The sequence below is a fragment of the Cydia pomonella genome, chromosome 5 (assembly GCF_033807575.1).
Source record: "Cydia pomonella isolate Wapato2018A chromosome 5, ilCydPomo1, whole genome shotgun sequence".
NCBI lineage: Eukaryota > Metazoa > Arthropoda > Insecta > Lepidoptera > Tortricidae > Cydia > Cydia pomonella.
Window position 1 is genome coordinate 3,653,638 of NC_084707.1, and position 576,716 is coordinate 4,230,353.

Sequence of the window (576,716 nt, forward strand, 5' to 3'; positions counted from 1 at the left end):
TAAAAAGCAACAACAAATAAAAGAATTTTGACCCATATATGTAAAGTAGATTACCATTGATCATCGATTTTATTTAACAGACGGGTGAACCGGACCACGACATTGTTCGGTCAGCTTATCCCTTTGTCACTTTCATTGATAGCTACATCCTTAGCGGGCGTACGGTGAACCAAATTCCACTCAATCGTACAGGTCTCAGACCGTACTAAAGTCGCGGTCCGAAACGCCCATCTGTTAGTGCTTTTAGATCTACAACTTAAGTGCCAATTACATCCACACTTTATCAGGCCGATATCAGACCCGATTTCGGGCCCGAGCAAGAGTATTTTTCCGTTTCACCAAATATCAGCACGTCGTTTACAATATTGTAAATGTATAAAAATGGTTCATATGCAAAAATATCAAACATTTTTTTACTTTTCAAATATTGTTAACGATGTGCTGATATTCCGTGAAACGGAAAACGTTTATCAGTCCCGAAATCGGGACTGATTTCGGGCTCGATATCGGGAAGTGTGGATGTAATTGGAGCTTTAGGATTTTGATTAATTATGGGAAGAAAAGAAAACAAATAATTAATATGTGATAAATAATTTATTGTCTGGCGTATTTTACAATATCATTGTAGGCCTACTCAATAATGATTCATAATTACACGTATTATCACTTTAGGGTGTTTCTATACACACTTACATAAATATTTATCTTTCACAAACCTTAACATACTATTTTAATTTTAATACTTATTAATGGAGTCATTAAGAATCACACGAATCTGGCGCCAAAAAGTAGCTCGCACACAATGAAGTTCTCACTCACGCTCTCATTTTAAAACGACTTGCTTAAATTCATTGAAATATATCTGACGGGTCTTACGGGCACTAAGAATAGGGCTAGTTCAGTGGTGTCACTCACGAATTCGAGCCAATCGTGCAGTCTAACGCAACTAGTTGCGTTGCGACCAATCGCGCACGTGATGCGAACTCATCAACCAATCGCGTTGTGGCGTTAGACTGCACGACACGATTGGCTGGAGTTCGTGTGGGTGTCACCGCTATACTGGTAACTGGTCCCATTCTTATTGCCCGTAAGGCCCGTCCTTAGATATAAGTCACTGCTTAAATTACATGAAAGTTGGCATGAACATTTACGTAACATATGTGGCGTTCCATGCCTGAAGGGCCCTTATGCTCCATCCAGGACCCTTCTCTTATGGAAAGCCACATATATTTACGCATGGTATTCGCTAAATATTGTTTTATAAAGAAAACAGATAGTGACTAATCCTAGTTAAATTTTAAGTTTGTGAAAGATAATTATTTATATAAAAACTCTATAGAACCACTCTTAATCAACATCTTAAGAATATCCTATAATAGAACTTATTTCACAATGACACTTAAAAAGCCTATCCTATTGCAATGCCTCAAAGTCGATTTTTGATTACAAGTGGAATTGTGAAATAAATTGATGTTTTAGTTTAAATACAGCTTACTTTCTGCTACCTTGTGTTTTACGTCTCTTTAAAACTCAAAAAATAACAATACAAAAAACATGCTAAAGTAGGTACCCTAAGCATCAAGAATTTCGTTAACTGGCCGCCATTTCCTATTACTATAATATTCCTATAACACAGGTGCATAGTTCATACAGCTGTCCTGCTCTCACAGTGGCATTGACCACCTGGTATCATCGGCGGGCAGCAATATAATTATAGCATTGACATATAAATCTAAGGACGGGCGTTACATGGGCATTATATATGGTGCTAGTTCAGTGGTCACTCACGAATTCGAGCAGTCTAACGCAACTAGTTGCGACCAATCGCGCGCGTGATGCGAACTCATCAACCAATCGCGTTGTGGCGTTAGACTGCACGATTGGCTCGAATGCGTGTGCGTGACACCGTACTGGCCCCATTATTATTACCCGGAAGGCCCGTCCTTAGATATGTCGATGTTCGTGTGATCCACGATGACGCGCAGATTTGTCAAATCTAACCTTTATTAACATGACAATACGACTCAAGGCTCACACGATCTATATGCGGGCAAGCAATAGGAAATGACAGGTCAATTCTTCGTGCCTAGTTCTTACATTACATATAATACGGATTTACAGTACATATGGGGCTACTTTATAGCACTAGTGCGAGAAGTAGCATATTATGTTACTGTGTCGAACATTTAAAGGGCCATATGTACTGTAAAACGTTGTACGATACATGTGCGAATAGGTAATTCGCAACTCGTGTCGATTTAAATTTCCTATTTTTCGCACTTGTATCGTAATGTACTATTTTAAGCTATTATGTGTTTATGTGCCTATATAAATTTTAATTAAACACAAGGTCCAGGTTTCAGTTATTCGAGATGTTTAAAATTACAACTATTTCTGAGAACACGGATTATGGCACGTTATCAGATGCAATTCGTAACAATGTCATGATTTACGTTACTCTGTGACAGACACGTGAATGTAAACTCTATATCAACGTGTATAAGGTGTTTTTACATGAACACGCTGAACAGAGTAACTGCTGTTGCTTTATTATTACTTGACTCAGTTTTCTTTATTACATGTTTAAAAATACTTCCTATACCTTGGGTACGGTGTCACCTATCATATCAATACACATTTTCAATATTTTGAGACTAAGAATTGCGCTAGTTCAGTGGTGTCAGTCTCCAATTCGAGCTAATCGCGCGTGCCTAACGGAATTAGTCGCGACCAATCGCGCGCGTGGTGCGAACTCATCAACCAATCGCGTTGCGGCGTTAGACTGCACGATTGGCTCGCATTCGTGTGCGTGACACCGCTATATGGCCCCATACTTATCGTCCGTAAGGCCCGTCCTTAGATATATATGTCAATTGGTTTAAGGTTATAAATTGTATAGAGATGACAGCTGTCACCGAGACCCAGGCTATTTGAAATATACTATAATGATTTAATGATTTACATCAATCATTTTATATGGTTATGTTCAAATTCAAAACTAAACGGTTACACTGTGTTTACATAAAGTTTTTATCTTACTAAAGTTACCGTTATTTTTAATTAAAACATAACAATACAAAGAATCTGGCGAACAACAAAGTATACTAAATTCGGTTATATAATTATGATAAAAAAGTAATTAAACCGTATGTTACCAGCCTGGGATGTAACTTCAAATTTTTTTGCCGAAGACATACAGGTTGATTCACGAAAGCTGGCACGAATGAAATGAACGAAACTTTCATTGTATGAGTATCAGGGGCGGCGCTAGACCAAAACTTAATGTGGGCAAGATACATTTTGCGAGGCCCTATGGTCGAATTATGAATAAGCCATTGGGGCGCGAGGCCACTCGGACCGCGGGGCCGTAGGCAGTGGCCCACGTCGCTTACGCCTAACGCCACCCTTGATGAGTATGTTACAAACAAACACTCGTACACACGCAGCTTAGAAATAATAATACATATGTAAAATAACCATAGCTATCTGTTTTCAATGTAACTCTGGACAATTTGTATAGATATAATATGGATTAAGAAATTAGTATGACGAAACTGGGTCCTGTAACACAGGGTTTATAAGCTCAGGACACAGGGTCGTGATTTACTGTATGTTTCTACAATAAACTTTTTTCATTCTTTATCTATACTCAGTGATTTTGGGGTCGTGATCATGAATATCAAAAATGTATTGAGATGAATGAAGATCATGAATATAAAAAATCCAATGGACACGTTGACTCTTGGGGGCCCGACGTAGACGAAACGTATGGGACCAGGGATAAAAAAAATCACGATTTTCATATCGGCCCCAACACATTTTCGACATTCAGGATCACGACCCCAAAATCACACAGTATACAGTCAGAGCCACCATTTTATTGATTATAGTGATACACACATCAGAACCCTTAGTGTAAATTTATTCGATAACGTGACGTACGCGTTTGCGTTAAGTCTCATTTTGTATGGGATTTAGAAACAACGTGCCAAGCGGGACGTTTTGTAAACTCAAAATCCCTTTACACTAGGGGTACAGATATTTTGATTCACTCATTCATTCCATTCGTGCCAGCTTTTATGAATCGTCCTGTACACACAATATATTCAGATCGTGTCATTCACGAAGACGCGTGTCTTGACTCGTATTGTCATGTTATTAGAGGTTAGATTTGACAAATTGCGCGTCATCGTGGATGACACGAACTATAATACTCTAAATTTGTCTTCCGCTGAATGTTTAAGAAAACGATTAATGTGACATTCAGATCTCAACTGTAGCTGCATTACTGAACCTAATGATATTACGGCGGTGTTGATGTCGCTGTATCTGTCAATTCCCTTGATAATATGAGTGACGTTCGCCGCCGCATTACTGCCGCAATTATGACTAGAGATGCACCGAATATTCGGTTACTATCCGGTATCCGGTCCGTACCGGATATCTACATAGTATCCGGCCGACCGGATAGTCATTTAACGTGATTTTGGGGAAGAAGAAATGAATCTAAAAACAGTCATATACCATTTACGAATATTCGGCCGACAATCAAGCCGAATATTCGGTATCCGGCCAAACAACTATCCGTTGCATCTCTAATTATGATGACATTTATGACGTTCAATCCCTCACTCTTCTATTTCTTAAATTGACAGAGGAAGCGCGGCGGGCGCGTATATACTGCAGCAGTAATGTCGCAACAGTAACGCAGGTGCAGTTGCAATCCAAACGCCCACCTTTAGTTTTACAATTTACATCTAGCTACACTGTCAATTGCGAAATTAGCCACCAATGTGGCCCGTTTTCAAGTCATGAATTGACTTTGTTTACTTTATTATTGGGTAGCATTAACAATTTTTTCCGCGTTGTTCATAGTCGGTCGAACGCATTTCTCAGTAGAAAAAGGCGCGAATTTCAAATCTTCTACGGGAAGCTTTCTTCGGATCTACGTTTTTTTTTTTAAATTTGCCGCTTTTTTCTAGCGACGGAATTGGATTGACAGGCTATATTGCCGCTAGCAACCATACAGTTCGTTTACCTTTTCAAAAACCAGAACGTAAACACATTTCGAGACAACACAGTGACAATTTACAATTCTAAAGATAAGTCTTGTGTTTATTATTCTATAACTATATTAGTGAGATAGCTATAAATGCATACGATACGCTAGCGATGCTTTGGCATTGACAAAACATGGTATTAATCTTAATTCCTTATTTATCCAAATGCTTTTTTTAATCTATTTCTGCGTGCAACGGAACGTCTGTTTCTAAGTACGTCCCTAAACTGAAAAGGATACAGCACAGATTGTATCTAAAAGACAGAATTTCCCGCAAAAATGTGACAAAAAGCACGAATATAACGTATTTTATTTTATATTTTTACCTTAAAAGAATTTATCTCTTTTCCACATTTTAGGTATCAGGACAAATATGCTTATACCTATTTGAAGCAGCGATTAAATTCAAATTCGATACCTATTTTGGAATAAAAGAAGCGTTTATACGACGGATACATCCTTGTAGGTATCATAAATGTCAGAAACAATATGAGGTCTGCACAAATAAACCCAATAAGTAATACTCATTACACATGGTCTTGCTTGCTATCCTGCAAGAGCGAGAGGCAGCTATCTGCTAGTTAGATAAACAGTATACTCGCACCTGCATCTATTACTTTCATTTTACGATAGGAGATAGCTGCATCCTGCTCTTGTAAGATTGCTTATAATATAGTTGTGTAAAATTCATGCCGTTAGTGTCACATTTTTGGTGAAACCATTATAATTTTTTGTTTACAGTGCTATAGCTGTACGTAATGTACCTGTATTGAGTACGTCTTTAAATACTCAGTTTCCTAATAATAATATTAAACAAAATTAACAACAAATTAAGAACAATTGCTTAGAACAAATGGTAATAAAATTTCGTTACGATGTAATAATATCTTTACACATACTTTAATATTTACAATTTGGTACTTTTTAACGTTAACTAATACATACACGATTAACTTTAATTTTACATAACAATAACAAAAAAGCTATAAGTCTATTGAGAGCTATTTACATAAGCCGTTAAGTCCAATCAAATTAAAATCAAACCGTTAAATTTGGCGTTGATATGCAGTATAATATATCGATTATTTCAATTATTGCACATGATATAATATAGATCCAAAAGTTTTAGATACGATTTCACTTATTTATATAACTAAGCGCAATCGAGTTGCAACTCTGCAGAGAAAGACGCTGATATCAGTTAAAAAGATGTAAGTACAAATTGAATTATCCCTTTAACATACAGTTGTTGCGTCAAGAATGAGTCGCTACTCGATAATGACACTACATTAATTTTCAAAGACCTATCTATGACTGGTCTATTCTAATCCATATGATAATCACCTCAATCCTCATTCAGAACGTTTAATTTCAAACGCAACGTTCAAAGAACTTCGTTAACCCGCGCAGTTGGTAGCGCTGCCGGCACATTATTATTTGCCGCGGCATCCTGGTTATTTGCCGTGCAATAAAACTGCTTATGCGCCTTATAAGTGTTGACATATTTGAACGAAATATCGCAAGATTTGCAATAATTTGGGGTTTCCTCTTCTGTCTCTGGTTCTTTTTTTATGTCCACGACCGGGATAGGGGAGGTTTCCTCTGTTTCTGGCTCGTCGGTGGCGTGGACTAGGCGGGCGTGGCGGACGACGTTGCCGCGGTAGGTGGAGGTGTAGGCGCACGAGCTGCAGCGGTGCACGCGCTCTCCCACGGCGGGAGCGGGGGAAGTGGTCTCACGGCTGTCTTCCTCAACCACGCAGGCTATGTAGCTCTCTTCCTGGAAATTAAAATATAGCATTTTAAATATTTGCCGGATACATTTGAATGAATCAACTTTTTCTTGTCACTCGTTTCCATGGTTACAGTCGAAATAAGAATTTAAGTCAAGTTAACACAGTTGAGAAATGGTTACAAGCACACTTAAGAGTTAAGGATCTTAGTAAGTTAATTTTATTATAAGTAAAAATTTAATAATTATAATTTCAAGATCTCTGATTACTTAAAGTACAGGTAGGTAGGTGTTTACTGAAAAATGTGAAAATTACAAACATGATGAAAAGACAACTCACCTGCAAATCAGCAGGTTTCTTCGGGAAGTGCATTCGTATGTGTGTACGCATCCCGCGTAATGTATTGCCACGATAACGGCAGATGGTACAGCGGAAGGCCTTGACGCCTGCGTGTGCCTCCATATGGCGCTGCGCTGCCGCCGCTGTCGGCGATACCACATCGCAGCACGGACACTTCCATCCTCCCTCCGATCCAGAAGCCGGCCTAGGAGCCTCGGGAACAGATCGAGGAGACCGCGTCTCGCGCTTCGTGCAGTAGTAGCTCTGATGCGTTGCCAGATTGTCTAAAGAACTGAAGTGGATCCCGCAAGCCAAACAGTAAAGCTGGCGGTATTGAGGCGGTGGTCCAGGCTCCGGAGGCGCCGGACTTACCCGCTCGTCTCCGCCTGAGTTACAATAGTGTTGCTTATGTACGCGATAATTCTCGTATTTGCAGAAAACGATGTTGCACTCTTTGCATTTAGACACGCCTTGCTTGACTAGAACTTGTGGGGATGCGGCTGCCAGAGGCAGTTCTGAGGCTAGACGCATGGCCAGGGCTGGCGGCAGGATTGCAGGCGGTACGGGAATGAATTTGCTCTCAGGCGGGGAGGGGACGCTTGGAGGCTTTGGCGTTGGCCCTCTGGAGTCTCGTCGTCGGCGCTTTGGTGAGCTCTCTCCAGTAGGAGATGATGATCGACGCTGTGGTGACGGCGTGCCTGGAGACCCTGGGAGCGACGGCGCGCAGACAATCTGTTCTGGCGTTGCGGACCGAAGCCTATTTTCCTTCTCATGCTCATCAGTACCCACTGATTCAGGAGTTCGCCGCACGCTTAAATCCAAAGGGGTGCCACCATCTTTCAAAGTCTCCCGAGGCCGATTGGCTGACTTTAAAACTTCGGCTTCTTTTCCATCTGAATTCATATTTGGTATAGCTCGGCTGAGCGGTTGAAATGTGCCGTTTGGTAGCAAAAAGCACGGCGTGTCGGGATCTGGTAGAGTAGTGCCCGGGAGGGTGCTCGCGCCCCGCAGGAGTGAGTACGGGACGATGAGTATAGGATTAGTAGGCAGGGCTAGCGCATATTGGTTCTGGGCGGGTGGTGTGGCTCCAGGGGAAGGAGGCGCAGACCCTGAGGTTACAGAACTTCCTCTCGCTGAAGCTGCAGCAGGTTTCACCACCTGTCTCGTGCTGCAGTAATGTGTTTTATGAGCTCTAAAAGTTTGGATCGAGCTGAACCTTATATCACAGTCGGCGCAATACCGATCAGGCGACGGTTGGCCTTCGGTAGCTTCTCCATTAGAAGTCGGGGTCGGGGCAGGGGTCCCGCTGCTGACTGGAGATGAAGAATGCATGCGCATATGTCTGTTAAGGCTGACTTTCTTATCAGCGCTATACGAGCAGTAGGTGCAAGCATATTGCTTTCCTGTACGTCTTGGAGTCTTTGCATCGCTACTGGATTCATCTCCGGCGGCGTCAGCGCCCGGTTCAACAGATTCGGCAGGCTTCGGCCGCCTGTTCGAGCAGTAATGCTCCTGGTGCGCTTGCAGCGTGCTTAGAGAAGAATAGCGGATGCCGCATGGCTGGCACATGTAGCCGGTCGGGGCGACTGGGAAGAGCGCAGGGAACGCTGCCGCTGTTAGAGCGAGGTAGTCCCTGGCTTGCGCTTGGGTCGTCGCAGGCGGCGGCGGGGGTGAGGGCGAAGGGAGCTCGCGTTTGACCGGCGCGGCGGAGGGCGCCAGCGCGGGGTCAGTGGCGAGGCTCGTGTTGAGGCGCAGGCGCGGTGGCGAGGCGGCTGGGGAGCCCGCCGACACCGACGCGGGCGATGCGCCGCCGCTCGACGCGGCCCTCTCCCCCCCCGAGCTCGGCGTGCGAGGTTCTCCTGGCATCGCCTCGCTCTCGTTTCCCCATTCCTCGTCCTCACCTGAAATAAGAAGGACAACATTTACATAATTTATTAAGCAGCCAGTGGTCGGATAGACGCTAATGGATATGCAAACAAAAAGTATCGAGCCCAATATCGGCTCCTATTAGTGTCGGGGAAGCGGGTGATAGTCGTCACCCGTCACGTTTTGCGCTATCAGTCGGCGTCAGTCAGATCCAGGCCCGAGTCGAGGCATACATTACGCTCCTAATTGAGACGTGCCCGCGCTATGTAAATGTCGCCGCGTGGGTGGGGCAGTACATGTTAACAAATGCGAGAAATGTTTCCAGATAATAGCGAGCTAGTCCATCAATATCGCGCGCAAACAGAACAAAACCTTAACGGGCACATGTAATTGGATCTGATTTCCAGAAAATGCTCGCTCACCTTCCTTTTTCAGCGACAAGGATCTCTACCGAGCGAGGAATTAACCTATCTTTGGCGCAGCGATCTCTCAAAACGCCAATTAATGAGAGGCTCAACTTCATTCTCCTGGCCCTGTGAAGATCATTATATGGGCACGACAGCGCGATGGACGCGACGATTGGGCCCGCGCCATCTCTCGGTAACGAATACGACTCGAATCGGATTGCGTTCGGGTCACGCTATCCTAGCGCGCGCTGATTGGCCGGCCGATGTTTGGTGACGCGCGATTGGCCGTTAGAGTATGCGCCGTCATACTCGAGTTATCGGAGTTCGTTAGCGTTCGCTAAATAAGTTATAAAGCGATTGTTCGGTGAAAGGTTGTACGTAGAATCAGATAGATGGCGTGACTGGGTGTCGTTTAGCCGCGCGCTGCAGCTCGTTTCGTTAACGTTAAAATGATATTCATCTGTAACCTTTGTCTTTATAAACATGTCAGCGAAGGCTTTAAATGAGAGAAGCATGCGATGCATAATTCGCCCGCATAGTTTTGACTAGTCATAGAATTATCAAAGGCTTTGTTGCGCCATGCATCTCGTGGGAGCAGACATGTTTGCAATCGCAATAACTCAGCGTTCAAGTACGAGCGTTATTCTGAATTATAGAATAATGTAAAGGTTATTCCAGAGATTTGTGAGGATATCGGTACGTAGTTACTTACCACTGTATCTTGTGGGTACCTAAGTACTTTTTATTTAAAATGTAACGTATTTACAATTTGAAATTAAAGAAAACTAGTTTTTGGTAGGCACAGACGGTCGATGAATATGCCCATACCTATACTTGAAAGGGTTTCTCGTATTAGCATACTTGCTCGCAAGGTAATAATGCTTCCTGTAGATCTATAAGTAGTTATTATTTCCACGTTTTATTTCATTTGAATAATTAATCACAAAAAAAATAATTCTTGTTATATATGGGTAAGCCAGGATGCGCATGCTCTAACAATTTAAATAAAAGTAGAAAACAATCGTAGGCAAGCACAAACACGGAAGAGGAAATTATACAAAAAAGAAAAACATAGAAAAGCTGCATCGCATGGCATAATTGTTTAGTCGTTTATAAAGATATTTTAAGGTTCTGTATCAATTGGTATCCACTGTCGAGGGTATACAAGTTTGCAGGGTTTCCGTCGTATTTGTTAAGTGGGTATGAATGATGTGCTCGATGTCCTGCACAGGAGCCCCGTAATTTGGAGACTATTCATCCACATTTAGATGCACTGATTCTCCGATGAGACAATCACGACAAGTAGGTAACAAAAATAATCAAAAAGAAGAAAAAAAAAACATGAAGACAGAAATAAGTTTACATATTTTTTTAAACATTAACTTAGCATCATGAGAGCCACTTTTGCCACCGAGGTTTAAATACTCCAAACGACAGCTAAACAAAGCGTAATTCACCATGTTTCTCCTTGATCCGTCCGGACGTGTCGAACTAACCGAACACGTGTCACGGCTGCCATCTTGTTTTATCTGTGGCATCGCGCCCAATTAAAATAGTCGTGCATCGGCCGCGTCAGAATCTGTTGATAGTCATCGGACCGTGAGCGATCACCAACTTCGTGATAACCGGTGTGATCCATCATCGAATAGGACGAATGGTTTGGTAGCCACTGATCAGTTAGTTGTATATGAATATTAAGTGTATGTATCGGGTAATTCAGAACCTTCGCTAACGCTCGTTCAATAAAACGTTGTCACAGCAAACGCAGGATTAAATACAAAGCAGGCAAAGGTACGATATTATCTCACATTTTTTGGAATTAGCATCTTTTCCTTACGTATCGATGTGCTAGACGATGATATGAAATTTTAGAGATTAAAAAAGTACTAATCATAGTTAACTAAATATATTTACCTACTCAAAATAAAAAAAAGTGCGTTTTAAAGAAAATGTAAAAAATATGTGGGATTTTGGGTGCTGTATAGTTTTAGAGTTTGCAAAGTCACCCATTGAGCTAACTTTTTTACTGCTTTATTTTTAAAAGTTTATAACTTCATGACAGTCAAACGAAAGGTATTCCGTTCAAATGTCAAATACGAGTTGCTCGAGCATGAAATTGATTTTCTGATATCACGGCGATAAAGTTCATAAATAAAACATAACATGTATTATGTATGCCGTTGTGATTGATCTTGGCTGTCGCCGCCTTCATAACTGTTATTAGTCAGTACAAATGCCCTTTACAGGGTTCCGTATACGAAGGGCAACCCAAAGAAGGATACGCTTTGGGTTGCCAGATGTAAAATTTACAAAATTTCTTATTTTAAAACAACACCCCTGACAAGATATCAAGACATCATAGACTGTTTTAACATTGTTCAGACTTTGTAGTAGCAATGTATGGCAGTGTCACAGTTACACGGCATACATATTTTCATAGGAATATGATGTTTTAGTTATAGGAAATTCGGCACTGTCCCTAGATGAATTAAAAAAAAAAAAAAATTGTTTATTTCGGACCATAATCCATAGAAATTGATTAGTAGTCTTATGAATAAATATATATCTACAGGAAACTTAACCTAGTAGGTATTGGGTCTTACCCTATTTGTCCCTCCCAATAATCACATTAACCCAGTATTTTGTGAGCGGGCAGTCGAGGCGATCGGCCAACGTCCTTAGCATGCTGTTGCTGCTTCCGCGCACTCTCCCAAGCAGTGAGGCAATTCTTTTTCGCCTTATGGCAAAGAAGTCGTCGGTTCTAGCCTCGGCGAACATGCCCGATGCGCTGAGTGATGAATTTTACTCAATCTACTTCAGTATGATGTTAATATCCAACCCACCTCTATTAGGTACATTACATGACCCAGTCCTCCCATTTCCATTCTACCACGGTGAGACTAGGCATGGACTTGCGTTCCACCCTAACGTAAACGCTTTGCTTCCAGCTTTGTTATGAAAACAGCTGAGTGCTTCTTCTGGTGGTTCTCACTTCTTGCTAATCTATTCCCAGCCCAATAACTTGGATCTTTTCAATTCGAGAGTGAATAGAAGGAAATACAATAGAAAAGCTTTGACGACCGGTTTGGCCTAGTGGGTAGTGACCCTGCCTACGAAGCTGATGGTCCCGGGTTCAAATCCTGGTAAGGGCATTTATTCGTGTGATGAGCATGGATATTTGTTCCTGAGTCACGGGTGTTTTCTATGTATTTTAGTATATATATCGTTGTCTAAGTACCCTCAATACAAGCCTTATTGAGCTTACTGTGGGACTCAGTCAATTTGTGTAATAATGTCCCATAATATTTATATTTATATATATAAAAAAAAAAAAGCATACTCCATCCTAGACCGCATCGGTACTTGAAATTGTGGTCAAATGCTTACCTTCGTCCAATAAAAAAATCTTTCTCAGTCTAATAGATTGTTGCCTCTCACTCATGTCCCACATGAATGCTAGGTTTAATTTTATAAACAAGATCGATATAGGTAAGTCATTTGAGGATAAGTTAGCAGCGGCATTGACTTGCCAGTCTACTTGTATCGGCAGATCTTGCAGTAATTATGGGAACGAAATGAGCGCTTTACTGAGCAAACGAGAGCAGTATTTAGTTATTAGACAGGTCAGTAACTGGGGTCTCTATTGTTTCGCATAAAGTTTTAAGTCATAATGTATTGTTTGTCCGCATTTTCGTTAGCTATAATTTGGTTTTTCTCAGAAACGCGTAACTTTTCAGGATTGTCATAAAACAAACCTAACCTAACCTATCAATAGGATAACCTAAGGAAAAATAATATGACTATCATTACATTATGACTTTCAATAATTATGCGAAACAAAAGGGATCCGCAGTAACTGACATGACAATTAAACCCTGTAAGGCTTATAGGTATTTTTTGCTTGCACAAATTCGATTCTTCTAAATCGAAACCCGAGATTTTTGTGCTAAGTAATTGACTTGTAATATTTGAATGTAGGTTGTCATATTCATTTTTAACAAAATACCTATTAGACAGTCAAATACTAAAATTAAATTACTAATATTAGACAGTCAAATACTAGGTCCTTTATAATATTTGATTCAGTACAACAGGCTCGTCACGACTCCGTGGAAAAAGAATAAAGAAAGAAAGAAAAATTGTCATCTCATCATGAATATTATGATTGCTGCCAGTCAGATTTCTAGGACCAACTTAAATTAACATTGTCTTTAGTTAAAATCAAAATGGACTCAACCCAACTTTTCAACTCAAAAACTATTTATCAGTGCTACCATCTAGAATCTACGCCCTGTCAACTTAGCGTCACTACAACTCGGACACCATTAGCGGTGTTGCCAGCTAAAAATAAAAGCATAGACAAAGGTTGACGGACTGTAGATTATCGATGTTGGCATCTTGATGCTGTGTTCGTCTGTTAGTTCATCTGTCATGCGGTAAAGACTGGGTGTTTAATTTGAATTGAGAATGCTTGAAATACAATCGCTCCTGTTTTGGTTTTTTAATGCGTAACGTTTTTTGTTTGTGGTTAACAAGCGTTATTGTATTGGGTTGGAGAAATCAGATCATTGTAATTGGTTTGTTAAGCTAAAGAATGATATTTTTTCTTAGATACGCATGACTGGAGTGAAGTAAGTAAGTAGATTGAACCCAAAATGAGGCGAATTATTCTATAATTGAATCCCGAGAGTTGCGAGTGCAAGTAACGCCCAGGGTGGAAATAATTTTGCTACCATGTGACACATACTGTCTTTCACATTACCTATGAGGAAATTATTGTTTAAAAATATTAATCAAGATAAATAGTACGCAAAAAATTAAAAAAAGTATCATCAGTAGACACTTCAGCACGCAAGTGCCTAGCTGCCTACTTTATATGGTAAAAAACTTTCCTAATAATTTAATAAACATGGCGAGCTAGAGAAAATGGTCTATTGATAGGTCAGATGATAGACGAATTAAAAGCGCAAATTTGTGCAACTTTCAATGGAATGTGACAGGTGAGCGTCCTCAACGATAATCTCTTTAGTGAAAAATTGGCATTTTAAATTCTACTGCGGGCGTTCGAATTAGCGGTCCGTAACGCAATCTTTAGCCTTTTCCAGGCGTATTACGATTTATGGACCACATACGTGCCAACAGAATCTTGACTTTACCATTCCGATTTAAGATTCAAATTAGATGGCACTTTCCGCAAATATGATTTGTCTTCAAATGAATCAAAGTTGGATTAATTGGAATACATTCGGATCTTTTGGGAAAACCTTATAGATTGGTGCGGCCTGGAAAAGCGTTAAGTGCACTTCGCAGTTATCTTTTCAGGAGCAACTGGGGAGCAACTAACCACAAAAAATAACTGCAGTGTGGATGCACGTTTATAAAACATTCAGAACTGTATTTTAGGGCATATTTGGGACTAAAATTCAACTTAGAATAAATTTAAAAGTGGAAAAATTACTGCCTTGGGTGAGATTTGAACTTACGGCTTCTGGATCGATACTCTGCATCGCTCTTACATATCGCTAGGACCCCTAAAATTTGCTATGGATGAGGTCTTGGTGGCTCAGTTGGCAGAGCGCTGGGGTATCGATCCAGAGGACGTGAGTTCAAGTCTAAACCAAGGCAATAATTTTTCCATATTTAAATTAATCTAAGCTTATAGACGTTTCGGCTTGTTAAAAGTTAAGTTAACCTTTCTAGAATGTTCTTCCACTGAAAGAAATAGTATATAAAAACCCTAGGTATCCAGCAAATGAGTGGCGGACAATATTCCATACATTACAGCTATCTGCGTCGACGACATCAAGATTTATTCGTCATGCGCGGGACATGCCCACTACAAGGAAATGTTTATCTACCTCGCTTACCAACGTTTTTGCTGCACGTTTCCATGACACGAGACGAAATTGTTTGTATATTTCACTAGGGTTACAAATTATGTGCTACTAAATGAATTTAAGAATGTATTGCAAAAAAATGTACATAGTTAAAAAAAAAATGGACCTGTAATTAGTTAAAAGTTAATTGATTCCAGTGTGTTACGACAGTTAAACCATTTCTATTTAAGTTATATGCACGAAAATGTATAGGCGTATGCTATATACCAGGGGTGGCCAACTTGATTAGACCCAAGATCTCCTGTTTACTAACGAAACCCTGTGCGATCTACCAATTACATACTTCTTGAAACCTTAAATGAAACTGGTCTACGTATTTATATTTTTTTGCCTTGCCACGATCGACTGGACTAACAGTCGCGATCGACCAGTCGATCGCGATCGACCTGTTGGCCACCCCTGTTGTATACTTATATGTTTGAATTAAGTACAATAAATAGAATACAATTTACATGGTTAATTTTCGTAACACAAGTGAATCAATTACTTAAGACTAATCACAGTTTAGTTATGTTATGTACAATTTGTTTTGTAATTCACCCTTAAGTCGGTACCGACTCACGTATATGATTAAAGCGAATAAACGCTTGACATATTTCGTTCCGCCTTTGAGGATGTTCGACTGGAGCACCTACTTATCGCGCGGAGCGTTCATTAGACTTATTAATATGTGAAAAACCTGTTTAAAATAATATGAATATGTTTGCAAAAAAAAAAAAAATTACAGTGACAATTGGACCTGTATAGGAAATTAATTTTGGTTTGGGTGAAAATTAAACGAAACAAAACGAAATCTATATGCTACTCTGATTAAAAATGATTTAAATTTTATTGAATCTAATCTATAGGCAAAATCAGCTCAATTAAAAAAAAAAAGAAATGATCGTGTGACAACGGACCCATGCTCTCGTCCGCGACACCGGACGATAGCGGAATCGAACCTGCGATATGTTAATGCTGGTCCGATCGTGACGCACGCCCGTCCGCCACTTCATCGCCATCTGATTATATATTTACTAAATAGTAAATAGACGTAAGATTAGAGGGTGGGAACGCTGAGCTCCATAAACTACTTTCGTGAAGGAGTAGAAATTTATAGAGGGCACCACTGAGTATTTTAAGCAGGCAACATTTTGTATTAAGAGTTAAACGAAACCGCCGCCAAAAAGCCGCTCCTATACAATGAAAGCTACGCTCTCATTTTTAAACATGCTTAAATTTCAGGAAACTACTTTATATTATATCTATGTCTTGGTACAAAAAAATCGGACAAGTGCGAGTCGGACTCGCCCACCGAGGGTTCCGTACTTTTTAGTATTTGTTGTTATAGCGGCAACAGAAATACATCATCTGTGAAAATTTCAACTGGCTAGCCTGGTGACAGACGGACGGACAGCGGAGTCTTAGTAATAGAGTCCTTTGGGTACGTACGGAAACCTAAACAATGGAGAGACTACGAATTTTGTATGTAAAATTTCTTCTCTTTATATTAATTTCCATATTTGACAAGAAATCTGAGGGTCCACCGCGAATCACGTTCGACGTGTTGCCTCTCTGTCGCATCTTGTAAATTCGTACATAAGTGCGACAAGGAGGCAACACGTCGAACGTGGTTCGCGGTAGGCCCTCTGTTGTTCCCTAGGTTAAACTATTTTAGTTCCATATTATTTAATTACATATAACACCTGTGTATTGTAATGTATCTGATTATGAAATAAAATACAAATAATTTCTACTCTTTCTCATCGGATTATAAATTTGTAATACAGAATTGGATACAGAAAACTCACGTTTTTATCATCGTAACTGGGCGTGATAATGAGAAGAAGTTAAAAAAAAATATATATATATGAAAACTAAGAACTGTTTTAGAAGACACACGACGGGAAGTTTGAATGAGGTATTTGTTGTTGGTAAATAAATAAAATAAATAGTATTGCTATGTAATGATATCAGAGTAAAACCTCCAACTACCCTTATCCGTAACTAATTAACATCCCCTAATCACCGTAAAAACGGAGGGAAATTAACAAAAAATGCTAACAAAAAATCAACCCACTTTCTTACTAACCCTTTTCACATTTCCAATCCAAAACGTCATAAAACCAATGAAAGGCCTTGGCACTTAAGCCCTTTCGTTTTGTCATGTTTGCAATCGTGTGATCGCTACCCTGCAAAGTTAAAGAGGTCATTAAGTTGCTTGACAAGTGGGTGCTTGAGGCCTTTTTGATTTAATGACGTAATGCGGTATGATTGATGTAGAAAAAGTTAATATTCATGAACTCTTGCTAAATGTACTTGCGGTTTGAGAGCTGGGGAAACGTGGACGCGGCATATTTGGGCCTACATTTTTTCATATTTGGGATTTTTAATGTTAATTTTACTGAGAATCAGGAGCTCTTTCGATCCTAATAAGTGAAAAAAATTTCACAAAATTACGTAATAAAATATGTACAATAAAATGAAAATATACTATACATAATTCAAATAAAAATATTTCATCTATTGGTTAACTTATCCCGTTACAATACTCCTATGTTCCCAATAAAAAATATGTAGTTAAAAGTTTTCCTCGTCTAGTCGTCAGTAAAAAAAAAACAATATAATGCCGTATCCATCTCCAATTTCTTTGAAGAGGGTCATTCATCAACAGTAGTAACATACTCGTAATTAAAAAAATAGTTACACGTGCGATGCCGAGATAGCGGGAAATTAAACCGTTTTTGATAATAGCTTTTGTATTAGACCTACCTTTATTTGGGGTTTAACTAGTGGGAAAGTATCGTTTTTTATTTCAGAAAAATGTACAGCATTGCAGCAGGTAAAAGGTGCCTACTTAGAATTTTAGATATAGAAATAGAAATACTTTATTTAATGTAAAAAAATAAAACTTAACATATACACGTTATTCTCACTCAAGATGGATGCCACTCAGCATATGCCAATACTTATGGCCACTTGCATGGTGCAACCCACTAACCTCGGGTTAACCTGTTAAACCGTTAACCTAGTGTCAAGTTCAGTTCAGTTCAAATATACTTTATTCATGTAGGCCTAGCAACAAGCACTTATGAATAGTAAGACAGTATTACATATAATTATCTTAAGCTAATTATCAGAGCAATTTATAGATTGTTGCCACATGTGGGTACCCTTCTCGACAACAACTCAATGCGGGTGGCTGTCGCTCTTCGCCTGGGCTGCGATGTTTGCGAACCTCACATATGCATCTGCGGCACTATGGTTGAGAGTAATGGTCACCATGCGTTGAGTTGTTGTCGGGGCGTGGGGAGGTTTCCACGGCACCATGCCCTAAATGATATTGTAAGGAGAGCACTTTTGTCAGCAAATGTACCGTGCTTGATGGAGCCTCCAGGACTGAGCCGGTCCGATGGCAAAAGGCCTGACGGGCTGACTCTTGGACCATGGGAAAGGGGTAAGTGTCTTCTCTGGGATGCCACTTGTGTCAGCACTTTTGCCGCCTCGCACATTGGCCGGACTGTCCGGACGGCAGGAGCGGCGGCTGAATTTGCGGCACTCCGAAAGCGCGATAAGTACTCGGCGCTGCTGTCGAGATATATGTTTGTCCCGTTAGCGGTAGAGACGTCCGGGTGTTGGTGTGCCGAGGCCAAAATTTTCTTGGGCGAATTGGGGCGGCGGTTGAGGGAGAGGGGTCATGATCCTCGTTCCGGGTCATTCCTGATGCAGAGGCTGTCTATCGTGATTCAGCGTGGCAACGCGGCGAGCGTGATGGGCGCCTTTGCGTCTGGGAGGGCTCGGGACGGGTTGTTTGATTAATTTTTGTATTTGTGTCTTTCTTTTTGTTTACTTTTACTCCTGTTTAGTTTATAGTCAATTTTAATGTTTTTTTTTCCATTGTATTTTAGTGGATTAGTTTCTATACATTTAGTACCTATAATAATGGTTTAGTAATTGATTTGATGTATATTGGATTAAATGTATATATTACTTAATTCATTAAAACCTGTTATATACCTAAAAAAAAATAAAAAAATTATAGATGTTGTAAATATTATTCCATATATAATACTAATGAATATAATTCATAGATCAAAATTATTACTAAGGATTTCACAAAATATCGTCATACAAAAAAAACTTGTTGCTAAATAACTAGTTGTACTGGTAACCATGGGACATCCAGGTTTAACGGGTTAACCGCGGATTAGTGGGATGGTAGAAGTAGTGTTTAGCCATGACGCTGGTTTTCAGGGCATTTTTAGATTAGGTAATTATAAGTGCAGATTTTTATTTTTACGTCGTTTTTTTATCGTTTACTTACTTTTTACATTTTGTTAAAATGTGTATGATTTGAAGAACTCTTTTTAGGAGTCCATACCTCAAGGAAAAAACGCAACCCTTTACAGGATCACGTTGTTGTTCGTCTGTCTGTCTGTCAAGGTCTTGGAAACGCGTGGAGGTATCGAGTTGATATTAAAACCATATATGGAATAAAATCTACGGTCCCTTGAAGCTGTAAAAAAATCAAACTTTTAAGTTAACGTAAAAAAAAGATGCGGTCGTTTATGTCGCAAAAACCGTATATTTCGACACTCGCAAGGGAATCAAAATTTATAAAGTGCTTCCCGTTGACCTAGAACTATGAAATTTGGCAAATAATATCGTTTTATAGTACAAATACAGGGAAATATATATGCCCCAAATAAATTTGCGTTTAAGAAATCGGTACGGTCTTTATTTGCTAGTAGTATGAAGGATTCCTAATTTCTATTATTTAGTTTATATAATTTATATATGTATATATATTGTATGTATTATTTGTATTATGTATATATGTATTTTGTTGCTTATGTATGTTGAATCTTAGGTAAGCTTTTGTGTTATTTCGTTAATAGTACCTAGTAATAGCTAATAGCACCGCCCACAATCTCTCTGCTTTACCTTAAGGTTGACTGGTAGAGAATGCCTTTGGCATTAAGTCCGCCTTTTGTACGATAAGTTTTCTTTTGTGCAATAAAGTTTAAATAAATAAATATTTCAAAAGATGAAATAAAAAATTTGTTAGATTTGTACGGAACCTTCGGTGTGCGAGTCCTACTCACACTTGTTCGGTATTTGGCCAGATCACATCTTGTCCCGAAATGTATGTATGTATGCAATTTAATCAACAGTTGAGACATTCAACAATAAATAAAATTGCCTAAATTTCGTTAACGGAAACAATAACTCGACTGCCATTAAAACATGCAATCTAATAAAAAATCGTAATTTGCTGAAAATTCATGCCGGTATTTTAATAGTGTATAATTTCAGCCAATATCGTTTTATTCTTATTTTCGTCTATCGTGCCTGCAATCATAGTTTCTGCATGCAATTTAGAACCTAAATCAACTAACTTTATTAAAGTAAAATATTAAAACTGCACTATGGTTGCATGTCAAGTTTTTTTTCATTCCTCATACATTGAAAGTAGGTGGGATAACTGAGGACAGATGGGGTAACTTTAGACAATAATTTTTACCTATGAAATAATGTATGTAGTTAGTTGAACAAATTAACCATAAACTGGTAAATCCTTATTCAGAGATTATAACATTTTAATACCCTGTTAGCCACGCTTATATAATTGGAGAATACTTATATTTCAAGTACAATGATTTGGTATTAAAAAATAGAGAAATTGACTTTTTTGACTCACGGCTGGTATTCAGGAGCCAAGTTGTTAAAGTTCTGGGCCATCATACTTCACATTAAGCAATTTGACATGTTAACATTATTTATGAAATTCTATAATTTTTAGTATAGTTTTAGGATTTTTTAAATTATATTTAGGATAGTTTGCCCATTGTTATAACCAGACAAACTTGTTTGACCGGTTGTATATTGTAATAATGCTTTGAATGTTGTCTTTTGAGTGTGCCTTTAATAAAATAAAATAAATATTTTTTCCTATGTCCAATGTTACTCTTACTACTCCTCCTGTCCCCAGTTACCCCACTTACCGGTAGTGTTGGAGTGGACATCTCATTTAACAGGGTCAATTCACACATTGATTATAGATAAGTGTACCAAACTATCAATACACCAAATTATTATCGGAATCTGATAAAAAAATAATCGTTTTACCAAAATAAAATCGACCTATTTAACACATACTTACCTAAGCATTTTATTTTAAGCGAAGTCATGAGCCTTAAGCGCGCGACGGGGCGTGGTCGTATTAAGGAAAGAACGATTGCTCTCACAACTCATGCTGCCCTAGTACTTGCTCCGCTAATACGTATGACATTGTTTGAAAGTTATGCATAAATAACTAACTTTTTCAGGGTTCCATAAAATTTTTTGGCAAAAATGGAGCGTATTATCAAAGATTAGTTTTAGTACAGTCAAAAAAACTATTAGCTTAGCACCCATATATAAAAAATTATGTAATATCTAATAGTTTTTCTGACTGTACATACATAGGTACTCAATACTAGTTTTGTGTTCTGTAGCATTAGTTTATGAGACTGCTAGCTTAACAGTCCAGACGCGATTTATTTATTTAGTATACATTTTATTTTGACACTTGGAGAGACTTTACACCTCCAAATCTTATTAGTATTAGTACTCTGACATTGGAGACCTTATACATCGCCAGATTTAATGTATTTTTAACCATAGAGACTATACATCTCTATTGTATTCTAGTAATTATTTATTTTAATAAGATTATTATAATGTAATGTTTACCCAGGTATTGGCTACTATATTTATAAATGTTGTTATGTATTTTTCATGTCACTATATGATGTTAGTGTTACTATAAATGTTGTATTGACTTGTAAAAGAGCCCTTGAGGCCTACTTGCAGAATATTTTTTTGAATTTTGAATTTTAATAAAAATACATAAAAAACATCCATGACTCAGGAACAAATATCTATGCTCATCACGCAAATAAATGCCCTTACCGGGATTCGAACCCAGGGCCATCGGCTTCACAGGCAGGGTCACTACTCACTAGGCCAGGCCCATCGTCTAATAATATTATGATGACATTGAGATGATCTGGTGATGGAGACAGGAGATGGCCATGGGAAATCTGTGATAAAACGATGTAAACTAATTGTGTTTCGGGCTGTTAGAATTGTCTCGATGAGTATTAGTTGCCTGTGGGAAGAAAAGTACAGTCATCAATAAAAGCTTGTGCCAAAAACTTATATTATTAGTTCTCTATATTCTCTAGATCATTGGATCCCGTATCAAGTTTTAGAACCAATATAAAATTGTGCCAATTGATAAAAAAACATTGAGATTAAAATGGAGGCCAAGAATTGAATTGTATTTAACTCTAACAAAGAATGTCTACAAATCCCGTCCACAAGTCCAGGGGTCTATTACGACAGTAACTCAGGAACAAGTAAACACAGCACACAAGGCATTTGCATTGCTATCGACTTTTTAAATCTATGCAAAACGCGCGATACGGCCGCAAACACATGCGACTGCCTTTGATTAATAACCGAGGATATTTTAGTAGGAATTTTGATAATTATAATTACTGTTTTATTTGAGAACCCTTTTAAATGTTTAAGTACCTGCTAATAATTAGGCCACATAGTTTTTTTGTTTTGTATAGATTATTTGTAAAATAGGTATGAGTAGGTACCTTAATGTGCGCACGGAGTATAAAAACGTTGTACAGTCAGCATCAAAAGTAGCCGATGAAACAGCGCGCCAAAAGTATCTGACATTCCGGATAAGTTTTCGAAATATAGATACATTTCTAAAATTCGCGCTCAAAAGTATATCTTTTACGGTCTTATTTGTTCTATATTAAAGACACCACTTTTTGTTAAGCCGTTACAGAATGGTAGATACTTATGAAACGTTATTTGATCCGCTACTTTTGATGCTGACTGTACTCTTAAACTTCATCGGTGGAAAATCGTAATTTTAAAAAGCAGTTTAATTGGGTTTTCATTATATTTTGTTCTGAACCCCTAGTGTAAATTTATTCGATTTCGTAACGTGACGTACGCGTTTGCGTTAAGTCTCATTTAGTATGGGAATTAGGAACAGCGCGCCAAGCGGAACGTTTTGGAAACTCAAAATCCCATACAAAAACAGACTTAACGCAAACGCGTACGTCACGTTACGCCATCGAATAAATTTACACTAGGGGTACTGAATACTCTGAGGCTCTACCGCGAAAAACGAAAATCGAAATTTTGTTATCTGCCTCTATCGCTCTTGCATTTTCGAACGATAGAGAGGCAGATAACTAAATTTGGTTTTTAGTTTTAGCGGTAGGCTCTCCGTATATGTGCCATGTGCTAGCCTCGCCCAAAGAGCATATAATCACTACGTTTCTCACCTAACGTTTTGTATAAATGGCTAGAGCAAATTCGAAAGAAGGTTTTGATAACGCCCTTATTCTTAAAAAAAAAAACTATTGCATTATACAGTTACAGGGTGAAATTGTTATGTTTACCTTGTAAGGTCAGTCAGAGGTAATATTTTTCATTTCAACAGATTTCATTTGTTTGATCTGATTCACCCTGTGGTTCGATTCGCCCCGTTCTACCATACATACATTGCAAGTTAAATAAAAACTTGTAAAAACCGGTAAGCGGTAGGCAGTAGCAACGCAATAATCTCCGCACATATTTGAGTACTTATTGGAGTTGTTGGGTTCACCGTATCGACTCAATAAATTCAACCACTTATTATAATTACCATTTCGACAAAATGGTTGCCAATATGGCGCGAAGCGATTGATTATCGCGCGATAAATAAACAAGAAAGAGCTTGCTTACAGAGTCCAAGTCTCAGGTGAGCCAGTTTAACGATCTCGTGTGGCATTCTAACACAAAAAATCTATTATTGATTTGTAATTTAATATTTGGGGATTCACTGAACTTATCTAAATAGTGAAAATAGTGAAAAGTTGTACTTAGCTTAATAATTAATCGTGTTTCAGTTTTTGGAAATTTAATAAAATAGCGGAGCCAAACTTTTTCTTAGTTTTAAGGTAAGCTCGCGAGGTCTACAGCTCACAGAGTCACTAGTGTTTTTTTAAATATATTAATTGTATAGGTATGCATATTGTATGTATGCAGGCAGTCTGTAAGGAACCTTTGGACATTACTTGCCTGAAAATTAATTACGTTTGGTTTGATTTATCGTAAACAATAGCGACACTCTTAGATTAAGAAGTATGACTGCTTCATTCTATTTATAGTGTGTCTGAGAGTTATTGGAACGCTAAAAAGATTCTCAAATGATGACCTAGAACCGGTTTGTATTCAGAGAAGGGTGCCAAGGTGACAATTGCCTTGCGCTACGACAACGAAACGCTTTATCTTTCTATCACTCTTACACATTAGGGCGAAAGTGACAGTTACGTTTCGCTGCGGAGCGTAAACTATTGGCATGTTGGCTACGCACCCAGGTCCTCAACAAGAGGAATCGATGATGATGATGAAGATTGCAGGGAATCTTTGTATGGGGGCTTGAAGACGTTGTTGAGGTCCCTAGAAAAGGCCATGACCAACACTGGACGTGTTTCGGCTGATATGAAGATGATGCAAAACGCTTATGTGTCAAGTTGTCAACATCGCTGATCTGCAAAGCTAAAAACCAGTATTTTAAATGAAAATTGAATGCAAAAATGTACTTTAAAATCTTATAATGAAAGTTCAATTTTCAAGTTAATTTGTCAATCAATAAATCTTTAATCGATAAAATATAAGTATTTTGCATTCGCACTTTTATATTTACATTTTTTGTTTGTGACATACAGGTTTTTAACTTAGGAGGGCGGTTAAAGTCGAGTTTATATTGGGCACTTGAGTATTTGACTCGGAATACGATTGTAATAAAAGCTGCGTACACGCCGTAGGCGTCAAAAGTGGGCGGCGCCTCTGATGTACTACGTGACGGCATCCGCACCAATCGAATCGATCTCGATTTTAATTATACGAATCGAATGCCGAAGATCGAATATTAATATCCGATTGCACGAGCCCCGATAGCGGGGCTTTGACACGAATTACGGAATTCGTAATTTGATTTGCAGAACGACATTCCACGAAAGCAAACGCCCGATTTCCATGATAATACAGTCGTATTTGCATCTAAAGTCGTTATTAACAATACGTTACGAAATCGGAAATTAAAAACGGCATCTTACATGCTCGTATCTAGAGCAGATAGCGTTTAAACCAACAAGTCATTGTTCGAATGAAACAATCGCGTCAAAACGATCCGTTTTCCTTTGTAACGGCGATAAGATCTCCGAACGCCTACGACACGAAAATAATTAGCCGTCTCGTCGTCTAACACCGTGTTAACACCGACTCCCGACCAATTACTACCGACATCGAATCGGTATTCAATAAAAACGTCGTAGCTACAACACTAGTCGGTTAAAAAAAAACAAAGCGGACGTGCTAACGAGCCAATGATGGATCGATCTAACGATGCTCCCTATTACAACTTTCATGAAGGTTCTTATTTATTTTATTGCCCCAAGTCATAAAGCAGAGATCGAGAAATCAATTGAATTAATGAATAAATCGCATAAACCTGTGGCGACATATTTTTTACAAGTTTCATAAGCGCGAGAAACGTACATGGTATGTATTAATAAATTCACTTTTTAATCGGTGTTCGCCATCTTGAAAAATTGCTAGCGCGGCCGAGAGATGGCGCTGATATGTGGTGGCCGCAATTTAAATTGTATAATTAAAGAAAACTGCGGCGATTGGGATCGAGCTACGATGTTAATCGAATAACATGGCCGTTATATCGATAACACACGAGTTGAAAATAAACCAAGGTGATGTAGCAAGATGGAGTTGGCAAGTGTGTGCGGGTTTAAAATAGGGATTCCGTTATGATTGGTTCTCACGTGCTATTCTGCTAGATTTTTTTAATATGATATAAGAGGCAGACGGGTCCACGAATCATCTGATGATAAATAAATAAATATTTGGGGACAATCTTACACAGATCGACCTAGCCCCAAACTAAGCAAAGCATGTAGGTACCTACTATTGGTTCTAGGCGACGATATACATTCGTATATAGATAAATACATACTTATATACATAGAAAACATCCATGACTCTGGAACAAATATCTGTGTTCATCACACAAATAAATGCCCTTACCGGGATTCGAACTCAGGACCATCGACTTCATAGGCCGGGTCACAGGCCAGACCGGTCGTTAATAAGCGATGGTATAAGTTCTATTAATCTGTAAAATTAAAATGTTTTATTGATCAATATCAATAAAAAGGAATGGTTTCGATTCTCAATAAGTAACTTTATGAATCATAATTTGATCCGATTAAGTTGTTTTTATATCCCAGACACTAAAATGATACCTACTTCGATTAATCTATCTGCTGACTGAATGCGACTTGGTTCCATACTTATTCAATTTAGAGTTGTGTATTCCCACTTGTTTTCGTGATGTTCCCATCTAGGTGCATTCATTTGAATCATTCTCATGTGTTCCCGTATGACGGCGGTCACGTGGGACGGGGTCTTAGGCGGACTCATGTCTATCGCCCAGACCAGTCCAATATGCCAGTGCCAACATTATATATTTAAGGGAATGTATCGTTTATGCTGACACTTCCATACTCTTTTACTACAAATGTTTAGAATTAATGTTTCAACTGCTAGACATTTGGCCCCTAAAAATCGGATGGCGGTGTAAAAAGTGGCGACCGATTGCAAGCGCGCCGAGATTTGAACATTAGCATTTTTGTGCAATAACTCTGCTGAGTCTGTGCCGATACTGGGCTTTCCTTTTTTAAGGATTGGACTTTAAAATATTTCTCTATTCGCCGCCGGTGAAAGGGGTGAGATTTGTAATTAATAGGGATGTTCGGTGGTTAGGGTCATTACTTTAATAACGATTTAATTATTTGCAAATTCCATATCGTTATACATTTGTAAGTAATTGAATTATAAACTGAAATACTAAAGAAAAATGAACAAGCTCTTCGGACTCATCGGAGGTGCATCTCTATTTCAGTTTATAATTCATATATAGTAGTGTGACTACTTAAAAAAAAACAAAATAAGAATATCTTGTTCCATAATTGTATATTGGAATCATTATCTACAAAAACAAATAATTGAACACAACAACTAGGTATATACACGAACGGCGCTTTTGACATTAAGTTCTAGGGCTCAGGCAATTACCCTTGAACTTATGACGCAGGAGATAATATTAAATATTAATTTTATCTAAGATCCAGGTTAATTATCCATGCATATTAAAATATTATAATAATAGTAATCGTGTTTACGTAAGTGGCTTTATCACCTATGTTAGAACACACTTCGTACATATTAGATTGTACTGTAATGAGGCTGACTACATTTAATTTTGTTCATAATCAGAAAACCGTTATACCAAGAAAAATCATCAGTCGGTAACCCTATCTATTACAAGGCTAAAAACCGTTGCCCTATCTCCTCTACCATTGGTCCAATCCGAATTTATGCTGTCGAATAATCCCAGCCCATTTGTACAGATAATTTTTATTATTGCCATCTCGCTCGGATAAACGAAAGAGTTCGTAATGACAATTTAAGTAAGGAAGATGTATTTCCCTTCGGCGGTCGATAAGTTTGAATTTGAATTTGGAATTCGGAGGTATTCCGTTTTTAAGAATGTCATTAGAGTTGTGAGATAAAAAATTTGAGGATTTGAAATTATAATCAGTCAATTTAACAAGTGGAAGTGGTATATAGGTAAAAAACTTAAGTAAGTCACCTGTTGTATGTAATTGTGACATGTTCGAATAGACAATACATGTTTAAAAGACACACACAAACACAACAAATGTCTATTCGAACATGTCACAACTACATACAACAGGTGACTTACTTAAGTTTTTTACCTATAAGTAATATTAATTCTACTACAAGCATTCGTTACAGGGATTAAGAAAGATGAGGTCTGTTATTTATTTTTAATTAGGAGAAATGTTTACTTTTTACTATTTTTATTCTTCAAAGCTTAAATTGAATTGAATTGATTGAATTAAAAGTAAATCGAAGCTAAGAAATAGTGAGTGACTGAAGACTCGGCTTACAGACGTTTCTGCTTAAAAAAAAACAATAATTATTTGTCAAGTTCAGTGTGCAGACGCAAGTCAGTATCCATTTACAGAAGACTTATATATAGGTAACAATACTAGAAAAAAGGTAAGTAAAGGTATATAAGAAACCAGGCAGGTAATAATTTGTTAAAAACGAGTCGACATTGTTTTGTAAGTGGTGTAGATTTCAAAACGAAAAACAAAATATGTAGGTACGTAGTAATTCCACCTGAATAAGCAGGTGCTCTGGCAACCCTAGCACAGACAAACTATGCGTGTAAACTATTTTTACCATGGCCACACCACTATCTGCACCCGCTCTTATGCGCGTTATCTCGCGCAGTGCATTAGTCTTCGATAATTCCGAGATAAACCGATCGGCCGGCGCCACACGGCTCAGATTAGTCGATTCGAATTCGAAAAAAAGAATCGATAATCGATAAAGATGTTTTGGTTGGGAGCGACTTAATTCTGGATTCGTAATGTAATTGGATTGTGTTTTGAATTTGTTTTCTAAAGTTTCTCGATTTGTTAGGTCATTCGAATAGTTGACAAGTCATCAATAGGTAAATATGTTTTCGTTGTAAACACGTGATTATAGACTGCTATTGAATGGACAGTTTTTCATGTTCTAAATTATTCTCTAAGATTTTGAAATACATGTGTACAATGTAGGTAAGTAAGAGAGCTGTAGTTTTAATATAACAAAACCTATTAGTCGTTTCAATTGAGGTAATAAAATTACGAGTAGGTAATTAATTAGCAATACAACAACCGGATTGAAACGGTTGATAGCTAGACTTATACGATGATTTTTATTAAGACCACCCATATTGCCGTAATATTTCTTAAGGTGCATCCACGTTACAGGGAACTTTTGTGGAGCAACTGTACTGTAGAGCAACACAGTGAAACAGTAAGTATAGCCATTGACATAAATGTACTACGTACTAGACACGCTATCGAGAATAAGTTGTGTCCGCCATTTTCGGCGTTTGACATCTGTCACTAAGCTTAAGAACAATAGCTAGTCAGAAGCGAAACTGTTATGCCAACTTTTCATTTTCTGCCTAAATACGTACTGTAAAGAATCTACATAAAATTTATTTATTTCCATTAACGTATAATGATTTTTGTTTCTTTAGTGACACTACCGATATTAAAATTTATAAAAATAGTCTTAAAAACTTTTGTTTTTGACTCTCGTACTCGTAGCAATTTTGATCAAATCGCGCTTATAACATAATATATTCTTTAAATATAATAAAAACACTTCAAAAATTACAAGATATCATTTAATTTATCATTTTTGTGTATATATTCTACAAACAATAAGGTAGATTATCATTAGTACCTCCATGTTACATCTGCGAAATGTAATCTATGCGCCAAAGAAAATTGCGTACCACCGCGAGTGTTTAAAGTGACGTTTCAAAATAACCTAAATAAGCTTAAAACAAAACATTTTTCGTAGTGGATGTATATTGCTTTTATTATGTTTCTAGATATTATTAGAATACATTTTCATAACGTTTTCTAATAATATCTAAATTTTCGTTACATGTGTCGCATCTCGCCAGTAGTCGGAGACGTACTAAACGCAATGAAGTGCCGGCACTTCAATGAGGTGTGGAATCATTTTGTTGGAGATGCCGACTCTATACTATACCACAATGAGTAAAGCTACGTAAGTTTCCAAATATTACCGTGTTGCACACGTCACAAAAGGTAACTGCGGTATGTATTTTTTTTTATTTTTTTTTTATTTTTTTTTTATTTAACACAGTGCAAGCTTACAGTACTACACCAATTCGCTTACACACTAGAAAAATAGATGTCAGGAAAATAAAAACATACAAACAGATAACATGTCAAGAAAAATAAAATTTACATAGTCAGTCAATTAATTACAATATTTAGCATATACAAAATGTCAAGGAAGATCAAATTTACAAATTCAGCCAATTAATTACAATAATTCAAATTAAAAAAGTGTCTAGCAGTATTGCATAGGTACGCTAAACTATTGGCAAACATGTCGGCATCTGCGTACTGAGCGAGCATTGAATGCAGGCTCGATAGAGCGCGTGAGGTAGGAGCGTGCCTCGCATAGCATGTGCGAGCAGAAGGCCGCTGCAACAGGCATGGCCGGCGGCGTGGTGTTACTGCCCCGTCCACATCCTGGGGTATCCTCTTAGGAACTATCAATCCCATCTTCTCCAACACCTTTAAATGCACCTTTAAAAACAAGAATACGTATATTTATCAACTATGACGATAACTTACACACTTTTCGAAGAACACCTAATATGCATAATTTATTTCCGTGTTGAGATATGAGTAAAGTATTCCACGCGATTAGAGCCGTGGCTAAAAGCTAGTGTTCGATAATTCATCGATAAAACAGCTCGAATGGCGCCAGACTCCGATTAATCGATAAAAGGTATCGTTCATCGATAAAGATGTTTTTATCCGAAGATTGTATTGTGGGTTTGCTGTATCTAGGCTAGTATAACTAATATACTTATTCAATCTTATTTTCAAATTAAAAATCCCATGAAGAAAAATTTTTTTGATAGTTTAAGTTTTTTTTTGTTTTACAAAAGGTCGAACGGACTCAGAGGATCTCACTTTCACCATAAAACATCGAGTTATGTTTCTGAAAAATTACAGAATACAACTAAAATAACCTTAAAATCTTTCATAATTTAACACTTCACAAATTAACTCACCCAAATTTAACTTGCTTTTATCATGTTCCTATATTTACGCCGCTGAATCATTTACCCTCATTACCAAGACGCACGGTGAAAGACTGAAAATTTTGTCTATTCGACAAAATAGTGCGATAACCGAAGCTAATGACGCCATGATGGGCGCCATTTTAGCGGCCATTTTGTTCTGACGCGTTCTGTTTGTGCTCTGTACGTGAAGGGTTTTTGCGTGTAGTTGAATAGAGTTTGTTGGCAAAAAGGTTTGCTAAACATTTCCTAATGAGTTGTAAAGATAAATGGGTATCGTTAGGACTTGGTCAGTTTGTAGCGTAATCAACGAAATGAGAGTAATGGGAATTTGTGTAGCTAATATAAAATCGCGACATGATTTTGTATGTACAAAATGTATGCAATGTCCAATGTAAAGTAAAGCCTAAATGCTCAACAATTAAAGTCCGTGACTGTACCTTCATCTAAATGAATGATTTTGTATGTACCTCCATCGAAATGATGTAAGTGCTGTAAATAAGTAAATTCATACTTATCTAATACCTATAACACATAAAAAAGTCAGGACATTAAGGACGAATAATTTCGTGCGAGAGCGTGACATCAATATAATTATACGAGTGCGATAGAGATAGAAACAGGCGGATCAATGTAAGACATTCTTCGTGCTTGGCGTCCTTACTTTGGTGCGGATAATATGAACCGGGGCGACTATAACCACGCTGGGCTTATCGGGGTGATATTGTTCGGGTTCAGGGTATACCCTCGATCAAAAATAAGTTACACATATATAAAGTGTTAATTGTTACACAAAAATCGTTTCGTTATTTCATTTCAAAGGTATTTTTTTTCATATTATTCTTCCTCATTCATATTTGAATTGAAGTATGTATCCTTTAAAAAGATTCCACGTTCAATTTGTGGAATCTAAAATGTTCCATCCCATTATTTACATTACCAAAGCAGCCGCAGCTACCATTTATGCCGTCATATTCCAGAACAAAATGGAATATTAAAAAAGGCCGCGATTCAAAATTGGAACACAATCCGCCGATCCCGATCAGGCTATCTGGATCTCAGTTTGTTCTCACATCATTACCCCGCGCCGACGGCTACAAATTTACATCCAACACAATGGCTATCCACCATCGAGACATCATTAAGGTGATGCCGATAGCGCCAACTACCTACCAAATCCGAAAAGGCTTATAAACCGTTCGTAAACACCTGAAAGTCAACCTTAACTTGATAGTTTGTAAGTCAGAAATCATTTGCAGAGCGCTTGCGGCTTACGTGAGTTCAATTTTGAAAATCGATGACAGAACGTCATATAACTAACAAAGGGAAGGAGGATTATGAACACAATGTAGCGAGAGATAGGGTTGTTTTTTTAATGCGCGCGCAGATTACGAGGCCGCTCGGGAGGATCAGGCCGTACCGGGGATATCGTGACCACATTTGAACTTATGATCGGCGATCGCGGAAAATTTGTAAAAAGTTTCATGTGATTGGGAGGTAATTGGAGATAACAGGGAAATGTGATAAGTTTACGCTTTATTGGTTTTTACAATTTATTTAATTGAGCAGAAATAAAATGACAGACTAAGTACCTACTTAAGAAATGAAGTACGTACAATAAAGATTTTCCATCGATAAGAAACAAGTTCAGGGCAGTTTGCCTTAGTTAAAATGTGGCTCAATTTAGTTTGCTATTCAAAATTTGTTACCACGTTTTTAAAATGTTAAAAATTGAGTGTATTTTTGTGCATTTTCGTGACTTTATGACCCTGTTCTTTCATTTTATTAGTTGAGAAACATTCCAAGCCAGGCCTTTAACTTGACCCACATCTGAAATTCCAACTCAATCCTCCAAAAAACGCACTTAAATGTAAAAGCAAAGGTACAGAAATAAGACATTTCACACCTACGTGCTGACTCACGCGGCATTTAGCGCCATGCAAGAGATGAATCACCGATGCACAATTCTATAGGCTGTTAAACAGTAATGTATTGGATTGGTAACGGTTTTCTGCTCAATATAATTTCCAATCAAATATGTGAATGATTTTAGTACCTGCGAATTGCATTAGTACCTAATGCAAAGCGCATCTTTATTTTTATTACGGCACATTTTGTACACTCGTTGTTAAAATACCGTTGGACATTAAAAAATCTCCACTTTTAGTAAGCGAATGCTACGGATAAAAATCAGTTGAACTGATTTCTTTGTTTAAAAAAATGACAATCAAATCGTAACTTCGCAGTAATAGATACCATATTAGAATTTAAAATAACATCATATTTTTTGGGAAATAAAATACTTATTACGCTAAGTATTCTTCTAACTAGACAAACCTGCAACCATAAATTATTATGAAGTTAGTTTTTTTCTATTTTTGAAGTTTGACCTTGTTGTACCTATCCGTGTATTTTTTAAAAATGTACACATATCAACGTCACTCACTAACTTCGTCCGTTTCATATAACCACGCTAGTATATTATTTTTATTATATATCAGTCACATAAACTACTAATAAATGACATTTCTTGGTCTCTGTGGAAAAACATAATCCAAAAGCGGCTAGAGTATTGCAATTTAAAAAAAATCATTAAATTTAATGTGTACTGGCAACAGAAAAAAAAAACTTTTCATGACTGGAACATGTAAACAGCCAGTGACATCGCAATCGATCGTCGACTCGGTATCGATTCGCTCGATTCTGGAATTGCACAATTTCCCGCGGTATCGACTCGGCTAATGAGGCTAGCATTGTCCGATCGGATCGCGGCATTATCTCGATTTTGTTCAGTAGCCATGTTTTTACTTATCTGTGGAATAGACGATTGTTTTCTACGCGCCGTAGTTGCATCACCGAGTTTTTCTTTTTTTAAGTAGGTATTATGCTTATATTATTTGTTTGAGCACGGGCTAGTCCTACAACCATAAAATTCGTCTTTTTGTAGTTATTGGCCATAAATACGATTAAAAACTGACCGACTAGTATCTACCTATTTCGGTAAAATTTTACTATAAAATATCAATCAAATAGACGATCTTAAAAAAAAATATTAAAAAGGGGATAATAGATGCGGCCATACATCGATCACGAGGCTAGTTTAAATAATATGTTAGAAATACACAATTCCATAATAAACATTATAACAAGTGACCAGTAATCTTTATATAGTCAATTTCGGTAGTCTGCCCATAAAAACCGGGCCTAGTTTCCATACACGTCCAGTAACAGGTGGAGCAAATTATTCGCGTCAAGATCGCGCGGATACGTCGCGTCGATCGTCCTAACGATGCGCGCGCGCATTGTATGCAGATGCGCGCGCAGCCCAATAGATCTGAGCGCAATTCGTCTAAATAATAATGAAAAGAATGAATACTTTCGCTATTAAAATTTGTTTAATTGAACAATATTCGAATTTACTTTGTTAAAATAACTTAGGCGTAATATATATTAATGCTAGCAGCATAAAATATTTTAGATTTGAATAATTTTCCTTGCTTAGTTTTGTTAGGTACATCATAAGTCATAAGGCCGAGTGAAATACTTAATAATATATTATTTATAATATTACTTGTCAATTCGGCGTCCTATTAAAACCTTTAGAAGCGTAATAAAATTGGAAAAAAACTACCTACTTACTAAAATAAGCCAGTCTAATATTATTAGCGTTGCCATGGTAACAAATACGACTTGACAGTTCGTTGACTAATAATATTAGTCTAATACCTTTTGAGAAATGGGCCCGTGTTGTTTAACATTGTTTCTATTTTTATTAGATACTTAATTTTATCTCATATCGAAACTGTACTGTAAGAAACCCGGCTATTCGTTAACAAATCGACTACAAATTCTCAACAAAAGCGCATTCCTCACATAAATATCTTAGCACGCGTCTGAACAGGCGGGCTTATAAATCCGAACACAGACTTACCAACATACACACACATTCATCCACAACCTTACACTTATAAAAATACAGTTCAAATTACTTTGCTTTTACTATAAAAGCATTGCGCTTGGATGCGCCGTACAATCTTATAAAATCAACGGTGAACATCCTTATATTTATAAGCGTAAAGTCTACATTGTTTTATTTTCAATGTAAACAGCTTGGTTATGGAGTGGCGTAGAAATGTCAACGATATTTCGCGGGGGCAATTAGGTGCCGCCCGAAAGCGATGCTGAATTAATAGCGAAGCGATATCGTAGCGAATGCATCATGTTGTCGCTTTGGCAAAAGGCTTTATGGACGAGACGGCAATAGTAAAGGAACCATTACTATTGTTTAAATCGCCATGCGTCACTTCTATTTATTTACAAAGATAAGTTAAGTATGACCTGAGGCTGCTTAAACTGAATTGTTTATTGTTCTCTACCACCAATACACACGCAGTCCGACCACGTTCAAAAATACAGCTGGTAAATATTGCAGCGTGACCACTTCTTCGAAATCAGTTCACCACCATCCCATAACGATTTCCTGGTTGGGGGTTTAAGTGAAGCTATATATTTTTCAAAGAAGTATTTCATTCATTTTTTCATTCATATTTATTACTAAAACCTAACTTATGAAATAATAAATCAAATGACTACTAAGCAAAACTATCAGATAAAAATAGTCGCTTTAGTTCTAAGATAACTTTTACAGTATTAATTCACCTAAAAAGCTCCATCTCTAATATAATCAGCTTAAATACGTCCTTGGCACATGACTCCTCTCATACACGAAAGGGCTTGGGCTATGCTGGCTGCTGCAAGCTGGCCCAAAGTCGGTTGGGGACTAGTGAATTTTTTCGCAGATGTATGCAAATGTCCTCATAATTTCCTTCACAGAAAAGCGAGAAGTAATAATGAAAATTTGAGACAAATGATGAAACTCTCTATCAGATATAAATATAATCTATTCTCCGGTGCGGAGTTGCAATTTTACCTCAAAAACTAACCTCAAACCACGAATATCATACAAATTGCTCCGATATCTATCTGGCCAGTACTTTTTGAGTTGTCTTCGCGAGTCGGATCGCCGATAACACCACAATGACTCGATGTGTGGCCGGTGGCCCTTTTTATTCGATTATAGATTGTATTGTGTTATGAATCGATGTTTTCGTTTGTCCTGTGAAGTTTTTATGCGAATTTTATTTAGTTTATGGTTTAAATTGAAGGCGGCTTTGTGTTTGAATAGAAGCATACAGTTTATACAGATATATGAATTAAACACCGTATATATAAGTGTATATTAGGGAATATTAGGCGGCATCTTGCACAGATCAACCTAGTCCAAAACTAAGCAAAGCTTGTACTATATGTACAAGACGACGGTATATACATAACTTATATAGATAAATACATACTTGTACATAGAAAACACTCACGACTCATGAACAAATATCTGTGTTAATCACACAAATAAATGCTCTAACCCGAATTCGCACCCAGGACCATCGGCCAGAGGTCGTCGTCGTCGACATACTAAATAAAATCATACATAATATAGGTACATTCGAAAATATTAATAATAGATTTTATAATTATTGCTATCTAGATTATGATGTTATATTTAGTTTTTATTAGAATTTATTTTTGACGATCACAATATAGATCCATATAAATTTGTCAAAAATGTAATTTGTAATGCAATTGTATGTTGTGTAATAAGTAAATCTGAATCTGACACCCTTTTCCATTCGTAAATCATGTAATATCACATAATTATTACATACTTAATAAAGGTCGTTTCACACAAACATATTGCAACCGCCAGATTCAAATGATTTACATTCTAACCAGGCATTCACACGCTCATTCATCATACAGACTTGGATAAAAGTAAGAAACGACATTAGCAGAGCATTAGCAGTCGCTTACTCCGTCCCGCGGCGTTGCCTGCAAATTACCTCGGACGTTAGACTGCATTGTGGACTTACCTGAAAGCAAACATATATCGTAAGCATGATTTACAGTCAAACAGAGTTTAAAAATAAACATAAAGATTGCTTAGCGAGCTAAATTTAGCAAATCGTTTTTATTTCTACTCCTATGAACAATATATTCCTAGTAAAGTCAGACCAAGACAAGTTTGCAACGATTTTGATAGCATACGCAGTGCCAGTGTTATTTTAAACGTCAAACTTATATGATATTATGACGTATAAATACGCGAAGGAGGGTGACATTTGTTTTTTTTTCATTCCATGCCATTGAAGTTTCAGATCTTTTTTTTAACAAAAATAACTTGAAACCCAATAGGAAAAAAAAATATCTTCGTAGCTTAGAATATTGCATTATAATAGACACAAATCACCAATATATATATTATTATGTTATAATTTTTTTTTCAGATCCTTGAGTTTCATTATGTTAAACGGAACTATTATATTGAGTTTGACTTTACTTATCAACCAATTCGAGTCCGCTCGTATGAAATCACTTCAGTCACCTCCAATAGGGTTGTTTCCAATTTTTTGAAACGCTTGTATTTATTTGTATTGTGTTTTTTACTAACACACTTAGCCGTAAGTCATTACTAACATAATATGGATGTTTTTGTCCGAAATAAATGTTTTCATTTCATTTCATTACGTTCTATATTAACTAAAAGTTGCCCTAAAATTCAACTTTTATACTAAAAACGGCTTTAAATATGTTAAATTAACAAAATATATTTTGACAGATGCTTAAATCGCACTTTGAAAATTGTGTGACGTCACAGTTTACGGTTTGACACATAACTACATACACACGTAGAAGATACGAACTGTCAATTGACATTTGTCATTTGTTGTTTATCGCCTAACTGTCAACAGTGTAAATCCGAGAGTTGTGACGTCATCAGAATCTTCAATAACTTTTCGAGTTTGGTCACGTGACGTGTGCCAAAAGATATTTTAAATTCAATATTTACAAAAATATGGTCATTACAGGCCCCCTACAAGTAGTTTAACATGTTCTTATAATCCAAAAGAATTTATTGGGATACAATTCTGCCCTAAGATTTGTAGATGGAAACAACCCTATTGTGAAGTTACATTTACTTTTAAATATAAATCATCACCAATAGAATCGATTTTATGGCCTTTGCAGACAATCGAGAATCGTAAAAAATCGGGTCTAATTTGCGTTGTCACAAATCTATAATTGCTATTTTTGTGTATAACAATAGCCCCTATTGTATTTATTTTTAAAATTGATTCTCAAAACAGATCTAATAAAATAACTTATCATTCGGTTACCTTCGCCCCTTATTGCAATAGCCCCTTGTTAGCAAAATAAGAAATTGTTTGCTTATAACATGCATGGCTACGATTTTTTTTCTTTGCGTAAACTGCTACGGACTACGGCGTAGCGCTACGAAACGGGTCGCTCTAAAAAATAAGAATTGATTATAATATTAGGTATTACTAAGAATAAAAGTCTGTGTACCATTATTTATATTTCAAATCACGGTAATTAGTCGTCGGGGTTTTCGGTGCGGGAATGTTTTCTTGTATTTATAACTTTGTCTATTGTAAAATAATTACCAAACTATGAATTAAAAATAGAAGGAAAGCTTCAAATAAATAAATAAATAAAAATAAATAAATAAATATTATAGGACATTATTACACAAATTGACTAAGTCCCACAGTAAGCTCAATAAGGCTTGTGTTGAGGGCACTTAGACAACGATATATATAATATATAAATATTTATAAATACTTAAATACATAGAAAACACCCATGACTCAGGAACAAATGCGCTTAGAAATATTAAAATAGTATTGGTTTTTATAGTTTTAACCTGTTTTTTGGCTAGTGTAAAACATTCCCGCACCGAAAACCCCGACGTATGGTAATTACACACTTACAACTTGAAACTAAAACTAAACTAATCGTATCTTAATCCAATGGGGTCTAAATTATATCTACAAATATCCCTTATGCCGCTGCCATTTGGTGATGTGTCCCTAAGGCTGGCCACGTTTCCTCGCTGGATGGCAATACCAATGCGCGGAGCGAGGAACGAGCCAGCCTTGTGGTAATTTTGGGCGACCAGTGGTGACCAGTGGAGAGGATGAAAAGGTATTTAGGGAGATTTTAATATCCAAAAACAAAGAAATAAACATACATAATAAAATAAAACTTACTAACAACTTAAACTAAAGATAAAAAATTTGGCCTAAATCGCCGTCAATGGGCAAGGTGCCTAGAAGGCTGGCCGTATTTCCCCGCTGTATGGCGATACTTATACGCTGAGCGAAATAGTGGCCAGCCCTCTGGTCGCCCGAGGCCTCTATTAGGCGCGCCGACAAATCTTTAAAAAGCCGACGCGCACTTGGCCCCCATGGCCCCAAGGTTTCAACGCCAAACGCCGCAAACATGTAGCTGCTTCCTAGTGCTGAATATTTGCGGCGCTTGAGGCTTTCGGCCGAGGATGCCGCAGCGCCAGCGGTAACTTTGGTGCTCGGGACATGGGACGGTGCCAGGGTATCAACGCATGTAGCGTCCCACACTAGCGGCCGACCCATGCTCCAAGGCACCAGTGTCATTCCGTCGGGTCGCTTGCCATCGTCCCTGGCTAGACCGCTGGGCTCAAGTACTGCCGGCACTCTGGCACTAACAAGGGCCCGACGGATAACATCATTGATACTGGCGTGGCGGGGCATTCTTCCAGCGCTTCGGACGCACGAGAGGCCATGGTGGCCTAGGATGTCCACCATGGCGCCGCATTGACAGCGATGTGGTTGGTTAGTTGATGCCCCTAAACGTAAGCTAGCTGCCAGGCGGAAGGTAGTGTCATCCAAAAAAGTGCCAATATTTGGAGAGGGTAATGCCTGCAGCCACAGACCCGACTCCCACTCCGCAGTCGCAAGGAGACGAGCTCGGTCTGTCGAACTAGTTGACGTATCTAAAAGGTTTTTCCGTACTAGTTGACAGAGAGGCTCGTCCCATTGCTTCTGCGAGCAAGGATTGGCAGGCGGATCCGTGTTGGGGCAGGTTATAGACCAAACGTTCTTGGCCTCGGAGCAGTGTGCGGCCTCCATAGATCCAATGGAAGAATCTAATATTTTCCCTATGAGGCTCTGAGCACCATGCACCGAGGACAAGAACGCAGGTAGAGCAACACAGGAAATTTTGCGGATTCCCAGGCCGCCAAACCTAATAGGTAGGCTAGCCTGGGTCCAAGATCTTTCGTCAAAAGAAATGTTGAAGATAGATGTGAGCGTTTCTATGACTAAAGTATCTAATTTTGAGACCAAATTGGGATATTTCCAAAGATGGGTTCCGCGAAGTATATAAGTAAATTTTGGGACGAAAAGGCAATGCTTAATGATCGAATATGCTGAATGTAGATTAATTTTTGCCAAACGATGTGATGTTGCTTTGAAATTTAGAATTTTCTCATTTCTCAAAGGTATTTTAATTTTTGAAAAAGTTTTTAGGGCCGGAGGCCCCCAATGTCCTAAGGTTTCTACGGCAAACGCCGCACGTAGCCCTCGTTTAAATACGCGTACTTTGAAATACACTGAAAAAAATAAATAGCCGAACTGGTTTTGTAACTTTACTAAATAACTAAACTACGGTTATAAGAAAATAAACTTTGCATAAATTTACAAAACTTATTTTGTAGTGTATACCCAGCCACTGAACACTGATAGCCAAACACGGTTTTGTATAACATATAACACATAGTTCGCAAGTCCCAATTTTTGTGTAAACAGTAACCAAAATGTTTGTTACAGTTATGCAAACATTTCTTTCAGTGTATGCGGCCCGGTTTGAAGAATGATCAAGAGACTTTAAAGCCTTGAAAAGATCTTTAAAAGATCGATAACTAAACGACATGTCAAAATTGACGTTTATTTCGATTCTGCTGTGATCCCAATAAGATCTATCTATGATATTTCTAACGTCAAAGTAACATTGGTTGCCCGAATCGAGCTGCTTCTGTCAATTATACGACATACAAACGATATCTAAATGACAAATTATCTAAACCACAACTTATCGTTATCGTTATCTTATCTTTATCGTATCTCATTCTTCGAATCGGGCCGAGAGTAAAAAATATCTGTACACATAGCTGGCCGAATGGCACCTTCAACCTTATTTAAAAACAGTTATACCTACAAAAAGAGTTTTTTTTTTTTTTTTCTTTTTTTTTTACTTTTATTTTACTTTAAATAAATATGCCGTGACCCTAAATTATTCAGAGCGTCATTTCTCATACTAGATAAGTCCAATTCCGCCCAAAATGACAACACGGACTGCATTGCGTGTCTTATCAGCTTATCATACCATCAACATGTCACGCAACAAACACTATGTCAACGTCAAACAGTAACGACGTGTTTGTATGTCGCTGTCAAAGATATCTATACGTTTTCAGTCTTAACACAAAGGTTTAAGGTGCAAATTTGGTTATATGTTTTTGACGACCGAATAAAAAGTAGGCGTCTTACGCTCTTATTGTATTGATGAGTAATTTTTTCAAAGCGCGCGTGGTGCTTTTGCGTTTTGTAGGATTATGAACTTTAATAGGTCAAAAATAGAGTTGTTATTAGAATGATTTAAAAAAAATTGATAGGAGGTAGTTAAAGTTAGAACTGTTATGTGGCTTACTGTTGACGTTGTCATATGTGAAGGGGTGTTATAGGATTGGCCTAAATTTTGAAATTATAATTTTGGAAAACGCAAGGATTAGGCTTTTAATTTATAACTTTCCCTCGGGAAAGCCATATTTAGGTTGTATATTTATGTATAATTTGTTTAAGAAATTGATGGGTACTAATTAGCCTTCTGCGTTCAAGTAAACGAATATATTATAAATTATGATTTGAAATTCGAACTGCCTAGCCCAGATGCTTGTTTGCCACCAATGTGGTATAAAAAAGATGATAATCACACATTGACAAACGGTACGATAGATGGTACGAAAAGCCACGTGACTATACATACGTTATTTAAGTTTTCATTAGCGTTTTTCATCACAGATTATCAATATTGTCATGTTGGCTAGACCACAGGCAGGGGTGAGTGTTATGTTACTAACAAAAGGTTTAGTAAGTTAGATACATTATAGGCTTAATAAAAAACAGTGGGTGCAATATACGACAACAATATAACTTTTCTCTCGGCAAAACAAATACACATGGTAAATAGAGTTGGACCAAGATAAGTCGGCAGCGATATTGATAGCACAGACTGTACAAATGAAATAACAGTTGTAGTTGTAGTAGTCTTGAGAGAATGGACGAAGATCGGAACGTAAAAAGAGCGTACCTGGGTCGCCCAGCAGGAGGACGTCCTATCGGACGCCCTAGGTATCGCTGGAGCGACATGGTGGAGGCGGATCTACGCGAGCTTCGAGTCGACAATTGGCGAGAGGTCGCACAGGACCGAGAAAAGTGGCGCTGTCTTGTGTCGGAGAGGCCAAGTCTCATTTTGGGTCGCTGAGCCAACGGAGTAAGTTAAGTAAGTAAGTGTATAGCGTAACTATCAAAATCACTGCAGACATACCTTGGTCTAACTAATTCTATGTCGATTTTAACTGAAATAATAGGTTATCGTCTGTTACTCACATATATCTATATATAAATTAAATATAGTTCTTAACAACACCCAAATCCCTCAGGTTGATACAGTTAAATATCTTGGGTTCGAAATTGATGCCGGGCTGACTTGGGGTCCACATATCCAGTCGACCTGCGACAGGCTAGCTTCAGCCTGCTATGCACTGTCCAGGTTAGCACCCAGCCTAACTTCGGATAATCTCAAAAGAGCGTATTACGGATATTTCCATTCGATCCTTACACATGGTGTAGATCTCTGGGCCACAGCCGCTGAACGTGATAGGGTGTTTAGAATGCAAAAACGTGCTCTCCGCATAATCGACGGTAAACCCTCTGACCACCCAGCACAACCGCTATTTAAAAAGCATAAAATATTAACTTTGCCTTGTATATTTGTACTGTCGGCTTGTATGTACGTCAGAGCAAATATGCATACGTATAAAACTAATGCATCTATACGTACCTGTGACCGGCCGCCCCGCAGGACTCCCAAACTGGTTGCTCCGAGTTGCCGACTCGCTAAGTCGAGACGGTCGCTTAGTGTAATCGGACCAAAATTATATAATTCACTCCCATCTACATTAAAGGACTCGAAAACTGACTCAATTTTTAAAAAAAATCTTAAATTATTACTTATTCAACACGCATGCTACTCAATTGATGACTTCATGTGTATAACCTTAACCAAAGATCATTGACCCAACATCGTGAAACGAAATATTATTATTTTTCTATTCCTGATTTGTTTCATTGAATCTATAATTATTAATTGTAAAATTGTATTTTATTTTGACTTGTAAGACGTACTTTTATTTTACCAATAAAATTCTGTATTCTGTATTCTGTATTCTGTATAGCTGTGCTTGACAAGGAAGCTATCAAATGCAAATCGCGAGACTATCACGCGATATCTCGATTTATGACAAGAGATAATGTTGTTTATCTTCATATTTACTTTATCGATGTTTCCACTACAAATATGTAAAAAAGTGACAGACAAGTGGTGTATGTAAAATAATAATCTCTGCCTCCAATCTATAATAAAAACCATTAGGGCGTCCGCTAGCTGGTGCGGTTGCACGGAGCGGGTTAACGAAAAATAGTATGAGCAACGCTAACTGGCGCGGACGTTTGCCTCGGATTTTTACCTACAAAGCACCCGCGTACGTGCACTCGCACCCGCGCCAACTAGCGGACGCCCTTATGGTTCCTCTACAAGATTGCCCAGCGCTGGATCAGCAAGATGGCCATGCGATGGTTGAGAGCACGCTATATGAAATGGGCCACGTGTAGATACGTACGCACCATCGCTGGCCCACCTTTGATGTACGGGCGAAAAACCCACACCGTGGCCAACCCTCTCTACACGCTGGCTAGGGATTGCAAACCGGATTGATTTTCAATCCGGCCGGATCCGGCCGGACCGGATCCGGATTGGTATAGGGATATTAAAGTTAATTAAGTGACATATTTTTCTAGTTTTTTGCGTAATACGTATTCCTAAATCTATAATTTGAAGTTAATCAATAACTTCTTAAAAATAAAATAGAACTTAGTAGTAAAAAGTGTTACAATGTCAATATATTATCACTTTAAAAACAAAATATGAAATCAGTTTTTTATTATATTTAAACATTCACAAGTACTCAAATTTTCGATTATATTTATGAATTTGAGTAGTTTACAAAGCCTGATGATGGGATTTGGGGTGGGAAATGGAAGTCCTTGAAAGGACAAGTTTTCGTAACTGTTCTTTGATTGAATTCTTTGTAACGTTAACATCCATTCTAGTAACAAAAGAAGATATATATTTTACTTTTAACCAAAGTTATATTAAATGCGCTACAATATAATCTTGCTCTCATTTTTTTGTGCGTGAAAGTAGTAGAATGTATGATTTAAAAAAATGTTGTTTAGGGATATAAGGGCAAATTATAGGGAACGAAATACGACACAGCGATCTCGTGCAAAAATAATAGAGTGTAGGATTAAAACCATCGCGGAAAGGGACTCCCTAAGAAAAGTTACATGGATCAAGTAAAGACTTGGCTAGACGTAGAGTAGCACGTACGTACGAAGATGTAGGAAATTGCATGAAATTGGATGAAATTGTGAAGACAAAAGATTCCTTCTTAAATTTGAATAGAAAAGAATCTAGATCTACTAAAGATTATCGATATATATAATATATATATGATGAGCTCAACTCAAGTCGGTTGAGTACCGGTGACTTAATCCTGTTCATTTGTTTAGTTTTAATCTTCTATCACAACATTATGACATAACATTAACCTTCTCTCTAGCATAAATTACAAATGCCTTCCATGGCATCTCCATCCTTTAATTTTTCCTTCTATTACAGTATTTATGTAATCATCATATCATGCCACCAACATGAAAGAAGAAGAAATTCTCTCCTGTTCCCAGTTATCGTCATAATAAATATATTTTTATCTCACTATATTTAAACTTCTTCACTAGTTTTTTGTTCTATCCAACTTTATATCTCTCATCCGTCGCTTTTCTCTCACCTAAAACGCACAGCGCGTGCTGTATTTAGGCGTCTTTTTTATTTTACCGGATCCGGTGCGGATCCGGTGATTTTTACCGGATCCGGTAGCAACTGAAAAGTGCCGGATCCGGCCGGATTACCGGATCCGCCGGACCGGATTGCAATCCCTAACGCTGGCCCATCTTAGTGAACCAGCGTGTAGAGGAGCCATTAGAGATATTCTTAGTGTTTCTTATTCGGTAGTTTCCCGTCCGCCACAATAGGTGGCCTAGACTTAAATGGTTCTTTTTTAGTTGAACCGAGAATATCAGTTGAACGTTTTTCACTACACCAGCCCGTGCCTTTCGCCTGATTCTAGATCTACTATAAAAAGGATACCGCATAAAAAGTAAGATTACTATTACAGAATTCCAAAGTCTAGATATTTGTGGTCTTCCGTTAGCTGCGGGGTGACACTCCTTTCTGTCATTTTCGACTCCGTTCGGCTCAGCAGTGCTCCGAGCCATTATTAGGGTTGGAAGAACTTGACGTCCCTATTACGTGCACGACCACAGATAAGATAATGACTTGAATTTTGGAATTATTAGAAAGGGAGAGCGTGATTCATCCCTGAAGCGCTGTCAAACTTCGGTTTTGTGGGGAGTGACATTTCTGTACGGTAGAACTACTATTTATTCTGTGCCGTTAGTATATTAATTTATTTAAAAAGTAGTACTATACCTATTTAACATAAGGCCTAGTCCACATGTCACGCATTGTGTACGAAACGTGCGTGTTGATCGCAATCAATGTAGCTTTGTTTACTGTTTTATATGCTTATCATGTCATAGGGAAATGCGTAACTTGGTCGAAGGCTTATGTGAAGTTTTTATGGAAAACTTGGTAAGTTTAGTAAACAAAATTATACGGAAAAGTCACCTTAAAAACAAAATTCTAAAATATTAATTTTTTTTGGTTATTAGCATTTTCACTTCACCAAATGTCGGTTTATAAGATCAAAAAAACCTACGAGCGATTATAAGAAAATGCGCAATTCAATATACAAGGTAGCCAAAAAATATGTGCATTCCCGTTGTCAGGGAGGTTTTGGGATTATCCTGAGCAACTTTTACTATGGGACCAACCACGAAATCGCGAAAAAAAAAATTTACCCTCCCATAGAGAATGGACCGTAACAGCCAAGATTTTTTTTCTTTCTGTTAATTGATCTTTAAAAGATCGATAACTAAACGACATGTCAAAATTGACGTTTATTTCGATTCCGCTGTGATCCCAATAAGATCTATCTACGATATTTCTAACGTCAAAGTGACATTGGTTGCCCGAATCGAGCTGGTTCTGTCAATTATACGACATACAAACGATATGTAAATGAGAACTTATCTAAAACAGAACTTATCGTTATCGTATCCCATTCTTCGAATCGGGCCGTTAGGAATTGCGTTTTAGAGTCTATTACAGGGCGATTCCTACGTTTCCACATTTGATATAATATACTACATATTTAGAAATGAAATGAAAAATTGATAAAACCGCTTTGGGATTAGAACTCGCAAACTTTCGGAACACTACCGAAGCAAAAAGTAAGGAATGGATTTTTTTCATTCCTACCTTTTTGCTTACACGTCTTAAGGCGTTTTCCCTTAACCCTTTTCCAGGCCGCACCAATCTGCAAGGTTTTCCCAAAAAATCCAAATACATATATTCCAATTAATCCAGCTTTGATGATTCCTTTGAAGACAAGTAACATTTCCTGAAAGTGTAATCTAATTTGAACCTTAAAACGGAATGCTAAAGTTGAAATTGTAATGGCGCGTATGTGGTCGATAAATCGTACTATGCCTGGAAAAGGGTTAAGAACCTACAGTGAACTACCCTGACAACAAAAAAAATTAAGATACTACATATCACCTATATGTGATACTATAATACAGACCCCAAAACAACGCACCGTTTCTTATAAATCCCAGTACCCACAGCGTAAATTCTCTAATGATGTTTGCACAAGCGAACTACTTTAAACAGCGTGTGTCGCTGCAGCCGCGAGATAACGCGATACCCGCCCTTTGTAGGCCGGGAGATCGCGGCAAAAGTGAAACTTCATCGAGGAGTTAAAAATCATAGATGTCGCTTAGAATGACTAGTGATAGAAAAGACAGTAGTTAATTATTTTCAACCATGTTGGGAACTAACGTGGTTGAAAATAAGTCAATTCTCTAATGATGTTTGCACAAGCGAACTATTTTAAACAGCGTGTGTCGATGCAGCCGCGAGATAACGCGATACCCGCCCTTGTAGGCCGGGAGACCGCAGCGAAAACGACAGCTCATCAAGTAGTTAAAAATTAAACAGATACATATTTTAGGACAATATTAAACAGAACGACCTAGCTCCAAACTAAGCACACCATGTAGGTACTATGGATACTAGGCGACGATATATATTCTTATATAGATAAATATGTATCTAGATAAATAGTCTTTTATTTATCAGGCTAGCATCACCGACATTCAAAGTTTCAAATTCTAGTCTTGATTTCGTGTATCTGCTCGAACGTCGCCCTAATATCAAATCAAGAACAGATCTGTAAAGTTCTAAAAGCCACCCCGAAGGGCTCGGCCATGTGATCATATTTGGCTTGTTTTTTGACCCCCTCCCCCGTCCACCTTGGTGATATTTGTTGTAACGCTATCCCTCCCCCATTCAAGGTCACGTGTATTTTTGAAACTAAGGGCCCGATTCAAACAATGAGATACGATAACGATTAAGTTCTAATTTAGATAAGTTCTCATTTAGATATCGTTTGTATGTCGTATAATTGACAGAAGCAGCTCGATTCGGGCAACCAATGTCACTTTGACAAATATCGTAGATAGATCTTACTGGGATCATAGCGGAATCGAAATAAACGTCCATTTTGACATGTCGTTTAGTTATCGATCTTTTAAAGATCTTAAACGTGTCTTAATCATTCTTCGACTCGGGCAATAAGTGTGACGTAAATCGTATGGCGTTGAAATACGAAAATTGTTGAGTAATTTCATTGGTTTAGGCTTTCCCGGTGTGTCAAAAAATTACACGTGATATCTTCTTGGACCATCATGATCGTTCTCACACCCCACATGATTTTTGGAAGAGCCCTAGGTACGAATATATAGCTTAAGCTTTCTTCATGGGGGGGGGGGGGGGGGTAAGCTTTCTTCATGGGGGGGGGGGGCAGAAAGTTTAAGAAATTTAAGAAACTCAATTAGGTTGCGTTGTTTTATCAGAGTTCCTATACTCACCTGGCTCCATCATCAGATCAGCTCGATGGTATCATAATATTGCATTGTCACCCGGCTTACATATGTATACTAATTTTCAGCTTCATCGGAAACCGGGAAGTGGCTCAAATGTAACTTGCAAGATTTGAACCGTAAAAATATACATAGGTACATTACCAGTTAAATAAAAGTTTGTAATAAAAGAAACTCGACTACATTAAGACTTAACGGTCAAACATTTCGATTTCATTTCTAGAACATAATCATCGAACATTCTTAAACCATGTCTCCGCACATATCTTATCATATCGTTATAAAAAAAAGCTTTTAGATCTCAACCGAACCCATTAAGGCCCCAGAAACATCTGTTTATCTGTACCGGTTTAAATTTATTTAAATATATAAATTATAGGAACAATAACCCTCTGTGGTACTTAAAGCTGATAAATAAAAGATCGTACTTGGTGTTTGCTGTTTGTGTCCGTTGTGATTCGTGAAATATAACTAATATGTACTCACTTATTATTAAGTAATGGAATGAAATTAAAAAAAAAATATTTTCATATTGAATACAGGAAAAAGTGGCATTAAACAGATGGGATTGAACTTTTTTTCGAGTTTTATTTAATTGAGCATGTTTTTATGTAAAAATAGAAACTAAGCCCTGTCAGACCATTTTCCTTCTATAAAAGGAAATGAACTGAAACTATTTAAGGTTTAAAATATAACTAAAATAATTGTATTTAAATCATTTAATTTTAATGTATACATTTGCCTGAGAATGTGACAACTAATCATTTAGTTAAAATACTAAAAGCTTTCACGCTAAATTGAACAATCAGTTCTTAGGTATGTACTTCAACTTCTTAGTTGGATTTGATTTTCTGTGTTACTCAATATCCCGACTATGACTTTTTTACTGATATTTTTTGTAATATTTAATTATAACATAGTCATTTTATTAAACAAAAATGAATGATGCGTGGGTAAAATGGCGTGCTTTTGTTTGAGGCCATGACTCATTTTGGGTCATTACTCCAAACTAGTAAGTAGTAGTAAGTAAACATTTGATTAACCTTGACACACTGACTGCCGACCATATACTTTGGCACACCCACTTTTTCAGTAGAAACAGACGGCATTTAAAATATTTAGGCGTGAAGAGTTGACTTCCCATAGAAAACTTGTTTTTTGCGCCTTTTTCTACTGACAAAGTGGGTGTGTCTGAGTAACATAATTTGATTTAAAATTTTAATTTTAACGGACCGTCATTGTCGATATAATGGACCTTCGGACGGTCCAAACTCCAGATAGCGAGGCATTTGGCTGATAACGGATCGATTAGCCGACAGATAGGCTATCTGCTGCTGCGCGAGAGTCTGCTAAAGATCACTGTGTGTCAGATGAAGGCGGTCGAGTGTCCAAATGTCAGAGTTTTGTGGCGAGTTGACGACCGTTTCAGTCTAATTGGTAGTGTGTAAAGACAACTCTAGGTTAACATAGTAATGGGAACACATAATTTGTGTAATTAATAAAAATATAACATGCATACTTATGTTACACAAATAGGAAAGAATGCCGAAGACCGTACAAAGTAAAGGAGTATAAGAAATCGGACTCTTGACTTTCGCAGCAGCTGAGGACGCAACCGAAATAACCGCCAGAAATGAGAGAGAAATTTTTATAGTGTTTACATGAATTTCAATTTGTCATTTCTTGTTTAAAACACAACTTAATGAGCAAACAAGCTATGCCAGCAGCTCGTTCTTGTCTTGATTTAAAATTGTAATTGCTTTTTATTATATAAATATAATATATTATATAATAAAGGTTTATATATATTGCTTTTTAAGGTTAAACATTTTTGCGTTACGTTTTTATTCGCCGACATCACATTGTGTAAATAATAGTTTTGACAACACAACAGGCAATAACTTACCTAATCTAACATCAAAATCTTAAAATATGACGGACAAAGCCACAAATTTGCACACTTCAATCGGCGCGTGGGCATAATCGTGGCATCTCCCGAACCCGCCCGACGCGACCCGAGCGCCGCCGAACGTTGTTACTAGGGTTGCCAACAATGCAGAGTTTTCAGTGCTGATACTTCAATAAACATAAAGAAATGAAATGAAAAATCTTTATTTCATACAGCTTGTGGCCCATAGATCTTAAGAGGCTTCCCACACCTATCGACAGGGAATCGGCAAATGCCAAAAGGCAATAAGAGCAAAAAATAAATCGTCGTGAATCGTCGTCGATAGGTGTGGGGAGACCCTAAGAAATAGTACGTATTAGGGCAGTACAGTAAGAAATGTCTCAGACCACATATAATCTTATCTTGTACCTTTAAACGAGCAATTAAAAACATTGTTTTTTTAATTAACTATGCCAATTAGTTTCGACGTACATACGCATACCCTGGAGTTAACGGAAATCAATAAAAACACGGTGTATATTTCGGGTCGGGGATCTCGGAAACGGCAGTAACGATTTCGATGAAATTTGCTATATGGGGGTTTTCGGGGGCGAAAAATCGATCTAGCTAGGTCTTATCTCTGGGAAAACGCGCTATTTTGAGTTATTATATGTTTTCCGAGCAAATCTCGGTCTCCCAGATATTGCAATGTAAGATCTGATCCGAGGCTGCTGGCTGAGGTGGGGCGAGGCGTGCCGAAAGTTGACGCTTTCCGGTCGGAGGGCAGAAACATGTTTTGTTTAAGGTTAGGTTAGGTTGCTAAACTTTAAAAACCGATCTAGACAGCCCTAGGTCCTCGCTGCAATCGCTGACGTGGGTGGGATCTAGACAATGAGCAGTAAACGGAAAGCCATAGAACCATCGAGGATCGCGGCGATGTGTCGATACCAAGGAGGAATGCTTCAGAATACAACACATATCTGATGCGTTTAGGTGCTCGAATGTACGAGAATTATTCCTTTTCAATGCTTCTGACTTCTGAAGACCAAGATTTTTCTGTTAAAGTGTAGAAAAATGCACTTTGAACGTACATCACCTATCTGATGTGTTGACGTGCTTATGACGACCGGTCTGGCCTAGTGGGTAGTGACCCTGCCTATGAAGCCGATGGTCCCGGGTTTGAATCCCGGTAAGGGTATTTATTCGTGTGATGAGCATGGATATTTGTTCTTGGGTCATGGGTGTTTTCTATGTATTTAAGTATTTATAAATATTTATATATTATATATATCGTTGTCTAAGTACCCTCAACACAAGCCTTATTGAGCTTACTGTGGGACTTAGTCAATTTGTGTAATAATGTCCTATAATATTTACTTATTTATTTTATTATTTATGTAAATATAAGCCAATAAGAAAATCAAGTACTAAACCAAAAATAAAAACATTGGTAAATGATTTGATGAAAACAAATCAACTTTTTTCAATTATTTCATTAGGTATTATAGGAGTTGGGAGCGAAAAACCAATTCCATAGTTTTTTTGGAAGCTAATAGTTAAATAAACAAATCATACGGAGTGGCATAGTTGTGGTAAGTACACATCAAATTCTGTAAAAATATTATTTATAATGATATTATCCATCAAAAAGCAAAATGAAAAAGAGAAGAATGAAGAAGGTTGCGGAACCGAAATCGTGCATCTAGTAGTAGTATTAGCAAAACTCACTATTGTACAAAAATGAAAATAAAACAGGAAATAAAACACTCATCATTAGTACAAAGGCGAACTTATCCCTTTAAGAGATGATCCAGTTAACCTTTGAGCATCTAAAGACCTCGTTTGCGAAATTTCACTTACCCCCTCGTTGCACAATGTACTAATATTACGTGCGGAAGTATAAACCCACAACACGATTTCACCAAAGAAACAATGGCAACCAAAATGCAGCAATTAGGTCTTGCAGCGATCTGATCGGCTATTGGTCGATAGCGCTGATTTATGCTATCTCGCTCTCTCTTAATTTACCACGGTGCAACGTTGCCTTATCGAGGGATTTTCAAATTGGATTATTGATTCGGTTTTCAGCGTTTGGTGTTCTTTTTGCTAATTTTCCAAATGTTATACCGAAGTAAAGTTTTGTCAGTAAATATGTAATAAGCTAATAAGGTATATATTGTATCGTCACCCGACTTATATGTAGGTATGTGTAGTTTCAACTCAATCGAATTATTTATTTATTAAAAATTTGATTCATGTGACAGGGCCCATATTATACCTTATAGACTATCATACATTTATAAAATTAAAACCAAACACTATTTAGGCGACAAAACTACGTGTTGAATCGTTGAATAATGGGAATTTAGTCTAAATTAGCTTGCAAGTTAAATAAACGGCCCGATTCGAAGAATGATTAAATTAAACGTGTCTATATTGGAAAGATATTTAAAAGATCGATAATTCCGCTGTGAGCCCAATAAGATCTATTTACGATATTTCTAACGTCAAAGTGACATTGGTTGCCCGAATCGAGCAACAACGTATCAGTATTGCGATACAACGAGGAAATGCCGCCAGCATCCTTGGTACAATGCCTCAAGGGCCTCTTTTAGATATAAGCTAGTTATAGTATTCATCTGTATATATCCATTATGTATATTGTTATTGTCAATAAATAGATTTATAATTATACGACATACAAATGCTATCTAAATGAGAACTTATCGTTATCGTATCTCATTCTTCGAATCGGGCCGAAAAGATAGGAAAAAGAAGAGCGGCCCAGTGCAGCTAAATCATAAGTCACGCACGTCACAAACGAGGGCCAAAAGTCATGAAAAATGTGACTGTTCCGACCACCTCTTTCTTCTCGTTTGGTGTGAAAGGGCACAGCACAGCGGATGTCATTCCAGATCTAGAGCAGAGCCTAACTGGGGAAGCACCTCCACCTGACAGAAAACCGCAGCCAAATAACACTAGACCCTACTCATAGTGTTGTGTTCCTGCCGGTGAGTAAGGTTGTCAGAGCTCAACGAGGGTGCGGACAGTTATGGTCGGCCACGCGCATGTAACTCCCCTGGAGTTGCAGGCGTACATAGGCTACAGAGACTGCTTACCATCAGGCGGGCCATATGCTTGTTTGCCACCAACGTAAAAAACCAGCAACTGAGTGGAACTGCTATTTTTACAACACGGTTTTTTTTCTTTATTGCTCTACTGGCTTGAGATAGTGGACTGTCTAGGTATTTATGTATTTTCCGCTATCTCCCATCGGTGGAGTTGGGATGAAAAATGTCGGTCCGTAGTTTTAAAGCGGGCTAAAGTTTAAAATTCCGCCGGAAGAGATCGCCGTATCGCAAAGTTCGAGATAGCTGTGATGTGTGATCGCTACCAACTGATTTTGTAGGGAATTGATGGATTGCTTTTCTCGATAACTAAGGCAAGCTTTGTTGAACTTAAAGGAGTTGAGCTCATTTTAGAGTAAGAACACCTACCATAAATAATATAGTATTTAGAGTAGCAAAATTACCCAACTAGAAATATGGGCTATAAGTTCAACACATAATTAGATATCAATACCTTTAGGTATTATCTGAGATTTTCTTCCCTTCCTTAGAGCTTTGGCATTCAAATGATATTTATACATAAACGAAGATACATAGTGCATAAATATAGTGCCTGCATAGTGGGTAAAACATATAGTAAACACCCCTATAATGGAACAGGCACCAGTAATGGGATGGTATAGACAAATCCTGTAAAGTAAGTATTTATCATAAATTTTTAAACACAGGCAACATTTTACCATAAACAAGAGCCATTAAAACTGGTAAGTTAAAATTAATGGTGTCTTACATTCCATGACTGGAGCAAAAAAAAAAATTTGGTAATAATATTGAAACCATTTGAAAACATAAAGAACGAATAGGACATTCAACTTTTAACGCATAAAGTGGTAGAAATATTACAGGTGCCGATGAAATATCAAAAAACTCCAAATTTTCTCTTAAATGTAAACAAGAGCCATAGAACTGGTAAGTTAAAATTAATGGTGTCATACATTCCATGACTGGAGCAAAAAAAAAATTATTTGGTAATAATATTGAAACCATTTGAAAACATAAAGAACGAATAGTACATTCAACTTTTAACGCATAAAGTGGTAGAAATATTACAGGTGCCGATGAAATATCAAAAAACTCCAAATTTTCTCTTAAATGTAAACAAGAGCCATAGAACTGGTAAGTTAAAATTAATGGTGTCATACATTCCATGACTGGAGCAAAAAAAAAAATATTTGGTAATAATATTGAAACCATTTGAAAACATAAAGAACGAATAGTACATTCAACTTTTAACGCATAAAGTGGTAGAAATATTACAGGTGCCGATGAAATATCAAAAAACTCCAAATTTTCTCTTAAATGTCCCATGATTGGTGCCGTTAACATAGAGATTAAACGTATATTTATGTATCTACTATCTTTCTTGTAAGGGCTCTAAACGATGGCCCAGCGTAGGCCAGTCTAAGGGACGCAGCTATGAGGTGGAATGAGATAGCAATATCACTTACTCCCTCTAACGCATAAATGCGTCCCTTGGAATGGCCTGCGCTGGGCCATCGTGTAGAGGAGCCATAACCTATGTTTAATAAAATAAACGAACTGAATTGAATTGATACTCGAGACGACCATAGTTGGGAGATATTGGACAACCATATAGAAAAATTCAATGTTCATCCGGGCAAATTCTCGAGCACAGCCTAGTTCTTAATAAAGTTCTTATACCACAAAGACCACACATACATAAATTACATAATATACACGTATAGGGTCGTTCTTGGCACTCGTGCGCATGTAGATAGCGGGAGATTGCGTGTGCGGCGATAAGGGAGAGTGCTTTTCGAGATAACATATGATTTAAGTCGGACGAACTGAAGTTCAAAATTCTCATTATGACTGGTATCGAGATGTTTCTGTAAATAAAATTTGTTATGATTATTTTGTCTATGGTCTATAGTATTTTTTTTTTAGAAAGACGGTAAGCGATTTTGATGTATTTTTATTGAAAAACACTTTTGAAACGGCAAATATGAGACAATTATGAATCATATATGATCATTTACATTCTTTTACTTTCATGAGTAAAAACTGTTTTTTTTAAAGCGTTTTTCGATTAAAAGACATGTCAAGATTGTTTACCTTTTTCCTAATGGTAAAAAAAAGAATTATAGGGCCTATTACAGTTATTCTTGCATAAAAAACACTTAAATTTCTAAGGAATGGCCTTAATTTCACGAATGATTTTTTAACAACTATTGTTAATTAGCAGTACTGATAAATCCGCTACTTAACGCTTGATGTCGACTACCAAAAAAATAAGGGTTTTGGTACGAAAACTAATGTATGTAGTAAGCACTCTATGTTTACTTATTTATCTATGCTTGAACAGAAAAAAGTGAGCGAGTGTCAATATTAACTTCATATTCTCATAGAAATTAGAAATTAATGAAGACCTTGCCACACTTCGTCATATCAGATGCCATGCAGAGTTAGCTTGGTCCGAGTTGTTTTGCCTAAACCTTATACAGACTTGTGACCATTACTCGTAAAACAAAAGCTAAGTATGTGCAGTACATTAACACGAAGTAACCCGGAGCGTGTACCGTCTAACAACGAGCAAGACATCTCGATACGTAGATACGAACAACTTCGCAGATTCAATACGAGACACTGCCGAAAGTTTGCAGTTTGTTTGTGGTCTGAGGTGGACGATGTGGCGGTTTTAGTTCGGTAAATGTCATCTTCGACTTTACTCATTATTAGACGAAGGGTACAACAGGTAAAGTTAGCTAGTAAATGGGTCTAAATTATTTTCGTTGTTTTTTTTGTTCCCCAGAATGTAAAGGAGTGTAGCTTTTTGTATGAAATGATTCGAACCCGAAACAAATACCCTGTATATCTTACAACTATTTACTTACGTCAGTAAGGGCCACTTGCAAGTTCCAGGGTTAGCTAAAAAACGTTCGAAACTCGGAGTTAACAGTAATTTTTTACACTGTATAAACCAGTACCGGTACTTTCGTCGATATTGAAATTCAAATTATAAAATTGTAAACCATAAGTACTATGATATGGAAAGATACATGTGTAAAAAACTAAGGAAATAAAGAGGCTTTTTTTATTTATTTATAAACTGTTTACTCCGAGTTAGCTGTAATTCTTAGTCTAATAATCTTATTGGACTAAAAATCTACCTATCAGATATATGAAAACTTCCTTTAAGTTGAAAATAAGATGGGTACTCTAGCTAGCATCTTGCGTTTTAGCACATAATAAATTACTAGCTTTAATACCCTAAAAAAGCCGCTCACCGCTCTCCGCTCATGCCTCACGCCGCCCATCTAATACGCCTTAGATGCAGTTCTAATTAAACTGTTATGTTATGTTAGTTTTCACGTCTACCGTCTAATGTGCCGCAAATGTTGCTCCCGCGCATACACGAGATAAGATTGTTCGTAGCAGTTTGGCGCTGTACGTTGGGAAAGTTTTCTTAAAATGCGAGTTAGAGGTTAAATTTAAGGGTTCGGGAGAATTTCGAGTGGCTTTAATGACAGTTCGTGATATGACGTCCATTGGTGACTTAGGGCAACTATTGAATATTGAAATAGGAGAAATGTTACACGGCCAACCATCACCAACCAACCACCCAACCGATGATGACCGTAATTCATTTTTGAACGGGGCTTGATACTTTTGAAAACCAATCACATGCAAGTCATTTTTAACATGAAATAAATGAAAGTGTGTACACCTTCATTTATTTTTCTTTTACAAAACGATCAAGCGTCTCGTTCTCGTGACGTTTTTACGATACGCTCACAAGACGCTTACGCTCTATGTGCTCCAAGTACAGCTAAGATACGCGAGCAACCTTCTCACGCGCCCGGCCTGTCCCGGCCCGGCTGGTCAGCGACACCTTCTTGTAACTCATGAGGCCCTGGTACTTGCTCCTTGCTAAATTAAATTTTTGGACATTTTCTTCTCGATTTTGGCCACAGTAGCCTATGGAGACTAACAAGCAACACTAAGCAGCCTTCGTAGTCTATGGGTGTTTCTGACTTATGAAGCAATTGTTTCTACAATGCCACCAAATCAATATTATGTAAGTTGGCAGCAATGGACTTTATTTGAAACTGTACGTTTGATTTCTTTTTTTAGGTTGTTAGCCATTAATCACAGTAACGTTATATCGATTTTAAAGCACAAGTGCTGTTATGAGGAATAGACACTATAGACTTTTCTTCAAACCTTTTATGTATGTTCTTATATTCGTGTTCATGAATGTATAATTGACAGATAACGGTAGAGGAGTAGGAAAACATTTTTATAAACTCTTGAAGCCTTGAACGAGTGAACGAATGAATGACCTATTCTGACCCGCTTCAGCTATTTGGGCCAGGTGACCCAGTGCCGCGGGCACACCTTGAATCATTCGGCGCTTCAAAAGCTATTCAGAGGGGTGTTTGTAAGCTTTTCAATTTATTTTGTGAACTATTTTTGTGCTGTAGAACGTTATTGATATCTAATATCACTTGTTCTTAGGTATCACATCGATTCAAAAAAATTCAGTAATTATTAAGGTACCTCTTTTTGTAACAAGTACCTATAAGGTAGACTATGATGTTTAAGGGCGCGTAAATTTATTTATTTTACAGTACATATGGTGCTACATTCCCGCACGTGTGCCGAAATGAACACTTTCCGTGCATATGTCGAAACTTTAAAGAGCCTATACTGTAAAACGTTATACGATACACGTGCGAATAGGTAATTCGCAACTCGTGTCGATGTAAAATACTCCCTTCTGTCGTGTTTTAATTTATCACCGCTCGTTGCGAATTTCCTATTTTCTGCACTTGTATCGTAATAGTACATACAAATGCGAAAAATAGGAAATTCGCTATGATTGAAATACGTAAAATTCTGTAAAAATATTTTCCATAATGTCAATTACCCAGGGAGGAAAATGAGGACTACGTTTGTATGGAGAATCGATCGTCCTCTTTCCTCCTCGAAGCCAAATACTGGTACAGACAGTAAAACCCATTGCTGCGTTAAATTGAAAATACAAAACACCTACATTATACAGGAGCAAAAAGACTACGTACAAATTGAGATGCCAACGCCACATTCTTATTGTATCGGCCGATGCTAATTATTTGCTTACACTTCGCTCTTGTCTGCACAACGCGAACGGGAGCGGTTCGGTTTAAGAATAATAATATATATATTTTAAATTTGATTCGTAAATAAAAAATATACATATCATTACATGGGATTGAACAGGATTGGATATGTTCAGTTGTTATTTGTGTAATATGTGAGTTCGTTTTTGCGTCGAGTGCTACTTTTAATCCTTAAATGCGTGATTTTTTTCTTTTTGCCTGAAATGAATATATATATATATATATGTGTCACGTAATTGTACGCAAATTCTGGGAAAAACAGTAAAAAAAAATATAACATTGATTTTTTGCGAAATCACTGTTAGAAGTTGCATAGGCTAAATCATATGCATGAAAATATATATTTTTTTATTAAGTGATATATGAAAAAAACTTATTACCATCAGAAAGAAAGGTACACTATTTGGGATACACCTATGATAAAGTTTTTAAATATAAAATAATTATTAACCCTGAAATAAATCGGTCAAAATCACATGTAATCACAATCATAAATTTTTATTTTTATAATTTAAAATACTGCGTAAATTTAAGTAAAAAATCGGAAAATGGATTAAATTTACTATTGAAATAATATACAGGAAAAAATATATTTTGTCTAATTAGTAATTATTATGTATTAAATGAGATGTTTTTGTTATGTGGGCTGCATCCTATACTATGTCTTTTTTATGTTTTTATGACTCTGTTTTATTTTATTTATTTATTTTTATTTTTAAGGGTTAAGCTCCGAGCAAGCTAGAGGTACTAATAATATCACGAGCGTAATTAGTAACTCACACTACGCGCTTTTAAGAGATAATGCATTTGAAAATAAAGGCGATTTTGTCTCACGCTGGTAGCAAAATTAAATATTGCTCACTGTTGAAATAAGCAAATATAAATAGGATATTTCTACAAACAAAAGATGAAATAATATAGGGTATCTTATTATACTTCATCCCTATAATAGGCAGTTAAGAATATTCGAGGGAAATAAAGTGGATTGAGGAGTAAGTGTAGACTTCAAAGTGGTGATAGTGAATAAAAGCGACTTTTATCCAAAGACTTTACTCCTGTCATTGTAGCAAACTCAATATAGTGCTTGTAAGATGTATCTCCTGGCTCAGCTTATGCAAAGCAGAAGATAAGCTCGCTAAAAGCTCGCTTAGCGTGATAAAGTAGCGTCATTAATGGCCAATACCACCTTTATAAAACGATTTAAGTGCCTACAACATTCTAAGATTATAGGCCTATTTTAATGACCAATAACACCTTTATAGAACGACCTAAGTGTTATGAAAATTCTATGGCTATAGGTATTTTTGGTTAAGTAGGGGTATAGTTTTGCCTTGGTCGATACATAATTATTAACTTGATTTGCATTGTGGAGTTTAAGTGCGAAATGCTGGTTTTAGATGTTTGGTCGACCGGTCTGGCCTAGTGGGTAGTGACCCTGCCTATGAAGCTGATGGTCCCGGGTTCAAATCCTGGTAAGGGCATTTATTCGTGTGATGAGCATGGATATTTGTTCCTGAGTCATGGGTGTTTTCTATGTATTTAAGTATTTATAAATATTTACATATTATATATATCATTGTCTAAGTACCCTCAACACAAGCAAGCCTTTGGTGCATCACTTGTCAAGTGTGTGATACATTGATAATTGGTATTTGCTTTCTATCGTAGAAAAGCTTTCAAAATATGTGATAGATATTCCTATACTCGATAGGGTTGATTCAAATTTTTTTGTAATATGTTCTATATTAACCAAACGTTGCCCTAAAATTCAACTTTTACCCTAAAAACTGCTTTAAATATGTTAAATTAACAAAATATATTTTGCCACATGCTTTCGCGCCCAAAACGCTCTTTGAAAATTGTGTGACGTCACAGTTTATGGTTCGACACATAACTATGTACATACACACGTAACACCAAGGCCCCCCGTTGTCTATTCTCAGTACAAAATTTGATACTCAAGCCGTAGCCATTTAGGTGGTCGGCAAGCGATAATAAAATAGGAAATTCGACACGAGTTGCGAATTACCTATTCGCACATGTATAACGACACATGTATAACATGTACAACGTTTTACAGTATATACGGCCCTTTAAATTTTCGACACAGTTACGTAATGTGCTAATTATCGCACTAGTGGCGGTAAAGTAGCACCATATGTACTGTAAACATCTTTTTTTACCTTTCAGGTAAAAATAGCCTCAAAAGGAAATCCAAACTACGTTAGCAACCCCATTATCAAAACATTAACCCTTCTGCATTTAGCACAGAATTAAAGCGTGTACTATCCGCCCCAGCGATACCATCGCCGCCCGCCCTCGCCTAATTGAATATATATCGGCAGGTGCAGGTAATGGCGGAGATAGTGGCCGTGTTTAAACGGCGCCATTTTTTAAATTACGCTTTCTACCGTTGGTTAAATGCAGAAAATTTACGAGTTTTTGAGTGGGTGTTTAAAGGTTTTTTAACGAATGATATAAATAGTTGAAGATCGCTCAGGCTGTGTGCATGTGAAATGAAGTAAGTCATGCGTGAGATGCGCGTCTATCACCGAGACGATCGTCAAGGTAATGTCTAACCTAGATAAAAACCAGGTTATATGAAGACTATGCATAAGATATTAACAAAGGTATAAACGGTTTTCCATTTAATAATGATTTAGGATAGAACTTTGTTCAATTTCGATTGTCATTACAAAACTAGACGACGACCGGTTTGGCCTAGTGGGTAGCGACCCTGCCTACGAAGCTGATGGTCCCGGGTTCAAATCCTGGTAAGGGCATTTATTCGTGTGATGAGCATGGATATTTGTTCCTGAGTCATGGTTGTTTTCTATGTATTTAAGTATTTATATATTATATATATCGTTGTCTAAGTACCCTCAACACAAGCCTTATTGAGCTTACTGTGGGACTTAGTCAATTTGTGTAAGAATGTCCTATAATATAAAAAAAATGAGAATTTGAATTAGAGCAATTGTTTACCTTCGTATGCATTTCTGTATATATTTTTTTAATTTATTTATATCACATAAAGAACTTAACCTAAGATACACCACTGAAACTTGTTAGAAGAAGTTTATGCGTGGCGCAAATGCATCACTTCGCTCAACTGCATACTTAATGTGTAGTTTATGCTATTATTTGAAATTTTATAATTTCCCAATATTTATATGACATTGTGATGAATTTATTTTGCTATTAATATTTTAAAAAATCTATCTTAGCATTGTATATAATAAATAGTTGACAAACATAATATAAAGTCATATAGATTTAAATTAATTAGAAATAAATCTAAATCTCATCATTCGCTTGCCCTTATCCCATTCATTTGGGGTCGGCGCAGCATGTCTTTTCCTTCCATATCTTTCTGTCACCCGTCATCTTATCGTTCACTCGCGTTCGTTTCATGTCATCTCTCACACAATCCATCCACCTTTTCCTAGGTTTTCCTCTCCCGTTCCATCCCTCCACATTCATTCGTAATACCTTTCTCGTCACATGACTTTCATCCCTCCGCATCACATGCCCATACCACGCTAGGCTAGGATCTAAATCTATTAAAATCAACTCCGTGAAACTTTTCACGTAGGTACGGATTAAGCTAAACGCCAATTTTTTTTGATTGATAAATTTTTTGTCATTCATATTAAACTGCTTTAAAACCTGTCATTTTATAACGAAATAAACTTTAATCTTCAAATATTTTAGCAGCAATATGATCTAGCATAATAATCCCATTCGACAACAAATTATCTAAGCCCCCGCCATCGTGATCGAGATTTACGGTCCAAATACAATCGGCCTTTTTGAAAGTCGGTACGGAACCACAAAGCTGGAGGAAGTGGCCGCGTCTAACGGCGTCGTTACGGCCGCTAACGGCTGTTAGCGGCTGTTAAGGTGTTATCAGCGATACAGGGCGGGCGGGAGAGCTGCCCGCCCTGGCCACCTGCCGCCCTAATGCATCCGCACTTATTTATTCTCGTGTTACGCGATATGTTTCCTGATCGTAATCGGAGCACGTGGGTCACCGCCTTTATGTTTATGTGTTCCGGGGTTTAGGAGGATTTTCTTTAAATGCGTGTTTAATTTTTAGCGAGTTTAAAATTGAGTGGAGATAAAAGTTGAAGCTTGGGTACCAAATGAGTAGGTTGATTTTCACATAGTTTTGACGACCGATCTGACCTAGCGGGTTGAAGCCGATGGTCCTGGGTTGGAATCTTGGTAGGAGCATTTATTTGTGTGATGAGCACGGATATTTGTTCCTGCTCCGTCATGGCTGTTTTCTATGTATTTAAGTATTTACCGTTGTCTGAGTACCTGCAACACGAGCCTGTGGGACTTGGTCAATTTGTGTAATAATTTCCTTATTATATTTTTTTATTTGTAGATGTTCCTTGCATTAGATATATATTATAAGCTGTAAATATATTATAATATTCTATTTTACTTTAAGTTTGTATGAGAGTTCTCAGACGAAGTGGCGGTAAAAGACTAGTAATTTATAATATTAATAAGACATTATATCGTTAAGTGAGTCTTCTAAGACTTAGCCGCGCGTGCCGGTGGCACCCCCTGGCGGCTCAGGCCGGCATCTCATTTACTTTTAATAAATTTGCCTACTTTAATGGATGGCTTAATACGTGCACTTTGTGAAGAAAAAGATAAAGTAATAACAAAAATCTGGGTTCTTTAAAGGTAAACTTCTATTATAATGGTAATGTCGAAATATAAAGAATTTGACGACCGGTCTGGCCTAGTGGGTAGTGACCCTGCCTATGAAGCAGATGGTCCCGGGTTCAAATCCTGGTAAGGGCATTTATTCGTGTGATGAGCATGGATATTTTGTTCCTGAGTCATGGGTGTTTTCTATGTATTTAAGTATTTATAAATATTTATATATTATATATATCGTTGTCTAAGTACCCTCAACACAAGCCTTATTGAGCTTACTGTGGGAGTTAGTCCATTTGTGTAATAATGTCCTATAATATTTATTTATATTTATTTTAAAGAAAGGGGATTAAATGGATAATTTGTAGTGCGAGTAGAAGAAATTTAACTTTTACATGTCGTTTTTATTTTATATAGTCCGCGCTCAAGTTTTTTGCACAAATCGAGAAGCGTCTGGTTGACCGAAGAGCTGGCGGCTTCCTCGCACTACGTACCAGTATTGCGATACAACGAGGAAATGCCGCCAGCATACTTCGTACAATGCGTCAAGGGCCTATTTTAGATTTAAGCTAGTTATAGTAGTCCTCTGTATATATCCTTTATGTATATTGTTGTTGTAAATAAAATGTCGTAAAGTTAAACTTAAATGAAAAGTCAATACAAATTCACTTATAATAGCAAAATTTCATGGGCACATAATAATGAGCCATAGGTAACTATGGGTAATTAAAATACCATAAGTTTGCTTATAATCATCAAGGGATCAAGTTAACAATACTATAACATTATTCTGGAAATTTCAACAAAATACCAACACTACTCTCATAACAAAACCGAACTATGCCAACCGTACACAGTTTCGCATTTTTCCGTGTTTCGTTATCTCGTTCTTTTGTAACCGTATCTAGTGGTCGCCGGCGGCACATTGCTGCTAATATATGGACACAATTACGCGTACCGATAGCGAACCGGCAGTGTACGACGCGTGGAAATGGAGCGAGTAAAGTGTCGGAAAAATTAACCTGCAGTGGTAGGGTTGAATATGATACTCGAAAACGATGAAAACAGGTATTTTATCGAAATTTCCATACAAAATTATCGTTGTTCTTTAATACCTATGATGCAATTAGTGCTTTATCGTATCAAGCCCCTTGGTGAGAATCCTTTGTTAATAGAGGATCAAATTTATGAATTTTATACTGATTGAAAGGTATTCAAGGGATCAATAAGAGCATGACTTTTTGTTGGTCTATTATCATTACTACTTTCTGAAAAAATATCGCTGGTTGCGTTCAGATTTAGTTTTAAGGCGGGTTATTATTGTTGAGTAAGTACATAAATATCAAAAAAAAAAAAACAAACTTCGAAAAGTTTATTAAACGAGACCAGACGCTTTCAAAGCCCAATTTGACAGTTTTTCCTCTCTCGACGTCGTATAATTCGCACAGTTTACCCGCTGACCATACGCGCGATAAACGTGTGACGCGCTGAGCAAACGTCGTAACGTGAATAAATCGCGAGTGAGCGCGCCGCGCGATACGGCACGTAGCGCCCGCTATAGCGGGCTGGAAGCGACAAACTACTGAAATCCCTACTGGCTAGAATCGAATCAATCTGCTTAGCACGAGCGCATCGCGCGTGAGTTACACTACCCGTCTTTGTCTAACTGTATTTAGTTGGGAGAAGGATAGTATACTCGTGCGCGAGATATTTTCACGTCGCACTTATCGCTTTTAAAAATTAAAACAGAATCGTTGAATAAGTAAATCAGTGAAAAATAACTTTGAAGAGTTTGCTTTTGCTTTTAAGTCTAGTTTTATAACTAGACTTTAGTCTTCAAAACCCAATGTGACAACTTTTTCTCTCAACTTATAATTCTTGCAGTTTACCCGCTGACCACACGCGCCATAATCGCTAGGGAGGGAGGAGCTTGGACTTATCTTTTTAACTGTATTAATTCGAAAGGATTCAGGCGCGGGATACTGGCGGGGCGCACTTGAAAGTATACTGCATCTTCAAAATTTGCGGTTTATTTCATAACCCCTAGCCATATCTAGTCACGGTTGCAGTTATTTCACTTTCCTGAGTATATATACAATCCTATCCTGTAGGCTTAGCACGAGTGCGCCTTGTATCTTGGGCGCGAAATCTAAATAATACGGTTAGGTAGATAAAAACGAGTAGTCTATCTTGCGCGTTCCTCAGTTACACTAGATTTTTTTTGTAATTGTTTAATAAGTGATCTTTATTTGCGTCTTGATATCATTGTCTAGCATCAATAACAACCCTTACTTTTTTTTAATACCACGACGGTGGCAAACAAGCATACGGCCCGCCTGATGCTAAGCAGTCACCGTAGCCTATGGACGCCTGCAACACCAGAGGCATTACATGCGCGTTGCCGACCCTTTAAAAACCTGTACACTCTCCTTACTGTGATAATGTTGTAAATTTAAGTAAGATTGTCCCATACCTACTATTTTTTTAGTGTCACTGCCAAGAATACTAAGTAGATGCCAACTTAGCGTAGTCGAAGTCTAGTATCATTTAACAAAACCCTCAATACCGTTGTGCCTCATCCAGTGTTTGTACGGCTGTGGCGCTCGGAATCCCAAACAAACTGAAACACAGAATTATTAGTGTTTTCCGATTGCGAAGGAGCTGCTCAGTAAATGTTAGCTTAGCTGCCACTTGCCGATTACACGTTGCCCTCAACCGTTTAAAAGCTAAATGTTCTGTTTTCATCTCCCGTACGAGTATGATCCAGCAGGCGTACTAGAAATTTATAGAAATTTTTTGCAGAGAACGAGAAAGAGAATTTTTGAGAAGTTATGCCGCCATCGCCCGAAACGATGCCGCCACCTTTGGCCTATGCTCTACTATAGTTCGATTTTTTTTGTCATTAGAAAAAAGGTAAACAATCTTGACATATTCTTTTATTGAAAATCGCGTTTTTTAATCATTAACTATTGTTTATGAAAGCAAAATAATCTAAACTATCGTATATGATTTATAATTGTTACATATTTGCTGTGATTTATTTTTCAAGTGTTTTTCAAAAAAAAGACACGTCAAAGTCGCTTACCTTCTTTCTAATGTTAAAAAAACGGACTATGGATGGCGCCACTTTTTCATATTTTACAAATTTAACACATATCAGGGAAAGAATAAGGATCAAAGTCAAATGGCGTTCTAAAAGTTTTAATCATGTGTCGAAAGATGGCAGTAAATTTACTGTGGCTATTTGAAATTCTCTTTCCTTACACGCATTACACGTCTTAGTACGAATTGATGCAAAATTACATACACCCCGGTAAGAGTTCATTAGCGTGATGAGCACAGATATTTGTTCATGAGTCATGGAGGTTTTTTATGTATTTAAGTATTTGTATATTAATATTTACTTACTTAGTTTGCTATACTATCCTTATTACTGACCCCTGACCCAGGCGACTGGGAGCGGTTCATACGTGGAGATACATCTACATATTTCTGTTTTTGTTTCAAGTAATAATCAGAAAATTGTGTAGTTTATTAATTGAAAGTAAAATATTGGTGAAATGAAAATAAACCTAGTTACAAAATCTACTTTCAGACAGTCATTTATCAACTTCGACTCTCTGAGATAAACAAGAAAGCAAACTTTTGCACATATTTAGTTTACAGATACGATCTTGCATTCAAACCCAGTGCATTGTGGGGGCGTCCACCCTTTACCCATAAACAACCTTTCAAACTGCCATCAAACCAATAAAAACCTTATTACAATATAATATAGTTCCTTTTTGGACCATCGAATTCAACGTATAGTTTCTTTTGTAGTTGAACTTTATCGAGCTTCAGGATTCCGCGCCAAGGAATTTGAATCGTATTTTATTGTCATATAGTTCGTTTTTGAATGTTTAAAGTGAGATGGTCTGGAGAATAGATAGTATTGTATCGCAATTGAGATGTAATACAGATTTCGTGCACTTATAATAAGCATTTCACGAGTTTGGTCTTACGGCTGAGGTTGCAGCCTTTGCGTTGCTCCTATATTGGTTATATGATCCTATATCTATGGCAATATGATAAATGATAAAGTACGTCTACGATACTTAATCGTTTGGTCATATATTGTTACCAGGGATGTCACGAATGTCGCATTGTCCACATTCATAAATGCGATTGCGAGTCAGAATGTCCGAATGCGAATGCGAATATGAAAGTTAGGGAATATATACGGCCCGATTGGAAGAATGAGATACGATAACGATAAGTTCTGGTTTAGATAAGTTCTCATTTAGACATACGATGGTATGCGTATAATTGATAGAAACAGCTAGATTCAGGCAATCAAATGTCACTTTGACGTTAGAAATGTCGTAGATAGATCTTATTGGGATCACAGCGGAATCGAAATAAACGTCAATTTTGATATGTCGTTTAGTTATCGATCTTTCCAAGATCTTAAACGTGTCTTAATCATTCTTCGAATCGGGCCGTTAATTGTTATTATATTCCTAATTAGAAAAATCTGTTGGTACATAAAACATATGTCACCTTAGAACGGGATGTTATGAAGTGTTGAGAAATGCTGTGTACTGGTCAAAATGCATTACTTGAAAACAGTTTGCGCGCACTGCCCATAGTGCCCATACGCGAGTCGACGAGACAGGACACGATCTGCACACATTCGCATTCGCAAAATATTCACTTCATTTGATGCTAATGTCGATGCGAATGTTTAAAATGATGCGAATATTCGTCTATACGTATGCGAATATTTGTCACATCCCTAATTGTCACTGCCAAGAGTTTGAAAGATGCGGTGCGGTGGAAAACATTTAGAAAACATTTAACAATTAGAACGTTGACATTAATTGATAAGCAATAGTAATGTGAATAGGCGACATTTATTATTATAATAATGACAATTTCCTATTATTGCAATGGCATCCGTCGCTCTGTATGTTTCTGTCATGTGATTTGTAAGTAAAACGTCAAAAATTTGCTAAAGATATGATATGGATCGGATATGTGTCATATTTTTGACGTACCTATCTTAAAGTTCGAATCGGACCGTAGAATAATTTAATTTCATAGTAGTAACAATTTTTTTCGCGAATAACGTATGCGGCGTGAAATAGCTGCACAAAGTTTGGAACATGTAAAAAGTAAAAAAGTTTCATGAGCATTGCACTCTTTCTTTTGAAATTATGGTCAATTTAGAAGAACACTGTTGCGAAACTGTATGTAATTTTTCCAGTACTATTTCCCTACAGCCGAAAGCGAAGATAGTGGAACATGTTGTTGAAACGGGTTAGAGCTGAAGGTCTGTTTTTACTATTTGTGCGTCCTTTTTCTTTACAAAAACTACCGCTAGAAAGTCTGGTTCAGGGAAACATTCCAGCATTAGCTAGTTTTCTGGGAGAGATCGATTAAAAAAAAAGGAAGGCCCGGTAAGTCACAAAATCTTACAGAGAGGTCACGAGAACATTTAAATGTTCCAGTAAAACTGTTTCAAAATATCTTAATGATATGGGCATCGATAAACGTTTAAGAAAAGTTAAATCCACCGTCTCCGAAAACAAAAAAAAGGCTCTGAAAATGCGGTAACGTCATTTGGTCAAAAATGTAAAAAAAAACAGCTGTTTTTGCATTATGGGATTTATGGGGGACTATTCATATGTCACTTAAATAAAATAGAAATTCATGGCAAGTTAACTATTATTTTGAGAACACCAATGGTTCAACGGGCGAGAATGTGAAATATGTCGACCACACGAAGTTTCCTAAAACAGTTTTCCTAAGGAAGATAAAATAGTAACTAAAAAAATGACAACATTTGTGTTTTCGACACAGATGGTTTTAAAGTACCATAACTGCCGTTAAAAATCTCACATTGGAGTAAACTTTATCTTACATTTAACATTGTTAAATACGTCATAAAAAAAACATGAATATTTATAAAAAAATAACCATGTTGTTTTTATTTAATACGACATTGAATTTTGTGCAGATTTTACTCCGCATACGTTAGTGCAAAGTAACCTTACAAAAATGCAAAATGTGTATTTAACAAAGCATAATGTTAGTTTAAAAAGGTCCAGGCGGTGAATCACGCCCACGCTCGGGTTGTAAAAGTTGGCTGAGCGGAGATAGCTGGGCGGCGCTGATAACGGCGCAAATAGCTGCCGACTGGGATAAGGACATGCAGTGTGGAAAAACAACTGTGTATGGAAATTTAAGGGGTATATACGTACCGTAAAACCACTCAACTACAGTCCAAACTCTATTCCAAAATGAACTAGAATGTCTTCGATCAGAACCCCTATTGTAAATTTATTCGATAGCGTGACGTGACGTACGCGTTTGGGTTAAGTCTCATTTTGTATGGGATTTAGAAACAGCGCGCCAAGCGGGACGTTTAGTCAAAATCCCATACAAAATGAGACTTAACGCAAATGCGTACGTCACGTCACGCTATCGAATAAATTTACACTAAGGGTACAGATGAGGCTGTCATTTGAAAATCTTATTTATCCTAACGATCCGCCTACCGAAATTTTCGGAGAGTGTGCCGAGGAACTGCACAACCTTATTCCTCCGTCCCCATTTCACCATCGGACTACCAGACAATCGCTTCGTGGTTAGTATTCCACAAATATGCACGAAGGGTTTCGTTTCAACATTCCTTATGCGAACTGCGAAGGATTGGAATGCCCTGCCCGAGTGTTTCCGCATGAGTACAATCTGGATCTCTTCAAGGCTAGAGTAAATAGGTATCTCATAGGTAAGCGTGCTCCACCGTAGACCGCATCATCACTTACCATCAGGTGAGATCGTGGTCAAACGCCTGCCTATCTTCCATAAAAAAAATCGTATTTATCTGGCAAAATATTTTTATAAATGGAAGGAAAGACGCAGACAAAACCAAATAGAATATTGATTCTTACTGGCTAGTTTATTATAACCAAATTTTTGTTTACAATTTGGTAGTGAACCCTAATGGCTTAACAATTAAAGTCCGTGACTGTACCCGTATTGACCTTATTTAATAAACGTAGTAGTAAGTTTGGGCTGGAGATTGCTGCGCGGCAGTGATAACGGCACTAGCGCATCGCAAATAGTGACCGAACTTGGGAAGTAAACAATCTAGGTAAATACGTAATTTGTTGCTTTACATAGGGTGGAATTTTTAATGTTTGACCATTTGTCGCTGAGGCGTGAATATGTGGGATATACTGAACAACTGTTACAATGGGGCTAACCTCGAAATCACGAAAAAGAATCAGCTGTTCAGTAATAGAAACCATTGATATGTGATTCAACAAAATGTATGAGGCGGCAGATTTTTCATGATTTCGGAGTTTTGCTGCGTATTTAATTGGGATGGCAGGAGCCTATAGGCTATGGTAATCGCTTATCATCAGAATAAGATTTAAGTAAAAGTTGTAAGACTTTCTAAGCTGGTATGATGCTAACAGCCAGTCTTAGTATGTATTTCTTCCTGAGTTATGGATGTTTTAAATGTATTTATCTACTGACTTACTGAGTTTACTGTGGGACTAAGGTCCCATAATATTAAAAAAAATCTAACCTCTGTTAAAGTACCTAATACCAAGTTGCTAGCCTTCACTGATTATTCACATGCGCACGCAAACTTTACTCTAAAATATATTATTAAATTGAAAATAGTAACTTAGATTGTTTATCGTGAAATCGTAACCGCATTGGTGTCTGCTCTGGCTTTACAGTTGTTTTTGATTCGTTTTTATTTTCAAAGCGCTCGTATCGTTATCAGCGGCCGCCCAGGCAGCCACAGCCCGCCCTGGCCGCTTTACACCGTGTTCTGTTCAACTTTCAATTTGAAGTATAGTGACTATGACAAAAGGAAGTCAAAATTGATTAACAACCAGTTAACCAACAGAACATGTAAAACCCGCTAACTGTCACGTTTAATACGACTTCTACGCTGTTTTACGCTGAACTCTGTAGTTTATTTTCATACATTGTTTTCACGAGTAAAATGCATGGCCCGATGCGAACTTTAAAATACGTCAAATACTCTAGATCTTATAGGTCTCTGTATCTTTAGATATTTAAATAAGAGTAAACAAAGTCTTCCCTAATGAAAAACGTCACTTTTGACACTAACATATCCGATCCATATAAACTCGAATAAATGTCCTAATTGACAATCGCGCGATCAATTAGGACACCTATTCGAGTTCAATATGTTTGATCGCGCGTTCCCGCGAGTAAAATTTGCGCGAACCTGCGATAATTGCGTAGTCGCGTTGTATTAGGACGACGCCTTAGACAATGCTCTAAAAGGCCATAATTCTTAATAATCAAACAGTAATAATGTTATGCAAACGCCTAAGTTTTAGACATATCTAAAGAAGCCTTTAAACAATTTAGTGAGCATATACTCTATTCATTTGTGTGTCTATCATATATCATAGTAGATAGACGTGTATGTAAAATGAATTATCAGCACATAGCTGGTCCTACTCACACAATATCAATTCCTGGTGTCGCCGAGACAAAACCCTGGAGATACAATATTTGGTGCGACCGCGATAGAGCGGGTGGCGGCGGACGATAACCGCCCGGGATAGGGTTGTCGCTACTGTCTGTTTCATTATTATTTCATTCTTAAGGCAATTTCTGGGAAGTACAGTAGAACCCGCTAAGGATATTTTCCATATAAACGTAGTACCCATTTAACTCCCTGGATAATGGCTTCATTGAAAATATGTTTATACAATTTATTGTGTATTAACCATAGCTATGCCACTTCGATAGATTTTTAGTTTTTTTTTTTAATATTATAAGAGTTAGGAGCGAAGAACAAAGTTTGTAATTAAAAAAAAACGATAAATGAAATCAAGCTACCCCTTTTTGTTTTTTTTTTAATTATACTAAATGTGGTTAATGTGCGTAAAATTGCGTATAAATATATTATAAGTACAATGTTAATATCCAGAAAGGAAAATACGGACTTAGTTTAGAAGCAGTCGTCCTCTTTCGTTTTAACACGATCGCCCGCAGTACGCCATTACGAGTATACACTGGTCCTTGTAACTTGTTTACATATAATTTTCATATAATTTTTCACGATATAAACACTTTCCTATTTAAGATGCGTCAAGCGCATCCCACAGTGCTTTACTCGTAGTGAAACTGAATCTAGCGAAATTTTAGTAAAAATATAGCGACTGATGCATGGCCATTAAAATCCGTCCACGATTTTTCTTCTATATATTATTAATTATCATCGTCAAGTATATTTATATTAATAGTATATTTAGTTATATTTATGTGTATAGTACGTTCGATGAGCAAACGGCAAGTGTAAAATTTTCTAAGTGGCATCCCTGCGGCATGCGTCTCGCAGATGCACTGTTATCAGCGCCGCCCAGCCGTATCGCTATCCGCCCGCCCAGACGGTCTCTTTGAAATATTATCAACTATCTGCCCAAGACTTCATCCGCGTGAAGTCATTACTGACGCCTCTCACTCTTCACTATTAGTTCTTTCGCCTTACAACCCCCATTTCAACCCTTTAAAAGATGAATTCCGGGTTATAAAATATTCTATATTTTACTCCATTATACTCAACTATTTGTGTGCCTAATTTCATGCAAATCACTTCAGCCGATTTTTTCATTATTGAAATAACATTGAAACATCTTAATAAAAAAAATATCACATTCAATAATTTCACAATTATACGTTTCTAGGTGGCATCCCTGCGGCATGCGTCTCGCAGATGCACTGTTATCAGCGCCGCCCAGCCGTATCGCTATCCGCCCGCCCAGGCGGTCTCTTTAAAATATTATGAATTACCCGCTCTCCGTCGAGTTATGTTGGTGACGATATGTCAGGTTTAACTATATTGGGATCTTTGGAAGTGTTTGTGATTCGATTTGTAGTGCCGTTTAGATTATTAAATTATTTATTGTAATTTATATTTTATTTGTATGCCACAACGTAAAAAATACATAATACGTAATACATGTTTGTATATTTCGTGTAAGAAACTACGTACTCTTTCGTAATAGTTTTTACTTAATATATTTATTTAAGCGCAATACGAATAGACACCTTTCATAACTAAACCTGTCCCTATTTTTCTAAATAAGTACAAATCGAAGAATATAAATCGAGAAATCTAAAAAAAACTTGTATTTTTTATACATAAATTACATAACTATACCTTATACAAAATCTAATATTCTCTCTACTTTACCTTAAGGTTGGCTGGTAGAGAATGCCTTTTGGCATTAAGTCCGCCTTTTGTTCGATAAGTTTTCTTTTGTGCAATAAAGTTTAGATAAATAATAAATAAATAATATTACTGTAAAAAACACAAATATTTTTTTTCAATAAATAATTTGAATTGTTCCGTAAGTTTTATACACAATAACAACGATAAAAAAAATAGTATACCATTTCACATTTCTCCCTTCCAGCATTTAGTTTTTCTAGGAACCAAAGGGCACCTGCCCCTGCCGTTATCAGCGCCGCCCAGCTATCGCCGCTCTATCGCCGCCGCCCAGGCTCTTTAAAGGACGTGTGCGAATTTACAGCATTCTACTGTTATGAATTAGAAACTTTTCGTTGAGGCTTTTCTTAGTAAGTGGTGTGTTTTAAGAATAAAAAAAGTAAATATCATACGATATTTTGGGTATGAATAATTATGTGGATTGAACATAAGTTTACACATTATATTATTTTTGTTTTTTTTTGGTTAGTATGAGGCATAAAACGATATTCTTAAATAACATGAACATTTATGTAACATATATATGTCTGGTACCTATTAGCAAAGAAAATTTGAATTATAGGTGAATTGTCAAAGTAAACCTTGTAGCCACAGTAAATTTACTGCCATCTTTCGACACATTAATATAACTTTCAGAACGCGAACATAGGACAAAGGTATGGCGGCATGGCTTAAAAAGATGCCGCCATACCTTTGTCCTATACTCTAGTAGATGGCGCCACGTTTTGACATTTAACAAATTTAACACATATCAGTGAAAGAATAAGGATCAAAGTCAAATGGCGCTATAAAAGTTTTAATCATGTGTCGAAAGATGGCAGTAAATTTACTGTGGCTACAAAGATTACTTTGTCAATCCACCTCTATTTCAAATCCTCTTTGCTACTAGTTTTCGTTGTTAGAAATTGTAATAAAAATATATTAGAGCAAGTATTAGCATTACCACGTACTAGTCACTGCCATATTCGCTAGCGCGTGTGTAACTTACTTTCTATGCATCTCGCTCGTACTGGCATATTAGTGCGAGCGAGATGTACAGAAAGTAAGTTACGCAGACGTTAGCGAATACGTCCGAGACAGGTCAGTGACAAGCTCGTGGTAGCTGTATGGAAGTTTTACATATAAATTAGAGTCGGCAACGCCCATGCAACAGCTCTAAAGTTGCAGGCGTCCATAGGCTACGGTGACTGCTTACCATTAGGCGGGCCGTACGCTCGTGGTATACAAAAAAAATACCACATCATTAGACCCGGTCTTCACTTGGTTTGATTATAATTCGTATGGCGGACGAATGTTAACACGTGGTAGTGTGTATCTTATCAGATAGCTGCGTGGGCGTGATAACGCCCGCCCGCCCTACTATATTTCACGCCGACTTTGCTACGGCCGAAGGCATGAGCGTGAAAATTTAGTATGTCCTTGTTAATTTAAAAATATTTACTGGTCTTTTGTAGTTACAGTATTTCTTGAATAAACTATGGCCAGGCTTTTTTTAGTTTTAAAATTAGTTCAGACTCCATACGGCAATAGGAAGAAAATTTTGTTCATGTAAAGTTTCATGTAATTAAGCATGTCGTTTTGAAATGAGAGCGTATCTTCGATTGTATGGGAGTGGCCTTTATTCGAAAACTATAGATTATTAATGATTAGTAATAAGTGTTTTTTTTTTTGTTGTTTTATGTAAACTTATTTATGTGCAATGCAAACATTGCACATAAATAAGTTTACACAACATTTTTATACCACGACGGTGGCAAACAAGCATACGGCCCGCCTGATGGTAAGCAGTCACCGCAGCCTATGGACGCCTGCAACTCCAGAGGTGTTACATGCGCGTTGCCGACCCTTTAAAAACCTGTACACTCCTTTTGTGAAGAACCCCATACTGTAGACCCTCGGGAAAACATATTAATTATTAAACGGTTTTAGTCCACAGTTAAGGATGAGACAAAATACTTATAAACGAGTATGACAAGAAAACCATATGATTAAGGGAAACAATCCAAAACTGTCGCTTAATTTGTCTGGCGCTCTCGTTTAACTCTCAACTGCGCGAAGTACCCACAACGCCATATTACATTATTTAAGGGGAACATTTTAAAAATAAGTAAACTGTTATAAATAAATAAATAAATATTATAGGACATTATTACACAAATTGACTAAATCCCACAGTAAGCTCAATAAGGCTTGTGTTGTAGGTACCAAGACAACGATATATATAATATATAATTATAAATACTTAAATACATAGAAAACACCCATGACTCAGAAACAAATATCCGTGTTCATCACACAAATATGCTCTTACCAGGATTTGAACCCGGGACCATCAGCTTCATAGGCAGGGTCTACCCACTAGGCCAGACCGGTCGTCGGTGTTGTACGTCGCCTAATTTGTCTCGCGTTTAACCCCCCACCGCGCAATGTAACCCACAATGCCATATCAATTTCCTAAGCACGGCGCGATTTTACAGCGCTTATTTTATCACTTTGAATCATAGCTACATTAGGGTTGTCGACAAGGATTTAAGCGCGTATAAAATATTAAATAAACACAACTCTGACATCACCTGAAAATGTATGTGGTATTTCATTGGCATAAAAATATTGAAATTATTTTGTATAAACAATACAATAATTGCTTGCAAATGCAACTTCATTTAACAAAACCTAGAGACCTAGTCAATCGTTGATAAAGTAAGCCATACTTAAATATTACGCGGCAATACGACGACGTGATATTCTTAATCTATAATAAGATATATTAGAATTTTATTTTATGTAAATTGAATATCGTATGACATCTCACATTTGATTGAATTTATTAATTAGTATTTTTGCACGTTTGGTTGTGATATTTGTAAGAATATTATTGATATCATAGTATGCATGCAGCATGTTATTTTTAGGTATGATATTGAATTTGTACATCCGCATTTGTGGATAAAACATAGTGATCGCAATGTATTTAATCGTACCGCCTATATACAGATATGTTGAACAAATAAAATTCTGATTCTGATTCTGACTTTTTTATAGTAACCCGATATTTTTTTTCTTTACGGTTGACATTAGGCGATGTACGATTGTCATCTTGGCTTCTTGTCTCTTCTATTTATGTAACTACGATCACATTTTCTAGTTTGTAGTAGTGGAAACCCTAGCGCGCCTGGGCGGGCTCGCTATCGCCCGCCCCAGCTATCGCCTATAACTGGTCTATAGCGCACACATTGTCTTTTTGAACCACTAAGTTGCGCTTCTACAGTTAGTCAATCAGTCATTCCAATTGGAAAATGATGATACAGATCCGTAATGCTGTTAAGCATATGGTTAGAACGATGGCTTTATAATAAGGGTCACAAGTTTCTTTTTTTAGTAATAAGGTGCCGGGGTCCGTTAGGCTACAGATCAAGATCCGTAATAAATTAAACTGGGAGGCTTGCAAATACATTAAAAACAGGATTATTTCTTGTATTAATGTCACTTTTATTATAAATATATCTAATTGCTCTAAGTATAAAATGGAGGTGCATCTTTAACATTGCTCAACCAGTTACCATTAAAATGTCGTCTCTTTGACCTCCCCAATCCAAGTGAAGTCTGAACCACACTTTCTTTAGCTTCCGCTTACCCCTGTCACTTGCTATATCAAGTGTTGCCAGGTAAGGCATTAAACATTACTCATCACCCTGATATTAAACTTAGGGATTTTGAAGAATGTTGCCAAGTAAAATTCATATTTGCTTACACTATTTGGTACAATTACTAAATAAATTAATAGTTTAAAAAACACTAGAAAAACACGCTTTGGTCAAAGTTATGATACGATGTTCCATCATGAAGTTCCAGTTCATATCTTCCGGTTCCATCATCAGATCAGTTCGACAGTACCATATTATTGTATTGTCATCAGAATTACATACAGCTGCCAATTTTCATGACGCTACGATCCTTGGAAGATGGTTAAATTAGTTACCTTAGATTCCATTACATAGTTACATACAGGTCGACCTGATAAAAGCGTGTTAAAAATCATGACACATTTTCTAGTTTGTAGTAGTGAAAACCCTAGTTCGCCTGGGCGGGCTCGCTATCGCCCGCCCCAGCTATCGCCTATAACTGGTCTATCGCGCACACATTGTCTTTTTGCACCGCTAAGTTCGCTCCAAAAAGGATTCTGTTTGTTTTGAATGCCGCGCTTTATCTATTGCTTTTTTAAGTTTTTGTTTTTATTTGGCTTCCGGTTCAGTAACAGTTAAAATATGAATTGATATACTCTGGCAGACTCAGTTTGTCAGTAGAAAAAGGCGCGAAGTTCAAATATTCTATGAGAGGAGAATCCGTTGCACCTACTTTGTTTTTATTTTTCTACAGAAGGATAAGGCTTGACAACTATATTTAATGTTTCTTAACTTACTAAAATAATTCAGAATTCACTTGTTTTGCTAACTACAATCTTTTGTTTTCAATAGGGCTCTGAAACATGTCTACCTATATAATAGGGTGTCTGACCAAATCCATGTTAATATTAATTGAACTACGTAAATTATCTCCTCAATCTCTCTGTCATTTGGGAATTCTGGAGATGCAGATAGAAGTTAGCAGACTCTCAAGGGATGTATGGGTAATTTAATTTCGTCTATACAATTAAATCATACAAGGAGACATTCATTTATCATTTAAATATGGTCAGATCCCTAAATCATAGGCCCAGAACGCTTTTGTGTTAACTTACAATGGACGAGGAGCTGGAACACGTACAACACACAGTCACAAATTTCCATCGCCGATATACTCCCAACAGAAGAACTGCCCGGGCTTGATGAGACACCAAAAATATGGGTTACACTGAATACAATCAGGACCGATGTCAGCTGCTGCAACCATAATCTCCATAAATGGGGCTATAAGCCCTCACCAAACTGCGACTGTGGCGCGCCAGACCAGACAACCACCACATCGTGGAGGAATGCCCCAAGAGATGTTTTTCTGGAGGCATGAAAGAACTGCATGCGATAACTGCGGATGCCAGAGAATGGCTATCAAACTTAGACCTTAAACTATGACTATAATGTTACTTTTATAAACTTGATTTGTATTTTATTTTTTCCAATAAAGCCATACGATAATAATAATAATCATTTAAATATATACGTTTAATAACGTTTGTTTTAAATACCTTGACAAATTACAATTTCATAACAGAAGGGACTAATCTAAGGACACCTCATCGTAAATGTGGATGGGCTACATGCAAGGTGTAACAAAAATGGTGTTCTGAAAAGGAAAAAGTAGTTTTTTTTCCTTTGTATGCAGGGTTCGCCGACTTGACTTGTTAGACGACCTGAAGCCTATTTCTTGAACTTTACTGTATTAGACTATTATTATTAGTCCACGAACTGTCAAGTCGTATGGGTTACCATGGCAATACACTAATAACGTTCGACAAATGGGCGCCTGCCCATAAATTTTTTTTTCGCGTAAAAATATGTTTTCTTCTACTTTCTCCTAATTGGAGCACGATAATGAATATGTTCTTAAACAGATCCCTACCATTGTTTTACAGCTTGTAGGTACATACATGCGTGGTGGGAAGACTAAAAGAAATGATATCACACGCTGTCGCACTCATTTTGAGGATGTCTGTCTATTTCACAAATTAATTTTGAGCCTTTCTCATTAACTTGGTCCCTATCTCCCTTATTGCATAATGCGCTTCAGATTACCTAACAGCCGCTACAGTCTGTCCAACGACACGTGGTATCGGTACAGTCTGTCCAACGAGACGTGAGCGCCGGCTGGCTGCGCGAGCTATCAAATTACTAATAACCGCTTTGGTGGTTAGCGGGCCTTACTTCCGACACGATACTGGAGGAAGCTAAAGTGATTACTTACACTTGGTGCTTAATTTTGGTGTTAAGGCTGTTGAGTCTTTGCGGTAATAGGTAAAGATATACCATTTTAAAAGATCGCGCCATTTTTGAAAGACGATTTTGAAAACCATAAGTGTAAAGTACAATAAGAGCAAGTATTTAAAGGAATAAGTCCGTCTTTGTACTTCTTACAATTTGTATGTTACTTTTAATATGTATTTTTGTACAATAAAGAGTTTGCTACTTCTATTTATTATTTATTTATTTATTTAATCTTTATTGCACAATACATGAAGGTACAAATGGCGGACTTAATATACTCTTAATATATTCTTGGACTTATGGCGGCTTTTATTATATGTATATTAGATTTATAGTTTCTATTTGATCCAATGGTTGACTGGTAGAGAATGCCTTAAGGTATGAAGTCCGCCATTTGTACAACTTTATATCGTGCAATAAAGTTTAAATACATGAATAAATAGACCTTATTAACACTTGGTATTTGAAAATACAAAAATTGCAATTACATTATGCCTATATTCTGCTTGAAATAGGTACACAGTTACACACTTTTATTGTCATAAATATGTATACATATAAAGACTATGTGCATCATTTTGAAATGTGAATCTAATCAACTACTCGAATTTTAGCTCAAATATTATATCTACTACGAGTATAATGTCTATAATATGTATTTATTTAGTATTTTATAGTTATTTTCATAACTAGTTACGAGGGTACCTAGCTACCTATGAAACCGCGTGTAGTATAAAACCTAAAACAAACCGCAAGCGTCCCATTCACGGGCACGATATTAAAACGCAATTCATCGCGACTCGGCCGGGCCACGACTCGTCGTGTCAGTCGCGAAATATCGCGCGCGCTAATCGCGGCGGGCATCGCGCGACGCGGCCACCCCGCGCGCGATTCCGCGATACTGGCCGCTGTTACACCAGACCGAGCGGTGGGGTGCCTACATACGTTCATTTGTATAAACATATGGTAATAGTACATTGTGATACAAGTGTGCTAAGTTGGTCATTACACACAAGGCGATATTGTGCGCGCGAGCTGCAAGCGAACGCGCAATAAGAAAGTCGATGTGTGTAATGACCATAGCACACGCGTTTCATACGACGTTTTTCGACGAGGAAAAAAGAAATGTTCATTTCAAATTTTAATTGTTACATCGGTTAGTATCAATCTTGCATCTTTCATACTACCTGCCGCCCCTCACCCCGCCGCCGGCGGCCGGCGGGCCCCGGCGGTGGGCTGACCGCCGGCTCCCGCCAGTCTACGTTGTAAAATCTACTTGGCCAATTTAAGAAGGCTCCGTTTCCATACATATTTTTAGCAATCAGTTACCTTCTTACCTCAGTCGGATAATATAATTAAAAAGCACGAGTTTTATAATATACTGAAAAAGCACGCGTGTTTAATATCTAGGATTATAAGCCAAAAATCGGTGAAATAAAAACGCCGTTTTGAGCAAGTGTGTTGAAATAATATATTTCTTAAGGTACTTTAGGGACTATCATTCGACACGAGAGATATAGGTACCTAATTATTGAAGCGTAGCAATCGTTAATCGAAATGTAAATAATATTTGGAAATGTCCAAGTTACTTTTCTGACAATACATTTTCACTTGAATATCGGAAGCAAGACGGCTCATAATTTTAGCAGTCTAGACACTGTATGTGAATATGAACACATGTTGTGTCGTATGTTCAACGCACTGCAGTGCCTAACCTGCTCTATTTGTTTTTATAACGCGGGTGATATAGGCATTTTAATCCAACGTTGAAGGATGAGGATATTTTTAGGGTTCCGTAGCCAAATGGCAAAAAACGGAACCCTTATAGATTCGTCATGTCCGTCTGTCTGTCCGATTATGTCACAGCCACTTTTTTTCCGAAACTATAAGAGCTATACTGTTCAAACTTGGTAAGTAGATGTATTCTATGAACCGCATTAAGATGTTTACACAAAAATAGAAAAAAAAACAATAAATTTTGGGGGTTCCCCATACTTAGAACTGAAACTCAAAAAATCTTTTTTCATCAAACCCATACGTGTGGGGTATCTATGGATAGGTCTTTAAAAATGATATTGAGGTTTCTAATATTATTTTTTTCTAAACTGAATAGTTTGCGCGAGAGACACTTCCAAAGTGAAAAAAAGAAGTCCCCCCCCCCTGTAACTTCTAAAATAACAGAATGAAAAATCTAAAAAAAATATATGATATACATTACCATGCAAACTTCTACCGAAAATTGGTTTGAACCAGATCTAGTAAGTAGTTTTTTTAATACGTCATAAATGGTACGGAACCCTTCATGGGCGAGTCCGACTCGCACTTGGCCGCTTTTTTATTAAAAAAATCATAGTCGGGTTGAGGTTTTTCAGACGATTTTCTTGTTATTACTATTATATTATCTCTTATGTAAAATATTTTTTACCTTCAAACAGGTAATATATAATTTGAAGATTCCTTAATCATGAACATTCCAAGAAAGATAAATTTGATCCTTCATTATCTTTTATCTATCTACTTAATATTAATATTAATCTTTTTTATATCTTCATCAAGATATAAAGAATCAAGACAGGAAAATCCGTATAAAACAAGGCTTTGACAAAAAAGTCCATGTAATAATTAGTATTATCCTCCTAAGGCCAAGACATACAAGAAAAAAAGTCCCAAATATGCTAGGGAAATTTGAACTTACAGTGTAGTTGAAAGAGTTGGTTTTGCTTTGTTTGAAAAAATGGACGAAACAAAAAACTAATGCAACTTTATTCCAATTGTAAATGATCAATTCAATCAAAGAGAAGTGACAAACAGACTCACTTTCGCATTAATAATATTAGTATGGGTAGTCTTCGGTGTAACACACGTCCAGTCCCGAAGAAAATTTAAACTCTGCATACGCTAAGGACTTTATGCAGTTGTCTTAAGGGCTAGTTTCCCACAACCCACTGTAGCGTTAAGATGGTAAATATGGCAGGACCTGAGATTTGTCTTCCTAGAATCGAGGTCTTGGCTCGACCTCACAGACTGACATAATAACTAACATATGTACAACATACTTATGGAATTCTATTAGAAATGTTCAAAGACTTTCATTGGGATGAATTTAACGACACCATATGAGTTGAAAAGTAGGCTACGGGGCCTGTTAGAAATACAGATATACGGACATACAGACAGACAGACATAAACTCAGAAAACAAAACCCTAGAGCTTCGTTGGTTTACTAAGATATTAAGAAAGTATTTGAACTAAAAATATGTTAATAATATACAACATTAAAATATATATTGCAATTATTGCAGTAATATAGCAAATATTTGGTAAGTAACTTGTTATTTGATATTATATCGATTTTAGTTAGGAATTAAACAAAACTTAACTTGATGTTGTCTAATTTATGAATCTTATTATATTTATATAATTATGGGACTGCAGAATTATTTATTAATTAATAGACAAAATATAACAATAATATATTTTTACAACGTAAATAATGATAAAACCCTGCCGAAGCATAAAAACAATTATTTAAGAGGAAATGGGACGGTCGCTTTTCCATATAAACGTAGTCCCCATTTTCCTCTCTGGACATTGACATTATGGAAAATATTTTTACATCATTTTGTGTGTTTTGCGATTTTATGATTATTGTAAAAATTAGGAGCTAAAAACAGTTTTCGTACTAAGCTAACTCTTATAATAATTAGAAACTAGAAAAATTAAACGTGGGGGCATAGCTGTGGTAGATATACAACAAATTTTGACAAAATATTTCAATAATGTTAATATTCAGAGAGGAAAATGAGGGCTACGTTTTTATGAAAAGGCAATTTCGCGCGGGGCCCCCACATCCGTCTTAATGAAGTATTCTTCAATTCAAAAAGTACTTAATATTCTAAAATTAACAACCCTTACTTCTGTACCCCTAGTGTACATTTATTCGATGGTGTAACGTGACGTACGCGTTTACGATATGTCTCATTTTGTATGGGATTTTGAGTTTTCAAAACGTGCCGCTTGGCGCGCCATTTCAAAATCCCTTACTAAATAAGACTTAGCGCAAACGCGTACGTCACGTTTCGCTATCGAATAAATTTGCACTAGGGGTGATCTCACAATTCAAAAACAAATTGAATTCACCGCAACTACAAATCCTACATTACCTAAGCATTAGGTTTCATGCCAGCAGGCATTAAAGCTAACCTAATTAAGGCACCTGTTGCAGACACACACACATTCACACCGGATGTCTGCACAGTGTATAGTGTTTAGCATTTTGTCGCACTAACGAGAATGCGGTAGTTTTAGTTAACGTTAGTGTTACTACTACTAGTGTTGTGTTCCTGCCGGTGAGTAAGGTTGCCAGAGCTCAACGAGGGGGGGGGCGGGTTTATGGTCGGCAACGCGCATGTAACTCCTCTGGAGTTGCAGGCGTACATAGGCTACGGAGGCTGCTTACCATCAGGCGGGCCGTATGCTTGTTTGCCACCGACGTAGTATAAAAAAAAAAAAAACGTTTATTTTGGTACTTGACATGTCAGTTTCTTAAGCTTAGAAATATATTAAAAGTGGAAGAATTTACCGTCTTAGGTGGGACTTGAACCCACGACCACTGGATCGCTAGCCTCAATTAAATAAATAAATATTATAGGGACATTCTTACACAAATTGACTAAGACCCACGGAAGCTAAGAAGGCTGGTGTTGTGGGTACTCGGACAACGATATATATAATATACCAATTTACACTTAAATACATAGAAAACATCCATGACTCAGGAACAAATATCTGTGCTCGTCACACAAATAAATGCACTTACCGGGATTCGAACCCAGGACCCACTAGGCCAGTCCGGTCGTCAATTAATTTAGTATAGGATAATTTAATATAGTGAATTTTACAATATGACTTGGAACTCCGGTAGCCGTTTAAGAAGTGTAACGTTGTTACGGTAGATGTCGCTAGGGGTGCCTAAAGGCCCATATGGTGGAGATATTTGCTGTGTTGGATGGTGTCTTGGTAGCTCCTTAGAGCTTAGACTGGAGACGCCATGTTTGCCATTTTCTGTACAAAACAGTCTGTCGATTTTTGCGGGGGAGGGGCACGTCAAACTTACACGTACGTTACGTACAAATAGCCATGTCGGATAAACGTCAGTCCATACAAAAGTATGCAAAATTGTGTAAGGTTTTCGGAAGGCGATTCCTGTCTAAATGCTCTAAGGTTAGCTCAGATAGAAGAGCACTGGGCTAGCAGATCCAGTGGTCGTGGGTTCAAGTCCCACCCAGACAGTAATTTTTTCCACTTTTAATTTATTTTTAAGCTCAATAGAATCGTTCTAAGACGTTTCTGCTTAATACATAATTAATTTATGTCAGTTTTTTGTGGATAAATTGTGAAATTCTGTCATATTGGGAAAATTTCATAGGTTAGGGAGCGTGCATGAACTGTAGGAGGCAGCACAGGAGCCGTCAGATTTTTGGCGCGTGACGTAAATGTGATGTTTTTTGTTCCGATTTAGCCCACAAGATGGCAGAACCTACTATGCACAAGAAAACACTTGACATGTAAATGTGCCTGTTTATGGTTCCGATTCAGACCACAAGATGGCAGACCCTCCAACGCGCACGGTCCCTATTGTCACTTTGGTAATATTATTACAGTACATAACATGGTGCTACTTTACCGCACTAGTGCGAATATTAGCATATTACGTTACTGTGTCGAACATTACTGTAAAACGTTGTACGATACATGTGCGAATAGGTCATTCGCAACTCGTGTCGATTTAAAACACTTCCTTCGGTCGTGTTTTAATTTATCGCCACTCGTTTCGAATTTCCTATTTTTCGCACTTGTATCGTAATGTACTATTTCTGCACTTGTTGTATTTGGATTTACTTATTAGCCTTAACGTACATTTTGGAAAGGAATAGAAGTTGTTTAAACGTTTTAATGACGTATCTTTAAAATATTTTCAGAAAGTAATAATGTATATTTTTGTTTTGTTTATCAGGATACTTATAATATACTACTTTTTAGAATTAGCTGCTGATTTTTAGGGTTCCGTACGCAAAGGGTAAAACGGGTCCCGTCCAGAACCGGAATATTATGAAGACTCTGCTGTCCGTCCGTCTGTCCGTCTGTCACCAGGCTATATCTAATAATAACCGTGATAGTTGAAATTTTCACAGATGATGTATTTCTGTTGCCGCTAAAACAACCAATACTAAAAAGTACGGAACCCTCGGTGAGTGAGTCCGAGTCGCACTTGCCTGGTTTTTTTTATCTATCTTTTACCTCTTATACTTTAAAGTTACACGCGTTTAGGTGAAATCAAATGGTCAGGTGACAAGCAAAACTCACTAATTACCACCACAATTTCATTGTCATAATGAACCATATTGTTACTGAAATAAGGATGGTTTTGTTTAATTATTTTTTTGTAATTAGTGAGTTTTGCTTGTCACCTAACCAAAATGTTTTATACCTACTTTATTCTATTGAAGTAATACGAATAACAAAACAAATCCACTAGATGTTTTACCCTGAAATGACGCAACTTAAAGCTGTCAACCAGTGCGAGATAGTGCTGTGATCGCGCGATATCGCGTGACGGACGGCGACGATAAAACGCGGGTGGCCGATACGACGTTTTGATTTACACATATGCCTTGTCGACAATGAAATGTGAATATTCTAACGTGGGTAGTACATACACCGTATGTATTTTTGAAATGTCAATAAGTTGATATATGGTGTAGTCGGTCAGAGCAAACTCTGCACTGGCTTGGCAAGTGACAGAGGGTTGGAAAAACTTCCATAAACGCCAAATTCCTATGCGAAATTGATTTACTGCCACACTCGCTACAAAGTCGTTGCATTTTGATTTTACACAAAATTCTAAAATATTATGTTATACCTAAAGCTTTCAACTAATGCCGGATAGTGCTGAGGTCGCGAGGGTTATCATCCCATAGAAAATTTGAATTTCGCGCATTTTTCTACTGTCAAAGTTGTTTGACGGACTATACTTGGCATGGCAAGAGACCGAGTATGGAAGTGCCACCATAAACGTCAAATTCCTATGAAACTATGACGCTTAGTGTGGAAGCACATTCGCTACAAAGTCGTTACAAAGTTGGCTTAGACGCAATGTATCGTATTTTCGAGCCATGTTAAAATACTAGGATCTGCTTAGCTAGCTGTCAACCAGTGCGGGATAGTGCAGTGATCGCGCGATATCATGTGACGGACGGCGACGATAAAACGCGGGTGGCCGATACGACGTTTTGATTTACTCATGACCTTTGTCCACTATGGTTTGAATATTCTACCATGCTTAGTATATTCATGGTAGGTACTTCTGTGTTTTTGAATAGTATAATTATATTTCTATTATATAAAACAATTGCGTTCTTATCATATCGTCATATTGATTCGACCTATCCTAAAATACAAGGATATACCTAAAATATAGGTAAAGCTGTCAACCAGTGCGGGATAGTGCAGTGACCACGTGACGGACGGCGACGATAAAACGCGGGTGGCCGATACGACGTTTTGATTTACGTGCGTCGTCTGTCCGGCGGCCGGTATGAAATGTAATATGCCGTTTGGGTAAACGTTGTAACTGCATAGGGCTGCCTGTGCGACATACAACATTTTGAGTAAAGACTGTAGTGTGTTTACCGTATGTGAAAAAGATCTTCACTGTATTTGATTTGCATGGTGACATAGGTACGGATTTTGATAAGTAATGATAGTCTCACTTAATGAATGTAAAGAATGAATGTATTTAATTGAAAATAGTTTTTAAGGGAGGAATCGTTAAAATTACATTGACATTAATGAGCCTCAGTCCAAAATAGCACTAAATGATATACCTTATTGTACCCGAGGAATAGGTACGTCATACTGACTTATATATTTTCATATCCTTTGATGATCAATAATCAGTTATTATAAATTCAAAGGGTGATCGATAATGTTCATACTAATTATATTATATTGTTCATAACAATATAAAAGTATTTATAATAGCGTGTTCACTATTTAAAATACCGCGGCGCCGCCATTAAAAACGGCCACAATTTTTACAACGTCCGATACGCCATAATCATGCAAATACGCCATAATGTCGCAAAAAGCCGGCCACCCTATCGGAACAATGACGCGATAAACGCGCGGCAATATTTTAAAAATCGATGTTTTTATGAATCGATAATTTGTTCGGTCCGTTTTGGCGCGACGTTTCGAGCCAATCGATGTTTATCTTGATGTCACAACGCTTTGTTTCGATTCGGTCCCATCCCTGCATCGGCCATGTTTCTCTTGAAATGTGTTTCTTGCTAACATACGAATTGATGCTATCTTTTGCACCCTTGCAAATTAACTTTTGCGGTTCCGTGCGCACTGTTCCGATCGAAAATCGCCTTTAACCCTTTCGCATTACAGTTTTTCTGTGTCTTTTAATGATGTGTATTTAATGTTGTGATGTTGCGTTCGTCCTGTTCATATGCATGCCACGGGTTCGTGCTTCAGGTGTGTTCGATCGTTAATATTTGATACTTTCTTGTCTCCGGCGCGGAATGTTCTGTGTCGACGTGTAAGGTAACAGACGAACGCATACATCGACCAACTTATTCTTGTAACCCGTCAAAGACCTTGTAACATTGACAAAAAGTCTATTTTTCTTTGGTCAAGATTCTGGATAAGTTGGTGCATGTAAAACTTTTTTGACAAGTATTGTCGTGTTAATTGACATTGCTTTACGTAAGGATGCGAGGTATGGATTAATGACACAATTACGCGTGTTAAATTGTCCTTTACGACTTATTCATCAGTATAGATGTCACGTAGAAGGATGTAAAGGTTACAAATTTTATTTTTTACATAATTTAATATAAGTGTGGACAACGGCTAATTGAATCTTACAATTTAATTTTACAGAACGGATTTCTTTTGATAATCTAGTAATTATAAAGTTACTTGTACTTTTCAAAAATAACAACAGTTACGTATAAATAAGTTACTTAGAAATTAAATAATTTTTTTCACAAAAAAATTCCACAAAGTAGGAAAAGAACTACGTATAAAAAATGACAAAAAGGTTAAAAGCGTATTTCAGTTTTCCCTACAATAACAATATTTTCCTTTATGCACAGAAAAATATAATAAATAATAAGAATATTCCAAGCGTCCAGCAAACTGCGAATGTAAATTGAGTGTGGGCGAGAAATAAATAACGGTATCTGGTATCTAGATAGCGAGATATGGCTAGTTGTAGATACCAGGATACCGGATATTAGCTCGTAAATAAAACTCGGAGACAGCGTATCGTGATGCCGAATTCGGGATCGGATTACTGTATGAAAGGATTGGTTTTATGTAAAAGATGAAGTGAGTTCTTGTTTTTACATATCTGTACCTACATGATTGGTGTATTATACTGACTACTGATAATGGGTATATATGGTGTTTATTTAGTCAACTGCAATAATTTACGGGCTGAATATATAGGTCATACTGAGAATGGTATGTGACCAACCTCCAAATCGCGTAAAAAATTGGCTATTTCATACATTTTTGCTGTCTGACCTTTTCTATGGGAGAGTAAAATTTTTTCATGATTTCGGTGTTGGTACTACAACTAATCTTATATATATTTAAATGCGAAAGTAGCTCTTGTCTATCTGTCTGTTATCTCTTCACGCTTAAAACGCTGAACCGATTTATATGAAATTTGGTGTGGAGACAGTTTGTGGTCCGGGGAAGAATATAGTGTAGTTTTTGTCAGTCATTATATCACGCAAACAAAGTTATGGGCAGAAGCTAGTGCCTATATAAGTTTAAAATTTTGTTAATAACGATATTTTTTGCACCTCATAGACTCTGAAATACAAACAAATGATAAATATATCCTTTGTGTAGGACACTGAGTTGAACTTATGCTGTTAGTTTAGACCACTTTTATTATTATATTGACAACTTTTAAACCAACCAAACAATATTTGATAACATTAGGTATATTGTGACATATATAGTTCAATTTTCCAATCTAAGCTAGTTAAATAATATTTCTGAGCTAATAAGCGGTTTATGCAAATCTTTAACATATAAGTAGGCATAATAAATTTAATAATTAAAAAAAAAACAGTAACCGTTCTTCGTTCCTAAACCTACCTGCGTTTGATTTACACGGCTAATTTAACTAATTACCTAATTTACGTGCTAAAAAATAGTAATAGCTATAATTATACCCGCTAATTAATTCTCTACTTAAAGCGTATCTCAGAACAATGATAAATCATGGTGATTACTACAAAAAACATGAGTTAAGTATAATAATTATTTATGAAAATCGGTTGTTAGAAATGAATTTGATAAAATTAAAAAAATATTTTATGGACAGAAGACTAGATGTTTCTAATGGTTATAATATAGTACATAAACAGTTAACAAACACATGCAACACATGCTTAAATGCGAAAATAATGCAAATTTATATAAAGATGAAGTATGCTGTAGGTATAATTAATTCTACACGCCTAGACTCCTTAACTCAAAAAATCTTTTTAATTTAAGATTAGTAGTTAAGTTAGAAAAATGCATGTTTTTTTTTTGGTATGAAATAAACAGATTAAATTATTATTGTTATTTTTTATTGAAAGACACACTGTTTTGTTTGCACCTCACCACTTACGAAAACTTCATTTAGATTTAGATTATCTGATAACCAATACTATGTTTACAGAATTGACTTAATAGTATATCTATGCCAAATCGGTAAACAAACATATTTATAATAATAAATAAAAAAAATCTTTATTACCTATTATAATTCCATAAATAATTGTCAGTTAGTAAATAAGATACGAGTATAGTTGGTTATCGCTACATTAGTATATTCAAATATATTCAAAACATAATTATAAATAATCGACACTAAAAATCAAAATTTATAGTAAAATTAAAATGGGGTCCCAGCGCGCACAAGTTTTTTGGAGAAATCGCGAAACGTCTGGTTGAAGTTACTGGCGACCCCGCTGGTGGCTTGCCGCTGGCATCCTTGGTACAATGCCTCAAGGGCCTATTTTAGATATAAGCTAGTTATAGTAATCCTCTGTATATATCCATTTTGTATATTGTTATTGTAAATAAAAAACTGTTATTAAATAAAATTAGTTTAAATATGAACATATAATAATAATAATTAAGTATAAAATGAATAACCAAACATTAAATCAATTAACAATACACAGTACCATTCCATATTAGAAGTTCAAAGTAAGTCACATTTCTAATTTCTAACACACACTCTTAACTACTTTTTAACCGCTCCTACAATGAGTAATGCGCCCCTATATATCACTGAGGTGCCATGATAAACTTTTAAAGACTCTCTCACTTATATCTTGAAAAATTGTATATCAAGAGCCTCGCCTGGGGCGCGGAGATAAAAAAATCGCGGAGCTATTTGTAAAGACGAATATTTGTCACCGGCAACTTTCGTAATTGCCCCCCTGGACATGATTTGGGGATCTTTTATCTTTTTATGTTAGGTTAATAAGGGTTTTGGAAAGTTTCATGCGAGAGGGAGCAGACAAAATCCCAGGGAATTAGATTACCTGGTGTTGTTTGAATAAATTTGGAAACCGATACCAATTTTTAAATATACCTTTGCCCTTCCCTAAGCAATATTTGTTTTTAAAAACGAAACAAAGCGTTTCCTTAATTTGAAATTTATGTAGGTACTTGGTTTCTAAATTCAAATTTATTTGAATAAATAAAATAAATACGGTTTGTGAATAGTATATACCTATGTTGTAGTCGTTTTATTATCATTATAGGATTCAACATATCAAGGTCATCTTCAACCTAAGATACACCTTGTTATGTATTTTACCTCCTATTTGATTACGTTAAACAAAAAAGCAAAAGTAAAAATATGCTAAATTCTTTATGATTTTAATAATCTACGTAAATTTATCATTTACTCAGAAATTGACCAAGGTCACAACGCATCCGTATCGCTGTCCCTTTTTGCAGCGCGACAAATTACCGCGCGATAACTCCTGAGCAGCAAGTTTATACGTTAAACAGTTCGCAAAGATAGAAGCCGGTAGCCGTACAAACCTTAATACTTAATAAGATTTTTCTCAAAAAAAAAAACAGGCTTGTATCGCTAACTTTTCTTCCAACGGGCAACTTATAATGATGACTTATATAGGGATGATTATAACAAACACAAATAGGTTGCGTTGTTTTATCCTCCTGTGTTCATCATCAGATCAACTTGATACCATAATATTGCATTGACACCCAACTTACATATGTAAGTACTTATGTGAAGATGAAGATCAAACAAAAGCTAAGTAAGCTAAGTTAAATAAAAGCTTTTAAAAAAAGATGGGATCGTTGTTATCTGGAAATAAAGAATTGAAATTGAAATAATAACAACGTCGATAGCTCTAATTCAAACTCTTGGCGTTATAGAACCTTGGAGTCCTATTTTTCTAGCATCCCAATATTTTTAATCAAGGTTATTTATTATGATGGCGTACATATTTTCTGGCAAAACCAAAACAAAAAGGCAGCAAATTTGAAAAAGTAGGCGCGAAGAGTCAATCTCCCATACCAATTATTATTTTCGCGCCTTTTTTATAGGCAAGTTTGTTTGCCTCACTGTATAATGATATAAATGAATAAGGATCAGTACCAAACTCGCAGTCAAGTCTTTGAAAAGTTCGATATGTACGAGAAGTTATCTCTGGATGTCAGCCACCTCTGCCATAATTCGGCTAAAAAGTCTACCCGTCATCTCAAAGTATACCGCCATACTTACCTACATCAAAATAATTATGGTACTTCATTCATCCTAGTAAGATATAGGGCAACTTTTGTAATTTTGAATTTGGAATTTTCTTTTATTTTTATAAGAGTTACAAACTCGCATTGAATTTGTACTTGTACAAGTACGCGGGGACTTACGAGGATAATTTGTACCTGTATTTCCTGTGTCAAGCGATAAGTTAAAATAAACTTCAAGTTAATAAAAAGTGAACTCATTTGTAGATACCAACTGTTCGAAACATCCATAATACGTTAAGCTGAGTTTAAACTCCGGGCGCTCGTGATGGACTCTTCCAAATTTGAATTTTTTGCTCCAAGTTTAAATTTTGTTTTCTTTTATATGGCAGTTCTTGTGTTTGCGGAGTTCGCTGTGAATAAGTGGCCAGTATTAATAATTGGATAACAGAGCTGTGTCATTGTGGTATATTGATGATTGTTGTTTGTTTTAGTTTTATAGACGCTTTTGATATATTTTTTTTATGAAGTCGAGCCATCTAGCCAGTATTTCGTTGAAAACGTAGAGATATTGTACCTTACCTTTTCTAATGATTATTAATAGACTTTGAAGCGCTGGTGGCCTAGCGGTAAGAGCGTGCGACTTGCGATCCGGAGGTCGCGGGTTCAAACCCCGGCTCGTACCAATGAGTTTTTCGGAATTTATGTACGAAATATCATTAGATATTTACCAGTCGCTTTTCGGCGAAGGAAAACATCGTGAGGAAACCGGACTAATCCCAACAAGGCCTAGTTTATCCTCTGGGTTGGAAGGTCAGATGGCAGTCGCTTTCGTAAAAACTAGTGCATACGCCACATCTTGGGATTAGTTGTCAAGCGGACCCCAGGCTCCCATGAGCCGTGGCAAAATGCCGGGACAACGCGAGGAAGAAGAGATTAATATACTTTAAAAACCGAAAAAACGTTTCATGTCTAAACTAGAAATATAATTTAAAAAAATTGATTTTTATTAGTTCAACATTAATTAATTGTAAGTATCGACATGATAACCAATCCTTGCCAAAACCTAAAAACTCTTTTACTATCACAAAATATTATAATGCTATGTAAAGCCCGGCATCGATGTAGCCATAAATCGCTCCATCGCCGTATCGCATCATTAGCGCGGTAAGTAATTGTGCAGATTTGTCTCTCGGTCGCCCGCGAGTGGGCGGGTTTATCTTTGTGACAAGATATGTGGGTCCTTTTAGGGCGATAGTTTTTTTTTGCGGTCAAAGGTTATTCTGTACAGGTGAGTACTGAAGTAACTTGTTATACTTGTTGCTGTGTGTTTGTTGTTTTGTTGTTGTTGTTATTGAAAGAACACATATTATTTGTACAAAAGCGAACTTATCCCTTTCAGGGATCTCTTCCAGTTAACCTTTCTTAGGCTGGACCTTAAGAGGAGAGGCAAAAGCAATATCAAAATATAAAATTAGCTGTAAAATAACAGCGGGACTGTTTAGAGTATGTTTATAATATGTAGGCAAAGAAATTATGCGGATTTGTCTCTCAGCCGCGAGTGGGCGGCTTTATCTGTGTGACGAGATATGGTAGGACGGTAGTTTTTTTTTGCGGTCAAAGGTTGTACACGTGGTTGTTTTGTTTCCGACATTTCAACACATCAGTTATCCGCGACCTGAGTCATAACAGCAAAAAATTTAAGTTCGTCAATTGCGGGCATTTTTCTTTGTCACTCTAATTACGTCTTAGTGAGAGTAAAAAAGAAACATCCCCACAATTTGCGAATTTCGGTTTTCACCCCCTGGACCAGTGAAACCTATGTATGTAACATTAAGTAAATTCATGATAGACCTGGTTTTAAATATATTTTAATATGATGTGTTCAAAAAGCGAAGTTCAAGACGTAGGTGTATATTTAATGGATTGTTTAGATTATTATATTTACGTGAAGCCATTGTCCAGATTTGTCTCGCTCTAGCGAGTGGGCTGCCTTATCTTTGTGACAAGATATGTAAGTCCTTTTAGAGCGATGTTTTCTTTTTGCGACCTTGTGTTTTTTCACGGTTTATAACACTTCTAATAGACATAGGTAACGTCAAAAATATGGTAAAAGTAAATTAATTAAGCACTTACCTACCTTCCCACCAGGCGTAGCCGGGTTTTGTAAAAAAAAAGAATTATAGCTTGGCAAGCTATTTCCGTCAGTAGAAGAAGGCAGCAAATTAAAAAAAAGTAGGCGCGAAGGGTTATGTTTCCATACAAAAATCGAATTTCGCGCCTTTTTCTACTGACAAAGTGGTTTGCCAGAGTATAATCCACGACATATAGAAAAAGCTAACAAAATACTTTAATGTAAGTTGATGCATATATGTATATTATGTACAGCGAGCTGAAAACGAGCATCGACACATTATTAATGAATTCATAAAGCTGCCATGCAATTTTGTGCCTTACACTAAATACCCATTATAGTCAGTTTTATTAACTAAAAAGTATTACGCCATACATTTTCCATGCAACAAATAAATGAGCGTTACATACTATATCATATGGGCGGCACTTCATATTTAAAAAAAAACAGACTGTAGCTTGCGATAAAGGCTCAAATGTATCTATTGTAATCTATGTACCTAATTAAATTGACAATCCAGAATTTAAAAAAAGGTAAAACATAAAAACGCCTTAATTCGAATTCCGATTTTAAATCTCCAAGTATTACACCGATTATACGGTCAATGTAAGATGTCGCTCGGTGATTCCACGGCTATCATTATCACGAACTTGCTAATCTGGCCAGATTAACATCGGTTTAACAGACGTTGGAGATTTTTCGGACAATTAGGGGCGTTTTTTCGATGCTGGTTTGACCTTTTTTTTAATTTGGCAAAGAATGAATGCCGGTGACTCAGTCTGTACTGCATTGTGAAATCAATCTGCACTGTGAAAAACTAATTAAAATTAAACATAATTAAGTAATGTAGCAAGCCAATGGAAATTCAATAAAAAAGAAATGTTTGAACCATTCAGGCGTTTCTCTCAACCTTAAAAGGAAACGCATTTAAAAACACACTCCATAAACACCTTTTAAATAATTCACCACAGATACAGTATCAAACGGAAGGCCTTCCCACACGGCACATTACCAGTCCATTATATTCCTATTGCTTTACTAGCTTCGGCGAGTAGACAAAACCAATGTAAAATAAATTCATAAATTATCTGTCTTTCATAAAATTGAGTATTCATGACACTCAAATTATCGCCAGCAAAGATCCGTCATTTAGGATCAAAGTCAGATTGGATCAGGTGGATAGATTTCTGCAGTAAAGGTTTAAAATAAGCTAAATTTGGCCGTACTCCCACAATTTCTCCCATTAAGTTACATGTAATGGGATATTCCCTGGATTCGGAAACAATGTCAAGAAACAAGTTTTTACACCTAACATGTCTACTCAAACACACCCACACCACACAACTTGTCTATGGGAGATCAACCCTTCGTGCCTACTTTTTAAATTTGCTGCAAATATTTCATGAAATAAAACAGTCATATCCAATAATAATTAAGTCTAGTGAAACTAACCGTGAATCATTCAGGACTGTTTTATTTATTCAACAAGAAAAAATGGGTCCAGTTATAACGGTTTTCCTAAGCGTTCGCCTCGCAACGTGTATGAAAAAAAGTCCAAGTATTAATGCGTGTACACGCGTTTTGATTTGTTACGGCTAATGTGCCAATACATCTTACCGTGTTAATGGGCCCTAATGTTGGCTGCACTGATCTCGCTTTCGACTTACCTGAAATGGAAAAAAAAAGATAATATTGCAAAATATGGATAACATATCTACTACCTTCGCAATGAATTAGAAAATATACATTAGTTGTCTTTTACATGCAAGTATTGTTATGAGAATAAGTCATCCAATTCATATTTCCTAAACGTTTTATCGGTGGTTAGAAACTAATGTATACGTAGCCTTAATAAACCTAAGGATGTATAAGAGCAACGCCGACCTCTTTATATGCGAACCACTTAATTGAATATTTATTTAAAGTAGATATTTAAATTAATGCGACGACCGACTGTTTAAATTTACACTCAAGTAACTTTATTACAAAAAGCGGCCAAGTGCGAGTCGGACTCGCCCATGAAGGGTTCCGTACCATTTATGACGTATTAAAAAAACTACTTACTAGATCTGGTTCAAACCAATTTTCGGTAGAAGTTTGCATGGTAATGTATATCATATATTTTTTTTAGATTTTTCATTCTGTTATTTTAGAAGTTACAGGGGGGGGGGACACACTTTTTTCACTTTGGAAGTGTCTCTCGCGCAAACTATTCAGTTTAGAAAAAAATGATATTAGAAACCTAAATATCATTTTTGAAGACCTATCCATAGATACCCCACACATATATGGGTTTGATGAAAAAAGATTTTTTGAGTTTCAGTTTTAAGTATGGGGAACCCCCAAAATTTTTTTTTTTTTTTTTGTGTGAAAATCTTAATGCGGTTCATAGAATACATCCACTTACTAAGTTTGAACAGTACCTACACCTCTTATAGTTTCGGAAAAAAGTGGCTGTGACAGAATCGGACAGACAGACGGACATGACGAATCTATAAGGGTTCCGTTTTTTGCCATTTGGCTACGGAACCCTAAAAAGCAGAAAAAACATTAAGTGTACTACTTATATCATGAAATGGACCTAACTCATGATGCTGAGTTGGATGTTATTGACGACCGGTCTGGCCTAGTGGGTAGTGACTAGTGACTCTGCCTATGAAGCCGATAGTCCCGGGTTCTAATCCCGGCAAGGGCATGTATTTGTGTGATGAACACGAATGTTTGTTCCCGAGTCGTTTTCTATGTATGTTTCTATGGGACCTACCCCGAAATCACGAAAAAAAAATTTACCCTCCCATAGAAAATGGACCAGCAAAAATTTATGAAACAGCCAAGAATTTATTTTTTTCGCGATTTCGGGGTTAGTCCCATAGTAAAAGTTGATCAGTATAAGCCGAAAACCTCCCTGGCAACGGGAATGCACATATTTTTTGGCCACCTTGTATATATTGTAATTTCTTTAATTCAACTTGTTGACAAGAATGATTGTAGAGTACACCCATATTAAAGTTATTAAACAGTGATCCAGACCAGAGTACCCAATGTACCCATAAGTATTATTTTTATCTGTGACTTTGTTTCACATTCTCCTGCAATACTTCACCTACCCCTATGGCCACGTGTTATATCGAGGAAGTGCTCAAGAGCATTTGAGTGAAGAGGTAAGGAGATGCACGCGTTGCCTCTCGTTTACTTCCTCTAATGCTGATGTTAGATAACATTAGTAATCAAACTTCAAAGTGAGGAAAAAATAAGTTTCTGGCAAAAAATTCATTTTTGGTACAAGCTTTTATGGCTGACTGTACTTTTCTTTCTACAGGCAACTAATACTCATCGAGCAAATTCTAAAAACCCCAAACACAATTATGTTGCGTTGTTTTATCACAGAGTTCCTATGTCCACCTCTTGTCTCTATCATCAGATCAGCTCGATGGTACCATAATATTGCATTGTCACCCGACTTACATATGAATGCAAATTTTCAGCTCAATCGGAAACCGGGAAGTGGATCAAATTTAACTTGCAAGATTTGATTACAAACAGACAACGGTCAGGTGAAAGTAAATAAAAGCTTGTAATTAAATAAATGTATCGTTTTCAAACAAAAAGGTTACGTATTCGTTGCCGATATTAGGCGTTATTGGCATATAAGTCACATACAAGATGTTTATTTAGTGACCTGAAATTATTTACGGTCTGAATATAAGGTCATATTGAGCAACTTTTACTATAGGACCAATCCCGAAATCGCGAAAAAAAAAGTAAGTACTCTCTCATAGAAAATGTCAAGGTCAGGCAGCTAAAATGTATGAAACAGCCAATTTTCTTTCGCGATTTCGGGGTTGGTCCCATAGTAAAAGTTGACCAGTATGACTTATATATTCACCCCGAAATTTATTGCACTAAATAAACATCCTGTATTTAGGCAAGAGTGATGTTTTTTCAGCTTAATAAAATGCTGTTTTAATATTATTGATCAAAGACAATGTAAAAGAAAATTGACAGTCTGGGAGGTAATTGCGAAAAACGTCTGTGACAGGTGTAAAAGAAGTTTATTTTCTAAAATCAAATTTTCAATGTACAAATAGTAAAAGTAATTCTTTATGATTAAAAACATTAAACAGAAATACCGATAAAATCTTAATTGTTTTAGAGATGCGTTTAGAAATCGACTATCTCACCATCGACTCCAATCCTACGATTTACTACTCATGAACGAATTACTTCACCTAGATAACACATCACATCCAAGCGATTTTATAACTTGAAAATATAACAGTAAAGTTCAAAATAAGTTAAGATATAGGAAAATACTTAATTAATTACCAAAATTCGATTATAAAAACAAATAATGTATATTCGCTTATCGATTTACAATAAATCAGTCGGCTCCTCACTAACGGGAGTAGATTCTCGATAATTTAATAATTCCAAATTTAAATTTCGATTTTTCCGATTAGAACGAATTTATTTGGGTGGGCTATAAAATGGCCGGCACAAATTGGTTTTCTAACGGCCGATGGCATATTTAGGGGCTTCTGAAGATGCCATTTGCATTCTCTAGAGGTTGTTTGATGTTTAATCTATTAGTTTATTGTGTCGTGTCACGGTCATATCATTTGGATCTGAATTTGGAGTACAGTAGTGAGGAGAGCTAATTTTATTAACGTGTTTCTGTTGTTTATGTTGGTTTTGTCAAGTTGACCAACCACCTTAACTACGAGATGAAGAATATACATAAGATAACATGCGGTTAAGGTTCTCGCGTACTAATTTAGTATAGGAGTGCGAGCGATTGCTTCAGTTTTATTCATATTTAGGGTGTGCTCACATGGATAATAAATAAAATAAAAAAAGCCTTTGTTGATCTCTACAATATTACACAAAAATTTTAAAAATGTTCGAAGAGGTTAAAAAGTAATATAACTTTTATGTAGAGACCACTTCGGGTGAAGGCCTCCTCCAGATTCAGTCAGTTTTGTCTGTCCTTGGCCTTCTGTGACCAGTCTTGATCGGCAGTAGCCACGATTTCGTCGAGCCATTTTTCTTTCACCTTCCCTTTATTATTCCTTGTCCCCGAAGGGCCCGGCCATAGGGTGGTTATTTTTTCCCATCTGTCTTTATGCATACGTGCTGCATGGCCACATTTTTTATTTTATTTTTGTGCATATGATAATGCATCGATTACGCCAGTTATTTGCCTTATGTCTTTGCTCCTCTTTCTATGGCTTAATTTTATATCAAGTATGGATCTTTTTATGGTGCGTTGGATACTACTCGTATTAAAAATATCTACTAAAAATGATTTCTATTGAACTCCCTAAAAAAATATTTATTCAGGATAAATGAACCCTATTTTACAAAAAAACCTCTTCTGTCAAACTGCAGGACAGTTTGTTGGTAAAACTCCCTTAAAACATAGATGAGTAGACTTTGCTAAATGGCTATACTTGTTAGGTACATCTTATTGCTTATGTTGGAAACTTTAATTTAATTTTGTTTTTCATTACATGATGCTGTGATGATGGTAATAAGATATAATGGTGTGTAAGGTGCATTGGTTGCTGTGTAAAAAGAAACGTATTGCATGAACGAGACAGTATGCTTGAATATACATCAGAAAGAAAGAGAAGAATGATTGATCGAATGAAAGGGATAGAAATAGAATTAGGTTAGAGTAAGATGAAATAAAAGTATATTCATTATGGCCGAAAACGTTGTTTCAATCTTACAGGTGTAGGTTGATTGTTTTGAAAGTTAGAATCATTAAACACGTCCAAATGGTACGAAGAGCTCAAATTCTGTATAATTATTGTAGATATTCAGATTTAATACATAAGACTTACATGATAACATACCTAAATATCTATACATATCTAGGTAAATTGAATGATACACGGTCATAAATATTGATAAAAGATAACAGACTTAGAATAGTATTGCTACTCCATTCGATGTATTTCTGTTACTGACAAATATCTTATCTTTGATCAAAAGAGTCGCGGCCTTCGAGGTTATCCTTATTTATTTAATTTATTTTGAATCAATATTATTGAAATTTTTTTTTCTCATACTTGGTCGTGTTTAATACTTTTCATGATACGTTCCTGCACTAGAGCATTTTACTTTACCAGTACGATTTTTTCGTTTATATAACAATAAAAGCAATTAAAATTTGATATAAAATGGATTTGTTGTACAATTTCCATTCTAATATTTAATTCCCCATTCCATAAATCACGATACTTTTACAAAAATTGAAAGTATTCCCCCCTAAAGTTAAGTAAGAAATACTGTAAATGTTTATACTTAGTCATGTTTTTTAAATACACATGTATTTTACTTTCCTCGTATTCGAAATGAACAGTCTGTTCGACTGCTGCGTTCGAGCGCGAAACTACCTCGACAGAAATGAGTGCCTCTCACCCCTTGGTTAACAACAATCTACTATACGTACTTCATGCCCCAAGCCAATCAAACTTGTATTTTAATATTTTATAGCGTATTTTGTGTATCAGTAGTACCACGAACTTATATGTGATTTTTAGAGGCGTGTAAATATATTTTTTTTGACGTTGGCGTGTGAATTCGACTGTACGTAAGATTGATTGATTATTACCCAATTTTAAGATTTGTCTAACTCTAGTTGGATATTAAGCCAGTTTTTAAACAGAAACAGAGACGAAAATGTGTCTCCACTTTTCTCACCATAATAATTCGTAACGAGAAACTGTTTCCGAAACGGCGCCTAAATGGGTGGTTTCAACACTGTATTACATGTAACCATTCTCATAAGCCGTAGGTGTTTACGATTACTTTAAACTCAATCAAACTACTTTTGTAAGCTAATCCCAACCCATATCAATAAAATTATAATATTATATTCCCGACTACATTCAGACACTTAAATTTGATACCACTTTAATACAAATATGTGCACTACATGCACACAGTGAGTTATACGTGCGTTACGCAAGCAATACGCTGTCGATTTAATTTAGATAGGTCGAGAATAAGCCCCCGATAAAATCTAGATGGTTTTACTAGTGGTATAGATTTTATCTGGTCCGTCCGTATGTTAATATGTGTTGGATATTAGTGTTTAAAGCCATAAATGTGTGTAAGCTATAAAAAGTTGTGTTAGACTCGTGTGATTCGAATTCTATTAAGTAATGGAATAGTTTTGTACATGAGGAATGAGGAATGCTTTGGCAAGTACAAATAGCTGCAGTAGTATGGGATAAAACAATAAAGACTGTATCTTTATTATAATATTTTTTTTATACTACGTCGGTGGCAAACAAGCATACGGCCTGCCTGATGTTAAGCAGTATCCGTAGCCTATGTACACCTGCAACTGCAGAGGATAAATACAGCTTTACTTAACCGTTTTTTTTTTGGTTTTACATTTTTATTTAAAAATCGCACATGTGTTTAATTAGTGCTTTAATAAGGTACATACTTCTTTCTGGGAGCTCGACGTAAAGCATATGGTTTAGACAAAATTAACCCAATCCTCCCGAGTTACAATAACGATTTCGGACAAATACTACCAAATTATACGGTTTGCGAACAAGACGACATTACACAAAAAAAACGTACTATGCGAACCGCAATTACACATGATTCGTAAAGCGAAATATCTGGGCATTCATCATTTGTTTCAGTTTGATAAAAAGTTTTGGATCTGTGCATAGTGCCTTTTAGAGAAAATGGCATTATACTTAAGACAACTCCGACTTCGACATCCAATATAAATATAATGGAGCGTTTCTATCGACCCGCTCTAGCGATGGTTCAACGCCATGAATGTCCGATAAGCTTTGGTTTTTAGCTGTAGCTATAGCTGTCTCCATCAGAAATTGTCGGAAATCCAAAATGTTTCGTGAAAAACTGTTTTTATGTAAAAATAAAAATTCACCACATTTATTCTGCAGATGCTCAATTGAGCAATCATGAAGAGGACACTTGGTAACATGTTATGGCAGCATATTAACCTTTTGTTTATTTAAATCGTACCAAGGAGTCGGTGAAATAGTCTCAAATTAAGCTCGATATAGGCTTGTCCAAAATATATTTGCTAGACGATATTGAAAGCATCATAAAGTACCTAAAATAAAAAAATATATAAAACCTTCTTATATCAGATATGGCGTAAAAATACCCACAGATCATACCCTAAGAACATAGTAATACAAAATAATAAACAAGTCAACAGTCAATAAACGATATAGTCTTTACGCCAGCAAATGTATCTAGCACACCGCATAACAGCTGGAACACAACTGGAGTTATTGATGTTATAGATACATATGTACATATCTGTATCTAAGTATGTATCTACATAAGAATGTATATCATCGCCTAGTATCCATAGTACAGTCACCATCAGTTATATCGGAGCAGCCAAGGTACTCACAAATATCTGAACACGCACTCCAGCGCCTTGACAATAAAGGCGTGTTCAGATATTTGTTAGCACTTTGGCCGCTCCGATATAACTGATGGCGACTGTACAAGCTTTGCTTAGGGTAAGTCGTATGATTGTCTCCAAATATTTATATTGGAGTAAGGGAAACATCGGGAAAAGCGGACCTCGTGTGCGATTTTCACACTCTTCCTCTTAGCTGCAACTAGTTTTACATATTGACAAATAATTGTGTGTAATCTTATGTAACGTCCAAATTTGTCACCAATGTTACCAAAACCAAATCTTGAGATAGCTGAAATTTGATAACACATTACAATACATTATCGGGCTGTAATCGAATAATTACACTATAACATCTGTAATTAGCATTGATACTGACATGACTTTTATCTACCACATCGCAATAAATATGTCATCAGTTTTTGTTTTATCATATCGTACATATTGAAAAAAATGCTTATTGGTCACTTATTTTGATAAGAAAAAGATCGTAAACTTGGACAAATTGGTAAATTGTTCCACTGCAATAGATTTAAACGGAATAGATGAAGATTCAAGTTCGAGTTTTTGCAGTTTTATGTAATTTAAGTTTAATAATCGTGTTTTTGTTATAATATTTTTTTTTGTTAAAAACTAATTACTTAACTCTCAGGCGGTATAAATTTTTGACAAGTTCTAATAATAATGGATCAAAGAAAGCTCAATTAATTATTTTATGCATACTTGTATTCACTTTTTGAAGATGTTTTACTGAAGTGAAACTATATTAAGGCCATTTGTAATATAGTTGATCTGTATGTCATTTCTACACGACGACCGGTTTGGCCTAGTGGTTAGTAAAGTAACCTTGCGTACGAAGCTGATGGTCCCGGGTTCAAATCCTGGTAAGGGCATTTATTCGTGTGATGAGCATGGATATTTGTTCCTGACTCATGGGTGTTTTCTATGTATTTAAGTATTTATAAATATTTATAAATACTTATAAATATATCGTTGTCTAAGTACCCTCAACACAATTAGCTTACTGTGGGACTTAGTCAATTTGTGTAATAATGTCCTATAATATTTATTTATTATTATTTATTTCTACATAATCTTCATAGATTTCGATTCAATATTGAAAGACACACGCAATTATGAAGATTTTAGTTATCGTCTTAAGATAGCCGGTTGTTACCTGGTGTTTTCCTTTAAAATTTATTTGTAGTTTTACATGTACGTATAACGTATAATTATTGGTGCAATGAAGAAAATTTACTTTCTTACTTTTCCGGTATTCCTGTCTTAGCACATTCAATACCTGCCTACATTAACTAAGTCGTAAAGCTAGCCGAAACCGTCCGTATGCAAGCCCCATAACCGTTGATTGCCAACAAGCTGATAAGTTATCTGTGCAGTGCAATCGGAAAAATGCATGCGGGCGCTGCGCCAGCCGTGGCGTTGGTGGGCTTGTCCAATGTTGGCTTAGGGTCACACAGCGTTTTCACATTGTCAAATCTATTATTGGATGTAGTACCCACCATAAAAAAGTTGCCATTTTATATTTTTTGTATCAATTTAATAAAAACAAAAGAAGCGTTAATGCTAGAATTAAAAGACTTTTTTTTTTTTTTCCCACACTTACAACTTTTTTTACAGGTACTAAACCTAAGACAATAGTGTAACTACTTATATATAAAAATACAATTTAAAATATATCATATTACATTATAATACTACTATAATACTACATTATATAAGACCTATTAGAGAGCTAATAGCTCTTTTTCAGAGGGTGGTAACATCCGATAGGGGTATCGGAGACAATGTGTAAACTCCCTTAGGGTTTAAATTTGATGGCTATAGGATATTGCGGTAGATATTTTTGAAAACGATTATATTAATTTCCAACTCTATTAAGGCTTCTATAGATGTTGAATTTCTATTATCAGTGAACCTCTGCAACATTTGAAGAACATAGGTATAGTTGATACCTACATTCAAAGTAGTCCTAAAGCTAACAAAATACGTGGTTGGTGATGATTTTTATACATACAATGGGTTGAAACGATTTACACATTGTTGATATATTTAGCAATACGCGAGTGATATTTTATATCGATCTATCCACGATTATTTTTAGACTTTTCTTCTAAGTATTCATTAGTAAACTTAGCCTAACATTTTACTAATTACTAGTTTACTAGGCTCCCTACCTGGCACCAACATTGGACCAACATTGGCGTGTGATAACGTGCCCGTACAATTATCTATTGCCACCGAACGATTTCGCGGCGATAGCGCGTGCTGCCACACACACGATAACAGCGCCGTAAATAAACGGTTGGCTTCAGTTCCAAATTCAAAATTATTTCTTTTTTCGAATTAATTTAGAATGAAGACTGCAAATTACTCATTTAGTTCAGAAGAATCAAACTTTTTGTCCCAAAGACCACGGTTAAGTCTTTCGCGGGCCGGAGTGTACATATAATTTGGAAAATCATGTTGAAAATTACACAATTTGGTTCAACTTGCCATCATCGTGATAGGTAACTGAAAATTTCTAACACGATAATGAAATAAGATGCCATTTTTCTAATGGTTATACGTTCATAGTGGACGTACTGTTTTTTTAGTTATAAGACCCACAAAAGCAATAAATAAATTGTGAATTATAGAATTGGCTAGCTCTGAATTTTTAATGATTGTAAGGTGGGTGGTCACCGGAGAGGTTTCGCATGTTTATGTAATTTTTTGATAGTTATTTTATGTATAATTATGTCGTATGTCATCACTGGTTTACTGACATCACATATTGGTTGATTATCTTTGTTGCAATATTTTAGACGAGACACTGCAATATTTTAGACGAGAAGATCTTGTCCATCAGATTTGGATTAGATGAGCAACCTTTTCTTGAACTCAACATTGTTTTGCAAATGCATAATTACAAACTAGGCATTTATGCAATTATGCACTTAATTTTGAACCAAGTAGAGGCTATAGAAAACCAAAAAATATTAATTTGATATCAAAGTGAACCAAATCTTAGTTGTAATTGACAACCAACTATTGTTGTTTAAAAACAACATAAACTCGAAAAGTAGAAACGGCCTCAATTTTAATCGTCAAAATCAGTAGTTTAAAACGTTCCTTGCAAGCGTAAATTTAAAATGTATAAATTCGCCTAGTATTTCTGTACGATATTATTAGGTTTTTTATAGGAAAGCAAGCTAGACCAAAACATACCTCTAAAAACCAACTCCTTCGACTCCCCAATAAAAAACCTAGCACCACACTATTCGAAATTCAAAATACAGCCAAGCGTATACTCCGACGCGCGTCGTAGCACTAACCGCTCAGCCATATCGGTTGCTTATCGAAAAAACCGATAAAGTTTTAATCAAGTGCGATTTTTACGATTGAACATTATCAGTGGACACGGCGGATTACATAGTCCGATAACGATCTATGTACTTGCTGATATAAACAAGCCACTGGTTTAATGACTTTTCAGTGCGATAGCGGTTGCGATAAATTTAGAATTTGATATTTCTTACGTGTGCGATACGGTATTTTAGTAGATACTCTTTCATCCATGAGAAAATGTTAAATGTTTAATAGCAGAACGAATGTATGATGATTTGTATTTTATGTATTGGTTTTAGCAAACTTTTGCCTACTTATTCGTGACTAAAAATTCTTTAGCAATGTATTTTTCTATATATCGTACGACGATTATTATTTTTATAACCAAAGTCCCCTGCCACTGAGCATGCTAATGCTAGATTTTTAATCTTGTAGTCATTTAAGTAATTATTGCGGAACTAGCTAATTGTTACCTATACTATAAATTCGTTGTCGTTGTTGTCATAACTAGAAAATATTGTGACTAATAAGAATGATGGGCATTTTGGAGGAAAAACAATTTGACCGAACGAGCGCGAACGGGCAAAGCGTGTTCGTTGCAGCATAGGCAAAAATGCTTTCTTATTTAAGAGAAAATTTAGAGTATTTTTGATATTTCACCGACGTCTGTAAAATTTCTTTATAATTCAATATTATTAACCAATTAAAACTATGGTTTTTTGCTCCAGTCATGGGATGTATGGCGCCATTAATTTTCAAACTAACAAATATAAATGAAAAACTAAACTTAAGCAGCTCTTTGGCTCTTGTTGATGGTAAAATGTTGCCAGCTATTAAAAACTGATGGTAAATTCTTGTTTTGCCAGATTTGTCTATACTATCCCATTACTGGTGCCTTGCCTGTTCCATTATAGGGGTGTTTACTGTAAGTATTTTTTTCGGTACAGTTTTTGGAATAAATTCAAGGGAGACGGAGCCATGGGAGTTTTCAGGTTTTACAGCTCAAAGCCATTAGGTAGTTTCTAACTTTTCACGTGAGCTCAGAAATTTGCCACTGAAAATTAACTGTCTAAAAACAGTATTTGATACACGACTCCTTAACATAGTTAACCTCGCTCAGTGGTGCGAGCGTTATCGGCGCGTACAAAAGAATTTTTGACGATTGAGCAAACATAATGGCAGATCGCATCGGACAGGTGACGGCGATACATTGGACGCAAATCCTTTCTGATGCCGATATCATTGAAAAGGGCTAGACTTCGTAAAAAAATTTCTAAAAAAATCCGTGTTTACTGCCGTTCAGAGGCCTCCCATTCCATTGAAATTTTAATCTTTATTTTGACAAATCCAACCTACTTTTGTCTTGGTCAATTTTATTTCGTAGGCGGCTAGAGGTTGAAGATACACATTTTTTTATTATATATATGTAATAAAGTAGGTAGGTACAGCAAATTATAATAGCAGCATTATCTTTGTCGGTTATAGCGATTGACATTGCACCTTTTTTCCTAAATTTTATGTTACGATCTAATAATATTATTAATTTAAACGTTTTATTTTTTGTTTAAGATAGACGTCCATTTGCTCATCAGCATCACAGTCCCAGTACATGTCATCTTTTAAACTTACGTTATTAGCACTAGAGGTGACAACAAGGCGTCATCTATTCGGCATTAACATGTTGAACACTGGGTTGTATTTACCTTTAGCTAAACTACAGTATAAGGAAGATGTCTTTTAGACCCAGTAGTCCAACTTTTATAATCCTTGTTCGAAATTCAAAATCTCGGACGCATTTGCTCGCCGGCGATGGTCCAACCGGGCGCGCTCCTTAACAAAAAAGCTTAAATATACCTACTTAAATTAAATTCGCGTCGTCACTTGTTTTTACCCGAGATCCGCTCATTTTTTTGGTTCGAAGTAGGACTACACGGTATAAATCGGTAAACTACGCTAGGTACGCGGTATTCCAGACCGATACAACCTTCAACAAAATAGCAGGTCTAGTGTTGCAGGTGTTCATGGGCTACGGTAAATACTTACTATCGGGCTATTTGTCTGTTCGTTTGCCTCCCATATCATACAAAATAGCCAGATTAAAGAAAATATGCAATTTACCACGTTTCAGGAGGTCACAAGAAATTCCAAAATTAACAGACTTTTATTCCTACTCTAAACTGATGTTAGTTAATTTGATACCCCATTGAGATTGAGAATTAAACTACCGAATGATTACAATTCCAAATAAACCCGCAAGACTCCACGTCAAACTGACAGCAAACTCCAGGAAGCAATCGCGACATCTAGCGACGTCACATGACGTCACTCGACGTTCGAAAATTAAAATCTCGCTAGTCGCTGACAGCCGCCGGTCCGTTCGATTTCAGGCTTGTTCTAAATATGTCAGCGCGCTTTGTTATGGCGGCGGGTGGGAAATGAAAGTCCATCGAGTGAGGACTCCATTATCGCTGTGCATATTATATTGCGGAATTAACCGGCTATTTAGGATTATGGGCTTGTGCATTATGTGGTTAAGTTTGATTGGCGATTTGCACTATTTTCATGCTAAAGACGACCCTTGTATTTAGTTTCGATGTATATTAGTTGCGCATGTTTTCGGTGGCTTCAACTTATGATTTGTGGTTAACTTTGATTGTGTAAGTTTCCATGTGTTTACAGGTAACTTACTAGTTTACGTACAATGTCTATTAATAATTTACGAGACTTTGTTTTATCATGTTTTTAAATGAAATTACTAGAGTCAGACCAAACGTCATAATTTCATAGAAATTTGACGTTTGTAATAACACCTGCACTGTCTAGGCTGTCAAAATCGCTTCCATCTTATCTTGGTCTGACTATACCCGAAATTTTGTCTTTGATCCGTGTATTAGCGCAAATAAATACTTGACGTGTTTAAATACATATAAGTCTTAACTAAATATATTCCCTAAAAAATTTGGTTTTTAAGAATAATAATGGTGCATATTTCTTCTAAATTTTCTTGTCTAACCCTCTAAAACGAATGGAGAAGCAATTTCAAAAATCGAACACGATCGTCAGCCTGTCAAAAAGAAACGCTTAGCAAAAATCCATTTCAAGTTGTCGACTCATGCAAAATGCGATAATTCTGAATGCGAAGAAAACTTACATGAGTGACGTATCTGGGGGCGGCAGGCGATGTATATCCTATATAAAGTTGTTTGTGCCGTGAATCCTGGGGAAATGGAATCTTGAAGGTTCTATTTTAGGCTCCTAGTTCACTACCCGTTACTACTCGTATTTTGAATTTGAATTATTTACCGCGTACAGTCAGCAATACTAAACTTCTATGCAGGTTTACCTTTTCACTGCAGTTGACTTTACATAAGATGGGAAAGACAAATGTAGGCATGAGGTTGAGAGGTAATTTGTTTACTCATGTGTATCAAATTTCAAATTGAAAGAATATAAGATGAGATTAATTTGAAATGCTAACATGATCTAAACATGAGAACCTAAACTAAGTTCCGCACTTTGAGTTATCAAACACGGTGCAGAGTAAGCTTATCCTGACTCTAACTATACACATACAAAAGTAACTACTTATGTAGTACTTATGTAAAGGGGCCCACTGGTTATCAGTTCGCTGGACGACACCGGCCTGTCAGTTATTCGCGAATGACAGCTTTTGCCAATAGCTGACAGGCCGATATTGCTGGCGAACATTTAAAAACGGCCATCATATTCAGTTTAGTTAAATCTGTTATGTCAATTTGTAAACAAGTTTTGGTAAATAAATGATTTGTGTTAGATTATTTGTATTTGAACTGGTAATTAGTGGGCCCCTTTAGGGTACGGACTGTACGCGGTCCCATTTACACAGGTTCGACTACATAACTCGAGTCGTCGCTCACTCGTCAAGCTAAGCCGTACGGCGCGTACGCCGTAGTTGAAAAAGTTCACGAATGTTACCAGAGATAGCGGTGTCATTCAAACTCGGTTCCTACTCGGTAAAAACTGGGGTTTATCTGAGTGTTGGGGTTTAATAAAGCCGTGTTGTTTTGAGGGTTGGTTTCAATAAGTCTGATGATGTTGTAAACGTTACAAGAAAGTCCGACCGACCGACCGAAATGTTTCGATGTAATTGAATGGTAAATCGAATTTATTGTTTTATTTATATTGTACTAACTTAGATATATAGGTAGATAAATAATAATTGTTGTATGTACTAACACTATATGAGTTTTTAGCTCGAAATAAATGATTTTCATTTCATTTCATTTCAAAGCAGAGACGCTTTCCAGATAAATTTACGTACATTGACCTGGCTGTTGCTATCTGTTATGTACGTGTGCACTAAAATGACTGACATTTTATTACACCACACTCAATAACACTTTTCAACATTGACACAACACAAAACTGTGTTTATAGCACTTTTAGTCATTTCGCGAAACCCATCGCCCGAAAGAACGTGTGCTAGCTTGCTAGTTAGAACCGAACTGAGGGTACATCTTCATATATATGGGTATATGTCGATATATAACACTTTATCTATCCTGCCTATGATACCGGTTGTCAATGTCACTGTTCGAGTTTGACAGCAATATAATTTTATTATGCACGTGCAATAGAGATAGCTACAGGCGGGTCAATGTACAAAAATTTACCTGGAAAGCGTCTCTTCTTTAATAATAAACCTTTAACACATTGTTGATTTTTTTCATTTTTCCAAAAATAATGTTTAATCAAAATTAAAATGTACTGTTAATTTATCATATTAGGTAGGTACATAGATCGTAAGATACATAACTTTACCTCAAATAATACCCAAATTAAAATGGAGCTGGGCGGGACATGTTGCCAGGCAGAGTGATGGCAGGTGGCCCAAATGTTAACTGAGTGGTGCCCGCTTTCAGACGAAAGGAGTGCCTGGCGTCCGTTGGCTCGTTGGGTGGACGACATTCGGAAGATTGCAGGTCACTTTTGGATGAGATTAGCTCAGGACTGGAATAAGTGACGTACTCAAACAGAGGCATATACTCAGCAGTCGGCGATAAAAGGCTGATATGATGATGATGATAACCCACCTATCATACAAAATTTAAATTGAAAAAAACGTTAGCTATTAACTTATGATTATTAAAATTTGGCTTCATTATACATGCCTCATATAGGCAGGTATATCTAATAAACTTCTATACGCATACAAATGAATTGTTTATTCTTTTTTTTTACATCTTTGAACGTTTACAAAATATATTAGGTAGCGTCGATATAAACACCACCAACTTATACAATCGGCTACCATATAATCCCAATCATATTCAATTTCAACGCCTCCGAAATCCACGCAAACCTTTAAAAGGCATCTAAAATTGGGTAAAAATTGAAAATATGAATAGATTCAGTGCCCAGCGTATCGAGACGCCCGCCGTCCGTCACTATCGGCGTTCTACACGAGCGCGCCCGATATATACTCGATTAAAATAAGAAAACTTTAAGGCACAATACTGGTGTATTTAAGGTGAATTTTAAGAAAGTTTATATGCTTAAGAAGGCTTCTTTCTTACACGCTTGTATTTAGCTTCACTTCGTAGATGCGTATTTTAATTCTAACTTAAAAGCACGTTTAAGTCGTGTTTCAGTAACGTCTGATAGTCACATTCCGTAAAAAATGTATGAGATTTGACATTGACAGTCATTTTTGTGACAATTGCTAACCGGCCGTTAAGTGAAAATACCAAATTATTTGTTTGATTCAAATCTTGTAGCACAAATTTAAACCACTTCCCGGTGTCTGATTAAGTTGAAACTTGAAGTACTTTCGTAATTCTGATAATGCAATGAAATGCTTACATGGAGCTGTTCTGGTGAAGTAGTCGGAAGCTAGCTGTACGAACTCATCGATGGAAAAACACAAACTCATTGAGTTCATGCTCATTATAGGTCTCAGTCAGCAAAAAAAGTGTGTAAATATTTTTTTTCTGTTACTTGATTAGAAGTACCTACTTTCAAATGATTACAAATATGGCTACATTGTGTAACTTAACAATAAGTTAGAGAGTAATTCTAAGAGCCATTAACAAACGTAAATTTTAAGTAGGTTTGATTGTAAGGTTTACAAAATACCGGTAAATACCGGTTTATTTGACGAACTACGAAACGGCCGGCATGCCTGGTGGTGTGCCATACGTAAATAGACACCGACATAGGAAGAAACGGGTTTTTATTGACCTAAACCGGTTAATTTAACAAGAACTGTTCTCATAAAAACCGGTTTAAAAATAACGGTTTTATAAGCGAAACCGAAATTAGACAAGACAAGACAAGACAAGACAAAGCATTTATTGCAATCATATTAAGTACACAAAATTACATAATATGTACCCTGCAAGGGCGCAGCAGTCTTATAAGGTTAGGTTTTGCGCCAAGTAAAGGTTTGGAAAAATGGCAGCACCACCTCTCTTCCTTTACCATAATCCAGTAAAGGATTCGTATAGGACATAAGAGGTGCAAGCACACACTGCTCGCCCTTAGAGTTGATTTCGATGATTTGAGTTTCAAAGATAGTATACTCCAGAGAATTTGGGACGGGTACTGCCGTGGCCGGGTGGTCTAGCGGTCAGGGCGTTAGGCCGTGTAAGCTGAAGACGCGGGTTCGATTCCCGCCTCGGCCACCGGTGAACTCGGTCACTTTTTCCTTATGATATCTATTTCTGTTTACAATACAAAACATTGTGCAAATAGATCAATTTTTGTTGTAAAACTCATCATTAAACTACTATGGCTATTGGCTATTGACAGGAGCAGTCACTCAATATTGAAACATTCTTTTGCTTTGCTGATACAAATATGGAATGCTGCTATCAAAGCAATACCAATAGACGTTTCAATAAATCCTAAACCAAAAACTTATCTCGCTAAAACGGAAGCAATTACATCGGGACATGACAAACTAAAACAAACCAGTCGAGACGCTTAATCGAATAGCACAATAATCCAACATGGCGGCTGCAGATGCAATTGTCACGGGCTGCCGCGCCCGCCCGCTCCTTCTGTTTTTGTCCGATTGCCCGATTACTCGTTTCTCTTTTTCGTCCAACTGTTATACATCGCAACCTGTCATATCGACTCTTTGTTTGAAAAAAAGCTAGCAAAAATGAGATAAAAAGTCTCCCGAGCAAATTGAGCGTCTCTGTTGTAAACAACGGAGGTGGAATGCCACGATAGGAGACAATAAATGTCCGATCCGGCAGTATGATGCGAATTTGTTGATTGTTTCACCTTACCGGTGCTTTGTGACTAGTTTCGGCGCTGTCACTTTGACATTTGCTTTTTTTAATTATCGCTTGGACGCGTTCGTCAATACCATTAGGCTGTGGTTGCATCTTTAATAGGTATCTGGACCGTACGCCGTTATCTGTTAGAAAGCCCCCGCTTTCGGTTCGTGGGGGTTTTGGGGGGAAGTGTGATATGAATCACTGGGAGTAATGGCTGCAATATCACGTAGTGCACTTTGTCAACTGGTTGTAGCTTCACAGTTGCATAGATAACGGCGCGATTGTCTAAGAGCTGTGTTTGCGGGACGCCTAATAGTTGGGGGGCGATTTGAAGATAAGCTTTGGGTAAAACGCAACCTAGGATATTGGCAGGATGATCTATTGGATTTTGTAGTTTGCTCGAGTGCATGTATTACTAACATCAATTACATTTGATACAATGATACTGTGGGATCGGTATGTGAAATTATATTGTTTAGTAAACTATATTGTCCGATCGACCGACATTTGTGTCGTGATTAGCTTGGTAGTGATTTGATTAATTTAATGTTGGTCGTTTCGCTAACTCATAAGTTAGTTGCTTCAAAGCTAACGTTGATCAGTCTGTCAAGAGTGGTTTGTGAAACTGGCCCTAAGATTGCAAGTTATGAAGAAACGCTTTAAAATCTTGTACTTAGTGTTTTTTTAAAGGAGGATAGGCAGGCGTTTCACCGTGATCTCACCTGATGGTAAGTGATGATGCGGTCTACGGTGGAGCACGAGTTTAGACTGAAAATATAGAAAGCTTATCCCAACCTTTAACATGACATAAGAAAACAATGTTAATATGTTAATATAGTTTCACCTCGCCAACATGTTTGAATTTCATAACAAACCACTCAACTCTATTAGGCATGAGTCAGACTATTCAACATTTTCTTGCACCTTAACGTACAACATGGAGCACTAGGTGCGTTATTCAGATGCATAAACTGATAGCTATTAATTTTGATCATTTGATAATGATCAACGCCCACAGCTGGATAAAGATTTTATTTGAACTGGGATCTTGACCACTTCATCCGTCCACTGGTATATATTATCATCATCATCATCATTTTGACTCCAGTCGCCCACTGCTGAGCATATCTCTTCGTGTACGCCGCTTATCCCGGTCCTGGGCTAGTCGCATCCAGAAGTGTCGCGCGATTTTTCGCATGTTCATCCACCCAACGAGCCAACGGACGTCAAGCGCTTCTTTCATCATACCAGTACTGGTATAAGTAATTAAGTATACACTTTTTAGGCCGCTTAAATTATGGGCACTATCTTTGCCAACAAAATATAATGTTTAGAGTTAACTTAATTTGCTCTCTTGATGACATCAAATTGATATCATACTTTGCGTTTCAGAATACGTTTTAGACCAGCATTGTCAGTTTCACCTCACGTCTGAATTTCATAACGCTGCGCAGGCGATAAATCGAATCGTGCGCATGATCTACGCGCCGACATTAACACCGACCTAGCCCCGCCCACTCACGCGTAGCTGGCTTTTAGTTTCATTACACTTTGTTTATTAGCTGTTGTGGTATTTGTTAACAAACAAGAGTTAGGCTGCTAAATTTAGCAATTTCTAAAGCCACCCAAAATTGCTAACTGGCAACTTTTCTCCCGTTTTAGCAAATTGGGAATCTGTAGACGTGGTTATAATTCACAAAAAGTCGTTCTTGTGGATTTTAGCACATTCGCAATTTTTTAAATTTCAAGTTAGCAACTTTTTGTTAAGGAATTAAAAATAAATAAATATAGATACTCTGGCAAACCGACTTTCAGTGAAATTTTTGTCCATGGGGGGTTAATCCTTCGCGGATACATGTTACATATATAAATTTACCGCCTTCTGACGGAAATGACTTGCCAAATTACTTATACATAATAGTGAAAAGTGTAATATACTTGCTATACCCTGTCAGGGTCCATGTGATATTTTAATCATTTGTAACAACATGTGTACCATGGTTTGCAATAAATAACGGAAATAAGAAATAAAGTACTTTTATAATTGTTACTAATTTTCAATGAACCTTTGTGCCAAAAGAAACGCTAAGAAGATTTTTTGTATATTTTAACGTAACGATATCAATTATATCGGAAGTCAAATAATGAAATAAATTTTCAACTAACTAACATAATCTATAAATTTTATACAGGATAGAAAAAAGTATGAGCCATTAAATATAAAGACTTGTAAATGTTTGTACAGTTTGCTCCACATCTAGTTCCATTTTCGAGCTATATCATTAGCAATACAGATGTTGGATAAGATAGTTCTGTATGTAGTGCAGCCTCGCGCAGGCGCAAAGGCTAGGTTCCCACGACGCTGAAGATTATTTGATAAATGCTGTTATAAACTACGAATTGAGTAAGAGTAATGGAAATGAAAATGCTGTCCCTAACAACTAAATGTATGTGTAAGATTTTTGTAAATTTTTGATAAAAAAAAATATATCGCTGACTTTTTTTTATACTGTATACATCTCATCAAAAAGGTTATGATGCTTATGTTTTGGTATACGAAAAATTTAATGGTTATTAATGCTTTCAAGGTTATTAAGGTATACTCAATTTCAGCTTAGCATAATATCTGCATACTCGTAATATTTGACGTGGACAAACTAAGAAACGTTTTGCGATAAATAACAGACTGATAAAGAAATATATTGTTAAAAGTAAAGAATTTAACGACATCTCACACGGCTCACAGGTTAAATTACCCAACCAGTTTAGCTTTAGGGCGTATCAAAATAATAGACATAAATACGAAACATATTACTTTTCCTTTTTCATCAGTCGAATAGGTATCTATAGAAACGGCAACATATATTAATTTCACCATTGAAAAGAACAGTTAAAATTCCCTTGAAAAGGTTTCTTCCACTCAGCGCTGTATCAATACCTCCTCAGAAAGGTTGAGTCGTGGCCGATAGCATCAGAAGTGGCATCGGCGAGCGCCGCGCGCGGCCAATCTGTGTTCGCACGTCGATCGCTCGAGAGGATGATTATTAGCAAATTGTGGGAATTAGAAGAGGGTTTAGGCGCATGCGTTCTTGTAATATGTGGAATTTAGTCTAACTGTGTTTGTCTGACAAGTAAGGTGCTTTGGGATAACTTCGAAATTTAGAAACTGTAAATATATCCTTACGAGTAGCACTGTCCACTGTAGCAACTGCGTTGCAGTAGCGTAAGTGTTATTGAGTATGACTTTTCTTTTGGTTTAATTTATATACGCCGTTTTCAAAATTACACCGCTTTCGATGTTATCCCGCTGTACCTGATTTGAAAAAAATATGAGTTAATAGGTTTAACCGAGTAAAATAGTATTTTGCGTTGTTTTCCGCTATTTAAATTCTAGCCAAGTCCCACATTTGCTCATTTCTTTGAAGCTCCACTATGCCTAAATCTGATACAAAAGTTTGTTTTACCCGCGGATCTATTAGCCTCGCTACCCCACTCAGTTTTGGCAGTGTCCACTTGCAAAGCTTGCTGGTCGGTTAGTTTTTTATTATCTTTAAAAAAATCTTTTTCATTTGTTACCTTTACTTCAAAAACTTTTATTGTCCTGTAATAAGCCAAATATACACTTCATAACTATATATTTTTCTGAAAATTAATGCAAGCATCAAGTGAATAAGCATTGTTTAACTTCAAGATATCCATTCGTCGGTACGTAACTGTGCAAAACAAGCACTGTTAAAAGTCGTTCGAATCCGTGTGCTATCTTTGTCGCTCTCGTCGAATCCGTGTGCTATCTCTGTCGCTCTCGAAGTGAGCGAGTGGCTAATCTACCATCCGCAGTCGATGGCGCTCGAGTTATCTGGACATAAGTGGAACGTTACTTTTGAACGTTGTGCTTTTCGTGCTCTTTTGTCTTGTGGGGGGATACGTTTGTGGGTACAGCATCGTTAGAATAGGCTACACATAACACGTTATGTATAGTAGAAAATGTCCGCATGGTTTCCAGTTTAAAATCCTTATTTCCATTTGGCGTATATGTAGAAAATAATAAATAAATAATAATAAATGTTCATTAATAAATTTAAAGTAACATGTTTGGAAAGAGTTATTAAAATAAATAAGCTTTGGTAACAAGTAACAACTTATTAAATTGCTTTTGCAGGAAAACAATAAAGTTAGGAAATATCAGTCAAGCAAGGAATGAAACCTTAAGAGGGAAAAATAGCTTTGCGAACATACGTACATTTTTTACATGATAAAGTGTCACCTCAATCATCATTTTTAACAATTCACTTTAATTTTGATGTCGATCGCTTTCAGAAAAACCCTAAAAAATGGAGCTAGGTACGTAAAGTTATTCTTCCATCTTAAGTCAGACTGCCTGCCTGACTTTGCACGACATGTCTGGCAACATCGGCGACACGTGTCGCCAGTGTGTGTTATAAGGCGCTGGTGACACGTGTCGTGGGAGTGGGACATTCATTTGTCGCCGAGTGTATTCCTGGCTTAATACAAAACTTACATCTAGCGCATTACCTTCATTAAAATTTTATATTCTGAGTAAATCTTTTTTTAAGGTGTTATTAATATTTTATCAAGATTTTTTGACAAAAGAAATATTAGTAATTATAACATAAAACCGATTAGGAACGAAGGCATAAAACGATTATCGTTCCAAAAACTCGTTAGTTAACCGTACAGCGAATAAAAAAAGAAATAAATTCATTTACGGTTACTGATGAAGTTAAAGTGACGTCACAAAGTTTGTGACTCCCCCTCCCCCTTTTCACAACATTTCACATTATTTTGGCCCCCTTCCCCCAAAACATGTGATGGAAATGATGGCCCCTAAAGCACCAGACACAAAACAACATTGTAATAAAATCAATAACCTAAACTTATAATCGTCATGAATTATTGTTATTTACATTTAAGGTAGCAGTTAAATAATAATTATACTGTGACAACATTATTACCCCGATTAAAACAGGGGTAGTTGGGAAAATAACATTATACTGTTGGCAACACGGTAGTTTTAGCAAGACAGGCTCGTTCACTTGGGTTCAGGCCGTCAAAGAGGACGCATCGTAAATGACTTTTTAGGTCAGAGTACTTAAATAAATATTAAATATTATAGGACATTATTATACAAATTGACTAAGTCCCACAGTAAGCTCAATAAGGCTTGTGTTGAGGGTACTTAGACAACGATATATATAATATATAAATATTTATAAATCAATACATAGAAAACACCCATGACTCAGGAACAAAGATCCATACTCATCACACGAATAAATGCCCTTACTAGGATTTAAACCCGGGCCCATCGGCTTCATAGGCAGGGTCACCACCCACTAGGCCAAACCGGTCGTCGCAGAACAGTACTTGTAAGTACCTCGATTCTTGTAGTAGTAATAGTTCAGAATAGCCATGCAAGAAGAAGCACCACATTATAAAGTGTCAACGTTCACACTAACACACACACAAAACAAAGTAACTCACACCACGAACGGCCGTATAAATTAAAACATCCGATCGCGAAGTGGCGGACTCGAACAAATGGCAATGAATCAAAAACAAAACAATGTGATAATCCCGCATCTTGTTTAGGTTGTGGTGCAAGCGAAGCGAGTCTAGCGTTGACAATATTTGGAATGATCGATCATCTCCTTACGCCTGTGGAACGACCTTCCAATCAATATCAGAAAAGCTCAAAGTAAATTCACTTTCAAGCGCGTGTTGCGCAAACTTTTATTTGACAGATGTAAGAAATGTTTCACAGTAGGTACAACAGCAGGTAACAAACGTCTCTTTTTGACCCAGTGGTTGACTGGTAGAAATGCCTTAAGGTATTAAGCCCACCATTCGTACTTAATATTTTATGTGCAATAAAGCAAGTAAATAAATCTCCTATCTGCTAAACAGTTCAGTTAGCCAGCTTATAGGAACCGGGCCCATGTGCTGAATGAATTCGTTATAAATCCCGTCTGGGCCTGCAGCTTTGTTGGTGTTTAATGTTTTAATAGCTATCAAATAAATATTCGCTAAAAACCTTCAAACCTTCAAGAAAAGAGCGTACTCCCATCTCAAAGGCTGGCAATGCATTGACAACCCCTCTGGTGTTGCGGTTGTCCATTGGTGACGGTAGTGGCTTACCATCAGGCGATACGTCTGTTCGTTTGCGTCCAATATCATTAAAAAAACTCACTCACTGTCAAGAATACTCACTCACTCACTGCGAAGCGCTGGTGGCCTAGCGGTAAGAGCGTGTGACTTGCAATCTGGAGATCGCGGGTTCAAACCCTGGCTCGTACCAATGCGTTTTTCGGAACTTATGAACGAAATATCATTTGATATTTACCAGTCGCTTTTCGGTGAAGGAAAACATCGTGAGGAAACCGAACTAATCCCAACAGGGCCTAATTTACCCTCTGGGTTGGAAGGTCAGATGGCAGTCGCTTTCGTAAAAACTAGTGCCTACGCCAAATTTTGGGATTAGTTGTCAAGCGGACCCCAGGCTCCCATGAGCCGTGGCAAAATGCCGGGACAACGCGAGGAAGAAGAAGACTCACTGTCAAGAATACGCTAGGTGTGTTCATTTTGTATTGGACAAGGGGCGCTTGGCACTGAGAGGTTAAATGACTTCAAGGCTTTTAGAGTTAGACCATTCTAAGTTGGCGGCGATTTTGATGACCCAGACTGTGCACGTACCGGAAGACGCAGAGTGGGAAGGCCTCAACCAACGATCTGGTGAAAGTCGCGGGAAACCGTTGGTAAAGGGCGGTGAATATCCGTTCGATGTGGAGATCCTTGGGAGAGGTCTTTGTCCGGCAGTGGACGTCTTTCAGCTGAGATGGATGGATGAAAGACTGTGCAACTGTTATTTTAAACGACAAACTTCTATGGAATTATTCCGTTTAAATGCAAGTTGCACATTCTGAGCTATCAAAATCGCTGCCAACTTAGCTTGGTCTAACTCTAACTTAAAATTACAAGAAATATCAAATTTCCGTGCTCGTTTATCTTAAAAAATATAATAGAACTAGCCCAAGAGGCGTATTCTGATTGTAATATGGCTGTAATTTGTATTTGTTATGGATAATTATCTGTAAGTACAAAAGTGAGCTTCCTTCAACCAGAAACGTCACTTTTAACACTGACAGGTCATATTAAGATGTCCACATCAAATTTATAACCTGTTATAACAATCAGAATACGCCTTCAACACGTTCTCATTCCAACTATAGCTCAAGACAAGTGCATTCTTAATCTACTTCCAAACAACAAGTCTTGACAACATAAAACTAGTCCGCTCCATCTCGTGTCTTCAGGCAGCGGGTAGTTCGACAAGAGGCGAGCCCAGGAAATGAAGCCGAGCTCAGATACGAGGCACAAAGAACTGCCTTCTTGCTTTATTAACTTGTGACAAATTGTCACACCGTTCGTTCTTAACGCAAATTAACAACATGTTAATTGTGTATAAGTATTTTAATCGTAAACTTTCAAGAGACTTAGAATTGTACTTAGATTGAATGTGTTGAAAAGGGTCACTCGCGATTTTAACATCAAAAAATATCTTATATGTTTGGTTCTATAACGAGAAGCTTTATCGAGAGCCATTCACATTGGCTGATGCAATTAATACAGTCTGAGTATTGTCGAACGAGCGCGCGAAGCGTAGATATTCAACTTATTACACAGGGCTGGCTAGGGGCACGTCACGGCATTTCGATGACTTTAAGCTATTGACGACCGGTCTGGCCTAGTGGGTAGTGACCCTGCCTACGAAGCCGATGGTCCTGGGTTCAAATCCTGGTAAGGGCATTTATTCGTGTGATGAGCATGGATATTTGTTCCTGAGTCATGGGTGTTTTCTATGTATTTAAGTATTTATAAATATTTATATATTATATATATCGTTGTCTAAGTACCCTCAACACAAGCCTTATTGAGCTTACTGTGGGACTTAGTCAATTTGTGTAATAATGTCCTATAATATTTATTTATTATTATTTATTATTTAAGCTGAACTATCCGAGGATAGTTTGACGGACAATAACTTAAGTAATTATGTTCTAATTAACCTAATTATTATTAATATTTATAATATTATTAATTAATATTTATTTAATTAAATTCATTCACGGGTTCACTTCCTTTTCTTAAGAGGGAAGTTATACCACGTGATCGTCCATGCAGAAAAAGAAAAAGATTTTCCACTTCTAAATATTTGAAGTGGACACAATGGAAAACTAGGTTTATAGGTTTTCCTATTTTTTTCAAAATAAAAAAAATAAATCTCAAACAGCGAAACCTATAAACCTAGAATATATTATGCTCAAGCAATTGACATCAAAATCAAAGTGATTTGTTAAGATTTAGTTAGTGGAAACCGCTTTCTGCCGAAATGGAATTTCATTGAAAAATTACCGTTATTTCGTTAGATTCAAAAAGCTATTCTTCCCTTTTAACACGTCAACAAAAAAAATCAGGCCGTTTGGTTGTTGTCTATTACTGTTGAAAGTATGTACCTACTGTGCTTTTCTATTATTCGACTAAATTATAAACAAGTGTTACACAGATAAGACTTTAAAAGATAAATAACGTCTGCGGTTTGTGGTTCTCCTCTCTATAGAGCTGTGACATCGGAATATTTCTAAGCTGAGTCAACATGTATTTATTATGAGGCTACTTATCAGCCATTAGTGATCAGTAGTTAGTTGAGCAACAGCAGGTATTTATGAGTATTAGCTACCTAGGTAATGTTGCTAGTAAACATAGGCATAAAAAACCCAACCAAATAACTATTATTACTATTATTGTGGAACCCAGAGCAAACGAGAATATAACACATATATAACTTCTCGTTCGTTTAACAACACAATAATATTTAATACTATATTTCCGAAAAACGAATATACTAGTTTATATGTGTTCAAAAAAAGATTTAAAAAGTTGCTTTTAGATGCTATCTAAGCATAGTCATAGTCATAGTTTTTTATTTTATTGAAAGTGAGTGCATTATTCGCCAATAAACACTATGTTTGGCGAAACAAATGTAAAAAAAATGTACCAGACTTTATTCAGGAAAAAAATAAATAAAAAAAGAACAAACTGAAATAGGTAGGTGTCATATTTATTACTAAAGAAAAAGTAACGACGCCATGCAGTGGTGGAGGCCGGATTCGAATTAGCGAATCGCAGCTTTTGCGGCTACCGCACTGGACCTTTCCTGTATTGGGAGCGTGCATTAACTGTAAGGGGCAGCACAGGAGACGTAAAATTTTTGGTGCGAGGTGTCAATGTGAAGTTTATGCTTCCAATGTAGCCACTAGATGGCAGAACCTACTATGCAGAAGAGAACGTACGAGAACGGTAGATGGCAGCACTTACTTTGGCGTGAAGTGACAATGTACTTGTTTATGTTCCCGATTCAGGCTACAAGATGGCAGACCCGGAAATGCAATCTTTGAATGACTAGGAGTTTTTGACCACAAATAAAATAGTATTAAATTTTAATAGATTGATTAAAAAACGACATAGACGTACATGCTTTATACATAAGACGTTTATCTTTTTTTTTATAACATTTAAATAAACATAAAACAAAATCTGATTTAATCAAAAATCCTGTCAAACACCAAAATTTTCAATAATGCAAGTTTTAAACACCGGAGGTGCAGTAAAATTTACAAAAATCAATAAACATAAAAACATTTTCGTCTTGTTAAGCTGTTTGCAAAAAAATGTAAGTTAAACACGTGTCAAACACACGCCCAGTGGGCAAATTAATCAGCAAAACAGGCAAAGGTCAATATAAAATATTCCGTGCATTGACTTTTAGGTCACGTAAGCGTGGCATTGACTGATGCGTCACTGCACCTGCGCTTATCTTATCGGCATCTAGATAAACGCTGAGATAAAAATATCATTTGCCGAGAAATTTATTGTTTAACTGCTATTCTCACGGGTAACGGCTTTGAATGTTATTCACAATATGTATTAGATTGTTTTAAATGGTTTTATTGTTTTATGCATAAAGTCATAAATTGTATTAAATCGAGTTTATCTAATTAGTATTAGTTTTTAGTTTTATTTTATAGATAAGTTAGTTTATCTTTATTAATGTACCATTCTTAATCAAACAAATATAATTAAGTTTAGTAAATAAAGTTTAGGTGCGCCCAAAAAAAAAGTATTTTGCAATAAAAATGTTGGTATTGGTGAATTTATGTCACTGTTTCACCACGCATAATGCTGTCCACAAAACCTCATATTCCATTGGAAAAGAAGTTCGAATTTATAATTACTTGAGTGAAAATACAGTTTTTGAATGTTACACAGGGTCCAGTGTTACAAGACTCATGATTACACGTACACTTACTTTTATATCTTAGAAGATACACATATACTAAGTCTATTTCGTAATTTACTGACGTTATAAGTTCCAACTTCAAGTAAGTAGGTTTTTACACTTTCCAGCCATCTCTATTATAATTAAATTGTTCCTTAAATACAGATTCAACGTACAAATAAGCAATATTTAAACAAAACAAAGGCAGTCAACTAAAAATCTGTTTATTCCCGTGTTTCCTTATTAAAGAGATAAACACACGAGCCAAATCAACCGTATGCCGCCATCTTGGAATTGAATAAAACAAAGTGTCGAGTCGTTGACGCATGCTTCAACGTGACAAAACAGTGCATGTGTATATGGATTTCATAGTAACTTACGACCTTTCATCCTGAGATGTACATGGTGGAGGTTGTGTTGTATTTATATTAATCGACTGTGACATAAGACAGTTGTATAGATGGAGGATATAATAAAAATATTGGATTTTTCACAAATATGTTAAACTTGTAGCCATAAGCATAAGAGATTGGCTAAAATTACCTAATTAATAATTAGGTAATGTCCTATGAGCCTGGCAAACTTGTCAGTAGAAAAGGGTGCATTAATATTTTTAATTTGACGTTTTTCTGACAAATTAATTTGCCAGACTAAAAAATGTAGGTAAATATTTGTCAAAAAAGAAATTAAAGAAGATTATCTGCAAAATTGAGAATCTGAAAGACAATTGGTTACTTACCTATTTGAAAATTCAATTTATGCAATTTTTTTCTACTGAGAAATTAGTTTACATGTGTAAGATTCATTGTTAAAAGCTCATGGAATTTCTTGTCTAGAAGTATGAATCTTGCATGTTTTGTCAATCAATTGTATATTACTAATATTATATTCGAGTAACAACCAACTTATTACAGCATTATTGTTACCAATGTGAAAACAACCTTAATGTCATAGAAATAGAGATCAATGTTTTCTTAGCCAAATTTCAATATCCTGGCATAGGTAAATGATGGTTTACTAAAAAAAAATTTACAATGGAAAATATTTAATTGATTGGATAAATAAGATTGATATAAATATCAGAATGTTCAATATATTGTTAATAATATTATTACAGATTTAAATTTTATTATAAGTTTGTTATTTATTTAGGCAATTTATTTGCCAGCGAGAACTGCTTTAGTTTTTTTTAAAAGGTTTGCTTTGGCGCCAATTTCGATGTTTTAAAAAAGTAGCGCTGATGATTTTCATTATTGATTGTCGAATTTTCATGTTTAATGTATCGATACATATTGGATGAGAATTAAATTATTTCAAGTAATACAAACTGAAGTCTTTCAATGAAATTTGTTTCACATGACCACAGACTGTAAACGGAAATAACAAAAGTGGTTGTATCGTAACGATTAAGAATTGGAAGAAAATCAGTTAGTTGGAAATACAAATCAGGCTCCGAACTCCCTATTTATTATTAAATTCACAATGAATGACCTAACATAAACCAAAGCTCCTTTAAATAAACACATCTCGATCGTTAGGTGTAAATCGCCGTAAAGCGAACGGTAACGCCGCTCCCATCTCTTTCAGGAAATTAGCTGAGCATCCGCAGCGGGATTATTGCAAAATAAGATATTGTTCAAACCATTCGTTCGTTCTTTGAATGATGCCCCTTTGTTTCTGTTATTCGATTAGATAGTTGTTCTGAATTTAAATGCTGATAGAATTAGTGTCGGGTGTTCGGATTTTGAAATTTTGATTGAATTTCTTGTTTGGTTAATGTGCGTATTTATTAACTTTTGTAAGTATTTGTTTTGGTATGGTTATGGTTATGGTTTGGTATGGTTTATCAGGTAGGTAGGAAAACCATGTAGAACACACTTCGTTTTAACACACTTAGAATTTATATAAGTACATTTATGTGTTTATGTAAATTTGCTTAAATAAACCACTGTGTGTTTTTACGTTTAAAAATAAGTAGATAAAGTGGAACCCGCTTTATAGGCAGTTTTTGACATGCAGGCTAATTCCAACAATATAATGTGATACTGATCTAACATGGATCTGACATCATTCCAATACGAGATGTTTCCAATCTCCTTTAGAGGACCTGCTGAATTGCGCATTATGTCAACCTTCAACCAAAAATGACATTTGACACTGTCAGTATCATATTGGAATGAGATTTTATAACTAAAACTTGAATTAGCCTGGTGGTCCCTTCAGAATCTACATGTTTTACTGTAGAAGCATTTTTAAAAGTATGCAACGAAAATCGAAATAATACTACTTAATTGTATTTTTTTATTGTACCTACTTTATTAAGTACACAGTATAAGGTGATTTGGTCTTAAAGTACCTAATAAAAAAATTACTAAAATATTCAAATGCTACCGTGATACAGATCTATCTAGTCTATGGTATGTAGCACAGAGTAAAAACCGGGAAGAATGAAATAAGCATTGGTGCCAACGTGACGGACGGAGTAGGAAATTGCGGACTCGCGCCATCTTGTCATAACGTGTCATGTCGCTGTTGGGTATTTTTAGTCATTTACATGTAAACTTATTCAGTATATATAATATTCAACATTGTAATTACAAAAATTGTGTTTTTATAATGAATAAACTATTCTATTCAACAAAATGTAAAGTTCATTTCAATGTCACTAATAAAAATTCAACAAACTTAAATTTAAATTATCAAAACTATAGTGTAATCGAACAAACATCAATATTAATATGCGCCTCCACCCTGCATCGTACCTGGCTCAAAAGTACCCATAATGCCTGCAGCATTTCCTCGCTGCACTGCAATTGAGATCTGTTGAACCAGGTACGATCCAGAGCGAGGGTCGCAGCCCCTCTCCCGAAGACGCCGACCCAGTTCTGCAATCAGGCGGCGAGCCTCAGAGCCCCAGGGCCCCGCGGTCTCTATTGCCACCGGTACGAAATCGTATCTTGATTCCAGGGCGGAGTATTTAGTGTGCTTTAGCTTAGCGGCGGATTCCGCCGCTGAGCCAGCACACCGTGTGGTTTGCCTCAAGTGGGACGCGGCAAAGGTGCTTACACAAGTCGCGTCCCACAAGAGACAGCGTCCCCTTCGCCATGGAATCAAGGTCAGTCCGTCCGGTCTTTTTCCATCTGCACGACTCAAGCCAGGTGGCTCCAGTACGCAAGGCACGCTAGCCGACACCATTGCCCTTCGTATGATCTCGTTGATCGATTGGTGTCTAGGAAATCGCCCCGCGCACCTTTGGCAGCTCAGACCATGGTGTCCGTTGGCTTCTACCATTGCTCCGCATCTGCAACGATGAGACTCGCACACACTGGCCCCCAACCGGAGTGCCACTGCTATTCTTAACGAGTCGTTGTCTAGCAGTGTACCAAGCTGGGGTGAGGGCAGTGCATGCATCCAGGCCCCTGACTCTGGCTGTGCAAGAGCTTTAAGGCGTGCCAGATCGACACCCGATGCATCAGTAAGCAACGAGTTGTATATATCTCTACTCCAGATGTCGTCCCATTGTCTTTGGACAGCGGGGTCGTCAGGCCGTGCGTCACCCGGCATAGATGCCGACCACTTTGCCAAGGCTTCTGAGACAAATGGAACCGGGGAGTTGCCACCATTAAGAGCTAATATTCGAGTGACAAGGTCCACGGTTCCATGTGCAGACGCTAGAAAAGCAATGAGTCCTATATCTTCGACGCGACGAATACCAAGGCCGCCGTGTCGTATGGGAAGGCTCGCCTGGATCCACTGTGTGTCCGTTAGATCGACGTTTAAAATAAGTTGCAAGGTAGACTTTAATTCTTGATCTATTTCTTTTGCTGATTCAGGGAATTGCCATGAGGGAGACGTCCTTAAGATATATGTCATCCGGGGTGTGGCGAAACAATGACGTAGTAGTGTCATGGATACATGAGATGAAAGATTGGTCAAGTGGTTTCGAGCTGCCACAAGTGCATCCTTTTTAGTTCGAAGGGCGGCACTGACACCCTCGGGGAAAATGGGCGCACCTAATAGGGAGAGAGATGCTTTGTCAAGTCTTTTGATTCCCGGCAATAGTGTTTGCAGAGCCGAAAAGGAAGATTCGGACATAGACCCACAGAAGAGCTCGCATTTCGTAGGGTTTACTTCTAGCCCAAGTTCTTTGAAAGTGGGTATGAGGTTCTTTAGGTCCTCGATTATTGTTTCGGGCCTTCCACCGATAACTCCATCGTCAAGGTACCATACATTGAGCGGAGAATTTAATGTAGTAATAGATTTATGTATAGCCAAGCAAAAGAGCAGAGGACCTAAAGGATCGCCCTGCTGGGCACCGATTTGTGACAACACTATATTTTCTTTGAAGTAAAGATTGGTTGCGTCGGAATAGCATTGGTATAAATAGGGGTAGAGAGGTGGTGCAAGTTCAAGGACCTCCTTTAATATGCTATCTCTTTCGACACAGTTGAATGCATTTTTTAGATCAATTTTAACGAGTGCATTTTCAGTGTTTTCATGTTCTAAAACAAAGGACCGAGTGGCATGAATTGCTGCCTCACAGCCTCTAGCTGTTCCAAATCCTATCTGCTTTGGCTGCAGGTATTTTGACATATCATCCCTGACAGCGTAACAACACAACTTTGCAGTAAGACGTCGGATAACACTGCCCACCGCTATCGGCCTTATGCCGCCATCCTTCTTTAATAGTGCACATAAATTTGCACCATAAAGGTAGGGCCTTACTTGCAGGTTAAGCATACCCTTTAACAAGAAGTTGCACATGTCGGTTAAGGACTCTAATAATCTAATTCCATTATTACCCGCAGATTGTGATGTGAGTTCTTTGAGATTTACATGTTCAATTTATTTGGAAAAACAATTTTTCGGTGACTGTTTGAAGAAAATGCCTAATGTCATTGTAAATTTATCTGTAAATAGGACCTTGTAATGCCTCGTGTTTAGATATATAAAGGTAAGTGAAATTATGTCGGTTTTTTTTTTTATCGAAATCCTCTTAAGTTTTGAACAAATAACCTGTTAAAAAGTCCTTGATAAACGATTTTTTGTTTTCGCCAAGTTATTATTAATACTAAATATGAGATTTAATTAAACCAACCAACTTGGTAGTAGAAATAAGCGCGAAATTCATAATTTGTATGACAGATAGATCCTTGGCGTCAGTCTACGTTTTTCAAAGGGTCTAGTAGGCTAAGCGAACAAGAAGTGCCCCCAACGACGGATTTTGTCGATATTTCTGGTAGTGTACTGTTAGGTCCTAAGGACCCTCCATGCTTAACATCAGACCTCGATTCTCTTCTGTTTGCGAGTTATTCAGGATAACGTAAAATAATTAGGGTAACATTGAAAGTGTCATATTTTATAAACGATTCAAGTTACGTGAACCAAACAAAATTATATTTGATAACAATAAAAAAAACTACAAAATGCATATTTTTTACCAGCATCCTGTCCTTAAACTTCATTGCAAAAAATAAAAATATTTTTTTCCTTCCAATTTTTTTTTTACTTTTCGCGGAGGTACACGTCCAAAAAAAAAATGCATGAGTAGCCACTAATTCCCACTACATACACATAAAAATATTTGCACAAATGTTCGTGCTTCATGTCAAAAAAAAAACGATTCTCCAATAAGTAGTCACTGGCATTATATGTACAGATAGAAGTACATCAACGATGACGTGTCAGCTATTATCTGCATTTGTTTTTTGCATTTTGTAGTGGAAAATGGAAAACATTAAATGCAAGTTTTGTAAAAAACATTAAAAAATATCCGTGGGAAACAAAAATGCATAGAAACAGAGCAAGAGGCTGATTTATATAGCAAATGCAGTAATATGTTAATTTGCATAAATGATTTATTGTGTGGTAAGTGTCGACTTTTAGTGTATAAACATAAAGCAGTAGGTTGCAGACGAAGAGCGAGCATCGCCAATTGTTGTGCATGTACTCGCAGAAGTTGATGCTACTGCTTTATGTTTATACAGATAATATTATGTGTCAGATGTTATCAAAGCTGACACGTCATCGTTGATGTACTTCTATCTGTACATATAATGCCAGTGACTACTTATTGGAGAATCGTTTTTTTTTGACATGAAGCACGGACATTTGTGCAAATATTTTTATATGTGTATGTAGTGGGAATTAGTGGCTACTCATGAATATTTTTTTTGGAGGTGTACCTCCGCGAAAAGAAAAAAAAAATTTGGAAGGAAAAAAATATTTTTATTTTTTGCAATGAAGTTTAAGGACAGGATGCTGGTAAAAAATATGCATTTTGTAGTTTTTTTTATTGTTATCAAATATAATTTTGTTTGGTTCACGTAACTTGAATCGTTTATAAAATATGACACTTTAAATGATACCCTAATTATTTTACGTTATCCTGAATAACTCGCAAACAAAAGAGAATCGAGGTCTGATGTTAAGCATGGAGGGTCCTTAGGACCTAACAGTACACTACCAGAAATATCGACAAAATCCGTCGTTGGGGGCACTTCTTGTTCGCTTAGCCTGCTAGACCCTTTGCCGCCTTTTTCTACTGTCAAACTTTTCTTTGTGTTTGTCATTCATTCACCGTTACTTCTGTTTTACTCATTTCCTTAAAGGTTAACTGGAAGAGATCCCATACAGGGATAAGTTCGCCTTTGTTGTATTTAATTTACTCTGTAACTGTGTTTTTATTTCTATGTACAATAAAGTATATACATACATACATACAAACTTGGTTTGCCAGAGTATATACTGCTTTTGAGTTGTTGGCACCACTGAAAATAGCTTGTCAAAGTACCAGGAATACCTGAATTTATTAAGTGACCATGGCGAGGCACTAAATTAATGAAAAAGAAACAGCATGAATGTGATGTGCTTAAAAAGTGAAAACACCACTAAACAACCACAAAACATGGAAATCCTTGATTATTCGATCGGTTATTAATCGAAGCGTGCTAGGTGGTACATTTTACAAAGGTTAACGTTCACAGATAACAGATAGTGAGTCAGCTGTGATTCATGCACCGATAGCCCACATGCACTATCTGCGGATCTGTGGGACGCGCGGCGAATGCTGATGTTTGGCGAATCGCATGTTGTGTTCTTATATGTAAAAGTTTAGATTCTGAGGTTGTGGTATGAACTGTACGTTACATACACCTTCACATAATCTGTCTATATATATTCCGTAGGTTAAGGATCATCTTTCATTATTAAAATATACTTTCAACCAACAAGTTGTCTTAACGCCGACGCCACTCCTCACATGGCGATCCTACCAGGATAGCAGGACAGTGCATACCACAAGGTTCTACTTCTATTTCTTCTTTCTCGCGTTGTCCCGGCATTTTGCCACGGCTCATGGGAGCCTGGAGTCCGCTTGAAAACAAATCCCCAGAATTGGCGTAGGCACTAGTTTTTTTTTTAGGTTCTACTTCTATTTAGAAATGTATATAACGCTGGCCTGACTACCTACAGAGCCAGTTTCATGGAAACTCAAACTAAGAACCCGGACAAGTGCGAGTCGGACTCGCCCACCGAGGCTTGCCTACGAATTTTTTTTTTTTTTTACAAATTTAAAATTTTACTTATTTTTTTTACAAATTTAAAATTTTCTGATTTTTCCCTGAACTTGTAGTGTAAGAAGATATAACTTGCCAAATTCCATAGTCCATAGTTCTAGATCGACGGGAAGTAACGTATACATTTTGATTCCAGTGAGATTGTCATAAGTAATATACGTGTTTTGCGGCATAAACAGCTGTATATTTTTTTACGTTGACTTAGATGTTTGATTTTTTCGCAGCTCCAAGGGACCTTCACGCGTTCTTGTGATAAATAGTCTTAACAGACAGACAGACGGACGGATGGACAACAAAGTGAGCCTAAAACGGTTCCGTTATTTCCTTTTGAGGTATGGAACCGTAAAGCTATGAGTTACAAATTGATTTGTGTATATTGGCAACACTGGTAGGAGTAAAACACGCTTGATCAATGGCGAGTATTTGACCAGCATTGCCAGTTTAAAATTTGTAAAATTGTAATTTAGCATAAAATACCCTATTTACTGACGGGTGACGTGACTGACGTCGCGGCAAAACTTTTCACTAATCTTTTTACAAACAAAAATAAAAGATCAGTACCCCTAGTATAAATTTTATCGACATCATAACGTGACGAACGCGTTTGCGTTAAGTCTCATTTTGTATAGGATTTTGAGTTTCCAAAACGTCCCGCTTGGCGCGCTCTTTCTAAATCCAATACAAAATGAGACTAAACGCAAACGCGTACGTCACGTTTCAAAATCGAATTTATTTACACTAGGGGTACTGAAGGATAGTCCAACACAATACGATTATTTTGTATGAATAGAATGCGCAGATAAAGTTATCTATCAGATATAATAATATAACACATAATATATATATAGCACGCTCCCTTTCTTTCACATGCAAGACAAAAAATAGAGTGTCATATTTATCTAACAGATAACTGCATCCGATGATTGAAAAATCAGACCTGAATAGGGTAATTATTTAACAACTTTTTCGTGTGCACCTGATATATGAAACTATTTTCTTCTGCGGACCCAGTCACAGTTTATTACTAGTAGCCTATCCGTTACGAACAGTCCTACATATAAACTCGGTTTGGCAAACGGCGAGCCTAAGGCCCAATATAGCCAACATAACTCAACCAAGATTCCAATATAAAGATAAGGCGCATCATACACGGTCCGATCTGAATGCGTCGACACGTCCCCCATATCCGACCGAAGATTGAAATATCTGACCTCCCCGATAGCCTATTTAAACGTATTTACATACGTCATGTGTGGATAAGGATAGCCATCTTTCTATTACGGAGGGTGATGATTTTTATGGTTTATTTAATGTTTGGCGTAAATTTTCGGGATTAATCGAGAGGGAGTTTGGGAACTTTACGGTTTAGAAGGTTTAGTTTAGATGCAATGGTTTAGGTACAGTAGTGTGACTACTTAAAAAAAAAACAGTCAAAATATTAAAAAAAAAAATGTTTTTCAATGAAATATTTTAAGAAACATGGTTTTGTTAAATAAATACTTTAGTTTACAGCAGAGTAATAAGGAATAAAATAACTTTGCCAAAAAACAAATTACATGTTTACCTATAGGAAATACTTAGTAATTTCGAAATCAAAGTCATGTATAATTCAATATTACTTGAAGGTGTTGACTTGGTGTTGACTTGTCACCTCTTATGGAATGATATATCGCGCCTTTAACTGTTTTTTCCACGTAACTATGTGTATAAGGCACTGCATTCCCAGTCACATCGCGCACGTACCGTCTGGTGCAACGTCTAGTCTGCTATCGCGTACGCAGCCTTCCGTGCCAACACTAATTTAAAAAAACAAACGGCTTTACACACAAACTCATATAAAACTAATTTATGTCTTATGCTTAAGCTATTAAAGTTGCTTTTTAATTGCGGCGCTGGCGGCCGATGCGTTCGCAGCTCATTCGAATTCCAATTTTGAATTTGAACGCATTAGAAAAGAAAATCAGTTCCACGGACGACTCACTGTAAGCGCCGTCGAAACGCCATTCAATTTTCAACCCTATTTGATGCACGGAAAGTATGAATTACTGTATGGTGGTTGAGTGTTGTGACCTTTTGATTTCAGTAGGATGGTTTCTGCATAAGGCACAGTGCACACGTGCGTTGACTGACGGATTTTATCGCACGATCACATGGTAACGGAATTCGATTCGTGCAAAAGAACCTGAGGAAAAAGCTAAATTCCCATTTTATTGATTTCAACTCTTTAAAGTGAAAATTGTAGAACATCTTTCGTATAAGTAAAATATAAATGAAAAAGTATGTATAGTAATCCTCACATCGATTATTAATTAATTATTTTAAACATACATGCTCATTGCTCCATAGTTTAATAACATCTTTAAGTAGGTACCTACAGTAGAAATATGGCGTTAAGTTGAACAAAAGGTTAAAAAAAACATAAAAACACTTACACAACCCGATTTCCTCCATGCCAACGTTATTTGTATACCATCCGGTAGCTACGCTACCATTGAATCGTTATCAGTTCGTTATCGCGCGTTATCAGCCGTTATCGTTATCGTAGTCATTAGTCGCGTGAAATCGACCCGGTGCAATGTTGGTAAAATAAGTTTGGAAATTGTTTTTTGTAATTGTTGCAGCATCGTCTAAAGTTAAGGTTGTGTGATGACATCAGAGTACTTGAAAAAAAAGTCGACATCCGTGTACAAACTCGTTTGTACGAGTGGCTGCCTCGTAGCAAACAATATTTTAGAAAAGTCTGAAGTAATATGATAAACACAATGAAGAAAGAAATGCATATATTCCTCATTTATATTTCCCGTATTAAATTTGCAACGCAATGTCAATCTTTTCTTTTATTAGTCTAACGATTACAATTTTATTGTAAAAAAATACTTAATAATAATTTTAATCAAAAAGATTTGCTGACCATGTTTCAGTGAGACTGAAATCTGCAAGTGCACGAGAACGTACGTAAGTACTACTTGCTTACTACAGATTTTTCATGTATATAAATTTGATCAATACTTTGAGCTAAATTATCTTAGCCTAGTAAATAACCACGTTTCCTACACCAACATCAAACTCTGACTTTCTAGACAATAGTATAAACCCACCTTTAAACTCCGAACAATTCAATAAATCCCAATGATTGCACTTCACTATTATAAAAGACAAATTTGTTGCCAACACCACAAACATCGCAAATCAAACTCAACCATACAACCTCACCTTTAAAGTTCACTTCGCTATAACTCGTAAAATAGTTAGAAACTAAGTTGGCAACACAATCAATAAGGAAGGAATAATTTTAATTGGCTAACAATAAAATATGTGAGTTGGTACGTCTGTGGTATCGGTTACAGCACACGATTTTGTTTAATTAGAGATGGGATAATGTCGATATTTCCTCTTAAATTACTTGGGCAAGTCCGAATCACGAATTTCACGACGTATTGCGTGAGAAATGGGAACGATAGACATTTTTCCGTGACTATTCCTAGAATTTAGTAGGTATATTTTGATTAATGTCTAAGAAAGGTTGATATATTATAACGAGTTCGCGTCAAAAGGCGAGATGAAGATATATAGTTTCCGGAAAAGTTAACGAGTGCCAATAAAATATGAGGTGATCCGTATCGATACACTGTCACGATTTTATTTAATTAGAGATGGGACGCTGTCGATATTTTTTCTGTCATGTATAATCTTTATTTTAAAGTTTTGTAAATTTTAACAGTGTAGAAATCTGTTACGAAAGGAACTCTCTTGTCCTGAATTTACATTCGTGCAATATTTGGCACATCTCCTTTTCTAAGACATGCGAGATAATTTCTGTTCTAAAAACATAGGAATGATTTAAAGAGCATGTTCTAATTTAAAATGCTTTCATGCTAAAAGGTCAAGCATGTAACACTTGCACGCAAACCTAAAGCAATCATGAGAACCTCAAAATCACTTCAATTAAACAAAAACTCGAAAAAAACGTACTGAAAATGGCGTGCGCGCACCCCGATCGCACGGGTGATTGCGCAAGGACCGATCGGAGCTTCGTGACAATATAATTGCACTTTCCTAACACAAAACGACGTAAGCGCCTTTAACTTACACACTCCATAAGCTTTTCTTTAACTAGCTGCTAAAATGCTTTAACTATATCATGTTCTTAGGGACTAAAGTCTTTTTAAAATTACAAAATGGCGTCGCATACCTCATTGCCTGTGCCTTAATTTATACCTAATAGCAAGATAATCAGCACTTTTTCGCACGTCTCATTTACATTTAAAACCTTTATCGACGATGATATTCCGATAGAGTTAACGTTTATATTTCTCTGCGACTTTAATTGGGCCTTTAGAAAAGGTGAGATATTTCGATGGGTTTTTCTTTTGTGTTGGAGTGAAATATGGCTGGCTTTTGCTTGTAGTGTGAGGGATTCTATTACGGATAGCACGCTATGCTCAGTTTACTTTGTATTAATTTTCATTGAGTTTGTGAAATGTTTCAAGGTTCACTTTACTTAATTTTTGTACTGTGTAGGAATCGATGTTAACTAATATCCCGTAGGTATGTGTTTTGTGTCCTTTTTGTGTTTCTGAAAAATGCCCAAGATTAGGTTAACTATTTAAAAATACCTGCTAAATGTGTTGAAGTTTATAGAAGTGAAATATATCAGTCAGTCAGCATTTTTAATGTCAATTTAAATATCAACCAAGTAACCTTTTTTCAGAAAACAGGGGTTTTATTTGATTTATGAAAGTGATTTGTGTGACGTGTTTTTGTATAATTTTTTCAAGCATGTGTTAGCTAGGTGCCATCCCTGAGTAATCTTAAAAACAAGAACCCCCATGCCCGGGTGTTTATCACGCGATAGCGATGCGAAGATTCGCGATCCGTGCGATAAAGCGGCAAGATTTACGCGCGCGATACGTTGGACCCCCGACGGATCCGCGTCATAACCTAAGTTCCAGAACTTTGTCAGATAATATTGACAAGATAGGAGAGATTAACTGTGCTGTAATCTTTATAAAATTCGTCGTCATACGGGCTGAGTATGAAGTAAGAATGCATATATTCTGACTGACTGACTCATTAATGAAGAGCCGAAATGAAACTATATACCAACTTTTATCATTCAAATATTTGGTTTATTCGCCTTAATATCATTGCATTGGTCTTAAAGTATTACATCTTTCTGGCGTGCAAATCTTAGGTGAAGAACTTAAAATTCTTGCAAAAACTAAATATATCATAGAAGGGCAATATCTAAAGGCGTATTCTGATTGACAGGTCTGGTTTGTCTAAATATGATCTGTCAGTGTCAAGTGATATTTAATCAGCCAAAAATGAGCAACTGGATAATTAATTGAGCAGACTATAATAATAAATATTATAGGACATTATGACACAAATTGACTAAGTCCCACGGTAAGCTCAATAAGGCTTGTGTTGAGGGTACTTAGACAACGATATATATAATATATAAATATTTATAAATACTTAAATACATAGAAAACACCCATGACTCAGGAACAAATATCCATGCTCATCATACGAATAAATGCCCTTACCAGGATTTGAACCCGGGACCATCGGCTTCGTAGGCAGAGTCACTACCCACTAGGCCAGACCGGTCGTCGCAATATAATCTAGTCGCTCAAGTCTTATGATTAATATTGTCGCCAAGTTAATTTTTGCAAGCTAGGTTAATATATAAAGCTCTAATAATTATGTTTTTAAAGCACATTTTTACGTAGTTTCACGTAAAGCAAACGTTTTACGTTCAACATCTCAGCACACTCGTATCAGAGCGTCACGGCGCGGCCATTTATTCGGCTTATCAGATCGGCTTGATAACGCCATCGCGATAGGAGGGTAGGGGGGTTCTATAAAGGTTATTTTACTTTTTTGTATGTCCATAGAGCTTGGCAGAGTATATAGACGGAATAAAAGCATTCAATTTTAGAATAGTTTTTAATAGTAGTAGAAGTAAACTCTTTATTGTACAAAAATACATATTAAAAGTAATACATATAATGAGCAAGAAGTACAAAAGCGAACTTATCTCTTTGAGGCATCTCTTCCAGTTAACCTTAAATTAAAGTTAGTATTTGTTAAGTTAAATTTATATTGAAAATATTACTTTTCTATCAGTATTTTTCATTTCTCATGCTCTGAAAGGGGTTGTTGTTCTAATAAGTGTGCAGAAAATGATACGTTTCTGCAATAGAGCATTTTACGATAAGCAGTAATATTTTGGTTTTAAATGGATTTGTTGTACATTTTCCATTCTGATATTTAACTTCTCATTCCATAAATAACAATACTTTTACCTAAATTGTTAATTGAAAGTACCCTCAAGAAATACTATAAAAATGTCTTCTTTATCATGTTTTTTTTCATCTCTTATCAGCATTTAGCTCATGTGTTTTACTTTCTTTCGAAATTAAGTAGAGTATTTAACTCTGGTGAAAGGTACAATTTCAGTCTCGGGCTATTGGTGCTCTCTCTGCGTTTTCTTCCCTGCCAGAAGGGATCAAAGTAACACTTTTCTGTTCTAGGACATTTTATGGCTAGTAAAAAATATCAACATTATGAAATAGGTATGAAAAACAAAATGGATCACAATTTCATTATAATCGATTACGTGTGAAACATAATCATTTCCTCGTAGGTGATGACGATGAGGTGGAAAGCAGAATATGTCACATATAGCAATATTATTTCCACCTTGGGCGTTAACGCAAGCAATATTATTTCTACCTTGGGCGTCCGCTTAGCCTTAAGGTTGACTGGTAGAGAATGCCTCGTGGGATTAACTCCGCCTTTTGTACTATAAGATTTTAACTTTTGTGCAATCAATATTAAATAAATAAATTACAATGGAATTCCTCACTACGCTCAGGATTCAATGCACGCCCACGCCGTAAATACGTAATTTACTACTCTCAATTTCCATTGTTTTTTAGTATAGAAGCTATTCAGAATAAAAATTCACTACAACCGCTATAAAAATTCAGTCGCTCCGGACTCGCAACTAAAACACACTGCTTATCTAAACAGCGCATGGGGGCGCTATCAGATGAGATAGCACTCAATGGGGGGTGATACAATTACAAGTGAACGGTCTTCACACACTACTCTGTTGCATTCATATTGTAATGGACTCCGTATTTTAGGTTGGGAATGTTTTCTGACATTGGATTTTGGAAGGCAAAATTTAATGACGGGTTCATGTATCGATAAACTGAATTATCGACTTTCTTATACACTAGTCATCGTTTCAAATTTTGGAGTGAGTACCTTCTTAGTCTTCTTACTAGTATATGGGAGAAACATCGATAATTGATTTTATCGATATAGGAACTCCCTACATGTCATTAAATTAGTAGTTATGTCTGTGCATAAGTAGTAGAACCTCCTTGCGTGAAATATTATCTGTTATATGTTTATGGATCAAAAAATGTCATAAAAATAGTTATTATTTCTATTTTTTATGACATTTTCCATTTTCGTACCCAAAGGGTAAAACGGGACCCTATTACTAAGACTCCGCTGTCCGTCTGTCACCAGGCTGTATCTCATGAACCGCGATAGACAGTTGAAATTTTCACAGATGACGTATTTACGTTGCCGCTATAACAACAAATACTAAAAAGTACGGAACCCTCGGTGGGCGAGTCCGACTTGTACTTGTCCGGTTTTTTCACGATAGGTACATTTCACAGTTACATAGAGTAAGAACATTATAGCCACAAACAAAAAATAGACAAAAACAATTGAAAGCAAAACACACCACTTAAAACAAACGAAATCCTTGCACATTTCACACCCACTCGGGCATCGCTCAGAGCTAACAAGCCCGGCGCACACGATCGGATCGCGCGCCAATTTGTACGCGCGTCTGCGCGCGATTTATGGCCCGCGGATAGGCGCATAGGTCTAGCGACAACGCACAGATAACGTTAGAGAGAGATTGTCGTATGGGTGTTGTGCATGTTATACAACAATAAAGTTGGCACAGATACCTTACTTTTATATAGGTATGATACCTATGATAGTCCCTATGACCTCTCTGTCAAGTTTCTATTGATTAAGCTTAAATTAAAAAATATATATGTATATTTAAGTAAGAACCGTACCGTATACCTCGCGTTCTTTCAAATATATTTTTAATACTTAGGGCCGGTACAGACGGACTGCAACTCGACTGCCTGACACGTACTGGACACGACACGACTGGAGTACAGACGGACTGCAACTTGTATGGGAACTGCATGCCGACGGCACTCCAACTGCAACGTCGACGTGCAGTTCCCATACAAGTTGCAGTCGAGTTGCAGTCCTTCTGTACCGGCCCTTAATTGTTACATATCTAAATAAATAAATGTGCTGTACTTAAAAAAAGTTTACAAACATTTGACATTGACAGCTGCTCCATACAAAAATAAACTGTCAAAGTTCGATAGATCATCATTCGATGCTACTAGCTAGGTATAAATACCATTTGTACAGTATTTTTATTACGTTTTTAATTCATATTAATTTTCTAAGTTAATTAACTGTAGCTAAACATTCAAAAAATGTCTACAAACATTTTATTTGTCATATAAAAATTAACTGTCATAGGGGTCATCATTCGACGCGAGAGATCTAAACAAAAATTACAGTTCGATTACCCCAATTTATTCAAACTGATCTGTCCCTTTATCACAAAATTGGTAGATATAAAAAAACATAAGTAGGTACAAAAGTACTAACTCAAAAAGAGGAAAGTCAGCTCCTGATAGCGGAAAGAAAAGTGCTCAGGAAGATCCTGGGACCTGTCCGAAGTGACGACGGCTCCTGGAGGATCCGGAAAAATGCCCAGATCGAAGAGTTGGTGGCTGAGCCCAATATCATCGGCGTAACTAAATCCCACAGACTTCGCTGGCTCGGTCACCTACTCAGAATGGGGGAGGATCGCGTAGTCAAGGAAGCGTACTTGGGGCGACCAACCGGCCGTCGACCGATCGGGCGCCCCAGGTACCGCTGGTGTGATGTCGTGGAGGCGGACCTGCGTCGGCTGAATGCCAATTCATGGCAGGAAACCGCGCTGGATCGGGACAGGTGGCGTTCTCTCGTTTCGGAGGCCAAGATTCTTTTTGGATCGCTGAGCCAAAGCAGTTAGTTAGTTAGGTACAAAAGTATCTGCCTATCTGGTATAAAAAAACAAGATATAAAATTTAGTATTAATGTGAGTTAGATACGTACTATAATCATTAGTAATCAGTAGGTAACCTATAGTCATTAATGTGCAGTGCGTCATTAAAAGTCATTAAATCGAAGTGTTATCTTGCCGGATCGATTACGTCTATGTCTATAACAAAGATAAATAAAATCTAGGAAAAAAACCTGCCTCGAAAATCAAGAAAAATGTATGCTCGAGTAGATGGCGACACCGTTTGATATATAACACATATCAGTGAAGGAATACGGGTCAAGATGCCAAATGTCATTGTAAGAATTTTAGTCCTGTGTCGAAAGATGGCAGTAAATTTAGTTGACCACAAAATTTACTTTGACAATACGCCTCTATACTCAATTCTTTTATCTTTACTGAGTTAAGTTTCCTCTCCTAACAAATTAACACACGTTTATATATATACCTATGTATTAACATTACTAGCCTGAATATCTTTAAAAACAGATTAAGAGCCTTGTTGTTGCGGGAGTGCTTTTATTCAATTGAAGAATTTGTTAAATATTTTACTGACAATTGTCATTTTTAATTAATTCAATAATAATTTGTAATTATTTTGTATTGATGTTTTGTATGACATTTTGTAATTAATCTTATATTATAGTAGAATTGACGCATGTTAGATTAATTATTAGATATAAGTAGTCAATATTCAGAATAAATAAATAATAAAAAATAATATTTTATAAAATCTATAATTCATTATCCAAACATAGGGGAGGTAGGTTTGAGGCTAATGGGATTATTTTACACTTTCCTTCTTAAATCAATTATTTTCAGTGTCAAAAATATATAAAACATTGTTTTGTAATGAACATTCTAAGCTCTTTCAAATGATTCCCCACTTGACTTAGTAACTAAACTTTGGAATATAGTCCCCACCTCATATTGGGCATTTTCCATAGTAAATAAAGATAAAATAAAAACTTTCAATGCGTTCGGGTTAGCCCTGCCGGGCTAGCCAAAGTGATAATCGCTATTGTTACGATAACAAAACGCTTTGTCTCTCTATCACTCTTCCATATTAGTGCGACAGCGACAGTTGCGTGTCGATCGCTTCGGAGTGTAATTTGCATGTTGACTACGCAGCCTGTTCATAACTATTCCAAATTTAAAATCGACCACTTAAGTAGTTCTCTCAGATTTAACGACGTGACAGACGGTCGGACAGACAGAATCGCACCATAAGGGTTACTTTCTGCACCTTTTTGGTGAACCCTAATAACGATGTTTTCAACAAAAACTCATTGAATAATATAGAACGTTTGTACAACGTTAAAAGTGCTCTTCACAAGTATTGTGGCCCCTCCAATTATGAGTCTATTGTTTCTAAGGCATTTTTTCACAAAATACAAAATTTATCTTTCATCCATCGGCGGGGAATCGAACCAGCTATCTCTAGTTCGCATCGCTTATCGTGGGATCTTCAAAGTTTTTTGTTCGAGTAAAGGATGCTCGAAATTGTATATTGACTTACATTTACTTTATTTTTGTTTAAATGTTAGTGATTTATAAGGCTTTTGAAGATTATTTGATATCTGAGGCTATAATAAGAATGCTTAAATCATGTCATGATTTAATATTGCTGTATGAGATCGAAATGTTGATGGTTTTACTTAGAATATTTAGATAAAGTTCGAATGTGGGATAATTTTGAAAATGTCATATATCTATAGCACTTCATACTTCAACACTTACGCTAGTGAAACGCTTACATGAATCTAGTATTTAGTATGAATTGGGCATGAATGGTGGGGGGAACTGACAGAACGGTATAGTCTTATGTATCTTCCAGTAGGAGTAGCAGAGAAAGCGTTATTATTGTATGTCCTGATCACAGTTTTATTTTTTTATTCCTTACCGTAAATTTTAGTATGGTTTATGGTGGGCAACAAATAACCCGACCAAATTACGTAGGTTGTTTTTAGTATGTTGTCAGGAATGTTAAAACGTGTTTTTAATTTTGTCGCATTGCGTACTTTTGTCCCTCACTGGCACATCATCTATAGGATTATGGAGTGTGGAATTAAAAGGAGTGAAATCTTTTATGGTAGAACTGTTGCAAAAGTGTCCACCTGTCAGCTATAAATAATAGTTCCAAATCTCTCCAGAGTAGCGCTAGAGTAGCTAAGAACTTATGCGTTATTGACGGAGTGAAGTGCGCTGTCTATGATTAGATTTTTTTTCAAGTATTCTAAGTATTGTAGCGTCACCTATTTAAGGTTTTTTGATGACACTTTTTGGTACATGGAGATTTCACCTTCCATATACGAGTATAGGATCCTACCATCTACGAGGAAACCGGAACGTAAATTGTAATAAGGTCAATAATTATGAAATGAGAATTTTTAAACTAGTTACATAGGTACAAATTGCGTCACCGAAAATTTGATCCATTCGTTGATCCATCGTTTGCAAAAGCGATTTGGCATAAGCTACCAAGATATTATTAAAGATACCTTATCACTAACGAGAACCCAATTCTAACAACTTTCCCCTTTAAAAGAGCTTAACACTCAGAACGCTTGCGTCGTTTACGACGTTTTAAAGCGATACTGATATGCATAGAAGGGCGTAAGGTGTATAGAAAAGTATAGCGCTTACGTCGTTTCTTACATAGCGGTGTAGATACGCAGTGGGCCGGTCCACTCACGCGCAGTTGATCCCCATCAGGGCGGGGCGCCGAAAGGTCGCAGGTTCGGTGCCGGCGATGGACGTATTGATTAGGTGTTACATTAAAAGATAGTTGCTTGGATTGATAAGATGTTAATGTGTTTAAAAAGCTACGGATAGTTGGGCAAAAAAAGCAAATGGGGCTTTTATGGTTATATAGGTGCCAATCTAGTCATTGTAGAAAGTACCCTGATACATTTTTCTTAATAGAATCTGTATCAAACTTTTTAGTAGGTACCTAAAGTAAATTTTAAAGGTGGAAAAAATGCTTGGGTGAGACTTGAACTCCCTAAAGGCTCATATGGTGGAAATATCTGATATCCTTGGGTGAGGTCTTGGTAGCTCAGATTGCAGAGAAATGGGCTAGCGAATCTAGCAATCGTGAGTTCAAGTCTCACCCAAAACAGTAAATTTTTCCACTTTACAATTTATTCTAAGCTTAATAGCATCGTTCGTAGACGTTTTAGCTTGATACCACATTATTTTTTTGAACCTATTACAAGTTGTAAGCTTGTATGTATTTACAGTCAGGAAAGCAATTAGCTTTACATCCCTGAATATAAATGTGTATGCACAGTGTTGGCCGAAACGTTTAATGCAATTGACTATTAACATCACAAAATGAAACATAAGGTAAAAGTACTAGTGCTCGACGCTGCACTAGTTACCGACATGGGCACTTTATGTCATAGAAATATAGGTTAAATTTGAACTACGAAGATTTTTCTGTATTCGAATTTAATCCTTGTCATTTTGACATAAAGTGCCCATGTCGAGTAATAGTGTAGCGTCGAGCACTAGGACTTCTAGTACTTCTACCTTAAACTGTAACCGTCCGTTACGTTTAGTTACCAACACTGTATGAAAAGTGCTAAGGTAATAGTTTTGGTGACAGAATCTACATAAGATACATAAAAATGTGCCCTTGCAATGGTCAAGCTGCTTGACTCAAGCAGTCATATATTATTATAAGCATATAAACATAATGTAAAATAACAATAGGAGTTTAAACCATACCTAACAAGGATGAATTTGTGAAATATTTTTAAATTTAAATTTTTAAGCAATTTAAGTCATCATATTTTTTAGGAATATATAAATTTAAATTACAGGGGACATTCTCACATTACACAAATTGATTAAGTCCCACGGTAAGCTCAAACAGGCTAATGTTGTGGGTACTCAGACAACGTATATAATATACAAATACATAGAAAATATCTATGGCTCAGAAACGAATATCTGGGCTTGTTACACAAATAAATGCCCTTATAGGGATTCGAACCCAGGACCATCGGCTTCATAGGCTGGGTCACTAGCCACTAGGCCAGACCGGTCGTCAAATAGTTACAAGGTTATAATTTCGTTAATCCTGCTTCTCAAATATGTTAATAATATGACTAATATAAACTCAGGACTTCACCTTTATTTATAGAAAAACAATTTATTTAGTAAATCCCACTGCGGTTAGGATAACTTTTGGTAGTTATTATACAGGAATTAAATCATCGGTGTGTTGAGTACAAAAATAAATAAGCCGTCATTACATCAAATAATGCGTCAATAAATTACTAACCACATCATCATTGTATTTATGTAAAATCACTTCTTAATTCGAAGTCTCATTGTAGGAATTGAAATGATTTCAAGACTATGATGAGACCTAAGTTTGGCGAAACGAACACATCCGTGGTAGCCTCGGAGTGAGAGACGTCGCCAATAAGCTCCAAGAAAGTCGGCCGAGGTAGTTTGGGCATGTCAAAAGAAGGCCGCCTGAATACGTAGGCAACAGAGCCCTCTTTGCCTTACCAGGCCCAAACAAGAGGGGCAAACCAAAGCAGCGGTGGCGATTTAAAGGCCTGTGGGTTAGCGGAAAACGACGTCCAGGATAGAGCGAAGTGGAAGGACAAAAGTAGGAAAGCGGACCCCGTCGCAGTAGGTACAGGACAAAGTTTTTTGTGCTTGAAGACCACATTTGGCCCGTCGCAGTAGGTACAGGACAAAGTTTTTTGTGCTTGAAGACCACATTTGGCATATGTTTTTCTGTGCAGTCCAGGATAACTTGAGAGAAACGATGTAATAGGTTGAGACACAAAAGATTTGCCTCTCTGCTACTGGTAGATTACAGTATTCCCAGTTCATAATTTTGATACAGTTCAAATGTAAGTATGTCCTCCCACATTTTCGAGAGCAGAAGATCTATTTTATTTTATTGCTCAAACGAGGTCACTCACCGAGGCGTAAAAGACCTTTCAATTAGGTCAGGTCAGGTTTGCCAAAGAGCTATGGAGCGCAGCATGTTAGCAGTAAAATGCATTGACCAATTCCGCATCGCATTGGAGCTAAGACCGCCAAGCTGAAATGGTACTGAGCCGGCCATGTCTGCCGCATGCACCCACAGAGGTGAGCGAAAATAGCCACGGAATGGGTGCCGCAAGATGGGCGAGGAGCTGACAGGCCCAGGCGGAGATGGCGGGATGACCAGGACGCATATCTCAACGGCAGGCCGGAGGGATCAAGGGGGGAGACCTGCCCAGCTGTGAGACACCATATAGGCTAGTAATAATAATATTTTATTGTATTTACGATCTGGTTATGTTTTTAGCGAGATTTTTCGTTTTATTTTTGTTATAATTAAAAAAATAAAAGTAGGTACCTATATAGATACATATAATCATTGCCCTGTACAAAAGGCTTAGACTTTAGAACTAACGGTTTTAGTGGCACTTATACAAAGATACGGTTGCTCAGTATGACCTATATATGTACTCCGTAAATTATTGCAGGTGACTTAAAAAACTATCCTGTATGTTACTGTTCCGTTGCGATATAAGTTAGCAATTTGGAAGTGATAACACATCTCAAAGCGATCTTATCGCTGAAGCTCTCCCAACCAACCTTCGATCTACCTAAACTTATAGCAACTTTTATCGGTTCGCAGTAGGCACGTTGTTATCAGTCCTGTGGGTGTTAGTTTCCTGAAGATAACGCCTGATAACCAACCAGCTTGCTAATTAGCCTTTAAAAGGCATACGTTATTTTATCAGGTCGGATAAGAAGTATTGATTGAGAGTTTTATAAGCAACTTTAAGTGTTTTGTTAGGTATAAGTCCTGGTATGTTTGTAGTCTACTTTGTTTTCATTGTTGAGCAATGGCCAAATTTCACTACTCGTCACAGCTTGGTCCATACTACAAAAGTCACTCACGAAGTCGCTACAAAATGCATCCAGTCCGTCTAGCCTTTTGGTCTGTTAGTATAAAAGCAGCACCAAATGAAACATGTATTTAGGATACGGGTGCACTTTTTGCTTTAAGCCCAAATCCTAGAATAAGGAATAAAACGCTCACCAGATTGGAATTAAATATTAATACAAATTAATGCTTATTTTTTATTTCAAGTTAACGCTTTTTAAGAGGGACAAATAGCTTTTCGAATCTAATTTTTCTATGAAATTCCATTTCGGGAGAAAACGGTTTCCATCAACTAAATCACTTTGATTTTGATGTCGATCGCTTCAGCATAATATGTATATTCTAGGTTTATAGGTTTAGCTTTTTTGAAAAAAAAAATGTTTTAGTTTTTCATTGGGTCAATCAAACTAAAAAAATCAAGGAGAGTGGAAAACATTTAGAAGTGGAAAAACTTTTCTCTTTTTGTATGGACGATGACTTGGTATACTTAAATAATTAAATAAAATAAAAAGTCATTTACTTATTATCGCAAAAAAAATTGTACATACAGCAACGGATAAGCAAACAAGCAAAATAGGGACAATAGGGTGTAAGTCCAATAGGGTTGTTGACTGTATTACATTACACTATATATATATATTACATCGTGCATGGTTAGCACAGAACTGATTGATAAAAAAAAAGGATGAACCTGACTTACTTCCCTCTTAAGTAGTTTGTTTAGAAAAAAGCTCCGTAGAAGTATCAACCACATGCCCGTATCATTTACTGATGCCCAATGGGGTGTAACACTACATTGTTAACTCGTGAAATGCAGGCAACTTTAACTAAATCAGCGGCGGTATCATGGTTCTATTTTTATCACTTGTCACTATGCCCGTCACTTTTGCACTTACATACTTGTTAGAACGTGACAGGCATGGTGACAAATGATAAAGAGCCGACCATCTTAGCCCTACAGGTGTTCTCTTATTTACTATTATTGCGCAGGATTAAAAACCAATCTAGGGTCAGTAGATTCAGGGTATATTTTTAAACTTCGCGGCCAATTAGAACTTACATTCCGACGTCAAAATGATGTAATTTTGTTATCCTTCGCCACTGAATTCCTAATATGAATACTTTCATTTTTATTTATTAATAAATTTTTTAACATTTTATTTTCAATAACAGTGCTTTCATTAGGTTCTACCCATGTTTTCTTAAGGTATTTCCTGGTTTTATTTTATCAATGATTATATTTCATTGTATGATTTAAACATATTGTAAACTTGCTCAACAATTGCCCGGCTTTGACGACCGGTTTAGCCTAGTGTGTAGTGACCTTGCCTATGAAGCCGATGGTCCCGGGTTCAAATCCTGGTAAGGGCATTTATTCGTGTGATGAGCATGGATATGTTGTTGCGTCCTCCTGTTCCTGAGTGCTGGGTGTTTTCTATGTATTTAAGTATTTATAAATATTTATATGTTATATATATATATATATATCGTTGTCTAAGTACCCTCAACACAAGCCTTATTGAGCTTACTGTGGAACTTAGTCAATTTGTGTAATAATGTCCCTTAATATTTATTTATTATATGGGCATGGGCACTAGAGTTGAATTCACGCACACATCAACAAAATCATGTAATAACAGTGAGAAATCTTAAGTATATACATATCCTTTTTTTTCATATCGATAGAAAGTTGATCGGCCAACAGCAAGATGGACCAAAAAGTTACTTAAATATATTTTTTTCTTAGCTTAATATCATATGTACTTACGTATGGAAGGAGTGAAATCTCCATAGGCATAACTGTTGCAAAAATGTCCAGCTGTCAGCTATAAATAATAGTTCCAAAACTCTCCAGAGTAGCGCTAGAGTAGCTAAGAACCTAGACGTTATAGACGGTGTAAAGTGCGCTGTCTATGATTTTTTTTTTCAAATATTCTATGTATTGTAGCGCTACCTATTTAAGGTTTTTTGACGGACACTTTTTGGTACATGGAGATTTCATTCCTTACCTCTATCTTCCATAATCGTACGCTTAAGTTACACTCTCTCATTCATTCATTCATTCAACACTATTTGAGCGATTAGTACACTGTGAAGTGTGTAGCTGTATGTGTAATCAAAACAATTCAACCGGCCGATACCTATATCACATTTTACAAACTCAATGCCTCTGTGAAAACGGTCGCATAACCTCAAAATCCTCAACACTCACTAAAACAGCCAACATGGGCCCACACGCCCCCGAATCCAAGCACCGGTTGATAATGAACGTGAAATCTCGGAGGAGATAACAGTCCCCCCCTCTTATCAGATCGCCGCGCTCCGCCGGTCCCATTCACTCTTTTATCACGGCTGTACTCATTTGTTTTAAAACTATTTTGACAGTTAAAACGGTTAGGTTGGCAACTGTTTTTGAAAATGTGCCGTGTGCAGTTTTTTGGTGTTTTGCGTTTTCTGTGCTCTTTCGGTAAATATTTATTGTGACTTGCGAAGGGAGTAGGCATTTTCAAAAGTATTAATTGTATCAAAAAACAAAGATCTGTCAAATAATGTAGGTACTACATATTGATTATTATTTTTATAACAATTTTTAGCTACATAATATGGAGTAAAAGAGAAGAAAAAACTTCAGTAAAACATAATTTTTAAAATACTAAGTACCTGGCAAATCACCAAATATGTTCAATATGTTTATCACACATATATGTTCCAAATGGTATTATAATATACCATGTAGTTTTCAAGTAAAATGGCTGTGACATTCATTTTTGCTTCCACTTTTGCCAATTTGGCTACGGAACCCTAACAATAAAAACACGACTCAAGCGTCGTATATTAAAAATATCATGTTTATAACTTACACCATAGACAAAACTTCTCAATATCCCTTCTCGATAACCACATGGCTATCCTCCGTCCCTTTCACACTTAAGATGGCCGCTGGAGATTTTATCGCGCCTGCGCGTTAAGAGAAGCAGGTGGTCTGTTTTTTTTTAATAATAACTTTTTTTAAATATGATGACTACGATCCCATCTGCATTTGATAAGAATCTGGTAGGATGCGAGGTTATCAATTTTATATGGAAATTTGCTACTGCTCTTGTTTGTTTTGTTTCTCGGTAAAAATAATGTGATAATCTTTTGACCGTGTTGTCATCAAGTACTGTCATACTCAGAGAGGGCAGTTGGAGTTTTTTGTGAAGTTAACACCAACCTATACTCTGGCAAACCGACGTTGTCAGTTGAAAAAAACATGAAATTACTTTCTTGTGTGGAAGCCTTCGCGCTTACATTTTTCAAATTTGCCGCCATTTTCTAGTGACAGAAACGGCTTGTCGAATGACAAACTATATATCCAAGATTAATTGAGAATTTGTGTAAAAATTACAAAAAATGACAACAATCTGTGTATTTTAAAATTGTTGTGTTCTAATTCTAATTAGAATCATAATAGTTATTTATTACTTTATGGGACGTAAGTACTTATTTATTATATTAATAAACCTATCTAAGTTTTCTTCCGTATTATACTTAATAACAAAATAGATTAGATGTAGAGGCAGGCTATGAACAATGGACCGCCCTATCTCTCGAGAGTATCAATATTAATTACAAAATATTTACTCTCAACCAAGATTTATTTGCTATCAAAAGTAATCAAGGCGGACGAAACAATTACCAAGCAAATGAAACAAAAATCATACTCTTCACATGTTTGACTTTGACAGTTAAGACGCCTGTCAAAATATTAGACACGGCGCGCAGGACATGGACGTGAACATATCCGTATCATACGTGACATGCGATATCCATCCTTAAGCGTATGGACATATGAGTTATTTAGATGTTTGACGAGATATGTCACTGGCGAAGTCAGTATGGTCACGATTTCTCGAATTCAGTGGCGCATTTTTAAATTTTATATCTGAGATTGTAACTTACACAGTTTTGAACGTTGACTTACGAAGATTTCCTACAAGATTTAAATAAATATGAAATATGTATGATATGAAATATGTACTGTAAAGAAAACTTGTATATTTAAATCATTAATATAGGTGTAAAGATACAGGAAGCGAGTAAAGTTTAAAGTAGAAATACCTATAGGCCTACCTAACCTACTAAAAACGTAAAAACGTTCGACAGCTAAGTATTGTGTTAAGCCAAATTTTATAAGCCCTGTCATATAAATTTTATTAGGTACACTTACCAAAATTGATTTTATAAATCAGCTCGTGTTCAAGTATTTGTTAAAAATGTTAACAAATTGTTTACATGTTTACTAGTAACTCTAAAAAACCCATGTGTGTACACTTGTTTTCATCGAGTTACTTTAAAACAGATAACAAATTATTTATTGCCAACTCAAAGATAATTTGGCTCGTAATAAAAATCCCAGTATTTACAGTACCACTGTTACGGCTATCAGACATCCAAACAAGATAAAAAAACAAACATTCTTAACGACATTCTTTATCGCGATTCCGGAGAAATCTCTTTAAGGCCCAACTTCAAAATATGCAATCAAAATAAATGTTGTTTTTATATCGGAACACATTTTTAAAACAAAAAATATGATCGGATTTTAGGCATTTCGAATAAAAGTTCGATTTTCGAACAGACTATTACTTAAACGAATACACGTTTTGACAATCGAAGAGCTACTTTAAGGGTTCGAAATTTAAAATATTGACCATAGATAATAAAGATACAGATTAAATAAAAATGTAAACAAGGTTTGTTCACGTACACATTGTTTTGACGTCGACAGCGCCGCCTGGCGGGGCACCGGCGCACGCCAGCTCCAGCTGTTTCAGGTACCTCAGCCACAATAACATCACAGAAGCTACAGAAACACTTTTAAACACTACAATTGTCTTTAACAGACCGAATATTCGTTCGCACCGTCATGCTTTTCCCGCGTAAACTGAGTGACTGGCTGCCGCGCGGACTCCCCTCCACGCACACAGCGCCGCGCGGGCGTGTGTGCACGGCGACCCACACTAGCCCGCCCGATTCCTTATCAGGTCGGTTTAACTAGCATTGGCTGGCCCCAGATGCTATCAGACCCGAGCTCGCGGTAACGCTGCATAGAAAGATAACGTCTGTGATGCTATCATTATGTTTGAATAAACTTGTATAAAATGTCAAATAAAAAAAGCTGCGCGCCATAAATGTCGTCTCTATGGGTGATTTTTGAAAGATAGGGCAGAGACAATGGGGGTTTTATAGAGTGGGTCGAACATTGTTATGCTAACTCTATTAGGAATGGTTGGTTAAGTAAAATTCTCAAGCTTTGTAATAATTGTATTTCGTTCTCTTTCGTTTTAAAATGAACTCATTGAGACCAAAATTAGGTAGGTATAAAATTTATCTAAAAAAAATATGGTCACCAGTTAGGTCACATCCGAGTCACTCAGCTGACCCAGCTTTCAAACCACAAAAATGACAGATATATTTATTTATTATACATGACTTCATAAACAAATTTACTCTGTACTATAGGCATATACATTACATACATATTATATATAACACCATAAACGAAATGTTCAAATAATTTTTTTTTTTTACAAACTTTTATTTAACTTGCAATATAAGTATGTATGTATGTATGTTTGTACGAGTCAAATCTTGAAAGTTCAATTTGACCCACTTTCCGGTTTCCGAGGAAGCTGAACATTTGGTCACATTATGTAAGTCGGTGACAATGCAATATTATGGTACCATCGAGCTGATCTGATGATGGAGACAGGAGGTGGCCATTGGAACTCTGTGATACAACAACGCAACCTAATTGTGTTTGAGGTTGTCAGAATTGTCTCGATGATTTGCTTGTGGAAAGAAAAGTACAGTCAGCGATAAAAGCTTATATCAAAAATGATTTTTTTATTAATAACTTATTACTTTTTTGGCAATGAGGTAAACGTCCCAGTGCGTGCTCGATATGCTAATGCCAAATACATTGAGACCCTATTGCCATTGTCGCCTGAATTTTTGACGAGTTTAAGCCCGCGGTCAAGCTAGCACTTTCCTCTAAAAATGCGTACTGTATGTGTATTGCCATTTATAATAAGTTACCGGACATGTTTAAGGAATGTGATTTTAATAAATTTAAGAATTTAATTAAACAATGGCTAATACAAAAATGTTATTATAGTATAAAAGACTTTCTAAATGATACTTAATGTTTAATAATTTCAAAATGTATGACATGTTAATTTAATTTTAATACAATTTAATTTATTTATGTTAGTTATAGAATTAAGTTAAATTATTTCAAATCGATGTTATTGTATAATGTGATTATGTGTGTGTGTGTGTGTGTGTGTATCGTCTAAAATGTATGTAGCCCATTCTCCACATGCATTAATAAATTATTTCAAATTTCAAATTAAAAAAAAATTAAATTATTTCAACGTAAATATGACATGTACTGGGTGACATCCACTCAGACGTCTACCTTACCTACTCTACAAAGCTTTCCATATCTTTGCAGAAAACATGCACATACGGCTCCATTAATTTGTAGTTGTAAAAACGTTACTTTACTTTTTTTTAGAACAATGAATACTGAGGTAAAATCGTGATCGGTCCCGTTTCACCGCGAGACTGTATCTATTTCAGTTTTTATCTGTGATCCATCTATTATCTATGATCGAATTGATTAGTGCTAGACACGATATCAGACAGGTGGCTTGGCTGTGGTTTTAAAAGCTAAAATAAACTGATGATATTTGTGATAATGATAGATGTAAAAGTGAAGATAGCTGGTTGTGAAATGTGTATTTTTACTGCGTTTCTGAGATATGAGATAATATTGCAATAGAAAGAAAATGAGACGAATAAGCATGTTGGGAATACTTTTAGGTGTAAGCACTTACGATTATTTTTGCTCTGGTGAGTAATAACTTTTCTATTCCACATGTGGTCATTATTTTGGTGCGTATGATTTGATTAACCTGGAACTTACCTGAAAAAAAAAGAACAATTATCAGATAAAAAAGATCATATTTATTCGGGATTGTCACAAAACATTTACCCCCTTTTTCATAAACGTGTACTAATGTTACGATGCCGCTGATCATCGTTTGTCCCTTTCCATCATACCAATGCGTCGGAAAGGGACAAAGGATGATCAGCGGCATCGTAACTTTAGTACACGTTTATGAATAAGGAGGTTAAAGATAAAGATAGATTACGAATATGTACATACAGAAGTGCCTACAGACAACAAAAACAGAAAAAAACATTAACATTACATCATGGGAGCGTTTCTTCATTTTTGCCACTTTTTTATGTGACTTTTTGCCACTTTTGTGTTTTTCTAGCCAGGATCGCGAGCCCTTTTCATTCGTATAGGAGAAAACAATTGTGTCAAAATTTCCATACATTTTTTCAAAATTTCCTTTATATTACCGCCATACAAAGTATATGAGAAAATGAGAACACAATAGGAAAAAACTCTGGGACATTTTTTTATCACATTAGGATCGAAAGAGCTCATGATTCTGCGCAGAAATAACACATAATTTATGAAGCCATACAAAATTAATGAAAGCATTTTTTTAAAAAAAGCTTATGAAATGATGATGATGATGTTATACATCCATATAACCAACATTGAGTACCAATAGTACGGAAGGTGGAGATAAGGAACGAAATCTCCATGTACCAAAAAGTGTCATCAAAAAACTTTAAATAGGTGGCGCTACAATACCTAGAGTACTTGAACAAAAAAAATCAAATCATAGACAGCGCAATTCACTCCGTCGATAACGCCTAGGTTCTTAGCTACTCTAGCGCTACTCTGGGGGGGTTTGAAACTATTATTTATAGCTGACAGCTGGACACTTTTGCAACAGTTCTACGATAAGAGATGCCACTCCTCTTAATTCCACACTCCATAACCAATAGTGGGTAGGCTCAGGAAAAAACAAAAAGTACTAAGCAAAGTAGTCAAAGATTAATTAAAAAAAAAAAACATGATATACCACCTTATGTATGCATATAGGTACCTATGAAAGCAATAAATTACGGAATCATGGAGTCTAATATACTTGGAATGTTTATAATCTGTGGTTTTGCCACAAGGAAAATCCAATAACATAGGTAGCCTAAAATTAAACCACAATGACAATATGACATGAAAAAAACCTATTATATCATGTTATAAATATGTATTTATGGAGTGTGGAATTAAGAGGAGTGACATCTCTTATGGTAGAACTGTTGCAAAAGTGTCCAGCTGTCAGCTATAAATTATAGTTCCAAATCTCTCCAGAGTAGCGCTGGAGTAGCTAAGAACCTAGGCGCTATTGACGGAGTGAAGTGCGCTGTCTATGATTTGATTTTTTTGTTCAAGTATTCTAGGTATTGTAGCGCTACCTATTTATGGTTTTTTGATGACACTTTGGTACATGGAGATTTATTTCCTTACCTCCACCTTCCGTATATGTATTTTTAAGAAATGTATTAGGGAGAGACGATCTGATGCCCGGGTTCGTACCCAGGTACGAACCCGGGCAAAGTTTGTCCTTCGCCGTTCCACGTGGTAACGCGGTAAGTGTGATGGGGACATGGGAGAGGGGGACTTTTTGCCTAGGCTTAAGCTACTCTTAAGTTATAATTGTATTGTTATTTTGTGTATTAATATGCTTTATGCTCTAATAAAGACTGAATTGTAAAAGGTTTTTTTTATTTGGTAAGACCATTAAATCGTGTAGGTAACGGAAAACTTAAGTATATATTCTAGACCTTCCAGCTGTGTTTTTATATTCCAGATACTATTGCCTTTCATAAATCATATATATATGTACATACATACATATAGTCACGCCAATTTCCCGGAGGGGAAGGCAGAGACCACGGATTCCACTTGCCCTTCATAAGCAGTAACAATGTACTTTTTCAAGCCTTGTTGTAACACTGTGCGAGCAGTACATCGCTATATACGTGCATAGTGCTCGCTCGCACACCGGAGCGGCATGCGGATCGCATCAGTGTGATAATAACTAACTATAAAACTTATATCAGATTAGCTGCGGAGTTCGTGCCGTGAAATTTCATCTTTCATCAGAGAAAGATGCGCGATACTCAACTTCACTAAGCTAAACTGTCTTAAGTACTGAATGCCATGGGATAGTTTCAAAAATAGCGTTTCCACTTGGAAAATTTTCGGAAAGAAACTTTTTATATTGTTTTATAGAAAATTTTCCATTTCCAAAATGAAAGTATTCTTTGTTTCCTGTGATTTTTTTCTGAGATGTCCGAGAGTTAATAAAACTGTCTGCAATTCGAACGTTTTTAGTTTCAAATGACGTTATGTGTAAAAACACTCTGTAACTAGTAACACGTATAGATCGTGTCATTTACGAAGACGCGTGCCTTGACTTGTATTTTCATGTTATTAAAGGTTAAATTTGACAAATCTGCGCGTCATCGTGTATGACACGAACTATACTGCCCCACAGGCTATACTCGTAGTTCTAGTCAACCACAACGACTCACAGGTTTGTCAAATCTAACCAAAAATAAGTTGCCAATCGATTCAGTTTTGTGGTGTAAAAACGGCACATAGGTACTAATTATATATTTGCTAGATTAAGGTACTATTAGTTGGATTAAAATAAAGAATTAACGATGTATCATTTAATTTAACTAAGTATGCATTTATGCGTCCACCAGCTGGTTCAGTGGTGTGGTTTCAATTGCCTACCGGTCACTGGCCAATTGACAGTAAGTATATCCAGTAAAAGTAAGATTTCTGAACACTATAGTTACTACAACACTCGGGGCCTCGGTACACTGGTGGTTCCAGCATCCGCGCTTGCGTAACTAAAATAGTTACAGGGTGAAATTTGAATTGCGAATGAAGATATGTTTTAAATTTATGTTTGACTTATATTTTATTAAACCTGGTTGCCGTCAACAGATATCTTAAATCACATGTTTGACTTATATTTTATTAAACCTGGTTGCGGTCAACAGATATCTTAATTCACAAAGTTTTATTAACATAAAATTTTGATTAGCTTATTTTTGTCCTTGGTCAGCCTAAATATCGCTTCTCATTTCTCATAAACGACCCCATTCGAACTTTGAAATACGTCAAATATAAAGTCTAGATATCTACGATATGGATCGGATAAGTCAGTGTCAAAAGTGACGTTTTGTTTCACTTTTAACACTAACATATCTGATTCATATCGTATCTCTAGACTTAATATTTGACATATCTTTAAGTTCGAATCGGTCAGAAAGTTACGGAAGACCATTCCTCTGTAATTTCACGGACTGAATTTATTTTGTCATTAACTAGGTGTCAAGTCGCGTGATCCTGAATAGTGTATAAATCACCTTCTAGACCTTAATAGGGTAATAGAAACATGATTTTCGTTCACTGCTTGAAATTATCCGGTATAAAGCCTGCGTGTAAACTCATTTACATTGCGCGTATGTTTCCAGCTATCTTTTATCATCGATTAACTTTTTGTGATTTTATCAGCGGTTAGTTAAAATAATAATGGGTTATGAGTTACTGGTTTTAAAGGCCATGTGCAAAGGTTTATTTTTACACTAGTTTTTGCTGGACTTCATTATTATGATAAGAAGGTAGATAAAGTTTATTAGAAAGTCTGAAAATTATATTTAAAGGATTTATGAGGCGCAGAAAACAAGTATATAGGAGTCTCAGAAACCCATACACCTGCAACATATGCAAGTTTGTACTTGTAGGTACAGTCAGCGTCTAATACTTTGTAGCAACCAAAGTAGCCAAATAGTTCGGTACACCATATATTTAGTATGGTGTACCGAACTATTTAACCACTTTGACTGCTACAAAGTATTTGACGCTGACTGTACTACTTTAGATTCTTTATAACAAAAGATCGAATAACTAACAACCAGAATTAATTAGTTCATTTACATTCGTCATATTTCATTCGTATAAAAATACATACACCTATGCGTAATGAAGTTACGTTTAATTAAAATAATGGTAACAAAAATGGGCTTTCACAATAAAATAATAGGCCACACAATATGGGAAGTGAAACCATACACATGCGATATATGTAACAAGCTTGCTACCACGACGCCAACGATGAAATATTAGCCCACTGACAATTAATTTCCGTATTTCGAGAGTGCCACTATAAAGTAAGTAAATATACTTAATTCGGTCCTTACATAGGTGTATTATATGTATTATAACCAGTTAAGTTTCATTTTATTAAAATAATGATTACAAAAACTGCCTGGTACAATATTTTTTTATTACGATTGGTCATACGATACCAACATGGATTCTATGAAACCCATACACATGCAACATATGCAAACTCGAGATTGCAAACACAAAGCCAATGTTGAAGATAATATCTCACCAAAACTAATTTCTCCATCCACATATCTCGTCACTTCGTCAGGATCACCGTAAGGCATTAACAGTGAACACATTTTTACTTAAAGAAAATATAATTAAGTAGGTTCATATACGTCGTCTAGTCTATTCTACAAAATAAAAAAAGTAAGAGAAGCCATACACATGCAACACATGTAATCTCGACATTGCAAACACGCCTACGATAAAATAGTCAAGCTCATCGAAGACTAATTTCTGCATATCTCATCAGTATCGCTGTAAATCATTAACAGCTTAGTGCACATATTTTTACACAAAGAAAAAATATTACTTATTATTAGGTACCTACATAATATGTGCAATTATATTAAGTTATGATTATAAAAATGTTAATTGAAACAGAATCTTAATAAATATGCACACTGTGATATGTAATATAAGCGGCTGTGAAACACATACACATGCGACATATGCAACCTCGAGATTGCAAACATGAAGGCAAGCAATGACGAAATAGCCGAGCTAGCCCACCGAAAACTAATTTCTCCATCTCCCACATATCTCGTCAGTATCGCTGTAAAGCATTAACACTGGACATATTTTTACAGAGTCGCATTAAGAATCCATTAGGTGGCGGGTAGATAATGTGACGAAACTGATTAATACAGTATCTGCGGCTATCGGCCGTTTGATTTATATAAGCTTTATCTGGTCGGGATGCGGCGTGGCGCCGGCGCAGGGCTGCCGGCGTCTGCGCAAGGACAGTGAATCTCTTGGGACGTAACCAATGTAACCAATATTATCATTAAAAAGGCGGAAATTGGATTGTTTTTTAATTTATTGAATAAACTAGTTACAATCTAATGTTAATTTATACACGACCCATTGTCGGCGAAACCTTGAAGAGAGAAAAAACACACAAGTGCTTTTTTAAGGGTTCCGTAGTCAACTAGGAACTGTCATCAGCTAATACTACTACTATTTACTTACTGGTACCTAATTAATAAAAAATTTACATGTTTTCGTGATTTTTTCTGTCGCCCAACTTTAACTTGGTATGGTTTTGAGTCTGCCCTTAAAAATATAATATTGTTTCCTTGTGATTTTTTCCATGTTATTGTACTTGTAAAAACTTGTAACAATTTAATAATTGACGATCGGTCTGGCCTAGTGGGTAGTGACCCTACCTATAAAGCCGATGGTCCCGGGTTCAAATCCTGGTAAGGGCATTTATTCGTGTGATGAGCACGGATATTTGTTCCTGAGTCATGGCTGTTTTCTATGTATTTAAGTATTTATAAATATTTATATATTATATATCGTTGTCTAAGTACCCTCAACACAAGCCTTATTGAGCTTACTGTGGGACTTAGTCAATTTGTGTAACCATGTCGTATAATATTTATTTATTTATTATTTAATATAAAAACTACAATGTTGCGTGAGCCCTCTGTTAAACACAGATCATTCTTTGGTGGTCTGAAATCAAATTAAGTACGAGAATTTGTTCACATAATATGCTATTTGTAAATAATAATAATAAGTTGAAAAATGTTTTATTTGTTAATAATATAGGTTTCAGTTGTAAAGGTTGGATTTTCTAGTAAGTATAAAATACTTGTGACCTGTGACCGAAAACCCCGCTCCTCCATAACAACACCTGCAAAACTTAATTAACAAATACATATAAACAATATTGTTGTCTAAAAAGAACAAATATAACAAATTTAATATTTACAATATTAATTAATTAATAAGTTAATTTTAGACATTAACCAGAGCCATCCCTGTCGTATCTCCATACACTTAGCTTTCTCGACGCATGCGTGCTCCGATATGACGTCTCAAACTGTGGAGTATTATGTACGGCATGTAACAACGTCGACACAATTAACTAACCTATTGTAAACCTTATTGTAACCACATAAGGGCTACCAATAATGAGGCAATATGTCGTTCTTTATAAGTGCAGTCGGCTCCCGTTTTTATTATACATTTGTATCTTACACTCATGTTGTTAGTAAGATGATTTCATAGAAGATGTAGTGTCACGTATTAGTTCATATAATGTTGTTTATGTTATAGTACATTATGCAACGAGGAAGGTAACTGAACTTTTGCATGCTTTTGGAAACGAGGTCTTTAGATGCACGACAGCCACAGGCTGGAGTGCATTAAAGACTCAAACCATGTTAAACCCTAGTTTCCGCATGAAGAAAAAATATTCTATGATCAAGCAAAATTTTGCTTTCAAAATAAGAAGTGTCACAAAATGTGGTACAACAATCATTTTACAAGCGCCGTAAAATGCGTCATTAAATCGTAAATGTCCAGTAAAATAATTAACTTTAATTGTCACAACATTAAGTTGATTATTATGGCTTTGTTGGTCTCAACTCTAAAGTTTCTATTTCGTAATCGTTATATCTTGTTTAACATTCTTCTTCGCGGTTGGTCTGATTGATCTAAAGTATTTGTTATCTTTACGATATCACTGTTTCGTCTACTTATTTTTTTATGGAATAGCAAAACGTGAATGAACACATAGATTTAATTTACTTTTCATTTCAATTCTAATTCTCATACTCTGAAAGTGGGTCATTGTTGATATAAAAATGGTGCAGAAAGTTGTACGTTTCTGTTCTAGTGCGTACATTTCAAGTACTTTTTTTTTCATTTTTTTTTTATGATAAACAATTATAATTTGGTTTTAAATGCAAATGTACCTAAAATTTCTATTCTGATATTTAACTTCCCACTCCATAAATAACGATACTTTAACCTAAATTGTTAAGTAATTGAAACTTTCCTCAATAAATGCTATGAAAGTTCATACTTAGGCATGCCTTTTTAAATAAATATGTATTTCTCGTATTCAAAATGAGGAGTAGAGTGGGTAACTCGGGTGAAAAGCATCATTTCAGTCTCGAATTATTGAATGAGATGAGTGCCTTTCATCCCTTGATTAACAATCTACTATGTCAATGCATAACTATTGTAATAAGAACACCCTTTACGTCTACAAAACTAAAAATAGGTCTAAGGTTGAAGAATATTAGTATAATAGCGATTATAGGCAAGTAATGATGTATAATGTAACCAAAAGTCTGATAAGAAAGTACGAGTACAGGTTCGAATACTTATAATAATTATAATTTGGAATATTCCGTACTTAGTACAGTGTATTCCAATTTTTCCAAAATAAAAATGTATTGAAGCAAAGTTAATATTTGTATCTATCTGTACGTTTACAAACGGGGTTTTCTGACTCTTAAGGACGTTTTGGGCATATTCTAGTATTGTTGGAACACGTAGTTATCACAGCGAGAAGTTAATAACGTAAGGTAAATGTGCTGCAAATATTCCACCCTGCTTACTAGTCTGCCCTATGTTTAAAATTTACATGATCTTATGTCAATTATTGATGCTAAGGTGTTAAACATTAGGATGTTCACTTTTAAACATTCTCGCTATATTAGTAGCCGAGTGTACTTTCCAGCGATGGCGGTGATTATCGCGCGATCAAATTACCGTTGGCGGTTAGCGGCCTGGCTCTTAGCACATTTTCAATCACGGCCAGCTGGGTTACCTACCATGTGTGTAATATACTCTTTTACATACCAATTTTGTAAGGGTAGATATAGCTGGTTTTTAGGGTTCCTTATTTAAATAATGTTATTAATAATGTTACTTAAGAACTTTTCTTAAAATTTGGACTTTAAAAAAATCTAAGGACTTAAAGTTTAAATAACCGTTCGTAGTTAGCGGCGCTAGCTCTTAATAGCACGTTTTCAATCATGGTACAATTAGAGTACTGCCATGTGTGTTAATATTAGCCCTTTACAAGCATTATTGTGACCGCGGCCGGCCAAACGTCCCACTTTGTCGCTTGCCATAAGGACGAGATTTTTCTTATATCTTTATACGAATAACCTGACAAGGCGTCCTTATGGCGAGCGACAAAGTGGGACGTAATATAAACAGTATATTTGGTGTACAATGAAACTTGAATACATCTTATTCTAGAAAAATCTTACACCAAAATGGATGCCGCTCAGCATATGAATGCGGATGACTAAGATCCTTACCCATGGCGTTGGTTTTCAGGGCAACCAGAGAGAAAAACAAGACAGAAAAACACAATAAAATAAAACATAACTAAACTAAGCAATAATGTGGGAGAAGATGGGTTTGAACTATAACGAGATAAAACATTAATCAACTAATACCATTGGTTTTAATCCTTTCTCTAAATTACAACCAATTACATAAGTTGAACTTGATTCCCGCACATCTCTCATTTTCGCTTATCTTCAGTGAAAAGGCTGCCTTACCGACCTTTACACCTACATCCTCAATACCAGTTTTGCTCTTATTTAGTTGCCAAAAACCCTTTAGCTCCCATACCAGATCGGTACTCGGTGACGTGACAACGATATCCAAATCGCGCGACTCGATCTTTACCAATTAACTCTTGCACACTCCTTCAATACCCGAAAGAGCTTAACAGTCAAAAAACGCTTAATGTTTTAAGACATTTTGAGCCAGGGCAGATTTTGTACACAGATGACTATCTGAATTTAGTCACGATGCAGTTCCATTTCATTAAATCGCTGAATCCTTGATTTTATTAGGTTTTTATTGAGACACAATTGCTTTAGCTAACTGGAGCTCGAATCGTTACCAGGGGCTTATGCATATAATGAGCTGGCTTAAGCGAATGTACCTACTTAGTTAACTATGTATTAAAAAAATACATTTTACATGTTCCGTACCTTCGGTGGGGACACTTATGGGAGCAAGGTATCGATCTGTCCGTCTGTCACAAGCATTTTTTCATATAGAAACAGAAAATAGAGATCAAGGGCTGGCCAAGGGGAGGGAGAGGGGCATACGTATAGTTAGAAATTTTATTCTCTAGAGTGGTGGGGGGTCAGGGGTAGGGTACGATTGTTATCTTGACTAGGCCCCCTGTGCACCTTAAGTTTTTAAAATAAGGTTAAGGAATGGTTAGTTAACAATGTGGAAGACGGTATCAGAATGCCGACAACAGAGCATTTTACCCTAGTCATTTATTTTCCACTCTCCAGAATAAGTAGTTAGAGTAAAATACTTCTTCCTTGTCGTATCCCCATGGCTGAGGGTTGTGTCGACTGTGGACACTTTTCACCAGTGCTCTCCACGCCGCTTTATCTTGGGCCCTGTGTATGCTAGCCTGTAATGTGGTTTTTGTCTCTGACGTTATTCTCTCCGCCCAACGCATTGTCATACGTCCATCCCCCTCTTCCTTGCCATGCGGCCAGCGATTATGAGTTTTTCTAGACTATCTGGCCCTGTGCTGCTGAAGAAACCAAGAATAAATACAGTGGTTATTAGTGGTTAATGTAATGTATATTCGTACTACATTAAAATAAATCTGCTCAAAATCACACACCGTAAAAGTTAGCCTGCAAACTCCGAATTTGAACTCAAAACTAACAAATAAAAACTAAATTCAATTCTCAAGGAATCCACTAAGCATGAAACTAAACTTCGTCAGAATTCCGTCATAACTGAACTCGAGACGGTCCATATTGCATTGTGGGGCCTAATTGGATTCAGATCCTTATCAACAGCTGATAAAATGGAATAGATAACATTCTGTAGTGACTTATTAAGGTCGTTCCCAGAATAATATTAGATGGTATGATACGAGCTCGCGGCGTATGTGTAGCGACAGCAGACAACGTGTTTTTATAGCTTGGAATAATCCAAAAAACTACAATGGTATTGTATCGCTCATGTACAATATTCATCTCATCTTAACGTTTATTTCAGGTGCAATCATAGCTACTGTTCGGAGTCCGGGGCATTCCACAAAAAGGTGTACTTTGTTGGGCACGTGACGCGTATAGCAGCTACCTTGATAAGTTGATACCTACCACACCCAATCTACTGTGCCCCAGATTTCGTCAGTGTATATGTCGTTAAACTGCCTCGCTCCTCTTTTTTTAGTACTCTCGTACCAAATTGCAACCCCGTTGCTTCCCTCTCCACAGCGGATGAATTCTGGGATAAAATATATCGTGTCCTTTTCCGGGTTTTAAACTGTGTGCCTAATTTTATCAAAATCCATTCAACTCTTCTTGCGCGATAGAGTAACAAACATACAAACTGACGTTTGACTTTAGCAATATCTAATATCAAGTTTTTTGCTTAATAAAAAAATACATATTAATCTTAAAATTAAGTGTATTTCACACAGCTGACGCTGCCAACGCTACCGCTACTATCAGCGATCTGTACAACGGATCGTGTAGTGTAGTTTTTGTGAAATTGGTCCCGATCAACCTCCACTCTTGATTCCCTGAAGTTGGCAGCAGCAACGTGACGTCACAGGGCCAAAGCCCATGCATGACGTCACGATCAACTTAGTGGACAAACTCAAAAATATTCTCTATGTTTTACAGTTCATTCAGTTCAAGGAGTTCAATCACTGACGCACACAGTTGATGCTGTCAGCAGTGTCAGAGAGAGATAGTGATGACACACGAATAGTGATGGCTAAAGTGCCGGAATATTCACACCGTTGTTATCATAGAAATAAGAATGTGTTACGATTATTTGGACAATTTCGCCGTTACTATCTGCGTGCTAGGGACTGATAAAAGAATTAGCATGAAGCTCCACGGGGCCCTTTGTTAAGGAAAACTTATATCTGGACAGGGGCCTAGCCAAGATGCCAAACAGGGGTCTCTTTGCCATGACGAATTCTATCTAGATAGGTATCTAAACAGAGGGCAGTAGATCAACATTGAAAAATCAAAAAATGGTTATCTGGCGCTTGAATTTGCAAGAGCGATAATATTTTTAGATTTTCGATGTTGGTGGTAGGCCTTAAGATTAATATTAGAAACCTATAGTCCTAGCGCACAGTTTAGGAACTCCGTAATGAAGCAGGTTTTAAAAGTAATATGTTGACAAATCCGCACCGTACTTGTAAATGACAACATTGGTAATTAATAACAATTCCTTTATGTTGTTTATTGATATAAGTACATTTTATTGTTGAATAATTGTATCAAGAGACCTTGTCAGAATTATGACAATGTTATTTGTAAAAACAAATTGATTCACATTGAATTTACTGACAAAATAAATTAAATGTGTTACTACTAATAATGAGATAAACTAATAATATCATAGTAGCGGAGCGGAGCGGTAAAACAGGAGGTTTAGCGCTATCGCGACCGCAGTATGAAATCATGGAGTGATTCATTAGACTCGCCGATAGAGGGCGGAGGTGACGCGCCCGCCACCGCGGCGCGGGCGCATGACATAGGATGCAGCGTATTTAGTAAACACCCCTATGATGGACGTAGCACGAATAATGGGTTGTATATCACAACTCCTATAAAATAAAATACATATTTATCATCAGTTATTAAACAATGGCAACATTTTACTATAAAAAGTCATGAAGCTGCTTAAATTTGCCGTTTTATTAACATCTGTTTATTTTAAAATAAATGGCGCTATACTGCTCATGACTGAAGAAAAGAAAAGATAGTTTTAATTTGTTAATTATGTTGAAACCGATTGCAGTATATTTTAATAAAACACGTCAAAAACATGAAGGACGGAATAGGATTACGCAAAGCGGTAGAAATTTTACAGGTATCAGTGAAATATCCAAGCAAAGCTACATTAGATCCACTTCATTATTCGATTTAGCTGAAACTTCATATACATATGTAAATTAGGTGGCAATGTAATAATATGGTACCATCGAGCTGATCTGATAATGGACACAGAAGGTGGCCATAGGAACGCTGTGATGAAACAATGAGTATTACTTGCCTGTTGATGGAAAAATACAGTCTGTGATAAAAGCTGGTATGAAAGATGAATTTTTGATATAAAACTTTATATTTCTAGTTAGGTCGAAGTTTGTCCCTTGCGGCACACCCACGGGTCGCACACACGGCCGATTACATCCTTTGTTGTGGAAGAAAAATGGCCGTACACTATCACCGCGCGATACTATTATTTAAAACAAGATGCCTGACGACCGATATGCCGCTATGAAATGATAGAACGACTAAAGCTTGGAGGTGGCAATATTGCTTGAGTCACCATTTGTTAAACTGTTAGATAAGGTCTAATGAAAGTGGGTCTTACAACAGTAACATATGTTATAACTAGTTGCTCTGTGCACTGTAGACCTCAAAAAGGCTAGACCAAAAAATAGTTATGGAACCTGCTTACTACACAAGAATCAGTGGAGGAATACTTCCTGTAGAGGAGAACATCCGGACATACGAAAGCATTTTGAAAGCTTAAATGGAGACCTTTGCTCACGGTTGGTCAAAAAACGGAATCATTTGGCCAGTAAACTTCATGCCTGACTGACTTTAAGTCACTTTCACAGGATGAGAAACTATGGCAGATTTAGAGCAAAATATAAGTATAGCATTTTCTAATCGACTATCTTTCATGCTCCGTAGCGTATCGTAGTCATCTCTCTCTATCATTCTTCCATATTAGTGCGACAGTGACAGTTGCGTTTCGTTTGCTACGGAGCGTTAATGATTGGCACGTTGGCTACGCGGGCAGGACTAGTTGAAATTGTGGAAAAACTTTTTGTTGGCTTACTCCTAGGGAACGTAAGCTGGTTTTAAATTGTATGGAAAAACCGCGGTTAAAGCGGATACTTACCAGTTTTAACCGAAATTCCTTACAAATAAAAACCGGTTTACATTCCCTAACAACTACCACCTGCGAACACCGGTCACTAAGCTAACTATTTTAGCTATCTATCATAACTAACTTATATAAATTGTTCTTTGCGCTTCAATAAAATATAATTCATTTTATTTTACAACAACAATTATTTATACATTTCTATTGAGACAGTAAATCTACAAAGAATATTGTAATGAAGAAAAGTTTTAAGGAAAAAGAATAATTTATGAAGAAAGGAAGAAGAATTAATTGATGTGCAAATATTTGTTTAGCCTCAGCTGAAACTACCGACCGCTCTCATAAAATGCGAGCAGTAGCGGCTGATTTAAAAACCACACCTATTAAAAATACGATAAAAATGTAAGTGTAGATATCACGTTTGGAGATACCGTTTTTTAAAATATTTAACTAGTGAATTTCTATTAATATTGTAAATCTTGACATTTCTTTATCTTCTCCGTTGTAAGGTATTCCTGGGTATTAGAGGCATTGGAGCTAGCACTAGCTAGGCTTCGCCTTTTTTGGCAATAGAGTAACGTCAATTGTATGCTTCTCTCTATTCCGTGCTCGTCGATACTGGGACTATTGCGACTAAAATCACAAAAAAGTGTTCGAGAAATAAAGAGAACCAACTCTAATGCCACAACGTAAACGCCGAAGTGGTCGGCCTAAGAGGACCAGGAGGAAGAGGAGGAGGAGGAGGTGGCAGGACGAGCAGGACGCATTTTTCAGCAACTACACGGATGCTGCAGTTAATCGGGAAGATTGGAAGTCTAAGGGAGCCTTTTTCCCAGCAGTGGGACATTGGCTCTCTAAAGAAACTCAAGTGAAGTGGACAGGACCATTTGATCTGCTCTTCAGTTTAATTAAAATATCAAGTTTAGATTTATAATTGTAAATAAACCATAAAAAATCTTAATGTAATAAGTTTCTTTACTTCTTCTTTGTCCTTTAGCAAGTTAATCCTTTATGTCACATTCGAAAAGAAATCTTACTTTTGTCGAATAAGTATTTTTTGTTCTTAGTGTGGTGCGTCGGATAACCAATTCATAAATAACAACTTGTTATTTGTCATCAAACATGTGAATATTAAATTTAAGAGGATAACATAAAAAAATAAAGGGTTACAAGGTAAGAAACATAATTTGGTGGTAAATATTTATAACTCTTTATAAATATCTTTGGTTCTTTGATTTATAATACGCGTTTTTTGATTGAGTTGATGTTTTCAAAAATACGTAAGTATAACCATTGCCAACATTATATCTCATTGTATCTTATCCCAAGGTCCACCCTTTTGGTAAGGTATTGAGAATCTGTTACCTATAAACTCATACGCCCAACATGAAACCCAATACCAGAATGAAGTCTTGGCCGAATAATAAATGTGTTAAACACCTAGCAGATACACGGCCATTGTTACGGCGATGGTATCTCGATACAACGTATCGTGGTAGCACGTGACAAACGAGCGGGGCCACCCAGTGCGTTGCTTTTGATAATTAGGGTATTAAAGTATGATTTTATATTTTTAAACACTAAATAGTGAATCGTCACTGTAGAAACGAAAAACGTGTTTGGGTGTCTCTTTTTCCTTGTTACGCGTTACCATGGTTACGGATACGGTCTCCTGGTCGCTCATACCCTTGTTTTATAGCATTTTAATTAACCAAACATCCATTTTTGTGGTTAATTATAAGCCTTTTCCACAACAACAATTTAACATGGTACAAGAGTTCTTCTAATAAACTTTGCTTCTATTATCGCCTGGCTGATGGAACAAAATAGTAACAAGAAATAGTTGATCCACCTATTTAAAAAGTAGATGTTTTTTGATCAGTCTGAATAATTTGTTGTAACATCGTGAGGAGGTTTTAATGTTTATTAAACCATATATGTCATATGATTCATGAAACACTGAAGTTTGGTCAGCAAATTACTAGTAACTATTGATACTAAAACGAATTTAATTTTTTATTTTACATTTTCATAGTATGTCTATTGTCGTGGTATCAAAAAAGGAAGTTTTGGCTTTTGCTTGACACTTACCTAAAAGGAAAACGAATGCTTTTAACCTAAACTAAAAAGGTTTTATGAATATCAACTAAATAGTACAGTTATATTATATGCAACTTTCTAATGTTCAAAGTACATTTGTTTGAATAGGTATTCAATACCAATACCTATTTAAATAAAACATTAGAACGTCATCGTCATGATAAAAAATAGTCATAACTAACACGGTAAACGGCTCCCCAACGTCGTCAACACAAATTGATTCACTATAAAATTCTTGTTAGCCATGATTCACATTGGAATCTCATAAAACCACTAAAACAATATCGGATCACAATAAAACCACTCCAATAGCTCCACAATCGAGAGCAACAAAGAGGGAAAAACAAAAAAAAGCTGTCGACTCCCGCGCCGGCGCAGCCACCTCCCAGCGCCATCTCTCGTTAACTCCGATGAACCAAAATGAAGCGATATACATTGATGTTTTACAAGGAAATTTAGATCAGGCGGCGCTTGTTAAAGCAGTGATGCATTTAAAACAACTCGTAGTTTTGTTGTTCCTCGCTCGTATTTGTTAACAAATGGTGTATTGTTTTCGGTTGAAACCTTAAACGTATCGTGGAATCTGGAGGCTGTCACTATTATTTTGTGATAGGAATTCCTTGGTTATGTCCGACATATTGTTACATTCCCGAATTGTATAAGTGGGATGATATACAAAGGAGAAATAGTGGAGTTCTTTTAATCTTTAGGTGCCATCAGTTGAATTTAATGGTCTGTATGTTAGTTAATGCTAAAACTAAAAGTGTATATTGGTCTATTGCGCAGTTCAGAGTACTTAAAAAAAACAGAAATATAAAAATAAAAACCAAACTATTTGTAAGAACCTAAATTGGAATCAAAATGATTAATACATATATATTGGCTGTATGCCATAATGAATTTTTACAAGACAAAAAAAATAAAAATCTAAAAAGAATGCGACATTGACTGAAATTGTATTCTTATACTTGTCATTTTAAAGCATTTATAGCCTTAAGAGTCTATACCAGGCTTGTTATCTCATGAACCGTGATAATTAGACAGTTGAAATTTTCACAGATGATGTATTTCTGTTGCCGCTATAACAAACAATACAAAAAAGAATAAAATAAATATTTAAGTGGACTTCCATACAACAAACGTAATTTTTTGCCGTTTTTATAGATAATGGTACGGAACCATTTGTGCGCGAGTCCGACTCGCAGTTGGCCGATTTTTCATAATGACATTGTACAATGAGAGTGTAACTTCGATTATATGGAGGCCGCTAGGTTCGTATGACTCTTAATCAAGACATTAACTCAAGTTTTCTAAAAAAAAACTTTTAATTTTGATAACATAACCTCTTGGTATAAACAATGACTTTGTCTACAAAAAGCTCGCAAAACCCGGCAGACCCAGACTATATCTCCCAAGACCACATTATATTTGCTCTATCAGGTAGATCGCATTATGTACAGTCAGCCCATTAATCCCGCTATCTCCTCATCTAATCGCTAACGACTCGACTGTACCGGACTGTGACGTGCTGCCAGCCATTTTTTGTGGATTAAATTTTAGGGGCGAGTGACTTGACAAATATTTACGTTGTTTCATACGTATTTTAATTACTTACATATTAGTTTTTGCGAAGTTATATGATAAGATAATTTGACAAAAAATATCTTACTTATCGAACTACCCGGCGCGGCGATTGATTCTAGTCTTGCGGAAACGAAGGCAAAACTAAAGATGAAATATATTAGTTTAGTAAAATCAATTCGTACCCGTGTATTTAATATTGTTATAAAATCCCCCATATTGTATTTTTCAGAAGATGAGAAATGATTAAAGATAAAGATATTTTATTATTCAAGTAGGCATATTATAACGCGCTGTTGAACGTCAAATAAAGCTACACCAGCTCTAACCGTACACTTCTGACCCGAGAAGATTTAAATCCCCCCTCAATTGGAGGAGAGTATCCCAATATGCACCGGCAAGGAAATTGGTGGGACACATCTTTTCAAAACATTACTTCTTATAATTAACATGCAATAAATAAGATAAAAAATACAATTTAGATTACTATAGAAATCATGTAATAACATACAGTAGTCACTTTTCTTTATGGAAATTTGATAAAAAAATATATGTCATATCAAATCATACAAATACGTAGATCATTCAGAAAACATATCGAATTCTTACATAAGGAAAAGAAAAATAAAATTAATAAAGAAATAAGAATATACATTATATAAATCTGACAGCTTGCTATACCTACAAAAAATATTGTGCTGCTGATGTGCTGATTAACAAAAGACATCTACACAGAAATTAGATACACTTCTCCTTTGGATATCCTAAATTGTGCATGTAACACGAACTGTGTTCACAGAAGTGCCTTTACTTTTAAAATCTGTGTACTCCAAGAAGTTTATTGTTGATATAAGTATAGCTTTCATCGACGGGGGTCCCACAGTATCAACAATCTAATCCTGCACTATACAAAACTCTCACAAGGCTATCGTATCATGATAATTGTGCACGCAGCTGGGATGTCATTTCAATTGCAAGCGAAAAGCTCAGACGAACCAGTGTAAGCGCTCTCTCCTATCCTATCATTATTAAGTTCCTCAAGTTACCACATACTGGTTTGAACGTTAGACTATCTTGTTGCTCACTGAGAGACGAGAATATACTTCTGGGTTTACTGCGATATGCTCAGCCGCTGACGACTTATTTGGCCAAGCTGGAAGCAAGACACCGTTGGTTACTTACTTGTTCAACGTGGTCCAGAGTTTGTTTATGAACTGATTATAGGTACTTTTGTACCTGGGCCCTTATTCGACATGCTAAAAGTGACGTTTCGTGTTGATTTCCATTTGATGTGAGAAATATTGTGACTTGTCGAATTGCTATTATCACCACCTGTCAGTGAACAATATCCACACTAGAGGCGGGGCGTTGTACCGGAATAGTTTTTGGAACAGGTTATTTGTAATAGACTACTTTTAGCTTGTCGAGTATTTAAAAGTACGGACTTTGATTTCTGAAATAAAACAAATATGAAACTTTTATCACCTCGTACCTCCATTCTTACCGTTACTTTAGGTAAAATAAAATTTTGTTAACAGATGGTCGTCTGGGTGTCTGTTGTATCTAAAAATAATGTAATAATATATAACAAAAATATGACAATAGATTCATAGCCTTCACTCAAAACGTCACCATATTTCCGACCCTTACCGAAATAATAAGTCGATATTTGTATAAATAATCCTTATTTGTAAGACGCCTAAGCACGGCAAATACGTAAACTGCCTATTGGGGGGTCATACTCGTAAAACTGGTATTTTAGACGTACTTTTGGTACGAGTAACAGAGACGTACTTTTGGTACGCAGTCCCAGCTCTAGTCAGGATTCTAGTTGTCAAATATAAGCGTGTCGAATACGTATTAGTTAACTGTCAAATGAAATTAGATCAACGGTAGACTTTTTTGTCGATGGGTATGGCTGCCATGTTTGGATTTATGACATTTAAAAGGGGATCCTAAGGCAGAGAGTAGTTTTACCTGTACGATTTTGATTCTTCTACTGGACGCAAGATGGAGTTAGCTGCCAAATTCCGATCAGGCTGACGCAACTAGGAAGAAAAAAGTTTTGTATGGAATTTGTTTCGCAAATCATTGCCAACGAAGAAAAAGAAAACGTCAGTGCTATTTATTCTGTCAAGTTTACATCAAGTCTACTGTCAGCCTAATTGCTTTGTTTGTTTTGAAGGCTTCAATGTTTTGTTCGGGTATTTCGTGTAATTTCTTTATTATTTAGTGCAAAAATCGAAAATAGTCAACCGTGATCAGAGTAAAGAGCGAGTTTGTTACAATGCCAGCGAGAAAACGGTTTACTAAGTGTGAAATATGTGGCAAGCGAGCCACTCGAGAAAATCACGAAAAAAGGGATTTTATGGCGAAATTTCCCTTGGATGAAGACTGGTAAGTATTGCTTTAGATACTTTTGACCTTATTTTGGGTCAGCAGGCTATAAACATATCGAAAATTAGATATTTTACATTATTTTTCGTTGTGAACTAGGGATGTACTATAACTATCGATAACTGTAGTTTTATTTGTATATCAGTGTAAATAATTAAATTAAATATGTGAAATTTCCTTAGAACTAGCATGCAATATGACCATAATTAATTCGTCGAAGATTAATAATGCATAAATTATCTATTACTTATGCATTAATGGTCATTAGTTAACATATTTTTTTTATCTAGTGATTATTTAATATATTAACCTAAAATGTAAGAAAATTAATCTTTGTTTTTATGATAAATAAAGAAATATTATAGGACATTATTACACAAACTGACTTAGTACTAAATTATGAATGGCACGTGTTGTGGGTACTTAGACAACGATATATATATATATATATATACCCACAACACATGCCATTCATACTTTAGTACTAAGTCAGTTTGTGCAATAATGTATATATATATATGTACATAGACCTAATTTATAAGTATTTATAAATACATAGAAAATACCCATGTCTCAGGAACAAATATTCATGCTCATGACACTAATAAATGCCCGTTCCAGGATTTGAACCTGGGACCATCGGCTTCATAGGCAGGGTCGCTGCCAACAAGGCCAGACTCGTTCTCATGATTAACAGACATATAAATACATAAAAAGTTAAAGCATTGATAAAGGGTTGTTGATAACTGGATGCCGAAAAACATGATTTATAGATGCATATTAGGGCGAAATAATCAGTTGATCATCTCATTAGCAAACACATGGAATATAAACTGTAGATAAAGTCATGTTTTTCCAAGGCTGTATGTTTTCAGATGCAGGCAGTGGGCCAAATTTGTTGGGAACGAAGACCTGATACATCTTCCCATAGAAAAGTTACATTTATTCAAACATGTATGTGCACATCATTATGAAAATCAAGCATTTAATAAAATAAAAAAACACGACTTAAAAACTGTATTAAAATAATTCGGGTCCACATTAAGCCCGACCAGATAGTAGTCCAATTAAGAACTATCCACTATATAACATACAACTTAAATGTGGACTCGATGCTAACCTGATTTCGAGTACAAAATTTGTAGACAGGAGCCTATGTTTCAACCCTCCCCATTTTATCGATATCGATAAGAATCGTAAGCGTGTAGCGTACTACACTATTTAAATCGCTTATGTTGGTACTATGGTTCTTTGACAGTTCTTTGTCGTACATTTTGGTAATGATTTGCGAAACAAACTGATTCCACTCGCTAGAATGGAAGTCCCGTCTCTTAAAACGTAGTGATTATATGCTCTTTGACAATGACATGCAGTTGCGTCGATGTAGATCTATCATAAAAACGTACATGTGACGCATGTGACAATTGTCCAGGATGAAAGAAATATCTTGACAATTAACATCAAAGAGTAGTATTAGTATATAGATTAACATAAAGCAATACAATACCACAAAATGTCAACAAGAAAACAGATTTATTATAAAAATACAAATTATATACAAAGCTTCATTTTAAAACCAATGGTCGTGGGTTCTAACCCCGGCTCTTAACAATGTGCATCTTGTAACATGTACCGATTGCTTTTCAGTAGAGTAAAATATATTATCATGAGCAAGATGGAGTAGCCCCAATAAGGTATATTTTCCCCTCTGGGTTAGAAGGTCAGATAGTAGTGAGACAGGGAGATATAGTGAAGAATGCGGAAAAACAAGCAAGCTAGTCCTTTTTTTCAAAATTTAAAAACGAACGCAACAGCATGCTCAAAGCCCCCTGTGAGTCAGAATCTGTTAAATTCAAGCTTAAGACGAAACAGGAGCTGAGCCCGTACACAAATTTGAGATTTTTAGGTAAAAGGTAAAAAATATCGCCGTCGCGCATTACATTAGTCCGAAACTCGGTCCAGGATATCCCCAGCATTTTCCTCCAGCACCATTTTTCTAGGGCGTCTATCGTCTTTTCCTCTGTCTTTCGGATAGTCCAGGTCTCCGCAGCGTATAAGAATATAGGAAAAACGAGGGCCCGTACAAGCCGAACCTTCGTGGTGTTTGTGACGTTTCGGTGATACGTAGCCTATACGTAAAAACTAGCCAAGACAAATCCTTTATAATTTCAGGATTTTCTACACAGCACAGAACATGGCACCCATATAGATCTCAATTCCGTTGTCGGCGAGTCAACAACGACACATATTCTTAATATTGGACTTAATTGGCTCTCATTTCACATTTATGTTTTAAATTAATTATAGGCATAGACATACCATATCCTATTGTAAGTACAATGTTTCAGAGCAATCTAGCAAGTCATTTTAAAATGAGAGCGTAACTACATTTGTATGGAGAACCGAATTTGCTGCGGACGCACAATGTAGCATAATCGGATTAGGACCAACCTCGAAATCTCTGTAACAGTCATGAAATTTATTATGTATATAAATTAAAGGCCCCTTTTTCATGCCCAAACCATTTAACATTTGGGGACCTCGAGGAATCCGAGCTATCTTGGAAAATGTGTACCATCAACACAACAGTCAACATTAAAACTTATTAAATTCTACACAAAAAAGTCCTCGATATCTTTGCAGAACAATACATCTTGTTATAGAGAATACTTGCTGAATCTAAGTTTAACGCTTATACACTTCCAGGGGACATTCTCTTAAAAGGAAACTCGGAGGAATATGAATTCTATTTTTAACTATACATTTGTACGTGGTCTACCCCAATATTAACATTTTACTCTACTGTGACTAAACCAGAAAGAAGGGTTATGGGTGTAAGTACTGATGATTCAGTACACCCAGTAGCTAGGTAGTAGGATACTGGACGGATTTTTTTAAATGACGTATCGTTAGATTCCTCTTGCCGATTCTTGATTTCACAACCTACTTTTACATGTTCTATTAAAGAAAAATCAATACAGCCGCCTTGAGAGGACTCCGAATATTAAATCATATTTTTTCTTCTAGCGCCTAAACTATTGAGCGGAGTACAGTAAAACAGACATCAGTAGATCCACAGTTAGTATACAAGTGCTATGCAATACAAAGTTACTAAAATTAACGGAAGAAAAAAGTTTAGGGCTAAATAATACGTCATTTAAAAAATCCGTCCAGTATCCTAAGCTACAGGGTATCCTGAATCCTCAGTACTTATACCCATAACCCTACTTTCTGGTTAAGTTGCAGTCAAGTAAAATATTGATATTGGGGTAGATTATGTACAAATGTATAGTTAAAAGTGGAATTTTTATTCTTCTAAGTTTCCTATTAAGAGAATATCCCATGAAAGGGTATAAGGGCTAAATCTGGGTTTAGCAAGTATTTTTTAAAGCAAGATCATTTTTTTTTCGCAAAGATGTCTCAAACTATTTTATGTAGAATTTTATAAGCTTAAATGTTGCCTTACACGATTATTGAATAAAGAACGTAGATTTAGAGTAAAACGCGAATTTCTCCTGGATGTTCCACATTTTCCAAGATGGCTGCGGTTCCTCGAGGTCCCCAAATGTCAAATGGTGTGGGCATGAAAAAGGGGCCTTTAAGGGGCGTATATACATACCAAATTTCATGACTGTTCAGACATTTCGAGTTTGGTCCTAATCCGACTGTGCTAATGCCACTATGTACGTAAACTGTAACTGTACTGCGGGCTCAACCTTCACGTTATAATTTTTGAAGTATTAACGTTGACATAGTAACGAAAATAATAAACACGTCAATTGAAGTAAACAATATTATTATATGCAAGAAAATTTTGCAAAATAGGTAAATTAATGATTAATATGTAAAACACCATTAATTATTGAATTAAAATTATGATTTTGTGTTAAAAAATATGAGACCAATTATACAGCCCGATTACACGGGCTACATATTAAAAATGATTATCATGGAAACAGTAAATATACACAGGTGAACAAAGTTATAGTAAAATAGGTGTATAATTTCAGAGCTTGCCTGGCCCACCTGTACCACCTACCATGACCACGGCCGTCTCCTACTATAATTTTTTTCTAATACCTATGGCCTTACTAGCGAATAGTATTCCATGTTCTTGATCCAGAATTTAAACCCTTAACTACATATTTGTGGCACTTGGGGTTGAATTTGAAACTCTAGGGCACTAGCGTGGCTCTATGAGAGCGCCTTATATAGGCTTCTGGTGACCAGAGGATCAGCATTGTTAACCAGTGCGGAAATGCACCCAGCCTTCTGGGCACCCTACCGAGCGACCAGAATATAGGGCAAATATTTTATGTATACGTTTTTGACTTAAGTGTTTTTATCATGTTTTATATTTAAACTTACAGATGTCGAACTACCAGCAAAGTTTTTGAAGAGGTGTAGTTTTTATATTTCCTGGTACAGTCACATCTAAAAACAGCGACACGATCGAAGTGCCAAAAATATGTATACACGACCTTATAGCCTATATATTAGGGTAGTGTATACATATTTTTGGCACTTTGTCCGTATCGATATTTTCAGACGTGACTGTACCAAACTGATACAGGAAATTGGAACATCAGTAAATAATCTACACCGAAGACAATGGAATATAGTCACATAATACTTTAATGTTTTATTTTATTAAAGAAATCGGTAAAAAAATGTGTTAACTGAAAAAGATAAATTTTATTTTATTTGTAGTTGAATAACAAAATATGTATTTAATCTCCTTTTAACATAGGAATTCTCTTTGTGTAGGTACATATAAATAATAGGTACTTAGGTCTTGGTAAGTAATATAGACAGTACAGTAGGTCTTATCTTAATAATTTGAGATCTCATACATGCGTTCCGATATATCTGATGGCGACTGTACATACAATGGGGTCGCGTATACGCGCGTTTGTACTCACAAAGAGCATTAAAATAGTTGTTGATAGACCAAGTGAGCGAGCTACTATGGTACCTATCTTTATATCAATTTTATGCATTATGTAATAGCGCAATACAGAATTTTTTTTTGACAAATGTAGTATTATTTTTATAGTAATAAAGGTTATTCATGAACCATCTCGTAATTTAGAAATTAGAAAAAAACGGACTTTATCTCTAAATCATATGCCATATATTTACAGATGTGTTAGGTTACAACTTGGTTCGTGAACGTGGTTTAGAAGCAACTTGAGACTGGGTGCGGAGTAAATTGCATCAATTTTTTTTACAATTTTGAGCGTTTATAGGAGAATATGTGGAGCGAGCATTATTCGACGTGTAGGTGTGGGTTCAACAAAAAGATCGCATGTCAATAGTTCTTTATTGTCGTTAAAATTCAATTAATAATCGCCTTTATCGACCATCAACTGTGTGGTCACTTTTTAATTGATTGACGTTGTCAGGTACAGTTTCACTACTCGCCGCCGCATTGTTCATAGCGCATTACTTATCCTATCGAATACAAGATGTCGCTGATTCCTGTAAACTTATGTTAAAAAAAAAAAAGACGCTTTACTCTATGCCATATATTGTAGGAAAGGAAGGGTATTCCCTGTCGTACGTCAAAAAATCCAAGATGGTGCCCAAGCCCATGGACAAAAAAGTCTAGCAATAAAATCAACACTTGTCAAAATTTGACATTAGCAATCCACAGTCAGGTGACAATCAAATCAAACCGAACCACTTCGAGTTCAGAGCCATTTCAAACTATATAGTAGTAATAAACAAAGTTGATTTTTGTTTGATTATTTTTTCTATGAATGAGTTTTGATTGTTCCAAATGATAATATCCACAGTTGATAGAATCAACACTTGATACAATCAACATGCGATAGAATCAAGTGTTGATTTGATGTGGATGCGAAATTTGACAGTTGTGCATCTCGAATAAGGCCCCTGTATGTTTATCTACTGGTATTTATTGGTTTTCCAATCATTGAACAAAGATCTTAAAATGTCTGCATATTATAGCAGTATAATTTAATATAAATTAGTATGTAATAGCTAGTGATATTGTCGAGTAACGTCACGAGCAAAATTTATAGCGAGTATTTGTAATTTTTCAAAGTTATTGAGGCAAAACGTTAAAATCTTTTTTTCCCGCGCGATATTCTTGTCTCCTATTGCATGTTTCGCGAGCCGCGCTGTGTTTTTGTTCCCTTCTAATTTCCTTTTTTTTTTCTTGACAGACAAGACAACTTGTGTACCTACTATGAACTTCTGTGCATTACTCAAAAATACTGTATTAGGCATCGACTCGAGTTTCAACAACGCAACAAAACTACGAAAATGTAAATAAATATAAACCAGAAAGTTCCCGATCTGAGAAAGATAAGATGGTAAAAGGTATTCCATTTAACCCATATTAATACTCTGATAACGATATCAGGAAGATATTGTGGCGCCAGGACACCTATAAAAGATGCAGACTGATGTAAAACCTTTATACTTTTTGACTGTTAAGTAACGAAGAAGAATTACAAAAAACATAACTCGTGAAATTATTCAAACCTTTTAAACTCAAGAACAATGAACTTGGTATGAAATCAACATGCAAATGAATCCGATTTCATTGCTCTTGAGTGTGTTCCAGATATTTTCCGCTAGGTATTTCTGTAAGACGAACCTAACGACACCACACCAGTTCAAATATTTTCATTTTCATTTTCTCCGTTACTAAAAGCTTTTTAATCTACGTCGCTGACAAATGTGCATACGGTCCGCCTAATGGTCGGCGGTTACCGTAGTCTACGGATGACTGCAACTCCAGACTCTTTAAAAAATAGTACACTCATTTTCCGATGAAACTGTCCACTATAGTACCTCGAGAATATTGAACTTGCCAGAACAGATCGCTTTTCAGCTATAAGACTGCTTGTATACGAGGTGTGCAAAAACGTTTACTATTCATCGTCATCATCATGAAGGCCTTTTGGTGATCCCATCTTAGATGTAGGCCTCTTCATACGGCCCGCCTGATGGCAAGCAGTCTCGGTAGCCTATGTACGTCTGCATCTCCAGAGGAGTGATATGAGCGTTGCCAACCCTAACATTCCGCATCTTCGTTGAGCTCTGGCAGCCTTACTCACCGGCAGGAACACAATACTATGCGTAGGGTCTAGAGTTATTTGGCTGGGGTTTTCTGTAAGTTACTTCCCCTGTTGAGCTTTGCTCTAGATCTGGAATGACGTCCACTGTGTTGTTCCCCACCATACAAAGCGAGATGACATTCACAGTGCCCATACCTCTTCTTCCACTCCTGTCGATCTTGTGCCCGACTCATTCAGTCCCGACCGCCGTGTCATCAGATTTCCTCCACTCAGCACTGCGATGGCCTACCGCACCCTCGAGTGCCCGCTATGGGTCTCAATTCAAGGACCCATTCCTATTCAAAATCGTACAAGTCCGTAAACAATGACGTATGTTCGCGTGGCTACTTTATCAGCGTTTTATATTTGCTATCGGCCGAGAATCGAACCTAAGCCGCAACAGTCTTGGCTCACTTCATTTACATGTCCCATTTGCTTAATAGCCGGGAATACTGCATGCGACTGGACAGATTTGTGTGACACATTTAATAGGAGAGAGCGATTTTCATAAGGACACCTACGTTGCTTTCAAAGTGCTATTTTTATAGAGTCTATAGTTTTACAAGGTATTGTTATTGGACAGATTGAACTAATTTAAACTGAGTTGTACAGTCAGTATCAATAGTAGCGGATTAAACAACGCGTTAAAAGTATCTGACATCCCGGATAACTTTTCCAAAATAGATAAATCTCTAAAATTTACATTTAAAAGTATATCTTTTACAGTCTTAATTGTTCTTGATATAAAACCATCACTATATGTTAAGCTGTTACAGAATGGTAGATACTTTTGAGACCTTGTTTAATCCGCTACTTTTGATGCTGACTGTACCTACGCAAAGTGGATATGGCTGATTATGAATTTAGTAAGCCTAAGTACCTAATTCAAACTTGAAATTGAACATAATGTCATAGTACTTATAGTATAATAGTAAAATTATTTATGGATAGTTTATTGATACCACGAAAAACATGCATATAATACATAATAAAACAAAACACTTAAATTAAAAACGAATAAATAAATAAAAATGCCATAAATCCTGGTCGCTCGGTAGGGTGTCCAGAAGGCTGGCCGCATTGCCCCACTTGATAGCAATGTCGATCCGCTGATGAGCAAAATATAGGCCAGCCCTTAAAAGCCCCACCCATAATAATATTGGCGTTCGTTTTATAAGCTGTAACTGCGTACCTAGGTATTCCCTGTTTTAGTATAAAAATAGTATTGTAAACCTATTTTGGTAAGTACCATTTATTGATTGTTAAGGTAAGTAGGTAAGTTCCTTAACTCTGGGCTAGCCCCGCTTCCGCTTACATTTTGGGCCAAACCCTTAACGCGGCATTTTTCGTTTCAAAGTCGGCAAATTACACACATAAAGAAATGTGCAATTGCAATACAGTATTAACATTTTTATGGGCTGTATATTACGCGAAGCGCTGCCCGGCGCAATTGATGGCGCTTCTAATGCGAATTTTATGTATCACCCGTTTATACCGAAATAAAATTGTAATTAAGTATACTATTTTAAAATGGGCGCCATGCTAGATCTGTAAGTCGTGTGTCACATGTAGACATTTTTTCTATAAAAGAAAATTATTATCTTTAAGATTTCACAGTCATGTACCGATTTAAAAACACTGACACAGGTGTCTTCATACCTACTAGGAGGGCTCAACACTTGTAAAAATTGTATACGTGTTTTTTTTTTCACGAAATAAATTTTATTTTATTTTATTTTATTTTTTATTTTTATTTTAAAAACATATGACAACTCGATACGTATCTACTAGCGCAATAATATAAAATTACCTAAATATTTAAGTGGGAAGTATTCTCACTTTCTGTGCTATTAACTACTGTATCATTAAAATTAAAAGTAAAATTAAATACGGGTGTATTACTTAGGATAGTAAAGCAGGTAATCAATTAACGTTTAGACTATTAACTAATATAATAAGTGAATTCTAAGGAATTACTATTTCTCGATCAGAATGTGAAGAATGGAATATTTATTTCCAAAGAAGGAACGTATTGATATTTATTACATTTCCATTTATATCGACAAAGTTATGACTATATTTAATCAAAGACAGAGCCGCCTCCTTGAATAAGTTTTTATATTTTGATTTCTGAGAAATAATTTATCTAAGTTCATGTTACTGTAAAAATTGCTTTGTGACTAATCAAGACGCAAGTTCGCAAAAAAATGCCATATTACTTTTCACTACACCAACTGGTAAAGGTCCTCTTGTTTGTTCAAAAACTAATGAGAAAGTTGCATTTTATCCACATGTGGGGTAAAGAAATTAGATGCTAAATGAGTTGGTTCCGTATGTTAGTAAAATAGGTACAATTGTTTATTTGTATGAACTTACTTTATTAGAACTATCAGCATTTAGTTCTCCGACAAGTTTTTACTTCGGCTAGTACCCGTCAAACTTAGGGTACTTTTCAGTGACACGCATTTTTTTTACTGCCATCCAAAGAGTAGGTTCGGTAAAACACGTACAGTTGCAATTTTGGCAATCCAATATACATGACTTATACCGGGTGTTTCCTGTAATTGGAGCAATAAATTAAACTGTAGGCTGTACTCGTCAAACTGACCAACATTTGTTCAGCGACTTTTAAAATTAACCTATGTGTTGATTTTTATTACACTTTAAAATTCAATGTAATGCAAAATTTGTTATGTTTAAAGCGTGACAAGCAACGTCAAACACACTGATGTCAGCGTACATTGAGAATAATATTTAATTTGTATGAAAAAGATGAAATAATTAAAAGTAATTAATTTTTAAAAGTTGGTAATCAAAAGTTATATCGTTTGAGGAGTACAATATATGGTTTAATTATTTGCTCGTGTTACAGGAAACACCCGGTATATTTCAAGATAGACAAAAGATCCAGATTTTGTTTTATGTAAGATTCAATCATGTAAAAAAGAAAAATAAATAAATAGGGCTCAAAATCACCTTTCCCCAGGTCGCGTAATTTTTGCATGTTTTTTATAACATATTTCCGAATATTACATAGAATTATGCAAAACTGAGGCCGCAGATTAAGTGAATTTATAATGTAAGCAATTCAGCATTAAATACTTTTTTGGCAGTCTAAACCTTTTTTAGCAGAACTTATGACCTGACTTGGACCTGACTACAGTATACACCCCTATAATGGAACAGGCACCAGTAATGGGATAGTATAGACAAATCCTGTAAAACGAGTATTTACCATCAGTTTTTAATAGTTGGCAACATTTTACCATAAACAAGAGCCAAAGAGCTGGTTAAGTTTAATTTTTCATTGATATTAGTTATTTTAAAAATGAATGGCGCCATACATTCCATGACTGGAGCAAAAAACCACAGTTTTAATTGGTTAATAATATTGAAACCAATTGCAGTAGCTTTCATTAAATACCTAGAAATATAAAGGACGATTTGGACATCCAACTTTTAAAGCGTAAAGCGGTAGAAATTTTACAGGTGTCGGTGAAATATCCAAAACACTCCAAATTTTCTCTTAAATGTTCCATGATTGGTGCCGTTAACATAATTATATATATGTATATAGTTAACATAATTATATATATGTATATGTTAACTAGCTGGCATGTCTTATCTGACACAAGTCACAATAATGCAATCGTGTAGCAACACGTTCGTTCAATCCTAGTTTTTCCTGCTCGTTATCCTGTTTATGTTATTTACTGGTTGAACACGCCAAGACTTGGGCACACATTTTAGGGTGGTTTAATTTTTTTTTGTTTGCTTAAATAAAAATCGCTATAGCATGAGGAACATATGATACCACAATAGTTGTCCGTTCCATAATTCGCTTTTAAAATAACAAGCTTTAAACAATGACGGAGTGAATCCAAAACTTGTGAAAATTTTAATTGTTATGTGGGTAATCTAAGAAACGACGGAGCGCTGCGCACCCGCCGAATTCAGTCGAATATAATTGTCAATGTAATCGGCCGGTGTTTAATTTGTCTCCGTTTTCGGCTCCCTTATTCGAGAAATAACATTAATATATCAAGAATCTATTAGTTTTTTTTGTTTTTAAAATGATGCGGAGAAGCAGAAAAACACGAATGAGGAAAAAATAGAAACTAGGAACATGCCTATCTATGCTATGTCTATGCATGCTAGAGAATGCCTTTTGGCATTAAGTTCGCCATTTGTACATTTTTCTTTATGTGTGCAATAAAGTTTAAATAAATAAATAAATAAATAACATACAGCGATCTTACATAAATACCGAAATCTATATTTTCTTGTTGCAAAAAAGGTAAAAATATCTCACATGTATGCACAAAAAGTGAAGTCGAGTTAGATTAGGAGCTAGCAAGAGCTTATCTGCTCCCAATAGTGGTGCTAAATGAAATTTATATGCAAAATGTAGGGTATAAAAACGTTTTATTATTTTTAACGTATTTGAGCGCGTTAAACGATGGATTCTATACAGGGTGATTCAGGAGACGTGAGCAGGATCAAGCCTGCATATTCGGTAAATTATAAGCAACTGTTTCGTACCAGTATTTGTGAGATTAACGTTAATTTAATTTTTACTGTTCAAAAAAAAGAGTTTTATTTTATTTACGATATTTATGGTCACCCTCTTTGTTTTATCCATAATAAGTGACAAATTGAATGACATCGGAGTGTGGTTACTTTTATAAAATCGTATCTCACTGAAGTGTGACATTTTATTTTCTTCATAATCAAAGTGCTGTCATAACGGTTAAAGAGGTTTTATCTTTGTTAATTAATTGTTGTAGGGTGTCCATGATTGTAGATAATCAAATTTGTCCTTAAGAAAAAGTTAAATAACAGATAAAAAGCGTGATTGTTTTACTTAAATATGATGGTGAACGATTCATTAACATTTACTGATTGTGTAGTCTTAGTCCAGCTCACGTCTCATGAATCACCCTGTAGAAATGAAAACTTCGAACAATAACACAGAATAAAAACATTTATTTATATGAGTTGCTAATACGTTCCACATGATTGCAAGATAAAAATGATGCTAAGTATCCGCATTATTTTTGGTTCAGCAAGCTACTTGTAAGTATCAAGCGTCCCCGTTAATTGGTTCATATAAGGGAATTTGATCATAGACATATATCCAAGAAACATTTGTGAAACTGACTAAAACCTATTTTTAAGAAGTCTCGGCTCACAGTTACCATTTTGGTAGCATTCATCGTGTTGTCACTACACTTTAACAGGGACGAAAGGGTATTGATACGATAGACATGCTGACATTGCCCCAAAAGTACTTTTGGCGGATGGTTCTAAATTAAGGCAGATGGCACCAGTCCATATCAAGGAATATTTGAAAAAGACACCTGTTAAAGTTATATTTTCAACGAATCCGCAAATAACTCTGGACTGGACTACTTAAACATACGGTAATCATGTCGTCCAATGTGCCTATGTCCTGGTCATCACAAAGTCTGTGATATGCCAAATCCTGAGGCTGAAATGAAATTCTAGTATATTAGCATGATAAACTATGATATTTTTAATTATATTATATATATATTTCATTCCAGCAGACCTTTCTTTTCTACTTATTTGTAATTTTATGTTTTGCGGTGAGCCTTACAATTGCTGTATTCTCAAGTACGCTGTGAAGTGGTTGGAACAAAAAGAAACTAATCACTATTCCAATACTATCCGTATCCTAGATGGTACAGATGCTGCGCGTACAATCCGAAGGTTTACCCGTCTCGTGTACGATAAGCTTATTAATAATTGGTGTGCGATAGCCCTAATTAAAGTCGCCGACAGGAAGCGATATGAAGAATATTTTAATTAAACTTGTTAACCTAATGCGTGACACTGCGCAATACAGAAGTGATTTTGTCTAATTTAAATTATTTTTTTGGGTACTGCGAATCGAAAGCATAAAAGCTGAATATTTAATCTAATTTATATCGTCACTTAACAAGGAAAAATAGGTTTTCGAATCTATCGCAATAACGGTATTTTTTCTATGAAATTGCATTTCGGGAGAAAACTTTTTCAACTAAGTAACTAAATCTTAACATTGTCTTTTTCTTGGCATTAGAAAGAAGGTAACGATCTTAACGTTTATTAAAAAAAACCCTCTTGAAAAATAAGTCACAAAAAATTATCTAACTAAATATGCATTTATTATAAATCATATAATAGTACATTACGATACAAGTGCGAAAAATAGGAAATTCGAAACGAGTGGCGATAAATTAAAACACGACCGAAGGGAGTGTTTTAAATCGACACGAGTTGCGAATTACCTATTCGCACATGTATCGTACAACGTTTTACAGTACATATGGCCCTTTAAATGTTCGACACAGAAACATAATATGCTAATTTTCGCACTAGTGCGGTAAAGTAGCATCATATGTACTGTAAAATTATTTACATTTTTAGGCTTTCATAAGTAATACGAGTATAAACTTATTTTTATAAAACATTTTCGATAAAGAACACGTCAAGATTGTTTACCTTTTTTCTTATACTAAAAAAACGAAGTATAGGAACGAACGTGCCAGACTTACTTAGTGGCTTCGGTGAGCGAATAACTCGCGACGCGACGCGGCGCGGCGCGTCGGCTCAACGGCATTCGCGTTCACAACGAGATCACCTACGTAGGACACTTCCATAGGTATCAAATGATTGAATTGAGCCGCGCCGCACCGCTTCGCGTTCGCGAGTTATTCGCTCACGTAAGCCTTAGTTAGAAATATTACTTATATGTACGTAAATGTTCAGAGTAATTTTCATATTTTTAGCTTTTGTGCATAAAATGTTACAAATTTTTAAAGTGCGTTTTAGGCCTAGATTCGAATCACTGAAGTCCCTAGAGATAATCTTCAAGATTTCTAGTTAAATTTTTGGCAACCGTATTGTTATTTATCTGAAAAATGCGGTACGATTTTTAAATTCATTCTCTGAACCTACGGCACCTTAAGTCACTGGTACGGTAACATATTATTGTAATTTATATGGAAATTTCCATGCCAAACGACACATTTCCATTGGTCCCAAGTGTACAACTGCTCTAATCAACCTACCTATTGCCTTATTAGTAAACAGATTTAGTGTCAAGATAATCCACCGATACCTGATGTTATTCGACCTTCGTGTTGTTTGTCCCGCTCGCTCGTAAAACTCTATCTCGCTCGTATCTGCGATAGGAAAACCGTAAACACTTTTATCTGAGGTACAAAGTATCTAGTACATAAAGATTGGTTGTTGACGATGTTTGTAAAAAGATTTAAGGATACCTCACGATAGAACGGTCCTGGTCTGGGCCGAGGCGTCCAACACTCCGATTTCCCCACCCGTCATAAAAAACGTCACGTCATAGAAACTAAAAGTGCCCGAGGGCGTAATCGAACCAACGTCTTCAGCACTATTGTATTGTATCACGGGCAACACACCCTCGGCATAGGGGACTGTCTGTAAGAACCTGATATAAAAATATGTTTTACAGTACATATGGTGCTACTTTACCGCACTAGTGCGAAAATTAGCATATTACGTTACTGTGTCGAACATTTAAAGGGCCATATGTACTGTAAAACGTTGTACGATACATGGGCGAATAGGTAATTCGCAACTCGTGCCGATTTAAAACACTCCCTTCGGTCGTGTTTTAATTTATCGCCACTCATTTCGAATTTCCTATTTTTCGCACTTGTAACGTAATGTACTAATTTAACACAGTTGCTCAAAAAGTGCTACTTTACGTAGCTGTTTACCGTGCGGAAAGTAGCATTTCGCGAACTAGTGCTTTTTATTTTTCCACTTGTTCCAATTCATGACTACTTATTGATGAGTGTTAATGTTAGTTTCCTTTAAAATACATAATGAACATAAAAACGTTAATGTAAAAATAATAAATATAAGCATATTTAATATTTTATTACTTACTTCTTCATCATTTATTTTTTAATATTGAAAAACCGTTCTTAATAAGTTGTCTGAATGGAACGGAATAGAAAATATCTATTTTGACCCTGAAATATTGCATTTATGTACCTATATAATTGTCATACAATTTATTTTTCAATAATATTTATGGAATCGAATGGTACTATTTTCTTTTATCTTTTTGAAAGCTCAAAAATATATTTTTTGAGACTTTGAAGCCTTTTATTTTTTTTTATAATCTTAATGTCTTTTAAAATTTCACTTTTTTATAATCGATGGCATGTGTCAAGTACCGAATTTTTGTGAAAATTTGTATTCGTTATAACTTAGTTAAAACCGCTTTTTTAGCTATGACGCTGCCACTACCTATGTGTGTAGCTATGTGACTTGGTTTGGACATACGTACTGCTAGACATTAAAGTATTCAAATAAACTCGCAATTTTTAAATGTAAATTAAAAAAAAATTACTTATTCGTTGTAATGTTTTTTTTTTTACCAAAGTATAAAACAAATAACGTGTGGTGTGCAGTAAACGCAAAATAAAACTTTTTCTCGGCGAATTTGGCCAAAACTCAGATAACATCTTTTGCCCCTTATGACCTCAGGAATGCGTGGTTAAAATCTGCCATGTCAATGTTCATGGCAAGTTTCATGTAAGTATTTTAAACACATGGTTTTTAAATGAGAGTGTGAGGAAGCTGCTTTAACGGCGCGTTAAGCTTGAATTTCATCCAAATCCTCTTTCAAACTCAAAGAAATAAACCAAACAGCAGATCTATATGTAAGTATACGTTCAACAAGATTGGAAGTTAGCAGTCCTCCAAGTCACGTTCCACGATCGTTATCAGCTGATATGGACGATAAGGCGGGCGGGCCGCCCTACACCGAGCATGAATTTAAATGCTTTTTAATCTATATAAATGACTTGTGCTATCGTTGTATGTGTTCTGTGAAAAGGCATTAAAATTAACGAATGGAAACCTTTATTTCAGGCAACTAGTGGGCCATTGATTACCTTAAAACTAACATACATATTATAACAATATATTTTAAAACTAATCACTACAAATCATTATGGTTGCGATGCATTACGCAACCCCGCAGAGTCAGGGAGCCGGCCTCGGAACCGCCGAAACTTGACACCCTTCGGCCAAAACTCCTCCTTGTTGAAGATCTAGACGTTCAGTCGGAATGCTCACTACAAACGAAATATGAAAATAACACGAAATATATAAACTGTCGGTTACTCTTTAATTTATAAAATGTTATTAGCAGAATTAGGATGGTTAAGATTTTGTTTGCGTAAGAAAGCAGAAAGAAAATTAGTCCAGTAACTTTGTCGCCTGAAAGTATGGGGTTCCTTTGCTTCACATTCGGTAGTTCTAATTTTTGCTGAATTCACCACAGTTTGTCACTTCGAACGCCGAACGCAACTTTGTCAAAAAAAAAAACGAAAAAACCGCGGAAATTTCTTTTATTTTTATTTGGGCGATTAGGACTAGTTTTTAACAGTACTTTCTCAGCACGTTTTTGAAATATAAACTAAACGCTAAATGTATAAAGTTACTGGATAAAATAGAGAGACTAGAAGGTGTGGTGTATTACAATTGCTAGCAGTGAAAACTGTAGTACAAGATAGATATATATAACTTGAATGGTAATATCGAATTTAATGTTATTTTAGACTGTCATTTTAAAATGCCAGTGCTACTTCAATTTGCGACTACATTTGCTACTAAACGCGACGAGCGGTGGCAGCATGGTCGCATTTTTATGACTTTATGATTTCGCACTTACATACTTGTTAGAACGTGACAGCATGGTGACAAATGATAAAGAGCCCACCATCTCAGCCCAAATATAATACGTAGGGCTAAGATGGTCGGCTCTTTATCATTTGTCACCATGCCTGTCACGTTCTAACAAGTATGTAAGTGCGAAAGTGACGGGTATAGTGACAAGCGATAAAAATGGAACCAAGCTACCATTGTATTATTTCCAAAAAAAATAAGAAGAACCATAAAGCATTTTTAGCAAAAGTCCCCGATACGTATCAGAATTTATACTCGCGATAGCGGGCCTTATCAGCGCCGCCCGCCCGATGCTATCTGTGATTAAATAGCGCCTTATCAGCGGGCGGCGGATCTTGGGCGGCGGAGTAGGGCGGGAGGGGGTAAGCGCGGAAATATATGCTTATAAATACTTTTTTATATGAGTTAAGGTCGTTTTCGAAATCAAGATTCCGCAGACTACATATTTCAGAAAAATAAGAAGATAAAGCATTTTTAGTACATACAAGAATTTATACTCGCGATTGCCTTATCAGGGCCGCCCGCCCGATGGTATCTGTGATTAAATAGCGCCTTATCAGCGGGCGGCGGAGTAGGGCGGGAGAGATTACGCCGGTACCTATATGCTTATTATTGTTACTCTATATGGGTTAAGGTCACTGTGTTAAAAGTAAATTGATTAAGTAAATTTAGAGAGCAATAAGATAAATCAAGGAATTTATTTATTTCAACCATATAAATTATTTATTTCAAGAATGTATCAAAACACACACACACACACACACAGTGGACAGGCAGTCAGACAGTGTACAGGCGGATCTGTACCAACTCAAAGCCGATAACTGGCAGGAAGTGGCACAGGATCGGGACAGGTGGCGTTCTCTCGTTTTGGAGGCCAAGACCCTCTTTGGATCACTGCGCCACAATAGTTAGTTAGTTAAGAATGTATCACTAAACTTTGAGTATCCTACAAAGAACTCAAGTCTTAACAGAAGGTTCAAGTCTCTAACTAGTTTAAAAACTCTAAACTTAGACATTATGAGTATTTTAGAATTTATGACAGAGTATAAGGGCGTTATTCACAAACGTCTCTCAAGTCTAACAAACGGTTGATAATCGTTGGTCCCTATCCGTTATTTTGACAGTTCTGTTTATTAGAAAGAGACAACATGTAACAGAGATTTGTAAGAGGTTGCTAAGTTTTATAACAAGGGGGTATACAACTAAGTCGAATCCTAAAGGGACTAAAATGCTTCAATTATTAAATATAATACGTAATAATCATAAATGTTAAGTTTCAAAATTAATCTTTCTCAATAGTTTTAAATACCCACAGTGGTAATTAAAGCAAGAAATATTACTTTACTAATCCGCGAGAAAATAACGTGTTAGTCAATCAGTGCTAACCCGTTATACTTACTTGCGTATTTTTACATGCAATTAATGTTCCCACCCTCCCACCGCAAAAATAAATACGCAAATAAATATAACAACCCACCACCAAAAGTACAAAACTCGACACGTGTTTCGCCTCTCTACGAGGCATCCTCAGGAGATGCTGGAGATGTTGACGGTCTGACACCCGACAACTGACTCAAAATTTGCGTATTTATTTTTGCGGTGGGCGGGTGGGAAAATTAATTGCATGTAAAAATACGCAAGTAAGTATAACAGGTTAGCACTGTTTGACTAACACGTTATTTTCTCGCGGATTAGCAAAGTAATATTTCTTGCTTTAATTAGCATGGATTTCCGCAAAGTAACGCCTGATTCTATTAATTACCCACAGTGGTTGCAAATACCATTGTGCTACCTCAAGATATAAGAATAAACACATGTATCTAATCTTAATTTCCACGTTTTGCCCCATTTTACTTGACAACCCACACAGACGCGAGCGCCGTTATCAGCGCCGCCCGCCCGATGCTATCTGTGATTAAATAGCGCCTTATCAGAGGGAGGAGATCTTGGGCGGCAGAGTAGGGCGGAATAGAGTGTTTTTGTCATAAATGAAGTAAGTTTGTGATCAATGTTGTCGTTTAATATGGACAAAGATGTGACTTAAATGAAGCACATACTTAGTCTTAACAGCGAGCTCTCACAGACTAACGGCCCGATTCGAAGAATGATTAAGACACGTTTAAGATCTTTAAAAGATCGATTTATTTCGATTCCGCTGTGATCCCAGTAAAATCTATCTACATATACGATATTTCTAACGTCAAAGTGACATTGATTGCCCGAATCGAGCTGCTTCTGTCAATTATACGACATCTAAATGAGAACTTATCTAAACCAGAACTTATCGTTATCGTATTTCATTCTTCGAATCGGGCCGTAGACGGCTTTCCCGCATAAACGCCGTGTGAACGATTTGCCATACAAATTTTGCTGTCACTATATTATTAGTATTCGATAAAATCCCGTATACGGTATACGAGACAAATTATATTTGAAAAGTAAAAGGTTGGACTATGCGTTTAAGGGTCCGTTAAAAAATTTGCCTATAAAATCAATTTATTTTGTGGTGTCCACAGAAAAAAAGATTTGACCCACATTCTTAGTAAAACATGGTTATACTCGTAGTAAACACCCGGGCCGTATAATGGAACAGGCACCAGTAATGGGATGGTATGGACAAATCGTATAAAACAAGTATTTACCATCAGTTTTTAATCGCTGGCAACATTTTACCGTACGCAAGAGCTCAAAGAGCTGCTTAAGTTTAATTTTTCATTGATATTTGTTATTTTAAAAATGAATGGCGCCATACATCCCATGACTGGAGCAGAAAACCACAGTTTTAATTGGTTGATAATATTGAAACCAATTGCAGTAGCTTTCATAAAATACATAGAAAACATAAAGGACGAATTGGATATTCAACTTTTAAAGCGTAAAGCGGTAGAAATTTTACAGGTGTCGATGAAATATTAAAAATACTCCAAATTTTCTCTTAAATGTCCCATGATTGGTGCCGTTAACATATATAGAACATTCTAGCCTCACTATATAATTAAACATCACATCCTCTGACTTTGATTACTCTACATAAAATATGAATACGTAGCGATGTCGGTATGGATCCGTCAAACAGATGAGATAAGAACGTGAACTTTTGCTGTTTGTAACTCCCCCCCCCCCCTCCCCCTACTTATACGTATGTGTATGTGATAGAGGCTGGGAACAAAGGTTCAGGATTATGCTTTACTACGGGTTTTTGCGAGATTTTGACGCGAAGGAGATAAGATAGATCGGGAAGATATGCTGGAATATGTTTTTTCTTCTAGCTATTTCAGGGATACAGTCAGAGCCAAAAGTAGTGGATCAGAATACGCTTCAAAAGTATTATCTAATAACTTACAAAAAAGAAATATCTACACAAGTACACATACAGGATTTTTCAGTCACCTGATATAATTTACGGGATGATATATGGATAGATCATACTGAGCAAATTTTAGTATGGGACCAATACCGAAACACCCTGTATTTTAAACGTCAAACTTCTATAAAATCATGACGTATAAATAACACTTGAACTGCGTGTGCTATCAACATCGTTGCAGACTTGTCTTGGTCTAACTCTAGTTGACAGATTCTTAAGATATTTTTAAAATCTCACTATAATTAGTTAATTTAGTCAATAATTAACAGGTTTCGAAATCTGAATGTCAATGTCAGTCAAAGGCTTTTTATTGCTCATTTCAAGTGACGATGTCGTTTAATTAAAATATGATAAGTGTGTAATTGTGTGTGAGAATGTAGCCTTCATAACGTTTTAGCAACACCTACTTTTTCGATTAACTTATCTGTTTCCGCTACCCAAAGGTTGTCTGGAAGAGATCGCTCTTAAGCCTGTTGCCTGCCTCTACATTTTATCAATTGTTTCTTTTTTTGTATCTTTTTACTGAGGTGTGCCAATAAAGAGTATTCTATCTATCTATATATCTATATATAAGTGGCAATTGTTTACGAAAAGTATTTGAATTCATCATATGTGTGGATGACGTCATCGGTACTAAAAGTTCGAGTCCTGGTAATTAAAGTACTATGTCGTACCGAAGCCAATATAGGAACGTTTTTATGGAGCGAGGTTTAAAGTAGCTATTTTACGCAAAAGATATTTGTAAATTCTGTTATAGCATAGCTTCTAAAATTTGTTAATTTAGTTAGTTAGTAATTAAAGTACAAAGTCCCACCAAGTCAGTACCTATCTGTAAAGTAGTGTTCGACCAATTTCACACACGCGACGCCACGGAGGCGATAAGGCCGATCGCTATCGGAATTGCCTGCAGCATGGTCGCCTGTATTCTGAGGTTCGAAATTTTGAGGGAATGAAAAATATGATGTCATCATCAACAAAAACTTAAACAATTTTTTATGATAAGTTTTTAGCAAAAAATTCGTTTTAGGTACAAGCTTTTATCGCTTTCTATACTTTTCTTTCCACAGGCAACTAATACTCATCGAGATTATTCTAACAACCCGAAACACAATTAGTTTGCGTTGTTTTATCACAGAATCCCCATGGCCATTGGCGACCTCTTGCCTCAATCATCAGATCAGCTCCATATCATCATAATATTGCAATGTCATTCAATTTACTTATGTATGCAAAATTTCAGCTCAATCGGAAATCGAGAAGTGGGTCAAATTTAGCTTCCAAAATTTGACCCATACATACTAATAGCTAGGGTAGGTTAAATAAAAGCTTGTAAAAATACTGGTAATTTTGATCTTTGCTGTGTACGTAACATTTTCCGCATAATCCGAAAAACAATGCAAAACTTACGCCTTGCGGTACTAAGTGAAAAACCGTTTGGTACAGTCACGTCTGAAAATATCGATACGAAAAAAGTGCCAAAAATATGTATACACTACCTGAATGTATGGGCAATAAAGTCGTGTATACATATTTTTAGCACTTTTTTCGTATCGATATTATCAGACGTGACCGTACGATACGCCTCAATAGCATTTGCATGATGCTCTTGAATACCCTTTACTTCTAATATTAGCATTTACATTAAGTTGTCTGGAAGAGATCGCTTTTTAGCGATAAGACCGCCTGTTGTCTGCCTCTAAATTTAATCAATTGTTTATTTTTCTTGTATATTTTTACTGAGGTGTGCCAATAAAGAGTAGGTATTCTATCTATCTATCTATCTAAGTTATACCAAGTGTTTCGGTATTCCTGTAGTGGTGCAAAAATGTGAATCAAAATAAAACGAATTAAAAAGTAACTTTACTCACGGTACAGCATGGCCTACTTACCTGAAATCAAATCACAATTAAATTACATTATAATATCATTACGATTACGGGCCACGACCCGCTATTGACCCCAGGGTGGGGTCCAAGCGATAAGCGGACAATCAAAATTATTATATGGGATTTACGTGAATGATTCACACTAACCACACGCAATCGAAGCGCACCTATTACAGTACGTAATGCAATGGTTGGTTAACGTTATGAATGTAACTTTTGTGTAGAAGTTAAAAAAAAATTAGATTATAAATTAAAATTCAAAATTATTTGATTATGTCAAAAAAACTGGCAAAATATAAACAATTATGGCCTATAAATAGTGTGTATATGTCGCCAGCTAATCGTAATATCCGCTAGATCATGTATTTCCTAGGCATATCGTGAAACTTGAAAATCATAGTCTCGTTTCCTGAGTCGACGGGGTTTCTAATTCCTGTTTCTGGACAGTTTGCCCTTCGGGCATCTGAAGCAACCTAACAAACCTATCCCACCTATCTATTAGTATAATATGTGCCTACCGTCAAAACATTACACAGGAATTTTGCGATCGGGCGTATTTTCCGATCGGCCGGCGACATCTACATAGTTTCGCCGAATGAACTCGGTCTACACATTTCGATCAGTTGCAATGCAACTAATACTCTTTCAGTGTATTTGTCTCTGTGAAAAAAACATCTGAAATAATAATATCTAAGTATGGTTAAGTTCGCCGTTAACTCGTACCTACAGGAAGTGGGATTTTTTGTGGTGAAAAACTCGCTATTACTTACTACATACATATATATTAGCATAGCTTACATACATAATAACTCCACGGCCGATTCGGCCACGGCGACTGCTATCAACTCCGTTGCTGTCTCTGGTGTGCTCGCAAGTGACTGATGTAGCCGATCTTGCTACTAAAAGTTCGCGAACATTGCGGGCATGTGAGCACACCATTTTCGTAATTATAGTGCGTAGCCGCGGGTGGTCTGGCTTTTATATCGTCGCGCTTGGCGTCCAGCTCTAAGCGCCGACGAGCTTCGAAATCAGCTACTTTGGCATTTATAGTAGCCCGCCACTCCATTCGTATGGCTGCCTGCTGCTCCCATCGCGAGGGCTCTATACGACACTTTTTCATGTGCCGCTTAAGCACATCTTTGTACCTGAGGAATTGGCCACCCTGTTTCCGCTTGCCTTCCTCAAGCTCAGAATAAAAGATGCGCCTAGCCACACGCTGGTCGTTCATCCGTGAAACGTGACCGCACCAACGAAGCTGACGTCGCATGAGGTATACCTCGATACCACCCACATTTGCTCTACGCAGCACTTCGGTATTCCGAACACGATCAGACCATCGGATCTTCAGTATTTTGCGTAGGCATCTGAGGTGGAATCGGTCCAGCATGCGAATATGGCGGCGATAAACGGTCCACGTTCCAGCGGAGTATAGAAGGTTAGGCAGCACGACTGCCATATAAACGGATATCTTAGTGGCCAGTTTTAAGTCGTGTGAGCTGAGAACCTTGTGGTCTAACTTGCCAAAAGCTGCAGCCGCAGCCCCGATCCTGCTGTTAATTTCAGCATCAAGGTCGCACTTGGATGTTAACGTGCTCCCCAGGTAGCGGAACTTGTCTACCTGCTTCAGCTGGTCCTCACCGAGTCTAACGACCAGTGTCTGTTGACTGACAACGTCCAGCGACATCACCTCAGTCTTCTTGACACTGATCTTGAGCCCAAACCTGCGACAGGACTCGTCGAAACTGGACATGAGCTGTTGCATGCCTTCCGGGGACTCAGTCACAAAGCACAACAACAAGTATGTACTTTACTGTGTAGGAACAAAGTCTATAATTGAATGAATTTTCAAATTACATGATGTTGATGATAAACGTGACAATTTTATACCTCAATGAAATCCTAACCCAGTGGTGGGCAAAGTATGGCCCGATAGGATTTTATCCGGCTCGCCGCCGGTTCTTCGAAATAATTTATTATTATATGACCCGCGAAATAATAAAAATGCATTTTTGCTGCAATTCTGGCCCATAGCTGAAATGTCTTAAACTTTCTGGCCCGCCATGAAGCAAGTTTGCCCACCACTGTCCTAAAACCGATAAGTACTCGTGCAAGAATTCGGAATTTAAATTGAACTCAGTCATATACCAACTATGTAGTCCGCTATTGCCCTATGACACTAAGAGCGTTTTCACATTGTACGATCATATTTTTGCATTAGCGCTTTCGTTTTAACAACAAACAATAATGAACTAAATGTAAAAAAAAAAAAATTACTTCTTGCTTTGCGATATCTAATCGGACAATGTGAAAACGTTCTAAGGACCAGTTGCACCAGCTTTGATTGACGGACTGATCAACGAGTCAACAGATAACTATGACATTTTCCATATAACAAGATTTAGCAAGCATTTTACCGGTTTTGTGCAACCTATCCCTAACTCTATAAGTACCGAAAGGTTATAACTTGACACCCATTCGGACTTTGGCATGTTTTTCTTGAAAAAAACTGCAGCATTATGTAAATGGCAGCAATCATAAGATCAGCACGCGCTGCATGTGAGGGCGCCGTGTGCGCTATGCCAGGTTTATGGCTCAAGTGTTTAAGGCTTATGATTTCAGGCCGGAAGAGAAGGACTTAAGTCACATTTCCTGGTTTTTTTTTCAATTTGCCGTCGTAGGCTAAGTTTATGATAATGTTTTTAAGACGGAAGACTGAAAACATTTTCTTTTTATTTCTTCACATGCTGACTGTCACTGATGAAAATTTATTAGAATGTACGGTCACGTCTGAAAATATCGATACGAAAAAAGTGCCAAAAATATGTATACACGACTTTATTTCCCATATATTAAGGTAGTGTTTCCCATATACTTATTTTTGGCACATTTTTCGTACCGATATTTTCAGACGTGATTGTACAGCTAACTGCAGAGATAACTGATCCCTCTGCAGAGAAACTTGTTTGCAAGGGTGTATATTATGTTTACGTAGGTATACTTAAACTGAAACCTACCTATTTTTTTAAATGTTGAAGTGTCATACCAAAATGTCGCTTACTACAGGCTACCTTCTTACTCTTTTAATTCTTATGAAAATACTATAATTCTACCGGTTTGATAATTTTGCAATTAAAGTATTTTACTTCTCATGAAAATCAAAAGAGATAAGGTAAGTACGAATTGACGTTCGTGTTCATATGTATATCATGTAAAATTTCATAAGCACTGGTTCCACTTGCATTTAATCCTGTAGAAATCATTGACATATATCTAAGGACGAGCCTTACAGGCACTAAGAATGGTGATAATTCAGAGGTGTCACTCACGAATTCGAGCCAATCGCGCAGTCTAAGCGCATTTAGCTGCGACCAATTTCGCACGTGATGCGAACTAATTAACCAATCGCGTTGTGGCGTTAGGCAGTGTCTTACCTGGCCGCGTAGCCAACGTTACAATCGTTAACGCTCCGTAGCGTAGCGTAGTCATGTCTCTCTATTACTCTTCCATACTAGAGCGACCGTGACAGTTGGATTTCGTTCGCCACGGAGCGTGAACGATAGACACGTTGGCTACGCAGGCTGAGCGAATAACTCGTGAACGCGAAGCAGCGCGGCGCGGAGCGGTGCGGCGCGGGTGAATTCAATCCTTTGATACCTATGGAAGTGTCCTACGTGGAAGATCTCCGAATGCCGTTGGGCCGCCGCGCCGCGCTGTTAGACTGTACGATTGGCTCGAATTCGCATGCGTGACACCGCTGTACTGGCCCCATTCTTATTGCCCGTAAGGTTCCCTTATATAGGTATGTCAATGGTAGAAATGCATTAAATTATAAACTCGAACAGTGTAAAAAAAAGCCGCGTGTAAAGTCTGAAACCACCCCGTCCATAAATGAAAAAAAAGCCGCGTGTAAAGTCTGAAACCACCCCGTCCATAAATGGATAAAATCTCCCTTCATTAGCACAAAAGCGAAAAATCCAGCGATAAGCAAAGAATGCCTATTGCAAAAACGCTATCAGGAACCAATCCTGGGCTTAGCGTTAGTGTTGTGACGGATAGCGTACATGTAGACCAGTCAATAAGGAGTGACATTTACTATAGCGGCAGAGTGGTACCAATGTGGAGTTCGGCTTTTGGACTGCTCCGGTATAGGCACCAATTTATTGCGTAAGACAATTTTTGCCAGGTTTTACCCCTCTCCCACCCCTATGTAAGAAAAATTAAGACCCCCCTCCCCCTATAATACGTAAGAATCTAAAAAACAAAATAAGTTTATTTAAAAAAAAAACTTTTTTGGACGTTTAATTGTTGGTACAAAGGTACTGGAGCCCGTGTAAGCTAACTCTGTACCTTATTTGATAGCATGGAATGTGGAAGTATTATCTTAAACGTCATAATTTCATATATATTTGAAAATTGTCGCATATTTGTGATCTTACGTAAGAACCATGAAAACCCTGTCCCCCCTTTTTAAGGAAAAATAAGACATGTTCGAAACACCGCCATGAAATTTAAACAATTGAAGCCGACCATCCGACACAAATTTACTAAGATAACGGCGAAAATATGCTGAAAATTGCTATGATAAGGGATCACATTTGCCTGATGTTAGTGGCGGATATTTGTCAGACATTCTGTTCCGCATGTATTTGCCAACCCTGAATAATATTTATTTATTTATATATATTTTTTAGGACATTATTACACAAATTGACTAAGTCCCACAGTAAGCTCAATAAGGCTTGTGTTGAGGGTACTTAGACAACGATATATATAATATATAAATATTTATAAATACTTAAATACATAGAAAACACCCATGACTCAGGAAGTCAGGAACAAATATCCATGCTCATCACACGAATAAATGCCCAAACAATATTTAATAATCTTTGCACTTAACATTAAAAACAGTTCAAAATTAAAAACAAAATGCATACTTCTTATTTGCCCATTTAAGTATTTGTATATTATACTTACATATATCGTTGCCTGAGTAAACAGCCTTCTTGATTCTAGGTACTATAGAACTTAGTCAATTTATGTAAGAATATCGCATATTATTAATTAATTGATTAATATATTTATCAGTTTACGCCAGCTTTAAATCCAATTTCGCGGTCCTATTTGAGTGGGGTAAACTGGCCCGTAATATAAGTCACGCAGTGCCACAAATGCAGGTTGCATGCGCGCAAAAACTGCGCTGATAACACATGCGCCATTTGATTAGGAAAAGTGGTCGCGGGTTCAAACCCTGGCTTGTTCTAATGAGTTTAAAATATAATTATATGTAGGTGCCAATAGCTTTTCGGTTAAGGAAACTTTCAGGAAATCCTGAGAGCCTACTGCTATGGTAATCATATTACATTTATTGGGAAACATAAAGCACATAATAAAACAAAATGGTAAAAACTAATCTAAATTAAAATATATCTAAATAAGGCCCCCGCGGCATTGTGCCAAAGATGCTGGCAGCATTCCCTCGCTGAATGGCAATACTTATGCGCTGCGAGAGAAAGCTGCCAGCTCTCTGGTCACCGGTAGAATCTATGAGCCTTTTACTCATTTCCTTAAATAGTATCTTGGCGCTTGGACCCCACGGCCCTAGTGTCTCGACTCCAAACGCCACAAAGTGGTATTGGGGGCCGAGACTTCGATATTTGGAAAATATGGTTCATTTTGCAAGGCGAAATCGACAAACGAACGATCAGAGATAATTTTGTAACAGGATGCATAGATCGTGTCATTGACAAAGACGCGTGATTTGCCTCGTAATTTCAAGTTATTATAGGTTAGATTTGGCAAATCTGCACGTCAACGTGGAAGACACGAACTATAATACAAGTAAGAGAAATTACATTTAACAAACGTTCATAGAAAACGGCAAACTTATTTTTTTAGAAATTTATTTATCTTTATTTCACAATATAAATATAAATACAAATGGTGGGCTTAATGCATAAAGGCTTTCTCTACCAGTCAACCATGGGGCAAAACAAAATACTTCTTCTGCAAATTTTTGTTACATTGCGGTATTTGGTCGGTCGACTGAATTCATCAAATTTCATTGTACTCTGTAGTTAGCCTCGTACAGAATTTTGCATGCAAGTTCTCGCGCCTTGTAAATGGGGCTTAAGACTGAGTTGCCAATCGCCATAATGCAATTATAGAGGAATAATTATTTTAATCCAAATAAACTAATTATAAGTAAACCCAGAATAAACAGTAGCGATAACGGCAACCTTATACCCATATAGGATCTCTTCCAGAGACATTGTCATGGCGCAAGCCCTAGGGTGTGCGCCAAAACTGCCCTTATCGCGGTCACTTTTCACCTTTTTCAGCGGCTACCCCCACCCACCCCCACTGTGAAGTAAGCTTACACTGCTTTGTACAATACAACATTGTAACCTTCTTAATTGATCAATGTTTTTTTTTTAATACTACGCCGGTGGCAAACAAGCATACGGCCCGCCTGATGGTAAGTAGTCTATATTAGGAGTTACATGCGCGTTGGCGATCCTAATACTCCGCACCCTCGTTGAGCTCTGCTAACCTTACTGACCGGCAGGAACACAACACTATGAGTAGGGTCTTTGGTTATTTGGCTGCGGTTTTCTGTAAGGTAGAGGTACTTCCCCAGTTGGGCTCTGCTCTAGATATGGAATGACATCCGCTGTGCTGTGCCCTACCACACAAAGCGAGATGACATTCACAATGCCCATACCTCTCTTTTGGACGTAGTTTAAGGACGTACCCGGGTCCGGTTCGGGTCCAGGATTAGGTATACTTTTAATATGAAGACCCCCGACAAAACTAAAACAGTAATCTACTGACTTGAAATATTTACGAGGGGGCTGGGTCAAAATTAGGGGTCAACATTATTTTTTCTGCTCTCCGGGCGGAAAGCGTCAACTTTGCTCCCGTTGCGCTAAACGAAGTTACCGCTTTCCGCCTCTTTCGTGCAGAAAAATTGTATGCCCACCACGGGAAGAAATTACATCCCGCGTGTTTGCAATTTCCTACTTTTCCTCCCTTGGGACACAAATAACTATTGTTGTCTTGTTTTTTGTCCCCAAAAATGTGACGGAGTGTAGCTTTTTGTATGAGATGAAATTTAGTTTTTAATTTTTCTCATAGTAAATGTAATCTACAGCAAAAAAAACATGCAATAGACTCGTGTCTTTTAATTTATTTGATAAAAATACAGAAATACAAGTGTGACAGAGTAGTCGAAAACAAAATTATTTTGAGCCATAAAATACATAGACACTCTGAGGAAAGAGAAGCGTTGTAGAATGTACGACTTCCCTTACATTCCACGACTCTTCTCTTTCCGTACAGACTCTAGTAGTAGCCGAGGGATTTGATTAGCAAAATTTTGAACAGAAAAAGATCAGAGTTATTAGGATGAAACGTAAAAAGCCGCGCAATGATCCGAAACCATCCGAATGTTACCTTAACGAATCGTCCTCCGAATATGGCCTATACTAAAAATGTTCCGTGTCGGTGAGCAACGCAACCCCACCGCCGTCCCATTTGGTAAACTCCCAATTGGTAAACCCGATTGCTGCGATCGCTGCAGCTCCGAAACCGTTAACTTTAGGTTTACATCGACAGTTTACGAGGCCGATAAGGCCGCCGGTTAAATGTGCAATAAAAACTGCTGTATTAAGCAAATATGGATTGAGATTGTATCCGAGTTTATAAAAGATACCGGCTGTGGTCCGATTGCAATTTCTCGGATGCAATTGTGGAATAATGTAGAATAGCTATTTTGTTAGAAAGTATGTTACCCTATATGCTTTTTAAACTTAGCAACCTCTTATAAACACTCATTGAAACTTTTATGATTTTTACACATTATTAACTAATATAAACGGGACTTCATCACGTATTAAGTTTTAAATTCACCTCCGTCGTTTTATCGGCGTTGTGTCCGTGGTCTCGGTGAAGACTGGCTAAAGTTGACATCAACATCTTCTAGCCGCGCGAGTTTTTCGAACTACCCGCACTTGGTCTTGTTTATTTTGCGCACTAGGGATGCTACTCTGTCGACACACATCACTAAAGATATTTTTCGACTGTCGATATTCGTTCTCGCTTCGATATACTAATGACTGGATTCCATGTGGATGAGATCCCCAAACCCTCATCCATCTTAAAAACCTCTATTAAATTTTGTCTCTTTCTAACAAATAGATATGTCGAAATAGTTGTGTTACTGTTCTAACAAACAGAAATTTCGGATAGGGATAGGCATTAGTAGCTTAGCGGTAAGAACGTGCGACTTTCAATTCGGAGGTCGCGCGTTCAAACCTCGGCTCGTACCAATGAGTTTTTCGGAACTTACATATGTACGATATATCGTTTGATATTAACCAGTCTCTTTTCGGTCAAGGAAAACATCGTGAGGACATCCCAATAAGGCCTAGTAAACCTTCTAGGTTTGAAGCTCATATGGCAGTCGCTTTCGTAAAAACTAGTGTTTACGCCAATTCTCGGGATTAGTTGCCAAGCTGACCCCAGGCTCCCATGAGCCGTGGCAAAATGCCGGGACAACGCGAGGAAGATGATGAATGTATTTTTGGCCCAGCCTGTATGAGATGAAATAGTTTACATCAAAAAATTATTAAAGTATAATGGATGCTGATGGGAAAATATAATAGCTGCCAAACGGGCGCCACAGTCACACACACAGCCACTTTTAATCGTCCTTTAATCACCCTCATATCCAAGCCCTCATTCTCTGCAACCTCGAGACCAACCTCGGTTTATTTCCCGATACCGCTCATTAACCGATAGTTATTCGGTTAGTTAACAATGCCACCGATAAGCCGCGCCAAAAATGGACTTTATTAATTAGCTGTGTTTTCCTGCTTGATGGTGGGATATCTAATGGCGTAGGCGTAACCCACTGTTGTCCCAATCAAAGTAATTATATATTTGTGTTAAGAGGCCGTGTTGGATAAAAAATTTATTTTGACAACCGGTCTGGCCTAATGGGTAGTGACCCTGCCTATGAAGCCGATGGTCGTGGGTTCAAATCCCGGTAAGGGCATTTATTTGTGTGATGAGCACAGATATTTGTCCCTGAGTCATGGATGTTTTCTATGTATTTAAGTATTTGTATATTATATATAGCGTTGTATGAGTACCCACAACACAAACGTTATTGAGCCTACTGTGGGACTTACAATTAGTCAATTTGTGTAATAATGTCCTATAATGAAAATAAAATTAAGAAATATAACATTAATTTACTGAAATAGATATCATACACTAAATAAAACTAGACACTATATATAATTTATATATAGTAGTGCGACTACTTAAAAAACAAATCAAAATATATTTCATTGAATAATTTGATTTGTTCCCTAGCTGAATGTAAAGTAAAGTATTTCAGTTAATAGATTGATAATGGGCATAAATATTAGGCATAAAAGATAAGCAAGTACTCGAATAACATAAACAAGAACTAAATTCTACATGGTTCCTACACTAGGCAGAGACTCCTGTATTTATTTATTTATTTTATATATAGATCGTTTCATTCACGAAGACGCGTGCTTTGGCTTATACTATCACAATATTAAAGGTTAGATTTGACAAATCTGCACGTCATCTTTAATGAAACGATCTATACCAAGTATGTGTAGTGACAACTATCCAAACTATGTATAATTCAACTGAACAAACTATGTATAATTCAACTGAAACATCACTCAAGCAAAAGGAAAAACGCGCCTACCTACATAAACATACATACGTACGTCGACACACACACTCACATGAAATGTATTCAATCTGCGAGCACCAGATAAGAACCCCATCCCTTGGGGCCGAGCCGCGGAGGTGCTAAGCTATTTTGATGGTCAGTTTTTTCAAATATTTATTTTGTAGGTCATGGTGGTTAACTGGTTGGACTTGATATAAACGTGTAAGAAGAAGTATTTGTAGAGTTTTATATAAATTTGTTACCTAGTTATGTGCATAAAATGCGATAGTTTCAGTCTGAATAATATTGGTTTTTCAACTATACGGTCTTGGAAAGTACACTAGTTTATCACAATAAAAGTACTTAGTGCTTTATTAAAAAATAGTTAAACACTAAAAATTTTAGACGATTTACAGTTAAGCGATCAAATATTGTATTTATAATAGTGTTGTAGAGTGTTGAGTGATTGTTAACCAAGGGTTGAAAGGCACTCATTTCTGTCGATGTAATTTGGCGCTAGAACGCAATGAGAGCGGCAATAGTCTGAGACTCACCTCACTCACACACTGGTGCCTTTCACCGGAGTTAAACACTCTGCTTTTTATTTTGAAATAAAACTAAGTATTAACTTTTATAGTATTTCCCGAGGGACCTTTTAATTAACAATTTTGGAAAAAGTATCGTTTTTTATGGAATGGGGAGTTCAATACCAGAATGTAAATTGTATAATAAATTTATTTAAACCCAAATTGTAATTGTTTATCCTAATGAAAAAAACGTACTTGGAAAGTTAAATGCTTCAGTCCAGAAACGTATTATTTTCTCCACACTTTTTAGAACAATCATAACCTACTTTCAGAGCATGAAAAAAGTAAATTTTATTTTTATAATAGTTCTCTATACATATCGTAAAGAGGCTCCTTATAAATACGCCATATGCACCGTACCCTTTTTCAAAAATTTATTATAATTTATAAGAATGTTTACTAATGGCAATAAAATGATGAAGTAATTAAAATACAATACAAAACATAGTTTTTTAACACCTTAATGTTCAATACAAACCAACATAAAACCTTATAAAAAGTATCAGAGTTAATTAATATAACGTTGTGTCCGCGTGTCAACCCTAGCGGCGATAATAAAATTATTATTATTCTCTATCAGGGCTGCCACCCGCGATGGTATCGCGCTATCTCGCCGCGCCAAGCTTCACCCCCTTCGCAGGGGTGGGGCGAGTCGATAAACTGGTGGAACTTTAATCACTTTATGGTATTTCTTTAAAATTTAGTAGCAATTTGTTTCACTCTTAGAAGCCATATTTGAAAACGTGATCTAAAGTCGTTGTTTTTTTTAACACTATTGGTGGAAAACAAGCATACGGCCCGCCTGATGGTAAGCAGTCTCCATAGTCTATGTACGCCTGCAACTCCAGAGAAGTTACATACGCGTTGCCGACCCTAACTCTCCGCACCCTCGTTGAGCTCTGGCAACCTTACTCACCGGCAGTAACACAATATTATGAGTAGGGTCTAGTGTTATTCCAGTGTTGTTGAGATTTTAGACAGAAATAATTAACTACTATGTTTAAAATAGGCAATAGACCACAAAAAGTTATTATACTTTACGTTGTTTTTTATTACTGCGAGGTAGCAAACAAGCGTGCGGACCGCCTGATGTTAAGCAGCTACCGCAGCCTATGGGCGCTGCATCTCTAGTGAAGTTACACATTACACACAAACCTATAAGCTTACGAGGATTCATCCGTAGGAGCACTGGAAACCTTCCTCACCGACATGGTGATGAACTTAAAATAGAACGGTTGACCTATACAATTCTTGAAATTAGTTGCCAAGCGGACCCGAGCCTCCCATGAGCCGTGGAAAATTACCGGGACAATGCGAGGAAGATGATAATGATTAATGACCTATTTATACCTATCATTTTTAGAGCTCCGTACAAAACTTAGTTGACGGAGCTCTTATAGAACCACTTAGGTCTTGCAAATCGGTTAAATGCGTTTTAAATTACCACGCCAACCCTAGCCTATATTCTGTTATTTTATAGGTAGTCAACTCTTAATTAAGTTCAAAAATCTCTTAATAAAAAAAAGAAATTACAACCAGTCTTAAATTTTATCGACACGGCATCCCCACATCACTAGGGGTGTAACCTGACTTATTCCGGATAAGAATAAATACAGTGGCGCCCGCTGGCGGAATGCGCTAATACATCCTTATCGCCGCGACGCCCCGCACTCACACACACATACCAAATGTATATGTGTGTGATTTTAAACTTCTAGTTAGATCCGTGAAGATTTTGTAAGTCGGAAAGAGGAGTCTGGCAGTAGTAGCATAATAGTACGTACATTAAGATACAAATGCGAAAAATAGGAAATTCGCAACGAATGGGGATAAATTAAAACATGACCGAAGGGAGTTTTATAATTCGACAAAAGGTGCGAATTACATGTATTTTTACGTAATGCTAATTGTGTAATTTAATTTTCCTTGTTTTTATTACAATTTGTATGTTACTTTATGGGCTGTTGGCCCGAATTAAACGTTTTATTATTATATGTTCTGTAAAATGATGTACGATACATGTGCGAATAGGTAATTCGAAACTCGTGTCGATTTAAAACACTCCCTTCGGTCGTGTTTTAATTTATTGCCCCTCGTCTCGAATTTCCTATTTTTCGCACTTGTATCGTAATGTACTATTTTGCCACTAATTTTAATTGTTTATAGGTATATTATTTACTACGCACGTGTAACATGTCTGTTGTAATATTGTATAAATAGCACAGGAAAATCTCAATACCTTCTCATGAAACGGTAAATTGCTTATATATCTTCACATAAATATATTCATTGTACAGTCAGCATCAATAGTAACGGATGAAACAACGCGCCAAAAGTATCTGATATTCCGGATAACTTTTCTAAATATAGATAAATCAGTAAAATTCACGTTCCTGAGTATATCTTTTACAAGCTTAATTGTTTTACATGTACAATCATCACTTTTTATCAAGCTGTTACAGAATGGTAGGTACTTTTGACACCTTGTTTAATCCGTTACTTTTGATGCTGACTGTACCTTACGATATACCATAAGGATGTTTACTGTTAACAACACTAATTAAATGGTTTTGTCTTCGGTTACCACGATACTCATTACTCATTAAGTATGTATTGTAGACAATCTTACCTATACAGATAGACCTAGCCACAAACTAAGGAAAGCTTGTACTATGTGTACTTGACGACGATATATATACTTAGATAGATAAAAAAAAAATATCATAAAAAAAAAACAAAAACTAAAACTACATAAATTCAATGTGATTACGTTTTCCCATCGAAGAGTTCCTTTGCCTACCTTCCGACTGCATCATCAGATCAGCTTATTATTTAGCATATTATTGCATTGTCATCATACCAAATTTCAGCTCAAACAGACACCAGGAAGAGGTTCAAATTTAAGATTTGAAGCGCATATATATATATATATATATATATATATATATATATATATATATATATATATGTAGATTTATACAAAGAAGAAGATACGCGGTGAAGCTAAATAAAAAAAGTGTGTAAAAAAGGAAAACGAGCCCCACAAGAATATTGTTGTTGATGGTAAGTATCGCAGGCGGGGACCAACAGAGGGTTACTTAAAGTCATTTTGGTTGTTGGTCCCCGCCTGCGATCAACAACAATATTCTTGTGGGGCTCGTTTTCCTCTTTTTTAGTGTGCAGTCGGGTTTTTTGTTTATTTATAATATTTTTTTATTATAAATTTTTAGTTACCCCCAAAAAGACGAATCTAACGATACCTCATACATCAAAATCCATGACGCCGTTTAGGCTACAGGAGGCCACAAAGAAACATACATACATACATACATGCACTCGAAAAACATTACCCTCCTCCCTGTGGCAGTCGGGTAAAAACTGGGATTCTAGCCCGGGATCCGGGGGTTTAAATAAGACTATATAGACGAATTAAATCGCGTATAATTAATTTAAAATAACCATTTGGCATTGAAACTCGTCCATTGGGGTCCGTATCCCACATTGGGGTCCAAGCGCATTTTTTTGCAGCAATCGCGAAGCGTCTGGTTGACGTAACTGGTGACCGGAGAGCTGGCGACTTTCTCGCACACCGTATAAGCATTGCGATACAACGAGGAAATGCCGCCAGCACCCTTGATACAATGCCTCAACGGCCTTTTTTAGATTTAAACTAGTTATATTAATACCTCTGTATATGTATATCCATTATGTATAAGTATTGTTAATGTAAATAAAACCCTTCAAAACGCTTCAAATAGGTGAATATATATTTCTCTCAGTCTCCCGTTGACCACGAACGCTGTAAAGGGATCAAAACATAAGGTTATATTTTCCATACATACTATGCGATATAATCCGTTTACATAGTTTTATTTTAATATTACTACTACTATTATTACTAGTTTGGCGCATTGCCCCAAAATGAATCTTGGCCTCCAACACGAGAGCACGCCATTTTACCCGGTCCTGTCCACACCAGTTTTCACTTACGACGAGCTCACGGAGATCTACCTCCACTCTATGCGCCAACAGCTACTTAGGATGACCTACAGGACGGCGTCCAGTCGGTCGTCACAAATACGCCCTTTTTACAGCTCGATCTTAACCCATTCTTTTGAGGTGGCCCAGTCAACGGAGATGATGTGCGTAGGTCTCACCTATTATTTCAATACTAATTAAAGTTGCGCGTTGTGGAAGGTCGCAAGTTTTATGATGAGACCTGGTACGCTACACTCGCTGACAAGAGGCAAAAACGACGCCCAAGGCCCCTCAGTCCCGTTTTCCGCAAATTTCCCTTGTCAGACCTGTGGTAGACCATGACAGTCTCGCATCGGTCTATTCAACCACCAAAAACGGTGACTCTCCGACGTTACGCCATAAATCGTCTGCAATAGACGCTAAGGCCCATGATGCTGAATTAAAGGTACTGTTACTGCTGATTACTAGTACGAAAGCATGCTACTATTGAGCAATTGCTACTTAGTAGCATGAGTTTGCTCAAAAATCAATGGTCGTGCGATTTTTGGTCATGCTACCTGCAGCACGGGTGGAGGAGGGCGTGCCTTTAGCGCGTGTGAACAGGTTTGCTTACTGAGCATGCTGTATCGTAATAGTAAAATGTTAAAACTAGCACGCTCATTGCTAGCAAATGTAAACTGCCCATAAGCATGCTCGTATTCAGCATACTCAGTAGCACGCTTTTTAGCATGCTATTTTAGAGCATGAGTAACAGTACCTTAAAGTTACTTAATTAAGTTTGATAGGCACTTTCCTTGTGTCTTAGTAATTCCAGACTACGTGAATCTGCAATGTGCAAGTCATTAATGCACCACAAAGTCAACAATACGTGTGGGGCGTCATACTACATTCCCGTTATTGTGAATGAATTAATAATTACTAAGAATTAAGAGTAATGTCCCTATCCCTAATGGTCATTAATAATCTATATTATTGCACAACATTTACAAACAAGCTCGAGCTAGTTTTCGCAGATAGGCAGATAAGTTGGAGAAGGAGAAGAGAAATAGTAGATTGTTAACCAAGGGATGAAAGACACTCATTACAGTCGAGGTGATGGTGATGATGATAGTTTGGCGCTCGAACGCAGTGAGAGCACCAATAGACCGAGGTTGAAATTATGCCTTTCACCGGAGTTAAATACTTACTCTACTCGTCATTTCGAATACGACGAAAGTAAAATACACGCGTTTAAAAACAAACCAGACTACCTATGTATTTTGTAGCATTTCTTGATGGTACTTTCAATTAACCATTTGCCTAGGTTAAAGAATCGTTATTTATGGAATAGAGAGTAAATATCACAATGGAAATTATATAACAAATCAATTTAAAACAAAATTTCAATTGTTTGTCTTGCAGCGCGGCTTACGTGGGCGATGACTCGCGAATGCGACGCGGCGCGGCGCGGCGGCTCAACGGCATTCGGAGATCGCCCACGTAGGACACTTCCATAGGTATCAAAAGATTGAATTCACCCGCGCCGCGCCGCGCCGCTTCGCGTTCGCGAGTTATTCGCTCAGGTAAGGCACTGCCTTAAAAAATTAAAAAAAAATCGTACTTGGAAAGTGCTCTAGTGCAGAAACGTATCACTTTTTGCACACTTTTTAGAACATCAATGACCCTTTTTCAGAGCATGAGAAATGAAAAAAACCATTTCTGTGTATTTTCTTGGGCACTAACAAATCCAAATCAAATGAATAACCTTGTATCAGAATACACCTCAATGAGAATATTGTATGTATGTATGTCACTTTATTGCACATAAACAGGTTAACATAAAATAGACACAAAAAAAATTATGTACAAAGGCGAACTTATGCCTATAAGGGATCTTTTCCAGCTAACTTTTGAGAAAATACGAAAGGATCAAACACTAACAGGTGAAAAACAAATCATTATGAACAGTAGCAATACGAGAATTTTGGATACACATAAAAGTAGGAAGAGAGCAATAAATAGTACTTAATAAAATAATATAAAAAAAAGCAGGAAACCCATCTATCTCAGTCTCGATACTCTCGATTCTATATAACCAACGCACACACACAGATGTAGTGCTTAATTGTTTTCCATCGTATTTTCTCGGACACGTTCGTATTTGTCATGCTACTCCAGTTAACCTCATTCCTTTTTTACCGAACTGACTGAAATAGCAAGACACGTTCGTACGTTTCCGTGAAAATACGATGGAAAATAATTATGCACTACATCTGTATTTTGGTACAAGTCGCAATAGTTAAAATGCAAGTGTTGTCAGCGAAGGCTCCAAGGCCACGACACAAGGTTCCCTTATCGCGAGGAAGCACACACGACCTTGGGAGACAGACCTACATCTACATCGCATAATTATACGGAATTACGGATAAACATGTGACGACTTAGTCATGCAAGGAAATGAAATATCTCTGTAATAATAATGATAATTAGTTTGTAGGCACATTGAGGTGGTCGATCGTCCGACATTACCAAAACATGTACATCGATTTGAACCTTAAAACTACCACGATACAGCCGCTTTTTAAACGACATTGTTACTTTGCCTCGCGCCTAACACGGGAGCCGACCGATCGCATAAAATAAACAATGGCTTTTTCATCACACTTGCTCGAAAAAGATCTTACTTCATGCAGGTGTATTGAACGAAAAAGGCCTATATTGTTCCCGCGGGAATTATAGATTGTGAAAACAAAAACTATAACTTCATAGGTAGGAATTCATACGAACCAAGTAGGTATAAATGAGTTTTACTTTTAAAATACTGGCGTTTATAATTTAGTTTTATTGTTCATGTAATTTTTTTTTAATGATTAATTAAAAATATTTTTACAGAATTTTCAATCGTGGCTGAATACCGGATAGGTCTGTGCCTAGTGTGCCTTCGATGAATAACCTGTCAAAAAATAACAATATGGCGAACAATGTTTGAAATGTCACTGTATTAAGAATTATTTCGCTTAAAATTTAGTTTTTCTTCGCAAGTGCGATGGAAATATTGTGTGTAACTCCGTGGGTAAGAATATTGCAAACGGGTCTTTAATTTATACCACCCTCATTTTAAAACTTCACATACCCCCCTCGTTGCACAATGTACTATTGTTAGCTTTAGGGGATTAGGATAAAATTATTTGAGAAACTTTATACAATACCTCGTTTTCACGCAAAATAAAAATAAAACAAAACAATGGTTGCCGATTTGCGGAAAATGCCCACGATATATAGCTTTAACTAACTATCACGGTTATGTGTTTAGGCAGTATTGATATCTAATCTACCCTTACCCAGGCCATTAATTATTCTAGATACCTACCCAAGGCAAGACCGGGTATCTTGCTAGCTAGCTACCTACTTTCTGCTACTTCTAAATCCAAATTTGTAAAAGCCGTCCTCAATACCCAAAACAAACAAAGTCCTTAATTAATTACCTAGCTATCTGTCCTTATCTCCCATGTCCAGTCGCACCTTAGCGATACTATCGGGTAATTAATTTTTACCACAAACAAAATGGCCGAATGTGTGCTTTTCATATACCCACGTCAGCCGCGCCCGTCGTGTTGATTAATAAATTATATTTCTTTATGGTGGGCTTAATGTGCGGTTAATATTAAGTTTTAATTATTTACTTATGTTTAATTTTGGCCCAATAGTTGATACCGCAATTGACAATAAGTTAAGGCCCCGTTCGTGTTGTTCTCTCACTCTCACTGGGCGTAAGCAAAGAGAAAGAGAAAAAGAGGCGGATTTTCAAAGAAGTTTTGTAGCTACAGTAAATTTACTGCCATCTTTCGACACATGATTAAAACTTTTAGAACGCCATTTGGCTTTGATCCTTATTTTTTCACTGATATGTTAAATATCAAAAAGTGGCGCCATTTTACCGGGCATCGGCTTAAGGCTGTGGCGCCATCGCTCGAAAGTATGCCGCCATACCTTTGGCCTTTGATGTATTACATGGCGCCACTTTTTGATATTTAACAAATTTAACACATATCAGTGAAAGATCAAGGAATAAGGATCAAAGTCAATTGGTGTTCTAAAATTTTTAATCATATGTCGAAAGGTGGCAGTAAATTTACTGTGGCTACAAAATTTTCTTGGACAATCTACCTCTATTTCAAATTCTCTTTGGCGTAAGCGTGAGCAAGGTGGATGTGCGTGCTCGGGACCGCGGATATCATGTTTTTGAATTAAAATTTGTTGAAAGTATAAAAAAAGAAAAAACAAATTATTGAGTTCCCACAATAATAAAATAGCGCATTTTTAGAAACATTTTTCGTATTTTTAGCCTTTGGTGCATAAATTGATACAAATTTTTAAAGTGTAGACCGTGATTTTATTATATCGAGCGAAAGTCAAAAAGTCTTTTTCTAATAATATTCTGTTCTTTTTTACTTCATTGCTTGGTGTAATATAATTTATTTTAAATACAGGCAACATCCCTTAATTTAGCAGAAGCCTCGAGGGATATCGAAACATCGGTGTGAAAAAAGAAGCAGTGTGCCCTAAAAGATAATTCAAATATTTCTAACATGTCACCAAAATTTTATAGATATCTTTTTTAGGGTCCGAATTCATATAAATTATCCTACAAGGCCTTCACATTGTTAAAGAGTTCCAAATACCTTCAATTCAAAGATGTAATATAAAAGTAAAAAGTTCAGCGACGTAGACGAAAAATCTCGGACGTCACAAAAACACGGACTCTGAACCTGCCCACGTTACTAAACAATAAAGCCAGCTACCATATTCAGCTTTTACAAAAATCCCCTCGTAACATAACACTTCTTGTAATCCTTACATAAAAATCCCACGGGAACATTTAATTATCCCAAAGATGCCGGTAATTCGTTATTACGTGATTCGGTAGAGGGCGCCACTCGGTAAACGGGCCAATTTCCGCACGCAACAGGTCGGATCGGCGTACGGGACTCTACTCTGGGGCAACAAGGTTGGTTTTTCGCTGGGTGCTTTTCGGGAGTGAATTTGTTTACGACTTTTTTTCGGATTGCAATTAAATAGTACTTTATTGGTTAATTTGTTTTGGGAATATGAATGTTCATGATGGCTTTTAAAAGTTATGGTTAGACATCGACTAGGCTTGATACAATCATGTTTCCTTAGAAGTTTACCAATATTTAGTAAATCTACAACTAAATTACTTACATAGATACTTCCTGTTGCTTTTTCTGTATTAATTTTACTTCGTATTATATAATGTAGATTAGTTACATTTTGCCTATAGTTTGAATTTTAGAAGATTCTTGCTTCAGCCGCTCACTTGCCTGATAGCTTTTAGTGAACTCTATTGTCTAGGTAAAAGGAGTAAATAAATAAATAAAATATAAATAAATATTAGGTGGACATCTTTCACAGATCAATCTAGCCCCAAACTAAGCAAAGTTGTACTATGATGCATACTAGGCGATAAAATACACATACTTGTATAGATAAATACGTACTTATAATTTATATAGATAAAAAACACCAATGACTCAGAAACAAATATCTGTGTTCATCACACAAATAAATGCCCTTGCCGATTCGACCCTAGGCCAAACCGGTCGTCGTGAGTGGCGGCTGATATCTATAGAATTAACAACTTAACAAAAACACAAGTACTTAGATAAATTTCTTATTGGAATAAAGTAACTAACAATCAAATTGTACTAAGCGATCTCATGGCATGAGCAAATGAGCCACGTGATGGAAATCAGTTGACTTCCGAAAAGGAAATATTTTCAAGTTTTTGTAAAAAGCCAACACATAAACAAGTTAAAGAAAACCATGAAATAACATCTACAAACCATTGAACCTCTTAACTTCTGACATTTAATAATAAGTTGTCGGAATCAATACGCGGCGTATCGCGACGTAACACATCATTCCCACTTTCCTCGTTATCTGCGCTTTGCAAGAATACCCCTGGTAGGGGCACCATGAATCAGGCAAACGAGGGACAAAAAGAGACTTTTGGCCTCTCCAAACGTCACCGATGATCGCTTGTGATTTGCAATACATTGCGACATTTGGTCGATCGATTCGTTGCTCCTAATCTAAAATTGCGTGTGATTTGTGGCAACGTCTGTAGACTTTAGGGCTATAATCGGAGTTACGATAGAATTGATTTTTGACAGTTATGAATTGACTCTTATATTTATTTATACGTTGAAAAAATATATATTAAAGGTTGTCCAAATCAAAAATGTCTTATGAAGGTCTGAAAGCCGTGGTCGTAGACAAAATATGAATAACCTAAATATCATTTTTTAACGGAAAATGGAAAGTATATTATAACGATTTAATCTTATCTATTAAAATGGTATTACTAGAAGCAAAAGGAAGTTGACATAATAAAAAATAATACATACGGGCGCTGACAAGCATTTGGATATAACTTTACTATTGTTTTCAGAACATTCCTGTTTTGTGCCGGGAGTACTTAAATTAATAATACCATAATAACTACAATGTTGTATAAACAACTAGCTAAATATCTTTCTGGTTTTAGGTAAGCGAATAACTTAAAACTGAGCTTGATTTGCACAACAATTAAACTGTCCAAATCTCCGTATATTCAGTTTAAATAAAACACTATACTCGTAAAATTCTAATATTACTTCAATATTACATTTATAGTATGTACTTATGTATGTGTTTATTTTATTTATGGTATGTATGTATTTATGTTTATGTAATATTATGTAGCTTATAAATATAGTAACGTTTTTCTTTTTAATTCATTGTTTTTTTTTCTCTGCGCCTGTACGTATATCAGTTTGGCCCTATGATGGACTGGTAGAGAATGCCATTTGGCATCAAGTACACCATTTGTACATTGCTGTATATGTTTTGTGCATTATTATTAAATAAATAAATAAATAAACTTCTTAAAACATTAAGAGACTTGTCCGTCGCCGTCTCGCAACTTGGTCACCCTAGCAGGGAGACGCTCCCTTGACTTATAAGATGGCACCTAAAGATACTGAGATATGAATTTTGATGTCGCGAATTTTGTTTCGGGATTAACATTTCGTACAATCTCCCTTTGAATTGTGTTCGTACATGTATGTGAATTTATGTTTGATATATAACGTGGTGTATATAAATACTTGTTCATTTATGTACGAAATAAAGCAAAATTGTCGGTAGACTCCCATTTTTTTGTAAACTCAGACCACTCTAAGTCTGCACCAAGTTCCACGTAAAGTATGGCGATGTCTTTTTTTAAATCATAAGTACATAAACACATTTTCTTATATTAAATAGCCCGTCAAACTAATAAATAAATATAATAGAACATTATTACACAAATTAAGTCCCACAAGGTAAGCTAATAAGGCTTATGTTAGATTGTGTACTTAAACAACGATATATATATATATATATATATATATATATAATATATAAATACATAGAAAACACCCATTACTCAGGAACAAATATCCGTGCTCATGACACAAATAATGCCCTTACCGCAATTCGAACCTGGGACCATCGGCTTCATAGGCAGGGTCACTACTCACTAGGCCAGACCGGTCGTCTAAGGTTAGTAAGGAGCTAATAAAGAATCTTTATGGATTTTTTTCAAAAATAATATTTTTTAATTATGTTACTGTATGAACACTACATTTTTTATCTTTCTTAAGCCAGTTTTTTTGTTATATTTTTTATATTGTATGTATGTAAACACTTTATTTTACATAAGGGACAGGTAAAGATACAACAAACCAATAATAATGTTGGCAATGCACAAAGGCGAACTTATCCCTATAAGCGATATCTTCCAGTCAACCTTTATTGTTACTTCCAAGAGTTCGGTGATCTTGGTCTATTCGGTGCAAACTTAGCGTGGTCAAAGTCCATCACTCAAGGAGTACCTAAACAAGTTTTTAAAAAGGCCAGTAAGCGCCCATAGGCTATGGGAACCACTTAGGGCTTATTTGCCACCGTATAAAAACACACCTAGCGCAGAAGCCGTGGAAGGCGAAATGTTTTGAGCGATCATTAAGAGAAGCCCAATTGAGCGTGAGAGGCGATAAGGCAGGTGTGTTACCGGCCTAAAAGCGAAACAGCGTAAATTTATACTAATCTGTACAATACTAACGTCTTTTTTGAAGAAGGCAGGTTTTCTACAGCGGTTACAGAGCTGGTATAGTACAGGTGTGCAAAAATATGGAAACAGTTGACGTATGAAAAGTATGTGATCGGTCTAGTTGTGAAACACTCAGCGCTAAATGTAATTACTTTGAGAGTAGCCATCAATTCGTAATCCATAATGGCTCCTCTAGACGATGGGCCATCATACTGGCCCTCTAAGATAGGAGTAGTGGTGTTGGATGGCTTATGGCGCGGCGGGATGGCGATGGGATGGCCACGGTGTCGGTTTTTCATCCGCACATCAAAGGTAGTGGGCCAGCGATGGTGCGTACGCATCTACACGTGGCCCATTCCACAGTGCGTGCTCTCAAAATCATCGCATGGTCATCTTGTTTGTCTAGCGCTGGGCCATCATGTAGAGGAGCCATAATATAGATTTTACAGATCTCATTTCTGACGAAAATAGAACCAGTCGATTCATTTTGGCGGCCTGTCCTAGCCTAGTTAGTAGTGAGTAGGAAACCTGCCTATATACGAAGCAGAATGTCCCGGGTTGGAATCCTGGCAAGAACATTATTTGTGTGTTCATCACAAATACTTGAGCTTAGTGACGACCACTCTGGCTTAGTGCGTAGTGGCCCTGCCTAATGAAGCCGATGGTACCGGGTTCGAATCCCAGTAAGGGCATTTATTTGTGTGATGAACACAGATTGTTCCTGAGTCATGGGTGTTTTCTATGAATATAAGTATATATTATACGTTGTCTCAGTGCCCACAACACAAGCATTTTTGATCTTACTGTGGGGCTTAGTCAATTTGTGTAATAGTGTCCATATATAAAAATATGTTTATTGCACAAAAAAGAATACAGAAAAAGTATACAGCAGTTGTTTTTAGGAGTTGGTGCCTATCTAGGTTGACAACAGAGTTTCCAGGAGTCCCCGCACTAGGCTAGGCCTGTATCGCGGGAGACCAGGTGTACATTTAAATGTCATGCAAGTCAACGAATAACTAAAATTTATTTTTTATAGTAGCAGATTTAGGTTTATACCTATCTTGATAAAATATATGCAGTTTTCAGCATTAAAACTATTCATCTATTGTTAAAATGTATTTATTTATTCAATTTAGGACTAGGTGCACCTGTGTAAAATTATCCTATAATATTTATTTATAAAAACTGTTTAGTGTGTCAGTAAATAGATTACATTTTCACTCTCATACACCGTGTTCACAGTACTCCAAGTATATTCACAAGAATATATTCTTGATATCCGTATTATCTTTACGTCATCTAGTCATTGAGCTAAAGAATAGCTTTACAGCGTGCCACGGTTGGCTGGCTTCAAAAACGTCCTGGAGGTAAGACACGCACAATTTGGCATGAGATTCAAGTGATAACTGGATATACAAGTATAAACTTTAGTATATTGTCAACGTCTTTCTACACAGCTCGCTAAACGACCTGAGGGCCTACCAGTGGCGGATTAACCGAACAGCAGAAAAAGCATATGCTAAGGGCCCCGCGCCTAAGGGGGGCCCCGCGCACCGACCCTGACCATGCGATTTCGCACTCCGCGGATCCTGTACTACCACATTTTATTTACAATGTATTTTTTTCGTAGGTATGTCAGTAACAATATTGATCAATTATTATTATTTGTTATTATCCTGTCTATTTTTCTTTATGACGATACCAAATTTAAAGAATTTTTAGGCTTACGCATAGACCAAGAGCAAAGTTTAGCATAAAACCGAAGGCGCAGAATGTCTCAAAACTTTTGTGCATGACTAAGCTGCAGGAAACAGCAGAGCTCGGAAGATACTGTGTTTAAAAACATTTTAGTGAAAAGCAAGGAAGGATGATTTATTTATTTATTATTATTTCAAATAGCAAATTCCACCTTACAGCTAATGCCTAATGATGATCAGTTTTGAGCCCGTAGGAGGCCAAAGGACGCGCTCCTCTACGGCTGGCCGGGCGCCCAAAATATGCCGAGTTGCTGCAAATCCGTGATACATATGATCTAATTGTAAAATGTTATAAAAAGAAAATAGCGGGGCCCCTATGCAGGGCTTTGGATTCGCATAGGCCGGATGTAAAGCCCTACATAGGGCCCGATACCCAAAGCATCCCAGCAAGTCGCACGTTCGAGCAAGAACTAAGGCCGAGCAGCAGGCGAGCCGAGATCACATTGGTTCAATTCCAAACTCTGTTCTCCTACAATTCAGCCTTTGCAACGTGGCGCGCCGCGATAGAACGCTCCGGGCCTCCGCCCTTATATATACGGAGCTCGGCCTACGGCCTCGTTCACACTCTGGCATTGGTTTCATTCTAAGCTTTGCTTTCCTGCAGCTTGGCCTTCATCTTCGCACGGAAACGCTACGAAATCGGGGGGTCCGGATATTCAGCTCGTGGAGCTCAGCCTTCGGCCTTGTTTTTTGGCTCACTTAGCCATTAGTCCCCACTTCTTAGGTCCGACTCACTTTTCATCTATTTTTACAAGCTTTTATTAAACTTAATAATATTGATTAGGGTTCCGTAGCCAAATGGCATAAAACTGAACCCTTATGGATTCGTCATGTCAGTCTGTTTGTCCGTCCGTATGTCACAGCCACTTTTTTCCGAAACTATGAGAACTATCCTGTTGAAACTTAGTAAGTAGATGTATTCTGTGAACCGCATTAAGATTTTCACACAAAAATAGAAAAAAAAACAATAAATTTTGGGGGTTCCCCATACTTAGAACTGAAACTAAATTTTTTTTTCATCAAACCCATACGTGTATCCATGGAGGTCTTCTAATATCATTTTTTTCTAAACTGAATAGTTTGCGCGAGAGACATTTCCAAAGTGGTAAAATGTGTGTCTGTTTTCTTTCGGAGCGAATATTTCCGAAAATAATAACTTTATAAAAAAAAGGTATTCAGAGACCGTTATTCGTTTTGAAAGACCTTATTCAACCATACGCCACACTACAGGGTCAAAGCAAAAAAAAAAATCAAAGAAAATATTTTGTATGGGAGGTATCCTAATTTTTTTTTAATAGTTTTTTTAATTTACCCGTTCTGTCGCAATGCATGTTTTATGTCTCCATGCCAAATTACAGCTATCTAGCACTAAAGATCACGGAGCAAACCATCGGACAGACGGACATGGTGAAACTACTTATATAAGAGTTTAAAAAATACACTGCATAACATGTTAAAAACGAATCGAGATCGAGTGGAAAAAAATTAAGACATCATAAAAATGTTGTGATGGTACTGAATCCTCGGGGTGCGAGTCCGCCTCGCACTTAATCATTTTTTTTTTCAAACCAGGGGGCCCCGCGAACTATTGTGCTAAGGGCCCCGCGCCTTCTTAATCCGCCCCTGGGGCCTACCGCGAAAATATCTTTCGAATATGCAAGAGTCATGAGATACAGATAACGAAATTTCGTGTTTCGCGGTCGGCCCTCTCGGATTTCAAGAAGACAATTGTCGATATAACATGACTTTTCGTGGCATCTGTCATCTCAATATATTTTTGCTGTTCGTAGCATCTGTCATCGCAATATATTTTTGCTGTTCGTAGCATCTGTCATCGCAATATATTTTTTCTTTTCGTGACATCTGTAACCTTTTTATATTTTTTCTTTTCGTAGCATCTGTCATCTCAATATATTTTTACTTTTCGTAGCATCTGTCATCTCAATATATTTTTTCTTTTCGTGGCATCGGTCATCTCGATATATTTTTTCTTTTCGTGGCATGTGTCATCTCAATATATTTTTCTTCTTTTCGTAGCATCTGTCATCTCAATATATTTTTTCTTTTCGTGGCATCTGTCATTTCGATATATTTTTTCTTTTCGTGGCATGTGTCATCTCAATATATTTTTTTCTTTTCGTAGCATCTGTCATCTCAACATATTTTTTCTTTTCGTGGCATCTGTCATCTCGATATATTTTTTCTTTTTGTGGCATCGATATTCTTTTCGTTTGCCGTTTGTCGATGTACGGTGTGTGAGTAAGGTTGCTAGAGCTCAACGAGGGTGCGGAGTGTTAGGGTCGCAACGCGCATGTAACTCCTTTGAAGTTGCAGGTGTACATAGGCTACGGAGACTGCTTACCATCAGGCAGGCTGTATGCTTGTTTGCTACCGACGTGGTATAAAAAATACAATAGATTTTATGAAAGTGATTATAGACCAAGCTTGGAAGTAAGAAAGTTTTTCTCACTAGAATGCGACCTGGTATATATGTAATTCAAATGCTGATATATGTGTCCATACCTTACCCATTCGTAGGTAGTACTATAAATATTAAATAAATAAATAAATATTATAGGACATTATTACACAAATTGACTAAGTCCCACAGTAAGCTCAATAAGGCTTGTGTTGAGGGTACTTAGACAACGATATATATACTATATAAATATTTATAAATACTTAAATACATAGAAAACACCAATGACTCAGGAACAAATATCCATGCTTATCACACGAATAAATGCCCTTACCAGGATTTGAACCCGGGACCATCGGCTTCGTAGGCAGGGTCACTACCCACTAGGCCAAACTGGTCGTCAAAACATGGTATACTCGTATATAGACAAACGGACTGGGTAGCACTATGGGTACTGTGTATATTTTACGGAAACCTAAAAACAGTACATTTACGTTTTGCAAAAAAATACAGGGGTACAAAACCTTAAAACTTATTCCAAATTTATTTTTGCAAATACATTAACCGAAGTTTGGAGCATAGCCCTCCCAAATCTATCTTAAGGGCGTCAGGTATGAGCCGATAAGAGTGATCAATCTGCCCCTCGGCCCGCCTATCGCGGATCATAATATATCTTCAGGTGGGGTGTTTGTCAAAATATACAATATATAGACTAATGTATATTTTTGCGGTATGGCTATTTTTGAGGGTGGACGGTTGAAATGGAAATGGGTTTTTTTACTTATACCTTTTTTGTATTTTAAGACAAAAGTGAAGGACGGGCGCGAAATCGCCTTTTTATACGAACGTAGTCCTCATTTCTTCTCTGGATATTAACATTATTGAAAATATTTTGACACAATTTGTATATACAAAAAAAAAACTGTTTATTTCATTAAAAAAACATGTATTTTTATAAACTTAACTACTAATAGTACATATGCATTAGGATATTTAGAACCAGTGTACAAAGTATCATAACAGCCGGTGTAGCGGTTTCTAAAAATTAACAAATTACCATTTTTTACTTTGGAGTAGCCTGTATGTGTTAGTAGCTCCTAAGGTAATATCCTCAAAGAATAGTATGAAACCTTCTTCGACCTTTTTGATTATCTTTTTTATTTATGACATTAATAAGCTTCTGACTTTTGAAAAATGTCATCATTATCAAATATTTCGAACAAATTGTCAAAAAAAACTGCCAAAGATTAACACAGTCTGTTTCTTTTTGTTGTCGATTATTGCAAATAACTTTTGTTCGAAAAAAATATTTTTCTTATCTTTTGTTCTAATTGAAAAAATATTAACGTCAGAGCATTCCTGAGAAGTAACCCTACGTGGGATTTCAGGGTTTGTCCAATGGCTAAGGTCACCCTGTATATTCACCCCGTAAATTATTGCAGGTGACTAAACACACCCTGTATAAGATCTTAGGATTGCCACTTATTAAGAGTAATATTTACATTTGTTTATTGTAAGTAAGCAAATCCAGTAGGTATAGGTAAACCTAATATATTTCTTCAAAAATGTGTACTGCAAACACTGCCTCTGTGAGAACTGTACAATAGAATTTTAGCTTTTGTCCTGAGGTCACTTTATATACCGTAATAAATAATAAATAAATATGCCTGCCTCGATAACCCGTGAAAACATTGTTATGGCAGGTGTCCGGACGTCTTTGCAATAACCCAGTCTCATTGTCCTCCAAAACTTCAATCCATAGACCGTTATACTGTTCACTTTACTACAATAGTCCCAATGCCTGCTGCGACCGGTTCATGGGTGTCTAATATTGTTGCGCCTGTGACCGGGTCCAGGAGCAGCAGGCGTTCTACATGACAGTAAAGCTCTCCAAGGGGCCTCTACGTTTTGGATCTATATCCACGCAAGCCTATCAAAAGACCGGGATTTATAGGCCCGTAAAATCCAAGGACCTACAAATAATCTTATACCTTTAAACGAGCAATTCTTGTATATTTCAGGGATCTCGGAAACGGCTCTAACGATTTCGCTGAAATTTGGTATATGAGGGTTTTTGGGGGTAAACAATCGATCTAGATTAGTCTTATGTTTGGGAAAACGCGTGTTTTCGAGTTTTCATGCGTTTTTCTTTCGACGCCGAATATGGTCGCTAATTTCGTGTTGCAGGCCAGGCCACCGTGGACCAGACGGGGTCCAGCGAGTTAAGAGGTTCAAATCCCGCCCGGGGACTAACTTTTGTTTTTTTTTTTATATGTTCAAGCTTATATATAATATTTTAATTTTTATTGTTTTAGAGAAGTTTAATTTAGTAAAAAAATGTAGTTAAGATTATCACCTATACACCACCAAGTTACAATAAATAGTTATAACCGAGCAAAGCTCGGTCGGTCGCCCAGGTACTAAATATTATAGGACACTTTTAGACAGATCGACTTAGTACTGATCACCCATATTACATCTTTAACAGTGATCAAATCACCAACACCTTACCCGAGTGCTACTATTGAACACCTTACCCGATTTTTCCCCCAGGGGTGGCACCGGATAAATAATTTATGATGATCCGAGATGCGATCGCAGAACAAAGCGTGGCGCTATCGCGAGGCGCAGCCCTGGCTTGTTTTCATTAACACACGATATTATGAGGTGTTATACAGGGTACAGTCGGAGTTGTGTACGAAAATGTAAACTCATAATTGTTCGTTGTTTTAATGTCTAACCCCCATAGTCATAAACGTCTACTAAAGTTGATAAGCCGCTAATAATGTTGTCCCTTTCCATCATACCAATACGTCGGAAAGGGATAAACGACTATTAGCGGCTTGTCAACTTTAGTAGACGTTTATGAATAAGGGGGTAAGTACTTAAGAGTCTCCAGCAAACTCGGTTCTCCATACAAACGTAGTAACGGTCTCATTTTAAAACTTCTAGCTAGATTTCTCTGAAACTTTGTACTTACGATAGGATAAGGTATATGTAGGGCTGTAATTAGTTTATGTAGCCTCAGATACGATAGTTTTTTTTTATACCACGACGGTGGCAAGCAAGCATACGGCCCGCCTGATGGTAAGCAGTCACCGTAGCCTATGGACGCCTGCAACTCCAGAGGTGTTACATGCGCGTTGCCGACCCTTTAAAAATCTATATCTGTAAATCTGTAGTAAAAAAATACAGCGAAAAAAATTGACGTATGTATATTAAAGTTTGAATCGGGCCGTTATTAAGCTTACTACTTAGACTTAGACTACGTAGTCTATCGATTTGTGTTAAATGTCCTATAATTATTTTTTGAAAATATAGGGACGTACGTTCGCAGTGGAATTGCGCATTAGGCCGGGCTCGCAACTCTTATGAACGAGTCGATGAGCCCGTTAGACGGGACACGATTAACTAATATTCTGTTAACCGTTTGTCTGCCACCATTCTAACCCTTAAGGCCTTAGGGGGTTTGGTTTTGTACAATTTTCTGACTTGATTCTAACCCTTAAGGTGTTTGAGGCTGTAGAAGTGTCTAATGTGATTTATTATATAAGTCTGATTACAACAATTAAAATACATAACATGAGCCGTAAATACTTAAGTAGTTAATCGGCCCGATTCGAAGAATGCAATACGATAACGATAAGTTCTGGTTTATATAAGTTTTCATTTAGATATCGTTTTGATGTCGTATAATTGACAGAGGCAGCTCGATTCGGGTCACCAAGGTCACTTTGACGTTAGAAATATCGTAGATAGATCTTATTGGGATCACAGCGGAATCGAAATAAACGTCATTTCCTCTTAGAATTAATTCCAATGTGTAATAAAAATCAAAACATAAGTTATTTCTCAAAGTTGTTGAACAAATGTTGGTAAGTTTGAGAAGTATACAACCTACAGTTTTTGGTTGCAGTATTTGGTTGTTGTTGTTAAAGTAGGTAGCACCGCCCTCAATCTCTCTGCTTTGCCTAAAGGTTGACTGGTAGAGAATGCCTCATGGCATTACGTCCGCCTTTTGTACTATAAGGTTTTCTTTTGTGCAATAAAGATTAAATAAATAAATAAATACAGTTTAATTTATTGCTCCTGTTACAGGTAACACCCGGTATATCTAAATATAACATAACTATTTTATACATTAACACAACTCCTGATACTAATCACCGACGTGATAACCTAATCCCAAAATCACCTGTATCAATTATACCGCCGCACTTTACATGGAGTGCGGACTGTATCGTAAGAGTTAATGGCGCGAAAGCCTCCGATAACGCCCCCCCCCCCTCACCCCCACCGCCTACAGTGATATACTAGAAAGTTGATCAGATCTGGGTAATTGTGTGGAGAGAGATAAGTCTTGAGTGGAGTGTTTTGATAAGATGTGAGGCTGAAGTTTGAGGAGTGATAATATAATTATCGACGAGAGATGATTTATTGACTTCATATAGTCGTTTTATTGTTACTTACGCTATACATATAGTGAATAAATTATGAACTGTTAAAAAGACGTAGTTTTTTTAATTTAAACTTAAACTAAAAATAGGTTTATAATATTATTAAGTAATTTTAATCCGTTGAATCATGTTAAAAACATTAACTTCGAATCTAATAAAGTATATTTATTATATAGTATGTACCTGTATATTGAATAAAAAAATAGTACACAAAATCAAATTAGCTAATGCAATTTTTAAAAATAAACAATAAAGAACTATACTGTAATATTCATATTACCTACAAATACTTTTAGATCGTAACTTTGAACGACAAGTACACCATATCTAAAATTTTACAATACAATATAAATACGTTTATTTCATTACTTTTTACAGCAGTTCATGGGTATAAATGTTAGATAAGTACTTATTAGGAAAATTATACCGTGTGTATTTTTGATATAACCTCAAACTTCAATAACGTAGGTTCAGTAACGTAGGTTTTAGTGCTATAAAACAATTCTGAAAGATTTTCTTCAGTTTATGCTTCACTTTACAACAATTAATTTTTGCATCTTTTTCGAGCGGCAATGTATTTCGTACATCATGATCACTTGTGTCAGTTGTGACGTCGCGTCATTAATGAGACGTTTTGAGTTAAAACAAAGTATTGATACATTGCTTGCTGAATTATTTTGTATGAAAAAATAAAAGCCTTCCACTTTTTATAAAACCCATGGATGTGTGTTACTTATAGACTAAACTAACTGCCGTATTATGTGGTCGTATTAAAAATACGCGATGTAGATAAAATATTAATTTTACATCTTGAGTCAATCTAACAGGCCGATTCAAGTTTTGGTTATTAAAACTCATTCCAATATGATACAGATATGATACTGATCTGTCAGTGTCAGAAGTGCAGTTTTTGGTTGAAGCTGGACATAATGCGCAATCCAGCAGATCCTCTAAAGGAGATTGGTACCATTATCTCATATTGGACTGATGTCAGATCAGATAGAGATATTGTTGGGATTGGCCCATATGAAGTCAAACATTCTAATACTTGCTTCTTTTCAAGCCCACCCTGTATGCCTACACAGTTAGTATGTAAATGTATCTATGTCAGATCTCTACTGCCGTGCCTTATCACGACGGGGTACTATGTACTGTACATAAACATGTAACAGATTTACCGTGAAGCTATACTTAGGTTGTTGACCTTCGTATGCATCTTACATTGTGACATGTTTAGGCGATATAATTAGGTTATGTATATCTGTAAATATCATCGTCAGCAGACATCAGATTTCAGGGGGCAAAATTCAGTAACAGGAATTTTGTACCATGAATTTAAACAATTTGGAGCGATCATCTGTACATGGGAAAATCATCGATAATTGAGTTTATTGATAAAGAAACTCCCTGCCTGTCATTAAATTTTACCTTATGAATCTGATCTCTGATTAACAGTATCATCTTTCTCACTCTCTTGTCTCGGTATTCTAGCACAAATCCGTCGAGCATTAATACAATAGACCGCGGGCCAGGAGCATATATCGTCAGTTTTCGCCTCCCGACTGATACTTTGTCATCATGAATTAAAAAAATAGTCAGCCGGTTGTATCGTGGAGGAAAGACATAAACATGTAAACAATTTTTTTTCAGTCATCCCCTTCCGATTGATATTGTGTTAGATGATAGTTTATCTTAAAGTTAAAAAAAAACCGTCTGCCGGTTGTATCGCAGTGGAAAGACCGTCAGCTGGTCACATGAACATGTTAAAAATACGCGCCTTATCACTTATGTCCACAAAGTATGCGTACTGCGTAATCCGTTTATAGAAACGCCTGATGGAATGCTACATGCAACGTCTCATGATTTTGCTATCACTATCATAAAAAGGTAAAGCGCTTATTTTTAACATGATCATGCGACCAGCTGACGTTCCACAGCGATACAACCGGCTAATGTTTTTTAAAATCCACAATAGCATCTTAACTATCATCTGATAAAGTATCAAACGGCCTGAGATGACTTATTTTTTTTACGTTCAACCCACTAACGGAGCGGTAGCTGCCGTCCACGAGGGTTCATTATACATAGCCGTTAACCACTATACGAGTTATATCGCCCGGCAGGCGATTGGTTATGGAAATCTGTTCCTGGTTCGCGATCTACAACCAAGGCCAAAATCATAAATGTGTAAATATACGTCTTTTCAGACCTAACAATGGATTAAGGTCACAAAATGTATAATATAGATTTTCGATCTTAGCGTCTGTACAGGCGTGCGCTTATAATGGTGCATTTTAGTAACTGCGCAAAATAACATGCAAATTTCGTACAAAGAGGAAAAAATCACATTAAAATAAAACCGTCTCTTTCCACACTTAAAAACGTTACCTTAAAACCAGTTAACGTCCTAAAATCGTTATTATCAGTTATAAAAAGGAGGAAACAAAGGGAAAAAGGAGGGGGTAAGGAATAAGTGTAATGGTGAATAAATCAGCCGTATCCATGCAATGTCAATAGCTGTGAGGCAGGCCGAAGCGTTGGAGTTGGGTGGATACGACAGTACGTTAACACCAGTTTTGACATTCACATATTCGCTCACGTCTGCGCAAATTACTTTTTCTATACATCTCGCTTGCATTATTATGCAAGTACGTGCGAGCGTAGAAAGTATTAAGTAACGTAGAGATGGCGAATATGTCAATGTCAAAATTGGAGGTAACGGAACAGCTGGCCTAGCCAAGGTGACAATCGCTATCGCTTCGACATCGAATCGCTTTGTGTCTCTCTATCCGTCTTCCATATTAGTGTGACAGCGACAGTTGCTTTTCGATCGCTACGGAGCGTAAGCGAATTGCACGTTGGATACGCGGCCAGGACGCGTTTAGATTTGAAAATTGGGTTATCAATTGGATTTAGAGCTCAGGTTGTCCCTTTTGCACTAAACAAGTACTTTTGCAAGCAACTGCCCAACTGGGGAAGTACCTCCACGTTACAGAAAACCACAGCCAAATAACACTAGACCCTACTCATAGTGTTGTGTTCCTGCCAGTGAGTAAGATTGCCAGAGTTTAACGAGGGTGCGGGGTGTTGGGGTCGGCAACGCGCATGTAACACCTCTAAAGTTGCAGGCGTCCATAGGCTACGGTAACCGTTTACCATCAGGCGGGCCGTCGTATGCTTGTTTGCCACCGACGTAGTATTAAAAAAAAGATACAAATAACTTAACTCGCTTACTTACTCCGTTGGCTCAGCAACCCAAACGTATTGTATTATACAATAACTGGCAAATAATGTTTTTTTCTTAAATATGCATAATGAGGCTTTGTTACTCTTTTATATCTTAACCATACTTCGAAAGATTATTATTATTCGGATAAAGCATGTCCTGCCTATTATCACGTACATTTGAAGTCCATTATCGAGTCGCGATGGCGAGATTGCGGCATAATTTGCAATAAATATAAGGGCGCTGTCAGACGGCTTTGTGCGGTGACGCATGTGGAGACGCCTTTATGCCCGGCCTTATGATCTATTAGTGACTGTTGATTGGTTAATGAACATTGCAATATTGAAGCTAGTGAGGTGATAATAGATATTAAATATTATTATTTTACATGCTTTAAATAAAACTATTGAAACTTATATATGTAAGTAATTCTAATTATGTCCTACAATCATAGTGTACAGTATATATTTGCACGATGTGTTGCGGTAACCGAATGTAACTTAATTTTGCATGTTTATAAATATTCTATAGAGACAAAAAAGTTACTTATACACTTACCTAAAATATTTTTTTTTTCCAAAAATATCATTTTTGATACAAGTCTTTATCGCTGACTGTACCTTTTTACCACAGGTCTAATATAATATTAGTTAATTAATACGCATCGAGATAATTCTGAAAACCACAAACATAAATAGGTTGCGTTGTTTCATTACATAATCCTTATGGCCACCTCCTGTTTCCATCATCAGAGCAGCTCGATGGTACCATTACATTGCACTGTCATCCGACTTACACAGATCTCAGGAAGTGGGTCAAATTTAGCTTCTAAGATTTGACCTATAACACTAACAAAAAAAACATAACAAAAAACTAACAAAATAAACTAACTAACATACACATAGGGTACGCCAAATATAAGCTTGTTATAAAAACGCCAAAATTTACTTTAGCATTTAAATGCAACTTTAGATTGTGATCGGCAGTGTCAATCTTTGATAAGTATGTTTATATTACGTCGTTGGCAAACAAGCATTCGGCCCGCCTGATGGTAAGCAGTATCCGTAGCCTATGTACGCCTGCAACTCCAGAGGAGTTACATGCGCGTTGCCGACCCTAACCCCCTCCCTCCCCTCGTTGAGCTCTGGCAACCGTACTCACCGGCAGGAACACAACACTATGAGTAGGGTCTAGTGTTATTTGGCTGCGATTTTTTTTTGGATGTAATTTCAATTTCAATTTTTCAATTTTTCTTTATTGCTCATAAGGAAAAAATCCATAAATACACAGTATAAAATCATATCAAATGTAAACAATAATATTGATAATAAAATTAATAAATAACACAAAATTAAAATGGATGAGGTCATTCCGATTAAAATAATAATGAATAATTACAATAAATTAATACAACATATCAGTAAATTCAACAAATAATAATAATAATAGTCCAAAACAATAAAAATTAAAATAAAATAAGTCTGATTATCCGTCTAAATTAATCCAATAACTTACCAAAGTATTCGTCCAGGTTATAGAATGGTCTACTTACTAAATACGTCTTAAGATTTGTACTGAACTCCTTAACATTACTTATATATTTTGATTGCGATATGATTGATGCATTTCTTATAGTATGCAAAGTGTGATTCAGGTAGCAGTAGATCTAAATTGCGGCGAAGCGGGTATCTCTCACATTCTTTTTTTGGATTTGTATGCGCTTAAATTTTTATGAACAAATAAACAGATTTGGTATATATACAATGCAGTTACTGTAAGAATATTGTTTTCTATAAATAGGTTCCGATGCGTTTCAGGGAAGTAACCTTCAATGAAGCGTATGCATTTTTTTTGCATCAGTAGAATTTTATTTACACTTGGACTATTGCCCCATACTTCAATGCCATACCAGATTATACTCTCGACATATGAATAGTAATAAGCATAGAGGAACAATTTGACAGAGGCCGCGCCACTGACGACCAACTGTGACACAGCAATGGCGAACGGTTTTAATGTGTGCGTGTCACGAATGTATACCTAGGCTAAAATATACTCAATCATATTTTTTCTAGTTTGGTACGAACACCTTTCTAGCTCGAGGATAAGGTTCAATTTAGTATGGCAAAAAAGTGAGAGCGCCCTCCACTTGAGATACAACTTCATGGATTAATATCGTATTTTACGAAAGTTAACGTGATAATTAAATAACTTATGTATGAAAATTTAATTTATAGCTATCAATAGAAGTGAATATTATAACCGCCATATAGGGCTGCGCATGCGGTAAGGGGTTAAATAGATAATAATATAAGTAACATAAAGACTACCTAGCTTACTTATTATAGGAGCTTCGTCTGCCAACAAACCACGCTGTGGTTTGGCAGAAGTATATTGTAAATATTTATAAGGCATGAAACGTGAATAAACGTTAATTATTTATTTATTTATTTTTAACCTGTCTCTTTTTTTTCGATCGGTATAATTTTTGCAACATTCGACCACGCACGCATGTATTTAATTTTTTTCTTCGAACAATTGATGCACTGACGTCTCAATTCGATCGTCGGCAGATTGGTGGATGAGGCCATAGAGATAACTGTCAATGTGTGTGTGTCACGCGTAAATACTATAAAATTGGTGGATGATGGAATCCTAGTTGTGTTTTAGCCAAACTACTTCCTTAGTATTCTAGGTCCATGGTAATAAGGTTGTCTTTTTGTAAGTCAAACACCTCTTCCGACATAAACTATCGGCAATATTGTAACAGCACTGACATGAATCTTTAACTTCCAGTATTTCCGCCTATCGCCCATCTACACACATTCAACTGTTAACTCTTGTATTCTATGCTAATCCCTTGTAACACAAAACTACCGACAAATCCTTACTACATGAAATTATACAACATTGCCGACTTGCAACTATATCTTACATGCAAAAACGATTCCTATTTAACTTGCTTTAAGATTTAAATTGTATGAACAGACTCCTAAGTTGTTGGGCACGATAATTTAAAACCTGGAAAGTGGAATCAATAACCATTGAAAGCCGTTTATGCCTTTGCGGGAATTATTGAAGCAAATTATATGTAAATGTTGATTTTATGAGATAAAACGGTGCTTGTGTTTGTAATGTATGACTAAAGCTTAAGAAAATGGTATAAGCATGAGAATAGAATAATTATATAAGCATAAAGATAAAAAGTGACTAGTAAAGAGTAGACTTAATACTTAATACTTTGTTTTTTTTTCATTACAAAAAAAGGTTTACTAATATTACTTACAAAAGCAAGGTAATATAAAATCGTATATGATTACTAGTTGTTACATATTTGCTGTGAATTATTTTTCAGAAGCGTTTTTAATAAAAAAAACACGTTAAGATCGTTTACCTGCTTTCTAATGCTAAAAAAAACTAACTATTGCATTAAAGCAAATACTTTATTCAGTGGTTCATATGTTCGGCGGCCTATTATGTGCCTAAGATTTACCCAGGCATATTATGATGTGCCAACTGGGTCTTACATTTAATACGGCAGATCGATGAGAGCAATGTATTCGTCGGTATTTATGTTATATATTTACATCGTTATAAATTGCAATATGAGATGATGATGCATCAGTGTTCAATGTGAAAAAAACCGGCACAGAAGTAAACGTAATTTCATACCAAAAATAATAGCGGGAACTGCTTTTCTTACCGTTTTTAACCATAATTAGGACATTTTAATAATAATAAATAAGTATTATAGGACATTATTACACAAATTGACAAGTCCCACAGTAAGCTCAATAAGGCTTGTGTTGAGGGTACTTAGACAACGATATTTATGATATATAAATATTTATAAATACTTAAATACATAGAAAACACCCATGACTCAGGAACAAATATCCATGCTCATCACACGAATATATGCCCGTACCAGGATTTGAACCCGGGACCATCAGCTTCGTAGGCAGGGTCACTACCCTCTAGGCCAAACCGGTGGTCAACCAATTCAATTTTAAGGTACCCAAATTACTAATTATTCTTTTGTTAAGGGTCTGTTTCACGAAGTCTGAGTAAAATTTTGGATAGGTAATTATTAATTATCATCATTAACAATTAACTGCCAGATAAAACTTCCAGCAAAACGTAGCACTTTATCTACCAGTTAAGCTTAGTCGATGATTGTGAAACGTCAGCTATGACTATTCGTCAGATAAGTGGCAAGTAGCTTATTCGGGATCTTACTTGGACATTTTGAAACAGTAGTAGTAGATAGTAGTTCTTAAATGAAGTTAATAAACTATCAAGGCAAAATCTATAACAATAACATTTATGTTAATAAAAATGCGGCAACATTGATAGCATTTATTCAATTGTGTCCCTCGAACCATTTTTCTAGACCCGTTTTTTGGCGGCAAGAGTGCAGTCTATGAGTCTACTTTAATGTATGTCTCTGATCAAAGAGAATTGATTGTATCTTTCCTCTGACCATCGGCCACGTAGTTTACGCATAACACAACAGATGGCGCTCTGTTTTGCTTAATGTGTATTTTCGGTCGGAATTGTATGCATGGGCTTATTTTTACTTTAGATCTATGCAAGTAGCTCATTCGGGACTTTACCTGGACATTTTGAAACAGACCCTAATAGTCATAAACATAAAACAGAATAAAAAACATACATTAATTATAATACATGTACAGACATGCTTATCTTGCGGTAACAATACTATACAGCTTATCACCTCGATTATCATAAAACACACAATTGTCCTGTTTTTCATCCGGATAATACCAAACCAATTTATTTGCCTCTCGGTTTAAACTACTAATAAGGCAACCAATTAGTTGCCTGCAGAAAATGCGTTTGAAATACATTAATATTATTCAGACAATTATTAAAATAAAATCATTTATAATATAAACATATGTATTTTTTATGTATCTTGTAGAAAAGATAATTTTGTAGTAGTAAATAATGACGATATAGAAGAAAGATGTAGGTATTTCTTCTCCTATGTCTTAGAATATTCTTTAAAAAGATCACTGAGAGAAAATCTAAAGCAACCAAAGGTATGTAAGTTACCTAATATCATTTATGTGATTTATTGTACTGAAACGTAACATAACACGGATTGTAAGTTGATACTTACAAATATGGACTGTAATAATGTGTTGTCTGAGAATATTTTTTTTTCCTTTTTTTTATATTCAAGACTCACACAAACCTAGCTGCCGCCATATAATAGGGGATATAACGCAAAACTCTGCGAAGGGGGAGCCAATAGCATTGGCTCTACTGCGAAATACGAAAATCTAAATATCGGTATCTGCCTCTCTATCACTCTTGCATATTCGAACGGTAGAGAAGGAGATAACAAAATATTTTTTATGCGTTCCAAACAAACTCTGTAAATAAACCACCTAAATGCATCAATGTCATATTTATTCGCAACAAACTATTTGTGAAAACTTGTCAAAAAACTGTTTAAGGCGTAGTATGTACAAGTTACTCTGTGGTTTAGGATGTCCGCTACAGCGTTTTTATTACCTAACATATACTGGTATTGTCATTAGAAGATGGATTACAAAATGTGCGAAAAAATTAAAAGGAAGTTACTTGTCAGAGTAATATATAAAATACATAATAATTTATAATGGCATTATAATACCGATGTCAAATCAGTTTGACAGATATTTTACCTACACACGCGTACACGACAGACAAGGAAAACACACATCGTAGCTTTGATTAAGTTATCGGAGTTTCAGTATGTAGGTTATATTTTATCCTTAATCCCTAATTAGAAACATTGTACTAGATATGCATTTTATATGTATAGGTATGCATTTCAATCATTTCATGCGTTTAATTACCTAATTAGTTACATGCATGGGTGTATGCGGCGTGGTGTAGGAACTGTAGGACCCAAGGATGGATTTAGAAGTTAAGCTACTAAGATTTTTGATTTAAATTTTTAGGAGGGGGGGGGGGGCTCTCCACTTTATGTTGAAATATATCTATATCATTTATACACGTAATATTAGTTTATACATAAAATATCCAAAATTGGTGGGTGTCTTATCTCGAAGCAATAAAAAAAATCACTATTTACAAATACATTTGGGACTTCTTTTGTTATTAATACATCGAAATCACTAGCATATTATATTTAAGTTACAAGAAATCGGTTCAGTAGTTTCGATAAATATATAAAAAAACCGGTTTTAATTTTTTTTCTCGAAAACCTGTGGCATTTAAGGCTCAATATTTTGTTAAATAGCATCATATGCTTGGGAAAACAAATCGGCAAAACGACCATCAATTTGGTCTTGGGCCAATCCTCTATACTTACATGGTAATACCCTTTACGTCTACATCTTTGATTTAGTTGAAAATGAACAATTAGGTACCACTTATTTATTTATATTCGCCGACGCTGAAACATTATTGAACTGTTAGCGACATTATATTAGTCCAAGATTTATCGTGGATCAAGAAATATCAGTTAAGACATATCTGGTTCTTGTTTCGTTTTTCTATACCTGCCCACTTCCACTTTACATAATATATACTTCATATAAAAAAAACGCAATTTTTATGCAAAATGTTATCTAGTTCACTATTTTAACTCGCAGATTACCAAGGCTGCAGATAAAGGCACTGATCCAGATAAGTTTCCTGCAACTTTGTGTCGCTTTAATTGTCGGGATAATATCGCGGCTTGTAAACTTGGCCAGGTTATGTTATTTAATTAGGATTATAGTTGCTCAAATAATAAAAATAATAAAAAAAAAATTATTGGCATTAAGGTAAGTACATTTTAGTGTTGAAGTCCCTGACTTCTGAGCTAGGTAAAAACCTGTGTTACAGAAGGCAGTGTCCTCTCCCAAACATAATAGTAACTATTAAGACATTCATTTTAGACTTAAAGTAGATAATTAAGGCTTGTTTTAATATTAGAAAACAAATGCCATTCTAATAAGAATACAGTGCAATTTATTTTACATATATATTTTTTTGCGTAGATGTGTGTGTGTGTGAGTAAATCAGGGTAAGATGCTTTCAGTTTGTACATAGTCCAGTGACAGCAACCAGGACTTAAGTTTTTCCTTACACTCATGTTTATTTAGGGGATAAATGTTTAGGGTTTTGTTAATCTTATTATATAAAAAGATGCCCATAAATCTTTGTTGCCGATTTTTGAGATTTACAAATAATATACATAGGTACCTATGCATACCATTATACAATAATTAAATAAATATTCAGAGAAAATCTTTCATAGATCGACCTAGCCCCAAACTAAGCAACGCTTTTTTTTTGTAGGTAAGTATATTTTATAGAGGGTGATTTTATTTTATTTCTAGGTTCAATTTTAGTTTTTTTTTTATGGTAGAGGAGGCAAACGAGCAGACGGATCACCTGATGGTAAGCGATTATCGCCGCCCATGGACACCTGCAACACCAGAGCGGTTGTAAGTGCGTTGCCGGCATTTAAGATGGGAGTACGCTCTTTTCTTGAAGGTTTGAAGGTCGTATCGGTCCGGAAATACAAATATCAAATATCAAACATTTATTCAGCAAATAGGCCACAGGGGCACTTTTACATGTCCATTTTTACAAACAATAAATTAAAAAAAAAAACAATTACAAATATCGAATCTATGAAATAATAAAAATACAGTTTTAATTTTGTAATATTATATTTTAGTTTAGTTAGTATAATATAGATTTTTTATGAGCTTTATTATTCCCATTGATAAATAAATAAAAGTTGTGAAAACCAGCAAAGCTGGTACTATGGGTACTAGGCGACGATATACCTTCGTATATAGATAAATACATACTTATATCGTGTACATAGAAAACAACCATGACTCAGGAACAAATATCTGTGTTCATCACACAAATAAATACCCTTATCGGGATTCGAACCCGGGACCATCGGCTTCATAGGCAGAGTCACTACATACTATTAGGCCAGACCGGTCTTCACAATTGGAAGGTCTCGAAAAAAAAAAATGGAAAACTTCTAGGAAATTGCAGTTTCCAAAAGTTTAGAAAAAGAAAAATGTCAATGCACAAACAAAAACTTTAGAAGATTCTGAAATTTTGTTGCAATTATGGAAACTTTGTGACATGAATGTATCTAAAGTTAACAAGCGCATTTCATCCATGGTGTTTACGAGATATAAATAGTAAAAAAATAGGCGCGACGACGAGCGAAGCGAGGAGCGTGTTAGGTGAACCGTATCCTAACAACGCGCGAAGCTGAGCGAGGGAAGCGAGCGTACCTCTGTAGGTGGCAACGAGCGACTGAACCGCTTGAGAGAGGCGTAAAGCTACGAAATTAGAACGAAAGAAAAGATAAGGCTCTCCGCGTGCGTTTTTGCCATTTATTGCAATAACCCTGAAACTTTTGTTTAAAATGTTGTTCTGATTCCTCGGCTATATCACTAGCTATGTTTTACTAAAATTATACTGGTGTACTGTATTTTTTTCATTATTTCTTTCTATGGAGCCAACTTCAACAGTTTAGGTATTGTTTGGAGTCTGCCCTTGAAAATATAGCCTAATTTATGTGTGAATTTTTCGTGTCATTTGCTCTGAATTCAAACGTATAAAAATTAAATATAAAAACCTCACTTTTGCGTTAAAACCTGCTCATAACAAGGTTGCATATGATATTCGGTTATTATTCGGTATCCGGCCTACCCGGCCATATTAAAATATCCGGCCGGATACCGAATAGTAAATTTACTTAATTTTGGGGTAAACACAATGAATCTCAATAAAACCGGACAAGTGCGAGTCGGACTCGCCCACCGAGGGTTCCGTACTTTTTAGTATTTGTTGTTATAGCGGCAACAGAAATACATCTGCGCAAAATTTCATTACACAAGCATTTTTTTCTCGGCGCCTTATGGAAACCTGAGGCCCCCACCGTCCTTCTCAGCCTGGCCGGCCCGAGCCATGGCTTCCTTGGCCCTGGTGAATACGCCCCTGACTACGAAACAATTTCAATTTCATTTTATTGAGAGACCAACTGAGATCATTATTGTTAGTACAAATATCTTAAAATATATGGTTAGTACTATTATACACTATTACATGAATGTCAATAAACTTAATAATAATTAAGAATAAATAAATTAATTGGAAACAGGTCGAAATCTGCACGACGCGCACCTGCAAAACCTAAAATGTTCCGAATATTCGGCGGCCGGATATCGAATATTCGGCCGACGATCAGGCCGAATATCCGGTATCCAGCGAATCAACTATCCATTGCATCTCTAATAATGAGCAGTGAACCAGATAAGCGTGCAACTTTGTCGCTATCTTCGCTTAAATTGTCTGGATCGATGTCCATCTTATCGTGGCTTGTAAACTGCATAACTTGCTGAGTTTATGTTCATTATTTAAATTAGCAGGAATATACTTGCTAAGGTTTACATACGCATGCGTACCTACTTTCGTACTGAGTTATCGAAATAAGAAGTAGAACCATCAAACTACAGGGGAGCCCAAAAATATCTTGCCAATTTCTTTAAGTATTTTTTTTACGTGTCTTTCACATAATATGATGCAACGAGCGGGGTAAATGAGACATTGTACACGAAGGTGGTAACTCACGACAGCCGCGGGCTGGAGGGAATTAAAGGCCCGAGTTTACAATATTTTTACCCCCGGAGTTGCACACAGTGTTTTTCGTCACACTTTCGAATAAAGAATTAATTTCTAAGCGAAACAATTCTTAAATACAGTGAAATTTCAAACTTTCGTCTGCCATATTGTAATTTTTTAACAGATTACAGATTAGGCAAATCTGTGTCAAAATATTTTACAGTACATATGGCGCTAATTTCTAGTGATTTTTTCCACTTTAAATTATTTATATGCTATTATTGTAGCCGGTGGTAGCCGAGTGGATATGACGTCCGACTTTCAATCCGGAGGTCGTGGGTTCAAATCCTGGCTCGTACCAATGAGTTTTTCGGAACTTATGTACGAAATATCATTTGATATTTACCACTAGCTTTTCGGTGAAGGAAAACATCGTGAGGAAACCTGCATACATCTGCGAAGAAATTCAAAGGTGTATGTCAAGTCCCCAATCCGCATTGGGCTAGCGTGGGGACTATAGCCCGAGCCCTCTCGCGCATGAGAGGAGGCCTGTGCCCAGCAGTGGGACGTATATAGGCTGAATTATTTTTTATTGTCGCCTGGCTAACGGGACAGTACAACAAGAAAGTTGATCCACCCAAGAAAATGAATAGTTCCACCCATTTACACTTAAGCCGTTTCTGTCCAATCGACGGCGCCGAGTTCGCTAAGGTCTTTTTGCACTTCATCTCTCCAGACAGACAAGCACAGACACACACACAGTCTTTCGCACACAGACAGTCACAGACAGTCTTTGGACAGAGAAGCATGGCGGTCTTTGGTGTCGGAGGCCAAGATCCACTTCGGGTCGCTGCGCCACAGCAGTAAGTAAGTATTTACACTTAAGAGCAATGTTAATAGGTGTGCATTTGTATAGAAAGACAATCATACGCTGATAATATATACTATATTAAGCTATCATAAGTACTCACGAATTGTTTTCGCAAACCTTTAAAAAAATTCCATATCATATCTTACATTGTTATGTCTGTTAAAACTTATCAGAGCATTTACTTTTCTTTCGATTCTACGCACAACTTAATCTTACGCGGTTACATACAAAAAATACAAAATACATTACAAAAACATACAACACACACATACATACATACACATACATTCGTAAGATAATTATCTTAGTGAAGGAAGAAGCTGGGAGGCCTAAGACTAAATATCTATCAGTAGCATTAGTAATATGGCATACATTGGATGGATACAGCGTGGGTTCCAATACCCCGGAAAACTTTAATCTTTCTTAACGTCGTCACACCGTACCGTACAGAAAGGAAACTTCCTACAAAACCGAAGTCTGACAGCGATTCAGGGACGAAGCATGTTGTCCCTTTCTGATGCACTATCCCTTTCGGCTACTTAGGGTTGTAAATTTTCAAGTCATTATTCTATTCGTGGTTGTGCAAGCAAATGAAAGTCAAGTTTTGCCAACCGTAATAATTGCTTGTAGCAACGCTGAGCCGAACTGAGCCGAGAACACCCGAAAGACTAGTCCCCCCCCCCCACTGACGACCTAAGGCTCGTGGGCTATAACCGCGAAAATCGAAGTTCGTCAATTGTGAGCATTTTTCTCTGTCACTCTAATTACGTCTTACTGAGAGAAAAAGAGAAAGATCCCCGCAATTGGCGAATTTCGGTCTTCGCGGTAACCCTGGTCCTATCTCTAATACTTAATGAGTTCGATGATATTTAAATCATTTCCAATCGGAATAGAATTGCATTTGTTTTATTTCGTTCAATTTTCATCCAAACCAAAATTAACTCTAATTCTAACTTTACTGGCAAATTTTGTATTTGTTACTTGTGTATGGTTCAAAAAAACGAAGAAGCGGAAGCGCTTCGAGAATAGGTAGGTAGTGCCCTTGCGCTTCGCTTAGCTCGTCTTGTCGGGGGCATTACGTGTTCCCAGATGAATACAGATTTCATTATCTGTAAATCATATCATCTAAATTACCTACCTTTCCTGTGTACGGAGTACCTTAACCGCATGTTTCAAAATGAATGCAAAACTAACATCTTGCGGTACTAAGTGAAAATCCCTTGTAGGCCGGGCAAGAATGCTCAAAAAAGTTATAGAGGGTTATGATTGGAACAAAATTTCTGACTTTATAACTTTGTTTGGAGGTGAACATATCAAAAGCCGTAGCCCTTGAGCCGGGGGGAGAGGGGCGATTATATCTCGGAAACTATGCGTCTTAACTACATGGCCACTTATGCCAAATGAAAGTTGATAAAAAAAATTTACAAGTTTTATTCAGTCAAGTTTTTCGATAACTTGAAATTGGCTACGGCCAAGGACTTTTGATATGTACGTATCCTAACTAGTTCAAACAGTGAAGTTTTTGAGATAGCTCTTGAAATTTATTTAGGGCTCTCAATTTTATCTTGATATCTACATCTGTGAAGCTGCTAGGCCGTGTTTGGTATCGTTTTCATATAAATCAGGGGTGCTGAATTCATTTATCATTATATAGGTATCACATTGACACCATTCCGAAGTAAAAACTTTCATAAATAAACTTTCAAGACAGAATATCTCGAAACTATTCATATTCAAGGTATCGAAAAACTTATCTAAAATAAACTTAAACCACATTGAATCAGCTTTCGTTTTTTGGAAATAGTCATGTCGTTAAGACGCAAAGATATAAGCGAAAAAGCGATAAATGGAACCGTCAAACCCGAGGGGGGCTCAAAGGTCCCATTTTTCGGTTTTCCTCAAGGGCTACGGCCAGGGACTTTTGATATGTTCGTATCCTAACTAGTTCAAACAAAGTTACGGAGTCAAAAATTGCGTTCCAAGCATTTCCCTCTATACCTTCCTATTGCTTGGCCTATTTGTTAGATACGCCTTTCAGCACATGCACGCTGCTCTGCTGGCCAGCGATTTATTGTCACTAATCAATCCGCAACCCTCACGAAACTAAAACACCTCCCGCGTCTACCTTGCACTTTGCGTTCGAATTTATTTGAATTTCAAATCGGAAATCTGTCGCTGGACTGCCCTGCATTTCTCGTAGATTGCCGTATAGGCTAAGCTTAGCACCCAGATGGCACAGCCCTTGCACGATAGAGCATTGTCTGATAAGCTTGTTATGTCGCGATAAAGTGAAAGTGGCTATCGGGTTATTTGTAAATAGAGTCGTCGCATTAACAGATAGGGAGGTGATGCTCTTGACATCGATGGAATTCGGTGATATGGATATTTTTCTGGATGATTTGATGGATTATTTATATTATGCAATTGCATTATGGCATTAGTACTTATACTCATATAAATCTTTATTGCATATCTAATTTTTTGTTTTTTTTTTTTTATTATAGGACATCATTACACAAATTGACTAAGTCCCACAGTAAGCTCAATAAGGCTTGTGTTGAGGGTACTTAGATAACGATATATATAATATATAAATATTTATAAATACTTAAATACATAGAAAACACCCATGACTCAGGAACAAATATCCATGCTCATCACACGAATACATGCCCTTACCAGGATTTGAACCCGGGACCATCAGCTTCGTAGGCAGGGTCACTACCCACTAGGCCAGACCGGTCGTCAATTATACCTTAATCTCTCCTCCTCTGGAGTTGCAGGCGTACATAGGCTACGGAGACTGCGTACCATCAGGCGGGCCGTATGCTTGTTTGCCACCGACGTAGTATAAACATACTTATCAAAGATTGACACTGCCGATCACAATCTAAAGTTGCATTTAAATGCTAAAGTAAATTTTGTAGTCAATTAAATTTACTGCATTCTTTCGACACAGGACTAAAACTCTTAGAATGGCATATGGCCATTTGACCCATGTTCTTTCACTGAAGTATGTTAAATATCAAAGGAAGTCGCCATCTACTCAAGTATAGGCTTAATGTATATCGCCATCTATTTGAGCATCATTTTTTCTTGGTTTTTCGTGGCACGTGTTTTTCTTAGACTTTATTTATCTTATACGGAATTAAGTATATATATCTTTCCTGACACCTTTTCTTGCAGGGACGTATGCTTGTTTGCCACCGACGTAGTATTAAAAAAAATCTATTACATGGACTTAGTATACAATACAACATGACACCCTGTAGGGCACAGCAAACAGTTTTATATTGTCAGAATTTCACTTGCCAACCAACTTTTCGTAGATTTATTTCGAAAAACCACATTCGATAAATTCTCATTACTCTTCTGAAGGGGACTTCTGGGGGCCGATTTTTTAATTTCGACCGCTCGATTTCGTGTTCTTCGTTCAATACTATTTCCACTACTAGTTCAGTAGTAGATAATTTTTAGTTTATTTTGTTAGATTAAATATAGTTGTATAGTATATTGTATAAGTGTTTAACATTCGAAATGTCGGTAGTGATAAATAATGAAACATTGCGACATCTATATTACAATGTAATCGCTCATACGATAAACTTTCCTTCTTTTCCAGTCAGTTAAAAACTCACTAAAACTTGTGACAGAGTGGGCTATGGCTATTCTAGGTACTTTGTAGTTTTTCTAGGTAACTATAGGCAAGGGTATCTGATTGCCGTCAAGTCAACAAGTCTATTACGGACAATGCTATCGCCGCAAGTCGCATCGGAGACTGCACTGCGATAGGGTTGCCTACGATTGGTGGAAGATATACAATGTGCAAAATCACTCGACTCTGAAGCAAAACTGTAGATTTGGAATGAGCAAGGAAGCTTGGGTGGAAAGTAGTTGTAATCAATATTTGTATTAATTTTCTTATTAATATAATTTTTATACTTACAAAGAGCTGTTGCTTAAGTTTGTAATACGTCATTTAAAAAAATCCGCCTTGTATCCTAAGCTACAGGGTGTACTGAATCATCACTAAAACCCATAACCCCACTTTCTGGAAGTCACAGTCGAGTAAAACGTTGATATTGGGATAGATCATGTACAAATGTATAGTTAAAAGTGGAATTCATATTCCTACAAGTTTCTTAATAAGAGAATGATAATATGTAAATGTCAATACTCAAAATGTAATAGTAAGGTGCTAAATCTGGGTTCAGCAAGGATTTTCTATAACAAGATGTATTTTTTTCGCAAAGATATCTTGGACTATTCCGTGTAGGATTTAATAAGCTTTAATGTTGCCTTACACTATTTTTTCATAAAGAATGTAGATTTAGAGTAAAATGCAAATTTCTCCAGGATGGTACACAGTTTCTGTGATGGCTGTGATTCCTCGAGGTCCCCAAATGTCAAATGGTATGGGCGTGAAAAAAGGGCCTTTAATTCATTATTATAATATACTATATGTAGATATATATATATTGGAACAAGATGTATCAGTTGAGACATCTGGTACTTGTTCATAAAAACTGTTTCTGTGTAAGGTATGAAATGGTAAAAATGCTAAAATGAGTATGTTTACGAAAAATTGCAAATAACTAACTACTCATGAAGTAACCAAGCGTGTGAACCCTAACCATCGAATGAAAGTGCACGGTGTCGATAAGGCAATGTCACCGGCGATCGCGACGCTATCGCCCGGCATCGCGTCGTATCGCGTGCTATCGCTTCGCCGTTACTACGTACTAATGGGGGAGTTAAAAGGGAGACAATTGAATGGCTCTTTGTTACACAGAACTAGTACTAGTAGAAGTATAGAAATAGTTAGCGGTGCGGTGTGAATATCGACTATAAGAACAATTCAAGCCTCGGAACCGGTTTTAAAAATAGCGGTAAATACCGGTTTATTTCTGTTTTACTCCGAACTTTCATAAGAACGCGAATGTTATAAGAACTTTATTGTAACTTAAATAAACCGGTTTATTCGACGAGCGACAAGACGGCCGCCGTGGTGTGCCGCGTAAACAGTCACCTACATAGGAAGAAACCGGTTTTTATTGTTCTAAACCGGTTACTCTGACAAGAACTTTATGGAACTGTTCTCCTAAAAACCGGTTTAACAATAACGGTTACTCTGACAAGAACTTTATGGAAATGTTCTCCTAAAAACCGGTTTAACAATAACGGTTTCACAAATGAAACCGAAATTAAAAGGTTTTGATTCAAGTACATGATAACGGTTTGAAAATTTAACCGGTTTCCAAGCCTTGGATCAATCTGCTTCTTGTATTTTTTTTTTTGCTTCAGTCGTTTAAGAAGTGTAATGCTCTCACGGTAGATGTCGCTAGGTGCCTCCCTAAGGTGCATATAAGTGATATGGTGATATTCGCTGTCATCTAGTGAAGTCTCGGTAACTCAGAGCAGAGCAATGGGATAGTGATTCATAGTCGCGAGATCGAGTCTCGCCAGAGATAGTGAATTTTTCCACTTTTCATTTATTAAGCTTTACCTACGGATCAATCATTTTCTAGTGCTTTATTATACTATACATGGTGTTAAAAAATATATGTATACTACAGTCAACATTCATACCATGTACTGCTGAAAAAAATATTGTAACCTGAAAATGTCATATAGATTTCCCAAAATTAACCCGGGTATGTCCTTAAACTACGTCCAAAAGAGAAGTGCACAGCAAAGCGGATGTCATTCCAGATCTAGAGCAGAGCCCAACTGGGGAAGTACCTCCACGTTACAGAAAACCGCATCCAAATAACACTAGACCCTACTCATAGTGTTGTGTTCCTGCCGGTGAGTAAGGTTGCCAGAGCTCAACGAGGGTGCGGAATATTAGGGTCGGTAACTCCTTTGGAGTTGCAAGCGTCCATAAGCTACGGAGACTGCTTACCATCAGGCGAGCCGAATGCTTGTTTGCAACCGACGTAGTATTAAAAAAATCTCTTTTTCTTTTTGTTCTTTTAAAAAAGTAAGTTTTCGAAACCTTTCGTGACTTATATGGATTTTCTTTTTGTTACTTGGATATCCGTAAATCTGAAATAGCATATATATTGGAGTGCGCATAGCATCTAAATTATACATAAAGAATGAAATACCCTGTTTAAAGTTAAAAGTTAGGTAGAGGAAGGTAAGTTAAAAGTAAAAATGGTTTCACACTACATACTAACGACATGACAAAGAAAAAAATACTAAAAGACATTAGAATGACACATCCAAAACTCCCTAATCAAAAGTAAAGGCGGCTCCACACGTATGCAACGCACGCGCGCGTTTCATTTCCGCGCGCTCGCTCGGACGCCGCGCTGATGGATGTTTGTTTATACGGTCCTTGTTTAGTTTGAGATGTAAATGTTATTATGATATCTTTTTCTGAAAATTATAATGGAATGATGGTTGTGAACTTAGATAAGTACAGTTACTCAATTAATTTTCCATACCATTTTGTACCTTGTCATAGTGACAATTCATATGAAAGTCGCTTGGGACCTCGATTATTGTCACTGTAACAAGGTGCGAAATGACACTGAAATTTAATTCCTTGACCGTATCTAAATGAGTGCTTTTCAAAAACTAAGATTAATCTAAACTGTAGACTGTGTGGTGTGTCTTTCTAGTATCTTCTTTTACTCTGGGTTCATTGTCATTAATTTTCTAATAAGTCAAATAAAAAAAAACTGGGTGAAAAGGATTTTCATTGCAAAAAGAATCTCAGATCCAAAATGTGAGTAAGTACTATCTATTCTAAATTGAAGAATTATGCCCGGGACAGTTTTGAATTTATATTAGATTTGAACTCATTTTGTTATCATTTACCATTGAATATCGCTTGGTCTGTGTATTAATGTAGACAAGAGCGCTAACTAGTAACAACATATTTTTAAACATATCAGCAACAAAATTGTAAACATCTAACGCCTTTTAAGAGGGCATCTTATACCCTAGATGCCATAACAATACCATTCGAATATAAAAGAGATGCTCACATGATAAACCGCTTCAGTTCAAGACCACGTTACCGTCAAACTGTCATCACATGCAAAGCTGTGGACCTCAAACTGTCAGATAAACTTTATCAGCCACATCACCCAGACAGCGGAAAAAACTGTCGATAGAAGAAGCGACACACGCTAAACTTTCCATTAGCTCACGCCACAAAGCCTCAATGGGCCGAGATAGCCCACTTCGCTGTTTAAACCGGTTTTAAACAGTGTATACCGGTTCAAACCAGACTAAACTGAGCTTAACCATTGTTCCAACTCGCGTAGCACATAATGCTGCATTTGAATTGTCAGCAGATTAAAACTTTGCGCCGTGTGGCGAGGGCTTTATGATTTTTTTTTTTAACCCGGACTTACGCTGCCAACTCTGGACTTACCTGCGGAAACAGAAACGGATATATTAATAATTACATCATTTAACTAATTCACAATTTCCATATAAGTAACAAAATTGTAGGTAATATTGTTATTATAGGTAAAAAATATATATTCATTTGTATGAATAATACACATGAATTTTGACCATAACTAGAGATTAGAATGTCATATGTAGGTACAAGTTAGGCATTCTATAGATAAGTATATTTATGTACTATATACTGTTCATACATACAATACACTTATTTTCCATTAAAAAAAATCAAGAAAATAGTTATTTAGATAAAATAAAAACTTTAAAACACTCTTATTGTTTTCAAAGTTAATTATAGCACATTCCACTTAATAGCTTTGCGATACTAACAAAATAAGGGTAGTTTTTCGATTAAATTCCCACTTCGGGAGAAAACGGTTTTCACTAACTAAATCTTAACAAATCACTTCGATGATGTTCAAATCATTTTGATGTCGAGGTTTCGCTTAGTTTAAAAAAAACGATTAGAGGTTTCGCTTAGTTTAAAAAAAACGATTAGAGGTTTCGCTTAGTTTAAAAAAAAACGATTAGAGGTTTCGCTTAGTTTAAAAAAAAACCTTACAACCTAGTTTTTCATTGTGTCAAATAACATACTAAAAATCATGGAAAATGGAAAATATGTAGAAGTGGAAAAACATTTTCTATTTTTGTATGGACATGTATGTGGTATATGTACTTTCCTTTTAAAATTTAAATTTTCTTGTCATACCGACGGGTAAGATTAAGGAAAGACACAAAACTTCAAAACTTTTAAATTTTCTTATACAACGTGTCACTACTCTCAGGACATTGACCGAGATCCCGAGCAGAGTTCCTTCTCAGGAATGTTCTAATATGGTAAATTATTTAAGTAGATAACTTTAAATAGAGCACACTGTATGTAATAGGCTGCAAACGAGCAGACGAGCCGCCTGATGGGAAGCAGTCATCGCCGCCCATGGACATAAGCAACATTGGAGGAGCCACTTATGCGTTGCCAACCTTTGAGAACCCTAAAAACCTGCTTCTTGAAGAACCCCATGTCATAGCGCAAGGGAAACACCTCAAAAGGTAGCTCATTCCACAACTTGCACGTTCTGGGAAAAAACGAGCGAGATGCCCGCTTGTTAGTCGTTATAATAATAATTTTATAATTTGCTGTTTACTTCTACTTCTCGTGTCGATGGTTTTGTATTTGTCGTCGTATATATATCGTTTTATTAAAGTTATTATGGGACCAGAAGGTAGCGACGCTTAACGCCTTTTACTATTAAATACTTTAGTAATACTTAAGGGGCTGTCCACACCCAATGTCCTTGAAATTGATGTTACTTAAACAGTTTTTTAAGAAAGACTGTTTGTCTTACTAAAGTAAGGAAAATATATGTTAATATTCATTATATTTCAAAGACCGTGGATGTACTCGATACATGATTGAACGAAATCGGCTCGAATAATTGCAAAGATTGGTCTTAAAATCACAATTCAACGGTTCTATGTCTTTATGGTTTTGACTTATGGGTCTGCAATTAAAATCACAATTTCAAAACATTTATATCTAAACCGCTAACGAGTAAAATATTATTAATATACTAATAATCCACTTTTTTTTATTTAAATAATTTTCTTATTATTCCCTTGCCCAGGCCCAGTAACATGCGACAGTGCTATCTCATTTACTCCGATACAAATAGACAGTGTGCGCGCTTTAGGTATTGACAGCCTCTTAAGAAAAATACTACAACAGTACCATTCTAATTAATATAATTCCAAGATTGTCAGGTAAAAAACCGGCAAAAACCAAAAAGTACTCCCCACATTTCGCTCAAGCATGGTCGTTAAGCAAAAATCTGTTTTTAATTGCACTTTTTTCTTATCCCTTATTACAAGACGACATTAACAAAAATTGCGAGACATTAGCCATGATATAGGGCTTCAGGGCTTTTTTCCAATTAACTTAAATAGGTTTTTTGTTATTACACCTTTAAGTTGGTATTTACTGGCTTTAGGAAGCTGCATTTAGTAAGACATAAATATAATATTATGTTTAACCTACTATGATACTCAATTATATATTTACAATAACAATATATATAAAGGATATACAGGGCGTCCCAAGACTATGGGACATCAAGGGAAAGTACCTTAAATATCGTAGATAGTATATTTTGCTGAAAGAAGACTATTTTATTTTTAAAAGTAAGTAATATTGCATTCAAAGAATTTCTAAAAATATTTGAAAATTGCTTCCTTTTTCTGGGAATTAAACCGAATCTTGAAATTTTAATTAAAAAATTACTCTATTCATTTCTTTTGCGATATCATATTTCTGAGATGACTTGTTTTTTATGCATTCTTTCGATTGACATCATAAAAATACATGATGGTTTTTTTTCACATTTGAGTCGGTTCGATTTCCAGACAAAGTAATTTTTTTTAAATCTTTGAATGCAGTATTACTCAGTTTTGAAAATAAAATAAAGTCTCCTTTTAGCAAAATATCCTGTCTTATATTTAAGGTACTTTCCCTTGATGTCCCACAGTCTTGGGGCGCCCTGTATACAGGTGATTACTATAACTAGCTTAAATCTAAAATAACTAAAAACTTCAAAGAGATTCATTATTAGGATTCCGTAGTCCACTAGGAACCCTTATAGTTTCACCATGTCCGTCAGTCTGTCCGTCCATGACTTTGCTCCGTGATCGTTAGTGCTAGAAAGCTGCAATTTGGCATGGATATATAAATCATGCAATGAAAGCGTGTTAATAAATACATCGAGAGAAAACAAAAGAATTGTCAAAATTGCTTAACCGATGATACGAGTAAGTCAAAATAACAAATATTTTTTTATTTACTATAACAATAAACATAATGCATATATACAGAGGATTACTATTACAAGCTTAAATATAAAATAGGCTCTTGAGGCATTGTACCAAGGATGCTGGCGGCATTAAATTAAATTGAATTTAAACATATAAAATTGTTAGTTGTTTTACAAGGTGACAAAGTTGTTGTTAAACAAACTTTGCCCCCGAGTGAAATACTTACCTAAAAAATCAAACCAAATCAAATCCAAATAAAAGTAATAAAAAGAAAATATTATTCAAAGTCATCATTTAGAAGTCAATTCCAGCAGCTAACATAAGGAAACAACTCAAAATTTGCATCTGATTACTTTGCCCCACATATGGATAAAATGCAACTTTCTCATTAGTTTTTGAACAATCAAGACGGCCTTTACTAATTAGTGTGGTGAAAACAATCTATAATTTAAACAACCCCGAGAAATAGCAATTATTGCAAATGCAAATCAATCATGGCAAATGAACTTAATTGAGATCAATTTGAGCGGCTAGATGTTGCTGTTACTTACGCCTTTCAAGGTTCAACTCTTAAACAAAAATGATTAAGTAACCATTACATGCAGAAGTCCATTTACAAACATTACTTTTCGAAATAAACAGCTATCAGCCGCAGGAAATTACTCTTTTCCCATTCATCAGCATCAGCTACTTAAGATTCGCGATGGCGGTCCCGCCAATTGGTAAACATGGCGGCGCGCGGCGGAAATTTGACCGTCGCACAACAAGTTAATGTCGGGTGATCTATGGAAAAGGTTGGCTATCGCGCTTTTGAATCTGCCAGTTGTGATATGATGACGAATGTAAAGTTTTTTGAATGTGTCATGGTTAAAAAAGACTAAGTTTTTAGAAACGATAGGAAATTTGACTGTCGCATAACAAGTTAATTTAGGATAATCTATGGGTAAGGATTGCTATCGCCCTTTTGAATCTGCTGCTTGTGATATGATGACGAATGTAAAGTTCTTTGAATGTGTCATGGTTAAAAAAGACTACGTTTTTAGAAATGATAGGAAATTTGTATGTCGCATAACAAGTCAATTTAGGATAATCTATGGGAAAGGATTGCTATCGCGCTTTTGGATCTGCTGCTTTGGATATGACGACGAATGGAACATTTTTAGAATGTGTCATGGTTAAAAAAGACTACGTTTTTAGAAATGATAGGAAATTTTAATGTCGCATAAGAAGTCAATTTAGGATAATCTATGGGAAAGGATTGCTATCGCGCTTTTGGATCTGCTGCTTTGGATATGACGACGAATGGAACATTTTTAGAATGTGTCATGGTTAAAAAAGACTACGTTTTTAGAAATGATAGGAAATTTGAATGTCGCATAACAAGTTAATCTACGTTAATCTATGGAAAAGGATTGCTATCGCGCTTTTGAATCTGCTGCTTGTGATATGACGACGAATGTAAATTTTTTAGAATGTGTTATGGTTAAAAAAGACTACGTTTTTAGAAATGATAAGAAATTTGACCGTCGCACAAGTTAATGTACGATAATCTATGGAAACGGTTGTCTATCGTGCTTTTGAATCTGCTGGTTGTAATGTAACGATGAATGTATAGTTTCTCGAATGCATCACTGTTCATAGAACATTTTAAGGAAATTTAAGGTAACCGGTTGAAAAACGTAATGACCTTTTTGTTCGTATATTTCCAAAAAAACATTTTGCGCTTATTTGTCATCTTAAACTGCACTAGGCACTTGCATATGTTATTAACAGTCTTGCATAGTTGGCGGCATTGAGATATCTAAGTATCAATATTGAATTCAATTTTAAAGAAATACTTAAAGCGCTTCGATTAACCTCATGAGGCTCATGGTACGATTGGTACGACAAGAAAAAAAAAACAGTTTTGCCAAATTTTATTTGGGAAAGCAATGTCGTCATAAGTTTCTCTTGTACACAAAGACGATCAATTTACATTATCTATAATTTCCTTAAAATATGTAAAAATCCTATATTGAATCACTAAGAGATCCATTAGGCGTTGTCAATCGGTTAACCGACGTGAAAAATGAAAGATTATGTGCTAATCTGTAATTTATATGCGTTGCCGCGGGCGCAGCGGCAGGGTTGTCGCGAATTTCAGATAAATGATCTTTATTTTTCATACCCCTATACCCCTAATGTAATAGATATTTATAACTTTACATTATGGATATGGTTATATGGGACATTAACGTCAGGTTACGCAAAGGTTGAAAATATTTCAATTTTTTAAAGTTAGTATTGAAAAATCTGTATAATTTCACAACGTATTTTGAAATCCTTAAATTTTTATGTACCAATATTAAGTAATTACAACATTGACATATATCTAAGGACGGGCCTTACGGGCAAAATGGGGCCAGTACAGCGGTGTCACGTACACGAATTCGAGCCAATCGTGCAGTCTAACGCCACAACAGGATTGGTTGATGAGTTCGCATCACGCGCGCGATTGGTCGCGACTAGTTGCGTAGACTGCACGATTGGCTTGAATTCGTGAGTGACACCACTGAACGAGCACCATCCTTAGTGCCCGTAAGGCCCGTACTTAGATATATGTCAATGAATTAAAACTATCTGTCTACACTTCCCAAAATGCAACGGCAGTAAGTCAAACCATAAGCAAAATATTTTTTTAAGTATTTAGGTGTTTTTACAAGCTTTTATTTAATTTGCAATGTATCTATGTATGTAAAATTTGAGCTATTTCCTGACTTCCAATGAAGCTGAAAATTTGCACACGTATGGAAGTTGGGTGACAATGCAATATTACGGTACTATCGAGCTGATCTGATGATGGAGACAGGAGGTGGCCATAAGGATCTCTGTGATAAAAAACGCAACCTAATTGTGGTTGGGGTTTTCAGAATTGTCTCGATGAGTATTAATTGCCTGTTGAGAAAAGTAAAGTCAGCGATAAAAGCTTGTACCAAAAATGAAATTTTTACCAAAAACATAATAATAATTAATGTTTGTTTTTAGGTTAATGTCAAATATTATTAACCATAAAGCGTTCTTATTTTGTATTTCCAATAAGTAAGTGCACTCTAATCCCATTTATTTTCCTATTATTTCTATCATCATACGCATATCTTAGCAAGTATTCGGGAAGTGGCAGCCCTACAAATCGGTGCCCAATTTATTTCTTAATAACATCCCGCCGGCGGCCCGCCTAATTTGTTTGTAATACAAATCGAACTGGCACTTAGCCCTATACCAAAAGAAAACAGATATTAATATATTATGCTATGCAATTTTGTGGCATTTGGGAGCATAAGTAAGCTTAAAGTGCTCACTCCATATATATATATATATATATATATATATATATATGTATATACAATTTACCGAACTTTGCGAAAACTTATTTGTATTAAGATTAAAGGTGGAGGACCCGCGTGAAATTACTTTTTCATACAAATGTAGACCTCAATTTCCTCCCTGCATATTAATATGATTGAAAATATTTTGAGACAATTTGCTGTATATCAACCACAGCTGTGCTCATACGTTTGATTTTTTCCGAATTTTTGATTATCAGAAAAGTTAGGAGCATTTTAAAGTTTGTATGAAATAGGTTTTTTGCTCCTATTTTCGAAAAAAGTCAAACGTAGTGCATGGCTATGGTTAATATACATCAAATTATGTAAAAATATTTTCTATAATGTCAATATCAAAAAAGGAAAATGGGGACTAGTTTGTATGGGGAGTCGGCCGTCCCCTTTCCTCTTAAGTTTAATAATTATTTAACATTAAGTAAGTTTTAAAGTTATTCATAATACGTTTTACCATAGGTACCTCCTAGTCACATGTTAGACAATTTTACCACAATTCATTAAATTACGTAGAGGTTTCATATTATTTTTTTACCACAACATCGTTAATTTTAAGCGTGTTTCGTTCGCAATCCGAAACTACCTTTCTTAATCTTATATTAATTAATAATAAATAATCCTTTAATATACAAAGTATTATGGCGTCATAAAGTAGTAACCCCAGTCTGCAGAGTTAGCAAGTTCTAGGCTTTGCGGTTCAAGCTGGGCAAGTGTAGGTCTTAGCTTAGCTGCAGAATTAGTGTTAGGTTTGTCTAACGACTCAGTCTTGCGGGTTGTGTAGACTTCTGTCCAAAACGACCGATGTACAAAGTTAATGTTGACTATGACTTGAAACTTGGCACAAACAATTTAATTTTCAATTGAGCATTTACATAACCGTATGTATATGTAAGTACTTACCTAACCATTTAGTTTACTTGTTGAAGATTCAAGATATCCTTTACAAAATAAATACCTGTATGAATAAATCTAACCCAAATGTACAAATAACGGAAAATATAAACAATTCTCATTGGCAAGTTAGATTTGGTTAGACGTTTAATGAATAACGCCGTAAATGGTTACAAAATTTTATCAGAATTAAGTCAAAATTACCTCCAATCTTATACCTCACAGAGTACATAACAGGTCAGGTAAGTAGTTTCTTAATCGTTTCTCAGGTTAGTCGTTTATTAGAATAACCTAAGATAACAAACACTTAACAAAATGTAGGTACAGTCAGCATCAAAAGTAGCGGATGAAACAACGCGCCAAAAGTATCTGATAATCCGGATAACTTCTCCAAATATAGAAAAAATTCTAAAATTCGCGCTCAAAAGTATATTTTTTACAGTCTTAGTTGTTCTGTATTGAAGACACCACTTTTTGTTAAGCTGTTACAGAATGGTAGATACTTATGAAACGTTATTTGATCCGCTACTTTTGATGCTGACTGTACCTACGTATAGTTATTTTTATGAAACTGTTGAGAATGCAACTTCTTATTGTATAAAATCAATGCAGTAGCTAAACGCAGCCGTCGGGCTCGGCTAGTATTCGGAGGCTTTTTAAAAGCACCAATAGGAGCGCTCCACATATTCTGTATCGCGGCCAATTAGAAGCATCTAAATTTAAACTACCTTATTGTACTGATCATATATCGCAAATCACTCTTTCATCATCCTCCATACTATCAACACCCACTTTCTACATTGAACCGTTTTGGCAAGAACCCTCCTAAATCATTACCTTTAGGAAAATTATACTTCACTTTATTATAAATCGAAGTTTTATTTAAGTCGTCGAGATCCTGATCTGTACCCCTAGTGTAAATTTGATCCACATCATATCGTGACGAACGCGTTTGCGTTAAGTCTCATTTTGTATAGGATTTTGAGTTTCCAAAACGTCCCGCTTGGCGCGCTCTTTCTAAATCGAATACAAAATGAGACTAAACGCAAACGCGTACGTCACGTTTCGAAATCGAATTTATTTACACTAGGGGTACTGCACGGCGGCTACAGAAACTAAACTGAAAAGTTTCATGTAATAATGCTTCTATTTCGTATTCTGTTTATGTTGTTAATAAGCAACACATTTTCCTCCAGATAACGGAACAGGAGGCAGATTTATCTGAATTATCAATACGTACATGTAATTATGGAATAATACTATAGGTTATTTTTTATTTTGGTTAAGTATATTCATGTATTTTTGTTACCAATATTCCACCATATTTATATCTATACCTAACAAAAAAAATTTTTTTAACATGGTGACATCAAGCATTTAAAAATCTTAACATTTATTTAAAACAATGCTTTTTCTTGGTATTTTATCTTACAATATGTTTAAATTTATATGGTATTACATCTTATAAGTAGTTTGTCGATGTTTTGTATCAAATCTCATGCCTTCTTTTGCACTCGTGAAACTTACTCTTTTATTTTTTATTTATTTAAACTTTATGGCACAAATTTCCAAAAAGAATATACAAATGGCGGACTTAACACCTTGATACATTCTCTACCAGTCAACCATTGGGCTAAACAGAAACAGTTAGTTTGGTGCAGGATTGTGAAGAGTTGATATGAAAATAGACACAAGTCGAGACTACTATAATATATACATATTAAATATACCTAAATATACACAAATTCAATAAATATGAATAAACATACATATATGTATATATAATAATTATGTACCTAGTCATATATCATGCAGACATGTAGTCGCGAATGTTTTCAAATAAGTGCTTACGCAACATGCTTTTGAATGTAAGCTTGCTCTGAGCTTGTCTGATAAGCAGAGGGAGAGCACTCCACAGACGAAATGCTTAGCAGGTGAACGAGTCTTTTGTCTAATTTTTGTCTCTTTCTGACAAACACAAAGGTCATCAATATGACTGATAGGTTCAAACTAGTATCAACAGCTTGTTATATTTGACAGACGTTTAGAAACACCATTAAGTCGACTAGCACAACGAGTTTAAAACTCGCCCTCTCAACAAAACAATCTGGCTCATATCCTCATAAATTACAAACTTGATCCGAACAAAATAAAGCATTTCAGTATCGAGAACACTCAGATATCGGCGTTATTTAGTCAAGAGATCAGCATTGTTACTTAGAACCACGAAAAAAACAGGGGCGGGGCGCGTATCGGACCACGCATCTCGCGCGATGAAACTCGCTGCCTATCTAGATACATGCCTTGCAACACAACCTTACTAACAAACAAAATTAAACCAAACACCTTTAAAATTAGAGTCTATATTGCATCGGTAGAGAAGCGCGGAGCTTATTAAAGAAAATTAAATTTGCAGCCACACGAATCCGCGAAAGCAGAAGAGCTGGATGCACTGCTCACGGCATATTAATCCTTACGGCTTAAGACCGACTTTCAATTGAGCAACACTAACTGTAACTGCTTGCTTTATGCAATAAAAACTATATTTGCTTGAAGCTATGGGAACTTAAGTCTGTTTGAAGTTGGAATGTATTGTTTATATAGTGTATGGTGTTTATATTTATAGAGTGGATTATAGATAAGGAGGTACGTATTTTCATTTTATTACCAAATTACCGATGGGAAGATTGTGGGGCGAGCCGATTGTTGTATCAGGGCATTTTGCCAACAGGTAATTGTCTTATTACTTATTTTGTTCGGACAGGCATTCCGACACTTCGTTGAAGTCGTTTAGTGCTTTATTTGCCGATCATAGTACTGACAATAAAGTACTGGTCTATCTGTTGCTACCATTGACATATATCTAAGGACAGGCCTTACGGGCAATAAGAATGGGGCCAGTACAGCGGTGCCACGCTCACGATTTTTTTTATGTGATATTTAGCAGGAGGGATTTTGCCAATGACGAAGTTTCAAGACGTACCACGCACGATAAGCGTGTTCGGTGTATGATAATTTTTGGTTTGGTAAAAGGACTTGTGGTAGGTACCTAAAACAAAAAAACACTTATTGTTATGGACATCAGAGACAACACAGGACATGTACAGTTTATTAGAAAAAGAGCGGGAAAGGTGACAGTTTTGACAATTAGACAGCATACCAGAGAGATAAGAAATGGACAATAGACATAAGATGATTTTACTAGAAAATGTAGAGCCGTTAAAAAGTTTTATATTATTTTCTTGTATGTGTTTAAGGAGAATTCAAGTGATGGGAGGATCCATGAGAATTAGAAGCGTTTGAAAATTGATAGGCCGCGGGATATTATTCGGTAATACATCGTATAACGAGCGGTTGCAAGAAAAGAAAATATGATTCGGAGTTCCTTTGTCAAGACCGCACTCGCATAAAGAGTTATCTTGAGATTCTCAACTAGAACAAATGAACCATTTTAAGCCAATCGTAAAGTCTAACGCCACAACGCGATTGGTTGATGAGTTCGCATCATCGCGATTGGTCTATTGGAACTAGTTGCGTTAGATTGCACGATTGGCTCGAATTCGTGAGTGACACCGCTGAACTAGCAACATTCTTAATGCCCGTAAGGCCCAACCTTAGATATATGTCAATGGTTGCTTCTAATTTATGAGATAAAAAAAATCTTCCTCGCGTTATCCTGGCATTTTGGCACGGCTCATGGCCGCCTGGGATCCGCTTGGCAACTAATCCCAAGAATTGGCGTAGGCACTAGTTTTTACGAAAGCGTAAGTCCGTTATGATACAGAATTATAAATCAAAAACCTTTTACGGTTAGTTTTCGAACACTATTAAAGAAAGCCGGATCACTAATTAAAACTAGCCATCATAAAATGCATTTGGATGAATCAACTTTTTCTTGTCACTCGTTGCCATAGTTACGGTCGCCTGAGTCACTCTCAAACCCTTGTTTTATGATTTTAAAAATAACCAAACATACTAACTATACATTTTGATGTTAGGTTTAATATATTTATATAGATAATAATAATGACAAACCATGTTGTCGCCTGGCTGATGGAACAGAATTACGACCAAAAAAATTCTATCCGATGGGTGGATTAGGTTTATTTGTCGTTATTACAATGCTTTTATCCAAACCTAGATGATGTTTAGTTAGTTTTTTTTTCATGTACGAACTCTTACACTCAGTTAATACCTAGTTGCACTACTCGCTAGGATTGCACCCACGTTATATAATAATCTACATAAATTTTAGTCACAATAACCATTATGGAAAATTATGACGTATTAATAAAACTTGCACTGTCTGTGCTATCAAAATCGATGCAGACTTATATTGGTCTAACTCTATTCAGTTATTCGAATTGGAATAAGTCACAGATCGCCATTTGGACATGGACAAATGGCGATAGACAGGACATATGACAACGGATAGCAGAACAAAATGGACAAAAATTATTACAGATTGATCTCCACCAGACGGAAAAAGGAAGCAAGGTGGCCAATTTAAAAGATGACGACATCAACACGACGACAACAGAATGGCCCGAAATACAAATGGCAGAGAGAAATGGAAGAATCTGGAACAGGCCTATGTGTCACAAGACACGCTGGATACTATATTAAGAAAAACTGATAAAGCTAATAAAAAAACAAGTGCAGTGCAGTCGGTATTAGATATTAAGGATATCTCGAACGATCTTTTAGTTTTATTTTGTCAAGTGTTTGACAAGTGACAGATAGTTTTGCCGCGGTTTTGGTAAAATGTGACATTGACAGTTAGATTAGGACAGAGAGGAAAAACTCAAGCGATTGAATAAAGGATTTGTATTGTTTTAATTGTAGAAAACTCAAAGATAAATAAACTATTAGTGCGAGAGCTAATATAGGTAATAATAATAAAGTCACAGATACATTCATCGTTACCTACATTTGAAATTTTTAACCTAGAGCAATGATTTTTTCAAACAAGATCAATATCATCAATATCTGTGCGGCTATGTTTTTTATACTACGTCGGTGGCAAACAAGTATACAGCCCGCCTGATGGTAAGCAGTCTCAGTGGCCTATGTATTGCTTTTTTGGATTATTTTATTTTGAAGAAATTTACAGCGCCTCGAAAATCGCAAAAACGGCTCAATTGAATTGGCTGCAAAAAAGGCGCAGTATACAAATATGACAACAAATATCCAAAAAATCGAAATGTAGCGGCATAGATTATTTCTTCCTCTTACAGTCTCCCAATTTTCATAATGATTGGTTGCGTTATGGAGGAAGAAACAGTAGAGAGCGAAACCTCGATTTTTGAATCGAATTTTAGCTGTCCAAACTGCAGTTGTCCTTATCACACGCAGCGCGACAAAAACATGGCTTCAAAAATTCGAGATTCGAAAAGTTTCTCAGCTAGGAATTGCTCTTAAAATGCCCCAACATGTACGCTAAAATAGTTTTGTGTTCAAACATACACAAAGCCTCAGAACCAGTTTTTTTTTAAATAAAAGCTACCGGTATTATTAGTTATCACCTACATTTTCATTTTTTGGTTTATTATTTAATTTAATAGGACTAATTTAATACGAAATTGTTACCTTAGCGATTCAGTCCTACGTAAAAGCAAAAAATAACTAACAATATTGGGCTATTTCGGGGCTTAAATAAAACCGGCTACGAACCCTGAACATACCTATCAAACAGGGCTCTAGGGTGAGAATTAGCCCGTGGCTGCTAATAAAACTCAATAGAAATTACAGGCCTCAAACCTAGGCCGTCTAAATAACACTATCATCAATAAATCCAGACTTTTGACAGGTCACGCGTGAAACAACAAATACTAGAATTAATTATAAAGGCCTATCCACCATCGACACGACCTTTCAGCGGGGAATCGTTCATCTCGTTTTATTGGTTGTGGTTCTCACTCTTTGTACAGTCGGTTACGGGAATTTAAAGTCGGTGCCATTTTGTACCTTGTCACAGTGGCAATAGGATGAGGTCTCTAGCTACTTTCATATTGATTTTCACTGCACTGGTCCGAAATGTTACGGATATTATAGTACATTGTGCAACGGGGTAAGTGAAATTTTGGACACGAGGAATTTAAAGATCCGAGTTTGCAATATTCTTACCCTCGGAGTAACACACAATAATTTTCATCACACTTGCGAAGAAAAAACTAAATTTTAAGTGAAAAAATTCTTAAATACGGTGACATATCAAGCATTCGACCGCCATTTTGTAATTTCTTGACAGGTTAGGAATCGAAGGCACAGACCTATTCGGCATTCAGCCACGATTGAAAATTATGTAAAAATATTTTAAACGGCTGTTAAATGAATGAAACTAAATAATTTTAAACATAAACAAAAATATCAAATTACAAACGTCAGTATTTTAAAAGTAAAACTCATTTATGCTACATGGTTTGTATGAATAAGTAACATAATTAAAAAAAAGCTAGAACTCCCTAAAAGAGTTATAGTTTTTTTTTACAATCTATAATTCCCTGGGGAACAATATAGGCCTTTGTCCTTCAATACACCTGCATGAAATAAGATCTTTTTCGAGCAAGTTTGATGAAAAATTATTTGACTGTTCAGTGGAATTCGTTTATTATGACTGCATATAGTGACCAACCGCTTACTTTGACTCACGGCCCGATTCGAAGAATGAAATACGATAAAAATAAGTTCTGGTTTATATAAGATATCGTTTGTATGTCGTTGACAGAAGCAGTTCGATTCGGGCTGAATTCGGGCGAAGACCACTGTCACTTTGACGTTAGAAATATCGTAGATAGATCTTAATTGGGATCACAGCGAAATCGAAATAAACTTCAATTATGACATGTCGGTTAGCTATCGATCTTTTCAAGATCTTAAACGTGTCTTAATCATTCTTCGAATTGGGCCGGTAGTTACTGTGCAAAGATTGATTTTCATATAAATTCTTTGTAACAAATCGCTTACTAGTTTTGACACTGAAACTGAATCCAAAAACGTCACTTTTGACACTGACAGATCAGTCTCAGATCAGTATCATATTGGAATACCTACATACTAACAAGGCAAGTTAAATAAAAGCTTGTAAAAAAAACATCCATCCAGATTAGACACTTGCACCGTGTGCAGAGTGCAAGCAATGTCAATAGTTCCCGATAGCTTGTGGCGCCATCTTTACGGCTAAATCACGAGTTAATTATACGGTCTATTCACCTCAACACGATCTTCCCGCGCTTAAATCATGGGAATCCCGCGCCGGCCAGTACAGTCGGCTGAAGTGTGTTATTTTCGATTAATGTTTCACTTTTGACATCTATAAACAATATGTTCTTATTTTGTCTTGCTAATCCAACGAATTAGAATAACTATAAAGTCTGACTTAAGCTCAAAAATGACCCCACGCGAATAATGCCGCGAGTAGAAGCAGAATTCGTGATTAGTAAAAAAAACCTGACGGTGCCAGGGGACTCCCTAGCATTAGCGACGTCGCGGGATTCTTGACAAACGGCCAAAATTCGTGACATCTGATAACCCTAGCCGCGAGGGACTCAACTATAGAGTGTGGAATTAAGAGGAGTGGCATCTCTTATGGTAGAACTGTTGCAAAAGTGTCCAGCTGTCAGCTATAAAATAATAGTTCCAATTCTCTCCAGAGTAGCGCTAGAGTAGGTAAGAACCTAGGCGTTTTTGACGGAGTGAATTGCGCTGTCTATGATTTGATTTTTTTGTTCAAGTACTCTAGGTATTGTAAAGCCACATATTTAAAGTTTTTTGATGACACTTTTTGGTACATGGAGATTTCGTTCCTTATCTCCACTTTCCGTAGACTCAACTGTGCGGACGTTGACAACGTTGACAACGTCACAACGTGAAATTTTCTAATGCCGCGCAAATGACATAAAAAATAATAATAGGTACAGTATGTAAATCCAAAACGGGCGATAAATTAAACCAGAAATATAATTTATTCGTGTAATCATTCATTAGTTTTTTTAAGTTATGCTTAATTATGACCCCGTAATTATTTACATATAGATAATTATTTATTGAAAATTTTACGAGCAACAATGTACTGCAAACATATACGAGACATAACATGAAACGACATTACGAGATACGAGCTTTTTATAGTAACTACCAAGAAACGTGTCGTCTATCTCATAACTTATGATGTTTACATTGCGAGGCGAATTATTTTGTATGGTTAATATTTACATACTATTTCTCAGAAAAAAATGTTTCAATATAATATATGTATATTGTCTTATGCTAACCACCGTTTAAAGGTTTGCCCGTATTTTACACACTAGATAGATACATACATATAGATAGATAGATACATAGTAGTTTTTTTGCTAACAAGTACAAAACAGGAAATTAATCATTTGAAGGTCACAATAGGTATAACGATTTAATAATAATAGTTAGCGCATTCGGCTTTCTACTCATCTAATGTGTTTTTAAATATTCCATTTCAAAGCCAGTTGTCAAAAACCGATGATAATCTCGAAAATTATCGAATAATCGACGTTACGGTGCGCACACGTCGGATGTTCAGCCGAAGTGCGTTTTAAAAATATTCGTGCAGTTGATTCACCATTTTAGAACTTTATTTCATACGAATAGGGTTGATTTTTAAATCGGCAGGTGTATATGTATGGTTGTTTGTTTGTTTAATAACAGTAACCTGTCATAGTGTCGCGTTTTTGTGATTAAATCGCGCTATTAATGTTTGTCCGATGGGCGATAGATGCATTTTAATGGTAAAGAGATATGGGTGAAGTAGTGTTATTGAGGTCGTGGGCTGTCATTAGGGTGATGTTTGATGCTGACGTTCAGAAAAAAACCTGAGGGATCTGCTCCTTAAAAAACCGGACAAGTGCGAGTCTGACTCGCCCACCGAGGGTTTCGTAATTTTTAGTTTTTTTTTTCATGTTGGTCCGAGCGCGCTGAGATTTAGCATGCGGGGAGCCTGGGGCCCAAGATTACTATGTCAAAAATCACACAAAGCAACGTACTAGTTTTTTGTTATGGCGGCAACAGAAATACATCATCTGTGAAAATTTTGACTGTATAACTATCACGGTTCATGAGATACAGCCTGGTGACAGAGTGACAGACGTACGGACGGCGGAGTCTTAGGAATAGGGTCCTATTTTACCCGCTTTGCCATTTAATGCCTTCAAGTCGTTTCAAATCAGTCATAACATAATCAACTGCATAAAAATCTGCAGAAAATAATAATTACGAGTAAGTCAATGATGTACAGTGTCCTGTAAAATAACAATTTCTCCCAGAGAAAAGAGGCAGTATATGCAAGTAGGGGGAGAGGTTGTTTGTTTGTGTGTTTGACCATACAAATAGATGTTTCCACATAACTCTGAAACTATCTAAATATCTATGTATGTCAGCGATGTATGTCGAAAATTTCGACATACAGGCCACTCGAAATATCGTGTTATGTCAGTAATGGTACTTAAATACGTTTTAACTCAACAGATGTCGCTGTAAATGAGATCACTGCTGTCTTAAAAAATAATAAACGAATTGAATTGAATTGTAAAAATTCAGGGTTTGAACATACACAGTTTAAAGTTGTTTCAATGAATAAAATATACAACACGGATATAATGGCAGAGCATATACCTAGACATATCTTCCTAACCTACGCATACAATGTATTTTGTAACCAGTAACCGAGCATTTTCCAACAAACATTGTCCGTACATTAGTTCGGCTTATCGGAACAAACCGGTCCCTGTTCTCCGATAGCATCGCGCTAGACAATGCTGCGTGGGCGCCGATTATATCACCATCTTTGTTTTGATGAATTCAATTAAACGGGTGACTACTGATTTTGGTGCGCTTTGTATCAACAGAGGCAAGTTAATATTTTATATACTTTGGCGTTGTTCATAAATGTCTGTCAAATCAGAGAGTTGAGTACAAAAACATCTTGAGGATGCTGTTGAAACTGCCGAAGCACTGTAGTTTGTGTTTGCAGAGGCGCGAAGAGATGACTTTTACGCCATTAGGCGTACAAGATCTTCAACTTCTTAGATATATAGATAACTAAATAGTTGTGTAAGTAAGTTTTGATACCTACAAGTAAGCATTATAAATTAATGAAGTCAGTACTCGCCTACTAAAATAATCTTCGAACTCCATTTTCACCCCCTTAGTTAAAAATCCTTTCTCGATCTAAACAATATTAGAAGAATATAAATGTCTAAAATTTCTAGGTTCTACTTTCTAAAATTTAGACTGACTTACTATATGGCACCCTTTAAGTTCCTGAAATGTTGTAGCCTTTAATAAGCATACATACATACATACATATAATCACGCCTATTTCCCGAAGGGGTAGGCAGAGACCACGGATTTCCACTTGCTACGATCCTGACATACCTCTTTCGCTTCCTTCACTTTCATGACATTCCTCATACACGCTCGTTGGTTTAGGGTGCTCTTGACCTGGCCTTTCTTCAGGATTTCCCCGATGTGATCAGAGAAAGTCCGCCGAGGTCTACCCCTCCCAGCTCCCTCTTCTACTTCTCGCTTATACACTCTCTTTGTAAGCATGCCTTTGTAATTTTGGCATTATATGTTAATAAAACTTTATAATAAAGATGACAGTTTTCACACGCACAAAGCCTAAATACAAATAAAGGTAGCAGCAGATGGAAATTAACAGTCTTCTATTTTCACTTGCCACCAGTATGAGTAAATGCGAGTGGGTTTAGTTATTCATACAAACGCCTCCATTTACAAAATAAAACTATTATTGACGACATTTTAGATTTTACAGACATTTATGAATAACGCCATATATAATAATGATATTTAGAATTAAATATGTAGTTATTGGTTCATATTCGAATACGCCGAATAACGAATAGTTGTCGAATATTCGGGGCATCTCAAATACAGATACTGATCTGAAAAATGACACACCGCTTGTTAGACGTGTGCATGCACGGCTCCAACATTTTAGCGCGCGAGCACGTGCACATCTATACTCTGTATACATAGTCTACGCATACGCAGCCGGTGTACTCTGGCCTTTTTTAATACTACGTCGGTGGTAAACAAGCATACGGCCCGCCTGACGGTAAGCAGTCTCCGTAACATATGTACGCTTGAGAGGAATAACATGCGCGCTGCCGACCCTAACACTCCACACCCTCTTTGAGCTCTGGCAACCTTACCGGCAGGAACACGACAGTATGAGAAGGGTCTAGTGTTATTTGGTTGCGGTTTTTTAGTAAGGTACTTCCCCAGTTGGGCTGTGCTCTAGATCTGGAATGACATCCGTTGTGCTGTGCCCTGCCACACAAAGCGAGATGACATTCATCACAATGAACATATCTCTCTTTTGAGTATTTTGGGCGAAGTTTAAAGACATACCCGGGTCCATATACTTAGTAAAATCCTACTGTAGTATATCTACGTTATTGACCTTCCTTAATACAATCGAGAAAGACCGCCACCTTGAGCCGTGAGCACAAGTTATGCTATTACGACAAAAACATATATAATTAAAGTAAAGCACTGGCCGCTATCTAATCTCGACCATTAACGAACGTAAGCTCGACGGACAAAAACTATACGAAATGTAAAATATGCGGACACACTGTCAGGAAAAATGGTCAGCATAAACATTGATTGAATCCCAAGGCCCAAACTACGTCCAAAAGAGAGGTACGGGCATTGTAAATGTCATCTCGCTTTGTGTGGTAGGGCACAACACAGCGGATGTCATTCCAGATCTAGAGCAGAGCCCAACTGAGGAAGTACCCCTACCTTACCCTACCCTACCTATCCGACTCATAGTGTTGTGTTCCTACCGGTGAGTTAGTTGCCAGAGCTCAACGGGTTGCAGAGTGTTAGGGTCGGCAACGCGCAAGTAACTCCTCCGGAGTCGCAGGCATACATAGGCTACGGAGACTGCTTACCATCAGGCTGGCCGTATGCTTGTTTGCCATAGTCGTAGTATAAAAAAGGCCAGAGTACACCGGCTGCGTATGCGCAGACTAAGTATACAGAGTATAGATGTGCAAGTGCTCGCGCGATAAAATGTTGGAGCCGTGCATGCACACGTCAAACAAGCGGTGTGTCATTTTTCAGATCAGTATCTGTATTAGAGATGCCCCGAATATTCGACAACTATTCGTTATTCGGCGTATTCGGCCACATTGCCGAATATTCGGTATTCGGCCAAATATTATGTACCGTTCGGCCATATACCGAATATTAGACCTACTTCCAAAGAAAATTTTCGCAATTATTAGATTTCCATTCTACACAACAACGAGCTATCCATAGCCTGCTTCACTATTTATGCCATTCTGGCTAGATACTCGAAAACAAAAAGAAAACATGTAAACGTAAACTGTAATAGATGTCATTTAGTAAAGAAAATGTGACAAGGGCCTGTGGTGTGGCCGTGAAGGCCGACCAGCGTCTTTAGCTATCACAGCTAACACCCTGAACCCCCAGGCAACCTCGTCACAGCGGAACCTGACCCAATTCCTCATCATCATGAGCATATGTGTCATGTAGACAAACATGGAGGCATTGAGACAGGAATTTGTGGTCACCGATCCTCTGTAGGTTTTTTAATCCTTGAACACTTTAACTATTATATTGATGATAGCATTTTTTGAATGAGAGTACCGTGAAGTGCACTCAAGTGTAGATCCCTGTGTCACGCATTATCAGTTGATCTAAAACGCTCCACACAATCGCATAATCGTAGTCACCCGTAGCACGTACACTGTCTGTCAAAACAAACACACAAACACAAAATATCACATTCTATCACCAACTTACCCCACCAATACATGCTTTAAACCAAGACACATAAAGACTGGATTCCTTTAAAAAGAAACGCGTTATCCGTCATGCAAATAGATGAATCGATAGATAACAGGTGTGAATAATGACAATTTAAAAATCAATCTTAAGTAGCTTTGGTCATGGTTGAAATTCGCGCGTAATGTCAGATCTAATTTGACGTAGCACCGATCTAAACGCTTAGGGCGACGAATAAAACCAATCGGGACTCTACGGCAAGAAAATAAAAGACAAAATTGATTGTATCGGTCCAAGGGAATCGAGAGGTTGTTAACAATTGACGCCTGCTTTGTAGTTTATGCTTGGGCGAGATGAAATGGATCGCAGGGCCGTAGGTCGAGACATTGATGTAACTTGGCGCAATTTCGACTTTATTAGTGAATTGCTAAGGTTAGTTTTTCAGTGCTGGTGGATTAAGTTGAGAAAGAACAATGTAGTACAAGATTGACCAGGTGATTGGAGTGAGCGCTGGACAAGGGCTATTCAAGTTGTATCAAAAATCATTTTATAAGTACTGGTGGATGCAAAAGTTTTGTTTGTGTTTAAATATGTTTTGGTCTGGAGATGAAGATACCAACTTAACCTTTGCGTTGAACTACGCAAGTTGATCGTGAATCACCAGCATTCACATCGCTTAGATAGAACCTATGTAAGTACTACTAAGCCTAATCTTTGAAGACTTTTCAAAGAGATTCAGGGACGCCACTGGGGACCGGAGAGCTGGCAGTTACCTCACTCAACACATCAATCTGGCAGTTCAGCGGGGTCACGCAACCAGCATCTTTGGGACCTTTTTTTAGCCTGATTCTCTTCATTATTTCTTAATATTTCTAAATCTGCAATAACATACAAATGCTAATGATGTAAGTGAGCATACGTCAGCCGTATCTCGGCCACCCGCGAGTACGGGGAACGTATCTCACATTATACAGATAACCGAACAATAACACGGATTGGATTACGGCGACATTGTTTTGTACGCTTGAGCTACCTTGCTATCCTTACTGTTTTGATTACATGGGTGTACCTAATTATTTTATTGATAGTGACTTACCTTTTTACAACCACACAATAGCTGTAGGTACAGACAAGAAATTGCAGTTGGACCTCTTTCATCCGGACGGGCAAAAACCGGCCGAAAACGGATTTAAGAGGTTTCCGGATTATAGATGCGAATCAATACAGTGTTTAATTAATAAATAAATCAAAAATGTATGTATATGTGTGCATATTTCCTCTTACAGACTAAGAAATATTACCCCTCCCATCCCACAAATGCTAAGCGTTGTCCACGCCGCGCGGGCGAAACCAGGCTAGCAATGGTGCGATGAAATGTCCGCCCCTCGCGACCCCGCACACCCCGCAGTCACCCGTGTCGAACCCGTCCGGATTATAAAGTACGGATTATAGGGGGTCTGGATTAAACTGGCGCCACTGTGCTTCAACAGCCTCACCATTAAAAATGTCCTCACTTTCACAGTTGACATTCTTCTACGCTAACGCGTTGACAATAAAGTCGTGTTCAGATATTTGTGAATACCTTGTTGACTTAGATATATTTGATGACGGTTCTCGGATAATTGAGAACAAACAAACACATGAACATATTTTCAGACTGATAAGTTTGTATGTGGGAAAATAGAGTAAGCTTACGACGTCCGTCATTAGTAAACTAATTTAATTACCAAAACTAACACCAACATCTAATTCAAAACGCAAACCGTGTGACTACGCTAAAAAAAAAACAATTAAATCACTTCACACTAATCGAAACCTTTCCCTATTGTTCTACCGATCCACAGATAAGGCAAACAAATAGGTCTAATTACAAGTTAACAATCACGCCATCTCTCGATTGGGAGGACAAATCGCCCGTCAGTCTGGCGCTTCGGACAAATTAGGGAAATTATTTTTTCGATTACCGAGCTATTGTTTAATCTGTGGCGGTTAATAGACTCAGATTGGGATCTTAAGTGTCCACTGTTGTGCGGGATTTGACGGGTGAGGAATGACGGATGATTTTTTTTATTTTAGAGTCGCACCAAGTAAACTCGACGTTGCAATGGCATCATTTTTGAGTGTCAAATTTCCATGAAAATATGACGTTTATATGACACTCTCTCACTTTGTTCTACACAAGTCGGTGAAAAGATAAGTTTAGACGGACTCTAGCGAGAGCTTTTTTTTATATACATGTCATAGAGTATGTAACAGTTGCTTAATATGACCTAAACATTAATGGGTTTCTTTCTTTGCCTTTCATTCTGTTACTTACTGTATACAATAATATAATAGCCTGGCAAATTAATTTGTCAGTAGAAAAAGGCGCGAAATTCATAATGCGTACGGAAGATTGTCGAAATTTAAAATGGTATGGGATATTTTGAAATTTGCCGCATTTCTAGTGAAAAGTTGGTTTGCTAGACTATTAGAGTTAGACTAAGTTAAGTTCGCAGCAATATTAATAGCTTAGACTGTGTAAGTGTTATTCTAAGCGCCAAACGTCTACGTCTAGACCTAGATGTGTACGGGTAAATGCCGAATACAAATTAATGTTGTTTAAATTTTCTGAATTTACCCAAAAGACTTGGGTAATTACTAGTTATACCCGAGTAAACTTGACTTTAACTAACCTTCTAACCCGTACATATACAATAATTGCTCATTTAAAGGTATAAGATGTGATGGAAATAAAGTATATATCTTCACTAGCTCCAGTATAACGGAAACGTGCAAACGCTCATTTCCAGTCGTGTCCGGGAGCAGAAAGCCCCGGCAATTAACCGTGGCACCTACAATTTGGACTTACTTACCTACCCTTCTTCCAAATTTGGAATTAGAACATTTTTATTCTTTATCTAGCAGGAAGGGGGTTATGGTAGAATGTATAAGGAACTATAGATCGTGTTATTGACGAAGACGCGTGCCTTGACGCGTAATATAATGTTATTAAAGGTTAGATTTGAGAATTCTGCGCGTCATTGTGGATGACATGAACCATAATGTTCTGAGAATACCCTGTTAGTTAAAATTCAAGCCATCGTAACAGCGCATAGATTACGAACTGGTCACATGCCCCTCAATAAATGTACTCGTAGGTTTCTAATGAAGCAGATCGACTCTCCGAACTGCGACATCTGGGGGCCTACCGCGAAAACCGAATTTCGCACATTGCGGGGATCTTTCTCTTTTACTCTCACTAAGACGTAATTAGAGTGACAGAGAAAATGCCCGCAATTGACGAACTTCGATTTTCGCGGTTGTATCTGTGGATCAGTAGAAAATGTCTATCATATTCTTATAGAGTGTAGTAGAAATCACGCTCTTAGGGAGGTCCTTATAACCAACTTTTTAACTTTATTGTAACCTAAATAAACCGGTTTATTCGACGAGCGACGAAACGACCGGCCGGCCTGATGGTGTGCCGCGTAAACAAAGACACCGACATAGGAAGAAACCGCGTTTTAATGTTCTGAACCGGTTAATCTGACAAAAACTCTATGGAAATGTTCTCCTAAAAACCGGTTTAAAAATAACGGTTTTACGACGAAACCGAATATAAAAGGTTTTGCACCAAGTACCTACATAATAACAATTTGGAAATTCAACCAGTGACCGAGCATGCTCATAACTTCAGCCAATCTAATGCCATATGACATCGTTGCCTCTATACGCATTATAGTAACCCAACATTTGACAGTTTTAATGCAGATTTCTTTCATTTTAAAAATAAAAGAATGTTTACTTTAAATATAATGAGCTAGTTTAAGGTTTTAAGGCACTTTCCCAACAGGGCCCAATATTTTTTGCCACACCATAAAATTTTACAACAGCTAGTGTGGTTCCACCATAACAATCTAACAACTAACCGGAATACCTAAATATTTTCCTTTTTTTTTAACGATAAACATTTTTCTTCTGCCAAACAGGTTTGTTGGCAGATGTATTTAGACTTACTCCTCTTCCAAATTTAGAATTAGACAACGGACCGTTTTTATTCTTCATTCAGCAGGAAGGGGGTTAAGGTGGATGTGTTTTCATACTAAAGTTTCTGCAGTTTTTGAAGAATTTTGGGTACTCATACGAGTAATATTACTGTTACATTGGTCCAGCTACGGTTATTCATTTGCCCAAATACAAAAATAAGAGCATTTTTATTATTTATTTTGTTTATTTTTGAATTATTATATTTGAAAGAAAATGAATCCTTTGGGATATTATTACCGCAAATTCTATAAATTTTATCGACTACTTTTAGCATATGAGTTAACCTTCGGTATAAACGTTATAAACTACATAAGTCGGATTTATTTCCTCCTTTTTCACGATTTATTTACGACTATTTATACCCAAACGTTGTCATAGCCACAAACAATAACTCCAGACATAAGAAGATTCATTACTATATCTTATCAACGAACAACGAACTCCATTAACGACCCGTTATCTGCTGTTTATCAGTCCGTTATCTCCGGGAGATGAGGGCTAAATCGCTCTCTGACGTACGTTAATTCATATTTGATTGAATTTATGTAGTTTAAAAGTAACAGGATGCTTAGTTGTCGCGCTGTATATAGAGATGGCGCCACCATTATGTTATCTGAGTTTTTATCGTGAGAATATGTAATAACTGATTGACTGTCTAGCAACAATATATACTAGTAAAAACGTAAAGCCAGAAAATTAGAAGGGAACAATAGTACACTGTGAAACAAGGGGGGTAAGTGAGATATTGTAAACGAGGTGAGGTATTGTATCCTCGATGGGACCATAATATATTGTCACCCGACTTACATACAACTTGTATGCAAAATTTCAGCTCAATAGGAAACCAGGAAGTGGCTCAAATTTAGCTTCCAAGATTTGACCCACACAAACATACATACATATTAACAAAGAAAATCAAAAGCTTGTAAAAATAGGGTACGTGGACTCTGGTATCCAAAGAAGTAGCTGAGGGTGCGAGCGGGATAAATAAGAAGATGAAAGAAAGAGAGAAACATCACGAATTTGAAAACACAATCTTGATAATGTTATTGGTAAAGAGGAATACTTTGTAACCATAGTTAACACATCTACAGTACCCCTAGTGTAAATTTATTCGATAGCGAAACGTGACGTACGCGTTTGCGTTAAGTATCATTTTGTATGGGATTTTGAGTTTCCAAAACGCTTGGCGCGCTGTTTCTAAATCCCATACAAAATGAGACTTAACGCAAACGCGTACGTCACGTCACGCTATCGAATAAATTTACACTAGGGGTTTTGTTTTCCGCATTGCACACAACCGCAACCCCGTTTGAATATGAGGAATAATATCAGCAATGCGACTGAATAAGGATGCTATTTTTAAGAGTTGTATAAGAAGTTCAATATCAGCCAGGACTACAAAACACAGATTTTGCATTCTTGAAAATAGTTTAATGCGATGGAAAACACGACACAATATAAATTACCTACAAAGCAAAAGCACACAATGTAAATTACCGGCTAACATATTATACAATGTAACAAAATAAGTGGGGATCCTTCCGACGCGTTTTTCTATGGGGCAGGTCGTCCTTGTCAGCGAACTTACGATTTTTGTTTTACTTTTTCCTAATAAGAACCGAATATGCCCTTAAGAGCAATTCCTAGCTGAGCAACTTTTCAAATCTCGAATTTTTGAAGCCATGTTTCGGGAAGCCATGGCGGGAGTACGTGCGTGTGATAAGGACAACTGCAGCTCAGACTAAAATTCTCACGCAAAAAGAACTCAAAAATTGATGTTTCGCTCTCAACTGTTTTCTCCTACAAAACGCAACCAATCATTATGAAATTTTGTAAACTGTAAGAGAAAGAAATAATCTATGCCGCTCTGTTTTGATTTTTTGGATATTTGTTGTCGTATTTGTATACTGCGCCTTTTTTTGCAGCCAATTCAATTGAGCCGTTTTTATGATTTTCAAGGCAAGTATCTTAAAAATAAAATAATCCAAAAAAAGCAAAACATTGCGGCACAGATATTGATCTTATTTGAAAAAAAACATTGCTCTAGGTTAAAAATCCAGGGAGGAAACAGTCGGGAGCGTTTGTATGGAAAAGTCGCAACTAGGAATTCCTCCTAAACGGATTCCCACTATTTTTGTTACATCTTGTACTTCCTATGGCTTTGCAGTACTTGTGAAAAATACCGGAAGAAGGCACCAGCCAGAAAGCCACCTGTAACCAATGTGCCAGAAAGCCACCTGCAATAATTTACGGGCTAAATATATAGGTCATATTAAGCAACTTTTACTATGAGACCTATACCGAAATCACGAAAAAAAAATACTCTTGCATAGAAAATGTCAAGATCAGATAGCCAAAATGTATGAAACAATATTTTTTTTCGCGATTTCGGAGTTGGGCCCATAGTGACCTAGCTGTATATTCACCCCGTAAATTATTGCAGGTGACTAAATAAATATTCTGTATTTTATTTTCGGTCTGGCGTTTTTACCCTTAAGTACATTCTGTTATTACTTACCCAGATCCTTAGAACGCAACTAAGTTTCGATAACGCCGATAGCGAGCAACGAGCTTACATCACACAGTTGCTTTGTGCTGAGCCCGCGATAACGCACGTACAGATTACTATGTACCTGCGCGCGCGCAAGTGGCGATCGGCACGATTTTGAACGACAAAGCAATTGGTTGTGTAGGTCAACTGATAATGAGACGAAGATCTAGGACAAAGAATGTTGAGCATAACGAACTAGAAAAACTATAGTCTGTCTAGGGCTCAAAAATTACCTCACGGGAATTGTACCCCGAGCGACTCAACTGATCGACTGAAGGGGTTGGACATACATACAGTGGAATCCGTTTATTATGACTCCGCTTATACTGAATAACCGCTTACTATGACGTAATTACTGTGCGAAGTTTGGTTTTCATATAAAATTCTTTGTAACAAAGTCGTATATGATAACTTCGCTTATAGCGACAAACCGGTTACTATGATCTAAAATTCTATTTTCGTGAAATTGTGATCGGTTATCCGTCCGTCCGCCCGTCAGTCCGTGCTCATCACACGAATAAATGCCCTTACCAGGATTTGAAACCAGGACCATCGGCTTCACTACCCATTAGGCCAGACAGGTCGTAAAATACATACTAGCCTCGTAAGGCACCAAGGTCCTGCTTATAGGACTTATTCAGTTCGATGAAATTTAAATCATATTCAATTGGAACAGAGTTGCATTTGGTTTGATTCATTCAATTTTCAAACAAAATAAAATCAACTGTATTCCCTGCACTATAGGTTCAAATTCTAGTGGCAAATTTAGGATTTTTCATTTCTATGGCTGGGCCTTAGGAGGCTAGTAGATAACATCCATAACTCCGGGACAAATATGTGCGTGATAAACCTACAATTAAATGCCCTTACCAGGATTCGAACACGGGCCATCCTGCTTCGTAGACAAGGACACTACCGACTGATTCTTGAAGAACCTCATGTCATTGCGCAAGGGAAACGCCCCAGAAGGTAGCTCATTCCACAACTTGCACGTTCTGGGCAAAAACGAGCGAGATGCCCGCTTGTTCTTGGTTTTGCCACTTGTCGAAAATGAGGATGAGGTTTGTTTCTTTGGCGGGAGGTGCGATGATAAAAACGCGACGGTGGCACCAATTCAAAAAGTTCTTCAGAATATTCCCCTTTGTACGAGTCAACGTCTCTCCGAAGGCAGGTACAGACTATACAATAATAGTATGCACGTGATATTTTTAGATATGAAATGATAACTTGCAGTCAAAAGGTGATCTATATTAATTTAATTGGCAATGATAGGCGGATTAAATACGTGACGTGTTCAGATGAAAGGTACCACATTGTTGGGCCTTATTGACTACTTACAATAAGTACCGTTTTACTTGAAAACTCTTCTTGCAATGAATACCTAACATTATAAATTCAAAAGTTGGTCTCGGCCCGATTCGAAGAATGATTAAGACACGTTTAAGATCTTTAAAAAAGGTCGATAACTCAACGACATGTCAAAATTAACGTTTATTTCGATTCCGCTGTGATCTCGATAAGATCTATCCACGATATTTCTAACGTCAAAGTGAGATTGGTTGCCCGAATCGAGCTGCTTCTGTCAATTATACGACATACAAACAATATCTAAATGAGAACTTATCTAAACCAGAACTTATCGTTATCGTATCTCATTCTCCGAATCGGGCCGTCTGTCTGGCTCTCACATCTTCACGCTTTAACCGCTAAACTAATTTAAATGAAGTATGTACCTATACTAACTTCGAATCAACGAAAGTGGAGCAGCAGCCACAGAGTTGACTAGACGCCGACGCTCGGGAGACGCTAATGTGGGTTGGCTCATAATTTTGAAATTTACAAATATCTATTAAACTAGAAGCACTTTCTACTCTGGAAACAGTAAACAAGGCGCCTTGGTAAGCGTTGCAGTAGTATAAGGGCCATCCCACACTAGCGTTTTTGAGCGTCGGCGTCTACTCAGTGCTATGGAAAATGGCGTCGCTGCGCAGTTGCGCCAACATTGCGTCGAGCAACAGTCATAGAGTTGACTACACGCCGACGCTCGAGAGACGCTAATGTGGGGTTGACTGTGTTGCCAAATTATGTAGTGCTTCTGGTTTAGGTAGTAGATATTAGTGATTTTAAAAATACCCCGCTTTCGAAGCTATCCCAAATCCCAATACATAGTTTTTATAGAGGGTGAAAAGGGGCATACTATACTACATATTCTAAGCATATGAAGTCACGGGTAGATGCTAGTCCTATAAACATACACATATGTATGTATATCTCATTTTTCCTCTTACTTACTTATCTTTATCATTATTTTAATGAGAGTTCGTATCATCCATCTGATTATCTAAGTGTTATCTGGGTTCAATATATCGTGTAAACAACGAACAGTTGCTTTTTATGTTACAGATACATACGTTGATAAGATTGGTATGTGAAAAATTAAAATAAAATATCTTTATTTTACTTGATACACTAAGTAAATGAATAAATAAATAGTACAGGACAATACAAAAGACAACAAAACAATAAGATAAGAAACATAAACAACAACACACACGCCACAACACAACTACTAGACAAGAGCCTAGGATTTAGTCATCATATTCATCAAAAGACGCCTTCTCCTGACCAAACCCCTAAGGGTGTCCGCTAACCAAGGCCCGCAAAACCGGTTAAATTTTCAAACCGTTATCATGTACTTGGCGCAAAACCTTTTAATTTCGGTTTCACTCGGAAAACCTTTATTTAAAAATAGCTTCTTATGAGAACATTTTTTATCAAATTAACCGGTTTAGAGCAATAAAAACCGGTTTCTTATGTCGGTGTTTATATTTATGTGGCACACCACCAGGCCGGCCGGCCCTTTCGTCATTCTTCAAATAAACCGTTTTTTAGGTTATACTAATGTTCTTAAAACGTTCGCGTTCTTATAAAAGTTCGGAGGAAAACCGAAATAAACCGGTTTTTACCGGTATTTTATAAACTGGTTCCGAGTCTTGCCGCTAACTGGCGCGGACGCGTGCCACGGATTTTACCTACAATGGCACCCGCGTGCGTGCGCCCGCTATGTGCACCCGCGCCAGCTAGCGGACGCCCTAAAGATCTCCACAACGTCATTGTTGTCTGGCCTAGCGGGTAGTGACCCTGCCTATGAAGCCGATGGTCCCGGGTTCAAATCCTGATAATTTATTTGTGTGATGAGCACGGATATTCGTTCTGAGTCATGGGTGTTGTCTATGTCTTTAAGTTTTTTCATACTTGTTATATTATATACATAATATATCGTTGTCTAAATAATTCATAATAAATGTTGTGGGGAACACAAGCCTTATTAAGCTTAAGGACATTAGTCAATATGTGTAATAATGTCGTATACTATTTATTTATTTATTGATCGCTATTAAAGTAGTTTTAAACAAATATGTTTTATGACATGAAATAAAGGGTATATTTTGTGTGTTTTAAAAATAAAAAGAGTACACTCGAGCACAATATTTCTCATTTTTAGAAATAGTTTTCATATGTTTAGATTTTGTGCAAAATTAGACCTTTGTTCGTGATTTTCTTGTATCGAGCGATAGTCAAAAACTCATCGAATCGCTGAAGAGAAAGGCCTCAGATTGCTAATAAATGTATGGCAGCCTTATTGTGATCCAAAAAAGCGCTACAGTTAAAAAATCCTTTTTCCAATCATACTGCGCCTTCAAAATGAACACTTTATGAGATACATGGTGACAAACATAAACATTAAATTAAACTTTAAAACTAAGTTTAGACTAGCAAGAACTTGCATGTAATTTTCAGTACATTGCGGTATCTATTGGTATTGGTATTCGCGGGCTTGGTGGACGTCATAATTCGCGCCTATTTTGCGTGGTGGGTTGTCGGCACTACTCTTGCCAACCCAACTCTACCAAGAAGCCTAGCAGACCCTTGATGTTGCCGACGACTTCTGGGAGAGACCCCGGAGAACCGAGGTATTGTGCCCGGTATTCTGCCAACCCTGGGCATTCAAGAATGACGTGGGCGGCTGTCTCCTCTGCCTCTATGCACGCTCTGCATGCATTGCGGTATCAAACCAAACTTTTGAATGCAGTTTACCTTAATAGTCGGCGATGTAACGTAAATTGCATGCATCAAGTTGATGGTAGTCTACGCCTCGCTTAAGAGGTTCGAATTTTTTTCCAGTCCCATTTTTGATCTCAGCACAGCAGCGATCGTTAGCAACATAAAACAAATGACGAAATTCATAAATAGAACGTTCACAGATGGCCGTTATCAATACGTAACGGATGCTGCGATACTGGCCGCGATAGCCAGATATTATTTTTTAATTCACGCGATAAGGACGGACATATGTACCGGACCAGGGGCGAGAGAGATGCCGCGATACGCATGCCAGCTGATTATCGAACACGGAGTTAATGTGTGGACTGGTTAATGATATGGCAATGATTTAGTTATCTAGTGCGGGAAATTCGCTTTGTTGCTCGGGAAGTCAGGTGGTCAAGCAGTGTCATATGTCATGAATATGGCAGTAAATAGTAGATTTATTGAAGTCTACCTTAATATAATATAAAAGTATACGAAATAACAAGTGGCATTCAACAGCCAGAGTATGAAATGCCGCTTGCTTACCCTATTAGTAGATATTTCCTTTAAAATAAACAATTAAATAATTTATGCAGAAACATCGGAAAATTAGCAAGAGGCTATGAAACTTCTTTTTATTTAGGATCAGTTGTAAAGTTTGAAAAAGTTAAAGTTTAATAGTGATTTGTTTTTCTGGGGGCAAGGTTGCTGTTTAACCCCTCGTTCCCGATTGATACCTCAGCAGGCGAAAGATACAAAAATTGAACCACGAGCACAGCGAGTGATTCGAAAGTTTCAAGGTACAGTACAACAAAGTTATTAAGCTTCCAAGTGAAACACAAAATCTTTCACCATATCTAGGCGAGGAAAACACTAACTGTATAACATCAGAGGTACAAATCAAATTCAAATTAATGTTGTTAAATATCTATCATTCAAAGTCATTCTAAACTTAATTCTACCTCACGAGGAAACTACTCAAAACTTTCATCAGATTACTTTGCCACTCTTGTTGTTAAAATGCATTTTTCTCATCAGTTTTTGAAGTATAAAGAGATAAGTTACGCGCCGGTTTGGTAAAAAAAAATTGTTGATTTGCAATTTTACAGCAATCTCTGTCCTTCAATCGTCATCTCTCATAAATAATAAATATTGGACATTATTACACAAATTGACTAAGCCCCACAGTAAGCTCAAGAAGGCTTGTGTTGTGGTTACTCAGACAACGATATATATAATATCTATATAAATACTTATATACATAGAAAACATCCAGACTCAGGAACAAATATCTGTGTTCTTCACACAAATAAATGCCCTTCTCGGGATTCGAATCCAGCACCATCGGTTTCATAGGCAGAGTCACTACCCACTAGGCCAGACCGGTCGTCTCATAAAGGCATTGGTTCCTTTTTTATTGCCTAAGGGCCTACCGCGAAAATCGAAATTCGTCAATTGCGGGCATTTTTCTCTGTCACTTCTCTGTCATTTTTGTATAACTAATTACGTCTTAGTGAGAGTAAAAGAGAAAGATCTCCGCAATTTACGAATTTCGGTTTTCGCGGTAGGCCCTCTGTCACTATGTCCGTCACTTTCGCATTTGGATACTTGTTAGAACGTGACAGGCATAGTGATAGGCGATAAAAATGCGACCATGCTACCACCGCAGGTTACGCTGTTTTTATTACCTACCAAAATTCGCTAAAATCTAAACTCAACTCAAACCTACTTACGTATATACTTTATTTTTATTTTATTTTACTTTATTAAAACTTAAAATTTATACAAACAAACCGCTCCCCACCGTCCCGGGTGCAAAGGCGCCCATGATACTCGCAGCATTTCCACGCTGAATTACCATGGACAGCCTTTGCACTAGGAACGACTCGGAGCGGGGACCCTCCCCCTTTTGCCTGAGACGACGGCCTAGTTCGCGTATAAAACGTTTTGCGTCCGCTCCCCAGCAACCCGCCGTTTCCACAGCGAAAGGAACGAATATGTAGCCTGGGCAAATAGGGGCATATTTTTGCCTCTTTTACTTTATTAGGTACATTAAACAAGTATCGTGCAACATCAAGAGAAACATACAGTAGCATATTAGGTATAGCTTTAAAACTAGCACGAGATCCAAAACAATTGTACACCATGCTTTACAAGTAAGCGCAATTTTTTTTTTTAAATTGAACACCATATCATAACTACAGAGATAAATATCAGAGAGCAAATAACTATCTAAACATTACAATACAGGGCGTTTATTTAGTCATCTGCAATAATTTATTTATTTATTTTGGCTAAATATATAGGTCATACTGAGCAACTTTTACTGTGGAATTAACCTTGACATAATAGCTAAAAAAAATTACTCCCCCATAGGAAATCCCCCACAGCCAATTTTTTTTTGCGGTTTCGGGGTTGATCCCATAGCAAAAGTTGCTCAGTATGACCTATATATTCACCCCGTAAATTATTGCTGATGACAAAATAAACATCCTGAATAGTAATGTTTAGATTATTATTTGTTTTCTGACATTTTTGAGTTATCTGAGTTTACATTACTTTACATTATTGGGAGCGTGCACGACTGTCACGCAACCTAGTGTCCGCAATTCTAGGGGAAAACGTCAATTCACTACATCTTATAAAACTACTCCAAAACTAAAAACTACTGAACGGATTTTCATACGACTTTCATCTATCAATAGAGTGATTCTTGAGGAAGGCTTAAGTATATAACTTGTTAAGGTTTTGTGTAAATTGTTTGAAATATAACGATGTTGTCGGAAAAAATCACGCTGGCTAGGAGCTTTAATCGAAAACGCTGCCTAATCCGTTTGAGCTATAACAACACAATGTATGGTGGGATTGTTTCTCATTCATAGTTCTTCAAAAAAGTCCGCGATGTTAAATGTCTATCTTTTAAGGATAACTTAATATATCCATTCTTAACTTCTAGAAAAAGATCACGTAATATGTGGCATTTGCAAAGCTATTTACATGGATACATTATTAACAATTATCAAAATAAATACGTTAGTTATATCAAGCATTTCATACAGATTACAATGGTCCCTTACACCATTCAATTTAAATGAATATTTCAGGGGTAATCGTAAATCAAAGTTTCATTTCGAGCCATATAATTGTACGAAATGTTAAAGACGCTATCCGCAGTTAGTTCAAATTTTTACCACCTTATGCGCTGGGATCGCTTTACTTACCCCCACCATGCACTTCGCACGGTCCCATGCAGTTGACTAAATAAACATCGTGAATAGTAATGTTTAGATTATTATTTGTTTTCTGACATTTTTGAGTTATCTGAGTTTACATTACTTTACATTATAAAGATTAAACCTCGCAAATGAGACAAACTTAGAGTCAAAGCTAATAGCTGTAGTATAAATTAATGAGATGCGCTGTATGTCAGAATTAGATCAAACTTAGATCAATTTCCAAATATCGAATACCTAGTGGGCAGATCAATTTGAGCGAGATGAAAATCTTTAGCGACTCATTGTTTACTGACAGTTGAATCAGTATTGTGGGCGACAAATTATCATTAAACTGATTACCTTATCGGACTGTTCATTATTTTTATCGGCACATTATTCATTGTATGAATAACACATAATTTCATCTTACTCTGCCATCATAGGGTATCTAGTACTCAGTTAATCACCTGAACATATTGATCGTTTAAAAAATTCCACTCAAGTTCTGTGTTTGAAAAAATGTGATATATATCGAACACACGTTGAAGTGATTTTCATTAAGATTAACTGCTTTATAGAATATCAACAAATTTTTGAAAAACAGTAAAATACAAAACAGTAACGTTCACTGTTTGAATATTTGAAAAAAAAAACGATGAAAATAAACGAACAGTCACTACATTTTTAGCTACCCAAAACAGTAAAATATATTTAATGTATTTCGGAACAGTAAAATTTACATATGGAACTGTTATTTAAAGCATTAAAAGTTAATGCAATTTCAATTGTTTTCAATGGTTTTTTTTCTCAGTAGGGTCATACACAGGAATTTGGTTTACATCTCTCCTGTGAACATATCCAAAGTTATTTTTACAGTACATATGGTGCTACTTTTCCGCACTAGTCTTAGTACTAGCATCAAAAGTAGCGGATCAAATAACGCTTCATAAGTATCTACCATCCTGTAACAGCTTAACAAAAAGTGATGTCTTCAATATAGAATAAGACTCTTAAAGGTATACTTTTGAAAGTGAATTTTAGAAATTTATCTATATTCGGAGAAGTTATCTGGGATGTCAGATAATTTTGGCGCATTGTTTCATCCGCTACTATTGATGCTGACTGTACTACATACAGTGTAATATTTAGACACCTGCAACAATTTATTATTTTAAGATTATTATAATGTAAGGTATTATTTATTTTAAGATTATTATAATGTAATGTTTACCCAGGTGTTGGCTGTTTTATTTATAAATGTTGTTATGTATTTTTCATGTCACTATATGATGTTACTATAAATGTTGTATTGACTTGTAAAAGAGCCCTTGAGGCCTACTTGCAGAATAAATTTTTGAATTTACGGGCTGAATATATAGGTCATACTGAGCAACTTATATGTGTCGTTTTCAAGAAAAAAGTACCACATCGTCGCTTGCCATAAGGACGCTTTGACAGTTCGTATAAAGATATAATAAATTTCGCAAATTTTGATTGAAAACGTCATATATTTCCTTTAACTTACTGTATCTAAAACGTTCATTTGTATGATAGTATATTCATATTCATTTTATTTATAATATCTATAATATTACATGTCAATTGTGTATACAAAAAAAAAAAAAATTAGTTAACAATATAGGTAAAAATAAACATCATTAACTATTCGTTAATTTATAATTTAATATTTAGGAACTCTTCCAAAGTATAAAATGTGTGCTCGAGAAGCCAACTTTTCAGTTTTCTCTTTAAAAAACCTAGAGAAGGAGCTGGAGTACCTTCTTTATATATAAAAACTGTCACACACCGCCACTGAAACTAATATGGACGTATTGATAACAAAAAACTCTCAACTCAGTACATTTCATTTAAAACATTTGATTTCGGACGTCAGATCCGGCTCACAATAATTATATTCAACCTCAAAACTACAAAATTCAACTTTACACCCTTCAAATAAGAACTATATTAAAACGATAACTTATTAAAATGTAGATATGTTAGATGGCGATATGCGATTGGTATCGGTGGCCTATGACCTATGAACTGTACTGTTCGGAACTAGAAGGGCTTATGTCTCAACAGTTAATATGAACTTGTGATGTTTTGGCATGGAGTGGATATCACGCGTGCGCTAGATGCTTTCGTGAAGTTTGGTCTTATTATAGGTAAATGATAGTTGAGATTTAAAACAAAGAGTGTGATGATAGATATGGATAGCTATGAGTTACGTTGAAAGATTTTAGATAAATTACACTAGTAAATGTATCTTTATTAAGCAAGCTCGATTCTCCATACAAACGTAGTTCTTTACCCTCTCATTTTTCTAACGACTAGCTAGATTGCTCTGAAACTTTATATCTCTACTCTGCATGTTAATTATAAGATGTAATTAAGATGTAATTATGAAGAAACGGAGGCACTGTTATTATGAATCCCACTCGCATACACATTCACACATTCACACACACACACACACACACACACACACACACACACACACACACACACACACACACACACACACACACACACACACACAAACACTTACTCTTAAAATATATTTTAATAGTGTTACCTATTGTTATAAAATATTATAGATCCTTAATTGTAATAACACAATTGAATCGGGTCTGAAATTGTATAGGTATTGTAAATTGTAATAGTAAATAATAATCAGATTTGTAAATTGTATATTAATTAAGTTAAGTACAGTTTGTTGTTTTTACCCTATTTCCTAATGGAAGAGCGGGGTCTTCCGACACAAGTATTGTTATACTTAATGTGAGATTCCAGCCCCTTTATGTTATGTGTATTATAAGTTAAGCCAAATAAACTATTTTGTATTTTTTGTATTTTTTTGTAATGTTATGAAAAATGTGTCCCGCCGAGTTTCTTGTTGTTGGTCCATATCGGGATACCCTCCTCCAATTGAGGGGGGATTTAAATCTGGTCTGGTCAGAGGTGTAGGGTTAGAGCCGGTGTAGCTTTATTTGACGTGCATAAGCGCATTGTAATATGCCTACCTGAATAATAAACTATCGGCCCGATTCGAAGAATGATTAAGACACGTTTAAGATCTTAGAAAGATCCCTAAAAGATCGATAACTAAACGACATGTCAAAATTGACGTTTATTTCGATTCCGCTGTGATCCCAATATAATAAGATCTATCTACGATATTTCTAACGTCAAAGTGACATTAGTTGCCCGAATCGAGCTGCTTCTGTCAATACGACACAAACGATATCTAAATGAGAACTTATCTATACCAGAACTTATCGTTATCGTATCTCATTCTTCGAATCGGGCCGTATCTTTATCTACATTCAAATTAGCGACGAAATGCATCCCTAAAGTAGGTAGGTGAGCAGGATATATATTTATCACCTGCCATGCAAAATGATTCATCTTATCCACGCAGCATCCCACACTTATCTCTATACCGGGTTATAAATTCCTGTATCGCGCCATCTGCCGGCATGGTAATGTTAATTAGGCTCGCATGATCACCCTCTATAACGCTTTATTTAGCAACACCCTGTAGTGACACGATTTTTCGATTCGAGATTCGGATTTAGATTAGTATTGCGCGCTTAAATCTTCTATGTCGTGTGGGTTCTTGGGTGAATAAGTTGTGTAGTTATCAGTGGCGGATCGTTCAAAGAACTCGATTCCCACCGGCTTGTCTAAACTTCAGCCCGTTGAGTACTTTCATGGAGAAAAGGAAAGCAAAATTAGCTCCGGGTTCCCTACGAATGTTTGTGACGCGCCGCCACTGGTAGTTATTTATTAAGATAACAATCATTTACCTGATTAGGCACTAAGTTTAGTAATTGTTAGTTTACTTGAAAGAATTATTTATAATAATTTAATATTTGACGCCCCCTAGTCTAGTCGGTAGTGAGGGCCTACGAAGCTGGAGTTCCCAGTTTCTAATCCTGGTAAGGGCAAAGGCATATTTGTGTGTTTATAAAAAAAAGTATTTTCAGGCCGTAAAATATGACTTTTATAGTGGCAATTTCACACTTCGTCGCTGCAAAATCGGTGGACAGTCAAACTTAAATGGACTATAGAAACCAACGGTGACAGTATGGTTCCATTTTTATCACCTGTCACTATGCCCGTCACTTTCGCGCTTCATGGTGACAAATGATAAACAGCCGATCATCTTAGCTCTACAGTGGCGATATCATGGTTGCAGTTTTATCACTTGCCATGTCATGCGACACATTCGCACTTACATACTTGCTAGAACGTGACAAGCATGATGACAGATGATAAAAAACCGACAATCTTAGCCCTACTTTGTCTGTAGCACTGTCGCATTTTTATTACTTGTCACTATGCCTGACACTTTCGTACTTACGTGTTTGTTAAAACGTGACAGGCATAGTGACAAGTGATAAAAATGCGACCGTGTTACAGCCGCTGAGCTGATGTCTTCCTTTAAATGGAAAATTTTAAATATCTTGTAATATCGATTTAAACGTAATGTCTTGATAATAAATCTTAACATCGTTATCGGCACCGATCGATCAGCCGTATCGGTATCTAACCGGATAGCCATCAAAATTACATCCATGTTGCTTGTAGAAGTAGATTGGATTACACGGGGCACAGGCGCACGTGGTAGTGGCATAAGACGTAGGTCTTACCGCCATGAAAAGATGACCAATAATAAAAAAGACCGAGGAGAAGGTTAGCGTATTAATCTTAGAATAAATTTAAAAGTGGAAAAATTACTGCCAGGTGAGATATTATGAACTCACGACTTTTGGATCTAGAGGCCGGGTATATAATGGGTAGCCATATAAATATATTCCATCATTGCTGCTCTGCGTCTCCACAACAAGCAGTCATGCGCTATGCTAAATTTTTTTAACAAGCAGAGACGTCTACAAACGATGCCATTAAGCTTAGAATAAATTTAAAAGTGGAATAAATACTGCCTTGGGTGAGGCTTGACTTTGTAGCAGTAATTTTTCAACTTTTAAATTTATTCTAAGCTTAAAGCACTAACCTTCTCCTCGGTCTTCTTTATTGTTGGTCATCTTTTCATGGCGGTTGTTTTCGCCAGTCGCGGTCACAAAAGTTATTCGTAAAATAAATCCCAAAGAAGTTATTTGTCATTTATTAGCCCTGGGAAAAGTAATGTACATTGGAATATTTAACTTGCCTGGCTTTGTGTAAACTTTCAATGAATTGCATGAAATATCCGAAGAGCAAAAATAATATTTCTATACCTATGTCATTGCTTCTCTAAGTTTGAGATTGATTGTTTTATCAAATTACTTTACATTATAAGTACATACGTTTGATCACAAGACTATGCCGTGCGCAAATAAAAGTTTGATATTTCTATTTCAAAAATTGGATATTAATTCATCGTTTAATGATGATCCATTTTTCTCAACCAAATTGTAACTCATCGGGCGCCAAATACATAGTGCTAGCAATAATATCTATAGTTTATAGTGAAAAATAGGTTTCAAAAAACAGGGAAGTTCGTTTTATATAGATGTACTTAGATGATCCATTTGTCTCGACCAAATTGTAATACATCGGGCACCAAATGCACGATGCTGTCAGTGCTAGCAATAATATATATAGTTTTTTTTTTGAAACTAGGTTACGAAAAAAAAGCAAGTTGGAAGGTATTGAGTATTAATCACGCCTCCGCACTGATTAACCATAACCTCCCGCAGTTGTACAGCTTCTTTAGCAGCAGTTCCTTTATCGATGGAAGTTATTTGTAGATCGTTATCGACTAAATTCTCAGTCGATTATAATCCACATCGATATCGATAACACGCGATATCTCAACAACAACCTTACACGTAGATTTACTTTTCATTTAGTATTATAATGATGGCTTCCTATTAACATATACACTTACAAGTATCATATTATGAAACATTCCCGTTATATTGATTCAGACTGACAACGCATGGCTATGAATAAAGAGAATTTGAAATAGAGGTGGATTGTCAAAGTAAACTTTGTAGCCACAGTAAATTTACTGCCATCTTTCGACACACGATTAAAACTTTTAGAACGCCAGTTGACTTTGATCCTTATTCTTTCACTGACATGTTTCTTTTTATTAGCCTATTTGTGTGTCCCACTACTGGTCAAATGCCTCCCCTCTCGATTTTCAATACTCCTGTGTGTTTAATTTGTTAAATGTCAAAAAGTGGCGCCATCTACTAGAGCATAGGCCAGAGGTATGGCGGCTCTTTTCGAGCGATGGCGCCATAACATTTGGCCTAGACCTTGAAATTAGACAAATGTAATCTTAAACTGATTTAAACTTTAACGATTTTTACACATTATTATTTACAAAGTACAAAGCTTTAACATTACCTCCGAGAAGTCCCCGTGGTCTCGGAGAAGACTGGCTAATACTGACATCAACATCTATAATAGCTGCGCGTTTTTCGAGCTACCCGCCAAGACCAAGACCAAGCAAGTGCAAGTGAAAGCGTGCAAGACCAAGTGGTCTTGTTTATCAACTTGAATATTTTGCGGACTAGGGATGTCATTCGGTCGTTAAAATGCTACGTAGACAGTATCGGGGCGGTGGGTAGTTATTTTAACATCGATGCATGTGTGTTTTTAAACTTGAACAGGAAATTTTTTGACGGTATTCAATATTATAGCAGGGTTTAATATGTATTACAAAACTACTCGAACAGGCTATTATTTTAACATACGGGTGAATATACAAAAGTTGGGTAACTTTTAGGGATATTTTGTTTACGGTATCTTTTTAATAAAATTCCTACAAATTCGGGTTTATAGGATACTTAATCTAATGAATAATATTGCTTGTATTCAGGCCAGTCACTTTTTCAAGTAGATTCCGAGATATTTCGATTTTTCTGAATTTGACTGCCAGGGGACTGACGAGGGTGACATAGTACTGACAAAAACCAAAACTTCATAAGATTATGTAATGAAATTTATTACGATTTAGAAGATATCTCTTAGAATCTAATAATGGCACATATTTTGAGTCTTAATTGACTTAAGTAACTATTAAAAAACTATTAATATGTAATCATGTAAGAAAAAAAACTATCTCCACCTTTATAACAGCTTTTGGAAATTTTTAATAACATTATATTACTTAATTTACACTACTTCGAAGTAGTTTATTTTAACATTATATATAACTTTTTTTTATCCTTATGCCTCCTTATTTTAGTGTAGTTTCTTCTAATAAAATTTTAATAACTTCTCCGAGAAGGGCTTTCTTCACTAATTCCTTCTTTTTAGTAATGTCTTCACTTATTTCTTCAATTTTGGTTTTTGGAGTTTTTTCAAAAGATTGTACAACTATCTTTAACTGCTTTTTAACTCGTTTATATTTTTGACGCTGAGTTTGGTTCTCAGTTATGCTACCATTTCTTCCATCTTTTTAAATTGTTTATTTTTGGACTTTCTGTGTCTTTCGCTTCTCTTCTGCTCTTTGGTCTTCGTTAATAATAGGTCTAACTAGTCCAGAACAGTAAAACAAACCTAATTTCACTGGCTAACTCCAACAAAGTCATACTTAGTTGGGTACTAGGGCACTCCGACATTAACGGAAACGAGGAAGTGGACGAACTTGCTAGAAAGGGCGCAGACACACCCCTGGTCGGCCCAGAACTGTTCTGTGGAATCACAAAACGGGATGCATATTCTCTGCTCAGCAACTTAGAAAAAACAAGAGCAATCGATTGGTGGAAGTTCGTCAAAGGACAAGAACACTGGAAAGCTCTAATCCAAGGCTTTAACAGCAAAAGTGCTAAGCTTTTAGGGCTTTAAAGACACAAAACCTGCGCAGTGACTAGAATATTGACTGGACACTGTAAGTTGAAGAAACACGTGTTTCAAATTGGAAAGAAACAAGATGCGCCATGCAGGTTCTGCCAGGAGTCCAAGGAGACCTGCAATGCACATTTTCTGTTCCTGCGGACCACTAATGTCAAAAAGAAGTACCTACTTAGGGCGGCATGTATGGTGAAACTCTATGAGGTACAGAAAATTACGGCCCAAAGAATCTGGAACTTCCTGGATGCCACGGGCATTAGTAATGAACTTTAAAGGGCCGTCACAATAGATCACTCGACGTGGCACTCAAAGGCCCGCAACACCCCAATGATAAAAATAATAATAGGTCTCATTTCTTTACCAACTATTGCTCGTGCTTCATCGTCAGTAGTTCAATGAGTATTCTGGCATACAAAATCAGTAGTACGTTTAATTGCTGTTTTTTTTTGCCTGTACTTTGCCATATTTTCGCCATTTTTTTCAGGCAATCGTGTCATTTCTGTTACATTTTTTTCTTTGCCCCTTCTCCTTTTTTTAAGTACTGCAACCTTTGTATCTCTTTGTATTCGGCTAACTTAATAGGGTCGGTTTTGATTCTAATTAAGCGAGCTTTTTCGGCTTCTCTTTTCTTTCTTAATATATCTTCTCTATCCTTAGACATATTTCGTTTTTTTTAGGAGGCGGCATAATGTTTAAACTGAAATAAGTGAAAATAAATGCTTTAACACAGGCTAAATGTCAGTACTCTGGAAGCCCCGTCAGTTCTATGGCGCAATATCAGACAAGGGACTGACGCCAACGGACTGACGAAAAAGACATGAAATTGAGGTTATCATTAGAAGCAATGTTTGTTTTGATATATTCGAATATCACCAAGCTACATTTTAAATAATCAAAGCTAATTATGTATAAATTAAAATATAACACAGGTTTACAGGGACATAATAACTCACCATAGGACTGAAATTTTGACTGGATTCGCACGTGTTCACATGACAAAAACAACGCTAGCACTGGCACAGTAACGGCAGCCGTAAAATGGCGCGGACTGCAGCTAACTTTACTACTAACGATAAAATTTAACACGGATTTGAATTTGAGTCGACAATATTTAGCGGAAAATTCAAATTCGAACAACACACAGCGGACTGATGAATAAAACTGAACACAAAGTTTGTTTTTATTTTAACAACAACGGTAAGAATATTATATTATAAAAGTTGTGATATACATTGTTAACTACATCATAGATTATAGTGAAATTGTAAGTTTGCTTAAATTAAAATTAATATTTAACACACAAGCACTTTATTGCGCGTTTTTGGGATTGTGACATGCCAAAGTACTGACGTTTTGAGCATATATTGTGGAAATTTATAAACTTGCGTTTAAAATGAATAGCTGAAATTGCGTGACCAAATAAAAGGCATTTAAATGTTTTAAAGTAAAATTAAAAATATATACAAAATATAATAACACATCGTTATTTTGTCTTATGACATTGAGTTACCCAATTTTTGTATAATCACCCATACACAGGATGAGCTTAACCGCAACAGATAAACATACAGGCCAATTCGAACGCACACTGACGTCAGAATAATACCTAAATGATATCATTTAGTTATCGTGCATCGTACCTAAATAAATAAATATAAGGGGACCATCTTACACAGATCGACTTAGCCCCAAACTAAGTAAAGCTTGTACTATGGGTACCTAGGCGATATACATACGTATATAAATAAATACATACTTATATACATAGAAAACACCCATGACTCTGGAACAAATATCTCTGTTCATCACACAAAACATGCCCTTACCGGGATTTGAACCCGGGACGATCGGCATCATAGGCAGGATCACTACCCACTAAGCCAGGCCAGTCGTCGAAACTTTTTCGTACATTTATTTTCGTTCGAATTGGCCTCATATTATGACACCTGCTAGCATGAGTTGCGTTCTCGCGCGGGACTCCATACCAGGGATCGGAAACCGGTATTTTTTGTATGGGAACGAAAACGGTATTTTTTCGTTCTTTGTTAATTATTTCCTTTCTAATTGGGCAATCTAATAATACGAAGTCGTTATCTAAAAACACAACCGAGTCCTATATTTAGAGTATAAAATAAACCGAAATATATGTTTATTTCAAAGTTCTTCCAAAAAACCGGTTCCGATCCCTGCTCCATACATCTAGCGCGACTTCAAGTATAGACTCGCGCGCGAGAACGGAACTCATGCTAAGCGTGTAGCCGGCTAACTAAAGCATTATTTACAACCGGACAGATAAGTATAGCAAAACTAACAGGAAAATATATTTCACAAGACAATATCCGAACACTTCCACAGGAAAAATCATTCAGGTTAAAGAATATTTACAGGAAACCAAGTTCCAACAAACAAGTTGTTTCCTTGAATTCTTCAAATTGATCAATTCAACTAAGAACTTCTATCATCAATGACAAATAAGGACAATGTGGAAACGGGTTTCAATCAGGTACATACCGCAGATTTGGACCTGGTCTTCCTGGAACTTAAATAGCTTAGTTTACCTACTATATATTAGTAAATTTTATAACAATAAGAATATTAATTTTATGAAAACACGAAGGAAAAATACGATACCTAAATATGTATATTTCTGCTATTTTAATATTTTTTATGACCTATAATTCATGAAAAGGATTTATCGCAATATATAGAAGGTATTTCGTGACTACACTATTACATTCTTTCGCATTTTTTATGATACAGGAGGCAAACGAGTAGACGGATCACCTGATGGTAAGCGATTACCGCCGCCTATGGACACCCGCCTCACCAGAGGTGTTTTAAGTGCGTTGCCGGCCTTTAAGATGGGAGTACGCTCTTCTCGTGAAGGTTTGAAGTTCGTATCGGTCCAGAAATACAGGCGACAGTTCATTCCACAGTTTAGCTGTGCGACGCAGGAAGTTTCTGGAGAACAACTCAGTTGAGGACTGACAACCACTTGTAACATTTGCTTGTAATGTATCATTCACGGCGATCGTTACAAGTCAGTCGCCACCTTTGTAACACTCAAAGGGATTCGCGTAAAAACCGACAGCCGAGTGGAGCACGCGGTGCTCGCGTCGAGCGGCTCGGCTCGCTGCACTGACTGTTGTAATGCTCGGGTTGTATCACGTTACATTACACCGAAATGTTACAAGTCAGTCGCCACCCCCATTCATGGCCACGAACCACGAAGCGTACACAACACGCCGGGCCACCATACAAACCGTTTTCAGCTAAAACGTGTGACTCAGCTTATGGGTCTCGGGGCCTGGCGCGAACGTCAAAGAAATTGCCGCTTATGAATCCGGTCCGTTGGACAATATTATGCAACATTTTTACTAACCAACTGTTTACTGTTCATATTAAAAATATATATATTTACTAATTTGTTGATATTTGTAAGAAACTAAGAATGAACATTTTAAAGCCTGATCAGAAATAGATGATCATTGTCAAGAGGGGGCTGTTATTTTCATATAATATCCATAGCCAAGGTCACAAAAATCACAAAATACGAAATCACTGAAGAGCACAGAGAGGAGCATAAAGTCGCCAACGAATAAATCGTGACTAAATATAATTTCCCATGTTACTCTAAAATACATCCTAATAGAGGGGATGGGGTGAATCATTTCTTGAGTATGTCAAAAATACCACGTTAAAGATAATACCGCCGCTAAATCCGCCGCCGCCCAGGTGCATCCATTGTTTATTGTCCGTGTCTCCGATAATCTTACATGTGGCCGGTCATGAACTTTGTTTTGGTAAACGTCATTATAATATAAACAATAGAGCACTTAAAATGTATTATAGTACTTATTACCACGAAAATGTTTAGAAAAATCTTTTCTTTTAAATATTTCTCACACACTATTGCGGTAATACAATATACCATTTAGTTGGTGACTGTTTAAGCCGCCCTGTTTTTATAATGAAACAAAAAAATATTGGCATGGTAATAAGTTTGGTCCTTAGAAATGTTGCTTGCTACCATCCAAACAGTAATCCATTGTAAAAAGGTACAATTTGCAACGAGTTTCGTCATGAAATAAGCTTTAAAACCAAGTTATAAAGTTTATTTTTGCGTGCTATGAAGATATGTGTAGTTTTTACAATTAGCGCCAGGCCACGGTGACCCATACCTTGAGTCATGTCAATAACTTCAGGCATAAATATATTTTTGATATTTTTGAAATGTAGATTTATCCATTTGCTTGGGACACGTATGTATCTCGCATTTCAGAATATTTACTATATTACACTTCCAGTAAACCAAACTTGAATATTCTAGACCCTGTTTCACTAAAAAAAAACATGTTTACAATTATGTTTTTCAACATGCCTTATAAAGATGGTTGTTAGCTCAAATTATACTTACATTATTTCGTCATATTACGTTTTGTTTATGTTTAAATCAGAATTTATTCACGACTCACATGTGAGTCACGGGCCCTGCGCGACTGTTTCAACGTGACCCATACGCTGAGTCACGGGCCCTGAATGGGTTAAGTGGTGAGGATGGAACTGTTGTCGCGTAGGGCGATGGCGAAAAGAAGCATTAAGTCTGCCCTTTGAAAATTTGTAAAAATAACCGCAATCAGTTAAATGTTTATATTCCAAGGACTCTATTTTGTATAATAAACGATTTGGATAGTATTTGCTTGAAATTGTGCAAAAATGATTTGTAATTAAATAATACACACAATCTTAGCATGTGCAGAACTCAAAATCTCGACCCCTTCAAATAGGTTTATAAAAGTCACAGTTAGTGAAAGTTAAGTGACCAAGGGTTGTCTCCAACCCCACGCGGGCGTGGGAACAGGGGTGCGATATGTTAGGGATGCGTTGGGTGCGGGGGTTAGGTCAAATCGTTATTTGTACGCGTTCAAAGTGATTTCAACGTATGTTTGCAGTCTTGAAACTAATTTTTTTTATGAGTTTTAAGATGAGGTATTGTGTATAGGTTTCTCAGCACGAAATTAGTAATTGCAACAATTTCATCCTTTTGATTTGATTTCCATATTAATAATTAATTGCATGTAAAAATACGCATCTAAGTATAACAGGTTAGCACTACCACGTTATCTTTTCGCGGATTAGCAAAGTAATATTTTTTGTTTTAATTACGAGTAGTATGGATTTCCGCAAAGTAACGCCTGATTCTATTCATTATTTATTTAAACTTTATTGAACGATATAAAATTGTACAAATGTCGGACTCAATGCCTTAAGGCATTCTCTACCAGTCAATCATTACCAGTATTCCATATTATTGGTATTTTGTTTTATTGTAACAAGTCATTTTCTTTTGCCACATTTGTATCTAATAATGAAAATCCTAAACCAGCTTTTTTTGTCTTAACACCCTAATTTATTAAGTTTTAAGACAGTTCTGGCCTAGTGGGTAGCCCTGCCTATGTAGCAGATAGTTCCGGGTTCAAATCCCGGTCTTAAGGTAATTTATTTGTGTTATGAGAAGTATTTAATATAAATTATATACATCGTTCTGAGTACCCACAACACAAGCCTTCATGAGCTTACTGTGGGGCTTAGGCAATTTATGTAAAAATGTCCTTATTTTTTTGATAGATTTTCGACTATTCCTATTTTTGTTTATTTTGCTGGTTTTTGTGATTTAATTCCCAATAAATATTTTTTGCACAACAAAGTCAATAAAGATTTCAAAGACAAGAATTTAACGACATCGACAGCATATCACACCAAACAGTGTCGAAACTCTAGATTGATAAATATCGATAAGGCGATCGCAATATTTTTAGTACACTCCACAGTACAGATATAAGTTGATACAGTGATACGGTATCAACGTATCAACTTATCAGATTCGTGTTCTATTATAGCAATAAATTATAGATTGCTACTTGTTTTTTAGATAATATTGTGTTGCTTTAAGTAATACACAATATTCACCTTAAGCAAACTTCTCAAAATGTACAAATTTTCGCTGAGGACCATCGGAAAAATAATTAATCATTACTAATTAAATAAGTATTTTTTCTAATATTTAACATCGTATTCCTAAAGTTAAGAAGACGTTCTTACTGGAACAAGTACTCCTTGTTTCTAATAATGAGCGTAAAGTTCTGAATTTCATCGAGGAATATTATCAATTTTACATTATTTCGACTTTTCTTGTGAGAGCGCTCTTAAAATTTTTCTTCTGCGCTCTTAAAAGGATGGTTACTTGGTATACTGCTTAACGAAATATGTATTGATCGGACTTAACTCTTCGTCTGTTATATTTTCTCGAGCAACACTGTGCATTGTGCAACACGGTAACATTATGTATATATAACTTATATACCTAGTTACTTATTGCACAGTTGGGCTCCACAGTTGTTGCCAGAAGTCCACAAAAGTTTGCTCAAAACGTTGTCGCACCATTTTTTTTGTTAGCGTGATTTAGTGTCCGGCTACTGGGCAAAAGGCCTCCCCTAGTTTCCTCCACGGCTGGACGACTTGGACGCATTTTTTTCGAATTGGCGGGAAACTAACAAATGACAGGGTCATACCATTTACGCATCAATAATTCACATAAAACACTTCTTAACCGACACCAGTCATCTCACAGATCATATCTATTACATAAAGAGATTTCCCAACGCCTTTTAGAAACCACAGGTGACCGGAGGGCTGGCAGCTACCTCGGTCAGAGGATAAGCCTGGTCATCCAAAATGGGTAACGCTGCCAGCATTTTATTTATAACGACCTGGGCATTTTATTTATAACTTTATGATAAGATTTTGACGACCGGTCTGGCCTAGTCGGTAGTGACCCTGCCTATGAAGCCTGGGTTCGAATCCCGGTAAGAGCATTTACTTGTGTGATGAGCACAGATATTTGTTCCTGAGTCATGGATGTTTTCTATGTATTTAAGTATTTGTATATTATATATATCGTTGTCTGAGTACCCACACACACACAAGCTTTCTTCGCTTACCGTGGGACTTAGTCAATTTGTGTTATGGATGTCAGTTTAGTTTTAATTATTAATTTATTTATTACAAATTAATAACAAGAAATTGCTATCTGAATAGACATCACGTTATACGCTGTGTCAAGATGGGTTTGTTCAGTCGCCATCAGATATATCGGAGCAGCCAAAGTGCTCATAAATATCTGAACACACACTCTAACGCCTTAACAATAGAGGTGTGTTCAGATATTTTTGAGCACCTTGGCCGCTCCGGTATATCTGATAGCGACTGTTCGTTCTATTATACCCGGAAAGCAACGGAAATGTCGAGTGTTATTTTTATACACTGAATTATTAAAATGAACAGAGCATTCAGTTATTCATCGTTTACGTAGGTTCCTGAAGTATAAACATCTTGTCCGTAGGAGATACACTAGGAGCAGATAGCGAGATGTAATTGGTGGGTGTATAGATTTCATTGAACGCGATACCGCGGAGTGGCTCGCATGCCACTTCACTTTAATGGACGCGCTGATAACGAAGCTAGGGTTTCGTGATGTAATGTAAATAAATAATGTAATATAACTACTTTGAGACAATCTTACACAGATCGGTACCTAGCCCCAAACTAAGCAAAGCTTTTACTATGGATACTAAGTAGGTATAACCTATATGCAAAATGTTCACTTAAAATCAGCTCAACAGTTACCTACAGAAAGATATTTTTCTCAAACTTGTAATGTAATGTTGACATGACTTACTTCAAATTAGGTCCGGAAATACCACATAACAGGTGCGATGATTGAAGATGATATGTAAAGGAATTTCATACAGCCTTACACACCTAGGCCAGTAAGGCAACCTTCTTTTGTTTTTAAACATCAAATTATGGCACGTCTTGGCATTCAACCTTAAAAAACCTAAGTATAAGCAAAATTCTGCCATTATTTTTTTTTGTTTTTTTTACTTTTTTCTTTTTTTTTCTTTTTTGTGTTAGTTAAAGAATATTTACTTAAGTACTTTACGTACTTATAGTTATTTGTTTTTCTGTATTTTAGACCGCGAACTGGATGCACGCTACCGGTCTTTTTTCATAAAAACGTGTTCCACCCTAATAAAAGTAATAATTATACCCCGCTCGACGCTTTGAATACACCATTTCAAAAATTATAGTTGATCAATAAACTAATTTCTATATGCCAAACCTCTTGCTATTTTTTGGTCAGACCTCTGTAGTTTTATTCTAATTGTTTGTTAACAAATAAAACCTCGTCATTTGTCACTTTCTATTGACCCTACTCATAGTGTTGTGTTCCTGCCGGTAAGTAAGGTTGCCAGAGCTCAACGAGGGGGGGGGGGGGGGGTTTAGGGTCGGCAACGCGCATGTAACTCCTCTGGAGTTGCAGGCGTACATAGGCTACGGAGACTGCTTACCATCAAGCGGGCCGTATGCTTGTTTGCCACCGACGTAGTATAAAAAGCGGCCAAGTGCGAGTCGGACTCGCCCATGAAGGGTTCCGTACCATTTATGACGTATTAAAAAAACTACTTACTAGATCTGGTTCAAACCAATTTTCGTTGGAAGTTTGCATGGTAATGTATATCATATATTTTTTTTAGATTTTTCATTCCGTTATTTTAGAAGTTACAGGGGGGGGGGGACAGACTTTTTACCACTTTGGAAGTGTCTCTCGCGCAAACTATTCAGTTTAGAAAAAAATGATATTACAAACCTCAATATCATTTTTAAAGACCTATCCATAGATACCCTACACGTATGGGTTTGATGAAAAAAGATTTTTTGAGTTTCAGTTCTAAGTATGGGGAACCCCCAAAATTTATTGTTTTTTTTCTATTTTTGTGTATGGGGAGTTTAGAAAAAAATGATATTAGAAACCTAAATATCATTTTTGAAGACCTATCCTTAGATACCCCACACGTATGGGTTTGATGAAAAAAAAAAATTTTTTTAATTTTTATAACGTATTTAAAAAAAACTACTTACTAGATCTCGTTCGAACCAATTTTCGGTGGAAGTTTGCATGGCAATGTATATCATATATTTTTTTTAGATTTTTCATTCTGTTATTTTAGAAGTTACGGGGGGGGGGGGGGGACACACTTTTTACCACTTTGGAAGTGTCTCTCGCGCAAACTATTCAGCTTAGAAAAAAATGATATTAGAAACCTCAATATCATTTTTAAAGACCTATCCATAGATACCCCACACGTATGGGTTTGATGAAAAAAGATTTTTTGAGTTTCAGTTCTAAGTATGGGGAACCCCCAAAATTTATTGTTTTTTTTTCTATTTTTGTGTAAACATCATAATGCGGTTCATAGAATACATCTACTTACAGTATAGCTTTTATAGTTTCGGAAAAAAGTGGCTGTGACAGAATCGGACAGACAGACGGACATGACGAATCTATAAGGATTCCGTTTTTTGCCATTTGGCTACGGAACCCTAAAAATCAAATCATTCCTAGGAATAAGACCAAGATAAGTTGGCAGCGATTTTGATAGCCCAGGCGGTGGAAGTGTTATTTTAAACGTCAAACTTCTATGCAATTATGACGTTTACTTAACACTTTCACCGTCTGGCCTACCAAAATCGCTGCCAACTTAGCTTGGTCTGCTCTACTTTATTTTATTTTTTTTCCCATCATCGATATCTTTAAGCTGTTAACGCCTATGACGGTCCATCTCAGATGCCTCCGATGTGTGATGCCGATACGTACCCGCTTCCTTTTAAGTACTAGGCAAATTTGCGTGCTTCTGGCATGTTTGCGGACGCACATGTAGATGATTTTTATGCTATTATGCGAAAAAATGCATCAGTGGTACACCGTATACGCGGGAGCACCAACGGGATCCTGAAAATGATAGCCGAGCGGTTAGATTCCGGTATTTTGGGACGATTTATCGAATTGCATGTTCACAAACGTGCAGTTCGGTAAATCGGCCAAGATAACCAGCAATCTAAAGTTACCTAATTTAATTTCTGTAATTTATTGTACGGAAGGTAACATAACATAGGTTGTAAGTTGATACTAACAAATATGGACTGTATTAATTGTCTGAGAATAAATAATTTTTATTTTTATTTTTATTTATTTATTTAAATACATTTCAAAATAGTCTCAATAAATTAAATTATATAAATTAAAATTAAATTAAATTATCATTTATTTCGACCATCTGGGATCATACAACAAACACACTACATTACAAATAAATAAATAAAATAAGTTAATTAATAAAATTCAACAATATTCAATAGAGTTACAAAGGTAATTTAGTATTTTAGGGCCTAACTATATCGAATTGCACTCACTAAAAAAAATAGTTTTCATACTCAATGTCCTTGAGCGTCCTACCAAATCATTTCAAAGTGCGTTCCAAACATTAAACAAGTGCGAGTCAGGTTCCGTAGAAATTTAACCAGTTTTATTTTTATTTTTTAATAACTTCCAGAACCCAAAAAAAAAATTCTTATTGTGTTCCGCCCATAACTCAATTTTATAAAGTTATAAATGTAGGTACCGCGAAAATCGAAAAATAAATATTTATTTGCCTCCTTTCGCCCGAATATGCGAAAGAGGCAGATAACGAAATTCGATTTTGGTTTCTGCAGTAGGCCTTAAAATGAAAAACCGGACAAGTGCGAGTCGGACTTACACACCGAGGGTTCCGTACTTTTTAGTATTTGTTGTTATAGCGGCAACAGAAATACATCACCTGTGAAAATTTCAACTGTCTAGCTATCACGGTTCATGAGATACAGCCTGGTGACAGACGGACGGACGGACGGACAGCGGAGTCTTAGTAATAGAGTCCCGTTTTGGTACGGAACCCTAAAAATGACGTATGCAACGAGCTAGACTGATGGCAAAAGGCATTTTGCCCATTACGCTCTAGACTTGTAAAATAAAACATTGTATAATAGTACATTACGATACAAGTGCAAAAAATAGGAAATTCGAAACGAGTGGCGATAAATTAAAACACGACCGAAGGAAGTGCTTTAAATCGACACGAGTTGCGAATTATCTATTCGCACATGTATCGTACAACGTTTTACAGTACATATGGCCCTTTAAATGTTTGACATAGTAACGTAACATGCTAATTTGCGCACTAGTGCGGTAAAGTAGCACCATATGTACTGTAAAATACCTTGAAGCTTTTCTGTTTTGCCTTATAATTAACTGGTAGAGAATGCCTATTTTATGTGCAATAAAATTTAAAATAAATAAAATACCCAATACGAAATACTAACAAAATCCCACATCCTAGTTTGCGGCCTAATAATTTGCGGTGCTTGAACAAGAAGGAAGCGCCGCCACAATACGAGTACCACATTAGCGTACGCACAATGCGCTTTGATGTCGCCGCGTCGCATACGCATCCTCAACTTTAAACTAAGAACGACATAAGTGCCTTTTAGATTCGTACTATCTTACGGCGTTTCTTGCGTAGTAAAGTAGCATTATTCGAGTCTGTTTGAATCAAAAGGGTTGTTTATCGAGTGAGTTTTAAAGAAGGATCTATGTGAAAAGGTGGTTACGTCTGCAGGTGTAACTTTTGTATTGAAAAATTGACTAAAATGGCGTAAACGACACATGCTTGTAGGACTTTTTTTAATGTGAATTATTTACTTAATGCGTTTAAGATTTGTATGGTTCACTGTCAGTAGTGACAGCGACACGTGTATGGCCTTTTTATTTCATACACGTCGATTGAATGGATTTAAGATCGGAATATCAAAATTATTAAGCTTTTTAAAGTTAATTTATGGTATGGATTGCAATCAGTGCATTTGAACCGACATTCAAGAGCGTTCAAGATAAAATATTGTCATGTATATTTAGTTTACCAATAATAAAGCTTTTTTTTAATAATCTATACATATAATACATTATGATAAGAAAATAATTAGGTATATTAAAATATATGGAGGTGTGAGTGTTAATATGATTACAACCCCACCACCACTCCACCACTTAGATGGTTGGCAGTCCTCAACTGTGCGTTTTTCCAGGAACTTTCTGCCTCGCACTGCTAAACTGTGGAATGAACTGTCGCCTGCGGTATTTCCGGACCGATACGACCTTCAAACCTTTAAGAAAAGAGCGTGCTCCCATCTTAAAGGCCGGCAACGCACTTACAACCCCTCTGGTGTTTCAGGTGTCCATGGGCGGCGGTAATCGCTTACCATCAGGTGATCCGTCTGCTCGTTTGCCTCCTCTACCATAATAAAAAAAAAATAATAAAAAAAAAAAAAAAAAAATCGACCGTAGGTAAGTAAAACGTTGTTACTCCTATAGATAAAAGTAACCAGCTAAATAATTACTCTTAATTGTTTTGATTTGATAATCTTAAATTTAGATTTAATAGAATTGTGTCCAATACTCCACAATATTACACTACGAGAGGTCATTACGCTATAGTTCGTGCCATCCACGATGACGCGCATATTTGTTAAATCTAACCTTTAATAATATGATAATACAGTCAAAGCAGGCATCGTCGTGACTGACACGATATATAGTCCCTCGAAGTTTACACCAAATATTTACTCCTAATCTCTTAGATAACATCAGTTCGCACTAATTACTAATACAGATAAATGTATTGTGTATTTACACCTAAATACATAGTACAATTCAAATAGGGGCATTCACCACATAATTATGGAAAAACGGCGTAAGCCTGTATAGGTTATATATGCAGTTACGACCTTTTTCGTTTGGCGCGTCAGCATCAGTATCTAAAAGTGTTACGTTGCTAACATAAGTTACGTTAACCCCCGACACAGTATAAACACTATGCGCAGTATATTGACCTGAAGCCTAGCCGTACAAATGAAAATCCAAAATTTGCTACTGAAATTTGAACCTATAGTGTAATAAATAGTTATATTGCTTAGTTTAAAAATTGAATAAAGTAAAACAAATGCATCTATTTAACTATTTCTATTTTTGGTCATGATTTAAAATTAAACGAACTTAGGAGGTTAACAAATAAAATTGTGCACTTAAAACCGAGCAAATAGAGCTTTGGAATTACAAAAATAAGAGAAGAGCATAATCCCGTATAACTTTATTTTTTTGGTAATCATGAATATTTTAAGTTATGTGACAAATCGATAACTAAAAGTATTCCCAAATAGGTATTCTGTCAACAACCTTGCATGCAAATGTGTATTTTAACTCAATATATTTATTTAAGGTGATATCATACTAAAAAAAATCGTATTTCGTATACCCACTAGGTTACTACCTAGAGTAACCAGTTTTCTATTTTACATGCGGTAAAATGCGGGCATTTTTTTTTCTTGTCTATATAGAAGGAAGAAATTAACTGTTTATATACTTATACTGTGAGGTGTTATCAATATTTTTATTTGCACTTTCAAGAATCATGATACAGAACCTATTATATTTACACGTAATATAATCGGGTTGTGTTCGGTACATAACTTGCATACTCGTATAGGGTAGTAAGTTATGTATTGGGGTAGGTTTAGGCGGTTATCATTGGACTAAGTCGCTGGCAAACATTAGGCAGTAAGAGACCAACTGTTGTCCTAAAAATAACGTATATATATGGTTTAATCCCTAGTGAATATTTAAATGGTAGAATACAATCAAAATATTAACCATACTAAATAATTCGGCCCGCAATGTAAAGCAACACACAAGTTACGAGATACAAGCTTTTTAAAATACTCTGTTGGTAGTTTCTATAAAGAGCTCGTATCTCGTGATGTACTGTCTTCTTATGTCTCGTATTTTTTTCGCTTACAAAAAGTAAACATGTCATTTATGGGGAGCGGTTTTATAATAAGTTACCAACTAATATGTTGAAATTGTTAAAAATAAATTCAAGGCTATTGTGAAACAACAGCTTTTACAAAAAGCTTATTATGCTGATAGTGAATTCATAGAGGATAAAAATGCATTAAAATAAATTAACTAATCGTATAATTGTTTACTTATGTTAAAATAGAATATATACCTAGCTATGAGTTGACATGTAAAAGAGCTAGCATAACCCTATTTACAAAATAAACAATTTGATTTTTAATGTTTGCAATACATTGCTGCTCGGTAAATTTTCAATAAATTATTACAGTAACTCAAATTAAGAGTAACTTAAAAAAACTTCTTAATTCATGATTACACGGATAAATTCCATATCGGGTTTCATTTATCGCCTGTATTGGATTTACGCACCGTTTATAGTTTATTATTAATGCGAAAGTAACTGTATATCTGTTTGTTTGTTGCCTCGTCAAGTCTTCACACTTAAGCTGTTGAACCAATTTTGATGAAATTTGATATGGGGTTAGTTTAGGGCCCGGGAAAGGATATCGGATATTTTTTACCAACCATCATCATAATTTCACGCTGACAAAGTCGAGGGCAAAAGCTAATTACCTAATTACATTCTTACATTATTTTGTTTTAGACTTGTAATAAGGAACCTAAAAATATTAAATATAGTCACATAATAAATTAAGTCTTGTCTGAGTTTTGGCTGTGAATTATCTAAATTAATTATTTTATTGTACCATTTTGCCTGTTTGTTTCCCAAGTTTAAATAAAAAAAATATACATATACTTAGTCAGGTCACAAGTTCTGTCACAAAGATTTTTAATGATAAAAAAGTTACAGGTACAGGTCCCGTATTATTCATAGCTGAAAGATTAATTTATGCTGAGTTACTTACAATATAATTTAACGTAATTTGCTGTCTCAGTTTTGCATAGTTCTATGTAATATTCGAAAAAGTTATAAAAAACGTGCAAAAAAGTACGCTCCTTGTTCAAGGTGATATTAATCTGGGTCTTTTATCTTTATTTGATTATATAGTTCGTGTAAATTGTACTAACAAGATTACTACTATATATGTTTTACCAAATGTACTTGTTGTGTGGCAATCAAATCTAAGCGTGTTACCATTCTAAGTTTGAAGGGCATTAGCTGAAGAACAGGCGAAATTATGCGCTAATTAAGTTGAATCATACAAATAAACAATTGTACCTATTTTATTAATGTGACAGTGATTTTTACTCCTTTTTGTGAAGTATAATTTTTTACAATCAAGGCGCGTATTTGCGTCTAACGACAATCCCAAAATAAACAAGCAGTAAATAATGTCGTGATCTAAATTTTAAACTAATTATATAACGTTTTGATCAGTATAAAACAAGCTTTCAAATCATATTTTATTAAACTTTGTATTTTTCTCTAGCTTGTTTTCAGAATAAATTAAAAATTTGGCTTAACGAGTATACATTTTATAGTATCGACGTATTTTTTTGATTTCTGATGATTTTTTTTTATTTTTATTCAATACTTTTGTAAATAGTTGACACGTAATATTAATATTTTACACAATAAATGTTACTTGTTAAGTACATATATGGTTTTTTTCTTTATTTGCCTTCATATCATAAGCAATATATACATATGTTAATTTTGCAGCTAAGAAGAAAAGATTTTTTCTTTCTAGATTATTCTAGTGATGCTGATGACCCTCTTATTTCTCTTTTTTTAGTAAACATCATTTAAGGTTTAATTACGAATCATATGTAATAGATTAGCTTGCTTTTTCTTTAAAACTTGTAAAATAAAGTCCTATTTTGCCTAAAAATAGGCAAGCCGTTGGCAATCGATACTCCGCTTATTGTTAAGTGTTTATTAACACTTTCAGTACCAAGCGCCCCATTTTTAATACAAAATGAACACACCTAGCGTGTTGTTGTGAATGTGTTAATGAGGGAGATACCGACAATAATATAAGTTTATAGGACAAGTATTTATATTACATATAGCTATTAGCTTGGCACCTCTGCAAACACATTTGTATGTAGGAGTGCTAAGCTAATAGTTTTGCTGACTGTACATTAATAACAAACTAAAGCAATTTAGGGCTGCATTAAAGACGCAATCTCTGTTGCAAATACTTTTAAATAGAAATAATAATAACCTTGAAAGCAACTTTCTTAATAGCAAGAAATTGAACTTTCATTGCTCAAGCCTTTATCATTTGACCCGGGCATGAGATAGTGTAATCGTATAAAAAATATTAGACACGAATCAGAGTGATGGTCTGAGAAATTACGACAATCGGACTGATAACTGCCAGACGGACACAACTATTAACTGTGTTACTAAGATGGTCCCTGGTACTTACTTATACCTCTCGTGTCGAATAATGATCCCTTTTCATTTCCTTCAAGTCTCTTTTAGTTGGGCTGGATTAAAAATAATAATTGAAGTAATAATTATGTTATCACCGTACAACCACACAACCCACAACAGTATAATGTGGCGCAGGACGGGGACTATAACCAAGAAAAGAAGATGTAACTTTTGTAAATAAATGAATGTGCTAAACTTCAAAAAAATGTGTACACACATTTTGCGTGACAGTTAATCTATATAAAATGAACTGTCATAAGGACGATCATTCGACGCGAGAGGTACTTAGAGATTTTATTGACTTTTCACTGTGATCGAAGATTTAGGAGAAAATAAATTTATTTAAGTACATTAGGATTTTACTGTATTTTAGTGTGCGATAACATTAATTAAAAGATTGACTTAAGTACATATTGTTTGCCTATAATAACAAGAAAAATGTACAATGATAAGTCAATACTTTTTAAATATGCCAAAATCTGTATATCCTCTATTTTCTTATTTATCTTTGATGATAGAATATATTCATTTCAGCAAATCAGTTATCAAGTGATGAAAGGAATACATTCAGTTAGTATCCAAATTATGATTTAAAATCATATAAAATTATTTGTTTAAATTTGAACTTTAATGGCTGTCAATAGAATTCAGAGTTGAAGGTTATAACTACCGCAAATTGCAACGTATGAACTAGAGGCTTAAATTACTAAATAATAGCAAGAAGGAATACAGTTTTAATTTTTATTAGTAATCTTATATTTTAAGAAAACAGCAAAAAAGCACTCAAAATTATCTTACACAACTTGCTAATTAATCAATTTAATTGAATCTACACTTTAGATTCTTGGTAATATTCAAATCTATTTAAAAATAAAAAACCTGAATATATAAGAAATTTGAACATGTTTTTGATAGTTTTACTTAATCAGCCGACCTTCCAAATATATACGCATCCGAGAGTGAACCACCGTTCTCGCGCGGATTCTTACTTTTTTTCAGAAATATAGTCTTAACTTAACACAAAAATCGGATATCAAAACCGTCAAGACTCCCCCCTACCCCCTCATAAGAAAAAATAAGACTTGTTTGACCATCCTCCTCTCTATATCATCTTACGTTATAATAAATGAATGACGCCTTTCATTATTTTTAGTTTAATCAAAAGAAAACGGGTCGGCCGCTTCTCCATACAAACGTAGTCCCCATTTTCCTCTATGGATATTGACATTATAGAATATATTTTTACATAATTTGATGTGTATTAACCATAGCTATGCCCCGACAGTTAGCTTGTTTTTATTTTTTGAACATTGTTAAAACTAGGAGCGAAAAACAGATTTCATTCTAACTTTTAAATGCTCCTAACTCTTATAATAACTAAAAATTCAAAAAAAAATAAACAAAGGGGCATAGCTGTGATTGATATGCAACTATTTGTGTCAAAATATTTTCAATAACGTTAATATCCAGGAAGGAAAATGAGGACTACCTTTGTATGTTTAGCAATTTCGCGCAGATACCCCACTTTTGTCGTAAGTACACGATTTTACTAAGAACAAGTTGTTTCATAATATTCATAAGTAAAATAAATAGCTCAACAATACTCAAGACAACTGAACTTGATAAAATAAATTACCTAACTCAATAAAATCCGCAATCATATCAAATCCTTGACAAGTGTCAAGATTGCATTCCAACGCATATTTATCCCAGACGTTTCCATAATTAGCTGTATCGCTATCGCGCATGATAAACAAACAATCAAATACATTAACTGTAGATAAAGGTTAATGAACCCTCCTGCACTTTGATTGGTTTAAAAAAATATGCGTTATCAGTGTCACCTTACAACTTGACATAGTGATCAGTTGTCTCTTACGTTTTGGAGGTTATGGGGTCAGCTCTAATAGAGAATTACTTAACTATGATATATTTTTAAGTCTAGCAGTGATGAAATACTGATACGGACAAGTTGTCATAAACATTTAAGCATTTTAAACCTTTTGCCACTATGAGCACTATTAAGCAATAAATAAAATTATGCATGTATGTGTCCGTATTTCGCACTGAGTATCATTCATTTTACTACACTTCTATTTTTATGAATTTTATTTGATATTTGTATTATATATCAGTTTTTAAAGTGTATATTTGTGTGTATTTTTTGTGTTGTGTATATTTTAGTCCACGGTCTACATTGGGCAGTTAAATTATATGGGTAAAACTGTTACCTACTCAATACATCACTATCAGTTGACAACCAATAGTGTTGTAGACTGCTCTCATAACACATACTCGAATGCATACGTATTTTTATATCAATAAGGTGGCCATTTATTCTACAATAGATTTAAATTCATGCGCACTGATCAATGCTTAGACATACGAAGGGTTAATCAAATATTAATCATATAAACTTTAGTGAAATTTCTTGTAAAATAATAGAATAATATTTTATAATTTATTTGATAAAGACAAGTTTAAGTTTCTGTGATTTCATGAATTGCTGTACAAAAAATGTTTACTTAACTCCATATTTACCCATTTTTACCCAGTACGGTACCCAGGTACGGAGAAAATAGCCTTAAGTTGGTCCAAAAATTGGCTCAATTAAAAACATTACTCAAGATGTGAAAAAAAAACTGCTTAAACCAGAGACAATTGTTTAGTTACACTTATAATTCCAATGTTATTACACTTTTGTGGTACCAAATACTTATAATCAGCGGAGGTGTCTTCCTTGTTTTTTTCTTAATTTTTAAACCGGACTATTCAAATTAAAAAGTACATTACTTTTTGTTTTGCGCGCCTTTGCGGCGCAGTCACGGAGACTAAATAAACATCTAAGATTAATTTTATTTCTGTGGCCCTAGTGAAAAAGGGTACAAGTCTCTGGCAGTTTAGGTGTATAAGGGCATAAGTGTTACGTGGAACTTACACCCCTTTACATCTGCGCTGCCAGAGACTTGTACCCTTTTTCACTAGGGCCACAGATTTGAAAATAGTTACTCATAATCGTTATTTTATTAATTTTATTTTTTTATTTTAGTATATGGAAAACCAACAGCGCTATATATATCTAGAACTTCCAATAGAATTACAGAGCCAATTACAGGTTCTCACTTATAGAAATGCAAGTACATCAATTTTTACAGTGTTACGAGGTTTGTATTTTTTTTCTTTTTTATATGTAGTGTAAATAAAAAGAACTTAAGTAGCAATAATTATATACGCTTTTTAAAACGTATTTAAGAAAGAATTTATAATCTGATTGAGATCCTATAAAGATTTTATAAATGCTTACAAAGTAAAACCTAATTAATCCACATTGATAAAAGATGTTTATTTGATATACTTATACAAAAGTGGCTCATAAAAATAATTGATTACATTAAGGTATACTTGGTATTCAGCACAACAAAAAACAAAGCTCAATCCGTAAAACAAAAAACTTTTCAAAAGTTTGAATTCGGAACTCACGTTTTAACGGCTTCGGGTTGCTCTGTTTCCTCCGCGACATGTCCACATCACAGCACAACACTCGCGAACGACCCCGAGCGCGGTCGGCGGGCGACTGCCGTGGGGCGGTAGGCGAGCCGGCACCGCCCCTTCGAGGCGTGCGACTCGAAACGAGAACGTAGCAACGTCGTATGGCGGTGAGTGGAGATACTGCGTTGCTTATATTGTGTTGTGTGGATGCAGTCTTTGAGATGATGCTTATGTGCTGTAAATATGTACTCAAATATTTGTTTTTTAAATCGGTAGGATTAGGTACGTACAGTTTTTTTTTTACCTGTTTGGTCTTGGTTATATTCTGTGACTTGGTATTAATTATTGGTTTAAGCCATGGTATGATTTCACGATAATTAATTTATAATTTAACTTACTTGCTAATAGGCAAATATGCAAAAAAAATATTTTGAAAATTATTTTGTAGGTAGAATAATTTATTGTGTGAAGCACTTGTCAAGGGCAGATGATCCAGCTTTATGGTCAGGGGGGGGGGGGGCACCTGACTAAAGTCAGGGGGTGGGGGGGTTCGCCAGTTTATAAAAATATGTACTGTTTGCCTAGACCCAGCCGGGACCCAGGGATCATGACTCCAATGAATTAAATAACCCCATATTTGAACTTATACCAATGCACTTTGCAATTATGCAGGTCTAATATTTAGACATACAGACCACGATTAAAAAAATAATATAAGTGCTAAAATGAGCAAGCTAATAATGAAAAATAATTTCCTTAATGTTTGCATGATAAAAAAAAACACTTTGTTTCTTGCAGAATAATACAAGATGTACTTAACAAAAATAGTGGGAATACATAAAGGACATATTTGGTATCGTGTTCTGATTAGGATTTTTTTTTTTTTTTATTAGCCTATTTGTGTGTCCCACTGCTGGGCAAAGGCTTCCCCTCTCGCTTTCCCATCCTCCCTGTGCTGAGCAAGATCCCGCCAATCCCGCTGAAACGCATCCAAGTCGTCCCGCCATCTCTTTCTCGGTCTGCCTCTGCTACGACTAGACTGGGGATGCCAGCTAGTGGCTATTTTAGCCCATCTGTCATCATTCATCCGGCAGACATGGCTAGCCCAGTCCCACTTTAGCCTAGGACTAGGAAAAATTTAAAGAATAATTTATTTAACGAAAAAAAATTGGCTTTTGTATACAGAGTTGGCCGACTTGAAAACCTACCCCATATAGACCGCGGGCCAGGGGGCCGATTTTTTAATTTCGACCACTCGATTTTGTGTATTTTGTTCAATAATATCTCCACTATTAGTCATTTAAATTCTCCTCATGGAATTGAAAACGAGTGGTGAATACCACTCGATTCCCAATTTCTATCGCTCGTCTTTACAAAAATAGCATTTCGCCGTTTTTCACAGATTTTCGAGTGACAAAAGCGATCGCTCGGAATTTAAAAATCGGTCCCCTGGAGCATATTTCGTCAGTCATCGCCTCCCGGCTGATACTTTGTCAGAAGATACTTATTTGAATAAATGTATTTGTATTTGTATGATACTTTAGATGCGGTTTTAAATTTAAAAAATCGTCAGCCGTTTGTATCGCGGTGGCAAGACCGTCAGCTGTAAAATGTACATGTAAAAATACGCTCCTTACCACTTTATGTCCGCAAAGTATGCGTAATGTATAAATTGCGTAATCCGTTGATGACGTTACGCCTGATGAAATGCTACATGCAAAGTTTCATGATTTGTTATTGCTATCATAAAAAGGTATAGCGCTTATTTTTTACACGTTCATGCGACCAGCTGATGTTCTTACCACCACCGCGATATAACCGGCTGACGATTTTTTAAATTAATATAGCATCTAAACTACCTCTGTAGCCGCCGTGCAGGTCAGGATCTCGACGACTTAACTAAAACTTCGATTTATAATGAAGTGAAGTATAATCTTCCCCAAGGTACTGGTTTACAAGGGTTCTTGCCAAAACGGTTCAATGTAGAAAGTAGGTGTTGATAGTATGGAGGATGATGAAAGAGTGATTTGCAATATTTGATTTGATCAGTACAATAGGTTTAGATTTAAATGCTTCCAATTGGCCGCGATACAGATTATGTGGAGCGCTCCTATTGGTGCTTTTAAAAAGCCTCCGAATACTAGCCGAGCCCGACGGCTGCGTTTAGCTACTGCATTGATTTTGATATAATAATAAGTTGCATTCGCAACAACCTCTGACAAAGTATCAGACGGGAGGCAATGACATTTTTTTACGTGTTTCGGTGGCTGCCATTCCTCAACCCACCAACGGAGCGGCAGCTGAAGTCTATGAGGGTTCATCATACCTAGCCGTTAACCACAATACGCGTTTACGGCCGGGAGGCGATTGGTAATGGAAATCTGTTCCTGGCTCGCGGTCTAGTATCAGCATTGCGATACAACGAGGAAATGCCGCCAGCATCATTGGTACAATGCCTCATTTTAGTTTTTTTTTTTTTTTTCTATTTATTTAGAAACAAACAGTAAAATACACAATTTTTGATCAAAACTTATAGACAAAAAATAGACCTATAGTTTCATATGTAGAAATAAAATATAAACAGGTCCGTGGCTATTACAAAAAACAAAAATACTTAAATCTGTATTTTATAATAACAATTACTTGAAATATGTAAATCAGTGATTTGATACGTCTGTAGAAAATAAGTTACATATACATCGTAGTCTCGTAGTACATTAAATTTGAGCAAATAACAAATTCCAGTTATAATCAATATTTAAATGCATTCTTAAGTTGTGTTAGTGAACAGTTAAAAATGTCTAAATCATTAAGTTTTTGATTCTCATTAAAAAGTTTACATGCGCGTTTGATAAATACATTCCCACCGTAACCAGTCCTGCTGAATGGAATAAAAAATAAGTTTCTTTTACGACAACAGCGCTCACGTCTTCGCGGAACTCTAAAACAGATTTTATGTAAAAGAGTAGGGGCTTCTAATTGTGAATGGAAAATCTTAAAAAGCAAAACGGAATCAGTGGAATCTCGACGGTCACTAAGAGTTTGAATATTTAAACGTTTACAGGTATCGGTATAGTCAGCAGTATAAGCTAGTCCAGTCCTGAAGCACAGTGATTTAATAAATTTTTTTTGAAGTCGCTCAATTCTGTCGATGTGTACTTTGTAAAAAGGTTTCCACACTGAGCAAGAAAATTCAAGGTGACTACGCACAAAACTATTGTAGAGAATTTTATATGTCAAGCGGCTTTTAAATGGTTTCCCAACACGCATTATGAATCCTAACTGTTTATATGATTTTGTCAGCATTTTATCAATATGTGGGATAAAAGTAAGTTTGCTATCCATAATCACACCAAGATCTCTAATTTCGGTTACTCTATTTAAGGTTTTACCCGATAAGTTGTAAGAATAATTAATTACATTTTTCTTTTTTGAGAAGGTGATAACATTGCATTTATCTAAGTTAAGAAACAAATTATTTATTTCACAGTAGCTGACTAAGTTGTTTAAATCATCTTGTAGCTTTTCACAATCGCTGATATTTTTAACTATCCTAAAAATCTTTGTATCATCTGCGTAAAGTAATAATTTAGAGTTCTGGATGTGATTAGTTATATCATTCACATAAAGAGTAAAGAGCAAAGGACCCAAGTGAGAGCCCTGAGGGACTCCTGAACCAACAGACATCCATTGAGATTGATAGCCCAACAAGACGACCGCCTGACTTCTGTTTTCTACGTAAGATTTAATCCAGCGAAAGAGATCGCCATGTATACCAAGTTTCCAAAGCTTAGATAATAGCGTATAATGACAAATTTTATCGAATGCCTTGGAAAAATCAGTATAAATAGCATCCACACTATGGCCATCGTCCATTGCAGCATAAATTTCATCAGTGAAGGTTAGTAAATTACTGTAGTTTTAAGCTAGTTATTAGTAATACCTTTGGATATATCCATTATTCTGTAAATAAAGTCGGATTGAAAATAATCATTGGGATTGTAAATTTCTAGATGATACTCGCCAAGGATATTTCGAAGTTTTTTGGGACTTTATTTCTCGATAAAGAACCAGATGGGTGAACTGCTAATGATATTAAAGTACAAACAAATTCTATAACGTTACATCAATTATCATCGTGATTGATCAATACAAGTCAACTTTAAAATTACTATCTATGTCAGAAGTAAAGCACTAGCAGGGAGTCCATAATAGAATGCAATAACTTAAACGAGGTAAGGACGACAGCAAATAAACGAATCATAGAAGACGTTCCGCCAATGATATTCGAGAAATAATATGTACACTAGAATAATCCCATACGTGCATAATTATACATATTAGACGTTAGGGGCACGTAATTGCAGGGTTTAGTTGGTGACACCACGACCACGATATGCCTCAGCAGCTTTTCGTGGGAGCTTTAGATACATGGCCACCCGCTGCTGGAATAACATTCCTCCTCCACTCAGGAACCTAAAAAAATTATTACATATTATTCAGGAGCCCTATTCTTTTACCAATTTGTTACGGTTTTGTTCTTAGTTTGTTAAATATCTACGACCTTGAAGATTGCTCCCACTGGTTGGTTCATGCGAAATTAATTCAAAGCTATGCGTGAGATTAGAGAATGCAAATCGGTTACAACCGTAACCGAAATAATCGGTTATGACCGATTATTTAAAAAAAAATTCATAACGAATTATTGAAAACTCGAATAACCGGTTACGGTTATTTTCGGTTATTTATTTATGACTTAAATTCTATGAATTGATCTTCTAATGACTACAAAATCCTACCTTTTTGGCTGTGACGCCTGTGACTATAATTTTTGTCACTCATGTACTTTAATAATGAAAATATAGGTACAATATTTACTTCCCTTATTTATGAAATATCTTGATTCAATATTGTATCACGTCCAAGGCCATATTTTAACTTTTACTGAAGTTGTGTGTTTTATTAAAAAAACGAAGACTTATACTTACATTTCCTGTACTCACAATACTGCACCTTTCTTTTCGTTTTTTTTTTAATACTCCATTGTAAATTTTTCATTTTCTGTCAAAAATAACCGTATCCGATTAGAACCGATCATCGGTTATTTTTCGGGCATAACCGTAACCTAAACCGGTTATGAAGTTTGGCCGGTTATTGCATTCCCTACATGAAATGCGCGCCAATCGCCAAGACGATGGTCGAGATTGTATCAAAGCAAATGTTAAATCTGAATTGACATTCTTTTTGCGTTTGTAGCTACTGCTTCAGAGCCCAGGATTCGCTTTTCGTCTTTTTGTCCTCAGTTTCCGGCAATGCCAGATTAAGAGGTCTGGAGGCCTCGGGGCAACAAAGGAGTGGAGGCCCCCTGGCCCCAAATTATAGGTATTTATCCATTTTATTTATGTTTAAATAAAATGGACAAATCTCCAGAGTCCCAAAGAGGGGCCCCCCTCTTTTGGGCTGTAGCCCCGGCACACACACACACACACACACACACACACACACACACACACACACACACATACACGCGCGCGCGCACGCACACACGCACGCACGCACGCGCACGCGCGCGCACACACACACACACACACACACACACACACACACACACACACATACACACACACACACACATGCACATCCGTCTCAGTCGACATTCACACCTTAAATTTAATGAAACAAATAAGAATTAACAGGAACAGTGTATCTGATTCTTATTGCATGTCTAAGCAATAGGTTAAAAACTGTGTAACTAGTAAATCTGTATACCCATACTTGTAGTTATAATATAATATATATATATATATAAATATGTACTAGTTGTAAATCTAGGGAAGAGCGGTGCCTCCCAACACAAGCATTGTTTTGCTTACCGGGCGGCTCCATCCCCTGCATCACAAAAATGTATATTTTTAAGAAATAAAGAATTTTGTTTTGTATTTGTATGTATATAGTGAGTGAGAAGTGCGACTGTGTGCAGGTTTCCCCCCGCAAAAAATAGCAGAAAGTTTTTTTTTTTTATCTGATTTTTATTGAGGCTTTGGACACTCTAGGTGAACATGTCAGCCTCATGGGTGCTTTCATGTACGGTAAGATATCGCTTAGGCTCCTTTTGCCTACTTTGAGCAACACCGGATTCCGACGTATCGGACGCCGGTACCATTGACGTATTAAAACAAATGGACGCCCAATGCCAAAGAAATATGTCAAAATATATGGAGCAAACTGATATGAGCCAGTGAGTAAGGTTGCCAGAGCTCAACGAGGGGGGGGGGCGGATTTAGGGTCGGCAACGCGCATGTAACTCCTTTGGAGACTGCTTATCATCAGGCGGGCCGTATGCTTGTTTGCCACCGACGAAGTATAAAAAAAAAATAGGAAATGCGTTCTAGTAGATGCTAATAACGCTTCTATGTATTTTTTTTTATCAAGATAAGTCTTTCATACAAAAGCAAACTTAATGCGATACAATTGAAGTGTCAAATTTGCAAACGCACGTTTCAAAATATTGAATACTATATGGTTAAATTACATTTTAATAAATTGATCATTTTATAAACGTCAGAATGAATAGCGAGTGAATTAATTATTAAATACCACCATCTACAACGAATTCACATTATTTCTGTTAAAATATCAATAGATATCATTGAAAAAAAATATATGTCATCGTTTTTTCTTGTTGTTTTGCGCATAAGCGCATTTTTTCACAGAACATTTCGTCATGTTTGACAGTTGTCGTTGTCGACGGCCGAAACGAGCCTGGGAGCAAAACTCGTACGGCCAGTTCTAAATAAATATCGATACAAAAAAGTGCCAAAAATATGTATACACGACTTTATTGCCCATACATTAAGGTAGTGTATACATATTATTGGCACTTTTTTCGTATCGATATTTTCAGACGTGACTGTACCCAAGCCGTTACTTTTGTGAAGCCATTTTTTTTGGTTGATTGTAAATCCAGTTAATTATACTACATCAATGGCTTGAGCCATTCTTAACTATCAAAACGGGGGTCCTCTTAATATTTTATCCCGGTTGCTTCCTCAGCTCAGGTTCCTTCCAGGGTCCGCTTTCCCTCTTGTTCTCCTAAACTTCGAAGTGTTCAACATCCTCTTTTGCAAGAATATTGGCGCGCAACATCAAGCCAGCTCATCCAGGGCTTTCCTTGTCTCTACAGTAACTGGTATGTATGTGTGCGTGAGCGCACCACCCCGCTTCCATGACTACATGTAATAACTAATAAACCAGTGTCACAAAATAAAAAAAGAACAGAAGGTCCGTTTTCGCCGTTCTTGAAAATACATACCTAAACTTGCCCGACTCACTAGGGTTGCTTCTGTATTAATTTCGAATTTTAAAAAGGAGTAGGTAATATAGGCTAGGTAGGTAGGTAGGCTGAATGCCAATTCATGGCAGGAAACCGCGCTGGATCGGGACAGGTGGCGTTCTCTCGTTTCGGAGGCCAAGATTCTTTTTGGATCGCTGAGCCAAAGCAGTTAGTAGGTAATATAAGTTTACAGACGTACATACATCGATTCGTTTATACATACATCTTATCATGTTTACATTCCTTAGAGACTGCATTTTGACGTACATGACAGTAGGTACCTACGTAGCGGCGGGGACGTCAAGTAAGCTACGCGCGCACAGCCCGACTAAGCTCTGCCCGAGAATGCCCGAGAACGCCTGTAAATGTAACGTCTGTGTGCGTAAATGTCACGTCTGTGTGCGTGCGGCGAAAATGGCACTTTGTACTGAGTGGACTCTCTGCTCCGGCGCGCGCCGCCGCTATTTACTTTATGCCAGTGTGTCTATATTAGCCATCGGTTGTTTCACTCGCACCCTTCCCGAATATAACAGTAACAACTGGAAAAGTGACCGTTATAAACTATAACAGTCACTTCTATAACTTATAGCAGACCGGGGACACCCAGATGAATTGAGACAACGTCCATATCTTGCCAACTAGGAAGTATATCAACAATACAATACAATTCTTTAATTATATTTATTGCTTACCAATATCGACGACCGGTCTGGCCTAGTGAGTAGTGACCCTGCCTATGAATCCGATGGTCCTGGGTTCGAATCCCGGTAAGGGCATTATTTGTGTGATGTACATAGATATTTGTTCCTGAGTAATGGATGCTTTTTATGTATTTAAGTATTTGCATATTATATATATCGTTGTCTGAGTACCCACAACACAAGCCTTCTTGGCTTACCGTGGGAATTAGTCAATTTGTGTAAGAATGTCCCTATAATATTTATTATTAATTTATTATTAATATATGAAAAAGAACATAACGTATAAATTAAAGCACACAAATTAGACTATGAACTGTGACTAATTAAATGAAGTTAACTCTTTTTCATAATTATTGATTACAAAATAAATAAAAGCCTAAACGTGCTTGATTTCAGAACGGCCTTGAAATAATTAAGCTTAATCTATCTATAGGAAACATTTCTGTTAAATATTTCTTTTAATTAAATAATCTTTAAGCGACTTCGTTTGCATCATTACACCGTGCCGCATGTGCTACGCCGTAGCCGCGCGTAGCACCCTCTACGCAGAATTACTGTGGACTACCATAAATTGTTACACAAACACAAATCCTACCTTTAAAAAAGTTCGGAAAAAATACGTTTTTTCTCACAATTTTTTTGATAATATTTTTTAACGCTGACTGTATTTTCAACAGTCATATCCCTACTCTGTTTCAGTGCTTATGAGCACTAATTGCAATCTTAATCACTATTAGCCAAGAGAATTTGAAATAGAGGTGGATTGTCAAAGAAAACTTTGTGGCTACAGTAAATTTAGCGCCATCTTTCGATACATTCCTAAAACTTTTAGAACGCCATTTGACTTTGATCCTTATTCTTTCACTGATAGTACTGTGAGTGATTTTAACACTAGACTATCGGTGGATCACGAAATGTCAGTGAACTGTTTTACTTTATACATTTTGGATTTTTTCTTTATGGCGAACTTTCTATTGCAAACATTTGGATGCATAGAAAAAAAACACAGAACTGGATGAACAAGAACGACCGTCAAACTTCAAAAGTGCGACCATAAATGAAATGCAAGTGTGTGCGTAAATTGTCTACGTGAGATCAATAGTGATGTCATTTTACAACATATTAATAATCTATCGGTGTTTGATTGCTTTATCGACTACTTTTTCAAATGTGTTTGTTTTTATTTAAAAAAATATATGAGTATTATTACTACTATTAGCGCTTACAGTAACTTCAATTTTATTTTTTATTTTGAATTTCATGCCTCTTTCTACTGACAAATTGGGTTGGGTGTATATACCCTGTGTACAAAGATACGCTGTCTTCTGTTTCCATGCGTTATAAAAGAAAAGCCGTGGAAAAGTGGCTAAAATGTAAGTAAAAGTGAAGTTTAAATTTACCGCTAAACATGTACGCACTTTAAAAAAAGTATTATAACAATCGTTAAGTCGGTTATCTTAATGATGTCTCGTGAAGAAATAATTACATACCTATTAATATACCGACGAGTTATCGATACAGTCATATGAACATTTTGTCAAGCCCTACCGTAAAGTAATATTTTAGGTTTTAACACAAAATATTCTAAATTATTGACTAAAATGAAGAAATATTAGGTAGCACACAACTGAAGAAAAACTGCTTTTTACACTTTTTATGCAGTTAATTTGATAAAATATCCTTATGAAAACTTCGCTCGGAATATTTTAATTACCTGTGAAATGAGTATTAGCCTGGGTTATTTGGCCCTGTGACAATCCGGCACACTACACGACACCATCTTCACTACATTACTTTATCAATAGTTTTATTCCTGATTCATGTACATTTTTTACATTAAAAAATACGGCAAAATGCTCGTGGCTGACTGCGGCCGACTTGTAACTCAAAAACGGTCACGTTTTCTTATGTAGTCTGCCTCTTTCGCACTCATGGGATGTTCATATAAGTTATGGCTTCCCTTTCGCACACTTCATCTGTCTTTAAGCGAAACGTTTGGTAGGTCTGTGGAAAAAAAAACAAGATTTTCGATAGACGGCTCTTTTATAAATATTTTTCTTACAAACCGTTTTTAGGGTTCCGTAGCCAAATGGCAAAAAACGGAACCCTTATAGATTCGTCATGTCCGTCTGTCTGTCCGTCTACAGGGGGGGGACACATTTTACCACTTTGGAAGTGTCTCTCGCGCAAACTATTCAGTTTAGAAAAAAAGCGGCCAAGTGCGAGTCGGATTAAGGGTTCCGTACCATTTATGACGTATTAAAAAAACTACTTACTAGATCTCGTTCAAACCAATTTTCGGTGGAAGTTTGCATGGGAATGTATATCATATATTTTTTTTGAATTTTCATTCTGTTATTTTAGAAGTTTCCAGGGGGGTGGGGGGGACACACATTTTGCACTTTGGAAGTGTCTCTCGCGCAAACTATTCAGTTTAGAAAAAAATTATACTAGAAACCTAAATATCATTTTTGAAGACCTATCCATAGATACACCACATGTATGGGTTTCATGAAAATATATATTTTTTTTAATTTTATGACGTCAAAAAAAAACTACTTACTAGATCTCGTTCAAACCAATTTTCGGTGGAAGTTTGCATGGCAATGTATATCATAATTTTTTTTTAGATTTTTCATTCAGTTATTTTAGAAGTTACTGGGGGGGGGGGGGGGGACACACATTTTACCACTTTGGAAGTGTCTCTCGCGCAAACTATTCAGTTTAGAAAAAAATGATATTATAAACCTCAATATCATTTTTAAAGACCTATCCATAGATACCCCACACGTATGGATTTGATGAAAACAGATTTTTTGAGTTTCAGTTCTAAGTATGGGGAACCCCCAAAATTTATTGTTTTTTTTTTTCTATTTTTGTGTAAACATCTTAATGCGGTTCATAGAATACATCTACTTACCAAGTTTGAACAGTATAGCTCTTATAGTTTCGGAAAAAAGTGGCTGTGACATAATCGGACAGATAGATGGATATGACGAATCTATAAGGGTTCCGTTTTTTTGCCATTTGGCTACGGAATCCTAAATATGATATTAGAAACCTAAATATCATTTTTGAAGACCTATCCATAGATATCCCACAGGTATGGGTTTGATGAAAAAAAAATTGAGTTTCAGTTCTAAGTATGGGGAACCCCCAAAATTTATTGTTTTTTTTTCTATTTTGTGTGAAAATCTTAATGCGATTCATAGAATATATCTACTGACCAAGTTTGAACAGTATAGTTCTTATAGTTTCGGAAAAAAGTGGCTGTGACATCAACGACCAGACAGACGGACATGACGAATCCATAAGGGTTTCGTTTTTTGCCATTTGGCTACGGAACCCTAATAAAAGAAAACTCGTATGTTAAGGCGTAAAACACTATTCACGTCTTAAATGTATTTCATTCGCTGCTTGTCGCTCCATCTGTACAAAGATAATTGAACTACTTACTTAGATACTGGAGCGCCGTTGTCGCATGCTTAGTGCAGCTACATCGCCTTTAGCGCCATATCGAGTTACGAGTTACGAACATTGAGCAAAAGGTGGCGCTAGTTACACGATATTTTATTTATTACACATTTTGCTTAAAAATTGCATGTAAATTAATATTTACATACAGTTTTTAAGCTTATATTGTTAAATAATTAATTATAATCTTAATTAATTGTAATCTTTTTTCTTAATTTCTGCTACAGCAAAGTTGTGATGTTAATAATAATAAAAAAATCTGATCTAAAAGTCTGAATCTGATTTAAAAATTTGCATTAGCTATATAACTATATTTATTTCAGTTAACATAACTTTTGTATTTTCCTTTTGTTGTGATACATAATTTGTATTGCATTATTGATATGTTTATGCGACTGTTTGGTTTCTAAATAAATTAAAAAAATAATAATAATAATTTTCCTGCAAATGTTACTACTGTTTGAGCGTATTGAGCTTAATAGGTTAGAAAACACAAAACGTATACTGAAAATGAAAACTCAACACTGCATTATTCATTTATTAGTTCTGACCTACGCCATAGATGGCGCCATCACGTAGCGCTTCGCGAAGATACAACACGCTATTAAGATTTTTCCCGGTTTGGTTGGGTGAGCCGCTTACCTTTGTACCGTTACTCTGGTTTCCCTTCAAAACGAATAAATCTTTCGCCTTTTACTAAAGATTTCCGTGGAGGGGAACACTCAAATGAGTCTAACTCAATTTTTTGCGGCTCTGCGTAAGCGGAGCTAATCCTAAACTTGAAAATTATGAAGTTATTAGAAGGTCCACAAATATATGATAAATAAGAATTTATAGATCAATGTCCCCACATTTTTCTATACGAATGAGATAAGAGTCTAGTCTAGTTATTAAATAAAATTGCCAAAACTTATATTTCGAGTTTTTATTAAAAGATTTTTTTTTGGGATATCTAATAGTTTGAATGCATTTTTGTTTCTTAACAAAAATCTGTCAGAAGTGAACTTTACTTTCTGATTTTAATTTACTTTTGCTTAGATTATTAAATTTTATGATTACTAGTGATCGGTTTTTTGGATTCGACATGGGGTGAATGACCTTAATCATTATGTTAGTATGGATATGCCCCGGGAATCCGGGCTTTATGTTGTTAGAAAAGGCAAAAAATACAATGTGTTTATTTTATTACACTTTAAAACCTCTAAGTAGCTGATAGACGAGTACTTACTCACCGTTCTTTTGTCTAAATCGAACAAATGAGCACAAGTGTTTACACTGACAGCTCATTTGCTGCCTCCAAAGTGGCACATTTTGTACCGTTTGGATAAAAGTTCGGCGAGTAAGTACGCGTGTCTATCAGCTATTATATGGTTACTACGGGTTAATTGTTTGAATAAATGAATTCGTTATCAAAAAGTCAATTACACTTCTTTCAACTGAGAGGTAGTTTGAGAAAAACAATGTCAAATGGTTTTATTGCTCACCAAAAATAATTAGAACTGAAATCCAGAGAAAATAATGAAATGTCTATGTCAAGATTTTGAAGTATTTTTTCCATCATGACAGATATATAAGCTAATAATTTTGTGGAGGTTTTAATATATTTTGCTTTAAATAAAATGTTGAGATTAGGAAAAGAATAAAAGTTTTTGTCTCAACTGGTTGCCATGTAAGAGTAAAAAATTCCTTAGAGATAATTTAAATTGTTTTATTTTTGTACGGTTTGTTCGGTATCGCGGGAAACTGTCGTATCTATATTAACTTTTCTACTTGATATCCCGCGAGGGAGAATCCAAATAACCGATCACTGATGATTACCGAAATAAATGTTTTCTATGATTATGATTTGGCATTTTTCTCTATTTTATTTCAAGGTTTTTAACTCTTCACATAATCGAGTGCCTATTTAGCATAAGTTTTATGCATAACAATTTACATACTTCTTTATTTATTTGATTCATTAACTAACTACCTATACTAAGCCATCGGTATCGCCGATTAATTACTTCAAAAATCGGTATCGTATCGGAAAAATTATGTGTAATTACATCCCAAATTTTTTTAAATAATTTACTACGTTACGTTTTGCGCATTTTTATACAAATAAATTATTTATAACGCCAAGTTACATGTCATGATTAGGTACATATTCGATTTAATACACATTATAATAACAAAAATTAATTAGACTTAAATCGACCGGGATATAAACCGTGATTACCTTTTAAGTCTAGTGAAACTAACCGTGAATCATTCAAAGCTGTAAAAAAATAATTAATCAAATTTTGGGAAATCATTACAAAACATGAATTTAGTGGTATAAGTACTGTTAGTGATTTCAACACTAGAGCCCCGCCGGAGTAGAGAGTAGAGGTTTTCCCGAGGGGCTACAGTATGGGGTTTAAAAAAAAGGAGTGTACTGGTTTTTAAGGGGTCAGCAACGCGCATGTAATATCTCTGGTGTTGCAGGCGTCCAAACTGCAGCTGCATAGGGCGGCAAAACAGGGTTTTTTTCCATTAAAAAAATACATTATGATTATTTAATAGAGCGGCGAATCTAATTGGCCCGGGCGCCAAGTATTAAATACGCCTCTGATCCTTAGACACCACAATAACAAAATCTATAGTTAGTTCCGCTCTATTTCCACAGATGGCGCCATCACGTAGTGCTTCACGGAATTAGATCGCGGTGTTAAGATTTTTCTCGGTTTGGTCGGGTCCGGCGCTCAGCTTTGGATAGTCACTCTGGTTTCCCTTCAAAACGAATAAATCTTTCGCCTTTTACTAAAGATTTCCGTGGAGGGGAACACTCAAATGAGTCTAACTCAATTTTTTGCGGCTCTGCGCAAGCGGAGCTAATTTAACTGATGTATGGAGTAGGAATCTAGGAATATACTGATATTTTTAGAAAAAAAATTTCTTTATAGAAGTTATTGAGTATTCCCAAAAAGTTTGTTATAATGAATAAGATTTCTTTGTCTGTAAATAGGATAAAATACAAATATCTGGCAGACCGACCTTTGCTCGGATAACATATAAAAATTCAAAAATTCGCGTTTTCCCAGAGATAAGACCTAGCAAAAACCCCCGTATAGCAAATTTCCTCAAAACCGCTATAGCCGCGTCCGAGATCCCCAAAAATACAAGAATTGCTCGTTTAAAGGTATAAAATAAGATTCAATTTAATTTAGATTTTTTAACACTATAGGACAGAATCTATGTTGTAAGGCAAAATTATCAGCCAAGACTCTTTTTTTTGACATACAAAATTTTCAGGACAATGCCGTGGCAATGAGAGAGAGGCAATACGGCTTGATTTATGCATTTTAACCTTTTTGACGCCAACGCCGAAGACGAATTAATCCGTCACACACCACAGAGCAACATAGACCTACGTGCATATGCATAAAGTTCAATTTCAATTTTGACACTTCGGTGAAGTTGCGTCCAAGTGACGGCTTTTGTGTTTGACATGGCGTCGAAAACGTAAAAGTTAGTGGTTGATTTTGATTAAATATTAAACACATTTACGCCCTATTTTCTATTAAGGTACCTTCAATATAAATAAAATAAATAAATATTACACAAATTGACTATAGTCCCACAGTAAGCTCAATAAAGCTTGTGTTGTGGGTACTTAGACAACGATTTATATATAATATATCAATATTTATAAATATTTAAATACATAGAAAACACCTATTAATATCCGTGCTCATCACACAAATAAATGCCAGGGTTTGAACCCGGGACCATCGGCTTCATAGGCAGGGTCACTACCCACTAGGCCAGACCGATCGTCAACAATATATTTCGAATATTATTTATTATTATATGTCAATATACTTCGAATCATCCACGATGACGCGCAGATTTAGATCAACGGCCCGATTCGAAGAATGATTAAGATCTTTAAAAGATCGATATCTAAACGACATGTCAAAACTTACGTTTATTCCGATTCCGCTGTGATCCCAATAAGATCTATCTACGATATTTCGGACGTTAAAGTGACATTGGTTGCTCGCATCGAGCTGCTTCTGTCAATTATACGACATACAACCAATATCGAAATGAGAACTTATCTAAACCAGAACTTATCGTTATCGTATCTCATTCATCGAATCGGGCCGTGAATCTAACCTTTGATACAAATACTTACAATTCATTTATTGTTGTAATAACATGTCAATACAACAAGGCACGCGTCTTCGTGAATGACACGATGTATAACAAGGTAAACAAATAACTTATAAACAGCAATGACCAGACTCGAACCCTGGCCTGGCCTACCACGCCCATTCCCGGTTAGTCACACGTCTTAACACAATGACAACCTTAGTATTTAATACTTAAATACCCGAACTCGACCTTAATTCCAAGGAGTAAAGTCTAGAATAAGTATACTTCATGAGTAATGATGAATATTTTATGGAGAAACTAGGGACAAATAAATATTAAAGACTGGCAGGCAGACTGGCAGGCAAACTAGATGGCATGTACCCTCACCCGCCTCCAAAAATAGTTGGGTGATTTTATGGTACTCTACTTATGGAAAACTAGGCGTTGGCGTTGAAAGTCCATGGTGTCCCATCAGCGTGCACAAGTTTTTTGCAGAAATGGCGAAGTGTCTGGTCGACTGTAACAGGTGACCGAAGAGCTGGCGGCTTCCTCGCACAACCTATCAGCATTGCGATACAACGAGGAAATGCAGAGCTCAACGGGGGCTGTTCAGCAACTCCAGCATCTGTAACTCCTCTGGAGTTGCAGGCGTTCATAGGCTACGGAGACTGCTTACCATCAGGCGGACCGTAAGCTAGTTTGCCACCGACGTAGTATTAAAAAAAATGCCGCCAGCGTCCTTGGTACAGTGCCTCAAGGGTACAGGGTCTATTTTAGAAGCGCTTCGTCGTTTTTTTGCACCCTCATAACTTGGGTTTGGATTATCAAAGATAAACAAAATTCTCGGGATATGATGTCAATAGTGGACCTATTAAACATAAAAAGTTTCAATTGCATAGCTTTTGTACTTTAGATTTTATTGATACCGAAAAAACTTGGATTTCGTAACTAACTCACTCACTTATTCACTGATGATCATCAAAACTCTTCCTGAATATGTGGCTTGGCCGTTTCGCTACCATCACATGGGCATAACGTGAAAAATGTATTCTTTGTTCATTACTTTTCTGTTATACAGTAGTTCTTGCAGCAACGAAACGGCCAAGCTACATATTTTGACTAAGGTGTAGAGTTAGTGAAATTAGGGCTTGTAGAGCTAGAAGCTTGGTCTACATGAGATCTGTCCGCGTAGCCAACGTTACAATCGTTAACGCTCCGAAGCGTAGCGTAGTCATCTCTCTCTATCATTCTTCCATAGTAGAGCGACAGTGACAGTTGCGCTTCGTTCGCTACTGAGCGTTAACGATTGGCACGTTGACTACGCACCCTGATAACTTTTTGACAGCGCGAGCCTTGTGGGTTCCTCTTGGCAACATTTTACATAAAAATATTTATGGTGGGACATCTATTATATAAATAAAGCATTTTTATATGGAAACGTACTATACAGTTCTATATTTGCCTGTCTCTGAGCGCCACTATAAATAGCCAGCGTGTATCCGTCTGCAAATTGATTGCTGTTCACATTATGAAAGGTCTTTTTTGTATAGAAACCTAGTGGCACTTACGTCGTTTTGTACAGTCAGCATAACGTAGTATGGCTGCGATGCGCTTGAGTGAGTCAATGTTAACGCCCGTTCCAAGCGAAACTTTGTAGGACACCGGTCTTATAAATAACTCTCCGTTAAGTAATTTTAATTGCCTAAATAACACGTTGTTTTTTAAGAGGGTAGAGCTTTTCAAATCTAACGAAATAACGGTAATTTTTCTATGAAATTCCATTTCTGGAGAAAACGGTTTCCACCAACTAAATCTTAACAAATCACTGTGATTTTGATGTCAATCGCTTCACCATAGTATATTGTAGGTTTAAAAGTTTCGCTTTTATGTTTTTTTTTTGTTTTGTAAATTTTGAAGAAAAAACGAAAACCTATACTTAAACCTAGTTTTTCATTGTGTCATTAACATACAAAAAAAATATGGAAAAGGGAAAATGTTTAGAACTGGAAAAACGTTTTCTCTTTTTGTATGGAACGATCACATTAAGCTTCCGAAGTATACCTTTATGTAATAATGTCAATTAATTTAAGGAAGCCCACAAAAATCTGTCAATAAAATGTTCATTAATTTAAATGACAAAAAAAGGATGAATATTTTTCGCTAAATTACTTCCAGTCAGATCCTTTATAAATATAGTACATTGTGCAACGGGGGGTAAGTTAAATTTTGCAAACGAGGTCTTTTAGATACACGACAGCCGCAGGCTGGAGTGCATTGAAGACTCGAGTTTTCAATATTCTTACCCCCGGAATTACACATAATGTTTGCGACTTGCGATGAAAAACTAAATTTTAAGCGAAATCATTCTCAAACATTTCAAACATCATACAGGTCAGGATCGAAGGCAAAGGCCTATACGGCATTCAGCCACGATTGGAAATTCTGCAAAAATATTTTAAACGGCTGTTAAATTAATCGAATGCAATATTTTTAAGATAAACAATAAAAGTAAATTATAAACGTTAGTATTTTAAATTAAAACTCATTTATAACTACTTGGTTCGTATGAATTAGTGACCTAATTTAAAAACAAAAGCTATAACTTTTTTTTCACAATTCATAACTCCCGCAGAAACAATACACGCCTTTGTCCTTCAGTATACCTGCATGAAAGAAGATCTTTTTCGAGCAAGTATGATGAAAAATTATCAAGTCAGCTACAATCGTAAACCGATTGAAATACCACTGCCTACGCCAACATCGTCACTCAATGTGGAAAAGTCACGTCAAACGTCATAACGTCAACGATGACATACATTTCCAAACGTTGGTCATTGACGCATTGCATGCGTCATTCAGCGTCATAATTTTCGCACGATGGTTAAAATACATATTTCGACTTGATGACGTTGAAATAAGGTTCAAAATGTAAACATTCTTTCGACATTTTCTTCCGAACATATCCGAAAGTAGCGTTGAGAAACACACATTCCAATATCAAAAACTTGTCATTCTTTTTGACAGAAAGTTCAAACTTTATCGACAGATTTTTGTAAGTTGAATCTCATTGTTTGTAATAGGCAAATTTTTGCATTTTTATTAATTATTTGCAGAAAAAAAAATCGTACTTAAATATATAGGTACATATTCATATAAATATGTAGGTGCACATATGAAATCGAGTAATTTTGTTTTTTTTTACAAGTCACGTTCCTAACTATTTAAAACTTTTTTTGTTCATCACTATTACTGGTTTCCTATTGACATAAATACATTAAATATTCAATAAGTAATAGTGAGTTAATTCGTACTTATTCAAACTAAAAATGATAGATTTTTATGTTATTGTCTCGATAAAAATGTATGTATGTAAACTACCTTAATTAGAGTTTTTAAGGAACATTACTTCTGCAAGATTAAATGTATTAATTATTCATACAATTATTACAACTACTTAGTAATTAAAAACTAGTGTGAATAGTTGTGAAGACTGAAAAGTAATTTATTTATTAAATTTAATTAAAAACGACTTTAACCCGACTCGTTTCAGAAAACTTTGGATAGATGGCGCTAGTAGTACACAGTTAGGACTATCTCTGGTGTATGTATAAAAATGACAATGATTCAATAATATTTATTAGAATATTTGTTCAAACTAAGAATAATACTTTTGTTGTTTTATTATCAATTGTATACTTATATAATATTCTGGCGCATATGTTAATTTCAGCATCGCAAAATATTAAAATTTGCGAATTACTTTCTTCCCCTAGATGTCTCATATTATTCAGTATTGGGTGGTGTGAGCAAAAGTGGAGTATTATCACAACTTTCAAAATGAAGTTCTCACAGTTAGTTATAGAAAACAATAACAGATGGCGCTAGTAGTCTCCTACTATGAGACCTAGTTTATATAATTCCTTTGGAAATACAATCAATGGGTAGGATTATGTAAAAAAATCATGAAGAGTCTGTGCGGAATGAGAAGAGTCGTGGAATGTATGGGGCCCAATAGTTCCAATACATTCCACGACTCTTTCCAAACAGACTCTAAGTGCTTAGGTGTTTTGTTAATACGATACTTATGGAGTTATGGACTTAATGTTCAAACTTATTAGTTGCTCTAGTCTGTTGCCCGCAGTCAAACCATAGAGTTGATAGAGGCGCTTTTATATAAGCCATCCTGTAAAACGGCGCAAAAATAATTATATTAATTAAAATAAGTATAATGCTTTAATAAATTTTGTGCAAACATTAGATGTGGCTATATAATATACAGTCAGCAAAATTATTAACTCTCTTTATACAAATATGTACGCAGAGATGCTAAGCTGATAGTTTGCCGACTGTACAAATACCTCTTAAGAATTGTTATTCAACATTCAGGAATAGAATAACAAACAAAAGATTTCCGCAAAAAAATTGTCACTTTAACAATACTAATAAACGACTTTATGTTCTTCGCGTAAAAGTTTACAATTAAGCTACAAAAATTAAAACAATAAGCCCAATTTCTTGGCAAATATCCACGTATATTTTATTATAATATTTTTAACGTTACAGCACAAATTAAGTTCGAATTCGAACATTACGAATACGAACTTTCACCAATACAATGCTATTCTTGATTTGAAAAGAAATTAAGTCACTTTAAAATCCGATTTAATTTAAGCTTTGAGTCGAGCAATTAAAGTTCAAATTGCTATAAACTAGTTTTTGGGATTGTTCTTTTTTAATTGGCCCAACGATGTAACGGTCTGTCGCAATGAAACGCACTACTAAAAGCGAATCTTCGGAATTGACACCCAATTTTAAACCTTGGGAAGTAATGTTAAAGTTCATTTTTAAATGAGTTTATCGTCGATTATTCCTCGCTCTATGTAGAGTAGAGTGCGAAGGTTTGATGCATTCCATAGAGGTTATAGTATTATTTTCGCTAGTTCATATACTATTACATATACTAAAGTATAATGTAAAATAGGCAAATATTTTTGATAGTTTGTATGGTGTATTTAAAAATAAAATTATTTAGTAGACAGTTGTTAACCTTCATTGACTCTATGTTAACCTGTAGCGCACCTTCCATCGCGATGAGAATATTCCATAACTGAAACAATCAATAGAATTAATATAAGATAACAAATAAATTATTATGTATTAGATTTGCATTTGATTTCCACAGTAATTACCTGCAATCTTTCTGGCGCTCAAACATTTCCCTAGAACATTCCAACACACCTACTCGTATTGTATTGCATAGTGCATCCGTACCAGCCTGTTACCAATTCCGCGTGGAGATACTACGATCCTAATAAACAATAGAAAGGATGCGTTAGTTAGAGGTCGTTGACTGTCAAAATAGTGGTCCGTTGCAGCCGTCATTGAGCGCGCGCTCTAGTGCATGCGACCTTGCCCGCTACGGCCGCTACGTCACCGGGGGCGCGCCGGTGACGTCACGCTCGTCACTCGACGTTCACGTGAACAGCACGCGCCACCACGCAGCCGCTGCGTGATCACCCGCCCGTGATTGGTCCACACTCGCCAAGCCACAACTCCCCGCCCCCCGCAACACCGCACCTCGACCACCAGCTACTCGCGAAGCGGTTTATTCGTACGCCGCTCGCCGACTTGAACGCACGGCTCCCAAACTGTGCAGCGCGCTACGGAAATTCAAGTTTTGTGAATTAAAACAGAAAGTTTCAACTCTTTGGATGATAATAAACTGAACGCCATGTCTACCTTTATTGAAGTTTGTGGTCCTCTCTCGCCACCGTCTACGCCTCCTTTAGTGGAAAACAAAGTAAGTTTCGCGATGTTTTGAAAAATATACAAAACTTTTTTACCCTAAAAAAAAAAAAATAGTCTGTCTAAAATCTGTGTCAGGAATTATTACGAAAATAATTCGTTGTGCCGTTTGTGCAATCGAAAGTGTGCGGCCACGGCGCGATCACGCCGAGCGCGCGTGATATAGTCAACCGTTCACTTATGTGTCTGTCTTTGTCCCACAGGTTGAGCTGCCTTTGAAGAAGGCTGCGGTGAAACGCGCCCGGGAGTCTCCGGGCCTGGGAGGCCTGGTGACTCCGCAACCGTCGGACTCCGAGGGGGAAGATGAGTTCAGCAAGCGCTCCCGTTGCGAACTCGCCCGCCTACTGCTGACCCCTCCGCCCGAGTGCAACCGACCCTCAGTGATAATGCGTGCCCACAAGGACGGGACCTGCAGTCCCGAGCCTCTCCCCCCACCGCCGCAAGACGTCAACATATTAAAAACCTTAAAATTCAAAATGAACCGCGGACACAGTTATTCATACGCGAAATACATCGCGAGCCAGCAAAGTCCGCCCGCGCCGCCTTCACCTCCTTCGCCACCGGTCGAGCGCGTACCTACTCCTACTGAAAGCCCTAAACAACCGAGGATTGAAGAGCCTCGAGTTCCGGCAACACCCACCGCCTCCACCCCCGGCTGGGTGCCTCTTGCGCCTCGCCCAACCTCTGCCGTCATCGTCCCCGGCGCGCTACTCCCTACAACGGCGCTGTGGCTCGTCGCTCCTGCACCTGCCGCGCGAAGACGTCTATATGAGTGTTCTTATGAAGGCTGCGGGAAAAACTACTTCAAATCCTCCCATCTGAAGGCCCACGCCCGAACACACACTGGAGAAAGACCTTTTAAATGCGCCTGGCCCGGGTGCGAGCGTCGCTTCTCTCGCTCGGATGAACTCTCCAGACACAAACGCACACACACGGGTGAAAAGAAGTTCGTTTGTCGAGTTTGCAACCGTCGTTTCATGCGTTCAGACCACTTGGCGAAGCACGTCAAACGCCACGCCAAGGAACGGGCGCCGCCGGCGCCGGTCCTGCGGCTGCTCCCCACGCCAACCCTGGCGATGCCGACGCACTAATACTGCAGCAATACTACTGTGATTCAGATCTCATGATCGTTACCTAGTTGTAGTCCTTCTTTAAGACTGTCCTGACTACTTAAGTAGTTTTTAGCTTTAAGTCCATGTATGTTAGCTGAAAAGCTATGATTAAAAGAAAGATTTTTTTACATAAAACTTTGTTGTTTCACTTCACTTCTAACGTCGAAATCACTTCACAACACTGCAGATCCAAACACTGTAATCCTGAGAGACTGCACATTGGAGTTTTTGACCAGCCGCGGCGAAAGGATAGCTAAGAAGCGCTTAAGAGTCTTCGGTCAAAAAGTCTATTGTGTAAAACTGACTCTTAAGGCTTTTCTTGAAGAACTAGAGCCTTAAGATTCAGTACTTGAAGTACTAAAGGAGGCAAGTGCTCCGGGCCGCCGAGGCAGGACTGAGGACGGATCCTCCGTCAGCCCGCGCGTTGATAACGCTACTTGCTTATCTCTGCGATATACTGTTGACGACAGCAGAACTATCTAAGAAGGACATAATGCTACGACTCTATTGTTAAAATAATAAGACTTTCTTTAAAACACCTTGCATAGATACTTTTGCTGTTGAGGAGACATGCTGAATTAGCGTGTTAGTTATTTTCATTGAAAATACCTTATGAAATGAGGTATTACTGGGTGTTTGAAAGAATATTATTTGCATTACAATAAAATACAAATATTGCAGTTACTCCTTATTACCTCTTTAAAAGAATGAATATACAACTCAGCCTGACTACAAGAGACAAGAGGAAAGGCAGACAACAGACTGTCTTATTGCGTAAGGGTGCGATATTTTCTATCTAAACTTTGGGTAGCGAAAAACGGGTCAAATACCTACAACCAAAACAGCAACCGAATATATATGCCATATCTACTCTACATATTCTAAACTATGTCGAGTTAGTTATTATTTTAATAATTTAACATACTATTAGTTTAAAACAGTATGGTGTAATTTCAAGTAATAAAATCAGGACATACCTACCTTGGTATAACCTGATTTTATTACATAACTAAAAAAAATCTGCCTTAAAAACACCAAGTACAATCAGAGGTTGCCGATCATTATTTAGAACTATACCGCACTAGCATTACAAATGTTACAATTCGTCAGCAATCTGAATTTTTGCGTTTTGTAAAACGACAAGGTATTAATAATTTCCAGGTACTTTAAAAGGGTGTTTAAGCAATGCTATCTGACGTAAAGAGAGCAAATGTTACATGAGAAAAAACCCCGGTTCATAAATTATACTAATTACATTTACCAATTACAATTACCAATCACTTTAAATTTGACCTCTAGTCACGCATATGTGTTACATATCTAGAGAATCTGAAATTTACAGGAAATTTAAATGGCCAATTTTCTTGCTACCCCCGAACCTCAAAATAAAGGACATTTAAAGCTAAAAACTTAAATGAAACAAAAGGTCAAAAAAGGCGGTAAAGGTTAATTTATTTAAAAGGTTAAGGTCTACCTATTTGAGAAAAGGTTAAGTGCTTATGGGGATTACTACTAAATGAAACATTCCTACGCTCACTGGTTTAGCTTTTTGATATATTTATAGGTGTATGACCCACTCAATTTAGTTTTCGATATGTCTCGCGTATAGGGTTGCCCAAAGTTAAAGGCTAATTTTCTGATTCAACGCATAAGGGTTCAAAAGTTTAGAATAGACTTACGTATAAGAAAGTAACAGCTCTTTTTTATCCTGTGTGATAAAATCTTTAGCTACACACAATGCTGTGTAGTTAATTATTGTCCACGAGTGTGAAAACTTTTGTTAAAAATCTGTGTATGACGGAGGTAATGAGTCTTATAGCGACCATCAACGATTTCACCATCCTCACCACAAGTTGTGATTACGTATTTGGCCCCCCAGAATAAGAAGTTCTTCAAACCAGCCCAATTTTATCCAAACCTAGGTAATAAAAAATCTACAACAAAAAAAAACGCACCCGAATTTATAGGTCTGACTACAACAACTTTCTTGACATATCGCTGACAACAATTTTCATGATATACACAAATCGTACCCGTTTACTACTTCACCATCGCTCGCTTGAAAGCCTTTTCGACCTTTCATACCACATTTTTATAAGTTTCTTTACGACTATTACCTACAAACCGTAGAAACCCACTTGATTACACATCGAAAAACTCTGCGCTAGCACTAGGTGATAATATCGCTTCGCTCACGCCTCGCGTGAAAGCGTTTTTGAACTATGACACCACATTTTCATAAATTAGCTAACGCCATAGGATAACAAAAAAATTCATACCAACAGTACCCGTTCCTCTTGACTTCAATTTACAAACACTCCGGCACTAGGTGATAGCATCGCACGGTTGCGTGAAAGCGTTTTTGAACTGTGACGTCCGCGCACGCGGCGCGGGCGTGGCGCGGCCGTGCCCGCAGTGTGACAGGCCCGTCTGACGTCAGAACAACACTCCTACGTCCTTCGAAGAACGAAACTGTTGCAAATTTTGCTTTGTTGACATTCATGATTTTTGATGGCGTCTACATAACTGCAACTGTTGAAGTTGATGTTGAAATGAACCCATATACATACTTACGATTACCAAGTTATGATTATGACCGTGCCCGCGGTGTGACAGGCCTGCGTGCAGCCTGCGTGTCATCAGCACAAGCACTACTACATCCTTCTAAGAACGAAGCTAACTGATGATACTCGTAATGTATTTGAATTTGGTTTGGTTTTTGGGTTTATTTTCTTATGTTGGCTTGGGAACCCCGTCCGTCGTTTAATGCAAGGAGTGGGTTGTAACATCTGATTATTATTGTGTTCACGTCGTGACAATCGGCGTGACATCAGCGGTAGCATACCTATACCTTAGTACTGCCACTACTACCAATATTAAAATAGTGCCTCTGTGAGCTGTACACCTCGCAAATCCCCATGGCTATGGCTCCGCTATTTTGTATTTTTTCCGAAAACTGAATCAATTATAAGTAATATCAATTAAAACTTTAATAAAGCCCCCACAAATAGTTAAAAAAATCTAAATTTCACGAGAATCGGTTGACATGTGCTGCATATGCAGACGAGAATATCCAGAAAGCATTTTTGCCTGATGAATCGCTAACGCTCGGTCAGTTCAAAAAGGTTTGTGTTTATGTTCTTCGAAATTGCAACACTGACGCGGGTTTATTTATTATTATTAACTTAACGCTTATGCTTTCGAACTCCAATGGTCTGACGTCAACGCTAACACCTACGTTCTTTGAAGCTGTTGCAAGCCATACTTGTGTAAAAAAAAAGCGGCCAAGTGCGAGTCGGACTCGCCCATGAAGGGTTCCGTACCATTTATGACGTATTAAAAAAACTACTTACTAGATCTCGTTCAAACCAATTTTCGGTGGAAGTTTGCATGGCAATGTATATCATATATTTTTTTTAGATTTTTCATTCTGTTATTTTAGAAGTTACGGGGGTGGGGGGGGACACACATTTTACCACTTTGGAAGTGTCTCTCGCGCAAACTATTCAGTTTAGAAAAAAATGATATTATAAACCTCAATATCATTTTTGAAGACCTATCCATAGATACCCCACACGTATGGGTTTGATGAAAAAAGATTTTTTGAGTTTCAGTTCTAAGTATGGGGAACCCCCAATTTTTTTTGTTTTTTTTTCTATTTTTGTGTAAAAATCCTAATGCGGTTCATAGAATACATCTACTTACCAAGTTTGAACAGTATAGCTCTTATAGTTTCGGAAAAAAGTGGCGGTGACATAATCGGACAGACAGACGGACATGACGAATCTATAAGGGTTCCGTTTTTTGCCATTTGGCTACGGAACCCTATGTGATAATCTTTTATATGACGTCAATTATATCTACGCTTTTTGAAGTTTGAACATATTTGCTCCTATTTTTCACTAGATAACAAAAGGTGGAGTTTGGCAAAAAAGTTTGAGAAACTTAAGCCCGCATCCGCATTCAAGGTAAAAAATGCAATTAAAGGAAAAAACAACACTTATACATATATCTTATAAAACAAAGTCACCCGCTGCGTCTATCTGTCTGTATGTATGTATGTTCGCGATAAACTTAAAAACTACTGTACGAATTTTCATCTACGAGTATAGTCGTTCGATTTGAAGCTGACCCGGAGCAGCTAATTTTTTGTCTATTGTTAACTAAAACCGCGCGTGCCACTACCTGCAAAAAAAGGGTCGTATAATTCTAATTGACAACTGAGCGCGGGCTAGTCCAACGCTCAAAAAACCAGTGTAGTTGCGCTCTCCGATAACGCGCCTTTGTTCCGCATATCGAGTACTCATTTTAGACTAGTTCGATATTGTTCGACTCGCCGGCACTCAGTAACCGCAGAAGGACCACACAAGAAATCGCAAATTATTTTTCCATTTGTTCATTTTGATTCTTATTTCAATTACCATAGGAGTTGTAATTAAATAACTGGTTAAAGTGACCGGTTATTTAATTACAACTCCTATGGTAAAGGTAGTAGCACGCACGGTTTTAATAAACAATAGACAAAGGATTAGCCACTCGGGGCCAACTTCAAATTTAACTACTTACTATATAAATAGAGTGATTCTTGAGGAAGGTTTAGGTGTATAATTTGTAATCTCGTGCGAAGCCGGGGCGGATCGCAAAGTGTGTACTATTTTCAAATACGCACACGCCCCCTCGCCGGATATCTTACTTTTGGATGTTCTTGGCTGCCCTGGCCTGACGATAGTAGTTTTTGTCGCTAACTGTACTTGTCTTCAACAACCATCTACTACACATCCAGACGATTGAAACAAACCCAAAAATAGGTAATAAACAGACATAGAAGTTTTTGTGGCAAAATAAAGTGATTGGCTAATCTCAAATAATTTCACTAGTTTAATGTTTTTTTTTTAAATTTCGTGGTCATCAAGTTATATTCCGCAATACATTATCATTAAACATTTTATGAATGTATTTCAGTCACGGAGGACATGGGAACTCGTACGCAATTTTACGATAATTTAACTTAATCAAAAATAATGTCTCCAATTTTAGACTTTATTCCATCGTATTAGATTACTTGCGTATCTATATGTGTAATGTAATGTTATGAAAAACATAAACCATGGTATCAAAACATTTAATGTTTGTATGATTATTATCAGCCTATGGGTTCGATTGAAGTAATCAATGATTGCGTAATTTTAATGATAAACAAAATAAATTAAGTTTGTATTAATTTTTCCTAAGAGTTAGGATTGTTAAAACTTAAAAGTAGTGCAAAAGCTCTTAGATATGAAGATTATTTTTTTAACAAACGTCAGCGTATCCTAGATTAAACCGTATTTTATTTTATTAATTATAATCAATTTATTTGAATTGTAATATAAGCTACAGTGAACAAACTTGAGTTTACAACCCTAATATTTAAAGAAATTAAGTGCTTTTTCGCATTATTTCAATATCACGCTAACTCCATGAGATTTTATATACCTTTTCTCAGTTATTTCTGATTACGTTAACAGCACCAATCATGGGACACTTAAGAGAAAAATTGGAGTATTTTTGATATTTCACCGACATCTGTAAAATTACTACCGCTTTATGCTTTAAAAATTGAATTTCCAATTCGTCCTTTATATTTTCTATGTATTTAATGAAAGCTACCTACTGCAATTGGTTTAAATATTATTAACAAATTAAAATGTTTTTTTTTCTCCAGTCATGGGATGTGTGACGCCATTAAGTAATTTACAAACTAACAAATATCAATGAAAAATTAAACTTACTTAAGCAGCTTTTGGGTTCTTGTTTATGGTAAAATGTTGCCAGCGTTTAAAAACTGATGGTAAATACTTGTTTTACAGCATTTGTCTATACCATCTCACTACTGGTGCCTGTTCCATTATAGGGGTGTTTACTATAGTTGGAAATATTTTTATAACACACAACATATCTAGATACACCTGTATTTCATCAAATAAAACTTCGGAACTTATGTACGAAATGTCATTTGATATTTACCACTAGCTTTTCGGTGAAGGAAAACATCGTGAGGAAACCTGCATACCTACATCTGCGAAGAAATTTAAAGGTGTATGTGATGTCGCCAATCCGCATTGGGCTAGCGTGGGGACTATAGCCAGAGTCCTCTCGCACAGAGGAGGCCTGTGCCCAGCAGTGGGACGTATATAGGCTGAATTATTATTATTATTATAAAAAAATTACCCCACTCCCAACTCTCGAGAAGTAACTCTATATGATCCAAACCTTTACCCAGAAGCTCGGACCACCCTGCCCCTGGCCTGTACTGCACATACATTGAGTATATGTATAATGCAACATCTCATGCATTGAGAATCTCAGCGACATCTAAGGCTTGTTTTGTAGTCCTTATAAGGAAAATTCCATAAAGTATCCTCGCTATGCGATAATAAAGACCTCACCGTAACGATCAGACTGACTTTGCTGTTATTGCAATATTTGAGTCCTACTAAAAATAGCTGGTGATTTTTATCAAGGGTAGGCTATAAGCACATGCACTTAGTGCTAAAAGAAAAAAACCGGACAAATGCGAGTCGGACTCGCCCAACGAGGGCTCCGTACTTGTTGTTATAGCGGCAACAGAAATACATCATCTGTGAAAATTTCAACCGTCTAACTATCACGTTTCATGAGATACATCCTGGTGACAGACGGACGGACGGACAACGGAGTCTTAGTAATTGGGTCCCGTTATACCCTTTGGGTACGGTACTAAAAGCAAATAACAATAAATATGAATTCTTATTTTATTTAAACATGTCAATAACGTGCCTTACCACAATACCACAATATGAGAATGTCAAAATTGTACACATAAGGTTACGCATACCTGACCATAATATATATTCATAGCTTTGGATATATCTACCAAGGAGAGACCTGTACCTAATTGCTCCATTGTATGACTTCACGAAAAATTTAATAATATAATAGTAGTATTTTTTAAATCTCTCCCTCTCTCTCTCTCTCTCTCCGCCTTCATTTGGGGTCGGCTCTCCTAGTCCTTCTTCGCCAGGACGCTCTGTCCTGGGTTGTCCTATCTATAGATGTCACATTTGCATCGTTCATGCCCCTTTCTATGGTAGCTATCCATGTTTGAAGAGGTCCTCTTCCTCTCTTTGGCGCCGGAAACATTTCGAGTACTTGTCCACGAGCACGTGTGTACGAGCATTTGAGTATTTTTAAATCTGTATTCTACAATAAGCCAAGGCAATTTCCATTGACAACTTACTTTCCTTTCTCACAACGGTTTTCATATCGAGCCTACACCGGTCTGCCCTACAGGGTACAGTCACGTAGGCCACCAATTAGCCTCCACGTTTCTTGCCCGTTTTCCTCACTCCTCGTCGCCGTGATCACGATTTTTACGCGTGCCGGCTCTGTGCCAATATTTTTTTCCTACTATTTCTACGTCATTGACTACAATAATCAGTAGTGAGGTTATAATTTTTTACATTAAAATCTATTCTAACCATAATGCCATTATTATACGGTCGTCACCAGTATTTTCACTACTTTGCAGGAGTATTCGAGTAGGCAATAGGGACCGTGCGCGTTGGAGGGTCTGCCATCTTGTGGCCTGAATCGGAACCATAAACATGTATATTTACACGTCACGTGTTTTCTTGTGTATAGTAGGTTCTGCCATCTTTTGGGCTACATCGGAACAATAAACATCACATTTACGCCTCCTCGCGCCAAAAATCTGACGGCTCCTGTGCTGCCTCCTACAGTTCATGCACGCTCCCTATAGGCCAAAACATAGAGAAATAAGTAAATTAAGTAAGCATAGACGTACGACGGCGCTCACTCGATACAAAGATAAATACCTATTTATAAGAAGTTTTTATCGAGCTTTGCCACAACTTATTTACAATAAAATTTAAGTTTAATAAGTATTATGTTTTAAGTAAGTCTTAGGGCCTTAGGGCCTATTTAACAATGTCGAAGTAAAGTCCTAAATAAGCTACTTGCCAATAAAGTCGTCGTTGGCGTTTCACTATCTTCAAATAAGCTTAACTTAAAGCTTAGGTAAAGTGCTAAGTTGTGCAGGAAATTTTATCTGGCGCTTAATTTGTTTGTTAATTAGTTATCCAATACTTTAAATACTTGGAGATTGTGAAAAAGCCTCTTAAACTTATTAACATTATGTTTTTACTGTAACTTAATATTATTAAGGGCCTGTTTCACAATATCCAAGTAAAGTATTGAAATAGAAATAGTTTATTCGTGGCAAAAATACACAGATAAAAAGAGGCACAAAAATAAACTGATACATAACATTTCATTACATGATACATATTAGCCACGAAATGGTCCCGACTCAGCATGGTGTTAGCCTGGATGGGCCAACGTTGGTCTTCCGCCGGGGCCATAAGTACCACCATACAGTTAAAAATAGACAGGAAATTAAAAAAAAAACACGTAAAAGTTAGGTAACAACAGGCGGTCTTATCGCTAAGAAGCGATCTCTACCAGACAACCTTTGGGTAGCAGTAAACTATGAACTTACAACATTGAACGGGTAGTGCCGATATACATATAATTCAACAAAATTAAGACGCAAACAATATAATACATACCTACATACTAATAAAATAAATACATATATACATACATGTATTATATATTATACAATCATAAATAAAGGCAAGTTAAAGCAGCGAAAGGTAATGAAGGACATAAGCGAGTGAAGCACGAAAAGTACACAACATTAGATAGCTAATTAAAAGAAAGCTTATTTGAAGATTGTGAAACACCAACAATGACTTTATTCGTCAGATAAGTAGCTTATTCAGGACTACTTGGACATTGTACAACAAGCCCTAAAACTTATTTCTCTAGGGGAGTCTCTTCCCACAAAAAAAAAACATTTCGCTGGTGTCCTAGTTTGGAAACTCCGTCCATTGATAGGTTCTCGTAAGTTGGGACTAGTTCGGACGTCACCTAATGAAATTTCCAAAGCACGAGTTTTTCTTCGATATCCCTATTAGAACTTCTCTCTAAGAATAGTTACTCAAGTATTGTTTACCTATTAATAATGCCGATCCCAAAAATAGCAACAGGTGTTGGTACTGTACAAGGTTGTAACTCTCAATGTTTTTCTGTTGAAAATTAACGAAATTAAACACCATTTTTTAATCACATGATCTTACTTAGGTAAGCTGGAATTTGGCATGGTTACGAAATATGTATTATGTAAGACTTTTTAAAACATATGTAAAACCGGGCCTATCGCAAATTTATTTTGTTACCTTTATTTGCGACATTTCGACGCAGGTTTCACTGGTTTTGAATATGTCTTAAAATGTGTGTAAACGCGAAAGATATATGTTATAAGAATTCATGTGAAATTGCAATTACAATTGTATAGTTACATATTTGCGACGTTTGGAGTTGAAACACTTGAAACCCTAAGCCGTGGGGGCCTAGCGCGCGCCGCCTCTATAAGGAGTTAGCAAAGCGCCTTATAGAGGCTTCGGGTGACCAGAGGGCTGGCCTGTATTTCGCCCAGCGGATAAGCATTGCTATCCAGAGGGGCAATGTAGCCAGCCTTCCAAGCGGTCTCGAACTGGGACAATTTTTTTATTTATAACTTTTTAATTGTATTTCCACCCATTTGTGTTCACAATAATGCATTAGTATTTTTTTTTAATTGGAATACAATACGACATCATTGAAATTATAATATATGACAAGGTTCATATCTTCGGGGCAGAAGATATCCATAGGAAAGATATTTACAAAGAAATCAGACATATCATTAGAATTAAAAATGTGTAGTAGGCAAATTTCAAAAATTGCGAAATTTCCACATAGTACAATTTAGGAAAGTTATTTTTTTATATGGGAATCTAATGTGGCTCAGAAATCCAAAGAGGGTCTTTGCCTCTTAAACAACCTCTGCGCCGCCTCCTGCCAATTACCGGCTTGGGGCAGGTCCGCTTCAACGCTGTCTCCCCAGAATAATTGTGTATGGGAATCGGATTTCCCATTCTCAAAATAAACGTTTCTTTTGTTTCCTGCGAAATTTTCATAAAATCTCCCTAAACTTTTCGGTTTTTTTAAACATTCCTCAACTTGCACATGTGTATTTCTATAAAAAAAAATGTTGTCGATAGATAAAGCTGAAATGCAAAATGATATTACTGATAATAAGACAGGAAGACAGGGGAGGCCTTTGCCCAGTAGTGGGACACAATGTAGGCTATTTAAAACTTTGACGTTTGACTTGTCTTTGTCCTCTTTATGCTTGACGCAATACGAGTAGTAACCACGACAATAAAAACTATTGTCGTTACTTACGAATGCGGGTGTGACACTTGTTTATTTCTGTTGCCATGCGGGCGGCCAGATAAGACAAGATTAGATCGTGGCAAACCATGGGATGATACCACAGTGTCGTTGACTTGGGTTTATTGTTGCCGATTTTGTATGTTAAACAGAGGTTTATTGTTTATTGTTGTTATACATACATACCAGCACTTACAGATACACCTTACGTGCTAATAGTGTTGTTATTAATATGTTATTGTATTTTCGTGTGATTATACACTCTAATATTACATTCTGTCAAATATTTAATTTTTTTTTTATTATCAACTACACATTTAAATAAAAACAAACTTAGAATAAAAAGTAACCTAAAATTAAAACTACCTACAAAACTAAAATTAAAACCTAAAACAAAAAAACCATAACATGAGTGACCTAGCCCAATATGTTTATATTAAGCTAGATCACCCAGGTCAGAGCCCTGTGGATGGGTTCCCATAAGGCTGGCTGCATATACTAACTTTAACAAACCATACTAACTTTATGAAAAAGTTTGACGGAAAAAAGTGTCCGACAAAAAACCATAAATAGGTGGCGCTACAATACCTAGAATTCTTGAGAAAAAATCTAATCATAGACAGCGCACTTCACTCCGTCAATAACGCCTAGGTTCTTAGCTACTCTAGCGCTACTCTGGAGAGATTTGGAACTATTATTTATAGCTGACAGCTGGACAGTCTGGACACTTTTGCAACAATTCTGCCTAAGGAGTTTCTGTTCCTTGCCTCTACCTTCCATAGCTGCTAGGCTGTCAAATTCGCTGCCAACTATCTTGATCTGACTCTACTACTACTACCAAGTACTTGTAAGTTGGGTAAATATATACAAATATTTAAATTTCAGTCATTTTAATGAAACTGGGGCTTGAAAAGGCCAGGAACATTGTTTAAACTTCAACGTTTAACACACTAATAGCCATATACTTCTTCTAAAACTATTTGAATACCTAAACACCTATAGATTTTCCTGCCTGCCCTTTGAACGCCAATAACACCTAAAGTCGTCGTAACTTGTGACCACAGCGCCAAGGACACCTATAGGTGTTATGGCGGACGCTGTCAAAGTAGCCTTCATACTTTCGAGTAACGTTTACATTAGCTCCCTTGAGTCTGGAATTGTGGCGTTTGATTTGAATGATGTTTGTAAAACGTTCAAAAAGCCTTGAAAGTGTTAAATTTACCAGATGTTTCTAAGACGCAATTACTTCATCACTTACGGTTTACCATCAAGTAAAGGCAAATAGGTTTAAAATTTGTAGGTAAAGCAAGCAATCATGCGAACGTCTCGTGTCAATGGAGTATACGTGCAGCGCTGCATGCGATGCGCCGGAGTGGATCAATACACTCTCAGGCATAGGAAATTCCGTCGCAAATCACGGATGAGGGTCATTATCTATTTCATAAGCCGCGAAATCGCGTGACGCAGTAAGCTCTGTTAGTTGTTGTGTATGTGTTGTATAGTAAGTAAATTGACAACAATTCAGGAAGTCTGGTAAACTTGAGCCGTTGGAAGAGTTGGATCAATGCGTCAAATAACAATTAAGACATTTTACCAGTCAACTATAAGATTGGGTCAAACAAAAAAATGTAAAGTTAGTAAGCAAGAAATTTATAGCAAAAGTTCTGTAAAATAAATTACTTACTTGGTCCAAATGAAATATTCTTCACATTTGAACTGTCGTGAGACTACACTGAGGACTACACACATGTCGCACGAGTGACTACGCGAGTTTATATCGTAAAATTAGTTTGAAATATTCTTTAATAGATTTGAAAAATAAATAAACGCCAGGTTGAAGAAGAAGAATTGTTAACATATTAGGGTTCTAGGGCTTAATAAACCAATGCTTTTATCATACTTTTTACTGAGAGGGATAGAGATTGGTACATTTCATTTCCCCGTGTCACTTCATAAAGGGTTATCCTTTACGGGCTCCGATCATGCCCCGATACTTTTGTTTTCCCGACATAGGTATTGACATATATCTAAGGACAGGCCTTACAGACACTAAGAATGGGGCCAGTACTACAGCGGTGTCACACACACGAATTCGAGCCAACCGTGCAGTCTGACGCCGCAACGCAATCGGTTGATGAGATCGCATCACGCGCGCGATTGGTGGCAACTAGTTGCGTTAGACTGCGCGATTGGATCGAATTCGTGAGTGAGACCGCTGAACTAGCCCATTCTTAGTGCCCGTAACGCCCGTCCTTAGATATATATCAATGGACATCAGAGGGAAGTGAAAAACGTATCATACTATCATATCATCCATAGGCTACGGTGACTGCTTACCATCAGGCGAGCCGTATGCTTGTTTGCCACCGTCGTGGTATAAAAAAAACTAAGCGGATGTCATATAAAGGATAGTTGGTCAAGTTTCTATTTTGGTCGAGTTTTCCCAATTAATCCTAAATTCATTCGCAAGAAATGAGTTTTATTAGCCTTATGTTTAATATCAACTGTCACTGAGAATCAAAACTAAAACTACGCACGTTCTTCGCAGGGAAATATGTTGGGTACGGTCACGAAAACCAACGAAGGTGCCTATGGTCATAATTCCATGAAAGCAGGATTATCCGACTTTATTACAAAGAGTTTTATATGAAACCATTTTTAGGGTTCCGTAGCCAAATGGCAAAAAACGGAACCCTTATAGATTCGTCATGTCCGTCTGTCTGTCCGATTATGTCACAGCCACTTTTTTCCGAAACTATAAGAGCTATACTGTTCAAATTTGGTAAGTAGATGTATTCTATGAACCGCATTAAGATTTTTACACAAAAATAGAAAAAAAAAACAATATATTTTGAGGGTTCCCCATACTTAGAACTGAAATTCAAAAAAACTTTTTTCATCAAACCCATACGTGTGGGGTATCTATGGATAGGTTTTTAAAAATGATATTGTGGTTTCTAATATCATTTTTTTCTAAACTGAATAGTTTGCGCGAGAGACACTTCCAAAGTGGTAACTTGGCCGCTTTTTTAATTACGTCATAATAACCGGTTGATCAAGATAAGCAGTCATAATAAACGGATTCCACTGTATCTACAAAGAAGTCTTTGACGTAAGTACCTGGTTACTATTTCATTTCCTCCATACGTCCAAGTCCAATGTTTTGATAAAACGTATGGGCGTCAACAAAGCATCTTATTTTAATCCGTGCGGCGGGGCGGCCAAAGTCCGCCGGTTACCCGAACTATGAATAGATCCTACCTATAGGATCTATAGATCGTGGAAAATTAGTTGGTTTGATTGCGGAATGCGGAGTTCGTGTTGTGTTGACGTGGAGGGATCTATAGCAATTTTGGTAGGTAGTGTTGTAAAATAGCACTACTTGTACCTGTTTATTACGCATACAAATGTCTAAACAAAATGTACAAATTACTGAAAATTAAAAAAAAGATGGATAAGTTCTCGGTAATTTTTGGGTTACTTTACAAGAAATAAAGGAACTTTGCATATTGGAAAGCTGAATAATTTAATATGTTTAATGTATAGTTTTAGGTTAAGTTAGGTTAGGTTAGGCTACAATTTCACCTCGCGCTGTCCTGTCCACGGCTATAGGAGGCGACCTCTCACTGCCGGCGCTAATCCGCCGCATGGTGGACAGTGAGGAGGCATGGGCGGCAGTGACCTCCTTCAGTGTCACCGTCATGACGCAGAAGGAGGCGGCAGAGCGAATGCGCGAGGATGATGCGAGCTCGCTCCCTCAGCGCCGCAGGAGGCCGGGCAGGCGGCGAAGAGCCTTTGCGGCCCGAATGCTGCCACCCTAATGGGACCCTACGGGTGATGGGTCGGGAGCTCCATCACCCGCCTGAAGAGGGTCCGAGCTGGAAGGCCCTCGCGTGTTCCGATGTGCCTTCAGCGAAGTAGGCTGCTCGAGCAGCCCGAAAAGATGGTCCCGCAAGGGCAACGCCGGCAGGGTATCGGTGGCCTGCAACCGTATTCCCGAAACCCCGTCCACAAAGCGCGCGGTGGAACACCCCAGGGGGTTTAGTCCGTGGGAGTCGGACATACCCACTCGGCTTCTCCCGTGCCCGTGGGATCCATAACGGATTCCCCCTGGGTCAAAAAAAAAAAATCACAAACCTAGAATCACGGTTTCACGGTCAGAAGCATAGCATTCGCGAAATGAAAATTAAGCAAAAAGAAATATAAAGGTTTCAAAAAAGTATATGATTGTGTTAATATGTGAACTTCTTTCATTTTAAAAAATGCTCGAAAATAAAGATAAACAAATTAGCTAAATATGACTAAAGTTTTTGCCAAAAATCACGCAAATAATACATTTTCTGATAATCAATTTCATAAGATATGCGACAATGCGTGTCCTTATCGTTATCAACATCAACAAGTAGCAATGCACTTTTAATTACGATAAATACGGATAACATAATTAATTAATTACCGTGTGGGCTCTTAACCAGGAACTGCGTCACTTCGTCAGACCTTTAGGTTTTTTACATTCACTTTTTAAATCACTTCAATTGAAGGTACTTTTTTGGGTCAAACATATTTTAGAAAAAGGTCTCTTATTCGAGGAACTACATATCAGGGGTTTCTTATTCGAGTTTCCAGTACTGAAGAAATATATCAGTTGTATCATGCCTGTAACGGTAAAAAGTTAAAATTAGCTTTAGATTATCTTAACTTTGTGATGTCTACAGAAAAGACGCGAACGAGTCAACCATACAATAAAATGCAGATATGAGCCTTTTACTACATATTGCAAATATTGCGATCAGATCAGATCAATCAGAACTTTGACATTCATTGACCAAGTCTAAGATTTTTTTCTTCTTCATGCAATCTGTCGAGTTCCCATCATGACTCACATACCTATATGGTGCTACTTTCCCGCACTAATGCGGGAATGAGCACTTTCCGTACCTATGTCAAGGGCTATTTGCACTGTAAAACGTTGTACGATACACGTGCGAAAAGGTAATTCGCAACTCGTGTCGATTTAAATCACTCCCTTCCTTTCGCTTGATTTAATCGGGAAATTCGCAACGAGTGGCATAAATTACAACACGGCCGAAGGGAGTGTTTTGAATCAACACGAGTTGCGAATTACCTTTTCACACGAGTATTGTAATTGTACAACGTTTTACAGTACATATGGCCCTTAAAATTTTTGGCATACGTATCTATAGTGCTAGTAGTAAAATAGCACCATATTATGTACTGTAATAGTACATTACGATACAAGTGCGAAAAATAGGAAATTCGAAACGAGTGGTAATAAATTAAAACAAGACCGAAGGGAGTGTTTTAAATCGACACGAGTTGCGAATTACCTATTCGCACATGTATGGTACAACGTTTTACAGTACATATGGCCCTTTAAATGTTCGACAAAGTAACGTAATATGCTAATTTTCGCACTAGTGCGGTAAAGTAGCACCATATGTACTGTAAATAACTATTGTAACACAAAATTAAGTGTAAGACATTTAGAAAAAAATTGCTGCATTTTTTATATTTCACTGATACCTGTAAAATTACTACCAATTTGCGACTTAAAAGTTGCATATCATATTCGACTTTAATGTTTTCGACTTGTGAAATGAAATGAAGAATACTGCACTTGGTTTCGTCAAACCTAAGCAGCTATATGATTCTTGTTTATGGTAAAATGTTTCCAGTGCTTAAACTTATGTTATTTAACATAAGCCTTAATTACTTATTGTAAAATAAGTAAATACTTGACTCAAATCGACCGGGATATAAACAGTGATTACCTTTTTTATTGTTTTTGAGCTCCTGATATTTCGACGCAGTTACATGCATCTTGTTCACGGGTAACTGAGGGCCTACCGCGAACCACGTTCGACGTGTTGCCTCCCTGTCACACTTACGTACGAATTTACAAGTGCGACAGAGAGGCAACACGTCGAACGTGGTTCGCGGTAGGCCCTCTGATTTATATCCCGGTCGATTTAAGTCTAGTGAAACTAACCGTGAATCATTCAAAACTGTTAAAATAAATACTTATTTACAGGCTTTGTAGTTTATAGGTTTTCCTTTATTTCCAAAATTTATAAAACAAAAAAAAATAAGCGATACCTATAAAAACCTATGCTGAAGCGATTGACATCAAAATCAAAGTGATTTGTTAAGATTTAGTTAGTGGGAAACGTTTTCTCCCGAAATGGAATTCCGTAGAAAAAATACCGTTATTCCGCTAGGATCGCAAAGCTATTCCTCCCTCTTAAAAGAGCCAGTTCTAAGTCAGTATGGTGGACTTGACAAGGTCCAGAACAGAATAGACTTCTTTTTTTTGTTTTTACAATTAATTTTATTAACCCCTCCTTACTATTACAAACTGTTATTCCATACTGCAGACTCTCCTTGAGCAACGAAAACAGAACGAACAAAGTCCAAATAAGAATAAGAATAAGAATAATATTTATTTCAAGAATTTGGCATTACAAGACCAGCAGTACATTGATCCCCACACTAGGCTCAGCCTGTCACGTGGGAATCTCAGAGAAGTATCGAAATGGTGCGGTTCTCATTTTAACAGAATACATTATTGTTAAAGCTAAATTAAATAAGATTTTTTTAATTATATGACTAACTATCAAACTAAGCACAAAAACAGTTAAAAAGGTCTCAGTAAGTTGTATGTAAGTGAAAGTGTTTATAAATACACGTCATCTTTGTTTGGTATTCATATACGCTCTTTTAGAAATAGAAATGCTGTTAATCTCGATGCTTCGGGAATAATCGCCTTACTTCAATATATACGGTTTTTCCTATACGCTCGAAATTTGTGGATACTGCTTAATAAAATCAAAGACTACAGCTTATGTACGCATTGAACGAATATAGAATGGTACTGAATGGCAGAATAAGTTGTGCCTTTAACTTGTTTAAAATATTTAAAGAGGGAATTTGTGTTTCACGTTTTTGATGCTTGTGTTATGATTATTTTACCTTATTTCCTCGCATGTTTGGTGAAAAGCACTATAAATGCCTCGGCAGGAACAGCAATTCGTGGATTCATCTTCTTTGTCGTATTGGTCGTAATCAGTCGTATCATGAGCATGAGGGCGTTGTGAGTGATATCAAAATAAAAATTAAATATAATGGTTCCAATACCTCTCCCGTGCTCGGCCAGTGTTTTGAACGTCTATGCCCTGCTACGTTCCATTATTCACTTCCTGCTCCTAATTCTTTATTCAGCAGAACTAGGATTCAGGCCATTCAGGTCGGGAAACCAGACCGAAGCCTCGGAGTGTCCTAGTGGAGTTAATGTGGTCTACTTTATCCAATTTGTACAGTTTGGAACTATTTTGGGACAATCAATAGAATTCGATATGAAGGAAAACTGAATTCAGTTATTTGTGTCAAAGTTTTAGATATGAGTAAGTGTAAGTGTAAGTCCATATTTATAAATTCAATTACTTCTAACCTTACTTCACATTATCACCTTTATGCCGATGATCTTCAGATTTACTCGCAGGGCGTCACTGGCGATCTCGTGTCCATTATCTATAGGGTGAATAGCGACTTAGAGGAAATCTCGAAATGGAGTCGCAGTTTTGGCCTAAAAGTTAATCCGTCTAAGACACAGACTATTATAATAGGTAGCCCAAAACTGCTTCCCAGAATCGACTTTAACAACCTCTCACCTATTTACTTTAATGGTGTTTTGATTCCCTACTCGCAGCAAGTAAAAAACCTTGGCATCATTATGGACAGTACCTTATCGTGGGGACCTCAGGTGGCCGAAGTTAGCAGGAAGATGTTCGTGGCAGTTAGCTCACTCAGGAGATTACGGAACTTCCTTCCCATTCCTACGAAAATTGCTCTCGCACAAACTCTTCTCCTCCCTATTCTGGATTATGCTGACGTTGCTTATCTCGATCTCACTGAGGAGCAACTTAATAAGCTTGAGCGTATCCAAAATGTGTGCATACGGTTTATATTTGGGTTACGCAAATATGACCATGTCTCTCACTTCCGTTCGCAGCTCAAGTGGCTCCCTATTCGCTTACGTCGTAACTCTCACGTTTTGTCCCTTCTGTATTCCATTCTTTTTAACCCCGCGACTCCCCGCTATCTCAAGAACCGTTTCAGCTACCTCCGTTCTGTTAGGTGCTCCCAGAACTTGCTTCTTTCTGTACCATCATCCTCTTCTAAATTTTATAATAATTCTTTCACGTTTCAAGCTATCCGACTATGGAATTCTCTGCCTATAGACTTAAGGCGCGCTCAATGTCCTAATTCTTTCAAGAGACTCATTAAACTTCACTTTTTACCTGCTCCGTAATACTTTTATCTGCTTCCTTTTCCATACTTATGGCTGGCATTTATTATATATATATATATAATATGTATTTTAATATATGTATGTATATATCTTTTTTATATTTGTATATGATAATTATATTGTTTAGTTTTGTGTTTATTCTGTGCTAGACTTCTTTTATTGCATCTGGAACACCTACTGACATAACATTTTTTTTTTTTTTTTAATTCCGCTACCTAAAGGTTGTCTGGAAGAGATCGCTTTTTAGCGATAAGACCGCCTGTTGTTTACCTCTTCTTTATGTGTTGTATTATTTGTACTGTTTCTGTATTGAGGTGTGCAATAAAGTATATTTGTATTGTATTGTATTGTAAGTGTTACGGAATTGGGAATTTTCGTGTTATTATTGCTGAGAGAAATAATCCTGTTTTTTGGTCAATTTGGTTATAGGTACGTATTGAAAAATACAACCTTCTATGACCATAACAAGTTGGACAAACAAAAATATATGAATTTTGGAGATGGTTTTTGGGTCAATTTCATCAAACTAGTATTTTTATCTAATTTCCGTAGAATTTTGAAATAAATCTTGAATATAATAAACTTGTACCTTGATAATTCGGAGAAAAATAAAATAAAGCCAATATTACTTTCGGGGTGCATATATTCATGAAATTTTGAAAGATATTTCAATTTAAAAATTCTTTCAGGGCTCGGGATTGTTTCTGTCCATGGGAATTGGATTTTGCTGACACGGGAATTAGTATTCTAAGAATTATTCCTATAAACTACGTTAAATCAAAAGTATAATAATAAACCCATAGGATTATTAATGGTCTATTTCACATTTGAAATCTATTGCATGTTTTTGAAGCATACAAATAAAACTTTCTTCGTAGGTATAGAATTAAATATGGAAGTATTCTTGTGCTCATTATGTACAAGTATAACCAATCTATTCATTGCTATGATTGTAAAAAGACAAGTGGTCACGCTCAGGCAAACATAAATACACATTACTGGTGGTCCATAGTTAGTCGTCAGTGTCGTCACCACATTGACTGCAATAGACGCCATCGAAACACGATACACCAACGCCTACCAAGGCATCTTACTTACTGTGGCTACAGTAGAAAGTTCTTCTAGTTTATGTTAACGGCCCCAATCATGGGACATTTGATATTCGTGTATTTATCTAAAAATACCTATGTTCGAATGTCATACGTTTCCTTTATTTTTGGATGTTTCCCAGAATTATTTCAATTGTATTTGCAGTTCATTAAATCCCACAAGTGTTGCCCATTCAGAAAATTCAAATATGAATATGATTGATTTTAGTTCAATCGACTTTCATATTTAACAGAATATAAATACAATCATGACTACTTATTTCCATCTAATTACTTTTAAATGATATAAAGTCGTAGTACTTTTAGTAAAGTTAAAATATTTACTTTGACTTTGAAAAAATTAATTTTTGCGACTCCATGGATTCTAGAACCACGGTATGCTACCAAAAGTCCTAAGTTTAATATAACTCTAGGTCCATGGGGTCCCAGCGCGCAGAAGTTTCTTGCAGAAATTATGAAGTCTGGTTGACGTAATTGGTGACCGAAGAGCTGGCGGCTTCCTCCTACAAAGTATCAACGAGAAAATGCCGGATCGGAGATTGAAGCTAGTTATAGTAATACCTCTGTAAATATCTATTATGGATATTTTTATTTTAAATAAATGTTTACTACCAATGTTATAATTATTTACATTTAAATGTTAATTGGACACAAAAATACAATATGTCTTATTAATTATGCATCCATAATAAATTAACGTATATTATCCTTGTTTATAAACAACGTTTTTCACATACAAATGCAATAATACGCAATTTCAGTCAATCATGCTTGTAATATCAAAAATACATGCAATTCTGTAACTTATTCCATGGCAATAATGCGAAATATGTGTACATATTATTGAAGCTGACTTTACACGTATATGTTGTGTTGTTAGGTATATTCTGTATTAAATACAGCCGGCAGGATGCGATACGCTATCAGCAAATGCAGAAAACTATTTTCATTGTTTACATGCTTCATTACAGTGACGAATCATTTGGTGTTTAATATTTTATACAAGAGAGAAACGTTTTTTTGCTGCGAGTGCTGATTTTGAGTTAAAAGGAGAAAGGCTCCATAATAGAATACTGAACATAGTGACAGACTCAAAACGTAAGAACTGCATGTAACTTTGGTTTCATGTAGCACATATCTACCTACTTTGGTGTTTATTATTTTCTTGTTGTTTGTACTTATTTATAAATAAACATTTGGTTATACTAATCGCAAACAAAGCAAAACTAATCGTTCGTTTATTTGATTTTCAGCAACTATAAAATAATATCATTAAATTTAACTAGTCAATACAACATATTTTACAGTAACATCAAACAGTGATAAGTGATATGAAAAATACACAGCAACATTTCTAAATACAACAGCCAATATCTTGGTAAACATACCTTATAATAATATTAAAATAAGAAAATACTACAATACAACAGAGATTTATAGTCTCTATGTTTACTAATATTATTATATAATTTTCCGCTTTACTACCGCATGTACGGTGATCAGGAGAACTGTCCGAATACATTGATACCGGTTGTGGGTAAGGCCGAGCCGAGTCAATTAAATCGTGTTTCTAGAGGGCTTTTGAGATTTGGCGACCGTACTATAATACATTCAAATTGAAGATATAAAAGGTCCCCAATGTAAGAGTAATAATACTAATAAGATTTGGAGATGTAAATATCAAATATCAAACATTTATTCAGCAAAGAGGCCACAGGGGCACTTTTACATGTCCATTTTTACAAATAAAAAAAAAAACAATTACAAATATGGAATCGATGAAATAATAAATACTTTATTAAAGATGTATACTGTCTCTAAATGTCAAATTACACAAAAAACTATGATAAAAAAAAAAAACCATAAAATACTAAAAATTTTTAGAGATGAAGTCTCTCTAAAGTCTCTCCAAGTGTCAAAATAAATCGAGTCTAGATTGTTAAGCTAGCAATTTAAATCGGTTCACTCATTTAATAGCTACAGTGCCACAGACAACACACATAGCGGTCAAACTTAAAACACCACTGATTTGCGTCGGGAGTTAAAAATAAGATTAGGTAACCGAATACAGAATCTTCTCGAGACTGAAGTGGGATAAAAACAGACGATCCTTTGTCCTTTAGTAAAAATTAACTTGACATAAATTTCAATCAGCAGTGGTCTTAGCAGCAAATGTAAACAAAACAGTTAAAGAACTACTTGCACATATTGCACAATAAGTTTGCCTTTCCGGGTGTTAGATAATAATGACAGAGTTACAAATGTAACTACATAATAATTTAATGCCTCTAGTAACGCCGGTTTGCGAGCCCCCTTACGTCGTATTTGTAACACTTACAATAAATAATTTACTTCCATCGATATATTCAATGTCACTAGGCCCAAATTCCGTTATCAAATACTCAATATTCTTAACGGCCAACATAGTGTTCATCAGTAGTGTGTCGTCATCATTGCTAGTATCGGTACTGTCAATGTACTTAATAATATATTTCGGAAATTGGTTGTCAGTACCTAATTTCGACTTTTTGCTAATTTTATTTTCTTCTCCATTTGAATTTTAGTACCTAAATTATAATATACATAAGCATGATCTACAACACTTGGTAAACTTGTACGTAAACATACCGTTTAGTTAAGTCCGTTTATTTTATGTATGTTTTAGTGAGAGCGTTTAAGGAAGTAAGTGTTCATCTCTATATTGTTTGTACCTAACAATGTAACCTATTATCCTGTCGCATACTTCTGTTGTTTCTCCAATAAAAAGAAAAATGTTACATGTAACTGTAGTTCGTTTTGTTAGCGTAAGAAAAAAGCGGCCAAGTGCGAGTCGGACTCGCGCATGAAGGGTTCCGTACCATTTATGACGTATTAAAAAAAATCTACTTACTAGATCTCGTTCAACATTTTACCACTTAGGACACACATTTTACCACTTTGGAAGTGTCTCTCGCGCAAACTATTCAGTTTAGAAAAAAATGATATTAAAAACCTCAATATCATTTTTGAAGACCTATCCGTAGATACCCCACACGTATGGGTTTGATAAAAAAAAAATTTTTTTTTATTATATGACTTATTAAAAAACTACTTACTAGATCTCGTTCAAACTAATTTTCGGTGGAAGTTTGCATAGCAATGTATATCATATATTTTTTTTAGATTTTTCATTCTGTTATTTTAGAAGTTACGGGGGGGGGGGGGGGGGGTGGACACACTTTTTACCACTTTGGAAGTGTCTCTCGCGCAAACTATTCAGTTTAGAAAAAAATGATATTAGAAACCTCAATATCATTTTTAAAGACCTATCCATAGATACCCCACACGTATGGGTTTGATGAAAAAGGATTTTTTGAGTTTCAGTTCTAAGTATGGGGAACCCCCAAAATTTATTGTTTTTTTTTTCTATTTTTGTGTAAACATCATAATGCGGTTCATAGGATACATCTACTTACCAAGTTTGAACAGTATAGCTTTTATAGTTTCGGAAAAAAGTGGCTGTGACAGAATCGGACAGACAGACGGACATGACGAATCTATAAGGGTTCCGTTTTTTGCCTTTGGCTACGGAACCCTAAAAAGGATAACAATCTTGACATGTCTTTTTTATTAAAAACGCTTTTTCTTTAATCATTAACTATTATTTATGTAAGCAACATAATATAAATAATTCTCTGATTGCCTAACCATGCATGCCATACGATTAAATAAATAAATTGTGGCATATTTGTCGTGACTTATTTTTCAATAAAAAGACACGTAAAAATCGCTTATCTTCTTTGTAGTAGTCAATATATTACTTAGGATCATATAGATGAGCTTTACGCATGCGCCCGTGAGGTACAGAACTCACAGAACATACGCTTTGGCAACGCATAATTGGCTCCTCCGATGTTGCTTATGTCCATGGGCGGCGATGACTGCTTCCCATCAGGAGGCTCGTCTGCTCGTTTGCTGCCTATTAGGTATAAAAAAAAACGTAATTTTAACTTTTATTAAATAAGTCAAGGTTCCCATTCAGAAACTAAACTAACGATTCTGGGACAAGTACTTATTTAAATCGGTCCTGATTAGTCCACGAAACTCGACTATCTTACAAGCTGTCGAATTTACTACAGTTCTTTCTTTTCACGGAAAACAACAACCGGACACACAAGTTGTTGATGACTCACCTCTCACTGAATCCAACTGCAAGTATTTAAAGTGAGAAACAAGGATGTTAAACTATGTAGGTACTTTTATAAATATATCTGAGTGGGCAATGCATAGTGCAGATATCTAACTCAAGTTATATGAGTACTTGTGGCGAGATTACATACAATCGATAAGCAAAAGGTTTTAAATTCAAAAGGTATGAGTATCTGTAGACATAGTAAATGCCTTTGAAATAAAGTAAAAAATAGTATCCTTGCAAGTATATATATATAGTCCTCCTCATCGTTTTCGATGACGGCGACCCGAATAAACATTATGGACAGCATCTAGCATGAGCCCTAATATGGCTGGTTACGCCGAACTTGCTCTTAAATACTCTATTGCACGCGTGACAATAAAGTTCGCCAGATGCGTTGAACGTATCTGGGTAAGCGGAAGCACGGTGGTCAGCACCTGCGCTGCAAGGACGTGCTCAAACGGCATCTGAGCGCTTGCGCCATCGACTTGGGGAGCTTGCTGGAAGGAGTTCTTCTTGGCGTTCTACCATCCATAACGGTGTCAAAAATTTTGAAGATAACCGCCTCACTAGCCTAGGCCTAAACGCCTTGCAACTAATACGTTTGTTTCATATTTTGTTGTTGATGCCTAACGTATTGTGTAAAGAAACAAGAACAACAGGCCTAGTGGGTAGCCCTGCTTATGAAGCCGATGGTCCTGGCTTCGAATCCCGGTAAGGGCAATTATTCGTATGATGAGCACGGATATTTGTTCCTGAGTCATGAGTGTTTTCTATGTATTTAAGTATTTATATATTACATTTGTCTGAGTACCCACAACTCACAACACAAGCCTTCTTGAGCTTACTGTGGGGCTTAGTCAATTTGTAAAAGAATGTCCCATATTTATTTAGATTTATGTATAACGCCTAGTGCCCTAGTGGTACTGGTAGTAGAGCGAATGTCAGGGGACCTAGCGCCTTGACAATAGATGCGTGTTCAGATATTTGTGAGCACCCTATCCGCTCCGATATATCTGATGGCGACTGTACAACGATCGCCGACGTAAATAGCATCAGAAAAGGCGTGAACAGTTAACAACGTGTTTTATTCCACTCGCCGCTTAAATACAAACCGCGTTTCTAGACGTCAGACGCTGGGCGTAGTTTATAACTACTTGGTTATTCTTAGACGCTGTTGCATTAGGACTTGTGATTTCATAGGAAGTTATATGAGTAATTGTAATATAACACTTTCAAAATAATAAGGTAGACCGAGGCGAATCGGATCAAGATGGAAATCCGTTGATATTTTAAATATAGCATTGATATGAACGCACTAAATAGGGTTGTTTCCATTTTTTTGAAACGCTTGTATTACGTTCTATATTAACTAAAAGTTGCCCTAAAATTAAACTTTTATACTAAAAACTGCTTTAAATATGTTAAATTGACAAAATATATTGTGACACATGCTTTCGCGCCCAAAACGCTCTTTGAAAATTGTGTGACGTCACAGTTTACGGTTTGACACATAACTACATACACACGTAGAAAATACGAACTGTCAACTGACACTTGTCATTTGTTGTTTATCGCCTAACTGTCAACAGTGTCAATCCGAGAGTTGTGACGTCATCAGAATCTTCAAAGACGTTTCGAGTTTGGTCACGTGACGTGTGCCAAAAGATATTTTAAATTCAATATTTACAAAAATATGGTCATTACAGGTCCCCTAAAAGTAGTTTAACATGTTCTTATAATCCAAAAGGATTTATTGGGATACAATTCTGCCCTAAGATTTGTAGATGGAAACAACCCTATTGGCACCGTACATCTCTGCTCTTAGCCTGCGACGCCTGTGGAATATTTGAAATATAATCTATTTTTTTTAGTTTGATCCGGTTCGCCACGGTCTACTATAACTGTTAAGTGTTTACCCATTAACCCGTTTACTGATTGTCGGGTGATATTGAAACGACCTTTACCGAGCATAGACTACTTTATTCACCAATCGCTTAGCCTACCCACATCATTGTAACTATCAAGATACCTACAACCCCCCTGTTACAAAAAGAAATTAAATTGTACAAGATGTATGGAATTGAACCCATTAACTCATCCTCTTTCCTTAAATTTTAATCGTAACATTCCATCTTATTGACATTAATATTATATTATACGAATAGTTAATTTGATTGAATAAGTAAAATTGGCTTCATTAATTATGCGTAACATAATTAATTGGTGAGATACTCATAACTATTTAATTTTATTATTTTTATTTAGCAACTATATGAACATGTTCACCCGCATGCTGTGGTGTCACATAATAGTAGAATTGTACTAAAAAGGTTTTAGCTTAGATTTTACGAGTTTATGCATGCATAATGTTCAATTACCAAATTCGTAAAATAAAATGCAAAATCAACTCAAGACCCGTGACATGTTTAATTACATTCAAATTTAACACATCATCTGATCATTTTCTTACAACTAGAATTAATTATCATTGTTATTATTATTCACTTGCGGTACACCAGGTGCGGAGTATCCCCACCGATCAGGAGGCCTCACTGTCCTGCCAAAGCGAGAAACAAAGTAATCAGTTGTCTGCGATACCGGACGGGTACGTTCGAAACTACGTGTGGTACTGGAGCCGCGCATTCGGTTTGCCCCGGTGTCACCTGCTACTATATCATCATACGGAAAGTGGTCAACAGGTGAATCGCGGCGCCGCGTGGAGTCTAATATGAGTTGTCTGCGATTTCGTCGTATTGTTCTGCCCGTCTGAAGTTTGACTGAATATGATCTAGGGCCTACTAATGCTTTGATTTTACCGTCACACCACCTGCCATTATTACGAGCCTTCACTAACGAGCCAGGTTCAAGCAGTCTAAGGTTTTTACTTCCCCTATCAAAATATATTTTTTGCGTAAGTTGACGGTCTTGCAATTCTTGACGAATTTTTGTGTTATCTACGGGTTTAGGTAATAGTCGCTCTGGCAAGCAAGGCAAAGGACTACGCAATTTCCTATTTTTTAGGATTTCTGCCGGAGACGGTAACTTGTCGCTAATGGGTGTGTTTAAATAACCTAACAGAGCCAGTCTGAAGTCCGAAGAATCTTCTACGGTTTTACGTAATATTGACTTTATTGTCTGAACAGCCCGCTCCACTTGTCCATTGGATTGGGCATATCTAGGTGATGACGTATGATGCTCAAAGCCCCACTCTTTACTAAAGTTTTGAAATGATGTCGACGAAAATTCCGGCCCATTATCTGAAAACACGATATCCGGTATCCCCTCCCTACAAAAAATATTTTTTAAATGATTAATCACATGCCCCGACGTAAGGGACCCTAATTTTATAACCTCCACATACTTGCTAAAATAATCAATAATGCAGAGATACGATTCACTCCCGTAGTGAAAAATATCAGTACCGACCTTTGACCAAGGACGCGACGGAACATTATGCGGTATCAAAGGTTGTTTACTATTCTCTTTCCTATGCATAAGGCAGGGTTGACAATGAGAGATCATATCTTTAATCTGAGAATTCATATTCGGCCAATACATTATCTCCCTAGCCCTTAATTTGCACTTTTCAACCCCTAAATGACCTATATGTATTTTTTGCAACATCTCTCTACGCAAACACTTTGGTATTACTATTCGTTCGCCTTTCCATATCATATCGTAAGCTACCGTTAACTCGTCCCTACAGTTCCAGTAAGGTTTAATAACATCATCTACTTGAGATTTGTGTGCAGGCCATCCTTTTCTAATGATCTTTTTTAGGATTTGCATTTCGCTATCCGTACTATACGATTTTTGCAATCTCAAAAAATGCGAATCCGTTAATGGATTGCTAACCGCTACCGCACATACCTGCGCTTGCGCGTCCAGGTGGTCCCGCGGTTCCTCGGGCATCTCGCTTGCGCCCGCTGGCGCAGGCGCAACAGCACGCGATAATGTGTCCGCTACGTATAAATACTTCCCTGGCTTATACACTAGCGTGAAAGTATAAGGTTGCAACCTCAGCAACATCCTTTGCAATCGGGCCGGCGCGCTTGCTATTGGCTTATTTATGATGCTAATTAGTGGCTTATGGTCAGTTTCAATTGTCACGTCGCCTCGACCGTAAATGTAAGTATAGAACTTCTCACATGCAAAAACACAAGCTAACAGTTCTTTCTCAATTTGTGCATATGCTTGCTCTGCCTTCGTTAACGAACGTGACGCATAGCACACCGGCAAGTTATTTTGCAATAAGCACGCACCAAGACCGTTTTTAGACGAATCTACAGACAATGTCACCTCCTTATCTAAGCTATAGTACTGCAGTACCGGTGGACTAATCAGACACTTTTTAAGCTCATCAAAACATTTGTCATGGCGGTCGTCCCAGTGCCATGCAATATTTTTCTTTAATAATTCCCTAAGTAAATGAGATTTATCTGAGAGGTTCGGAATAAAGCTACCTACATACGTAACAAGACCTAAAAACCTTTCTAAATCTTTCACATTCTGCGGTCTAGGCATATTTCTAATCGGAAGTGTGTGTGAACTGTCCGGTAAAATTCCATGTTCCGATATAATATGTCCCAAATATTTCAATTGCGACAACCCTATTTTACATTTTTGCTTATTGAGTTTAATATTAATTTGCCTGCACCTCTCCAGAACTTGACGCAAACGCTTATCGTGTATCTCCTTCGTTTCGCCATAAACGAGTAAATCATCTATAAATAATATAGTCCCCTCAATATCATCAAATTGCTCGTATAACCTCTTATGAAATATTTCCGACGCCGACGAAATTCCAAACGGCATTCTTAGGAATTTATACCTACCGAACACGGAATTAAAAGTACATAAATCCGTCGAATCATCACTCAACTTCACCTGCCAGAACGACTGTTTCGCATCCAACGTACTAAAATATTTGGCACCTGCTAAATTCGCGGTTATTTCGTTTAACGTTGGTAACTTAAAATGCTCCCTACGGATGGCTTTATTAAGATCGCGCGGATCTAAACAAATACGGAGATCACCATTTGCCTTTTTTACGACCGTCATACTATTAACCCAGTCGGTAGGTCCTTCGACCTTCGCCACAACCCCTTGCTGTAACATCTCGTCAAGCTTCTTTTTAACACCCTCGCGTAGCGCAATTGGTAGTTTACGCGGTGCATGTACGACCGGTCGCGCATCTTCCCTTAATCTTATCTTATACTCGCCTGGCAAACATCCCATCCCTATAAACACATCCTCAAAATCGTTCAATATTTCCTCACTACTATTTCTCACCGATGAATCTAAGCTATAAATACGTTTAACGAGATTCATCTCATTACACGCAATTCTCCCTAATACAGGGGATGAATTTACGTCAGCAATAATACATTTCAGTACGTACGCATTTCCCCTGCACATAACTTTTAGCATCGCTTTGCCTACCACCCTAATCGAAGCTCCCGAGTAGCCCGTCAACTTAGTCCGCGTTTGAGCCAATTCATCATCTTTAATACCTATCTTTGATAAGAACCTGTGAGGCAAAACGTTCACGTCAGCTCCAGTATCCAGTTTAAATGACACAACGGTATTCCTTATCAAAATATCTTCATACCAACTGTTTTTTGAGTTACTATTATTATTACGACTCACCTGATCAGTGGAGTTCTCCTGTACCATGTACACACGGCACATCCTAGCAAAATGATTTGCCTTATTGCATCGAGTACATCTCTGGCCGTACGCCGGACATTTAAATCTATCATGCACCCGACCACAATAGTCGCATTTCTTGTTATTTTTCCTGCTAAATTGCCCATTTTGCCGCGGTGCCGGTGACATTCCATCACTGCCATCCCGGTTGGCTGACAGCGGCGGCGCGGCGCGCGCGCGATGCTGACTGGCGGCGCGGACGCCACAACGGCACACGGCGGGCGCAGGCGGCCCGCGGCGTCCAGGTGGCGCCGTCCGGCGCCTGAAGTGTACCTCACATACTCTTTCTTCTCGCTCTTGCTCGGTGACCTCGTGAATGTGACTGTCAGGTCCTTTCTCCGACTTAATATGGTTCGCTTGTGCTCGCGACATTTCCGCTATCCTACTGATATCCATCGCTTTCGTTAGTGTGAGGTCACATTCGCGTAGCAACCGTTCTCTCAAAGCATCCTCAGTGAGACCACATATCAGCCTATCTTTTATGAGGTCGCCGTTCAACTCTCCAAACTCACAAGTTTTCGCCAATCTTTTTAGCTCAAACGTATATTGCTCAGTTGATTCACCGTCCAATTGATTACGCATAAAAAACTTGTGTCGCTCCATTGTCAAGTTCTTCGTAGGCAAAAAATATTTATCAAATCTGTCTAATAAGGCTTTTGTTGTCGCAAACGTCTCCGTGAATTGGTCATATACTTCTCTGCACTGTTCCCCGATAACATGCAATAATATGCTAAGTTGTACATCCTCGGTCTTTTTGCCGAATTCACATGCTTTTGAATATGTTTCAAAGGACTTCCGCCATTTTGACCATTGTCTGCTAAGATTGCCCGTAGTTACACTCGCGATATCGTTTTCAAAACAAAACGGAGATGGAGGTTTAAGTGTCGACTCCATCGCAAATCACTCACAGTTTATTTTTTGCACTTGATAAGTAGTCAGAATCACTAAATTAATCACTTTTAACTATAAAAACCGACTGCGCCATGTCGGGTGATATTGAAACGACCTTTACCGAGCATAGACTACTTTATTCACCAATCGCTTAGCCTACCCACATCATTGTAACTATCAAGATACCTACACTGATAATCACTACACGTTGTCGTTTTGCCTCTACGAAGCATTTTCGATACATACCTGAAAATCCATGTTATCGGCTACGACCGTAGCTCAGCGGTGAATGTTTTAAACAAATATAGTCTGTCTAAGCTAACATTGCATAGACTTAAACATAACAAAGTGAGGGAGTGTCATTATAAACGTCATATTTTCATAGAAATTTGAGATTAATGATGACATTGCCACACTTTATCATTACAAACGCCATGCAGATTTAACTCGATTCGACTCTATATTTTATTTTAGAAACGCAGACACGAAACTGTTGTTTTTAACTTAATAGTACAGTTAGCATCAATAATAGGTAAACGCTTTTAAATAGTCTTCTATTTTTAAGACAAAACAGATATGTTTCTACGTTTCTAGGTATATGCAAAACAATTAGGAACGTGAACCTGTGTACGTCGTACACAATGTCAATAACATGAAAATAGGTCGCATCTCAAAATTTTACCGCTAATATATTCAAAAATCTAAAAGGTGACGCCGGAATTCTTAACCCGAAAAACAGTAGTTTTAAATGACACTTATTTTTAAAGAGAATCAAAAGCTAACTTTTGAACTACACCCTTGTAGGTGGGATAGGTACATTCAACCAATTTGAATCCTAGGCCACTATAGAACCTTGTCGCTTTAACTACTAGATACTTGACACGCATCACTCAATAAGCACTGTCGTAGAAGTCATTATGGCATGGTTCTATAGTGGCCTAGGAATCAAATTGGTTGACTGTACATTTGTTCAGTACTTGAGGTTGAGACCCAAACAACAAAAACTTGATAACTATGAATGTACCCGGGTCGTTAACTTTTGATGTATTGTCAACAGAAGTGACCTTTTTAGGGTTCCGTAGTCAACTAGGATCCCTTATAGTTTTGCCATGTCCGTCTGTTTGTCCGAGGCTTTGCTCCGTGGTCGTTAGTGCTAGATAGCTGAAATTAAAAAAAATTGAGGCGGCCGAAAAATTAAAAAAAGATCAAATATAGGGGTCTCGGCCCCGAATACGATTTCGTACCTTTTGGCGTCGAGACCCTTGGCCCGTGGGGTCCGAATGCATCTACACTATTCAAGGAATTATCCAAAAAAATAGCAGACGCTACCGGTGATCGTAGAGCTGGCAGCTTCCTCGCACAGAGAATAAGTATTGCGATACAACGAGGAAATGCTGCCAGCATCTACGGCACCATGCCGCAGGGGGATAGTTTTTAATTATTTATTTTAAGATTAGTTTTATTTATTTTTAGATTTAGATTTTAAGTTTTATGTGTATTATGTTGTGTTTCTACATAAATATCTCTAGTATTTTTTATTAAGCTGAAATTTGGCATGGATATATAAATCAATAAAGCCGACAAAGTCGTAGAATAAAACCTAAAATTTTTTTAGGGTACCTCCCCTACACGTGAACTGGGGGTGAATTTTTTTTTTGCTTCAACCCTACAGTGTGGGATATCGTTTGAAAGGTCTTTCAAAACTAACAGGGGTCTTCAACAAACATTTTTTAATAATGTGAGAGCTGGAACTCAGGTTAATTTAATCATGCCCGCCCCGAGGCTAAAATGTACCGCAAAAATTACTACTGGCTTGTTTAATCTGTAACTCTATACCAAAACAAATAAAGGATGTGGATTATAACAGTTTCTGCAAAAAACTTAATTTATGATTGAATCAGCAGTGCTTTTACTCGATTAAGGAATTCTTAAAATGAACCAACTATAGATTTAATAATTATACGCAATAAAGGCCTGTAAATTATTAAATTTAAATCATAATGAGTAAAATAATATTTACAAAGCTCAACGAGGGGGGGGGGGGATGCTAGGGTCGGCAACGCGCATGTGACTCCTCTGGAGGTGCAGGCGTACATAGGCTACGGAGACTGCTTACCATCAGGCGAGCCGTATGCTTGTTTGCCACCGACGTAGTATTAAAAAAAAAAAACAAATGTCCTACAGAAGAATTTTAAATACAATAGGGTTGTTTCCAATTTTTTGAAACGCTTGTATTATACGTTCTATATTAACTAAAAATTGCCCTAAAATTCAATTTTTATACTAAAAACTGCTTTAAATATGTTAAATTAACAAAATATATTTTGACAGATGCTTTCGCGCCCAAAACGCTCTTTGAAAATTGTGTGACGTCACAGTTTACGGTTTGACACATAACTACATACACACGTAGAAGATACGAACTGTCAACTGACATTTGTCATTTGTTGTTTATCGCCTAACTGTCAACAGTGTCAATCCGAGAGTTGTGACGTCATCAGAATCTTCAATGACGTTTCGAGTTTGATCACGTGACGTGTGCCAAAAGATATTTTAAATTCAATATTTACAAAAATATGGCCATTACAGGTCCCCTAAAAGTAGTTTAACATGTTCTTATAATCCAAAAGAATTTATTGGGATACAATTCTGCCCTAAGATTTGTGGATGGAAAATGTATTTAAAATTCTTCTGTTTGTTTAATATTATTTTACTAATTTTGGTTTTCATTTTGTTTTCGTAATTAACAATTTATAAATACATATCGACATTGTTATAAAGTAATAATTAATCAATGAAATGTAAATATAGAGTAAATTCATGTTAGTCATTAAGTATTTATAATCAAATTTGCACGCCGTAAGTCGGCAGAATTGTGCTGGATTAATATTTCCATCATCGATTCATCCGTGATAACCATGATTCTAGCAAATAAATATAAATACAAATACACCTCTACAAACTGGCCTGTTAGAAAAAAATCAAATTTAAAATGACTGCCTCAGGTAGCTTGTTGCTCTCAGAACCAATAAGTACAACAATAAAACCATACCTAGACCCAGGCACACAGAATGTCCGTCTAGAAAAAACAAGAAATTCAAATTTGGAATACCCGCTTCTGAAAGCCGCCACATGTGCAATAAAGAGAACCACACCTCTACAAACTGGCCGGCTAGAAGAAGCGAGAAATTTGAATTCGGAATGTAATGTTGTTAGTGTGTCAATGTTGTCAGGTGACGCGCCTACCGCGTCCACGCGGGCGCCGCGTGCGCCGTCACGCCCCCAGCGCAGCGGACTTCGATTCCAATCGCGCGAGAAGGAAATGCGACCAGTATAAAAAAACCTTCAAGATGCAACAAGATGCTAAGCGTTCACGCTCCGTAACGTACTGTAGTTATGTCTCTCTATCACTCTTCCATATTAGTGTGACAGAGACAGTTGCGTTTCGTTCGCTACGGAGCCTTAACGATTAGCATCTTGTCTACGCAGCCAGATGTGCTAGTTGCAGAAAATTTTAAAAGGAATTTTCCGATTTCAGAAAAAATTCATATGACATTAAGGATTTTCACTTTGGAATTAGATAATTTCGATCACCATACAAAATTATGAGAGTTCTCCGAAATTTTTAAATGTGGAAATTTTGAAACTTTCCGGGACATCAGTAATAAATCTAGTATTTACGGCCCTAGGTAATTACCGCGAACTTGGAAATTTAAAAATTATCTAACTAGAGTTGGCTTTGCACGTGTTATTTTAAACGTCAAACTTTTATTAAATTATCACACACACTAACACACACTCACATTAACACTTGACTTGGACCATCTGGGCTTTCAAAATCGCTACCAACTTATCTTGGTCTTACTCTATCAGCATTGCGATACAACGAGGAAATGCCGCCAGCATCCTTGGTACAATGCCTCAAGGGCCTATTTATTTAATTTAGTATTTGTACAGCTACTGTAAAACCTCTGTAGGCTCTGTACCTATATATTTACTAAATAGGGGGTAAACTGAGATATTTTACGTTTTAGATGTGTCGTAGTTGCACTGGGGGCCTAGCCAAAATGACAATCGTATATCGACAAACGAAAAGAAACAATGAATTACAGATGCTACGAAAAGTCACGTAACTATTTCCATTTAGATTTCTATTGGCGTAATCTATCAACGAATATCATCTATTTAATCCTTGTTTTTATATAATCCCTGATAAAAAAAACGACCAATTTGTTTACCTCATCTGATCAAAAAATCAAGATGATTGAAGTGGAATTTTATTTTGAACTGGCCTGCGAAAAGGCAATGGGAATGGCGCGCGCGCAGCTACTACGAATACGCGATTAAAATTCTGAACGACGGCCAACACCCAGTCTGCTGGTATTGCCAAATTATTACGTCCAAGGGTCATCGGAGCTTTTCGGGATTTTATTAGAGTTAATCGAGGGAGATAATTGGTTATAAGAAATGGGATTTTTAGTGGATTGAGAACAAATGTCAAAATAAATAATAAACGCAGAAAATAAATAATAAACGCAGTTTATTGCTCTACAGATACAATACAATTCGTTTAGCATACAAGTAATAAAACTATACTGTGGTATTTAGAATTAAGGACCTCTACTCTACTGCTACTTCTGATACTGTTTTCTCTCTGTATCGTTGTTTATCGCACTAAATAGTATTTGTATTGTATTGTGTTGTGTTGTGTTGTATTGTATTGTATTGTAAGGACATATGACAGCAAGTGGAAAAAATGAAAATTTTGATGAGAGTCAATGATTTAAATACTAAAATATTACACAATTCTCAATATATTGATAGTGTCCAATTATTAAAAAAGTTATAGTCATAAAATTTATAAAATGTATACTATGAAAAGCGTAACGTAGTAGTTATTAAAAACACCGTATGTTTGTGTATGTTGTTACGCAATTTATCTTTATTATCATATAAGTATACAAAAACTACATAAAATCTCGTTTACACGTAACAAACAAATAAAAGTTTTATTTTTAGTGTCGACTGTATGAGTTGCACTTGTTTATTACACAAGTATCAGAGCACATCTACGGATGTACAAGTTGTGGAAAGATTACAAAAAGTTGGAAGTGTTCTTGGAAATTTCAGAAAAATTGTAAGTTCAACATGTTAAATTACACCAACTGGACAAGACTGGTTTCTCTCAAAATGCGGCAGATACTTTCTTTAGTTTTTTTCTACACAAACTTACGTAGGTAACATTTAATTAATACCTACAGTAGATACACAATATTACCGTGAGAAGCAAAATGTTCGATAGCCAGTAAAATACCTAAACATGACTATACAACAGCGCATGCGTCACTAAACCCACTACCACCGATTACTCACAAGTCTCGCATAATGTGGGTCGACAACAAAGTGTTGGTAAATGCGATTGTCAATGTATTTCGCGTTCAGTCAATAAAAAAGATAATTTTGGACCTTAGTACATTGGAATAAGGCCAAATGTATACCTATATGTGAAGATTGTGTTCAATAGGCTACGTCCTGTCTGCGCAGTCCATTACAAACATGATTTAAGGGCAAAATTTTCCGAAATCGTGTATATCATTGATATACTTACTGAATTTTGGGGATATAAACTGCATATAAGCAATAAAAATTAACTGCAAGTCGCCAGCAACATGCTCAGATGAGACCATTTCGTGGCACTTTTTCCTTTTCATGTTTCTCTGTTTGGTATAATTTTCTATTTTGTTTGTGCTTACGAATAAATTATTTCTATTCTAAAAATGTCATGATAATAATGTAACAATCCATATTGTATAAAACCTCATCCTAAGAACAAATAGAAATAAATATGTAACAATACCACTATCAACATGTTGAAGATTACAATGAATCTAGTATTCGTTATGAGTAAGATCTACCAACGGACACACGTTTTGGATTGTGACTACTTTCCTAAATACTTATACGAGTAATGGTATATTTAACTTCTGGTAATTTGAATATTCATTTGACAAATTAAAAATGCAATATCTAAGCAAGTTTTATTTTGAGTAACTAAAGGATTTAACATAACGAACACATCTGGAAGATTTTGTATCCTATTAGAGTAGCCAGAAGAGATCTTAAGTATTTACCCCCGTATTCATAAAACTTTACGGGCTTGATTTAGTTAAATTATGTTTTATCCCTTTCTGACAAATACAGAAGTCAAAATGACAGATAAAGACAAACGATTCATAGCTAATTCAGGCCAGTAACGCGTTTACGAATAACACCATTAGAATATAGTTAATACGGAAATTTTAGTCTAAGATGTTGTTTTTCTCTTAGCCAAATTGCAGACCAGACTAATTACCTACTATTATTAGGGGATACCCAAAGACACAACTGGGAGCAATTAAGCAAAGGTCGTCACCTTGAGCTCATTAAAGGCCTAATTAGTGTCTAATAGCGCTTAATTTTCAACCTTCGAAAAAAAAGAGATTCATATGTACTGTAAGTAAGCTTGAGAGATCTTTAAGATGTCCAAATGTTACTTAAAAATTGTTCATGGCATTTGGATATCCAAAAAAAATAATTTTGAAATCTAACTCGAAGTCTTGCATTTATAACTTTTTTGAAGCATTGCATGAATCCCACAAACAGTAACATGTAAATTAAGTCATCAGAATTGATGATACCTTGTTATTTACTGCATCGCTATTCATTTGTGAATAATTTGGGGTTCTACAATTTGCCTAATTTATTTGCTTTAATTGTTTACGTGATTCCTTATCGTAATAGAGCTGCATGTACATTTTTATCTTTTGAATTTAGAAATTAGTCACCGTCATTAAGATATTCCCATCAGTCAACAATTGATGGATGAGTGTCTCATTTTTTCTCCTCCTGGCTCCTGATCTTTATCGATTCCAATATGAATTTTCCTTAAAAACTAGTTTGCATTTCTGTTTATCCTTTAACGCTAGAACGATCCCGGTCTAGGCCGAGGCTTCTGATACTTCGTTTTCTGATACATTCTATAGACAACTGAATTAACGGTACTTGTCACAATCTGTTAAGTTTATGGACTTCTAATGCAGCACGATGCTTTTGGCAATTCAGTGTTATGATTGATTACTAACAACCTAGTTAAAATGTCAGCCCTCTGCACTCTGAGCTGTTATTTGTTAAGGCTCAGGTAGGAAGATTGTTTACCCACTATTTGTTTACATGTCTTTCTTGAGGATGACCCACGTTAGACCGGGCCGGGGCCTGGAGCTTCGTTTTCTAAGGAAAGCACCACGTGATCATCAATCAGCCGTCATAGGAAATGACGTGTCAGACGCTCCGGCTTAGTCTAGCGTGAGTCATCCTTTATCCTGATCTCTGTCAATGGCTAAGGCTACCAGAACTGGAAATAAATTACTATTTCTTTACTTGTTTATCTTAATATCCTTATGCTAATTAATTATAATTCCAGGTAGATCTCTGTGGGTTATCTAGGAAGACCTTTAGGAAAATGTCTCCTCTCTCTATCATCATTTTACTATGTCTTTGACCTCAGGCCACCTGTAATGCACATTTGATTGCTGTTTGCAAGTTTTTATCATCTAATAATCATGTAAATAGGATCAGGGACCTTGTCAGGTACGTTTGTTTATTTACTAATTCGACTACCGATCGATTACTGATAGCGATCAATGAATGAAGAGGATTCCTTATTACTCATAAGTTTTAGGTCATTGGCTTGTTTCTTTAAAACATTATGAAGAAGGGATTAGTCATGTCCAAGTGTTTAAAGTCATGTTTGGTTTTGTTTGTTGTTTTCAGTGTGCCCGTGCGATCCGCACTGGGCGCCTTGCGTTCGCGCAGCTGCCTTTTATAGCCTCGGTCGCTTGATAACCGACACACTCCAATGATAACAACACACATTACATACACTCTCACGCGCTTCTTAAACGCTAAATCGATTAGAATTGTCAAAAATATTGCTGACTACTTAAATTTTATCTAAATACACGAGACCCCTGCGTGAGCATACGTGGAAAAATACGGGATTGCATTACACGTGCAGAGGTAGAATTGTTATTGCTAAAGACATAAGGGAGTGTTTCGCTTGCTTGCGCAGAAGTTTGGTGACGCGCACTGACGTCACGCGCACGCCGCGCCTGCGTGATGCGCTGCGCTGACGCGCCTTCGCGTCCGTAACCGAGTATTTATAAAGTGAACTAAGCGCTGTTGAACCTTGTTTTTAATTAAATAAACATTTAATGCCTTGAGCTGTAGAACTAAACAGAAGGTTCTTGTTATTGCAATGTTTAAAACTGTACCTTTGTACCAACGCTGAATTCGTTTTGGGCTCAAGAGAAAACTTTTAAATTATATTACAAGGCATTACGCCTAATTCTTTTGTTAGAAACGTAAGTCTACTAACTGTATGAGTCCATAGTTACTTGAAATAAATATTTTTCATTCATTAATTCATTCATCCCATAGTCATTAGCCTGAGGAACAAATAAAATTCATACATATTTATTGGTACCTAGACAATTGCGCGCCCAAATCATACCTGTACGGTAGGTACCTACATAATCTAAATTCAGAACGCAGAAATTTGAGAAATGCCTCTGACTGCTTCATTTGATATTATGATATGTCAGTTACCAGGTTCCCAAGATTTGCATAATTTTTTTATTAGTTTTCCATGCCTCATGTTGTGAATTTTACCTCAAAAACAGGATGGCTAAAACAGTCGACTACCCCAAAGGCAAAAGCATTCCCTTTATGATCAACGTTTTGGTCTCTGTCCTAATCCCATAGATAAGAACTTAATACGAGTAAGAAGGAAGGTTTTGCCGGCAAAAAGGTCTTCTCTCAACAATGTTTAGGGAAGAACTTACTACAATATTCAGTAGGTAAGGTAGGTGTAGTAATCATTTAGAATAGGCACCTAAGTTTTAAATGAATTAATTACATGACAGTAAAGTAATTAACCGCAAGATTTATTGGTGGTTTTTAATATGACTAATAGTCGAATAGCGTGTCTTGGGATAAAACCCATCCTTAATTCTAATGACATTATTAAATGCGTAATGTGTAGGTACGCTTTTCTGTGGAGTTTTAAACTTTAATGCTTTATTTCCTGTGTAATTTTACTAAGATGTAGATAGCTGCAGCAAAAAAAAATTGTGGCCTAGGGGTAGATTGGACTTTGTAACCAACCGGGTTTGAACCCCCGGCTCGCTTGCTTCATTTAATTTACGTAGGTAAAAATATTGTCTGACCTTACCTAATCACTTTCCTGTGAAAGTAAAAACCGTGAGAAGGACTAATCCCGGTTGGCAATCGATTGCCGGTCAACCAAGTTCCCTAAGTGACTAGGGGCAAGAATGCCGATGCCGGTCCATCACGTTCCCCAAGTAAGTTATGGCAAAAATGCCGGGACAACGCTAGGAAGATGATGATTGTCAGTTGCAAAAGTATCTGCGATAGTACATTGGATAATATGATAACACTGGCTTGTGCAATAACTATAGAGGCAATATCTACAGTTCCGCTGTTATACCTAAAGTACAAACGAGTAGAACATTCCGTGCTTAGAAAAATTCTATTTAAATGGTTTCGTGGTAAAATTTAACTGCACTGTTAATTTCCGTTTAATTTTATTTAATTATTTTTACTAATAAAATCTGCTGCGTTACTCCCAGTAATACATTTCTGTAGCCCTCAAGATTCATTGCCTCGATTTGATCGCTCCCCCCATATTCACCATCGTGAAAAATGATAGACTTGTGGTTAGATATGAAGTGTATCATTTATTTTACATGACAAATTTACAAATCCTTTTAATGGAGTTCTATTTTATGTATCCCTTTCTGCCTTTTCGTGGGTATCGAAATGTCCTCTTCTATATTTTTTGCAATAATACATACGCAAATTTCTTTAAGGGAGTAGGTATGTATAAACCGCACAACGAGTAGCCAACCAAGTGGAAAATGTTTTGCATAAACTTAGTAATAATGTCGTTATATCAGTGCCACCGATATTGCACAATCAATTGCGTTTAAAGTTACATTATCTTTAGAATTATCTAAACATTACTTCCAGCTTTCCAATTATATCTCGTCTTGTATTATATGATATTTGTATTCGTAATGTTTCTTGGATATTATTTAACACAAAACTGAGACTATCTCTTCTAACTAACTTTGATAATTATTTTGATGATGTAGTTTCTGATCCGTGGTCTTTAACCAAAAACCGTCCAAGATTTTTAAAGAAAATAATATAGAACAGTGCGACGCTCGCTTCGTTGCTTACTTCTCTCAATTTGTTATTTTTATTGCAATTACCATATTTCCAAACAATAAAATAACAATGAAATTGGTTCCCAATTTACAATTAGATAACTAAGATACTAGTTAATTGAATAATTTTTTTTACATAGGTTCATAGGTTCAGATCCAAAGAGCATGCTTCGTTGTCTTACAAGATACTCAATTATTCATCCATCTTATATTTTGTAAGGATTAAGTCGAGTATTTTAGAGGTTCTGGAAGTACGAAAAACGTATAGGAGTTGATGAATCGAGTGCCTAGCCGTTTGTCACATTTAATTTGCAAACCTACTAAATCATAATCTTTTACGACCACACAAAAATAATTCAGCTTTATCTTCATTCCTTAGCACGCTACATATAACTCTGAATTAATTTAAAGGAAATAAATACTCAAGCTCAACAAATATTTCAATAATCATTTAAGGAAAAGACTAGATAAAAATATTTAAGTATACATTTTCTGACCAGAAGAGGCGCTAGATCGGGAGTCGTGGAGATCGAGGGCTCAAGGGATCACGTCAGCAGTGAGACACTAAAACAAGCCAGGTTTTTCTCATAGTTTGACTTTGTAAACAGTAGTCATCGTTATTTGGCCGCCATAAGCCTATAGATAACTTTACGATTGTTTACAATATAAAGAGGCCGTGCTATTTGGGATCTGTCTCCATGCCAAATATCATCACATATAAATCTTCTTTCGTAGGCTGAAATAGATATCATACACTAAAGAAAAGTGACCAAGTCCACCGGGAATTTAAAATATTTCAAAAATATAATTTGATTTGTTCTTTGTAGATTCTACAGGATAACTTTCTTTTTCTTTAAAAAAATGGCCATCAAATTAATGACGATCTTGCCAAAGTTAAAAGTCTGCAAGCATGACGTTGTTCGATAGTTACTTTTCGTAAAGTAAGTAATAGCTGGACTTTACAAGTAGCCGCGATGGATTGCCGGGTATTGACTAATAATAGTTTATGTGACTGCTACATAATTAAAGGCATTAAACTACGAGTGTCGGTTTATGAAACGAATGAAATGAGTTTTATAAAAGGATCACACGAGTATTTTAATGCCTAATTATGTACATACACTGCTTTATCTACGTCAATATCATAAGCTTGAACAAAACAACGTAATTTTACACTAACTAATAAATGTCAAAATGGCCGTAATGCAAACTTTTTCGTGTATGTCACGCATCGGTTGTTTTTTTATTTTATTCAGAGACAATCTAGAGTCGGGGCCGACTGCCATATCGTTCGATATGAAGTGACACGAAATTTGTCAAAATTGGTTGCAACGGACACTTTATTTAGAATAAAAAAAAACCTAACGCCGCCAAGGGTAACTTTTTAGTGTCAGAGTTTGGTGACAGTTCAACTAATTTAATAATAACCAGACATCTCGGCAAGTGATGACAAGCTTATGTAAAGCTCAACCAGAAATATATGATCATTGTCAAGAGGGCGCTGTTATTCTCATGTATAGGGTGAGAGTTCAGTTTAGAATGCAAAATTTAGTTCCAATGAAATTCCGCCATATGGCGCGTGATCACATATTACTGGTCAGGCTATATATATTATGGAAATGAGAGAAAGATGACGAAATACAACGCCTTAAGCGAAATGTGAACTTGTGGCACAGGGTTTTACCAGTCTAAAATAACTCCTGCTAAATTCTACAAAGTCTACGTTTTAGGTACATGTACTTAAAACGTAATTCTAAAATAGTCAAGGTTTTGATTTTACTTTTTGATTATACTTACAAACTTGAACATCGCTCACGCCAATCACCAAGACGATCGTCAAGGTCGTGTCAAAAGCAATCCAAATTCGTAACAAATTGTTCAGTCAGAATCGGCCTCCTTGTTAGCAATGATTGTCATACTCGTATCAACCAAAACAAATCAATGAAAATTTCTTTCGAATAACAACCGACATAAAGATAACATTTATGTCTCTTACCGTGTAACGACACGATTCAAACTTTAATATACGTTAAAAATTAGCTCTAGATACGATTCATCCTTCATTCTTTCTTTTAAAATTAAATGGCTTCAGTCCAATGGGGTAATTTCGCCAGTATCATGTTACTAGGAGCTTTAAATACAACTAAAGTTGTACTTTTAGTACAAGACAGTGTGCGGTGATTTTATTAGCTCTTGTAAACCGATAGCTGGACTTTACAACTTTTACAAGTAGCACGTGGACTACCAGCCATTGACTCCAAAATGGTGGTTAAACGCGTTTCAAGATTAATTCTCCATTCACTGCACACTATCTCATTAATTTACTGTATAATAAGGCGTGACTATTAAGATGGCGCTCTAACAGAATACGAATAGTAATTTTCTCTAGAACTTTGGTCGGATATGTCGGTGTCAAAAATGACATTTTTGTTTGAAGAAACGTCACTTTTGACACTGACATTTCCTGTCCACAACGTATCTAGAGCACGTTTTTGACGTATATAAAAGTTTTAATCGGGCCGTAACTGTTAAAAAAATTAGTACATCATCCTTGAAGCCAATGTTCTGTTGACGAATATAACATATCGCTCCAATGTCCTAACCCTGGAATTTAGCAGAAAAACAACATTCAATTGATACGACTTTGTTTGTTCCAAATATCAGATCAACATTTTACATTGGCTATTTTTGTCATTTAGGGGGCCCACTGATTAACAGTCCGCCGGACGGCATCGGCCGGTCAGTTAGAAGAAAAAACTGACAGGCCGATCCCGTCCGGCGGACTGTTAATCAGTGGGCCCCTTTAGTCATTACCTCATGACGTATGTTCGAACTTTACAGTTTTATTTTAACGTTTCTTAAAGAGTGAGTAATAAAATATTTTTATGTATTGATGGTTTTTGATTATGAAATGATTTACTAGTCTCTAGAGCAAAGAGTAGAGTAAAAACCGGCCAAGAGCATGTCGGGCCATGCTCAGAGTAGGGTTCCGTAGTTACTCTTCCGTCACAATAAGCTAAACTGGAGCTTAAAGTATGGTAGATTGTTAACCAAGGGACGAACTGTGGGTGTACGTCTTTTTACTATGAAGGGGAAACTTTTTGCGATAACTCAAAAATAGCTAAACTGATCATATCCGCTATAGTTTTCATTTAATGTCTTTTTTAAGCTCTACTTCCAAGATTTTTTTCATATTTTTTGGACCTATGGTTCACAAGTTAGAGGGGGGGGACACATTTTTTTTCTTTCGGAGCAATTATCTCCGAATATATTCACTTTATCAAGAAGTGTTTGTTGAAGACCCCTATTAGTATTGAAAGACCTTTCCAACGATATCCCACACTGTAGGTTTGAAGCAAAAAAAAATGTTCACCCCCACTTTACGAGTAGGGGAGGTACCCTAAAAAAAAATTAGATTTTATTGTACGACTTTGTCGGCTTTATTGATTTATATATCCATGCCAAATTTAAGCTTTCTAGCACTAACGACCACGGAGCAAAGCCTCGGACAGACAGACGGACATGGTGAAACTATAAGGGTTCCTAGTTGACTACGGAACCCTAAAAAGAAGCTGTTATGACTGTCATGTGTCGCCGGAAGTTTACCAAAATTGGAAAACGTTTAAATACCTTCTCATAATCCATCAAAATAAAAGTCTGCTTTGTTTCTGTGAAATTTTCCTGAAATTTCCTTTCTCATCCATCTTCTTGAAAACTTTCCGCAACTTGCGAATCTGAAACCCCTACAATCCATTCCTCCTCACTCTTCTCATACTAAATTGCAACCCCTATACAACCCCCTTAGGGGATTAATTGCGTGATGAAAAGTATCCTATGACCTTTTCTAGCTTATAACCTAGGTTCTGTGCTAAATTTCATTTTCGTTTGTTCAATTCGTGAAACCAACGTCCAAATATGTAGTATCTTTAAATAACACGCGATTAATACTCTATTCTTATCAGAATTTTTAAATGATAATTATTATTAGTTGTTAATCTTATATTGAATTCTTACGTAAAAAAAATCACGCCGATGCTTGCCAGCAAAATATTATGCTGACCAACCTTCTACTAAACAACATTGTACCATATTTTTAGAAATAAACAATTGAAATTGACATCAGACACCCATGAATGTGGCTTCCCGTGTCTTATGCAGCATTTTGAACGCGCATAACTGACTCATAGTAATCGGGTGCCATTGTGGAGCCCCTTACCAGTTAGTCACCGAAAATTGGTAGTTCACAGGAAGTGGGACAGTATACAGATTGAAATGTTCATGATACTCATCATAATGACACAAGGAGATGTATGTTGATTGGAAATAAAATGATACCTACAAGTATTCATCTCTCCACTACCTTCTACCTCTGGGGTTACAAGCGTCTACTTTGGTGACCGCTTTCTATCAGGCAGGCAGGCTTATTTTTGTTTGCCACCAACGTGGTACCGTGAAGGCAAAGCAAGGCTGTTGAAAAACTACCCTAAATATTAGTGGAAGAAAGATTAGTGTCATATCAAAAAAACCGTCAAAACGCTTAATTTTAAAAACAGACGTAGAAAAAAATAGGATAATTGCATAAATACTAAATTAATTTTTGTTTAAAGTGTCTCAAAAGTTTTTAAGGTCATTTATACTTTTACAATACATAGATAGTTCATTTCTTTAAATGTTGGTCACGGCACCAATATAAAACTAGTCTTCAATATCTTTGACTTTCCTGTAAAGTCCTTGAGCTCTAAACGAGACGTAGAAACATTTCTACACGTGTCTTGTATTAAAGCCAAGGACTTCTTGTAAAAACCTTCAGATGTTTAGAATGAAAGCTTTCACTGTAGGCATCTATGTATATCTATAATCGTATTCATTTGTAGTATCCTTCAATAAAAAATGATTATATAAGACTAGGTCTAAATAAAAACAAAACAAAAGCTACCAGGTCTTAGGAGGATAGTACATTCAGTCTCCGTCATTATGTCAGCCTAATACGAAGTTACGTATGTTATATTGCTTGCAAGATTTATCAGAAATCAGTATGATTTCATTATCAATCAGTATTAGCAAGCTTATTTGCTATTTTTATTAACCGCATATTCATATTTTTATTAATAATCCACAAAAATACTTTACTTTCAATTTGACAATATACAAGATAATATTTAACATTAACAATATGTTTAAATCAATAAGATAAATTAATTAAATAAAGTCATACAGCTTCGGAGACAAATCAAAATTTGATTATCGAATTATTTTTGGTTTGTGTCTTAATACTATTTCACTTTACAAATAAAGTCATATCATAAAAATTCATGATTCAAATGATACATTTTAGCGACATACGAGTATGTTTCTCAATATAGTGTGACATTGTCATACAAGTGGGCAGGGCCGACTGAGTCATAATGACAACTCGCTGGACGAGACGAGCCCTTTGTTATGATACTCATAGCCTTGCGTGCTAAATTATTCTTACCACGCACACTGTATTTAAAAAAGTATAGATATGGATATAAACAAGTGTTGCATTATTTTAGGCCTGTATTTAAATCAATTTGTAACGTTTTAAACATGCTTAATGCCGGCTGTACATATACACTCGTCGAGAGCCTCACGCCGAGTCTCGGCACCGCTCCTATCCAATCGGAGAAGTGTAAGCCGAGACGAGGAAGAGATAAACTAGAAGGGAGCAGTATGTACACGCTCGTTCTCAGTCTGTCTCGGGGTGTCTCGACGAGAGTGTTAACACTGCAATAATAACTTGGGAATTCACTTGTATACTAACATTTTAAGGTGGCGCAGATACATCTACCCACAGCACACAAATAGTTAGATTTTAAAGTTTATCTTAAATATCTAAAAACATGTAGAGTCCATCTAAGCTAACTTTGAACCAACTTAAACAGAACAAAATGAGGGAGGGTCATTATAAACGTCATATTTTCATAAAAATTTGACAATAATGATGATATGACTACACTTTGTCATAGCAAAAGCCATGTAAAGTTAACTTGGTCCGACTCTGTAGTCAAACCGGTTACTTCTCTTAAGGATAACATCACGTTATCCTCCTCCTTGATGTAAAGAAACTTAATTAACATGGTATTTTCTCCGAATCAGTACCTAAAAAGTCATATACATATATGCATAACTATCAACGATGGAAAATACCCGTAGTAAACACTGCACAATTACGACACCGAATGAATAGTACGAGCATTTCAACTCGAAATGAGTCATATTTAAATTCAATATACGTAATCTACGCGCAAAACTTTCGTGTCAATTTTATGATACAAAGATACTAATTGTATTTTAAGTACTTGTATTCGTCTGTACAGTGTTGACTGTTTTATCTAAAATGCAGTTCTTATTGTTGTTAAGTGATTGTATGTATTTTTGGAGCATTCCACGGGATGTCCCGTACGGAAGAATTTTATTTCCTGGGTTGCGGCTTTTTTTCGGCGTTTAAAGCGGGCTGTTATTTTTCTTTGCATACTCGTATTTTTGAGCACTAGTCACAGAGAAGGAAACTCTTGTACCTGCAAATATTTAGAAAATTCGCGTTTGTACGGGACATCGGTAGACAATTTCATGGAATGCTCCATTTTGTTAATGACAACTGTACAACTATATGAATATAAAATGCATAGTTTACATAATATGAGAAATATGAAAATGCATGGGAAGTCAGTCGGAAAATTTGTACATTATATAAAGTAGGTAATTTAAAAGCGACGTCCAGTTATTATTCTAAATGAATATACATATAGGTAATGAAATGTATGTCAACGTTGGTAAAACATCGAAAAAAATAATCGATTTTAGCACTTGTTTACTTAAATTTTAATACGAACATGTTTACTCATATTTTACCGGTGAGCTAAGCCGTCTAGAGACATACAATTAATAATTTTATGAATAGAATTCCAACATGTATATTAAGAACACTTAAAGCTACGTTAAGTGTCCTTAAAGCTAATGGCCTTGACGAAAAATAACAAAAAATATTACATCAGATTGCCATATACTCGTAGCACAAAAAACTACGAAAAAAACATTCATATTTGGAACGCATGACGTTCAAATTCAGGGCGTGGTTCACAGGAGCGAAGGCAAGGCGCTAACTGCTTAATAGCCCTAAAATATCCTGACCTGTAACGTATTGGAATGTCCCCCCTCATACTCTGATCTAATACGAATATTGGGAGGGGAAGGAGATCAGCATATTTTGGTTGGATTTCAGCGCACTGAGTTCTATTTTTAAAACGGTCGCACGCCGGCAACGCGTGGCTTTGTTTTGCTCTACCATGTTTGATTACAACGAACTTGAAACGCGGAAAACGTAAGAGCGTAACGCGTCACTTTCGCGCTTTTGTTTTAAACTCTGTGCCTAAGTTATACAGCTCAAATTTGAATGGGTTTTTGAAGGTAGTTAAAGTGGTTTGAAATGGGAAGTATTTACACATATTTACGCCGTGTCCCCTGAACAATGTCTGGTATCAACTGTAGCTAGGCGTGTGAGAAGTTCCGTTTATCGCTGGATTAATTAGAGCATTGATAAGAGCATTGAGTGATTAAAAATAAACTAAATACGAGTCTGTGGAAAATTTAATTTCCTTTATTGACTGATAACATGCGAGTATTACTCATCACCATGTATTTGATGCGTGACATTGATATTTAGGGCTCTGGTACATGCCGCTCTATTAAGAGCACATGTCACAGTAAAAACAGCATTGAAAATCTGACCTTTACCTTGATTAATTTAATCATTACTGAATAATTATATATCCGAGTCAGAAATATAACAGAAATTCCTAAACAGTGCAGAGTCCAATTGGCAAGCTGCCATTTCTGGCATACAACTCGATAGTGTTCATTCAGTCATAATAACATATTAAGACCAACTCTATGGTCTGACAAACAAGGTTCATATTCCGGTGAATGTACCTCTATATTATTTTTCCTAAAAATCATATATTTTATACGTAAACCGCTCCTGAACCCGAAAAACTCCCCAGGGAGGTCCGCAGCCGGTGACGATCCGCCACCGACTGACGAGATACAAACCAAGAAGCCACCACGTAGACTCGCCGCTGATAACGCCGACCAATCACAGTTGAGCTCCCGTTCCCCTCTCCTTCACTTTGAAATGCAGCTTAACGAAGGAGTTCCTTACAGAGGTAAAGCTCTATTTAGATTGGTTGATAGATAAGTCGCTTGCGCACATGGTAGGATTCGAATGTCAACAGTAGATAAGGTGTCTGCGCCCGTTTAGGTATTTGTAATATGTGTTATGAAAATTTAAACGAGTTTACGTCAACGCGTGTAATTCACCTGACTCTCATTATTGTATAGATGTGTTATGATATGGGCTTGTTGAAATCTGGTTTGGTGTAAAATAGTACGTATACAAATATTATTTAAAATCAAAACTTTCTTTAGGCAATGACACTGTGTTCAATAAAGACTACATAAACGATACATATAGTAAATATTCCGATGTTTTGCCTATTTTTTAATTTCATCATAATTATGAACACCATACTGCTTTCAGACATTTACATATAACACATAAGGGAGCGTTCAAGTATTACGTAACGAATTTGGGGAGGGGGGGGGCCAGTAAAACGTTATGATGCGTTACAGGGGCGGGAGGGGGGGTTTTGAACTACGCGTTACACGTAACATTGTTTTTTTAACGCTTCAGAACGGTGCTGTAGATATACCGCAATTCGGATAGCTTCGTTAATTTAATATATTGATATTCAGAATACACTGTGTAAACTGAATATGTGTGAGATTTTCTCTCATCACAACAGAACGAACAAAAACGAAAAAAAAAAAAAAAAAAAAGACGTTTGGTCTGAAGTCTGAAACTAGGGAATTCTATCTCCCAAGTTGGCAACCCTTTTCGTTTATTTTTAAGGGGAATTCCCGATTGAATTGTAAGTAATTTGCTCTCCCAAGTTGGCAACCCTTTTCGTTTTATGTTTTAAAATTGGGATTCCCCAAGTGCTTCAAGAAAAGAACACGACCGACTGTATTGTACGACATTTCATCGTCAGTATTCGAGTGCTGCGTAATACGCCGAAGCTGATTGCCTTAGTGAGTGATATTGTATCGACATGTCAAAAATCTCCAAAAATTGCGTTACGTAATACTTGAACGCTCCCTAATATACAGTAAAATAATTATTAAGAAGGATAAGGAAAGGATAAATGAACATGTTTATAATGCCCTTAGATATTCTATTTAACGATATAAGAGAGCTGTAGGGCTAATATGGTCGGCTCTTTATCATTTGTCACCATGTCTGTCACTTTCTAACAAGTATGTAAGTGCGAAAGTGACGGGCATAGTGACAAGCGTTAAAAATGGAACCATGCTGCCACTGCTGAATACCAATAAATATTGATGATACGAGTAGGTACAACTCCTAGTTGATCGACTATGTCTATATCGTATCAAAAACCCAGATTTTTACTTAGCTACCTACATATCCGAGAAACAACCTATCTGTTATGGTATAGTAATATAACGTTTTGACCGCCGTTTGTCATTGGTACGAGTACAAGGATAGAAGTTTGCATATTAAACTCATGAAGGTTACTTAGACAGCGGCAGCGTGCGTAAGAACACTTCTATTGACGCTGTGGATACCAAGTGTGATGCGGAGAGTCCTGGATCATCCCCAGGCTACCTTTCCCCTACACAACCCGATCGCTAAACTGCCCCAGAAGGACGCCCCAGTCCATGGGAAAAATAAAAAAAGGAAACAATCTGTGGATACACGCGGCATTAATATTATCAAATCGAACTACGAAAACATATCTACCGTTACATACTCATCGCTTTAAACATAGATAGATACAGGTAATTATCTCTTTTTGAAAAGCTGTTACTAAGAGGTATAAATAATTAGAGAACATTTTGGCTTTGCCTTTTAAATTAAAAAAGTTCACCTGTGATAATCCTGATATACACGTACCTGATATTAGCTCAAGCGTAGTCTCATCCGCTGTCTTTTTATTTATTTCCTGCAGTTTCAAGTAATGCTATTAGATGATTCCCGCAAATCTTCTCTCATACCCCCCCCCCCCCCCCCCCCTCCAAGTGAAATTAAGGCAGCGTAAGTGTTTTCGGCGCTCTAACTAATAGGTAAGATTAGTAATAATAATACATAGCTATGTATACCTTTACTGAGGTTGATGCAATCACTTATCATTTCGTACTTATTGTTTGCTTATTCAGTCAGTATTTTGATCGGGAACGTTGAGACTGCTCGATATCTCGTCTCGTACAATGTGTTTACTAGTGCCATTCACGCGTCTGCCGAGTGGGCTTCCCTTAGTACAAGACAAACTGAATTGCTGACTTATATTAGATCTTGTCACTGGGTAGTAGGGTTCATGAAAGATCAGTTGCACTTGCATTGTCGTAGACAAAGCATTCTCATGCAATCAACGCGTATGTAATGGGAGCGCACATATATAGTTACTACGCCGCCGAAAAGTGTATACTATTATCTTTCAATAATAATTTATTTGGTTCTAAATGCACTGCCTACAATCGTTTCTGCTTTGCCTTTAGGTTGACTGGTAAAGAATGCTTTATGGTATTAAGTTCTCCTTTTGTTCATTGAGTTTTCTCTGTTGTGAAATGTGAAATAAAATTTAAAAAAATAAAATAGGCAGTTTAATTATATATGAGCTATATACGATGACGCATAGATTTGTCAAATCTAACCTTTAATTAAATGACATTAGGAGTGAAGGCACGCGCCTTCGTGAATAACACTATGTATACCTGTAGTTAATACCTAAGAAAACCTAACATAAGAAAAGTTAGTGACACACGGTGTAGAAAACTGGGCTCAAATCTCCCAAATAATGACCTAGTGAATATCTGTAATGTAAAAGTGCTGAAAATAGTATGAAACCCCCATTGCTAAATTCCATATAATATGTAGGGAGTTCTGAAAAAATTCGATAGAAACGTAAAAATGATAATATTTTATGTACACGTGCTTGTTTCAGCTTTTGTGTAATATCAAATGATACCTTATATGATAATTAACTCCCCAATTCATAAACAACGATATTTTTACATAAATTGTTAATTGAAACCCTCAAGAAATACTACTGAAGTTTATACTTAGCAGTGTTTTTTTAATGCACATGTATTTTACTTATTATTCGAAATGAAAAGTGGAGTGTTGAGCTCGGGTGAAAGGCACCATTTCAGTCTCGGACTATTGGCACTTTTACTGCGTTCGAGCGCCAAACTACCTCGACAGAAATGCGTGCCTTTTGTTGCTTGGTTAACTACTATTACATAGGATTTAACCAATAGCTAACTCCGGAGAGGAAAATGAGGATTATGTTTGTATTTAACGGCAATTTCGCGCGGTCATATTGGTTATTTAGACTAAATCATGTATAAAAGTTATTTTCACTTTATCTTTATACACAATACTTCACATCTTGAAGGTGACATTAGCCACCTATCACAAAAGGTCGCCATAGCCATATCACGAGGCGCCTATTTTCACTACAATTCAACTGTTCCTAACCAACGCCGGAACACACGCACTAAAAAAGGTAACTTTTGATGTTGACATCATTTAACTAAAAAAAGTTTGATACTACAATTTGAACCTTCTGGTTTAGACATTAAGATCACTATTTGTACAGATTATTTGCACATAAGTTGGCCATTACTGCTAATTTTAAGTATAAATAAACTATCTCTGCGATAAGCTGAGGGAGATATCGTAACACTTGCACCACTTGGGGGTTATCTAGAGCCAACATTATTTACTTATTTTTCACATATTGTTTACTTATTTTATGTTAGGGTTATAATGGCAGCTGCCAGAAGGTTTTTCCGTTTATTATTTCAACAATTTGATCAATTTTTCATTAGAATACTTTAATGTCTAATATATCTACGCTGATGCATGCCGGCAGAATATGCTGAGCTAACACCTTCTACTAACTAACAGTGTATGTACCATATACTTGGAAATAAACTATTGAATTGAATTGAATTATCAATCGATTTGGGAGATGGTTTACCTTAATTCAACGAGGCATATATAAAGTATCTATCGTCATATTTCGAAAATATTATTCTCAAAAATACCTATGCTAAGCATATGATTTGATTAGCTAAATATATATGTATGTGGAGAAGTTATTATCAATCTTTAATTAGTTCAGTTGTCATGTAAAATCAAACGGTCAAAACAATTTTCGTACCTAGTCTAGTTTTTGTCCCCAAAAAATGCGACGGAGTGTAGCTTTTTGTGTGAGTTGAAATTTATTTTTAAATTTTTCTCATATTAATTATTAACTAAATCTACAGCTTAGAAAGACGTGCAATAGCACTCGACTTTTTTTTATTTATTTGATAAAAGCGTGACAGAGTGGTCAAAAATTAAACAACGAAAAGAATGTTGACCTTACTAACTACCACTTTCAAACCTTCAACCAAAGAGCGTACCTACTCTAATCTCAAGCCCCGCAACGACGCACTTGCAACCTCTGTTGTTGCAAATGTCCATGAGAGCCGGTAATTGCTTACCATCAGACGATTGGTATGATCGTTTGCTTCCTCAATCATAAAACAACTTTATTAGCCCGTTATAGTGTCCACTGCTGGGCAAAGGCCTTTCCCCTTCCTTCCTCCCGTTGTTGAACTTTTTCCGGCCAGTTACTGATGACGGTGTCGAAGTGGTCGCCGTCTCCATCTGAGCCTGCCACGTCCGGGCTTAACTTGTGGCATCCACTTGGTGGCTATACTAGCCCACCTATACGATGGCCCAGCGTAGGCCAGTCCAAGTAATATTGCTATCTCATTCCACCGCATAGCTGCGTCCCTTAGAGTGGCCTACGCTGGGCCATCGTGTAGAGGAGCCCGCAGACGTGACCCGCCCACTTCAGCCTAGTGCCCAATAATTTTTAGCCAGATCGAATTGCTACTTTTATAAATTTATAATTGTTCAGAACCCTTTAAGCGGCCTAAAAATTAAAAAAATACTGATCATTGATTGAGCGTCGTTACGCCATTCAAAACAATAGTGAGTAGGTATCAACGGAAAGTCAATAATAAGTTAATTAAGATGAACTATCCGGATGATACCACAATGGAGTTTTCGTCATTTAGGATTATTCCACTACTTACATAATGTTAATATAAATATTACAAATCAATATATTTTTATATTTTTTTTTATTGTGGGACGTACCACACCACGTCACAATCTTAACTTACATACCTAAAGATTTTGGAAGATCAATTTTTAAACGCTTCAATTTTTTTAAACTATTTGGTGGATGGCTTGTATGTTTGTGGGTTGTTTGATCAAAGAAAAATAAAATAAGGATTTTGATATATACCACATAATAAGTATACAAAATAATTTTAAAATCAACTTCAAACAATTACTAGTAACCTACCTAAGTCTCAGTGATCACAGTAAAAGATACATTTTATTTATTTATTTTCATCATATTATGCAACTTTAAGCATAAATCACCTGTCATAATTAATAATTCATAAGTTTATTTAAAAAAATATGATATATTATATACACTTGGTGTCGTTGTTTTTTTTTTTGTATATAACAGCATATTCTGCCAACACTGGCGAAGAAATATATGAATATGGAATACATTTTAACAACAAGAAAGTTATATAACTTAATATTAAGAAACAATAATAAAATATACATAACTCAATAAGTTATTTCAACAATAAAAATGCAAAAAAATAAAAGATTATGCCAGGAAAATATAAAAAGAACGATTAAGTATTACACAAAATTCAAAATACATACTTGTCAGACTTCATGACAATTTAAAAAATCATGTATATGTTAGAAACATTTCTCCAGGAGCCATTCAGTTAGTTTTATTTTGAATTTTGACAAGAACATGACCGAGTCTTTAACTTATTAATAATAACTTATTATATAAATAATAAATAAATAAATATTATAAGACATTATTACACAAATTGACTAAGCCCCACAGTAAGCTCAAGAAGGCTTGTGTTGTGAGTACTCAGACAACGATATATATAATATATAAATATGTATAAATACTTAAATACATAGAAAACACCCAAGACTCAGGAACAAATATCCGTGCTCATCACACAAATAAATGCCCTTACCGGGATTTGAACCCGGGACTATCGGCTTCATAGGCAGGCCCACTAGGCCAGACTGGTCGTCAAAATTACTATGCACATATATAACACATTTCTCTTACAAAAATCTAACCGAAATAATGGAGAATAAAGTTTGTAGGTATTTGTATCTAGTGGGCCGTTGTGAGATCTCTGACTTCAATCTAAACAGTAGTGTATGGAGTGTGGACTTAAAAGGAGTGAAATCTCTTATGGTAGAACTGTTGCAAAAGTGTCCAGCTGTCAGCTATAAATAATAGTTCCAAATCTCTCCAGAGTAGCGCTAGAGTAGCTAAGAACCTAGGCGTTGTTGACAGACTGAAGTGCGCTGTCTATGATTTGATTTTCTTTTCAAGTATTCTAGGTATTGTAGCGCCACCTATTTAAGGTTTTTTGATGACACTTTTTGATACATGGAGATAAATTCCTTACCTCCACCTTCCGTACAGTAGTGCCGTGGATTATGTGTAACAAACAAACAATTTATATATATATACATGCCAGGGGTAATATCTTTAGCGAACGAAACAGTGGTTTGCATGGGGAACCGACGCGACAGGTATAGGTTGTTATTTCAATTCTATACTTGTCTGTAGTAGAGCTAATATCAGGTAAATTTATAGGCTTGAGCTGTAGGGCTAAGATGGTCGGCTCTTTATCATTTGCCACCGTGCCTGTCACGTTCTAACAAGTATGTAAGCGCGAAAGTGACGGGTATAGTGACAAGTGGTAAAAATGGAACCATGCTGCCATCGCTGATGTAAATATAAAAGTTCACCTGTTAGTATCTCGACTTAAAAGAGCTTTTTGTGTTAGATCACACAACCCACAATTTCGCCGAAGCTCGCATCGGCCCATTAGCTCAGTTGGTTAGAGCGTCGTGCTAATAACGCGAAGGTCGCGGGTTCGATCCCCTCATGGGCCACAAACTCTTTTTGCTTATTTTCTTTTTATAACACAATTTTTTTTTCAACTTTATTTTTCACCAACTGCAATATAGTCAAAAAGGGTCAAATTTTTTTGAAGTATGTATTTGTTTATGAAGTTCCTTCGCATAACGTTTAATCTACTGCACCAATTTAAATACCTATGTAATGGGGTGGCAATCGATTCCATTTTAAGTGACAAAGTTTCCACAGACTTTAAAAAACCCATTTAAAAAAAGGAAGCATAAATTATATTATTAAAACGAGTAGAAGATTTACATACAAGACTTTTTATAATTTTTTATTTTATTATAAGTAACATAATTATATCAAAATTGTTATAATTATATTACTTTAATTTTATGCTGTTTCATGTTATTACAGCATGTCGTTTTAATACATTCACCGCTGAGCTACGGTCGTAGCGCTACGTCGTAGCCGATAGCACGAGTTTCCCGGTATGTAGCGAAATTCCTTCGTAGAGGCGTGGTAGAGGCAAAACGACAACGTGTCGTCATTAGCGCTGAATGGGTTAAAATGAGAACGTAACTTTGATTGTATGGGCGGCTTTTTGGAAGCGGGTTGGTGTAAGCGGCCACCGTAGCCTATGAGATTCACTGTGTTGACAGGCTGTAATTGAACAGGACGTATTTGTTTCATAGATGTAATTAATTATACCTAGTGTTCACTTGTATGAAATCTATTAACTGTGAGTCAAAATCAATAGTTTCAATTTTTTTTATATTATACCTACCTACCTGTATGTGGAATGCATACCGGGTAACCGGCAAGGAAAACGGGTCACTATTGCTACACATGCGTTGGGAAAGTCTCCGCCTGTTGCAAGATTTGCAATACGACCATTATATTTCTGCCATCTGTCGCATTATAATAAAAAGATCATATGTTACTTAAGAAACACACACTACACTTCAACTTTTACTCCTACGCTATCTAGTTAGAGTGTTTTCACACTGTCCGATCCGACATCGGATGACGGATGACGTTTGGTGAAAAGCGTCTGCTATACCCCGTTTTATTTTGAGATTTGAAATTTTATAACCTCAAAAGTAGTAGTAAGTTTTTCCTCCAAAATTAAATCTGAGTAAGTATGCAATGAATTATAGTGTCGTTTATATTATGATAACATTCATAACCCAAGCATTTCGGAAGAAAAAGTTGATTAACACTATTTTTAAGTTATAAAATTCTAAGCTAAAAAAAGGAGTGCTTTCCGGTTGAGCTCCATATTTGTGATGAAGCCTCTTGATATATTTATTTTGTATTTGCTCATTAATGTTGTGTAAAGTGTAATATTGATAGGTTCTTATGCAGTGAAGATAATTAATGAATTTTTAAACGCGTTTAACCATTCTGTAGTCAACACCCGGCAGTCCACGTGGATGTTTGTAAAGCGATAGCGCTTTACTAAAATTTAAACCACGCACTTCTAAGGGCAGAAGAAGAAAACAAGTTATATTTTATATGAGTTTAAGAAAATTTCACAAAAAAAAAAATTTTGTTCTATTTTTTTTAATTTTTGAATGTACAAATACATAAAAAGTTAATGTTTTGGTAAAACTGGGACTGAAAATGAATTTTTACGATTTTTTTTGAAAAACCTAGTTTTTGCAAAGGTTACTTGTCCCTTTTTGACATCTATCAATAAGACTACGCCCCATAATGGCATCATTGTCAACTAAAATGCGTTTCGCACTAATTTATAATAAGAAGTTTTTTTTTATTGGTATTAAATAACTCTAAAACTAGGCGAAAGCCAGAAAATTTTATATAACATTTTAGTCTTTAAATGGGATCTGATGTGATAATACTCTATTAAAATTTTTCGGTTTCCTCATGTTAATCAAATCAAATCAAATCGATATAATTTTACTCTCACTACTTTGACACTAGATATCTAAATTGTCCCAAATGTCCCAATGGATGGCAGCCATTTTGTTTTAAATCACTGAACTGAGTGCATTATGGCATTAAGTCTATTTTTACATTAACACTTTATTTTGCGCAACTAAAAGGAATTAAATGAATATATATATTTATTTATACAAGGAATTCCATCAGCTATAAAAAATACATTAAACTTTTTAGATAGTAATACAGAGCCAATTACAGGAACTCGCAAATAGAAACTGTATATATAATTACAAAGTACACACTAGATACAAAAGCACACGTGACACAAGATATTACAATATGAAATATATAAAAGTTACAGTTAGAAAAAAAAGAGAGACAAAAAAATATATATGAGCAATAAATAAGAACACTTATAATTTATGAAATTACACTAAGATAAACAATTTATATTCGCATTTGGATGAACAACATGGACCGGGCTCAAATACATAAAATTTATAAGTTACATATATACTAAGGCACTTTTTTTATTTTTTTGCTCCTTTGGAGGTCGTATCCGATATTCGATATCGGGTCGGACAATGTGAAAACACTCTTAGAAATACATTTGGTTGGGAGTAAGACACATGTAACATGAGTTTAAAGGGCGTTTAGACCATTTGGACTCCAATACTTTAGTCATCGTAAAGATAAGTTATCGACTTTGTTGTGGGGGGTTAGTTCAGGTGGGGGTCAGGAGATAAGGACCGGTTCGAGTCGGTTCATATCTGACGAGACCCTCAGTGGGTCATTTGGAAGTATAGCATGCACTGTTTAGAAGACTGGAGTTAGATTCCGGCTAGGGTAGACCGAGGTGACGCGGATCACAGGGCGAATCGGATCAAGATGAGAAACCCGTTGATACTTGATATATTGCGTAGACATGAGCGCATTAAAATAACACGGTATATAATATAGCCTGCGACTGCGAGTCATTAGCAATATTTTAAATATCATCAATTAATACTTTGATCCGATTTACCCTGTGATCCGATTCTCCTCGGTCTACCCTACTAATGGAACCGCCCCACAGTAAAAGCATTTTTACATAGTCCAATCCGATATCGGACGTAGGATCCTACATCCACAATGTCGGGCCGCGGGGTGTACTGGGGCGCGCCGTCCCTGCTACAGCTGCACACTACAGCAAACATTATGCCGACACATGTACGCACACAAACAAAAGCTATCCAGTAGTTGACGGGGAGTCAACATGTCTGAAATTATGTGCCGATCCGATATAGGATGTCGGATGGTCCCTATGACTAAGACAGCTGTTAGGGAGTGCTATATATTTGAAGTGCACTAGCGCCTGAAGAAACAAAAATATCAAAAAGTCAAAACAGTCCGACATAGATATTACCTAATAATAGTAATCTGTGTTGAAAAAATCAGTGCTCTAGCTTCAAAAACCACGGAGAAAACAGTCGAGTACGTTTGTATGGAGAAATGACCGCGTTTGTTTACACTCAAAAACTACCTCTATTCCTTTGTGTTATGAGAAAAAGCCGCAGTAGGTACCCATTGCAAAAATTATGAGACGTTAGAAAACGTCACGCTGACGTCATGAGGGTGTATCGGGGGCAACACCCTTTGCTTACCAGGGTGGCGCAAACAGCACACTCATCTTATTATTTTCGGGTTCAATTACTTACAATTTTCTATCATTTGGGTTAAGAACATTCAGGAATTGGGGTTGCCGGCCATGCTATAATATACAGTATCGTACTATATTTAAGGCAATTGTACTACATATATATTACTAAAAAAAAAAAAAAAAAAACTACAGTATAATACGAAAATACTATATTTTCAAAACTAAACAAAGGGGTATACCAATGTCACCGATATCACATCGTATGCGACTTAGATTTTTAAACACCGCGCAATTAGCCTCAAATCGGTGTCCTATTTTTTCCATTTTCCCAGTAAATACTACATTTTTTTCAATATTTTAACAAAAATACTATTTTTCTATAAAAAAAAGGTGGCAACCCTGTCGGAAACACTGGCTGTCTCTTTCCTGTAGACATTACAAAAGTTAATAATTTGGATATATTTTTCTAAGATATTTCATCAATTTCATCATACAGCGTGTCTCCCACCGGGCTTTAAATGCAGGGATCGATTACTCGCAAATCCGAGCTACTTTTACTAGGTATGGGACCAACCCCGAAAACGAAAAAAAAAAGGTTGTAATTTTCATACATTTTGACTGATCAGATGTCGATGTTTTCTATGGGAAAGCCAATTTTTTTCGCTATTTTGGGGTTGGTCCCATAGTAACTAACTACAAATAAAAGTAACTGGGTTTAAAGAGTAGAAATGAGCCCAGGGCTATAACCGCGAAAATCGAAGTTCGTCAATTGCGGGCATTTGTCTCTGTCTCTGTTTAATCGGAGTAAAAGAGAAAAATCCCCGCAATTTGCGAATTTCGGTTTTTGCGGTAGGCACCCTGCATTTAAAGTCCCATAGTGGCAGTCATGCTGTATAATTTTTAAGAAGTTGTCTAACGTTTCATAGTTTTAACTTGCCTATAATGATAAGATAAGAAAACTAGGCTTTAAAGTAAGTTTATTTTATGAGAAAAGACGCATGATCTTAAGAGGAAAGTATACTACGTCGTCCATACAAGAGAAAATGTTTTTCCACTTCTAAATATTTTCCATTCTACAGGATTGTTTAGTATGTTATTGACACAATGAAAAACTAGGTTTATAATATTACCATTGTTATAAAAAAAATATATAAAAAAACGAAACCTACAAACCTAGAATATAGCATTCTGAAGCGATCGACATCAAAATCAAAGTGATATTGATATGTTAAGATTTAGTTAGTGGAAATCGTTTTCTCCCGAAATGAAAATGTCATAGAAAAAGCACCGTTATTTCGTTAGGATCCTTCCCTCTTAACTCATACTAAAAAGGCTCTCGACTCATTTCCTGGATAACTACCTATAGAAAACTTGTCATAGAAAGCTTTTGACAAAACGAGGTTTCGGAAATTATTAAGTCTCAATAATGAGCAACACATTGTCGCACTGGTTGACTGGTAGAGAATTCCTTATTTTATTAAGTTCGTTTTTTGTGCAATAAAGATAAAAGTAAACAAAAATCAAACGCAATATTATATGCAGAAAAATCATCATCAAAGCATATCTAAAAAGTAACACTTCTAAAAAAAGAATCATAATGCTCTAAAGTTTTTATTCCGTCATCTTAGCTAAACATTCCAGTAATAAAAGCCAGATGTTTTTAACGATTTTGTTATTGTAACTAGGTAAAGTATATATACAGTGTGTCCCTAGCCATTGGACAAAGCCGAAATGTACATATGCATTAGGGTATTTAGAACCAGTGTACAAAGTATCATAACAACCGGTGTAGCAGTTTCGAAGAAATTAAAAAATTACCATTTTTCACTTTGGAGCAGCCTGTATGTGTCAGTAGCTCCTAAGGTAATTACTCAAATAATAGTATGGAACCTTCTTCGACCTTTTTGATTATCTTTTTTATTTATGACACTAATAAACTTCTGACTTTTGAAAAATGTCATCATTATCAAATATTTCGAACAAATTGTCAAAAACACTGCCAAAGATTAACAGTGTGTTTTTTTGTTGTCGATTATTGCAAATAAGTTTTGTTCTAATTTTTATTTTATTTTTTGTTCTTATTAAAAAAATATTAACGTCAGAGCATTCCTTAGAAGTAACCCTACGTGGGATTTCAGGGTTTGTCCAATGGCTAAGGTCACCCTGTATATGTCACCGTAAAATTGTAAATACTCTTCAGTTTATAATCTCGCTAGTTACATTATGAACTGACGGTAGTTGGATTACAAACTAACCTAACCTAACCTACGTTAGATTATAAACTAACGGGTGTACAATAGTACAATCTTACGGTGTCACATATAATTCCACGGTGTGAAATACAGGTTGTTAAATATAATAACCGTTATAAAACTAACCGTTTTGACCCTATCGACAATTTAGAATGTGTCGATTAATGAACAAAGCTTAAAAAAGCAGCCAAGTGCGAGTATGACGTATTAAAAAAAAACTACTTACTTGATCTCGTTCAAACTAATTTTCGGTGGAAGTTTGCATGGTAATGTATATCATATATATTTTTTTGATTTTTAATTCTGTTATTTTAGAAGTTACAGGGGGGGGGGCACACGTTTTGCTACTTTGGAAGTGTCTCTCGCGCAAACTATTCAGTTTAGAAAAAAATTATATTAGAAACCTAAATATCATTTTTGAAGACCTATCTATAGATACCCCACAAGTATGGGTTTGATGAAAAAAGATTTTTTGAGTTTCAGTTCTAAGTATGGGGAACCCCCAAAAATTTTTTTTTCTATTTTTGTGTGAAAATCTTAATGCGATTCATAGAATGCATCTACTTACCAAGTTTGAACAGTATAGCTCTTATAGTTTCGGAAAAAAGTGGCTGTGACATAATCGGACAGACAGACGGACATGACGAATTCATAAGGGTTCCGTTTTTTGCCATTTGGCTACGGAACCCTAAAAATGTTTTGATTTTATATATATGACAAAGCGACAGAATATATACACTCTTCGTACATTTTTGCGTACACGTACAAGCTTTGAATATTACCCAAAACACCATTTCCCACTATTAACACAAAGTTGCGATTGGTCAATAAAAAATTGATTCGCTAAAATAAAATTTAAATATAGGTAAATCAAATGTCTTGCATGGCATTACAGTATTATTTGTCGTTGTCAACGTGCGCGAAGTACAGTGGAGTAGCTCGCGGCACAATTGCCGTGGGGTTATATTTGACCTCTGCAATACAAATCTTCTTTATTGCACAATCTCAAAATAACATTTACAGAGAGTCACACATAATACATGAAGACAGAGGTGACAACAGGCTTTCTCGTAATTCTATAGTTAATTGTTCGTTGATAGATTTCTAGTCTTTCTAGAATCGATACAGGAGCTCATTAGGCACTTGAAACACGTGCAACCAGCTATCAGCAAGGTCCCGGGTGTGGTCTGATAAGGGCCGCTCCCACCGTCCTTTACTGTTATTTAAAAAACAACGTCACGTGCTGACCTTCGCGGGGCCTTTGGTGACGGTCGTGTCATAAATAAATGTTTTATGGCACACGAACAAAATGTTTCGGTTCAGTTTTTCAGTACAAAGGGTACAGATATGCGTGGAATTGTATTGTAACGTTATTAAAGCTGAGATGTGACAAATCTGCGTGTCACCGTGGATGACACAAACTATAGAGGAGTATTTTATTTTGCTTTGAGAAGCTTACCGGAAAGAAACAAAATTTGAACAGGTTAAGGCAGTCTACTACGCCTTCGTAAAATCTTAATTGCGCTATAGTATTAAATTGTGGGGTAATAGTTATCATATAATACTAAAAGTGCTCTCTTGATGCAGAAAGAGGCTACCCCACAGTCTTAACTGTGCCTTAAGACATTATTACAAAAATTGAACCTCAAGAAGGCTTATGTTGTGGGTATTCAGACAACAAACATTCAATAATATATAAATACTTTAAAAAAATACTTAAATACATAGAACATACCCAAGACTCAGTACCGAATATCCGTGCTCCTTACACAAATAAATGCCTTACTGGGATTTGAACACAGAACCATCGGCTTCATAAGGCAGGATCCCTACCCACTAGTGAACGGTGAAAATTGTACTATTTTTAGTGTAGAACTTTAAATAAAAGGGCTCAGACCCTTTGTTGTTAAGTTAGTTGCCCAGCGCACGCAGGACAGACATGCAGACAAACAAAACTATTAGCTAATAGTGTTGCTGACTGTACATGGCGATTCTATAAGGAGTTCTTTGTTCAATAAGGAGTGCTAAACATTGTTACAGTCTAGATATGAAGTGGTTAAACCGGTTATTTTATTTGTCCGGGTTACGAACCAATACAATCTAAAATATGTAGCCAACAATAAGATAAAATCGTCAGGTAACAACCTTCCTAATTACTACTAGTTCAAAGCCATAGTCAACCGTACTAATATCAAAACAAGGTTAATATTTGTTTAATCATTTTGCAGTTTTGGTTTCACCTGACGAAATACAGATAACATTTACGAAGTGTAATTTATGTGTGCATTTACAAACCAAATGAATTCATATTTCACATGAGTATGACAGAGCACAATTCGCACAGTTTTCCATCACGCAAGCTGCGCGTGCGACGATTTTGACGCTACGTCACTGATACCATCACAACAGATAGCGATAGCTTATCACGTAAAACACAATTACTTATATCATACGATAAGACTTCTGTAATTCTGACATGTTTTTCTGAATGATTTGGCAACTGTTATCGAGATATTACTAGTTATATTAAAAAACAAATTTACAAAGACAACACAATATTTAGAATAGAATAAAAATAATTCATTTGTAAGCACAAACACAGAATATAAAATTATACAAGACAGATATATAAAAAGGAGAAAGTGGCATGGAATGGTCTCATCTCAGCATGTTGCTGGCGACTTCCAGCGCTGATCGTCCGATGACACCATCCGGTCAAAGAATCACGACAGGCATCAAAAATAATAAACAAAAAAAATTAACATAAAATAGGCAAAAATAAATGTAACATGAACTACAAATGTAATTGTATACTAATTGTAAGAAATATGCAACATAGAGAAAGCAAATGTAAAATTTATTAGTAATATCTTCTGCCCGCAACTTTGCTGCTCTAAGATGGTGATAAAAACTGTACTTTTCCCCCGAGACTCCAATTATAGTTTGTTTTTTTACCATTAGACAAAAAGTAATCAATCTTAACGTGTCTCTTTATTGGAGATGATTAAAAACGCTTTAAAAAAATTGTTTCTATTACTTATGAAAGCAAAATAATGTATAAGATTTGTGAAATCAAACTGCAATTTCTATCAATATAATTTAGTTTTATTAATTACTGTTGATGAACTTATTCACATATAATCTCAAGTAACACAAACATATTCCCTCCTAAAACATATCTGACAGTTCTCCATAAAAAAAACTAAATGTGGTCATAAATACAACAACCAGAGATTATAAAGCCGGGTGCATACTACATGGTATTATGAGTATAAGGCCACATACAGGATATTCAGTACTGAGATGTCTGAGATGCTTACAGATTATACATATAATATCATTTATAATTGTTACATATTTGTGAGGAGGCCTGCGCCCAGCAAGCAGTGAGACGTATATAGGCTGAATTATTATGTAATATAATATAATATAGTTATTATATTACATATTTGTTGTGAGTTATTTAATAAAAGTATTTTTTAATAAAAAGCCAAGTCAAGATCACTTCTTTCTAATGTTAAAAAAATTTAATTGTAGTCAAATTGGTTTAATAGTTTAAACGAGTAGAAGTGACAGACAGACAGAGTTATTTTGAATGAAGTATATTAAGTTTTTGTAAAAAAATAATAAATCAAAGATATAATAATAGTGAACGTTTAATTATCCAATTTCATCAATTATCCATCATTTAAATCATGTTAAGTATTCAAATTTATTTCAAAAGTTCTAAAAAAATCCCGCCCGAGACCATTTTTATTTCAGTTTTCATTTATTTTTGTTTATTTGTTTGTGTTACAATTAGCACTAACAGTTTAACCTTGCGTGCTAATCAGTATTGTGTGAGGTCTAACATGCAGATAGGTGAGATAGGTATATACTTAATTAAGTGCCATTAAATTACAATAAATTACAAAGCTATGAAATAAATTACAATTGTGATATCAATAATTAAAATAGATTATTTATCGCTATTCTTCATGTATTTACTTATAAATTTGTCTTCATTTCCTTGAACCTCGTATGACCCACGCCAATTTTTGCGCTTTTCAATTTCTAACTTTATTGTAATCCTACAAGAGTTCAAAAATAGAACTTGTGTCAAAACTAGGGTCAAACCTATCTCTACCAAATTTAATTTAAATCGGTTCAGCGGTTTAAATGAAATTTGGTACACTGCCCATCGGTAGTGACTTGGAGGCCGTGTTTTATTTATAGGGCCTTTATTTTAAGTTTATTTATAAATTGTATTAATTTCTTTACAAGCATTTTTTATTATTTATTGTTCTAAGTTCTAGAGATCGGTGCAAATTAGATTTGGTCAATCACACTTCCTAAGCGTTGTGACATGACGTCGTTTCGTAGGCGCCGTCGTAGCTCGGCTACGACTCTGCGGGCGCTGTATAAGAAAGGGTAAATCAGTTTTTTTTGGGTTCCATACTAAAACACACCTACGGCACTGTATGTCTTACAATATATCTATTACAGTAGTCTATCTTCTCTACCTAACTACGGGCGATTATTATTAGCACAGATTATAATTTACTAATCAAAATGATTAATCAACATACTACTTACTTATCGCTTTGTGCAAGACGCTGACCGGTGCATGATTATTAAAACTTTTGTTATAGTAAATACCCCTATAATGGAACGGGCACCAGTAATGAGATGGTAAAACAAGTATTTACCATCAGTTTTTAATCGCTGGCAATATTTAATAATAGCCAAAGAGCTGCATAAGTTTAATTTTTCATTGATATTTGTCACTTTGAAAATTAATGGCGCCATACATCCCATGACTGAAGCAAAAAACCACATTTTTAATTGGTTAATTAATATTGAAACCAATTGCAGTGGCTTTCATCAAATACATAGAAAACATAAAGGACGAATTGGACATTCAACTTTTAAAGCGTAAAGCGGTAGAAAATTTACAGGTGGAATATCAAAAATGCTCGAAATTTTCTCTTAATTGTCCCATGATTGGTGCCGTTAACATACATATCTTAACTGGCTGTGTAAAATTTACTCTTTTATTTTGGTTGTCTGGCTTAATGAGATAGAGTTCTGATAATGTTCACCCGTGTGATCAACCTATTCTTCTATCTAAATAAATATATTTTTATATAATACTTAATTTGTTCGTACATTAATGTATTTTTTATATAGTTTAAGTAAGTACAAACGACAGGTATCATTTTTGTTCTACGTACTCAAATAAGTACAGACAAAAAGATTTAATTTGTGACCCATTTAGTATTTTGTCACAGTGGCAATAGTATGAGGTCTCTAGCGACTTTCATGTTGTTTGTCACTGTGACGAAGGTACGAAATGGGCCACAAATTAAATCTTATAACTGTACCTATGTGCCTACTGCCTCATGAGTTGTATGATCCATAACTTTTTTTTAAGAGACCGCTTGAATCGTTATTATCATACAACTGTCACCCCTACTCACTTATTTAACCGTACTTAAAAATGTATTGTTTGTTGAGGTTTGCAATAAAAAGTACTATAGCACTGTCATACCGAGGTCTAATTGTAGGTAACCGCTCTATCGTTTCGCTCTTGGCAGTCGTGGTCAAGTTAAGGCGTCCGCATCGGTAGTAGAGGCGGATACAGCTCTTCGTACGATCTCCTGCCATCTCTCTCTGTTGGTAGACTGGCACAGTCAGATACGCGGTTACCAACTGCGGATTTATTTGGTCAGTCCAGCGCAGCCGTAGGTGACCTGCCGCGTGATCTGGTTCCCTTTTCCCTTCCTTGTACGACCAGCCAGGTAAACATGCGTAGATCATTGCCGCAGGGCGAGTAAGGTGTACGTGACACGAGTCGCGCACTCTGCGTGCACGCAGCTCTCCGTCTATCAGTCTATATTATATAGATAATAACGTCTGGTAACGCCCGAAAAAATAATGTATAGTTTGACAAGAATCGTTTGTTAACTAGTGAAGCATAGAGAGAGTATATATATTTTTAAGTACCGTCAACTGGGGTGAATAGGGACATAATTTAAAATGTGATTTACCTGACAATTTCTTATAAAATACATATTATATCATTCGATTGAAAATAATAGCAGATATTATGTGATACCATTTGTGTGGTTATTTTCTAAGAAACTGTCAGGTAAATCACATTCTAAGTTTTATATCTATTCACCTCTGCTTTCCCTATTCACCCCGGTTGACGGTTACTGTCTTTTTCTTAAGCCAATTAAAACAAAAGATATTACTTTGCCAATCCGCGAAAAGATAACGCCAGCCAATCAGTGCTGACCCGAGTAAGCCGTTATACTTACTTGCGTATTTTACATGCAATTAATGTTCCCACCCTTCCACCGCAAAAATAAATACGCAAACAAATATAATAATTCACCTGCGAAAGTACAAAACTCGACACGTGTTTCGCCTCTCTACGAGGCATCCTGAAGATGTTGACGGTCCGAAGTCCGACGACTGAAACCCCAATTGAAACCCCAAAAAGAGTGAGACTTTATTTATTCTCCTGTTACTAACAAAAATAGTTTGCCAGACTATTAATATAAAATAAATTTTACGACAAAACTTCCGTAAGACACAGACATATTAACACATTGAGTACCGGGAACCCGCTCGGCGGGTTCTCTGTTCGTAGTCACTTTCCTCTACAAAGCGGGAAAACCTTGGGATCGGCTACGAAAACGTTAGTAGCGAATAATGGCATATTTTAAGTCGAATTGGGGATTCTAATTTTGGATTTTTACGAGTAAACATCTATAATCTAATCCGGAAAGCGCCGCAGTGAAATAAACCATAACAACTTTGCCTATATATAAGTATCCCGGGGAGCCGATTGGAGGGCAGCGCACGACCGATCGTTGTGAAAATTCCTGGGGGAAGCCTATGTCCAACAGAGGACGTCTTTTGGCTGATATGATGATAATCTTATAATCTATGCAGTTAAAAACTTCGCAGTAATTTTAAAGCACGTGTATTGTTATCTTATCCATATATTTATTAACACGATGTTTACCAACATGTATTTATTTGCAGCTTATTTGTCATCATTTCGTCAGCCGATGACGGATCAGTTGGCGTGACGAAATCGCTTCCGTAAAATGACGCGTATTACTCGTGTCGCGCAATGATTTATAAAAATATGTAATAATTTTCTCGCAAGGAGATTGCTTACCAATTTATAGTTCGTGTCATCCACGATGATGCAGAGATTTGTCAAATCTAACTATTAAAGGTGACAATACTTTAATAACTATGCAATGTAACACCTTCATCCAATCATCAATACACATTATAAAACAAAGTCCCCCCCCCCCCCCCCCGCCGCGTCTGTCTGTATGTACCTACCTATGTTCGCGATAAACTCAAAAACTACCGAATGGATTTTCATTCCGTTTTCATTTATTAATAGACTGTCAGATTCGAAGAATGATTAAGACACGTTTAAGATCGATAACTACACGACATGTCAAAATTGACGTTTATTTCGATTCCGCTGTGATCCCAATAAGATCTATCTACGATATTTTCTATTCATAAATCAGGACCCAAGTCTGACATCCATAACTATAGGCCGATCGCAGTACTTTCAATATTCGGAAAGGTATTTGAGTCAATTATATACACAAAAATATACAAACAGTTAAACGGATGGTTTTGCGACGAACAACACGGGTTCCTGCCAAATCGTTCAACAACATCGAACTTGCTAAATATTGTGACCTTAATAGCCAAGAACCTAGACCAGAAGAAGCAAGTAGATGTTGCGTACTTCGATTTCCAGAAGGCCTTCGACAGAGTTGATAGCGATATCTTACTCAAGAAGCTGTGTATGGCTGGTTTTTCTATTGATCTGCTCCAATTTGTGGCCAGCTATCTCTCAAACAGGCAACAGTTCGTGCAATATGAGAACTCACGGTCAGCACAATTCCTGGTGAGGTCAGGTATAGGGCAGGGCAGCAACCTCGGCCCTTTGCTGTTTCTTGTCCTCATTAATGACCTGCCAGCAGTAGTCACTTGTTCGACTTGTTTGCTGTTCGCCGACGATTTAAAGCTGGCAATACCTATTGATACCCCTCACAATTCCATCCAATTTCAATCGGATATCGACTCTGTACATGTCTGGGCCCAAAAGAATAGTCTCACCCTCAATGAGGATAAGTGCTCAGTGATGTCGTACACACGTGCTCGAGAGCCTATCACACATCTTAAATATACCCTTAACGCTAAATCCTTGAAATATGTAAATGAAGTAAAAGACCTTGGCACATGGTTTGACGCTCGACTTACATTTAACCCACATATTGCCAAGCTCTGCAATGAAGCTAGAAAGTGTTTAGGATTTGTCATTCGTCAAGCCAAATTGTTTACCAACCAGCACGCTATTAGCGTCTTATATAATGCATATGTGCGCAGCAAGTTGGAAACGAATTCCGCCATTTGGAATCCCCATGAACACCAATATACGCTCCAATTGGAAAAAGTACAAAAGTCATTTGTGCGCTTTTTGTACCACAAAATGTATGGACGCTACCCGTACCTCTACCCAACTCTCTTCGTCCTCGGAATGGTAGACTACACGTCCCTCGAGTTTCGAAGGCATATGTATTTAGTAAAATACTTTTTAAAACTGATCCGAGGACTAACAATTAATCCGGAACTACTTGCCCTAGTCCCATTGAGGGTCCCGCGTACGAGTGGCATGCAGTTGCGCGCGAGGCAACGCGGCCTGTTAGCCGTCCCGCCGGCGCGCACGCGCGCTCTTTCCTCCTCCCCCCTGCACCTAGCTCTGACGCTTATAAACAATATTCTAAACAGCGACAGCTCCCTGGATTTTTTTTTTACCCCTGAATCAAAACTTTTGGTAGCATCAAGCCATTACCTGGAGATACTAGTCACAAAAAGTTCTATTACCTTCTAATATAATTACCTATTACCTTCCAACACAAAATAAACATAGCTATACTTTAAGCCTTTATAAACTAAATTATATTTCAAATTGTTAAAATTAAATATGTAACAAACTACCTAAAAAAAAAAGAAATGTATTGTATATTGCTATTATAAGTTAAGAAGTAAATATACCTAAATGTAATCTGAGTGTTAGCATGTAAGGTTTATCTGTTAGTGCTAATATTAAATAAATAAATAAATAAATAAATAAATAAATAAATAAATAAATTTCTAACGTAAAAGTGACCTTGGTTGCCCGAATCGAGCTGCTTCTGTCAATTATATGACATCCAAACTATATCTAAATGAGAACTTCTCTAAACCAGAACTTATCGTTATCGTATCTCATTCTTCGAATCGGGCCGACAGTGATTCTTGAGGAAGGTTTAGATGGTTTAGGTGCATAATATATTAACCCGTGCGAAGCCGGGGCGGAACGCTAGTTACCTATACCAGTTCGTGACTTAGTTAAGAGTCACACCACATGAACCTGTACGCCGCTAAACAACTTTCAGTACCCCTAGTGTAAATTTATTCGACAGCGAAACGTGACGTACGCGTTTGCGTGAAGTCTCATTTTGTATGGGATTTACAAACAGCCAAACAGCGCGCCAAGCGGGACGTTTCGGAAACTCAAAATCCCATACAAAATGAGACTTAACGCAAACGCGTAGGTACGTCACTCACGTTTCGCTATCGAATAAATGTCAGTGTGACAAGGTGCGAAATGGGTCACAAATTAAATCTTTTGACTGTACTAGTTTTAGTTGCTATAGATCGTGTCATTCACGAAGACGCTTGCCTTGACTCATATTATCATATTATTAAAGGTTAGATTTAACAAATTTGCGCGGCATCGTGGATGACACTGAACTTAAAGCGAGTAAAAGTTTTAAAACGTTATATCACTTTTTTTGGTAATTTATTATTTGGACGTGTTCAAACTTATCCTAGGTATATTTATTTACCTACGTTCATGTTTACAGAAGATCGGGTGAAGGATGAAGACGGCCTGGCGCCTTCGAAAAGTCTAGACGTTACACAGCGCTACGTATGACAATGACTCAGACACCTATTGATCATGATTACAGGACGTTTATGTACACAGCAGTATTTCCATAACATACTGATTATGAGATGACAAAAAGTATAAAAATAAGTGAGAACTTGAAGAGGTATTCACGTGAGTTTTGAGAAAAAATGTGTAGTCACAGGGACATCGCTATTGTACATGGAGCATAAGAAGCCTTCTCCGATGGAAAGCCATACTTATCTACGCAAATAGCCCTGTCACGCTCATATGAGACATCGTCGTGCGAATTCGAATCGTGCGTAATGTGGATGGTGCTGTGCTGCCCCGTATATAAAATGAAATGAAAATCTTGATTTTTAGGCAACTATTAGATAAATGGCCCTTAGATAAATACATACTTTACGATCTCCTCGACCTTCGTAAGAAGGTGTAAACAGGACATATAAAGTAGAGTCGTCGGTGTTGCAGCACACAGCAAATGGTTGGATCCAGTCGGTGCGGTAACGCACTGATTCTGACGAGCTAGCTTCTTTCTGCGCGAACGCGAAACGCGACGCGAATCTTCAGAAGATTTGCAAGTACAAGAGTTTCCTTTTTTATTACTAGTGCTCAAAAATATGCACAGAAAAATAATCGCTTGCTTTAAACGCCGAAAAAAATGCATCTCTGTCGCACCACGACTCTTTTAGAGTCAGCGTGATTGGTCCTTGTAAACAAGCTTGTGTATAGCGATAGTTCTGATCATCAGCCGCCGCCGTGGGTACAGCATCATCTTCTTCAGCTATCAAACTCAGGGCACGTTTTTTTCTTGGACTTTTCACATTAACCATCAATGAATTGCTTTTGCTAGAACCCGCTTTCTTATTATTATATACGTCTGTGGCAAAAAAACATTCGACCCGCCTGATAATAAGTGATCACCGTAGCTTAATATGAGCGCCTGCAGCTCCAGGGGTATCACTTGCGCGTTAAACCGACCCTTTTATATTGTATTTCCTCGAACCTTGGCAGCGAGCTCATCCAAAGCGCAAAACCAAGTTAGCCATTACTTTGGACTAATATGACCCTATTCTTTGTAAATTATGGTTTCGTTTTGCCCTGTCATACACGTCTTAAATCGACCGGGACATAAACCGTGATTACCTTTTATATTGTTTCTGAGCTCCTGATATTTCGACGCAGTTATGCATCTTGTTCACGGGTAACTGGAGATAGCGAGAAATATCGGGAGCTCAAAAACAATACACAAAAGGTAATGACTGTTTATATCCCGGTCGATTTAAGTCTAGTGAAACTAACCGTGAATCATTCAAAACTGTTACTGTCATACAAGTGTTATCCCTTTCTGGAACCTTCCGCAGCACTGTAACTTCTAATTTACCTAGATTTAAGTACATTTTAATGTTGTTGTGTATGTGTGTTTCGAATAAAAGCATCATTCATTGATTCATCCGATGTCCACGCTTGCCCCGCATGTTCACGCATGACGGGACGTTTTAAATGCTAGACTTAATAGTGAGCGTCAGGATGCTTTTTACACGCTCTGATCATGTGCGACTAGCGTGTTGAAAACGCACCGAATGGAATGGACTGACTGAAGTAGGTAAACGCGGCTCTCTCGGACTTTCGGCTCCGTTGAGAGGGTTTGAAAGTAGTTAATTTGGCGCTTTTGAGTTTTTTACTCATGTTAGGTGGAACGATGCCCTTTTAAGTGATTAATTTTAGTAATAAATATTTAATACGATTCATTCGAATTAGATTTCTAACTATTAACGCAAATTGATAGATTTAGTAAGTGAAATTGTTTAATAAGTTAGACTGTACTCTCGATTCAGAAATATATTTCTCATCACACCAGTGCGAAGGTAAACGTTCTCTTTACTTGTCAAAATCTGGTGAGAAACTTGCATTTCATCCAGAAAAGTGGCAAAATAAATAAATGCAAATTTTAAGTTGTTTTCTCACGTGGGCGTGAAACACACGGGATGGAATGTTCTACGATTCCCCCCGTGGTGCGCATACTATTTTTCTGCTCGACGGAAGCGGAAAGCGGCAACTTCGTTTAGCGTTTGTTTGTTTAATCCTCGTGAAACCTCCTGAACGCTCAAGTTTCCACTTTTCAAACTACTCGCTATGCTCGTGGTTCAATTTTGGAATCATTCGCTCGGATACCTATAAATATTAGCACGAGGAGCTAAACAACAACTTTGCCCCCTTGTAAAACAAATAAATATTTCCTAGGTAGGTACTTAATGTTACGACTCGTGTAGGATTGTTTAAGTAACTAAGCTATTGTTTACATATCGCCCATTACGTGCAGTTTCCTTGAAACTTTAGCGAAATAGGTATAACAGGGCTACATACACGTGTATTGATGTTTAGTTAAATTTGGAACGGTACAACGTAACTATATGGCTCTGCGCAATATGTTTTTAAAGTTGTATTTACACTCTTTCATGTGTTTGAAGTGAAAACTTCTTTAGCGGCGCTGTGCACTTTTTGTGATGAGGAAAAAATGTTAAACCCGCGACAGTTCACGTGACCGACAGATTCTTCAGACTGAGAATTCGTAAGACGGACACGTGACCTGATCTAAAAACTGTTACAATGTCATTGAAGCCAGTAGACCGCCGGTGCGGCGTAGGAGAGGAAGTATTGTATTTTACCACATAAATGATAGTACTTTTATACTGATCATTAAAACAATTCGTGCAAAATTATTCCCTAACCATCCCAAAATATCAAAAATGCACAACGTTAATATTCAAGTTTTCACTTCTGCCGGCACTCCCGGAGTGCAACCCGTTGTTTTTTTTTTAGGGTTCCGTAGCCAAATGGCATAAAACGGAACCCTTATAGTTTCGCCATGTCCGTCTGTCTGTCTGTCTGTCTGTCTGTCTGTCTGTCTGTCTGTCTGTCTGTCTGTCTGTCTGTCTGTCCGAGGCTTTGCTCCGTGGTCGTTAGTGCTAGAAAGCTGAAATTTGGCATGGATATATAAATCAATAAAGCCGACAAAGTCGTACAATAAAATCTAAAAATTTAATTTTTTTTAGGGTACCTCCCCTACACGTAAAGTGGGGGTGAATTTGTTTTTTCGCTTCAACCCTAGAGTGTGGGGTATCGTTGGAAAGGTCTTTCAAAACTAATGGGGGTTTTCAATAAACATTTTTTGATAAAGTGAATATATTCGGAGATAATCGCTCCGAAAAGAAAAAAAAATGTGTCCCCCCCCTCTAACTTTTGAACCATAGGTCCAAAAAATATGAAAAAAATCGTGGAAGTAGAGCTTAAGAAAGACATTAAATGAAAACTATAGCGGACATGATCAGTTTAGCTGTTTTTGAGTTATCGCAAAAAGTTTTCCCTTCATAGTAAAAAGACTTACTTTAATTAGGTACTGATTATGCAAATTTGCCTATTTGTTTAACTCGGGTGAAAGGTACCGTTTCATCCCTTGGTTAACAATTTACTATATTTTAAGCTCCAGTTTAGCTTATTGTGACGGAAGAGTAACTACGGAACCCTACACTGAGCGTGGCCCGACATGCTCTTGGCCGGTTATTCTAGTCATAATCACAAACCCTGATTTGTATAGTTTTGTAGAATTTGAGTAGTTTTTGTCAGTCGTGTTGCAGTTAATAGTTAATCCTATAATAAATAAAGAGCATAGTAAAGTGCGGTCACGTGACGTCACGTTTTCGATCACGTGACATATACAGATAATAAAACTATTATTTTGATTTTGAAATGAAAAATAAATCTCATGTTTTTATAACAAAATTGTATTAAAGTCTAATTTACAATGGTTAATACTATAAAAATCATATACTCACATAATTTAGTTTTGATAAATAACACTACCCTATTAAGAAAAGGATAGTGACGTCATTGTTTTATAAAATTACGATTACACGTAAGGAGATCATTCGTCATCCTAGCCAAGTGACGTTCATCGGTATCTGGAAGTAATTAACCTGCTTCAAAATACGTCACAAATCAGTCTCACTTGCAATTATGACAGTTAAGTGTTGAGCGAGATAGATGCACGTATCTATATCCCACTCGCACACACCGAAGCGCCGTCCATAGCGCATCCGCATCCGATGAAGATCATAAGCTACGGTAACCGCTTACAACCAAATATTTATATTTGCCAAGCACCAATAAACAAAATATTTTTCATTTCTCATGCTCTGAAAGATTCATTGTTGTTGTATGAAGTGTGCAGAAAATGATACGTTTCTGCACCAGAGTATTTTACGAGTACATACCAAGTAGGTTTTTATTACGATAACCAATTAAAATTTGGTTTTAACGAAATGGTTTTGTTGGACAGCTTCCATTCAGTACCCCTAGTGTAAATAAATTCGATTTCCAAACGTGACGTACGCGTTTGCGTTTAGTCTCATTTTGTATTGGATTTCGAAAGAGCGCGCCAAGCGGGACGTTTTGGAACCTCAAAATCCTGTACAAAATGAGACTTAACGCAAACGCGTTCGTCACGTTATGATGTCGATCAAAGTTACACTAGGGGTACTGATATTTAACTCCCCATTCCATAAATAACGATATTTTTATCTTAATAAACTACCTCGACAGAAATTTCTTTCATCCCTTGGTCGTTCTGTGTACCCGCGCTAGCTATAGTTACCGCAATACCAACTGGCGACTGAAGTCATAATGCTATCTCCTTTACCCTTGTTAAGACCAATCAAGCGTGAAAGAGAAGGCATTATGACCTCAGTCGCCAGTTCGTATTGCGGCTACTATAGCGAACGCCCTAAAGGCTCAGGGTACAAAATGAAAAAACACCAGCCTATAAACGTTAAAATATAAATAAATAAATAATAAATATTATAGGACATTATTACACAAATTGACTAAGTCCCACAGTAAGCTCAATAAGGCTTGTGTTGAGGGTACTTAGACAACGATATATATAATATATATATAATATATAAATATTTATAAATACTTAAATACATAGAAAACACCCATGACTCAGGAACAAATATCCATGCTCATCACACGAATAAATGCCCTTACCAGGATTTGAACCCGGGACCATCAGCTTCGTAGGCAGGGTCACTACCCACTAGGCCAAACCGGTCGTCATCTCATAAATCTTATATGAATATATTATCTATTATACATGGTATTTATTTATTCATCTGCAATAATTTACAAGGTGAAAATATAAGTGATACTGAGCAACTTTTACTATGGGACCAACCCCGAAAGAGCGAAAAAAAATTGGCTGTTTCATACATTTTGGCTGTCTGACCTCGGTATTTTCTATGGGAGAGTAAAAATTTTTTCGCGATTTCGGGGTTGGTCCCATACTAACAATTACTCAGTATGACCTATATACTCAGCCCGTAAATCATTGCAGGTAACTAAAGAAAGAAAGAAAGAAAATACATTTATTTATGATTATGACAAAACAAACACGGATGGATGACAAAAACATGTTGACATAACAAAGTATAACATTTAGCGCAAAATGCCATAAAAGGGTCACTCAGCAAAGCCAGCGCTGTTCTTCCGTTGTGACCCAGGCGTACGCCGTAACTTAATAAACAGCCTGTATATATTTTATGGACTGATGAAAATAAGGTTATCTTCATCAGTGCATAAAAACCGATACAAAACAGCTACTACCTCTATGTGCAGTGCAGCCTTCTAAATGTCAAGAGTCATGCCTGCATTTCAAGTGCAAGATCACAATCGATGCAGGTTCAAGGCTCCACCCCCGCTCTGACGTCAAGCCATTCATACCCCACCCACCCTCGCTCGATAACAGGGGGTGCAGAGTAGGTAGAAGAACACAGTAGCCCGTGTTCAGGCAAAACATGGCTGCAAAAAAGTATAAGTAAAAAAAGTGTCCTTAATAAACGCTACTATTATTTATTTATTATTCCATTAAAGAAAACAAATGGTCGAATCAGTGTTAGTTGATCCTACGTTAGTACTTAATAACAGACATAGATTTTGTCCTTTGATAGTTTCCATAACAAAGGACAATTAAGCTTATTAGCTATCATATTTAAAATGCTATAGTATTTTTCACAAAGCTTGGGTACGGCTGTAATCTCAATACAATTTTGCATTTTAACCTTATGAATTATATGGAGGTGACGGCTGTCATTGTGCCCAAGCTGTCAAAGATATTATAAAAAGTCGACTTTTGGTGATGTAAAAATTTGATGATATTGACACCAATTAGTAAGTTCGAATCGACGTCCTAGTTAAATAATATAAATGTTGCGAAAGTTAGACTCATTATTAATAATATAGAATCATCAGACTCAAAAGTATTGAAAGAGTATAGGTACTTCGTTTTTGTAGCATTAGATAAAACGTAAACAATCTTCACGTGTCTTTTTATTGAAAATAATTGAAAAAAAAACGCTTTTTGAAAATTAGTTTATATTCATTATGAAAGAAAAAGAATGTAAATGATCGTATATGATTTATATTATAATTGTTACATGTTTGCTGTGACTTTTTTTCAACAGTGTGTTTTAATAAAAAAAAACTAAGCTAACAAAAAACTAAGTATTGTGTTCGTACCTGATGCGCGCATGAAAAAAACTAACTACACTTGAACGCTCCATTACGGTCTCCGTTAGTCTAGAGTAGTTAGCTAGTGCTTCTGCGCATTTGCCTATTTTTAGTTAATCGGGGTAGCGCTACTCTAACCACCCCAGCAGAGCTCCTCCACGAAGCCTAGCAAGGTTATTAGGTTGCTAACTGCCTCTTTTCGTGTGCACGGCGTTCTTAGGTATTTGATGCTATAGATCTGATGTATTCTTCTGTGGGGTAACTCGAGCCATGTCGAACGTGTATTAATAGCTCAAAAACAGTGCATAAGAGCTATATGTAATGTAGACATGTTAACATCATGTAAGCCCCTATTTAAGGACTTGAAACTTTTGACTGTACCTAGTATATATATTTATGAAGTTTGTCTATTTGTGAGACTTCATCCGGAATTCTTCAGTAAAAAAAAAGATGTATGTAAGTTCAACACAAGGTACCCTGAAAGACTTATTATCCCGCCTAAAAAAACAACATTGTATGGAAAGAATGCGCTATGTATGTCAATTAGTATTTATAATAGTTTACATGATGATATCAAAAAATTACCATTTAATTCATTTAAATCTAGGTTAAAAAAATGGTTAGTAGATAAATGTTTCTATAGTGTCAATGATTATTTTGATTATTACGAGAATATTATTAACTGATAGGTATTTCCCTTCCCTTCCCTTGTTGTTTACTCTGAGAGTACGTCTGAATGTCTGTCAAGGTTGACCAGTTTGACAGTACTGGCTCCCCTCGAATGCGGCTGACCCGGTATAATTATGTATTTTTAAGCGCTTTTATTTTATTGACATTGCTAATCTCCTAATTATTTTAATTAATAATATCAATGTGTTGTAAAATTACTAATGTATTTTAATATTGTTATGTTTTCCTGCTTGTTTTAATTATATTGATCTGTTATGACCTTGTAAATATGGAATGAATACCTACGTGTAATTTAGTAATTTTGCATGCCAGCTGCTGGTGAAATGTGTGTTTTCCTAATATATTGACCATCTTTTGTACCATGTTTCAAGCAAAATAAATGATTTATGATTTATAGCCTAGAGTATCTACAGCTGGTCATTGCGTTCGAAATTTGAACATAGAAATGAAATTTAAAATTAACGAAAATATATTACTGTCATTGTCGCTGTACTGTGGCACAGGGACGCCATCCCAGTGCGGACGATTCATAAGCTCCTATTCCCATCCCATTTCAATAAAATCAATATATTTTTCATTGATACGTAGGGAATTAAGCAATACTCGAACGTTTTAAATTTTAAAAAGAAATACAAACTTTGAGACCTTGTGGGAAATTGTTTTTCATACCTCTTACTTTGATATACCTACAGCGCGTGTTTATTTAGTCACCTGCAATAATTTACGGGGTGAATATATAGGTCATACTGAGCAACTTTTACTTTGGGCCAACCCCGAAATGGCGAAAAAAATTTTACTCCCATAGAAAATGTCAAGGTCAGACAGGCAAAATGTATGAAACTGCCAATTTTTTTTTCGCGGTTTCTCAGTTGGGTCTATAGTATACGTTGCTCAGTATGCCATATATATTCACCCCGTAAGTAATTACAGGTGACGAAATAAACACCTGTATTACTTAATTTCTGCTAATTTCTAATAAAAAAATATTCCTCACTTGAAGTACCCTAAACATTTTTTAAATTCATTATTTTACCTCTCAGTATTCACACATCCTCTCCTCATCGTGTACCTAAATTGTATGGGATCCTACTTGTACTTGACACACCAAAATGTTAATATAAAGTCTCACATGAACCCGCCCACAAAAAGCCGCTACTCATCCAATCTAAGTTACGGTCTCATTTAAACCAGCATGCTTAAATTATATGAAACTTGCCATAAATATTTACGTAACATAATATATCTGACTGGAACTAGTTTTCGCTCCTAAATACGTTTTTGGCAAAAATTTCATTTTTGGTACAAGCTTTTATCGCTGACTGTACTTTTTTTTCCACAGGCAACTAATACTTATCGAGACAATTCTAACAACCCCAAACATATCTATAACATTATTTAATCACTCAGTCAAACAAGTAAACAACCTAATAACCATGCCTCAGAATTATAAAATATTAACAGAGCTACATAATCGTAACTCACAGAAAATCCCTCTAGTAAAGTAATACGAAGTTGGAAGAACAAATTGCTAGGGCGTGGGCGCATCGCTGACAGACGCTTTTCTGCCTTTGTAGACGCCATTTCTATAAAGTACAATCGATATCAGATATATCGGAGCGGCCGAGGTGCTCAATATATCTGAACACGCACTCTAACGCCTTGAGAACAGAGGCGAGTTCAGATATTTGTGAGCACCTTGGCCGCTCTGTTGTATGTGATAGGCTGTACTAAATGTAGTCTGCCCCCGAGGTTGTGACAGACACGCTTTGTTAGGAAAATATTGGGCTTTCATGCTTTGACGTCGACCTGGAAACAGATCAAAAGATAAATATGAGATTAATATTTTATGGAAATGGGCAATAAGTAAACTAAGTAATAACTCATTATATACTTTGTTTTATAGTAATTAATTTGAGAAGCTACGGAACATCTTCTCGTCCAAAATACCGCAGTGTCTTAAGACGAAAGTCTTCAACTAGTGTGTTACCAGTGATGACGTACGGCACAGAAACGTGGTCGCTCACAATGAACCTCATAAGAAGGTCACACAAAGAGCAATAGAGCGAGCTATGCTCGGAGTTTCCCTGCGTGATCGAATCAGAAATGAGAAGCTATATTTTACGGTCACTCAATTGTCAAAGGTCAACTTTTGACAATTAGAGCCTGTTCAGCGCCATCTCGTTTTCTGACAAATTTGAAGCACGAAACTGTCTTAGACATTTAGACCTTGATACTGGCGAAATAGTCCCACTGGACTGAGCCATATTTTTAAAAGAATAAATGAAAGTGTTCCGTGAACCAAGTTCGGTATGGGAAGCACACACATCCACACGCACACACATACAAAAAAACATAACGAACCTTAGCGAAGGCCAAAAATGCTTTCTTACGTCTGGATATTCTCCTCTGCGGGTCGCATTTTTCAGCCGATTCTCGTGAAATTTTGTGAGCAGCTTCGATGATTAACTATACATATAGTTTTTCAAAATAGCGGAGTCATAAAGTTTCAAGTTCGCGAGTTCTACAGCTCACAGAGCCAACTAGTTCAATCCATTAAATATCTAAAGTTTTAATGAAATTAATCAGACTTCAAACCCCCTTAGGCACCAGTAGTAGGCGTTAAGGGTTGCCTTTTTCGTCACGTTTCTGATTACGCAGAGCGCGTGTATAGTGCGTAACTGCGTAGTTTTCCGAGTATTGCTAATTTCCCAAGTCTCCCGCCCCCTGTTGTCCTTCGGCATTTGCGGGGGCGGCTGGCCGGTCCCACGCTCCGACGTGAAAGTTTTATGCAACAGATATGCGCATGAAAGCCACGTTTCGTTTCAAGTATTTGCAAAAAAGTAAAGATCTATGTTATAGGAAATACTTTCAAAAAATCAACATTTTAGCTGCTGGTTAGACTGGGTCAACCAACATAATATACACTCTTGTAAAATAAAAATTAGCTCAACTAATATGCATGATCATTGTCAAGAGGGCGCTGTTATTCTTATTTATAGGGTGACGGTTCAGTTTAGTATGAAAAAATTTGTTGCAATGAAATTCCGCAATATGGCGCGTGATCAGTCACGTGTTACTGGTCAGGATATAACTGATTTGGGAATGAAATTAGAGAAAATACCTAATGAAAGTGATATGTGTGCCTAAAATTAAAATACGTTCGTACGACCTACCGACTATATGTACTAACTAGTAAGTAAAAGATACCAGCAAAAATGCTCTAAATAGGCAAATCGTTATAGAATCACTAGTGACATTTAAAAGTGATTAAATAGCGAAGAAGTTCGCAGTAGTAATCAAGGACTGTCACAAAGGCAGACGCGGGGGGTGGAATTGGTCTGGGGGTAAACTAGATGACATTTGGAACGGAAAACGATTCGTGAAGGTTGGCTGGTTTACTTTTTTCTAAATTCACGGAGGCTTTTGATTTTTAGCAGTCGATGTACGAGTATATAGTGTGTATGTGTATGCTTGTGTTGTATTTGTCGATTTTGGAGTGTAAGTTATCACTTATTTATTATTTATGACGTGGGGGACATAGGAAACTTATTTAACGGACTTTGAAAGAGGGGGAGGTTTTTAACTTTAATCAAAAAACCGTAGGCGGTTAACATTTTTCAAACGTTGTGGTTGTTTAGGCTAAGCGAAACCAATACGAGGTTTAACCACCAGCGCGGGGACTACCCAATACCTCTCTAATTTAAAGGAGCTGATGATGATGGCAAAGAAATGTCTGCACAATGACTTAATCTTAGTGAGTGGTGATTCAGAAGCAAGGCCGTCTTTATACACACGGGGGCCTTGGGCACTCAGGAATAGGGGGCCCTATTGGACTGTAAAAAAACGGCGTTTAAGATCTTTCAGGGCCCCCGTGAGGTTGGAGGCCCCGGGCACGTGCCCAGAGTGCCCAGTGGGAAAGAGAGGCCTGTTCAGAAGAATTGTCTTAGTCTCTCAAACTATTTTTTGAAAGTTAATCTCAATTAAAAGTGTGTTGTGTATCCAAGGGAAATTGGTGGTCTCTGCAAGCACCTGAATTTATAAACAGATCAACCCTTTTTTAACAAATTTTCGATGTATATAGGTATTAACTTCCAAACAGTTGTTGGCGATTCCTGACAGACTCTTTATGATCTGATCGCTTATACACGCCTATTTCTCGGAGGGGTAAGCAGAGACCACGGATTTCCACTTGCTACGATCCTGACACACCTCATTCGCTTATAAGAGTTATAATTTCTTCCTGTTGTAAGAGGCAAATTTAACATGTGATGATAGTATATCAACAAAACTCCGTTCGCGAAAAATTCGACCACCATATACTTATACTACTATGTTATGATACCCGCCGCGCCCGTCGTAGGCGTATGACGTCAGCACCTCGCCTCCCACCCCCTGTCCCTTCAACTTGACATTCGCTATCGATCGACGCAGTGCTGTTTACGCGGCCCTGCCCGTGAATGGATGCCGCAGACACGGGGAGTTTGCGAAAAGCTTGCGTCTGTTGGAGATTCAAGTTGCCATACAACTTGTATGTACGCTGCTTATTCAGAATGAATGGTGTCAAATATGGGAAGTGTTTACCCTTTATTACGTAATGCAGGTTCAACATAACTATTGATCCTCTTTGCATTTGTTTGCAAACCAGAAGAAAATATTAGGACAAATGAGCATCAAAAAGCTTGCAGTCACTCACTTCCTTGGCTAGTTTTTGCGCTTAAAAGGGTTAAATTAGGAGATTATTAGCTTACTTTTATAATAGCAAAACACATAAACTAAATAGACATATCTTTTCGTGTTTTCCTAAATGCTGTGTATCAAATCTGATTTATGTTACAACCCTTAAAACCACAAATGTTTTGCGAAAGGTAACATTACGGCTATTTTGATCACAGAAAATTAATAAAATGATGTTGTTACAGAGAGGCGGTAATTATTATTTGCTCGCTAGACGTAGGTAAGGTAGGTGTCTACACATTACTAATTTTTATACTACCATCCAAAAAGTCTACCTGATTGTTAAAAGAGTTTTGCCTCGTAACGACACCTACGCAATTTTGAAGCAACTTCGAACAAAGTCTACTTAATATGACCCAGTTTCTTCTCAGTGTAGGCGCTATCGTACATTATGAAGCCTAATTCTCGATGTTCGCACTACATTGAAGAATAAGTCACTTAATACAAAATATATATCCACAACAAGTTTCGTCAACGGCCTACCTAGTATCTATATAACAAAAAGTAATAAACAAATAGAAACCTACCCCCCACTCTGATTTTCACCCGGACCAAAAGTGCCAAAAATACTGGCAGCATTGCCTCGCTGAATGGCCAGTGATATCTGCTGGACCAGGAAAGAACCAGAGCGAGGGTCGCAGCCCCTTTCTTTCAACCGACACCCTATGCTCTTGATAAAGGCTTTGGCCTCGGCACACCAAGGCCCCGCCGTCTCAACGGCAACCGGGACAAAATCATACACTTGCTCGAGGTTGGCGTATTTGTTATGTTTTAACTTGGCCGCACTTTCAGCCGCTGCGCCTGCTTTGTTCACCGTGTGCGCGAGATGAGTAGGAGCAAAAGTACTCACACACGTGGCATCCCAAAGCAAGCTGCGGCCTTTCGCCCAAGGAACAAGCGTAAGACCATCCGGCCTCTTACCATCTAAACGACTCAGGCCCTGGGGCTCCATGATACACGGGACATTCGCCGAAACCAAAGCTCGCCTTATCAGATCGTTGATAGCACAGTGCCTGGGTATCCTACCCACGCACCGCGAACAGCTCAACCCATGGTGACCATCAGCCTCTACCATTACCCCACATACATTACTCGATGTTGGTAATAAAGAACCACACAAAATAAATATATGTTGAGAAAATACATGTATCCCTATTTTTGTTCTGATTCAAAGCAATATTTTCCATAGTATTTGGCATTAGGTATGTTGCCAAAGCAGACCTCGGGCTACATTTAAATGATGAGTAAAAAAACGTAAGACGAAACCATAAGGCTCGCACTGTCACATTATCAGATCTCTTGTAGAGCCAAGCTTCTAACTCTACAACTCCTAACTCTACACCTTAATCAAAATATATAGCTTGGCCGTTTCGCTACCATCACAGGGGTGTAAGTGACGAAGCAGCCAAGCCACATATTCGATCTGTTAGTTGTGAGACCAATCATTTTTGTTTATGTGTAGATCGGTTAGTTCGTAAAGTTTCTGAAGTTAGGGCTTGTAGAGTTAGAAAAGCTTGCCTCTACAAGAGATCTGATAACTTGACAGTGCGAGCCTTATGGTTTCGTCTTACGTTTTTTTTACTCATCATTTAAATGTAGCCCGAGGTCTGCTTTGGCAACATACCTAATGCCAAATACTATGGAAAATATTGCTACACATAGGTATGTGTAGGCTTGATGTTTGCTGTAGTGTGCGTGACCGCTGACCGCTGAAGGAGCCGAGTACTTGCTGCTTGATGAAATGATAAGTGATGACCTATTACTAGATGAGACCGGAGTGGCGTCGTAACCTGCGGGAAGACATGGCAAAGCATGACGAGCCCTGGATGGATCACCTCAAGCAGAAGCGATCTCGCAGAGCTGCTGGACCACCCCAGGAGTCAAGACACATCTGTGATCGATGCGGCAAGAAATGCCGATCAGCCATTGGTCTATTGGTTTAGTCGATGTAGGCTGTAGACTATTGTACTTCTTCAATATACCTCCTTATTTGCTGCAACTATCATCTGCAAAGATGCTGTGGCCATTGATGATAATTAAGACCATCAAGACCGAACGACAAAGTAAATGAAGCAAAAACATTTAATTAAGTAACTTCTTCAGTTCGTATCCTTAACTAAGTGGGGGCACTTACAGTCCTATAAAGACGTTAAGTGCCCCCAGCCCCCACTGTGGTAAACAAACGACTAGGCAGAGTATAAAACATTTAATAAAATAAAGAAACTTCAGATTTTGTCCTAAACTCCCCTACTCATCCCCCTTTTAATCCACGCCTTAATATGTTTAAACATTTTTCGTGACTTTTGCCTCTCGTCTGTGACATATGAAACAATGTGCGTGACTTATGATTTGGCCACACTTGGCAGGTTTTCTTTTTATTTTATAATGCAAGGAAAAACTGGGTTTATTTTTGCAATAAGAATGTGACTTTCGATCAAGCGAAACGTAACTTATGACTCAAAAGCCCTGACAACGCTGCTATTATTCCTAATTTGACTAATTCTACTTAGTATTATACTAGACCAAAACGACACGTAACTGACTGCGAACCAACCACAATGCTGGCTAAATATAATGAGCCGCCCACGGTAACCGATCGTGAGAATCCCCCCTACATTTAAGACTGGTACCCCCTTAGAGTGTAAGAGCTGGCAAGGATTTCAATTAGTTGGTTGATAATGCTGTAATCTTTTTTTATATACTATGTCGGTGGCAAACAAGCATACGGCCCGCCTGAAGGTAAGCGGTATCCGTAGCCTATGTACGCCTGCAACTCCAGAGGAGTTACATGCGCGTTGCCGACCCTAACCCCCTCCCGTCCCTCGTTGAGCTCTGGCAACCTTACTCACCGGCATCATCAATCGGCAATCATTTTTCTGTCTTAAATATTCAGACATACAACCACAGATAACCCCTCAGACAGGTCCTCTGAACCCATGTAGGTAGGTTATATTCGTTAACTACTGTATATCTCATAGTGTAAAAAGATTCTTTGTGACCGCTCTTGGCTATAGGTATATACTTATTTATAAATGTATACACAGTTTTACCCTTTATAGGGCAACTTTAGAAAAAGCAAGCTTTATGGCTTTTTGGGTGGCAAAATAAATTAATATAGTTTTTTTATGCAGAATTTTTTACATGTAGGTAGGTAGGTACTTTAGGAGGCGGATAAGGCTTGAATCGTGTTTTTTAATCTTGACCGATAAGAAAGCGGGCTGTATATCATGTTTTAAATAGGTAATTGTTTACTTATAATCCAACGAATAATTAAACGCATTGACAGATAATTATTACTATGAAAAAAAATGTCTTTAGCGATGGCGCAACTTGATAATTTATCTTAAAGTAATGTCGTTCGTTATTTTGGAAATGAACATTTTATTTTTGTTGCCACCTTTATTATACAGTAAGTTTTGAATTTTAGTTTGTGGTTCTATTCCTTCCGATGATCCATCTATAAAAAATATTTAATTATTTATTTGCTTCCATGTATCCTCGATGCGTTTACGGGCTCGCTATCCGCCTTGAGGCCGCCGCACCCCGTACACGCCTGAAGGCGGAGCGTAGAAAACGAGCAGCGAGCCGTAGGACTGAGCTGGAACGAGGCCGAGACGGTTACTCAAAATAGAAAGCGGTTATCTTGTGGAGGCCCTATGCACCTCCGGGGTGCCCTAGGACTAACAAAAACAACATGTATCCTCGAATAGTGCCACGATGACCTGCGCTGAAACGTCATCGGCTCTCGCACTATGCGGGTAAATAAAAACGAAATGTCCCAGCGCGTGGGCGCCCGCAGGATCGGGGGGAATAATTCAATTGTTAGGAAATAATCCTCATAACCGTAAAGGAAAGGCTAGGAATAATAAGTCATACATATTTACTTGCCTTGTCAGATCCCGTATCGGATGATGACTTTTCGAGAAAACACCTGCTAGAGAATGAATCCCTTTTATTTTTGCATCAACGCTTTTTTTTTAACAATAAACAATACTAAATTAAATATATAAAAAATCTGCTAAGAGCAAGTCGGGCCATGCTCAATGTAGGGTTCCGTAGTACGTCTTTTTACTAAGAGAAGACTTTATGCAATAATTCAAAAACGGCTCAACCGACCATGTCCGCTATAGTTTTCATTGAAAGTACTTGTTAAGCATTTGTTTTAAGATTCTTAAATATTTTTTGGACCCATGGTTCAAAAGTTAGAGGGGCGAGACAAATATATTTTTTTCTTTCGGAGTGATTATTTCGGAAAATATTCGCTTTATCTGGACAACGCGAGGAAGAAGAGAGGCAGATAACATTTCAATTTTCACGGTAGACCTACAGGAGTTTACTAACAACATTGCCTAGGTACTGAGAAAAGAAAAAAACTTGAAAATATCTCTTGATTTTTACCACGTCAAAAGTTAAAGAGGGGCATGAAAATACTATGCGTTCAGCTGTTCAAATAAGTTTTCATACATAAAATATGTACTCGTATTTAGTTTATTTATACACTCGCATGTGGCATTTCTGAAATTGCAAACACTATAAGCTACACTAACGGTACTTCCTACATACCTGTTTCCTATCGCAAATATAAAAAAATCCAAAATTAAATCCGCATCTCGACAATTTTAAATTAAGAACGCGCTGCCCACCCCCAGCCCTCGTGACGTCACAGCCTTGCTCGGGGTAAAGGTCGCGCGGAGGTCGCCCCTCCGCTCAATGTTACGTCATTGACTTCGTTCAACCTTGTTCGGGCGCGAGGGAATGAAATGAACGAATGGGAATCGATGAGGGAAATGAATGGGCAGAATGGGATAACAATTAAAAAAAAATGCGTTCCGTTTCAGTCAAGTTTTTAATTTATAATAAGCACAACAGAGACGAATTTAAGAATACGTAATTTATGTTAAATTCGTAAAACGCTGTAATTTGAAGGGCATGACTAAAAAAAATAAAACAATAAACATGCATACAAAAAAAAGTATTTTCACGCCCCTTTTTCTTTATAGGTAAGCCATTTTGCGCGCCGCTCGCCATCCTGTTGATGCTTGGAGGATTTTAACACCTGAAGGCTCCTTTAAGAGCTTACCCCTCTGTCGAAAATCTCGGCCAATAGTCATATGTATGGTTTTTTATATGTTAAGTGACATTGTTTTAGGTAAATTCAAGTTTCTGACCTCGAAAGCCCACCGAGAGTCATTGTCATTTACTTTAAAAACCATACAATTTTTGGATCTTTTTTCTTTTCTCATGTTTTCTACTAAAGTCTTATGCAAAAGTCACTAGGAAACTTTTAACCACACTACATTTAAATATATACAATTTAATAATTTATTTAAACAATGGTAAAAGTTATTTTAACTAGGAAATAAAAAATCACATAATAACAATTGATACATTTTATTAGCAATTTGTAAACATAGTTTTGGCAGTGATATGAAATTATTAAGAAATTAAACAGAAATGTGGCAAAGTGCCATTCGACCGGTTGAAAGCAGTTCAGGAATCGACCGGAGTCAGCTAGATAACACACTTGCGTTCGTGCCAAATACCAATTCTATTGGCAAAGCTGTGGGCTCATAGCTTTACGAGTACTAGTTAGTATAACTTTGCCCCAACACTCGTAGAATTTATACGTGAATAGAGACCATTATACAGAATAGTGTTGTCAACAGCAAAGATAATACAAATGATTGAAGTTTTCATTACTTATAAGATGAGCAAAGTCCGTGGTGTCTTTATTTAGTAAGTGAACGGAAATTTTATGGAAATCAAAATGATACCGATTAAATTAACAAAGCCAAAGTACATGATACTCGTGATAGAGATACAATATCAACCTACAATCAGTTATGGGTGGAAACAATTAGATAGTATTAGTACCTAACTTTGCACCACTTGCACCAACCCAAGGTTAACCGGTTAAACCTGGAGTTACCATGGTTACCAGTACAATTTGACACTGGTTTAGTGGTTTAACCAGTTAACCGGGTCAGTGGGATAGTGCAAGTGCTTACCTATTAAGGGTAGGGTTGCAATATGAAAACCTGGAATCTCCTGACAAAAGTCCGGACATACTCCTAAAAATCCTAACATTTCCTGGGCAGTAATTTCTCCGAAAATAGTCCCCAATTGGTTCTGAATGGTTGAGATAGTATGCAGTCGCTTTTACACCATGAAAGCAATCTAGTAAGTTCATCTAAGTATACTCATTACTCATAGCAATCGTAGCAAAGAGAATTGAAATTTAGGTAACTATCGGGTCACGGGTGGTCTACGCGTCGTCCACTCGTCGTCCACTAAGGTGAACCAAAAGTGAGTTGAGTTGGTGTGAAATTGGTATAGTGTGCGAAGACCATTTACCTATCCTCGCTCAGCGCAGCTAGACATTGGTGCTTAAAAAACACATCCCTCGCTACCCTACCTCGCACATCTCTGGTGGAAACGTAGCCTAAGCCTCATGGTTCAGATGTATGGTTGTGATTGACTTATGGCAATCGGTATGTTAGGTACTCGTTGCGATTAAATATTTTTACTCCTACTAAACTTGTTCAGTAGGACTTTACCTTATATTTCGGCTGTGGATTGAAAAAACGACCTACAAGGTGAACAAAAATAAAAGGCGATCCGTATATAATACAAAATCTTGGTTTTTGTATGGAGGATTGGCCGAAATGGGCGACCTGTCCAATAGAAAAAAAAATCGCTTTTGGCTTTTTTTCTCACAATGTCGCTTCAAAATGTTTTTTCTTCTAATTTTTCCAAATATGGGATACCAAATATACGAGTACCACGTGATCGCCCATAGAAAAAGAGAAAACGTTTCTCGACTTCTAAATATATTCCATTCTACATGATTTTTAGTATGTTATTGACACAATGAAAAACTAGCTTGATAAGTTTAATTTTTTTTTTTTTCAAAATTTGCAAAGCGAAAAAAAATTTTTTTTTTTCAAAAAAGCGAAACCTATTACTCTTAAATATATTATGCTGAAGAGATCGATATCAAAATCAAAGTAATTTGTTAAGATTTAGTTAGTGGAAACCGTTTTCTCCAGAAATAGAATTTCATAGAAAAATTACCGTTATTTCGTTAGATTCGAAAAGCTATTCTTCCCTCTTAAATGGACCCCCATTATTTTTGTTACATCTTGTGTATACTGTAACAATAAGAAATAACTTGTAAAAATACCCCTCTAATAGTCAGTAGGCAATCAGTGTAAGTCAGGCATTATCATGATTTATTGAAGGCTTTCCCCTAATTAGCCCCAACAAGATATATGGCCTAGGCCGAATGACGTCACTATAATGAAAACAGACAAGAAAAGAAACTACATGAAAGTCAAAACAACTCTTTCACCACACTTTTTGGTTCATTATCCAAAAAGTTATGAGAAAGTTGCATTTTATTCACATGCACACATTTTATTTAAAGAGAGGTATGGGCATTGTGAATGTCATCTCGCTTTGTGTGGTAGGGCACAGCACAGCGGATGACATTCCAGATCTAGAGCAGAGCCCAACTGGGGAAGTACAGAAAACCGCAGCCAAATAATACTAGACCCTACTCATAGTGTTGTGTTCCTGCCGGTGAGTAAGGTTGCCAGAGCTCAACGAGGGGTGGGGGAGGGGTTTAGGGTCGGCAACGCGCATGTAACTCCCCTGGAGTTGCAGGCGTACATAGGCTACGGAGATTGCTTACCATCAGGCGAGCCGTATGCTTGTTTGCCACCGTCGTAGTATAAAAAAAAATGCGGAACAAAGTAATCAGATACAATTTTTGAGTTGTTTCCAAATGTTATTTACTTACTATTTATTTATTTTTAACTTTATTGCACAATAAAAATAAGTACAAATGGCGGACTTAATGCCTTAAGGCATTCTCTACCAGTCAACGATAGCTGCATAGCAATGCAGAATTGACTTTTAAACAATGATTTTGAATGATATATTTTTTATTACGTTCTTATGGTTTTGATTTGGTTTGTTTCATCACAGTTAGTATTTTCCTCGCGTTGGTGTGGTGGAGAATTATGTTTTTTCACTCAGGCAAGTTTGTTTAACCCTCGTGCCTTGAAGCCCACGTAACGCTCAAGATTCCACTTCTTGAACCAATCGCTACGCTCGTGGTTAATTTTGGACTCTTTCGCTTGCTCGGGTATCAATATATTAGCACGAGTGGTTAAACAATTACTTTGCCCCCTTGTAAAACGGAATGGCGATTTTAGCTTTACCGATTTCAATGTAAACATATTCATTGCGAACGTTTTCGTAGCGCCATTCTCGTAGCCGATCCCAGCGTTTACCCGCTTTGTAGGGGAAAGCGACGAACAGAGAACCCGCCGCCGATCAGGTTACGAACCCAGTCGGACCCTCCGAATTTCGCTCTTCTTGCATTGAGCATGCGCTTAGTTAATATAATGAAACTACTAGATGGCGCTAATAGTACGGGTTCTTTTGTGAAAATTTAATTTAATTTATATAACTTAAAGCGTTATTTGCTGTTAATGTTTCAGTTTTATGCATAGTTGTGATGCTGAAATTAATTTTACGTAATATAATTAATATGAATTTACGTATTGGCGGTACCACATAAGATGGCGTTAGTAGTATCATGTTTTTCATACATCACAAAAATAAACGAAAACACGATTTTCAAAAACCAATGATTATAATATCATTTTAATTGTTTTCTTGTAATTTGTTAGTATTTCAAATTTAAAACACGTTACGTTTCTAAATATTTATTTCTTTACTTTTATCTTTAAACTAACATAAGGATACCACAATTACTGTAGAATTTAAATAAAAAGATATTAAGAATTTGCCAGTTATATCAATATTTATGATGGCAACTAGCGCCATCTAGTGCTTGGAAAATAACCTTAGATGTTATTAAAGCATACTATAAAAAACATATCAAATGGTTATATAAGTCAGACCAATAAGCTAAAGCGGTATAGACTTTGCAGAGACAAAGTGTAGCAGTGTGCCATCATAAACGGACTCTATTCAATGGGGTTGGCAACTGTCAAATATTTTCATAGATGGCGCCAGCAGCATAAAATTCCGAAAAATCAAAAATTTGACACTATTCATAGGTTTGATAGGTAAAACCAGTAAAACCTAGGCTAGAGCCATCTGTATGTGTTTAATATTAGAATCGTACTGGAGTACTCCGCTAAATTAAATACACAGTATAGAGAGAAGACACACCCACAATTCGTTATTAGTAACAAAACGAGCATGATCCGTATTTTCGCAACGCTATACATCGGCCCATTAGCTCAGTTGGTTAGAGCGTCGTGCTAATAACGCGAAGGTCGCGGGTTCGATCCCCTCATGGGCCACTTCTCTTTTTGCTTTTTTTTCGATTGTGTTCATTTTTGTATATTTTCCATGCATTTTGCCGTTTATTATTCATTAATTTGACAAATGCATTCACACCTAGCACATCCTCAAAACCAAATTGCAGGACAATTCGAACGTACACTGACATCAAAATGATGTCATTCAGTTATCGTCACAGTCACAGAATAAATAATAGTACTAACGTACAGAAATTACACTTCCTACAAAACCCAAATTTGACAGCGATTCAAGGACGATCATGCTCATGTGGCACTATCCCTTTCTAATGTGTGGCACTATCCCTTTTGGCTATTTAGGGTTGTCAAAATTCAAGTAATGCACTCAGTTAATATTAATATTATATAGTATCTTATCTGTGGTCGTGCACGCAAAGGGACGTCAAGTTGTGCCAACCCTAATCGGAATAATGCTGAGCCGAACGGAGCCGAAAATGACCGAAAGGGGGAATGTCGCTCCACTGTTATACTGTTATCGCTCGTACTTGTACACGTATTGGCGCGAGCGACGTGCACGATAGCTAAATGACATCATTCAGATATCATTCCGGTGTCAGTGTCGTTCGAATTGGACAAAAGTTCATCCGATTGAATTAAAATTTGAGGTAATCCGTGAGCAATTATATTAATAACCGGACCGAAGGTTGGTGGAATTGATTTTAACATCCCTTATGTTTTTTTTACTAAGAGATATGATTAGATTAGATGATTTATTTTACGAAAGACAATTACATGATAAATTTGCATTGATATCAAAAATATAAGAATTTCTATCATGATCGTCAAAATATAATAAAAATGATAATAATAACAATACTGTGGTGTAGTGCGTCGCATGCGATGGTCTCAATCCATGAATGAGAACGTCATGCGCGCCTACTATGGGGCTACAGAGGGAGGAACTAACCTATGCGCGTATCGTGTCCGGATTCTGCCTCTGTTTCAGGCTCTTGAACCGACCATCGAAGTGACTGCGCAACGATTATCGGATCAGGTGCGAGTCATCCAGCGGCGTAAGCGGTTGGATGACTCTACACTTGATCGGCTCCGCCTGGAGGCTCTTTCTGCTCGCTCAACCTCCACCTCGGCGCGAGACCCGCCCGCCACGTCGCCAGATCCGGTGCCGGCACCCGACCAGGCACCGAGGGCGCCGCGGGTGGATCTCAGTGCCGGCGAGGAGGAGCAGTTCGCGCAGAGTGCGAGTAGTACAGCCAATGAGCAACTGAGGAGGACTCTGGAAGAGGTGATTACGCAGTATCGGTCCACACCCAACACTAGGCCACGATTACCACGTTTGCCTATGAATAGACGCAATCTAGCGCTAATGGGAGCCCTAAACGCTTTACTAGAGCCATATCTGCGGACTAGTAAAGATTTAGATGATACGCACGCGATCATGTATTGCGGAGCCATCGCGGCGTGCCGTGTTGCACGAGTCAAGTTTCCGGACGCTGAACGTGCACCTAGGACCGCCGGAGGTGCCCCCGCATGGCAAATACGGATCGAGCGACGTATCAACTCGTTTAGGACTCTCATTGCAAAGCTGATCTGCTTCAGGGGGGGCAACCACCGCCCCCGAGTAATGCGCTTTGTGAATCAGGCGTTCGCGGGGTCGGGCATTGAGCCCCGCGACTATATTGCCAATCTCACGGAGCGCATCGACTTTCTTAAGCAGAAAGTGTATGCATGGGCAAACCGTATTCGCCGCTACAGAAAGCGTGTGGATCGATTCCAGCAGAATCGTCTTTTTCAGAGTGATCAAAGGAAGGTATACCGAAAGTGGGAGGAAACCAACCTTCGTGCGTCCGACACGCGGTCGCCAGATGCTACTGCCATGACTGATTTCTGGCGTAGCATCTGGTCAGTGCCTGTCGAACACACCGAGGGGGGTTGGATGAGTGTTGTCGAGCGTGAGTGCGAGTCCATCGAACCTATGGGGGCAATCACCATCAGCCCCGATGACGTAAGTTGTGCCATCCGCACGGCTCAGAACTGGAAAAGCCCTGGGCCGGATGGATTGCACAACTTCTGGCTAAAATGGTTCCGATGCTCGCACTCACGCTTGGCAGCACAATTTCAACAAGCCCTCGAGCTTGGTTCTCTTCCACATTCCTTAACAACTGGTGTCACCTTCCTGCTCTATAAGTCCGGTAGTGCCACGGAAGCAAAGAACTACAGACCCATCACGTGCTTGCCTACACTCTACAAGCTCCTTACATCCATTTTGAGATCAAAAATAAACGCGCATATTGTCGCTAACAACATTTTGGCCTCCGCTCAAAATGGATGTAGGGTTGGGTCCCGTGGTACTAAAGAGCTCCTCCTCATAGACATGACCATTTGCCAAAAAGTCCGGCGGAATAAGGGGGCCCTCTCTGCTGCTTGGATTGACTACAAGAAGGCCTATGATTCGGTGCCTCACTCATGGCTGGGGAGGGTCTTAGAGCTGTATAAAGTTGATACAGCTTTAAGAGCCTTCTTAAGCGCGTGTATGAGGCAGTGGACCACAGTCCTTCGTCAACCAGGAGGTGGGGATGACCGCCCTGGCCCGCAGGATTTTATAAGGATTGAGCGAGGAATATTCCAGGGTGATAGTCTGAGTCCCCTGTGGTTCTGCCTAGCTCTGAATCCCCTCAGCACCCTGCTGAAGGATTCGGGACTAGGTTGCCGGCTTCGGAGAGAGGGTGAAGTCATTTCTCACCTTCTGTACATGGATGATCTCAAATTATTTGCACCAAATAGCCAAGACTTGTTGGAGCTACTGAAAACCACCGAAGTTTTCAGTAGTGCCATCAACATGGAGTTTGGTGTCGATAAATGTGCGGTTATGCATGTACAGCGGGGGAAGGTTGTAAATTCAACAAATTTACAACTTTCTGAGACAATGTCTTTCAGATCTATCTCTGAATCAGAAACCTACAAATACCTTGGTATGACACAGTCGTTGGGTATTGAGGACGAGGGTATTAGACAGTCGGTGAAGGAGCGCTTTTTCAGTCGGCTCACAAAAGTCCTTAACAGTCTTTTGTCAGGAGGCAACAAAGTGCGCGCCTTCAACGCCTGGGTAATGCCCCTACTCACATACTCCTTTGGCATACTAAGGTGGACTCAGACCGAGCTGGACGCCCTGGATCGGAGGGTCCGACTACTGCTAACCACACACCGTATGCTACACCCACGCTCGTCAGTTATGAGATTGTACATCTCACGGAAGTGTGGAGGTCGCGGCTTCCTAAACGCCAAAGATCTCCACAACCGCGAGGTGTGCAATCTCAGGAATTATTTCCTTAACAACGAGTGTGGGATGCATCGTGATGTGGTGGCAGTAGATAGGAACCTCACGCCGCTCTCCTTGGCAAACGAGAACTGGCGCAAACCTGTGGTACTAAGTACTGCGGATCGCAAGGCGGCATGGGAGAGTAAGGTGCTACACGGGCGGTTCTACAAGGCCCTCACGGGACCCGACGTAGACCTGCTCGCGTCGGTGAACTGGTTACGATTCGGGGACCTCTTCGGAGAAACCGAAGGTTTTGCCTGTGCAATTGCGGACGAAGTGATGATGACGAACAACTATCGGAAATATATCCTGAAGGACGGTACGGTCGACATTTGTCGGGCATGCCGCCGTCCCGGAGAGTCACTCAGGCATATCATTTCCGGTTGTTCTCATCTTGCTAACGGCGAGTACTTGCACAGACATAATCTCGTAGCCAGGATTATTCACCAGCAACTTGCTCTTCTATACGGCCTTGTGGACCGCGAAGTACCGTACTACAAGTACTCACCTGCGTCAGTTCTCGAAAATGGTCGTGCCACGCTCTATTGGGATCGATCTATTATTACCGACAGGACTATTGTAGCCAATAAGCCTGACATCGTGATAATAGATCGATCGCAACGCCGGGCCGTGCTCGTCGACATCACCATCCCCCATGATGAGAATCTCGTGAAAGCCGAGAAGGACAAGTCCAGTAAGTACCTAGACTTGGCTCACGAGATAACCGCCATGTGGGATGTTGATTCGACGATCATTGTCCCGATAGTCGTTTCAGCGAACGGTCTCATAGCGAAGAGTCTCGACCAACACCTTGAGAGACTCTCGCTAGGTGGTTGGATCAAGGGTCAGATGCAGAAGGCGGTGATCTTGGACACGGCGCGGATAGTCCGCCGGTTCCTCTCTCTGCGGCCCTGACCACCGGCAGCTTGGGCCCTGCCCCGCTGCTGGCGGCACCCTAGGTTAGGTTTTTTATAATGTGTTTATATATATTTTGTATTGTTTTGTGAGTGTTTTTATATTTTACTTTTATATTCATATTATAAATGACCTAGCCTAAGACCAAAAATAAATAAAGGAAAACAATACTAATGAAATAAAATTATAGCTCCAATAAGGATTGTCAATACAATTAGAATAACAGTAAGTAGGTGAATACTTACAAAATCCAAAATCTAAATTTACAATGTCAAAACCTACGAAAATACAAGAAGAATAAAAATAAAAACGATAAATTAATGAAAGAACACAAATAATATCTCCCAATAAGAATCGTCAACACACAACAATATAAAAAACAATGAAATAGTATCTCCCAATAAGGATCATCTGTATAATAAAGAAAACAATGTCAATAAAAAACAATAAGAATAAAACAATTTCTGAATCAAAATGTCAATTCCATGAACTCATTTACAGAGGGTTTTCCAACAAAAGGTTTCTCAATATACGCCTGAATATTTCGTCGCATTGCTCGTTTCTTATCTCAGCAGGTAGGTGCTCGAAATAAGTAGGTCCGATTATTCGTGGGTTCCTTTTTGAAAGCACCAAGCGACGAGGAACTGTTCTAAGACGACCTGTGTTACGCAGTTGTTTTCCCAGACAATCTACACGAGAAAATTGTGCAATATTATTTCATTAAGCGTTCCGAAATAAAAAGTTCTTTACATGGGTGTCTGTGTTTTACTCCAGCAAGTGTACGAATTGCTCGCTTCTGAATTATGAGGACTCTTCTGGCATCAGTGGAGTTACCCCAATATGCATAAAATACAGAAAATAAATGTATTGAACTATCCCTTTATGAAATTAGGTTAGGTTATTATTATTAGTTATGTTGTATGTTGTGTTGTTGTTATCGGTTGTGCACGCAAAGGGACGTCAAGTTGTGCCAACCCTAATAATTGCTCGGAGCAATGCTGAGCCGAAAGGTGGCGACTGACTTGTAACATTTCGGTGTAATGTAACGTGATACAACCCGAGCATTACAACAGTCAGTGCAGCGAGCCGAGCCGCTCGACGCGAGCACCGCGTGCTCCACTCGGCTGTCGGTTTTTACGCGAATCCCTTTGAGTGTTACAAAGGTGGCGACTGACTTGTAACGATCGCCGTGAATGATACATTACAAGCAAATGTTACAAGTCAGTCGCCACCTGAACGGAGCCGAGAAACCCCGAACGCTCTAGTTTACTCCCCCTGGTGGTGGTGGTGGTGGTTCAAGTGCTATAGTGGAGATAGTATTGACGGGAGCCACACGAAATCGAGCGCTCAAAATTCAATAATCCAACCAGTTGGAACTTTCCGTTAAAAATGGATTAAACTAACACTACCGTTAGTATCCTTGAAGTATATACACGGTTTATTTACTACCAGTCAATATATAAGTGTCTATTTACTTGTACAACTACTTAGCATCTCATTTCCTAATCACATAACCACGCATCCACGATCGGAACTGGATAAATCTGCTACGTGCGAAAAAATACCTTTATTTTAATTTCAATCCTAACTCTAAAGTAATAAAGATTATTTTTTAGTAACTACCTGTGAAAGATTCTGTAAATTTGTTTAAATAAAACTATACTTTATCTATAACATTTAAGGTTCAAATTTGCTTGGAGAATAATTTAAAGGCGTGAATTTCAAATTCAATAGTCTGCAAACAATTGAATAACGTGGCAACTCAACCAATACAAGTTGGTCTGACATGTGTTTTACTCGCCTTAGAAAGATTTGAACTAAGGTCAATCTAAAGGTCTTTTTAATTTGGGCGATATTTGTTTGTAAATAAGATTTAGGAAACCAGTTATAACTGGATTCGAATTAGAATCTAGTTCCCCTTGACTTTGACACTGGTTTTTAATAGGAAGCTTGCATATATTTCTTTTATGTATGCGATATTTTGTGTAACTGGATGTTTGTATTAATTTTTCGTTCGGTTGTTTTTGGACCAAGGTCCAAGGATTGAACCATATGATAAACAAAACTTATGTTTACTTTATCGATGTTTTATCTTACATGCATTGTCGTCATAATAATTAGTCATGTTATAACAAAATAAATATTAATTTATATGTATATATAGTGTAGATTAAATTAAAAGACACTTCCACCTGTGTGTCAAATTCATACATTGCAGTTTTCTTCTAAGTTTAATGTTCATCTTTTATGTGTGAGTGCGTCTGTCTTTGGGAAATACACGAAAACATTGTAGTAATATTTCTTCTTTCGACTTTGTTTTGAACCCCCGACGCAAAAAGAGAGGGACGCGACGACGCTTGGAATATAAAAACATTTGAACTTACATAATATTTGTAATAGGTTTAAAATACTATTTGTTAGTTTTTATACTTTATTTTTTGTGTCGGGGGTTTTTTTAATTTTAGTTTTACTTTTTACTTATTTTCTTCACTCGCTCAAGTGACCCAAACAGGATCTTGGCATGTGACACAAAAGAACGCCACTCTGCCCTATCCTGCGCCACTTCACGCCAGTTTGGTATTCCGAGGGCGATGTCTGGCCTAGTAGGTAGGCCTGACTATGAAGCCGATGGCTCCGGGTTCAAATCCTGGGAAGGGCGTTTATTTGTGCGATGAGCATGAACATTTGTTCCGGAGTCATGGGTGTTTTCTATCTATTCAAGTATTTATATATTATATATATCGTCGTCTACCCACAACACAAGCCTTATTGAGCTTACTGTGGGACTTAGTTAATTTGTGTAATAACGTCCGATAATATTTATTTATGTTAGATTTTTGTATACGAACATGAGCACGCCTCAAATGTCTGGAACACCCAGTAGGAAAGACATTTATAGTAAAATAAAACTGTAATTCAATAAGGTATGCATTTTTATTATAATAACATTTTCCCATTTACATTATCTTACAATAATTACATGAGGTGCAAATAGAGGCACTTGTAAAGCGATATACTTTTTTTATACCACGAATTAAACATATAGTAATAAGGGAAACCCTTCATTAGTGTATTTTGAGCGTCAGAGTTTAGTCAGCGCTATGGAATATGGCGTCGCTGCGCAGTGGCGCCAACTATGGACGGTAGAGGTAAGGAGAACAATTTTTTGTGGGACAACTGTTGCTAAAGTGTCCAGCTGGCAGCTGTAAATAATAGTTCGAAATCTCTCCGGTGGCACTATATAGGGTAGCACAAGGACCTGACACGAACTTAGAAGTTATTGACTATGGAAACTAGAGGCAAGGAACAGAATCTCCTTAGGCAGAACTGCAAAAGTGTTCAGCTGTCAGCTATAAATAATGTTCCAAATCTCTCCATAGTAGCGCTAGAGTAGCTAAGAACCTAGGCGTTATTGACGGAGTGAAGTGCGCTGTCAGTGATTTGATTTTTTTATCAAAGTCAAAGATTTGTTTGCGATGTATCGTAGCGCCACCTATTTAAGGTTTTATGATGGACACTTTTCATACACATAGATTGTTCTCCTTACCTCTACCCTCCATAGCGCCAACGTTGCGTCGAGCAACAGCCATAGAGTTGACTAGACGCCGACGCTCGGGAGACGCTAGTGTGGGGTGGTCACGGGCGTAATCAGGGGGGGGGGATCAAATTTTATATACAAAATTACTATTTTAATGTATAGAACAGTCAAATCGCGGTAATTAAGAATTATTTATTACAATAAGAGATAAAAGGTGATCCGATTTTTAGGGTACTTGTACAGTCACGGACTTTAATTGTTGAGCCATTTAGGGTTCAAACCAATTTGTTTGTCAATACTGACGGGATGAAATATCCAATGTAAAGTGAACTACTATATGAACTTTGTTTTATACTCCGTAGGTACCTAATATAAGACACAGAGTATTCATTATAATAATAATTAAGAGCGCACAATTCGCCAATAAACTGTCTACAGTCATAAGTATTTTTTGAAATAAATTAAAAAAAAAACCTAGATGGCTCAACAATTTAAGTCCGTGACTACCTACGGACAAGTTGTTTCTTTAGATGGACCAAGCTGAAATTTTTGTGACCATTTTTGACTCTCCCAACAGGACACGAGGTAACAAAAAGTGGCAGTGACATAATCGGACAGACAGACGTACATGACGAATCTATAAGGGTTCCGTTTTTTGCCATTTGGCTACGGAACCCTAAAAATGTATATTTTTCGTGTCATTGGTCTTTATAACGATACCTGTATAGTATATTAGCATATTACATTAAGCATGCTACATTTGCGTTAACAGATCTAACAAATAATTATATTTCAAATCATACAACGAATATATTAGTACGAATCACACTGGCCTAAAAAAACACCAATTATACACCAAACAAACATTTCAAAGTTTTGTTTCAACAATAAACTAAAAAAAAAAAGGTTCCGTGAAAATAGCAGTCGAAACAGTAATTATCTGTCCATACCGCCAAATTTACAAATGTAACCAGGGGCCCATTTCTCGAACGGTATTAGATTAATATTATTAGTCCACCAAATGTCAAGACGTATCGGTTGCCATAGCAACACACTAATAATATTAGACTAATACCGTTCGAGAAATGGACCCCTGGACAATGAACTAATATGTATACATATTTAGTTATTTTTTGAATAGTACTTAGCACTTTATTTTTAACTAGCACTAATATTACTTAGCCCAAGCAAGTAAATGTTGCGTCTATCATTGTTGCCGATGGCGCTTTATATTGGCTTTGTGCGTATGATAACTGACAACAACGTGTTATTTATAATTTCAAACACGTAAATTTGAAATCTGAATCGCTGACACACGCACAAAACCACATATAAACGCATATTAAAAGGGAAAAATAGCTTTGTGATCCTAACGAAATAACGGTATTTTTTCTATGAAATTCCATCTCGGGAGAAAACGGTTTCCCGCTAACTAAATCTTAACAAATCACTTTGATTTTGATGTCGATCGCTTCAGTCAATATATTTTAGATTTATAGGTTTAATTATTTTTTTTTGTTTCGCAAATTTTGAAAAAAAGGAATACCTATAAACCTAGTTTTTTATTTTGTCAATAACATGCTATAAAATCATGGAGAATGGAAGTTAGTAATGGAAAAACATTTTCTCTTTTTGCATAGCCGAGTATACTTCCCTCTTACACATAAGTACAGCGCAATTTCTCGTAGATTTCACTAGATGGCGTTACGCTTTATTTCCCGTCTATATAGGTTTATAGCGTCAACGTCGAGAATGTATTTATGTATGGATGTTTGTTTTTTTATTAATACACCTCCGTCAAATCGAACAAACTGTTGAAAGTTCTTTATTTCTATGTTGTGTCATTTTTGTATAAACATATATATATTGAACAGAGGTTCGCTTTTTAAGAATAAAGGGGTATGTGTCTAAGGATGGTATACAGCCTATCCAATTTCTTAGTCCAATGTGCATTGTGTCTCACTTTCTCATTAAGAGGAAAGGGGACGGCAGCTTCTCCATACAAATGTAGTCCCCATTTTTTTCTCTAGGTACTGACATTATGGAAAATATTTTTACATAATTTGATGTATATTAACCATTGCTATGCTACGTGTGACTTTTTAAGATTCTTTGATTATTGTAAAAAATATTAGCCAAAAACCGATTTCATACAAAATTTAAAAATGCTTCTAACCCTTATAATAATTGAAAATTCGTAAGTGGTTGATATACAACAAATTGTGTCAAAATATTTTCAATACTGTTCATATCCAGGGAGGAAAATGAGGACTACGTTTGTATGAATGAAAAGTGAATTCGCGCGGGTCCTCCACCTTTGTCTTGAGAAAAATGTGAGACCCCAAATACATATTGGACCAAGAAATTGGACAGGCGGAATACCATTCTAAGGCGGTATTTACATTGATTTCGTATACCACTGCGGTATATATTTCTATCGCTATGATTCTTAGCTGTCTATGACGAGCCAGCGGTGCGTGGTGCTCTGTATCTGTTGCTGCAGCAGCGGCGTGCGCACGCGCAGCTTCACTTCCAGCGAGCCGCCGGCCGGCCGCCGCCCGTCCATGAGCTGAGACAAGGATACTATAGATAATATTTAAAGGTTAAGATAATATTATAAAGTTTACGACCAGCCTGGTCTAGTGGGTAGTGGCCCTGCTTATGAAGCCGATGGGCTTGGGTTCGAATCCCGGTAAGGGCATTTATTCTTGTGATGGGCACGAATATTTAGTTCCTGAGTCATGGGGTATTTTCTATGTATTGAAGTGTTTATATATTATATTTATCGTTGTCTGAGTACCTACAACACGAGCCTTCTAGAGCTTACTGTGGGGCTTAGTCAATTTGTGTAAGAATGCCCTATATAAAAAAAGGATTGGACGGAAATTGGTAAATTGGTATAAAAGTACTACTAAATAGAAATTAACTTATTCGAAAATTAAATACTCATCAACACTGTTAAATGTAAACTCATCAGCTGTTTAAATGAAAAACACGTATCTAACTGGAGCAGCATATAAAAGTAGTTCAATTTTAAAATTATTAACCAAAAAACACAGAATTGATATTACAATTCTCACTTAACACCATATTAAAAGGAGTTTTTAGAGTAATTGAATTACAATACAATTGTTAAATAATATAAATTGATTTATAAAGACAAAATATACTTTAAATACCAAGTAAATCGAAATTAAATCTTATGATCAAGTTATTTATACAGTTAATAGATGGCGTTAGTAGTAGTGACGGATCATTTCATTCTTCATTTATTATTTCTTAACGTAGTATCGCGTAGCGCCATGCTAATTATATATTTAGAAACTTTTAGCTTGATGTTTTTATTATATGATTATGAAAGTGGAATATAAAATAACACACCAATAATCAAATTATAAAAGACCGAATCCAATACACCGCCTTTACGAGGCGGGTTCTGAAATGCCGATGGTAAGGGCCGCAACGCAATAACGTTGTATGTCTTAACCAATTAAATATGCCATCTGGAGATAAACGCACATTAAATTTTATATACTGAAATTGATTTATGTCATAAGAATTACTGTTCTGCATGCAGCTCGCTAGATGGCGTTAGTAGTAAGTGTAGGAACCTATCGTATTTCTCATGAATTTAGGAATTTGTTTTCCTATATTAACATTGTAAGGGATTATTTACACTCTACAGTTCACATTTTATAGTCTACATTTACAGATCCGATTCATTTCATTATACAACAACAAAAATCACAAAAGTTGTATGTAAAAATACGATGCTACTAGCGCCATCTAGTGTGCCGCGTATAAAACATTAGTACTTTTTATGTTCATACTTTATGTTTACCGTAAATTGAAAATAAGTTTCTTGCCGCAAATTTCATTCTTATTACAAGCTTTTATCGCTGAATGTACTTTTCTTTCAACACAATTCTAACAAACCCAGACACTATTGTTTTGCAATGTTTTGTTCCTATGGCCACCTCCTGTGTCCAACATCAGGATATTTAGAGATCAGCTCGATGGTACCATAATATTGCATTGCCACCCTACTCACACATGTATGGGAAGTTTCAGCTCAATTGAATAACGGGAAGTGGGTCTAATTTAGCTTGCAAGATTTGATCTGAGAAAATAATCATGCAAACACTGCAAGTAATTTTTTTTTAATACTACCTCGGTGGCAAACAATCATACGGCCCGCCTGATGATAAGCAGTCTCCGTAGCCTATGTACGCCTGCAACTCCAGAGGTGTTACATGCGCGTTGCGTTGATAAAAGCTTGTAATTCATTGTTGCTTTATATTGGCGTTATTCATGAACGCATTATATTTTATATTTATCTGTCATTTTGACTAATGTATTTGCAAGAAAATGATAAAACATAATTAAACGAATTCAGAGTCGTAAAATTTTATAAATAAGGGGGTATATCACTGACCGGAAACGCCTCATGAATGGTGACCTGCGTCTCGAGCGGCGCCAGCTTGACCGCGCAGGCGCCCAGCAGCGCGTCCCGCGAGAACCAGCCGCTGCAACACACGAGCCCGTGAGCGCCGCACGCCGCGCAGCTGCGGCGCGCCCTTTACCAACTGCCCGAGAACTTACTCCGTTTCGTATAACTTACAAATCTTTTGGTCTCATTTTGTTGGATGAAGCAGAGTTGAGACAACCACTAGCGACATCTAGTAGGAGAATATAGAAGTTTCGAAGCCGCAAATTATAGGCAAGATTACACAACAAAATCAATGAACTAGAGTGATCGCACAATGTACGGAATCGTATAGCGCATTAGCACATTCGAAGCACGAATTCGTGTAAAACTTTACACATAATTATAAGAAAATTAGAGGCGACTAGCGACATCTAGTAGGAGACTTAAGATTTTTAATTAGAATATCTATAGAACTATCCTATGTCATTTTTTGGGAGTCTTGGAACGCGAACTATCCCCATACAGCATTTTAAACGTAAAAGTATATCAAACAAATAGAGACACTTTAACATTGATAATATAAGTAGGGACAATAAATGTACATAAGTGGAACCATGAAGGTTTTCATCGTGAAAACTTATTATCTACGTCCGTGAGTGGAACTCACTACTAGCGACATCTATTAGGAAGATATCGACATTATTCAACAACCACGATATTTACGTAAAGCAGTTCTAAACATTGTAATAGTGGCGCTTTACGTCCTCGTATAACGTATATTTACATTAACTAGGTTATTTTCTAGGGTTCCATAACTCTAAACGAAAAACCCTTAAGGAATTGTCAATCAATATAAATGTTGTACAGATTTCACTTGTTACTTGTAACTTCTTAAGTAGGACTTCTAAGATTTGTAACTTTTAAGAAACACCAAGTTGTGTTAGTAGTGTGCCATAACCGTTATGTGACATACATATTGTGCGAAACGTGAAAATAAAGTAGGCATACAAGGCACTTGCTGGTGCTAGGCGTGGCGCATACATCTTATAACTAATGTTTTAAAAGTTTGTTCCCTCGAAATACATGGCATTAAATAATTCTCGTTTAAAAGGTTAGTTCCCGATTCGCCGGATTCTTGTTTCGTCGGATTCTTATTTTGTCAGATTCTTGTTTCGACGTATTCTTGTTTCGACGGATTCTTGTTTCGTCGGATTCTTATTTTGTCAGATTCTTGTTTCATAGGATTCTTGTTTCGACGGATTCTTGTTTCGTCGGATTCTTATTTTGTCAGATTCTTGTTTCATAGGATTCTTGTTTCGTCGGATTCTTATTTTGGCAGATTCTTGTTTCGTCGGATTCTTATTTTGTCAGATTCTTGTTTCATAGGATTCTTGTTTCGACGGATTCTTGTTTCGTCGGATTCTTATTTTGTCAGATTCTTGTTTCATAGGATTCTTGTTTCGACGGATTCTTGTTTCGTCGGAATCTTATTTTGTCAGATTCTTGTTTCATAGGATTCTTGTTTCGTCGGATTCTTATTTTGGCAGATTCTTGTTTCGTCGGATTCTTATTTTGTCAGATTCTTGTTTCATAGGATTCTTGTTTCGACGGATTCTTGTTTCGTCGGATTCTTATTTTGTCAGATTCTTGTTTCATAGGATTCTTGTTTCGTCGGATTCTTATTTTGGCAGATTCTTGTTTCGTCGGATTCTTATTTCGTCGGAAATATTAATATGCAATAAAATCAGTTAGGGTAAAGAAAGCGTGTGGTTATATTTTATTATTGTATGAATTATTATTATATGGTTTTTGCACAAAAGGACATCACCACAATTACCTAGAAATCGGTGGGATTTATATTTTCCAGGAAACAGCGTACTTTTATTTAATAGATAAAGGTATAGGCACGATTTGTTTTTCCATAGTTTTGTTTAATTTTCTGTAAGCCAAAAGAATCCGGCGAAACCAGAATCCGGCGAAAGAAGGATCCGGCGAACCGGGAGCTAATCAGTTAAAATTATTTGACGTAGATATATTTATTAAAGATTTTTATTTCGAGGGAAAGTTAAACCAAGAAACAGCGAAAAAATAGGTGATTGATTGAGAAGCGAGCTACATAACAATATTTCAGCAATAACGCGTTGTGTTTAAGGGTGGTGTCACCTGTCCAATTTCCTGGCTAAATGTATATTTGTGACTCACATTTTGCTTGATGAGAGAGTGAGACGCAATGGACATTGGACTAAGAAATTGGACAGGTGGGATACCACCCTAAGTTATGTTGCAGAGTATGTGAAGCGTTTAAAAGGCGTCCTTATTAACCATTTACAAAAAGGTTTTATCAGAATAAATCAACTCAGATAAATCCACTGTACCCTCTATTACATTATCGACCTTATTACCTTCTCTTTTTATACCAAAATCTTAAATTTTAAAATTTGGATATATCCGAGTTTGAAGTTAAGCTATCCAATTTGACTAGTGACATCTGGGGCCCATTTCTCAATCGGTATTAGACTAATATTATTATTCCATGAACCCATTGAAATGAGCCCATTTCTCGAAAGGTATTAGTTGAATATTATTATTGTATTGCCAGGGTAACCCATACGACTTGACAGTTTGTTAACTAATTACATTTACAATACATTTGGTGCTACTTTCTCGCACGCGTGCGGGAATGAGCACTTTTCGACCTTTCCGTGTACATGTCGAAACTTGAAAAGAGCCATATGTACTGTAAAACGTTGTACGATACACGTGCGAATAGGTAATCCGCAACTTGTGTCGAATTAAAACACTCCCTTTGGTTGTGTTTTAATTTATCACCACTCGTTGCGACTTTCCTATTTTCTGCACTTGTATCGTAAATAACTATATTCTAATTCCGTTCGAGAAATGAACGCCTGTCAAGTCGTATGAGTTACCATGGAAAACACTAACCCCCATTCATAAACGTCTACTAAAGTCAACAAGCTGCTAATAATCGTTTGTCCTTTTCCATCATACAAATACGTCGGAAAGGGACAAACGATTATTAGCAACTTGTTAACTTTAGTAGACTTGATTAAGGTACGATGGGGCTGACATAATCATTAAGGATAGTAAGTCCCTAATAAAAAAAAAAACTTTAGTAGACGTTTCTAAATAAGGGGGTTATAATATTAGAGTAATACCGTTCGAGAAATGGGCCCCAGATCTATTAGTTGTATGATAATGAACTCACCCCTTGGAGTAGACCTCGAACTTGACGCCGTGCCGCTTGAAGACGCGCAGACACGGGCGCGCCGCGCGCTGGATGGCGAGTGGGAACACCGCGTTGTACTCCGGGTTGTTCGTGTCCTTCACCTGCGCCGTCCTGTCCACTACTGGCGCGTCCTGAAGCGGCACGTTCATCGATATATTACATTTAGATTTATTTATTTTCATAACGATAAATTATTCTTATGAATTTGCATTATGAACGTCAATGATTTGGCATGCAAACATATAGATGGCTGAGATACGCGTCATACTCGTGAACGGGTGCCGTTTCTGGAGACTGGTCTGTTTGAGCTAACTTTATTGAGTATATAATTACAGTGAGACACCTCATTCGGTTCTCGTATGTTTCTTTTATCCTAATGAATGTTTTAATTAAACGGAATTTTGACTCTTAGAGACTCTATACATCTCTAAGGATAATTTGATAAAAGTCATTTAGTTCTGACATTTAGAGATATTTACACCTCTAAATAATTTTAATTTTTTTTTGTATGTTTGTTTTTTTTTATTATTATTGTTTTAGTTATTTTTTTGTAATTGTATTTTATACTTAATTGTTGATGTGCTTGTTTTTGTTTGTATATAAATTCCATGTTGACGTGTAAAAGTGCCCTTGTGGCCTATTTGCTGAATAAATGTTGAAGTTGAAGTTATATAGAAAATTGAAATTACCGTCAAATTAAAAACATCGAAACAAAGGAAAGAGGAAACTAAAAAGAAATAATGGAATACATGTCAAACTAAATATTTAGTAGATATCACATAATGATCGTCATTAAAATTAAGAGCAGTAATAATTAATAACAGTCTAGAACAAATGTCATCATAAATCAATTTTACATAAACTATAATGTTAAACAGTTATTATAATTTTAATTCCATGTATTCATCCACTGAATATAATGGGTTTTCCAATAAAGAGGAATAGGATAGGAATTGGGTACTTGACACATGTTGAATATTATAACAAAATTTAATTAAATGGATAGAAAATGAGCCATCCATTATAAAAAAGTGGAATAAAAATAAAAATATTGAGATTATAAAAAAATACAAGGCTCCAAAGTCTAAAAAGATTTTTTTTTTGTCTTTCAAAAATAGAGAGGAAAATGGTACCAATCGATTCCTTACATTTTATTGAAAAATAAATTGTATGACAACTATACACATAAACGAAATATTTCAGGGTCAAAATGGCAATTTTCTTGATCTTCCATACATTTAGGACAGACTTATATAATGTGACGTCACATCACATTATCATTTTGTTAGAGACGTTTCAATCGTCGAGTGCGAGCGTCAGACTTTAACTCTCATTTCTGACCTTTGTGTTGCTTAAATGCCATGAGTCCTATTGGGAGCGTGCACGACTGTCACGCAACCTAGTGTCCGCAAGTCTAGGGGAAAACGTCAATTCACTACATCTTATAAAACTACTCCAAAACTAAAAACTACTGAACGGATTTTCATACGACTTTCATCTATCAATAGAGTGATTCTTGAGGAAGGCTTAAGTATACAACTTGTTAAGGTTCTGTGTAAATTGTTTGAAATATAACGATGTTTTCGGAAAAAATCACGCTGGCTAGGAGCTTTAATCGAAAACGCTGCCTAATCCGTTTGAGCTATAACAACACAATGTATGGTGGGGTTGTTTCTCATTCATAGGTCTACAAAAAAGTCCGCGATGTTAAATGTCTATCTTTTAAGGATAACTTACTATATCCATTCTTAATTTCTAGAAAAAGATCACGTAATATGTGGCATTTGCAAAGCTATTTGCATGGATACATTATTAACAATTATCAAAATAAATACGTTAGTTATATTAAGCATTTCATACAGATTACAATGGTCCCTTACACCATACAATTTAAATGAATATTTCAGGAGTAATCGTAAATCAAAGTTTCATTTCGAGCCATATAATTGTACGAAATGTTTAAGACGCTATCCGCAGTTAGTTCAAATTTTTACCATCTTATGCGCTGGGATCGCTTTGCTTACCCCCACCATGCACTTCGCACGGTCCCAATATAGACATTTGATCCCCAAGAAAATCAAGATCGTTTGACATTATTTACAAAAAACTGTCAAGTAGCCAATTACGCGAAACTCTGCGTAGGGGGCGCCCCTACCACAATCCATCACAATCCGAGGAAACGCGAAACAAAAAATACCGTAATTTCGTTATCTAACATCTCTATCACTCTTGCATATTTGAGTGATAAAGACAGATAACTAAATTTCGAATTTCACGTTTCCCGGTAGGCTCTTTGTAAACAAACTGCCTTGATGCATCAATGTCATATTTTATTATCTGTGAAAACTTGTCTAAAAACTGTTTAAGGCACAGTATGTACTTATAAGTTACTCTATGGTTTACGATAGGTGCTAGTGCTGCACTCTGACGGCAAAAAATTGCAATAATATTTTTTTTATACTACGTCGGTGGCAAACAAGCATACGGCCCGCCTGATGGTAAGCAGTATCCGTAGCCTATGTACGCTTGCAACTCCAGAGGAGTTACATGCGCGTTGCCGACCCTAACCCCCTCCCACCCTCGTTGAGCTCTGGCAACCTTACTCACCGGCAGGAACACAACACTATGAGTAAGGTCTAGTGTTATTTGGCTGCGGTTTTCTGTAGGGTGGAGGTACTTCCCCAGTTGGGCTCTGCTCTAGATCTGGAATGACATCCACTAGCTGTGCCCTACCACACAAAGCGAGATGACATTCACAATGCCCATACCTCTCTTGTGGACGTAGTTTAAGGACGTACCCGGGTCCAAAGGACGTACCCGGGTCCGGCTCATATTCCCTATTGTATGAAAAAGTGAATTCGGTGGCTCTGTACTGGCGATTATTGAGGTCATTTTCACGTCACGGAATCCTCACTGACATTTTTAAAAATTCAGCCTGTATAGTGAAAAAAACCTATCTACTTACTTGTGGGTAGGGAAACTCGAACTTAACATATGTGTCGACTTCCTTAGGGTTGGGGACGTTGTACGCGATCCCGCGGACTATTGTGAGCTCTAAGTCATTCTCGTTGAGGTCCGTATTGCATTGCACCACGGCGAACTGTCGGGACTCGTAGTGGAATTTGGGTGGGTTTTGGTTTAAACTGAAAAACAAATATATTTCTAGTAGAACAAATAAATTAATATTATACATTCTTACACAAATTGACTAAGTCCCACGGTAAGGCTTGTGTTGCGGGTACTAAGATAACGATATATATAATATACAAATACCTACATACATAGAAAACACTCATGACTCAGGTACAAATATCTGTGCTCGTCATACAAATAAATGGGATTGGAACCCAAGGCCATCGGCTTCATAGGCAGGGTCACTACCCACTAGGCCACACCGGTCGTCAAATGCCATGACACGCCACGCCGCCGGCCCGGTTCTATTCCAGCCCTGGGCACTCGAGGCTTTGGTCATTTTTTCTTCGTATATGACATTCATTTCTATTTTTAAATGTATTTCTGTACTTTTTGTACAGTCGCGGACTTTAATTGTTGAGCCATTTAGGGTTTACTTTACATTGGACGTTCCATACCGTTAGTATTGGCAACCAAATTAGCTAGAACCTTGAACAGTGACCGTACTTTATTTGGATGACGCGTTACTAGTTGTGTAGTCGCATAGAATGTTACTTTTTACACCAAATTTTAAGGCTGTTCTCGAGGTTTAGATCTTTTTCCTAGCTCGATTGTATTACAAAGAGGTAAAGTCCATTTTCCCTTACCTTTTGGCAGCGACAATGTCATCTAAATCCTGTTTCATTCTGACTGCGTGATGCTCAACGTTATATACCAGCCAACTCGAACGTGGACCTGACATGAAACCGGCATTTGAATGATATTGAAATCATATTTTGTCCGTACTTGTATTAGTGCGAGCGAGACTCCCGTGCGAATGAGAGCTAACTGATATATGATTCAGATATCGGTTTAATGTCAGGTGCACGTTCGAAATGATCTGTTTGTCGCGCTTCGTTTGGCACAGTTTCTGTTAACTAGTTGGCAGTAGCAAGTTACTTTTTATTAATATACGTAGCAAAGGAGGGTGGGCTAGTTGACCCATTGGACCAGTAAGGGCAAGCGGTATGTCACCGGATAGGCTATTTTTGTAAAACTTTTACTTATGGCTGGTCCCAAATCTTTGCGACAAAAAAGTTATATATAAAGTATAGTAAAGATTTGAAACGTGACTATATAGTTTTTTTTTTCGAGACCAAATCCCTGTGTCGCAGATCATGAAGGTTTTGTTAGTGTCGATGAATTGGTGTCACAATATTTTAGTGTGTCATTCGTTTTCTTACGTTTTTTTATAATTTCTTTTTATTTAGATATTTCAATTTCGCCATACAAAAAAAATGGAGTAAATAAAAAACCTTTCCGATGGTAAGTCGCTTTTTCTTATCGGTTCATGGGCCAGCGTCCGTACAAATCCGCCCATCCTCCTTTCGGGACTGTTCTCGATATTTCGACATCCTAGTTCGACAAAGAAATAAAGTCGATTAACCCTTACCTTTTCGCAACGACTACAACATCCAAATCCTGTTTGACCGTAACGGCGAGATGCTCGAACCTATTCATCTCGGCGATGTTCCCCATGGCCCGGTAGTGGTCGCGGCTGGCGTGGCACAGCTGCAGCTGGCCGGCGAGCTGCTGCTGCAGCCGCGCCAGCACGGCGGCGTCGGAGCCGGCCGGCGGCTCGGCGGCGGGCGGCGTGCAGTCCTCCGCTGTTACTACGTCGAAACTACACAAATATAAAATAAATAAATAAATATTATAGGACATTATTACGCAAATTGACTAAGTCCCATAGTAAGCTCAATAAAGCTTGTGTTGAGGGTACTTAGACAATTATAAATACATAAATACATATAAAACAGCCATGACTCAGGAACAAATATTCGTGCTCATCACACAAATAAATGCCCTTACCAGGATTCGAATCCGGGACCATCAACTTCATAGGCAGGTTACTACCCACTAGGCTAGACCGGTTGTCAGATGAATTATTTAATATTCATTACAGAAAAAAAAACATCGAAGAAATGGCGGAAATGATGGCGTTTGTACAAATTCAAATGTATTTGCACCCAAAAGCCAAGTTTGACGCTGCATTATTTTGAGAGCATTCATTAGTTTAGAGCAAAGAGAATTGATTATTATAGAGTCATAACGTTTAAGAAAAAGAAACGTGCTCCTTATTTTGACATCCAAAACAAGATGGCGCTGTACTGCGATTTTTGACAATCAGAGTTTTGACAATGTATGGAACTGTACAGCGCCATCGCGTTTACCTATCAAATTCGAAGCACGAATTTGTCTAAGATTTTACGCATCATGCTCAATCAATGTACTTTTGGTTTAGTGGAACACGACATAAAAGAATATCACACTATCGTCACGCGCTGGTAATGTTTTGCTGATCGCTTTAATTAGTTTTATCTTCAGGTACCATGATTGTTGTTCATGAATAAAAAATAATCCTGCATACGAAGCCAAATAATTATGGCAGTTATAATATTCGACTCTATTGACAGTTATGAACAGAGCCCGTACTTTTCATGCCGTTGACGCAAAAAATGACGTAATTTAACATACAGGGAGTTACTACAAATTTAGATAACTTACTTATTGATGGGTATCATAATAAATACTTGTCTCGTGAATAAAAGCTTGTTACGCTGTTAAAAACCAAAAATATGTATTATTTCATAAATTAATAATCTATTATTTATTTGTGTGACAATAAAATGAAAGTCAGTTAGACGTTTCTATACTGATTGTCAAGTATATGTATTAGTTACCTAAAGAGGTTGACAAATGATAATTTATTACGAAAATACTAATTGGAATCATACTCTATGTAGCGTGACGTCATTTTCCTGTCAACGGCATGAAATTTACGGGCTCCGGTTATGAAAGTTCAAATTTAATTCTATTTTCGCCACTTTTTGATATTTAACAAATTTAACACATATCAGTGAAAGAATAAGGATCAAAATCAAATGGCATTCAAAAAAATTTAATCATGTGTCGAAAGATGGCAGTAAATTTACTGTGCCTACAAAGTTTTCTTCAACAATTCACTTCTATTTCAAATTTTCTTTGATACGAGGAATCCTGGGCATGCGCGAGGGGTCTCTATTATTTCCCATAAAGTTTTAAGTCATAATGTATTGTTTGTCCGCATTTTCGTTAGCTATAATTTGGTTTTTCTCAGAAACGCGTAACTTTTCAGGATTGCCAAAGAACAAACCTAACCTATCTAAAGGATAACCTAAGGAAGTTCCAGAAAAGTTAACAGTTTCAGAGTTATGACTAATGATAATATGACTATCATTACATTATGACTTTCAATAATTATGCGAAACAAAGGGATCCGGTGCGGCGACATCGCCGACATGCAGGACAGCATGTGTCACAGACATGAGTGAGTGCAAGTCCGAGCCCGATGTCGTGGACAGGGCGAAGTGGGGAAGGTTAAACAGGAAAGCTGATTACTACCATGTGGGATACATAGCTAGGAAGAGAGAGAGAGACAGGTTACTCACGTATGTTCAAGCTGTTTCTTGGCCGTGGGAGGCAGTGGGAGAGATTTCAAATCAACGGCAAGCCCCCCTTTCGCTGCGTCTATGACTGCGTCGAAACCTTTGGCTGCCCGCAAGTATTCTTTTGCTTGCTCAATGTTGCCTGTAAAATATAATAGTTTAGGAGTTATTAGCTTGCAATAATGTTATTTTTTTTATTTACACACATGTTTAAAAACTCTCTATGATGCCTTCAAAATCCAACATTAAATAAACTATTTAGTTAGAACAAAATTTCTTATCTGTGAAAATGTTGTAATTGATTCATTATTACATTAAAATCGATTTGGTAATGAGCAGTGATCGGTTATTTGGATTCTCCCTCGCGGGATATCAAGTAGAAAAGTTAATATAGATACGACAGTTTCCCGCGATACCGAACAAACCGTACAAAAATAAAACAATTTAAATTATCTCTAAGGAATTTTTTACTCTTACATGGCAACCAGTTGAGACAAAAACTTCTATTCTTTTCCTAATCTCAACATTTTATTTAAAGCAAAGTATATTAAAACCTCCACAAATTATTAGCTTATATATCTGTCATGATGGAAAAAATACTTCAAAATCTTGACATTGACATTTCATTATTTTCTCTGGATTTCAGTTCTAATTATTTTTGGTGAGCAATAAAACCATTTGACATTGTGGACATTGTTTTTCTCAAACTACCTCTCAGTTGAAAGAAGTGTAATTCACTTTTTGAGAACGAACTCATTTATTCAAACAATTAACCCGTAGTAACCATATATTAGCTGATAGACACGCGTACTTACTCGCCGAACTTTTATCCAAACGGTACAAAATGTGCCGCTTTGGAGGCAGCAAATGAGCTGTCAGTGTAAACACTTGTGCTCATTTGTTCGATTTAGACAAAAGAACGGTAAGTAAGTACTCGTCTATCAGCTACTTAGATGTTTTAAAGTGTAATAAAATAAACACATTGTATTTTTTTGCCTTTTCTAACAACATAACGCCCGGATTCCCGGGGCATATCCATACTAACATAATGATTGAGGTCATTCACCCCATGTCGAATCCAAAAAACCGATCACTGGTAATGAGTAATGACATTCAAATTTCGAACATCTCTAAAAAAAGCAATTTGATTTAACCTCTATTCTAATATCAGTCGAGATAACGTTTTATTCGATATGAAATGTCAATTGCATACAATTTTCACATATCTCGCATGTTAGCTAGTATCGAACGATATGGCAATCAATCGGTCCCCGACTGTAGTTTGCGGATGCGTGATATTCGTGAAAAAAGTTTTCATTTACTGCCATTTGACGTACAGTTTATCTTTTAATTAGTCAGTAAATATAAAATTTATTATTTTTGTTGTTTATAAACTAACTATCGCACAAGTTTCGTGTAAAATAAGCGATAAAAATATTTCGGAGACGCCACTTCATATCCGCTAGTACCGCCAGAGAGCAACTATGCCCTAATGTCGGCCGTATATATCATAAATACCGTAATATATCATAGAAAGTTGATATAGAATATGTGTATAGATAAAATAGTGTATCTAACACTCGTGTGGTCCTTTTAAGAAACTCACTTCGTTCGTATCTTACACCCATACTCGTATTATAATGCCTTTTATTATATAGCAGTCACATAAACTACTATTAAAGTTAAGGAAAATTGAAAAAAAGAACACCACTGACGTTTTTGCTTAGTATTGAAGTAATATAAATAAGATGTTTTTATATTATTATTTGTTAAATTTCAGAAAATAACGTTATTACGATTTGTTATATTATGAACGTACAGTAGAATCCGTTTATTATGACTCCGCCTATATTGACCAACCGGTTATTATGACGTAATTACACCACGAAGTTTGGTTTTCATATAAAATTCTTTATAAAAAAGTCGGATATAATGACTTCCCTTACAGTGACATGTCGCTTATTATGACCCATTTTTAATAAATTATGTCCGGTTATAATGACCGACATGATTCTTTACACCTCCGGTAATGTTCGTTGATTCCCGACGACGTTCGGCACGTGGGCCACGTGGCTCGTTTTTGTTTTGAATCTCAGTGAGTAATTGACGCTTGAAGGTTTAATGAAAAATTACAGATTTCTTACAGTAAAAAATACACTTGTATATGTTATAATGTGCTGATTATGTACAATTTTGATTTTGATTTAATATGTATGTAGACATATGTATTTACTATGTTTCTGTATTAAAATACTTAAGTACATACATATTTACATAAAAAAGGTTTTTCATTTCACAAAACGTTTTGTATGACGTCCGCTTATTATGACGTGTTTGTCAATTCCTTTCGATGTCATAATAAACGGATTCTACTGTAGTTAAAGTAGACCGAACTCGCCACCGCTACAATTCATCGGCGAGCGGAACGGTAAGGGCAGTCTTAGCCTGCAGGGTAAGAGGGTAAAGGGCTGCCGCGTCGGTATGTCACCCGTGGGAAAATTACGAGTACCCGTTCCTTTCGAGTTAATAGAATTAGAAAAGGACGGGTAGTCTATCTCGTGGGGGAGACTCTGTCGGGGCGGGTGCCTGCTGAGGAAGTAAAGTGACTCACCGGCCTTCTTAGCCTTTAGCGCGGCCTCCCGGAACTCCTTCTGCCGGTGCAATAAGAGCGCTAATTGCTTGTCGTAGCGCGAGGCCTGCCGCGCCGCGGGGGCCGCGGGGGGAGCGGGGGCCGCGGGGCGCGCTGCCGGCGCAGGGGCCGGGGCGGGCGACTGGAATAAAACACCACTTTGTTCAAGCTTTGGTCTCCCCGCACCCGCTAGCCTAACTGCCTTCGCTGCGGCCCCGAAACCTAGCCCGGCCGGTAGCGATAAAGCTGGCCAGCACCTGACGCACAGCCGTCCCCAAAAGGACGGCGAAGGACCGCCCCACAAGGTGGGGTGCGAATGGAAAAAGTCTCCTTAGGGAACGCGGGAGAGACCCATCACACCCTTTCTTGAACGGGTGTCGAATGATCTACACGACGGGTTTGGTCTCCGGTTCAAATACGGTCCGATACGTCGGACCTATAGTTTCACACATACGAACGCTATATGCGACGCCTTATTTATACATTTATTCCTGACAATCAAAAACTATAGAAGATATAAATAATACACTAAAGATCGTGTCATTCACGACGACTGGTGCCTTGAATCGTAATTGTCATATTATTAAAGGTTAGATTTGATAAACGTGCGCGTCATCGTGGGTGACACGAACTATATGAGTAGGCACATTAGGCCCGTAGCCTGCATTTGGCTGTAGTTCGTCTACATGCACCGGCTTGCCTGCCGCATGTAGTTTGATAGCTTCTCGGTATTGCTTCAATACACTATTGATATGAAAACTCACACTATCAGTAGGTATAGGTCCGTAGCCTGCGATCGGTGGTAGTTCGTCGACGGGCACCGGCTTGCCTGCCGCGTGTAGTTTTATGGCTTCTTGGTATTGCTTCACTATGCGACCCATGCGACGCGCTTTTGAAGAATTACCCTGCTCTTTCGCTTTGGCTTCTTGCTCCTGGAATTGGAAAATGAAAATGTTTACTCTCTTCAATTCTGTTTATCGGAATCCCCGATTATGGTAAAGTTTTATAATAACGCACCCATATTTTGAACATTTTCTAAACACAGTGATGTGATATTTTAACAGTACATTTTAAAGCTTTTATATACAGGGTTCTTTTAGAGCTGTTAGCCATACGGTAACATAAATTGCGAAAAGTCCCCAAAAAAAATGTTAGTGATATAAAAATAACACATTTTTTTATATTTTTAATTTGTAGCCACTTTCTGCAATCCGAATATTCAACGCATAGGTCACCCTAAAGTACGCGCTCGGAGGCGGGGCATGGCGTTATCAAGTAGCACGAAATACCCTCATCTGTCTATCTCACTTACCACTAAGAAAAAAAAGAGGGTAGTCTGTCTTGCACGCGGCTCGAGTTGCGCGCGAGCGGAAGTATTAATGGCATAGACAAAGAGAGCTTAAGGTGCATCCAGCGATCAAGCCAACCAACACAATTTGACCTCGAGACCCGTATAACCTTCGTAACTAGAGAGGGCCCTAAACGCGTCGTCCAAGCCTGTTAGCCTAACTGCTCGGCGAGCCATATGGATGACACTCTAGGCTGCGTGTTATTATGATAAGGATTGTAATGTACAGGTATGCTGTAACAGAACGCAACTACAGACTGTATAAAATGACCCAATGTATATGCGAGTGACAGTGACAGCGAGCGGCGTTTGTTGAGTACAGACGTGGTGCATTGACAATGAACTGTGTAACTATAAGGTTAGCCAGATATTGGATTGATATGTGTAAGAGCGCTCATGTTGGCATGTGAATATTAAGAATATTATAATAAACTTTGTGTTATCTTAACAGTTGTTTTAGTACAAAACATTACAAGGATGGAGTGCTTTCAGGGGCGGATTAAGAAGGCGCGGGGCCCTTAGCACAATAGCTCGCGGGGCCCCCTGGTTTGAAAAAAAACTGATTAAGTGCGAGTCGGACTCGCACCCCGAGGATTCAGTACCATCACAACATTTTTACGATGTCTTAATTTTTGTCCACTCGTTCTCTATTAGTTTTTAACATGTTATGCAGTGTATTTTTTAGGGTTTCGTAGTCACCTAGAAACTCTTATATACGTAGTTTCACCATGTCCGTCTGTCCGAGGGTTTGCTCCGTGATCTTTAGTGCTAAATAGCTGTAATTTGGCATGGATACATAAATCATGCATTGCGACAGAACGGGTAAAATAAAAACTATTAAAAATAATTAGGATACCTCCCATACAAAATGTTTTTTCTTTGATATTTTTTTGCTTTGACCCTGTAGTGTGGCGTATGGTTGGATAAGGTCTTTCAAAACGAATAACGGTCTCCAAAAACCTTTTTTTTTTAATAAAGTTATTATTTTCGGAATTAATCGCTCCGAAAGAAAAAAAAAAGGAGGAATTTCGATCTTTTAATTTTTAATTTTTTTACTAATCCATTTTAAAAGAGCCTAATCTTAATAAAGTTGTGTTATTTTATCACAGTTCCTTTCTTTTATATAGATTTCCTCCTTACCTTCGGTTTTCATCATCAGATTAGGTCGATTTTGCCAAATTTTGACAAATGGTCAAAAAAATAGTTTGCAGATGGTTTGCAGGTTTTGAAAACAACTTACGAGTATTGCAAGTTAAATAAAAGCATGTAGGGATACTGTTTAACAACATCAATATTATTAAGTTTAATAAAAACGTGTAAAAATAGGTGAAAAGTGAGTGGGAACTAATGACTAAGTGAGCCAAAAAACAAGGCCGAAGGCTGAGCCCCACGAGCTGAATATCCGGACCGACCGGACCACCCGATTTCGTAGCGTTCCCGTGCGAAACTGAAGGCCAAACTGCAGGTAAGCAGAGCCTAGAATGAAACCAATGCCAGAGTGTGAACGAGGCCGTAGGCCGAGCTCCGTATAAGGGTGGATGCCCGGAGTGTTCTATCGCGGCGCGCCACCATGCAAAGGCTGAATTGTAGGAGAACAGAATTTGGAATTGAACCAATGTGATCTCGGCTCGCCTGCTGCTCGGCCTTAGTTCGTGCTCGAAAGTGCGACTTGCTGGGATGCTTTGGGTATCGGACTCTATGTAGGGCTTTACATCCGGCCTATGCGAATGCAAAGCCCTGCATAGGGACCCCGCTGTTTTCTTTTTATAACATTTTGACAATTAGATCATAAGTATCACGGCCTTGCAGCAACTCGGCATATTTTGGGCGCCCGGCCAGTCGTAGAGGAGCGCATCCTTTGGCCTCCTACGGGCTCAAAGCTGATCATCATTAGGCATTAGCTGTAAGGTGCAATTTGTTATTTGAAATAATAATTAGTAAATAAATCATCCTTCCTTGCTTTTCACTAATATGTTTTTAAACACACTATCTTCTTTTGTTCGTTTCCGAGCTCTGCTGTTTCCTGCAGCTTAACCATGCACAAAAGTTTTGAGACACTCTGCACCTTCGGCTTTATGCTAAATCCTCTGGTCTAGGTCTTTGCGTAAGCCTAATAAAAAATCTTTAATATTGGTATCGTCGTAAAGAAAAATAGACAGGATAATAACAAATAATAATAATTGATCAATATTGTTACTGACTTACGAAAAAAATACATTGTAAATAAAATGTGGTAGTACAGGATCCGCGGAGTGCGAGTCCTACTTGAACTTGGCCGGTTCCGCGTACCGAAATCGCATGGTCAGGGTCGGTGCGCGGGGCCCCCCTTAGGCGCGGGGCCCTTAACATATGCTTTTTCTGCTGTTCGGTTAATCCGCCACTGAGTGCTTTGCTTAGCCACTGTAACTTAAACCTTAAAGTACTACCCATTTCATGGTTGAGGAGTGCGCTCGTACTGGTTTTCCTTAGCGTTGGTCATAGATGCGCTTGATAAGCAAGTGGACTTACATTAAAACACAATAGACAAACCAGACAGAAGGTGACGCAAAAAGCACGGTTGGCTGTGCATAGAGGAGTGTTGTGGCAGAAGAGGCATCAGAGTGAAGTGAATGCTGTGGAAATGAGAGCGTTGAGAAGTGTGTATGGTGTAAAATTACAAGATAGAATTAGGATCAAAGTCAAATGGCGTTCTAAAAGTTTAAATCATGCGCCGAAAGATGGCAGTAAATTTACTGTGGCTATAAAGTTTTCTTTGACAATCCACCTCTATTTCAAATTCTCTTTGCTAGTGCAACGTGCTTGCCATAGTATTGTACGAATCGAAACAAACGAGTACAGTGACCATATTTTTTTATTGATGATGAATAAAAAAGTTAAAAAAAGTACCACTCTTTTTTTCAAAAATGTGTTGTTCTGCTGATCTATTATGACATATTCGAATATGGCTAACTGCTCAAAAAGAACTGTGTATAGTGTACACCAATAAGAACAATAACGGCATCAGTTTTAGGGAAACAATAATACTCGACCAAAACCTATCGGGAAAACCCTCATTTTTACCACAATATTATGAGGCACGGCAGTCTACGCCGCTAACAGTTCAGTAAATTAATTTCTCGAATTAAAATAGAGTTTCTAGTAATAATACGTTACGTAGACTTAAACTCACGGAAAACCAAATAGGTGCCGGATAGTGATTCAGAAAACAAGTCGTGTTAAGAAAATTAGAAAACTATATGATAGTTAAATTTTCCCTGTCGTTAACCTCAGAAAATGCCTAGTTCCACAGAAAATAAAAAATATATATTATAGGATTTTTGGGACGATCTTACACAAATCGACCTAGTCCCACAGTAACAGCCCTTAGTTTAATAGTAATTGTAGTATGTCTAACGATAGTTTAAATCGAAAACCGTAGTAACATTTATTGTCTTTATAACAAATACAAATGTCAAAATGGCGGATAGGGGCAAACGATTATCAATGGCATTCAAGAATTCACAGAAGTTTATGAATAACGTCAGAAGTCAGAGGGCCTACCGCGAACACCGAAGTAGGCCCTCAGTTACTAAATTAAAAATAATAAAGTCTACCACTGCCTAAGTATAGTAAGTATCTCTCAAAACATCCGAAAAATATCAATCGTAGCAAAAAAATTATACGGCTTATATAAACATTTGTTAGCACCCTAATGGAGATTTAATACTTTGTCAGGTGCAAATTTTGCAAGTTGTAAGTAGTCTAAATTAATAGCAATATTCATATCCTCATTATATTTTAGTCATGATATGACTCCTGCCTGACCTATAACCACGAGGAAACTTCACACTAAAATTAATGCGAAACCTTAATTTAGCGATAGTCCTCGTATGCTAATAACGTGCGTTTGGATAATTCACCAAATGTTTATTATATTTGTTGTTCTGTTTTTGCCGGATTTTACGGACGCTAAAGGTAACGTTATAATAAAATGCTAGTTTAGTTTAGTTTAATCCATCTGTCCAATTTCTATATCCAATATTTGAATTTCGTAAAGACCGGGGCCTACGGGCGAAAGGACATGTTGAATATTATAACAAAATTTAGTTAAATGGATAGAAAAAAGTGGAATTTAAAAAAATATATTGAGATTATAAAAAAATACAAGCCTCCAGTCTCAAAAAACAAAAATTTTTGTCTTTCAAAAATAGAAAAAAAAATGGTGCCATTTGATTCCTTACATTTTATTGAAAAATACATTGTATGACAACTATACACATAAACGCAATATTTCAGGGTCAAAATGGCAATTTCCTTGTGCTCCATACATTTAGGCCAGACTTATACGAGTATAATGTGACGTCACAGCACATTATCATTTTGTTAGAGGCGTTTCAATCGGCGATTGCGAACGTCAGACTTTAACTCTCAATTCTGACCTTTGTGTTCCTTAATGCCATGAGTCCTATATAGACATTTGATCCTCAGGAAAATCAAGATAGTTTGACATTATTTTCAAAAAACTGTCAAGTAGCCAATTGCGTTGTGCGCAACCAATGCGAGCCAGTCGTGCAGTCTAACGCAACTAGGAAAAGTTTTTTTTGTTTATAAGTCAATGATTTGCGTAGCTATTTTGAATTAAATGTCATTCGTAATATTTGACCAAATGTCGGAGTTTCTAGTAGGTACATTTGATGTAGTCCAATTTCTTTGATAGAATGCACATTAGAAAAATAAATAAATAAAATAAATAAAAATTATAAGGACATTCTTACACAAAGATATTAGACATGTGTCATATCACCCGTAAGTACACTATACACAACTACAGACTTCAGTTAAAAAAATACCTTTAAAATATGTGTGTATTTAAGTTACACGAAATACATTCTTAAATTAATAAGTTTTTATTATTATTAGACCAATGATCGTTAATTCCGCTAACACAATTTCTTAATTATGTTTATGTACTCGTATGAATTGCATTTTATTAAATTAAAAAAAACGGGACTTAAGTTTTGATAGGATAGGCGTTGTCCTCGTGGTCTCGGAGAAGACTGGCTAAAGTTAACATCAACATCTTCTAGCCGCGTTAGTTTTTCGAACTACCCGCACTAAGTCCCGTTTCTATAATTTGATAATGTGTAAAAATCGTGAAAGATTAAATCAGAAAATTACATTTTTTTCATCACACTTGCTCGAAATAGTTCTTTTTTCATGCAGGTGTAATGAATGACAAAGGCCTATTTTGTTTCCGCGGGAGTTATGGATTGTGAAAAAAAAAGGTTTTTTTATTATGTCACTTTTTCATACAAACCAAGTAGCATAAATGAGTTTTACTTTTAAAATACTGACGTTTATAATTTAATATTTTTGTTTATGTTTAAAATTAAATAATTCGATTAATTTAACAGCCGTTTAAAATATTTTTACATAATTATTAATCGTGGCTGAATGCCGAAGAAGTCTGTGCCCTCGATACTGACCTGTCAAGGAATAACAAAATGGCGGACGAATGTTTGATATGTAACCGTATTTAAGAATTATTTCGTTTAAAATTTAGTTTTTTCTTCGCAATTGTGATGAAAAACATTGTGTGTAACTCCGGGGGTAAGAATATTGCAAACTAGGATCTTTAATTCCCTCGTATCCAAAATTTCACTTACCCCCCTCGTTGCACAATGTACTATTTTACATTCCAGGCTCGTACTACGATATATACATTATTGAGAACGATAAATGCGTATTTTTGCTGGAGGACCGAAAAAATAGAACTTACTCTGAACGAATGGCTTCAGAGATATTCGATTTCAAGAAAGTTGAGTGAGTATATTCGTCTGTAAAATATATATAAAACGGTAGATGTTTTTGTTGTTACGAGTATGTATTTGTATTCGTTGGACCTTCGAAAGGTTTTGACACTAAATCGTTAACATTTTCTGCTCAATCGAAAATACTCCAACTCCATTAAAAATAATAAGGGAACTAAGACTAATAAATATATATATATATTTAAATAAATACCGTTAAATGGTGCTTATTTTCAGATGGACAACACAGGAAGACGGCAAAAAGGTAGATTTGAATAAATAAAGGACACAAGCCTAATAAACCAATCAACCAAAAATTTATATCGAATTCACCAAATATATAAGCGTGCAAGGGTATTTAATTAGTGAAAATGATTTGTCTGAGCTGTCACGATCCAATAAGTCGACTAGAAGGACTAATTTGTATAGCCTGCAAAGAACCATACCACTATAGGTGCGTTCATATGACATCCGCTTATTATAGAGAACACGCACATGAGCTAAATAGCTCTTGGCGATGCCCTACATGCAACCGTGGAATTACGCGCAGAAAAACAGATGACAGTACACCTGTACGTCCCTCAGCAATTCTGCAGCTGAATGATACCACAGTGTCAGTAGACGAGCTCCTGAATCAAGAGGAGATCTCTGGACTCGACCTAGAGAACGAAGCAACCGAAAATAAAATATCCTCCGGAAATCTTCTCGCCCAGACCCCTAATAAAGACCAGCCTATTACCCTAGAAGAAATTAGTAAACTACTCGATTCAAAACTGGAAAAAAATAATAGGACCATATTTGCAGAAATGAAAAAAACTTTCCAAATAGCAATAAATACTACTGTAGATACATTAAGGCAGGATGTTGAAACCAAAATAAACACAATAAATGCACAACAAGAGATCCTAAGAACAGAGATACAAAAAACAAATACCATTATAGAGAAAATACAACGAGAAAACCTAGAATTACAACGTGAGCTTCTTGAATTAAAAAAAAGTTTTCAGTACTATAGCATAAAGAATGGAAATAATGGAAATAACAATAGAAAAATCGTTCTTTTTGGAGTGGATGAGCATCAATATGAAACTGAGACGGAGTTATGCCACCGGATTGATAACATGTTCTACGACTTACTGAACATAAATATAAATGGCTTTATAGAAGGAGTTTCCCGGATAGGAAAAAGAGGATATCGTCGCCCGCTACAAATAGAACTACTAAGCAAACGAATGGCAACTTACATACTCGATAATGCTCACCAATTCAACAATACGGGATATGCCGTTTCAATGTTTATGGACAGTACGTTACTAGACCAAAGAAGACATCTTAAAAGTGAACTTGTGAAAGCTCGCCGGGAAGGACATTTTGCTGTAATAAGGAAAAACAAACTTTACATAAATGGAAAGGCATTTACTCCACAACAACTTAGCACCAGTGACGTCGAAAAAAACAGTCCCGTGCCCGAGATTATAAAAAACAAGCCAGAAGAAATAAACCAAATAAAAAGCAGCGAAACAACACCTATATTGAATCCGTCACCCTACCTAGACCCAAATAATAGTGACAGAAGTTATTCCTTTCGCACACGAATTTAAAATTCTGATCCAAAATACGCAAAGCCTTAAAAACAAATCAGATATTATGGAGTCATTCTTACGCGAAAAAAACATCCAAATAGCGTGTCTATCGGAGACTTGGATCTCGTTAAATCAGAAGGATTTGATAACCATTGATGGGTACGACATTGCGGCAGCGTACTACCGTCAGCATCACCAAGGTGGCGGCGTAGCAATACTGACGCAAAAACAAATAAAGTATATTGAAAGACCAGATATCGCAGAAATATCGCGGGAGTGTTTCGTCGAGTGTTGTGCTATAGAAATTCCAGAACAAAATATAATATTAATAAATATCTATAGACCGGATAGAGACATTAATATATTCTTCGATTGCCTAAATAACATACTGTCAAAAATTAAACAGAAAGAACAAAAAAGAAATGTACTTCTAGTCGGGGATTTTAATATAAATATGTTGTTAAATACTGCTACCACGAAAAAACTTTTGGATTTAATGTTAAGTAATAATTTAGTACAAATTGTAAATGAACCTACTCGACAAACTAGCAATTCCCGTTCCTGTATAGATCTCGTATTCACAAACACGAAATCCTATAATATTGAAGTGACGGACCACGGCATATCGGACCATAAAAGCGTATTGTATAAAATTCAAAGCCAAACCGCGCAAATGAAACAAAAACAAAATCAATTCTTCATCACAAAAAGGATTTTTAGCGAAAAAAATATGTCATCTTTTAGGCTAGCATTACATGAGATTGATTGGAATAAAATACTTTCACTGAACAATAATATAAATATTAATTATAATTTATTTGATAGCATCTTACAAAAGTTATTAAATAAACACATACCCCAAAAGCGCATTAAATGTTCAATGTCAAATCGTGTAAAACCATGGCTAACGAAAGGCTTACGTTTATCTTGTAGACACAAAAGGCAACTTAAAGTCGTGGTAAATAAAAGTAAAAATGAGGTAATTCATAACCATTATAAATGCTATGGGAAAATTCTTAAACGTTGTATTCAAATGTCCAAAAAAATTAATTACTCCAGAACTATGAAAAAATCTAAAAATAAAATGAAAACTATGTGGACCATTATAAATAATATAAAAAAGAAGCAAAATGACCGCGCACACAAAAATATGTCATTGAAAACAACTGATGCTATAGTAACATTGCCGCAGCAGGTAACTAACGTGTTTAATGAACACTTCGCGTCGGTAGGCGAAACTAACTTTGGAGCCGGAGCCAGCCCGGCGCGCGCGCGTTGCGTGCATACGCCCGTTAATAACTCAATATTTGTACGGCCGGTTACGGAAAGCGAAATAATTAAAATTATAAAGCAGCTTAAAAATAAATATAGTTTCGGTATTGACGAAATACCACCCGTCCTCATAAAAATATGTACAACTGAGTTAGCGCCCCCTCTTACACAGTTAGTTAACCAATCATTTAGTGAAGGAATATTCCCAGAACTACTTAAAATCGCAAAAATAAAACCTATTTTTAAACCAGGCGGCGATGTAAAAAATCCTAGTCAATATCGTCCAATAGCACTTTTACCAACCACGTCAAAGATTTTCGAAAAATGTATGATTAATCGAGTTTATAACTTTTTTGAGAAATATAACATCTTGGATAAAAACCAGTATGGATTTAGGAAACATCATTCAACTTCACTAGCAGTTTATCAATACATACAAAGCATCCTAGACCATATAAACAATAGATCGTATAGCGTAGGGCTCTTGTTAGATATGACAAAAGCGTACGAAAAAGTATCCCACGAAATATTACTTTGTAAACTAAATGGCATGGGAATACGTGGTCTAGCCCATAATTGGTTTAAATCATACCTTCACAAACGTAAGCAATGCGTACAAATAGAATATTTTGATAAGGAATCCGAAGATATTAAAACTATTACGTCAAATATGCGAAATATAACCTGTTCTATCCCCCAGGGTAGCGTTTGTGGATGTCTCCTATTTTTAGCGTATATAAATGACCTGCCAAAAAGCCTAGATACAAACACTACCTGCGTTATGTTTGCTGATGATGTTTCCCTTTTATTTAAATGCAATAATAGCTCAGAATGTAATTCACAACTCAAAAATATTTTTTCCACGGTAAAAAAATGGCTTAGTGACCATAATTTAGAAATAAATTTGAATAAAACTAAAATTATACAATTTAAACCGGTACAAAAAAAACCAATACAATTAAATTTGGAAAGTAATTCATATAAGATAGAGGAAGTTACAGAATTTAACTTATTAGGCATAACAATAGACTCTGGAATAAATTGGAAAGGACATATCCAAAATATTAAAACAAAAATTTCTAAATTTATATATGCGCTTAATGTACTAAAAACTAATACTAATTTTAAATGTGCGTTATCTGCTTACTACGCATATGCGTACTCATGGCTCCGCTACGCCGTGGTGCTGTGGGGGGACAGCACCGAGGCCGACCAGCTGTTTGTGATGCAAAAGAAATGTGTTCGTATCTTAGCTAATGTGCGTATCCCAAACAGTTGCCGCCCATACTTTATTCAATATAGGTTATTAACCTTGCCTTGTATTTATATATTACAGGCTGCACTTTTTGTTCGGGAACATTCAAATTTTTTCACATTAAAACAAGACAAGGAAAACACGAGAACGCAGTATAGAAATAAACTACTATTACCAAAGACTAACCTAGAGATGTGTAAAAATAGTCCCCAATATAAATGTATTTTAATAACAAATAAAATTCCCAATAATATTAAGCTAGAAACTCGAAACACAGTGTTTAAAAATAAATTAGAAAAATTATTAATTGATAAATGTTATTATTCGGTTAAGGATTTTCTTAATGACGATAGTTTATAACATGTTTTTTTTTTTTTTTTTTGTAATATTAATTGTCATGTTTAAATGAGAAGACTTGTTTTGTTTAGTTTTAAGTTAATGTTGTGTGCCCTTACAGGGTGTCATGGTCTTACTTGTATTTTATGGTATAACATCCTGATTTATTATGTACATGACTTTACAACAAATAAATAATAATAATAAATAATAATAATAAAATAATAATATTTGTGGTTTGAATAAAAAAGTTACATTTCAACACATTTTCTCCTAAATTTTGAATCATGCCACAATACAAGCCTTATTGAACTTACTGTAAGACTTCAGGTCGATTTTCGCAAAATATTTATTTAGTAATTATTACCTAGCTGTAATCGCATTGACTATAATGATGGACAAAATTAAGAAGAGATAAATTGAGAGCAGTTTGCAAAACTATTTTAAGGCTTGAATAGAACTACGCCAATGAAAGCAACTTTAAGTAATAAGTTTATTTTTAATTGCATAGATTGACTAAGTCCCACAGTAAAATCAAGAAGGCTTGTGTTGTGGGTTCTTAGACAACGATATATATAATATATAAATACATATAATTTTTGATAAGTAGAAGCTTTTATCTCTGTCGCTGACTGTACACATCAAGAAAATCCTAACAAACCCAAATATACATTGCAGTTGCCTTATATCACATAGTACAATAATATAATAATGTTGCATTGTCACCAAACTCGCATAAGTATGTGAAGTTTTAGCTCAATAAGTAGTTCTAAATTAGCATACATGCTTTGAATTACATACAGACAACGGGACAGCCGTAATAAAATAAAAGCTTGTAAAAACAAAAAAAATATTAAACACTAGTGTCTCTGTGAGTATAACTTCAAACTGAAAGAATGAATAAAGTGAATCGACAAATAAATACATATCATTATCCGCCTGTTGCATCTATCACTACAAAAAACATAGGATAGATACCGGTAGGGAAACAAGGAAAAATATTCTACATATCTCTATCAAGGGGTATAAGGCGGTAGGGATAGGTGGAACAGGCGTAACCTGCTCACAATATTTCACGAGAATCGGTTGAGAATTGGGTACTTGACACATATTGAATATTATAACAAAATGTAGTTAAATGGATAGAAAATGAGCCATCCATTATAAAAAAGTGGAAAAAAAATTATATTGAGATTATAATAAAAATACAAGACTCCAATGTCTAAAAAAAATATTTTTTTTTGTCTTTCAAAAATAGAAAAAAAATGGTACCATTCGATTCCTTACATTTAATTGAAAAATAAATTTTAAGACAACTATACACATAAACGCAATATTTCAGGGTCAAAATGGCAATTTCCTTGATCTTCCATACATTTAGGACAGACTTATATAATGTGACGTCACCTCACATTATCATTTTGTTAGAGGCGTTTCAATCGTCGAGTGCGAGCGTAGACTTTAACTCTCATTTCTGACCTTTGTCTGACTGTTGCTCAAATGCCATGAGTCCCATATAGACATTTGATCCTCAGGAAAATCAAGATCGTTTGACATTATTTACAAAAAACTGTCAAGTAGCCAATTGCGACCTACAGAGAACATCCCATACAAAAGCATTTTTGCCCACGCTGAAACTGCGACCTTTGCTAACGCTTAGGTGAAAAAAATAGGACAATTTTACAGAGATCGACTTAGTACCACTGTACACTCAAAAAGGCTTGTGTCATCCACGATGACGCGCAGATTTGTCAAATCTAACCTTTACTAATATGAAATTACGAGTCAAGGTACGCGTCTTCGTGAATGACACGATCTATAGATTATTATCAGAACGGCTAAAATGGTCGGCTCTTTACCATTAGACACCATACCTGTCACGTTCTAACAAGTATGTAAGTGCGAAAGTGACGGGCATAGTGACAGACGATCAAAATGGAATCATGCTGCCACTGCAGGATTCGAACCCGGGACCTCCTGTTTCATAGGCAAGGTCACTAACGACTAGACAACGAGGTCATCGATCTCATCTCAAAAGTTTTTTAACCATGTACTATTATTGCAGCGAGGGTATTTGCACATCTCTGATGCGGGAACATTTCCAAAAGACGCCATCACATCTTTGCACGATCGTGTCATGGATAATATCAAACCTGAGATGATAGCTTACTGCTACTTTGATGTTGAAATACCAGGTATTTTTTGTTGCCATTTTATTTGTTTTCTTAATCATACAGGTTAAGGGTTTATATATACAGAGGATTACTATACCTAGCTTAAATCTAAAATAGGCCCTTGAGGCATTGTACCAAGGATACTGGCGGCATTTCCTCGTTGTATCGCAATACTGATACGTTGTGCGAAGAAGCCGCCAGCTCTTCGGTCACCAGTTACGTCAACTAGACGTTTCGCGATTTCTGCAATAACCGCGTGCGCGCTGGGACCCCATGGACCTAGAGTTTCAACGCCAAATGGTACTATCTACCGAGGCTCGTATATTTATTACGTTTCAAAATTTCCGCCGCTGCGCCCGCTTTTACATTAGTCCGCATGGAGGTGGGACAGTGCCAGTGTGTTTACGCAGGTAGCATCCCACACCAACATCCGTCCCAAGCTCCAAGGAACTAAGGACACCCTATCAGGCCTCTTGCCATCAATTTCAATTTATTCAATACTGTATTGTCGTGTACATAATAGGTGTTACATTATATAAGTTAGATCATGACACCCTGTAAGGGCACACAATATTATTATTCTACATATTCTATTCTAGAGTATTAGGTAACATAATAATACCATTTTACTTAATAACAATTAAATAAAACTAAAATAAAGGACAGAAAATCTTATCAGTAAATCTAAGAACATAAAACGTCAATGTCAACAATATATTGATAAATGATTAATTGAATTGATTTGATTAATTGATTAATAATAATTAAATCATCCCTGATAATGCCAGTCAGCTCAAGAAGAGCATCATTTTTTTATACTACGTCGGTGGCAAACAAGCATACGGCCCGCCTGATGGTAAGCAGTCTCCGTAGGCTATGTACGCCTGCAACTCAGAGGAGTTACATGCGCGTTGCTGACCCTAAACCCGCCCCCCTCGTTGAGCTCGGGCAACCTTACTCACCGGCAGGAACACAACACTATGAGTAGGGTCTAGTCTCTGTATCTGTTATTTGGTCGTAACTTTTATTGACCTGCCTACGTAAAACAATATATTACTAGCTTTTTCCCGCGACATCGTCTGTGTAGAATTAATATTTCCATAGTAACGTCTGGACTTTTTATTAATCATATGTTTTTTTCAGGCGTCATATTGAAGAAAATTCATGAACCGCCAAAGAAGCCTACGATTGTACCAAGAACAAATGAGACGGTAGGGTTTCTCCGTCTATCGGCAAAGGTCGGTTGCTCATGTTAGATGAGTTTCATTTAACATTTTATTTTCGGTTATTTTCCCACCTATTACTTAAAAAAAAGCGGCCAGGTGCGAGTTGGACTCACCCGTGAAGGGTTCCGTACCATTTATGACGTATATGACGGGGGGGGGGACACATTTTACCACTTTGGAAGTGTCTCTCGCGCAAACTATTCAGTGTAGAAAAAAAAATATTAGAAACCTCAATATCATTTTTGAAGATCTATCCATAGATATCCCACACGTATGGATTTGATGAAAAAAATTTTTAAGTTTCAGTGCTAAGTATGGGGAACCCCCAAAATTTATTGTTTTTTTTTTTCAATTTTTGTGTGAAAATCTTAATGCGGTTCATAGAATACATCTACTTACCAATTTTCATCAGTATAGTTCTTTTTTTCTTTTTTTTTATACTACGTCGGTGGCAAACAAGCATACGGCCCGCCTCATGGTAAGCAGTCTCCGTAGCCTATGTACGCCTGCAACTTATAGTTTTGGAAAAAGTAGCTGTGACTGTGACATAAACGGACTGACAGACAGACATGACGAATCCATAAATTTTAATTAAGAATCCAATGAAATGTGCACATTAGTTAGACAATTTGCCGATAGATGGCGCTGTACACAATTATGCTTAGTATAGGTACATACTTCTGATCAAGTCTTTAGCCTTTATACTTCAAAGTTTGTACGGAACCCTCGGTGCGCGAGTAAAACGAACTCTCAATTGACCGGTTTTTTTTTAGTTTGTTTTTACGGCTGGTAACAGGTGAATTGGTTGGAAATACTACAGCTCCTTAAAAAAAAACAGTAAAAAAACACTTTTTTCGTTACTCGATTGCTGTGAAGGATTTTACATATACGAAATCTACACATTTGGTCTTTAACGTCTCTAAAAACTGGTCAGAGATTTTAATCTTAATTAAACTAATTAAAACAAAAGTTATGGGCAACAATTTTAGGCCAAATAACTGGTTTACTATTGCCTAAATGAATACTTAGAAGAAAGTTAAATTTAACCTAGAATTAAGTGAAACCTACATTTAGCGGTGGTGGCCGAGTGGATCTGACATCCGATTTTCAATCCGGAGGTCGCGGGATCAAATCCTGGCTCGTACCAATGAACTGTCACCTACGTTTCCGGCACGATACGACCTTCAAACCTTCAAGAAAAGAGCGTACTCCCATCTTTAAGGCCGGCAACGGATTTACAACCACAGGGTGTCCATGGGCGGCGGTAATCGCTTACCATCAGACGATCCATCTGCTCGCTTACCTCCTATATCATTAAAATAAACTTATATACGGAATATCATTTGATATTTACCACTAGCTTTTTGGAGAAGGAAAACATCGTGAGGAAACCTGCATACATCCGCGAAGAAATTCAAAGATGTATGTGAAGTCCACAACTCGCATTGGGCCAGCGTGGGGACTGTAGCCCAAACCCTCTCGCGCATGAGAGGTGGCCTGTGCCCAGCAGTGGGACGAGTATAGGCTGAATCATAATTTATTATTTATGTGTCTTCCTCCTTATTTGCAGTGCCCAACATGATACATAATATGATTAATAATAAAATTATTATATTTATATTCCACCTATATAACCAATATGTGCAATAAATTATTGAGTATTGAGTACGTTTTTCCTGCACATGTTAAACAGATTTTTGTTGAGTTTTGCAAGTAAATAACTAAATAATAAATAAATAAAAAGTCGAAAAGGTGGCTCCTTTTTAAACTATACAGGTCGTGTCATTCACGAAGACGCGAGCCTTGACTTTTTTTTTTTATGGTAGAGGAGGCAAACGAGCAGACGGATCACCTGATGGTAAGCGATTACCGCCGCCCATGGACACCTGCAACACCAGAGGGGTTGTAAGTGCGTTGCCGGCCTTTGAGATGGGAGTACGCTCTTTTCTTGAAGGTTGACTCTTATTGTAATAGTATTAAAGGTTAGATTTGACAAATCTGCGCGTCATGGTGAATGACACGAACTGTATCGAGGGGTGGGTGATCAAACCTGATAACTCGAAAGGGTTTTTGAAATTGGAACTATATGTGACATACTTGGAGTTCTAATTTGAATGAAAATAGTTATTGACAGTACATACGGTGCTACTTTCCCGCACGCGTGCGAGAATGAGCACTTTCCGTGCATATGTCGACCCTTTCGTCGAAACTTTAAAGACCCATATGTACTGTAAAACGTTGTACGATACACGTGCGAATAAGAAATTCGCAACTCGTGTCGATCTAAAACACTCCTTTCGGTCGCGTTTTAATTTATCACCACTCGTTGCCAATTTCCTATTTTGCACTTGTATCGTAATAGTTAGTCACAGTACATATGGTGCTACTTTACCGCACTAGATGCGAAAATTAGCATATTACGTTACTGTATCAAACATTTAAAGGGCCATATGTACTGTACTTAAGTACATTACGATACATGTGCAAATAGGTAATTCGCCACTCGTTTCGAATTTCCTATTTTTCGCACTTGTATCATAATGTACTATTACGATACATCGGTTGGTAATAATTGGCGGTCTTTTTTTTATGTCTGCTCTATTTACTAGCCCCTGTTATTACTCAATTCGTTTTCCGCTTAACACTTGTTTTCAATACGAATATATTTGCAAGCCTTATATTGAGGAATCACCTTTTTTTTTTCAGAAGCGGGATGCACTTACATCCTGTAATATTGGTAAGTTAAATGTAATTTGTCAAAAACATAAGCCGTAACTAATAAACAATTTTTCTTAATAAAGATTTGGCTCAGGACTCGGGTTTCGTGCAAGGAGAGGAAAAGAGTCACGCGGCCATTTCATTAGTTCTCTAAAGGACGCTAAGCACAAAGACTTTCGTACATTGACCCACCATTTTCTATCTCTATCGCACAATCATATTAATGTCCCGCTCGCACAGTGGCCCCTATCACCGCTCATGGGCGGGACAGCAATATACAAGGTGCCACGAGGAACCCGAGAGATAATTACCACGCATTTCTGAGGCCAAAAGAAGGATTTTTTTTATACAAGTTTAGGTCAATTTTACTAAAAAAAAGGTTTTTTTATTTAGTTATAATGTAAAGCACGACCAGAAATATATGATCATTGTCACGAGGGAGCTGTTATTCTCATGTATAGGTTGACAGTTCAGTTTAGTATGAAAAAATTAGCTATTTGTATTTGTGTAACTCAACAAAAAGAATTTGAGCTTTTTTTGAAAACCTCGTTTTTGCAGTGTCACTACTCACTTTTTGGCATTTATTAATAAGGATATATGGACTGGGTCCCATAGTGCAACATCGCCATCAAAAAGGCGTTTTGCACTAAGTAAGAATAAAAAGATGTTTTTTTTTGTAACTGGCTCTGAAATTACGCGAATTCCAAAAAAGTTTTTAGGACATTTTAGTCTTTAAATGTGATCAGGAATATACTGTTAAAATATCTCGCAAAGCTCACGGGCACCGTGTATTTAGCGAGTTTACTATAGCGTTATTTATAGACCAGCGGCTGCAACACGGTCGCATTTTTTACACTTATCACTATGCCTGTTAAACCTAACCAGCAGCAGGCATAACCATGTAGGGCTGGGATGGTCGGCTCTTTATCATTTGTCACCATGACTGTCACGTTCTAACAAGTATGTTAGCGCGAAAGTGACGGGCATAGTGACAGGCAGGGACTGCATAACCGAAAAATAACGATACCTTTATATAACGGTATGACGTCATACCGGTTTAATCCGAATCATTTAGGTAGCCAAATAAATTTATTTTGTTACCGATAAATAACGGTACCATTTATTTTTTCGGGTACCTTAACCGCTTTCATAAAGATACCCTATCAGCTTAGGCGTCGTTGCCAAGCCGCCCGCGCCTTGAGCCAACTTGGTTCCTATTGGATGAAGCTGTCTATGTAAGTGTAAGCCCGTAAGCCCTTTTGATTTTATTTAATACTATCAGTTTGTCTAGAATAACGGTTAAGGTATATACCGGAAAAAATACCGGTACCATTATTTTAAATCGATATAAAGCGATACCTATGCTGCCGCTGTCTCAAATCTTACAAGCCGTTGATAATCGTTCGACTCTTTCCGTCAGTTTGGCATTTATGTTGGTTAGAAGAGACAACATTAGGTTGAAGTCTGTTTCTGTGTTTTTCAGGTCCGTGGACGTGGGTGGGCATAGGCGCGGCAGTTACCGTGAACATATTTTGTATATTCGTACTAATTGCCATGACGTTGCATTACAGGAAGAAAGGTAAACTGTTAAAAATACCTACTTTTTACAAGCTTTTATTTAACTTGCAATGATTGATTTATTTATTTTATAATATTGAATTACAATACAAATTATTTTAAGCTAATCTATATGAATTTATATTATGATTGTCAACTATTAATAAATTATATACAATGCCAATACACAGAAAATCATCATCAAATATCGATAGCAAATAAATTCATCATAATGTCAAATAAATATTAGGAAATAGGGACCGTGCGCGTTGGAGGGTCTGCCATCTTGTGGCCTAAATCGGAACTATAAGCATGTACATTTACACGTCACGTGTTTTCTTGTTCATAGCAGGTTCTGCCATCTTGTGGGCTACATCGGAACAATAAACATCACATTTACACCTCGCGCCAAAAATAAGACGGCTCCTGTGCTGCCTCCTACAGTTCATGCACGCTCCCTATAGGCATTACAAATATACAATGTCAAATAATAGCATAATTACGGCCGGTCTGGCCTAGTGGGTAGTGACCCTGCCTATGAAGCCGATGGTCCTGGGTTCGAATCCCGGTAAGGGCATTTATTTGTGTGATGGGCTCAGATATTTTTTCCTGTGTCATGGGACTCATGGGTGTTTTCTATTTCTTTAAGTATTTGTTATATTAAATATATCGTTGTCTAAGTACCTACAACACAAGCCTTTATTGAGCTTACTGTGGGACTTAGTCAATTTGTGTAATAATGTCCTAAAATATTTATAATTATTTTATGTTCAAAAATAAATACGCGATCAACCCGGTTTTAAATACGTTTTAAAATGTGTTCAAAACACGAAAGTTTTAAATGTTATTAGGCATTCCAGTATGAGAATAAAGTAACAATTATCATATATTGAAGCGTTGGTAGACTAGCGGTAAGTGGGTGCGACTTTCAATCCAGAGGTCGCGGGTTCAAACCCCCGCTCGTACCAATGAGTTTTTCGGAAATTTAACCCACTAACCATTATTCGATTGAGCTGGAACTACACATACACATGTAAGTTGGGTGACAAAGCAATAATAGGCTACCATCGAGCTGATCTGATGATGGACACAGGAGGTGGCCATAGGAACTGTGATAAAACAACGCAACTTAATTATCTGTCGGTTTATTAGAATTGCCTCGATGAGTATTAGTTGCCTGTTAAAAGTTCAGTCAGCAATAAAAGCCTGTAGCTTTTTTGACATAAAACTTATTTTACAGTACATATGATGCTACTTTATAGCACTAGTGCGAAAATTAGCATATTACGTTACTGTGTCGAACATTTAAAAGGCCATATGTACTGTAAAACGTTGTACGAGACACTTGCGAATAGGTAATTCGCAGCTCGAACACTCCCTTCGGTCGTGTTTTAATTTATCACCACTCGTTGCGAATTTCCTATTTTCTGCAACTTGTATCGTAAATAACTATTACGACGTTCTACGGGTAAAGGTAAGTAATGCAGTGCTATGCGACGTAAGCGCCAGCCATACGGTACATTTACCGTGGAACGTCACATTTGTGATGTTTAATGCTAGACGCTGCCCCAGTCTTCCAAATATAAAACCTTCCTATTTATAATATTATTATATGGTTACGTTGGTACAGAATAGATAAAGGACAAAACAAAATCATGATAATATGTTAGGGAAAATAACATTTCTTGTATCTGTTATTACCCAGCGCAATCCCATATCTCACAGTCCAGTGAACACACACAACATGTGTTTACGTATAAATGAAACGTTCGCCCTTTTCATTAGGTCGGCCATCTTGTGGGGCAACTCGATAACTAATTATGTAGTTAGTAGTGTACTCCTGACATTGCAGTGGCTGTCGCGCAGCCTGCTTCTCTCCGTCCCATCTTCTTCTACAAAATTTTACAACACTTCATTTACTTTTCAAGCTGTCCGACTCTGGAACTCCTTACCTGTTGGCGTTAGATCCGCTCAATCTCTTGCTGTGTTTAAAAAATCACTCAAAGAACATTATTTATCCCTCCCTTAGTGTTTATATAGTACATAGTTATTTTTAACTTTGTGGCTGACATGCTGCTGTCATATTTAATTTTATATATATTTATATGTATGTTTATGTATGTCTATTTGTATTAACGGTTTAGCAATACCTACTTTTTCGATTAACTTCTCTATTTCCGCTACCCAAAGGTAGTCTGGAAGAGATCGCTTTTTAGCGATAAGACCGCCTGTTGTCTGCCTCTAAATTTAATCAATTGTTTATTTTTCTTGTATATTTTTACTGAGGTGTGCCAATAAAGAGTATTCTATCTATCTATTGTGTAAAATCAGGCAGATTGTGAAATTCCTAGGCATATCGTGAAACGTGAAAATGTTTGTTTCTTTCCAGGGAACAGGGGTGGGAGGGGTCTAGGTCGATGGGGCCCGGCTACATCTGGACAGTTTGCCCTTCGGGTATCTAAAGCAACCTAATAACGAACCTATCCTACCTATCTATTGATTTAATGAGACTACAGTCAAAACAATACACAGGAACTTTACGATCTGCCTGATCTTACGATTGGCTGCCTACATATCGAACCCTAATAGCTACTATACCAAGAATACTGTAATTTTTCAGAATATTCGTCTTTATGGAACCCCATAAACTTATGCACGCTCTCTGTACAACTATTTACCTATATCTGCGTGAGTTCATTCGTTCATCGTTCATTTCATTCTTTTATCTCCAATAGGGTTGTTTCCATCTAGAAAAATTGTATGCCAATAAATTCGTATATATTATAAGAACGCGTTAACTACCTTTAGTTCAAATTTCAGTGTTAGTGGCCCTCTAATGAGCATATTTTTTTAAATATTGAATTTAAAATATCTTTTGACACATGTCACGTGACCATAGTCGAAACGACATTGAAGATTCTGATGACGTCACAACTCTCGGTTTGACACTGTTGACAGTTCTTAGGCGATCACCCGAGCAAGCAAAACTCATTTATTCAGTTGACAGGTGGTATATATAACCAAAGAGTATAGTACTTACTCGTACTATACTCTTTGGTTGGTATCTTCTACGTGTGTTTGTACATAGTTGTGTCAAACCGTAAACTGTGACGTCATACTATTTTCAAAGAGCATTTTGGGCGCGAAAGTATCAAAAAACTATATTTCGTTAATTTAACATATTGAAAGCCGTTTTTATAGGTTAAAAATTTGAATTTTAGGGCAACATTTGATTAATATAGAACGTATTACAAACCTTTCATAAAATTGAAAACAACCCTATTCCAAAGTTCAAAACCTAAAAAGACCCTTTCCATAATTATTAAAATAACATATATTTTTTAAATGTTGCAAAGCTTGCCTATGTACCTAAGACTTTTTGGAAATGAACCCCTAAAAGATAAATTCTTGGGGGTCAATTTTTTTTAGACTTCTATATACGCAGATGAAGTTAACAAATATATGAGATACCTGGAATCCGGCTAGCCTCTGTTTAAGGGCCTCCGCCATTGTGGTCGCTGTGATGAGCGCGGGCGCCTCTTCAGGTGCTGACGCTTCGGGCGGGGCTTCTAAAAGAAACAAATACGTTTCATTTAGAGCTTGATCATGTTTATTGAATTTGGAACGTTCTTTTAATCCGATAATATATAGCATTGAGAGTCGCTGCCCTATCTAACCTATAAGTAAAGAGTAATAGGACCGGATTTGACCGGTCAACTCTGATTTCCATGTTAAAAAAATGCCCTAGAGTCATACCACTCTAGGGCATTTTTAGCCTATTTTAGCCTGTACAAGTGTTTAAATAAACGTCATAATTTCATAGAATTTAGAAAGTTTAAAATAACACTTGCACTGCTGTCTGGGATGTCGAAATCACTGCCAACTTATCTTGGTCTGATTCTATCTAATAAATATTATAGGACATTATTACACAAATTGATTAAGTCCCACAGTAAGCTCAAAAGGCTTGTGTTGTGTGGGTAACTAGACAAACAAAGTATTTATAAATATAATATATAATTTAGAAATATTTATAAATACTTAAATAGAAAACACCCATGACTCGGGAACAAATATCCGTGCTCACCAGACGAATAATCAATCGCCCTTACCAGGATTTGAACCCGGGACCACCGGGGCAGATCGTTAAGCTTTCCATCTAACTTAAAGGAACTATCAAATTCTTCTGTAGGCAGGCCTTGTGTCGTCAAACGGCGACGACTTTAAGCGGCTTCACCGAGTTAGAATCTCGAATGTTCTACATCGCGCTATCAACATTTTTTAAACCAAATATATATACCCCTGAGACACTGCCCTATAGGTATCTGACATGGAAACTTATGATTAGACTTTGGAGTTACTTAACATCCTTAAGTAACTCCAATGAACCTATAAAGGTCCTGTCTAAGGTAAGAAGATATAAGGTAGGTTATATAATAATATACCTGTAGCTCCTTGAGTCTGGTCTTCGCCCTTCTGTTGGGCCTTGAAACCTGCAGCGATAGCTTCAGGAGTAGGCAACTCGTTCAGATCCATCTCCTGCCCAGATTTCCACGCGTCAGCTACTACGTCGAACTGTTTGACGACCTTGAGATATTCTAATGCGAGTGGCATGTCTGTGGGTTTGGCGGCTCGGGCTGCGGCTATGAATTCCTTCTTGCGTTCTGTTGGTAATTAGTTGTTTTAGTAAGTGATTGTTTATTGGGGAAGTGATATGTGGGAGAATTGTGGATCAGATTGAGGCTTTCTTGAGGTGAATTTCGTGTAGTTTTGGATATCGTGAGTGTAGGATTTGATGATCATCAAGGTTTTAAGTAATGTTTGAAGGAATTAATGAGTGATTTAATGAAAGCGTTAGTTTTGAATGAATTTGAAATTTAATCTGTTCGGATTTTATTGGGGATAAGTTAGTATTAGTTAGTATTGAAACAAATTGGTATTAGTAAATTTTCTCAGTAAAATAAATAATCAAATTAACAGTAAAAAATATTACTTTTTTGGTTTCTATTGTATTGTACTTTGTTAATCAAAGTTTATAATTCCAAATGGATTTATGTTGAATTTAAAATCCATTGCTTTATCTAAATATTTTGATGATTACTAAGTATTATGATGTTTCCAGTTTGTCATCGTTTATTCAGACTTGAACTTCTACAAACATAAGGCGTCGTAAAGCGCCATTTGTTAAGCTGTTAAACTCGGGGATACGGTTTTCATTGGTCTTTACACGTATGTCACAATCAATAACACTATGATTAATAAGTATCGTAACGATCGTTGAACAGTGACTCACTAAGTATAGTCTGCAGGCCCTCCTGTCTAGCCGGGTCGAGGGCCGGCGGCCCGGGCTGGGCGGGGCTCCGCAGGCTGGCGGCGCGCGGCGGCGGCGCGGGGGGCCGCGGGGCCGGCAGCGGAGGCGGCGGCCCGGAGGGCGGGGGCGAGCTGAGAATATACTTATTTTTAACTTTATTGCGTATACAGGGCTCTTTTTGATCATTTATCTCTACGGTAATGTAAGTTGCGAAAAGTCCCCAAAAAATCTTAGTAAAATTAAAATATTACCTACATTTTTCAACGCGCGCTTGGTCACCCTAAGTGTAAGGACTGAGTGGACGCTCGAGTTGGGCGTGCAGCGGGGCGGGGCGTGCGGCGTGCATGTTAAACAAATGCAAACGTATAGGAGCGGCCCTAGTGCACGCTGCTCAAATCACTTGTGAGCCCAGGCCTTACACTTAAGTACGCACTCGGAGGCGGGGCATAGCGTTACCAAGTAACACGAAACACCCTTATCTGTCCATCGCACATACCACTAAGAAATAAAGAGGGTAGTTTGTCTTGCACGTGGCTCGAATTGCGCGCGAGCGGTAGCTCTTATTTATTAATTAATGGTATTAAAAGACAGGGAGAGCTCAAGGTGCAAGTGCAAGGTGCACCTCGAGACCCATATAATCTTCGTAACTAGAGAGGTCACTAAACGCGTCGTCCAACGTCGTCCTGTTAACTTAACTGCTCGGCGACGGCGAGCCATATGAATGATATTCTAGCATCCCTTCCTAGTACATTGTACTTGCCACAGTATTGCACGAATCGATACAACCGAGTACAGTGGCCATATTTTTTTGTTTTTGATGGATAAAAAGCTGTATAAAATGTATTTTAATTGTTGTGTGTACTCTTTGTGTCTATGATTCTTGTTGGTCGAAATAAAGAAAATATTATTATGATTATAAAAATGTAAAAATATATACTAAATGCTTGTTCACACATTGCGAAGTAGCAAGTACAGGTGTCAAGTGTTTAGTAAAATCGTGTAAGATTGTCCCCTAATGTAGATTAATAACAATCACCTAGGACTATCCGGTATAGCCGGCGCGGGGCGGGTCGGCGCGCGGGGCTCCGCGGCCGGCTCGGGCGCCGCCGGGGCCGCCGGGGCCAGGGCCGGGGCCGCCGGGGCAGGCTTCCCCACGGCCACGGGCGGCGGGATGTCGTCGTTGGCTATTGTGGCGCCGGCTTTTGCTTGCTTCAGGAGGTCATTGAGGGTTTTTAGGCCTCTTCCAAATCTGCAAATTTTACAAATCGTTAGCATTTTAACCAAAATTGTGTAATATTATCAGGCAGCAACCACCGTGGCCGCAATAGGGTATTTGACTGTATTTTAAAGTAAATTCTTTTACATCATGCATGAAATAAAGCACCAGTAGATTAATAGAGAAACGTAGACAGCAGTTATTTTTAGACACAATTTATATTTTAAATCCGGTATAAAACTAATAAGAGTAACTGATTTGATTGTGACGTCACATGCCAGTGTTCCATATAAATTCCATGGTAGCTAAATCGTTTTGACAGTTCGAAAAAAGAAACTGATTTGGCTAGTAGTCAAATACCCTATTCAAGTCTTTATTGTTTCATTCATTGAGCAGTGGATCCAGATACCGAATCTAAGCGTGCGTCCTATTGCCTAACTGACACCTTGTAGGTTAAATAAGTCCTTTTTTTCTTATTACATCCAATGACCTGAGAGCACAGCTGCTTTCTCCTGCAGCCTTGGCGTTTTTCTCAGCAGCAGTATAGTCTGTAATCCTGTCCTGCAGCAGACTTATAGTGCTACAATCAGCGCTGGCGACGCGACGCGCCAGGGCAGCTGACATCGGCTCATCTTCTATACCTAAGCTTAAATCAGGCTGAGACTTATAGTGCTATGATCTTCTTATACACTCCAACAGTGCTACATTACCTCCGAGCGCGGCTGCTCTCTGCAGAAGCCTTGGAGTTTTTCTCAGCAGCAGTATAGTCTATAATCCTGTCCTGCAGCAGACTTATAGTGCTACAATCAGCGCTAGTGGTGCGAGGCGCCAGGGTAGGTGGCATCAGCTCATCTTCTAAACCTAAGATCAGGCTGAGACTTATATTGCTGTAATCTTCTTATATGCTCCAACAGTGCTACATTACCTCCGAGCGCGGCTGCTCTCTCCAGCAGCCTTGGCGTTTTTCTCAGCTACAGTATAGTTGGTGATCCGATCCTGCAGTAGACTGATGGTGCTGCTATCGGCGCTGGCAACACGAGGAAGCGGTGCTTGAGGTGCAGGTGCCTCGTCTAAGCTCAGGTCATGCAGCTCACTGAGAAGCTCTGGGTCATCATCATCTCCTGTAGCATAATGTGGAAAATTAATGAAAAGTACACGGCACCAGCATCTCATTGTTGAGAATGCTATTTACTATTTTAAATTTTCATGTTTGTAAACTGTTTTGCTATTTATAAATTTGAAACATAAAATTAGACTTATGATGACAATGTTACAGGCACAATACTACAAAGGAAACATAATAAAAGTAATTAGGCATAGTTTTGCTTCACAGCAAAATCCTCTTTGAAATCTCAGAGAGCTCGCTAGATGGTGCTAAATAAAATCTACATGACAATGTATCTTTCCTTCTTCCTTTTTTGCTCACTTTTTTGTGTAGCGAAAAGGCCACCTGTTGCTTACCTCTATCTTCATGTATTATGTGTGTTTCAATGTACATTTATTCTGAGGTTGTGCAATAAAGTGGATTTGTATTGTATTGTAATGTACATGATAGATTTTAATTACCTAGTATTAGGACATGTATGTATAGTATTAGGACAAAAATATTTTTTATCAATAAATGATTGTATCATATTGTATGAATATAATATATATATATATAACAGTTACAGTTGTGCAGGTGAGGCTGTTGATATTATCATTAGTTGTATGATTCTCAAACACTGCAATATTACTTAATTACTAACCAGAACCCTCATCATCTGACGGTATATCCTGCAGACTTGCAGCAATCATAGCATCCAAATCTGCTGCCGGCACAGGGGCCGGTTTCCGGGGCCGATGCCTTGCACCTCCACCGCTGATGGCTGCTAGCTCTGCTTCTAAGTCCATGTCGTCATCAGACCCATCCATTGGCTCATCATCATCATCCACAGGGTCAATGTCTAGTAGTCCAAACTGAAACATTTGAAGTTTTGATATTTTAATAGCAATATTTACAGTTTTTTTTAAATTCACTATGTATTTGGTAAATTCTAACTCCTAAGTCCTAATGTAGCTGTCTACCTGTATAACATGTACGATTGATGACTTAGTTCATTAGAAGATATATTATGCATCTATAAACATGTGCTAAACTAAAGTACTAATTATATGATATATATAATAATAATATGATAGTGGACAGGTAGGTAAATAGAAACCTAACTTTAAACTAGAATTTTTATGAACTTTGATTTTAATGAATCATAACTTACTCCACAATGACAACAAATATAATAAATAATAAACATACCTAACCTATTAATTTGTTACTATTTTGCCAAATAAACTGTTAAAACTCAAAATATATGAATTTCTAGAAATCACTTAAATATAATACACATGAATATACGCAGCATTAACAAGAATTTTGACGAATTTCAAGTACTACTAAAAATACTAAAAGTTCAATATGATTTAATCGTACTCTCAGAATGCTGGCTTAACAAGTATACAGTTGTTCCATTCATTAGTGGGTACTCGTCTTTCCACTCCAAAAATAACGTCAATCAAAATGATGGAATAGTAATATATACAAAAGATTCACTGAAGTGTAAAATCATTGAGCCTAATTTTGCCGATGCAAATTGTCTCGTATGCAAAATTAATGAGGACACCGCAATCGTAACTATTTACCGATCTCCTTCCATTAGAAACTTGGAAATTTTCTTTAATAGCTTAAATGATGTTTAATCTAATCTCAACTCTTGCAATAAGGTTGCCATTATTGGTGATCTTAACATTGACATAAAACCAACTAGCACTGACAACCGCTCTTCTGAGTACCTTACTTTCATGGCTCTTCATGGTCTTCTACCCGCGCATTTGTGTCCTACTAGAAATAACAATTGCCTTGATCACGTATTCCTTCGTTCAAATGTACCAACAACCACCATAGTTATCGAATCCCATATTACAGATCACATGCCAGTTATGCTCTGTATTGATACGAATGCGCAGGGCCCCAAAGCTAATGAAACTTGTACCCGGATTAATTACGAAGCCATTCGTCAAGAAATCGATGCGTCTGATTATACATCTGTGTTATCGGCATCCGATGCCAATATTGCGGCAAACCGACTTGTAGCTACTCTTTCTTCGATCATTAAAAAACACACTAATGTAGTTACAATTCGTAGAAAGGATAGAACAATCAAGCCCTGGATAACCCCCGGACTGTTGAGGTGCATAAAAAACAGAGACTATCTCCATAAAAAAGCAAAAAAGTCACCTGAAAACTTGACGCTAAAACTAACCTATTCCAGGTATCGCAATTTTTGCAATAAGTTACTTCGTAAATTAAAGACTGAATATGAAAGAGATGAGTTTATGAAATGTAAAAATAACGCAAAAGCTACTTGGAACTTAATTAAAACTATAACCCAAACTAAACGTACTCCTACGTCTTCAAATGACCTACTATGCGCAGCTAATTCGCCTTTAGAAGCAGTTAATTCAATGAACAAATTCTTTGCTAACATAGGCAAAACATTGGCTTCCAACATTAGAACTGTCATGCTTCCTACTAGTCGTACCTATGGCTCAAACTCCCAATGTAATTCGCTTGTTATTTTAGAAGTCACTGAATCAGAGACCGCTAAAATTCTAAAAAACCTTCGCAGCGATTGTTCTACTGGCTGGGACGGTATACCGCCAAAAGTATTAAAAAACTCACTTCATTCGCTCATCCCGGTGATCACTCATATTTGTAACACTTCTATCAGAACTGGAACATTTCCCAATGCATTTAAAAAGGCTCTAGTTCACCCTATTTACAAAAGCGGGGACCAAGCTGACTTTAATAATTATAGACCGATTTCCGTCCTAACCACTTTGTCAAAGGTCTTGGAGAGAGTTATGAATTCTGCATTGGTAAAATACCTAGAACGCTACAATCTCATTGCTGATAACCAATACGGCTTTCGCGCTAATAGGTCCACAGAAGACGCGGTCGCCGACCTAACTAGATTTATAACACGCAACCTTGACGAAAAACGACGTTGTCTTGGTGTATTTCTGGACCTATCCAAGGCCTTTGACACAGTATCGGTTCCTATATTATTACGTAAACTGGAAAACATCGGTATCCGTGGTACTTCATTAAAAATGTTCCAAGATTACCTATCTAACCGCACCCAATCCGTTAAGCTTAATAATTTCATAAGTGCCGAAGAAACTATAGACTACGGAGTGCCTCAAGGCAGCATTTTGGGGCCCACGCTGTTCCAGATTTATGTAAATCAACTGTGTCAACTGTCCCTGGAAAACTGTAGAATCATTGCCTATGCCGATGATACGGCCTTACTATTCCATGGCTCCGATTGGGCTGAGGCGAAAATGCATGCAGAAAATGGCCTAAAAATTGTAATGCAATGGCTAAAGGCTAATCTGCTGACTCTTAACTTAGACAAAACAAAATTCATTCCATTCGCAATTACTAGTCCGTCACTGCCCGTACCATCGTTTACCATAAAATGTCACATTTGTCAGTCACCCTCTCCTAACTGTCTTTGCTCTTCCCTTACCCAAGTTCCAACCATAAAATACCTTGGTGTCACTCTTGACCAAAAATTAGATTGGCATACCCACATAGACTCCCTGATTTCCCGTGTCAGGAAACTGATGTACGTTTTTAAAAAACTTCGCTGCTCGGCTAGTCATAGTATTATAATGATGGCGTATAAGTCCCTCTGTCAGTCTCTTATCACCTACTGTATCCCATTATGGGGAGCCGCCGGTAAAACAGCAATGCTCAAGCTGGAGCGCGCTCAAAGAGCAGTGCTAAAGGTCGCAACATCAAAACCTTATAGATACCCAACAGCCAAACTATATGCCGAATGTAATGTTCTGTCTGTTAGACAATTGTACATTCTCCGTGCCATCCTACGCAGACATCGATGTCTTCCTCTATCTACGACAGGTCTTAAAAAACGTCTTAAACAAACTGTCTGTCCAGTAGAACTCCAGCGAACAGTCTTTGCAAGTCGCCAATTTCTAGCAATGAGTGCAAGAATTTACAATAAAATTAACAAACGGCTAGATATCTATAAATTAAACCGCTACGACTGCAAATCTAAGTTACTAACCTGGCTCCAAACACAAACTTACCAGGAAACTGAAAGCCTTTTATGCTGCCAAAAATAAATCTACCCTGACAAACCCTTTACACATAATATATAAATAACTTCTCAATATAAATTGTATTAAAGTAAACCAAAGTAGATATAAATTTTGTCACATTATATTAAAACTGAAATATTGTTTTTTTTTTTCTTCATACTTATTGTAGGTATACTGTACTGTACACTTTTTTCTCTGTTATAATAGATTTTATTTCTGCTGCCACTACTGTGTAACCTTTAGCGGAGGAATCGCTGACTCCCGAGTCACAGGCTCTGACCTAGTTCGGGAGACAAAAGCTGGACCCTGGTGAAACCATTACAAACCTAATTATAAGTTTCTCTGTATCTAGTATAATATCGACACTCTATACTGTGTTAGGTTTTTAAGTGAATAAAGATTTATTATTATTATTTGTATCTCCGTTACAAACTCTCGGGTTTTTAAGCCCGGTCATTTATAAGGCGTGCGTGGGGATATAGATCCAACACGTAGAGGCCGTTTGGAGAGCTTTGATGTCATGTAAAACGCCTGCTGGAACCCATTCATGTGTACATAAATAGATACCCATAAACCGGTTTCAGCAGGCATTGGAGGCTATTGCAGAAAAATGGAAAGAGTCCTGGTCTATGGTTTGAATTTGGGTGAAAAATAAGACTGGGCTATTGCTAAGAGTTCCGGACACCTGCCATAACATTGTGATATACAGTGTTACCGAGGCAAGCGGTGACTCGCCACTCGCTAGATGGGCACCTGATGCGCCATCGTTAAGACGGCCAGGCGCAACACCGGCGTGAGCGGCTCAGGGGTGTCGAGAGGTGTGCTGCGCTTTCTCCGAAGTTACTCGCGGCGTTATGCCCTTTAACACTTCCACCCCTGGAGCGTATAGCTCTAACGTCTCCCCTCTGGACGGCCAATTAAGGCAAGCCAGAGTTATTATTATTATTATTATTATTATTATGAGTTATTTATGTCAAAGAGAATCTTGTTACCGTCATCGATAAGTCAAGAAACTTAAGTGGGCACACAATACAGGTATTGTAATAGGATCTATTTCATTGTGCAAAAGCATACTGTTATGAGTTCACAAACTCTCCAGTTCTCAGAAACAGATGTTATATATTGAGTTTCTAAAAACAGAGATGTTCTAATAGCCCTCAATGAACCTACCTCGCTATTAGACCTAATAGTCTTGTATAAAACAGTTAATCTGAAGGACAAACAAATCTTAATGACTCACTTGCGACAAATTGGGTTTCTTCCCGGAACTAGGCTTCTGTGGCTTTCGAAACATTTTTGTTCCCAACTGAAGTGATTTCTACAGTAAAATATGCGTTGTCTGAAGAATTTCCTTTGTTCACGTGCTTTCGGTCACTTATTTTTCTTGATTTTTGAAACGAAAAACAATAGTGACGTTCTGATCCTGCTGTTCTGTCAAATGATACTTTGATTGACATTTGACAAGTTTGACAGTAATGGAGACTGTTCAATCAAAAGCTCACACTATATGATGTTTTGTTTGTCGATTAATTATTAGGTTTATTTTAAATATTACTCTTGTATTTAATTGATATTCATGAAATTTATTTTTACACATGCCCATTGCAATAGTTTTTATATGTAAAACTGTCTGTAGCTCTAAGCGAAATAAAATATGTTGTGTACTTTCATCTGTTTCAACGTTTCTTTGGGTGTTAAAAAAATAATAATGTAAAAACGTAATAAATAAATTTAAACCACTTAAAAATGTGTTTAAAATTAAATGCTTTCTAATTGGAATGAATTACTGTTCATGCCATGGTCATTAAAAAGTTTAATTAGTGTTGCCACAGTCAACATTTCAAACTCTCACAGAGGTAAATAGATTGAACCATGTTCAATTATATATTTAAAAAATATGTGTCACTATGCTGCATTTGCTTCGAAACTTTTCTAGTTATGTACGTAATTATAGTTTTTGATATTCAAGAACATAGTTTTTAACTTTGGTTGTGTAATGTGAGATAATCCAAGTCTACTTTCGGGTAAAATACCGGCATAACATAATATTATCGGTAAAACTGAAAAATTGCTACAGCAACACATTTCATCGCGAGAGTGACGTATGAACGGCCGAAAACGAAAAGCCTCTGTGTGCCGTTGTTATCTTCTAACATTTCTGAAGAATGGAGACAAACGGCCAGGCAAATGGGCCTAAATCTAAAAAGGAAAAAAATGGTGATACGAAGGACAACTTATGGTAACGGTTCACTGTTATATTTGTGTCCAACTGAGTCCCCCATATAGGGGATCTAATGTGTCACACCTACGTGATGTCAATTCTCATACCTGAGAAATATGTGACCTAGCTGCGACGTCTTACCTTTGTTTGTAAAACAACTGTGGAATCTTTTCACATTGCATTAATATTCACGCATTTCTCCCCCGCATCATGTGTAACCAAGTTAAAACTCATAGTGACGTTTCGTGCCAAACTTGCGTACGACGAAAATTGATGAGCATTGATCGAATTTTTAACATTTTTCAGGTCTGCGATTTTAGAAGAAGTCCAGAATCAGGGCAATACGAAACTACCTTCAAACAAAAATGTGTTAGTTTTGGGTAATAATGAGACTGGCAAAACCACACTAATCGCGAAATTACAAGGAGTAGAGGATCCTAAGAAGGGGTCAGCACTCGAATATGCATATATAGACGTTAGAGACGAATATCGCGATGGTAAGTTTACTCATTTTTGCTACCAATAACAATGCTTATAGGTTAACTATGGGACAAAATATAAACATAGATTCATACGAAAGAAACTGTGTCAAAGCTGCTTTGAAGTCTATTTTAGTGTGAAGATGCAGGAATAATAAGATCAACTTAAAATATGTGACATTCTTTCATTCATTCATTTCTCTTTGATATTACTTGTAAAGTATTAGGAAATAGACATTTTTAACTCATGACAGGAATCAGCTGATTTAAGTTTAAATGTAGCTTGTGTGATAACCATATGCAACATTATAAATAAGAAATAAAAATGTGTGTATATATATATTTTTAGTTTTATCTCTGTTTTTATATTTTTATGTTTAGCCATGAAATAAAATATTAGAGAGATTTACAAAAAAAACCATCCATTATTAGCAGTGATTGGTTGAATTTTATGTCACTTTAACATCAAAGGCAATCACTAATATAGATAAGTCTGTGTTGTTAAAAACAAAACCATATATATATGTACTGTTTGATATTATCAAATGATTCCTTTTAAAATTGGATAAAATAAAACCTTTCAACATCAACAGATCGTAAACCAATATTTAATCGTTTTTATTAAAGCTTTTAAGAAATTTGTAATAAAATAATATTTTGACAATAAAAAACACTGCATACATTTTAATATAATTTGTGCATAAAATTTAAATAGAATCCATGTAATACTTTGTAGAAAAATTGGTACCAAGCGCTGATCATTGATTATTAGTAATGAGTAATGTTTTACCAATATAATTCTCCCTGCATCCTTTTTCTTGGACCTACAAACAGCCTCTTAGCCTGATCAATGTGACACTGCCTATGCAGTTAGGGTTCCTGGCTTCAAATTCCAGTATATTCTCTATTAATTGAAGTATTTATCTATGTATATCATTGTCTAGTTCCCACATCACAAGAGTTATTGAGCTAGTGTGTAAGAGTCACATAACATGTTTGCTGCAGAATCGGGCTGATTATTATTATTATTTAAGAATGCACAGGCAGCTTATAGCTGATATGGGCACATCAATGTCCTGCACTTGTGTTTCGTCCATTTTTAAAATGTTTTTCGAGTCTGTTTATAAAAGAGTTCACTGAGGGTGCACTGGTTACAAGTTCAAGCAGGCATAATTGCAAAGTTAACCAATAGCCGCAGTCAGAGTATGATTAGGTATCTCAAAATATTTATTTTCCCCCAGATCAAACACGCCTCAGTGTATGGGTACTGGATGGTGATCCAGGACACACAAATCTGCTCAAGTTCGCCCTCAACGAGGAGACGTTCCCCCACTCGCTGGTCATCTTCACGGTGGCTATGACCACGCCATGGGGGATTCTGGAGCAGCTACAAACCTGGGCCACGGTGCTCGGGGACCATATAGACAAATTGGATCTCACACCTGGTGAGTCTATCATTGTAGATAGAAATTTATCTTACATAGGATGCTTGAAAACAAGCCTGTTTCTGTCTGTTCTTCTTCTTCCTCATAACTTGGAACTGTATAAGGTTGTTGTTTTGTGCACCAAAGCTCTCCATTCTGCCTCTGTAGATCCCTGGCAGACCTTAACAATGTCCACTCAGTGGGTCGGTGGATGTCCACTACCCCGTTTTGTCTACGGGTCATGGGAATAAAAAACAACTTTTTTATTAATCAGGCATTTGAAAGCCAACCTGAGCATCAGAAACTAACACAACTTGAGTCATAACCGGAATTACATGTTCTCAGTGCCGGATTAACCATTAAGCAAAATAAGCACTTGCTTAGGGCACCACGTCTAGGGGGGCACCAAAATCGTAGGAAAAAAAACGCACAGGCTGCATCAGCATCGCAGTCGTAGTGTACCTAGTACTTATGTACACGAAACTTTTTGGTATGTGTGTACCCATCTAATAACGAAGGGTCGTAAGAGAGTGAGGACACGTTAGCATATCTCCAACCTTACGCGGAGGCCCTCAAAGCTCATGGTCAAAAAATCTTACCGTCGGGCTTGTGGCCAACTGATTTTCTCGACGATTATTTTTTTGATTACCGATTTTGTAGCGAATTTTGCTCTCTTGCACACCAGATGTGTCGGCCAGGCCGAATGTCTGCAGAGCCGCGATCCTGCGACCTAATTGTCAAAGTGTTATATAGGGCCCCGCGAAGGCCGAAAACCAAAAGTATCTTATCAAGTTGCGCTTTCGAGGTAAGCCAAAGGCTGAGCAGTAGGAGAACCGTGATTACATAGGTTAGAATTCAAGCCACTCTTTTGCAGTTCGGCGTTAAGTCTTATGCGACGCTAGGCCTTGTACTTTATGCAAACTGCCTCACTTTCACTTGGCTATGAATCCAAATCCAAGTCCTCTCTCGCAGCTGGGCCTTCTGTTTTGCTCACACCTCGCCGTTGGTTGTATTGTATGATAACGCGCCGCGATCGGACGCTCCAGACGTCCAGCCATTCTTACCTCGTCATTGGTCAAATTCAAGCCTGGCTTTCTTCCAGCTCGACCTTTGGCCTATCCGTAAGCGCCGATCGAACGCGCCGCGCGTTTAGCCTTATGGAAAGCTCAGCCTTTGCTTTTAAAAACACTGATTTAAAGTTTCATGATTCAGGCCAATCAAATTAGATCGAAAAATAATAATAAATAATAATTAATTCCCAGCAAGCTGGAAATTGTTTTAATACTTTCATTTGGTCTTAAATGCGTGTAATCCGAGTTTGCTCCATCCCAAGAGGTGTGCATACCTTTTGGGATACTTAGGAGATATTTTTTTCCTTTGGATTGCCAAACCATAGCACTTGGTGGATCAGACACTGGTAAGGCGTATTCGGATTATTACATGATTTTACCAAAAATAAAAAATGTCGATCTTTTTTTTACAATTTACTACGAATACATATTAAGATTAAAATTAATCTTCAATCAATCAATAAGTTTTATTGCAAGAACATAGTTAAATTACATTTCGGATCCTCAGATATCAATTTTAGTCATTTTTCCAATGGTACGTCCAGTCTCACATGAATGAGCTTCGCAGGAAAGCTCTAGAGGTTGCAAAACCCTGTGCGGAGTACGGCCTGTCTTACACATCGATATTGGTTGGCTTGGCTTCCGGCCTCATGCGAAACACGGTCTTCGAATTTGCTTACACTTGACCTTACCTACTGTTACATTACTGCTGCAGTACTGTCAATTTCCGTGATAAAATGATGTGACGGATTGAAAGTCTATTCTCAGCAGTAATGCGGCAATAAACGTCACTCAATTTACTAAGAAAATTCAATGTAATCTTGATGAGGGGGCACCATGGTCTAGAAATGCTTAGGGCATCAAAATATCTTAATCCGGCACTGCATGTTCTTCTACAAGGAAATAGAAAAAGAATAACCATATTGGTTTTTTATCCCATAAATTTAGACTCTGCAGTAGTAGTTACTGAAAAATTAAACATCAGAAATTTTGTATATCTACATTTCCTTGATAAAAAAAGTGTCCTATCATGTTAATATAAATTTAAACATAGCTAGTATTCCTAGTCTCACCCAAAAATATTAAGCCATTTTTGTGCAACTGAGTACCTATAGTTCGTGTCATCCACGATGACGCGCAGATATGTCAAATATAACCTTTAAATTACATGACAATACGAATCAAGGCAGGCGTCTTCGTGAATGACACAATCTGTAACAAACATCTTACCATACAACTTCACATCTATAACATTACTATTACTGTAGGAAACCTTACCTAAAGCTGTAGACCTCGCGAGCTTAACTTATAACGAATAAATGTATGACTCCTAGAAATTGTTCCAAAAACTTAATCAACAAAAAAATCATCATTGAACCTGCTCATAAAATTTCGCGAGAAACACTTGAAAATTGCGACCTGCAAAGGAGAACATCCGGACATACGAAATAGCTCAAGAAAATCAACTCCAAATATGGGCAATCTATGTTGACGAATGGGTAACTACGGAACCCTACACTGAGAATCCGACATGCTATTGGCCGGTTTTTTTAATATTTAATCAGCAGGTGACATAGCTTGCCTTATTTTAAACAAAACATTTGTTTACTTAAACACCCTATAGCTCTATCTATCACCAAATTTGTAGGAAATTTTATATGAAAACTTTTGTCCGAAGTAATTATAATGCTATCCGTACAGATATTCAAGATATGAGCAAAATTCTGAAAAAAGGTACCATCAACCCTGCACCCTCAGCACAACCACCACCCTCGAGGACTTTTTTTTTTAAATTTATTTAGAAAACAAACAGCCTTTTACAAATATATCTAAAATAAATGAACTAAAAATAGGCCTAAAGCTTCCTACGTTATATCGTTCGTTTGTTCGTTACGTTTTATTATATATATCTGGAGAGCACAAGGTATAACTATACCAATTTTTAAAACTTCATGATGTATTTCTCCTGATTTTATTAATTTTCTTGAGGTAAAAGCAGGCGTCGCAGGTTTGACGACCGGCCTGGCCTAGTGGGTAGTGACCCTGCCTATGAAGCCGATGGTCCCGGGTTCAAATCCTGGTAAGGGCATGTGATGAGCATGGATATTTGTTCCTGAGTCATGGCTGTTTTCTATGTATTTAAGTATTTATAAATATTTTATATTATATATATATCGTTGTGTAAGTACCCTCAACACAAGCCTTATGAGCTTACTGTGGGACTTAGTCAATTTGTGTAATAATGTCCTATAATATTTATTTATTTATTTAAAAGCATTTTTGCTCAAGCTGAAAGGCAGAAAAAGACAAAAATTAGTTATTATTAACAATGATAGAAAGCGTCATAGAGTATCCTTTTAATTTAGATGTCAGTTAAAAACATTTCACCTTAGTACGGTCGCCAAGCCGCTCCGAGGCCAGATTTAATTGACTCAGCTCGGCCTTACCCACAACCGGTATCAATGTGTTCGGACAGTTCTCCTGATCACCGTACATGCGGTAGTAAAGCGGAAAAATGGTGGAGGGGATAGTAATGACGTCACAAAGATGGCGGCCGGACCTATTCTTTTTGGCGGTGTATCTCGAAAACCACTTAACCGATTTTAATCATCGAGGTGTCAAATAATAGCTTATATTATGGAGATTATTTCCTTTTCTACAAACATTTACGTGAAACCTATAGGAAAAAAAATAATCACAAAAAACAGTTTTTTTATAAAAAAAAATTTTTTTATTTTGTAAAAATCTCCGTAAATATTAGCATTTCGCAAATTTTGTTTAATATAAAACATATTGCTTCATTATCAAGGAATATAATGAGCCTTAAAACATACAGATCGAGTAATAAACAATGAAGCTACACTCATTTATTTGCGCTAGGGTAACGATAACTGGCTTTTACCGGTCGAAACTGTGGTGACTGTTACGATACGTATTGAATGGACTTTATAGAGTATCGGTTTTAATTACTGAAATTATAATTAAAATTATAAAAACCAGACACAATAATGTTACCTTACTTCGACGTTTAGTCTCTTTTTTCGTCTTAATCATAGGTAGGTACATATTTCTTTTTACTTAAAAATTTTATACAGGGTGAACTTTTAACCACCAGTCATACTCTGCGCAGCGACTTTATAGGTCATACTTAACAACTTTTACTATGGGACCAATTCCGAAATCGCGAAAAAAATTTTGACTGTCCCATATAAAGGTGCGACCAACTTTACCAGACCAACACTTTTCCAAACTGAGCTACAGCTGTCCGATGAAGTTAAGTACTTAGGACTAACTCTCGACAATAAACTCAATTGGAACAACCACATCAACAAACGGATAGACAAGGCGGGAGTTGTCTTCTGGCAGTGCAGAAGGATGATTGGTAAGAGGTGGGGACTCAACCCGAAAATTACCCTCTGGCTCTATAAGACGATAATCCGCCCCTTACTCTGTTACGGTGCTCTGGTTTGGTGGCCAAGAACAAACCTAGGCAACGTACGAGACAAACTACAAAGACTTCAAAGGCTCGCATGCGCGGCCACCACTGGCTGCACGAGGTCTACCCCGACTGCAGCCATGGAGGTCATGCTAAACCTTCCACCGCTGCACCTACACATACAGCAAGAGGCCAGTCTCTCAGCGGTAAGGTTGCGAACCCTCAAGATATGGTCTAACATCACAGGAGCTCTTCACACAAAATGCCTGGAAAAGGTGTATGACGAATTTCCAGTGCTTAGGTCAGGCACGGACCGGATTCACAAACAAGCTATCTTCGATAAAAGGTACAAAATACAGTTATATGAGGACGACAATCATGAAGGACTCAATCCCCGGGAGCTGAGAATCTTCACTGATGGGTCCAAAACAGACAGCGGATCGGGCTCTGGAACCTTCTCAGAAGACCTGAACATGTCGATCACCACTCCGCTAGGAGCCCATAACTCGGTATTCCAAGCTGAGTGCATGGGCATCATAAACGCGGCGGCTGCCATCACTGCAAGGAAGGTAGTAGGATCCTCCATCCGCATACTCTCCGACAGTAGAGCAGTCTTAATGGCTCTAAATAGCCATATAGTTACATCCAAACTTATACACGAATGCCACGAACGACTAATGGAGGTATGTCATAATAACAAGATCACCCTACAATGGATCAAGGGACACAGTGGATCCCGAGGTAACGATGCTGCGGACGAGCTTGCCAGGCAAGGATTGAATGCGGGGGCGATTGGTCCGGAACCGATTCTTCCGATACCATTTAGCAAGGTACGCTCAATGCTGCTGGCACGTACAGGGAAACTACACACAGAACACTGGCTGAACCAGACTGGATGCAGACAGGCAAAAGAAGCCATGCCTGGCATCAACGGAAAACTCACAAGGGCGCTCCTGCAACTAGGGAAGGTCCGACTGAGTATGGTAACCAGTGTCATAACAGGTCATGGACTATTTAACAAACATCTTTTCACAATAGGTGTCACAGACAGTCCCCTGTGCCGAGGTTGCATGGAGACAGAAGAAACAGCCTCTCACGTGGTGCTGGAATGCAGCGGAGTGACTCCATACAGGGCTAAACATCTCGGATCTCCGAGAGACCTCCCCGAGGTCCTACTCAACATCAAAGGTTTGATAGGATTCCTCGAGGAGCTGGGCTGGCAGGACTAGCCCACCCCCAACATATCACGCAAAATAGGCGCAAGTCGTCGAGTTGCGGAAAAATCGCCCGAATACAATACAATACAAGGTGCGACTAGACCGCAGCTTAAAAAACGGTCACGATACGGAATCGCAGTGACGCGTCGTATGCGTACCGTTTTTGACGCATGCTCCCCACACCGCTGTTTAAAAAACGGTGACGGTACGGAATCGCAGTGACGTGCTTCACGCGAATCTTTTTTGTTCGCAAAACAGTTGCGTCTTTTACGTCACCGGTACGGTGTCTGCCATAAGATCTCCGTGTAATATTTTTTGCGATTTTTACGCAGTTCAATTTACGGTGCGTCAGCTTATTTTAAGCAGCGGTGTGGCGAGCATGCGTCATGGACCCGGGTACGTCCTTAAACTACGTCCAAAAGAGAGGTATGGGCATTGTGAATGTCATCTCGCTTTGTGTGGTAGGGCACAGCCAGTGGGTGTCATTCTAGATCCAAATTTTCTTGCGTGATTCGGCATTGGTCCCATAATAAAAGTTGTTCAGTATGACCTGTAAAGTCACTGCGCAGAGTATGGCTGGTGGTTAAAATTTCATCTTATACCTATATTCGACACAAGTAGTAAGTACTTACAGACCAACTATGATACACATTTTGCCTGTATAGTGATACATAGTGAATAAATTAATACCTGATTTAAAAAATAAAACAAAAATAACAAATAGCATGTTATTTAATTCAGTAATCACTAATCAGTCTTAAACAATGAACATCATACTTTTAGATTAGACAACAAAATGTATATTTATACTGTGTTTCGACTTGAAAGATTTTACTGCTTTAAAACATAACATAAGACAAACCTACCAACCAAATGTATAAAAAAAAATGTTTTTTGTGATTATTATTTTCCTATAGGTTTCACGTAAATGTTTGTAAAAAGGAAATAATCTCCATAATATAAGCTATTAGTTGACACCTCGATGAATACAATCGGTTAAGTGGTTTTCGAGATACACCGCCAAAAAGAATAGGTCCGGACGCCATCTTTGTGACGTCATTACTATCCCCTCCCACCATTTTTCCGCTTTACTACCGCATGTACGGTGATCAGGAGAAACGCCCGAACACATTGATACCGGTTGTGGGTAAGGCCGAGCTGAGTCAATTAAATCTGGCCTCGGAGCGGCTTGGGGACTACTAATAGTAAAAGTTGTTCAGTATGACCTATAAAGTCGCTGCGCAGAGTATGACTGGTGGTTAAAAGTTCACCCTGTATAAAAATTTTAAGTAAAAAGAAATATGTACCTACCTATGATTAAGACGAAAAAAGAGACTAAACGTCGAAGTAAGGTAACATTATTGTGTCTGGTTTTTATAATTTTAATTATAATTTCAGTAATTAAAACCGATACTCTATAAATTCCATTCAATACGTATCGTAACAGTCACCACAGTTTCGACCGGTAAAAGCCAGTTATCGTTACCCATGCGCAAATAAATGAGTGTAGCTTCATTGTTTATTACTCGATCTGTATGTTTTAAGGCTCATTATATTCCTTGATAATGAAGCAATATGTTTTATATTAAACAAAATTTGCGAAATGCTAATATTTACGGAGATTTTTACAAAATAAAAAAAAAAAAATTTATAAAAAAAACTGTTTTTTGTGATTATTTTTTTTCCTATAGGTTTCACGTAAATGTTTGTAGAAAAGGAAATAATCTCCATAATATAAGCTATTATTTGACACCTCGATGATTAAAATCGGTTAAGTGGTTTTCGAGATACACCGCCAAAAAGAATAGGTCCGGCCGCCATCTTTGTGACGTCATTACTATCCCCTCCACCATTTTTCCGCTTTACTACCGCATGTACGGTGATCAGGAGAACTGTCCGAACACATTGATACCGGTTGTGGGTAAGGCCGAGCCGAGTCAATTAAATCGTGTTTCTAGAGGGCTTTTGAGATTTGGCGACCGTACTACCTAGACAGGTGAATGCAACAGATAACCATAAAGTTTCATCTAATTAACTTTTATCTCTTATCTTATCTGAACACGATATACTTAACCGACATACATAATAATGCACCCTACTGTAGGCCACAGTAGTGATGCGTCATTCGCATCCGTTTAATTTAAAGTTGGAGTGTATGATTAACTGATTATAACTCTTAATGCTATTGAATTAAGATAATTCGCGTGGGGTGTGTATAAGATTTTTACGTCTGTACAATGATCCCATAAAAACGCATTATAAAGTGTATAATACTGCAAAAAAAAAACATTATATTATACACCTAGTGACAACCATTGTAGCGTAGTTCATTCTTGATTCAAAATGATAAAGTTTAATTGAGTCGCTTAACTTCAAACTCAGATAAATCTAACCGTCAGATTTTGCGATTTTGGTGTTAAGATAAGTTTTTGGCAAAAATTTCATTTTTGGTACAAGCTTTTATCGCTGACTACTTTTCTTTCCACAAGTAACTAATACTCATCGAGACAATTCTAAAAACCCCAAACGCAATCAGGGCCCCGACAACCCTTTCCGCGATAAAAGCCTTTCAATGGGCGTCCCATAAACATGGCTAACACATTGAAAGACTGTCCAGTTTGAACTGCAAGCCCATATATTTGACTAGCCCTTACCGAAAAACTTAGCAAAAAATAAAGCTAGCCCTTTGCAATTGCTTACCGCTATCCTATATGCCTTGCAATCCCTTAATAAGGGTTACCCTTATCATTAAGCGTTTTTTATAAAGCTTTCCCTTTAGTAATGTCGTAGTTGAGCGTTGCATGAAAGAGGCAGAATTAGTATATATCTACGCTAGTGTATGAAAAGGAAAGAAAATACGTTCATAGGGAAGGGTTTTTTAAGTAATTTTGTTCGCTTACCATCTACTATATACTAGTACGACTACAATTACTAGTATAGTAGCCGTTCCCGTGCATCGTATTAGCTGAGTGATGAGTCCGATTGCACTTACGAAACTAGGCGACTTTTTAAACTTAATTGTACCTACTGGCTGACAAGTGTGAACTGATTAAAATAAAACAAGGTCTACAAGTCATATATATTTAATTAAATATGACTTTTCTCTAAAGTTTAACAGAATAGTACACAAGTAAGTACGACTCACGCTTGACTGCATATTTCTAATAGGTAGTAGCAACGGCGTAAACAACAATAATAACAATTAGGGTCACTTCTGTCCGAGTAAGAAAACTCGGAAACGGTTTAAAAGGTACCGGTTAAAACCGGTTTATTTCGGTTTTACTCCGAAATTTCAGAAGAACGCGAACATTTTAAGAACTTTATTGTAACCTTAATAAACCGTTTTATTGGGGGAGCGATGAGACGGCCGTGTGCCGCATAGGGCATAGCATTCTCTCGTTTCGTGCCGATTTGGTGTCCGAGCCCGAATCAAGTTAATAACATTACTATTTTATACAAGTGGTTATTTTTTTTAAGTATGTTTACGTAAAAATTAAAATTTGATAAACTAAACCATATAACTTAAATAAAAAAAACAAGTAAAAACTCATTTCCCTCCTACCTAAAATAGCTTGGCATTGAGTAGGTTATTAAAAAAACTACTATCTGTGAATAAGTGCATTTTTATAAAGAAGTGCATAATTTATATTATATTAGAACACAGCAAGCCCATGCAGTTACAGTAAAATTATCCTAGAGAGAACGCAGATTTTAATTTTATCACATGAACAACTTCATTTTCCGTCTGAAAAATTGTGACGTATACCAAGTCTAAACGCACAATTGTTTAAGAATAGGTATTTTCTTTTTCACCGCCTTAGATCCTCAGCACACGGAGCGTAAGCGTCTCGTAAACGTATCGTAAAAACGTTACGAGTACGAGACGCGTAAGCGTAATCGTTTAATAAGTGGAATCTAGCTGAAATCATGGTGTCGCTGGCGTCAGATGTCTTCGGCGGATGTATCAACGATCTTACTTTCTCGTCAGATGAAGAAGATTTTTTATTGTTTGATAAGGCTGAAGTTTTGTTTTTGCGCCCATATTACGCTACGTCTGTCATAATGATGACAGAAAAGACTTGTTTGAAGTTGTTCGCGCTCGCAGCGCTCTCGTTCTACGCGCGTATTACGATACGCTTACGCGTTTCTTACGCTTACGCTCCGTATGCTGAGAGCCTAAGTATCTGTAAAACGTCAATGAAGAAGGTTTCGCGCTCATGGTTTAAGTACGGCAAAATAAATTTTTCTTCATCGGAAATCCACTTTGTCACGGTTAAGTACTCATAGATATATGGTCATAAGAGGGCCATTGCCAGGGCTAAATACGATTTCGTCGACAGAATTGGTGAGAAACTAGCGAGCTACCCCACTGGGAGTCGCGCGTTCTGGTCGCTTGCCAAAGCTGCCGAGGGAAATTTTTGTCAGTCGTCCTTACCACCACTGCGAAAAGCTGATGGTCATCTGGCCCACAGTGCAAAGGAGAAAGCCAATATTCTTGGTTTGCTACTATTTTTGCCTCAAGCTCGACCCTAACCGACGACGGTTGCGCCGTGCCGCCCACCATCCCACGGTGCGTATATTCCATGCCAGAGATCTCATTCACGCAGAGGGATATTCGGCGGGAGTTGCTATCGCCGACGCTCATAAGTCGAGCGGGCCAGACGGCATACCAGCGATTGTGCTTAAGCAATGTGCTCCTGAGTTGTGTCCCGTGATGGCGCGCCTTTTCACACTCTCTAGCAAGAAACGGCATGTTCCATCTTCGTGGAAGACGGCCCTTGTGCACCCTGTGCTTAAAAAGGGCGACAGATCGGACCCATCGAGATACAGGCCTATCGCTATTACCTTTCTTCTCTCAAAGGTCAATGGTGCGTATAATTAACGCAAAGCTGCTGAGATACCTAGAAGAACACGACCTGATCAGCGACCGCCAGTATGGTTTCCGTCACGGTCGCTCGACTGGTGATCTTCTATTGTATCTCACACACCGCTGAGCTTAGGCCATTGAGAGTCAAGGTGAGGCATTCGCAGTTAGCCTAGATGTAGCGAATGCGTTCGATAGGGTCTGGCGTAGGGGTATCGAAGTTACCATCTTATGGACTGCTGCAGGGACTATGCAAATGGATCGCTAGCTTTTTTTCCGGCAGACGCATACGAGCCGTAGTAGACGGAAGCTGCTCCGATAGCATGGACATTAACGCTGGCGTTCCGCAAGGTTCTGTGCTATCCCCAACGCTGTTTTTGCTGCACATCAATGTCATATGTTGTCTAACGACGACATTCATTGCTATGCAATGCAGACGACAGTAGGGGATACCTATTACACAGGCCGTGCCAACATCCCTCGTTCTGTGGTGCTGGAGAGTCGTGAAAAGCTTGTGTCGGACATTGAAAGCACTCTATCCAGTTTCGGTGTAGGGTTGGGACAATCTAATCCGATTTAACCCCACCAAGACACAAGTTTGCGCGTTTACCGCTAAGAAAACCCCATTTACTGTGGTCCCACAGTTCCAAGGCTCAGCCCTTACCATGTCAGGGAGTATTGGGATCTTCGGTGTCGACATTTCCAGTGATGTCCAATTCCGTAGCCACCGGGCATCCAAAAAACTCTGTGTGCTCAATAAAGCAAGACGATACTTTACAAGTTACAACTGCTGCTATATAAATTGCAGTCCCCATATGGCGTATTGCTGTCACCTTTGGGCAGGAGTACCTGCATGCTAGCTTGGACCATTCGACTCAGTCCAAAGGCGCGCTGTACGTACGAATCGTCGACGATCCCAAACTCAGAGGCGGTACTGAACCTTTAAGTCTAAGGAGAGACTTTGCCTCCTTGTGTGTGTTCTACCAATGGCCGCTTTCTATCACCGCACCGCTCGCTCGCAGGGTGTTCATCCTCACACCCTAGAACCTAATTGGTCGCGTACTGTGCGGTTTAAGAGGAATTTCCTGCCGCGAACGCTTCGGCTCTGAAATGAGCTTCCTGCTGAGGTTTTCCCGAGGGGCTACAGTATGGGGCTCTTCAAAAAGGAGTGTACAGGTTTTTAAAGGGCCGGCAACGCGCATCTAATACCGCTGGTGTTGCATGCGTCCATAGGCTACGGTGACTGCTTACCATCAGGCGGGCCGCATGCTTGTTTGCCACCGTCGTGGTATTAAAAAAAAGGTAGTAATATAGTGATATGATACTATCTAATGCAAATAAATCACATGTAGTATATATTGGGTAGGTATATCTTTATTCGTTTCACTTGATTGCCTTCTAGCTAGATAGATGATGGAAAAAAAATCTTTGAAACTTCATTCCATTCCAATCCATTTCTGCCCATTCCTTCCAATATTTTCAGTTTGAAAGAAAAGATAAATATCTTATTAGAAAATGGGTTTTTATGTAAAATAATAATAATAGATAGATACATAGGTAGTTTAGATCTTAATGGCAAATATTGGACACAAATATATTTTATATTTGAGTGAATAATTGAATAAAGCTTAAATAATAAACGAAAAGTCAGCTACCACTGCCAAAGCCACTAGGTCAAAGGCTGAACTTCAGTGAAGCAATTCTCGGACAAAAATCAATGCCCAAGTATCGTAAAAATCGAGGCCGAAAACCCGGAGCTTCTGATCTGAGAATTAGAACTTGGTCGAACGGAGCCCCACTGTTTTTGTTACACCTCGTATTTACAAACGTCGATATACTCCCTTGTTTGTGTCTTAGTTTAATTCAAGTAGTTTATGGTTCCATATTTTAAAATATCATCCCTTTAATTTCTATCCAATAAAGTTCATTTACATATAATCTAATTTCATTCCCTTTCATACATGATTTATTACCTTCCCTCGGTTTTACATTTCCGCCTATGCCTTCATTACATTCCTTACATGTTCCTTAAAAGTAATAGTAGTACAAGTATATTTCATTACACAGTTCAAGAGCTAGCACCTCTGGAGTTGCAGGCGTCCATAGGCTACGTGGCTGCTTAACATTAGGCGGACCGTTTGTGTGTTTGTCGCCGCCATAGTATTAAAAAAACAATACATATATAATGAATAAACACATATTTATAAGCACATAATGAATAAATACATAAATATCAAAATAAACACAAATAACTTTAGAGGACAAAAAACGTTCTACGAAAAAAACAATAAATCGGTACGAAACTAGAGATCGGCCCGTAAACAAAGACACCGCGCATGGAATAAACTGGATTTTATTGTTCTTAACCGGTTAATCTGACAATAACTTTATGAAAATGTTCTCTAAATAACCGGTTTAAAAATAACGGTTTTTCGAACCAAACTGAAATTTTAAGGTTTCGCGCCAAGTACATGATAATGGTTTGTAAATTTAACCGGTTTCGGAGCCTTGCGAGTAAGTATATTATTTGCAACGGGAGCTAATGATAACATTGGCACGTGTCTAAGACTGAAGAAAATAGCGCCGTGACGATGCGCTCGATCCGCGCAAAGCAACAGACAATCATAACTCTTTGCCATTGAAAATTGAACCGTATTTAATCTACAGCGGCTTCGATCATTCGGAAGCGCGCGAACATCAAAGAACACCGCCGCCAACAACGATCGCTTACTATTGGATTTACAGTAATGTGTGCTTTATGAACAAGGTAGATGATTTAAATTAGCACGCTTATATGCTGAAAGGGAAGCCCTTTATAAGGCTAACCCTTATAAGCGATATGCAAGGTATTGGTGAGCGGATGATAAGGGTTTTGTAAGGGTATTAGGATACCGATACCTCAAAAGGGTTAGCTTTAATATAAGGGCTTTAAAAGCAAAATGAAAGGGTTTCGCCGGGCAAAGGGTATGGTGAGTTAAGCCTTATGCAAAACCCTTACAAAACCCCTTATAAGGGATAGCGGGCCGGTCCCTGAACGCAATTAGTTTACGTTGTTTTATCACAGAGTTCCTATGGCCACCTCCTGTCTCCATCATCAGATCATCTCGATGGTACCATAATATTGCATTGTCATCCGACTTACATATGTATGCAAATTTTCAGCTTCATCGGAAACCGGGAAGTGGGTCAAATTTGACTTGCAAGATTTGATTACAAACAGACAACGGTCAGGTGAAAGTAAATAAAAGCTTGTAAAAAGGTAATAGGGTAGATATTTCCTAAGAGGGTCGAATGGATTTATCTGAGATTTTATATGAGAAGTTTGATGGTTCAGCGCAAATCTCAAACCAGCTCTTCTGAATACACCTATACCCGTGTCTTTCTATTGTAGCAGTAAGAAGGACATAGAGTGTCGAATGACATGTGAAGAGGACAGTTTTGCTAACCTCTTTCAAACTTCTAGTGAACAATTTACCGTGAGTGCCACTACTATTTTCTTGATATAATATAAACGGCCCTTCATTGGAATAATGTCAATATAAAATTAAATTTATCTTTATTCATGGAAAAATATCAGTTTTTTATCCTCGATGTCATTAATAATCACGCGATGAGCGATGAGCTCATTTTACGATATTTATAGTCTCTCTTGAATCTTTTTTCCTTTGCTCTTAGAAGTCTGAAGTAGGTATGTCACAAATATTCGCATTCGTATATACGAATATTCGCATCATTTTAAACATTTGCATCAAATGAAGCGAATGTTTTGCGAATGCGAATGTGCGCAAGTCGTGTCTGTCTCGTCGACTCGCGTATGGGCAGTGCGCGCAAACTATGGGCCGTATGCTTGTTTGCCACCGTCGTGGTATAAAAAATAAAAAAACTTCAAGTAATACATTTTGACCAGTAGTCAGCATTTTTCAACGCTTTATAACATCCCCTTCTAAGTTAATATATGTTTTATGTACTAACAGATTTTTTTCCAATTAGGAATGATAATAACAACTACATATACCCTAACATACATATTCGTATTCAGACATTCGCATCCTAGACATTCGGATTCGCGAATGTGAAGCATGCGAAATTCGAGACATCCCTAGTTTGAAGAATGGGATATTAATTGTCGAGCAATGGGTTTCATTTAATGTAATTTACTTTTTATACACTGACGCAAAAGAGGGGTATTATATGTTTGACGCCAAAGTCTGTCTTGGGCATCGTAGCTCTCTAACGGATGGACTGATTTCGATGCGGTTCTTTACGTGAAAGCGATATACTTGATGTGGTTCTTAGCTATGTTTGATAAAAATGGATCCAGCAGTTTGAAGAATATCAGCTTTTTACAAGCTTTTATTTACTTTCACCCAACCGTTGTCTGTTTGTAATCAAATCTTGCAAGTTAAATTTTATCGACTTCCCGATTTCTGATTGAGCTGAAAATTTACATACATATGTAAGTCGGGTGACAATGCAATATTATGGTACCATCGAGCTGATCTGATGATGGAGACAAGAGGTGGACATAGGAACTCTGTGATAAAAAAACGCAACCTAATTGTGTTTGGGGTTTTTATAATTTGCTCGATGAGTATTAGTTGCCTGTGGAAAGAAAAGTACAGTCAGCGATAAAAGCTTGTAGCAAAAATAAAACTTACTTCCAAAATGATGCATATTTACATAATGCGTACGGGGTTTATAATTTTTTTTATTTAATAGTTACATACTTCGTGAAGCATTTTTTATGTGATGAGCTATTCAGGCTGCTGGTAATTTTAACGCATGTAACACCACTTTTATAGCGCTTATAGGTCAGCATAACGTCAGGCGGTCCATGTGCTTGTTTGCCACCATCGTGTTACATATGAAGAAAAATCTATGTACCTACACATACTATAAAACTACAACTAATATGTCAACTTCGTGCGGCCTTAACCGTCGACTCGTCGTTGAAACGACCGACGTCGTAAAAACGCGGGACGATTTAAATTCATTTAAACCGTACGTTTCGGGTCTGTCGTTATCGAAGATAGGAATGTAGGTTGTAGGCGATAGATAGCATAGTAATTTGTTTCTTTGTATAATATAACCATAGAAACGCGTAAAGTAAGGAAATGCAGTCTGTTATTCTCGTATCACATACAGGTAATAACCGGCCAAGTGCGAGTCTGACTCGTGCACGAAGGGTTCCGTACCATTACGCAAAAAAAACGTTTGTGGGAGCCCCACTTCTTCTTCTTGCTCGCGTTGTCCCGGCATTTTGCCACCGCTCATGGGAGCCTGGGGTCTGCTTGACAACTAATCCCAAGATTTGGCGTAGGCACTAGTTTTTACGAAAGTGACTGCCATCTGACTTTCCAACCCAGAGGGTAAACTAGGCCTTGTTGGGATTTGGTCCGGTTTCCTCACGATGTTTTCCTTCACCGAAAAGCGACTGGTAAATATCAAATGATATTTCGTACAAAGTTCCGAAAAACTCATTGGTACGAGCCGAGGTTTGAACCCGCGACCTCCGGATTGCAAGTCGCACGCTCTTACCGCTAGGCCACCAGCGCTTGTTTGTGGGAGCCCCACTACATAATAAAAATACATCATCTGCGAAAATTTCAACTAGCACGATTCATGAGATACAGCTTGGTGACAGACAGACAGACACGGACAGTAGAATTTCAGTAATTGATTATTACATCTAATACATACTATATATTTTGTACAGAAATGAAAGGCTAAAAGTTATTAAAAGCAAAATGTTATTACAATTTTTATAAAAACTACTATAAAGAACATTGACCCAGAAATTTCAACAAAACTATCAGAAAAACGTTATTACCTTCTGCAGGTAGATTCCATGATAAGCCACCGTCAACAAAAAAAATACAACAAGAACTTATTATAACTAATCCGCATCCAATACTCATCCTATCTTGATCTAAAACAGTTAACTGGTTTGTGATCCTATTTGACGTAAGATCTAAAAATAAATTATACAAATTTTACCTTATTGCGACTCAGTAAGGCTCAAAGTCGTATCGATATCTTTGACGTTGTTTTAAATTCGTCTTTACTTATACAGTCATCAACACATGTCCACGTATCGTCGCCTTATTCCTTTGAGATAAGGTTGGAAATGGAATATCTATGTCGCTAACTGTACTCAATGGGGACCCCGTCTGACCGTGAGTCAGACATTACGTCATAGTACGCGTAACGCTTAATCAATGCCACATATTTATGCAATAAAGTGGTTTGTCAACTTGACTAACGCTTGGTATGTTTTGGCATTTAAATGTAGTTTTGACTGTTAGGTAAAGTATTAATGAATTTATTGCTCAATCGATATTATTTATTTATTTTAAACTTTCATGCACATCAAAAAAGTACAAATGATCAAAAAAGGTACAAAAGATGTATTTGTATACAAACAAGGTTTTAACAAATATGAATAAACATAATAAACATATTTAGTACGTTACATTTTCAAGGGCTTTTCGGAGCGTTTCCTTACACTTTGCGTAGCTAAGTGTATATCAATCTAAATTTGGGTTAAGCCTGTTTGTTGTATAGAAAAGGGCCCAGAGAATATATCTACGAATCTTATAGAAAAAGCCACATACATATATACATATACTACATACATACATATACTACGAGTATAATAATATAATAATATTATACGAAATTATTACACAAATTGACTAAGTCCCACAGTAAGCTCAATAAGGCTTGTGTTGAGGGTACTTACACAACGATGTATATAATATATAAATATTTATAAATACTTAAATACATAGATAACACCCATGACTCAGGAACAAATATCCATGCTCATCACACGAATAAATGCCCTTACCAGGATTTGAACCCGGGACCATCAGCTTCGTAGGCAGGGTCACTACCTACTAGGTCAAACCGGTCGTCAAAAACACAAAAGTATGTCGCTAATGAGAAACACCTAACCTGGCTTCTCCGAACTCCATTAGACTAGATCAAATATAATATATAGTCTAGTTTTGCTTTATTTACCTCTAGTAAAGCAAAACAACGTAAAAATTTTGAATTAACTCGTTATATAAATTCCTTAGTTAGAATACAAATGTATTGCGTATAGTTTTTACAGTACATATGGTGCTACTTTACCACCCTAGTGCGGTAACTAGCATTATACGTGCGTATGTCGAAAATTTAAACGTTTATATGTACTGTAAAACGTTGTACAATACACGTGCGGTCATTCGCAACTCGTGTCGATTTAAAAATCCCTTCGATCGAGTTTTAACTTATAGCGAATATCCTAATTTTCGCACTTGTATCGTGATATACTATTACAGTACATATGGTGCTACTTTACCGCACTAGTGTGATAATTAGCACATTACGTAACTATGTCGAAAATTGAAATGGCCATATGTACTGTAAAACGTTGTACAGTCGCCATCAGATATATGGGCTGGAGCGACCAAGGTCCTCACAAATATCTGAACACGCGTCTATTGTCAAGGCGCTAGTGCGTGTTCGGTCAGATATTTGTGAGCATTGGCCGCTCAGATATATCGGATGGCACTTGTATCGTAGTCATCACTATGATCACAAACCTACCTACAAACATTTTACGTCAAACTTGTGCAATAAAATAGCAGTCAATAAGAAAATGAAAATTGGGCTAAAACTATAACTTTAGAAATTCTTATAAAAAAGTGAAACCCTACGAAAAAAATAATACAAACACACACCACCCACCACCAGACCCCATAGTGTTGCTCATAGTGTTGTGTTCCTGTCGGTGAGTAAGGTTGCCAGAGCTCAACGAGGGGGGGGGTTAGGGTCGGCAACGCGCATGTAACTCCTCTGGAGTAGCAGGCGTACAGACTGCTTACCATCAGGCGGGCCGTATGCTTGTTTGCCACCGACGTATTATAAAAAAATACAATTGTGTACTATAATTGTAATTTAGTATCTTGCCTATTATTTCCAATCAAAGCATTACATCTAAACCCATGTCTACCAGAATAAAAAAAAATTCCATAAGACTATCTTCGTCGCAGAGTGTACAAGTGGTCCATCATTCGGACTTTGTCTTCGGATTGACCTACTTCCCGATATTATGGTACCATCGCTGATCCGATCATGGACACGGTAGGCGGCCAAACGAACTCTCTGATTAAACAACGCAACCTAATTGTGTTTGGGCTTGTATTGTCTCTATGAGTATTATAGTCTGTATCTTTAGGTATTTAAAAAAAGGTAAACAAACAATTTGTACATTTTCGGGTAGTTTTAATATTTATTGGTTAACCAACCAAATACAAAACCGCCTGGATCTGTCATTGAACGACCTGACTTTAAACTTACATTATTTGATCATGTAATATTTTCATCTACCCTCAGCTACCTTAAGGAGCCATTTGAGGGTAGATTTTGTTTACCTTTTTTTAAATACCTAAAGATACAGACATAGTTATAACTATGTAACTTTACTTTTGAGTGGCATTAACGTGAGACACTTCATTCGGTTCTTGTCTGATTACATTTTATGTCTTTTAATTATTTATATAAGAATTCAAGCCTTGGAGACCCTCTACATCTCTAAGGATAATTTAATATTTTTTTAAATATATTTTATCTCTGATACTTAGAGACTTATACATCTTTAAAGAATTTTAGTATTTGTTGGTTTTATTTTTTTATCATAGTTTTTTGTTTGTGTAATTTGACATTTAGAGACAGTATACATCTCAAATAAAGTATATATTTGTAATTTTTATTGTTTGTAAAAATGGACATGTAAAAGTGCCCCTGTGGCCTATTTGCTTAATAAATGTTTGATATTTGATTTGATATTTAGTTGCCTGTTGAAAGAAAACTACAGTCAGCGATAAGAGCTTCATCAAAAATGAACTTACCAAAACAAATTTATTTGTTAAATAAGTATTTCCTCACGATGTTTTTTTCACCGAAAAGCTAGTGGTAAATATCAAATGATATTTCGTACATAAGTTCCGAAAAACTCATTGGTCTGCGAAGAAATTCAAAGGTGTATGTGAAGTCCCCAATCCGCATCGGGCTAGCGTGGGGACTATAGCCCGAGCCCTCTCGCACATGAGAGGAGGCCTGTGCCCAGCAGTGGGACGTATATAGGCTGAATTTTTTTTTTTTAAATAAGTATTTAAAACAGTTTTTTTTTCACCTACAGAACAAAGGTTACAGAGTAAAAAACAGCAACAGCAGAAATGGCAGCGATACACGGAGCCAGGCGACGAGATGGAGCAAGCGGCCTCATCGCCCATGAAGAGGTCTTCCAGAAACCTGTCGGACGACCTGGATAGCGAGGACGATGAGAACCCGCTGCCTGAAGCTGTGTTGACCACTAATCTGGGGTTGGATATAGTGGTTGTTGTCACTAAGGTAATTTAACACTTTGAAACTAATCATTTTAATCATTAGGCGGGTCCACACAGAGCGCGCGCTCTCAGGCGAGGAAAACGCGCGCGCAGCCTCGGCCGAGGCGAGGCACGTCTACACTGGATCGCACTGTGTGGACCCGCCTAATGATGCTGAACAGTAATTTGTTCCTGTGAGCATGGAGACAGATATTTTGCCAAAAATTTATAGATGGATAATTTAGTACAGGGGTCATCAAATAGCGGATCGCAGTTCGGATACGGACCGCCGACCTTTTTGATGCACATTTCATTTGCTTATTTAATAAACTTAAGTAGAAACTGACCGTGATAGTAATTTCATTTTAAAAACCGGACCCCTGAAGAAAATAATTGGTGACCCCTGGTCTAGTAGATGTCTTAGGGTCTCCCCAAACCAGTCGACGCGGAGTCGGCTTTCGCCGAGTGTTTTACACCACACTATTCGCATTTAGCCGATCGACCGTCTCCACGGTCGGACACCTGCGTTTAGCAGTCTCATCCTCCTTGCGGCCGTAGAGACGCCCGATCGCCTGCGACTTGCTATCGCAACAGTTGTAAAGCGACGGTCGGCTCTCCCGTGCTCCGTCCTGCCGTCGAGACGTCAGACAGCACACGTACAGCCGTTGAGTCCGACGAACAGATGTAGGACAGCGGGTGATCGGCAATCGTAAATCTCATTTTTGGAGACTGGTTGTTAGTAACAACCTGAGTTTGAAATTGAACAGACCTGTAAGATTATTTTCCTTGGTAATTGTTACATATTATATAATAACCTGTGATGATGGATATTTTACGTAGACGGGCATGAAAAAAAAGGCTTACCAGCATTTTTACCGTCATCGGCTCTGTTCGGCCGTCGTCAGCTATGTTCGGCCGTCGAAGACGCTGAACGGCTTCCGCCAGCTCTGACCAGTCCTTATCGTAGGTACTCGGCCGTGATCGGAGCCGTTCAACTCTTTCTGGCACCGTACGGCGGTATAAGGAGATTTATGAATGCGAACGTATGCGGTAGGCTGCAAACAGCGTCGTACGAATGCGAACAGCTTTACGGCAAAACGCCGTTTTCCCGTCGAAAGACGTCGTTTCGCGTGGGCCGAGCCGATTTACGACTTATTCGCTCTTATTGCGTTGACATAAAGCTTTTTCCGTACGCGATTTGCCGAAACGGCGTCGACTAGTTTGGGGAGACCCTTAGTCTTAGTATACTTAAGTAAACTACTTTTCTTCAACCACTCGTTAGCAGTTGAGAGTGAAAGGAAAAATGGTCCCATATACTATTCAATTGACTAACTTGGCTTAAAACATCTGACAGAGTTATTTTTATTTGAAAATGGCTCAACAAGTTGTGTTGGAAAATATCTACCAAAAGAATTATGATGAAGAGGGTCTTTTCTCTTACCTATACGAAAAGGTTTCTTCTTATATTATAACATCATTTTATTCTCCCCTTTCACTCAACAAATAATAGGTGCTATTACACACACCTATACTCGTATCAGCACTAAGATGTACAGTCAGCTGCAAAAATATGTATCGAGAGAATCGTCTCATAAATATGGTACTACACTCTTATTACACTGGAATAAGATGCTATGGGACATATTTTTGAGTAAGATGTGTACATCCATATTTTTACACTTGACTGTACCCAAGATGTTTATGCTCCTCAAAACCTTTGTTTAAAAGACGAGCGGCCATACTCCTTGAAACACTTTGGATATCTACAATCTTGAATGACTCTTTATCTCAAGCATTTTTTTTTTCTCCAGACTGACTACATGAGCACCTTAGAAAAAGAGCATGACTATCGCGACGAGCACTTCGATTTCATGCAACAATGGATCCGGCGGTTCTGCCTCCAGTACGGCGCGGCTCTGTTCTACACGTCCGCCAAAGAGGACAAGAACTGCGACCTGCTCTACAAGTACCTCACGCACAGGATATACGGCCTGCCGTTTAGAACTCCGGCGCTCATTGTTGAGAAGGACGCCGTGCTGATGTAAGTAACACATACTTGCTCGAGCAATGGATCCGGCGGTTCTGCTTCCAGTACGGTGCTCTGTTCTACACGTCTCCTAAAGAGGACAAGAACTGCGACCTGCTCTACAAGTACCTCACGCACAGGATATACGGCCTGCCGTTTAGAACTCCGGCGCTCATTGTTGAGAAGGACGCCGTGCTGATGTAAGTAACTCTACTTGTTCAACAATGGAACCGGCGGTTCTGCTTCCAGTACGGTGCTCTGTTCTACACATCTCCTAAAGAGGACAAGAACTGCGACCTGCTCTACAAGTACCTCACGCACAGGATATACGGCCTGCCGTTTAGAACTCCGGCGCTCATTGTTGAGAAGGACGCCGTGCTGATGTAAGTAACTCTACTTGTTCAACAATGGAACCGGCGGTTCTGCTTCCAGTACGGTGCTCTGTTCTACACATCTCCTAAAGAGGACAAGAACTGCGACCTGCTCTACAAGTACCTCACGCACAGGATATACGGCCTGCCGTTTAGAACTCCGGCCCTCATTGTTGAGAAGGACGCCGTGCTGATGTAAATAACAGATATACTTGTTCAAGCCATGGATCCGGCGATTTTGCCTCCAGTACGGCGCGGCTCTGTCATACATGTCCGCCAAATAGGACAAGAACTGCGACCTGCTCTACAAGTACCTCACGCACAGGATATACGGCCTGCCGTTTAGAACTCCGGCCCTCATTGTTGAGAAGGACGCCGTGCTGATGTAAGTAACTATACTTGTTCAACATTGGATCCGGCGGTTCTGCCTCCAGTACGGCTACAAGTACCTCACGCACAGGATATACGGCCTGCCGTTTAGAACTCCGGCGCTCGTTGTTGAGAAGGACGCCGTGCTGATGTAAGTAACTATACTTGTTCAAGTAATGGATCCGGCGGTTCTGCCTCCAGTACGGCGTTCTGTTCTACACATCCGCCAAAGAGGACAAGAACTGCGACCTGCTCTACAAGTACCTCACGCACAGGATATACGGCCTGCCGTTTAGAACTCCGGCGCTCATTGTTGAGAAGGACGCCGTGCTGATGTAAGTAACTATACTTGTTCAAGTAATGGATCCGGCGGTTCTGCCTCCAGTACGGCGTTCTGTTCTACACATCCGCCAAAGAGGACCAGAACTGCGACCAGCTCTACAAGTACCTCACGCACAGGATATACGGCCTGCCGTTTATAACTCCGGCGCTCATTGTTGAGAAGGACGCCGTGCTGATGTAAGTAACACATACTTGCTCCAGCAATGGATCCGGCGGTTCTGCCTCCAGTACGGCGCGGCTCTGTCATACATGTCCGCTAAATAGGACAAGAACTGCGACCTGCTCTACAAGTACCTCACGCACAGGATATACGGCCTGCCGTTTAGAACTCCGGCCCTCATTGTTGAGAAGGACGCCGTGCTGATGTAAGTAACTATACTTGTTCAACATTGGATCCGGCGGTTCTGCCTCCAGTACGGCTACAAGTACCTCACGCACAGGATATACGGCCTGCCGTTTAGAACTCCGGCGCTCATTGTTGAGAAGGACGCCGTGCTGATGTAAGTAACTATACTTGTTCAACATTGGATCCGGCGGTTCTGCCTCCAGTACGGCGTTCTGTTCTACACATCCGCCAAAGAGGACCAGAACTGCGACCAGCTCTACAAGTACCTCACGCACAAGATATACGGCCTGCCGTTTAGAACTCCGGCGCTCGTTGTTGAGAAGGACGCCGTGCTGATGTATGTGCCAAATCCATTATGTGCTCGATTTTTGATTAACAAATAGTTACCTAGCAACAAAATACATACGGTATTAATTACTTTGATTAAAAAATCTCTAAGCAGCAAAATAGGGTTAACAAAGCTGCACCGGGTTTTATGTGTCTCGTCGTATTGTGTTCTATTTGTGCGGTTTTGTACGTGTCCTATTTTTAAGTACATTCGTGTGAAAAAAATCGAAAGAAGATAGATCCCATCATTAGATGGAAATCATAATTTCCAAAGATAGATACAAGTGTTTTAGAAAATATTGTTGAATGAAAACAATTTGGGTATAAGTCAAAATGTTAGTTTAGTTTTATGCGCGCCGCCTCGGCCGAGGCACGTCTACACAGGGCGGTTTGTGCGTGAGGAAATTGCCTCGCACGTATGCTCGCTCTGTGTGGATTCGCCTAATGATTAGTTCGACACAGAGTTGAATTAATCATTAAAGAGTCTGTGCATTTATGTTGATATACAAATTGACTGCTAGAATTATATATACTTATTGTATCTTCATTTTCAGACCCGCCGGTTGGGATAGCATGAAGAAAATTAGCATATTATACGAAAACATGCAGAGCTGTAAACCAGACGATTACTACAGAGACATCATAGTGCAGCCAGCGACGCGGAAGGTAAGTTTTGATTGTATAACCCCATCGAAGTACAATAATATTGAGATGAAATGGGGGAGGGGGGAGATGACCGAACGAGATGCTCTTACGGAACTTTCAGTAGGAGTAGCAGAGAAAGCGTTATTATTGTTTGTCTCTATTATAGTATCACTTGTCCATCCTGCCTACTTCTAAAAAGTCCTAAGTGACGTAGACGTTTTATGTTGCTCACCGTTTTTTATGGTGGGTAACGAACCCGACCAAATTAAGTAGGTTGTTTTTGGTATGTTGTCAGGAATGTTTAAAGGTGTTTTTAATTTTGTCGCATTGCGTATGTTCTGTCCCTCACGGGCGCACGCGGTATAGCACATCTATACGAACCTTCCATTTATTTATAACCCACTTAAATCAGGGTTTTGGACTAAGTTTAGTTTGTTTTTTTTTTCTGTGTATTTAAAACAAAAAATATTTTTAATATTGATATGGTCACTATAATGTTGTTAGGTTAGCTAATTACGTAGTGAATAAATTTACCGACTTGGTATTCCATGGATCACGCAACTTTTTACGGTAGAAGAACTGAGTTGCACGACTTGTTTTTTTTGTACAAGTTATGTTTTTGATGGCATTGGCTTTTTCTGAAACTTGCAATGAAAGGTTAACATGGTTTTTTTTTCAAATTAGGTCTAGAAATACTACTTACGTATCCGATGCGATGAGTGAAGATGGTATGTAAAGGAATTTCATACAACCTTACACAGCTAGGCCTGTAAAGCAACCTTCTTTTGTTTTTAAACGTCACATTGTGACAGAACGTTTTGGCGTTCAGCCATCAAATAGTAGTAGATCCATAATTAAACATTAGCTGTGTAAACCTACGAAAAAAAGCAAATTGAGTACCATTTTTTTTTATTTTTTTTTATTTAATTCAAAGCCCATACTATACAAATCTCAGCGAGAGACGGGATTGCCGGCCGCGTATCGCTTTACGGCCTCGCCACGCTCGGCTCGCTATAACTACTTGGCCTGCAACCAGGCGTATGAAACTCTCCGCGCGAGCTCGAATTTATGCCTACGAAACTCGTCCCGTCTACGGTACAAAAGTCAGCCAGTTGGTTGCCACGCACACTCACAGACGCACGTCACCGCGCGCTCTAATTGTGCGAAGGAAATGGCTTCGTCACGAACAAATAACACGGCTTTTGTGGATGGATGCAGAAACATAAAAATATCGCTTTTGTTCTTTTGACAGACGAGGAAAAATTAGTAGGTACACATTCTCAGTATACTTACTTATTTTTATTTTATTTTATTTTGATAGGTACAATAACACAATGCAGGCAACAACATTTTAAAATATTCCATATATAAGTATCTTATACACTACCCACACCACGATTACAATTGTACACAACACAACCACGGAACAATTATTAAGCTAAATACAATTTTTCACTATAAAATCTTGTTATTAAAGGCAGTAAAAAATATAGTAAAATATAATAAACTGTTAGTACGATAAGATATTTACTTACAATTTTGGGACAGCAAAACATTTTTGAACTTAGGTAAAGACTTAGGACATTATAACATAATACATATAAAACTTAAAATCTAAATCTAAAAATAAATAAAACTAATCTTAAAATAAATAATTAAAAAAAATAATTAAAAACTATCCCCCTGCGGCATGGTGCCGTAGATGCTGGCAGCATTTCCTCGTTGTATTGCAATACTTATTCTTTGTGCGAGGAAGCTGCCAGCTCTACGATCACCGGTAGCGTCTTCTATTTTTTTGGCTAAATCCTTAAATAGTGAAGATGCATTCGGACCCCACGGGCCAAGGGTCTCGACGCCAAAAGGTACGAAATCGTATTCGGGGCCGAGACCCCTATATTTGATCTTTTTTAATTTTTCGGCCGCCTCTGCCGCCGCGCCGGGTTTTGCAGTTGTGCCGTGGAGATGAGACGGGGCTAGAGTGTCTACACATGTGGCGTCCCACACCAGCACCCGTCCCATCTTCCACGGAATTAGTGACATTCCGTCCGGTCTCTTACCATCGTCTCTTACAATACCAGCTGGCTCAAGAAGAGCTGGCACGTTCACGCTGGCAAGAGACCGGCGGAGAATATCGTTAAGCGCGGCGTGTCTAGAGAAGCGGCCGGCGCTCCTTTGGCAGGAGAGCCCGTGGTGTCCGAGGGCGTCGACATCAGTGCCGCAGGGGCACCTATGTGGAGCACAGACCCGGACGCCGAGTCGCAGGCAGGTTGCAACGCGCAGAGTGTGCGGTTCCAAAAATGTGCCTGTGTGTACCGAAGGAAACGCGTGCAGCCAGGCGCCGGATTCCTTCGTACCCGCTGCTAAGAGTCTGGCGCGTGAGGAACCTATGCTGCGACTTAAGAGAGAGTCATAGATAATTTTACAATGGATGTCATCCCAGGTCCTTTGGGAATTTAGATTTTCGGGAAAATCCTTACCCGGGCAGGCAATGGACCAGGCGTTTTTAGATTCCGTTAAGCCAGCAATCTCATAGTTTGGAGGGCAGGCCCTTAGGATTTTGCCTATGAGAATTGCTGAGCTATGAACGGAAGATAAAAACGCCGGGGTAGAAACACTAGAAATTTTGCGGATCCCTATCCCACCGTGACGAATGGGAAGGGATGTCCGTAAAGACACGTTCAAAATATCTAAATTAATATCTAAGTTATTATATACACGACACATTCTAAAGACAGGCGCATTATTGGATACATTGTTATTAGAAACCATAGGCAAGGCAAACAATTCTAGATTCCGTGTTCTCTTATTGTTGGCTCTAAGTGAAACATAATCCATGAGGTTACTGTCGAGACCACCATGCACAATTTTATGAAGTGTAACCATATCAACGACATCGCGTCGGGACGATAGTGATTGTAAATTATATGCTAAGAGTCTATCTGAATACTCAGGAAGCGTTCGGCGTGTTTTAGTTTTAGTGGAAAGATATCGTAAAAACTTTGCCTGTATTGATTCCAATCTATCAGAGTGTGTCTTATAAATTGGTTGCCAAACCGACGAGCAGTATTCGAGCGTAGTTCGAACTAATGAGGAGTATAGAATAATTAGGCTATTTGGCCCTTTGAAAGGTTTAGCAGTTCGCTTGATAAAACCAAGCATGCGATTATATTTTGATACCTACTATTATTATTTTTGCAATAGTTAAAAAGTACATATGTATTAAATTTCTTTAAAAATGTTATGTTTTTTAGAACACAATCATGCATAGTTAGATTTGAAATAGCTACATAGGTATACCTAACTAACGTTTTGGTATATGTTTCTTTTAATGGCAGTATGTACAGTCACGTCTGAAAATAGCGGTAGGAAAATGTGCAAAAAATATAAATACACTACCTTAATATATGGGCAATAAAGTCGTGTATACATATTTTCGGCACTTTTTTCGTATCCAATTTTCAGACGTGACCGTACTCACCTACTCACTGCCATTTAAATATCTTATAATTACCTGTATTAATGCTTTTTCTATTACTTTTTTTATTGTGTAACGTTAATCTCTATCTGGTTTTAAACTACACGAAGTTTTACAACATCAGTCATAAAACGTCGTAAACACTGCGGTTACTGCAGGGACATATGACCTTTTAAAATGGTTCGTCGGAATGAAACGCAAACGAAATATTATAAAGATGGCAACTTGCTTATACCTATAGTTATTTGACGTTATGCTGTTATGTGTGTATACCTAACGGCAAGTTTAAATGTTAATTTAATCAGTAGATTTCGAGGCCGATTTTGACATGAATTAAATATTACTTATATTTGTACTTAAAGTAGGTAGGCATCATCGATATACCTACTGTTGCAAAGTACTAGCCTTCACTAAAACCAGCCTTCTCGCTTTATTAGTAGGTAGGTAAAGCGGATCCTGCGGGTCAAGTGTGATACAAATAAGATATAGATTTTATTTTATTTCACTCCGCTGTTTAAATAGGTTTACAATTACTTACTTATTTGTAAAATCATTTCTAAGCGTAGGCAACCCTAACCTTGTGCCGCTGCGCGCGGTGCGGGGAGTGCCGCGTTGAAGGTTAGGCCGCCATTGTATTTTTGTGTAGGTATCAAAACAGTAGGTATTTGCGTTTTCTTTGAGAGTTAAGTATCTGTTCGTAAGAACTAATATAATCTGTGCTGCAACCCTTCGTTTCCCGGCGTCTATAGTAATGGATTTTTAATATTTTTTAAGTTGTTGATCAATAGGGAAATTTTCTAGGATTTTAGACATGAAGCTCGGTCTTGCCTCGGGTTTTATTAACCGTACTTATATGTTTGTACAGAGCGGAGCGAACCGGGAAGCAGAAGTAGCGGCAGAGGACGAGCAGGCGTTCCTGCAGCGGCAGCTCGCCGCCTTGCAGGCCGGCACGCCCGCGCCGCGCGCCGACTCGCCGCTGCGGGCCGCGCAGCGCGCCACGCAGGTGTGTACAGTGTGGAGGGTACACCCGGGGGACAGAGGACGAGCAGGCGTTCCTGCAGCGGCAGCTCGCCGCCTTGCAGGCCGGCACGCCCGCGCCGCGCGCCGACTCGCCGCTGCGGGCCGCGCAGCGCGCCACGCAGGTGTGTACAGTGTGGAGGGTACACCCGGGGGACAGAGGACGAGCAGGCGTTCCTGCAGCGGCAGCTCGCCGCCTTGCAGGCCGGCACGCCCGCGCCGCGCGCCGACTCGCCGCTGCGGGCCGCGCAGCGCGCCACGCAGGTGTGTACAGTGTGGAGGGTACACCCGGGGGACAGAGGACGAGCAGGCGTTCCTGCAGCGGCAGCTCGCCGCCTTGCAGGCCGGCACGCCCGCGCCGCGCGCCGACTCGCCGCTGCGGGCCGCGCAGCGCGCCACGCAGGTGTGTACAGTGTGGAGGGTACACCCGGGGGACAGAGGACGAGCAGGCGTTCCTGCAGCGGCAGCTCGCCGCCTTGCAGGCCGGCACGCCCGCGCCGCGCGCCGACTCGCCGCTGCGGGCCGCGCAGCGCGCCACGCAGGTGTGTACAGTGTGGAGGGTACACCCGGGGGACAGAGGACGAGCAGGCGTTCCTGCAGCGGCAGCTCGCCGCCTTGCAGGCCGGCACGCCCGCGCCGCGCGCCGACTCGCCGCTGCGGGCCGCGCAGCGCGCCACGCAGGTGTGTACAGTGTGGAGGGTACACCCGGGGGACAGAGGACGAGCAGGCGTTCCTGCAGCGGCAGCTCGCCGCCTTGCAGGCCGGCACGCCCGCGCCGCGCGCCGACTCGCCGCTGCGGGCCGCGCAGCGCGCCACGCAGGTGTGTACAGTGTGGAGGGTACACCCGGGGGACAGAGGACGAGCAGGCGTTCCTGCAGCGGCAGCTCGCCGCCTTGCAGGCCGGCACGCCCGCGCCGCGCGCCGACTCGCCGCTGCGGGCCGCGCAGCGCGCCACGCAGGTGTGTACAGTGTGGAGGGTACACCCGGGGGACAGAGGACGAGCAGGCGTTCCTGCAGCGGCAGCTCGCCGCCTTGCAGGCCGGCACGCCCGCGCCGCGCGCCGACTCGCCGCTGCGGGCCGCGCAGCGCGCCACGCAGGTGTGTACAGTGTGGAGGGTACACCCGGGGGACAGAGGACGAGCAGGCGTTCCTGCAGCGGCAGCTCGCCGCCTTGCAGGCCGGCACGCCCGCGCCGCGCGCCGACTCGCCGCTGCGGGCCGCGCAGCGCGCCACGCAGGTGTGTACAGTGTGGAGGGTACACCCGGGGGACAGAGGACGAGCAGGCGTTCCTGCAGCGGCAGCTCGCCGCCTTGCAGGCCGGCACGCCCGCGCCGCGCGCCGACTCGCCGCTGCGGGCCGCGCAGCGCGCCACGCAGGTGTGTACAGTGTGGAGGGTACACCCGGGGGACAGAGGACGAGCAGGCGTTCCTGCAGCGGCAGCTCGCCGCCTTGCAGGCCGGCACGCCCGCGCCGCGCGCCGACTCGCCGCTGCGGGCCGCGCAGCGCGCCACGCAGGTGTGTACAGTGTGGAGGGTACACCCGGGGGACAGAGGACGAGCAGGCGTTCCTGCAGCGGCAGCTCGCCGCCTTGCAGGCCGGCACGCCCGCGCCGCGCGCCGACTCGCCGCTGCGGGCCGCGCAGCGCGCCACGCAGGTGTGTACAGTGTGGAGGGTACACCCGGGGGACAGAGGACGAGCAGGCGTTCCTGCAGCGGCAGCTCGCCGCCTTGCAGGCCGGCACGCCCGCGCCGCGCGCCGACTCGCCGCTGCGGGCCGCGCAGCGCGCCACGCAGGTGTGTACAGTGTGGAGGGTACACCCGGGGGACAGAGGACGAGCAGGCGTTCCTGCAGCGGCAGCTCGCCGCCTTGCAGGCCGGCACGCCCGCGCCGCGCGCCGACTCGCCGCTGCGGGCCGCGCAGCGCGCCACGCAGGTGTGTACAGTGTGGAGGGTACACCCGGGGGACAGAGGACGAGCAGGCGTTCCTGCAGCGGCAGCTCGCCGCCTTGCAGGCCGGCACGCCCGCGCCGCGCGCCGACTCGCCGCTGCGGGCCGCGCAGCGCGCCACGCAGGTGTGTACAGTGTGGAGGGTACACCCGGGGGACAGAGGACGAGCAGGCGTTCCTGCAGCGGCAGCTCGCCGCCTTGCAGGCCGGCACGCCCGCGCCGCGCGCCGACTCGCCGCTGCGGGCCGCGCAGCGCGCCACGCAGGTGTGTACAGTGTGGAGGGTACACCCGGGGGACAGAGGACGAGCAGGCGTTCCTGCAGCGGCAGCTCGCCGCCTTGCAGGCCGGCACGCCCGCGCCGCGCGCCGACTCGCCGCTGCGGGCCGCGCAGCGCGCCACGCAGGTGTGTACAGTGTGGAGGGTACACCCGGGGGACAGAGGACGAGCAGGCGTTCCTGCAGCGGCAGCTCGCCGCCTTGCAGGCCGGCACGCCCGCGCCGCGCGCCGACTCGCCGCTGCGGGCCGCGCAGCGCGCCACGCAGGTGTGTACAGTGTGGAGGGTACACCCGGGGGACAGAGGACGAGCAGGCGTTCCTGCAGCGGCAGCTCGCCGCCTTGCAGGCCGGCACGCCCGCGCCGCGCGCCGACTCGCCGCTGCGGGCCGCGCAGCGCGCCACGCAGGTGTGTACAGTGTGGAGGGTACACCCGGGGGACAGAGGACGAGCAGGCGTTCCTGCAGCGGCAGCTCGCCGCCTTGCAGGCCGGCACGCCCGCGCCGCGCGCCGACTCGCCGCTGCGGGCCGCGCAGCGCGCCACGCAGGTGTGTACAGTGTGGAGGGTACACCCGGGGGACAGAGGACGAGCAGGCGTTCCTGCAGCGGCAGCTCGCCGCCTTGCAGGCCGGCACGCCCGCGCCGCGCGCCGACTCGCCGCTGCGGGCCGCGCAGCGCGCCACGCAGGTGTGTACAGTGTGGAGGGTACACCCGGGGGACAGAGGACGAGCAGGCGTTCCTGCAGCGGCAGCTCGCCGCCTTGCAGGCCGGCACGCCCGCGCCGCGCGCCGACTCGCCGCTGCGGGCCGCGCAGCGCGCCACGCAGGTGTGTACAGTGTGGAGGGTACACCCGGGGGACAGAGGACGAGCAGGCGTTCCTGCAGCGGCAGCTCGCCGCCTTGCAGGCCGGCACGCCCGCGCCGCGCGCCGACTCGCCGCTGCGGGCCGCGCAGCGCGCCACGCAGGTGTGTACAGTGTGGAGGGTACACCCGGGGGACAGAGGACGAGCAGGCGTTCCTGCAGCGGCAGCTCGCCGCCTTGCAGGCCGGCACGCCCGCGCCGCGCGCCGACTCGCCGCTGCGGGCCGCGCAGCGCGCCACGCAGGTGTGTACAGTGTGGAGGGTACACCCGGGGGACAGAGGACGAGCAGGCGTTCCTGCAGCGGCAGCTCGCCGCCTTGCAGGCCGGCACGCCCGCGCCGCGCGCCGACTCGCCGCTGCGGGCCGCGCAGCGCGCCACGCAGGTGTGTACAGTGTGGAGGGTACACCCGGGGGACAGAGGACGAGCAGGCGTTCCTGCAGCGGCAGCTCTCCGCCTTGCAGGCCGGCACGCCCGCGCCGCGCGCCGACTCGCCGCTGCGGGCCGCGCAGCGCGCCACGCAGGTGTGTACAGTGTGGAGGGTACACCCGGGGGACAGAGGACGAGCAGGCGTTCCTGCAGCGGCAGCTCGCCGCCTTGCAGGCCGGCACGCCCGCGCCGCGCGCCGACTCGCCGCTGCGGGCCGCGCAGCGCGCCACGCAGGTGTGTACAGTGTGGAGGGTACACCCGGGGGACAGAGGACGAGCAGGCGTTCCTGCAGCGGCAGCTCGCCGCCTTGCAGGCCGGCACGCCCGCGCCGCGCGCCGACTCGCCGCTGCGGGCCGCGCAGCGCGCCACGCAGGTGTGTACAGTGTGGAGGGTACACCCGGGGGACAGAGGACGAGCAGGCGTTCCTGCAGCGGCAGCTCGCCGCCTTGCAGGCCGGCACGCCCGCGCCGCGCGCCGACTCGCCGCTGCGGGCCGCGCAGCGCGCCACGCAGGTGTGTACAGTGTGGAGGGTACACCCGGGGGACAGAGGACGAGCAGGCGTTCCTGCAGCGGCAGCTCGCCGCCTTGCAGGCCGGCACGCCCGCGCCGCGCGCCGACTCGCCGCTGCGGGCCGCGCAGCGCGCCACGCAGGTGTGTACAGTGTGGAGGGTACACCCGGGGGACAGAGGACGAGCAGGCGTTCCTGCAGCGGCAGCTCGCCGCCTTGCAGGCCGGCACGCCCGCGCCGCGCGCCGACTCGCCGCTGCGGGCCGCGCAGCGCGCCACGCAGGTGTGTACAGTGTGGAGGGTACACCCGGGGGACAGAGGACGAGCAGGCGTTCCTGCAGCGGCAGCTCGCCGCCTTGCAGGCCGGCACGCCCGCGCCGCGCGCCGACTCGCCGCTGCGGGCCGCGCAGCGCGCCACGCAGGTGTGTACAGTGTGGAGGGTACACCCGGGGGACAGAGGACGAGCAGGCGTTCCTGCAGCGGCAGCTCGCCGCCTTGCAGGCCGGCACGCCCGCGCCGCGCGCCGACTCGCCGCTGCGGGCCGCGCAGCGCGCCACGCAGGTGTGTACAGTGTGGAGGGTACACCCGGGGGACAGAGGACGAGCAGGCGTTCCTGCAGCGGCAGCTCGCCGCCTTGCAGGCCGGCACGCCCGCGCCGCGCGCCGACTCGCCGCTGCGGGCCGCGCAGCGCGCCACGCAGGTGTGTACAGTGTGGAGGGTACACCCGGGGGACAGAGGACGAGCAGGCGTTCCTGCAGCGGCAGCTCGCCGCCTTGCAGGCCGGCACGCCCGCGCCGCGCGCCGACTCGCCGCTGCGGGCCGCGCAGCGCGCCACGCAGGTGTGTACAGTGTGGAGGGTACACCCGGGGGACAGAGGACGAGCAGGCGTTCCTGCAGCGGCAGCTCGCCGCCTTGCAGGCCGGCACGCCCGCGCCGCGCGCCGACTCGCCGCTGCGGGCCGCGCAGCGCGCCACGCAGGTGTGGATTATGTACACCCTACCTTACGGCCTTCGCCATGTTGTGGATTTTTGGTGTAGTCAGCAGTAATTAAGAGTTCCTCGATATAAAGATTAAAACAATCAACGTTTATAATCTGTTTCAATACATTTATCGTTACTAACGTAAATATTTGTCCACAGTTGGACGGCGCCAAGATCGGCATGGGCCCCGGCACGCCGGGCAACGAGGGCGTGTTGGCCAACTTCTTCAACTCGCTGCTGTACAAGAAGACGGGCAGCCCCGCCGGCCGCACGCCCGAGCCCGCGCCTGGAGCGGCTGCGGCGGCAGCACGCTCCGACGCGGCCGCCGAGCTAGGTGAGGCACATGTAGGGCCCGACACACTCGCGCTGTACAACAAGACCGGCAGCCCCGCCGGCCGCACGCCCGAGCCCGCGCCTGGAGCGGCTGCGGCGGCAGCACGCTCCGACGCGGCCGCCGAGCTAGGTGAGGCACATGTAGGGCCCGACACACTCGCGCTGTACAACAAGACCGGCAGCCCCGCCGGCCGCACGCCCGAGCCCGCGCCTGGAGCGGCTGCGGCGGCAGCACGCTCCGACGCGGCCGCCGAGCTAGGTGAGGCACATGTAGGGCCCGACACACTCGCGCTGTACAACAAGACCGGCAGCCCCGCCGGCCGCACGCCCGAGCCCGCGCCTGGAGCGGCTGCGGCGGCAGCACGCTCCGACGCGGCCGCCGAGCTAGGTGAGGCACATGTAGGGCCCGACACACTCGCGCTGTACAACAAGACCGGCAGCCCCGCCGGCCGCACGCCCGAGCCCGCGCCTGGAGCGGCTGCGGCGGCAGCACGCTCCGACGCGGCCGCCGAGCTAGGTGAGGCACATGTAGGGCCCGACACACTCGCGCTGTACAACAAGACCGGCAGCCCCGCCGGCCGCACGCCCGAGCCCGCGCCTGGAGCGGCTGCGGCGGCAGCACACTCCGACGCGGCCGCCGAGCTAGGTGAGGCACATGTAGGGCCCGACACACTCGCGCTGTACAACAAGACCGGCAGCCCCGCCGGCCGCACGCCCGAGCCCGCGCCTGGAGCGGCTGCGGCGGCAGCACGCTCCGACGCGGCCGCCGAGCTAGGTGAGGCACATGTAGGGCCCGACACACTCGCGCTGTACAACAAGACCGGCAGCCCCGCCGGCCGCACGCCCGAGCCCGCGCCTGGAGCGGCTGCGGCGGCAGCACGCTCCGACGCGGCCGCCGAGCTAGGTGAGGCACATGTAGGGCCCGACACACTCGCGCTGTACAACAAGACCGGCAGCCCCGCCGGCCGCACGCCCGAGCCCGCGCCTGGAGCGGCTGCGGCGGCAGCACGCTCCGACGCGGCCGCCGAGCTAGGTGAGGCACATGTAGGGCCCGACACACTCGCGCTGTACAACAAGACCGGCAGCCCCGCCGGCCGCACGCCCGAGCCCGCGCCTGGAGCGGCTGCGGCGGCAGCACGCTCCGACGCGGCCGCCGAGCTAGGTGAGGCACATGTAGGGCCCGACACACTCGCGCTGTACAACAAGACCGGCAGCCCCGCCGGCCGCACGCCCGAGCCCGCGCCTGGAGCGGCTGCGGCGGCAGCACGCTCCGACGCGGCCGCCGAGCTAGGTGAGGCACATGTAGGGCCCGACACACTCGCAACAAATAAATATAGGACATTATTACACAAATTGACCAAGTCCCACAGTAATCTCAATAAGACTTGTGTTCAGGGTACTTAATAAACGATATAGATAATAATTATATAAAAATACTTAAATACATAGAAAACACCCATGACGCAGAAACAAATATCCATGCTCATCACACGAATAAATGCCCTTACCAAGATTTGAACCCGGGACCATTTCATAGGCAGGGTTACTACCCACTATACTCTGTATCTTTAGGTATTAAAATAAAAGTAAACAGACAATTTGTACATTTCCGGGTAGTTATAACATTCATTGGTTAATCAACCAAATACAAAACTGCCTGGATCTGTCACCGAATGACCTGACTTTAACCTACATTATTGGATCATGTAATGTTGTCATCTACCCTCAACTGGGTTAAAGTGCCATTTGAGGGTAGATTTTGTTTACTTATATTTAAATACCTAAAGATACAGAGTATAAACCAGACAGGTCGTCAAAATAAGTTATTAATTGTTCCAGACCGCCTGACGCGCGCCAAGCCGCGCCCGCCACCTCCGATCGACTTGAACTCGTCCTCCGAGTGCTAGCGCTAAGGGTGAGTACCGTTATTACTGATACTGACAGGCCGTCCGACAAATTACAAAATTGAAAAAAAAAAAACACTTGATCGAAATTATCCATTTCTAAAATGAAACTGCTTAATTTCCTATGAAATAAATGAATATTCATATGAAAAAAATGAATATTAGGAGACACCTCCTGTTTTACAAACAAAAGTCGTATTAATTTTATGTTTCTAATTACATTTCGTTATCTGGCATAAACATTTGCAAGGGTTGGCTTACAATCACAAAAGTTTTTAAAAACAAAAATTATTCAAGGTGCTCCTTCTTTTATGAATTTTATCATACACTTATGGTAAATAAAATAGACATTGTAGTTTACCAGCCAAGTCTACTGGTAACATCTTTCTTGAACTTGCAAACCCTGACTGGTCACTTGTTTGTACGTCAACACTTTCTTGGATTATACGCATTGTTAATATAAATTGTGTCTCATTTCCAGGTACAATGTCGTACAGCGGGCGTACAAAGCACTCGCCTACACCGCGCTCGTTAAACACATTGCTGGCTTGTACTTGTCGACGCGACATTACTCGCGGCCGGGTAAGCATCCATCCCGTAGGGCATTCCCGGATTCCGGGAAACAGTCCCGGACTGCAAGCATCCGTAGCTCCCTGCTTCGTCTAATCGCGTCACGCCTTGAGATTCCTCCAGTCGCGGTGTATAGGATTGCGCGGATCGCGAAATAGTTTTGTACTCATTTTATAAAGAGTTGGGCGCCATTGTGAAACCTGTTTCAAATTTAAGTATTAGCTAATACTATTAGAATTTTATAGAAACTTCTAATATTATAAGACTAATATTTGATAAGAAATAGGCCGACATGGCATTGTGAGCGTCCGCGACTACACTGTATTGTTTATATAAATTAGATATTTATGCAATGAACTTTGAAATTTGAATAGCTCTTCAATGTTGCTCTACGAGGATCATTTTCTATTCTGTAACAATTTTTGTTTGTAATTGTTCATGATATTAAATAAGTATTTATTTAGATAGCATCGTGAAACTGATTGTAGTTAAAGGTTAAGTCCAGCATTCACTACACGACATGTCTGAATCCGTTGACAAATCCACCCTCGAAAAGCCAAACCCCGTTTGCTGCGCGTCGGTTTCATGAAGAAGTGAATTTGTTTGCTAACAAATCCGGCGTACGCAATGGAACCGGACACTCAAAAATGCTCATTACTAGACCTTATGACATTGAAATAAGGGTTACGGATGGATAATTATCTGTGTTGTTGATGGTGTGAATGCTGGGCTTCATAAGCATCATCTGAGATTAGGAGGTTCCATAACATGTGATCTTCTGTGAAGACTGGCCGTGTAAGATCAGGACACGTTTATGCACAATGAAGTCACTATTTGTACAAACCGTGTTTATGTACAATGAAAATATTTGTATGTAACAATCATTTCATACGCTCATATGTAAATTATTGTTTTCGACGGTCCGAGATATAATGGTGACCTTTATTGTGTGTTTTAAACGAATTTATTTATTACTTAAAGCATAATTCTCATTTTGATTTGTTTACCCCCTCACAGACAGTTGAAAATGTTTATAGAACTTTTTTTATGTTTATGTGAATGTAACATATTTTTATTGAAATTGGATTTTGTTCTTAACATGGTGCAATACTGAACATTCCAAACGTGGTTTGGTGCTTAATATTATAGTAAAAATATTGAATAACATGTGGCGTTTCATTTCATTGCTTGCCTTATCGCTCTCTTATTCGGCTTCTTATGGTTAGTGATAGCTTTGTCTCGCTCTAAAGGTCATCATTATACATTGGTTCCATTTTAAACTTTCCAATCATATGCTTCACATTGATCTAATAATCCGAATCATATCTTAGCGTACTTAATCTCATTATTAAATATCCCAATGAAATGCCGTTGTTGCATTTGAGTTGCGTAACATTAGTATTTATGTTACTATTAAATAATAAAACTTGAGGGTTTTGTGTAACTTATTAACTTTCATAGCTTAGGTATTTAATCATTATTATGACTTGGCAAACTTATTTGGGTATCATTTTTATTGGCAGCTATGATAACTTATGCCAGAGAAGTATGCAAACTTGGCTTGCGCTCTGCTGTGCACGTTTTTAAATGTAGGCCTAATTTGTAAATAAATATTTTGAAATAATGTTTAAATAAATAAACTAATATAAACATTAATATAATGCAATGATTCCCAGAACCTCTTAGAGTCAGAGCAAGATAAGTTGGCTGCAATGTTCATAGCCCAGACTTTTCAAGTGTTAAGTAAACGTCATAATTTCATAGAAGTTTGACGTTTGAAATAACACTTACACCCTCTGGGCTATCATAATCGCTGCCAACTTGGCTTGGTCTGGCTCTAACGTGCAGCTAACATTACCGCTATAGTATAATTATAACTCCTCACATTCCTAATAGGAATATTAATTATATTCTGCCTAAATAAGTTTGTCAATATTTCTATTTTCTTTTCCTAGTGAAAGTTAAATCACATTTCACATTCTTAATTTGATGTACAGTAAGTATACTAGATAGATAACTGACCCCTCAGTGCAAACAAGTTTCTATGCAGGGGGTCAGTTCTTACTGCGGCTTACTGTGCATTATTCGCCAAATAATGGTGGTAGAACTATCTTAACTTATATAATTTTATTATAACAATAATTGATCATGAAAGTAGTAGTTTCTGACTTTAAAATTATAAAATTATTATGAATATTAGGTTTTTCTATTAAAATTGTCGTCAGGCACGACAGAGATAATTCCTTTTAACAATTTGAGTTAACTTTCACGGGTCAAGGTAGGTAAATAACTCAATGTATGTAGAAATGGGTAGCCAGAGAATTGACAAACTACTAAACAGTCGGTTAGCGCGGCCATACTTCGTAATCCCGTTTTAAAGATAGGTTTTTCCTATAACATCCTACATATATATTAATACTTATAGCCAAAAGTAAGAATATTACAACAAAAAAACATTAGGTAGAGAAGTTCAATGCGTTTGTCGAGGTCTAGCTTTTTGATAATATTCTAAAGTACTCCCCCTTTTTTGTAAGACAGGGAAACGAAGGGTTGCAGGACAAGTAGATGTACATGATATAGATTCTGCCATCACGCTTTTTTTGTTTTTTTTTTTTTTATTATGGGTTTTCAAAAGCGGAACGAAATTTTGATTATTTTGCGCTACTATGCACGGTTTAGGAGATACAGCCCTTTTAATATTTTTGCATGACTAGTGCGTCGTAGCGCAAAAGTAACCTTCACTCATCGCACCCAAGATTTCTTTGCAAATTTGAGAAAAAATATCTAATGTCACGAGACATTTTTTTTTTCAAAATTCAAATCCAATTATTTATAATCAGTCCCTATAATCAAGGATACATAAACTAAATTAAATCAAAATAAATGTATAGTATAGTAGGGTCTCGATAATCCGTACACAGGCTAATCCGAACTGCCGAGTGACCCCTTTCTTTGAGAGACAAAACCTTTGTTTGGTCAATAAATAGAAACGATAGTCTAAAATAGATGAGTTCTGAAATGATTTCACATCACAGTCATGAAGTGTTGAGTTACTTTGTTTTATTTTTTATTTGGAGTCTCATTAAATATAGTTTTGCAGAATAGAATTATATTTTATATCTAAGATACTATAATCCGAACGCTCCGTGAGTCCGAACAGGGCTTGTTTCTGTGAAGTACATATTATCGAGGCCCTACTGTAATAACAATTTGATTGAATAATAAGAAATATTACGGCAAAACATTAAATTACACATTGAAGTTAATAAATTAATGAATAAAAAAAATTGGCATAAGTTTTGATAAAATGTCACTTCGATCAATTTCAATCTCTGCTTTTTCATAATCTGCCTCTTTTTAAAATTGGATCTTGAATAACGACACCGTGTATACTGGACTATATATTTTAGTAGATTGTCAATTTTCTTCACAAGCAAAGGGCTTGTCAGTTTTGATACGAAATTTGTATGGAACGTAATGGAGTGAATATAAACTATTTTTATAATGGGGGCAAAATGTTAGGTGGCTATACGCATTACTTATCAGTACCTAGAACTAACGTATTGCGATTTGTGAGATATATGTCTGATTATGTTACCTAGGGTGTAAGCAAATAACATATTTATCACTAGCTGAGCTTGAAGCTTATTTCTCACTAGGCCAGGGGCCTATTTGTCGAACGGTATTAGACTAATATTAGTAGTCCACGATTTCCACGAACTGGGACCCATTTCTCGAACGGTATTTGTCTAATATTATTAGTGTGTTGCCATGGTAACCCATCCGACTTGACAGTTCCTGGACTAATAATATTAGTCTAATACCGTTCGAGAAATGGGCCCTCAAGTCATATGGGTTACCATGGCAACACATTAATAAATTAGACTAATAACGTTCCAGAAATGGGCCCCAGTGGTAGTAAACATGTGAACAGTGAACACGGCATTAAAAAGTGACAATGGATCTTTAAATGCGCCCCATTGGTAGTGAAACAATGGATAGCTATACTCAGAGAGTACATTAAGCATGGGCTTAAAATATATATCTGCAAAAAATATAAAGAGTATAAAATGTGTATCTTTTACCAAGAGTAAGGTCTAATCTGTAAAGACAAGAAGATGTGTATACACTCAGATTGCTATATACATACATTATTTTGTTATTTCTGTTTCCTAGGTAACATTTTAAGTATATTTACGTATACGATGTGTATGTTTACTTGAGTTAATTATGGTTTCGAAATCAGATAAAATTGAAAATGTTTGTTCAGCAGAATTCTATTATAAAAATTGTATGTACTAGTCAAAACACCAGTTTAAGTTCATTTTTTATAATGCATCTTTCTGTGATATGATTTTTATATTAATAGAACAAAATATCCTCTTGTTACAAAATGCATGAAAATAGTTATTTTTTTACAAGGTTTGAAAAGTGGAGAGCGTTGCGAGGGTTTCAAGGCACGGGGTTTAAACAAACTTTGCCTCCGAGTGAAAACTAAATGTTATCACCAACGCGAGGAAAATACTAACTATATACCAAAAATATCTAACCTAATCATATCCAAATGAAATAAATAGAAAGTGTATCATTCTAAATCATCATTTAAAAGTAAATTCTACCAGCTAACGTAAACCATTCAAAATTTTCATCTTGCAAAATTGCCCCACATGTGGATAAAATGCAACTTTTTCATTAGTTTTTGAACTATCAAGGTGGCAAGTTGGTGTGGTGAAAAGCTACTTATTTGGCTTATCTATATCTACTTACGTAAGCCGTAGCGTAAGAAATAACTAATATTTTTTTTACGTTGCGTCCGAGGTATACGATTTGGGGCGCAAGGCCCCTCGGACTGCGAGGTCTTAGGCCGTCGCCCACATCGCCCATGCCTAGCGCCGCCTCTGCAAGGTGGGACATTTTGCCGACCGCGGTCATATATATCGTTTTTTATATAGAGTAACAAAAATAAAGAGGTAGGTTTTGCAATATATTTGGCCATTTGAGCTGTTACTCTCTATTTGATGCTTACTGTAACTCTAGAAATAATAGAATGGGTATTAAAGCGAGTAAAAAAGTTACTTTCTCATGCATATTTGGACATTCTTTTTAAATGTATTAGCCACGTAACATCCTCAGCTAGGAGATAATTATAGGATTATTAAAGCGCTATTTTAATTTCATTTATGCTCAACTGTTTAAGAAGTTTTTGTTAATGTTATTTTAATATGTATAATTTTCTATAACATCCTTTAACTAACAGTCGATAGTTTAATTATGAAAATTATATAAAAAAAGTTTTAACATCAATTTAAAAATAGATGTGGTGATCTAACATAGTGAAAGTTAGTGCCAATGCAAAGTAAATCTTATGATCTATTCACAAGATACATACTTAGTTGCTACATATTATAAAATCATTTTAAATAATTTACGATTAGTTTCACTAGACTTAATTGACCGGGATATAAACCGTGATTACGTTGTATATTGTTTTTATGAAGCTCCCGATATTTCGACGCAGTTACATGCATCTTGTTCACGGGTAACTGCAGATAGCGGGTGGGTGTCAAAGTTGTGTACATCGCGCTCGGTCTACCCTCATTCTTGCGCGTCGAAAAGCTCCACAAAAACAATATAAAAGTTGATCACGGTTTTATCCCGGTCAATTGCAGTCTAATTATGAAATCGATTGATCAACAAACACTGTTTGTTAGTCTCGCATCTATTGTTCATTCAATCTAATATTTTTAGGTCAAGTAAGGACGCTAAGCACGAAGTATTTCGTTCATTGGCTCGCCATTTCCTATCTCTATCGCACGCGCATAATTATACAACGTACCGGCCGGTGTATTGCTGTCACGCTCGCTTGACCGCCAGCATCAACGGCGGGAAAGCAATATAGTTGCGATAGAGATAGTAAGCGCTGGTGGCCTAGCGGTAAGAGCGTGCGACTTGCAATCCGGAGGTCGCGGGTTCAAACCCCGGCTCGTACCAATGAGTTTTTCGGAACTTATGTACGAAATATCATTTGATATTTACCAGTCGCTTTTCGGTGAAGGAAAACATCGTGAGGAAACCGGACTAATCCCAACAAGGCCTAGTTTATCCTCTGGGTTGGAAGGTCTGATGGCAGTCGCTTTCGTAAAAACTAGTGCCTACGCCAAATCTTGGGATTAGTTGTCAAGCGGACCCCAGGCTCCCATGAGCCATGGCAAATGCCGGGACAACGCGAGGAAGAAGAAGAGAGATAGTAACAGGTAGGTCAATGTACGAAATTCTTCGTGCTTAGCGACCTTACTTTAATTGGGAGCCATTTTGGTTGTAAACAGTTGCAGCGACTCTGGCTAAGGCATAGTGATTTATTATTAGATTCTCAATAATAGTTTTGTTACGCTTCGTGTAAGATTAGATCCTAGTAATCATATTAGTTGTTAAATTATTATTTAAAGAGAAATAAAATCGAAAAATTAATAATTAATAGTAAACGACAAATCGATACAATTATATTGAGTGTAACGTATTTAATACATTGAATTAAAAAAATGTGGTTAAAATGACGGGCAGTGTACATCCATTCCATGTGTTTGCAAATCGGCTGTCTGTGCTTAAACTAAGGACGCTAAGCACGAATCATTTCATACATTGACAAGCCATTTTCTATCTCTCTCGCACTCTCGTAATTATATTGCTGTGCCGTCATAACGAACGGGACAGCAACAATTATACGATAGAGATAGGAAATGACTGTTAGATGACTTTCATACTGTTTTTAATGAGTTACTGTGCCGATGGGCCAAAACCGTAATATCAAATATTCAAAAACGTTGTAATACTGGAAAGTTTTATCTATTGAAAAAACATCCATCGCTATTTGTAAAACTTCATAAGTGTGAAAGGGATGGTTGTTTTATCTATATCTATGCATCAACACAATATTCGATGTATAATACTGTCAGTGGTAAACTAAAGTCGGTCAATCCGTTTCCGGCAGTAGAAAAAAGCGGCCAATTTAAAAAAAAAAGGCGCGTAGGGTTATTGGCCCATATATAATTTGAATTTCGCGCCTTTTTCTACTGTCAACATTGTTTGACCAGCTATATATGGTCAAAGAGTAGTTATAATAGTACTGCAATCCATAGAAAAAAGGATGTGTCTCCAAAATTGATTAAAGGCAATACATGCATTCACTATTACAAAGTTTTCAATAGAATTAACATACTTTAACTGCTGTAGATTTTTATTATCTTTAAAACAAATGGTAGGTACAATTTTGTCAAAAAATATGAGAAAGTAATTCTATTATAACTATTCTAAGGTGTGTTCAAACACTCGTCTCTGTAAAATAGTACCTTTACAGCCTGAATGTAGTGTCAGCAACTTATAGCCTCCAACATTTTAATATAATCCTTTTACTTATAAAGTTATTATAGACCCAGTAATCAAATTCAAAAAATACCTACCTAGGTAATTTATTAAAAAGACAAGTCTAAAATCTATAACTGTAATTATTTTGTTGGTAAAAGGACAGATTAGTCTTTTAGACAACACTGTACAGAAATATTTTATTTGAATAAATAGCTCGGAAACTGTTCTGATCATACGGTGTTTTATTTTTATTTTATTTATTACTGTCCAACGTACAAGTCGGTATCTTCTACTCAGCTTTAAGTCTGTAAAAAAACAGAAGCTCGTTTTTTTCTTTATTGTTTTTTTTTTTTAACAAATGCCACACTCATAATGCCTCTCTAATAAAAACTACAACAGTCAAGTTTACACTAATTGCTTGTAGTTAAAAGTCTTGTGACTTTTAAATTGTTAGTAACATATTATAATAAAATAAATAATAACACTTGTAACAAGATTTGCAAGTTCTCGCTAAAAAACTAAATTCCCGTTTCCCGCGTTTTGTTTTGTCGAGAATTCTGCGTTTAGAAATTGTTTTAGATTCGTATATTGTTCGCTGTACGACAAAAATAGTACAAGAAAATTGAAATCTTACGTAAGTAATAATTCATTTTGAAAAGAATTATGCAATACAATTAACAAGAGTAACGGTCTTTATCGTCGTATCGTCGGTATTATATTATTTACTGAATTAAAAGTCTGTAATGGAGATTAAATGTTTATAATTTCTGAACGATACAACTTGCAGTTGCCAGCATTAAAAAAATCCCGATTTTGTTGATAAAATGACGTATAATGCTGCTTATTAGATTCATTTTAGTTCAACTTCTTGTAGTTCTTTACACGTGTCGTGTGACAATTTCAAAAGCTTTAAGAATTGCACGTAAGTGTTTACAAGGTTAGTGCTTTTTAAAACCGCATTGATTATTAATACAAATTAAAATGTTGAAACAGCTGCATTATTCTTATTATCTAACCCTGACGGCTATCCCTTGAGATTTATTTAGAAGAACGTTAAATATTCTTACATAAAAAGTTTTGAGATTAATCATAGTGTATCAATCTAATTTCAAATTCATGAGGTTGCAACTCCTAAAATGGCATGTGTCATTGTAGCCGTAGACAATACGTCAAACGTTTGGACGTTTTCTTGTCTGTGGCTGGCTGTTGCTGTTGCTGATTATGGCTGATCGGGGGAAGTTGTGTCAGCAAACTCCACTTTATTTTTAGTTTTGAAAAAATATTTATCTAGTAACTAGTGTAAGAGTGTTTTTTCGTGATAAGTGCAACGGTAGTTATTAAGTTGTAGTGTAAGTGCTTCAATCGTGTTGTGTTATAGTGCATCTCGATCTATTATTAGGTTTTTTAAATAGTCTTTTGAATTTCGCGTTATGATCAATATTTGATTTGTAAGCAATCGTGGCGGTCAATATGGGGCAGAGTCCGAGTTCGATGAGGAGTAAGAGCGGCCGGCAGCGCTCATTCCGAGGTTTTGCTCGGCGGCACAAACTGAATAAATCCAGTTTAAGCCATACATTCAGTTTGCCGCCGTCGGAGGAGTACCCGGAACTGATGAACGTGAACACGGCCACGGAGGAGCAGCTGATGACCCTGCCCGGGGTGAACCGGCAGCTCGCGCGCGCCATAGTGCTGCACAGACAGATGATCGGCCGCTTCAAGCGCGTCGACGACCTTGCCTTAGTCTCAGGTGCGTGACCAACTCATTATGCTAATTCACTGACTCGGATGTTTCTCACATCATTGAATATTTATGCTAGCTTCAATATACGTTGCCATTCTAATTCCATTGTCTGTCTTAACTTTGTTTTAGGTATAGGAGCTGAGAAATTAGAGCTGCTTAGACCAGAAATTTCAATAAGCAACCGAAAACAAGTCTCCAGAGCGAGCTCCTGCTCTCAATCTTTAGACAGTGTCCGAGTTTCAGTAGAAAGCAAGCTTTGTTCTGTTAATTCTTCCAGTGTTTTCCAATTGCAATGTGTACCCGGTTTGAACCAGGAGATAGCAGCTAATATAGTAGACTATCGGAACAAGAAGGGACCATTCAAGTCGCTAGATGATTTAATAAAAGTCCGGGGCATGGATGTTGTGAGGCTTAGCACCGTAAAGCAACACTTAAGCCTAGAACTAAGAAAATGCGAAAGTCTACAGCATCTCGCCAACGGACATGTATATGGTTGCGCAGATGATACAGTATCTAAATCATTTATAAATGGTGTCTCCAGTACACCAAAGACGCCTCATAGAAAGAGCTTATCAATGCCAAATAAACTACCTATGACTTTACCAAATGGTTTTGCGACCGCACCTGTAAATGATATTCTAGATCTACTGTCAGCATATTCCCACAGACCAATAGTTGAAGAGGAGTTTAAATATGAACGAGATGGGATCAAGTGCTGTAGAATAGCTTCATGGAATTTACATAAGCTTGATGTAGATAAGATAACAAATCCAGGCGTCAGAGAGGTCATCTGCAGGACAATTTTGGAAAACAAGTAAGTTAAATTGATTTGCATATCTTAACATGCAGGTTACCGGTATGGTACCCTGGCATATAACCAGTGGCTATACTTGCTGCCAAAGTCAGGTTGTAAGTCATTGGGATCATGCTATCTCTTTTGCACTTGCGTGGCCTTATGGAGCAGGACTCAGGAGCGTTTTTTGTATTAAAGGTAAGGTAGGGTTTGTATTAAGGGTACTTGACTTTTATTGCCCGACTCGCTACTTGGTGCTGCAGCAACTACAGTAAAAAGAGCCTCTGATCTCTCTCTCTCTCTCTCTCTCTCTCTCTCTCTCTCTCTCTCTCTCTCTCTCTCTCTCTCTCTCTCTGTCTCTCTCTCTCTCTCTGCTTGGCAGATATTATTCCCATCTGATGGTGGGGCCTAGTGGGCCTACCGCCTACAGTCAGGCCAAGATAACTGATTTTTATAGGCCAAGATAACAGATATACAAATGTTATTTTAAATGACAAACTTCTATGAAATTATGACATTTCAATAACACGTCTCTGCTGTAAAATTGGTTCTCTACCTTTCTTTTCTTCCTTTACTGTAATAAAATAAAAATGTATATTTAAATTATGCAGACATGATATCGGAGACTGAGTTGCTAACCTATCATATGTTATCTACTATGTGGCAATATCTGTAGATATAACTGATTATTTCACAATGAGTTCATGTAAATCTGTAATCACTGCAGAGAAAACTGATTATTGTATAAGTAACTACTTTGTAATAGATAATAAGACAATGATTAACAACCGTCTGGCCTAGTGGGTAGTGACCCTGCCTATGAAGCCGTAGTACCGGGTTCGAATCCCGGTAAGGGCATTTATTTGTGTTATGATACAGTTACACAGATATTTGTTTGTGGGTCATGGACATTTTCTATGTATGGCATGTGATTATCTATATACATAGTTGTATTGTATATTATATTGACGCCTAGTACCCATAGCTTTACTTAGTTTGGCGGTAGGTAGATCTATGTAAGATTGTCCCCAAATATTTATTTTATATTTTATTTTAAATGCCTGAGTAAATCCTTTCACTGAAACAGGATTAAGTTTCATAGTCATTTAATAGACTGCCAAGAATAATGGCCAAGTAGTAAATCATTTTTATATTACTTTTTTTAATATTGATCCACAGAAAGTGTGTAATTTTTTAAATTGCTTATATCTACCACACTAGAAGTACTTTCTATTGTAGCAACATAATCTTACACAGCGATCTCCCGATTACAAAGCGGTTGCATTGTTCGGTATTGTCTCTATGAATCAATCACAGATTTTGCCAAACATCGAGTCAGTGTCTTAAATTAGCTGATTACTCTCCTACTTTCTATTGGAAACAAGCCATAAAATGATCTACGCTGCACATGCCAACTTTTCACACTTTAAAGCCATATTTGATGGCTTTGCTAATGGAAATGAGGCTAAGTGATATAAACAACAGTTGGCTTGTGTTCAACTTTACAAAATATCAATTAGAACAAATGAACCAGAAGACCATAACATGTACTAATTGCAAAGATAAATTATCTGTATTACATATGTAGTATGAGTTTTTTGTTTGTAAACAAAGTCTACTTGAGAAATGCGACCGGTAGACGAGAATATCCGGACATGTTGTCACTATTCATACCTTACAGCATGATTTCATCTCAATCTAACTGACCGACGACCGGTTTGGCCTAGTGGGTAGTGACCCTGCCTACGAAGCTGATGGTCCCGGGTTCAAATCCTGGTAAGGGCATTTATTTGTGTGATGAGCATGAATATTTGTTCCTGAGTCATGGGTGTTTTCTATCTATTTAAGTATTTATAAATATTTATATATTATATATATCGTTGTCTAAGTACCCTCAACACAAGCCTTATTGAGCTTACTGTGGGACTTAGTCAATTTGTGTAATAAAGTCCTATAATATTTTATTATTTATTATTATTTGATTAACTGCAAACCCTTTCTTAGGAAATTTTTCAAAACTTTTTTCTAACCTGTCACATCTCGTTAAGGAAACCTTTGGAATCCCTGGTGAATCGTTGTGCTCGTTTACTTAAAAAACTGCCTTATTGCAAAATGCATTAAGGTCTATTTTCCCAAATTGGTAACATAACCGTATCTCCTCAGATTGTCCCTCATCGCCATCCAGGACGTCCTCGACGTGGCGGCTCTGAAGATCCTCTGCGACGAGCTGAACTCGCCCGCACTCCGGAGAGTCAGGGAGTGGAAGAGTAATAGCCACAGATGGGAGTACTGCATAGCTGACCAGTTAGATAGGTAAGTAACCCTTTTCTTGTCAAATTGAAAAAATCATGAGTTTGAAGCCTTGCTTGCGCCAGAGGGAGGAAACTAGAGCGTTCGTGCTTTCTCGGCTCGGCATTGCTCCGAGCAATTATTAGGGTTGACACAACTTGAAGTCCCTTTGCGTGCAGTCGTACACAACCACAGATAACATAATTACATGAATTTTGGCAACCCTAAATACCCGAAAGGGATAGTTCCATACATTAGAAAGGGACAATGACATGACATGACTTGGCCCTGAATCACTGTCAAACTTTGGCTTTGTACGAAGTTTCCTTTCTGTATGGTAGACTGGTAGTACTATTATTTATTCTGTGCTTGCGCCTAGTAGAGCAAAAAGAATTCTGTACGAAGAGGCACGAGGCTCTGTAAACTGTGTAGACCTCGCGATAAACTTAAATAATGTAAAAATTAAAAAAAAAAACTTCATGGAATCATTATCACAGCGAACTCACAATGGCCTTAAGTGCCATAGACCCTACTTGCACTTATGGTCCTTATGCCAATTTCTACCATTTTGAACAATTTCCAAACATAGAAACTACTAAAAATTCTATCTAACTACCGAATCTGCTCACAAAATTTCACAAGAATCGGTCGAGAATTGCGACCGGCAGAAAAACTCCGGACATACGAAAGCATTTTTACCCACGCTGAAACGGAGACCCTCGCTAACGCTCGGTCAAATATTTATATTATTTGTATTTTTATCTTGTAAGATACCTTCCCAAAGCAAGCGGGTAGCGGCAGATTATTGACAATATCTATTGTTCGTTACCTATTGAACGTTATTAGAACAGGACAGGCCCCCAGAAGAAGCCGCCGCGCTACTTAGGACCTGATTCACAATGTCCAAGTAAAGTATTAGTATTTAAATTTTATTAGCAAGTAAACAAATAAATTAACTGCCAGATAAAACTTAGCACTTTATCTACCAGTTAAGCTTATTTGAAGATTGTAAAACGCCAACGATTACTTTATTCGCCAGATAAGTGGCAAGTAGCTTATTCAGGACTTTACTTGTACAGTGTTAAACAGGCCCTTAGTATTAGAATTTAACAAAAAGACTGTTTAAATTGATTATGTTATTACTAAATCAGTCAAAGTTCAACACATTCACTGCCGGGAACCCACCTGGTGGGCGCTCGTGAACTTTGTTCAGATGCCGGACAACCCGCTGGGCGGGTTGTTTTGTACGCAGCTATAGACCACCGGTTTCTGGGGTAGTGCGCCGTTTTTTGTCTGGCAGTGAATGTGTTAAGGCATATTCCAGTGAGAGAGAAGAAATGTTACTGTATCACCACTTGTAGGTTAGTGATTTTAAATTTAGCTTAGTATCAAATCAATAGGCCTTGACATTTTAAAAATGAGGAGAGGTAGCCAAACCAGTTGGTATGAGTTCTAGCTATCTATCTAATTTCGACATCCAAGCAGTTTCAATCATTTTATTACAATCTAGACTTTGGCTTATTTACCTTAACGGACTGATAAAAAATAAATATACAGAATTTTTTTTTCGTTAAAGACATCGTGAGTTGTTGTGCCCGTAATGCCAAGAACGGTTATAAGTATAACGGCCATTGACATATCTAAGGACGGGCCTTACGGGCACTAAGAATGTTGCTAGTTCAGTGGTATCACTCACTAATTCGAGCCAATCGTGCACTCTTAACGCATCTAGTTGCGAACAACAATCGCGCACGTGATGCGAACTTATCAACCAATCGCGTTGTGGCGTTAGACTGCAGTCAAATTCGTGTGCGTGACACCGCTGTCGCTGTACTGGCCCCATTATTATGGCCCGTCCTTAGATATATGATATATGTCAATGATTACGGCGTACGTTTTAAAAAGTATAGTTAATGCTTTTGTGTAAGGTTTACATCTTCTAACTCATACCAATGATGATAGCGTGTGCGTGATATTTTTAGATGTGACGGAGGCCTATTATTAAAGCTCCATATACTAAACATTGTATGTATAAAGAATATAATTGTTCATCATTACGCTTACTTCTTGTTTGCAGGAAATGTAAGTATGAAACACAACTTGACACGGGTATTCTTAAGTGCAATCAACTTGTATATACATGTTTGTATTATAAAAGTACTGAAGTAAGTTGTACCTGCACAATAAGTGCGTCTGTACCTATTTAGAATGTTATCAATACCCAAAACACAGCACTCAAAATCTAATCTGCTGTATGTACACATAGAAAAGTTAACATTTTCCTGCTTATCTAACCGTCCTGGTAAGAGTTGCATAACAAATTGAATTGAAGATTTTTATCACTAACTTTGGACGTGGTATTATTTGAATATTACATTTCCTTAAAGTAACAAAGAGTTTGAATTTAAGAGGGAAGAATAGCTTTGCGATCCTAACGAAATAACGGTATTTTTTATATGAAATCCATTTCGGGAGAAAACGTTTTCCATTAGGCCACACACAGCGAGCACGTAAGTACGAGGCAATTTCCTCACGCACAATACGGCCAGTGTAGACGTGCCTCGGCTGAGGCGGCGCGCGCGTTTTCCTCGCCCGAGCACGCCGCCTCGGCCGAGGCACGTCTACACTGGCCGTATTGTGCGTGAGGAAATTGCCTCGCGCGTATGCTGGCTCTGTGTGGACCCGGCTAATAATGCTTTAAATTAATTACTTAATTACTTTTTTTTTATTATTCATTTTTAAATGTTTTTTTATTTATTATTATATTGTGTAATAAGTAATGTATGGGTCTTGTTATCCGAAATAAATGATTAAATTTAAAAAAATTAATAACCAAATCTTAACAAGTCACTTTGATTTTGATGTCGATCGCTTCAGCATAATATATTCTAGGTTTATAGGCTTCGCTTCTTTTTAATGCAAATTTTGAAAAGAAGGAAAACCTATGAACCTAGTTTTTCATTATGTCAATAACACACTAAAAACCATGGAGAATGGAAAATATTTAGAAGTGGAAAAACGTTTTCTCTGTTTGTATGGAAGATCACGTGGTATACTTCCCTCTTAAAAGAAGTCATATCAAGGATTTATGGTATATAATATAATAATAGATAATGTGAGAGAAACATAATAGTAGCTACAGTACCTACCGCTTCCAGGCGCGGATACAAGATTTGGCTTAGGGGGGGGGCCATTTTGAGAAAATCATATATTTTTGCACAGAAAATAAGGTAAAAAAAAATTTACTCTATTTAGTAATGTGAGAGCCAGGGTTTTAGGGGGGGGCCATTGCCCCTATGGCCCCCCCCTTGTATCCGCGCCTGACCGCTTCTACATAGCTCCTGAGATGGAGGCATTGACACTCATATGCATTGCCAATTACAACGTGCCCTATCTATTTATAGACTTAAATGCATGTTGAAGGAAAACTTGACGTTGATACATTGAAATTGAACCACTTCAGTACCCCTAGTGTAAATTTTATCGACATCATAACGTGACAAACGCGTTTTCGTTAAGTATCATTTTGTATAGGATTTTGAGTTTCCAAAACGTCCCGCTTGGCGCGCTCTTTCTAAATCCAATACAAAATGAGACTAAACGCAAACGCGTACGTCACGTTTCAAAATCGAATTTATTTACACTAGGGGTACTGAATACGTAGGAAATAAGAGTAAGTTTCTTGTAATCAAAGACAAATAAAAATATACAATCGACACTGACCCAGTGCAATTATGACACTTATTCGCATTAAATACAATGTGTAAATCCAATACGGACAATAGATCCAATCCAATACGGAAAATAAACCAGACAGATTTTATTTATGTAACCATGAATTAAGAAGTTTTTATAAAGTTTCACTTAATTATGTACACCGTACACCGTTACACCGTAATTTTTAGGGTTCCGTACCAAAAAGGTACAAAAGGAACCCTTATGGTGCGACTCTGTCCGCCCGTCCGTCTGTCTGTCTCACATCGCTAAATATGTCGCCAACCACTTAAGTTATCGATTTGAAATTTGGAATAGTTATGAACAACGCTAGCCCAGGCACATTGAAAGTGTCTAGGTCACTAGGTCAAGTGGGGTATCATTTGAAAGAGCTCAAATGGTCCATTCCAAAACATATTTTTCTTTTTTTTTATAGAGAAAAAAAATATTTATGAAGGAAAATGTGAAAAAAAGACCCCCCCCCCCTTACCTCCGAAGTTTACCGACGAAAAATTATGAAATTTTTACATAATTAACATTAATATAAATTTTACAGGAAAAATGTAATAAGACCTCTATCTTGGTAACTTTTTTAATCAACAAAAAATCTTTTCGAATTCATTTGCAAGTTAACCAACTTTACGTGTGTTTATTACACCTGAAATTTCTATAAGATTACATTAAATACACCTTTTTTCAAATAAAACATCAATTTTTGAAATCGGTTTACATGGAGAATTATCGTCGAAAAACCAACATACATTCATTACATTGGGCAAATTAGTTAGACAATTTGCTGATAGATGGCGCTGTACAAATTATACTTAGTATAGGTACTCCTGTTCAAAAGTCTTTCGCCTTTATAGTTACACGAGATAATTCAAAGTTTGTACGGAACCCTCGGTGCGCGAGTAAAACGAACTCGCACTTGACCGGTTTTTTTTTTAATTTACCAAGCAGCAATGTACTGCAAACATTGTGAGACATAACATTAACATGACACGGTTGATTGTAATCATCCCCTCCCGTCCCAGAGCGTCTCACTCTTCACAAATTGTGTCCCCTGCTATGCCGGCTAGTCCGAAGCAAGCATGTACTTACTTGGCCAGGTTAGGCACCGTAATGTCTTGTCTTGTCGCGCCAACCGTATAACCGTACCAATAACGCTTGAAAACAAACTAATATCCGCGCTATAACATTCGCTTTGTTAGTTATTGACGTTATTGTACTTCACTTCGTTGCTTGTAATAAAGCTATTATTGGCCTATTGTCGTCTCCAGTCAGGGTCAAGTATTTATATTGAGTTGTATTTATACCCCAAACGCGCTTTCGCAAGGGGCCTTGCGTTTCTCTGACACGTTAACCCTTTATAGGGCACACTTAGATTAAGGATCGTTAAAAAAACTTAAAAAATATGGCCATTTTCAGTTTTTACACAAAACTTAAAATCACTATACATTTGTATATAATTTTGGTCACTAGCTTATTGTCGATTTGTAGACTTACTTACTAACTTCTAACTAAAATATATATAAAGATGCATAGGTATTAAAAAAAATCGTACTTAAATTGAAATTTTAACGTTTGTTCACATTCACCCCCATTGAGCACTCTAGGCAGAAGCTAGAGAGTTATAATTTAAGGACAGTATTACAGTCGTCATTTGTAAAAAAAAATAGATATGCCCCAAAAAATCTGAAAAAAAACGTGTTTTTTTGAACCACCCTATTAGATATTAACTATACAGCAAAAATTACCACCTGTAACATCATGTTTCTGAATTTTTTTCTTATACAGAAATTTTAGAACTTTAAGAGGCGAAGAGGCTTGAATCGTGTATTTTTTTTAATCAGGTCCGTTAAAGGATTAAGAAAGAAAGGGGAAGATATTTGTGCAAGGAGAAACAAACGCGAAAGAAAATATGTAAAAAATATGCAGTTCCGGTAACGAATAAGTTTTTTGTCAAGAATTTAATTTTTGCTACACACTTTTATCGCTGCCTATACCCTTTTCTTTTAACGGGCAACGAATACTCATCGAGACAATTCTAACTATCCCAATCACAATTAGATTGCGCTGTTTTATCTAAATCTATCACAGAATTCCTATTATGGACATAATAATGCATTGTCGCTCAACTTATGTATGTGAAGTTTCCGCTCAATCGAAATAACTTTCTCTCCAAGGCCCTTGTATTCCATATCACCAAAAAATGATAAAAGTAAAGGAAAAACGAACTACACTCAAGAGCGTTCCAAACGGGTAACCTATTTATAATAATTATTTCAACATTTTCCCTCTCCATTGCTCTAGACTAAACTAGACTGTAACCGCGACTGTTGCGGGCATTTTTCTCTGTCACTCTACTTACGTCTTAGTGAGAGTAAAAGAGAAAGATCCCCGCAATTTGCTAATTTCGGTTTTTGTGGTAGGCCCCCTGTATTCGAAGCTATTATCGGCACGGTCTCCGGCCAAGTTCAAGAGGGTATTTATATAGAGTTGTATTTATACCCCAAACACGCGCTTTCGCAAGGAACCTTGCTTTGCTGCGGTTTGTGGTGGCAGAGTTGCGAAAATTAAATTCAAAATAGTAATGGACTTCGCCCGCGGCTTGGTTTGCGGACAACTCCATACTCGTAAATGTTGCTAAAATTCACATGATATAAACATGTTCAAAAGAAAATATAATTTCTTCGTGTAAATTCAGTAATTACTAATTAAAATTACCAAGACTTTTTTTTATTCAAACAAGTTAAATAGCATAACAGCAAAAATATCAAACCACTGCTAGAGTCTGTGCGGAAAGAATTGTGGAATGTATTGGGCCCCATTCCACGACTCTTCTCTTCCGCACAGACTCTAACTACACAGAAATTTTAATAAGAAAAAATGTACAATTCATCATAAATTACAAAAGTAATATCTAAAAATAAATAATTATCACATTTTAAACTGTAGTAGGACGTTCGTTTGTCTTTTATCATTAGTTTCATTCTCAATGCAACTGTATTATTGTTAAACATTGTCATAATCATGACTATCATAGGTGCTTGTTTATTGCGTAACTTGTAATGTTTTTAAATTAGCTCTTCATAAGTTGTCCTTAAGTGCAATTTCTGTAATTTCTTAGACAATGAAGTTTCTTTGAACCGAAGGACGTACATCCATCTCCTTCATTCTCGATAGATCCAGTCCATAGATCCAAAACGCACTACTACCTAGATAGGTACAGACAGGCGCCTGCAAACAAATCACACTGAGAGGCTGATGGAAGGAATTCATATGAACGACTATCTCTATCGTATCTTTGCGATTACATGGGGCCCATTTCTCGAATGGTATTAGACTAATATTATTAGTCCACAAACTGGGGCACATTTCTCGAACGGTATTAGTCTAATATTATTAGTGTGCTGCCATGGTAACCCATACGACTTGATTAACTTTTTTTTAAGATGTTGCTATATGTGAGATCCTATAATTGGATCTGTGTCACTATTTATGTTGTTATTAGCATAGTTATAGCTGTTGGTTCTCCATGTAAATAAAATAAAAATAAAATAAAATAAAAAATTAGTTTAATACCGTTCTAGAACTGTCAAATCGTATGAGTTACCATGGGAACACACTAATAATATTAGACTAATACCGTTCGAGAAATGGGCCCCCGTTCTAGAAATGGGCCCCTGTGAAATTGTATGGGCTTCTATGATAACACACTAATAATATTAGCCTAATATAGTTCGAGAAATAGGCCCCTGGTCGAACCCTTAAATATCTTTAAAACGAATGTCCATGTTAGCTTGAAATCGAATGATTTTCATATCATAGTCAGTTCCGCTTAGTATCAACAGTTCCCGACATTGATTGATAATAATCACGTACGTAGACGATAACACTCATTCACTACATTGTAATTAATCTGCTTGGTCGAACCATTGTTAGCTATTCCACTAACTATCGATTGTTTTCAATTAATATTGTAAACGAGTTCTGTTCCTTTGACTTTTTTAGACCCGTCTTTCTATTTGTAAAATAAACTGATAACAAAGAGAATTGAGTATAGAGGCGTATTGTCAAACTAAATTTTGTAGCGAACTAAATTTACTGCCGTCTTTCGACACATGACTAAAACTCTCAGAATGACATATGGTTATTTGACCCATGTTCTTTTGATATGAGTTAAATGACCCATGTTCTTTTGATATGAAATGATTTTTTTTTTTTAATTATTATTATTATTTTTATCTACGTTTAAAATTTGTATATGGAATGTTATTTAATTTTTTTATGTTTTATTTACTATTATAATGTTATTATTATTATTCGAATTTTATATACACGAGACATATTATGTAGAAATGTTTTAATAGGTATTAGATATTTAGTTAAATTTAATATTGTGTGCCCTAACAGGGTGTCATGAACTGACTAAATTAATTGTAACACCTTATTATGTAACTTCATGACTGCAATAAATAAATGATAAATATCAAACGGTGTCGCCATCTACTCGAGTATAGGCCAATTTTTTCTTGATTTTTCGAGCCACGTTTTCTTTAGATTTATCTTTTATTGAGTTATAAAAAAAAGCTTCTACAGACAATAAATCAATTATGAATTATGAATTCTGCCCACAAGCTTTACTCGTCTACGTGGAATGATGATGATAGTTAATAATTAGCGTAAGTGTTGTTAAAGTATAAAGACCTTTTTATAGATATTTGCCATTTTCAAAATTATCCCAGTGCGACTTTCATTGAGTCATTGGCCAAAATCCTCTACGCACAAAAATGCCACATTCTGGAAAAGAGCTGATCTCTTCAAACTGCTTTATCGATTTGTATCACACACAGCTAATAAGAACCACCGCAAGGAAACTCGCTTTCACGTAAAAATCACATTGGAATAGGGCCATCAGCTAACATGCCACAGACAGACATGGGCATCAAATGTATAACACCCCTCTTTGCTTAAAAACTGATGTTTGACAGCGAAAGGCCATAAATTACGTCGTCCCTTCGATGACTCGGTCTCTTTTTCCCGCTGCTTCATTCATACTATCCTTTGTGGGATATCCTCATTTCTATGGACGAGGGCTTCTTGGCCATTGATTAGCCATCAGTTGGCCAATAGTTAGAGATACATTCTTTTTCTCGTTGCCTAGACTGTCTTAAGTGCTCGGAGTAGTCGTGAGTTACAGAACAATAGTGTCGTAACACAGGTCTAAGGCAGCTGCCAAACAAAATCATTAAAAGCGAGTAGCTTTGGATTTTCTCAGACAGGAAATTGTGGATGCGTACCTACCGGTAAATAGGTTTATCTAAGAGAAAACATACGCCCGCGAAAATAACTCTTCTATCACTACTCGCTAAGCCCCTTCCATCGGACACCTGCCTAGAATGCATAGATAAACAACACGTACTCTTATTGCTAAGTCGTTATCTTCCGGATCCAGACATCTTAATTTTTTTTTTACCGCAGGTGGGTGAAATAATTTAATTATTTTCATATCAAACTTGAATTCCGATTAGCATGAACAGTTCTCGATCGCTTAGGCGCATAGCACACTGTTTACGATTCGCACGTCGCACCGATGTTTGAGCGAGACAACGCTATGCACGTATTATAGTGACATCCCGCTCGCACATCGGAACGACGTGCGAATCGTATCCAGTATGCAAAGCGCAAGTCTTGCTGCGGATTCTTACACTGTAATAGCATAAATAAACGAATACACATTACAATTATCTTTTGTCTTAGCATTGTACGATCAAGGAATTTGATTTCTGTACCATTGCGTACCTTGTCACAGTGACAATAATTTGAGATCCTAGGGGCTTTCATATTGAGTCAAATTCCTTGACTGTTTGTAGCTTAATCCGCGATAGTTCCCCTGAGAGGCCGGCAACGCACTTGTAAAACCTCTGGTTTTGCAGGTGTCCATGGGTGACGTTAATTGCTTAATTTAGTAGATAAATTCACTGTCTCGGGCGAGACTCGAACAGCGACTTCGGAATACCTACTATCATGCAACTTCACCGCTAACCGACTCACTAATCGACTCACCAATCTCACTATCGAGTATCGATTACTAATTGAATTACCAGTGTCAAAGCATTCGTTCCGCCCTTTTGATTTGCCACGGGACTCGTTTGTTCGATCATTAGGCGTTAAATTAATTTACGCTACACTGACGACACGCCGGGGAAAAAAACACGCTGCTCATTCATCTATATTTTATTATTAAAAAAAAAAAGATTTTTTAGTCCATTATCTGTACCCTCACTATGAGTCGCTTGCACCAATGTTAGTACGTAGGAGATGTATTGTGAGTTAGTTTATTTTACGCAGTAGCCAGCGAATGTCAGTGTCAAACTCGTGGTTCCTTTAAACTAACTCGCAATGCATATCCCACGTACTAACATTGGTGTAAGCGAGATGGACTGCGATCGAGTTTATTCGCTAACGTAAATGTCAAGTGTCAACTCATGGTACGGCTACTCATCGTTTTCGAAGAGGGCAACCCTAAAATAAGGCTACTAAGGAATACACCATTAAAATCATTCGGTTTCCTCATGTTACACCGTGTATACTTCTATACGGTTGGTTTATTGCTATACCTAATATGGTTTCAAAAACTTGATTTGCACTTATTCTCAAACTTGTAATGAAATGTTGACATGACTTCAAATTAGGTCCGGAAATACCACATATAAAGTGCGATTCGGCCATTATGCTTCTTTTTGTGTTTTTTGAGATATTTTTTTTTTGTTTTTGTGAATATTATTTCAGGGTTTCAAAGAGGAACAAAAATTTCATTAATTTTTTTCAGTCATGCAGAAATCTTTATAGGGCTGTATCTCCTAAACCGTGCGTCGTAGCGTAAAAATAATCAAATTTTCGTTAGTAACCCCAAAGTAATAATAAAAAAAAACAAAAAAGAAAAAAAATTAAAAAGAAATAAACAAAGCGTAATGGCATGCGTCGTAGCACCAAAATAATTAAATTTTTGTTCCCCTTCAATACCCCACGCACTGAATAACCTATCACATTAGAACATGAAACAATCATCATCATCCTATTTTTTAAAATTATTTAATTGCAAGTTTGAGAAAAGCACTATACAAATCTCGACGAGAAACGGGTTTGCCGGCCGCGTATCCCTATCAGACCTCGCTACGCTCGGCCGTCTATATCTACTTGGCCTGCAACCCTTCGTTTCCCGTCCTCTATAGTAACGTACACGTCGACAGTAAACTTGTATATCTAACGTGCAAGACTTCTTTGTCACGGAAATAGCGCATGTTTTACATTTCTTTCTTATCGTGTAGATAATGTTAGATATTCACTCAATACAGTCCGTACACAGATGGACATTCCTCGGGCGATAAGTGTGATAAATTCTCGGCCATTCCTTTATTGACAGCGTAAGTCCATTCTATGGGACCTACAGGTATTTATGTATGTAATTAATGACTGTTACGTCCTAGAATTGCATGAACATTTCATCGTCTTCAAAATAGAATGATGGCCCTTTGGATATTTAACGGATTTGTTTTAAATCTTCGAGGGATAAGTATATGCATTTAGTTTTTCGATAGGTATATGAAATAGTCTCGATTTATAAGAGATACAGGGTGTTTATTTAGTCACCTTCAATAATTTATGGGGTGAATATATAGGTCATACTGATAAAAGTTGCTCAGATGACCTATATATTATATTCACCCCGTAAACTATTGCAGGTGACTAAATAAACAGCCTCTATATGTCAATTTATTACTCCTATTCTACAATTATAGAGCTAAGGAACTGCGCTTGACCCATTTAAGTATATTTAGCAACTACATTAGACTGACAATGTGCAGGTCACACGTCATTTTCTATAAACTTACCCAACATCAACTCCACAGAAACTTCATTTATATTGCAAGCAAATATAAACCTTATGTAGAACCAGATTGGTCTCATTTTGTTTTACTCCTCAAATTTAGATGACGCGTGGAAATATAAATGGATAATCCGTATACCGACTATGCATATTAAACGTCTGGTCCGTTGTATGGACTTATATTGTGGGGTCGACGCAGTGCTATATCCATAACCGATATTAGTTCCGTTCAGCCGCTTCCTTTTTGTATTTGTAGTAGTTATTATCCATAAACAATTAAACATGTTTAGCCGTTCACTGATTGCATACAAGGATCAAAATAATCAAGCTCAGTGTACCGTAAAAAGTTCCACTATTATAGTTTATCGCCTCGGGAATCCTTCCGTTTCTCATATTTTGACATTGAATTAAAATCTTCAAAAACCACATTGCATTGCTAATACTTACCTACTAGCCCCCTTATTCATAAAACAGGAAACTCCTACAAACCTCTGTTAATTTTAGTCCCTTTCTAACAAACAGACATGGCAAATTTACGGATAAGGACAAACGATTATCAATGGTTTGTCAGATTTGACAGACGTTTATGAATAACGCCGTATTGGTATACGTATGTATACGAATACGGCTTGTATTGTATTGTAGTATACGTATTCATGCTTTGCCAGTGCCATAAATCAATTTTAAAGTAAGGTACTTTTGTTCGCGTTCGCGTCGTAATTTATGAGAATATTCTGTATGTACATAAAAACATTGCCAGTTTTAAGAAAAACTGTGAAATACATAATATTAATACTAGAAATAAGCATAAGCTCGCAGTGCCCTTCACTAGGCTCCATAAAATTAAGAAATCATTCATGGGTAATTGTGTAAGATTTTACAATAAACTTCCTAATATTATAACTGAATTGTCTGTTAGTAAATTTAAAAATTATGTAAAACGTAAGCTTATCTCTAAAGCCTATTATAGCACACAAGACTACATGAATGATGAAACACCGTGGGATTAAGTGTGATTGTAAAGAATGAATTATTTATTGTTATGTTATTAATGATGAAATTGATAATTCAATGTATATATATACCGTATTTTTTGACATTTAGATTTTATTCTAGAAAGGTTCTAGACTAGTATTTTTATACAATTTTGATGTTTGACGATCTTTTTGTGAAATTCTTACTATTAAGTTTACCATATCTATAATAGTTCAATGTTTTTTTAGAACAATAATAACTGCATCAATAAATTGCTCTGATATTTAGATTAAGATGATATTTGTAAAATTTGACGATTTAAAAGTGCTTGTTGCTAGGCCTATTTGAATAAAGAATATTTTGACTTGACTTGACTTGAATTATTTTTTACCTGTGGTCGTGCTTGTGATGAAAGCTATCCATAGGGACATGACAACTCTAATGTCACTTTCTGACAACACTGATTAGAAATAGTCGGACACTTCGTTATTGTCTGCAACTCAAATCAAACTTGAAAGAAAAGATATACCTTAAATTAATTAAAATTTAATTTTCAAGCTCATTTGTTTCTGATATACCCCGTTTGGGCTTATGAGGGCAGTATTGTCACAACACCAACAACCGCACCCATTAAAAGCTAGTTGTTTTATTTTAGCAAAACAGACCAGACTCAATATAGGTGCAAGACATAGATTCAAACGACCTCAATTGGAGATGACCTTCGGCGAATGTCTTGAGGGGGCTAAATGGTCCGACCCCTTTATTGCGACGCCGAACCGCAAATCATTCCCGCTCTCAAAGGTCGTCGCGAACGATCGGGATTATTTGCAAAGATATCGAGTGTTGCACTTTAAGACCATTTTTACTCTGAGCTTCGGTTGTTAGTTTGAAGATAACAAAATTAGCTTTTTGGTTATAAAAACTAATCAGTTGTCGGGCGTCAGACCGTCAACATCTCCAGCATCTCCTGAGGATGCTTCGTAGAGAGGCGAAACACGTGTCGAGTTGTTATATTTATTTGCGGTGGGAGGGTGGGTACATTAATTGCATGTAAAATACGTAAGTAAGTATAACGGGTAAGCACTGATTGACTAGCACGTTATTTTCTCGCGGATTAGCAAAGTAATATTTCTTGTTTTAATTAGCATGGATTTCCACAAAGTAACGCCTGATTCTATACATTTTTTGGTTATAACTGATTGTTGCCCTAAAACCATAACATATTTCTTATATTTTTCTTGATCGTCGCTTTTAGCAACCTTTTTGCATTAGACTCAATAAACAGGTCTGAGCTGCATCTTAATCGAGTAATTCAAACGGGTTTCCACCTTCGCGTCTTTATATTAAATTAATAAACCGCCATTCCCATTAAAATTAAATAGGACAAAAACTAATCAGCACTTTTGTGGATCAGCACCCTAAATATCATACCCATGCCCTCAAAATGAATTCACGGCAAATTATGCTAGGTTTCTAAGGAAGCCTAACCTACTCGTTACAATGACATAACAGACCACAAAGGCGACAACGAATAAAGAAAAAAAAGCTGAAAACTTGATGCAAAAAGTTTTTTGTAAGAAATAATATGGTAGTTAACTAAGCTGTGTGCAGTATAATAACATCAGTCAATGATGAAATGAAAATTAAGGTAAAAACTATGTTTTTATATCAATCATATTCCAACTTTTATTATTCTTCTTCTGCCTTATCAAAATGAACTGTACTGTAGTCTTTAAATAAATATTATTTTAAGTTTAAAAAAAACATGAAAACTGGCATATTTACTTAATATCAGGAATTATTATAAAACTGGAAAACCCAAACACAACCACACAACCCAAAAAATCTGGAAAAATGTACAATTGTGTACAATTATTTCAAATTAGTAGCCAGGTATCTTGCCCATTATTTGGATGAATCAACTTTTTGGTGTCACTCGTTGCCATGGTTACGATTAGTTGTCCAAGGGACAAAAGACTTAACATCCTGATTTTATGATATCTATTTTAATGTATCAAACATGCATTTTTGTGGTAGTTATAACCAATATCCATAATGAGCCATCTACTAAGCATGTTAATAAAACGGCATACAACATTACGGCTCTTCGAACATAGTGTGCCACTGTTGTCCCTTGGACAACGGATAGGATAACAACATAAAAAAGTCGATTCACCCATTTTCAATCGAAGCTTTTCATCTGCTGGATGAGATGGGTCATCCAAAAAATATGAAACTTTTTTATAAGATGATCTTCCTCGCAGAGTGTACTAATGTCGGACTTTTTTGTTAATTTTTGACCGACTGCTTGCTTTGTTTGCTTGCCTTACGTTCTGGTTATAGCCCACGATGTACTATGACAGTCTACAACCTATTTTTAGAAACGATTAATTTTTTTTATATTGCACAGCACTGTATTAAAAATAACTCTGACTACTGTGGTTAACATGAATCTTCGTATTCGTATCAAATTAGACTAGAAATGAGCTCCCAACGACTGCAACCATACTTATGAATAAATAGACGGGCGGGGAACGGGCTAAGTGCTCTGACCAAGCAAAAATGGAGAATAACTAATAGCCATTTGTATGTTTATAACAAAGGTTGCCATCGCCGCCCTTGTCACTGAAAATTTGGAAAAACTGCGCATTTCAAGCAACAATTTAAAAATAACCAACCAAAAAAAATAAGGTCTGTTATTTTATCATTTATTAATCGACTAGCTGTGATCCAGTCTCTGCAATTTTCTTGCCTTCCTCCAGGGGTTGATTTAAAAAATAAAGACTACGAGAAATCATAGTACCAAATAACAAACGCGTTAAGATTACGCAAGTAACGTCGGCAAATAAAAACATTAGTACCTACATTACAACCTTACAAGTACTATTTTAGTTCTACTTATATAATATTTATATTGGATACATACAGAGGTATTACTATAACTAGCTTAAATCTAAAATAGGCCCTTGAGGCATTATACCAAGGATGTTACCGGCATTTCATCGTTGTATCGCAATGCGAGGAAGCCACCAGCTCTTTGGTCACCAGTTACGTCAAACAGACGCTTCGCGATCTCTGCAAAAAACTTGTGCACGCTGGGACCCCATGAGCCTAGAGAACATAGAGTTTCAACGGTATATTGTTGTAGATAAAATGTTTATGCCCAGATCCAATTTAGTAATTTCATTTCAGGTGTGTCAATGTTAATTCAATCTAACGGTAACATGAAGGCTAACTTAATCGGTTTTACGAAGTCTATAAAACACGAGCGGTTATTTGCTTAAGTGGCTATAAAAAGACTCGCAGATATGACTGTCACTGTCACTACTTAATTAATTCCAGTAGAGCTAAGATGGTCGGCTCTTTATCATTTGTCACCATGCCTGACACGTTCTAACAAGTATGTAAGTGCGAAAGTGACGGGCATAGTGACAAGTGATAAAAATGGAACCATGCTGCCACCGCTGTATTTCATTTTTACAAAGTTATTTCAGTTTTCTGCATGGCTAGAATGATTTGCTTATTTCTGTTTGTCGTTTTGTATACCTAGACATCTAGACAAGTAGATAAACACAAAATATCAAGTCGTGTGCAAACATAAATCGTCTGTGAAATTTTAAATTTAGAATTCTTATCTCCAAACTTTTTTCCGATGTATGTAATTCCATTCACTCATCATCTGTTCAACTCACGCGTGAATAAAAAATGTAACGATTACACGAATAAAAATGATTAATTGATAGTTCACATATTAATAAAGGGGCTAACGATCGGTAGTATGCGAGAAAACATATCTTACTTACCGAGCGATAAAGTTTTTTCATTCCCCACTTAATAGATTAAGAAAAAATCCTATACAAGAGGACCTGATCCCATCAGCTTGTTTTTTACGGAATAAATCAATTTCAAATATAACACTAAATTACTTTTTCTCCATTGTTACAGTAAAAAGTTGGGTTTCCTCTTCGATTCATCCAACAAAGGTATAACGATAGAGGATATACCCCTGGACCAAGTGTGCCTTCTGAGCGAAGCGAGCGAGATCCGGCCGCTCGTCAGCGAACTGGCAACGTTGCGGAGCGAGCGATACGCCACTGAGCCACAAGGTGAGTCTATAGAGTACCACTGGACCAAGAGTGCCGTCTGAGCGAAGCGAGCGAGCGTCCTATCTTCAGCGAGCTACGGACCGAGCAATATGTCACTACACCACATCTCATCTGCTGCTGCTCATATCTGTCAAAAGGATTATTTAAATATTTCCAACACATCCGCCAGTATAATCCAGAGGCCTCTCCCTCCACACTTTTGACCAGAAGGCCTCAGCCAGGCTTTCAGCTGTCTCTCTTATTCTCGAAGTATTGTATGAACTTTAGCTCTACCGGTTTTTTTCTACGGGCCATACGCGAGGGTTCGGCTTGGGACGAACCCGGCCTGTGGTTGTTGTAGTTTGGAGGAACCTGAAGGCCTACCGCGAACCACGTTCGACGTGTTGCCTCCCTGTCACACTTATGTACGAATTTACAAGTGCGACAGAGAGGCAACACGTCGGACGTGGTTCGCGGTAGACCGTCTGGTATAAACTCAAAAGACGTCCACAACGCAACGGCTGGTCGAACGGTTTGACCGTTACATTTGTCTCTAATTCGGATCCTTGTAAATCAACTATGGAGACAGATAGGTTGCACAATTGATTTTAAAGAACAGCTGTAGTGAAAATTAACTTCATAAAAACGTTTATGGATGGGGACAAGTATTAAGTACAAAAAACACACACACACACACACTCACCTACATAGCCCTGTTTCTTTACCTGAGAGTATTATTTGCCTAATGCGACAATAAGAATGGAAAATATTGCATAATTGCGACACGAGCGCGAACAAATCGAATGAAAACACCGCTGGAAGTGTTCAACGCTTTAGGATATAAGCAGTTATATTTATATTGTCCGTCCATTTTGCACGGCATTGTTTTGCACGACTAGCATAACTGGCCACGTGACCGATATGGCCAATCTTGTAGGCTATTTAGGTGTTTACCATATTTTCGGGGAGACAAATGACGATAACGTTCACGTACTCGTGGATGACTATTTACAAAATAATTCTTAATTTTCCTTAACATAGATAAAGTCCCTACTTTAGTGTCGCATCTAGTGCAACTGCGAAGTGCAAAAAAACCAGATAAGGCGAATAATTTACTTACTGGACAAGTTTTGAAAATGTTGTAGTTGGAGCGCTTCCCTATGAAATGCTGGGTATTGTGTCCACCGCGTAATTTCAATCCATTTTGTGTCTAAAACGTTTTCTTTCCAACAAAAAATGTATTGAACTCACGTGTATCAAAACTGACTCCTAAGCGGCGGGCAACTCGCACAAAATGTATTTCTAGTACCTCGAAATTATAAACAATTTACAATAGTTTAAATTCTACAAAACCTTCACACTTACCTGCAAAACAAGATCATTATCATTCTTCAGTCCAGTTTCCAAGTATCGGCCGTAAAGAAGTTCTAAAAGTCGGGAAGTATCGGCTCCCACGCAAACGTAAACATTGGTGGCGGAAGTACTAAATGCAAACCAAACTGACGGCCGAAGTCTTATCTTTATCTCGCTCATTCTTGCTATGACCACGTAAGCGTGAATGAGAAGTTGTACGCCCCCGGCCGTCAGTTTGGTTTGTGGATAATATAGCAACACTCTGACCTTAGGTAGATCGTATGTGCTTGGCAATAGGGTTCAAGATATGTCAGTTAACAATGTGAACGATGGCACACGTAACGTGTTACGGCTGAATAGAAAACTTGCCAGAAAAATTGTTTGATACACGAATAACTGAGTGGTTTTTATATTAAGAGCAATTATTAATCATGTCCGTTTCGTACCTCTGTAGATCGTGTCATTCATGTAGACGCGCACCTTGACTCGTAATGTCATATTATCAAAGGTTAGATTTGACAAATCCGCGCGTCATCGTGGATGACGAACTCTACTCATCCGATGTATTTAAAAACCAATGTTGATATCATACTTTACATTAGTCGCCGTTCACTGATCTCGCGAGCTTGATATTGATAGAATTAGACCAAGATTACTTTGCAACGATTTTGACCGCACAGACTGTGAAGTGTTATTTTAAACGTCAAACGCCTCCCGGGTCGGGTTTTCTTTTCAAATCCTATGTACTATAAGTACTTACATCTTTCGCTTCTATCACTAACTTAATAATCAAGGCTCGGAAAACGCCAGTCATGTGACTTTCTTATACCAATATCAACGATTAAATATGCCCCAATGATTATATATGTCCGTCGACTGTGAACAAACATTATCGACTCATAAATCCTATTTCGTTGTTTTTTCAAAAGACAGGCGATTTTCCGAGCCTTACCTATTATACGCTTAGCATGTTTTTTTAATAAGTATAAAACCAATCTTTAAGATACGTAAAACAGTACGAATAACCGAGCTTTTACCTACTTGTTTAAAACCTATTTAGTATTCTGCTAAAATAAGCATAAATGTAGAGCCAGACACGTAAATCGTTCTCAACGATGTATTAATTGAAAGTAATCAGGTTACGGAGTCGTGACTCGCAAATTGTGCTTATTAACTGTTTTAAGTTGCTCAGTATGTGGTGTAGTCAAAAGTTCGATATCATTAAGAAAGGACGAATAAAAAACGAGTGTATTCGGGTAATTCTGAAAGGAAAGGAGTACCGGGCTTACGAGATTGAAAAGCTTGATTATATCACTATTGTATACAATACTTTTTCTACGAGTCAACAAAAATAATACTTTAAACTAATAGAATCATATAGTTAAACAAACCAAAAGTATACAGCTATTTAAGATACGCGAGCAGCCGCGATACCTTCATACTCGTGCGCGCCCCGGCCGCCATGGCCCGGCGGGTTGGTCGGTGACACCTTCTCGTAACTCATGACGCCCTGGTACTTGCTTCTTGCTAAATTAAATTTTTTGACAGTTTTTTTCTTGATTTTGGCCACCGTAGCCTATGGAGACTAACAAGCAACGCTAAGCGGTATTCGTAGTCTATGGATGTTGCTATTTTAAGGGTGTCATCGTTTTGTTTCATCCTCTTGACCGCGGCGAGCGGTGATTGGTCAATTTCATTATAGTTGACTAAATTAAACCGTTTCGAAATTAATATTATAGTTGAATTGGGAGCCCATACATGCAAAGTACCAAATAACAGTTTGGTATACGATATCTTAATTCAACCATTACAGTTGACGATTAGAAAAAAGTACTAATAAAGTGGCGGATAATTCCGGATGGGACTTATTACAAAGGAATACGAGTGAGTTTTGAATGATTATAGGGATTACCCAATTTCCGAAATTACCCGAATACATCTTACAGCTTTGTAATAGGTACTATTGAAATACTTAGTTCATAAGTTCTGTCACAAAGATTTTTACTGATAAAAAATGTATATGTGCTTGTGCATATCCCTTATTATTATATATATTATGGGTTGAAAGCTTATTTACTGCTAAATTACACGCAAAAAATATTCAAGGTGATTGTGATATCAATTTATTTTTCTTTTTTACATGGTTGAATTTCAATCTTACATAAAACAAAAGCTGGGTCTATTATCTTTCTTAAAATACATAATTTATGTATATTTGACTGCCAAAATTGCAACTGTACATGTTTTACCAAATTTACTCGTTGGATGGCAGTAAAAAATAAAGGTGTTACCGAAAAGCACCCTATATTTGAAGGGTATTAGCTGAAGTACAGACTTATCCCCTTATTCATGAACGTCTACTAAAGTTAACAAGCCGCTAATAATTGTTTGTCTCTTTTCTTCATACCACTATGTCGGAAAGGGACAAACGATTATTAGCGGCTTTTTAACTTTAGTAGACGTTTATGAATACGGGGGTTAGTAGATGGCCCCTTTTGGAATGGGCTTTGTAAGTGCCAAAAAAATGCATGTTTGTTGAATTTTACAAATTAACGAAGGTTTTAAGAGTAGCCCAGGAGAACGCAACTATGCCAACGAGTCACAAGAAGAAAGTTGTTTCACCTATTTAACGATTTTCTAACAAAATGTCTTGGTACTAGCCTTGAAGACTGCCCAATGCACTTAGGTAGAGTTGGATCAAGATAACTCATAGACTGTGCAAGTGTTATTTATACGCCATAATCTCATATAAGTTTGACGTTTAAAATAACACTTTTACAGTCTAGGTTATCCAAATCGCTGCAGGCATCGTCCTCATTCATTATCGCAAAGATAAGTCTTTGTCTAATTAGCATACCTTGCTATAGTTGACGTGACGTAGGTAACGCTCTTGACTGACCATTTTTTGAACCTTATGCCTGGGTAACAAGGTTTACGAATTGTCAGTTAACAGTGCAATGGTACCGTTATTTAATTACCGTTGCGAACACTCGCTTAATTGTTGTAATAAGTTAAGTGACATTTTTAACAATTATTATGCAATTAGCTGTAAATTAAGTTTATTTTGAAGTTTATTTGAATTATTTGTAGTAAATTAACCGTAAGTTGAAGTAAATAAACCGTATAAAAAATTACGAAAATAGGTTGCAGGAACCAGTGTCAAATTAAGAGGAAAAAGGACGGCCGATTCTCCATACAAACGTAGTCCCCATTTTCCTCTTTTTATTTTGACATTTCGGACATACATAATTTGATGTATGTTAACCTTTGCTATGCCCTACGTTTGACTTTTTTAGATTTTTGTATTATTATAAAAAAGGGTCGGCAACGCGCATGTAACACCTCTGGAGTTGCAGGCGTCCATAGGCTACGGTGACTGCTTACCATCAGGCGGGCCGTATGCTTGCTTGCCACCATCGTGGTATAAAAAAAAATTGGAGCGAAAAACAGATTTCATACAAAACTTTAAATGCTTCTAACTCCTATAATAATCAAAAAACCGAAATAAGAGCAAACGTAGGCGCATAGATATGGTACAGTCGAGGAAATTGATTCTTTAGCAGGTTGTGGTTCACTTTACACTGGAAAGCTCATAGCATAAGTATGTACAACCAAATTTACTTGAACCGCAAATTGCTAAAGAATCAATTTCCTCGACCGTACATACAACAAATTATGTCAAAATATTTTCAATAATGTATCCAGAGAGGAAAATATGGACTACGTTTTTTTTTTTTTATACTACGTCGGTGGCAAACAAGCATACGGCCTGCCTGATGGTAAGCAGTCTCCGTAGCCTATGTACACCTGCAACTCCAGAGAAGTTACATGCGCGTTGCCGACCCTAACCCCACCCCCCCTCGTTGAGCTCTGGCAACCTTACTCACCGGCAGAAACACAACACTATGAGTAGGGTCAAGTGTTATTTGGCTGCGGTTTTCTGTAAGGTGGAGGTACTTCCCCAGTTGGGCTCTGCTCTAGATCTGGAATGACATCTGCTGTGCTGTGCCCTACCACACAAGGCGAGATGACATTCACATTGCCCATACCTCTCTTTTGGACGTAGTTTAAGGACATACCCGGAAAAAAAAAAGATAAAAAAAGAAAAAAGTAATTTCCCGCGGGTCCGTCACTTTCGTCTTCAACATGGTCGTATTCAAGCAGATTATACTACTATACGCAGAGTTTTGAATGATCAAAACGATAAAATGCTCAGTCAAATCTGAGGGTGACCCATTCCATAATACCTATATGACAAAACGGCGAGCAATGTCATTACTGTAAGGTCAGAGAGTCAAATGCCTTGACAAAGTACATAGTTGAATGACCTCTATGGCCATTTTAATACGGTTTTTGCAATTATTTGTCAATGAAAACTTGTTCCTATCCGGTGTGCCTTCCGCGTCTGGATTTCCGGAAAAAGTTTCTATTAAATATTTTTTAAATCGTAGTATCGCGGGTTTTGTAATGATGAGATCACTGACGAGTGGAATATTTTGGCAAAAAGTCATACATTGAACCAAGACAGATAGGTCACGGTGATGTCACAAAATCCTTATATCTGGAAATAACATTGTACCGGAAAACCGTGGGTTTGACTCCCACAAAATATGAGAACATTTGTTATTTATTTAGGTGTAGTGAATTATTTAAATAATTTCAGTCCTATACCATCTTAACATATTCACTTAACATAACACATTCGTCAAACGTCAAAAACTTGTTCTTACTTCAAACGTGCTCCTAGTGCTCGATATGGTAGTCTTGGGATGGAGCAAACTCTGATTACACGCATTTAAGATCAAATTAAAGTATGAAAACGGATTTCCAGTTTGCTTTGAATAAATTCCTGAAAACGCTATTTTTGGATCTTATTTGATTGGCCTAACTGGCTCTTTACCAAGCATTTGTCCTAAGCCCACTTCTGTACGGAGCGGAATCCTGGACCTCTTACGCGAAACAAGAAAGCCGGGTGAATACCTTTCATATGCGATTTCATACGCGAAGGATCGCGTGACAAATGAGTCTGTTCTATGCGAGGCACAGTTCCCTAGTATCACAGCCATACTGAAGAAGAGACTACTAAGGTCGCTTGGGCCTGTGTATCGAATGGAACGGACTCGTTTACCACGTACCTTTCATATGTGATATCTGCGAAGCATACTTGGAAGGATCGCGTGACAAATGAGTCTGTTCTATGCGAGGCACAGTTCCCTAGTATCACAGCCATACTAAGGAAGAGACGACTAAGGTCGCTTGGGCCTGTGTATCGAATGGAACGGACTCGTTTACCGCGTACCTTTCATATGCGATGTCTGCGAAGCATACATGGAAGAATCGCGTGACAAATAAGTCGGTTCTATGCGAGGCACAGCTCCCTAGTATCACAGCCATACTAAAGAAGAGACGACCAAGGTCGCTTGAGCATGTGTATCGAACGGAACAGACTCGTCATACCAAATCCTGCTCGGAGAGGTTGCAGACGCAAAAAAACCGGTTGGGCGACCAATGCTGCGCTTTAAAGATTGCGTCAAGCGTTATATGGTTGCCTTTAACATCCCATGCACCCAATGGCAGAAAATGACCTAAGACCGACCCGTGTGGCGTCGTGCTATTCATGATGGTCAATCCAAGCACGATGATGCGTGGTTTACCTGTTTAAAAGAGAAACGCATGAGGCGTCATGAGCAGGCCTCCAACCCCCGTCCACCTGGGGGATCATACACCTGCCGTGTGTGTGGACGCGGGATAATCTCTCGCTTAGGACTATACAGCCACGAACGCAAGTGTCGTCACCAGGATGCTGCTTAAAACATCTGACACAGATGATAAGGCCTATAATACTGCTCCTCGCAAAATTCGACAACGCATCTATGGCTTAAGGCTCCTGTTTTTGTATGTTCTAATCTAAGTAGATACTCGTAGCTCTAGTGACAATGATTTAACATTTTAATTATAGTGTGGTTTTCCTGCCCTTAGTTTTTATAACGAGGGACTGTCATAAATACTTTTTTTACGAAAAAATAGTAGTTTTACCCGCGTAGTTTGTTTTCATTTTAATGAAACGTCTGTACCCTGAAACCGAAATGGCCTAAGTGAGTTTTTTTTTTATGCAATTATGTATAATTCTGTATTTTTAAGCTCTTTGAACCACCACAACGTGTTATAGTGTTTTTCTATCAGGATATCTGCCCAACTACGGGAAGCTTGGTGCGCAATGTTAAAACTAGCTTGGGTACTACGCGACGATATGCATATGTAGGTATACACACATGACTCAGGAACAAATATCCGTGATTATCACACAAATAAATGCCCTTACCAGGATTTGAACCCGGGACCATCGGCTTCATAAGCAGGATGACTACCCACTAGGCCAAACCGATCGTCAAACAGAAACACATCCTATCACATTTTGAGGTTCCTAAAGAACTACATTACATTATCATTAAGTTTTGGCTGTCAATTGACGACCTATTGTATAGTAATCGTCCTCTTTGTAGGCTTAGTGTTAGGCAATAGCATACACTGTAACTACATCTAAGCATTATGCTGTGTGCTGATAAGAGTTTATATTTAACCTTGGCTGAACAATAATCTTGCTTCACACGAACAGTTTGTAAATCCGGCTGTGATGCACATGTGTTGTATACATTCGTCTCTTTATTACTTATATAGCTATATTCCTTCTTTTATCCGACTCCGGGAAGCGTTAAGATCGCACTCTATGTTTGTGGTAAATTGGGGTCAATTCATTTTGAATATATAAATAAGGATTGAATTTTTTTACACAAATTGACTAAGCCCCATAGTAATCTCAACAAGGCTTGTGGCTACTAAAATATATGGGTGTTTTCACCATGGGCATGGGTGTTTTCTATGTATTTAAGTGTTTATTATCTTTTTTTTTTTTCGTTTTGGTCCTGCGTTTGAATCCCGGTAAGATTTATTTGCTCATTACACAAATAAATTCCCTTACCGGGATTCGAACCCAGGACCATCGGCTTCTCAGGTAGGGTCACTACCCACTAGGCCAGATCGGTCGTTAAATTTTATGACACGGGTGTCATTAGCTACAAGTTTAACCGACTAGATTAGGTTTTTCGTAAAACTTTTCGCAGGGTTAAAGTTTCCCTTGGTAGTTGTGGTTGACCATACGTAGTGTATGGTTATCAGCCAGCGTCAGATAGTATAGTGTGGCAGCCAACGTGACCAAAAAGTCATGTCATAACAAGTCAAGTCAAGTCAAAATATTCTTTATTCAAATAGGCCTAGCAACAAGCACTTTTAAATCGTCAAATTTTACAAATATCATCTTAATCTAAATATCAGAGCAATTTATTGATGCAGTTATTATTGTTCTAAAAAAAACATTGAACTATTATAGATATGGTAAACTTAATAATAAGAATTTCACAAAAAGATCGTCAAACATCAAAATTGTATAAAAAAACTCTCAGTCTACTGCTGTGGTAATAATGACGCGTTGAGATATATTTAGCTGCTTTGTCTGCTATTAACTATGTAATGCTGACTTTACAATTAAGAAATTACTTAGATGAATAACTAGACTAGAATTTCGCCTTATTAGTACTGTTTTAACAAGTTTCACAACGAGACGTCCTGTAACTATTGGTATCAATAAAGTTTCATTTTCAAGTTAGTTTTAATTTTTTACTTTGAAGTGACTACGTACAGTCGCCATCAGATATAAATTAAATATCATTTATTATCGGAGCGGCCGAGCTGCTGAAAAATATCTGACCACGCACTTTAGCGCCTTGACAATAGAAGCGTGTTCAGATATTTGTGAGCATCTTGGACGTTCCGATATATCTGATGGCGACCATATTTCTAAAAAGGCAACTAATAGGTAGTATACATAGCCTTATTATAGGTATTATATATAGCCTTCATTCACAGATTAACACAACATGATGTGATTTAGACTTTGGCTTCTAATAATAATCCTACCGATATCATGTCAGAAACAAAGTCCAATATTAGTACTTTATTAATGTTTACTCGTATTTAACACCAGATGTTAACGCTTTATTCGTGAGAACCCAGCAACATACTTATAATATACCTAGTTGGTTACTAAATTCTGTTACTGCAATAATATTTATCTACATAAAATATACGAACGAAAGTTGAATAAACTATATATTAAAATGAAGTACACAAAATCAGGAATTATGTATGACAATATCATTCAAAATGGCCTCCTCTGGCCTTGAAACAGGCCCTCAAACGACGAGGCCAGTCATCAATAGCGGCACGCACGATTGTCATGTCTAATTCCGTCACTGTCCCGCTTGAGGGAGTCAAGATTTGCGTGGGGTTTAGCACAGGCTTTCTCCTCAATAACCTGCCATATGGCATAATCCAGGGGGTTAAGGTCCGGGCTGGAGGACGGCCAGTCTTCGTGGGCAATAAAGTCAATGTTGTTCCTTCGAAACTAGGCTTGAGTTGTTTTTGCCTTATGTGCAGGAGCTGAGTCCTGTTGAAAGACCCATGGCTGGTTTTAAAATAGAGTGTGGCTTAAGGGCTTCACTATTGGTTCGAGAACGGTTTCCTGGTAAACTTTGGCCCCTGTTTTCACACCTTTCTCACAGAAATATGAGATCACAGATCACTGAGTATGTTACAACATTCTTCAATGGTAAATTTTTTTTCATCTGTAAATAGTATTTTTCGTTGGCCATTTTGTGCGTACCGCTTCAATAGCACGCGACTTCTCTCTAGCCTCATAGTCTTTAATCTTCCATTAAACAAATGACCTTTTTGTCTGCGGTAAGCGTGTAGGCCAAGGTCTTCATTGATAACTTTTTTTAGGGAGCTTCTCTTCACAGACATCTGTATTGCCAACAACTTTTGCTTCCGGACGGGGTTTCTTGCCTTCACTGCCTTTATTAGAGCTGGGGTTCGTGGTCTTCCAGACCAACGGTGCGTGGTCTTCCAGACCTCTTGCGGTCATCGAAGCTCTGAGTACTATTGTATCTATTAATTGTGCGATAAACAAATTGTTTGTTGATTTTTAGGTTTTCAAGCAACTTCAAAATCATGTTTGGCGGGTGCTTACATTTGTGCAACGCAATTACTGCGATACGATTCTCTTTTAGGCTTCAATTCATTATACATACGACGAGATAAGCGTTATGTGTGGTATATAATTATAGCTCACAAATCCACCACATTATGTCATTTTTAGGGTTCCGTAGCCAAATGGCAAAAAACGGAACCCTTATAGATTCGTCATGTCCGTCTGTCTGTCCGATTATGTCACCGCCACTTTTTTCCGAAACTATAAGGGCTATACTGTTCAAACTTGGTAAGTAGATGTATTTTATGAACCGCATTAGGATTTTTACACAAAAATAGAAAAAAAAAACAATAAATTTTGGGGGTTCCCCATACTTAGAACTGAAACTCAAAAAATCTTTTTTCATCAAACCCATACGTGTGGGGTATCTATGGATAGGTCTTCAAAAGTGATATTTAGGTTCCTAATATCATTTTTTTCTAAACTGAACAGTTTGCGCGAGAGAAACTTCCAAAGTGAAAAAATGTGTCCCCCCCCCCCCCCTGTAACTTCTAAAATACCAGAATGAAAAATCAAAAAAATATATATATGATATACATTACCATGCAAACTTCCACCGAAAATTGGTTTGAACGAGATCTAGTAAGTAGTTTTTTTAATAAGTCATAAAATAAAAATTTTTTTTTTTCATCAAACCCATATGTGTGGGATATCTACGGATAGGTCTTCAAAAATGATATTGAGGTTTCTAATATTTTTTTTTTCTAAACTGAATAGTTTGCGCGAGAGACACTTCCAAAGTGGTAAAATGTGTGTCCAAAGTGGTAAAATGTTGAACGAGATCTAGTAAGTAGATTTTTTTTAATACGTCATAACTGGTACGGAACCCTTCATGCGCGAGTCCGACTCGCACCTGGCCGCTTTTTGTTTTTTCGGTAGCATTTGTTTTAAAGGAAATAAAGAGGTTGCAAATCGAGTAACAGAACTTAGTAACCAACCAGGTATGTAAGATTTAACCATGTAAAGGCGGAAAATAAATAAATAGGGAACAGGTCGCGTATTTTTTGCATGTTATTTTTATAACTAATTTCCGAATATGACATAGAAATATGCAAAACTGAGACATCAAATGTTAAATTATATTGTAAGTAATTCAGCATTAAATAAGCTTTCAACCCATACATATGAATGATAAGGGATCTGTACCTACTTATAGCTTTTTTATCAGTTAAAAACTTTGTGACGGAACTTATGACCCGATTAAGTATATATATATATATATATATAAATGAAGTACGTATGCGTATGTAGAATAAGTGCGTGTTGCATTAACAACATTTAACGTACCAATGAACATTATACACGGCTGAAGTAACCGAAGGAGAGAAGTACTTCCATTAAGAGTGTTAATCACTGCCTCATCAATCTCATCATTGTTTTAGATGTACATAAGATTGGACTTGCAGCGGTCTGGCAAGTGCAATCAATCGAACAAGCATACAACGACAATAAAACAAACAAAGCATTTTAGACAAGAGTAATTAAGAGACAGATGATGGTGGATAAGTGGATATTTAAGCGACCAATTTTTTTAAAGTTCTACCAACTTTGGCAACAACATCTTTTAAACATCTTATAGGTACTGGCGTGGCGTGAACTGTCCAATGAATGCGCTGTTTTCTAATTTCCGTGTACAGAATATAAATAAATAAAATAAATAAATAAATAAATGTTATAGGACATTATTACACAAATTGACTAAGTCCCACAGTAAGCTCAATAAGGTTTGTGTTGAGGGTACTTAGACAACGATATATATAAATATTTATAAATACTTAAATACATAGAAAACACCCATGCCTCAGGAACAAATATCCATGCTCATCACACGAATAAATGCCCTTACCAGGATTTGAACCCGGGACCATCAGCTTCGTAGGCAGGGTCACTACCCACTAGGCCAAACCGGTCGTCAAAACTGACTTAATTGACAATATTTCATATTGTAAATTTCCCTATCTTATAAGCTGATTAGAAAGAATATGAAATTTTAAGCGACCCATATTTTTACTTTTTTTGATACCTAAATCAATTATTCATATCAACAGCTGCGCTATATCAATCTTTGGACAATATTTACAACTAGCACTTTACTTATGTGTACATTTTACCTGTATTTACATACGAGAGCATTCACCTGCTCACCCATTTACATACGGCTACTGATTACCAATAAGTATGTTTGAATTTAATTGATTTTTATATCGCGTGACGTTAAGAGTAGGTAATTCATGTCATTATCGAGCGTGAAAAATATCCAGATATCCGGAAATTAAAACCCCGACCATCATTATCAAGGCTAAATACTCATTGATGGTGTTAGAAGTATAAATTCAGACGATAGTAGACGCAAACCAGACTGACGATGACGACCAGGGTCATATCTCTATCTCTCTCACCCTGTAAACAAACTACCCTGTACCTAAGTAAACAAATGATTTCACGATAGTCCCGCGAAATCCTACCTAACTAATAGCACCTATTCAGTATTATTCAACCTTTTTAATCGTCCAGGTTAAAACAATAGCATTTCTCGCGTGACAAGACTTCAGTTATCAAAACAGACTGCCCTTACTGTTTTAATTAAATAGAATGTCACAGAAGGTGACCGTTAGTTGTAAAATGACAAAACAGTGGGTGGGTTAGATCGATAACGGCCTTGGGCCCATGAAATATGTACTTAACCACGAGCCGCCCACGTGACTACTGTTTACCAACAAATTAACCGTGTTGACGCGCGGTAGCGACCAAGAATAGGTAAAGGTGGACTTTCTCCGAATATTTCATTTTGTAAATGGTTTTATTTTAAGATACCACGTATTAAATTACTTAAAAACTTAAATAGTTTTGTTATTTATGTATGTTATATTTGAGTCTCTAGATTTCTCGTGGGTTCGTTGCGTTAAGTAATTGTATGAACTTCTCATTAGAAAAAATCCACGCACTTATATCTCTAGTATGTCTTCGTCGGTACCCACAAGCCTTCATTGAGCGTATTGTGTATGAGCGCATTATTATATGTATAACAGGTGAAATAGACTTCGGTCACTGTAATATATATATATATATATATATATACTCTCCCGGCCGGTTTCGACCACGGCGACTGTTTCAGCTCCGTCGAATACGTTCGTGTGCTCGCAAGTGGCTCGCGTAGCCGATTTTATTTGCGAAGACCCGTGCACACGACGGGCAAGAAAGCACACCATTCACGTAATTGTACGTAATAGCCGCTGGTGGGCGGGCTTTCAGCTCATCCCGTCTGACATCGAGTTCCACAAGTCGACGGGATTGATGACGAAACTGATGGCGTTTTTGAATGCCATTTTATCTCACTGTGATTGCGTTCCGTAAAGTACAAAGTTAATTTTATTTTAGTTACTGTGCGTTTTTTTTCGTCCACATGCAATATTTAAATTCTTAATACTTTTTATGTTACACTAAATATAAACATTCACTCAAAAACGAAACAACTAAAGCATTTAGCCAATTTTCCCTTTGTTTTAATACATTAATCATCCCTATTATATTAAAAAGACTTCCAAAACAATCAGTACGTATAATAACATTCGAATTCTAATATGAATAATAGTGTCAGAATAGCTACCTACAGAATTTTACATCAATCCCCGTCCTGATATAATAGACATAGAACCTCCTCATATATAGTAGGTCGATGCTCTACTAAATACAATGTTTATAAAATTATTATAGATTTTTAATAATTTCCCAAATTTTCCCAATCTAGCCAATAATTTGTCTTAAAAGTTTGCAAACCACTAACGACTGTTTTATTATCTCCAGCGTTCCTGCTCTCCGGGCGGCCTACAGTCATCCTCAACGTGGTCTGCCACGACCGACTGTCAACTGAAGACGTGGACCATATAGATAGGGTCGTTAAGATGGCCGACCGGGGCGGGCTGCCGCTGGCGTTGGCTGGCGAATTCTGCTGCTGGAGCAACGTGCAGAGTGAGTACTACTGTCTCTCCGGCATACAGTCCAGAACGTGACCACGACCGACTGAAGACGAGGATCTAGAGATGGTCATCAAGATGGCCGACCGATGCGAGCTGCCGTTAGCGTTGGCTGGCGAGTTTTGCTATTTCATGTGACAAATAGTTATATATAATTGAGTACCTACGAGTATTTCAGTCATTGTGTGTAAATACAATCCACAATTGCTACAATCTCGAGCCCACGTGTTATGATGATTGTTCCACACCGCATCCTTTGTCCGACCGACGTAATTAATAGAGCCATTACACCTACATGTGAACCTCCCGTGCAAGGTTTATAACACTAGTTACGCTATACATATACTCTGTATCTTTAGGTATTTACGAGTAAATAAAAGTAAACAAAATCTACACTCAAATGGCTCCTTAAGCCAGTTGCGGGTAGATGAAAACATTACATGATCATTGATCAAATAATGTAGGTTAAAGTCAGGTCGTTCAGTGACAGATCCAGGCAGTGTTGTATTTGGTTGGTTAACCAATAAATGTTAACTACCCGAAAATTTACAAATTGTTTGTAGAGTATAGGTACCTACTAATTAATGTGCTTTAACATTTTGTATAACTACTTTTAACATACTATTGTCAACATCCCTTGTAAGAAAAAAATAAACTATATAATGTAATTTTTTCATATTGAACGTTTGCAAGTAAATGTGTAAATGTAATTTATATGATAATATGGTACCGTCGAGCGGATTATGATGATGGAGCCAGAAGGTAGATAGCGGAACTCTTTTGTACATAGACTTTGAAGAAAGTAGCTAGACTTTGGCTCATGTAATTTGTTTTGACGATGAGGAAAAAGGGGAGAATGGCAGTGAAAATACCAAAAATATCATCTGTTGCCAGTTCATACGCGCGACCAGGGGCTCATTTCTCGAACGGTATTAGTCTAATATTATTAGTGTGTTGCCATGGTAACCCATACGACTTGATAGTTCCTGGACTAATAATATTAGTCTAATAGCGTTCGAGAAATGGGCCCCTGTTGCCACTGTTGCTAGTAGCATGCAACTTGCTAACAACATTAGGGCTTCTCTACACGATGGCCCAGCGTAGGCCAGTCTAAGGGACGCAGCTATGCGGTGGAATGAGATAGCAATATCACTTACTCCCTCTAACGCATAAATGCGTCCTTTGGACTGGCCTGCGCTGGATCATCGTGTAGAGGAGCCATTATACTTAGGTGCGCTTCGACTTACCCTTTTTAGAAAATTATAGATTATGCTGTGATTTGACATTATAAATAGATATTATTATTATAATTAACTACGACAGCTGTGCAATATTGATGCATTGCCATTTATATCTTATCAGTTCGAGAGCACAATACACGATGTCGGCTGCTGTTAGCGATATGTAAAAAATAACCTCAAATACTCGTACACATAGTGTTCGGAAGATTTGGACCTAATTATTCTAAAATAACAACTTTTGTAAAATTCTCGGTTTACCCCCGAATTTATTCGTTTCCTCTACCTAAGGTTCAGCCATACAAGAAAAAAATAATTTTTTTGCCAGTGAACTTTGAACCTATAATGTTGGAAATAGAGTCGATTTTGTTTACAAAAAAACAAATGCAAGTCTGTTCCAATTGATTAAACATGTTTTAAATTTCATCGCACTTAATAAGTAGATTATATAAGGACCGTGAGCCTTAGGAGGCAAACCACACGTAGTACTTGCGTTTAGCAATTCGTACCCAAACATGTTTTGATTTTGATTTCTTTGTATAGGAATATTTATGGGGTTATTCATAAACGCGTTACTGGCCTGAATTATCTATGAATCGTTTGTCTTTATCTGTCATTTTGACTTATGTATTTGGAAGAAAGGGATAAAACATAATTTAACTAAATCACGCTCGTAAACTTTTATGAATAAGGGGGTAAATCGCTATCGCTGCTATTGATATTTATAAATTACTCTTAATATTTCGAAGTTACAGTACTGTTCTATGTATAATACATCTAACAGTGATGCTGCCTACTTCATCCAAGTTTTCGCAGATTAATTACAAGAACAACATGTTTTTCTCATATAATTTATTGTTAAGGAAAATCATTTTCTCAAACTTGTCAAACAACAACCAGTAATGTAACGTTGCGTAAAGTACAAAGTCTGACAATATTTCTATTAAAAGATATACGTGTAGACACAAGACGTCATGTTGTGACATCATATGATAGAGTTAGACCGAGATAACTGCAGCCATTTTGAGAGCCCAGGCTGTGCAAGTGTTATTTATACGTGATAATTTCATACTTGTAGTAGTTGGACGTTTCATAACACTTGTAGTCTGAGCTATCACAATCGCTGCAGTTATCTTAAAAAAAAAAAAAAATTGATTCGATTCGCGGTTATAGCCCAGATTTCAATATTAAGTACAGTTCGAGTCACCCACGATGACGCGCAGACGCGATGACGTGAATGACACGATCTACAAGTATTATATTTTTATGCCGGCTTCAAATGTCATGTCGCGTCACTACGCAGTTTTTTAGAAAACTGAATCAAATACAGGGTGTCCAGCGCCAGATTTCCTATTTCAAATTCAAATAATTTCCGAACGTGAAGTGCGAAGGAGTAGCAGGGGGTGGTAAGTTTGGTGTGTTGCGGATTGATTAGTGACAATGGATTGCTCGCGAGCAGAGCAGTGTCACTCTGTGCATATGCTTTGTTTTGCATTAATTGGCTCAATTATTTTCGTTACCTTGTTTTTTGTCCCCAAAAAATGTGACGGGGTGTACCTAGCTTTTTGTATGAGGTGATTTTTTGTCATGTAAATTGTAATCTACAGCTAGAAAGACATGAAATAGCACTCTGTTGTTATTGAATTGAAAACTTCTTTAGCGGCGCTGTGCACTTTTTGTGATGGGGAAAAAATGTTAAACTCGCGACAGGTCACGTGACCCACAGATTCGTCAGATTGAAAATTCGTAAGAAGGACACGTGACCTGATCGTAAGACTTTTACAATGTCATTGAAGCCAGTAGACCGCCGGCGCGGCGTAGGAGAAGAAGTGTTGTATTTTACCACATAAATGACGCAATTCGTGCAAAATTATTCCCTTACCATTCCAAAATATCAAAAATTCATAACGTTAATATTCAAGTTTTCACTTCTGCCGGCACTCCCGGAGTGCAACCCGATGTTTTTTTTTATTTGATAATATTCTAAACTCCAAATGCTCTTTCCAGCTCTCGAATGCTGCGAGCCGCTCCTAGACGAAGGCCTATCCACAACAATAGACAACAAATACTCCGGCCAGAGCTGCATCCTCTGCCCAGGTACCATCGACTCTAGCAACTTCAACGGCCACTCAGGTGCTATCAAGTCCGGGCTCAGCCACCTGGCCATCCCGCGCGGCTGGTCGTGGGGCGGGCCGGCGTCGCCCTACTGCCCCGTATGGGCCGAGCTGAAGGTCCCCGATTGACGACACCTGAACTCCCTGATTTATTACGTACCTTCGGCGGTTCTGTTCTTCCTGCACTGTCTTCTTTTGGTGGTGTTGCACATGTTCTGGTTTAATAGTCACGTGTTTTAGTAGGTCTTTAATTAGGAGCAGAGTTCTTGTAGAAAGGTTGTAAAGATTAAGAAAAAATCGTATAGTCAGCATCAACAGTGTTTCAGAATATGCGCCAAAACTAAAAGTATCTGCCTACCATTTTTTGTATATGTCTATTAAACTGTTACAGTTTTGAACGTAAATTGTCGAGATATATTTGAAAAAGTATTATAGCAGTTACTTTTGGTGCGTTTTATACGCCACGAGGCCTTGTACGACGGCTATTTTTCTTGGTAGCTGGTTTGCGGACTTGTACAGTGGCCATCGGATATATCGAAGCGGTCAATGTGATCAAAATTAGTTAGACAAGCACTTGGACATCTTGATTATAGAGGATTTGTTCAGATATTTGTGAACACCTTGGCCGCCCCGATATATCTGATGGCCACAGTACGCAACCGTACAGCGAATTTTTCTTAGGCTTTACAACTCTTTCCACTATCGATAGCTTTGATTTTAAGGTTTGAATTGTTTATCCCGATTTGGGCCACTTGCGCTATCCAGGATTAGCCATAAAATCGGGGTTAACCGGTTAATTGCGGAGTTAACCGGTTAAATCCGTAGCTAACCGGTTAAACCCGTAGTTATCCGGTTAAATCCGGAGTTACCAGTACAATTTAATCCTGTGTTAACTGTTAACTCGGAGTTAGTGGCTAGCCCTGGATGGAACAAGTGGCCCTTAGATCCATTAAATTGTTATGTAATATATATTTCTTGTTAAGCCCCATATAGTTATACAATCAAACAAGATATCATTAATCACTTTCACCATATTGTTATAGGCCATAATTCATGAGAAATAATTTAAGAATTTTTTACAAACTGACTGGAATATTACTTAAATTAATACGAATGAATACTAATAAAATATTCTCAACATGTTGCAAACAAAAAATATTTTCACAGATCGGGAGCACTTGTTAAGTTATTCACCTATGTGTTTAGTATTATTTTGGGATTAAACACTTTTAGCAATGAAGTCCAAATATGTTTTATATTTTAACAAGTTTCACTGTAAAATGTAGATGAAATATTATTTATCCAAAATGGTGATTTACTTCTGTAACGTGATTCTATAACTAAATCTTCGTATTTTTAAGTTTTTCTTTGGTGTTAGGTACTATTTTAATGTTTTACCGAGTTGTTTCTGTACTTAGGAAATAAAAAGAGGAATGTGCTAGTGAAATGAATTTGCGTCCTTTAGCGTTGATACTATCGATGTATATAATCATAAATTTAACTATGTATATTAGTAAAACTAAGCAGATGCTTGTATATACGCGAAGTATTTTTCAAAACTAGGTATTGCAAACTAATATTTGTCTAAGTTTCAAGCCAATGCTACTCTTAGTAAAGCTATGTGTTAATTTTATTTATTTATTTATTACTAGTGCACGTTTTGTAATTTCAAATATCGTCTTCTGATACTCATTTTTGTTTCCAGTATTTACAGTTATTTATGTAAGAAGGATAATAAATCGTATTTATCGCTAATTAGGTAATTAGTATCATTAACTAACATTTTAATTTGTATCTTATTGTCATGCAATAAATTAAATACAGTTAACATTCTTAATATCTATTGAGATTTAAATAAAATAGATATCCAATCAATTCCATTTCAGCTGTATTTCTTTTTGCATCTCTTCATATAGTTTTTTATTGATAATCGTTTTACCGGAACAGTGTACCTGAAACTGTTTTCCTTTTAGGATAGTAATTTAAACTTTAATTAACTATTTGTATATTTTAAGCTATAACATTTTGCTCTGAAAGGTCCAAAGGAAGCACTCCGATGTAAGTAGTTGTTAACTTTTTACTTCTACCAATAACTCAAAATTGTATTATTTTATTTACAAAAACTCTTCCGGGATTACATTTGACCCCAAAACGCTCGCAAGATAATCTTCCATACAAATGTACACGCACACGTCACGCAAGCGGTGTGCCGTCTCTCATAAGAAACAGTATATTACGCGCGTTTACGCTCACGCATGCGGCATGCACAGGCCATTATTATACCCAAACAATTAACGTGCTACTTATATATTTGTAAACGACAAATGATCTCGCGTCTGATTAAGTCTAAGGGCATCCGCTACCGTGGGCGGGTGCACGGAGCGGGCGACGCGCGCGGCTGCCTTGTAAAGTGTATTCATCCTTACTTGTCCTATCGTGTAAACAGACACTTCTCGAAGACATTATCACACTTTTCTCTGGAATTACACAATAATCATCACTTAAAATGTTGTTGTATACTTAAAGAAACTCACAAAGTATTGAAATCAACCAGTGAATAATATTATTTCTAATTAGATTTTCATCAATAATCGCAGTAACGAACAATGTCTAGATGGTCTATCGTATGTTGGAACATCACGTTTGTTTACATGATAAGACACGTAAGGATGAATACACTTCAGGTAAAATTCGTCGCTCGCGTCCGCGTCGGTTAGCGTTGCTAATACTATTTTTCGTAAAACCGCGCCAGCTAGCGAACGCCCTAATCTATACGATAGTGGATCCCACTCTGATAATATCAGTGTAAAATAACATATAACATGTTTATCATGACCAACGAGTAGTATTATTGTAGCTAAAATATTTATACAAATACATTTTGTCTAAAAATTGTTCTATAGGTCGACTGGGCATTACGTTACGTTGATGAAATGGGTGGGCGTATGGGAATAAATTACAATAAAATGTGTTTAGTAAATTTACTGTTTTTCTTAGTACTCAATTGTGATTAAGCGTCCTAATTTTACGAAATAATAACTGAGTTGTGTTTAAGGCAAAAAAAAAAACAATGTTTTAATAAGATATCGACTTTCAAAATTAAATTCTACAAAGTATTGAGTCAAAATGTTGATTGTGTATTTTTCAAGTTTTCAATCGGTTGCTTTATTGGTTATTGTGAATTATATTATTTAAAGTACCAACCTATGTTCATATTGAATTATAATATGCAGGGAACAGTACCATCAAATAACATTGCGGTGAAACACTATCCGTGTTCCTTTTTAATTCAAATATCGTATTGTGTTGTCAATTGAATATTTATACTATTATTTACTAATTTAGTTCCATACATAATATATTTTAATTTTTTTTTTTTGTAATATTTGTGTTTTGGGTAATATTATCAACTTAGTGGCGTAGTAGTGTATTATGCCGCCGTGATTCCAATTTAAGATTAACGTTGATCATACGAGCTTGGCAATGTTGGCATGCGTTTCTTTCTTTCTAAGACCTATTTTCTTTACACACAGAGACACTAAAATACAGATACTAAAATGTACTACCGTAAAATGGTCCTACATTGCTGCCCTGTGGGTAATTATGCTCCAATTCATTAAAATGATTTAAGGTTTATTTCAAATATTATATTTCATTATATTAAAAATATATATATATGTATTTACTCAGGTTAACGTATATAACTTTGCGCCGGGTCTCTATTGTTTCCCATAAAGTTTTAAGTCATAATGTATTGTTTGTCCGGTTTTTTGTTAGCCATAATTTGTATTTTCTCAGAAACGCGTAAATTTTCAGGATTGCCATAAAACAAACCTAACCTAACCTATCTATAGGATAACCTGAGATAATTCCTGAAAAGTTAACGGTTTCAGAGTTATGACTAATGATAATATGACTATCATTACATTATGCCAAACAAAGGGATCCGTTCTGGGGTGGCGCCACCAAGGGTCGGTGCACACAAACTGTCTGTCACCGTTAAGGGCGTTCGCTAAATTGTATAGTATGGGAAGTTTCATAGTAAACTGCTGCGGCACGTCCGGTGACATTGATCAGTCTGTCAAGTGCGGGTGGTGCAATTGGCACTATGTAAACTGTAGGTAGGTAAACAATATTCATACATTTCTTAATTTAGATCAAAGTAGGACCATTTCACGGTACCCAATAATTCTACCAATTTTGTACTAGAGAGTCTCTTAAGAAATAAGTTCAGAAAATGATATATTTCTGTTATTGAGTAGTCTTTTTTGCCAACTACAGTAACAATCAAGTCACAATAAATTTGATTTGACTTGCACTTAATCCTAGTTAAATGATTCGTAATCCACTTACATCCTTACTTTGTGATAAAAATATAATTTATTTTTGTGAGATCATTTATAACTTTATTGTGTATTTTTAATGTTATTTTCTTGGTGTATTATAATGATTATTGGTGAATTTTAATAAATTATTGAAATAATGTCTTGTTATTTTATTTCTATTCACAGATGTCCTTAAAATTAAATATTTAACATACCCAGTACCCAAGGTTTGACTGAAAGTAAGATACTCCTGCATATTGGTACTCTGCGCCTGTTTTATCAGGGCCATAAAAAGTAATCGAAGGCATTTCGATCATCAAAATTAGCTCAGTGGGGTGACGTTAGACTTAGGTAAAAAAGTACTGCTCATAAAGGTAGAAAGCTAGAGACGTTACCAAACATAAAAATTTGCAACTTTTATCTAAAGCAGTGACGCTTTTCATATAGATTTTCGTACAAGGACCCGCCTGTTGCTCTCTCTATTGCACGCGCATATAGGCATATATTGTTGTCCCGCTCATGATGTCAATGTCACTGCGAGCTTGACATCAATATAATTATTCGCTTACAATATAGCAACAGGCGGGTCAAGGTACGAAAATCTATATGAAGCGTTTCTCTGCTTTAGAGAAATTATCCCTTATGAAAAGAAAACAATGGTCATAGCAAAATTCTTAAATTATAATTAAAAATGAACGCATTTTAATTTTGTCAGTGTTGTCAGCGCTGAGTCAGTTTGACATTGACAGTTACTGTGGCGTCGTTCTTGTCCTCCTATGGAGCAATGAACTGAAGGTAGAACAAAAGAACCTAAACAAACCTTTAACTTATCTCAGATATTGGTTGAGGTGAAATAAAATGAAGCCTGAAGATGCGCCCAAAGACGAAGAAGAAAACGCGGAGCCAGAAAATGCACCACTCGTCGCGGGGGACGTTATTGGCGACACTGCTTATAGCGAGCGATTTGTTTTAAAAATCCTGCTAAAATTAGCTAATTTGGACACTTTGAAAGAAGAAATCAAGGAGAAATCTTTTGAAGATGATCTTTGCACTCTGTGGGATATGACTGCGGAGCGAGATGTAGTTTTATTCCTCCAGAAACATGACATCTTAAAACTATTCTATTTCGCTTTGCCCGTTATAGAATCTCCGCGTATTATAGAGATAATTGTCGGTATTATAGGAAATTTATCATGCCATAGGAACGTCGTGTCAGATCTGATGAAAATGGATAACTTTTTGGAATTACTCCTCGATTATATGAAGAGTGATGACAGTCTGGTGCTGATACAAGTGCTGCGTCTCGTAAACTCGAGTTTGTTCCTCGCGCCAGACGCTCACGTCGCTACTTTGATGGATATTTTCCAAAAGACAGATTATGCTACCACTCTATATTTCATGTTAAAGAATTCTTCAAGCAAGGAACTGCTTCTGACAGCAATAGAGAATTTTAATACACTGTGCTCATATTGTAACACAGAGAAGACCAGATTGCTTTTCTTTACGAACTTCTTGAAGAAGGAAGCAATTGAGTCTCTGGTAGCAGGTTTTACTGAGATAATTGTGAATCAGAAAGATTCCTGTGAGCAGGATGAACTTGAAAGAGTGCTTGTCATTACATTTCAAATCGTACTAAATTTGGTAGGTTTCGACAAGGCTCAAGACATTTACATAGAATGTGCTGAGGATGTCGCTAACATGATACACCAAGCCTTATGCTACTATGAGAAGAAGTTGATTAATCTCAAAGAAATAGACTCCGATGTAATAGATATACTTGACTCTAGTATAACTATAATCGATGTGTTGAAAATTACTTGTGACCCCAGTAAATACTTCAAGCCATGCTACAGAATGTGGCGGGCAGTGAGTTTGATATTAAAAAATACCAAAAACGGTAACAGTTTTGAGCAAGACGACAGGGAAGAGTTGACAGCATACACAAAAAACATTGTCAATCCATTGAGTACGCTTATTTGTGTTTACTTGAAAAGTTGTACTGAAGAGGAGTTACTGAAGATCCTGGATGACATTGGTGAGGAGTATGAGAGGATATTGGGTGGCGTTAAAGACAAGGAGGTTCAAGCTGAAGTCAGTAAAAGAACAGAAAACTATAGAACCAGGTTAAAGGACAATGTAGACTCATAATAAATATTTGATTATATCTCCCTTGATTTTTTTGTTTAAATCTTAAGGCAATGAGCCTATTTCATAATGCAGACCGGGTTATTTATTCCTAGCTATTACCACCAAGTAACAACTTGACATTTGACAGTGGTAACAAGTGGGATTTTTTTTACAGTAGGTACCACCAAAAATTTACTAGCATTCAATCCTAATAAAAACAGTATAAATAGTATAGTATAAAATGTTGAGTGCTTTAATAAATAATCATAATTATTAAAACAGTTTTACCAGTACAAGTATAGAATAAAAATATAGTCCGTTTTTTTAGCATTAGAAAGAAGCTAAGCGATTTTCCTTGTCTTTTTATTGAAAAACACTTTTGAAAAATAAGTCACTGTAAACATGTAACAATTATCAATCAAGTACGACATTTTACATTCTTTTGCTTTCATAAGTAATAGTTACTGATTTTTAAAAAGCGTTTTACAATAAAAAGACATGTCAAGATTGTTTACCTTTTTTCTACTATACAAAAAAAAAAAAAAAATCGCTAAATTAAAAGACTACGCAATGCTACCAACCTGCAACCAGAGAAGTATAGTTATGGAGAAATTAATATTTATATGAAAAAATTGTAAATTAAATTATTTATAGAGATATGTCTGTTAAGACTGCCGCGTTTTTGCAGCGTATCGTCCATGTTCGCGCGCACAGACGGTTTTGATGCCGTGTGCTGCAAGAAAACGACCTCTGCTTTGCTTGGCAGAGTGCGCGGAGTAGCGACAGCATTCTAAACATGATAGCTAATAAACTAGATTGTCCTCTGTTGCGGGCAATGGGTCAGCGGACAAAGTAGGATACGGTTCTTACTAAGTTTACTAACATGAATGATAAGCTATAACTAACACATTTTATGGATCATATGTTGATTGTTGTCTTTAATAATAATTTATACGAACAGACAAACAAATCAGTAAAAAAAGTGGCTGTGACATAATCGGACAGACAGACGGACATGACGAATCTATAAGGGTTCCGTTTTTTGCCATTTGGCTACGGAACCCTAAAAACAGACAGAACTGATAGCTACTTCATTTCGTTCTATAATAATGTGATGCAGAGCTGGATATTTATAATTTACTCAGGCTAAATAGGCGATGAAGGGTAGGTTAATATGGTTGTTATTTAAACCGCCTGAAAAAAAACCCTGTTGTGGTAACAGGTGGGAATACCCTGCAGACTAGTTTGAAAGTCGATGCCTTAAAAAAGTTTTTTGGTTAGTATAAATATCTTTGTACCAGGCAGGAACATTTGTGACCAGTTGCAGATCAGCAGCTCCATAATGAGGCCGGCAACGCACTTACAACCCCTCCGCTGTTGCGGGTGTCCATTGGCGGCGGTAATCGCTTACCATCATGATCCGTCTGCTTGTTTGCCTCCTTTTTTAATTAGCCTACATTGTGTCCCACTGCTGGGCAAAGGCCAAAAAAGGCAGCGCAGCATATTAAGGCGGTTATCACACTGGATGGGATTCGCACATCGCTCCGATATTTGAGTGAGACAATGTTATGCACGTATTATAGCGACATCCTGCTCGCATATCGGAGCGACCTGCAAATCGCATCCAGTGGGAAGCGCCTAACTTTTGTTATATAATAAAAATATATTATGCATTTTCTTATCTGAGAAAGTGACTTCTAACCTACGATTCACAACCTCTCCAGGAATCAAATGGGATATATCCATATCTCCACATCATTGCCATCAGTATAGGGAGTGTGCATAAACTGTATGGAAACAAGAGACGTCAGATTTATGGCGCGAGGTGTAAATGTGAAGTTTATGCTTCCAATGTAGCCCCACAATGGCAGAACCTACTATATGCACAAGAAAATGTACGAGAACGGCAGATGGCAGCACTTGCTTTGGCGTGAAGTTTCAATGTACATGTTTATGTTTCCGATTCGGGATTGTCAAACAAAAGTGGCGCCATCTAATAGATCAAAGTACGGAAGGTGGAGGTAAGGAATTAAATCTCCATGTACCAAAAAGTCTCATTAAAAAACATTAAATAGGTTGCGCTACAATATCTAGAATACTTGAAAAGAAAATCAAATCATAGACAGCGTACTTCACTCCGTCAATTAACGCCTAGGTTCTTAGCTACTCTGGAGAGATTTGGAACTATTATTTATAGCTGATAGCTGGACACTTTTACAACAGTTCTACCATAAGAGATTTCACTCCTTTTAAATCCACACTCCATAGATCAAAGCCCAAAGGTATGCCAGCATCGTTTCGAGCAGTGGCGCCACACCCTTTAGCCGATGCCCGGTAAGATGGCGCCACTTTTTGATATTTAACACATACCAGTGGAAGAATATAAGGATCAAAGTCAAATGGCGTTCTAAAAATTTTAATAATGTGTCGAAAGATGGCTGTAAGGTTACTTTGGCTACAAAATTTTCTTTGACAATCCACCTCTATTTCAAATTTTCTTCGGTTAAGTTAGCAAATAGGTAGGGAAAACAAAAGGTTATTTTGACAACATAGGTATTAAGCAAATAGAATTGATTGTTATAGAGAGGTAAAGTCTAAGAAAAAAAACGTGCCCTTTAGTTGGACATCCAAAACAGATGGCGCTATGCTGCGCCATTTGTTTTGCGGTCACTGAATTGTAAAACGTCAACTTTGACAATCAGAGTTACCGCAAAATGTGTGGAGCTGTACAGCGCCATCTCGTTTACCTGTCAAACTCGAAGCACGAAATTGTCTTAGATTACACGCATCTTACTCAATCAATGTATCTGTGGTATTAAGCCATAACATAGAAAGAGTTCTTGCGAGTTCAAAGGGTAATTAAAAAGGAGTAAAACGAGAATTGTATATGGGATTATATATTTTGTAGACATCATAAAGCAACATTTACATTACCATTAAACAAGTTTCGCCCGTCGGCTAGACTATAGAATGTAACAGTACAGTAACGTAACAAAACAAGCACGCGCTCGATATGCTCACAACACACACCACAAATACTGAAAAGGAGAACAAATATTAATAACAGTATACTTTACATTATATGTATTTATAAACTAACACGTCCTACGCGCCCCGTCGGGGCGAAATCGCACAAAAATTTAAATATCAATTCGTAAATATTTAGATTATATCGTTAGAGATAAAAACAGGATAAAGACTAGACTTTACACTGATCAACGACAACTCGGGATCACGCTGCGCCTAATATTCATACATTCAAAAACTCAACCTTTACGACTACTGAAAGTTGCCTCAAATAAATTCAACTGCGTATTGTCGTACAATTGAATTTATTTAGTCCAATTTTCAGACCATATCCGGGGCTGATCTTCCTAACATTTTTATCGATATACCCGTCTCGTTCACACGTTGTTGGTGTGAAAGAGACGGGTGCGCAGTGCGCCCGCAAC

The 576,716-nt window shown here is 37.4% G+C and overlaps 8 protein-coding genes and 5 non-coding genes across 24 annotated transcripts in view; 9 read left to right on the forward strand and 4 right to left on the reverse strand.

Annotated features, from left to right (window-relative positions):
• Window positions 1-575: 575 nt before the first annotated feature.
• Window positions 576-308,270, reverse strand: LOC133518479 (zinc finger protein ush). 2 transcript variants are annotated; one of them, XM_061852189.1, is made up of 3 exons: window positions 308,191-308,270; window positions 7,129-9,029; window positions 576-6,836 (listed from the first exon to the last, which is right to left on the reverse strand). In XM_061852189.1, the coding sequence occupies exons 1-3, from the start codon at window positions 308,228-308,230 to the stop codon at window positions 6,444-6,446; spliced, it is 2,334 nt and encodes a 777-aa protein (XP_061708173.1). In that variant the 5' UTR covers window positions 308,231-308,270; the 3' UTR covers window positions 576-6,443. The 2 variants fall into 2 exon arrangements, with proteins under 2 accessions (XP_061708173.1, XP_061708171.1); XM_061852187.1 differs by lacking the exon at window positions 308,191-308,270 and adding an exon at window positions 151,262-151,877.
• Trnat-ugu (transfer RNA threonine (anticodon UGU)) lies at window positions 112,816-112,888 on the forward strand. Its single transcript has one exon. It is a non-coding gene; the product is annotated as a tRNA-Thr (tRNA).
• A 12,089-nt stretch (window positions 308,271-320,359) lies between the features above and the next one.
• On the forward strand, window positions 320,360-320,475 carry LOC133518503 (U5 spliceosomal RNA). Its single transcript, XR_009799491.1, has one exon. It is a non-coding gene; the product is annotated as a U5 spliceosomal RNA (small nuclear RNA).
• A 1,972-nt stretch (window positions 320,476-322,447) lies between these two features.
• Window positions 322,448-322,563, forward strand: LOC133518504 (U5 spliceosomal RNA). Its single transcript, XR_009799492.1, has one exon. It is a non-coding gene; the product is annotated as a U5 spliceosomal RNA (small nuclear RNA).
• A 6,876-nt stretch (window positions 322,564-329,439) lies between these two features.
• LOC133518446 (Krueppel-like factor 10) lies at window positions 329,440-330,881 on the forward strand. Its single transcript, XM_061852132.1, has 2 exons — window positions 329,440-329,629; window positions 329,838-330,881. The coding sequence occupies exons 1-2, from the start codon at window positions 329,561-329,563 to the stop codon at window positions 330,723-330,725; spliced, it is 957 nt and encodes a 318-aa protein (XP_061708116.1). The 5' UTR covers window positions 329,440-329,560; the 3' UTR covers window positions 330,726-330,881.
• A 14,002-nt stretch (window positions 330,882-344,883) lies between these two features.
• On the reverse strand, window positions 344,884-361,464 carry LOC133518206 (uncharacterized). Its single transcript, XM_061851835.1, has 2 exons — window positions 359,514-361,464; window positions 344,884-345,176 (listed from the first exon to the last, which is right to left on the reverse strand). Exons 1-2 carry the CDS (start codon window positions 361,279-361,281, stop codon window positions 344,884-344,886), a joined length of 2,061 nt encoding a protein of 686 aa, XP_061707819.1. The 5' UTR covers window positions 361,282-361,464.
• A 25,150-nt stretch (window positions 361,465-386,614) lies between these two features.
• Trnai-aau (transfer RNA isoleucine (anticodon AAU)) lies at window positions 386,615-386,688 on the forward strand. Its single transcript has one exon. It is a non-coding gene; the product is annotated as a tRNA-Ile (tRNA).
• A 37,007-nt stretch (window positions 386,689-423,695) lies between these two features.
• Trnai-aau (transfer RNA isoleucine (anticodon AAU)) lies at window positions 423,696-423,769 on the forward strand. Its single transcript has one exon. It is a non-coding gene; the product is annotated as a tRNA-Ile (tRNA).
• Window positions 423,770-430,894: 7,125 nt separating this feature from the next.
• LOC133518453 (coiled-coil and C2 domain-containing protein 1-like) lies at window positions 430,895-480,813 on the reverse strand. 2 transcript variants are annotated; one of them, XM_061852144.1, is made up of 15 exons: window positions 480,610-480,813; window positions 475,955-476,165; window positions 475,132-475,327; window positions 474,027-474,239; window positions 472,973-473,121; window positions 472,125-472,343; window positions 471,151-471,248; window positions 449,186-449,353; window positions 448,404-448,563; window positions 445,796-445,934; window positions 443,758-443,988; window positions 442,159-442,336; window positions 439,173-439,324; window positions 435,953-436,043; window positions 430,895-434,086 (listed from the first exon to the last, which is right to left on the reverse strand). In XM_061852144.1, the coding sequence occupies exons 1-15, from the start codon at window positions 480,661-480,663 to the stop codon at window positions 433,967-433,969; spliced, it is 2,379 nt and encodes a 792-aa protein (XP_061708128.1). In that variant the 5' UTR covers window positions 480,664-480,813; the 3' UTR covers window positions 430,895-433,966. The 2 variants fall into 2 exon arrangements, with proteins under 2 accessions (XP_061708128.1, XP_061708127.1); XM_061852143.1 differs by having other exon boundaries at window positions 435,953-436,082.
• A 628-nt stretch (window positions 480,814-481,441) lies between these two features.
• On the forward strand, window positions 481,442-527,769 carry LOC133518449 (cytoplasmic dynein 1 light intermediate chain 2). Its single transcript, XM_061852136.1, has 10 exons — window positions 481,442-481,608; window positions 481,897-482,087; window positions 483,311-483,514; window positions 503,271-503,482; window positions 505,269-505,498; window positions 507,793-507,904; window positions 512,224-512,361; window positions 517,527-517,701; window positions 519,540-519,615; window positions 520,086-527,769. The coding sequence occupies exons 1-9, from the start codon at window positions 481,535-481,537 to the stop codon at window positions 519,605-519,607; spliced, it is 1,404 nt and encodes a 467-aa protein (XP_061708120.1). The 5' UTR covers window positions 481,442-481,534; the 3' UTR covers window positions 519,608-519,615; window positions 520,086-527,769.
• Window positions 527,770-528,354: 585 nt separating this feature from the next.
• On the forward strand, window positions 528,355-571,295 carry LOC133518447 (endonuclease/exonuclease/phosphatase family domain-containing protein 1-like). The gene is made up of 6 exons (XM_061852134.1): window positions 528,355-529,283; window positions 529,407-530,091; window positions 532,234-532,383; window positions 548,888-549,048; window positions 563,291-563,455; window positions 566,706-571,295. The coding sequence occupies exons 1-6, from the start codon at window positions 529,007-529,009 to the stop codon at window positions 566,939-566,941; spliced, it is 1,674 nt and encodes a 557-aa protein (XP_061708118.1). The 5' UTR covers window positions 528,355-529,006; the 3' UTR covers window positions 566,942-571,295.
• Window positions 571,296-571,854: 559 nt separating this feature from the next.
• Window positions 571,855-573,311, forward strand: LOC133518448 (uncharacterized). The gene has a single exon (XM_061852135.1). It carries the CDS (start codon window positions 571,996-571,998, stop codon window positions 573,283-573,285), a length of 1,290 nt encoding a protein of 429 aa, XP_061708119.1. The 5' UTR covers window positions 571,855-571,995; the 3' UTR covers window positions 573,286-573,311.
• A 2,834-nt stretch (window positions 573,312-576,145) lies between these two features.
• The window catches only part of LOC133518455 (GTPase-activating protein skywalker), a 145,834-nt gene continuing 145,263 nt past the window's right edge, over window positions 576,146-576,716 (reverse strand). For all 10 annotated transcript variants that reach the window (XM_061852152.1, XM_061852146.1, XM_061852150.1 and 7 more), the window contains one exon: window positions 576,146-576,716. This exon is cut by the window's right edge and continues 3,458 nt beyond it. The gene's annotated coding sequence lies outside the window, so the exon portion shown is untranslated.

Bases quoted from the DNA above. Each gene is read 5' to 3' on its own strand.
- LOC133518206 (XM_061851835.1), bottom strand. From the start codon at position 361,281: ATGGAGTCGACACTTAAACCTCCATCTCCGTTTTGTTTTGAAAACGAT. The intron at 345,177-359,513 runs GTAGGTATAAAT...TTTTTGACCCAG, and splicing joins TACTTTTAATTCCGTGTTCG to GGGGAATCCGTTATGGATCC.
- LOC133518479 (XM_061852187.1), bottom strand. From the start codon at position 151,349: ATGTTATTGTGGCTGAGGTACCTGAAACAGCTGGAGCTGGCGTGCGCC. The intron at 9,030-151,261 runs GTACGTGAACAA...TTCTTATTTCAG, and splicing joins TGTCGACGTCAAAACAATGT to GTGAGGACGAGGAATGGGGA. The intron at 6,837-7,128 runs GTGAGTTGTCTT...TTTAATTTCCAG, and splicing joins AGAAACCTGCTGATTTGCAG to GAAGAGAGCTACATAGCCTG.
- LOC133518448 (XM_061852135.1), top strand. From the start codon at position 571,996: ATGAAGCCTGAAGATGCGCCCAAAGACGAAGAAGAAAACGCGGAGCCA.
- LOC133518449 (XM_061852136.1), top strand. From the start codon at position 481,535: ATGGAGACAAACGGCCAGGCAAATGGGCCTAAATCTAAAAAGGAAAAA. The intron at 503,483-505,268 runs GTAATTTAACAC...TTTTTTCTCCAG, and splicing joins TAGTGGTTGTTGTCACTAAG to ACTGACTACATGAGCACCTT. The intron at 517,702-519,539 runs GTGAGGCACATG...TAATTGTTCCAG, and splicing joins CGACGCGGCCGCCGAGCTAG to ACCGCCTGACGCGCGCCAAG.
- LOC133518453 (XM_061852143.1), bottom strand. From the start codon at position 480,663: ATGTTTCGAAAGCCACAGAAGCCTAGTTCCGGGAAGAAACCCAATTTG. The intron at 474,240-475,131 runs GTAATGTAGCAC...TAAAATTTGCAG, and splicing joins GAGAGCAGCCGCGCTCGGAG to ATTTGGAAGAGGCCTAAAAA. The intron at 434,087-435,952 runs GTCAGTGATATA...TCCTTGTCTCAG, and splicing joins CCATTCATGAGGCGTTTCCG to CTCATGGACGGGCGGCGGCC.
- LOC133518447 (XM_061852134.1), top strand. From the start codon at position 529,007: ATGGGGCAGAGTCCGAGTTCGATGAGGAGTAAGAGCGGCCGGCAGCGC. The intron at 530,092-532,233 runs GTAAGTTAAATT...GTATCTCCTCAG, and splicing joins AGGACAATTTTGGAAAACAA to ATTGTCCCTCATCGCCATCC. The intron at 549,049-563,290 runs GTGAGTCTATAG...TATTATCTCCAG, and splicing joins ATACGCCACTGAGCCACAAG to CGTTCCTGCTCTCCGGGCGG.
- LOC133518446 (XM_061852132.1), top strand. From the start codon at position 329,561: ATGTCTACCTTTATTGAAGTTTGTGGTCCTCTCTCGCCACCGTCTACG. The intron at 329,630-329,837 runs GTAAGTTTCGCG...TTTGTCCCACAG, and splicing joins CTCCTTTAGTGGAAAACAAA to GTTGAGCTGCCTTTGAAGAA.